The sequence below is a fragment of the Diplotaxodon limnothrissa genome, linkage group LG16, assembly GCF_057381915.1.
Source record: "Diplotaxodon limnothrissa isolate DT_005_m linkage group LG16, D_limnothrissa_male_GT1.1, whole genome shotgun sequence".
Classification (NCBI taxonomy): domain Eukaryota; kingdom Metazoa; phylum Chordata; class Actinopteri; order Cichliformes; family Cichlidae; genus Diplotaxodon; species Diplotaxodon limnothrissa.
In genome coordinates, this window is record NC_140611.1 from 6,584,783 (window position 1) to 7,069,669 (window position 484,887).

Below are 484,887 nucleotides of genomic sequence, written 5' to 3' on the forward strand. Positions count from 1 at the left end.
TGCTTCTAAGAAAAATGAGAGCCACATATGACGATAGTCGTTTAAAATGTTTCTAGAATAGTAGCAGTATAATGTCCTCGTAAGTGGATATCAGGCCCTAAATAACCCAAAATGTGATGTCCACAACCTAGGAGGTTAAAGTATTCTTAGAGCAAAATACTGAATCCCAAATGGCCCTTGATGCATGAATCTGAGTGTAAGTGTGTGTTAATGTTACACAAAGCGACAAAAGTGCTTGGATGAGGCTTGTAGTAAAAAGTGGCTTTTTTGTACACTTCATTAATCCCCCAGGGAATTTGTCCTCTGCATTTAACCCAACGCAGCACGGCGGTTAGCACTGTTGCCGCACATGTTTGCATGTTCTCCCCGTGTTTGTGTGGGTTCCCTCCGGGTACTCCGGATTCCTCCCACCGTCCAAAGACATGCAGCTTGTGGGGATAGGTTAATTGGATAATCCAAATTGCCACTAGGTGTGAATGTGAGTGCGAATGGTTGTCTGTCCCTGTGTGTTGGCCCTGCGACAGACTGGTGACCAGGGTGTACCCCGCCTCTTGCCCTATGACAGGCTCCAGCGCCCCCCGCGACCCTGAAAAGGATAAGTGGAAGCAAATGGATGGATGGATGCATTTAACCCATTCACCCTGTGAAGCAGTGGGGAGCCACCAATACAGCGCCCGGGGAGCAGTGCGTAGAGACGGTATCTTGCTCAGGGGTACCTCAGGGTAGCTGTTTGGTGGATTTGAACCCCTGAGCTTCCAATCATGGGGTGAGTGCTCTACCTACTGTGCTGTCTCTGCCCAAGATTTATTGCCGTGTTATAATTAAATAACCTTCACTTACTTTTAAATGCTGCAGCAAGAAAATGTTGACTTTTTTCTGTATTATCAGAAATATCATTACTTAAAATTTTCTTGCGCTATATCATGAGGTTTGAGGTAAAACAACAGTAAACAAACACTACTTAGAAAAGGAGTCTGCTTTTCAGCAGTGATGTCCTGGGGAATCAGCTTCATCACCTCGGTCCTTTCAAATCGTTTCACTCACAACACACAACAAGAAAAACATCAGCTCTAATCCACAGAGGTTTTCAGTGGAGTGTTTTCCAGTTTCTTCTTCCAGCTTCAACGTATTCTTTCAAGGGAATCTCAACCAGTTTTCCACATCAAATACGACTGGATGTGTCATAATTCTTTGAAAATAAAATATCTCTTTTGAGGCTCCAGGTAAGATGTGCAATTGAGTCAGCTCCCACTGGGGGTGACAACTACATGATTAAGAGGAAAAAAGCATCTAGAAATGTGAGGAGGAGGTAGCCAAGCTTCTGTAAACTGATCCTTACCCTGCTTGAAGCTAGAAGCTTAAAGCTGTGCCAGCTGATACTAGCATGACCCACCCACACCTCAGACTACACTGTTGGTAGTTAAGCTGCAAAAAGACTCTACGTTTGCTTCCATCTCATCAGCAAAGAGAAATGATGACCTGTGACGAATGGGAAAATGGCACCTGTAGGCTTGCAGATACAGATTGCAACACGATACAACATTTAACCTCTTCAAAGACTTTCAAACGGTGGATTTGTTTATTTAACTAAATGTTTTGGGGCTTAATAGTAGCCAAGCAGCATCCTGTGGGCTTTTTCCACTTAGGGATTTAGAATGAATAAGCAGAAATCATGCCTTTCCAATCTTTAAGCTCCAGCTTCCAGCCGTAAATGAATACATCATTACAATAGACTAGTTTGACAATAACATGGGGAACTGGGTGATGTAAAATAAATATAAATGGTTTTTCAAAGAAAAAAAAAACATCCTGGTATGCACAAGCTGAAGAGTATCTTCAAAAGCATCGTTCAGCATTTCCATTTTACATCTCAGACGCATTCCCACAAACAGACTAAACACCCCCCCCGGCTCTCTGTTTACCATCAGCCACTGAAATGTGGGTTAATGAGGCACCACCCGGGGGCACTGTCAGCAACACCTATACTACTAGTCTCATCAGAGGGAGGGGAGGCCAGGGAGTGGGCGGGGGAGCCCGCGAGGCTCCGAGCACAGGCAACATCAAAAGGTGGAAGTGTGGAAGAGTACCCCTAATTAGGCAGAATGACTGTGGTATGTGTGTGGACTACAGGTCTCTGTGGAGATATGAAGAGCTGTACAGTAGAGAAGTTTTACTACAGCTGCTGAGTGCTCGTCTCCGCAGACACACTGTTTGACCACCAAATTGACTGGCTTGGCGGTTTTGTCCAAAAAAATCTTTATCCATTTGAATGAGTTTAGAACATTACTAAACATCAAATATAAGTTGCAGAGTGGCATTAAAGCGCCCCTCCAAGTCAAACTGCCCTGCTGGGCACTGCGTCTTCAGTGGTTCCAGGTCATCTCGGTCTCATTCATATTTCATGTGTTGGGAGGTGGAAATGTTGCAGATGAATAATACAGGCGGCAGATGACCTGAGAGCAAACACTTTGCTTCTTTTGCATGAGGTTTTCCATGAGCCGCACAGCAGATGTGCACGTATTCAAAGAGGACAAAAGAGGAAGTCTTTTCCGCTGAAGAGAGACAGTTCAAAGGAGCAATAATGCAAATGATGACCGCAGCTATCGTGTGATATGAGGGCTTGTAATAAAGATAAAATGATCTGGAAAGACTGGCGCTTTGAAGTGATACGAGACGGGTTTCCACTGAGAAAAAAGCACTGGCTGTTATCTTTAAAGGGGCGCTGTTTAGCTTTACTGTGTTATTTTATTGGATTTTTTTGCCTGTTGATTGGTCTTTACCTTGTAGTTTCATCTGCTGCATATGTGTGTTTCTGTGTTATATCCAGGGCTCTGCGTTAAATCAAATCGAAGGGCTGATTAATTACATTTTATACACTATTCATTTAAACAGTGTTCTTTTCTAGAGAGCCTGCTGCCTCTGAGAATCCAGGCGCAATAAAAAGACAATAACTAACAGCTAAAATAACAATCTCAATTAGAAAATAGTCAGCACTTTACTCGTGTTGTCATATCAAAAAATGGTGTGATCAATATTGTGCTACACTGTAAGTCTGCGTGTCAGACGCACATGTTTAATTGATGAAGCAACAAGCCATGTAATTACCTGGTGATTGCAGAGGAAAATAAGCTGTGATAAAAAAATAGGCAGACTCAAGAGTGAAGCTTAAAGAAGGTAAGATCTATTTTCATATATATATGTTTGTGTGTGTTAGCCAATCAGCAGAGTGGCTTTCTATCATGCCACAGCCAGCCTCTCCTATTGACTCACGGAGCGTCACAGATCTCTCAAATTGATGGTATCCATAACCACGGGTATACAAAGCTAACCTTTAGAGCCACAGGTATGTGAAGGCTCAGCATACACACACAAACACACACACCCTACAGATACGAGATCAAACTCCAGTACATCCCTTTTAACTGGGAAGCTGCACTACGGTGATTATGAACCCGTGTGGCAATTTAAAGTTCTGATCTACAAAGAGGATTTTGGATGAACATGAGATCTTTCCCTCTGAGGAGGAGAAATGAAGCGCGCCCATCATCACTGCTGATCTGTGTTACATGATGAAATGAGAGCCAAGAAACAGAGACAGAACATGATGTCATAAGTAAGCTTTGTGTAAACCAGGGAGGAAATGCTGACATTTAAGTGATGCAGAGAATTAATGAGTTAGTGTTTGCGCATGAGACAGCTTGCCCAAGGCTGCAACTCTGATGCACCATTTGGAATCAAAAGAACAAAACAACTTTGCGTTCTTTGTTTCTGTGAGGAGTACACAGTACTCTCAGATCTATAACAGACTACAAACAGTGCATTGAACCCACGTTGCACTGCCAGCTATCGCTGTTGATTCTTCCAGTTTTTCATCATCTTCCTTAGTTGTTTGTTTTTGAGAGGCACACCCAAGCTGCAGACTACTCCAGCATGAAACGGGTAAAAGCCTAGGATACTGTCTTCTTCATCGAGACACATTTTATTCCATTTTTTCATTCAAAGCTCAGAAATGCAGGTAAAACGTGACCACCAATCAACAGCTGAACAACCAACTAGACACCAACCTACAAAAACTTTATACAAAAGATCGGCGTAGCCAAAGTATTTGATGTTGTTGTTAAGCTACAACCGTAATTCATTCAAGGGAGTTGTCACCTGCAGGATTTTGTTTGAAAGCAGGTTTACGCCACTGTCACGATGGCTTTACTTTTGAGACGTGAAGGCTAAATCAATATTTTACATCCCGTCAATGAAATAGCTACATGACCATGTTTTTAATGAACTAATGTTTTCATTCATGTCGGTCACACATACAGCACATACATTAAAACAATATTTATCATAATTTCCAATTCACTTGATTTTAGCCAATATGTTCCAGTATATATATATATATATATATATATATATATATATATATATATATATATATATATATGTATAATCCAGTGTATGTTCAATGTTCAGTGTTTAGTGCAATTTGGATCTTCAATTATTGACCAATGAAATCAATGCACGTACTATCTCCCTTAAATGTCTCTTTTTAAAATTACAGGTTAAACATGTATGTTTTTGACCATGTCAACATCAAACAAACAGTGTGCAGGTTAAACTTTGTTTCTAAAACTAAACAGGATTATATGTAGCTTGCAAAGAAGACAAATAAGTCTACAGTACTGTGCAAAAGGTTTAGGCAGGTGTAAACAAAGAATGCTTTCAGAAATATAAATGAATGTTTATTTGACCCAAATGTATTCTGAGACATGAGAACGACCCCAAACATACAGCCAAAGTTATTAAGAACTCATTTCAGCATAAACATGAACAAGAAGTACTGGAAGAGATGGGATGGCCCCCAGAGAGCCCTGATCTCAACATCATCAAGGGTGTCTGGGATTTCATGAAGAGACAGAAGGATGTGAGGAAGCCTACATCCACAGAAGATCTGTAGTTAGTTCTCCAAGTTAGTTCTCCAGCCGAGTTCCTTCAAAAACTGTTTGTAAGTGTACCTAAAAGAATTGATGCTGTTTTGAAATCAAAGGGTGGTCACACCAAATCTTGATTTGATTTAAATTTCTCTTTGGTTAATTTACTGCATTTTGTTGCTTGATGAAAATGAATGAGTCGCACTTCCATTTTTGAAAACATTCTTTGTTTACAGCATTTTTTTAATCACCTGCCTAAAACTTTTGCACAGTACTGTATATATGCAGTTATACTCTTTAGCTCCTCAGTCATGAGTCACTGGACATTGTGGACATCGACGGTCACAACTCATGCATAATGCACCTTTTATATGTATGGACGTGTGCAGGTATATGTGTATGTATATGTATACATATGTACATTTAGTGTGTACATGTGTGTGTGCGTGTGTACATGTCTATACTTATAGATATCTATTACTTATATAGTAATAGTAATGGTAGAATAGTTACATTTATGTCTTGCACATTTTTACAACTCTCTATCCATAATAACATACTGTTGTATATAGTGCATTATCTTACTTATTTGTATTTGTTGTATTTTTTTTGTATTTTTTTTGTATTTTTCTTCTGCTATCTGATCCCACAGCGGGGAAATTTGTGCGTTACCTCAGCTCAGGTGAGGTAACGCACAAATTTCCCCGCTGTGGGATTAATAAAGTCTTATCTTATCTTATCTTATCTTATCTTATCTTATATGTATACATATATCATTGTTACATGTATACATCATCCTGTTGTTAAGTGCTTATAAACACTGTTTATAAGTGTTTTTGTCATCCAACTAAATACTGTGACATAAGAAAGAAAGTTGAATTAACCATAAATGTCTGTGTCATACATGAGCGAAGCGAAAAAGCACAGCAGGATAGCTGCTTTTACTCCCTCGCTGAGAAACAAAGTAGCGGCGTAAGCCTCGGCTGCAGTTGCAGCCAGAAGCTCATAAAAACTGTAGCATTAGAGTGGTACCAAAGTTCACCCCAAACTGCATGGCCAAAGTATTTTAAATTAATGAATGTTTTATCAGCCTATCCACACAGTGAATGTTAAGCTTCAACTCATCAGTGCACACCCATTCAACTTTAATTGGACGCTGACAGTTGCACATGTTAAATTCCCAGTTTTATCAAAGAAGCAGACATTTTCCATCAGACTTCCTTTTTCAAAATCTCTTGTGGGATAATAATGTGTTGTTTGTGAGACCCTTGATACCCACAACCACCCCACCCACTTTTTGTGTCTTCTCAATATCAAAATCTAATTTTATTGAAATAAATTTTAGTTCCACTTGAAGAGATTTTCTCCTGTATTGGTAATAAAATACTTCGCACTACTCACAAATTATTTGCATTTTTAAAGTTACAGTTACAGTTTTGTGTATGTGTGTTTCGGGATTTTTAAAGGTTACTAAACAGTATCAAGTAGCTGACCAAATAATAAAATATACCTAAATTCTTGTTTTTCACATCTGAGTTAAATAACAAAAAACAGCTAAATATCTAAGCTCCAGGAAAACAAAGCAGTCCCCAAAGATCTAGGAGTTGCTAGAGTAAACCTTTAATCTCTAATTACTTCCCGAGGCAAGAAAATATGATAAAAGAATATGCAGTAAAGTAAACTATCTAGTGATGTAGTGTGGGCAAACATAGATTCCATAGAAATACAATATGACAGTAGCCAGGTTCAATGAAAGGTCCACACACACACGCATGCACACACACACCTATCCCCAGGGTATGTTCCTGTGTCCGTTGTCTTTTCTGCAGGGGATCATAATGACATCAGCAAGAGCAACACCTACATAAACAAAACCTCAACAGTCGCCTCACATTCATATCCACATCCATATGCTCACTTGCACACAGACACACGAACACACAGTCTCTGACCTCATTCCTACAATCTGTCTTCTGGGAGAAAAAGGCAGACGTAGACAAACAGAAGAAAAAATGAATGCTACCAGGTAAAATAAAGGGAGCAAACAGTTGCAGAGCTGAAGAGCCTAAACTGAGTGGAAGAGGAACATCTGATAAAAGCTCACAGAGGAGAAAAGAGGCGGAGAGCTTAGGTGACTATAGAGAGGAAGATGAGCAGAGATTGATGGGATAAGAGAGATAGAGGTATCGCTGCTGTCCCAGGAGTGGCGTTAATAAACAAATTAAGGCTGATAAGGCAGGAGAGGATTTGCTGGGCAGCAGATGGCTGCATGCCTCACCCCCTCCCAATCACCAGGAATCATGAGAGAGAGGGGGATAAGAGAGGACGAAGGTGGATGTTGAAAAAGAGGAATGGACATTGATGATGAAGGCAGTTAGAGTTTTTTTTAAAGAGAGCACTGTTTTTCTAAATCATCCTGTCAGTCAGAGGAAGATAAACAGATTGTGCCATGTTTTATTCACCCACTCTGTTACAGGCAGCTGCTTGGAAAAGAAAAAATAAAATCCTCTTTGACATCAAAATAGGGAAAAATGTTTCAATAATGCCCTGCTGGTCTTAGAAACTTAAGGTTATTCTTAAGATTTGGAGTTGAGAAGCTGAGAAGCATTAAAAGTTTTAAGATTTAAACAAGAAGCACTCAGAGAGCACAAACCTCCGTCCTTGTAGTGCAGTAAAAATCAGATAAAAAGAGGTAAGTAAATAACAGCAATTGATTTGTAATTACATGCACATGAATAACTTGAGCTTATTACATTTTTAGCTCAAGTTACCTTGTTATATTTTAAATCTTTATAGTCATTCAATTCAATTCAATTGTATTTATATAGCGTCAAATCACAACAACAGTCACCTCAAGGTGCTTTATATTGTAAGGTAGACCCTACAATAATACATACAGAGAAAACCCCAACAATCATTTGACCCCCTATGAGCAAGCACTTTGACGACAGTGGGAAGGAAAAACTCCCTTTTAACAGGAAGAAACCTCCGGCAGAACCAGGCTCAGGGAGGGGCGGGGCCATCTGCCGTGATTGGTTGGGGAGAGAGAAGGAAGACAGGATAATACAGTACTTTCTATATATTGACAACACACCACACCACACTTCTAAGAATCATAGTCTCTAAGGTAAACGACCTTTTGTCAATTTTTGACCAATAAATCATTACGTTGACCTTGAAGACCCTTGTACGCATACGCAAAATTTAAATTTTTAATTTCTTTAAACGGAAATCATTTAAAACTTTGAGCTATTGTGTTTACAGGCAGGCTGGCAGACCAAAAAAACATAACTTGCTTGACAAAGGTAATTATATGCTATTAATATGAATACTAGGCTCCTAATACTTGGAGACATATAGGTTGCAGACCGTTCCCCCTATTTAATTTCATTTGTCTTTATTTTTATTTCAAATGAACTGCAACCAGAGCTTACTGAAGCGTAACTAGTCAGCAGCAGTTGGACTACAAACTGATTTCATATCAAAACTACAAAGTTCTGGTGTTGAAAATCTGGTTCTTTGCAAAAGAGCCCCTGTTACAATACTGGCCAGACTCAGTGAATCAGAAATGACTTGGAAGATGCGACTTTCCAAGCAGTCGGAGAAAACATGGCAGAAACGAAACTCTGTGACTCTGTAACGTTAGACAAACTGCTTTTAAATTCAGCCATGTATTCTTGCAGTCGCCTCTTTTTCACCGGATCAATGCTGAACCCTGACCTTGCTGTGGGGGGTGTCAGTGTTTTCCATAAGCCTTTCTTGTCAGCTCATTGTCAGCTCCATCAGAGATACATCGAGCCCTGATTATCGACTGACTGGCTCCTACAGGCGCCTATGAGGATCTGTATGTGCTGAAGCTTTTCTGGATGTCATCACATGACTAACACCTTTTTTAAAGATAGGGAGAGTGAGAGGAGGAGTAAATGAACAGGGGAGGGGGAAGGAAGTAAAGCCCCTTTTCTTGCTCCCCAGGAAGCCAAGGACACACTTATGACTGGCTTAAACTGGAGAGGAGAGGAGAGGAGAGGAGAGGAGAGGAGAGGAGAGGAGAGGAGAGGAGAGGAGAGGAGAGGAGAGGAGAGAAGAGGAGAGGAGTCTTTCAGTTGACATAAAAGACAAAACAGCATCAAGGAAACAGGAGAAAAGAAGAGCAGGGGTTTGGAGGAAGAAGGGATGAGAGCGATGAAAAGATGGAGCTGGAGGGATGTATCTTAGTAGCACAGACAAAGACGTGGGGCTGAACGGGTGGGTGTTGGGACTGGAAATGAAAAGGATGAAGAGCCATTGATCAGCTGTCACCTCAGTTTACAGAGACCTGACTAACAAACATCAACGCTCAAATGCTCAGTAAACTCACTATTGTATGAGAGTGCATTTACATTTATGCAGTTTAATGCACGGCCTGCTGCTGTGTTCTCATCATTTTTTAGATAGAAACAATTTCTAAAATGTGGGTCCAAATGCTGCATGTATCTTATGCAGCCAGTGGAAGTGCAGCACTTCCCCCATCCACCCAAAGTTGGTGCACATTTAGAGTCCTTGCACCTCGCCAAGGTCTTCTGAGGGCTAAAATAATTTCCCCAGAACATAATTTAGACCCCAGTCCTCATGGTGGAAAAGCAATGACTCCCAGAAGATCCTTGTCTTCGGGCAAAGTTCCTGCAATGGATATATATAGTTGAACACATAGCATACTTTGACTAGTACTTCCATCACACATTCATACAAGCATGCATGACACCTTACTCTTACTCTAGCTGTCTGCTCCAAGCCATCGAAATGTGAACATCACTAAAAATCAAACTTGACATCCCACAGTGGGTCCCACTTTACTGGCACCAAGCAGAAGATTCACCCACAAGATGCTCCAATAACAGCTAAGTTTATTTCTCTGATTTTTGTTAGAATAATTACTCTTCCTCATTTTCCTAAGTACACCTAACTATATACCAAAGCACCATTTAATTAGCGCTGAAGAGCCAACCACATTGGACTGTATCTTTCTATAAATGGCAGATGGAAATAGCTAATTACTATCCCCAAGAAACCTTTTGGTCATCCTAACCGGTGGGTACAGACATGATTAGCCTCGCGTGAACCTTTTAAGCCCCGAGTCAAAAACTCTCTTCTCCCACTCCCCAGCATCAATATCTCTATGCAAACCTGCCTATGTCAACTCAATTTATTTTCCAATTTCCCGCAGGGTGAAAGACTGCCTCCCTCTCTCTCCCACTGTCTACCATCCATCACTCTACAACTTTCCATTCTCTGATGCTTTTCTCTTTTCTCCCTAGGCAGCCATGTGTCCCATCCTCTCCTCTTTTATTTGTCAATTGTCCTCTCAGTTGAAAATTTTAGGTACTGCTGTGTGTGCCTTGTGTGTCTTTGTCAGACAGGCAACTGAGAAGAGAAAGACAGGGGAAACTTAAGCCTTGATTATACTCTGTTGCAAACACGGACAGCTGGAGACATTGCTGTTAGACTTTTTTAATGTGCACTTGAAGTCCGCCGCCTGGTGCCCGTGCACGGTTGGTGCATTGTGATATGAAATCTCTGCAGATGAGTCCTCACGGCCACAAAAAACAGTCAAACGAACGGATGTCGACCCGTGCACTCACAGTCTCATCATCAAATTTATATCACTTGGACCAAAAGGGAAAGTATAATCCAGGCACTGGAGTGGTTATGTAAGTAATGGAACAGGAAGAGGAACATTACGCAGACAATAATTGAACAAATTACTAATATGAAAAGGCTCTAATCCAAGTGGCTGTAGTACCTCAAATAGCCACTAGAGGTTTTTGACCCAAAAGTGAGTCGTTTGTTGTAGACTCACATTACCAGGAAGAAGTGCCACTTTGAATGCCAGGTGGCCATGGCTACTAGGTGGCTTTAAGTAGTGTGTTTTATATAGAGTGTGTGATCTGAAGCCACAAGAAATTTCTAACAGTCTATCTCAAGCAATTTTTTTTGCCTCTTTTAGCTTTTTGTTTTGATTTTATAGCACATTTACTACTTAAGTCCCAACTTTCACTGTCACCATTTCCAGCAACAGCAGCCAGCCGATAAACCTCTTGCACATTACCTGATGTCGAAAAATACAAAATATAAAAAACAGCAAAGACATCCGGCTGTACTTATATTTATCCAGAACCAACAAACAACAACTCCAAAAGACCTCACTTCCTGTGCCAATAGACAATGATTGCCGACTAAGATGAGTATTGATGAGAATTTACTGATACCAATGCCTTTAATGATTCTGCCTATGTGTCCAATTCTTTATCAATTGTTGTATTGATTCTTGATCAATTTTTTTCGTTTAGTGCAAAAGACACCCAACAAAGGCTTTCGGGATAAATTAAACTGCGCTAATATCTTTTGAGCCTTTACACAATATAGAACAAGAGTAGAGAATAGGTTAGCATGTGCAAATCTTCAATGCCTTATGACTGTATCTGTATCTGCAATTAGATGTTTGTGTTTTCTGTTTGCAACTATTACTGCAAATGTAATTATTTAGAGCTTTAGACTGTTGGTCTAAATCAAATTTTCTAAATCAATTTCAGGACATCAACATGGAACCATGTAAGCTACAGCTGGCTGAAATAAACTACTTGAAAAAAGAAATTAAGGAGCTCTAGTCAAAAGTTTGAACAAGTTGGTAAAACAGGTCATTCGTAACGGTATAAGGAGTTTTATGGTGTCATTAGATGACTGCAAAACATACTTTATTGCAAGGAACTATCCCAACACAAGACTAATGTTCATAAGCACTGAAAAAAATTGTTATGAATTTGATCACCCATTCCTTCACCTCTGCTTTACATGAAGCCACAGCCAAGGCCAGTTGATATTCATGCTGCTCTCTAAATAACCATCAGCATACACCAACACAAACACAAGGCTCTGGCCAGCTGCAGAGGAATACACTATCGACCAGACAGGAATTTATCAGCCACCATAATTAATCTTGTGGGAGGCGGGCAGTGAATGTCTGCCTGTGAGTGAATCTCTAAGTATGCCTCAGAGAGACACGGGGCGGGAATGATGGCTCATATTGACGATATCTCTTGTGTAGAACAGCCCCGGTACAAACTCGCACACAGACAGACAGGCAGACAGTCCGCAACACACATACAGGCCCAAAATCTTTAGAGGGTCATCCAGACCTGAAAAGAAACTACTCACATCATGCAACGTTTTCAAAGATGTCTGAGCATCTACATCAGACTGCATCTGTTTATCCTGCTTTTCCTCCAGGAAAGACTTTGCCCTTTTGAGTTACACATTTAGTGATCACACAAGCTCCCAGCTTTAGTCCGATACGAACACACGAATAAGCAAAAGTAGGTTGTAAAAATGGGCTGTACTATCAAAAGAAGCCTAGAACATCTATCTTTGTCCATGCAAAGCATCACATTACACCTGCTGTCATCCCTCGACTTCCCTCCATACAAGGCTCTATGAATTATTGAGCGATCCCTGCATCGTCAACTACTACACCTCCGATTGAGCAGAATAAATATTCAATCTGCTTTCACCATTCATAAAATGACAAGACCCCCTGTTTGCAAGAGACCACCTGCAAGCTGAAACATAGGGAATTGAATGTATGATAATAGCCTCATTTCAAAGGCATTTTAAGAAAGAGGCTCATGCAGCTCTTTCACCAACCAGACCACATGCTTCTTTCCTTTTTGCTCTAGTTTTTCCACCGGTAACAACTATCTCCACTCTGCAGGTCTTTCCAGCACAGGGAAGGATGCATATGCCACAAACTCTTTCGCATAAGATAATAAAGGCCATAAAAGTGAAAAGAATTTTTGTATGTTTGTGTACTCACCTTTGTTACAAAGCAGCGTGTGTCTGTTGCTCGTTGTGTGTGTTATGAGCTCCGGAGCGCAGCGGGCAGCCTATCCTCTCTGTCTCGCTCCCACTGCGAGCTGGAGTAAAGTGCGTGTGAGAGAGAGTGTGTGTGAGTGTGAGCCCTCTCACTGGCTATTGTTACAGAGAAGGTAGCCAAACTGAGCATGCTCCAACATGAACAGCCCTTGCGGTTGGCATGGAAACCGGGAAGCGGCTGTCTTGCTCAAGTTGTGAGGTGCTTTTCAGACACACTCAGACAAATGCAGAGCGAAGTGCTGGCAGGTGCTGGCGCCGTGTCATCATCCTGGCCACGTTACTATGCTTGATTAATCCTTCATTCTCAGCGTTTCAATTCTCGTCAGTCAGAGTAACGTGACAGCTGCTCTGACAGCCAATGACCTGGATCACACACAGAAATTCACACGGCGTCCTGGATAGAGTAATCCACCACAGTATGGAGCTCCGCACCACACATGATTGTTAACCTAAATGTTACCAGAATCTGTTTGGGTTTATTAGGGATTATCATCCCACCAAAAATGTATCTTATCCAACTTTCCATGCTCTGTCCATAAACCCCAAGGCCACAAGAGTGAACTCATTGTAAAATATTTGTTGCATTTAATTTGCAACAATATTGCATTAGGGTATAAAACAAAGCATGTCTGTGTGGACCATTCATAGTGGCCTGCTGTCAAATTTGTAATTTATTGGTGCAAAAACCTGTCAATAGCTTGGATAAATTATTCACGTTGTTTCTAACATATTTGTATAACCAGCTGTTGAACCATCCTAGGTATAGAAAAGAAATCTTTTGACAAGCATCAGTTAAGACACGCACATACCCACATTTTTAAAATCACAAGCATTGTGATAATATACGTTTTTTGCTCCCAAAGTTACAAAGCCCTCTAGTGGATAAAAGGCTGCTAAGTAGGAAACATCATGATCATTTTGTAGCAGGGCTGGGTATCGTCACTGATTTCTAGAATCGATTTGATTCTGATTCACAAGCTCCTGAATCGATTTGATCCACAATTTGATTCAATTCGATTCGAATCGATTTGAATCTGGGAAATTTTGCCTCAGACAGTCAGAAATATTATAATTCAGATCAGTACATTTACATATTTTTGTATCTATAAAAAGGAAGCTGACACTTTCCAGACTTTATCAAAGGTGTAAGCATCACAGCAGAGGCCTTTGTGTCAAAGTAGCTGAAGATAAAACACAGAAAAACATGAAGGTGATTTTCCTGGCCTGGAATTTTATCAAAATATTCTGCAGTAGATCAAAAACAAAAGGAAACCATTAATCAACTTATGAACATCACCTCTGAAGTTACAGCGGTTTCATTAGAGACACAGCGTTTTGCATTTTGCATAATTTTAAAAAGTTTAAATTTGTTCAGTATAGAACGGCAGAAATTAGGTTTTCTTTTCGGAAGTATGTAAAAGGAAAAAAAAACAGCGGCCGACAGCGCTGTAAATAACGGTAGACTTGTGCGTAACAAGCAAGCGAATAATGCAGAAAACAGATTTTTAGATGGGAAACTGTTCTTGAAGTACAGAGAGAGAGAGAGAGAGAGAGAGAGAGCTGTGCATGAAGTGTGATTTTATTGTGGTGGAAGCAAAACAGCAAAAGTAAGAGGGAATCCATGACGATGTTTATGTGAAGCCTAGTTTGGATCTTCTTTTGCTGCTGGTTCGGTCAATATTGTTTGGAGAGAGATCAAACTAACAGCTTTAGAATCAGCGCAAAAATGGCGTAAACACAAAGCGTGGACCCGCCGAAACATCAGAATCAGCGAGCTGTCGGCTTTCAGCCCCGAGTGTGTGAGAAAGGCGACATCTCACTGATTCTGATCCGCGGGTCCGCGCTGTGTGTTTACGCCTTTGTGCAGAAGCCGTGTACCTGCTCTCATTTACTGTTTTAAATGTTTGGTGGTTGTCGAAATTTGGTGACGTTTCACCTGAGATTCTGGCATTTTGGGCAAAATACATTTATATTAAAAAAAAATCGATTCAGGATTTTAATGAATCGATATCACGTTATCCAAGCCAGAATCGATTTTAATCAATGAATTGATTATTAAAACCCACCCCTATTTTGTAGCTATAAAGCTACAAAAGGAGGAGGTTGGGGTGGATAAATGGATCAACAAAACAAGGGACTTGAGACTGCTGTTTGCTTCCACTTTTCGTCTGACTGCTAGTGCTTTTTTTTTTTTAACTGCTGATACAATCATTGATTAAGTCTGATCAAATGGTTAAAGAAACCATGGTGATTTGTGTGGTTTAAAAGGAATACATAGTGTTTTTCTTTTTAAGTAACATTTTTTGGCATGTTTGGCAAGGAACAGACAATTTATGTGTCATAATTTAATATCTGAAAACATTGTTTAATGTAAAGCACAAATGTATTTCGCTGTTTGGACAATTTGTTGTTAACATGCCAAAATGCATTTTTCCAATATGTATGTTAAGTGAAAGAGTTTCTGGCATACTCGCTGTGAAAGCCTCACAATGTAGACTTTCATTAGATGAAGAAGAACAAAAACAGATACCGATCACTGAGTCTTTCACCTATCCAGAATTACAAAAATCAGTGAATTTCTAGATATTTCTACATTTGCATAAAAGACTTGCCTTCTCATGAAACAGGAAAGGTTTTAGTATGGAGTCTTTGTCTTGATAAAATCAATTTCTTTCATTAACATGCAAATTTATTTACCCAGCAGGGATGCTCAAAATCCAATCTGATGTTCGGTTCTCTCAGAGGAACATGTGTCGTAGGAATAAACTATATTAATAGGCCAAGAATCAAACATTATCCATAAATATAGTGTTCCACACAATAAAGCAGAGCCTCTGCTGTCCTGTGTGTGTGTGTGTGTGTGTGTGTGTGTGTGTGTGTGTGTGTGTGTGTGTGTGTGTGTGTGTGTGTGTGTGTGTGTGCGTGTTTCTTCTTCTGGGCATATGGAGAGAGACTGCAGGGGCATTCCACAACCTTCACTTCCTGTGGGAATAACAGTCACGAAAGGCACCATGCAGGCAACAGCCCGCCAGCTAAGCAAATTGCCAAGAGAACTGCTTTTGCTTTTGTTTCGTTTCTTGTACAATTACACCAAAAACCTACACGTTCTATTATTTTTTTTATATTCATACATGCCAAACCTTTAAAAAAATCCCAGTGTCTTTATTTTGCTTTCTTGGTCCAAATTCATCAACCACAAAAGTAAAAACGAGCTACAAAGCAACAGGAGAAAAAGTGAAACCATTGGTGAAACGATTATAAGCGGACAATGCTGCCCACTCGCCGTAGGGGGTGTGTTCACTCAGCACCTGCTGCTCTGCATCTCAGGGCTGCTTGCCATCAGCAGAACCACACTAAAACGTTCAAAGCTGTTGAAGCGTTTCTCCAATATTCAGCAGCTCTCACACACGTCAAACAATCAATATTGTGACTGCAACGAGAATTAATCACAGGAAGCAGGGAGGTCTGGGTGTTTATGGTTAAGTATATAAATGTACAGCATTTAGTCACTAGCAAACTGGCTCATCTAGAAGTCAGTTTTACATTAAATAATGAGCAATTAGAATCTGAAATGACCCTCCGATGTCACAGAGTGCACGTACTGCACATGATACAAAGAGCCAGGTGCTCAGAGATGTCAAGGACTGTGGGCAACATCTCAATAACATCAAGTCTTTTACTTCAGAAACCTAAGCACAATTACAGTATATTATTATATTACCATTACTAACAAACAGGTGAATTAAAAAAGAATTGAAAAAATTAAAAAAATCTTTAATTAGACACTTAAAATTTTTTTTACCTTTAACCTTTTGTTTGGTTGTGGATAGACAGAAGAAGAAAGAATTATGAACTTATGATTATATTTTTAAATTTTTTACTGAAATAACCATAAAATAACCAATGCTATTAGGCATAAAAGCAAGAAAATGTGTCACATTAATTACAATTTTTTCCTTTTATCCATCCTCTGAAACTTATTTAACGCTGGGTTGCAGGGACAGCAGCCTCATGAGGCTTCTCTCCTGCAGGAGAGAAGCCCTGACCTCCCTTTCCCCAGCCACCGCCTCCAGTTTGTCCAAGGGAATACCAAGGTATTCCCAGGGAATATTAAAGATGCAAGCATATTCTCGTTCCACCCTGGGGCCTCCTCCCCAGGACATGCCCAGAACACCTTGCCCAAGAGAAGCCCAGAAGGCATCCTAGTCATTTGCCCACACCACCTCTAGACCTGGCTCTATACCTAATTCACCGCCATTACCTACAGCATGCTGGCAGTCCAGAGACTGGATTGTACTGTTGCCAAATCTTACTGTACGACACCAATGCAGATTAATCTACTGCTGGGTTCTTTAATTAATGAGCAGTTTGACATTTTTATTTCCTTTCTTGTTCAAGAGTTACATGCGAACAGTGACACCTAACAAGTAAGTAACACATAAACACATACAACACACAAAATCATTTACCAATTCAATCCAAAAATCCAAACTCAAATAAAAAAAAGTTGCGGTCTTGGTTACACAATTAGTCCTAATACATAATTAGCACTCAAGGACATCATTATGACTGCATTGAGTGATGGTTTTAGCTAGTTTAGCCGAATCACCACAAACTCCCACGTAGAGTGTTATTATCGGCCCATAGCTTTAGTCCTCCAGATTAAAATTCAGCTGCTTTTAAGCTCTGTTTGTGACTCACCGACTCAAATTTAAAGCCGTTTTCACACATAGACTGCCGCCCAGAACTCATCAGCTGTGGAGCTCTATGACTCAAAGCAAAGTCCAACTGATCTCAGGTAAATATCCAAACTATTCACAGTGAATGGGTGGGTATCACGGGTCCCACATTTCCTTTTCTGAGCCACAAGTCAGAAAAGGAAACTGACCTGATTCTCGACACTGTTGGTTATTTATGTGGAACAATGGCTATGGCTTTAGTGGAATTTAACCTCTACAACATCAGGTTAATACAATACAATACAATACAACTTTATTTGTATAGCACATTTAAAAGACCAGTGGTACACCAAAGTGCTGTACAATAAAAACAGGAAAATTAAGACAATAAATAAAAGACTATTAACAAAGTACCACATGTGTCATCAGGTTAAGAGCACTAATTATACAACAATAAAAGGGAATATAAGAACAAAGTTACTAAGAACAGATATAGCTAAAAGATAAAGTACATAAATAAGAAATTGAACCAAATATAAAACAGGGGCGCTAACTAGATGGAAAAGCTATGTTGAATAAATGAGCTTTTAAACGGGGTTTAAAAGATAAAACGGAGTCTGACGCACGGATAGCAATAGGAAGGTTGTTCCACAGATTCGGTGCAACCAGGGCAAAAGCACGGTCACCCCTAGATTTAAGTCTAGATCTAGGCTGAGCCAGGAGTAATTGGGCTGAAGACCTGAGGGCTCGCCCAGGGACATATAGACTAAGAAGATCGACAAGATAACGAGGGGCTAAATTATTTATAATTCTAAAAGTGAGCAACAATATTTTAAATTCAATGCGATATTTTATGGGTAGCCAATGCAACTCAATAAGAACTGGGGTGATAGAGGCATGCTTTCTAGTGCCAGTCAGAAGGCGAGCCGCAGCATTCTGGACAAGCTGAAGTCTGTGAAGGAGAGCGGAGTGAAGACCAAAGTAGAAGGAGTTACAGTAATCCAATCTAGAAGTCACAAAAGCATGAATGAACTTTTCAAGATCTTTATGAGGGACATAGTGCTTAGTCTTAGCAATAAGGCGCAGTTGGTAGAAGCTAGATTTGATTACTGAAGACACTTGTTTGTTAAATTTGAAAGAGCTGTCCAGCAGAACCCCGAGGTCACTAACTGAGTCAGAGAAAGAAGTGGCAAAGGAACCAAAGGTATCGGCTGATAGGCCCCTAGGGATATGGTTGCCAAACACCACAATCTCCGCTTCCTTTTCGTTCAGGATAAGGGAATTGTCTGAAAGCCATTCTCTGACTTCTCTCATGCACTTGAGGAAGCAGTGCAATGAAGAAGCAATGTCGTACAAAGTGTCGCAGAACTTCAGAAATAGTGGGTTAGCCAACTGTTAGCTGGCTTATTACCAAGGTGTTACAGAGTGATTGGGCTGGTGGGTGAACCCTGATATCTGGTGTAGCTGTCCTCAAACTAACTTCCAAATTGATTTGAACTGTGCGCTGTGAGCTCCAGTAGATATGTTTTCTTTGCAGACAGGCTCGGTATCTGTACTGCTTGCTGGCTTTGCTCTTTGTGAATTTAACCAACTGCAGTCATCAACATATTGTTGTTGGCTGAGTTATCATGGCTGCTCTCCAACTCCTAACCAGGATAAGCCTGCTTTGCACCAGTCCACCAGAGGCCATTACTGTAAACTCTGAGACTTATTTAAACTGTCCAGTTGTTTTGAACATTTGAGTTATGAATTATCATTCATTTTGTTGTCACATTTCACAGTATCAAGTGGCAGTAATTTCAGTAAAATATGTAAAAAGGTCAGATAGGGAAAAATAATAAATCTAATTAATTACAACATTACACGTGAGCTTTATTTGTTTGTTCACAGCATATCTGAGAACAAATTTATCACACATCAATTTTTTATTTCGCTTTGCTTTATTTTTTCCAAATACAGCCAGTGTACCTTTAACTAGGAAGACAGATTGCATGCCAACGTGCACAGTCTGTGTGTTTGCTGATATTTGTTGTGCAGCTCGCTCTCATTTGGTAGTGCTAACTAGATGCTGATATACATGGCTGCAACATTTTTGACATCTGCATGCATGAATGCATGACGGAGGAAAAAAATGCGTCGAGTGCGTAGGTGGGACCATGGGATGACAGTACTCTCTGATTTAATGACACACATGGTATAGCTCTCTCATAGCTCACTTGACTGGTTTATTAACTTGCAAATTAGACTGAATGACTAATTAACTGTAGGCGAATGCTATTGCAGATAATCTTGCCCACTTTATCCCCTCCTCATTACTACAACTGTATAACATATTATTCAGAAGAAAGCACAGGGACATGGTCTGACATTTAAATAGCACAATTCTACTCTTACTGACAACTGAAAGCACTTTAAAGATTGCACATATTCATAAAGCACTTTATTCTATATGCTTAAGCACTTTATCTGCCTATCTAAATCTACCAATTTAGAATCAATTAATGAAACGTGCATGTTTCTGGACAATAAGGAGAGGACTCAGAGGACTCAGAGGATACCCACTCAGGCAGAAGAACAACATGCAATCTTACATAGAAACTGGCAAACTAACCAGGAGATCCAAACCAAGAATCTTCTTACCACTGTGCAGTATATCTACTACACAGCAAAATCTCCAGTGTTAAATTAACACTAGAGAGTGTCTATATGGGTCCACACCTCTGAGTGTTAAATACAACACTGGTGAGTGTTAAATTAACACTTTTGACAGTGTTATATGTTTAAAAGTAACCTAGTCAGTTTAGAAGATCAACAATGGCTAACACCGAGCAGTGCTGATTTTCTAACACTGGAAAATAACTCAAAATGTTAGAAATATTCCAGTGTTAGAAAATCAGCACTGCTCAGTGTTAGCCATTGTTAATCTTCTAAATTGACTAGGTTACTTTTAAACATATAACACTGTCAAAAGTGTTAATTTAACACTCAACAGTGTTGTATTTAACACTCAGAGGAGTGGACCCATATAGACACTCTCTAGTGTTAATTTAACACTGGAGATTTTGCTGTGTACTGACTCTTTACAAGCGGCCTCCACAATATAGTCTGCATTGGCTTGTGTTGTACTGGCAACTGTCATTTCTGTTTGAGAGCCCAGACAGACTGCTTTCAATAGAAGCCAATGAAAACGCTCCATATATCTGTATATTGTCGAGTTTGCATCTATGTGCAGCAGTTTATGTCCATGTTGGCCTTTAGCTGTTACTGGACCCAGGTCTAGGTGGTACTGACAGTGAGACTCAAGATGAGATGTATCCAATGAACTGACATGCTCACCCAGCGATATACAGTTAGATTATTTATGAGAGCTCCACCATTGGTTCAATAATTCATAGGGCCCCACTCTGCCGTGGGTGAGTCACGGACAAGCCTTTTACTGAGAAAATAAGCATAGAGAGCAAAACACAACTAGGTAGAGTGAGAGAGATATTTGTGGGCAGAAAACTCAATAAGAACTTGCCACACCATTACTTTTTGAGGTCTGCTAAATTTAGCATAGCTTCCATGACTCAGGGGAGGTTCTACACATGGAGATGAAGGAGGTGAGCCAGCTTTTAGTGTTGAATAAGTATCCCTGGGAGTTTGGAAGAATGTAGCATCCTAAAACTGGAAAAAAAAAAAAGGGTTTCCCTGAACCAGCAAGCAGAACGAGAGTGAAGTCATGTCAGTTAGTAAAATTTATTTTACACGTACCATGCCCAGTACAGTACATATGCAAGCGAGTTCCTCATTTAATGTAGATTTAACTGCTTCACAATGGCTGCAACTGTTAGCTCTTCAGGGCAGGAATAATATACTGTTGTCGACTAGATGGAAATGTTTACATGGAAAGGGGGTTACTGAGTTAATACAGGATGTCGTAAAAATGTCCTTTGTCAATTTATCCGGAGCTTGATTGCTTGGCAACCACAATGCCATTGTGAGCCACAGTGTGTACCTTTGATGCCTAACAATCAGCAGAGTGATGAGTGAATGGGTGGAGGTTGATGAAGGTCACAATGCACAATGGAACACAGTGACACACATACAGAAACATAACCACAGGCTCGGCACACTGAACTATATTTACCCCATGAACTAGGTCTTTGTCCACTGACAAATGTTAACCTCAGGAGGTTCTGGTAATTAGAATGAGAAATGTGCTATTCAGTTATTTTTATATATTACCTGTAAATAAACATTTCATTTTTCATTCTTCCAGTGAGCTTTTGAAACATACAAAGGGTAATGAAGTTACAAATGCCCAATGATAATAATTACAGTTTTTTAGCACTTTCTATTATAAGGTAAAGACCCTGCAATAACACAGAGAAAACAAACAACGCCCAATGAGCAAGCGCTGGACAACAGTGGGAAGGAAAAACTCCCTTTTAACAAGAAGAAACCTCGGGCAGAAGCAGGCTCAGTAAGAGGATAGCCATCTGCCGCGGCCGTTAGGGAAATATGTGAATGAAGACAGGTAAACACACTGGTGTGTTTCTAAAGTGATTTGAATATTTAAAATAGCACAATTACATTAAATATAAGAAGCAATTCAAAAGATGTAAAAAGTATACTGCATATTACTGTAATTGACTGTATACTATAAATCTCAAGAAGAAATTGGATGCCTACCTCGTACTGCTAATCAAGTCTGGTAACTTTACAGTGTGAAAAATGCAATATATTATGGCTTAGGCTTTGATGCATGTCACTCATTTGTGCACTTGGTGTTTGACTTGCTGATTTCATATTTTGTGGTTGACTGAACACTTGACTGTCTGTGACTGTTGAACCAGAAGACCAACATGAAATATGAAGATCAGTTCTATCACTGTTTAGAGGTGACTGGAAATCTATTAGATCCTGTATTTCACTGCCATTGACTGTAACTTGGATGAGTCATTTACAAGGGGATAGCTCTAAATGAGAATGCAAAACAAACCCCGTAAAAGGGTGTTGTTGGTCACATATATCTTTTTTCAACAGCGGTTAGCCAAATGTGTCCTGGGCAATTATCAACTTCAGCCATGACTCTGCTTTGGTGAAAACTGAATCTCTCAAAGCACAGCGAGCATTTCCACTGCATTTTGTACAGACATTCGTGGCCCCCTGATGAATTCTGATTTCCATCCAGCACTACCAACATTTCAAATCTGATTTGTAAGGAAAGCAGCACAAAGCTTTAAGTCTGTAGCCACGTCTAGTGGAAGTGGAAGTACACACTTTTTTTTAATAAGTTCTGCTGGATGCTGAACACAAACTATTCTTATGTGAACATATTTTGACCTACAGTGTTGAGACAGGAGGCAGCAGGGGAAGTGGCCCACATACGTCAGCTAAAATTGCAGCTTCATTCACTCAAAGTGTGTGTTTCTGCATGCGTGTGGGTGCACAATATCCACAACTCTGCACATAGAGAAAGTTTGACTATCATCTGCGGTTGGAACTAATCCATATTTTTGTCATCAGATACTCTACTGAATGATTTAATTTATGAAATGCAAATACAATAAAATCCAAGAGCCACTGGCCCTTTCCCAAATGCAACCTTTTCTTTCAAGTCACAACAAAAACAAAAGATATTCAACTGAAATTGTTATCAGCAGGTGACTGAAGTTTTGCCACAGCTGCTGCTAGTCCCAAGAAAGCAGCTCTAAGCTCTTAAAACATGAGTTTGTTAGTTAGATGATCAGATCTGCTCAGCAGCAACAAACTAGGCTGTGTGTGTGCTGTTATTGACTGGACCAGACAGTGCACTAGAACAGGTGACCTTCCTGGAAAACGAGAAATAAATGGAAAACAGGGTCATATGTAACCATCGTGACCCATTAACCTCATTCATTATTTAATTTTCCAGCGGCTCTTAGTAGGCCTGAACGGAAAGAGAAGCAACTGCAGGACTCCATTAAACTCCCGTGTCAACTGTTACATAAAAAAACCTTTATGACCTATATTGTGAGATGTGTTGGCGAATGAATATGTGAGTGTGCAGTATGCGCGTATGCACATACCCCGTTTAGCCAAGTATTGGCAGACTTAAAGTCCTGTGTGCACAGAAGAGCTATGCTATCATAATCAGCATGCCTGCAGACACACAGCACGCTGAATGAACCCAGCCCTCCTGATGGTACGCCATGAAATCCAATTTTCTGTCAATCTATTCTTCTCTACAGTTTACCAGAAAGTTCCTCTCTCTGGATCTCTTGCACACCATCTCCAGGCTTCTCTCATCGCTCTCTCCTACAGATGTTGCCAAGGTAATGGATAATTGACTGAAATGTCACTTCATGGAAATGAAAGTAGTGCACTCTTTCCCGACGTTAAGTCACTCTTCTTTATCTGATTGGGACATATCAGTTTGGCTGGTAGTGGCTTCAGGTTTGACAAAGAAGCATGAGGCTGAAATAAATATGTTGCTTTTATTATTAGAACAGGCGTTCAAACACATTTACACAAACCCGCCCGGTCTCTGAAAGCACCTAGCTTCCTTTTATACTCTAACTGCCTCAGGCATGTTTCTGGAATGGTCTACCAAGCAGACAAAGGACGTGTGTTGTATTCTACCCCAAAAGCCAAAAATAATATCAAAAACATCATAATTCACAGGCTGTTTTAAGTAATAAGTAGGCCCATAAAAGAGACCAACTAAGCAGAACTCTACTCAAAGATAAGCCTTAAATTAATAAATAATCTACCCTAATCAAAAGAAAGCTCAACATGTGGCGTAATGGAGTAAACCATTTTAGATGCAATGGGGGAAATAAATACATTTCATTTAAATTTCATGTTGAAAACATTCTCCCCCATGCAATGACAGCAGATGGTTCAGTCCATATGATTGCCCTCTATATTTAAACCCTGCTGCTTCTTTTACTTAAACCAGCAACTGACAGGTAACTTGAGAAAATAGAAAAAAATGGTGAATGCAGCTTATATAAACCAATAACAAAGCAGTAGTGTGTGAATGTATATGAACACAAAATTAATGAAATTAATGAAATATGACTGCCATGTGACTTTAATGACACATTTAGTATTAAGTGAGAATGAGGTAAAAGTGTAAAACCTCATATATATGTATGTGTATATATATATATATATATACACATACATATATATGAGGTTTTACACTTTTATATATATATATATATATAAAATTCAATAACACGTATGCTTTAATCATAAATACATAAATTAGAAAGACCCAGACTAGCCTCCCCTGAGCTGTCATTTCAGTCTCCCCTCAGCGGTTCCTAAGCAGGGAACCTGAGCTGTTTTCACTCTTCAGCTCTCCTAACATAAACCGACACTTAAACAGTCCTCCCAGAATATTGACTAAAGTCAATAAAGAATCCCTAAACAATAAAAATAATGTGTGTGTCTTTTCATTTAGCTTCCAATATCAATCATTCATAAACAAGTAAAAACACAAGTTAAGGTAACAGATCCCCTGATCTCCATTACAGGCTACACAGCATGCCAGCATGCGTCTGAATAATTGCTAGTCAATTAGAAAAATACCTAACAGAAGCAGAAACAAGACTGAGCTTTAATCATCTAGTAAACTGATGCCCCGCTTAATATTCAGCTTAAATTAATCACTTCAGTAGATACAGTAAGCACGCAGTTGTTGACATACTGATGCTTCAGTGCAACAACATATCTGCAGATGGTGCAGTGGACCCAATCCATTTCCAAAACTGAAAACAAACCACAAGTTATGTTGGCTGGTTCGTACTTCTATCGCTGTGCCATTGAGAGCATCCTCACTGGATGCATCACCACCTGGTATGGCAACAGCACCGCCTACAACTGCAAAGCTCTCCAGCGAGTAGTGCGGTGCTCTGAACGGATAATTGGAGGTGAGCTTCCCTCCCTCCAAGACATCTACAGGAAGCGGTGCCTGAGGAAAGCGGGGAGGATCATCAAGGACTCCAGTCACCCCAGCCATAAACTGTTCAGACTGCTTCCATCAGGAAGGAGGTTCTGCAGCATCCGGTCCCGTACCAGCAGACTGAGAGACAGCTTCTTCCACCAGGCCATCAGACTGCTGAACACGTCATAGACACCTCAGCTTCACTACTGGAACTTCAACATTATGCACTCCACACTGTATATAAATGCCACTTGTTTTGCACATATTCAACTCTGTATATTTTATATATTTTATTATTATTATTATTATTTTATTTTATTTTTTTACTATTTAATTTGTAAAAATGTGTATACACACACACACACACACACACACACACACACACACACGTAGGAAAATATTTAGTATACACATCCAGAAATGCATACACCATTATATATTGTACATATATTTATTAGTTTCAGGTTGGCCATTCTTGTATTTTGCTCGTTTGTGTTGTTGTGTTTGCACATCTCTGTTGCTTGTGGGGCTCGCACACAAGAATTTCACTCGCATGTGCTGTGCCAGTGTGCCTGCACATGTGATGTGACAATAAAAAGTGATTTGATTTGATTTGATTTGACTTATCAAGGGAAGCTTAGCCTGAATGAATCTGAAACACAGATCAATGCTGTTCCTCTTCTCATGTGAAACAATTGCTCGTCGAGACTGTGCTGCGTGGGAGGCAAAAATAAAACAGATAAGCCATAAAAATTCAACTGCAGCAATCTTCACAGTAATAGTAGGAAACTCGGGCGTACTTCAGAAACATCAGCATTTACACATCAATGAGAGGGGGCGCGTTGAGACGTATTATGATGCAAAAAAATTCAGTGGAAAGGTCTTTTTTTTAATCTCAATGGTACTGAAATAGGCAGGAAAAAAGATAACAAGCAGTGGCTGTGAACTGTTGGAGGCAGTTAATCAGTATCAGGATGGGGTCTATGTCTGTAGTCAGACGTGACTATGACTGGTTACTGTAACATTAATTCATGACAGTGATGTATGCAAAGGCCTAAAGAGAGAGCATGAAATCGGGGCCAAAATCTCATATCCCGATATTATGCATTTCATATAACACTATATATCATGATACAGTGCATTTTCTGTAAATTGGGAGAATAGCTTATATAATGACCACACAGAAGGGATTATTTCTGTTTTAATTTTTAAATCAGCTGCTTGAGGCACATGTTGTTGTGAATAGTTTATATAAATAAAATTACATTTAATTAGATACTTGAAAATGAATGGTACTAATTTGTATGTATTTTTTTTCTTTTTAGTGAGAAAATCAGAGCAAATGTTGAATTGAAAAAGTTCAGATAAAACATTAATGTATAAAATAGAAGACACTTTTCAAAAACTAAATGATTAAAGGTCCAACATATTGTAATATTCTGCTTGCCTATAGCATTAATACAAAGTCTACAGTATATATTAAATATTAAAATATATAATGCTACCTTCATCAGCATTATGTGAGACCAACTAAACTATAAAAGGCAGAAAAAAACTGCTTAAAAAACACAACGATACAATGCATTTTGTAAGAGACAAAATGTAACCATGGACCTTTTCAAGCTTAAACTATAGCAGCAAACTAAGCCTCACCATAAATATGTACGTTATAACAAGTAAACAACTCACTTCAAGTTAGAATTATAGCATATGTAATATGTAATCTTGCATATTCAGCCTGAGAGCCAGCAAAACAAATGTTCGCTAAACTAGCACCTTGAAAATTTTAAAATCCCATATGACCTACCACGGGTTATTATTACAGAAAAATATGCTTATATTTAGATACTCATTGATGGCTACATGGAGACTGTGAACAAAAACAGTATTTTGGTCACAGGATTATACATAGTGACACACACTAGATGATCCTCATGTGGAGCTTCCCTGAGCCTATCATTTCTCCTGCATGGTCATCAAGAAAAAAGCCTGCCTGCAAAACACGACTGCAAAGTCTCAATGCAATCTCAGATAAAGTGCACCATCAAACTCAAACAGGGCTGTGTAGTTGGGCTCGTCCACATACCAGTAGTAATGCCACAGTGTATTCTGAAATACCACAAAATGCGAAATGACAGACGTTTCATTTTATCATATGATATATATCATCGCATGGCGCAGTCGTAACAGGAAACAAGCAAGGTTGCTGTATGACACACGGTAAAGCCCTTAGAATAGCATTACAGCTTAATGCTAGAATAACTAGATGCCACTGCCGGGGTGTACACATACCTCAGGTTTCCCATAAATGGCTCTCTTTAAACATAAAAATTTCAAAGGTTTTCTATCAGCCTCCACCAGCACCACTGTCAACAAATGACTGTGTGCACCTTGGAAATGTGGACGTTTTCCCCTTCTGCAGGAATCACCCCGGACACTGACACCATCACTCCTCCTGTGTCAGTGAGGCTTTTTCAAAAGCAGACATCTGGACTACCACCAGAAGGCGTACAGTTAAGTCTATACATGTTTGCACAATGACACAATCCAGCAGTCTATCCATTTTCTTCCATCCATGGTCCAATTCAGGGTCACTGTGTGCCTTTCCCAGTTATCCCGGGTTGAGGGTTGAGACACGCCTATGAGCAATTTAGAATCACCAATTACTCTAACTCACACATGTTTTTTTGGACTCTAGGAGGAAGCTGGTGTACCAGGACAGAACCCATAGAAAGGCCTCAGTTTTGATCCCAGGACCGTCTGCAGCAACATGCCTCGATTTTTATATGTATTTCTTATTTCTACAGCACCAAAACAGATGTGAGGTCATTTGAGAAGAAAAAGCCATTTCTGCTTTTTGAACTCAGTGCTTGCCAATAAGCACATACAATAAAAATGAGCTTTTCATGGAGAAGATTAGGATAAAAAAGAAAAAATCCCCCCAAATATCTCTTACTGGGATGATCTTGTGATTTATATGAAGGCCACATTCCAGGCAGGATTCTAGACAAACAGCAGAAAATAAAAGACAGCGTTCCCAACTGAAACACTCTCACATCCCAATCACTGCACTTACTATAATAATGATTGTAGCATATCTATGTTTGTATGGTCCCCATCTCCTCCTATAAGTGGCTTAATCTTGATGAAACCTTTCATAAAGAATGCCTAGGGCACTGTGAGTGTCTAAAAATATTTCATACAAATCCCACAAAATATGTTATTACATTTAACAGTTTAACTAAGCACTGGATGAAATGTCATAGTATATTGTGATACTCCATTCTGATGTATGATAATGTTCCCTAGTATCAGTAATTGTATAGGTGTTACATAAATGGGCCCCTTTAGCCTTCTAAATACATCTGATGAAAAAAAGTATAGACTTGAAACATAAAAATTCACTTGTGGTGTGTTGGTGAGCACGCAGGAGAACACACAGCTTGCTGTACAGACATGACACAGTCCACTGGAGGTGTATCCAAAACATGATTTGACTGCCTGACGATGCTACACAAATTTTCAAAGCTTCAAATTCAAAATTGTAACAATAATAAAATAATGATATTTATAAAGAAGCTCCTTTAGCCAGATTTTAAACTACCACACAAGTAAAGACAATAAAGGAGTAGAATTAAATAAATTAGAATAAAATAGAGTACAGAAAAACGTGTGTATTCGATTATTTCATTTGTAACAATTCTTCTTGGCAGTTAATCTGGTGCTGTTGGAAAGCCTGTTTATTTTCCTTTAAATGGTGCCAAGGACCTGTCTGCAGTCTGACCTCAACCCCACTGAACAATTGATTGGTTTTGTTCTGCGTTCGTACCAGAGTGACGAATGCGACCACACTAGCTGACTTGTGACATGTGCTGGTAGAATACTGGGATGCTATCCCATGGCAGTGTATTACCAAGCTGGCGACGGTGCCAGGCCCGTTTGTTAAATGAATAAATTGCTAAATTGACAAGTTGTGTTTTTCTTCAGATTTCAATCACCCAATCCAATCAACGGCACCAAACTAGAGTTATTAACATATAAGCTGTTTGTCATTGGCAAAAGATTTGGAAAGTTTTTCTACATACTTAACTCTGCTGCTTAACCGATTTTCCTTTACAAATGTGGTGCAATTTAAGGAGAAATAAATAGGCTTTGCAGCAGTATAAGATTTGTTGCCAAGAAACACTGTTACAACAAAGAAATCACCCAAACACAATTTTACTTTTTGTGGTTAGTTAATTTTTTATTTGATGTCAGTGCTATATGGGAACTGGTGCAACAACATAACCCGGGGATTGCAGGTTTCTCAGCACTCTGGTGGCTATTTATTTCAAATCAAGGTTAGTTTAAAAAAAAAAAGCTGTGCTTGTACAAGGTTAAAAATATTAAGAACAAGAGGGAGCGGTCAAGTCCATATTTATTGTCTTTGTTTAGTATTTTTACCGCTATCTTGATACTTTATTTTCTGCAGGTCAGGTTCTTGTAACGTTCAACAGGATAACATTTTTTTTTAAATGGCATTGTCCCTTATAGCAATTTACAGAAGACAGAGACAAATGGGGAGAAAGAGGAGGGTGGAAGGTGGAGAGCAGCAGTTTAATCCATATTTCACCAACCAAATTGCTAAAGGCGAAGTTGAAAATCAGCACAGAGTCTTTAGCCTCTTCAACCAGACACATTCCTCTGAGACCCGCTGATCAACTAACCAACGTCTCTGCACACACTGGCAGCCTGTTCAGCTGTTTTTAGGATAATCCGTCTTCTGGTAAAAATGCTGTCTGAATCCTAATAGTCCGGCATAAACATGTGCACTGCAAACACACACAAAATACAAACACAAAAGCAGAATCTGTCTTCGAGCTGTCAGGTGGCAAAGAGGCAGCAGCGGCTTCGAGTCTCATTAGGATTCTGCATCTGGCTTCACATCACACACACACACACACACGCACGCACGCACGCACACACACACACACACACACACACCCAGTGAAGTCTCCTCTGAGAAAATGTGTATATGTTTATATAGCTGCTAAAATGCTACTGTCTTGGATGGCAAATCTAACATGAGTAATACCTCACTAATAAAAATGGTCCTGGGCACAGATCTACTAAGTCACAATGCTATTTTTGTCTTTGCTATTTTTGTTTTTTGTGGAACAGACACTCATGGTTGATTTCTAGCGGGTTTCCCGCTGGGAAGGTTATTCCTGTCGACAGAATTCTTTAGAAATTTCTGGTTTCAAAGATCCGATCAGGTGAGAATATTCTGCATCGTAAGGCATTGGGGCTGTGGAAAACATCCATCAAAACTTGTACAGTATATAACCTTTAAATGAATTTTGATGCTATGAAACACTTCCAGGTGATTTTAATGTTTTTAGTAAATATGAAAAAAATAAACAATTGCTATGGAAGACTGAACCTCATGCCATATTTTTTCAGTAAGAGTGGGAATAAGTGGTGTGCTTTCTAACCTCTGACTTAGAGACCTGTTTGCGTGCACTGACAACCTTATGTTGCTAGGTAAAAATGTGTATTCCCCAATCAGTGGCAAGTGGTTGCTAGAGGTTGCTGCAAGTTGCTGCGAAATCGATTGCCTGAGTCATGCAGACCTTGACCATGTCAACCACAAGTCGCTAGAGAAAAATATATATGACCTAACCAGCTGGCAAGCATTTGCTGCCAAATGGAATCAGTCGCAAAGAGGCTGCTGCACCAGAAACATCCTTGTGATTGCTTTAGTTACTTGGAAACTGCCACCGTTGCATGGAAGATGAAAATTTGTCTGCAAACACTTGCCAACTACTCCCTATGCGGTAGTCAAAAAAGTGCAAAGAAAATCTGAAACGGAGAATCTTCCACTTTAAAGTAACATTATGGCTTACTGCTGCAACCAACACATTTAAACACAGGTGGCAAGTGGTCATTGTCTTCTGTGCGAACGATGAGGGACTGCTACAATATGTTAGCAAACAATTTTTGGTGCAGCACTATATACCTCTTTGTGACCGATTTTTACCTGGCAACTGGCAGCAACCACTCGCCAACTGGTTGAGGAGTACAGATTTTTCATTAGTGAGCTGTGGTTGCCTGAAGGGGTCACTGGTCTGTAAGTCTCTGTAACCAGACTTTATCGATCTATTTCACAGTGAATGGCATCAACATCCAGTAAGTATTTGAAACCGGAATATAGATAATTATTTTGGTTGCCAATGGTTTATATAATATATATAATTCCTTTAGTGACTAACATTATCCAAGGGGTTGCCGATTGGTCTCTAGGCCAGTGTGACTGGGGCCTAACTAACGAACCACAGGGTGGCAGATATTAATTTAAAAAATACTTAATATTGCAATTTACCTTGATTGATATTTTTTTTACGTAAAAATGTCCCAGAAAGTAACATTTTTACAGCAGTCTGCTGTAAAGTGGTTGACTTCAAGCAACCACATCTCCTCTTCTATGGGCACCAGGCTAGTACTTTGTCTCAATGAACCTTTGCCCTACTTCTAGTGAAAAAGACAGTAATTTAACACTGATGTAATGCACGGTGCTCGTTTTATCTTCAGTTGTGCTTAGTGTTTTTTCTTATCAGTGGGAGAAAAAGAGAGAACAAACTGCTTGCAATAGAGAAAAAAAATGAAAATTTGGAGAGAGGCAGAACAGATAGGATCACTGGAGCATGCAGTGAAGAGAAGGAAGAGCAAAAAAGAGGCACAGAAAATGAGAGCGGTGTTACAAATGGCTGCTGGTGAGGGGAAGGGAAAAAGGTTGGATGTGGAGAGTGAGCACAGCTGGAGCTCTGTGTGAAGCCTTACTCATGGTTACACCAGATGATGGGTGGAGAGGGCACGGACTGAGGGAGCATTTACGCTGCCACAGGCTGTCAGCAAGGTTATGCTTTTTAAAAAATGACTGCACTGAAAGGAACCTGCTGCTGCTGCTTGCTGAGGTAACTTGCAAGTAACCACCCTCATTCTTTGTTTGACTCCCTCGAAACCTGCCTTATCATCACTTAACATGCAGAGCTGTGCAGCCAGGTTTCCAGCTAATATGAGAGACATGAGGGATGTATGAAATAACATTTTTACACACATTTTTATGGTGTATTTAAAGGCAGTATGAAGCGCTCAAAGTATAATATGGTCTTTTGCTAAAATGATTAAACACACCTTAAAATATGCTTCTTAAATACCTCTGTTGACTGGTTGTGTCACAGGATTGCAGCTTTTGTCCTTCAGTACGTTAATACTACCTGAATAATAAACCTGAATGGATTATAGAGGCTAATCCACATAATATTATTATTGGATTGATGCTATATTAGAGAGGATTACACCTTGCAGAGAGCACATAGACATTACAAATGAAAGGTGTAAGCAAAGAAATACACGCCTGAAGCAAGTTTGGGGCTTATTTCCTGTTTTCATTCTCCTGTGTGGAGTAATGCAAATGTACAGTAGTGTGCAAAACTCTTCAGTAAGCCCCTTATTTCTTTGTTTTACTTCCAAGAAGACAGACCTCTTTGTAATTTCTTTAAAATTGACATGCTATACAGCATTTGTCACAAATCTGTATTCAAATCGTTATGTATTTAAACGGTTATAACCTGTTATTGCAATGTAGTTATAGTAAAGTAACATATTTCCCCATCTAACATTCCATGTCTGCCTACATGATATCAGCACAAACACTGGCAGTAAGAAAAACAGATGTGAATCGCTTTATATAGCATTATTGTCACTTTCCCTATCAGATCAATCTACTGACCTTGAAATCTTGAAATGCTACTTCCTATATGTTAACATTAAATACCACAATTGTAAGCATCATATTTTCTAAACTTTAAGTCTTTTTGTCAATTTAACCAATAACTTTGAAGACCTTGGTGGATGTAAGCCAGATGTTAATGGATTGTTAACATGACATCACACCCCTATACCCATACAGAGGAGATTCATGCCTATATATCTAAATATAGCCACTTTGTTACTAACAGTCTGTTGCAAAAACACATCATTTGTTATCATTTCTTTAGTTAACTGTACAAAAAAATGCTAAAAGTAATATTGTTTGACAGGCATGAAAAAGTATTTTTGCACCAAGATGATTCCTTGTGATAGGCCAGAAACTATCTGTGTATGATGTGCAGCAGTGGTGTGCAGTGGCTTTTACAGAAAGACAAGCAGGGATGATGTTACCATTTTTTGCTGCCAGTCTTTTATTCTCTTATACATGCCGACTGCCTCCTACAGCTTGCTGCACTGATCCTGCATGTTTTTACCTTTCTGCACTCCTTCCTGCCAGAAGGATTGTAAAATATTATTTGATATATTATATCATCTAATGATTTTCTACTAACTCGCAATGACGAGTGCTGGAGGAGCTTTTTCAGAACCATTACTTTAGCAAAAGTAGCAATAAAATATCATCAAAACGCCTCGCTACACATAAAACTGTATTATGTGCAGTGAGATTGTTTCTGCTCCAGATGTTTAAAGCTGAGCTCATGTTAAATACTTATATAAAATGTTTAATCAACACTATAACATTCTATATAATCATATACTTACAATGGCTATCATGTGAGTACCACTATCTCAAAGAAAAAAACTAACATGCTAATCAGCTCAGCCCTAAATTTCTTTTTTTTTAAGAAAAAAAATTGTTTGATTGGTAGTGGCTCCATTTTCCAACATAACAATGATCCCAAACACACTGCCAGTGCAGTACAAACATACTTGGATAAAACATAAGACATAGTAGAACACTGTCAGTCATGGATGGGCCTCTCCAGAGCCCGGGCCTCGACATTATTGAAGCAGTGTGGGATCAACTTGACAGAAAATGGAACAAAAGGCAGCCAACATCCAAAGGAGATATTAAAATTCAAGAAGGATTGTCTCAGAGAGTTCAAGCTGTGTTGAAGAATAAAGGGGGTCACACCAAATATTGACTTCAAGCTAGAAATGTACAAAATTGCCTTATATACTGTTTTTACATGTATGTTTGCACATTTTAATAAATTGCTGGACCTATTTCCCATTTGCCAAGCAGAAAATACTAAAATGAGGGCGACCTCAAGACTTTTGCATAGTACTGTAGATCAACATGAATGACTTCAGTCTTTAACAGCTTGGCCAGATTTAGAGTCTCTTTATAAAGGCTCATTTTAAAACTTACATTATTATACATCCTAAAGGGTTGATCTGGATTTAGTGTTTTCAGGGGGAGAAACATTTCGTCACTCATTCAAGTGACTTCTTCGGTCTTCTTCCGTGGCTTTTACACCCCAAAACACACTGCAACCAAAAATTGGACCACCCCAAGGATCGGGTCCCCCGACACAAATAGAGTAATATAGTGTACGCTGTGCCAGGAGGATTGCCAGGATTTACACATCGGGGAAACCAAACAACCTCTGGCGAAGCGTATGGCACAACTAGAAGAGCTACCTCGTCTGGCCAGGACTCTGCAGTCTATTTACACCTTCAGGCCAGTGGACACTCTTTCAATGTGGAGGATGTACACATCCTAGACAGGGAGGAACGCTGGTTTGAGCGGAGAGTCAAGGAGGCCATTTACGTGAAAAGGGAAAAACCATCTCTGAATCGAAGAGGAGGCCAGGGTACATCTGTCACCATCTTACAATGCTGTGATTGCAGCCATTCCCCAACTCTCTGTGAATGGTACTCATGGCCATTGATCAGTGGTCTTTGATCAATGGTTCTTGATCAATGGTCATGACAGTTTGCATATTAATGATCAAGGAACTGACCTCACAGCCCATTGTTCATTCAGTGGGTTAGTTTCAGTTATTGTGCAAATGTACTGTTTATAAGATTGGGGAAACCTGCAGTCAGCTGAGACTGAAGAAGTCACTTGGATGAGTGACGGAACGTTTCTCCCACTGAAATCGCTACGTCCACATAAACGGGATCAACCTTTTGGGATTTACTTACAGTACCTGGATTATTGAGCATTATTGTGCAGGATGACTACTACTGATGCACTTAATGTGATTTTGACTATTAAACATACATTTTGATAATTTAGTCTAAAAATCTATCTAAGTCTAAGTTTTTAGGTTTTGTCTGTAAAAGCATAAGTACCGGTAAGTAACAATTACCGACCACTAGTTTAAAGTACAGTACTGAAATTGAAGCTGAAGATGAACCTCAGAAAATAGGAATCAACTCAAAACACCAAACAAAAATACACTACATGTAAACTATGCTGGAGTAAAAACATTTGAAGCCCAAGGCTGGGATTCTCATGGTCAGAATAAGTAAATGTTTGTGGAGAAGGAGACTGATAAACTATCAATGTCATTAGTTGCACTCTTTTTTTCTTTTTTAACAAACTGCTGAATGTGTGTCTGTCCGTGCAAGAGCTTGTAAGAGTTGTGCTTTCTGTGGGCTTATTTGGAGAGATCTTGAAGCCAACAAGCCCACCCTTCTTCGTCAGACTTGACAGCACATAGACCCAAAGCACTTGTATTAGCATTTTATCGAGTGACCTTCCTGCTCTTCAGTCTGCCTCTTATGTTTTCGTTTTCACTCCAGCCTTCCTGTTCCCTCAGAAAACGCAACTAATACCTCTGTATGACCCAACGTGAACTGCATCACTCAAAACTGCTCAACTGGAATAGTTCACTCTGACTTTGAACATTGAAAACTGCAAGAGTGTGCTGCAATATTTTGAGGGTGCGTGCATCCAGCTTTAAGAGGCTTGTTAACTGTTTTACTTTGGGCATTTCTCGATGGTTTCCTAGAAGCACATGACTGTTGCCACAGCTGCCACATTTTTAATTACTCCACTGGTAATTAGGGGTTGCCCATCGTTGGTATAGGAGATCCCGGACTGTCATCCATGCACAACGCCTTTGTTGGTGGTGTTCATGGCTAAAAGGGGGGAGCACTGGGAAAAAATGAATGCTCATTCACACTGTCAGTCAAGCTGCCTTCATGTGGCTGAGCATGCAGCTGTGACTGATGTTCTAACAGGACACAGGGGGATGCATTATAGTTTATCCTGAAGGCAGGACACAAAAACAAAGGAGGTTCTCGGGGGAGAAGAAGAGTTCACTCTATGAGGTTTGAGGCTGCTTGGCTGCCTCCAACATGTTCTTCTTATCATTGTTGTTTTTGCCTTGAATTCCAAAAACCAACATAACAAAGACAAAGACCTGATAAATGCATTCCGATCAAACCTGATATGTGGGTGAGCTTTTGCGGCGCATCATTTGGGATGTATTTTTTAAATTTTCCTCAGTTTTCTTTACAGGTGCCCCCTCTTGAATCAAGGCTGAATGCCTTCTACATGGCGCCAATAATGAAGCAGAAATGTTTTGTGTACGTTCTTACAGACTCTTTTCTGTGTTGTGTTATGATAAAAATGGTAATTTCCTGAAAAAAAAATCCACCTCGGTGATAAGACATTTCTGTGGTGTAACGTAAATCATCTGTTCATTATCTATACTCGCGTACACTGTGAAGGTCATGGTGGCTGAAGCCTATCTAACCTTGGCCAGGATGCTGGGTATACTTTCGACAAATTACCGGGCTTTTACAGGACTGACACAGAGACCCATTTGCACACAGACTTTAACGATGCTCTACCAAAACATCAAAATCAACATCAAAATAAATAAGAACTCTCCAGCAATAAATTTGATTTAATAACTTGAAGCCACAGGACCAAAGATACCAATATATTACTTTAATTCTGTATGTAAATCACACATTAAATATATTTAAACTGATGTTTAGTGCAGTGATCCATGTTCTCAGTATTCATTTTGTTCACCACATGTTGCACAAAATAGCCAATTTGAACAAGCGACAGTTTGAGAGCAATCTTTGGAATAACGTGGTTTTAATTTGTATGGGTTTTCTTAGTATGTATTTCGCTGTACAGCTGCTCCTTTTTTATACATGTATAGTTTTACATAGCCTACCCAGCGACTAAAATTTTTCAAATATCTGACATGTTAACGTCTTTTTTTTTCCAAACTAAACTCTACTCACAAGCATCGTGCTTGTTAAAGAAATCAACTGGATGGCAAAAATCATTATTTCTACAGAGACTGTAAGCTAATCGTAAACAGTAATCATATGCAAGCTAACACTGCAGTGACACTGTTTTAATTTCCTGGTCATTATTTGTATATTGTACAAAAAACAGAAAAGGCTCATATCATAGAAACTAATCCTTTAATGACCACACTAATGATCATCACTAAGGAACAAAGTAATTGGAAGTGAATGGACTAAAAAAGTGCCTGATCTGAAGCAATGAGTAAATGGAAGGTAATTAAACTCTGTCCAGTCAGGCTGATCTTTCTCCAAAACAAAGCCAGTATTTTATAATGCCTGTCACAAGTATGCGCATTAGTATTAGAAGCCTAGGCCCTTTAGTATACCTTCCACGCATTTCTCCCAGCTTAGCCTGACAGACTCACCTAATATAATTGACTTTGTTTAGCTGGCTGTGCATATCTGTGTGTGTGTGCGTAGCTTGCATGAAGCTGTGAGAGTCTGTAGGTCCACCGCTTGGCCTTTCATCACATCACTGCACCGACTGAGTCCATGCAGAGATCAGATAGGGAGCAATAAAGCCAGACTCTGAGGAGGAAAATCTTTGAGACTCTTCAGTGTGAGACCTCTCGCAGAGCTGAGCATTAGCCTATCAAGCAATAAACACCCTCAGAGCAAGTTTATCTTAAATTTGCTTAACATCTGTTGCCAACATCAGATGGGCATAAAGTCTTTACGAATGAAAGATTAGGCGCTGCAGCCAGAATCTTCGAATTTTAGTTCACAAGTTCAAATTCCCTAATGCAAAGCCGGTACTGAAACATCTACAATTAAATGTAATCTCCCTACCCGATGATTTACAGAGTGAAACTGCTTGATAGGTTCGTTTAAGACGGCAGAGTCTCAATAAAAGGCTTCAGTTCAATTCTTTCACAGAAAATGAGAACGAAAATGGAAGAGACAGCAATAGTGAGGGTTTACTGGCAAAAGAAATCAATTTGCCAAGAATTTGATTTCTCTTAATGAGTAAATCCTTTCTGCCTAAAAACATACCCAAAGCTGTGCAAGCACTGCACTAAAAGGCTTCAGGGTGCAGTAACTCATGTCCAGTGGGAAATGCCTTTGATAGAGCACCAGTAACAATTCAGGTAGAGTCATGTGGCTCTTATTTTGGTGGGAAAAAAAACTAAAAACACCTCCTACTAAGTCCACAGGCATAAAATATGTATGCACAGCAAGCCTGAGGTCTTTCATACTGTATTTTTTATTTGTAGAAAACAAAGAAAACTGCTGCAAGAGTATAACAGTTTCATTAAAATTATCTGATTGCAGTCTGGATTTTAGCCAGTATTCCCATCAATCCTAGAGGTATTTCCAGTCATGGCTTGGATGACTGCTGAGGCCCAGTCATCCCGAAAAATGCTGTACTAAAGGAGCCCCGAGGGTAAAACTGCGAGACTCCGCAGATTCCACAAGGGAAATAAGATATTACTGCAATGTTTTCCTATTTCATTTACTAAATGGCATCACAGAGCGAAAGCAGATAATGAAGACAAATACAATCACTGTTGTGTAGCTGCGTTGTTCTACACTCTCCCATCTTGGCTATATAACATATTCATTGCTCTGACTCTCCTCACCTGAAAATGTCCCAATTTGCCGTTAAACCAACAAGCACCATGTGCGAGTCAGTTTTTCACTACAAACACAAAAACTGCTAATTTTTGCAAAAAGTGCAATTTGTAAAATGAAATAATTTTTCGTTTATTCATAAAGACTAAAATACAAAATATTTTCTAGTTATTGTGTTCTTGGAATGTAAGAACTTATATATGACTAAATTTCATATCTTGGCTTTGCTGAAATGTTCTAATTTCCATTTTTTATGTACACTTTACTTGAAGCAGAAATTTCATTCCCAAGCTTCAAAAGGCAATTAATTAAATAATAGATACAAGAATAGCCGCACTGGCTCTCTTCCACAGTGTCTTTGTCAGATGGCCCCGCCCCTCCCTGAGTCTGGTTCTACCGGAGAGTCCTTCCTGTTAAAAGGGAGTTTTTTCTTCCCACTGTCGCTGGGTCATCTGTAGGTCGTCTGATTGTTGGGGTTTTCTCTGTATTATTGTAGGGTTCTTACTTTAAAGTATAAAGCACCCTGAGGCAACTGTTGTTGTGATTTGATCCTATATAAGTAAGATGTTTTACTTGAGAATGAAAGAACTCTGAAGTTGTGATTTGCAGTTTTGTTAGTAATAATAATAAATTATTAATTAATCACTCAACGAGCAAAAGAAGTAAAAAATATAAAGTAGCACTATGGTAATATGAACAGTCACGAAATTAAAAATTTAACCCTGTGTGTGGAAAAAACATAAACATAACACAAAGTACCCTATCCTGAGTTGTTACAAAGAATACTACGTGTATAATTAATATAGTGATGGGGAAAGAAAGCTTCAAGCAGCTATGTGCAGGTCAGTCATACCAGCTGAGGACCAAAAGCACTCACAAATCACTGCAGGGATCGCTCCAGTGACTCTGAACCTGACTGCCTGGTGATGCAGCTGCCAGCATCAATCAGCTGTTACCGCTCTTCTAATTCAAACGACAAAATACATCCTAATCTTTTTACTTACTCAAAGTTACTCCCAGAACGCTTCCCCCTCCATCACATCAGAAGAAGACGTCTCGTTTTATACGTGGGCTCAGATTCACAGAGCAGGTTCAATCCTCGCAGCTCCTCACTATTAAGAATCTGATGCCGGTTGCACACAGACCGGCTCCCTCCAGGTGGATCGATAACGACACTAACGTAAAACCGCGTGCCACACGGCCGTTCGTTCACTCTGTCCTTCCCTCGTGCTCTTTTGATGGATTTCTATCGAAGGATCCCGGATATGCGACCTCTTGCTTTTGCGGCTTTCTCCTTGGGAACTGTGTTGCCTTCAGGTGCTGCTCGTAAAAACGCCTCCTTCACCTTACAACTTTATGATTACACAGTAGTAATCCAATGCACTTCATGTTTCTAAAATAATAATAATAATAACAACAATAATAATAATGATGATGTCACTGTTTTGCCATTAAAAGTTGATTATTTACAATCTGTTTTTTATTTCTAAACTTCAAAGAGCCAATACGTTTTTATATTTGCAAACCTGGTAAATGTTAAAAATCTATGGAGTTTGCAGCTGATAAGTCAAAAATAAAGATCATAAAATATCTAATGCATCTCAGTAATATGTGATGTGTTCAGTGTTGGGAAGGTTACTTTTAAAATGTATTCCATTACAGAATACAGAATACATGCCCCAAAATGTATTCTGTAACGTATTCCGTTACGTTACTCAATGACAGTAACGTATTCTGGATACTTTGGATTACTTAATAGATTAGCATGCTTTTTACAACAACGTGAATGTACTATTGCTGTGTGATTTATTACTATTACTGAAGGTCCGCGACTCCGAACTGTAGTAAAGGGACCTCTGACTAATACGGCGGGGTCCCTGTCGGCTCGTAGCCGAAAAATAGCTTTACTTTGTTGTGTGGGTCAACTTTTCTTGCGAGAGACAGAGAGAGGCGTTGAAAGGCTGCTCCAACGGAAATTATTGTTTCGGAGGAAAACACGAACACAGTGTACAGTCGAGTCTTAATAGCTTACTTACAACTGGGCTCGTCAGGCACTCTTCTTGGCTGAAGTGGTTATTATTACATTTACATGTTTCCAGCTCCCGTTTTTGCTCGATGACAACTCCTACCTTTCCACTCCCCTTTTTCTCCCTCCTCGCGCTCACAGACCCATAACGTGTATGGCAGTCCATTCTCCCTGCAACACGGACTACACTGCCCGTGATGCTACATTCTTTAGAGCTATGCTTGTAGCATTCTGCCTGTTAGCTTAGCACAACAACAACAACAACAACGAAAAGGCGCTCTCTCACCCAGGAAACACACAGTCGCAGAGAGAGAGCGTCGCCCTGTAACCATGGCAACCGTAACGCTGCCGCCTGGAACAACAGAACGTAGCTGTCAAACAGAACCCAAACAGTCCTGACCCGCGACAAAATGAAACAGGAAAGTACCGCAGTGTAATCCATTTATTTCAACAAAGTAACTGTATTCTGAATACCACCTTTTTAAACGGTAACTGTAACGGAATACAGTTACTCATATTTTGTATTTTAAATACGTAACGGCGGTACATGTATTCCGTTACTCCCCAACACTGGATGTGTTACAGTGACAGGTGAAATCGGGTTTAGAGCCAGCTGGTATTCATCAACAACACGTGTGAAATTGATATTTACGACTGCAAGTGAAAGTAGCACTAGCCATAGGACAAGCTCCCACTCTGTCTGTGATTGGCCACGATGAAAAAACTGCCACACTGACCCCCTTCCCCAGCCCCCCTCAAAACTCCAGGCAGAGAGTGAACACATAATGCTTGCTGCCATACCTGTCCATCTGCCTGGGGTTAGTAAAAGTGTTTAATACTAATTTTAAACAATTTTGTGCAGGTTCCTTGCCACCGGGGACTCCTTCAGGACCATCGTGTTTAGTTTTAGAGTTGGTGTGTCCACGGTGTGCCAGATCACCCCCCAGGTAGCGACGGCCATCTGGAACTGTCTAGTGGATGATTTCATGGCTGTGCCTTCACCTGGAGACTGGCGGTCCATCGCAGAGGGATTCCAGGAGCGCTGAAACTTCCCTCTCTGCTGTGGAGCTCTGGATGGGAAGCACGTCCAGACAAAGGCACCCCATATGTCATACAGGAGACACACACATTGATATACACTAAATATTTATTTCATTTCTTTTTTTGTGGTGCCCAAATGTATGCACCTGCTTGATTTTGTTTAAACAATTATTGCACACTTTTTGTAAATCCAGTAAACTTCTTTTCACTTCTCAAATATCACTGTGTGTGTCTCCTGTATGATATTTAACTGACATTTTTTATTGTAACAACCAACGATTTATACAGGAAAATAATGTCTATTAACAAGGTTGCCCAAACTTTTGCATCCCACTGTATTAGTACAGGGAGTGCAGAATTATTAGGCAAGTTGTATTTTTGAGGAATAATTTTATTATTGAACAACAACCATGTTCTCAATGAACCCAAAAAACTCATTAATATCAAAGCTGAATGTTTTTGGAAGTAGTTTTTAGTTTGTTTTTAGTTTTAGCTATTTTAGGGGGATATCTGTGTGTGCAGGTGACTATTACTGTGCATAATTATTAGGCAACTTAACAAAAAACAAATATATACCCATTTCAATTATTTATTTTTACCAGTGAAACCAATATAACATCTCCACATTCACAAATATACATTTCTGACATTCAAAAACAAAACAAAAACAAATCAGCGACCAATATAGCCACCTTTCTTTGCAAGGACACTCAAAAGCCTGCCATCCATGGTTTCTGTCAGTGTTTTGATCTGTTCACCATCAACATTGCGTGCAGCAGCAACCACAGCCTCCCAGACACTGTTCAGAGAGGTGTACTGTTTTCCCTCCTTGTAAATCTCACATTTGATGATGGACCACAGGTTCTCAATGGGGTTCAGATCAGGTGAACAAGGTGGCCATGTCATTAGTTTTTCTTCTTTTATTATACCCTTTCTTGCCAGCCACGCTCATATATATATATATATATATATATATATATATATATATATATATATATATATATATATATACAGTGGGGCAAAAAAGTATTTAGTCAGCCACCGATTGTGCAAGTTCCCCCACCTAAAATGATGACAGAGGTCAGTAATTTGCACCAGAGGTACACTTCAACTGTGAGAGACAGAATGTGAAAAAAAAATCCATGAATCCACATGGTAGGATTTGTAAAGAATTTATTGGTAAATCAGGGTGGAAAATAAGTATTTGGTCAATAACAAAAATACAACTCAATACTTTGTAACATAACCTTTGTTGGCAATAACAGAGGTCAAACGTTTACTATAGGTCTTTACCAGGTTTGCACACACAGTAGCTGGTATTTTGGCCCATTCCTCCATGCAGATCTTCTCGAGAGCAGTGATGTTTTGGGGCTGTCGCCGAGCAACACGGACTTTCAACTCCCGCCACAGATTTTCTATTGGGTTGAGGTCTGGAGACTGGCTAGGCCACTCCAGGACTTTCAAATGCTTCTTACGGAGCCACTCCTTTGTTGCCCGGGCGGTGTGTTTTGGATCATTGTCATGTTGGAAGACCCAGCCTCGTTTCATCTTCAAAGTTCTCACTGATGGAAGGAGGTTTTGGCTCAAAATCTCACGATACATGGCCCCATTCATTCTGTCCTTAACACGGATCAGTCGTCCTGTCCCCTTGGCAGAAAAACAGCCCCATAGCATGATGTTTCCACCCCCATGCTTCACAGTAGGTATGGTGTTCTTGGGATGCAACTCAGTATTCTTCGTCCTCCAAACACGACGAGTTGAGTTTATACCAAAAAGTTCTACTTTGGTTTCATATGACCACATGACATTCTCCCAATCCTCTGCTGTATCATCCATGTGCTCTCTGGCAAACTTCAGACGGGCCTGGACATGCACTGGCTTCAGCAGCGGAACACGTCTGGCACTGCGGGATTTGATTCCCTGCCGTTGTAGTGTGTTACTGATGGTGACCTTTGTTACTTTGGTCCCAGCTCTCTGCAGGTCATTCACCAGGTCCCCCCGTGTGGTTCTGGGATCTTTGCTCACCATTCTCATGATCATTTTGACCCCACGGGATGAGATCTTGCGTGGAGCCCTAGATCGAGGGAGATTATCAGTGGTCTTGTATGTCTTCCATTTTCTGATGATTGCTCCCACAGTTGATTTTTTCACACCAAGCTGCTTGCCTATTGTAGATTCACTCTTCCCAGTCTGGTGCAGGTCTACAATACTTTTCCTGGTGTCCTTCGAAAGCTCTTTGGTCTTGGCCATGGCGGAGTTTGGAGTCTGACTGTTTGAGGCTGTGGACAGGTGTCTTTTATACAGATGATGAGTTCAAACAGGTGCCATTCATACAGGTAACGAGTGGGGGACAGAAAAGCTTCTTACAGAAGACGTTACAGGTCTGTGAGAGCCAGAGATTTTCCTTGTTTGAGGTGACCAAATACTTATTTTCCACCCTGATTTACGAATAAATTCTTTACAAATCCTACCATGTGAATTCATGGATTTTTTTTTCACATTCTGTCTCTCACAGTTGAAGTGTACCTCTGGTGCAAATTACTGACCTCTGTCATCATTTTAAGTGGGGGAACTTGCACAATCGGTGGCTGACTAAATACTTTTTTGCCCCACTGTATATATATATATATGTGTGTGTGTGTGTGTGTGTGTGTGTGTGTGTGTGTGTGTGTGTGTGTGTGTGTGTGTGTGTGTGTGTGTGTGTGCGTGTGTGTGTGTGTGTGTGTGTATGTATAAACATGACAGCACAGCTTAGGTTAGCAAAGTTGCATCTGAATAAACCACAAGATTATTGGAACAAAGGACAGACAAGACTAAAGTGGAGATGTTTGTTATCAGCATGAACACATCATAGAAACTGCGTGCATGGTGGTGGAAATGTCATGGTTTGGGGCTTGTTTTGCAGGCACAGGACCTGGAGACCTTGCAGTCACAAAGTCAGTCATGAACTCCTCTGTATAGCAAAATGTGAGTCCATCTGTCCAACAGCTAAAGATTCGTCCAAACCGAGTCATACGGCAGGACATCGATCCCAAGAACAACAGCAAATCTACAACAGAATGACTGAAAAAGAAAAGAATCAAGATGTCCAGACCTTAACTCATCTAAAATGCTGTTGTAGGTCCTTAAGAGAGCTGTGTATGAACAAATGGCCTCAAATCTCAATAAACTGAAGCAATTATGTAAAGAGGAGTGAATCAAAATTCCTCTGCAACAATGTAAGACTCTCACTTCAGGAATCACTTCAAGTTATTACTGCTAAAGGTGGTTCTGCAAGCTGGTGATTAATGGGGTTTAATCTTTGTTTTTCATAGAATTCTGTGAAAACTTTCTTTTCCATGACTGTATATCTAATTTGCAATTCTTACAGCGCATACTGTTATTATTTCACCTTCTTCTTTTTTTTACCCAGTCAAACCTTTTATTGAGATCAAAATCATATTATCAAGAAAGATGCTGCAAAAAGCGCTTCCTCGTAATATGTATAACACAAACAAGAGAAAGCGAGAGCTAAAGAAAGCCGTCACACTGCAGTAATTCACAGATAATAAGACGTGTCTCAAACTATACATCAGCATAAAAACAAAAGGAGTATATGATAAGTCTGTAGCTGTGATCAAAGGTACATTTCACCCGAAGGATACAGAATGAAGGTTAACATCGCTGTATTTATGCTGAAGCTGTGATCATTTAGGTTGTATTGCTGCCTTTGCAGTTTCAAAAACGATTGTGCGAGCTGTGCACTATGAGAAAAGTGGAATGGGTGTCCCATTTCCTTTACTGCAGAATAATCACTTCTAGTCATTAAAAAACCTGAATGCTTAATTGTGCTTAGTTTTTCATGTGTTTCAGGAGTTTCCCAAAAGGTGGATTATATAATCAGATGTAATAATGTATTAAATGTGAACTTTATTGATGATGTGAAGGTCTGAAAATGTGATTGCTAAAGTTACTTAGATTTATCTGTGTCGTTTGCGGATGTATCCACAGCCTTCTGGATTTGGCTTACATCAAGTTGTGGTGTCTTGTAACCGAGTCAGGTTTGTTTAGCTGGCACAATAATAAAACCTTTGCTAATTTATTATTTTTGCACTGTTATGAGGTTGAACATTTAATTGTATGTACCCAACAAGCCTGTACCCATAGTACATAGCTTTGGTTGAGCTTGTATCCCACCCCCCCTCCCTTGCAGAGTGTTGCTGTCATCTCTTTCACCACTGCCACTGGCTTACAACCTGCAGCAACTCTCTATTGTGGCTCAGCCGCTGTATTGTGAACTTGCGGATTGTTGCTTGGAAACAGTAAACCTTACCTCGCAGAGTCCAGGGGCAACCCCCACAGTAACTGATATCACCAGAGGACAGCTGCTGTTTACCTCCATCCATGGAGACAGACTTATGCTGGTATCTTTTTCACATGGGATACAGATACAAAGTAACTGAACTGCTTTACTTCTGCAATCCGTTTGTGGTTAATTTTCAAGTATAGATAAGACTGAAAAAGATTGCCTAAAATAACATGATAATGTTTAACTATTTTACAATTTTTATACTCTAACTGTAATACCACGCTGAAGAGATAACTATTTAGTCCCACTGCTGTCTCAATTTCCTCTCTATTGTCATCTCTTATTCCACTCCCCACCACCCAAACACCAGCTTGCATATGTTGCATATGTTGTCCAACGTGGATAAGAAAAACCATGCTGTGACCAGTTGGTGAAAATGCATTGGTGTAATCATTCCAATTGACTTAGATGCTGATCCTTTAATGTTTGAAGGCAGCAGAGCATATGGCCTTGTAAAAACGCAGGCACGGCAGGAATTAGGAGGCTTAGGAGTCATTAACAGTTTAGAGAACAGAAAAGGAGATTTTCACTGACACAAGGTTCAGAGAGCTCAGGCCCCCTGAAGCCTGTGGAGCTTGAAACTGCAATCAGTAAGTGCCAGGGCTTTCTGACACATTGTTTCAGTTATTCAGCTAATAGCTCCCGTGATGCTGCTAATTTAGCATACAAGGTACTGGGTAAGTGCTGAAATGCAAATATTTACTTTGTTAAACAGAAAAACTGGTTAAAAACAACATCGAAACTTATAAAGTTAACATATTAAAAATAAGCAGTAGGAATTCGTGTTTTGTTTTACATGTGGACTGCATTTTAAGCAACCTCAGAGTAAACCCTGCAATATGTTTCACTATTAAAGCACCACAGCAATAAATTTGAAATAATTACCATCAATTATTTAGCATACTCGTCCACAGTCTGTCTAGCCTGGGACAAGATGAGTAGATATTTACAATATTTTTTTTCTTTTAAAAACTACTACAAGTTAGCGAATAATTTAATCGAATTATAGTTAAACAACATAGATTTGGAAACACTCAGATTTCTACAGTCATTGCTCGGAACTGAGTGGCCGTTCTTTCACTGATTCTGCCCTGTCGTCAAAATCTTGATTGGCCTGAACCAATCAGAAAATGAAACACTTCGCTTGACGAATCATGACGAACAGTACTTTTGAAGGGGCGGGACTTAAAGTGCCAATGAGCTGGCCGAAATGCTGTCGCTGTACATGGTTATCGGATAAAAAAGAGCAGCGGAAACTCAAAGTTTACAGCTCATGAAACTCACAGAATGAATGGAACGGCTTACTCCAACTTTGACAATCAAGAACATGTGCTGAAATTGGGAGAAACGTTTGAGAAACACCCTAAAAGTGCCTATCACACAGTGCGATGTAAGTGGTGGTTTCACTCGTTTGGTTTTGTGATCGCTAACCGTAGCATGCTAGTTAGCTCATTAGCTGAAGATCCGAAAACAGCTGTTTGGTGTGTAGCCAGTTTAGCAGCTTCGTCAGTTCGTAGCTGTCGACTTACTGGTGAGACATGCTTGTAAAAGTATGTAGTAAGTTAACTCTGAGATATACGTAGACTTTAAGCTCTGAGTTGTCAATATGCTAGATAATGTTAGCCCAGCTTAAGTCTGTACAACACTACCACCTGCTGGTGCCGTTACCCCACTGCAGCACTGTCAAATACATCCGTGGTTTACGTTTACAAATTCAGCAATGTCACTGTCATTATTAGAACATTGTACACGTTGTTATATGTGATGTACATATACATTGTTTACGTATGTGTTATTTTACAAAATCTTGATTTTCGTTTGCGTTTAAAAAAAAAAAAAAGTTGTTGTTTTTAATTGCCACAGATGACTTCAAGCCAGCATCCATTGATACCTCATGTGAGGGGGAGCTCGAAGTGGGCAAAGGAGAGCAAGTCACTATTACGTTGCCTAATTTAGAGGTTAGTGTCTGGTGCTCTAGAGCTTTACACTGCAAGACATAAATGTGGATTTCAGTGGTGGATTATGGTGCAATCTTGTTTTAAGACCTCTTCTGGAGCTCATGTTTTTAACTTGGATGAGTGTTTGCAATCCACAATAGATCTCAACTGTTGCTGATCTCAACTTTCTGTGCGTGTGTGTGTGTGTGTGAGAGAGAGAGAGAGAGGAGCAACAAAATTTTCAGCTTTGTGGTTTAAATTTTTGACAGATTTTTTGAGAAATTGTTAAAATATTCTCTGAAAAAGTAGCATAAAAGTACTGTGACATCTAGCTTAAATACATACATACTTACTTACATTTATTTTGCTTTTTAGGGTTCCAGTGCTCCTGTAACGGTCTTCAAGGGATCCAAGAGGCCTTACATGAAAGAGTGCATCCTCATTGTAAACCATGACACAGGAGAGTACAGACTCGAGAAGCTCAACAGCAACATAGCTGTGAAAAAGACGAGGTGGGGTTAAAAAGAAGTAGCACACTAATCTAAAGTGGTATTTCATTTAACCTTGCAAATTTGTGTGGCAAAAATTTTTTGAAAGAATGAAAGGTAGGGCTGCCGTGATTAGTCGACTAGTCACGATTACGTCGACTAATAAAATCGTCAATGACTAATTTAATAGTCCTTCATTTCCCCAGATTTGAAGGGTGGGTCAGGTGTATACTTCGTGGCCCAACCTATCCCAAAATTCATAGCGCGGCCCAGCTCAGTTTCCAACAGTGGCGGCAGCTAGTTAGTTTTAATATTACTCTTATTATTCTTTTTGGGTCACAAAATAAGCGTTTAACATATTTTCAGGCGAGAATGTAGCTGTGTAAACCTCAAATATCTGCTCAGTTTATGAAGACACCACATATTTTCAAAAGCGCTCCGACGTTTTCAGAGACGTCTTGTTACCCACCAGCTCCATAGCTAGCGGGGGGCAAGGCTCACTAGAGCCGGTGAGAACACCGGACTCCCGGTAAATTGTTTTCAAACCCACCGCCGTCTTTCGCTACTCAGGTTAAACATGATATATAAGTCACTTAGATAACTTAAGAATGTTATTGTTTGGCTTTTTTCAGTATTTTATTTGTTCCTGAGTAAATCGGTTTGGCTGAATAAACGTCAAGCTAGATAGCAAGGAGCAGACGGCTGAGTTTATTAAACTTCACCGAAACAATCTGCACATTTCATTAAAATTTAATAAACTATCATCTTGTCTTTATTTTTAGTTAGCACATACCTTAAAATCTTAAAGCTGTAAGCTAATGATAGTTATATAAGAGCAGATGCTGCTGGTGCAATAAGCTGTACGTTTTACGTCCAATAGATGCATGATCTGATTAGTCGACTAATCGCAAAAATAATCGTTTGTGGCAGCCCTAACGAAAGGTTAGTTATCAACATTTTTTTTAAAAAAGAAAAAAAAAAACCTTAAAAAAACATATTAAAAGCTCCCGCGTGTCCGTGTTTGCCTGTTCTTGTGGATTTTCAGGGCTGAGGGTAGCAGTAAGATTCATTCTCGACTGGAGCAGCAGACCAGTCGTCTGGGCCAGCAGATGAGGAGTAATAACAGCAGCAGTAACAAAACCCCAGCCAGCACTAAAAGTTCTCCACCAAAAGAGAAGACTTCCCCAGCATCCCCAATGGATGACATCGAGAGAGGTAACATGGAGTCACACTTGGTGTGTTTAACTGATGACATCCACATCTGTATCATTTTTATTGGGTTCGGCAGAAGAAGACTCATCTTTTCTCATAGACAAATTAGTCGTCATATCTTGAAGTCTTATGCAGAAATGTTTAAGGATGGGAATTGATAAGAATTTAACGATTCCGATTCCATTATTAATATCACTTATTGATTCAGTTTTCATTGGCTCATTGTCACCACCCTCTCTAAGCAGCATATCAAAGATATTACACATATTACACAGAACACTTTTTTTAAAAGTGTGGGTGAGCATTCACTCAGCTTTAACATCACTCTCAGTTCTTGGCTAGCTAAGTAATGTCCATATCCACACTGCAGACTGCGCCATTATTTTTCTCCTCCAGCACACGAACTGCGAGAGTGCAAGAGCCGATAAGCAGGATTGATACGCAGGCAGACTTAGGATTTCCAGGACTTGGTCTAGTGGGAACCCATTCTCTAGAAGAACCAGTTCTTGATTCCGATCCCTAGAAATATCAGACATATTCACAAACATTCTGTCACTTTGCTGCTCTTGTTTGCACATTTGCACGTGCACTTTGTTGTCTGCTGTCTGATAACAAAAAAAAAAAAAGTCTTCCTTAGATAGTTAGATAGTTAGTTTTTTTTTTTTTGTTAATTTATGTTGTAATTTATGTTAGGTCAGTCTGTCTTGTCTCTGCTAGCCAGCTAACTAGGCCTCTTAGTTAGCTAGTTTAGTGTTTTCTGTTAATTTATGTTGTAAATTTATGTTGCATGTAGCACCTTGGTTCCTGGAGGAACGTTGTTTCGCCTCACTGTGTATTGTTAAACTGTATATGGTTGAAGTGACAATAAAGCCAACTTGACTTGACTTGACTTGAAACACATTTTCTAGTTATGAAGTCACGTTGGATGTGATCCAAAATAAACCTGTAGCTTGTCAGAGTTTTATGGAGATACACTAAAGTAGCATGCTTTCCCTGGCAGAGGACATTAGAACATGAAATGATTTTCTGATATATTTGTTTTGGCTATTTCTGCATTTTTGGGGCTGGACAAAAGGTGGAATAAAATACTGCCTGTATTTATTTTACACTTGGGACATACAGGTGATGTTCCAGCCTTGAAATTGGAAAGGCAACCAAGATCATTTTAACACCCTTGTCTTTTTTTTCTTTCTTTCTCCCCCCCCCCCCCAGAACTGATGGCCGAGGCTCGAGTCATGGATCAGATGAGCAGCAGTGACAGCTCCTCAGACTCTAACAGCTCGTCGTCCTCCAGCAGCGACGACAGCTCCAGCAGCAGCGATTCAGAAGATGAACGTACTTCCGCGGCACCCTCAGTCAACCACAGCATGCCTATCATCACCAGCACCGACTCCAACAGCCACCACCACGAGAGTGGAGGAGGACTCATGAACACGCTCAGTGAGTAACCCCCTCAGCTTCATCTAAGTTAGACGGACGTCATCTTTACATGAAAGTCGATACCACCTGGTTGCTCCTAAGTTAAAGTTGTCACCATAAATATGAACACATGAATCATACGCACCACAGAGCTGAAAGATTAGTTTTCCATTATAACATGTAAGGGCAGGTTCTCTCTTTAGTGGCAGTTCTCATTATTGTCACCCAGTATGAAAGCAGTTGGAGCTCTTAAGCTCCATCCACATGTCAGTCAGTTCACCTAGCTTTGTAGTTGACGGTTATTAAAGCGTCTGGCTAAACGGATAACCCTGCAGCTAGAGCTGGGCGATAGAACGATATGTATTGTGAAATAACTTTTTCTCGATAGAAAGATTAAACTATTCTGATAGGCCTCATCTCTCTTGTCCTCTTTAAAAAAAAAAAAGAAGAAAAAAAAAGAGAACAGCGAATCCAAATTAAGTAGTGCAGAGCGGAAACAATCACAGCCGCAGCGTCACGTCACGTGACTTGTCACGTACAGCACAAGTGCCAAGCCGCACATGTGTATTTGTTTGGGAAGCAGCCAGCCGCCGTGCTGCCCGGGTAATGGAGGAAATGAGTGTGCTGACTACAGAAAAATCAACCGAGCGTGACCGAAGGTTACCGAAGAGAAAACAGATGATGGTTCCAATGCTGGACAGATTGTCGAACGGAAGAGCCATAGAAGTTCTGTAGTGTGACGGTATTTCGGCTATTTCAAGTCTGACAAAAAACAGAGTAGCGTGCACTGTAAATTGTGCCGGAAGCAAGTCTGGAAATACAATAAAGCGGTGCAGCTCAGTCTCTGACTGGAAGCGCTAATTCGTCATTCGGCTTTTGTCAGACTAAAGTAACTGTTAAAACTGTTTGAAAAGCTAAGCTATACAACAAGGAGAGATTGAGAATTTCCTTTTAGTTCTCAGTTTATTTGATATTGACAAAAGTTAGTCAGTTTTGTCTGTTCTTCTGTAAAACAAACTAAGATTTATTTTTAGAATTAATATTTTGTTTCTAAGTGGAATTGACAATTTAGTCTGTTTCGTTTGTTCTATTTTGAAACTTAAATGCTTTAGCGGCTGCCTTTTGTGTAGTTTGCAATATTTGCCTTTATTTATCTGAAAAAGTCTCATGTTCCTTAAGTACGTCTACCCTGTTGAACTTATTATGGGAAATAAATATTTAAATTAAAAACAAGCTGCTGATTATTTCACATTTTACTTGTGAGCAACGGCACATTTAAATCTTACAAATATAGTTATTTGGCTTATATCGTGATAGATATCGTTATCGCCTGAAATGAAAAAAACATATCGTGATATGAAAAAATTATATCGCCCAGCTCTACCTGCAGCGTATTTCCACCATCAACTGTATTCATTACTCACATTAGTAGCTGCTTCACGCACTCTATTCAGTGTTGTTTTGTCCTTTTTTTTTTTTCTTTACACCTGTCTTGTCTTTGGCTTTTGTGGTCAGAATTATGATCTGAATGGGATGTGTCAAATACATTTTGCTTTTCCAAGATAATCTCTGTAAATTCTCCATAGGTTTCTCTTGTTCGTGTGTTTCCTTTATCTGTTTATTCATTTCTATTAGTCTGATTATTCGTAATTTTTTTAAGTGTTTAATTGTATGATTTCTTTAAACTCCAAAGTTATAAACTACTGTTGTAGTAATTGAATAATAAAAGGGAGAGGTGAAACAAACCAAACTGTACCATACAAAAGTGATGCAGAGACCCTGTGCAAAGAGTAAACTGAGCTTTAGCGACACATGTATATAATCTTAACTTGCTGTCTGTCCGTCTGCTGCAGAAAATGACCTTCAGCTGAGTGAATCAGGCAGTGAAAGTGACGACTGAACAGCAGGAGGACACGTCTGCCCGTTTGCAGATCTCAGGAGCATTTACAGTGAGGAGTGAAGGAGCCAGTCACAGACCTGTCAGTGTCCTGCTTCCATGAATATGGAACAGTCTTCTCTACATATCAAATGTAATGTGCTGCTTCTCTGCCAGAAATCAGTTTTTATGTCACATGTGTTGCTTTATATTTGTGTGTGAAGAGATGCCTTAGTTGAGAGCGCTGTGATGTCATTAATGTGAGAGAAGCTGTAACATATGATGTGCACTCTGTGATGGATCTCACTGGATGCTTCTGTGTAGTTAAACCGACCGAGAAAATGTGATTGGCAGGATGACGGTGGTCTTCATGTAATCGTCTTAAACAATAACTTGGCTTCCTCAATTCAGCTTAGAAACATGAAAAAACTTTAGTTGTGCTTGGATAAGATATAAGTTGATGGCTTCAGGTCCGTCTCAGCTGCTTAGGTTTGTTTTATTAGAGACATATCTGTGTTAACAGAAATGAAAGCCACGCTGCTTCAGTTACATTGAGCCTTTTATTTTGGTTTACTTAAACTTTTTTTTTTTTTTTGTAATTTAAAGTTACATTAATTACTTTATTGTTCGGGCCATCACACAAAGAATGCAAGTCTAATGCATACAACTCCACGCTTTGCTTCTTATTTAACTCCTGAGAAATAGGCCAGACTATCAAAACATGGGCTGAAAGATGCTAAAATGCTCCATGGAGCAGAACTGAAAAGTTAGGTGATGATTATCTGTAGCTCAGACCACCTTGCATTGCACTAGTCATGTATTCATTGTTAAAATAAATAATGGTTATTGCAGCCTGAAGTAGTAGGACGTCTCCAAAACCTTGTGGATCATGATGATTTAGTATACAGCTGGGTATTATTTCAGGCAAAGTAGTCCACTATGTAGTTGGCTGACTCAGAGTCATGCTTTGTAGCTTTAAACCTGCAATACTTGAATCTTTATATCTCTAAATATACTCGACCAATGATTACTTGCTTATATTTTATATATATATTTACCAACCAAGCAACTGGAAGCACGAGTAAATAGTGAGTGTGAGTCTTAAAGAACTTCATGTGCCTTGTGTTGTTTCCTTCCGCCTTTTATAACATGGGGCTTCCTCATCACTGCTGAGCTGTCGCTACAAGCAACAAGCTGCTGTTTATGGTCCAGAATGTCTCTGGCATCCCTGCTGACTGATAGATGGAATGAGAGAGAAATATAGAGAAATTCAGTTGCATGTTTAGTCTAAAGGAGAGAGAGAATTGTTCGAGAACAATTATACAAAAATAAAGATTTTAATGCTTTCCTGTGCTTTGGCGTCAATTTTCATTCATGTGACTGCAACGTCTGTAGCTCTTTGTGCTTTGGCGTTTACTCCAAATTTTAACGCTGATATTTAAGTGTTGCTGATCAGACCAGGTGACCTTTTGCATTGACTTGCTGCCATATGATTGGGTGATTAAAGGTTTAAGTTGTCAACGACAAGTGTACCTAATAAAGTGATGTGAGTTATTATTTTACTGAGATACTTCCTTGTAGAAAGCTATCTGTTACACTGTTAGGTGTATTACTTGTATGATAGGTATTTACATTGCATAGTAAAGTATTACCACAGAGCCAACAGCAATGCTCCACCTCTCTAAAGGCATAGATGACTATTTTCTCCAATCAGCCATTACGAACACGGCGAGTGTTTTCTGTCGTAGGTTTTCCCTTCAGTGTGATGTAAGTAAACTCCAGCATGTGGAAAGAATTTCAAAGTGAATTCCTTTCTGTGGCTCGTAGAAAGAGTACGTGTTAAAACACGTACGTTTTCTTTTCACAACTCTGTTATGGCAGAGAGCAGACGTATGTTTTTTGGTTCAAGTGCGCACACAACTCTACATAAAAGATTAAGATCACGGGTAATTTCTCTGTTGACAGACTGGGTGATAGATTAAAGTTGAAAACCATGAATTATTGCAAACAAGTAGAAAATAGAAACGGCAGCATTGATTTAAGCAGATCTGATTTAAAATAAAAAAAATTTCACTACTAAAAATATTTATTCTTGATTGCTGACAGCTATTCCAAAATAGTTCATTGTAGTTAGTTCAATAGTTCTACACCATACGTTTTGTCCTTGCTGTAGAAGGAAGAAAAAAAACTTTATTTACCTGCACATGGGAGGAAAAACTCCTTTTTTCAGAGACCATCTGCCACGGAGTAAGGAAAGCGTGGGGAGAGTAGAGATTACAACAGAAAAATAAACACTCGTTCCGTCAGTTGGACCATTAATTGCAGATAAGAAACGTGCAGCTGCAGAGCCAGCGATACCTGCAGAGCTATACAGGGAAAGCCAGGACAGAGACAAAAAGCAGAAACTACAAGAGAGAATAGAGTTAAAGGTAATTACACGCCGTGATGGAATATAACTGGACGATGAGGGAAAGGGCAGAGCAAATTGCTGAAGGCCAAAATTCCAATTAATGTGCATGTGTCAGTGCACTTTTTGACCAGATTTGTAATTAAAACTTTGTATTTGGGCCTTCAGGAGCTGCAGATTTCAAAATAGAGTTATGTTCACCAACGTAGCTAATTTGATTAGAGTAGCTGCACAATTATTCAACTTCTGCACCAATGTTAACTTTCTTTAAAGCAAAATCTGGATAATTTAGGAAACACGTCTTTTTGAGCCTCTGGGACTAGATGCACAAATAAAACTTTGAAGCTGTTAACATACCACCTACATACAAGGATCCTCCCATACATTCTGTGAATAGGATGAACTTTGACTGTCAAAGGGTTCATGTGGCAATAGCACTGTGGAGCACACCTAGTTGCCTTTGGCATAAATGCCTCTTGGCATTGAAAGTCAGAAAGTTGACACTGAGTACTGATGAAAGGTAAAAGATTAGATAAATAAGACTATTGTGAAGATGGACATTTCATGTCCTTGAACAGCTGGAGAGGAAATACAATCTCTTCAATAATACAGTTTTATGTTATTTGCAGTTGCAATCTTTTCTCAGAGCAAATATAGGCCATGAAATAGAGAGACTCGTTCAGCAGGTGGATTTAAACATAGCATCAATGGAATATCTTTTATTCAATTCAATTTTATTTATATAGCGCCAAATCACAACAAAAATCGCCTCAAGGCGCTTTATATTGTACAGTAGATACAGAGAAAAGCCCAACAATCATATGACCCCCTATGAGCAAGCACTTTGGCAACAGTGGGAAGGAAAAACTCCCTTTTAACAGGAAGAAACCTCCGGCAGAACCAGGCTCAGGGAGGGGCGGGGCCATCTGCTGCAACCGGTTGGGGTGAGAGAAGGAAAAGATTAGATAAAAAAGCTTCACCAGAGCTTTTTATCAGATTTATTCCTTCAATAGTTATTCAATACCAATTTTAATTGCATATTGAGACTTGTTCATTAAAGCTTTCTTCTTTAATTGTACCTCACACCACAGAAATGACATCTACCCAATCTTGAAGTCTCTACCTTTTAAGAGTGATAGAGATATTTTACCTGGCTTTGTACAAAGGTGCCCCCGTTCTAGTATGACCTCTGAGATACAGTGGCTTGCAAAAGTATTCGGCCCCCTTAAACTTTTCCACATTTTGTCACATTACAGCCACAAACATGAATCAATTTTATTGGAATTCCACGTGAAAGACCAACACAAAGTGGTGCACACGTGAGAAGTGGAACGAAAATCATTCATGATTCCAAACATTTTTTACAAATAAATAACTGCAAAGTGGGGTGTGTGTAATTATTCAGCCCCCTGAGTCAATACTTTGTAGAACCACCTTTTGCTGCAATTCCAGCTGCCAGTCTTTTAGGGTATGTCTCTACCAGCTTTGCACATCTACAGACTGAAATCTTTGCCCATTCTTCTTTGCAAAACAGCTCCAGCTCAGTCAGATTAGATGGACAGTGTCTGTGAACAGCAGTTTTCAGATCTTGCCACAGATTCTGGATTGGATTTAGATCTGGACTTTGACTGGGCCATTCTAGCACATGTTTTGTTTTAAACCGTTCCATTGTTGCCCTGGCTTTATGTTTAGGGTCGTTGTCCTGCTGGAAGGTGAACCTCCGCCCCAGTCTCAAGTCTTTTGCAGACTCCAAGAGGTTTCCTTCCAAGATCGCCCTGTATTTGGCTCCATCCATCGTCCCATCAACTCTGACCAGCTTCCCTGTCCCTGCTGAAGAGAAGCACCCCCAGAGCATGATGCTGCCACCACCATATTTGACAGTGGGGATGGTGTGTTCAGAGTGATGTGCAGTGTTAGTTTTCCGCCACACACAGAGTTTTGCATTTTGGCCAAAAAGTTCCATGTTGGTCTCATCTGACCAGAGCACCTTCTTCCACGTTTGCTGTGTCCCCCACATGGCTTGTGGCAAACTGCAAACGGGACTTCTTATGGTTTTCTGTTAACAACGGCTTTCTTCTTGCCACTCTTCCTAAAAGGCCAACTTTGTGCAGTGCACGACTAATAGTTGTCCTATGGACAGATTCCCCCACCTGAGCTGTAGATCTCTGCAGCTCGTCCAGAGTCACCATGGGCCTCTGGGCTGCATTTCTGATCAGCGCTCTCCTTGTTCGGCCTGTGAGTTTAGGTGGACGGCCTTGTATTGGTAGGTTTATAGCTGTTCCATACTCCTTCCATTTCTGAATGATCACTTGAACAGTGCTCCGTGGGATGTTCAAGGCTTGGGAAATCTTTTTGTAGCCTAAGCCTGCTTTAAATTTCTCAACAACTTTATCCCTGGTGTGTTCTTTGGACTTCATGGTGTTGTTGCTCCCAATATTCTCTTAGACAACCTCTGAGGCCGTCACAGAGCAGCTGTATTTGTACTGACATTAGATCACACACAGGTGCACTCTATTTAGTCATTAGCACTCATCAGGCAATGTCTACGGCAGGTGGGCAACTCCAGGCCTTGAGGGCCGGTGTCCCTGCATGTTTTAGATGTGTCCTTGAACCAACACAGCTGATTTAAATGGCTAAATTAGGTCCTCAACATGTCCTGATGTTCTCCAGAGGCCTGGTAACGAACTAATCATGTGATTCAGGTGTGTTGACCCAAGGTGAGATCTAAAACCTGCAGGACAGCGGCCCTCGGGGCCTGGAATTGCCCACCCCTGGTCTATGGGCAACTGACTGCACTCAGACCAAAGGGGGCTGAATAATTACCACACCCCACTTTTCAGTTATTTATTTGTAAAAAATGTTTGGAATCATGTATGATTTTGTTTCCACTTCTCACGTGTGCACCAGTTTGTGTTGGTCTTTCATGTGGAATTCCAATAAAACTGATTCATGTTTGTGGCTGTAATGTGACAAAATGTGGAAAAGTTCAAGGGGGCCGAATACTTTTGCAAGCGACTGTATATTAACTCATATCATGGGAATCACTGTTCCTTCAGATCCTGAACTGAGTTTACTAGGAAATGTGACAAAGGTCAGTGGATCTGTAAGCAAACACCAAGCAAAGTTAATAGAAGTCTATTTATAGCAGATGGACCTCAGAAAAAAACAGATCTGATGTATTTTTGAACATCTTGCAGCTCTAGTACAGAGGTGCAATATTATCTGAGATTTCCAGCTATGTTACCTGACATGTGGCAATTGCTTTTTTGTTGTTTTATTGATGTGTCTGCATTGTTTTAATTTTGCTTAATCTTTTGTTTCATTTTCCTTTTGTGTGTGTGTGTGTGTGTGTGTGTGTGTGTGTGTGTGTGTGTGTGTGTGTGTGTGTGTGTGTGTACCCAGATAGCAAGGAGACATTGAAACAATGTTTAGTCAATATCAGGTCATTCTATTGAATCAATGTTGAAATCTGATGGTGACATCACTCTTGCACCCTTTTTTAATGTGGAAACAACGTCAGATTCTGATATTGAATCACTGTTGAATTCTGATGTTGATTTTCCATCGCTTTTGCACCCTTGGTTACTATTGAAACAACAATAAAGTCATGATTAAAAACCAGTACTTAACAGGTATTTGTAAAAAAAAAAAACGTTGCAAATTACCAGCAATGCTTAAGACAATTGTGTATGATTCACAAATATATACATATATGCATTTTGTTTAAATAGTGTTAAAATAAAATAGTGAAAAAGGGATAAATAAGCTTTGGTTTTTGTGTGTCTGTGTTTTTTTTTTTTGGGGGGGGGGGGGGTATTCATTAGTTTGAACAAAACAGGTGGTTCTTCTAACTTTAAAATGTAAAGTTTAAAAATGTTTTGTCACACTTTTTATAATAATTGCAAAGCATTTAAGTCAAAATAACTATAAGTTGAAAAACACAGACTAGGCTTCTCTATACTTCCACTGATCACTGATGATGGAGGCGCTGGGTTAAACATTATGACTTTGTTACCAAGTAGAACTCAAACATCCCTAAACATTAAAAGTAGTGAATAAACTTGAATGGCATTTTTGAGGTTTACATACACTCAGCACACTGTGGGTAACAACAACATTCTCTAAACGTTTGCAAACTTTTCAAAAGTTTGAAAAACAGAAATCAATAATCTTCGCCTTTGCTAGGCAGTCTTGCTTCAATAAGTTATTTTGTAACTTTTTTGTTGATTTTTTTTAAACACATTTTTTAGCGCCGTGCTCATGTTTGGTTTTATACAGAAGGCTATATGCGCCCAAATAATGCGACAATAAAAACATATAGGCATGAGCCTGACTAACCAGTTATTATTATTAATAACTCCGAACTAATTATTGTTACGGTTATTATAATAATATTTATTATTATTATTATTATTATTATTATTATTAGGTTTTCCTGTTGCAATATTTTCAATTTGTGCCAAGTCAAATACTTTTAATTTATAAAGGCCATTTGAAAACGTGTAGAGTTGACTCACAGTGGTTCCAGAAGAGGCAGGTGACTCGGAAGTACGAAGAAAACGTAGTAATAATTAAAAACAGGAGGAAGAGGGCAATGTTGGGGCAGTTATCTGTCTTTCTTAGGTTCCTTAGGTAACACTGTAGCTAACAGACAACAACAACAACAACAACAACAACAAAAGCTGGTACGTCTGGGTGGGCAAAACTCTGCCGTCTGATCCGACCCACCCTCACCGGATCCACCAATCCCCGCAAGGCTGTACCTCCAGCCGCTGTCCTCCGGTAGTTTCAGGCTATAATGAAATTTTATTCAAACTGCATTCACGCCTACGAAACGGGCGTTTACGCAACAGTGTTTGACGGTAATTTCCCACAAATAAATATAGGAGTGTGTTTTATATAGTCACGGGTAAGGAAGAGTAAGGAAGCAGACGTGTTTCCACCCCCAACATCCTTTAAAGGAAAACGGAAAACCGGGGCTTTGGCTCAACTCCACATTAACCTTGTTTGTATAGGTTGTGAATTATGAATGTGTTTGACTAATTTATCTTCACCAGAGCTTTATATGTATATGAATAATATTTGTTCCTCTGCGTTTGCGCAGGTTACAAACAGCGTCCTGTAGGTTCACTTGCTGACGTTTATGATAATGTCAAAGTCCACAGTTGTTGGTAGGAGGCTGGTACACGGGCATCGGGTTTGCTGTTTCACAAACAAAGAGGCATTATTTCACCGCTCTCTCTCTCTCTCTCACACACACACACACACACACACACACACACACACACAGACATATACAGGCACAGGCACCGGGGCTGATTCACTTGTTTAGCCTCCTGTCACGGCACAAAGAAGGGACCGATAAGACGCACTGCATGGTTAAAATGCTCGGGAGATCTCTGATGAACGTCGGACTGCGCGTGAAGTGTCAGCAGCTTAAAGGGATCCAGAGAGTGACAGCGGGACTAAACCCTGCCAACTATGGGGACACCCTCCGCCGCGAGGCAGCCTCCACCAGCACCGTCATGGGTGTCAACAAAATGAAAACTATGGATGATTTAGGCGGACCGAGTTTCATGACTACCTTGTATTGGCTTTTTATAAAGGGATATTTCCAAACGACGCAACAAATGCAAGTAAGTTGGAAAAGAAGGTGAAAACAGAGTTTTCCTTCTGGACTAAGGGTTCAGTCCGCGCCCTTGAACTACAGTGCACCATCCCCTGGAGCTGCTAGAGCGATCAGTGTATCCTGATGACCCCACTGTGGTATTTATTCACGCACAGTTTGGGGTTTAGAATTGAATCTTGGTTTAATAAGCGCTTAATAACAACGATTAAAATCATCTTTAACAAATCCTGTAATACAAATAAATGAATAAAAAGAAATCTATATTAGTTTTCCTTTGAGAGACAGTCACAGTCTTAGGAGAGTTTTCCACAGTAGAGGATAAGTAAGAGATATTTTTTTTATAATGAGGATACTCTAAGCAAAGATAAGTATGCACTGATATGTCATGATATTTTCTAATTCCAACAGGAAACTGTTGGTCTCCTTAAACATCATTTACCTCCTGATAACTCTGAACATGCAACTAACCTATTAACTCCCATTATTTGCTCAAAGATCGAGCACAGCAAGATATACGGCCCCCTGTGGAAGTCCAAATACGGCCCTTTGGTCGTGGTGAATGTGGCCAGTGCCGACCTGATAGAACAGGTGCTGAGGCAGGAGGGTAAACACCCAATCCGGACAGACATGCCCCACTGGAGGAACTACAGAGAGCTCAGGAACCAGGCCCATGGACCCCTGACTGAGTGAGTGAAACCATCACAGATCCACCACATCTGTGTCCTGAATCCACACTGCACTGTAACTCTGAGCAGGCTGACAGCATGTTGTTTGTTTTGTTTCCGCTGATGAAATCTGTCTGATTAAGCTGCAATAACATGTGATGTAGCAACTGCAGATCATTTCTTTTCTACAAACAAACAAACACGATACATTGATTTTTTTGTTGTGTCAGTTGCTATGCGAAAAAACTTTGTCCAGTGCCAAACTTTGCTAGGTGTTCAGGTTCTTTAAGATGGGAGCAAATACGTGGACTTTGAATGCAATGTTATGAACAAAAAAGAAAAAAAATCCATAATATAATCCAGTCAATATAAAATATGTAGGTATATATATATATATATATATATATATATATATATATATATAGATATATATATATAGATGTAGATAGATAGATATAGGTGTATATAGGAGTGCAATGCCTTTAAAAGTATGGATTGACAATTTTTGATATGTGACCTAAGACAGAGGTTACTGTTACTGTTCTTCCTCTTCATAGAGGTTGTGGTTGTTGATTATGCACCTCTCTCCTCTTGATTTTGCCTTGAAACAGTTCTAACAAATTGGAAACTATAATTTAACAGAATTTAATCTCACCTCATTTCAGTTCATACTTTCTGTATGAAATTACTTTGTGGTTAGTATTTGTGATGCATACTTGTTGCTGACAGGGAACATTGGCAGCGTGCAGGGATTCAGTCCAGGCCTGCAGCTCAGGTTTTTTTTTTTTTTTTTTTTTTTTTTAGTGTTAGAGACTGAGACCAATATAGACTTCATCAGTTTCATATAAAATCTAAAGTATTAAAAGGAAGGGCCTGTGGACCACAATGTTCTTGCAGAATAACAGACACTTTCTCAGCTCCTCATTTATTCTTGTCCGACTTGTTTTAGCAGCACTTATCAGTGTTGAAAGTTAAGACCCTGGAGCAGTACTAACAGGCTTTCAGACACTATTAGACAACCCGGAACTACTCAGGGTACACTCGTTCATGTGCATTTGGATATGTTTAAAGATCTCAAACACCCACTTGTGTTTCCAGACATTTGCCCATCTGCTATGGATATTTCATTTTGAACAGTTTGAAGCACTTTGGAAACAATAACACTTGTTATTAGTATTAATTCCTTGTTGACTTTGGTCTTTGGATGGGATTTGTTGATAAAGAAGGGAAATATGTAGACTCTTACTAGCCTTGCCTGTAAAGTGAGTCCATTTAAATGTAAGCAAGAATAAGCCAAATACAAATCTATACTTATAGATTGATATTATCATAAAATTATTTTTCAAAGAAGTAATTTTCAATGACTTGCTCTCTGGAGCCTGATTCCCTTGTTTTTATATTGGTTTTTAGGATGGGGGCCAAATGGCAGCGGATTCGCAGCATCTTGAATCCACGAATGCTGAAACCCAAGCACGTCTCCTCCTATGCCAACACCATCAATGAGGTGGTGACAGATTTTATCTGCAGAGTGAACTGGCTGAGGGAGACCAGTGGACAGGGAGTCGTGGTCAATGACCTGACTGCAGAGCTCTACAAATTTGCTTTTGAAGGTTAGCAGAAAACAAAACAAATAAATGAAATGTTGTTAATTAATCAGCTTTAGAAACTCATGCAGTCCATCTCATTTAGATGCTTGGAAACAAGAAGAAAACAGAGGAATATGCTGTGTAATTGTTCTTGTCCTTGATTTTTTCAAACCTGCAGACCTCATTTTCTGTGTGTCATTCAGTAAGCCGACAGCTGCTTTTTCTTTTGGCCTTGACCGCTGATTAGACACGATAATGTGGTCATATAATGCGACACGGTCACTTTGACTGCGATTGTTTTTAAGTGTTACAGTCCGGTCTCAATCATAAATCTAAAATCCGACAGCAGCACCGTCCAAATGAAATCCATCTTCCAAGATGACACGTTCCTGCTTAGAATGTTGGTGGTGATAAATTTATCTTATGCTAGCAGATCTTTACACTAAGGTACACTGGCTGCTGGCTGTAGCCTCATAAACAGAATGTGATTTCTTCCATTTCACAGCACATTACATTTAAAGGTGCGCTATGTGAAGCTTGCGTCACATGAACTGACCACATATAAAAGATCGCAGTAGCATCTCGGTGACAAAAGCGAAGGGTGGTTTCCCTCAGATGTCTCGTCTGTGACCTCAGTAAACAATGAGGTCACAGGTCGTTGGCTCCGTGTCAGGTCTAGTGAAGTGGAAAAATTCAACCGGAGTCCAAGAATAAACACAGGGAAATACTAGAGATGCATCACAAGCTCTAAACAAAATGACTTAAGGATAACATACATAAGGAACAAAGACAACCTGAGGGAATAAATACAACAGAGGTGAAAACACAATCAGCAAACTAAGAATCAAGTGGCAGGTCCAAGAAATGAGCGCTCACACTCAGTTTTACTGAATACAGCCGAGTTTAATTATGCTTGCCATCAGAGTCAGAAAGGAGGCTAAAGCAGGGTTTGCTTTGCTGAGTGACTGACGAGTGGCTAATGGTCAATGGGCCTCATTCACAAATATTAGCGTGGAAACATTTTTAATTGGTGCAAAAAATGAGTTTTGCATGCAAATTTACTGTAGCATTTATAAAATACGAGTATCAGTCTATTTTGTTCTCACCACCGTGCATATGCTAGTAAATCAGAATCATTCGGGACCAGCTCACAATATCCATACACGGAGATGATTTATCTGAATTTCAGCAGTGGGATAACATCTCCACACCCCTTCTGGTTGTCTGTCTATACATGACCACCCCCGGCACTACAAGTTGTTTGTACCTGTTTTCGTGCCCCACCCTCCCTCCCTTTTAAATCCATTCACCATTCATTAGTACGTGGGGATCTGCCCGGCCCAGGAGCCTCGGCCAGTCCCCTCTGAGACCTTCCCCACACTGCAGCCTCAATTCATACTCAAGCCATCTGCCATTATCTGCTAGAAATGCAGTCAAACCTAAAATGAGGATGTGGTCCAAGCTAGTGAATTGCATTTTATCAGTGCCTCCAGTAATCTATATAAAGAAACACATTTGCTGCCAGGTGAAGTAGAAAACGTGGTGACTGAGATGAGGTGGAAGCCAGATAAGGTGCAGCTTTCTAAAGTGTTTCCACAGGAGTGACCATCTTTCAGTCATTTCAGCTGAGACAAGAAAAATGTGGAATCAAAGTTGATATGAAAAGATTGGCAAACAACAAGAAAGGAAGGAAGAAAACAGGTGGAGGACAAGGATCATGTGACCTGTCAGCCCCAGATGAGAGAACAATAAAAGCCAGATTATCCAGCATTCATGGGATAGTGCCAAAAACCTATTCTATGAGTGACATTCAGCAATGACGGAAGTCATTTGTAATGAAAGATAAGAACATTTAAGATACAATAAGATGAGATAAGGGACAGTGGAATATGTTTAAATGGAAAAAGGTTAAATATATAAATGTTTTCTTTATATTTATTTATTTTTATTGCATTTCTGAGCGTTTACCATATTGTGAAAACTGTAAATAATGACCAAAATTTGATAGCAGAATAATATTAATAATTAGTAGCAGCAGCAGCAGCAGTAGTAGCAGTAGTAGTGTTAATTGTAAATACTTGTGTTTATATTCCTAAGTAAGCCAGGCTGTCGTTTGTTTGTATGCATGGTCAGAGGGACTGTACAGAAAAATTCAGGTATGAAATATGAACAAATCTGTGTGCGAAACATTTATACACACAATTAATGTGCAGACATGCGCGTATGCATCAGGAAATGAGGCTCAAATAAGTTCATCAGTCTATCAGGTTTATCAGGTTTTTTCTTTTAACTAAATAAAAAGCTGGTGAAAAGTATGTGTAAGAAAACAAATAGAAAAACCACAAACAAAACAAAAATTTTTCCAAGGAAAGCAAATAATGAATGACAAGATGTCGAGATCAGCAGCTCCAAAGGTCACAGAACAGGGATCAGCGAGAGCGACCCTGGACACATTTCAGTGGTCTGTGCTGTTTGCAGGAAGGTTTTTCTATTGTATGCATGTGCTGTCAAATTGATGTTGTTTTGTCAAGTTGCACTGAGCTCTTTTGACAAACTATCGTTTTGTTTTTAAACACAGGAATATGCTCAGTGCTTTTTGAAACCCGTATGGGCTGCATGAGTGAGGTGATCCCCGAGAAAACCCAAAAGTTCATTGTCTCCGTGGGGGAAATGTTCCATCTCTCCCAAGTCGTCATCCTCTTCCCACAGTTCCTCTGGCCCTACCTGCAGTCCTGGAAAAGGTTTGTCGCAGCCTGGGATCATCTCTTCAAAGTTGGTGAGCAACATTAATTTTTAACGAGTAAATAAAAGTGTGGTGTGTTGGTAAATTCACTGCTGAATATTTATCCGCTTTCTGCCATTATGTGATTTCTAAAACCACTTTGAAACATGTTTTCTGTTTTAGTGCAAAAAAACCAAACACCTTTCAGGCTTTTCGTTAAATATTCACGATTTAAAATTGAAAAGACTTTTCTAGTTGTCAGAAATCTGTAGGATTTAATTCATGGAAACATTACCTACTCCCGATTCCATACTGGTTGTGGATCACCAAGGTTAGTTCAGTTCAGGGTTCATGGACATTTTCAAGTAGCACTATCAGCTAATTTCAAGGTCAGCACACACAACACACACAAAGAGACAAAGTCCACCCTACATGTGGCTTTTCACACAATCAGTGTGCTAACAAGATCCCTAACTGTGTCTCTCTTTCCCCATCTAGTGGGCAAACATGTCTTCTCACAGTCTTTTTCTTTTAATTTCACATGAGATAAGATGATGTTGTCTCTCGTAGCTGAAGAACTGGTGAATAAGAAAATTGAGGAGATCCAGGAGAATGTCCACCTGGACAAAGACGTGGAGGGAGCGTATCTCACACACCTCCTGCTCAGTGAACAGATGAACAGCACAGAGATCCTGGGCAGCATCACTGAACTCCTCCTGGCAGGAGTAGACACAGTGAGTACTAACTACACCGCTCCGTCATTCCCAATTCCCAAAATAAATTTGTTTGCATTAAAGTGTCTCCCATTATTCGTTTAGGCTTCCAGGTTTCCATCTTCCCAGAGCCACTTAATAAGAAACAAAAAAAAAATGTTAGTTTTCCTTTATATAAAAACAACCCACTGCCACTCACCCTAGATAGAGACGCAGTTATTGGGAAACAGTTTTACTTCTTCTATTCTACTTCTAATTTCTGTTTCTACTATTGCTGACAGTGGAGCTGCTAACATGTTGGTTAATTTAAGTTTCTTTTTTTCTTTTTGCTTTTGTTTGTTCCTCTTTACTAAACACTTCTTTCACATTAACTCTGTTCTACAAGGTGCACGAGTGCACAGGGAAGGTAGGGGAGGGGCCAGCGATGTGACCAGAATTGATTGGGCATTGTATTGTCAGTAATGAAAATGAACAAATAGGCTGCTGTGCACAATGCACGGTGCACAGCAGCCCTTCAAGCCAGCCTGTATAGTTATATTGACAAAGAAAAAGAAAACTATACTGACCTAATTGTGGCGGCCCATCAGGCAGATTACCAGTCCAACTTTGGAGTATAGTTCTCAGCTACAAGTTAAGAGATAATTTTTGAACATATTAAAAGTCTTCTTAAAGTCAAAGAATGCATATAAAAACAAGAAGTTGAAGTTGACTTAGAAAACCAGTTGTGCTTTTCCACACGGAGGCTGATTTTCTCTAAATAGACTCTACTATATAGAATGATGCCTTAATTCAGCATACAGTTTATAGACTACTCACTGGGCTGATTCCTCTGTAACTACTGGTTTTGCCACACACTGTGCAATGCTGTCATGTCAATCTGTCTTGTCTACGGATTTACTCAAAGCAGCATTTCATCCACTTAAATATGAAATAGCTTTGTCCTGGATTGGAAATCTTCAGTAATATAAATGAGGTGTTCTTGTCTCAGATGCTGCAGATGAGTAATCGTCATGTAAAAACATGAAAGGTATGCCATTCCTTAATCAATGCAGTGAAGTTTTCTGGAAGATATTTCTCAACCCAAAGATCAACCTCCCTGAAAGTCAAACACAAATGGAACATGTCGAAACATTACATAAAACAGAACATTACACTCTGTGTTTCTCTGATTTGCAGACCTCCAACACTATCTCCTGGTCTCTGTACCATTTGGCGAGGGAGCCCGAGATCCAAGAACAGCTGTACCAGGAAGTGATAAGCGTTTGCCCTGGGGACAAGGTGCCAAACAGTGATGACATAGCTCAGATGCCGTACCTGAAGGCCATCATCAGAGAGACACTGCGGTAGGAGGGGAATCTTTTTATTAATAAGATAATAACCAAGGTGAAATGAAACACTTATCTGCTCCTAAACATGGAAGTTAAAGAAATAAAACCACTTAAAAGAATACTTCACCATTTATAGACTTACATGTTTGTAAGGGGTGAGATAGCAAAGAGTTGCATTTACTGAACAAATGGAAACTGTGTTGATGCCTTTCTGCGTTTTGTGGTCGCCAGCCTGTATCCAGTTGTGCCAGGAAACGCCCGCGTCACTGTTGAAAATGAGATTGTGGTGGGGAATCATCTCTTCCCAAAAAAGGTAAGATGCACGTTAAGCACACCTGGCCTCTTACTAGTAAATAAATGCAGTCTTGTCTATACAGCGCCATCTGAAATCAGTTGGGGTTGTTGGGGTTCAGTCATAGCACAATAGCAAACGTCATGGGTTTCCTCTCTTAGACGCTGTTCCACCTGTGCCACTACGCCGTGTCCTATGATGAGAATATTTTCCCCAACCCTCACACCTTCCTGCCGGAGCGCTGGCTCCGAGGAGGGGAGGATAAGTCCAAGCAGCACCCGTTCGGGTCAGTACCATTTGGTTTTGGGATCCGGGCATGTCTAGGTCGGCGGGTGGCTGAACTTGAGATGTATCTCCTCCTCTCCAGGGTAAGAACATCTGTTCCTAATGCTAATGATGCTCCGTGCTTGCTTATAAAGAAGCAACTTTTGCCAACACAGCAGTGTACTTTGGCTTTGAGTTGAGCATGCAAAGCTACTGTGTCAAGTCTTGCCCAGGCAGCAGAGTGGATAGTGATAAAAGCTACTAGATTATACATCTAATCCAAAAACAGTTTGCATGTTTTGACAAACTGTAACTTGCACTTTAAGTTCTTAAAATATAACTTTAAGTGCAAAATTGGAAAAGGTAATGGATAAGGTTTGGAAGGAGTGCTGTGAATTAATACTTTGCTTTATGTGAGTTGCTGAACAAGTTATTATAAAAACTGAACAGTAGCTTGATGCTTACAACTTTAAAGACTTAGAAGCTAAGGTCAGGTTATTATTCCACTGCATATTATGTTAAAGGATCCATACAACTTTATAACTCTAAGACTGCAAGACTGAAATATGCAAACAAACAGGGTCAAAACATTGTGCCGTTGCTTTTTTAAATTTCCTGGAAATCGGTTGTTCTTCAGCTTCATTCAGGGAGCAGTATTAACCTAAAGTAACTTCTCGGCCCATTCAAAGCTGTTTACTCTTTTGTCGGCCTGGGCATGCACATGAATACAAACCACTCATCAGGCTCTTTGACCTGAGTCATCCAAAATACACAGTAGTCAATTGGCAAGCAGCTGGTAATCAGTGAGTTTAAAATTTCTGCTCACATAAATAAATGTCAATTCCATGTTTTTCTTTTTAAAGAGTACTCTTTCTTTTTTGTGTGTTTGAAGTTGATAAAGCACTATGAGGTGAAGCCTGATCCTGCTGGAAAACCAGTGAAGCCAATCACCAGAACTCTGCTTTGCCCTGCTACACCAATCAACCTACAGTTTCTGGGCAGACAAGTTAAGCAGGCGGAGCCAAGAGCAAAGTTAGCGGGTTCTCCGTGAGCTGTTTTTCTATTCAAAGTCTTCATTTCACTAACCACTTGTTTATGTGGAGTTTTATTTCATGAAAACTGGATTTATGTTGTACAGTATATAATGGAGACACACATACATCTTCCTCCACTGCTTACCAATTTAACAAGATAAACTGGATCACATTCAAACATACCTGCCTGGCCACCCTCTACATTGACATCTTCACCCTTCTGCACTCCTTCATGACTGAAGAATTGTAAAATAGTACTATTAGTATTACTATAGTTAGATAAATATCTACTATATTATAAAAAAAAAACGATATACTATTGGCTGAAAATGACAAGCAGTGGAGGAATTTTTCAAACCATTTCATTGGGAAAAGGAAGCAATAAAACACTATGGAAACACCTTATTAAAGAAAAAACTGTATTAGTGGAAAATTGTGCATAAAGTATAAAAACTGTGATAATTATTCTGAAGAAAATTATTTCTCATCAACGTTAAATTGATTAAAATTACTGCTATATATGTTTAAGGGTGACCTAATTTTAAATGCTTTATATTGTGTTTAATGTCCAGCTCCATTCACAAAATATCTTAATTATGAGTTTGTAGTAGCTGTCCAGTGAGGAAGCTGTTCATGACCACAGAAACAAAAGTCTACGTCTTTATTTTGCACATTTAGCATTCAGCAAAAGCAGAATTAAAAGGATTGAGCAACGTGTGACATGGTTAACTGTCAATATCTATAGGGTGATTTCAAATATGAATGAAAAAAGAATGTGGAGTGTTGGCAAAACAGCTGGTTAAACATTTAGACATTCTCATAGATGCTAATCTGAAAGTGCTGGCTGACCCTGCACCTGGTCAACTTGCCTGTTTTTATTAGACTGGACATGTTCAGAGAAATCGTCACAGCTTTCCTTGTTAATGTACTAAAGAAGTTATTAAAAGCTTTTTCATGCTCTTCTTTACATCACATATGTTAACCAAGGGTGTTTAGCAAGAGGGAACTTCTCTGTTATGATGCTAAATCTCTGAAGCTGGTTTGCTTGGTAATGCAGACCATAACTGATCTCAGAGCAGTAAAAGCTGAGCTAGCGGCAGCTTGCCTGTCACGCTAGTCTGCCATCGGTTTACTGGCAGACCAGTGGTTTGTCCACAATGCACATGTGCAAACCACAAGAAAAAAGGTTTCTGGCCTCTCAGCTTGCCCAGCTTTAGTCATTGGTAACAGGAGATGGACACACCCTCAGGGACTGACAAAGCTGTGGTCTCCTAGGAGACTGAAATAAGCACATCTTTCAGTGACAATGTTACCAGTGGTCACAAGATGGCAGTAACGTAAAGCCACACATCAAGTGAAAGAGAAGGAGCTTTATAGCAGTGCTGTCTGAGGTGAAAGGAGACAAATCACTTTACTTTGGTGTGTTTTACTTTTTGTGTATGTTCAGACTTGACAACACACTCACAAATACACACACACACAAGCAGTATGTAATCTTGCTTTAATTAAGGAACATGTCTGTCAATGCAAGTGAAGGACTTTGAATGCACATGCAGTACTTGTGTGTGGATGTGGAGGTTTGGTGTGAGTTCATTTATGTAGAAATTGGGGACCTATATCAGCTCACACACCAGTTGATTTGGGACTACTGTCCCCAGTTAGATTTGAGGCACATAAAATATTTGTATTTAGGGTGGGGTTTTTCTGTGTTGCATTGTGTATGTGTGTGTGGTAGTTCTGAATGTTAATGTGCATGGTTATCTGTCTCTCTGTGTTAGCCAGAGTTGCATAAACGGAAGGAAATTAATAGGTGGATATCCCATCAATGATCATGTCTGAAAATAGATCTATACTGCACAGGTTTTTAAAGGCATTTTAACATAAAGTAAACTTTCTTCAGGAAATCTATCATTTTAAGTTTAAATTTTGGTTTTATTGCTGATTGTTGGAAAGTTTTAATGTTTACTATTAGTAGTATATACTGTCGTAGACCAATGCTGCCCTCTTGTGGTCTGTTTTGTCCTTGAAAACATTTTTCATTCACGCCTTACTCATTTTCTTTCTTTGCAGAGACAATAGATTTTTTTTAAGCTTCTTTAATGTGTCACTGTCCAGACATAGCTTTTATAGTCACAATAAAATGATCAGGTGGCCAGTGAGCAAGAAAATGTTTAGCTGTGTTCTGGTGACTTGTTTGAACAGCCATGTGATTGTTATTACCACTTCTATTAGCTGTTCGAAAAATGTTAATCCTACACTTACAAGTCATGACCCTCAAAGTGATTAATAAATCCCTACATGTCAAAAGGTTGTGATTGTTTGGATTCTTTTATAATCTGTTTAATGCTGTATGTTCAACTAGAAAAAAGTCTCTTTTCCCCAGAGAGCTTTGTGGGCCATAACACCTGTAAGGTGCTCAGATCCTGTGGGCTGCAAGCCCAAGAAGAAGAAAAAGAAGAAGACAAATCCTTTTATTGTTAATATGTGCGTAACGAAATTTTGTTCGGTAGCTATTGGCACAGAAGAGAACTCCCTTTTACATACATAAATATACTGTTCATACATATGCAGATACACTATAAGACAAGTGAAACCACACTATCCATGTGTGCAGGTGTGCAGAAATAATATGTGCAAAAAGTCACAGAATTGGATTGCACAGCTCTGGGGAATGAAGCTGTCTCTCAGGCTGGTGGTACGTTTTCATGTTCCTATACAACTTTCCTGAAGGAAGCACGTCTGGCCCTGTTTTTGGGATCTGTCTAGCGTACACCGAGTCCAGATGTGGAAGTGGATTTCCCACAATCCCTTGTGGTGTTTTCATCACCCAGGCCAAGGGTCATACTAAGACAGATGATACTTTCTTTTGTGGCTCTGTAGAAGTTCATGAGCAGCTGAGAAGAGAGTTTGTTCCGTTTTAGCTTCCTGAGGAAGAAGAGCCTTTGCTGGGCACATCACACCCAGAAACTTGATGTTGTCCACACGCTCTACTGCCTCTCCGTGTATGAGGAGAGGACCGTGTTTTGTCTTGCCGGACCGCCTGCAATCCACAATGACCTCCTTGGTGTTGCTGCTGTTAAGCACAAGGTTGTTGTCTAAGCACCACTGTGTCAGTTATTGGACACTCCTCCACTTTGGTCTGAATTGTGCAAAGGACATTGTTTGCACAAATCAGAAATCTTTTGGTTCGTTCAGATTCAGCTTTGGAAAAAGAAGCCATGTTGCCATGTCCTTTTTAAAGAGAAAAGGCTTTCTTCTGGCAACCCAACGAAACAACACCATTCTTTTTAAGACGATATTTCAGTTAGAAAAAACACTGTTTTACAACAGTTATTTTTTTGCCCGAATCTTGGCACCGGTAACTTGTTACCTTAGATACTTCTAAACTTCTGGCTACTACACTGGTTGTCATTAAGCCAGGCTGACAAAAAGTCAGAGCTCTTTTGAGCCAACAATCCCTTTAACGTTAACTAGTAATGACTTCATGAACTTCTTCACAAATAAAATTTTTATCATTAGAGAAAAAATTACCAAAAATCATCCCACAGATGTAATATTATCTACAGCTACTCTTAGTACCATTGATGTTAAGTTAGACTCTTTTTCTCCAATTGATCTTTCTGAGTTAACTTCAATAATTACTTCCTCCAAACCATCAACGTGTCTTTTAGACCCCATTCCTACAAAACTGCTCAAAGAAGTCCTGGCATTAATTAATTCTTCGATCTTAAATATGATCAACCTATCTCTAATGATCGGCTATGTACCACAGGCTTGAAGGCCTAGCTGTAGTTAAACCTTTACTCAAAAAGCATCTCTAGACCCAGCAGTCTTAGCTAATTATAGGCCAATCTCCAACCTTCCTTTCATATCAAAAATCCTTGAAAGAGTAGTTGTCAAACAGCTAACAGATCATCTGCAGAGGAATGGTTTATTTGAAGAGTTTCAGTCAGGTTTCAGAGCTCATCACAGCACAGAAACAGCTTTAGTGAAGGTTACAAATGATCTTCTTATGGCCTCTGACAGTGGACTCATCTCTGTGCTTGTCCTGCTAGACCTTAGTGCAGCATTCGATACTGTCGACCATAATATCCTATTAGAGCGATTAGAGCATGCTGTAGGTATTACAGGTACTGCACTGCAGTGGTTTGTATCATATCTATCTAATAGACTCCAATTTGTTCATGTAAATGGAGAGTCCTCTTCACACACTGAGGTTAATTATGGAGTTCCACAGGGTTCAGTGCTAGGACCAATTCTGTTTACATTATACATGCTTCCCTTAGGCAGTATCATTAGAAGACATAGCATACATTTTCACTGCTATGCAGATGACACCCAGCTCTATCTGTCCATGAAGCCAGATAACACACACCAATTAGTTAAACTGCAGGAATGTCTTAAAGACATAAAGACCTGGAAGGCCGCTAACTTTCTGCTTCTTAATTCAGATAAAACTGAGGTTATTGTACTCGGCCCTGAAAAGCTTAGAAATATGGTATCTAACCAGATTCTTACTCTGGATGGCATTACCTTGGCCTCCAGTAACGCTGTGAGGAACCTTGGAGTCATTTTTGACCAGGACATGTCCTTCAATGCACATATTAAACAAATATGTAAGACTGCGTTCTTCCATTTGCGCAACATCTCTAAAATTAGAAATATCCTGTCTCAGAGTGACGCTGAAAAACTAGTTCATGCATTTATTACTTCCAGGCTGGACGACTGTAATTCATTATTATCAGGATGTCCAAAAAACTCACTGAAAAGCCTTCAGCTAATCCAAAATGCTGCAGCAAGAGTGCTGACAGGGACTAGAAAGAGAGAGCAGATTTCTCCTGTTTTGGCTTCCCTTCATTGGCTTCCTGTTAAATCCAGAATTGAATTCAAAATCCTGCTCCTCACATACAAGGTCTTAAATAATCAGGCCCCATCTTATCTTAACCCTTGTATGGTGTTCGGGTCTGTGAGACCCGTTTTCAATTTCTTTCAAAAGAAAAATTAAACAATTAATTATTTTTTCAACCTGAAATTCATTGGCTTTGGCTTATTTTCTGTGAAGAACATAAATCTGAACTAATTTTCAATGACCTCATACTGTACCTCCCCCCACGCATTTACATTACATACAAGGTGTTCGGGTCCACTGGACCCAGGTCTAATAAAAGTGTTGAAAGTGTAGGTCCTGTGTTCCCACACTCTGTCCTCCTCCTTTCTGGTGCTGCTGATAGTGTTTTCTTCCCCTCCTGCTCCCACACAAAGTTGCAACATTGTTGAAAATTCAACTATCAACACCGTCTGCTCTGACATCTCACACATTTTACCCTCTTTCTTGAGGGATCCAAATTTTATTTTCTCATACCCTGTCCCACCTGCAAATTAGGGGCATAATACTACAAATAAGACTTTGCCAGTGTGGTTCTTTATCACAACTGATCAAGATGGCAAAATATTATCTGCTGCGAGGGCCATCCAATTGATTTTGGAAGAGAGAGGAGCTTCAGATGATGATGTTGACAAAGAGGTTTCAGAATATTTCACATTTCTGAAAATTCAGAGTCTGACAGTGACTTTAAAGAAGAGGATGAGGTTGAGCACCATTTAGTAACAAAACGAAGACGAGTACCCCATCTGCAGCCAGCTCCAGGACCAGAACAAGCCCACCAGACAGCAAGTGAAGAAATATGGATGTCAATAACTGGTGAAATCGAATGGTCTTCTTGCCCAAGAAATGAGCCACCCTGCAGAGCTGTTACTGTGATAAGCCAGGGCCAACACGGCTGACAGGTACTCATGTGCAGGACATCAAGTCTTCATTTGAGCTTTTCATCCCAGATTCCATCCAGAAAATTATTCTGGATTGCAGTAATCTAGAAGGAAGGTGTGTTTTTGGAGAGAGGTGGAAGGAGATGGACCAAATTTATCTAACAACCCCAAAGGCCTACTTTGGGGTTTTTATCCTTGCAGGAGTTTTCAGGTCCAAAGGGGAATCCACAGAATCCCTGTGGGATGCAGAAACCTTTCCGTGCATCAGTGTCTCTGGAAAACTTCAACAAAATTTCCAGGATTATCCGTTTTGATAACCGAGACGACAGACCAGCTCGACGGCAGAGAGACAAGCTAGCTGCCATCAGGACAGTGTGGGATAAGTGTGTGCACCGCCTCCCCCTGTTTTACAACCCTGGGCCTAATGTCACCATTGATGAGCAGCTGATCCCATTTAGTTGTGAAACATGTTGCTTCACGTGTAAATGTGTTGTGTCTTTACACTCACTCCACTTGATTATAACGTATTTATGTTTTTTATAACATTTTATAAAAAAAAATAAATAAATAAAAAAAAAAGAGAAGCACATTGATTCATAAATGTGAGCTAATAAAGGTAAAGGGAAAAAATTAACCATGTTTGCTGTTCATATGGCTTGTAATTGGGATGAAGTGAACATCTGTTGAGTAATTTAACATAAAATTGTTTGATAGTGTTAATTTGGAAAGCCAAAAGTCTAGCGGGTCCACCAGACCCATGAACACTGGCTGAGTAACAAAAATATGAACACCACACAAGGGTTAATGACCTTGTAGTACCATATCACCCTATTAGAGCACTTCGCTCTCGCTCTGCAGGCCTACTTGTTGTTCCTAGAGTATTTAAAAGTAGAATGGGAGGCAGAGCCTTCAGTTTTCAGGCCCCTCTTCTGTGGAACCAGCTTCCAGTTTGGATTCGGGAGACAGACACTATCTCTACTTTTAAGATTAGGCTTCAAACTTTCCTTTTTGCTAAAGCATATAGTTAGGGCTGGACCAGGTGACCCTGAATCCTCCCTTAGTTATGCTGCAATAGACATAGGCTGCCGGGGGATTCCCATGATGCATTGAGTTTTTCCTTTCCAGTCACCTTTCTCACTCACTATGTATTAACAGACCTCTCTGCATTGAATCATATCTGTTATTAACCTCTGTCTCTCTTCCACAGCATGTCTTTTATCCTGTCTTCCTTCTCTCTCCCCAACCGGTCGCAGCAGATGGCCCCGCCCCTCCCTGAGCCTGGTTCTGCCGGAGGTTTCTTCCTGTTAAAAGGGAGTTTTTCCTTCCCACTGTCGCCAAAGTGCTTGCTCATAGGGGGTCATATGATTGTTGGGTTTTTCTCTGTATCTATGAAGCGCCTTGAGGCGACTTATGTTGTGATTTGGCGCTATATAAATAAAATTGAATTGAATTGAATTGAATTAATGCCAGCACAGTGTTGGCCAGTGGTGGTTTTGGACTGATGTTCAAACAGCCGGAGATGACATCTACTGTTTCCTTAAGTCTCATCTCTCAAGGTTTGGCATGTTGCATGGGATGTTATACCAGTGGTTCTCAAACCTCTTCTGGTATGCTCCATTTCAGAAGAATATTAATAGAAAATATTAATAGAAAATCCAAATAAACATTTGTTTAAAGTAAGTATATAATACATATATGGCATCATAAAGCTCTTATTCATTTATTTCCTCCCTCTCCGAAAAATAATTCTGGTCAACTTTATGTTTTATGGTTTTTCTCCTGGTTATCTGTGCCCCACCCATGATTTCAGGCTAATTTGTCTGTTATGTTGTTTGCAGTTTTTGACCAGTGTTATAAATGGTGGATCCAGGCAAAGTAATGTAAAAATAATAATTTTTAAAAAAGAAGAAAAAAACTTTTGGAATGAGTAAAGCATATCCTACTTGAAAGTAATCGAAATTGGCTTTGTATGTAACACACTTTCAGTAATTTCGAACAATGGCACTGCAAAGATTTTAACAGTTATTTCTGTATCTGTGAGTTTTAAAATCATGTGTGTTTTCTAAAAGTCCAAGCACATTTTTTAAGTATTAATTTCTATGTAGATCTATGTACATTTCCAATGTAGAGGCCCTAAATGGGCATTCTTAAAGTCAGCAAAGAGGCACAGAAAAGAAGACCAGACACCAGCGAGAGAGGATAAGAAAGACAGACGCAACAACATTGTCATCCCCTATGTAGCCGGTGTATCAGAAAAACTCAGGAGTTTTCTCCAAGCATGACATCCCGGTGTATTTCAGACCCAGCAACACGCTCATACACAAACTGGTTCACCCGAAAGACAAAACGCCAAAACACAGACTTAACAATGTGGTGTATGCTGTACAGTGCAGCGAGGAATGCCCAGACCTCTACATTGGAGAGACCAAACAGCCACTTCACAAGCGCATGGCACAACACAGAAAAGCCACCTCCACAGGACAAGACTCAGCAGTCCATCTGCATCTTAAGGATAAAGGTCACACTTTCGAGGATGCCAGTGTTCACATTTTGGACAGAGAGGACAGATGGTTTGAAAGAGGAGTGAAAGAAGCATCTATGTCCACTGTGAGCGACCATCTTTGAACAGAGGCGATGGTTTACGACCCCAACTCTCTGCCATCTATAATCCAGTTTTGAGATCCCTTCCCAGACGCCTTAACGCCCACTCACATCCTGGGCCATCTGACCTCAGGAATTCGCATGATAAGGTGGGGCCAGGTTTCACAATGAACACACCCGAAACTCTGGCTGATTGGGACCCACGCCCAGTTTCCCACCTTGGCTCAGGCGATTAGAGGATCATCAGGGGGTCCTTTTGTCCCTCTGTGGGGGGAAACTCCCACTAGGTTTATATCTGGGACTCTCCACCATTTGACCTTAGAACTGAAGAAGCTTCTTGGATGAGAGATGAAACGTCTTCAAGTAACTTAAAGAAGTCCAGACGCTTTTCTTTGCAAGCTCCTTTGACTATATATGTGTAAACGACGCATGTCCCCACAATATGAGTTATTCAAGTACACACACACACACACACACACACACACACCTTTGTGGGGATATGATCGTGGATGAAACAACAACTGTAATTCCTTTGACATCATGCATTCTCTAGACTTATAGGTTTACCTTTACTATGATTGAATGTCTAAGCCTAACCCTAAAACCCATCCCTCAAACAGCAACCAACTAACACGTGTACTTGGGACACACGTCCACCACCACCGCTGATATTACTCAGGGTGAATAAAAAAGAAATAAATGATGCACTCGAAGTCATCCAACCAGAGATATGCGCTTTGACCCGCACATCCATCCCCACAGTCAGGTCTGCGGCTGAGTGCAACAACGACTCTATTGTACCAGTAGATCCCGCTTCACTGCAACTTGCGGACCTCCCCCCCCCCCAAAAAAAAAAAAAAAAAAAATCGAGTGAAAGGCGTTGTAAATATACGCATATATAAACACTCATCTGCTACCTCCTTTTTAATATTTCACAAAAGACCGAAGTACGGAGGCTCGCTGCTTTTCCTGAGGTGACAAGTCCAGTGTTCTGTGGTGGAATATTAACTTTGAGTGTGCTTTAAGAGTGTAAGTGTCCGAGGTTTTTGCATCTGTGCCTTCAGAGAGCAGAACGGAGTGGGACGGACTTGGATGACAGTGCTGCCGTAAAGATCCCAAACTCTCTCATCTAAAACGACAACATGGGAAAGGTAAACGTGCTGTTTTGTGATGTTTTGCGGATCATGCGCTGAGTTGCTCGGTTAGTTTTGTTGTGCATCTCTGATTTTTACCACGCAAAGATGCGTAGTAAAAGAAAAGAAAACAAAAAAAGAAAAACAAGAAAAGTTGTACGCGGGTTGGAACGCGTGCAAATTCCACGTCTGTGGAAATAAAACACGCAAAGATGTGTTGTTGACGTGTATGCGAAGCATGCAGAAGTGGGCTAAGGAGACAGAGGGAAGTCTGCTTTGAGACCAAGCTCTCACTGAAGCTCTATGCTAAATTATTATTGGTAAGATGATGCAACAGGCACCCCCTCCCCTCTAAAAGTAAACCCACACTAACTGCTGCTTGGAGAAAGCTGGTGCCACATGTGGCCTGAGCGATTATGTTTTTGGAGGTAGCAAATCCAATAAAGGATCATTTTTAATATGCTTACTGTACAGATTTGTTTAATCTCCAGGGGTATCATGCAGAAAATGGACAATATCTACCACGCTTTGATTTTCCTCAGTTGTAGAAAACTGTTGATACAGCGAGGTAAAATTATACATCAGAGGCAAATTGAATGGACATGTTTTCATGCTTTGATTAATTGAAATTAAATGACACCAAAACTGACATGGGGATGGGAGTAAATGTGTTCGCTGAACATTTGGTAAACAAACCCTTAAATTAAGTCTTAGCAATTAAAAAAAAAGAAACATTACCAAGTAGGGAGGCACAAGTCTAACTACTCCTAGTAAGTGTTTATCTGCTTGTATACACTGGAGTGACTGTGACTCACTGACTGCCTAAAGCTCACTGAATGAGGCCATGGACCTATGATGATGATGATGTTGATGATGATTAAAACACTGACCTCATATTAATTACATCCAGCTCCAGATCAGTGAGCACATCATTACCAGTAAAATTCTACAGAAGCCTCCATTTTTAGCAGCCGGTTGTGCAAAGTGTTTTACTGCTTGTAGACAGTTTGTATAGAGCTGTAAGTACATGAATCATATACCTTTACATACCAGGGCTACAGCTGATGTGAATGATACGACCTGACAGATGGCATAAATTGTCAAAATGCACTAAAGCAACAGCATAAAGTTGCAGATCATTGTTAATCAAAACATCCCACGCGGTGTTTAGTTGAATACTAAACATCCACTCCACAAAAATCCACTCAGAACTCAAGCGATGGATATTTTTCTTCATTTTAACTGAGCCTGGTCTCATTAAAGCTTTAAACCTATAAAACTTCTATTTCTGCGTAATGATTAACTTCAGTATCTTGTGAGATTGACTAACAGGAAGAATCTATCAGCTACATTCCTCTCTTTTCATGTCAGAGTATTCTCTGTCAGAGAATAAAACTATTCACTGAACCTGCCAGTTATTGTTTATATTTGACGAAGGTGGGGGAAAAAGATTAGATAGTGGATTCTGGATGTGCTTTACTTCAGTGTGATTGTTTGGAGAAAATGTGTACTCTTTAAAAAGTGCTGAACTTTGTTCTGTTAATACATTTTGCTTCTTTTAGAAATTTTTTGGGACCAATTACCCAGTCAGCATCTGCTTCATAGTGGTGAATGAATTCTGCGAACGCTTCTCCTACTATGGCATGAAAGGTATGCAAATAAATGCCTGGGCAATGTTACAGTGCAAATCTATATAAAGCCTAAATAAAAGCAAGGTTTTCTAGATTCACAGAGTACTTTTAGCTTGCTACATTACAGATTATGAGTATTATTGGGGCAATATAATAGAGAGGCAACAAATAAGATCTCTCTTGTTCCCTCACACGACCTCACTTATCTCCACAAGTGACAGATTTACTCCAGCCGGATCACACACAAACACACATGTAAATACACCACGCAATTTCCTGCAGTTTTAAGCTGATGCACTGTGTCCACAGTTTCAGCTACTGAAATTTCTCCTCAATCCGAGTGAACTTAAGACTCGGGGGTTTTATTTAATTATACTGTCTCGAAAATGTGAGAGAATATTAAAAAAATAGACCCCAAATATCGTATTTATTTCAGTCATTAGTAAAAATACCAACGGTATTAATTTTACTAATGAATAAAAGAAGAGAGATCGCATCAGAGAGGTAAGTGGTTTGAAAATAATGGATTACTGATATTCTGTAACCATCAGAATAACCAAGTTGTTTTGGATTTATTCTGGTGGCCTCTACAGTAATTTAAGAGCTACAAGCTAGCACAACTGCAGTCTGCCAGGAAATGCCATCTGCTGACGGAGATCAAGAGATGTAGTTGAGTGCTCGGGAAAAGCTAGGACGTCTGTTTTGAATGAAGATGTTGCTTAGTTAACAGTGTGAGTTTTGCAGCACACAAGGTTCATCTTGAACTTTCCCAAGCGACTCTCGTGTCTGTTATGGCTTATTTATTAGGAAAATGTCCCACAGCTTTTTGGTTTTAGGTTAAAATGCCTTAGCTTACCTGAATGACAAACTCAAACCCAGAATGTTTACTTGTGGATCGTCTAAGCTTAAATGTAAGCACAGTGGGTGTCACCGATTACATTATTTAATGTGATGGTTTAACCAGCTTAAAAAAAAATCTTATAACGGAATATAATCGTGTGGTATTGTTGAATTCATGAACTGCGGAGGATTCGCTGAAAGGATTCTGAGTGCAATAATACTTTTAGAATATGACAGTTCATGTTGAAGGCTTACGATGTATTGTGGTGTTTAGGTGTGGGCTTGGGCTTCTCCATCCTGTGAGCTGATTCACAGCTTATGCTTGCTCGTGTGTGTGTGTGATCACAGCATTGCTGACACTCTATTTCCTCACCTACCTGAAATGGGACAAGGACCTCTCCACTGCTGTCTACCATGCTTTCAGCGGCCTCTGCTACTTCACACCCATACTGGGAGCTTTCATTGCTGACTCCTGGCTCGGAAAATACAAGTGAGTCTCTCAGCTGTAAATGCACTAAAGTGTGGATTCAAGCAAATAACAAAAATACATTGTGCAAACTGTGTTCATGTTATGTGGATACTTTCTAAGCTTCTGCCACTGGAAAAAACAAACATTTGTTGCCATCGATAAGTCAAAGATTTGGGTTTTTATCTCAAAACGTCTCACTTCATAGCTCGAAATCTTGACTTATAGCTAGCAAAAAATGTATTTTTCAGTGGTGGAAACAGGCACATTTTATGCGTGTGCAGTATTTCATCATCTCCTTTTGAGCTGCTAGCTTTGCCTGACGTTGCCTGCTACTGGAGATGAATCATTCTGAGCACACATAGAGATTTTGAAGAAGGCCTGAATGCCCTGTACATAATCACAGCTTGCTCCCCACAGGACCATCATCTACCTGTCCATTGTATATGTGATCGGCCATGTGGTCAAGTCGGTTGGAGCCATTCCCACCGTGGGAAGCACCGAATTGCACATGTGAGTTGTCATGAGCTAATTCTATCACTCTGCACAATCACAGCCCAGCACTGTTAGAAGAGGATGAGGTAAGGAGGTGTAATAATTAATAATCCTTATTGCACTGAAGGAATTTGAGCATTGATTTCAAAAGTTTTGAATCAGGATAAAATTATTTTTTTGGTCCATGAACGTCATGTCATTGATAAACTGATGCCCATCACAGTTCCCAATGCCATACAGTTTCCCATAATTTTCACTCAGCGATTCTTTGAGTGCCATTCATCCAATCTCTTCTTTCTTTTCAGCACTGTACTGTCATTAATATACACTGTGTTGTAGTTTGAATCAGCAGTTTGTTTGTGTTTTGTGTCCGTGTGTCCTACAGTGCTCTGTCCATGTCAGGTCTGATACTCATAGCTTTGGGCACCGGAGGGATCAAACCCTGCGTGGCGGCGTTCGGAGGTGACCAGTTTGACGAGGAACATGTAAGCCTTCTTTAGTTTGTGGAAGTATTTGTATTATTTTTATTGGTACACCAAGGAAACAAGGTTATCAGAAACCAATCCCAGCTATCTGATAACTTTTATATAATGCCTTTTTTTGAGGCGCGGCTTAGTGATAACTACCTGCCCATCATCAAACATTAGGTACTGAGCCACACATACTTCTCAGAAGTTATCTGTGGCATGTAGGAATTGGCAGTTGCTCGCTAACTGCTTTGTTACTGTGTAAAAATAATACTTTAAACTGCAGTGCTAGATTTACTCGGTGTTATTGGTGTCCAAACAGTGTTTAGGACATATCCGAAAACTCCTCTGAGGGCTTATATACTCTTTAACACAACAATGGTCATGTGGAGTTGTTGTAGCAATGTTAAACTCAGTAAATGATTATGTTTTTGATCCCTTCTAGACCACAGAGAGGCAGAAGTTCTTCTCTATTTTCTACATGTCAATCAATGCTGGCAGCTTCCTGTCGACTATTATTACACCCATATTGAGAGGTGAGCACATAGTCGTAGTTTTACATGTTACATTATATCCAGTGAGGTCCACTGTGTTAATAACACACACCACTCCTGCAGGTGACGTGAAGTGTTTTGGTGGAGACTGTTATGCTTTGGCCTTTGGGGTTCCTGCAGCCCTGATGGTTGTGGCTTTAGGTGAGTTTCCACCTCAACATTTACAGAGTTTTCTCCAAGTGCTTTTCAAATAGAGCAAGGGATTTTTCAACATAGCATTTCTAACTTGACAGTTTTCTTTGGGAAGCATACATTATTTCTGTTGGTGCACAATAACAGAATTATTTCAGGGAAAAAAAATACAAAACACGGTCAGCTCCCTGAAAAACGGACCTTTTTATTTGAGCCATAGCACAAACCTCTGCTGTGGCAAGAAAATCTTGTAAAATCAAGTCCCTACATTGTCCACAGTTTTTTTTTTTAGCCCTTTCTGCTGTTTTTGAAATGCTTTAATCAACTTTTTCAACTCAGTATTTAGGCATGAAAATAGTGCCACTAATAGGGACTGAACTCACATGTTGTCCTTCTTCGATTAGAATCTTCAGTTCCATGTTTTTAGCAACATGTTGCTAAATGCAGTAAGTGTGCTTATGATATCCGATGCTGCAAACGTTGACCTATTTTCAAACCTGCCAGTCGCATTTCGAAATCTGAGCTTTATTCCAGGCTGTGATCAGCATGCTGAGCTTGCGTTTTCACGAGCCGGCCTTACACTTGATCAAGACCCATCCACATTTGTCCTGACAGTCAGTTGTCTCTGCCTCTCGGTCCCCGTCACCCCTGATCCTTATGGGATTCATGCTTAACTGAACCCTCGCTTTGAAAACAAACTGTGATTTAATTCTTGAGAGGTCACAGACAGATCGCAGTGAGGGTGAAGCAGAGGAGGAGCTTTAGTGCTAAAAGCCTGAAGCACGTTTACAACATGGTAGGTTTTATTACCCCAAAGCCTTCATTAGCAGCTGTGAGAGGACAAACCATCCTTAAATAGGTACTCAGTATTATTTTGGTTGTTCTGACATCAAGGCAATCACTCGCTGTGATCTTCACTCAAACAAGTCCAGTCTGACTCTTCATTTATCGCACACAGTTGTCTTCATTGCTGGCAGCAGTCTGTACAAGAGAACTCCTCCCCAGGGAAACGTCCTTTGGGAAGTCTGCAATTGCATCGGGGTGAGTAATCCCATACTTCTCCCTCGACTTATCTGAGAGCTGAAGTGCAAGCACATTGATTTACTGCTTTTTACTGCCAAGAATCATTAAGAAAGATATGAATTTCACACTTCGAGGTTTCTGTCTCTGTTGTGCACACTCCATTTTCATTCCAATTATTTACCTTTGGCCTACAGTTTGCACTTAAAAATCGTTGGAACAAATCAAAACATGACCCACCGAAAAAGCACTGGTTGGACTGGGCTGAGGAGAAGTACTCGGTAACGTCAGCGAACTCCTTCTATTAATTCAGTGATGCGTAGAAGTTTTTTAAAAGTCATCTAACTAGTGTGTGTTTGTTTGCGTGCGCGTGTGTTTTATTTTACAGATGCGTCTGATTCAGGAGATAAAGATGGTTTTGCGAGTTCTGGTGCTCTACATCCCCCTCCCAATGTTCTGGGCTCTCTTTGATCAGCAGGTAAGACAAAATAATAAATAATAATAAACTTAACTTGTAAAACAGAGTTACTTTTACATAATGCAATAACAAGTCATAATCCAAAATCAAAAAGACAACTACACACAAATAAAATAACCGAAAACAGAAGACATTAAACCTTAACAGTGTGAATATTATGACAGGTAAGATAAATAAATACATTTATAAGAATGAATGAATTTATTTACCGATTTAAAAGTAGTTGCTGGAGAAATCCACAGCTCTAACACAAACTGTCCTTCTGTAATGAGCGTGCAGGAATAGATAAAATGTGTCTGAGGTGCGAGTAAATCTGTGATGTAGGTGTTGTGAACCACTTTTGTGGCCCCGAATGCAAGACTCAGGACACAGGAAATAAAGTCAAAAATCATCTTTTAATGCTGCAAGTTCAATGAAATAAACAGAATCCAAAATATTACAGAATAGGACAATAAAATCGAAATGCCAGATATGTGAACAATGCAATTAAGGACAAGAGGAGTCTGAGACAACATATAAACAAGACAGTAAGGGGTGGGGAAATAGCCAAAACTTTCAAAGTGAAGTAAAACTAAATACATGTTTCTGTGCCTGTGAAGGCAACTGTTGGTACCTACAATAATATAGATGAAACCCCAACAACCAGACGAACAAAGCACTTGGCAACAGTGGGAAGGAAAAACTCCCTTTTAACAGGAAGAGACCTCCGGCTGAATCAGTTTCAGAGAGGCGCAGGCGTGTGGAGCTGAGGGGAGTGAGACACAAGGCTAGACACAGAGTATTGAAATAAAAAAAGGAAGTCACTAAACAAGTAACCACTATCAAGACAGGCTTATCAAGACACAAAAGGATACGTCGAAGGCTAGATTACGCAAGAGATCAGAATATAAAACAGTACTACATACCAACACACCTTCAATGACATTACTAAAAGCTTAAAAACTACAGTCCAAAAATGCAAAACCTTGGGTTTAAAACCCAGAACCATGACAGTAGGTAGCAGCAAGACCATGGAAGACTTTAAAACAGGGGTGGAGAACTCCACGTCTCAAGTGCCGGTGTCCTGCAGGTTTTAGATCTCACCCTGGGTCAACACACCAGAATCACATGATTAGTTCATTACCAGGCCTCTGGAGAACATCAAGACATGTTGATGTCATTTAGGCATTTAAATCAGCTGTGATGAATCAGGTAGCCAGTGAATCGTAGTGAGGCTGGCAGTGATGCAGTGTTTTGTTTTTGATTTTGTTAGTCTGAACTCATGTGTTTTGAATGAGATTGAGAGGGAAGAGTGACTTTTGGTTGGGAAAAAGACATATGAACCTTCACAATGAGCTGCTCTCCATTATGTATCCAAACCCCATACTTTATACACCATGCACTAAAGTTAAATGCCCAATGAAAATAAGCTCTAGGAATGTGATTAGCACATCAGTTCAATTCGGTTTTATTTATATATCGACGAATCACAACAACAGTCGCCTGCATTGTAAGGTAAAGACCCTACAATAATAAAAAGAAACCTCCCACCAATAAGACGACTCCCTGTGAAGGAGCACTTGGTGACAGTGGGAAGGAAAAACTCCCTGTTAACAGGAAGAACCCTCTGGCTCAGGGAGACTATCTACCGTGACCGGTTGGGGATGAGGGGAAGAAGACAGGACAAAAAAACACACTGTGGAAGAGAGCCAATCATTAATAATAACTTATGATTAAATATTCTTAAGTATTATTTAAATTGTGTTCCACTGTTGTACTCAGGCCTTTATTTCCAGTTTAAGCAACATTTACAGTCACAGCTTTTACTTACTTTTTAATCAAAAAGAAAAACTTGCCTCAGTTCCCTTCCTACTTGGACAGACTGCATTCTGTGTCAGCACAAGATCAAGGTCTTGTGGCGAAACTTTCTTGCAAAATCCCATAAGTGTCTGTTATGTTCTCCTCTGACCAACAGTCAACACAACCATCTGATTATAGAAAAACCTCAAAGCCACATTCAACATTCCTGTTTCTCCTTCCTCCTGTATCCGTTTCTTCCTGTAATTCGACTGATTTAAAACTGATTTCTTAGAGGACATGTCAGAAATACACTATCCCTTTATTATTATTATTATTGTCCCTTCCAGGGAAAATGAGGAAATCCCATCTGCTGTGCCTTAAACAAATTTGACAGTAACAGATGTCTTTTCTTTATTGCAGGGTTCCCGCTGGACACTTCAAGCCACGAGGATGAACCTGGCTTTTGTAAGACCTTACTTACGTGAAGTAATGGTGTCAAGATGTTAAAAAGCTGATGCTGTATTTTCACATTGTTATCAGTGGGCTGGTTTAGATTAGCATCTGATATCACAAACAGTCTTTAGAAGAGAGCTTTTCTTTGTTAGGGTGTTGCTGCAATTTATCATTTTATTCTAGTAAATAACATTGTTTATGGCTCGTTATCAAGTCAAAAAATCATCAACTCATCAAGTTTAGATTTATAAAGATAAAGTTTAAGTGTCTCTCCTGTCTTTGTCTTCTTTTATTATAGGGAAACTCCTTCGCTATTAAGCCTGACCAAATGCAGGTATGTGCAGCTTATTTGGCTCTTGCTGGGATGCAAATTGTGCGCAGTCTCTGCTAATCTAAAAAAGCAATAATGAACGGCAGAAAGTCCAGAGAAAAGCAGAAAATGATTGTGATGGATGCAGATTTCTTAGCATATACTTGTAACAGTACTGATATATGTGTATGTATATGACCCAAAGTAGTTTTCCAGTGGTTTAGCAAGTGAACACACTGTGTTTCAATGCTAATTTTTACCTTTGGAAATGGGTTAAGTTAAATTTACTGTATATTGCAAGGATTCAGTATTTTATTTATCACTGGGTAAATTGTAAACTGCTGACAACTGAAAAACATGCTTTTCTGGCTGATCAGCATATTTGAATTTCAGTAAGAATGATAGATATTTTAATGTATTGTGGCTTTTTAAAAACATTTCATGGTGCTCTATGCAGTCCCCTGAAAAACTAAGTACACCCTTACAGTTTCTATAGATATTAAGAGGGTAAACAGCAGCCAGGTGCTGCTAATCAAATGCACTTAATTCATCATGAACAAGTGTGAACACTTCTATGGAAGCAGAGGTGTTGGCAGTTTGCTGCTCTGGAGCTCTGTTAACACAATACCACAGCCTTCCCAGGAGTGGAAAATTCAAGAGCTACATTTCCGACTCTGTTTGCATGGAGTCTGTTAGCATGCTAGTTAGCATGCTAGATGCTAAAGTTCATCACAGTGCTGGCTTGTTTGTAAGGGTGGCCAGGAAAATGGCAACATGACTTAGGTTTGCAAAGTTGCATCTGGAGAAAACTCAAGAACAATGGAGCAATGTCCTTTGGATAGTGGAAGTAATGCATAGCTCCATGTTTGGTGAAGATTTAAAAAAGGGACAAACACTTCATTCGAACTATGTTGATGGTGGGGTGATGATTTTGGCTTGTTTTCCAGCCACAGGACTTGGACACCTTGCAGTCACTGAGTCAGCCATGAACTCCTGTGTATACCAAAGTATTCCAGAGTGAAATATGAGGCCATCACCCTAACAGCTAAAGCTTTGCCCAAAATGGCCCATGTAACAGCACAATGACCCCAAGCACAGCAGAATGACTGAAAAAGAAAAGAATCAATGTGTTGAAATGGTCCCGTCAACCCGATTGAAATGACTGTGGTGGAACCTTAAATGAGAGTTGTGCAAAAAATAATGCCCACACAAACCTCAATAAATGGAAACAACACTGTAAAGAAGAGTCCTCCAAAATTCACCCACAATGTTGTGTTAATGATGAGAGGCTGATAAAGTACAGAAAACCATTACTAAAGGTGGTTCTGCATACTACTGAATCATGGGGTGGACTTAGCTTTTCTCAGGACTTCATAGAGAGCTGTAAAAACTTTATTTTCACATGAATGTATGTGATTAGTGTCTCCTCCTCTTTTTTGTTTGTGGCAGTTTATCATGTCATAGTTACAGTCACAGTTTTTTCCTGCTAAGAAAAGCAGTAAAAGATGGTGACATGTTAATCTGCACTTGACCATTGGTCATGGCCTTCATTGCAGCCTTTATGGTCACTGGATAAATGCCAGACTCAATTTTTTTCTATTTATTTATTTAAAAGGGACAACACCGTTTGACATATTTCCAATACAGAGCACGAAATTGATGTGCTGCATTTAGAGTTTATAGCTCGTCCCTTATCCACTGAACTGGATTTCTATCCATTAGTTTCAGAATTTGGTTGTATAAAGGTGTCAGATGCTTAAATATAGTCGGTGGTGCTTAGGCAATATGAAAAATTAGAAAATATCATCGAATGGATAAATAAACGAGCTGCTGAAATGAGCGTGTGGTGTTGAAGTTCATAGTCAAAATTTATGGTTGAAAGTGATTGTAGTTTTCATTGCTAAAACATTAGTAGTTTAAACTACAAACTAGTTGCAGCCACACTGTCATTACAGTCAAAAATAAACCAAAGCCATCAGGAAAAATTAAAATGTTTCTTTTTATCTCCAGTGTCAGCAGGCACTGTGGATGTCATGAGTGAGGCTTACCATGTGAGCCTTGCATTGCAGCTTCACTTATGCCAGTAAAGAGCATTACACAACTTGACTATAAAGTGTTAATGGTTACCGTGTTTTTAAGCTTTACGATTTAAAGACTAAGCATAAAAAAGAGCTTCATGATGTTCTGATATAAACAACCCGAGACTCTCTCCCTCGTAGTCTCTGTTAGGTTTCAAAGCCAGTGTGCTTGAATACAGCACCATAATTGATGGAGTGTCCTGCACAGCTGTTATATATTTCTAATGCAGAACCTACCAGCTAATCTAAGGCACAGATTTTAAACATCCAGTGAAAAGAAGCATCTCTCAAGTCCCCTCACTAATGAAGACCAATGTTTGACTAGGCTGTGATGAGGCTATTTTCATGAAAACACTTTTATGGTTCTTCTTCACTGCCATCTCTTTACAAGCAACACCGAATCAGAATCTCTCTTTATTGACGCAACATTTATGATTTTATGGACTCTACAGAGCTTTTATAGAGTCGTTAAAAGACTAATTTTCCTCCCCCTTGTTGTCTAGATGTTGAATGCTCTGCTGATTCTTGTCTTTGTGCCTATCTTTGACCTCATCATATATCCGCTCGTTAGACTCTGCGGACTCAAGATCACGTGAGTAGTGGATTTATTTGGCTTTGTTTTGTACTGCCACCTTTATTTCATTCAGGATCATCTTGTAATCTCGTAAAATGGAAAAAATGAAGCATGTGATTCCACATATATTTCCCAGGATTATGCCTTAGAAAAGAAAGTTAACGATTGAGGGAAGTGTCTGTAAACACAAAGCTGGTATTCATTTACAAATGAATGTTTAATGAATGTTAAACATTTACTTTTAAACCCGACTCCAAAGTACTTCTCACAGTGTAAATATGAATTTCCATACTTGTTTCTCAGGTAGGGAAATTCACAGGGTCCAGAGAGTGTTAGTCAAAGCCATCTTTATTCATTCGACACGCATCACACCACAACTTCTCGACCCTCTCCAAACCCTGATTCCTCGTGTTTTAACATGGGGAATTGAGGATGCCACGCAGGTGCATCCGCCCTCCCTGCACGGCACCGCACACCACGCCCCACCACATTACGTTTTTGGTCGCATTAGCATGCAAGTGTATAATCATTCTACTTGTGTGCACGATAGCTCATAAAGTTTTGAATGATTTCTGATAAATCTTTGTAAGCGTATAGAGTGAGGTCATATTAAAAATTCATTAAAATTTGACTTATATCGACCAACGTCTTCAAGGTCAACTATTAGTTAAAAACTGACATAAAACCTTATAACCTGTAAGTATAAAGAGACGGTGGTTCTAGTGAAATGTGTAATGTCGACATATAGAAAGTACTGCAAAAGGATTTAAAATATCAAGTAACATTTGACCTCTGGCCTCTCCTTCAAGATTATTAGGTTGATTTGAAAAAAACATAATAACGCTGTATAGAGCAATTTAAAACTGTGTTTCTTACTGCCATCCAGCCTATCCAAGCTGCCATAGGCCATCGTTTGTACTAACAACATATAGGCATATATATAACTGTTCCCACAAAGTTGGCAGCATTAAACTGTCCAAAATGTCTCAGTATGCTGAGGCATTAAGAGTTCCCTTTACTGGAACTAAGGGGTGAAGCCCAGCTGCTGAAAAACAACCCCACACCATAGTCCTCCCTCCTTGGAGTCAGACAAGTACTGTTCTGTAAGAGCCAAACTCAGAGTCGTCCATCGGCTTGCCAGACGGAGAAGTGTGATTCGTGATTTGAGAACACGTCTCCACTGCTCCAAAGTCCAGTGGCAGCATGCTTTACACCAATGCATCCATATTTTTTTGTCGTGCAAAGCTGAGAAAGAAATTCAAGCTCACACATCAGTAAAAGCATTTTGCATGATCCATATACAGACACAAGAAAATAGAAATGCTTGGCAAAAACAGGATAATGTGAACATTTTAGACTTCCCAAAGTTTCCCAAATCATATTCTTAGTGGACCAATTTTCTTTTTAGGAGATCCTGACTTTCTGGAGTTTGCACCCAAGTGACGTAACGCTTCTGAGAGTATCCCAACAATCAGATGATCCCCAATGAGCAAGGAGTTGGTGACAATAGGAAACAAGAACTCCCTTTTAACATTAGGACCAGACTTAGGGATGCACAGCCATAACAAGGAAATAATGCGACAGAAAGTTTGTCAGGGAGGACACTGGTGTGGAAATAACCCTTCTGATAAAATGATAAAGCCACGCTTTCAGAATATTTTAAAAAGCAGTGAAAAACAGGTAAAGGTATTAACTGTTGGGCACCAACTCTCTCTGTTTTCAGACCTCTGAGGAAAATGGCCATGGGAATGGTGTTTGCAGCCCTGGCCTTCGGAGCAGCCACTCTGGTGGAGGTGAACGTTGTGGTACGTATGAGCAGCAATCATAGTGATTGCATCTTGCTACAGAAAAGCACTCACACTCGGCAAAACCCTTACTGCTCATGTTTCCAGGAAAACCTGAATGTGTACAGTTCAGATGTATAATCATAATGGTAGCTTGCAGTTTTAAAGTTTGGATGCCAAAACTTAACAGTATCTTTTTGCTGATATTAAGTACATTTGCTTTTTCTAGCATGCCCACCTGAATCTTATACTTTAACTGTTTTGTTGTTGATTTTATCTCATAGTGATTGTCTGACTGGTCAAAAAGTGTTTTTGCTGATATTTTTCCATCACTGTGCTCTGATTTGCTTTTCTCTCTAATAGAAAACTGTGGTGAATCCTGCACCTGCAGGGAAGTGTCTCTTGCAGGTTGTCAACCTTGCTAAAGATGATGTCAGTCTGAAGGCTCCTGGCACCGATCTGTTTCTACAGTCAATCAAGTACCTTGAGGTAAGAAGAGTGCAGGTGGCTAAACTTTTCATAATTTTCACTGTGGCTCAAGGCGAATAGAATTAAAAACCACATTTCCCTGTCGTTCACATGTACATGTACGAAACAATAAATAAACAGAATTCAACTAGTAATACATGTAAGAAGAGAGAGATAAGACAAAACTAAAACTCAGTGTGCCGTTAACAGTGAAAATGCTATTTTAACTTTGATTGAGCTGTTCTACAGAAACAAGAGATTTCATAACTTCCATCCATCCATCCATCTTCATCCGCTTTATCCGGGGCCGGGTCGCGGGGGCAGCAGCCTAAGCAAAGAGGCCCAGACCTCCCTCTCCCCAGCCACCTCCTCCAGCTTATCCGGGGGAATACCAAGGCGTTCCCAGGCCAGCCGAGAGATATAATCTCTCCAGCGTGTCCTGGGTCTGCCCCGGGGCCTCCTCCCGGTGGGACATGCCTGGAACACCTCACCCAGGAGGCGCCCAGGGGGCATCCTTGTCAGATGCCCGAACCACCTCAGCTGGCTCCTTTCGATGTGGAGCAGCAGCTGCTCTACTCTGAGCCCCTCCCGGATGGCCGAACTTCTCACCCTATCTCTAAGGGAGAGGCCAGCCACCCTTCGGAGGAAGCTCATTTCTGCCGCTTGTATCCGCGATCTCGTTCTTTCGGTCACTACCCACAGCTCGTGGCCATAGGTGAGGGTAGGGACGTAGATCGACCGGTAAATTGAGAGCTTCGCTTTTACACTCAGCTCCCTCTTCACCACGACGGACCGGTGCAGCGTCCGCATTACTGCAGCTGCAGCCCCAATCCGTCTGTCGATCTCCGGCTCCCTTCTCCCATCACTCGCGAACAAGACCCCGAGATACCCCCAGATTTCATAACTTCATTCTGGCAAATGAGTAAGTTTATAATTCAATTTTCTAAAAACATTAACTCTCTGGCTTCTCTCAGGACCCTCCTGGTTATGAGACTGTTCCACTGTCCAACGGGGAGCTGAATCTTGAAGTCACTGTAGTCAATGGAGGAAACTTTTCGGCTACCCAGAAGGTTGAAGAGAAAAAGGCCTACAGTGTCATCATTTACCCCGACGCTACTGGAATCACCTACACATTAGTGAGTGTTCCTACGAGCTGTTACCACATCTTCACTTTTTTTCCCAACACTGTTGACTATTGAGAATTAAATAAGCAATGAGTACAGTTTGGTTTTAAAAGTATTTTTAAAAATCGACATGAGGTCAGCGCTCTGATCCAGAAAGCAGGTTCAACAAACTCTGAGTCTGATCATAAACTCTGTGTTGGGAAACCGAGTTTCCTGTTCCAGTTAAATCAACTCAACTGTGAGTCAAGCATGTGCGTGTGTAGCGAGAGAAAGGCGTCATCAACAGAACTCCATGGCAACGGGTATATACAGAGCAGAGCCTACAATTTAACATAGTTGGCCGAGAAATATGAATGAGCGCCACTGTGGACGAGAGAGGAGAAAAGATCCTGTCATCATTTCCCAACTTGAATTTTCTTAACATTTAAATTTTAAATTGAATTATTCGTGTCAACGGCTGGAAGGGCGGTTTGTTTGAGGAGCGGACAGAAAAGCAGACGACCGAGAGACAGGATGACAGGATTTAACAAAAAGCAAGCATTTGTTCAGGCTGATAACTAAACACAAAAGCAAAAGGCAGAGGCAAAAACTAAACGTTACGTTGAACTGGAAAAACTAAAACTACGCATGAAAACCATAACATGAACATAAGGATGAGGATGAAGAAAAACCAACACTTGAGAAACATGAAATCCATAGACATGACGGAAAGAAAGCAAACGACCTGACAATGAACAAAGGCAGACAGAGGACTTAAATACACAGCAGGGTAATGAGGGAAGCGGAAACACAACTGACACAAATGAACATGACACCACAGGGGAAGCAAAACTAGACACACTGAACATGGAACACAAGACCTTCAAAATAAAACAGGAAACATGACTTAAACACCTGGACCAGACAACATGGAAACAAACGTAAGTAAACATACAGTCAATGCTATAAATGAATTAATACTAAATAATAGAAAACTAAAACATACCAACACAAAGAATTCACAGAAAATCCATAATCTCAAAAATGCTGGGTCATAGACCGAGCCCCCTGACGATTTAGCTATAACGTAAGTGGGACAAGCTGTCATCTGCAGCAGGCAGTTTAATTAAAAATGAATCATGGACCTTTGATAATAGGACAACCTATTTTCATCATTTGCAGTGGAAAAGATGTCGAGGTTCAAATTCAAATTTTTAGACGTTTTAAAAAGTTCATTATCGTTTAATGACTGTATTTCAGCGTGTGCGCACATTTAACATGTTGTCAGAACATGTTCAAGTTCTCTGAAACTCTGTAAACTACTCTTAGTCCCACTGCACAACCTGAAAGCCATTTACGGCTCATCTTTACAATCTTGACATCATCTCCAACACGATGCCAATGTTGTCATACATTTTTCCATCAGTGTGACAGATTACAACACAACAGCAAATGATTCTTCAGTGACGAGTGTTTTTTGTGACTAAACCATCATAGTTTTATTTAAACAGTTATTACCACAGGAATGGACGTGAAATATTTAACTGGACATTTCAGGGAACTGGCGAACACATAGACATTTATGCATTTCCATACGTGCTTCAATTAAGGTGGAGGTAGGGCATCTTTGACAGCCTGTGGGTAGAAACTTTTATTGAGTCTGGGGGGGGGGGGGGGGTGAATCTGCATGCCAATAATAATCACATTAACGTCAGAATTAGGAATTATATTATTAATAGCCTAAGTGTAAGGAATCACAGATGTCCGCAAATTCCTGGAGATTGCAAAAACTTGAAATTCTCAAGCGAAAATTTACAAAGAAGTGGAATATGTTTGAATAAAAACAAAAGCAAAAAGAGCGACCCAGGATTTGTTTCCATCATGGCTGCCACAACCACAAGCCAATGAACACATAATGCACCAGCACTCAGTGGGTTAGGTCGTTGGCTCTACAAAGATTCACCACAGAAGTCTAAATCAGCTGTAAGAAGCTGAAGGATTACACAGACTCTCTATGAACGCTAATCTCCATTAATATTTATACAAGTTTCTAAAGAATTTCCTTGAGTCTAAATTGAAAATATGGCATAAATTACAAATAGCAGGTGTTGATGTTTTTTAATCTTTCAGGTAGAAGATCACATAACAAAAAACGAAGAAGGGAATCCATTATTGAGGTAAAACCTTTTTTACCTCGAGGCTGTTGCTAAGCTTTTGTGCTTAAGCTGTAAAGCATCTGAATCTGCTTTAAAATATAGGTCAACCTGGAATAATGAGGTTTGCTCACGAGTTCTCCTGGTTCATATTTAACAGGTTCCTCAACACACAGCCGGAGGCCTTAAACGTAACGGTGGGAGATAATAATTTCTACATGTCCTCCGGGTACAATGTGACTCATAACAAGACCGTGCAGCGGGGCGAGTAAGTTGGATTTTTGGGAAGTGGTGGTCAAAACTGGAAGGAAAAGCCCTAATGCCAAATATCTGCTAAGCTTTTCCCAACCTCACAAAAAAGCAAAACAAGAGACATCACTTTTTTCATAATTCCATGTCCAAAGAGATCATAATGTTGAAACTGTGATTTTTTTTGTTTTGTTTAAAGCAACAAACAGTGTTAATATCAACGTATATCTTGTTAGTTAAATCATGCTGTTTGATTTTTTTCCTCTAAATCACGTACCTCTTCTGCCCTCTGGACAGATACACTGATGTCACCTGCATTTCAAACTCAGGAAAGACCTCTAAACTTAACCTGGGCCTGCTGGACTTTGGCGCGTGTTACACTGTCATTCTCACAGAGGTCAGGATGCTTTCTAACAACTTCATTTAGTCATCACAGATCATAGCAGTTTTACAGCCCTTCTGTGTCCCTTCTCAGGAGGCGGGTAAAATTGTGCCTCACAAGATCGAGGATGTGAAAGCCAACAATGTGCACATTGCCTATCAGATCCCACAGTACATCCTCATCACTGCTGGAGAGGTCATGTTCTCCATCACTGGCCTGGAGTTCTCCTACTCACAGGTGAAGTGATACACGCTACCTATCAGGATTACCTGTACTCGTTCCACTGAAAATCTTTGTTTGGAATATTAAACACTGAAAGCTTTTTGGCTTCAAAGAAAAAGGTTTTCAAGGACAGTAGCTTCCAACCAGGAAAATTCTCCAAACTGGAATACATCTGGTTGGAAAAAAGGGAAAATTGTCTTACAACACTTTTGTCCATATTAGCAAACACAGGAAGCTTTATACTTATACTTAGCTTTAAACTGTAGCACTTAGATGTATTAGCCCAGTACTGGTCCGTGAGTCGTTTGGTACCGGGCCGTGAGAGTTGAGGTTCGGGTGTGAAATGTATGGTTTTCAGGGTTTTTATCGGTTTTTAGCGTTATTTTGTTATCGTTTTTGTCGTTTGCTTGGTTTTTCTGTTTTTCTGTTTTATTTTTTATTTTTAAAAAATAATTTTTTATGTTTCTGTAAGGGTTAATCCACCAGTATACACAGACTTCAAATTTACTGCTGACTTCTCTGTGTGCCAGCTCAGTTTTAGGGTATAAAAATGTGAATTCAGTTGAAAAAGGTTTTTTAAACCAATGTTTTTGACCGATTATGGAAATATTTGTGGTTTCATGACAGGTGGGCTGATAAAATTTGTTAAGCAATTTGAATAGAAATTCTTACTGAAGCAGAGTATGATGGTGTAAAGCATTTAGCTACCTTTTTATTCCAATGTAATGGCCATAAAGCTGACATCCACTAGCTCGCTGTGTCAGAGGAATGCTGCGTTTCAGAGCAACCTGTGACATTAAAGACTGATAAACAAGACACAGGTTTTTAGAAGAGCTGTTTATTAAAGATCCTATGAAATTGGAATTTTCTGTAGAAATACTTAGAAAACGGTGCGTTTACTATTAAAATTTTAATCCACTGAACGTTGCCCAAGGAAGTGATTTCCCCTCCAGATCTGTTTCTGTCATATTATTAAGATGTCAAATTCCTACTTCACGAATCAATGAAATATGTGTACAGTCCCAGGGCTGCCAGCTGTCTTTATTTCTTTAACCCTGCATCTGTCTTACCCCCAGGCTCCAGCCAACATGAAGTCAGTGCTGCAGGCTGGCTGGCTGCTCACGGTGGCATTTGGCAATGTGATAGTGCTGATTGTGGCAGAAGGGGCAGGACTGGAACAGGTATGACTCTTGAAGGGCATTGTGGGAAACATTTAAACTCTTACACAAAAAAGAAAGAAAGGCTTTTAATCACCGGCCACTTCATTTGGTTCAACTACTCAGCAATCGAGCATCTAATCAGCTAATTGTAGCAACTCAGCTGCAACTGGCAACATGCACCTAATAAAGTGGCCGGAGAGTGTATAAACCCTAACTACTGAAAATTACATCTTAACGTGTTAATAACTGGTAAGGATCGTTATTGTAATTCAGTGAGTCACATAGAACAAAATTTGTTGTGTCTGTTGAATGAAAGAAAGCTGCATCGCACACCGGCCTAATAGATGATGTCATAAGATAAGATAAGATAAGATAGAACTTTATTAATCCCTCGGGTGGGTTCCTCTGGGAAATTCGTAAAGCAATATACTTAAGCGATAAAAACACTGAAACGCTTTAAAGTAACAGAAATATAATAAAAGCCATAAAAACAGACTCTAATGGACAAAAAGAAAGATTAGAAGTGCTTTGTACAAAAGTTTCATTATTGCAATGTATCATAAAGTAGAAATAAACCAAAGCTACCTGTGCACTGTAACAAGGTTTAATGGAGAGATAAGGATGAACTTGGGGTATCTTATAATCCACTGGAGCGTGTTTCTCACCTCTTTTATCCCACAATGTGTGTACCAAAAATCGCCAGCTTAAATAAAACGTACTTCAGCAACTAAACGGTTCTGTGTCTTGGTGAGCAACAAATGAACTGAATCGGTCGCGAGCGCGTGCAGCAAACACTAAACTGTCTCTGTTATCTCAGTGGATAGAGTTCTTGCTGTTTGCCTGCCTGCTGTTGGGCGTCTGCATCATCTTCTCCGTCATGGCCCACTTCTACACCTACGTTGACCCCGAAGAAATGGAGAAGCTTTACCTGGAAAACTCAGTGAGGGAGGAAGACGACAGTGACTTCAAGAAGAAAAACAACGAGATAGAACTGAACAAAACGGGGAAGAGCACCAAAATGTAATACCGCGACATTAGTCACACCTCATTATACGTTTGGCTGCTTTGTGCTTTATAAAGGTATTATTTTAGTGAAAATGAAACTCTAAGATGTGATTGTTGGAGATTTCTTGTGGTTTTAAAGTGTAGGACTCGTGACATCATTTAACATATGTTGTGAAAAACTCCCGTTTCAAACTTTATAACCTTACAAGGAAAGGACTTCCTGAATCAAACTTAAAATATGAAATAATGTTCGAGGAAGACAAAATAGTCATTTCTGCAAAATGATCAATAGTGTTATTAAAGCATGTTAATACTACACTGTATATATTTGTTGCATATTAACCCCATGTCAGAATGCTGTTCATGATAATCACAAGCTGTGCAAATATTGGACAGAAAGCATTCAGTTCGCTTTGTGTGCCTTTATCACAATGTTTGATTTCCAGAAAACAAAGCTCATCATTACTAAACGTCTGATGTGATATGATCTCTAATTACAAGGGTTTTTCTGCCTGTTTGTACCTGAACAACTAAACAAAACGGAGTTTCTCAAACAGGTTTCAAGGGTCTGCATGTAGTGCAGCCAGTGTCTGAAACAATCTTTCAGTAGTCGTGGATACAAGTACACAAATTTACAAGTTTGTCCCTCTAGAGCTGTGTTTTGTTTTGTTTTTGAACGGCACGGTGGTTAGCACTGTTGCCGCACAGCAAGAAGGTCCTGAGTTCAATTCCAACATCAGGCCGGGGTCTTTCTGTGTGGAGTTTGCATGTTCTCCCCGTGTTTGCGTGGGTTCCCTCCGAGTACTCCGGCTTCCTCCCACCGTCCAAAGACATGCAGCTTGTGGGGATAGGTTAATTGGATAATCCAAATTGTCACTAGGTTTGAATGTGCGAATGAATGTGAGTGCGAATGGCTGTCTGTCCCTGTGTGTTGGCCCTGCGACAGACTGGCGACCTGTCCAGGGTGTACCCTGCCTCTCGCCCCATGACAGCTGGGATAGGCTCCAGCGCCCCCCGCAACCCTGAAAAGGATAAGTGGAAGCGAATGGATGGATGGATGGACAAAAAAGTCACATTAGCCACTTGAATTTTAAAAAAGTTCCAGTCTGGTTGTTTGGATCTTAGAAAGCAGCTGTTTCATTACAGAACCTCGACCACTGGATAGATTTCAGTCCTGATTTATCAGCTTTTGACTGTAACTCATAACTGCTTCAGAAGTCTATACAACGGAAAATAGAAGGATTGTATTGACACGTGTCACATGTAGCGCTAATGGTTTTCCCCTTTTACTCACACATAGTTAGGTTTAGACTTTTAACATTGATTAAATGACTTTCACATATTCGATGCTTGAATCCTCTTTTGTTCTTGGATTGGCTCCTTTGCAACCACAGACAGTTTTAACGTACACATGTAAGCCTAGACGGATTCATCAGGGGTACCTGGGGTTCAGCATCTCGCCCACAGGCACGTCAACAGCTGCAGGAGCTGGGGAGCGAACAAGTAACCTTCTAAATAGGAGACAATCTAAGCAGCTGTGAAAGGAAAGCTTTCTGAGGGCCTGGGTCAGAAAGCAGTGAGGAGCGTAAGGGATCCATACAGGAGCTGAACAAGTAATCTATTGAAAAAGTCCACTTTTATTCATTCAAAAAGTCTTATTTATGTCACCTGAAAAAAAAGAAGCAGCCTTTTTTGCATTCATTTGTACCAATTGTAGTCCTTGTATCCACCTGTGAATGATTTCCCTGTAAAGGTTTCTGCTTTGCTGACGTTGAAGTTTAAAATTGTGGAGAAACATCCAGCTTTGTTTTTGCAGACATAATGATTTCTTTTACTGTTTATAGGCAGAAAAATCACAGATATGAAAAAAAGTAAAAATTATGAAAGAATTTCTTGCTACTGTTCATGCTGCTCATTGGGACATGTCATCATCACAGAGCCATCTTTGCAAATCAACAAGTGTGCTGTTAAAAAACAAAAAGAAGTATGATGCAAAGTGCTGTGTGTGTGATTTTTTCAAACCTGCAGAAACTGATGTTTTTTGCCTGTGGTTTGTTTTTTGACAATATGTGATGTTTTTTATTCAGGGAAAAGTATAACTTTGATTTTTCCTCCAAAGTTCTGTAAATAAACTTGTTTTGTGATGTTTGAAGTTTTAATGCAGATTAAAACTTGTATTCTTGTCAATCGTTTACTCCCGTTTATCATAACTGCAACAATTTTGCACCAAAATCTGACAAAAACTCTTTGACCAAGTTTAGATGTGTAAAATGTCCCCACCAAGGACAAACCAACTACAGGGAATTCAATTAGGCAAAGTGGGTATATTACATTTATTATCCGCACACATACAGCAGACTATTCAAACAGTTCATTTATCACTTCTTACACAGCTTTAGCATCAATCACAAAACTATTACAAGGAGTCCTTTGTGGCTGCTCAATGATGATTCCCCCCTTACTAACTGACATTGTGATACATTGTTTTCTGCACAATGTTTGTATCCCTGGAATATTATCTTGAATTATTTGGTTGTTTAACATACTAAATTGATTCCAGTGGCCATTTTTCCTAGTTTGGAAGAACCAAAAAGGATGAGCATGTGCAGGAAAACAAAACAAGGATATGTTAGACTGTCACTTGCAGCACTAGAATGACTTTTGGCTGCGATTTCCTGCATCTGTGGTTCACGCCAAGAAGGTCAAGAGTGACAAATGAGAGAAGAAATAAAAGTCGGGCCTCTTACTTAATGATGCCAAAACATGACTCGTAGTTTGGAGGGCCAATTTCTGGGTAAAAAATAATAATAATAATAATCGTGGCTCACAACAAACCCCATGTTCATGTTGCATCTGATAAGTGAATATCAAAACTAGGATGATCAGGTGGTCGTATCACTTCCTGTATGCTTTTCTAGAAGCAGCTCAGTGACACGGGTGATGATGTCTGGATGCACCAGGCAGTCTAACAAGTCGTTAGTGGTTATTGTTGTATGCGTTGATGCCTTATAATCCTCTGACAGGTTCTTTGATGTCCCATCTGCACAGTCACATTCTCTACACCGAGTTGAACCAGCGTTACATCCATGTGTTCTCTGATCGAGTCTGACAGCAGCTGCAAACTTGGTTGTCTGTGCTGGATCGGAGCTGACAGCGCAGTCCTCTTGAGATCTGACTGCACTGTTGCTGGAAGAGTTGACCTCTACATCTTCGGGGGTCGTCCTCCTCAGTTCTTGCTGACAGCGTACAGAGATGAGATGTGGTCCGTAGGGAATACTGAAGGGTGCACAATTCCTAACCCGATCACTATTTTTCTTGATTTGCCCACCCGAGTCCCGCTTGACTCGACAGGTGTCTCGCAACTCTGGGCTCAGTTTGCTGTGGCAGGAACTCCTTTGTTTCTGAGCCCAAGCTCTCGCCGCCAGGTTCAGATACTGCATATTTTCATTATGGGATGTTACTTCTTCCTATAAAAACAAAACAAAAACGGAGAGAAAGCTGGAGACAGCTGCCAAGAGATAAACAGTGTGTACAGCCTTTAAGATTACAAAATGAACTGCCTGAATTTTAATTGAGCGCAATCTGCTAAACAGATTCAGGCAAAGCAATAAAGAAAAAAAAATTTAATCAATGCATGCCTGGAATGACACTTAGATGGTCTAATAAAAGTGCATTATAAATCCCTTTAATGCTTACAAGGTTCTCCAAACAAGAACTGCCATTAGAATCATTTACAAGAAGCTGTACTTGAATTAATATTCAACTCACAGAGGCTTTAGAGTTTGTTTAATATGTTTAATACGTTGTATATTTCCAGAAAAAGCCCATCTTGCAGAGGCGGTTAATTTGCTTATACATTTTGGGGAAACCTTTGTACATAGATTTTTATTAATGTGCTGGGAAGTAATTGTGTTGTTTTTCGGTGCCGTTTGTTTGCAACTCAGCAAGATTATACAAAATCTACCAGGCAGAACCTAGAGAGCAGTCTTCCCACTACATTTCTCAGAGTGCACTTCTACTTCTTTACTTCTGTAGGAACAAACCAGCCACACTGGACATGCAACCAACACAAACAAAGAGGAGACAACTGACTCCAGGATGCCTTTGATCAATCAGGCAGAGTGCCACACATCAGCTCTCCTTCAAGACAAAGGGTCAGGGAAGTGTGAGGCCAAGGAGGCCTGCAGCTCACACCAAAGCCATTTCTGCAAGATTAGACCAACTAAATGGCAGCAACTGACTGGAACCCCATGGCCCACTACATCCACTGTAATCTCCATATCTACAAAGGAATTAGCATTTATCATTTAAAGCCTTATGAAGAAGAATCTGTATAATTTTCACTAAACCTGCCTCCAGGAATTCTACCTGGCCTAAAGCATTAAAAGAACATTAACAGGCAATTAACCCCCTTTCCTGGAAATCAGATGCAACACAAATGTGGTGGGAGCTCCTCAAAGAACCATGACTTTTCCCACACAAGAGGCATTTCTTCACCTAGGTCTTCCTTTTTTTAGTCTAAATTTGTGCACATTAATATATAATACACCACAGTTTCTGGAAAATGGAAATATAGGTTTAAACTGGCGCAGTGAAGGCATCTGTGACTCTCCTTGTAGGTGGGAGACTATATCCTTTCTTGGCTAATCAATATGCAAAAAACGCTTTTTAAAAAAGGTTACCTGAAGCTCTACTTTTGTTGCCACAAGAAAGACTTCAGCTGAACTGCTCTACCTGACTTCAAGCACAAGTACTCAGAATCAATCCATCAAAGCATCGTAATTATCCCCCGTACAGATCACTGCTACCCCGCTGTTTGTTTTTAATCCTTCAAAGTCAGTTTCAAAGTCCATGAAAGGTCATCAGGGAGAATGTTATCATAGTCTATTTTGATAACGATATGAAACTAACTGGGTGTGCAAACAGTTGAACTAGACTAAAAATACTGCGTAATTGGTCCTGAAGTTATGTAAGCATAACTACCTTATGTGTTTAAAGTAGAGACGTCCTTCACAACTATTATTACAACTTTTATAGCCGTCTCTAAAAGGACAGCTGTGAAAAAAAGACTTTTAGAATATCACAATAAATCATTTCATAGCAGCTCTGAGAAGCTACTTTAACAGGGGTTTAAGTTCAATGCCTATGAACTTATGCAACTGAGGCTTTCAGCTCTCCTTACATTATGACACTGCAGCTCATACTGTGTCTGCATAGAAAATGACACACAGTAAGTGACATAAATATAGTCTGTAAGTGGGACAAGCTGCCTGGCTGAACCTACTGATAAGCAGAGAAATAAGAAGGTGTGGGGGGGACAAGTGGTTAGTAATCTAACAAAGTCAAACCAGTGTCTCAGCAAGTTCGTGGAGGCCTGGATACACTCATGCAGAAGTCACTTACACTTCAAATCACTAATGCAATACAAAGAAGGACTTCTCGTACTTCACCAAAGATAAACACACGGTCTCCAGGGTGCTTTACTTAATCAAGGACTAGAAGAACTTCATCTGTAATCATTTGCTATTCAATAAATGTTCTGAGACAAAGTGTAAATGTCCTTTGTTTGAGAAGTCTGGCATCCCTCTCACGTCTGTACCACATAAAGCTATAAGTCAGCAAAAGCTTAGCTTAGCAGAGGATTGAACCCTGGGAAACAGCTAACTTGCCTCCGTCTGAATTCAAAAATGAAAATCTTTGATTTTCCAGGTTTTTTGCGCAGCTATAGCTTCACTATATGCTTGACTCTCTACAGGTTCTGACAACGTCATCATCACAACACTGGCCAGGATACAGTCATGGTAAAAACAAAGTACACCTAATTCTATGGTCTTACATATCAGGGCATAATAAAACATTAACTAGTTATTATCAGATCAGAAAATTAGGTAAATACAACCTCAGATGAACAGCAATACACAACAGTGTGTCATTATACAAATTTATGCAAAAACTATGCAAAAGCAGTGCATAAAATACTGAGAACACTCCAGGATGCAGTAGCTTCTACACCCACTTTTAGCAGCAATAGTTTGAAGTAATCATTTTCTGTATGACTTTTTGGGTCTCTCTCTCACCAAAAGTCAAAACAGAAAAATGGAGGAATTTGAGGAATCTTGGCCCACTCCTCTTTACAATGTTGCTCCAGTTCATTGAGGACTGTGGGCATTTTTTTCTATGCATAGCTCTCTAAAGGTCCCAATTGGGTTGAGGTCTGGACTTTGACTCGATCGTGATTCTTTTCTTTTGCAGATGGAGAGAAGAGTCTTCCTTCTGGCAACACTCTCAAAAAAGCCGTACCGTCAGGAACTTTAACATTTAACTTGCTAACTGAGGCCCGTGTAGTCTGAGATGGAGCTCCTGGGCTTATTGCTGTTTCTGAGAATTGCACAATATGACCTTCGGGTGAATTTGCTGGGACGTCCACTCCTGGACAGACTGGCAGCTGTCTTAAATGTTTTCTACTTGTAGATAATCTGTCAGTGCAGAGTGGACTTCACAGTGTGTGGAAATTACCTTATAATCCTTCCCGGACTGATGGAAAGTCAGTCAACAGTTACGTCTCATCTCACTCTCAGATCCTGTCATTCATCCTCAGCATTGTGTTAATACACACCTAACACCCCAGACCAGCAAACTTCCAAAATGATGATCAGTTAATCCAGTGCATTTGATTAGCAGTACCTGGCTGCTACTTCCAATAGAAGCAGTAATGGTGTCCTTAGTTTTTTGGCTTAGTTTTGGTTAAAAACAGTGTAATATGTCATTTTATTTATCTAAGCCTTGTTAAGAAGCAGATGATTTTTATTATTTTCTCATACATAAAACCTTAAAATTGACAGAGGCTGTACTTTCGATTTGCCACAGCTGATTATCATCAGACCATCTGTGTGAAGCCGTGGGAATGAGAATCAGCACCTCCAAATCTGAGGCCATGGTTCTCAGCCAGAAAAGGGTGGAGTGCCCACTCCGGGTCAGGGACGAGTTCTTGCCCCAAGTGGGGGAGTTAAAGTACTTGTTCACAAGTGACGGGACAAGGGAGTGGGAGATCGACAGACGCATTGGTGCTGCGGCTGCAGTGATGCGGATGCTGTATCAGTCTGTTGGGGTGAAGAGAGGGCTGAGTATAAAAGCTAAACTCTCAATTTATCGGTTTTCCTACGCCCCTACCCTCACCTATGGTCACGAGCTGTGGGTAGTGACCGAAAGAACGAGATCGCGAATACAAGCAGCAGAGGTGAGCTTCGAAGAGTGGCTGGCCTCTCCCTTAGAGATAGGGTGAGAAGTTCAGCCATCCGGGAGGGGCTCAGAGTAGAGCAGCTGCTGCTCCACATCGAAAGGAGTCAGCTGAGGTGGTTCAGGTATCTGACAAGGATGCCTCCTGGGTGAGGTGTTCCGGTCATGTCCCACTGGGAGGAGGCCCCGGGGCAGACCCAGGACACACTGGAGAAATTATATCTCTTGGGTGGTCTGGGAACGCCTTGGTGCTCCCCCGGACAAGCTGGAGGAGGTGGTTGTGGAGAGCGAGGTCTGGGCTTCTCTACTTAGGCTGCTGCCCCCGCGACCCGGCCCCAGATAAGCGGAAGAAGATGGACACATATATGGATGAGTGGAAAATTAAATAAAGCCATGAAATGCCTTAATAAGAACTTCAAGGCAAGTATGTGAGACTCTACTCGAAGGCTGTAAGGTAGATATTCTGTCATCTGGTTATTTGATGGAGGGTGCTATTCCAAAAAATCTCATTGGCTTTCAACTAGGTTGAGATGTGTTGAATCAGCCTGGTTATCATTTAATTCTGATCAAATTTCATATTCAAACTATTAATCTGGCTTTTGTTCCCTTTAACTGCATACAGTGTCATCCTGGAAGAAACTAGTGCCCTCAGAATGATAGCATTTTATCACAGGATGAAGATCATTACTGAGAGTGATTCTATATTGATTTGCAGTGACCCTTCCTTCTAAGGGGGCAATTGGAAACAAAGCAGGTCGGGGAACCCCCACCCCCAAAGCTAAAGAGAGATAAGAGAACATCTCACTGTGGAAGACAAAGGCTCAGGTTTTATCATCATCTGCCTGTAGTTCAATTGAAGGTCAACAGCTATAAAATCATCGCGGATAAAAGGGACCCACTGACCCACTAGATCAGAATATGATCCTGACAGACACAAGCAAGAAGTAGGTGTAAGAAGACGGCTTTTAAACTGACACAGTAATTGATATCAAAGAGTAATTACTCGTTACCTCAGTGGGGTTGAGCCAGCTGTCAGTGTTGTCATCGCTTCGAGCACTTTTAATGGCGCAGACAACCGTCTTAGTCACAGCCTCACCAACTCTGGCGACGTCATCCACTTCCTGTGTAGAAGCAGAGAGCCGAGAAAGAACACACATGATCAAGATGGTTACCATCAATGATAAGAAGAAATAGTTTGTGGTGTCTGTGACCTTGGCAGAAAACAACTAGAGTGGGGCAAACCTCCGAATAAACATTTGTCTTGCACCAGGGAGCCTTTTTTCATGCCCCTTTATATACATACACTCATCATAATGACAGGAAACACTTTACTGCTGGTCCTGTTCATTACTCAAGAAGGAGAGGAGCCTTAATCTCAGAGGACTTAATACAACATGAATCAACATGTTCGGGATAATAACTTGCCATCTACTCTGAAATGTTTGGAATATATATGATATTGTGTCATTTTGGGGCGTTTTTGGTGAGCTCAGGATGAAAGAGACATGATGCTGCTTACCAGCTCAATCCAGGAGTTGACACTGACGGTGATAGGATCCACTGACTCTACATAATGCCACCAGTGCCTGGGGACATAGAGCACCTGTGCAAAGAAGATAAAGTCTTCACAAACTTATCAGTAATGGCAAGGTCAATGACAGCTCCCACTCTTTTTCTTTCATCTTCCTAAATACTAGGAAATACGCGACTGCACATATCCGCTAGATGGCAGCATAAACCTTCCCCCCTCTGCTGTTAATCGTTCATCCATTCATACAACGGGTGTGTTAAAGAAAAAGAAAGAATGCTTATTGATTCCCCGGCCTCCACAGCAGTCTTGATTCGTCTGTGGCCTGCTGCCTGACAGGAGAAGAGAAATGAGCCGTCTTTTAATCTGATTTGCAGAGGTGGGGCCATCTTTGAGGAGACTGTGGTAGATACTCAAAGTATTCATTCTGTCTCAACAGTTGAAGCATTTCTAGGTTTTCTTTGAAGCATAAACTCAGAGCTGTCAGCTGTATATAAAAGGTCAGGCCAAAGCTTGCTGCAACACTGACTGGAAGAGGTCAAGGTTATTAAAGTATCCCAGCTGTCATAGGGCGAGAGGCGGGGTACACCCTGGACAGGTCGTCCGTCCATCGCAGGGCTAACACAGTGGGCAATTTAGAATCGATTAAAACTGTCTTTGGACTGTGGGAGGAAGCCGGAGTACCAAGACCACGCAAACATGGGGAGAACATGCAAACTGCACACAGAAACGTGGTGGAGTTGACCTCAGGACTTTCTTGCCACGAAGCAACAGTGTTATCCACCACGCCACCGTGCCGCACTGTTGCAATTTATTTCACTATTAAACAATAAAACACAAGGGTGAGCTCTGACCCTGACCTATAAATCAAATCACAACTAACGGACTGTTGGTTAGCCGACAGCTTGTTTTTTTGTAGGAGGGTATTTAATAAGCTGTGTGAGCTCCAGAACAAACAGATAGTGAAAGCAGACAACTGGATAATTGCTCTGTGTCCATAGTGACCGTTTCTTTTTCTGAAACAAGGTGAAAAAGGATGACCTTCATGCAGGAGCACCTTCACAATTATTTATGATCAAAGGAGGACAAGTGTTAAAATTACCATCATGAAAACCAAATCTGGACTCCACAAAACCTCGGTCGTATCTTTGGCTGAGCACATGACATAAACCTGACCGATTTATCAGGCCTGGACTTGACCCAGTTAGATCAAGAGCGATAGCGCTGCTTAACCTTCGCTTTCATCACTATAGGAACAACAGTGTGTTGAAGGTGATCCAGTGTAACTGTAGATGCCTGACTTTAATTGGGACGCAAGTCACGACTGTCGCCTTGCTTCAAGTTTTTATGAAGGACACCAAGACAAATAAATCTCACTGTTCAGTCTACTTTCACATGTTCACTGCTTAAGGACCAATAAAGTTATATTTTATGGTTACTGCTTCTGCGTCACGAGCACTTCATCATATAAATGTAAAGCCACAGCATTGCATAACTTCAGGCTTTACTAAATCACTGTGGTTTTTCTATAGTCTGAAGAAAATGCAACTGATTTAATCCAAACAAAGAGGTGTCAGCTCACCGTTAGGTATAAATTATAGAGACTAGGGCTAAACAGTACTTTTGTATTCTTCTTATTAATTTCTTATGAATTTTGTTTATAAGCATCTGGAAAGCTCTCTCAGGGCTAACACTGATGATTATTGCTCATTTACTTTATTGATTACTTTACAAAAAAAGAAAATATAGAAAAATATTGGTCTGAGATCTCTGTAGACATGATGTCATCAGAATTCCTGACCTGTCCTGGCTGTAGAGTGACGATGTGTTCACTGGCACCGTGGAAGGCAGGGAATCTCCTCAGGTCAGGATGAAGAACAGCCACCTGGCTGAAGACACTTGACTCTTCGTAGGGGATTCTAGTTGGGTAAAGCTTAGCTGTATCCTCCGGGGGAAAGAGGTGCCAGCGCTTCCTGCATATAGGACACATCAACAGAAAAGCTAAATATGACTTTAGATTAAAAGATTAATGCTAGAAATTAACTCTTTTGTCTGGTGACTCATGCGGTGTTAATCAATGACCTTTTAAGCTGTAAATCGAGCTTGCAAATAAAACACTGATAAAAAATTACCAATATTAAAAAGTGCTAACAGATATTAACATTGATATACTGTAAATTTAGCACAAAAAATGCTAATCATTAAAAGAGGAAGAAATACTTCATATCGTTTACTTTGCGCTACAGTGAACAATAATAAAAAAAACGATATTGCTGTAAAGATCCAGACATCCAATATCTGTTAATTAAAGAAAGCTTTAAAACCCGTCTTATTCTGGGAGACAACAAAAGCTGACACGACCAGCTACAAATCCATCGCTGTGAAACAACTCTATTTTCTCTAACATGAACATTAAACTACATTCGTTTTTTTAAAGTACTCCACTCCCATGATTGTTTTCCGGTACTATGACCCACCATTCACACAAATGTCATGAAATCAATCAACACTATTTTATTTTTGAAAGATCAGCGGTGTCAAAGGACCGCTCGAGCTGGATTTCATTCCATTAGAGATCAATACCAAATAAAAGAACTCAAGACCCAATTACAAGTGGTGAGATATAGCCGTTGCTCTCTGGAAGAACAGTGCAGCGAGATAAGGAAGACCTGCTCCCTTATATTTCGTGACTCACAGAACCCCATAAAGCGTCTCACCCTCTGTCTTCATTCCCACCCTCTCTAGCAAGCTGTGTGACAAATCAACTCTTTTTCAGAGGGCAGAGGACAACTCGCACTCCGTGTCAGCATTTATAGTACTCTGCACCTCCAGTGTTGCAGAAGACCTAAGTGCTTAACAGGCAGAAAACTTCCACAACCACCAGAGGGGTGAAACACAGACGTGGTTTTATGAAATCCTGAAACTTCTCACCGCTCAGCTGCAGCTTCTCCCCATTAAGTGCACAGGTATGACAGGACAGTGTCACTTTTTATTTCACACCTGACAGTGAGTGCTTCTCACTGCAAACTTTTTCTGTCACCCAATTAGAAAATGAACGTGCTCGTCTCTTTGTAACGAGAAATGTGTCGATAAAATAAATGTTTGACTGGTGTTAAACTCGACTATAGACCCAGACAGTGTGTCTATCTCGCATTGCAACACTTTTTGGGCTAGCATCACAGTACAGAATACCAAACTATTTGCATGACTCACAGTTACTCATACTTACACCCTAGTTTTACCCAACCTGTTCTGTTTTGCAACATAATCAAACCCTTGGATGCAAGTTGAAGCAACGCTGTCAAACGTAAGAGACAATGAAACAATGACAAACAGGAGTTTCATTTCACACGGGCCCATTAGAAAATAGATCCACATTTTTAAATGTAGGATTTTTAAACACAAAAAAAGGGGACTTTCATCAATTAGACTAAAAAACTGCACTCTTTGCGGAGAACTCGATCAAGTTTCACTGCATACGTGTAATTTGTGTTATTAAAATTGAAGAATTATTATTAGAATATATAAATCTTGAGAGTTGTAAGCACTGGAACACAAATATGTATGTATATAACCACAGTTATGTAAATATGTAACCTAGCAGCTGAAAAACCAAAACGCTTGTTTTTTTTGTCTGTATGGGACGTTGGAGGCACGGCCACTCTGACTGAAAGATTTGTTCACCTCTGCCAATTCCTGTCAATAAACAATTCCTGGGACCACTCAGCCATTTAGTGCTGTTGATGCCTGCTTTACTTAGCAGTAATGAGCAGGTCTCTGTGCACATAACGATCATGGGGTTTATGAACGCAGCTTGAGCCTGTTAGCTGATAACAAGGCACTTCAGGCTATCACGGCATCAAAAGAAAAGCATTCAGGTACCATTTAAACCACTTCATATAACCCAATTTTGTTTTTCCAGTCTCATGTCGTACGTATGTTTGCATTTATCTTATCGTCTGGTTACTGAGGAGCACATGAAGCATCAACACAGGTAGCGATTCATCTTACCGTCCTTGCACCTGCAGTACAAGGTTACAGCCGTAAGAGTCCAGGTGGCATGGCGTGTTGGCTCCCTCTGTGCCGATCCATAAGGTGCTCTCTCTCCCATTACGCCCCTCAAAGCCAAACTCGGACCATTTTACATGCTGCAACACACACACACACACATTCGAATGCCATGTATCAATCCAAAATGCCGTGTGCATAAACGACTGTTTACGATTTTCAGATTATGGTTTTGGTGCCTTCTTTAATAACGTGACATGGAAACGAGAACTGTCACCACTCTTCTATAGGCTCACAGATGTAACCCAGCCTCATCAGCTACAATGACAGGGCCTATTACAAGTGACCAATGGAGGTCCCCGAGTAGAGAAACCAAGCAACAGCATTTGTCATCTTTCAAGGAAAACTAGTCTGTCAATCATGTGCCGTCAGGACACAAAGGTGTAGCAATCACACCGGCATCCTGAATAATGAAGTCATTATCACACATGCAGGCAGCTGTAAGCTTTGACAGTCTGGTCAATCGAGCCTTCAGGCAGCCTTTTTGCCAGCACCATTTATCCTGCAAAAAGCCCATGTCTGTCTGTCTCAAAGGCATGAATGTCAGGAGGTAATAATTGGAGGTGGATGCCCAATAAAAATTTATCACAGAGATAAAAATGAAATAAATTTGCGGCAGTGGCTCAAGAAAGGATGGCACTTTTATGTCTTTACCGGCCAGATGATGAGAACAGCTAGTATAAAGCTGCCATCACAAAAGCTTGACATTTTAATTGAAAATGTCAAAACAATATAAGAATAGAATGAAAAAGTTATTTTGACTCGCTTATTTGAATCGCTTGTTAATTTCAGTTTCTTACAAAAGGCATAAGAAGCTTATAGTATGAAACATTTTAAATTAAACCTTTATTATTATTGTAAATAAAACGCATAATGCTTAGACTGTATATGATGTCAAACATTTGGTCATGCAATCTTCGACATGTGCTTCTCTTGTTCAATACATAACATTTGGTCAGTGTGTCTGTACTGTTTGAGAAGGAATGGAAGGAATGGACCGAAGGTGTGTCCTAAGGAAGAAAACTTTTTGTGAATGTGTGTAGTGTGTCCCTACATGCCCACTTCACACTAAGTGGCTTGTCTGAACACACAGCCCATCCACCACCATTGGGATAAATTAGAACGCAAGCTCTGAGTCAGACTAATAAAAAAATTATGCTGTGACTTCCTGGGAGCAACTCCTGGTTCTCTTAATGTTCTGGTAGCCAGATACATGGGGTCAAATGTTGTGTTTTCAATATTTGAGCAGCCTACATGCTTAGAAAAAATTATTTAACTAAAAAACTCCAACACTTAAAATAAGGAATTTTTTGAAGTGCAATCAATATAGTGAAAAATGGATCCCTGCGATATGTTTTCAAGCACTAAATCCTCAAATTTTAGGTAAGTTTAATTAGCTTTTATCTCGCTTTCTTGGATATTTAACCTGATAAAATAACCTGACCAAAAGTCTTTGTCACTGCCCTTTAGTTTCAATGGCAATTAAATATCTCAGATATCATTAAGATTAGCAGTAAACTTGTAAACTTGTGCAAACACTGATGCCAGATTTCAGCTGGACTGTTTAACTTATGTTACATGTCAACATGCATGCAGCAGGATGGTTACCTCAAACATGAAAGGCTGATCTTGAAACATCATGGCAATATATTTGTAGTCAGCATAAGCCCAATACTCTGAGCAGGAGTACTCAGAAAAAGGCCCCACGTCTGTTCCAGACTGACCCTGAGTCCAGCTGAGAAACTGAGCTACACTGGCCTCCACGTAGGAACACTGGGTCTCAAAAAGAGGAGCCGGAGCTGAGAAAATAACAATAAACACAGACAAGACAATAATTAGTTAAAGGTTTTATACAGTTTTAGTGAAACAGTTCAGCTGATCTAAACTACCAGTGACCAACTTTGGTTTAAGTAGATATGTAGCCACAGAACAGCAGCTTAACTGATGATTATCGAGTGTAATCTTGATCGTGGCTCAAGAGTTGGGAGTTCGCCTTGTAATCGGAAGGTTGCTGGTTCGAGCCCCGGCTCGGACAGTCTCGGTCGTTGTGTCCTTGGGCAAGACACTTCACCGGTTGCCTACTGGTGGTGGTCAGAGGGCCCGGTGGCGCCAGTGTTCGGCGGCCTCGCCTCTGTCAGTGCGCCCCAGGGTGGCTGTGGCTACAATGTAGCTTGCCATCACCAGTGTGTGAATGTGTGTGTGAATGGGTGGATGACTGGATATGTAAAGCGCTTTGGGGTCCTTAGGGACTAGTAAAGTGCTATATAAATACAGGCCATTTTTACCATTTAATCACCTCCATAAAGTAGGATTTTTGACAGGCTGCTGGTCTGGAACATTCAGGTGTGTGTTAACGCAATGCCGCAATCTTCCCAGGAGTGAATGTCCTGACAAATTTCCCACAAGGTAAGACTGCAAAAACTGCCCACATACTGACAGCTGTCAGCGGTATCCCCAAGCTCTCAGTAATCCTCCTGCACCTATTATATCAATTTTTAAATCCTAGGTGACGTTTCCTCGGGTTATCGCAAACAAAAGATTAAAAAAAATACAGAAAAGAAAAAAAAAAAGAAACTTGACCACCAAGATTCAAAGTTGTCAGAGATTTTTAGTGGGTGGATTTATGGTATCAATTTGAAAATCCTACGTCCCCTCAGTCTCGAGTTATTGTGTTTACAAAGTTGCATGTCACCACCACCCACTCAATACCCAATCAGCCTTTTACGCCTGATGGGTAAAAAAACCCAAAAAAACCCAAGAGTCACATCCCAGACAGGCCTCAGTCAGCATGCTAAATGTTAAAGTTCAGTACAATTAGAAACACGTGGAACAAATATGGATTGTTGGGAAGATTTTCTAGAAGAAAGCCTCTTCTCTGCTGATATATCCAGCAGGACAATGATCACAGGCTGAAAAACAAAACAAGATACTGTAATAGTCCAAAGTCCAGACCTCAACTCAACTGAAATGCTGTGGTGGGACCTTAAGAGAGCTGTGCATAAACAAATGTCAAATGTAAAGAAGAGTGGGATAAAACTGCTCCACAATAACAATCATACAGAAAACAATTACTTTAGGTCGTTGATGCTGAATGTGGTTATACAAGCTACTAAATTTGGAGTGGACTTAGTTTTTCACAGGACTGCATGAGTCTTAATTAAACTTGTTTTCACAAGACTGTGTGTTAAGAGAACTGTTTCATTTACCAGAACCACAGCACTTTTCAGACATGATTTTTTTTAACCCACTTCAAAGGAAAAATTAATCAGTTGTAATGATTTATTATTTCTTTTTTTTTTTTTCATAAACGAGGTGTGTCTGTGGTTGAGTGATGACATTTAGAATGCATGATGAGAAATGCCCAACCTGTAAGCTGTTGCAGCTATTAAAAAAGATGATTTAGAAATCTAATTAGCCAGCTTTTATCAGAGGGCATACTCTCTGTCATTTATCAGAGAAAGAATCATTACGGGAGCCGTTTCAGAGCCACACTGAGGGCAAAATACAGCAGATGCTCAAAAACAAAGACCCTCAGTGTGTTTTTCATCTGTGAGACATTATAAATCACATCGTTAAACAGCCGGCTAACCTTCATTAGATTATGTCAATATATAAATTTTCATTCATTGGAAATTGTTTGAAATGCTATACAAGTTTCCATAAGCTCACACAATACTAGGAACTAAAACAAACCTCAGTTTATTGTGATCAGTTATTGCTCAATAGAAATAGATCATCACTATCTTGTATTTTAACAGGTCTTGTATTTTTATTTTGTCTTCTTTCATTTTGTGTTCAAAAACTGAATTTTAGTTACAGCATCTGAAATCATTAGAAAGGAAAAAAATGACACAGCCCCAGATTTGTAACAGCTAAATGCAGCAACAGCTGAGTTTTCCTTTAAAAAAAATGTTTTTATTATAGCTTAATAAATATGCAATATCTAATAAAACAGCTTAAGCCCGATAGGAGTGCTTGTGGGAACTGAATTTATCTTTTTGGTCACATAAATTTCATTGTGAATGTTTAATCCAGGTGAGTAATTACAGATAAATTCATTCAATACATTGAATTACTTACCTTGTGTCTTCTCTTTTCTCCCAAGTCGGAATCGGATGAGTCTGTCACCAAGACAGCTTGACAGATGCACTGCTGTCCAGTGGAGAACAGGCCAGTCGCAGGTCATGTTCAGGAAAACTGCGGGCTGCTGCAAATGATGCACAATCCTCCGGGTCTCCTCTGGGCTGAAGGGTTTATTAATCTCGGTGGTGTCAGCCATAGCCTTTGGTACACACTGACAGTAGGATGAAACACACGAGGAACATAAAGCTGATTAAAAACGATGATGTTTTATTATTAGTCAGTGCCTACAAGCCATGTTCCTCATCTTCTATGTTAAATTAGTGAATAAAACTACAAAGCTTTTAATGTGTGCTGAAAGAAAACTCAATAAAAGAAAAGAAAACTCAATAGTGTGAATGCATCACAGCATTCACATAATAATAGAACAGAATAGTCCTTTATTGTCATTGTACACGTACAACGAAATTGTGGATGCTTCAACTGTGCCGGAATAAAACATGATATAATATAATATAATAATAAGCCATTACCATATCAGCAAGTCAGTTTATGTAGAGACAATCAAAACAACCTGCTGATGTTCAAACCGAGAAGCAGAACTATAATGAGGCTATGATGTGCTTGGGCTCACCAAAATTGGACAACAAAACACTGGAAATATGTTGCCTGGTCTAATGTGTTTTGATTTCTGCTGAGACATTCAGATGGTGGGGTCAAGATTTGCCATAAACAGCATGGATCCATTCTGCCTTGTACCAACTGTTCAGACTGATGGTGGTATAAAGGTGTAGGAGCTATTTTTACGGCACACTTTGGACCTCTTAATACTAGCAGAGAACTGCTTAAATGCAACAGCCTAACCGATTATTGTTGCTGATCATGTCCATTTCTTTGTGATCACAGTGTGTGAATGTTCTGATGGCTGTTTCCAGGATAACACACTATACCACAAAGTTCAAAGTGGTTTATTTAACATGGCAGTGATTTGAAATAGCTTCCACAGTCACCAGGTTTAAATCCAGCTGCGCGCCTTTGGGATCTGATGGAACAGGGAATTCAAATAATGGACGCGCGGCTGATATATCTGCAGCAAACGTGTGATTTTATGTCAACATGGACCAAAATCTCCAAGAAAGGTTCCCAGGCTATGGTTGAATATATACCTTTAGGAATTAAGGCAATTCTGAGGGGAAAGGGGGGTTCAAACCCAGTACTGGCAACGTGTAAATGATGACGTGACCTTGGAGTGCATGTACATTTTATGGCGGAAAAACAGCAATAAAATATTATTTGTTAGCAAATCAAGAAGTTTTATTACCTTTCAGATCAGATGGCATTTATCTACCACAGGACAGTGGGGATTTCCTATTTAGAATTTAACTGGTAATCGGATATCAGTGAAACTTTGATTCTCGCTCTTTGTAACTTCTTAAACAACTTGGATCCAGATTGGTACCGTTTTCTACTTCCGGATACTCTTAGGTATATTCTTCCACTTATAATTGGTCAAATAATTATAATAAGACTTGGTATCACTGATATTTCCCACTTGACAAAATGTCGCTAACTAGCGTTACACGACAGAAATGAGCAACTTCCTGAAGAACTATCAAACAACTCCGAGGAAAGAATTAACGCCTAGGCTCAAAAGGCGCTTTATAAAGGGACAGACAGCGCTCAGGTGGCGTTTGATTCAACAAGTACAAGCGTGAAATGTATAATTAATTACAGGAGAGCTGGAAAAGACCAAGGCCATTATTAATGTTATTAGGAACACCTGGGATTTCCCCAGACAACTTAAAACGTCTGGTGTGAAGTAATGAGATAGCTAGGCTAGCTATGTTTCGTCTTTGTGAACATATTTTCTCTATTTACACTGTAGAAAGATGCTAAGAAACTAGCTTAGAAGAAATACCAGGATCCTTGGAAAAAAAACACCAGGACTCACCTTTCACTACACGTGTAGACAAGGTTCGGGCGGAAGTAAACAAAGATCACATGACAGCGTACGCGTTCCAATTACGTCTATAACACATCGCTGTGAATCTGCACCATTTGGACTCTTGTGATACTACAAAAAACCCGCTTACGCTAATTCACCAGACGAGCCGAAATGGCAGCTACATAGGAACAGTTTCCGAAACCCGCAACTATTTCCGGTTTGACATGCGCAGTTAAAGCAAACATTAGACGCTATCGGCTGTTTTTGTTTGTGTGGCCGAGGTAGTTTGTTGCTGTACCGTCGTTAAAACCGGAATTTTTAACTAGCCTGACAAACGGGAGGTTAATATGGGTGCCGGTTCGAGCACCGAGGCCGAGAGGGAGCCGCTTCTTGTTCCTTCTTATGTGGAGACGAACACTAATCCGGTAAACAGCAGAGTGTATGGGAGAAGATGGCTGGTTCTGACCCTGTTTTCCCTGCTGGCACTGATGCAGGGAATGGTGCGGAACTTCTGGGGTCCCATACAGAACTCAGCCGCTCACGCTTACGGCTTTACCAAGTCTGACATCGCGATTTTGGTGCTGTGGGGCCCGGCTGGCTTCCTCCCTTGGTTGCTGTTTATGTGGTTAATGGATAAAAAAGGTGAGTTCTTTTAATTTAGCACACTGTGTCATACCTCAACGATGATTGTGCCTGACCTGGTGATTTTTCACCCCACCAAGATCTACAGCGATGTAACTTAACGACGTATTTTGTTTTAGGTTTCGAAAATTTCTCTTATCATTAGTTTGACCTTATGCAATCGCAGAATATATTTACTCTGATAAAATGCAGTATTTAAGAGACCTTATAGTCTTCATTCAGTTTTTAAATGGGTTGTTTGTGCCCAGTAAGACACATAGATGAGTTGGAAACATGGGAGGTGGGGGGGAAAGTGCTTATATGGGACAAGCAAGTCTTAATTTACTTTTTAAAAAATCTTTATTTTCAGGTTCAAAAGCAGTATTTCTTGGAAAGAATGAAAGTAGCCCTCTTGCGTGTGCTTTACCAAACCAGTTCCTCTGCATCACCTGACTGTAGAAGTTTGTAATGACCACGCTGGTTGTCAGATGACAAAAACAGTAACAAGGCACTAACAACACCAGACTGCTGGTCCATGCACAATCTTGCCAAGAAGTTGCATAACTCACCTTGTGATCACAATCACATTCACAATTAGGTGTTTTTGTTGCCTAATTTATTTGTAGGCAACTTGATAATGGTATCTGCTTCTTTCAGTAACTTGTTGTAAATTCTTCCTGGTGTAGATTCCACTCAGACCTTACAAAAAACCTTGTGGTCATGTCTGCATCTGAGTTAAGAAGTGTCAACCATGGTGTGCCCTTGCAAAAAGACTTCTATGACTTGCAAAGGTTGTGATATGCTTAGATCTAATTCAGCTCGACTGTGGGGAAAGTACTTGGTTTCCCTTTGGGAAAACTGGGCACCAGTGGCAGACCTGCCTGTTTTCCTCTCATTTAAAGTGAGCATGGTTTTGTTCTGTGAGCACAGAAAGCAACCTGGACCCTCATGATACTCATATGGAGTCTGATTTTGAGGGTTTGGTTAGAAACACGCACATGAGTAATCCCATCGGTGGTCATGTTGTAGAGCTCTGGGAATGCTCTTCCAGTTCCTTTTTGCACAAACTTGCACATACACTATTGCTGTTGTGTCAAAGCCTTAAATGGGCCTGTCCAACTGCCACTATGTACCAGCCCTCCCCTGGTATCTCCTCACTCATGAGACAGTGCCGAGAGACAGGTAGCTGGACTACCTGTGTAAATTGAATGGGCTGCATATACCATCTCATGGTGCCAGTTGTGACAAGGACATAAAATGAATATCTAAATATATGGAAGTAACTATAGCTTTTCGGCTGCAGTTGTAGTGATCATTAACTTGCCCTTCATGTCAACAAACTGTCTCTTGAGCACGTAGATGCATACTGTGCATTGAAGTATGCAGCTGTAAACTTGCAGGTCTCATTTACGGTAGATGGCCTCCAGCATTTCTCTAAAATATGTTGCTGGCTTTTTCTTTCATTTACTGGAAATGTGGTCACAGTTGTGCATGCATTCATTTAGAGAGCTGCTCAGTACAGCTAAAGCCTTCTCAAGACAAACATTATGAATGTTTTGTTTTTCACTCATAAGTACTGATGAACAATTGAGGAGCATGAATAATAAATGACAAAAACATAAAAATTGCATATTGGGAAAAGCTGGAAGTGGCAAATATTTGCCTTTTTTGTTTGCGCTTTGGTAGAAACAATTTAGCAAATATTAAGATAATAATTTTTGGATTACCTGCTGCACCTAGTTCTAGTTGGCAAACCTTTCAAAGGTGGCTATTTCTATGTAACCTTAATGCAGAACTACAACTGCTTCTCGGCCTCTGTGTCTATGAAGGTGCCATTATAGTAGGAAGTCAATATAGCATCAGCTTATATGATATGAAGTGGGGAAGCTTTCCAGTTTATTGGAATACGTTCAAGCTTCTCTTTTTCTTCCGTTGATACTGCTCAGAATGGTTTTATGAGGTTGTATATTATAAACTTGTTCAACTCATGGCAGTGAAGCTCTTGTACGTGAGTTGCATACAGTCTTGCTGTTATTTCGCTTTCATGCTCAAAACTTGCACAGTCCTCATTTTTCTAAAAAGAAAGTGGATCAAGGGTCAATAACGGAATTGATAAATAATCTAACTGAGGAGCAGAATTCATAACTGCACTGGTATCAATAAAGTCTGCATTCTGCTCATCAGTTAGACCCAGCCCTACAGGATGTTGTTAATATGTTGATCCTCTTTCCACAGCGGTCATTTAGTTGAACCTGTCAATCAAACATTCAGAAATGGTAGTTCACATGCAGAAAAGAATGGGGAAGTGCACATAATTCTCTAAATGGCTGTCATGTGGATGAAACTGAGAAATGAGACTTGAGTTAATGGTGAAAGAAACAGTTCTCATACTTTTGCTGTTACACAAGTGATATTTAAGAAGGAATTTTCTGTTTTAAGATTTTTGTTGTTGCTTGGTTAGTGATGCTGGCCAATCCCTTTCAGTTATTGGTTAAAACTGTATTTATGTAGACTGTAATCATTAATTTAGATCACTTGTGAATAATTGGCCATGTTTAACTAGAGCTTATTGTATAATAATTGCACTACAGTATATTTCTAACTAACCAGGCAGCTCAGTCTTTCTCTTGGCAATACTTTCGTTAAAGCTGTAACAGATTTTTGGGTCAAGTTGTCAACTCAAAAGGCAGATGAGAAATGTAACGTTGTAATGTTGGCTGCAAATTATAATAATGTGTATTTTTAGAATCCCCATTAGGGCAGGGCAATATGGCCAAAAATATTTATCACGATATATATTTGGAAAATTTGCGACAACGATATAACTGATGATATAAGTGGCGCGAGACAAAATACTTTACAACTCCACAACTTTATTAGTGCAAAAAAACCCCATCAATGTATTTTCACTTAAACAAGCAGCTGTTTTTTATGTGCATGCGCTTGCATGCTCTACCAAAAAATGTGCTTTGGTGTGTATCTGAGGGAAGAAAGTCAAACCAGTCCCACACCACTGAAGTTGCAGCATTTTTACAAACCAATTCTGGTTCATCTGTTTCATTCGACGATCCGCTTTCGCCCTTCTCCATCGCCGCCATGCTTTTTCTGCCATGTGTAAACTAAGGCACTGCGCATTTTACCCATTTTCTATCGCGATATTTCATTTTCTTATCATTGCCTAACATTATACCGGTATTAACGTGAACGGTATGATATGACCCAGCCCTAATCCCCATAATTCTTAAATGCTCCTCATACAAACAAAGGCAGTAAGAAACATGGTTTTAAGTAGCATTATTATCACTTTGATCTTGAAGGAGAGGTCAGAGGTCAGCAGTGACAGGATGTTTTAATCTTCATGCAGTACTTCCTGACCCCCCTCTACACCCCTTCAGAGTTTTATCAGCATTCATTCATAACTTTTCGTGCTCTCAGACTGACATCAACACTACCAAAAACATAATCTCCTTGGTCAAGGTAATTATGTAAAATATTTGTTCCAGATTTTAAAATGTGTTAATTTGCTGCTTTCCTCTGTTATCATTCTTTGCTTATTATCTATTTATTTATTTTATAGTCTCTTATAGCTCCAGGAAACTGGATTTTGTTTTTACTTTTCTCTTTTTATTGTTAGATAACTAATTCAATAAGAACAGAAATAATCCTTTGTCGTAGCAAAAATTGAGAAATCCCTACCATGTTCACTGCTGTCTCTTTACTTTTTCTTACACGTCGGTGTTGATGCAGTGTGTTGTGTATTCCAGGTTTGCGAGCATCCCTCCTCCTCTCTACCCTCTTCATGGTGCTAGGAGCAGCTCTAAGAAGTATCCCACTGACAGGCCAGCCTTTGAGACGATGGTAAGAAGCCCGTGTAAATATTAAGGTAGCAGATGGCGGCACGATGCAAGTGTGATGATGATCATTTGAAAGATTTTGGAAAGGCGGTGCAAAGTGACTCATGAGCTGCACTGCAGTTATACAGGTTCTATAGTCTCCATAACTCAGTTTAGGCAAATTTTCTGAGTGAGTGCCGTAATCATTTTAGGACCAGCTTTGCACCGCGTTTCATTGAAAATGAAATGAGCTACTGGCCAAAGTTACTTAGGACCATGGAAAAGTTACCCTTGTGTGATGTTTGCCAATGCGTGCAATGCGTTTGACAAGATTACACAAATTGGGATTTGGCAGTACGTGAAAAACTAAACTTTTTTTCATATAATTGTTTCCATTCAGTTTTTTTAAAAGAAGAAATATGAATCATTTAATCAGTAACAGTTAATCAAGATGGCATGCACAGATGTCAGAGGTCCATAATTTTCTGTTGTCATGTCAATTTTGTGCTTTCTAAATGTTCCAAGATGGTCACCAGCAAAAGTATTGGACAGAATAATAAAGTAATTACATTTCAAATTGCACTGAAGGGACAAAAGGTCACATATCGCAACACAACAAACAGTAATTATCAACCTCTTGATATCACTACAGGAAAAATCAGAGAGTTACTAAAGTCAATAAATCATGAATGTCTGCACAAAAGTGGCCTCTTAGGGTCTTGTACTGTATGCATTTGTACTGAAGCTGAGGTCGTGCTTCTTTTTCATTCTTGATATGCAGATTTGTAACTGCATAGAGACAATGAGACTATTTATGTGGCAGAGGATGTGATTGTGAAGGACAGATCAACACTGTGTGGACGCTTTGCTTCTTTTGGTGTCTTTGCTGGCAGTTTTCTCACTTATCAGACAGCATTTTGACAGGCTGTTGCTGGAAACCAGTTTCCCACTTTCATTCTCATTTTCACTTGAGTTCAGTGTTCTCATTTTTAGAAAGGGTAAGAGCTCAGAGAAGGTCATTTCAATTATACAGTGCCTTAAAAAATCTAATTTCCTTGAATATTTTTGGTGGTAATCTGTGTAATGATTCCTGTTGGGCTTCACAATGAGGCAGTATGTTATAATGAATAAAGAGAATCATATTTCCATGGAATAAGTCACATATCACTTTCACTTTATGCAGTTGGAGCTTTTTAAAATAGGTTTTGGCTTTCAAAGAGCAGATAAATTAATTTGTTTCTCTTTTTCTGTCTCGTGAGGCTGCACTAAGAAAACCTAGCTGCTAATATAGTGATACGGCCTAAAGAAAGAAATAAGGCAGGAAAAGCTCCTGGCAGTGTACAAGGAGAATAACTGATATAACCACGATCTCCAGGCGATAGTCTGTCCCAAAAAAGTATTTACAGTTTGGAGTGAAATATCAAGCTTTGCAACTTTAATTTATGATTATAAAATTGAGTTTTTGTATTTTTGTCAGCCTGTTTGTAATAACCCTAAAGCTTTAAATCAGGAGTAGCCTAAGTCCTCTTAAAAGAAAGATGCAATACATTTGGGCCATGTGCAGATGTGGGCAGATGTCTTATCTGGGAAACTGACCTTTGATAGATTACAGTGTGACCTAAAAGCTTAATATTATTAATGTGTTTTCATTGGCAAATTACTCTCGCTGAGACAGGGATGTTCCCATTTGGAACTACCTGTTATGTAAAAGGGACAAATACCAAAGCAAAGGAGTTTCTTGTCAGGAAATCTGTCTTCATGCAGTAAAAGCTGAGCTTCATCAAAGCTACCATATGGCCTTAAAAAAAGTCTCCAATAAAGAGCGACAGTGACCTAAATCTGGCCTGCAAACAGAGCTATGGAATCTTTTTTTCTTGTTGTTGTTGTTCGAGAGACTGTAGAGAGCTGAAGTTTTTATTTTAGCACTAAATTTAAAGACATAACTTCAGAATAATGAAGAGCACTCCAGTGTCTTTACACTACTAAAGTGTTGGTGGATTTAAATTATTTAGAAACAGATTCAGAAGAGACTGCATCCTATATCCTGACTTTCAGTTCTTAGAGGGCAGCAATACTGGATTCTACACTTCCAAATTTCTTATTTATCATTTTTATTAGTCTCTGCCTGGTAATGGTCGGTGTCTCTCCTCTTTTTCAGTTTGAAAATGCAGTTGCAAATTCATATACCGCCAGCAGTGACATGTAAACTCAGCTTCAATTGTTAAACTTTAACAACAGCATGCGCATCGTTGAGTGTTGGTCTGTGAAGCTGAAGTGGTTTTTAGCCTAATCACATCTTGTAAGCTGAAGGTAAAAATATCATCTCCACAAAGCATAACTTTGACTTGACATAAATTATTTAAAAAAATAAATCCCAATGCACGTGCATGCACACATATTTCGACCACGCTAATGTTGCAAAAGGCTTTTACTGTAAAGAGGAAATGGAATAAAATACCAAGCTCTTCCTCTTCTTTTTGGACGCGCTCGAGGGCAGTATTGTTAGAAGTTTTCAACTTGCCTCTCGCTGTTGCTCGAGTGTCACTTCAGTCCAAAAGCCAGTCACACGAGCAAGCTTTCAATTTCACCTCTGCTGAATCCAGCCATGACATATCAAGTTTTTATGTCCGCTCAGGTCGAGCTAAGAGTTTTTAACGCTGCCCGCTGTGCACCCGTACCACGATGAGAGTTATGCTGCTCTGCTGCGACCTTCAGCTCTTTAGATACGGCATTCAAAGTGGAAAACAAGATAGGATGGCGAAAGCAAAGAGGACATGAATCACACGGCAAATGTTAGTGTGTCACAGTTCAGTTTAATTTGCATATTAAATGTTATAGGTCATAGATCTTAAGGCGATGAACGGCATACTGGATTATTATAGAACTGTAGAGACTCAAAGCTTAATGTAGCTGGATCACCAGTAGAGGTCACTCTTTGCTTTGCAGTAGTGATCAAAATGCAAGGGCTTTGTTTACTGACGGGTGTCGCTGATGAATGTGCTGCCTGTCATGCAGAGGATACTTATCAGATGGATGATGATGTAGATTACCTTAGAGAGGGAATCGCGACATAATGGAGCAGTTAAGTTTTTCAGATTCCTGAAGTTTGGATATGGTGTTCAAGGACATTGCAGGCGGGATCAAACAATAGTTTGAGGAGACGTCTATCCAGGTTTAGAAACCGTGACATTCCTTCAGTAACCCCCTGCAGATCTGTTTGCTCCAGATTCCTTTTCATGTTTAAAAAGGCGATTACCTCTTTGTTTTTATGATAACCTCTTGAGGAAGTAAGGCGTCTCTTTGTTTTGAGGTTTTAAGATCCATTTTTGAAAATCAAAGGGAGCTGTGAATGTTTGAACACTGAAAAGTGGAACTTTCTCTCTTTTTTTTTTTTCTTTCTTTCTTTTTTTTTAAAATGAGATCTTCTGTGAAGCCACATTTAAAAAATGTTTGTTTTGTGAGGTTCAGTCAAGGAGATAAAAGGTGCTGTTAAATTGGCAGTCACTGATTAGACCTTGCTGTGATTAGTTCTGCTCTCAAATCAAAGGTTATTTTTCTTTTTTCAAACCCTTCTCATTTCCCTGGCTTTTCATGCGTCTACTAGTTTCTGTTGCTATTTCAATCTCCGTCTGTGTTATGAATTCGAATACAGACCAGCTGTGTGATTAGCGTCTATCAGTTACATCTCAGACTCACTCCGACAATGTCTGATTGGCCATCAGAAAAAAAAAAATTGTGGATCCCATCGTATTACTCCAACAATTGCGATGGTGCCATTTTCAAGGCGGAATTGGTTTGGCCTTTTTGTGATGGCTGAATTTTGGTCTGTCAGCTCAGGCAGAGCAGAAGCAGTCAAATGACTTCGCTGTAGTGCAGGTTTCTTTGTCTCATTCTCAATCAGATTCAGTCTGACAGGGTTCATAAATAGTGATTAATCATCTCTTCTTGAAAAAGCTGCTCTATTCCCTCTCTTTGCTTCGCCAGCCACAGTGCAGTCTCATGTGACCGCTCATCCTCGTGTTAGTCACCATCCGTCCTCATCACCTGTCATATTAAAGGCACTTTTTTTAGTCTCATCTGTTCTCTAATCTAATACAGCGAGGCTGGTTACTGACCAAACTTTGTCAAACTTTTTAAAAGGTGTGAAGTGCTGAAAGCCACCATCGACTGTTCAGGTTATTAGTTGATTCCATAAGTTTTAATTTGGTTTGTATTGTGCATGAAATGCAATTAAAAACAAAACAGTTGAGCTGCTTCGATTGTTGGTGAGATTCAAAATGAGATCACTGTAGGTCACAGTTACTGTTGTAAATTATGCTGCGTATCTTTGTCTCTTTAAATGTCGGTTTTGTTTTTGTTTTTTTGGAGAAAGTTGATTAGAGTGCCGGGTTTGGAATAATCATCATCTAATGAAAATGTCTAGTACAGCAGGTGGACAGGACCACTCTGTCTGCACCCTTTTGAGTCCTGAATAAGACCGTAATCAGTACGTGCGCCCAAAAACCTGATTGGGACTGTTGTGCTAGTTGGCTCCGGGTAGCTCTCGATTTCAATTCAACAGACACAATGACAGACAGCCAGCTTGACTCAAAGGCTCGGTGTGGTAGGTAAAAAAATGTCATATGTATCAAGAACATATTATAAATCATGTCGTTGTTACCATAAAATACAAATTAAATGTTAGCTTTTGCTCACATCGTGCTGCCTAATTCATAGACCTGCTTGCTTCGTGCTACCTGCATTGCCATCTTTGCACACTGACCCATCCAAATGGAGGACGGCCACAATAAGATGCCAACTATTGCAGCTGTAGCTTTTGTTTTTGCCAGTACACACAAGTCTTAATCATACAGAGATTATACCAGTGGCTCCATAGTGTAGTGGTTTACACATTTACACAAGCAGAGGATCCCTGCTTAGATCCCGGGGAGATTGAAAATCAAAAAATCTGCCAAATCAAAGATGCAGAGCTAGCAAAGTAGTCTCTGTTGCTGCAAATCATTTTCTGAATGTTTCAAGAGGTTTTTATGCAGTAGGGTAGATAGAAAAGCACATTTGGTGCTTGAGAGCATGAAGACCACTTATTTTTGGTTCTGGCTGCTCTGTCAACACCTCGTTTGCTGAATCTGGTGTTTATGTTTAGTTAAGAAGTAATGATGGGGAGACTCTTTGATAGAAATCATGTAGAAATCATGAAAACATAATGACAAGTGATGTAATGATAACCTACATGCTTAAGTGAAAATGACAGTGTGACGCCAATAATGAGGATAAATTTTTACTGCTTGTTGCTCACACTTCCCCTCTCACATAATTAGATGAAGAAAATGACAGCTGTAAATACAGCAGTGTCCTGGCACTGGGTTCATCTGCATCCTGTCGAGTTAACTCACTCGGTACAGAAATGACACACGTTGGATGCGGAGGAGTCAAAGACATGTCTGCACCAACGCAAATGACCAGATCAGAGAAGCTCGATGATGTCAGAATCGTGTAAACGGGGACTCGGATAACCAGGTTATTCAGTGTCAGTGTTGAAAACATACCCAGTTAGCGATAAAGACTGAGAAACAAGGAAAGAAGAGGTGGGATGAATAAAAAGTATGAGGCACAGAGTATTTTAGGAGGTGTTGGTGTGTAGGAGGGGATGTTAGCAGGTCTGAGATGTGGGAAGAAGATAGAGGGTGAACAAGTTATTCTCCAATCAGCCTGTCACTGACCACAGCACTTTGTATTCTGCTGTGACACATTTATCTGTGAACCCCAGAGGCAGTGGACTCCAAAGTTAGAACGAGTTAGAGGGCAGAGACATGTCAGCACAGTGGAGACTGAACAAACTAGTTTATGCCTGCTTTAGACATAAAGCAGGCATAAACTAGTTTGTTTCGACAGGGCTCAGTATTAGAATTAAAGGTTTTGTCAAACAAAATGCCATTCAAGGAATTTTTTTATATTAAGTGTTAGTGTAAAATCTAATAATTTTGATACTGATAATATTTTTTCAGTCAATATTATAGAAGATTTTTAAATGGCATAAGCTCAGAATTAACCCAACATCTTCACGTGTCCCCCTCTCCTCTCTCGTTCTCTTCCCTCCCTGCTGAGCCAGGGAGTCTTTACTGAGCGTACAGACAATCAATCAGCCGTGAGCCGTCTCCAGCGGCTGGCTGTCTCGGTCAGACAGTTCTGGAGGGGGCCGTGGGGTGGTGGGGGTGCTGGTGGAATCCGGGGACATCTCAGAATACATCTGTCTCACACAATTCAGTCTGAAGGTGCAGAAGTTAGAAAGAAACTTCAGGGGCAGGTGGTTACTTGACTCCTCTGGGATAATTATGCCTTTATTTTTATTCCCTCGCCTGTTATTCGTCCTTTAGATGCTCAAAAGAAATGCCTCATTACTTTATGTCCTTATTTAGTTTATTTTGAACTTAATAGGGATACTGAGGGTGATGCTCTGCTGCTGCCGTTTTGTTTGTTTCAATGGGATATCAGAGAAGTGTTTTCCTGGCACATCTTGATATGAGGCATGTATGTCTTCTAAATAAGAACGTTTTTTTTTTTTTTCTTTTACAGGTTGATACACGGAGGTCAGTTGCTTAATGGTTTAGCCGGCCCCACCATGATGAGCGCCGGCCCCTATCTGTCCACCACATGGTTTGCCCCTGATCAGAGAGCCACAGCAACAGCCGTGGCCTCACTCTTCTCCTACCTTGGAGGCGCCGCTTCATTCATAGTGGGACCTCTGATAGTTCCAGCTCCCAATGACACTCAGGCACTAACCACGATCTCGGCAGCGGTTTCCGACATCTTCATCCGGGACAGGATCCAGCTAGTAATGTATGCAGGTACTAAGAAAAAGCAAGAGCCTCTGAGGGCAAGTTGGATCGATATCGCATCATTTCGACATCATGTCAGCCCCGTCAAGGGACAGAAATGCCAATTATAATCTTCATAACTGCGTCTCTGAATAATGGCTTTTTAGGGCTGATATGCTTAACTGATTCAGAAAATTAAAAGCATGCTGAAAAGAGAAACAGGCATGCTGTAATAGATTGAGGCAGCGGCTTTTGTTTAACCTAAGGTAGTATTGTTATTAATTTCTTAAGGGCAAAGCGGATACATTTTTGTGAATCAAAAGTTTTGCAGGTTTTCAGAAGTAAAAAGGAGTCACATAAGAAGTAAGCTGATATTGTATCACTTATCATATGATGGAATGAAAGCGACCCACTAATGTGGCTACAATGGAGCTTTTTAGTAAATGCATTGCTTTTTTTAAGAGACGAGTTGTGATATCAGCTGATGCTATGTCAGATTGCATCGTTTTGTTAGATGCATTTATTCTACAGTCTTGTCTAGTGGGCTGTTATGTTCATCACGGGGATGGCTTCAGAGGACTTCTAGATGTCACGGTGACCTTTTTTTAAAATGTCAAACTGGACTGACTGTCTCATCTTTGAAAATAACATGTATGTCTCTTTTCCTCTACGTTGCTGTGCTCTGGCAGAGTTGGCTGCTATTGCTGTGCTTTTTGGAGCAGTCCTGCTCTATTTCCCTGCACGCCCACCAATGCCTCCCAGCGTGGCTGCTGCAAGCCAGAGACTCAGTTACAGGAGCAGCATCTGCAGACTTCTTAGGTAAAGTCCAATGCACACATAGATGATGTCTTCTGGTAGTCCAAAATCATGTGAAAGATGATGTTGAGACCATTCTTTCAAAACCTCATTCAAGAGGCCTAATTTAATATGTCCTTGATTTTAAATAGATTACAAAAGATGTGTATTTGGACTTGGCTTCGTGCGGTGCTATTTTGTATGAAAGCGGTCTCTAAGAGAGCAGTTGTTAGCCTGTTTGAAGCATTTATTCTGCTCTGCGGATACATTCAGTCTATTTTGGTGATGCAAAGTATGCTTCTTGTCTCAGAAAGTGACAGAATCTTATGTTACAGTTGGCACTCACCATCTGCCTGGCCTGTTATCAAAGAAACTCCAGCCTTCGCTCTAGATTTGTCACTAAGCTCTGGCCACTGTTGAAAAAAGACATCACCCTGCATCTACACTGTGAGGGTTAGTTACTTACAATAACTCTCAAGAGACACAGCTGATGCATGTAGCTGGAGAAGAAGAGAGATGTTCTGTTATGTTGAGGATCTGACTCTCTGTGGGCTTTTTCTTCCCCCACCCTGGGAAAGGGTACAGGCGAGGTCTACACGGCAATCTAGAAACGATGATTAAATAACACTATATGTCTTCAAACTTTCCACCATGGGGATAGTAATCCTCTGGGCCACGAGGAAACAGCATTGCCCCAGAATCAGTGCCCTGGCTTGTAAAGAAATGAGGCCTGTGGCAGTGGCCATAGTTCGGATTAAGGCTGGGGAAGGGTGAAGAGAAGGGAAAAAGCTGGATGATGGCAGCCAGGAAGTTGGCCCAGCTTGGTTGGCTACTCTCGGTCCCCTGAAGTAAGAAATGGCTTCACTACAGGGCCAGACTTTCCACAGGCCTCTGACCAGCACAGACAGGTTTAACTCATTAAAGAGTTCAGAAACCTATGCGATCAGGCTGGTATCTATCTAATACATGTTTTTTGACACATTTTATTCATGCGCACATGCTCATCCGTGCAGAGGTTTCTGGCCAACTTAACTAGGCCATCTAGCTGTGAGGGTTTCTGTTCCACTTGTGATAGGCAGGCTTCCAGTGACCTGTTTGGGCAACATGTTGTATCTCAGTCCAGCAACATCAAGCCGTACAGTTGTCCTGCAGGGACTGGGCATGTAGCAGGAAAAGTGACTTGAGTCTTTGTGGCCTTGTGCACTCATAGAGCAGTTAGACAAAACGATTGCCTTAGTTTGAGAACTTTAAAGCTTTACTTAGTGAAATTTTAACTTCTTATATGACTCTAATTGTAATTTATTAACCACACTGCAGCTTTCCATGAAACGTATCCAGATGTTTTAGGTTTCACTGTTTACTATTGTGTTCAGTAGTGTTTCTCACCCTGATTACAGGCGGATCAAAGAATTTGGCTGTTTGAACTTATTTTACCTCACTGTGTAACATCATTTTGCATCACTTTTAGGTATCTTCAAGCTGGGGTTTACTGTGAGTAGCTGATAATCCACCATGTGGAATAATTGGTAGTTCGACTGATAGAGACAGGGAATTGGTCCTGTATGGACAGGAACTGTTTGGTATTGGGCCCGATACCAAGATGGCAGACTTGAATAGTGCACCTCGCGCAGCATTTTGTAGCCTTCACAGTGATGGCAGGTACCCGCTAACTTGCCATTAAGCTTGATGCTTATCTATTGATGTATCTGTTCATCCATTTATCTGTCAGGGTCCGAGCACTGGTTAACGATCTTCAGCTTGATGAGTGCTTCCAGCTGTTCACATCTGCTGCCACAGCAGCAGTCTAATTAGAAACCTGGATGTCTCCACACATGGTGCAAAGTTATCATTGTATTCTCATCACCCGGTGTGGTGATACTAAACAGGCCGAAGCTTGACTATTAATGACCCCTTCCTCCCACCCCCAGTCATACTCACTTTGAAAGTTGTCATTTTGATGCATTGCGCTCCAGCCGGTTCTGCCAAGGACACTTAGCTGATGACACCGGCAGCTTTGAGACTCCTTTGGAAATATTTCATCCCCAGCAGGAAGTGGAGAGGAGAAAAAACTTACCAATAGATGGTGTCTGCCTGCTTGCATTTGGTTATCTAAGTAAGCTCATCTTTAGAGGGGAAAAAATGCATGGATATGGATTTCCTGTTGTTGTGGCAAGGTTAATGAAAAGGGTGCTAATAGGAAAAGCAGGGGGAGTACTTTGTCACAGGGCTTTTATGACTGTCCCTACGTACTCTGTCCAAGGCCAAACCGCTTCATACTGCTTAAGATGAGACAAGCCGTCTGCAGCTGAGAGACTGGCGGCGTTTGTTTTTTCATGTATAATCAAAGCATTCTTCCAATAAAGCGATTCATTGTGTGAGGTTCACCGGTGTCAGGAAAGGGAAGGGCTGTGGATTTGTTTACAGCAACACTACTTTGGCCGTACAGGTAGTTTGTCCTGGGAAGTTCTCTCTCTGTAGTTTGTGTGTATTCGTGAACTTTGTCTGCATTTGAAGCATATGGGCGATGCCGGCCTCAAAGTGTTATCCAGATGTCCCTGCTTGATACCGTTCAGGATGCTGGCTGCATTATAATAAAGCAGGGGCAGAATAAATGTAAGAGTTACCGGTGTCCATAAACCAACAGCAGGAGAAGAAAACAATCTGTGAATCTGCTTCCAGCCCTGCCTCATTTGTCAGACACTGAGTGATTCTAATCACATTGTTTGGGTTGAGGATGTGGCTCTGATTTTTAAATCACCATGTCACCTCACTGGGCGAAGGTGATTAGTGTGGGTGTTTGTGCTCCAAGTGATTGTATTTGACTTTCATGTGATTGGAGAGGTGTTATATATTCTAAATGGATCAACTTTGAATGTATATTGGGCACACATACATAAATGCACATACACTTTATTAATTTTCTCCCTTTTTGCAAACAGTTCACTGTGAGCTAAACTGCTTGTGTCAGCCTCATGTCTGCTGTAGCATTTAGATTCCTGCTGCTGCAGTTTGATTCCAGTGAACTGATGAACGGTTATTATCTACAAATGGATTTACCTCAAATCAAAGATGCATTTATAGCTTTTAATTTTGAGCAATTGTTACAGTTTTTTTTTTTTTTTTTTTTTAAACAATTAAACATGGTTTTGCAGCTAATGAAACAATAAATGCACACACTAGTGGCTCACGTGCACTTAACTATAACCTCAAACCCCGTCACATTTGTGATTAATTGCAAACGAGTGGCTGTCTTTGAGGAGTTTACAATTAAAAGCAATCCATTTTTCTTTTTCTTTTAAACCACATTGTTATGCAGTGACAGACATAACAGTATCAAAGATCTGACTTTCATTAGAGAGTGGAGTAATAACAATAGATGGTTTAACAGCAACTGTGTAAAAATGTGTTTACACTGTTTTCTCATGAGAGTACCTGAAATGTAAGATGGCAAACGCAGGAAGGCTCTTATAGGTTTGCTATTGAAACAGGTTCATGTGATAGAAAGTGTTCCAGCTATAACAGCAGTCACTGGTTGCAGTCATTATTTTTATTGCCTTATGGACAATTTATAATTGAGTCATTGAACGAGTACATTGAACGAGTACTGTTAAGCTTTACAGTGCAGTGCCAAGAATTCAGAGTATTCTGAGTGATCATTCAAATTCCTAATTCTGAGTTTTTGGTCCTTATTTTAGATCCTTTAGCTTAATGTTGGCAGCTTCCCACCAGTGTTCATGTTGCTTCTTATCTCTCTGTCTCTGTGCTCTGAACAGGGATGGGTTTTCTGTTGTGACAGGCACAGGGAGATGAGCCAAAGTGGTGTGCCTGTGTGTGCTGTGTATTATCCATGTTGTGAGGACAAAATCTGTTTGCGTAATCACATTGTGGGGGGTGCGGGGCGCGCTCACAACTGTTTAGTGGAATAGGAGCAAGTTGCAGTAATGTTGGTCAGTAAATCTGTGAGTGAAGATTGAGTAAGGTTGGCAAGTAGCAGGAGTAGTTTGTGCTAGTTGTCACTGTCTGGCACAATTTCAATGAACCGCTGGGCGTTTACAGTTGGGGCTAGCATTAAGTTTAGTCTGGGACAAGTGTTGGAGGCAAGTATATAATGTTAGACACAGGATTTACAGAATGCATTAATGTCAGTGAGTACCCTGACAAAGATAGAAGCACTTGAGTGCGTGTGGCTGTCATCCCACCTGACGTGGGATGACAGCTGATGGCAGACCTCCAGACATCAATGAACAGGACAGGAAAGACACACCACGTTATGCTGCTTTCATTGTTTCATCTCGGGCCGCTGCTGCTGGGATGTAGGCTGTAATTGGAGGCGGCATTATGCATTCATGCAATTAGTAACATTTAGTGCTTGGATTATAATTATGAACCCCTCAGTGATTCTGCAGAGGATATCCTTTCAATTAAATCAAGTGACCAAGCTCTCACATTTATATGCAGAAGTCTTTAGAGGTACACGAATAAATATCAGATAATCATCTGTTTTTGCTAAAGTAAGAGCGGAGGTAGGAGTAATACACCAATACGCAATTAATATACTATTTATTTTAGGACTGAAATAAACCCAGATGCTTTCAAGGTATGAAAGATCTGGATAACTGCATGTTAAATTGTAGCATTCAGTGAGATACTATCTCTCATTAATTAGTACATACTGTAAACACTTTTGGTCTCAAATCTTTTTCTTTTTCCCAAGATTACATTGATAGATTCTACAAATGTGCTGAAATTTCTGTCTGGAGGCTGGATGATGTATAGTATAATATAGTTTGTTTTCTTGTGATTGACATGTTTAATGTCTCTTTCAGCAATCTGCGGTTCCTGATGATAGCACTGGCCTATGCAGTCCCCACAGGAGTGATTGCTGGCTGGTCGGGCGTCCTCGACATGGTTCTTACACCAGCCAAAGTCAGCCAGGTATGGCACAAATGCGCACACACAGGATAACATACTGCCTTTGCACCAGCTTCAGTAAAGTGAAGTACCTCAAAGCATTCAGTAAGAGGCTGTTTCTTCAGATTTCATTTTTTTTCCAGTGCCCTTTTGAAAGAACAGGTCAGTACTGGTGTTTTGACTGCCTTTTGAGGAAAGTGTGGAGACGAGGTCGGCATTTTTCCTGCATAACAGACTAGTTTTCATCTGGGTTACCCTTTAGGTGGGTGAACTGCAAAAAAATATGTATGAATATTTGTATTTCTCTTATTTGACTAGGTAAGTAGTCAGTTTTCATCCACCTGTGTCTATAATTTGAAAAGCTTTTCACACATGCAGCTCACTGAGTGGAACAATGGGGCGAACAGCTGGGGTCCTTTCTCTTGTTCTCATTGTTGCATCTTGAAATATATCTCAGATGTTCTTCCTGCCAGTAAACTGTAAAGTCTGTTATTATCAAGATGATGCACTGAAATGACATTACACACATAGAACACATGATGATATTCAAGACTGATAAGTATATTTTGATGTGGAAGGAATTCTGACGTTTGAATTCTAAAGAACCCGTTTGCAAGCCTGTATTAATCCACTCTTGTGCAGGAATAAATACACACTGTCACTCCCCATGTGAAACCTAAAAATAACCAAATATGATCACATATTTTGATTTGGTGCTGTCTTTTTCTGTTTTGCACTTATTGAGCCTACACATAGCTGCGTCTTTTGTGAAGGGCACAATCGATTGAAAATCGCTATCCGCATGCCTGCCAGCCATCTTCCATTTGAGACAGAAAAACAGAGTAATTTTGAGTGGTGCAGCTTGGAGGAAGGAAAAAAGCTCTGGATGGTTTGCATCTTCCAGGTCTCAACACAGCAGCATGTCAAAAGGCAAAGGAAGCATCTTTTCAAGGTTATCGCCAGACAGGTGCTGCTGGAGAGGAGATCACACGCAGCAGAGCGGGGGATGAAACACTTCTTGTCACACCCTCTACATTATACCTCTGTCAAGAGGAAGCAGGGCGCATACCAAATTGTTCTTAGATTTCATTTGTTCTAAAAAGATTTTTTTTTCTCTCAAATTCTTTTTATCCATGACATTTGAAAACACAAAAAGTATGTTGCAGTGAGATGAGCTATCCCTTGGGTATAAAAGTTGAGCTTAAAAATAAATGAAACGATGTGCGTGGTGCAGTACGAATGCAACTGAAGCTTTGTTCTTTGGGTGTGGAGACATTGAAGTCAAGTTGAACTAAGGAAAAGCAAATACTGCATTTTATTTTGTTTTAGCTTAAGATGCACCCACAGATCCCAATCGCAGCTCTAGCTTATCTTGTTTTTCTGTCTGTTTTAAACTTTGTTGACTGTCACATCCAGAGACGGTGCAGACAGACGCTGTGCTGGGAGTAAAATAGGCATTATATAAATGCAAGCTCTCTTCTAATTAGATCTTTTTCTTCTTTCCCCAAGCACCAATGCATTTGCACTGGAATTTTTGTTTAAGTGCAAACTTTTCCCTTTGCATTTGCCTTCAGCTCTTACTGACATTTTAAAATGAACAAAGCATTAATAGCAAAAGAGAAATTTCCTGTTAATTTCTTCTTGCTTTGCAATGATTTGCTCATGTTGGTGCAGGTTTACTCACGAACACATGTTTACACCTTTGCTTTACTGTGGAATCATTTTCTGAATCCACGTCTGGTTGAAATTGGATGTAATGGCTCATCAAACAAATGTTAATATTAGACAAAGATGACCAGATGAGATGCAAAATGCATCATTCAGTTGATGATTTAATTTGAGTGAAAAAAGGTTATCACAAACCGATGTGGAAGTAATTGCCACCTAAACCTAGTAACTGGGTGTGCCAGCCTTGGCTGCAGAACAGCATTCAGTCATTTGCATTGCTGTGGAGGAAATTTTGCTCAGTCTTCTTTGCAGAATTCTTTTTATTCATCCACGCTGGAGGGGTTTCCAGCATAATATTTGTTTTTTTAGCGGTTTCTCTAGATCAGGGGTGCCCAATCCCGGTCCTCGAGAGCTACTATCCTGCAGCTTTTAGATGCATCCCTACTCCAACACAGCTGAATCAAATGGTTTGATCTCTTCAGCATGCCATCATGTTTGGCAAAGGCCTGATAACAAGCCATTCATTTGATTCAGGTGTGTGGGAACAAGGATGCATCTAAAAGCTGCAGGACGGTAGCTCTCGAGGACCGGGATTGGGCACCCCTGCTCTAGATCATGGCTTGATGTGTTGCTTTTTAAATTTTTAATCGTTTGGCCTACTTCACTTTGTCAGTTTGACAGATTCTATTTGATGGATGTCTTGATTCAGCAGGTGTGATATTAATCATGCCTGGGTGTGGCTGGTGAAATTTATTCAGTTAAGTCAGATGATTTATCGTAGGTTTGGATAGCCCCCCCCCCCCCATTAATACATGAAATCCTCGTTCAAAACTACATTAAAAAAATTATTTTTGTCTAAAATAAAATGTATTTGATCTTTAATGTGTGACAAATGTGCGTAAATGAAATCAGGAAGGGGCAAATCCTTTTTTCACTGCACCGTTTTTCAAATTCTATTTTCACTTCTTTTTCTTTTCTAGTGCACACATTTGGTAACTCAGTTCTGCTGCTGATTCATGCAGTCATTTATCCTTGGTGTGTTTCAAGACCTAACCTCATCTCTCCTCCTCCTCCCTCTCTCTGTCAGCATTTTTCTTACACATGCTTCTTCGGGGTCCTTTTCTGGAATAAAGATGCTTCTGTCATCTGTTTCCGCAGCTAGCCACCCAGCCTGAGTGAGAGGTGACCATGAGTGCCGTGAGGCAGTAAGAGCAATCAGTTGTCACTGGATTAGACAAATGTTGATGTCTCTTTTCTTTTTTTTCCCCTCTCCCCCAGAGTCTATTGGAAATACAAACATGTTCTTGTCCCACAGCAGAGTGTCTGAAAAACTAATAAAGAAATAAAACATGAAGGCGAACGAAACATGCTCTGCAAGTGACAAAGACTGTTACAGCACCTAGCCAGCTCTCTGGTCTCAGTCGTCATGCTGTTTTTTTTATGACTTCATGAAATACGACCTAGAAGTGATGTTTAACGACTTACAAGGATTGATTGAGTAAATGACTGGAAGAGGGGCAGAGGCACACGGGGATCTGTTGGCAGGGAAATGACACAGCATGTGGTGATTTGACTGGAGCCCGACTAGGAAACTCACGTTTTCATGTTTGTTTGGTTTATATGCGAGTCTTAAAAATATGCGTGAAATTACTGACGCTCTTAGAACATAGTGTGCACATACAATCACCCCAGGAGGGAAGAAAATGACAAACTCCACCGAGGCCTTGTATCTTCCAGCGAGCAAATACAAGTCAGCAAGTCATGCCTCAATATATTTCCATACTGACACGGTGTGTGCTGTGTGGCCACCCAGAAAAGAGATTGAGACAACAAAATTTGTGTTGTTTTTTATCTTTTGTAAAAAACTCATGTCAGTGGTTGAATTGCCATTCTTTTCAATTTTGTACCTGCAAATGGGCGCTCTCTTCAAATGCAATCACGCCGCAGTTTCTGTGCCTCTCCACTGTGATTGTTTGTGGTAGGAAATGGGAGTTGGGGTGATACTAGGACAAGAGCCATCGAAACGCAAAAGGATGAGAAAAGTAAAAATGGTCACCTATTCTATTATAACAAGGGTGTGTATTTCTGGAATTTGGATACTAGATGCACAGGGGAAGCGCCAAACGTCCGATGCTAAGATAAGATAAGATAAGATAAGATAACCTTTATTAGTCCCACACGTGGGAAATTTGTTTTGTCACAGCAGGAAGTGGACAGTGCAAAAGTTATGACGCAAAAATTAGAATACAATAAGAATAAATACAGTACACAGCTGTACAGAATAGAATAAAATAATATACTATATACAGTAGAATAAAATAGAATAAAAATATACAATAAGATAAAAATAGAATACGAATGCTATATACAACTGAGTAAAAATACAACGATGACAGAAAGGATTATTGCACTTAGTGTTATTGCATATGTATGGATGTGTGTGCTTGATCAGTTAAAGTCTTTATTATGGAGTCTGACAGCAGTGGGGAGGAAAGACCTGCGAAATCTCTCCGTCCCACACCGTGGGTGCCGCAGTCTCCCACTGAAGGAGCTGCTCAGGATGCCATTTGAGCTCTAGAGGGGAAATGTGCTAAACCTGCAGATACAAGTATCATCACAATCCGTAGGTCTCGGGAAATGGGTGCTTTAGTGCTTCAGCTCATCAGTTTTTAATGGAGACCCATTTAGAATGCATAGAATTTGAATGCAGATTGCGTCCTGCTTCTTTTAGTAAGATTAGTTTTTCTTTTTCTTTTTTTTTTTTTTTTAATACCAATACACAACCACTGGGAGTTTTGAAGCACTTTTTAACATGTTCTGCCTTCACATAAAACACTTCTCAGCATTAAACACTGCTTTGTGGATTTTTAGGATTATACGAAGAGATTCAGCATTAGCACAACATGCCACTTCTTCTCAGAGGATCAGGTTTATGACAAGCGATCAAGAGAGAAAACAGAAACAAACACATTAACATGATATGGCTTTCTCCATCCTAACTGCAGTCGTCGCCAGCTTATTGACACAGTCACAAAATAGCAGACATGATTAAGCTTCAGGCTTGGCCTTTTTAAAGGATCCAAGCACTGAGAATGCTGCAGTTAATTAACTCTCCACCCACACATGAAACATAGTAATTTGTATCTTTTGAATTGAAATGGCTTGGCATGCAATTTGTGTTTAGCTCCCTGAATTGGCGCACAAACTGATGTGACATACACCATAGAAAATCCTAGCATCAGTGCTGCACGGCCTACATGGAAGATAAACAGCAATTATAGGTGCTACAGGGTTGTGGGTGTTTTGATTTATAATATATATTTTTAGATCTTTTTTTATTTACTTGGGGAGTACAGTTCACCTCTCTGTGCTGCTTCAGGCTATGCAAACATGAGATGAGTGCCTTTCCATTGATCTTCACTGCTTCACAGAAGGCTGGCCCACACAAAACTCTGATCAAATATAATGGCATTTTGGCATGCATCACTTGTAAGCTAGAATCGGTCTACATTTAATAACTTTGATAGTCCACTTTTCTTCATCGTGAACTTTCTTGACAGATTGGTGCAGAGTGTGATTAAGCAGAAAGCATCAGGTCCTGCTTTAGATTCAGCTTCCTCGCTGAATGATCTACCATCTGAATTTGACTTAATGAAAGTTATTGTCAATAGAAGACTTATGAGAACCAAATGCATTTATTGGCACTTTGACTTTTCCTGTGAGTGTGTGAGAGAGAGAGAAAGGGAGGCGTGTATTTTACCTGTTATTGATTCTGTGGCAGTCCCTTGGTCAAAGTGTCCTTTCTTCTGACTGTGTGTGTGTGTGTTTTGACTTTCATCCTGGAAAATAAAAAAAGGACAGCAAGCTTTGCGCACGCACACACTCTCATGCAACATTGCCAACCCTGGCAATTTACCGGACACGGTGATTGGCAGGCCTTCACAGTCTTCAGGCACTTAGAGCCTGCTCTCTGTCTAGCTCTGTCCTCAGTCATGGACTGCATGTTGAACAGGGTGTATGCTTTTCTGTTTCTGTTCTTTTCTCTTGGCTTCTCTCCCAAACCACCACCTCATTTTCCTTTGTTTTCTTTCTTTCTCTCTCTCTTTTTAAACACAGGTGGATGCAGGCTGGATTGGTTTCTGGTCGACCGTTGGTGGATGTGTGTTCGGAGTGGCAATGGCCCGGTGAGTTATGCCATCCTTTTTGTGTGTGTCTGTGCCACTCTGACTACTGAATGTGGATTAAAAGTGAAGCTGTACTTTAACACTGCATTGACATTATGAGTGAAAATATTACAAGTCTGCTACACTGTCAAAAAGACCTGCCATGAAGTGTTGGTGTAAATGTGCTGTGCATGTGTGTATGCATGCAAGGATGAAAGAATGATGGTGGATGCTTCACTCCATCACTTAAGTGCTGAAAAACTGTTGAGAGCAGTGCAACTTTGACTATTTATTTTTTTTATTGTCAAGCCCATCATGAGAGCGACAGTTGGTAGCTTCATATTACTGGCTTTCATTGGAAATGACTCGTAACCATTGACTGATCACTGCGTAAGATTTCACACGTTCAGACTGTAATGACCTGTCCATGTTTAGACCAATTCCATTTTATTTATATAGCGCCAAATCACAACAAAAGGCGCCTCAAGGCGCTTCATAGATACAGAGAAAAACCCAACAATCATATGACCCCCTATGAGCAAGCACTTTGGCGACAGTGGGAAGGAAAAACTCCCTTTTAACAGGAAGAAACCTCCGGCAGAACCAGGCTCAGGGAGGGGCGGGGCCATCTGCTGTGATTGGTTGGGGTGAGAGAAGGAAGACAGGATAAAGACATGCTGTGGAAGAGAGACAGAGATTAATAACAGATATGATTCAATGCAGAGAGGTCTGTTAATACATAGTGAGCGAGAAAGGTGACTGGAAAGGAAAAACTCAATGCATCATGGGAATCCCCCGGCAGCCTACGTCTATTGCAGCATAACTAAGGGAGGATTCAGGGTCACCTGGTCCAGCCCTAACTATATGCTTTAGCAAAAAGGAAAGTTTGAAGCCTAATCTTAAAAGTAGAGATAGTGTCTGTCTCCTGAATCCAAACTGGAAGCTGGTTCCACAGAAGAGGGGCCTGAAAACTGAAGGCTCTGCCTCCCATTCTACTTTTAAATACTCTAGGAACAACAAGTAGGCCTGCAGAGCGAGAGCGAAGTGCTCTAATAGGGTGATATGGTACTACAAGGTCATTAAGATAAGATGGGGCCTGATTATTTAAGACCTTGTATGTGAGGAGCAGGATTTTGAATTAAATTCTGGATTTAACAGGAAGCCAAAACGGGAGAAATATGCTCTCTCTTTCTAGTCCCTGTCAGGACTCTTGCTGCAGCATTTTGGATTAGCTGAAGGCTTTTCAGGGAGTTTTTTGGACATCCTGACCACTGATGTGTAACACATGTCCCTGCTGCACCTTCTAATAAACCTCTCAAATAACCAAACTACATGGACCAAGCAACAATCTCACCCATGTTATGTCACTTTTGCATTGTGTAATAACTTAATTAACTTAAAGTGTGAGTCTGCTGATTCCAGAGCTGAACTAGTTTTAGCGTTTCTGATTTTAAATGGCATTCAGTCTGTTTATCAAATTAAAACTCAATAGAATCAGTGAGGCGTCAAATTAGAAAATAAACATTTACTGTGACCCCTCATTTTACATTTGCACGCCTTCTTCACAGCTGAATCTGACACATTCATACATCTGAATACAGAGTTGCAGATAGATGGATAGAGACACTCAGTCATTCCTAATCTGGGCGTCAGGTCCACCAAAGCAGAATAAGTTGTGGCATCAGGAGATGATCGGTGAATTTAAAAAAACCCACACACATTTCTGTCTTGCAAATTTCCTTCCTTAAACATAAAATTGAATATAAAGCTATACACACCTCACAGATTCATGGAGTTTATGATGATTTGATCTCAAGAGAAAAGACAATGCTGTGTTTGCCAAAAGCCAAAGAGTAGGGAACGATTTATATGGTGATGAAGGTTAAGCAGATACACTGAACCCCACTTGAACATTATTTGCATATTTAAAAGAAATGGTAAAATGGAGCCTGGATAAAGTGCACGTGTATTTTTACTTATTTGTTTAATGTAGTTCAATACTAGCTGGAGAGTTGGCAAATGGAATAACATAATGCAAAAAGATTTTGTGAACAAAGTGTTTCTTTATTCAGGAAGCAATGAAATAATCAAGTGTTCTTCGTGAGAACTTTAGTTGCACCTATTCTATATAAAAGGCATATTTAAAAAGTGTTGCCTGTGAATGTTTTTCATTGTGTTAATCACTCTGTTCACTTGGTCTTTGCGTACATATTATATGTTGATGTGTACACCTGCCACTTGCAAGGCTGTATTGTTTCTAACAATGTTAATAATTAATAAATATCATAAAGAACAGTGAAGGTTGATTTGAGGTAAAAATAGGAGCCACTCTTGCTCCTCTCTCATCTGCTCCCTTTTAATATATGATCTGAGTGCAGCGATGCTGCAATAGAGCGAGGGAAATTGATGCTAATGCTGCTACCACTTCACCTCCAGTGTTGGATCGGGAGCCACGCTATGAAGACAAAGTGTGGACTCTGCAAAAGGAAGGGACTCATTCGTGTCTGATAGATGTATATTTGTCGTAGGCTGAGGTGCAATCAGCACTACCAAGCAGATCCAGTGTTTTCTTTAAGTTGTAATCAGGGAAATGAGCCTATAACTCCCGCTGTTAATCAATGAAGCTGTTTGCTGCATTAGGTGAAAGTATATGTAAACAGAACTGTTGAGTTATTGGCATTGATTGCAATAGTCTTGGAGTCAGTGGATGCATAATTAGTCTTTCTTTGATGCAACAGTTGATGGGTAAATGAAATTCCTCCAACCGCTCCTGTGTCATTTGGGTTGGGTTGTCTTGGGGCTTGATCGTGTGAAAGTGACTGAATATAACTTAAGTTCATCCACTGAACGACGGTCTTGTGGTTGGTTGTGGTGAACACTGGATATCCGTTCATCCATCCAAAGTTTATTCATCTGTAGTTGGTAATGATTAATCTACCTGTTGAACTGCTGCTGTAAATCCAGAAAGATTCACATTGAAAACAGAAGAAACGCAGCAATTCTTTTGTAGCTTTGTTTTGTCTGTGCAAGTGCTGGAGTGAGGTAAGTGGAGAGATAATTTTGTAGTCGCTGACAGATTATTAGAAAAGGTCTCAATTTTTATTGGAAAGGTCTGAAACAATCAAGCCTGGAGAATGAGTGGAGACTTTTGGTGAGCTCGGTGAGCTACTGTACTTTTTATCTGAATGGAAAGATGATATGAATATTTGTCTGCAGCACATAAATGATCCTGGTTGGAGGACAGCTTTAGAACTGGGAAGATAATAGGACCTGTACAAATGTGCAGTTGCCCTTGTTTGAAGTATGAAGTAAAAGCAGGAGACGATTGTTTAACTTGAGTGTCCTAAAGTTTCATTTCTACAACAAAGAAACTTCATCTAACAAACAGCACAGCAGTGCCCTTCAGTGCTGCGGAAACCCAGAAAATATGTTAGATCTCGCTTTGTTTACCAGATATGAGAAGGAAAACCAAGTCCTTTTAAAAATGTTATGGCTTCCTGTGTTACCAGTAAAATAATGGCCCATTCTTTTGACTTAAAGTGAGTCAGACGAATGATATTGCACCTTCAAGCTTTGATGATGATGCCAAGAATGGTATGCATGCTGGTATGTTTTATTAAGAGGAATTATTGATGAATCATCCTCATGCGTGAATGATACATTATAGCCATAATTCTACATGTGCGCCATAATGATGAAGAAAAGTGTATTCTTTTTAGACTCCCCTGCAGTGTGCACCATGGTGTTGCATGACAGGAAGCTGGTATTCGCATGCAATACTTCCAGTCAACAGGCTCACAGGCCTTTGGGATTTTAGCTCCTAGATACCATCTAGGAGCTAAAATCCATTCTTTGATTGGAAAAATGTTTCTCCAGAAGAAGAAATTACTTTTAAATGTATTAAATTCTTTTTCCATTTCCCCAAAACTCTCTATTCCCCCTTTCTGTTTTTACTTTTTTTTCATCAACTTGCTGCATCACAGCATCATTAGATAAATTCCCAGGAAAGATTGTGCTAATGAACAGAACAATCTCTGTCCCTTGTCTCACCCGCTAGCAGCCCTTAAGTTGTTAACGTCAAGTTGTAGCTTATTATACGCCACCAGCCGTCCCTCTCCCTTTAGTCAGCACTCTGCGTGCCAGTCGCGAGCACAGTTTGCCGCAGGGAGCAGGTGTTGCAGTTTCACATTTAAAGTGCTACTGCTGCTTAGCTAAATTTCTTTGGGTGTCAGCACAAGCCCTTTGCCAAAAAATAAATGAATAAATAAAAATCATACACAGGCTCGTGCAAACATTGCGCTCCCTGTGTCTTGGCTCAGTGGATGTTTGAATGGCAGGGACCTCGATCCAGCAGGTTCAATTAGCGGCGGTAGCTGCTCCGAGGTGTGGCCCCCGTCATGAAAACATTTGACAAACAATCTGGCATCTGTGTAATTGTCTGGCCCAGACAGATGCTGATTGGACGACAGCGCACACTATTTTTATTTATTTATTTTCCTCCAGATTGAGGAGAGTGGAAAGAATAACTAACAAGCTTCACTCATTATTTCCCCATTACAAGCTCTGGGGAAAAAGGGGGGGCGAGGGGTGAATACGAAGGAGGTGGCAGAAAACAGAACCAGGTTATTCTCCTTCACATCACGGAGGTCTGAGCTGGAAAATACTCCAATAGAGCAAACGCAAATGAGTATCAGCTGCGGCCTAATTTGTTTTCCCTTCAAACGAGAACAATCTGTGATTGCGTGTTGGTCATCATATCATATCGTTCTTTTCTTTTTTCTTTTGCAGGATGTCTGCTCCTCACTAAAAACGTAGACGGGCCTAAATTATACTAATGATGATATTTCATCATTCCCTGCAGGCACCGGGGAGCAGAAAATGGAATCTGATTCTACATGACTTAAATGATGCTATCTTTATGGCCAATAAATCCTGTTAGGGGAGTGTAAAAGATAGGCTTTTAATTCTGACTTTACCTCATGAGATGACATGACCCTCTTTACTCTGTGAGTAGTGCAACAGTTATATCTTAATCTTATTTAACAAATCCAATGGAAGTGGCTCTTTCATGCGTCATATGTGACAACCTCGTTCCCATGAATGTGACGTATAGTTCCACTTATACAAGAAGTTGTAGTGATTTATTTATTTATTTTTGTTAATTTTAATTGAATTAAATTTTTAAATGCAGTTGTATATTTTTGGTTTTTAACAGCACGCTAAAATATTAGCAAAATGTGTGTGCGGGTTCAACTCAAAATATCTTTCAAGTTCTTTTGAAACCACTTCAAGAACGCAGTGTAATGTTTACTATTTGTATTTGATTTTTGCATGATAATGGAGTTCTGTGACGAAGATCAATAAATTACTGTATATAGGTTTTAAACACAATTTTATCTGCTTGTAATTTTTGAAGAGTAAAGGAAGGAACAGCTCAGTGTTACTGGTCTTACTTCTAAACGAGGACCTCCTTATCTGTCAATACCCCAAAAAATAACAGAAAGAGAGCAGCAAACTAACAACAACAAAAAAAACCCACAAATATAAAAATGAAATGTATAAGGGACTCAGTGTACAGTTAACTATGATAGTGATATAGAGATCTGGTATCAGGTCTTGTTAAGCTGGTCATTTTAAATGTTTCCATGTACATTAGAAATGGCTGCCATGCCTTAAGAAATTTGGTGGTTGAACCTGATAGTATATATTTCATCATTTCATCAAGCCACTGTTCATGTGTGGGAGGAGCTTCCTGCTTCTTAAGTATAAGGCGCCTTGCAGTGAGTGAAGCAAAGGACATAGAATTCGAATTTTTTATTTTTGAGAGATTGACGTTTCGAGGTGTCTCTCCAAAGATAGCTGTTAGAGCAGAAGGATCAAATTTAACGTTATATATCTCTGAAAAGGTATTAAATCTAATTTTGAATGAATGAATGAATCCCTGTGTGCTAAAACGTCAGACTGCTCTAAATAATAAATCGTGCAATGCTACTGTAGTGGAGTCCAAAAAATGCAAATTTGATCGACTTGGTTTATGATGGGATATTTTTTTATTACTGGTGGCTAACTGTGCACCTCAGTTAGCGACATTTAAACTGACATTCGTGAGTTCAAATTTAAAACGTGTCACTCGCACCATATTGTGCCAATGAGTAACCAAGCTCTTTATCTAGTGGAGTGGGGATCCAGAGGTGTAGTATAGGAAATAAGCTACTTATGGCATTTTAGTCTGAAGGATCAGATTGGATGTAGTACAGGGGAACAGTCTGTGATCCCCTCTGCAAAGAGATGAGCTCTTGGCTGGTTGCAGACTAAGGATTTCGTCCCTCTCTGGTAGCAGGAGTGGTTGAAGGGTTGTGGATGTGAGCCAGTCAGTGGCAGATGGGTGATGGAGATTTCAGGGGTGTAGCTATGGGTAGAGAATTGTGATCCCCGTGTAGCACCAAGCGCTTGGCCCTCTCGTCTAGCCTGCCGTTGCTATCAGCTCATTCTTGTAAGCAGAAATATGAACCATTTAGTTGGATTTTTTTTTTTTTCTGAAAAGGCCAACAGAAGGAACCAGGTGTGCATCTTAGCCTCACACAGTGATTTAAAAGACCAAAGGTAAAAATCCAGAGTACAGCTGATTTTCTGTGAATATGGAGATGATATGTAGAGACGATGAGTGACGGCTCATAAAATCCAAAGAGACCATAATTTCATCTAAAAATGCCACCCCGGAACATTCTGAGTAGAGAGCTTCTCATTATCCTTCCAAAGGATGTTTTCCCGCGTCCCCTGGCCCTCGGCAGACTGACAGAACTTCAAAACCTAGTTGAACTAATCAACCATTTTCCAACATGGGTTTTTTATTCTTGCGTTAAGTTCATTGTCAATTTCCGCCCTCCTTCTCTTTCAGCATCTTGTCTGTGAGCAACAAAACAAAAGTAATTAGTGTCTGTCATCGCTAAAGGCTTCTGTAGCTTCATCTAATCTTTCCCATGCATACATATGCATACCCAGAGGAGAAGAGAGGAACCTAATGAACTATGTGGGTTTAGAAAGGGCTACAAAGAGAAACCGCAGAGCTCGAGAGTTTGGGAATGGCCCGATGGCTTGTCTTCCACAATGTAATACAATGTGCATCTCAAGTCTGCCTGCTTAGCTGGTGAGACAAATTGAATCTACTCTTGCAGTAGTGTCTCCTTGTGTAGTGACAAGTGCAACTGATGCACTCAGAAACAAGTGGGAGAAGGAAATGATCTAGCTCTTCTGTGAAACAATGCATGCCTCCAGTAATAGATTATGACACAAGTCGCCGAAGAAACAGACATTGAAAAATTGCATAGATGCTCGTTGTGTTTATGAAGGATGCTTCTTGTTTCTCAAGCAGCTGTCTGTACTCACTTCAGTAGTCTTGAGTGTTTTTTGTCCTTGACATGTTTTACTCTGCTTTTATGTATTTATAGTCCGCCTTTCCCTCCTTTTCCCAATGCATGCGCTCAGATTTGCAGACTCTATCCGCGGGATGCTGAAGCTGATCCTGGTGCTGATGCTGGCAGGAGCCTCACTGGCCTCTACGTGGTTCACACTCACCTGTCTGAGCAGCTATACCCACCTCCCTTCCACTTCAGGTGAGTCCACAGCTGCATAAAATCTATGTATACCTGTGTCACTCGATCTTTATCCAGTGTGGATGGAAACGTCTTCAGTAAATGCAGGTCACAATAACAGGTCTCACAGGCTGTACTGTATATCTGCTACATATTCATCAAAACCAATCCATTCATTGATATCAGTGTTTGGGCTGCCTTTTCCAAAGCCAAATCAAAAGGCAGAGCAGCATGTCACCCGAAGCCACTAATTTTAGTCATCATCATCCATCATCATTCTCCAAGCCCTGGAACTGCCACTTAGCCCAGACACTGGCAGTCTGCAGCTGCCAGGCTCCATCCACCTGGCATCTCAAAGAGGGTGGTATGACACTACAACAAAATCTGCCAAAACCAGTTATTATCCTAGTGTGGGACGGTCACTAGCATTTAAACACCCATAAGCGTAATCTTTGGTTTCTGAGAACAAGCGAAGAAGTTTTAGAGGGAAATGAAATCCTCTATCTGATTTATTACCCATGCAACACAAGTCTGTGGGCCAGAAACCCCAAATTCTAGTATAGTCTGTGTCTATATTCTGTGTTCTTGGGTAGTTGTGATCAATCATGTCTCTTTCCTTCAAGGGATCTTCTTAAACCTGTTAGGAGCTGGTGGCATATAGGCTAATCTTATAACGCGAGGCGCGTGTGCAGCGGCTGCAGCATTTGATTTGAGCTCTTTGGTAGCACTGAAGGAAAAGAATCAGGGGGGACAGCTGCCTTTGATGGCTGCGGCGTGGCGGTTAGATTCCCAGTCACAGGCAGGCAAGTAGGTACGCTGGGCCCTCAGAGGCACTGTGATTAAAGGGACGTGCAGGCTAATGGGGAGCTCGTTTGGACCAGTCTGCTGTGATAAGGGAGATTGAGGGTGCCGTGATGCTCCAGGGGTAACTGCTTAATCTCGCCGCACATCCGCTCTAATACACGTGTTTTACTTTAGGGCCAGCTGAGGTCTGCAGCTGGGACGAGAGTACGCAAGTGCCTAACTTACTGAAACATTTCTGATTGGTCTGCAAAGAAGAACACACAAAAACAAACCTGAATTATATTTTCTTTTTCCCCACTTCAGCACATAAATCAGCAGGTGTGTCCAGTGCACACGATTCTCATCATGCACAAAGAGCAAACAAGACGAGCTGTTTATTATATGGACATCTGTGCATTTTGGAAGTAGAAAAAGGAATTTTATTTTTAATGTACTGTTGAATCTGTGAAATGAGTTGCATTTTGATTCAGAATGGGAATGAAGTTTTTTGTTACATACATTTATGGAAATGCAAACCAAGCGCATTAAAAACACCACCCAGGCCTTAGTTTCAAGTACATGTACTATTATATTTGCACCCTCCACTGAGCACCTGCAGCCTTTAAAGCGGTCCTTTCTAAAACTGAGCACATAAAGTGGGAATAGAATAAAAACACATTTCAAATTGCAAAACTGCCACATTAAGCTAATCAGGGTGACACTTCAGACCAGGTATAAGTGATGGTGGGCTTGGGGTAGATGTGACTTGTTGTTTGGGTTACAAACTGGCCATTTTCTGTCAATACACCTCCAGTATATTGCTTTTGTTTGTGTTAAATTGCCACCTGAAGGGCTGGCAAATGAAATGTTGTTTTTAGGATGAGGGTTCGTCATAAATCTCAGTGCTGCTGAAAGCAAATGGTAGAGTACGAAGCTGTGGAAGGTGGAATAAATCACTACCGCTGTTCCATAAAGTTGACCAGTATGGCATCCTTTTTTTTTTTTTTTTTTTTTTTTTTAAATTGAATTGCTCATTTGAGATTTGAAACCTTCTTTCATCAAAGCTTCCAATTAAACTGTAGCTTATTCTGCCCCACTCTCTGTTTTCACAGCAATCCTGTACACTTCCTGCATCCTGGTTGGCATTTTTATTAACAGCAGTGTTCCGATATTCTTCGAGCTGTTCATTGAGACGGTGTACCCGGTCCCTGAAGGCATCACCTGTGGAGTCGTCACTTTCCTGGGTAACCTCGTCACGGGCCTGCTCCTCTTCTTCCTCACCTTTTACTGTAAAGGTATGCTCAAAACATAAATGCTCATTCGTTCATTTAATGCGCTCATTTTCACCCCTATTCTGCCCTCGTTTAGTGTCATGGGGTAAGAACAACACCAGTTAAAGCACTAATTCGTGTACTTTACGAGGCTCTACGAGCAAAAGTGTAATATAGTAGTCATAACAAACAGTTCTCATCTCTGAGAAAACAATACTGTGTTACTGCTCAACAATCCCCTTATGCTTACTTTGAAAGTCCAGTCGTTGCTACACAGCTAGCCCTGCCTCCGTCTTGTTGACTGGGTGAGCTTGTTGTTGTTGTTGTTGTTGTTGTGGCAGTCCTTGACATCAGCTGCCTCTTTAGTATGTTGTTCTGACAGAATGACTTCAACTCCACCATCTTGGACTGCATGTGGCAACACTAGCCTTTGTTCTGTTCTGGAGCTCCACTGTGATCTCAAGGGTCGGCCTTAGGAGGTGGTAAACACTGGTTTCTGAGGAGAACAAGTACTTCTGTCATCAGCTGCAGGCCAATGCCGAGGAGTTGGAATTCATTCAGCAGCCCGGATGCTCACTGGAGAGGCATCGGATTACACTGATTGCCTATTTGCTTATAATATATATATGTTACAAAATGATTAAGATATTTGCTCGAGACAACTTTATGAACTCCTTAAACTTATTAGGAAATCACAAAGTGTGTGTGTGCGTGTGCCCCAGTGTGCATGCACATGCTCTTGCCCAGCATGAATAGCATGAAAATCTGATAATTATATCTTCATTAGTGTAGTGGCTTTCAAATGGTGGGGCATGAAGCCTCTGCAGGTGGGGTGCAGACAACCAGGTAAGAAAATGTGAAGCGAAATTAGTTTGCATTTTATTTTTAATATGTGGGGGGTATAAAAACAGAGAAGCGCTGCTGCTGCTGCACCGACCTTTATTCTATTTTGATTCAATTAAGATGAAGTTGAATTCTTTTTTTAATCATTATTATTATTGATATTTGATGGAAAAACTCTGTAGAGAACCTTTTCAGCTTTTGAACAGGGGCACGCCAGAAAGTGTGAAAACTACTGCATTGGTGTACCATCACTAAGAGCAGTTGTAATTTCTCATAATTAGATGACAAGTTGGGTTCTTCTTTCTGTTTTGTTTTTGCTTGCTTTGCCCAGTTTCTACAGTAGCCGAACATTAGCTCCCGAGACGGCGTCATTTTTGACAGCGCGGGGCGAAGGACTGTTTTCTGTTCCTGTAAAGGTTTCTCGCACTTCCCAAAATCTGGAGTTTTCATTGTTTACTAAAATCCATTATAGCCCTATAGACGCAGCAGATAAAAGAGGGAGGGGGGGCAGCAGGAAAATTAGGTTTCTGTGGTGCGATTGACATGTTTAGAACAAAGAGAGAAACTTCCTGCTGAAATTTAGCCAAAGCCTCATCTTTTCGTTGCAGCGTGACAGAGTTTGATATAATAACCTGCGTCTCTTCAACCTTTGTGGTTTTCACAGGAGGAAGTGAAAGTAAAACAAACCCAAAAGTGTGTCTGTGTGTGCTTGTGTGTGTGTGCGCACATGCATGTATAGGTGCGTGTATTTACAACCACGTGAATGTGTGTGTTGGTGTGTACACGGGACCATGTTTTTCCCTGTGGTCTTTGCCCACCTGCCTTCAGTTTCTCTGTAAGTTTTGTTGTTCAAAGCTCCAATTATCTGCTGTTACACATCCATCACAGACAGGCACTTCTTTCACCCTGTTTGTTTGAATGAATACGATATTTTCAGAAGCCTATAAATATTTATGAGCTTCATTTTCAAAGTCCTTGTGATTGCTCCAAGGCTACTGACAGCAGCTGCCTGAAAACTGCATCTCAATCCTGCCTTCTGGGTTGTTTTGCCAGTGCAGAGGGAATACCAATGTTTGACCAGAGGCCCTCGGGATCCACTAACAAGTACAACAACCAGATCATGAAACCTGCTTGCCTTGCTGGGAGGGGAGGGAAAAAAGGCTGTAGCGTGATACAGATGGCATTATGGGACAATTTCAAGACTTCAGCTAACAGTTTTCATCCCGGGTTAATCTGTAGGTCATATTTGAAAATGGTGAAATGTTGCTGAGGTGAAGTTCACAGCATTTTTTTTGTTTTACTTCTCTTTTCACATTTCCCAAGTGTCAGTAATTTGTTGTGGATTCTTGCTGTGCGGCTGTCATTTTAGGATATTCTTGTTACTTTATGAGCTGAGATGGCCTCCAGCAATTTAAAATGTGTAACTGAAGCACTGCAGTACACTTTCACTGACGTGCAAGTTCCTAGTCCATGTTTGAGCACCTCCTGTCTTCTGAGAAATGATTTTGTCAGTTTTAGTTTACAGAACTAAACGTACCTGCTGCTGTCACAACTTTCTTACCCAGATAGATTAAAAAAAACTCTGAGCTCAGATTGTTTTACTTCCAAGATTACAGCAGCAAAGTAGACATTTGGGACTTCAGTCATCTGATAGAGATGGTTGGATTTTAAATAAAATTTTACAATTCCAATTTATTTGCTATTAGAAGCAGGTTTTCAGTTGCACCAGTAAGTCAGATGAAGTCTTTTCATAGAAGAAAATATGAATCTGTTAGGTTTTTTTTTTTTGTTGTTGTTTTTTAAATTAGGATAACTGGTGGAGTGCCTCCCTATATAATCCAGTGATGAAGCGATGACCTGTCCAGTGTGTACTTTATCCACCCTGTGTCAGCTGTTATAGTCTTCAACCACTCTGCAACACTGAGTTGGATAACCAGTTAAAAAAAAAAAGATGGATGGAACCGGAAACGTGTCAGTACAGTAGTAAATCATAGATCACACAGAATTGCTTTGGGTAGAGCAGCCGCACACATGGACACACACACTAATCACAAGAGTAGGACTTATAAAGAATACATGCTGTACCCTCTGCTCCACACCCGTCTGCAGCACCTGCTGATGGACTGCTTTGTCTGTGTGTGTGGTCCATTCTTTGCATGTTATTGTGCACTTAATACATTGCTGCATGTCTATGTGTATGCACACATGTGTCTTTGAGGGAAGGTGTGTGTGTGTAGGTGGGTGGGTGAGCTAAAGGGTTTCTGTTGTGCTGAGATGAGTCCTGACAGCTTCCTGTGACAGCTGGGGAGAAGATCAAGCTGAGATGATGGAGGCCTTTGCTGCTCTTTTTCTTCACTTCTCACCCCGAAGTTGGGAAGGATGTATCGGAGTTCTCTTGTCAGTTCTCACTGCTGCAGGCATTTTAATTTAATTTGCAGAATCTGTGCCGATTGCCACCTACAGTCTGTTTTACCTGCCAAATTCGCATGACATCAACCATTGTCTGAGGTCAGATATCATTAGGAAGATAAATTAGCGTATTGTGCATATAATGATATAAATGGTGTAATTTGGAAAGTTGTCTGTATAGACGAAGTGAAATATGAGCCTGTGGCCCAGCAATGAGGGGATCTGATGACTGTTAAGTCTGAGATACTTAGCTGGCATTGTTTGGGGTTGTCTCCTTTGGGTGACATGTTCACTTGAAATCAATGCATAGTTGTTCTTGGCGATTAGGGTTTATCTACAGAAACATTTCCTGATTGCAGTGGGGTCTTCCATGTGAAAATTATGTTCTTAAACTAAAAGAACACCTATATGAATTTTAAACCAATGTGAAGCACTATACACCATCCTCACCATGTCAAATGATGGAGTACCCTTTCCTATCCATTTGCTTCCGTACTTCCAGCAGTTTCAGAGACTTATCGGCTCAACTTCAAGGCACAGTGACATCAGTTTCAGCTTACCACAGATAGATGGGTATCTGTCTGTCTCATCTGACCTAATTACCACATCAGTGCAGAACTGTTCTTTAAAAAAGAAAAGTAATCCTCGCATACAGTACTGTGTCAAAGTCTTGAGGTACTCCTAATTTCTTTATATTTTATTAGGTATATTTGTGCAGTGAGTTATTGGTAAAACACAACATGCATGAAGTTACAGCACAGCCTGAACTCTTTGGCAGCTTTCTTGTCATTTCTTTAAGCAGTCTTCAGGAATAGTTCTCCAGGCTTCTTGAAGGACATTCAAAGCTCTTCTTTGGAATTTGGCTGCTTTTTGTTGCATTTTGTGTCATATGGATCCCACATTGCTTCAGTAATGAGATCCAGGATCCTGGGAGCCCAGTTCAATGCTGATAATGTCCCTTCGAATGTTTTAAAATTCATATGAGTTTGCTGGCAGCACGCTGAGATATGTTTTTGGCTAATACTACTTTGGGAATCACCTTGTTGGTGCAAAAAAGCATTTTCATCTTTCCTATTTCACACAACGCGCTCTGTTTAGACCCAGAGCAAACAATATTGTTTGACTGATGGCCCTTAATATAAAGACTTTGGACTTTACGTTTCCCAATTTTTGCTTTAGGTTATTTTGTTATTTACATAATAATGTAGATAACCTAATAATTATCCTTGTTGCTGTTTTAGAGGAGCGGTGCTTCAAAGGATAGCTGCAGATTTCTGTCAGAATCTGCAGATACAAATAAAATGTTCACGTTTCTCCAACGTTGTCTTCCCAACAGTTTCACTGACATCTACGCTGGATGTCCAGGAAGCGTTCGCGATGTCTTCTCGGGAGATGATAATTGGCGTCTGTCTTGTGTCAGTGACGTAAAAGACAGATTTAATGCGACTTGACCATCAAACAGCAGTCGCCTTCTAAAACATCAGATATGTATCGGATTCAGTACCACATACGAAAGTGACCCAGATCGGATTTGAAAATATTGGATTTGTGCCGTTCACACTGTCACACCATGATCGGATACGGGTCGCATAGGGTCAAAAAAATCGGATTTGATGCGCTTTCGCCTGCAGTGTGAACGTAGCCTAAGTTCACTATTTGAGTGAAAATGATCAGGTATAAAGCAGCCAAGAAAAGTCCAAAAGAAAACTTTGAAAGTCTTTCATCGGTGTAACTCTACTGTGGGAGAAGTGTCCGATTTGAGTGTGGATATTAAACTGTGACTGTAACCATTGATCTTTAAAAAAAACAAAAGGCAGGTGGGCGTGTCCTTCCTGGTCTATAAATTGGCAGCACTCTGTTCTGTTGAGCAGATCACTCCTGCAAGAATAAATTTAGATTACTGTGTAAATTCCCTTTGGAGTGTTTTAGTGGGCTGGCTAATTGCTCTAATGTCCTTTCTTTACTCTCATATTGTATTTAGCAAGTAATGTGCAAACTTCAACCCCCCTTCACCTTCTGATATTCATGAATATGGCAACTTTCGCCTTTAAAGATGTCCACCTATTCCCAGTTTATTGTTCATTTTAGGGTTTTCCTTTTGGCTGCCCACTGCCTCGTTATGCATTCTGAATTATAGCTCCTTCTCCCTGAGAGCGAGGGGGCGTTTATGAATTTACCCTCTTGTCCGTTTTAATATCTGTGAGGAGCTGGTCTTGGATCAGTGAGCTCTAACTGGCGCTAGGAGGTGGAGGATGAGTGGAACTTCAGTTGCATAGGAGAAAAACACAAATTATTCACTATTGAGAAATAATTGGCACAGTTCTAAGGTCCCAGGGTTTCTTTTCTTTTTCTTTTGGCTAAACTTTATAGTCTCTGAAGTGAAAACGCCTTCGCTGCCTTTTTCAAGCCCCTATAAAGATGGCGGAGAAGTTAAAAAGAAAGAAAGAAAAGGCAAACAACCTTTCTTTGTGTAGGACTCCTGAGAGAATAAAAGTTTCATTTGCTGCTTTTCATTTTTGCAACAGTGCCACACACACCTTTGCACTCATTCTCAGTGATCTCCTGAAGTAAGTGTTCTCACCAACCTGTACGCAGACAGTTGTCATTTTGTGATGGATGGTCTTTACACCAAGCTGAGGTCGCTATCTTCATGCGTGACCCCAATCCTCTCAAACAAAGGCGACGGCCATAAAGGAGAAGCGAGTTTCATTAATTATACCGCTGCATTGACCTCAATTAAGACTGATTAAGGCCATAAGATGCTTGTCGGCACACGTCTCAGTCTTCATCTGTAGCACCTTTCTGCTGACCTGGCAGCCATAGTAATAGGCTGTTATTATGATTAACTGTCCAGTGTTCACAGCGGTGTCCTCTGACTGTGATCATACAGTCACAGTGAACCCAGTGTAGTTCATGACATCAGCGATCAGTCGGATTGCCATTTGTGGCTGATGTCCTGTTAGAATCAGGAGACTGATGATGGTCAAGAATGCCATCTTACATCTGTGCTCGAATCAAAACAATCTGAATAGGTAAGTATTCAAACTTTAGCAGAGTTGAATAACAAGAACGTGAGTGTGACCTGGTTTTTTATTTTGATCCCTCCACAATTCACAAGAATCTCCTCTCATGCTTCAGTGCTTAATCAACTTCCAATGAAATCAAAGCCATGTGTATCATTTTCCATTCCAACAAGAACTGTTATTCACACGAGCGCTGAGCTCGACTGTAATATTCATAGTGTCTGCGTGTGCCCCTCTGCTGCCCGTGCAGAGATGCTGTCGTTAGGATCATTTATGGAATAGTAATATCTTAATCTGGGTTAGGTCTGGTCAAGAACAAGGTCTTTGGCAGTATTAACACAACTTAGCAAAATAGCAGATGAGCCAGTGGCTTGAAATACAACTTTGCCACCTGTTGCATGCTGCTTGTATCCTTGTATACAGTGATCGTGATCTTATTGGCATGATTTTATGTAGACATGTTGAGACGTGCACTTTTTTTCTATATTATTTCTAATATAATTCAGACTTCAGATCAAAGTGGGCTGTACGTGGCCCACGATGCAAAATTAGCTTGTAGTTAAAGTCTTGGGGATGATTGATTCACAGAGCAGACGGGAACATTAGGCAGGAGTAGATTTTGATGTTAGATTGATAGTGTTTGATAGCACAGTACAATGAAAGTCAGCCAGTCAGTCTTTCACTTTTATTTCCCCCCTTTGCGCCGGAAAACACAAGTCTGTTATAGATAAATGACTCATCTATTTTTTTATTTTTTTTATTTATTTTTTTTAAAGACTTTCAGGGCAGAACATCTAAAGATCAATCTTGGCCACTGACATGGTAAATGGTAAATGGCCTGTATTTATATAGCGCTTTACTAGTCCCTAAGGACCCCAAAGCGCTTTACATATCCAGTCATCCACCCATTCACACTCACATTCACACACTGGTGATGGCAGCTACATTGTAGCCACAGCCACCCTGGGGCGCACTGACAGAGGCGAGGCTGCCGGACACTGGCGCCACCGGGCCCTCTGACCATGGATAAATGTCACGTTTTTTGGCGACGGCCAGCACGGCCATGATAATAAACACCCTCTGGATGTGATCTGAGTTTTTCCTGTTCACAGATCTCTGCAAGCCGACACAGTGATGCAGTCGTATGACAGAAAATGTATTTATTTATTTTCAACTGATCACCACAATGATGCAACATGATTATTACTGCAGGTGCTGTGATGCTTCTCATCTATTCATTGGTTCTGAGACTACAAAGATCCGACCAAAGGTTTACTCTGCGATGTCATGTAAACTGTCAGACGATGACACGGTATGTCAGTGTGTCCTAATGAGCAGGCTGCATGCTCTGTGAACAGAGGGGCAGACGATGTCATGCTGCACATTTAGTTTTGCTCTGTCGTTGCAGTTACATTCTACCATAGCAGCTGGAATAAACCAGACAGGGTTTGGAAATTAAAAATAAACCCACTGCATTAAGTTTTACGCGTGTGTTTTTAAACTTGGAGCAGTTCATTCATCCTCATAATGCCATAGCAGCACTGACAGGGACAATTAGTAGGGACTGGTAGAGATACGAGGACAAAGGATGAGAGAGAAAAACTTCTTTACAGAAATGGGTTTTACCAGCTCCTCAGCTTCTATTTCATAAAACATTCCCCGTCATCACCACCTTCCTCTTAGACAACCTGTTTATCAGTAACTTAAAAGCCCCACAAAATGCTTCAGTGCTGAGTATAAAAGCCTAATAATCAAATATGTAACAGCATGAGGAAAAGCATAAGAGGGAATTTATAAAAAAAAAAAAAATCCAAAATACTGTAGAAAAATGATGAAAATGGGTTTGAAACACTTTTTTTTTTTTTCTCTCTCTCTCTCCAAGCTTTTTAAGTGTTTCAAAACCAATAGTCCAGCAAGTGCTCAGCCTTGAGTTTACGACAGAAATCAGCTGCTCGCTACGTTGAAGGAAAGTGCAGGAATGCAACGCATCTCGAACCAGAGGAAGCGTTAAGATATTATAATGGTCATTAAAGCAAACAGGTGATCGGATGAGCTTCAAAGACTTGGAGCTACTTTCACTTCTTTCTTTGCTGCTTCCTTTTATTCAATTTTAATCTTCTCCCTTCCTCCTCTGCTCCTGAGTTCCCGTTTGCTCACTCAGACTTGAACTCCCTTTCCTCCATACTTGGCTTCACGTTCGTCTTTAGAAATCAGAGAGGAGTAATTGGCCGTTTTCACCACATCACTTGGTTGAATTACTCTGATTGCTAAACTCCACATTAGCATTCATTTAGGGCCGTGGGCTCAGACCCACACGCTCGCACACTTTGTCTCTAACTTTAAATGGACACGTCTTTGTTGTGGGAACGTGTAAGATAGAGAGACAGTTAGACAGAGACTGCAGGTCAGATAAACACAACTCCATTAACCTGCCTCCTTGCCAGGTCTCCTGCTGTCCGGCTCGCACGGTTCTGATTAATGAGGCTGATTCAGGAGTCTTGACTTCTCTCTGCAAACACCCTTATCCAATCCCTCACCTCCCTCTCCCCTCAAGCCCCTTCACCACCTTCTTTTTGCCCCAGTTTATCCTTTACTTTCATCTTCGCACTTCTGGCCGCACATTATTCCTCCTCACGAAAGCGGTGACGCATCAATCATGTGGATTTGTGTCGTACGGCCAGGACTCATAATTTACCACAAAGAGGCTGTGCTGTGCAGTCCGAGCAGCAAGCTCTTCAAGCATCGATCTGGTCAGCTGATTAATGACTTTATGAAAAGGATGCCGACTGGACACGGAGTTGAGCCGGTGTGAGTTGTGACACATTGTCCTGGCATGTATTCATGGATTCTGCTGCCTGTTATAACCTGATTTTCTCTATATTTACTCTGTCAGCTTCCTGCTTCCACTGCAGCCTGTATCCTGGCTGAGATATTGGCCTTCACCAAGCAGGAAAGATTCAGCCTAACATCTTTGTCAGGACAGAGTCTCAAACACCTGCAACTCGCAGCCCTCGCTGCGAGACGAGCAGCTTCCCAGCGAGGGCTGCTTAATGCACGCGAAAGGAAGAGTTTATCGATTTGCGTTTTGTCCAGGCTTTAGACCCGCGTTTACACGTGCACGCACGTGCAAGCGTGCATGATGACAATCTGTGGCACGCATCACGGAGGCTGAACAAGCAGAGGTTATGTGTGCTGGTGAGTTAAGATGCCGGCGGTTCAGCGCTGGTGTGAGGCTCCCATCTGCCCTCCAGATTCAGCATTATTGCAGACAGCCAGAGCACCTCTCCTGTGGTTAATGGAGCTTGAACAGAGCAGAGAAAATAGAACACCTCATTCTGCTCCATGTTTAGGTTCAAGTGTAGGTCAATGATAATAGGGAACACTGCCAATATCATTGAATTATTGAGAGTGATTATGAAAGACGGCACAGGCTGCTTCTGTTTTGTGTGGCATGTCAGAAATTCCTGTTGATTAGCCATTAGGGCTGTTAATGCTAATTAATCATTCAGTGTCATTTCATGTGAACATCTCCTTTAGGTTTCTGTATATATGTGGAGTCATATTATTATAAAGGAGCACAGTGTCATATGTAGGGGTTTGCTGCTGTGTACCAGGAACTCTGGTCATGTCCTTTTCAGATCCTTTTTATTTTTTGACGTGACCACCAATACCACAGTCATTTAACCATGATGATGGAGTGTTAATTGGCCATGATGAGAGCCTAACCAAGATTTTGCTACAGTTCAGATCAGCTGATATCAAAGCTGACCCTCAGTTTGATGCTCCTTTTGCACATTTAAAAAATACAAGTACAGCGATGCTTTTTAGGTTGCTTCTTACTCTGGCCAGCTTATGCTTTCCAGATATGTGCACAGAGGTGAATTGTGGGATCTCTTTTAAATATAGTGGTACTGACTGAAAGTTATCAGGAAGCCAAGAAGGAAAAGGTTGAAGAGGCAAATGAGAAATGCACAGTTGTCCATCACAATCAGAGTGTGGCTGTCTCCCAAACCATTTCGATAGGGGTCTGGTTTAATTAGGCCAAAATGACTGTTTGGTACCAAGATGGCTGCTAAGTAGGAAAACTTGCTTAAAGCTCTTTGGTGATTGAACAGAAATCTAACTCGTGCTTGTTCCCTTTCTTGTCTTCATCTAGATGTGTCGTGGCTGAACTGGTGTCTAACTGGCTCCTGTCTCTTCAGCCTCGTCCTCATCCTCTTCTTCAGGGAGTCCTACGATCGCCTCTACCTGGACGTCTTTGTCTCTGTGTGACACTATGAGGATGCAAATGTGCAACCGAATAATAAAGGACTAAATGATAACTCTTGCACAACGAAGATGAGAAAAGGGAGATGAAGGGCAAGTGAACCACCTGCGCTCTTTTAACATGTAATGTTTTAGGAATATGCGTGATCTCAATGTTTACTCTTTATAGGTGATCGACTCAACGCCATATGACTGTTTAACTCGTTATTACCTCCTTTTGTCTCAGTGTTTGTATGTAAACGAGCTTTTGTGACGGCTTGAGTTTTCTTTACCGGGTACAGCATGACGGACGGTTGTTTATTAACTGATGATGTAACATTTAAAGCTGTAATCAGTGTGCCCCCCCCCCCCCCCTCTTCCCGCCTTCCTGCCATGCGGCTGTTTGCATCCCTCCTCCTGATCATCATCCCTGCAGAAACTGGACACGCTCAAAATTACTGCACATCACGTTTACTACAGATCGGCATCAGAGGTGTGCCCCTAACGAGGGTGGAAAGGAAATGTTTCCTCAGCCAATCAGCAGGCCTGGCTGTACTGGATCTCCTGGTGTTGTTGGCTGTTGCAGATGTGCTCGTGGTGAGTTTGCCTGTAATATTGCCTGTCAGTGAGAGGCAGGGACTCGCTCCCTGTTTTATCAGCCTCTCGAGACGAATCTCATGGAAAAAAATCTCCCAGATTTCGAGACATGGGCCGGGATCAGACACACCTGGAGTCTTCTACCAATCTGCTGCACATGTGGAAGAAATAAAATGCTCTCTGTGTTCTGCCTGTTTATAGATAACTGTATCAATTTCTGGGAGGTTTGCTTTTTAATTTGACATTTGTTTGGGGGTTTTTTTTGTTTTGTTTTTGTTTTTTCTTGATCGTTTTTATTCATTTGTTTCCTCAGAAATCTGCCAGTATTTACTGGAAACATCTCAACACTAACAAAGCTAAAGAGTTAAAAAAGAAAAATCATAACAGGATGAAAATTTCAACCCCTGCTAAGATCCACAAAGATGAGACAGGTTGTTTTATTATACAGACTGGATTACGCAACATTTGAATTGCCAAGCTGCTGGTCTCCAAAGCACCAGCGGGTGTTTTGCACCAAACATCTGTCACTTACATTTGTAACTTGTTCATGTTTGTGTCTTTGCCTTGCACATCACTTATGACAGAAGTGTTTGTGTTTTCCTTTAGGTCCTCTAAACGGTTTCCTGGTGCTTTTTTGTCTTTTTCTTTCTTTCATACTTTTTTTTTTTTTTTTCTTGTACGGGGGGAAAAAGAAGGGACGTGTTGCCTTAATATCCCAGTGCAGTGCGTTCAGCCTCCCTCTCCTCTACACTGTGACTATTTTATGTGTAAATTTTGTAAAAGGTCATGTTCTGTTTTGTGGCACATGCTCTGGTCACACTGTGGTGTCCCAGGTTTTGGTGATAAATGTTCTGTGGAAAAGAACAAACATGACTGTCAGATATTTCCAGCACCTTATTAAAGAGCATTTTACAAATAATACTGCTGCTGTTCTCCTATTGTTATGCTAATAAAGGTTATTGAAAACGTACCTCTGGATAACTTGTAGCCACCTGACATCAATTTGTGCTTCCCAGAGTTAATCTTTGATTTTAGTTTCTTTGGCCACTGACCTGTTCATTTGTTGCTTTTTTCTTCTTTCACATCACAGTCGTTCTCTGACCTTTCCCCAGAGGACACTTGCCTTTGTTCAGAAGCAGACGTTTCCTGTGCTGTGCGCTCACACAGCTTTTTCAAACACTGTGTCCCTCTCACTTTAACGCACCCTGTTTAGGCTTTACATACATTGCACTGTGATCCTTAGTCAAAATGCAGTCTTCAACATTTTGGATCATCACTTGTGCTCCATGCACATGCTAGTATGTATACAAAACACGGACCATCGCTCATTGAAGTCTGTTTTGAAATCTCGATTTTTTTATTTTTTTTTATTTTATTTTTTTTTAGCATGTTCTTGGGTTGTTTACAATCGTTCTATCAGTTCACAAGAACTGATAGTAGTAGTTATCAACCCACTTTAGCAAGTATATTTGGCAAGGTGCAATTATCAATTGTATAAGCTGAGTCACAAAGATGCAGACCAGCTAGTTATTGTAAGAAACATGCAGGTAAAATGCAAAACTAAAGCTCACACTATGAAGTTGTTTATAGAAAGTAAGTCATGTTATTTTAAAATAACTGTATTAAACAGCTCTCCTCTGAATGCAGAATTTATTATAGCTTGAAGCAGATTTCAGTTAAATTCGATTGAATTTTATTTATACACCACTAATTCACAACAGCAGTCACCTCAATCGCTTCGGTTGCTTAAAATTTAAAAATAAAGGCCTTACAGTAACAAAAATCTCCAACAATCTAACAGTTCCCTATGACCAAGCATTTGGCAGCAGCAGGAAGGAAAATCTCCCCTTTAACAGGGCATATTACTGCGACATTTGGATGGTAAACAACATGAAAGCATGGATCCTGCTCTGCATCAACAGCCAGTAGTGCTGGTTGTGTGAGGGTATCGGGCAACTTTTCTTGCAACACTTTGGGCCTCTTAGCACTAACCGAGCATCATAAAGAGCCACAGCCTGCCTGAATATTGTTGCTGCCCATGCTCATTACTTGTGAGTACAGTGTTCCCATCTTCTGGTGTCTGCTTCTGATAGGATAGCGCACAACGTCAATTAATGCTTTTTATAACATCAATCACAAATACTTGACTTACACAGCTTGTCACACTGGAAAACATAAGATTGTGTTACAAATAAATATTTACTAACATAATAAAACATAAGTTTTCACGTCTTGAGTTGCAGAACTTTATGTGTTCACACTTGTGGCGATTGGGCCTTTAAGAAGCAGGTTGCATCACACTCTGGTGGGACCTGGACTTGTTTTCTGTTATTCTGGCAGCACAGCAACCTCCATGCACATCATCCTGAGGCAGGAGGAGAGGAAGCTCCCAGGAGGACACCTGCATTCTAGGAAATCTTTCAGTTTTCCTGCTTTTGTCTCTCTTTGGATAAAAATCAGGAAGAAGATGCTTCACCCATTACCTCACTCTTTTTAGAGCCTTGCATTACATCCATCCTGCCTGCACGGTCCCCTCCCTCTGGTGGACCAGCTGGGGATGAGCTCATGCTCTGTTGCTGGCGAGAAAAGGTCTCTGGGGCGAGTGTGTATGCTACAGTCATCAGTCTGGTTCCAATTACTATGAGTGGCTCTTCGTGCGAACTAAAAGATGCTGCGATTTATCGAACCCTCTGTACAATATTATTCTGTTGCGAACTTAAAGCTTTGAGCTATTGCCATTGAGACTGGCAGGAGTTGTGACCTGCATGGGCCAAGACCTTTATCAGGGGTCAGATTCACAAAGAGACATAAAAAATAAGTAAAATCAGATTTGATGGTTTTAGGTTGGGTGTGCCGTAAAAAATTATTGCACGGCATTTGAAGCAAGCCTCCAGGGACATAAAATGAGTCCACTTTACGTCCCTGCTGATCCATGATGATCTGTTTGGTTTTGAAGACACTACCACAGTTAAAATAAATGTGCCTTCTTATGCCTTTTTTTTTTTTTTTTTTTTGCTTTATTGGAAGTTTATTAACAAAGGTTCAGTTTTTTCCTCCTATCTTCCATCCTTTTTGTCCCCTGTGATTGGGCAAAAATTGGACATGACATAACACCGAGATTTTTTTTTTCAAATTAATCAACAATGCAGATTAAGAAAACTCTGAGGTTATTAATTGATACATTTTTTTGCCGTGGGTGTGTTTGTTTGTTTATTTGCAGTATCAAAGTCCAAGAAATGGTTCCAAGGGAAGGTCGATTACTCGTTACAAGTGGTTGTCAAGCCAAACTCCCGGAGCTGTTTATATAAAAGCAGCTGTTGTTCAGTAAAACTTTATCATGAAACTGGAATGGTGTCCAAGCAGCCATTGTTGATGGTGGAGCTGGAGGATTTTAACTTCATAAACACAAGAACACAGAATCGATGTGCACATTGGGGACTTAATGATTCAGTCCCATGCAGAACTTGTGAGTTTGCTCACTTACAAAGATATCAACAGTCTCTGATTTTGTTAGTTTCATTTTCATGGAGACGGAATATCAACCAAAAATCTCAGAAGCTTGGTGGGAAGATGAAAACTGTTTGGAAAATAACCTTCTAGGACCTGGCGTCCACATATGAGGACATCACATTTTGGGTTATTTAGACCAAAATACAGAATTTTGCTCTATTAGGGCCTGATATCCACTTACCAGGACATTATACTGCCACTGAAATTTAAAACTAATGTCCTCATATGCGGATTTTTGTTTTCTCAGAAACAAAAATCAGATAAAAAAAAAATCAGGTAATTCTTTGTTTTTACATTCATCAGGTCCCAATCAGTCCAAATATAGCAAAGAGAAATTAAAAATGCATGGCATGAAAGAGTTTGGATCTTAGGAGGTTAACGACATATAATGACCATAAGTCGCCATCAGTCTGCAGCTCCATGCCTAACATCACCTCATAGGGTGAGGACGATCATGAGAAAGGTGCTGGATCAGCCCAAAACTACACATGAGCAGCTGACTAAGGCAGTTGGGACCAGAGCCACCAAGAACTCCATGCTGTGCTCGACTGAAATCTAGCAGTTTCATAAAACCTGAGGTGGAAAAATATCTTGTGTGAAAACAAAAAAGAATCAGATCTCCAATGAGTTCAAGCAAATCTTAACTTAGTGAAGTTTAAAATTCAAGTCAGATTCAAAGAGAAGCTCCTGCAGGCAGAACACCGCTGTTGAATACTTTTATTAAATCGGGTTTTAGCTAATGCAGAAATGACTAGCAAAGGGAGCAGATGTTTTATTCACACAGAGGGATGTTATTAAGGAGAAACCACTTTTGTCTTTTACAGTAAGGCCCGGGTTTTAGCTAACTCCTCTAACAAACACCGGGGGGAAAAAGCAGTGGCTGTGTTTTCTTGTCAGGGAGAGATTAGGTAATGATGCTTACATTTCACACTGTTCGCAAATGCAACACTAACTGTTTATTAACAGCCTTTCAGCAGCCGTTCAATTCCAATTTCTCCCCCTGGCTCGCTGTCAGTGTGGGACGTGGTGTCATGGCTCCGGGTCCTCTGGGAGCAGATGGGGGCCACACAAAGTGTAACAATAGTCGTCTTTTACCCACAAGCAATTTGGATATTTTGGCTTTTGTTGCTCAGCCTGTCAAAGGCTATGAAAGCAGCTGGCTGGCTGACAAAAACTGGTGTCACTGTTGCTGCGTCTGACATTTTTATACCCTGTCCTTTGTTTTCTCCTCTCAGACACTGCTGCTGGTTACATTTCCCTGTTGTCTCTCCACTGAGACTCTGCTTGTTTTTCTCTCTCTTGTGACTCAAAATCACTGGTGTCTTTTCCTATCGTCGCACCTCAATGTCTCCTTGGGCCTCCCCGAGCTTCAAAAGTCCCTTAATTGACTTCTCCAGTATTATGAAAAATGAGCCACACTTTCAAATGGCTCATTTAGCACAATTGCTATCACAGTGCTACTTTATCTTCAACATATTTAAAAAGGAGCTAGGTGCTCTTGATTAGGAGCGATGGGCTGCAAAAGCCAGCGCTACCAGCGTTTGACAGCTGGCCACTAATTTCCCAATTCATCACAGGTGAATTTGAGGTATTTGGTTGCTCCTGTGGGGAAAACACAGCATACATTAAGTTATAAATATGACACAGGTATTTGTGAAAACCCTGAGACAGACTTGTAGGAGTTATAAAAGGCGCACGTGCCTCCAAGTGCACATGTAGCAGGTTGATTTTTAGAGCTTGCAGGGCGTTTTGTTCGCAGGTTAGGAGCTCCAACAGCTGCTGTGTGACAGCCATGTGTCCTGTGCAACATGTCAGACTCACACAGGCTTATTTCATTTCAGCGTACTGAACGAAAGCATCAGTTAAGTGCAAGCACTCAATACAGCCTCCCATACACGACAACAGGTGTGAACTCATTTCAGTCCAAAGGATAAAATCTGTCAACGCAGACTTCATTTAATACGAAGCTTTAACAGAGGATATTTTCCTTTTTTGGACAAAATACTCTCTTTTGTGTACTTTTGCATAAAAGAGAGCCACTTTCAAACCTGATGTTTTTTTTTAAAATGAAAACATCCATACAAATTGAATCGAATAATTCACTAAAGATAAAATATATAAAAAAAATAACTGAATTAAAGGAGCATTTTAATCAGAGTATAGCATTAGTCAGTTAAACTTGTGGGATATTGTGGTCAGTTAAGTACCAGAGGGGGTTGTTAATCAGTTTCAGCTGCTTTGGTAGGCGCACTAGAGGGACAACAGTAACACAACCTCCAAAACAGGAATGATTTTACAGGCCTCTCACATTTGATCCCTCCTTAACTTTTCTGACTGTTTCTTTACTATTTTTGCATTTGGCTTGGGCCAGTGTCACTGCTTACAGCATGAGGTGATACCCTGTCCCTACAGAAGTTGCACTGATAGTCCAACTCCTCCAAGATGGCACATAAATTTGTGCTATTGGCAAGAGGTTTGCTGTGTCTCCCAGCACACTCTTAGCATGGAGGAGATTCCAGGAGACAGGCAGTTACTGCAGGAGAGTTGGACAGGACCGTAGAAGGTCCTTAATCCATCAGCAGGACTGCTATCTGCTCTGGTCTTGCTGATGGGCAAGGACGAATAGGATGGACACTGTCAGAGCTTCAAAATGACCTCCAGCAGGCGACTGGTGTGAATGTCTCTGACCAAACAGTCAGAAATGGTTTTATGAAGGTGGCCTTTGGACCCCACATCCTTAGTGGGCTCTGTGTTCACTACCTGACACTGTGGAACCCGACTGGGGGGTACCAGAATCGGCTGGTCCACTGCCTGTGCCCTATGCCTTCCACAGATGAGAGCAGGTTCACTTTGAGCACATGTAACAGACGTGAAAGGTTCTGGAGAAGCTGTGCTGCAACATCGTTCAGCATAACTGGTTTGGGTCTGTGATGGTGTGGTGAGGCATATCGATGGAGGGATACACAGACCTCTACAGGTTCGCCAACATTACCCTGACTGCCATTAGGCATCATGATGAAATCCTTTGGACCCATTATCAGATCCTATGTTGGTGCAGTGGGTCTTGAGTTCCTCCTGGTGCACAGCAACACCCGGCCTCATCTGGCGAGAGTATGCAGGCAGTTCTAGGAGGATGAATGAGCTGACACCATTGCAGCTCCTGAACACGATGTTTCGACCCATCCTGCACCAGCAGGATGCACCTCAGACTGTCCAGATCTGGGAGGAGACCTCCCAGGATCATAAGTCATCTCATTATGCATACCCTAATGTTGTCAGGCACGCACGTACATTGGGGTCATGCAAACTACCAAGTACCATTTTGAGTTGCTCCAATGAAATTCATCCTGACACATAGTTTTTTTCTCTTTGGTTTTCAGGGTGTCTTTGAACTCAGCCCTCTGTAGGTTGATCGTTTTCATTTCCATTAAAACAGCGTGGCATCGTTTCCTAACACATCAGCCAGTACATTTCAGCATAGATACATTTTATAGGCACATTTTGCTTTGTATTGTAGCTTCCTAACTACCACGAGTCAAGCTGGCCAGAGCCAGGTGTTCTTCTTTTCACAAGTTTTGAACTTTTAAGTCTGCGGAGAGCAACTTGTATATTCAACAGAGTTTCGGAGGTGTTCTGAGAAAAAGGAGAAAAAGTATCTACCTGCACAGCCAGGTTCTGCTTGGCTGAGGCTCCTCAGCTCTAATGCAGGAGGACGTGGCCCTGACGGAAGCAGCATGTCCTCTGAGCAAGAGCAATTATGATAACCATGCAAGCGGAAAGGCTGTAGCCGGAAGAACAGGTAGGCAGGCTTTGATCCGGCAGGCTGTCTATTTAAATCACAGCTCACCTTTGCTACAGATGCAGTCCTCAGCTAATGTAGATGGGGTTGGTGAAAAAAAGAAGCTGTCTGCAGGATCCGTGAGCTCCTGTGTCATGATCCACAGCTGTTTCACCCCACGAAACATCACATGTTTCACTTGCCCTCGCTCCTTGTTAAAGATGAGTGAAGGTGGGAGCGACAGACTTGGAACAGGCTGCTCCTCTGGTAGTGCAGGCAAAGGCTTTGAGGGAAGAAAACACTGTACTGTTACACTGATTGTTGATAAGTTGGTCATTAAAGCTGCTTTAAAGTTACATCCCACATGCAGCTCATGAAATCTGCAATGTTAGACTTTAATTATGTACCAGCAGTTAGTGTAAAAGCGTTTAAATACCAAAAATATTGTGTGCTTTAAAAATCTTTTTTGGACTCAGCTATTCTTAATGCAGCTGTTCACACCAACTGCATAATTCTGCTGGACGACTTTGCGGCATTTATTTATTTTTAACCAAGCTCAAGTTTTCAGATTTTTTGGACGTGAATAAACGGATCTGACCAATCAGACTGCTGCATTGGCAAGCAAGGCTATTGTAATATGAATACTATTGTACTCAGACACACAGTTAGACACTGCTATGGCTCAGTCAGCTGTCTGAAATCATCCCTTCTCTGCCTCAGATGTGGTCCCAACTCTGGCAACAAGAGCTCATCCTGCCCCACTGACATCCTGAAATATGTACGAAAGCGGTCGTGATTCAGCTTCAACTCCTGGATCAAACCATGAAATTCTCCCTGCTGCTGCCTTCTTGTGAGAATTGGACCCAGAATCTCTGCTTCTTGTTTAGAAATCAGGACAAGCTCATCATTACTTGATGATGATGTCATTTTTTTTCACAGTGCATCTTTTTCAGGAGGAATTTTACACAATGTCTCAATTAGTGGAAATTCTTTAAAGACAAATAAGAACTGGTCCTTATGGAAAGAACTTATGGAGCAGCTACGAAGCTTTTAATGCACAATAGCACAAAAACATGTGTTAATGTAGGGATGGGCACAGTGGTACAGTGATTAGAGACGTCACCTCAAAGCAATGCGGTTATATGCTCAAACCACAGCTGGGGGCCCTCCATATGGAGCCTCCATGTTGATTATAAGTTGGTTGTAGCTCAGAATGAGAGCAGTGAATGGTCATGTGTCTCTCTGTGTTGTCCATGTGATAGACTGGTGACCTGTCCAGAGTGTACCCCACCTCCTGCCCCATGACTGCAGGGATGGGCTCATCCCTCCCTTTTATACTTTACAGAAACTGAACACACATACATCTACATGCAAACTGTGTTAAAGAGGCGTATATCACAGCTTTCAAACACTTTCTTAGGAGGGACTTTCTTAATCTGACCTTTTTCTGTGAGCAGAAAATCTAGAAAGACGGTGTTTTAAACGTGCGCGCTGTTAAAAAAGCAGCATACACTATGATGTATCTGTCATTTAGGGTTCGCAAGCAGAAATAAACATTTTATGTCACTATTGAACATATTGATTTTTACACAATTACTTTGGTGGTTAAAAGAGGAAAGTGCTGCATGAGCAGTTCCAGTGTAATAGTGGCTGTTAATGAAGTTGTTGTTGTTGGCGAGCGGGTAAACAGCTATCAATATAAACAGCTCTCTACTCTCAGTTTAAATGCACAGTATGCTTAAAATGCACATCTGCAAAATGTGCTTTATTAATTTAAAAAAAGCTATTTTCTTGTACCCATGAAGTTAAGAATGCAGCCACAAACAATAAAAATACATAAATAAAGCTGAACAGGACCAAAGCTCATTATGCCAGCTGATAAAATAATCGGGACGTCACTGCAACTGTTTTTTGCAAGAAAATATTGGCTTAGTGAGGCACTGTTTACTCTCCGAGGTAATCTGCTGCTGCTGCTGCTGCTGCCAGGAAATGTGCAATGTTTAGTTTTTGTTTAGAAGAAAAGAAGACTGCAGATGAAATACGTTCTGAAGGCTGTTGGAAGCACGCTTAATTTTGAGGTTTGTTTTTTTTTAAAGCAAGTTGGCGTGTTGACCTTTTCGCCCTGCACTGAAAGCACCCCTGTGGACAGTGTTTTGAAGTGAGCTGATTGGTTAAGTGTTCAGCCGAGTTGTTTTGTCGATCCCCCACTGTGTTCGTTTGCATACAGTCACTCACAGTTATATTTAAAAGTGGAGCTCAGACTTTTGTTTGAGATCTTTTTCCTTTGACCTTATATTTGCTTTTCCCTTCACAACGTTTTAAAAATTAAATTACATGTTAAAATATTATTTGCACTTTGCTGGACATCTGGGTATTTCTACATATTGAATCAAAACAGTGCCAGAAAATAGTGAATGAAGAAAGAATTTTGGAGAAGCTGGTGTTAAATTTTAAACTTAACAGCATTTTATATGTTAACCAAGTAAAGCTTGAACCAGATAATAATTAAATATAATTTTGCATACATGAGTCTGAATTTGTATTATGTTTGCTATATGTTGCATTTTTGAGCAATGAATCGCTTTAATGTTTATTGTGCAATTTATTCAGATTTATTAAGCAAAAAAGAAAAATCACACTGATTATGCAGAGGTCTCAAAAACTCATGTATCAAATATAATACACTTGGTGTTACATCATTACTTCCTGTAAGAAATGGTTTGAAAATCCTGCACCTATATCAGTACAAGTATTGCTTCTAAGCCCTGACAAAATGTAATTTTCACTCTGTGTACACTACATGGTTGTCATCATGCTCTCATTCTTGTGAGGATCAATACTTGGCCCATGTGTGAGCTCACCGAGAGAATTAATATTCCCTGTCTGTGCCCAAAGGAAAATCACATCACACACAAAAGTCACAACAGTGCACCGTAGGACTCTTTGTGGTTCTCTTAAAAACTTGTGGGTTTTGCCTTTGGGATCCTATTGGGCAGAAAATTAGAGGTGCAACATGTCAGTAAGTGTCTGGGCTGGGTCAGCGGTTTCATTAACCCGTCGCTGTTCCTGCAGTGAGGAGAAAGAGCAGCAGATTTCACAGTTTGACTTAATTTTGAGGTCAAAGAGCTGCAGGAGGGTGCCATGCAGTCACCTGAGACAGAGCCACTGGATGTGTCGGGCGTTGGTGAGAAAAAACGTGTGAATGCAGGAAATTAAGTTTCAATTCAGAGCCAAAGTGATTCACAGAGAAACACTGTGCAGTTGTTCCTTTGGTGTCAACACTGAAAGACGGATTCCACTGCACACCGTATGCTCCGTCAAAATAAAGACGAGTGATCAAAACACTCAGAAAATACCTAAAGCATCATTAGATGTTAGATAACTGGCTTCCCTGTGCCTCTCTGTGGGGTCGTAGAACCACACGGATTTCTCCCATCGAGTCAGCAAACATCAATCTACATGACAGTGACATAGGTGCATCTGACCAATCAGCAGTTGCCTCGAGTATTTCAAACTTCAGCATTCTTCCAGAATTTGGGAAATATGTATTGTTGCTCCTACTTCTCTTATTGGATGATGTGAGCATGTATAAGTATATATGTATATATACATATATACATATGATTGTATGATAAAGTTGGCTTGACTTGACTACTATGGTCATAATACTGAAAATAAAAGTGGTAAGTTGATGAAATTCACACATTATGTGCTTGAAAAGTTGCTCTAAATGTTGAGATACGTGTTGATTGCATAGGATTTCTAAATATTATTGAAATTGGACTCAGACTGACACAAGTGATGCAGTTTCATTTTTAGACATAGACCAGATGCATCTAGTAGGCCATAGTCAGGGTATTATATTATTATTTTCATTATTATTTATAATGTAGAACATTGACAGACAGTAATAATCTGGATCTTGTGACAGGTTTGAGTAACATTGTTGGTTTCAAGCTGTAAATAGTCAAATATGTCTGATTTTGCTCCTTTTATGAATTTCTAAAAAGACATTTTTATTCTACTTACATTGTATATATTGGTGTTTACGTTTCCTGTGAGTCTACTGTCCTATAAGGGGTTAATGATCCGCTTTAACTTGACGTTGATGTCTCTAATCATGCACGTTGTTTCTTATTATAATTCCTCATGTATATGTTCACTTTAAAAAAGAAGGGTTTAATTAAAACAACATCACAACCAGAGTGGTAGACTTGATACTTGACCTGCACTTGACTTAAGCTTCCAGTGAGCACCGACTGACTATTTGCCCGAGGACATTCAAAGAAACAATATTTTTCATAGTCTTTCCTTTTGAATCTTTGCCGCTCTGTCTTACATAACACTGAGATGTGTGCAAAGTTCCCATAATCTATGTAGTCCTCCATGTTTCCCCTTTTACAACCCTGATTTTCTGTGTTTATTTAATCTATTTAGAGGTCATTTTCACTGTGTTGCTGATTGACCACGAGAGAAGAAGAAGAGAAAAACCCTCAATAAAACATCGAATACTTGACTTTGTCTAAAAGACTTTACGCTGGTCTGGCTAAAGTGTTTCGGCTGCTAAAATTACATTGCATCGTCCTCTAAGACTAAGAACATTATTATGTGGACAAATTCACTGTTTCCATGCAGTGTCTGCATTATTTAGCACTTCCCTGTAGCAAGCGCCGATTCAATATAATGATCTCATACTCTGTTTACCTTTTCAATGAAGGCATTTAGAGTTAACAACAATTCAATATGTTGAGCTACAGGATCAATTTCACGTTGATGTAAAACACAACCCGCCGTGCACAGACAACTGTACCGAGTCCTCACTTCTATAAAATATTATATAAATTAACCGGACACAAAACAAATATGGAAATATTTCAATGAGTCATTATTCGCAAAAAAAAAAGAATGATGCAATATGTTTTGATACATGATCACAACTGTACATCTAGGGAGCAGACAAACTGAAAACTGTCTGGAAGTGTTTTAACGACACTTTATCACTTTGTCAGCTTAGTAATATAAACTTGATTAAAAGCATAATCCTCAAATTGAGCCTTAAGCCTCAAAAAGCTTTGCTGAACTAGTTGCAACTGGAAGGAATGTCCTCCTGTTTCAAAACCGCAGCGTAGAAAATATAAGAGGCCATGTTAAAGTGCCAAAATCTGCAGGTGACCACACGGTAACACTGCCGTACGTCTACCTGTGGATTTTTACACTTTTCTGCATCTTTTAATTGGTTCAAACTGAGAAAAGGAGCTGGTCTTTCCACTTATGTTCACATTACAGTGCCATCAAAGTGTGTGAACCATAATTTGGTGCTATGTGTTATTTTGTCTTCATGCTAGAAGTGGAAATTAAACTCTCCTGATGTCTCTTTTTTCTCATCAGCAGCATGAAAGTAGTGAGTACTGCACCTGTGCTGTTACACCGATCTGTCTCCGCCTCACAGGATGCAGTATAGCAGGTGGATAGTGCTACACCCACCCACTGCTCAGGCACGTCCCAGACCTTCCAGTCCTGTCCCTCTTTATTTTCATCCCCGGTGCAGTGATTTCGCCACAGTGCTCAGCCTGTTCCTGTGAAGTTGCTGATCTTACTTACTGATCTCCTCTCCAACAGGCAATAACAGAGGAACAGAAACACGGCAAGAGACCTTGAACCTGTTTGTCGTGTTTGGGGTAAATACACTAGAGCCCCAGTTTGTCTCTACTGCGAGCACCACAGGCTCAGGGAGGGCTTTACCTGGGATGGAAACTGGGGGTAGGGGAGCAGAGATGAAAGTTGTAGCCAAATCTTCCTGTTCATGCTCAAAGCCCAAAAGCTTGCAGCTATTTTCTGGATTGACTGATTTCACTACTGGGTTGCAGAGCAAAACTGTGCACAGCCAGACTGTAATTCTACACATTCCTGGCTTCGGCGCCCACACACGGCTCTGATCTCACAGGAGCGCTCATGAGCAAAAGGAAAAAGGATTTTTTTTTCTTTTTACACCTAAAACAGGCCCAATTTGCACTGCTGGAGGTACAGAGATGCGCCATGAATCATTTCTGCTGATTACTCTACAAAACATTTGAGCGATTGGTTTGGAGACGCAGTGGAAGAGTGAAGCTAAATTAGTAAAGCAAGTAATAATGGCCGCAGGGTTGAAAGAATTAATTCCTTTATGCCCTTTCAGACCAACGTATCTGTTATTGTGCAGTCTGAGTTTTGAGGGCAAGAGAGGGGAGAAAACTTTCCTAACCTTCATGTGGCAGCTTTCATTTGAGATAAATTGTCACTTAATGGAACACAGCGCTTTTGATGCACACGCATGTGGGCTTGTGTTTTAAATGACATTGGAGGAAATGGCATCAAACAAGCACAAGGACAGGGAAATTGCTTAAAAGCCTGTCGCAGCACGTGGTGAATGCCGAGCCCTAAAACCGATTTGCAATTATTTTGTCAACTTTTTTGTTTTTTACCCCCCCTAAACTATAATACCTATGTTCCTTTTTTTGTTGTTTAAGCACTTTTAAATTGTCAAGCTTCAGGTGAAAGCTCGTCTGCTGGCATAAACACAAACTACTGAAAAAAACCCATCAAATTCTGGGCTGTACAAATGATTCATGCTAAACAACCTGTTACTGCCTAAGAGCTGCGAAGCAAAGGAGTGTGTGTGTGTGTGTGTGTGTGTGTGTGTGTGTGTGTGTGTGTGTGTGTGTGTGTGTGTGTGTGTGTGTGTGAGTGAATGGCTGTGATTCTTTCATGCATTAACGCAGTCAAGGAAAGTGGGGGCTGATGTCCCTGCTGCTAACGCTAATCTGCCATTGTAGTGGGCCCAGTATAAATCATAGAACAGCTACCATACCATAGTTTGTCATGTCAAATGATGTAAAGTGAGCTCTAAGCCTTGTCAGCATATATGACAAGGCTGCAGGCCTACTTGTTGTTCCTAGAGTATTTAAAAGTAGAATGGGAGGCAGAGCCTCCAGTTTTCAGGCCCCTCTTCTGTGGAACCAGCTTCCACTTTGGATTTGGGAGACAGACACTATCTCTGCTTTTAAGATTGGGTTTAAAACTTTACTTTTTGCTAAAGCGTATAGTTAGGGCTGGACCAGGTGACCCTGAATCCTCCCTTAGTTATGCTGCAGTAGGTGGAGGCTGCTGGGGGATTCCCATGATGCACTGGGTATTTCTTCTTCAGTCACCTTTCTCACTCATTATGTGTTAATAGACCTCTCTGAACCGAATCATACTTGTTATTAATCTCTGGCTCTTTTCCACAGCTGGTCTTTTATCCCATCTTCCTTCTCTCACCCCAACAGATGGCCCCGCCCCTCCCTGAGCCTGGTTCTGCCTGAGGTTTCTTCCTGTTTTTCCCTATGCTTGCTCATAGGGGGTCGTGTGCTTGTTGGGTTTTTCTCTGTATGTATTATTTTAGGGTCTATCTACAACAGGGGTGTCAAACTCAAATACACAGTGGGCCAAAATTCAAGACTGGAACAAAGTCGCGGGCTACCATTAATATTTATTGAAAAAAAAAACTTCCTCCAGATATAAGAATGAATCTTTTCTTATGGACTCAAATAGGTTTTGCTGGAAAACTGAATATGGAACAAGCAAAGCTTAATACTAAACAATATATATATTAGTTGTATAATACCAGTAGGCCAGCTCTAATAATAATTTGGTATGGCTTCGCGGGCCAAATGTAATTAGGCTGCGGGCCAAATTTGGCCCGCGGGCCAGAGTTTGACACCTATGATCTACAATATAAAGGGCTTTGAGTTATTGTGATTTGGCACTGTATAAATAAAACTGAAATGAACTGAATATGAGCAAGCACAGTGTAAATTTAATGAACTGGTCTAAAGATAAAGGGAAGGCAGTCTACTTCTTTAGAACAGAATAACTTTGTTGTCCACATTAGTGGAAAATTATCATTAGTTGAACAATTCACAAAGCAATTCAGAAGTTCAGTTCTCAGTTATTCTGTTTTATTCATATAGAACCAAACCATAATAACTGTTGCCTAAATGCACTTGATATTGGCAGGTAAAGACCCTACAATAGTACAGAGAAAACCCCAACAATCAGATGGTCCCCCTAAGAACAAGCATGAAATCAACGTTATCAATAAAATTAATCTTGTCATCAATAAATGTTCCCATATACCATTAACAACTTCCACAGACCGACTGGAAAGTAGCAGATCTTTTAAAATGAAAGACAAGCGCTTTCATTTTGTCAGCATTAAATAACAAATAACGAGATTTGCACCAACCCCTCAAACCTGCGTAGCCCAGCATATCATCTGCATATTTTAACATTTGCACATTCCTGTCCTGTAGCTGTGTGCCATTTAAATAAACAAAAAAAAAAAAAACAATGGTGATAAAACACCATACTAATCATGATTTAATCATATAAAACATGATTAATGCATACTTTCAGTGGATGATCAGTTAGAACATCCAGCGAATCAGTCCTGGAGTTACTGCCATATTATTAGCTGTTGCAATAAAACGAGTGTCCTGAAGTCAGATCGACAATCCTTGCCTGAGCATGTGTTTGTGCAATTGTCGTGCAACTGTATTAGCTAGAATCAGTGTTGCAGCTTCTGTGCCCCTTTGTGGCTTGTATGCATACTGCGTAGGGTCCAGCTGATACACTACAGCTGAGGTGGCATGTTTCATAACCACTCGGTCCATGCATTTAACCAGTACAGAGGTCAAAGCCACTGGACGTAAACCCACTAATGGCTTTGCAGCCTAGCCTTTTGGGAAGTGGTTTCATTACAGAAGTGTTTCATGCATGTGCAACCGTACATGTATTTAATAAAAAGCGAAACAGTCTAGTCAGGACACCCTTCAACTGTGCTCAACACCCTTTCAGAATGCATCCATGCGGAGAGTCCCACCCAGGTGCTTTAGGTGGTTTAATCCTCCACAAACAGTTTCCAAACACTTAGGGTTTATACGATGCCTTCGGTAAGAGTGAAGGAGGAGCAGTGTGAGGTTGCGTTGCCTTGCTTCACGTTCAGAGGTGCCCGTGTCCCCATAAATATTTCGTGTCATCAGCAGTTTTATTTACAACACTGTCATCAATATTGCTTCCACTCAATGTGGCTGCCAGCCTTTACAACCTCCATCAGCTGGTTAAGTAGATTGAGTAAAATGCAAATGGCTCACTCAAGCTCTGCGCAGTGCAACTACCATAAACCCCAATGTTTGTTAAATGAGCTTCTTGGAAACAGGCCCCCTGCTCCGCTGTGGCCACTTTAACGACCGCATGCGAAGGCTTGGCTCTGAGTGAGAGGCAGGCGTTGGAGGTGATTTAACATCGTTTGGTCTTCCCTCTCTGCTTTATTAGGAGGAGGAGACTGCCCTCCATCACTGCCGGCTTCGTCTCTCCCACTCATCTCTCTCTGTCAGCCAGAGTTAACTGCTGCTATCCTTAAACCGTTCTGTCCTTTTACAAGTAAATGCAAGGAGGCTTCTAACTTTTCTTACAACTACATGACCCTATAACCTGTGAGTGCTGATTTCACAGAGAGCCAGCAAGCTGGTTTTACTCTTAGTTGAATCTAAGAGTGTGTCCTTGCTTTATGAAGGCAGATTTGATGTCTTTGGCAGCAAACAGCATCATGAATCCTGGATCACAATGAATGCATTTATTATAATCAAATTAGGTACAACACATTTAAGCATCATACAGTCATCTAAGGAGTTTGGAAAGAAAAGCGTCTGGACTTCTTTAAGTTGCTTGAAGATGTTTCACCTCTCATCCGAGAAGCTTCTTCAGTTCGAAGCGCAAATGGTGGAGAGTCCCAATTTTAAGCCCTATGGGCGTGTCCCCAAGAGGGTCATGGCTCAGGATGTGAGTGGGCGGTAAGGCGTCTGGGAAGGGATCTCAAAACTGGATTACAGATGGCACACAGTTGGTGTCGTAAGCCACCACCAATGTTCAAAGATGGTTGTTCACATTGGACATAGATGCTTCTTTCACTCCTCTGTCTCCTCTGTCCAAAATGTGAACATTGGCACCCTCGAAAGAGTGACCTTTGTCCTTTAGATGCAAATGGACAGCTGAGTCTTGTCCTGTCGAGGTGGCTCTTCTATGTTGTGCCATGTGTTTATGAAGTGGCTGTTTGGTCTCTCCAATGTAGAGGTCTGAGCATTCCTTGCTACACTGTACAGCATACGCTACGTTTTTAAGTTTGTGTTTAGGAGTTCTGTCAGGCCATTTGAACTCAATAGATCACATGATAGGTTCGTGCTAAGTTTCACTATGGGTTCACCCAAAACCTTGGCTTGTAACCCACACCCGTTTTCACACCTTGGCCCGTGTGATTAGGTAGAGCAGCGGTCCCCAACCCCCGGGCCTCGGACCGGTACCGGTCCGTGAGTCGTTTGGTACCAGGCCGCGAGAGTTGAGGCTCAGGTGTGAAATGTCTGGTTTTCAGGGTTTTTATCGGTTTTCAGCGTTATTTTGTTATCGTTTTTATCGTTAACTTGGTTTTCCTTTTCACGTGTGTTATGAATAAACCTTCTTTTTTTCGGTACCGGTACTAGTTTTATTTTGTCGTATTTATCCGCGACACATTAAAGGCCGGTCCGTGAAAATATTGTCGGGCATAAACCGGTCCGTGGCGCAAAAAAGGTTGGAGACCGCTGAGGTAGAGGATCAATACGGGGTCCATGACCCTCTTGGGGACACTCCCATAGGCCTTAAAATCTGTGACTCTCCACTCAGTTAAATAAACTGAGTGTTTCAGCTGATCTGAGGCTTTCTGGGAGTTTGTTCCAGATATAAGGAGCATAAAAGCTGAATGCAGCTTCTCCGTGTCTGGTTCTGACTCTGGGAACTGATAAAAGACTGGATCCAGATGACCTGAGGGATCTGGAAGGTTCATACTGGGTCAGGGGGTCACTGATGTATTTTGGTCCTAAACCATTCAGAGCTTTATAGACCAGCATCAGAACTTTAAAGTCTATCCTCTGACGGACAGGCAGCCAGTGTAAAGACCTCAGAGCTGGACTGATGTGGTCCACTTTTTTGGTCTTAGTGAGGACTCGAGCAGCAGAGTTCTGAATGAGCTGTAGTTGTCTGACTGATTTTTTAGGTAGACCTGTAAAGATGCTGTTACAGTAATCACTAAAGATGAATGCATGGACTAGTTTTTCCAGGTCCTGTTGAGACATCAGATCTTTTATCCTTAAAATATTCTTGAAGCGATAGTAAGCTGACTTTGTTATTGTCTTAATGTGTTTTTCTAAGTTTAGGCCTGCGTCCAGAAACAAACAAAAGAAAAACAACGAACAATCGGGAGTGACCAGTTACCAAAGTAATGATTTTAAAATTTGAGAATTAAATTCAGCTTATGTATATTAGTGTATTGGACCCACTTTTCCCAGCATGACAAAAACAACTTTCAGAATTGTACATTTTAATACTGCGGTTTAAATATACTGACAAGGACAGACTATTTGACCGTTACAGTTTTCTGTGGTTAACAGTGAGCAGCTTTATTTGTCCTATCCTGCAGCTAAATATCACTGTGTACAATTAAAGGTTTAAATAAAAGAACTAATTTCTAACATCTTTTTCTGTTGTGTAATTCCATGACTGCTGCTGTCTATGATTTCATATTGTGTCATCAACACGATCCTCATTGTGAATCACAAAATGCATTTGAAAGGAAACTTGCTGATACTCACCCAGTGCCGAGACCCACCTCACCTTGCTCAAGGACACAGCTGAGCCTTGCCAAGGCTTGACCACTCGCCAGAGAGTCACAGATGGCAGAAATTCGATAATGAGTCGATGACTTGGAGGCCTTCGGAAAAAGAAGCTTCCTACAATCCTAGGGTTTCCCTGAATACGCACAGGGTAGAAATGCTGCAGTGTTTCTGGAGATCTTGAGAGCTTATTTTCAGGGAGGAATTACTGGAAGTGCACAATGCGTTCTTTCTACAGATGTTTCAGCATTAAGCAAGGACAAAAGTGTTTTTTGATTATAGCCGTGTGGCTGAGATAACAGGGGAATGCCACTAAACTCACTCTTTGTTTGTCTGGCCATTCTCAGGATTTTTACTCACTCTTTGTCTTTCTTAAGGTTTACGATTCATTGCGTTTGGATTATTGAAAGCTTGAACATCCAGGTTATTTTTATATATTTTTTTGTTTCGGTGGACTGGTTTTTTTCACAGCCACAGAGTGTTTTTGAACTCAGTATAATGATGTTTTTGATGTTTGATTCAAAAACATCTGGTCTCTGTTTTCTGATTGATTTTAAAATGAGCATTTTTCTGTTTTTGGCTCTGGTGTGGTCAGATAATGACTGGTTATGTACCCATGGTATATTGGCATGTTGTCCTGTTGAAGATTTACAGAGTGAACAGTTTGCATAAAGACCACCTTGAAAATTAGGCGGCGTGTCTTGTTGGGAATTGAAGCAACCCCCTTACTTTTGCATCTGATGGTGGGCAATGGTGTGATTTCATAAAGATTGATTCTCTCTCTCTTTTAGTTAAAAGAAAAGAAAAAAGTAAAATTCCTTTTGCAAACAACTGGTCACAAAGCTTTGTGCCAAGCGAGTCTCATAGCACTCCATGACATGGTCACGATCTGTGACCGAAAGAACGAGATTGCGGATACAGGCGGCAGAAATGAGCTTCCTCCGAAGGGTGGCTGGCCTCTCCCTTAGAGATAGGGTGAGAAGTTCGGCCATCTGGGAGGGGCTCAGAGTAGAGCAGCTGCTGCTCCACATCGAAAGGAGCCAGCTGAGGTGGTTCGGGCATCTGACAAGGATGCCTCCTGGGTGAGGTGTTCCAGGCATGTCCCACCGGGAGGAGGCCCCGGGGCAGACCCAGGACACGCTGGAGAGATTATACCTCTCGGCTGGCCTGGGAACGCCTTGGTGTTCCCCCGGACAAGCTGGAGGTGGTGGATGGAGAGAGGGAGGTCTGGGCTTCTCTGCTTGGGCTGCTGCCTCTGCGACCCAGCCCTGGATAAGCAGAAGAAAATGGATGGATGGATGATTTGCCATAAAAAAACACAAAAACAAAAAGGAGTTAAAATTGGTAAAAGTACCAAAAAGCACCAAAAAGGCTGGTTAAACAATTTTAAAAAAAAATCCAATAATTATTGAATAAATAGAAACTTAATATGAACAAGTTTTATTAGTATTACCGGTGCTGATGGGTGATGACAGAACCATCTTATCTCTGTGGTCGAGTAACATCCCTTTCAAAAAATTCACTGCTCTGCTTGTGTGCATGCTGCTTCTCATTCTAGCTTTCCACTGTTTTCTCATCTACTTTTAGCTCTTTTTATGTGTACATGACTCAAAATGTTAACTCACTCTGTGACAGAGTGACATATGTACATCTGTCCATCTCATTCCAGTGATTGCCAGTGAACAACTAAATTGCAGCTTGTGGCAGTGAAATAATGCTGCAAGGTGGTAATTCAGTTAAACACAGCTGTTGCATTTCTGACGTGAGGTGAGAAGTAACTGAAGTGTTGTGTTTTGTGTCAGTAAGTCAGTGGCTAAAACACCAACACTGTCAGACTAGATTGGACTCACTCGAAGATTTGATTGGGTTCTTCAACGGATCGCGCTTCGGTGCGGTCTCCTTCCCTGCCTCCTTTATACTCCTAGTACAGTCCATTCCCCCTCAGTTCCTCCCAGGCAGGCTTTGCTCATACCACACTTCAACACAGAAGAACTGGCCAGTGGATTAATGCTAAGCTGGTAATTCCTATCAAACAATTACCTTGTTTTCCCCATGGAGAGTGGATGCAGAGCCGCCGGCGGTAGCGACAAAACTCTCGGTCCCGGCAGACGATAACAGTGTTTTCTGGCTGAAACTTCAGACGTTGTGGGATCTGCCCATCCTAGGCCGTCTGCCGGATGTCTCCTGGGATACTGCAAAACACACATCAAACACAACCGGCTGTTCGCTTGGTAAATACAAAACAGAATAAATATTAGATGGTCACATGACGCAGCTGTAGTGATTTGTTGAAAGTGCTTGTAGTGTTTGAGGTGGCCACTACAGTGGCCTGCAAAAATTTATCACAACCACTGTGGCAGTATACCTTATGGTGTCATTAATAATAATAATTGAATACATAATATATTAATGCTTAGAAATCCACCAGAACTCCCACCCCTCCCCCTTTTTAAGGAGTTACTGCATTTAAATTGGGAATCAACGTTTAAGGGTCTTTCCGTCTTTACTTCCTTCCAGAATGGAAGTGGTTGAATGAGACCCTAGAACTGAAATGACTGCCACAAACTGCCCTCCAAAAATTGCTAATAGTATTGAATGTTGGCATACTGGTTGGGAAGACTCCCCCAGCTCTTTTGCACCTCAAGCACTCAAGAGCCACCGATGGGTCAAAGTTAAGAGTCGGTTACTCAAATAACCACAAGTTTAAAAATGAAGTCTAATTCCTTGATTCTTGCTGATGATGTCATTTTTCTGTCCACTAGTGGATTTTATATTAAAGTTTTTTAAACTTTTGGGGACATTTAAAAAAAAATATTGACACAAATTGCCACAGATGATCTTCAAACTGGTAGCAAGATCCAGAGCAGAGGAATCTGACAGGCTCTACCTCACATTTTACTGTAAAGACTCGGTGAACTGCCACTAAGCCTGCACTCTATGAGCTATGAGGGCGCTGGTGCTATGATGTATCTGAGCTTGGTCAAGTGGAGCAATTTTCATTTTGTATTTTTCAGGAAACCACTGAAAGAAGGTAATATTTTAGGAGTACGACGCATCTTTCTTCTTCTTGCTTGTACTTATGATGCAGCATTTTGGATCAACTAACAGCTTTTCAGGGACTTTCTAGGACAGTCTCTTATCAAGGAATTGTAGTAGCCCAGCCTGTAGGTAGCAGCACTTACAGGTGTGTTGGCAATATTGTGTTGGTTAATAAAAGGAGTCCTGGAGTGTTGTTCTGTGTGTGAGACAATATATCATGGTCAAAGCTAACTCCACACTGCCTCACAGTAGCTCTGCAGGACCAAGGTAATGACATCCAGAGCAGCATCTTCAGGGTACGATGGACTGACTCACAAATATAAGCTTGTATTTATGTTGTGTTATGTCTGCTCGGTGTAACATGGGAAATTGGTTGGCATTGCTGGCATGTTTGCAATGTTCAGGTGCCACAGTTGTCTATACAGAAAAATTGATCAAATCCACAAACACACACACACACACACACACACACACACACACACACACACACACACACATTGAACATTATATAACAACCTATTAACTATGTGAAAGCTGTGCATTTGAGCATTGCTACAACAGCTGCAGCTGTCTCAGTTTGCAAGTCATAACAGCAATATTTCAGGATATGAACACCGTGATGGAATATTAATACGAAGGTAAGAAATAAAACTCTGTCACCTTGAGTTATGTCTACGCATCAGACTGTCTGTCTTCGATGTGCTGTAAACACGATTGTCTGACTCAAGCGCAAAATAATTTCAGAACTTATTTTTCCTTCGCCCAGAAGTCCCAGTGAAACTTTCTAACAACATAACAAATGAATACATTCGTTGTTTTTTTAAAATACCCACATGAATGACTAACACTTGTATATTCACTCACTTTGAGCTATTTCCTCGTCTTATATTAACACATTTGTAAACAACAGCCTTCAGGTACCAAATCATTCCGATAATAAATGTCTCTCTAAGCGCTCCTTTGTTGAAGATGACGACTCATTTTTCACGTGCTGCTTTCTCCTCATTAATATCGGCGATCATCACAGAGGCGAAGCTGCTGTTTTCCTTCTCTTGAGCGTTATTGTCATTTCTCAGTGTCGTAGCATCTCCCCTCGCTGACTCCTTTACCATCTTATCTAAGCGGCCTCCTCCAGCCCACGGCCTCCTCCTGGCCGCCTTCCATGATGCCGATCACTGGATCTGTCTGTCAGCAGAATACAGACTGATTAATGCTTTCACTGCGACCATTAATAAAACTGCAGAGAGGTTGCTCAAATTGAGAGGTACAGCTCGGGCTGCACTGAACCAAATGAGGACATGCAGAGGGAAATGTGGAATTATTTGTGTGTGTTTAGAGTTTGAAAAGTGGTCTCTCTCTCTCTCTCTCAGTTGACAATCAATGATGTAGCTTGCTTCAGTGGAAAATGCAAACAGTACTCCCAGTTATTTATGTTAGAGGTGGAGACTGGCGTGCAGCCACAATAATTCAGATTATATTTAATGCCCTTACCTGACTTGTGTGACAGTTGCTGTTCTTGTGCTTTGATCTTGATTTTCTGCACAGCAACAGAATCATTGTGGTGTGGTGATAAAGTGCCGGTGTCTAGGCCAGTGGCACCCGCAGTGATCCACAGGCACTCTGCTGGACACACCCTGACTACTCCACTGGTTTGTCTCATCCATCTCTCCTCCTCTCATAAAGCAACAGATTCCAACACTGCAATTGTTTCTTCTGGGAGTCAAGAGAAGAGGATGCACTTCTGTGAAGCATTTCTGACTCATAGTGTGGCTCTACTGCTCTGGTGTGTAGTAGGCTACACACAGTTTCGGGTGGGTTTGCATCTTGGTGAAAAGTAGGCTACTAAGTGATAAAACTGGTGTTAATTCTACTTGCAGATTTTTTGTCTCCTGTGAAATGTCACAGTGTGGCTGTGTACTGCATTACTTGCATTTAACTCTCTTTGAGTCCTGGGCTGACTGCACTCAGACACTTAACCAAATTATAAAAAATAGTCACTGCATTTTTACTAAATTGTGTCCAGACTACTGTTTTGAAGCCTTGAATTTGTCATTGCTTTCTGAAGAGTAGACTTTGAGAGTTTTTAACTCTTTAACAGTTGTGCTAACTAGCTCAGTTAGCAAGGAATGTACTTTATTGTGTTATGAGACGGGATGCAAATTTGGTTAGCAAAACACAGATTTAAAAAAGAAGAACTTACTGGAGGAATCTGGCTTATTACAGCAAACAAATACTGAATCAGACAAAAAGAAGTGTGCGGTATTAGCTTTACAGTGAACTTAGGCTTCCCTAATGTATGCCATAGGTAAGCTGTTATTGCTGTTATCTGAAACCCTGTGTCTTAACCTGACACACATGCACCTAGAAATCTAACTACATGTAACTTTACACAGCTAGCACAAGCTGGCAGCGGTGTCTTCGACATAGGTTATGTCATCCACTTACATTCACAAATGTGTCTTTCATCAAAGAGGGGTTTCACCTGTCTAGCGTGGAATTTATGGTTTAGCAGAGGTAGCAGATTCACAGTCCACTGGCATAGTGGACTATAAATAGACATAATAATAAAAGATTATGGGAAATCCTGAACAGTGTTATAAAACGTGGGACTGGACAAAAGAACTGTCCCAAGTATTTCATTTGTAATGACCATGAAGAATACAATATGGATGTTGTGGCAAATAGTCTCAATGAATTCTTTGTAACTGCTGGACCAAATTTAGCAAGAACAATCACTCATCCTGGGAAAGCACAGGAAAACCGGATACACTGATAGACAGAAATCCATATTCTATGTTCCTCACAGGTGTTGATGAAAATGAAGTTTTTGAAATTGTCAAAAAATCTAAAAATCAGAAATCTTTGGATTGTAATGATATTGATATGATAGTGGTTAAAAGAGTCATTGAGGCTATTATAAAACCATTTACATACATCTGTAATTTATCATTTCAAACTGGTCGATTTCCAGACAGAATGAAAATAGCAAAAGTTATACCTCTATACAAACCTGGAAACAAACACCATTTCACAAACTACAGGCCTGTCTCTTCACTACCTCAATTCTCAAAAGTTCTTGAAAAACTGTTTAAAAACCGACTGGAACAATTTATAGATAAACATAAACTACTCACTGAGAGTCAGTACGGATTCAGATCAAGCAGATCAACATCACCGGCACTATTAGATTCAATAGAATACATCACAAATTCCATAGACAAAAAGCAATATGTGGCTGGGTTATTCATAGACTTGACAAAGGCATTTGACACTACAGATCATGATATATTAATAGGAAAACTGGAACGTTATGGTGTCAGAGGGGTAGTTTTAGATTGGGTCCAGAGTTATTTAGGTGACAGGAAGCAGTTTGTGAAATTAAATGGTGGTTGCTCCTTATGTGTGGACATTGCTTGTTGACATTGCAAGTGTCCAAAGTATTAAAAATGGTTCTCTTTGCTGACGATACAAACATTTTCTGCTCTGGTGATGATCTGCAGAATTTACTGGAGGATATGAAATAAGTAAAGTGAAGTTCTGGCTTGATAAAAACAAATTATCATTAAATTTGAATAAATCTAAACTTATGTTATTTGGAAATAGTAGTTTAAATACAAATGCAAAGATTCAAATAAATGGCGTTGATATTGAAAGAGTCAGTGAAAATACATTTCTGGGGGTAATAACAGATGAAACACTTAACTGGAGAGCTCACGTAAGATATATTCATTCCAAAGTATCACGTAGCATTGCAATACTCAACAAGGCAAAGCAGGTATTTGGCAGAACATCACTTCATATTCTCTACTGTTCACTGGTTTCACCATACTTAAGCTATTGTGCAGAGGTCTGGGGCAACAACTATAAAACCATATTACATTCACTTTTTACTCTTCAAAAAAAAGCAATTCGAATCATCCACATTGCAGGTTACAGGAACATACAAACTCACTATTTTTGCAGTCTGAAATATTGAAAATTGATGATCTAGTGAAATTCCAAACAGCACAAATTCTATTCAAAGCAAAAAATAAAGAACTGCCAGGTAATATTCTGAGTATGTTTTTTCTGAAAGAAGGAAGTTATAATTTAAGGGGTTTTTGTAACTTCAAAACAGGGAAGGTCCGTACTACAAGAAAAGGCTTTTGTGTTTCTGTTCATGGAGTGAAACTATGGAACAGTCTGAATATGGAGTTAAAGCAATGTCCAAACATAAAACAGTTCAAAAAGAGTTATAAAAATATGATCTTCTCAAACTATAAAGAAAAGGAAAATATTTAAATTAAGTGAATGTCTCTATTTAAAAAAAAAAAAAAAATCATGATGTGATGTGATATTATAGTATATAGTATATCAGAAATCTGTTCACTATTTTTATTACAAATTATATCAAGGAAGCTGACTAAATATTAACTGATAATTTATGGCAAAGGGGTGGGATTAAATAAGTGTTTACTTCTTCCCACTCCCTTTCAACATGTAAATTAATCTGAACATTTTTTTGTGTGTAGTATTTTTTCTCTCTCTTATTTTCTTTTCTAAATGTACCTGTATATTGTTCACATGTTGAAATTAATTACCAATCAATCAATCAATCAATCATTATGTGACCGTCCTGGCTACCTGCAAAGAGCTCTGTTGTCAGATGGAGGCAGTGTACAAAGTATATGGTATAACCAGTGTGTGATACACTTTTACATGTTCTGTTGGTCCATCAGCTAGCCATGGAGAGGAGTGAAATCATACCCATTCCCCTGTTAGATCCAAAATGTGTGTAGCATACTGACACATTTGTGAGACAATAATTTAAGCCATGCTCCTGTTTAGTTCTCCAAAAATCCGAACTGCGCACTGCTACATGCGATTATGTATGCGTCTGCACATCTTGGTTGGTTAACTAGTAGGCTGGAATAGGGAAGGGAGCGACAGCGGAGTACACAGCGATTTTAAGTTAAACAAATACACCATGAAAAGCTCGTTGTTGTTTAACATTCGGTTTCACTTCAGTTCTTTGTATGGTATAACTTAACTCAATAGCATAAAAGAGAGTAAGAGTGGCCCAGAGATTTGTTGTACCTTATACTTTGTCCATTGCCTCTATCTGACAACAGAGCGGCTGCAACAGGACTGCCAACCGACCACAAACGCGCCTACCCTGCTGAACCATAAATGCTGGTTCGTGGGGAAATGATCTGCCAGTGGCAGCTTGGGACCACGTACCTGCAGAAAGCATCTGTTATCAAATGGGGGAAAATATATACTGGCTACTCTTGTTTGTGCTTTTGTTGATCCATTAGCAAGTTGTGGAGAAAAATGAAGTTCTGACATACAAAGTCTGTGGTTTCTATACTGTTTAAAAAAAAAAAAAATCTTTCATGTTTTAATTTTTTTTTCATTCTTTTCTCATTCCTGGTGAATTTAACTGTTGGATTCAGATGATGCACAGTGTCATGCACATCATGCAATGTGCAGCTTTTGGTGACTTCTGGAGGTTGGAGAGCAGTGTACTTTATTCCTTAGACATTGATTATTTGGCATTCTGAACTAATCCTGTTTACATTAACTTCACTTTTCAAACTTGGAGTTTAGTGGGTGGTTTTAATTGAAGGTTGCTGACAAGTTTGTAAGCCTATAGCAAGAAGGACAAGATCACAAACTGTCTGCTTACTCATTCATGTGTATTTTATAAAAGACACAATCAGGTTGGATTGCTGTATGGGAGTAAAAATTGTTATGCCTGTGCACCATTATTACTATTGTCCCCGAAGAGGCTAGATAATCCTCTAAATCCTTGAAAATTACTGTCACTACATAGACTGTGCACTATAAATCCACAGTCTGATATGTCATTCAGTATATTTATGTGTTTTATTGTTGGACCAAAATTGGTATTACGGGACACAGAAAAATGAGCATTATGCCAGCCCTTCAGTCTTTGGCAACACTGATACATTTTAGCCAAATAAATTGTAGTGTTAGTTTCATTTTCTTCGCTTGTGTTGATACACAGCCTTACCCATTGATGCTCAAATAGTTTTGGTCCATATTGCTGCCATCCAGCTGTCATCCAGGAGATAGTGTTGCAATGTAGGTCCCCACATTTATGAGTTCAATTCAATTTTCAGTTCAGTTTTATTTATATAATGGCAAATCACAACAACAGCTGCCTCGAGGCACTGTATATTATAAGGTTAAGGCCCAACAAAAATACAAAGAAAACAGAGAAAACCCATATCACATATCTTATATTTGATGGGCAGCACAGTGGCGAGGTGATAAGCACTGTTGCCTCACAGCAAGAAGGTCCTGAGTTTGATTCTACCACCTGGCCGTGGCCTTTCTTCTCCCTGTGCTTGTGTGGGTTCTCTCCACGAACTCCAGCTTCCTCCCACAGTCCAAAGACATGCAGTTAGTGGGGTTAGGTTAACTGGAAAATCTAAATTGCCCATAGATGTGAACATGAGTGTGAATGGTTGTCTATCTCTCCATGTTAGCACTTCAACAGGCTGGAGTACCCATCCAGCGTGTACCCTGCCGCTCACCATATGGTAGCTGGGACAGGCTCCAGCCCCCCTATGACCTTGACAAGGACAAGCAACAAAGAATAGATATATTTATATGATATGACCTGGCGACAGTGGGAAGGAAAAACTCCCTTTTAACAGGAAGAAACCTCCGGCAGAACCAGGCTCAGGGGCAGCCATCTGGCATGACCGGTTGGGGGTGAGGGGAGGAAGGCAGGTCAAAGACACGCTGTGGAAAAGAGCCAGAGATTAAAAATGAATATTGATTAAATGCAGAGTGGTGTATAAACACATAGTGAGTGAAAAAAAAACAGTGCATCATGGGCAGCCCCCGCAACCTAGACCTATTGCAGCATAACTAAGCGAGGTCACCTGATCCAGCAATAACAATGTGCTTTATCAAAAAGGAAAGTTTTAAGCCTAATCTTAAAAGTAGAAAGGGTTTCTGTCTCCTGAATCCAAACTGGGAGCTGGTTAACAGAAGAGGGGCCTGAAAGCTGAAGGCTCTGCATTTCAAACTGTGAACCTTAGGCAGCTCAAGAGCAAAGCACACATGTAGGCAGCTGGGTCGGGTGTGTGGAATAAAGAAAACAGCAACAGGGTGAATGACAACAGAAATCTTCTATTTTCAGCTTTCAACTAAACTCATTTCTTTCTTTCTAACAGTAGGATAGACTTCATTCCTGCTCTCATTTTCTTTAAGGTTTTGGTTTATAGGCTACTGTCAAAACAGGACAAATCACTGCTGAAGGGACTGAAAGCCTCACAACACACCCGTTACATGGAAAGGAGCCTTTTTTTTTTTACAGTAGTCCTTTTACATGGAGTGATAGGTTTACAGAGGTGTTACTTAGCACAATAATTATGACGTCCTAATTGACCTTTACTCATGTCAATTACTTCATCAAAACAGTTGCTCCAAAAAAGGTCTTTTAATTCTTATTTCCACTCAGTTTTTATGAGGTAAACAATGTGTTCTATCCTCACTTTCAACAAATGGCCAACCAACAGTTAAACCTTTGCAGATCACTACTCTCCTTTAAAACCATTTGAACGTTTTGTAATCTATTGTCAATGGAGATGTATGAGCTTAAGTTTGTTAGAGTTGCCCGAAAGCTTACATACCGAATAACTATGCCTTATGGACACATCATAATGTAAATATATTGTAATGCATATAGCTTTTATGTGTCATTTAGAATTATATACAGACAGCGGTGGAAATAATTATTTCACCCCTGGTGAATTTCTAAGTTTTCTCGCTTACAAGAAATGTCTTTATTTTTATGCTAGTTTCATTTTAATGGAGAGAGTGACAGAATGTCAACCATATATCCAGAACCCCCCCACACATTATATAAAAGTTAGGATCTGCATGCCATTGAGTGAGATAAGTACTTGGTGGAGAAGTCCTTGCTGCCAAACACTAAAGCAGGGGTCTCCAACTCCAGGCCTCGAGGGCCGATGTCCTGCAGGTTTTAGAGGTGTCCTTGATCCAATACAGCTGATTTCAATGGCTAAATTACTTCCTCAACCTTTCTTGAAGTTCTCCAGAGGCCTGGTGATGAACTAATCGTTTGATTCAGGTGTGTAGACCCAGGGTGAGATCTAAAACCTGCAGGACACCGGCCCTCGAGGCCTGGAGTTCGACACCCCTGTTTTAATCTCTGTTCTTAACTGTGAGGATTGAATTCTTTGGGTCACAGCCAGGATTACTCTTCCTCCAAACATGGCAGGTCGAGTTAATGTCAAAGAGGTTGATTCTGGTGTCATTTGACCACATCACTTTCTCCCAAGCCTTCTCTGAATCTTTTAGATGATCGATGGCAAACTTAAGACGGGCTGATTCACAACTTTTCTCATGATCCTCCTGAACCCATGAGGCAAGGTTTTGCATGGAGCTCTAGACCAACGACAACCGTTGGTTATTTTATATTTCTTCCATTTTCAAATAGTCATCGCATTCTCACCAAGCTTCTCCCATTCCAGCCTTGTACAGGTCAGAATGAGTTGATTCTGTGGACAGGTACGCTTTACACATAATGGGCTGAGATTGGGAATATCTCTGAGTGACTGGTTTATTCTGTGTGCAACATGGGTACACAGCCAGTCTTTGGGAGCCAAAATTCTGGCTGTGTTGTAGGGGAACAAATACATACAAATTCATTTCGTAAGTTTTATGTAATTATATTAGCTTTTTCTTTCTGGCTTTACCATAAAAATTCAGACTGTCACTTTTGTTGTCGATGAGCAAACATATTGCATGGCAGTGTGAATGTTAGATTGAAAGCACTTTGCTAGAAAAAGCAGAGAGAAAAATGTTTGTGTGAATGAGGTCTATCGTATAAAGCGATTTGAGTGCTCAAGTAGAAAAGTGCTGTATTGGAACCATTTTTTTTTTTTACCATTCGAGTACATGTTCATAAAACCAGTGTGAGAGGATTTAAACCTTGTGACATGGTGTGTTATCCTGCTGGAAGCCGCCATCAGAAGATGGTACACTGTGGTCCTAAAAGGATGGACATGGTCAGTAACAAAACATCAGTATTTTCATGTTGGTTCCACCAAATTCTGATCAAGACTTATCAGACCCGGGACCAGTTTTCTGATTTTCTCTTGCCCAGTTTTGGTGACCCGCTTGGGAATTGTAGCCTCAGTCTCCAGTTCTTAGGTGACAGGAACAGCACCAAGTGCGGTCTTCTGCTTGGGTAGCTCATCTGCTTCATGTTTGGTATTTAGAGATGCTCTTCTGCATACCTTAGATGTAACAAATAGTTGCCTTCCTATCAGCTCAAAGCAGTTTGACCGTTCTCCTCTCACATCAACAGGCAGTTTGCTCAGTGACCTGCCAATCAATCACTTGATATTCTATTTTTCAGACCATATTCTGTAAACCCAAGAGAAAATCCAAGCACATCAACAGTTTCTGAAAGACTGTCTGCTGCGAACAATGCCCCTTTCAAAGCTGGTTAAATAACCTTCTTCCCTATTTTGATGCTCACTTTGAACTTCAGCAGGTCATAAATGCATTGAGTTGCTGTCCAATGGTTCTTTTCCTGTTTGGTATAATTATTATAGTCTAACTAAAGCATCATTAGGACTTTGCATCAGGTTTTCCTACTTACAGAGCAGAATCTGGAAGTTCTTGTTTCATCTTTGACTTTTTGCTTACATTTCCTATTTGATAATATGAATTTCAGCTACTGGCAAGTAAAAACCCCCCCCCAAAAAACAAAAACCTATTAACTTTTTATGTTGGCATCAAGGTTTATTGTCCTTTGATAATGTACAATATACAAAAATATAGGGTACCAAAAATTCACAGTGTCTAAAAGGCAGTGATTACTATACATTTGTCTACATGACAGGTCTAACAGTACACCTGGTAAGTTGCATAGAAGGACACAGAGCCTCACATCGCAGGGGACAGAGCTCGAGATCGACCAGTCAGTTGAACGCCCGTCTGACCACAAGCTGAGTTTACATCAAAATGACATCTTTTTAAATTTCATATCGCCGTTATAAATGATCATTTCCAGCGTATGATACGCGGTACTCTCATTGGTGGGTTATTTTCATTCCGGGTTCATGTGACTCTGGAGATTTTGTGTTTGAGCAGCTGGGAAAGGTCACAAGTCACAAGCGGTCGGTCACGTTGTGGAGCTCTGTCCCCAAACAAACCTCATGGTTGGTGTGTACTTAGCTGCTGTACTTTTTTTCTCTTTAAACAACTATAAGGCTTTTTTTTAAACAAACAGTGTTAGCTATACAATATACAGATACATATACACAACTGTCTTCAAGGACATTAAATGGGTAGAAGGCTGTCGCTCCTATATACAGATAGAGCTCTCATCTCGTGCATGTACATTAGCTGAACTGAAAAGCATTGCTGGGTTAGCATTCATCGATCAGGCAATAATAATAAAATATAGCTGTGAGAATGCCCTTTATAAACCAAGCTTTGACTATAAATAACGTCCATTCCACCTCCGCACGGACCAGAGGTGTGATGCTTTAACTTACAATGATTAACATCTCAGACATGAAACAGGAAAAGGAAACAGTAGAATGCCTGCAACACAATGTGGAGAAGTGCACACACACGCACACACACGCACACTCATACACACGCTTTGCAGACGTCATAGTCATATGTATGAAAGCATTTACATTGTACAAAATACAGTAGGCTCTCTTTGCTCATTCAAGCACACTTACATTCAGACACGCATGCATCCCTTTTGATGTTCACTGGTAAACTTAGGCAAGCGTAATTCAGCAATTTTCTTTTCTCTTCAAGAGGGCCCAGATCGATATTTTTTGACATTCTTTGCAAAAACAATATAATTGAAATCCTTTTATTTTTTTTGTGTGTTAACATTTCATGTATCGAAGATGCAATGGTCACAAAGCCGAGCAATCAAAAACAAAAGGAATGTGTTCATTCAGTGAAATGGAAATTAGAGAAACAAGAAATAATTAGTTATCTTATTTAACAAAATATTTCTTCCTATGCTACAGCTCATCTGAGCATAAAACAATTATCATCTTAGAAAAACAAACATTAAAAAAAAAAAAAATGAACAAGTGACAATCTACTAGCTTATTCTACCATCATAGAAAACCCAATCCACTTGTTCAGCACACTGGCCATATTTGATATGACCACCGGGCTATTTAGCACTCAGCAGAATCGATGCATCCATTGGAGAATCAATTGGAGAATCAATCAATTCCTTTCCAGAAGTCTGTATTGTTCTTGAAAAGCAAAACAAAAAATAGAGGAAAAAAAAGTAGAAATAAAACAAATCTCGCCCCTGCCTTCTATTGCATACAGGCACCCACGGAATTCCCAAAGCTTTTACAGTTCAGAACGCTTCCAACGCTCCGTGCTTTGACTGTAGGAGTCGATATCCCTGCCCACTAAAGACAAGGGACTCGACTCATAAGCGGTATATTTCTCCTTCGACTGAGGATGATGTGAAGCGTAGTCAAACCCTAATCAACCCCAAACTTCTTATCTTTTCTGTCGTGTGAAATAGCAACAATGAAGGGCGTGGATCCCCCTCCCCCAAACAACCGAGCTGATATTGATCTCTAATTTACTCCAGCATTGACTTCATTGAGCTTTCTCTTTTTTACTGTTGTTCTCTTGCTTTGTGCTGTGTTGCAAGGACGTAGCTATACGTGCTTTTTGTTCTCTGTAACTGCTTTTGCTGTCGAGGGACTCGAAGTTCATTACAAGCTGAAAATGTGGTTTGTGATGGAGAGGCATAAAACGGTGACCCAGCTCCACAGAAATGTTTCTTCTTTTTAAATTTATTGTGTTCGTGTTAGCCTCTAGAAGTGCGGATGCTCGACCGACCCGGCATCGGCACTGAAGTGCGCGGTAATAACAATCTGTCTAAAGCCGTTACTCGTCCTCGTAGAGTTTTCCACTAGTTCTCTGCATGAAGCTGAGAGTTGACACTGCGTTATCCAGTCAGGCCTTTACAACAACACAGCCCCAGCTGCTTGCACAAGTTCCTGACTATAATAGGACAGGGGCATTCCTCTCCAATCCAGATCTCCTGATGGAAAGTTCCAAAAAGACCCTTAAAAACAAACGTGAAGAGGCTAGAAAGCAAAGACAGGGGGCGATGGTGATCAGAGGAACTTGGCCAAGCTCTGAAAAACACTTCAGTTCATGTCGGTTCAGTTATGTCACCATGGCATTGGGGGGTGGCGTCCGTTTGGGGCAGCGGGGTGGAGAGCCGGATTTGGGGCGGGTCTCAGCTATTGTTAGTGTGGTTGTAGGTCCTGCACGGTGATGGGGATGAGTTGGGCTGGTAGTCAAATTTGCCGAGCGCTGTGGGATAGTAGGTGGTGGTGTAGACGTTCGTCTGCTGGAGCGGTGTTGGGTAGAAATTGGATCTTTCATCTGGCAGCAGGTTGTTTTTATTCAGTGTCTGAAATAACACAGAAGGGAAGAAAGTCGCATTAAAATCATATGCACACTATGAAACACTATGCCAGCAGACAATATTTTATAAACATTAAACAGCCAAGTAAGCCATCCCCTTTATTTACCATCTTCATGCTAAGCTAAGCCAACTGTCTTTGTCTTTAGCCTCATAATTATTATACCCACATGAGTAATCTTATCTTCTAACTTGGTGAGGAAGTGAATGTGAATATATCCTCGAGTTGTTTGGCTGCCAAAGCAATAAAAATACTTCAGCATGTTTCCAATGCAAATGAGCTTGTCAAGTATTTTTTCCAAAATAAATGTTATTTTACTGAAGTACACTCGACTCTTATGCAGCTCAATCTGCTTCGTTACAGATACAGGCATCCACTTCTGGAAAATCCCTCATACATGTAGATCTGGAAAATAACGCAACACTGGAATATATTTTCAGTCACTTTCAGACCAAGTTTTGAGGATTCAATTATAGATGGAATTCTTGAGACAGAAATAGGGTTTTTGGCGTGGACAGTTTTGTTTTGCATTCCTCAGAGGTGCAGATAATATAGAAGTTAATCTTCCCTGCAGGTAAATAAAATACCTCCAGTAGCTTTGAGGTTATTGTGTGAGCGAAAGTGTATTCATAACCAAAGCAAACCAATTTAACAAATTTAATTTGGATCTTATCAAGCATACTCAATGCTCTTAATATAGGAGATGGCGGGAATTCATTGGAGCTCTCAAATAAAAACAAGTCTAAAACCCACATTTTATTCTAATGCATTTGCTGAGTCTCTGGTAAAAGCCGACCATAAGGTGAAACACTTTCCAGGGGAAGCATTAGACTAATGTAATCCATCTGAACAGCTCTGGGGAGCAGGGCAGGAAGATAATCAGGTTAGAGTCAGTGAAATGCACAACAGTGGGCAACATAAACTGGCCTGGAGGAGAGGGAAGCCACTGCATAAACAGTGCCGTAGTGCTACATGGTGACATCGGATGCACATCCAGCAGAGTCTGGCTATCCCCTCTGGTCATTAAAGCTAATGAGTTCGGGCTCTCAACACCACGATGGCTGTCAGCAACACATCCACACAACCGCCAACAATAACAGTGAAGACAACAAGTATCGAGAGGCTGACACAATCAAAAAACACTGGGATGAGAAATAGTTATTTGGCACCACGTTTGTTGATGATGAATGATGAATCTGCGCTTGGAAACACTGGCTGGCAAAAAAATAAGTTTTGTACAGACTTAAAATAGCTTTATAATACTATGATACTTCTATTTTAATATTACAGGCTTTTACTAAGAAGATAGTGAGCAAAGTGACCATCTTTACATATGCCATGATGCTTGTGAGGTGGACAGCCTAACCAAATTGTGGTCTGATGTGCACAGTAACCTCTAGAAACAGACAACATACTGTGCGAATATATAAAATCAGTGGCAAAAGGAATTATGTGTGTTATTTGCAGTCAGTTTGCAGTCTGGCAGGTAAACGGTCTGTGTGGAAAGGAGAAAAAAGGGCCTCTATTTGTCCAAATGTAACCCTGAAACACGAATTTAGCTTCTTCTTTTTTTAAAATTAGTTTTTAACATGCATCTTTAAGCAAAGACCAGCACATTCACAGCTAAAACGAAGATTATCTTAGCGCTGTTGCCAAGTGCTTTGTCAGAGGGGTCGTCTGATTGTTGGGGTCTTAACCTTACAATGTCAAGCGCTGGGGCAACTGTCATTAAACTGACGCTATATAATTAAAGTTGAGTTGAAATGAAATGTTATTAAAAAAGATATTTAGTGACAAACACCAACAGACTGCAAACACGAGGTTAATGTTAAAAAAGCATGGCCCAGTTTGAACCTCATCCCACAGGCCTTAAACTCAAAACTCTCACAGACTTATTTGACATCATCTGGTGAGTGCCTGGCTGCAATAGTAAAATGTGGATGGCCCAGTCCTTTGTGAGAGATATCATGACGTAACATAGATTTTCTTCTATGTGGGGGATTTTTTTTATGGCTGAAGCACTCGGGACCAAATCCCATCCAGCCTCTTTCCTTAAGGTGTCTACACTGCAAGATTTTGACAACCTTATAAGTTCATTACAGTCCACACTGTGTGACTTGGATCTAATAAACCTGGCTAGGACATCAAGTTTGATGCATGGAGACAGTATGATGAAAATACCTACTGAGGCGGTGCCAAGATGCATGGCTGTTACTCCTCCGTTATTTGTCTCCATGCTACGTCCCCCTTGGCGCAGTCATGATAACAGCTGAAGGACACATCACACAAACAAGCTTCTGCTGCCACAAGTCAACTGGATTTTATTCTTTGTTTGAATTACAAACATTTCATTTGGAACATTTTACTTCCATTACTCCATTTGCATTTTTTTCCACTAAAGGGCCAGCGTCAAAATGATTAGCGCGACATCGCCATGCTGCATTCCTGTTTGTAGAGTAGTAGTTGTAAGTTTGTCCGTGACAGCCCAAAACTGCATATTATACAGCCGCCTTCACAAGAAGGAGGAGGTGCAGATGCAATTGTTAAATGATCATTGTAGTATTTTTTTTTTAAATATAAATGAATCCTCTACGGTCATTCAGAGAGGCAGGAGGGAAGGACACCTAACCAGAATGTTTACGACAGATACAATTTCTGATTTTGGAGTGAAAAATCAAACCTCCTAGTTTTGCTCAAGAAGAGTTTAAGATAATTTTTTCAGCTGTTTCTCAAAAGCATCTTGCAGAAACAGGAACAAGAAATGCAATAACAATATCCCAACTCAATCAGAGAGTAAAACAATTGAAGGATGCAAAATGTCACTAAAAGTCTACAGGCTTCTAAGGAAAACAGCTTCTTGACTTGCTGTAAATGTGAATGCACAGTAGACCGATAGTAGTGGGAGGTCGCAGGCTGACTAATGCTTTAGAAAGCTAATGAGCCCCATTCATAAGGGCTTGGTGCAGGTAGTAAAGCCATACAGACTCCGTATAGGAGCGAGAAGGAAGAGAAATTAACAGTAATTCATCTTCTGCGCGTACTGCACCATTGAGATAAATGAATGAATAAAAGCTCTAAATAAAACATGAATCACACCCACTGCCCTTGAATCCTTAATATTTACATTGTGTGCGTGTTTGTGTATTTGAATAACACCAAGTAAACAGCACTTTCATTTGTATTTCTGCATAATATTGTGTGCTTCACTTACCTTAAACTCCATTGGTGTGTACTTCTCATTCTTTGGCGTGGTATTGCCCTTGTAGTTGAGGTGGTTTGGGGTGGTGGGATGAATGATGGCAGACTCTTGAGAAGGCTTGTGGAAACGTTGACAGTACACATAGATCAGGAAAGATAGCAGCCCCGCCCCAAGGAAACAGGAAACACCAGTGGCAATTAGGTGGATGGAGGTAAATGCTGCAAAATAAAGATGACACACGGTGTTAGCAAAGCTTGAGTACATATTATTAGCTTGAAAAAGGACATTTTTCAACACCCATATTTACCATGTGTAATGCATTAAATTAACCCGTAAACTCTGAAATACCATGAAATAATTGCTCAGAAATTCACATTTTTTCAAACTAGAGTGTTCATTTACCTTGTTAAAAACTTCCCAAACTCATAAAGCCAAACCTGCTGCTTGGCTGCCATGGAAGGATCATCAGCTAATCCAGATAACCTGTGTCTTGCAGGCCATAAAAGCTGGCCCAGGTAAACTGCTCAGGTGCTCTCTTCCACTCCACCTGACTTTAACCTATTGGTGATCTGTTTCTTGGTTAGGTTATGTTTAATATATATATTTTAAATATTTAAGTAAACCTCTTGTGTGAAGGTGTGTGTCACCTACTTTGAACCAGTTTGTGGCAAATGGGGGCTCGTCCGGGATCTTTAGACCCATTGGTAAGATTGAACTTTGAGTCAGTGCTGACTTACTAACTTAGCTTTAGGTTTGCTAAATGCTTATGCAAGTTGAACTAAGTTCTGAGTACAGCTTAAAGTAGTAATGGTATTTAGCATTGTGAGGAGTATCTTAGGGAGTTCCACACAAGATAGAATTCTTTGGATCGGTTACAATAATTTAGGTATTCTGTGGTTGATGTTGGAAGAGAGTAGCAATAGCATAGTGCTTGGGTGTTAAACCCATGAATTTACAGTTTCATTGTGCTTTTGGTGAGTATAGCCACACAAGTCTCTGAGCCATGCATCTCTTTTGTAATGGTTCATCTCAATAGGAGACCAACCACGCTTTCTCTTTAGTGTGACAGCTTGTTGAAGACAATGTCTTGGGAGCATTTATCTGGTTTCCAGAAACTTGCTAGTTTGCTCTTTGGCACCGTTGTTTTTGGTGCATATGCATCTGTCTGAAGACTAGGGTTAAGATCAACTTGTATTAAAAAACTAGGACTAGGGAGCATAAACTCTGTGTCTAGTGCTTCACCAACATATTTGTCGTGTTGATTTGTGGCCTTACTGGACACATGGCTGGACCAGCCTTCTGGTGTAACTATCTGACAAAGTGTAACTGGTAAAATGTGTGAAGGGTAAGAGTTCCAAAGTTGAACTAGAATAGTGCTGTGAAATATTTAAACTTGGTAGTTTGGTCTGGTAGCTTTGTTGTAGACCCATTATCTGCTTTGCTTTGAGCTTTGTTGTAGCTTTGTTCCCCCTTTGTTGCCGTCTTGGCCATTTTGGTTAGTATTGACGTTTTTGCTTGGAGGAACCTTTTGGTGTGCTACTGTGGTTGACGCTCATACTTTAAATCCAGTGTTGTGTGGGGGGTGTATAGCTGCAGACTATATGGCAGCACTTGTGATGAGATCTGGTGCTCATTTAGGTACCAATGAGTAGACTTTCACTTGCTGTTAGGTTAACTGTTTCTTTTTCGTGTTGAACCTATTTGCAAAGATTTGCTTTCTGGGGCAGATACTACTTTCCCTTTCTGTATACCAGTTACACTATTAGAAATCTCCTGTAATTAGAACCCATTTTGCCTCGTATTCCTATAACCGCCAACATTCACTTTTACCTCCCACCACTTAATTTGTTCCTGTGGTAGGAAAATTGGATTTAGTAAGGGGGTGGATGTCAGCTCATTTGTGGGCCAGGTTGTGTGGAAGCCATTTTAATGTTGCCTTCTATTGTTGCTTTTTTGTTTTCTCGTTTCAGAATAATTTGCAGTGTCAACGCGGAATCGTGATTTTTAAGGAGGGTGATGTTAAGCCCCTCCCCCACTTATTAAAGCCCCGGTCTGCTGTTTTGCTGGCATGGGAGGATCGTCAGGTAACATAGGCCACCTGGGTCTTGCAGGATATAAAGGTTGGCCCAGGTGAACTAGTTAGTTGTGCAGGGAAATACTCGGACCATCCATCAGCAACCAAATCACTTAAATCACTGTTTTCCCCAATCAAATACTTCACAAGGTCATCTTTACTATGTCTTCATTCCTAAATGCACTGAGCTCCTGCCATGTGGTTGGTTGATTAGATATTTAAGTTAATGACCAGTTGAGGTGTACCCACTAAAGTTGCTCATAAGAATATAAAGCAAGACTGAAATACGACCGTCTAGGGTTCTTTTCCTGATGTATTTTGTTATCAGTGCAGTTAAAACATCTGTAGGACTTTTCTATCAGTAGGTATGAGGCCATTAAAAACATGAAACGAAAGAGTTGTCCTTCCTCCTCCTGACTGGCTGTTAGGAATTCTAACAGACTATAATAACACATATGGACATATAAATATATACAAATATAATGTATGAAAACACACATCATGGACAGACATCTGTGGAAACATACAGGGGGAAAGAAAAACCCTGAACATGCACAGGGAGATGAAGCGGAGGCAGCTGTTAATCCACTTACCTCCACAGTGTTGGTCCTTATCAAAACCAGATGCAGGGAGAATGACTGCAGAGAGGAGAGGAACACACAGTCAGACACACACATGCATGCACACACACACACACGCGCGCGCATTCCCTGGTGTAACAGCCTTCAGAACACAACAACAACTGGTTGCAACATCAGGGGAGTTGACACATGCTGAAAAAAGATGGTAAATGAAAAATTTTAATGTCTCCTCAATGATGCACAAACGGTCCATGGAGATTTTTTTGCTTTTAAAAATCAGGGTATTTCAAGAATTTCTAGAGGAAAATTGACTTGAGCGAGAAGCAACAGCCCCATTGAACTGAACCTGTCTAGATGCTGTGATAGAAACTAAGGGGCAGGACAAACATTTACAGGTACAGCACGACCTTTCTACCAGCTCCACTCTCATTGAGCTTCTTCAAAGGAAGAGGAGGAGCAGGAAGGCCTGTGGCTTTCAGTTGTTAAATATTGCAGTTCCTCATTGGACTGAATTTCTTTTAAATTTTCAACTTCTTCACAGCTGCCTCCCTTGTGCAAGTGACCTTAACAAATCCATCCTTCGCCTCATTGAAATCTGCAATAAAATTAGATGTGATTTGCTGTTGTGACAACCCATTAATATTAATCGCCTTCGTCTGGACTCATTAGGGATTCTTAGCCTGGAGAGGCCTATGCTGGCAGGCCATGAAAGATCATTTCAGGAGAAACTTTCTGAAATCGGCATCAGCAAAACAAGGTGTGCCGAGGCCAGTTGGGTCAGCTGCTAACTTATTGCATTCACATGGACTTAATTATGGTTAGTCAACATGAGCAAATGAGTTTTGTGCACAAAGAGGATGTCGACTACAAAGACACAAACAATATGTGCTTTTATTTATGGATATCTGTTTTAGGATGAAGACCGTGATGATGCTGATTCTGCGTACGTACAACCTGGACAAACAAACAAGTTATGGCTTTTGGAGCGAGCTGCCAGTGAAGATTTGGCAAATCAAAAATCTTGGCAAAATAAAATCCTGAAGTTGTGCCTCATATTAAGCTTGAGTAAACCCACAAATTGATGTCGAAGCACTAACATGATGGTGATACTGAAGATTGTTAGCCCTGGTTTTGGTTTGTGTAGTTGAGAATTGTTAGATAATAAACTGATCAGTTGCAGGGCAGAGTGCCAATATTATCATTTATCTAAAAGGGGACGTGGTATGCTTTTCTTATTTTATCTCATAAATGTGTATACTGTTGCTGTAGTAGATCACCAAAGCACAGAGGCCAAGTATACATAGGAAAAATCAGCATGACTGTAAACCATGCAAAGGTATTCTAATAACAGTCCAAGAATAAAAGTATGTAGTCGGAAATGAGCATAACAATTCTGAGACTTTCAGTCATGTCTAAGCAAAAGCTTTTGGCTGTAACACAGTTAGCATGCATACACTACACATCTTGGAGAGGTAACTCATTTTATCAACAGAAGAAAGCATGTCAGATGAATAACAGCAGCGCACTTAACAAAACCCCGAAAATAACATCAAAGCAGTGGAGAAACTTTAGAGATAAAGTCAAACGCAAAACAGGATGGAGAGCGATATATGTGAGAGGAGCCTTCCTTCTGCTCGAGAGACACTATTTGCAACCACACACACAACTGATCAACTAACTAATTACACGACTTCCATTCCATCTGCTCAGTTTGTAAATTATGACTTTTGTCTTCTCTAAAAAACATTAATAACTGCATAGACATGAGTAAGAGTAGCCCATATTACCAGTTGTTTCACACACCTGTTGGTACCAGTAGATCAAGCTGCAGTAGAAGACCTTTCAGGTTTGAGTGTGGGGTGGGCATTGTATTGATACAAGGACACCAAATATTGATATTCTGTTAAATGATTACCTTATTTAACAGAAGGGTTTGTCACAATGGGTCCAGTCATGTTTCACAAATCCCAGCACAGCTTAAAAATGACTTCCTACAACAGGTTCGTTTTTAAGTACAAGCATGAGCCACTTAGATATTTTGTCATTGAATACAAATAAGCCCTCTGACTATGACTTACATTTTTTCCCCACACTGACAACGCTTTCAGAGCACGTCAAAATGCTCCAAGTGTCTGAAAATATTGTCAGCCTCCTGGGGGTAACTATTAGTTGTGTTGTCAGTCAGTTTTGTTGCCATTAAAATGACACAAAATGTACAAAATCTGGAAAAACAAGAAACAGACAAGGCTGAGCCACTAGAACAGCTAGCTGTTTGTGTACCCTCGCTTTGCACATCAAAAATGTGTGCTTACAACTTCCCATAAAACAGCATCATGGAGTTTTTGTGACAAAGGCAAGCTAAAGCCATGATGGAATAAGTGAAAAGCAGCGTGTTTGGTGACATTCGAGGACACAAAATAAAATACAGGCTGCTCCCTCAAAATCAGAGAAAAAGGAATGACGCTCACAAGGAGCTCTTGAGAGGCCAACACTGAGCTCTGATGAGAATGTTGAAGGACGCTTCACGGTTACAGTATGCATCTGAGAGCTCACCGGGTATTTCATTGCAGTCTCTACGCTGAGTGCTGTTCCCCACACAGGGGGTGTTGCCCTGAGCACCACACACACGACTCCTCATCTGCAGGCCTGAGTCATCACAGGCCGACCACAGCGACCAGGCCATCCAGCCACCTAAACACAGGAAAAAAGAGCAATAAATAAAAACCCCAGCAACCACAAGGCCACATCAAGCTCACCCTCAGGCCTGGAAAGCAATGGGCCCACCCAAGCTGTAACCACCTGCGGGAACCTTTCACATTTCTGCACAGCCAAAAAAAGAAAAAGAAGAAAAAGAAAAAGACCCCAAACACACCAAAAGTGTTTGTGATGTAAACGGGATTGGAAGAGCAAACCAGAAGAGTTTGTTTAGTGCATAGCCGAGATGTTTGTCTCCCGAGCCAAGCTTTCGTGCTGTATCCCCGCAGCAGGCGACCGAGCAGTAAACAAAAGACTCCCACCAAAGAGGAAAGAGAAAATGCCCAACTTTCAACGCCTCCCTTTGAACCGTGCACTTGCTGCACTCTTTCGCTCCCTGTATTTAAAAGCACCAGAGTGGAGGGAGCACAGGCTACCACAAATGAAAACCTGATGAAAAGCTGGTTTGTTATTCAGCGTGCTCTCAAGTGTGCAGTTTTGGCAGAGAGAGCCTCAGTGGAGGCAGAAGGACAGGCCTTCTTTTACCTTTCCTATCAGGCGGACGCTCACCAACAAGCTGCTCTGCTCTCTGCTCCATTCGTTCTGCACAACCACCTAGACACATGAAACAAACTGACCAGCTCAAATGTGTGCAATAACCGTGCATCACTACAACCGGCTTTAATTGCTTCATTTATTCCCATTTATTTTTGTCACCCAGACGACCTGCGTGATCACACTGTAGAGTCGGAAAGAACAGCATCAGGCCTGCGGGCTGCTCGTTAGTATTCTGTCCTGACAGTCCTACCTGCTGTCCTCCATTACTGGTGGAGACTTTAATCAAATGACCTGCGACAGAGGCATCAAATATCCTCGAGACTGACAGCCAGCTTGCCTCTAATTACACATGCGGCGAGGTCAGCAGCACCAGGAAGACCCCAATAGATGACTGATGTTCGCCTGTCAATAAGCGAACAGATGAGGAGACAGATAGGGATCGAGAGAGACTGCCGGCAGCCTACTGGTGCGGGGTTAACAGAGATTGTTGGTCCGCATCAAACAGGAAAACAAGGAGGCTGATTAGCATCTTGGCAAAGAGGGGAAAAGACAGAAAGTCATTTACCTTTCTTTGTCTGTAATTACCGAGGAGGCTGACTGTAAGCGTTACCCTCCGTGTGAATGACAGTCGGACTGATTTAAAAGGAAAAGCATCTGGTTTTTTTTTTACATTTATGTTCATTAACATGCACTGTCCTAAATAAAAAAATAAAAAAATAAAATAAAGAAAGAACAGATGACAAATCACACGTTAGCGACAAAACAAGGCTGTTTGAAATGAAACCTTAGAATCAGAATCGGGATGAAACCTTATGAGTTCGGCAGGTGGACTTTTCCCCCCATCCTCCTGGATTAGCAGGCAGATCTCTCATGAATATTTCAATGTCCTTGTGGGAGCAGAGTAGAAGTAGACAGGGGGGGGGGGGGCTTGTTTTTATACATCTCACATATCATCACATGTGGGGAAAGCAAGGCTAACCTTCAAAGTAAAAGGGAAAAGAAGAATACTCAAACTTTTTTTTGTTCTTATTTAAGTCTTCTTCCCTTGTGTTTCTGTTATTTTAACTTTTAAGGTATGGATATGTTCTTAAACTAAATACATAAAACTTACCTGTAGTCATAGCTAGATTGTTTTATTTGTCCAGGTATTTAGGATGCCCGCCTCTTAGATGTTTTAACCTTAGCAATGAAACTGGACATAAGTCTGCGTAATCCACAAAGTTTGGCAGAACATCTGAATTTTACACGAGGCCACAGATCTGAAACAAAGGTGCAGCATGAACTGTTTTATATTCCACTTTCTTTTTGCTCTGTAAGGTCAGTTTAAAGTTAAGAGACTTAACGTAGTGCACCAATTGTTGTCTGGAAGCTATACCATACTCACCATCTTATCCTGGACAGACACTGTGTGATTTTTGGCCCATTTTGAGCCGATTTTTGAGTCGTGCGACCGTTTTGGCGATCGGCCCGATTTTGGCCTTCATCGTGCGTTGTGCATCGTGTAGTATACGTGGGGTAACGAGACGCGATTAACACCTCACGACCAGCTCCCGATCATCAATCGCTTGGTCGTGAGGGTGTCACCGCAGTTTCTCACACTGCGCACGCACAAACACAAATGTCAGCGAAAAAGACGGCGCAGCACGGCTGTGCAGCGTGTGATCTGGACACAAGCGATGGAGGCACAACTTGTAGAACTTTGGAAAGCTCATCCGAGCCTTTTCGATGTGGCCTCACAAAATTATCACGACCACAACAACCGTGAAAATAGTTGGATCTACATTACTGCTCAATCACAGCTGCCTGACCAATGTTTTTCATTAGCAATTTAGCAAAGTTGATGGTGGTGGTGTGTCTGTGTGAGTGAAAGCCAGAGGGAGAGCAAGCAACATTATTTCTGTTATAACCTTCATTTTATGGACGCACAGTGTGAGCACTCAGGTCGCATCAGAGCATCTGGTCGTATAGTGTGAGACCCTGCATCGTGACCTGCGAACTTCTAACCCCTGCGAGTCAATCGTGCAGTTTGAGCAGGAGCTGAATCGCGCGACTGGGAAAAAAAAAAAAAAAAAAAAAAATCGCACAGTGTCTGCCCAGCATTAGTCATAAATGCTAGATAAACACTGTATCACTTTTATTAAATACATTGAGAGAAGTAATTATTTGATCTCCTGTTGACTTTGTTCATTTTTTGAGCAAACTTACAATCATTTTAAAAAGAGAAATAACATAAACCAAACATCCAGAAAAAGCACATTACATAAAAGTTAGAAATTGAATGCAATAGTGTGTCATTAAGTGGCTTAGTACTTGCAGGAAAGCACAGCAGTAAGTCATTTCTTGTAGCTTGTCATCAGGTTTGCACACATCTCCTTTATATTTCTTGGTTACTGCTTGGCAACTCGAAACTTCAGCTCTTAATTGTTATCAATCAGTTATAACCTGTAGAAGCCAGAATGGGTGGGTTGCACTTATTTCACTGTGACACGCAAATCAATTTTCAATTGTTTGATTTTTTAATGTAATGTAGGTTTTCTTCATTTTGGTTGATATTCTATCTCTCCATTAAAATGAATGTGTTATCTAATACTATGTGCTTTAAGAGGCCTTTCTGCAGCTACCGTATTAATTCTCTGCTCACACTCTGCAGGTTCATTGATATGTTTGTTTTGTATGTTTTGTCCACCTAATATTTTTTTTGTCTTCAGTCTTGATAAAGAAAGAGAAAGTACTTGCTACAGTATTTAAAGATGGAGTGCTCCAGTCTAGAGAAAGTTAATTGATATTTGAACTCAGCAGCCAAAAACAAAGGTTTCATTGCACCTGCAGAAAAAACAAACAACCTCTATGAAGCTGAAATAAAGTGCCAGGTCCTCCAATGGCCACTAAGACTTTGTTAAAGGTTAAGTAAGGGGCATGACTGCAACTTACTCAACCTTTATTAGCAGGTGAGACAAAGCAAGCAGCTGTAGCTGGCAACTCTCCGCTACAGCTCGCACCACCACTAATTAAATTCACTGAACTGCAAATATTTAACATGTCTTTTGCAAAAAAAAAGAAAGAGGAAAAAAGAAGTAATAAATAAATCTGTGAATTACAGACTGTTCAAGATATATTACTTAGCACAAGGCAGCAGATGCCTGTATCTGTGCATTGTAAGGATACAGTTTATGGATGCAGTTTGCTAAGGAAACTTGCCAGCCTCAGATGATCACTTAGGAATCCACCTGCTGGTCTAAATAAGGCAACTAACTTTGGCCTTTGAAAACAACATGGCCAAAATGCTAATGTTTCAACATGCAACGTCCGCTAACCAATGGATGATGCTGTGATGGCTATATCTATCTACACCCCACATTGACAAATTCACGATAGAGTGTTATCTATTCACAACTGGCCTATCTTATCAAAAGGTAACAAAACACACATTAAAACATAAGACCTTATCAGACAAATAACATTAAAGAAGATGAATTCAGCAACCCTCCAAAATAAATGACCCTCCTCCTGCAGCTCTCCCTTTCCTGCTCTAACCCCGTTCTATCAGATTCATATTTAGTATTTTGCTCTCTGGAGAAGGACCAATGTGTAATCTTTCAGCTGGAAGCAGCACAAACATAATTCCATTCATCTCCACAGTGAGCAGAAGCAATGTTCTTTTCTAATGCACTGCTTGTATTCAGGTGTGTAGCAAAGTGAAGCTGTGTGAAAGAAAAGCCAGGAGAGGTGCATGGGCCTTTGTCAGGCATGCTTGAGGATGGTTTATGATCGAAACGAGACCAGTGGCAGCAGAACTATCAATAATGAGCCTCCTGAAATCTGGCCAAATAATACAACATGGCTAAAATCCACAGAGAATAGCGAAGAAAATATGTTGGTTCTGTAAAATCCATCTCATAAAGCTTTTTAAGTAATATTACACACATACTGTCTACACCTGGGCATTCAAAACCTCAGATTGATTAAATAAGATATCCATATGTACCACAACATCAGTGGATCTCTTTTCAAAGCTTTCTGGAGGGGTTGCCATGGTACTGCGAGTTCCAGCAGCACAGCAGGAAATGGCACGGTGGGAGGATGGGTTGTTTTCTGTTTATCTTCTCACATATCTAAGACCTGGTTTATTCATTAGGAAAAGATGAAAGAAGCAATTTAGCAAAGGGGACGACACAGAAATTACACGGTGTGGGAGATGATTGCCTGCCCGAAGGTGTGATAAAAGCACCTGAGCAGTGGTGACACGGCAGAACAAGACTTTGAATTTCTATGTGACCTTACCATCGCAAGGGTGTGTGTTGCATAGGGCTTCCTCGGTGTGTAGTCCTATGCAAATGTCTCCACCATTGGAAGGCGCGGGGCTGTTACAGGAGCGTGTCCGCTGGTAGTGCCCGCCACCGCAACCCACTGAGCACTGAGACCAGGACGACCAGCAGGACCAGGCACCGTTCACTGTAAGGCACATAAAGGAACGTGTCACATAATCACATACCGCTCTGACTGATATGATAATGTGCTGGCTGTAGATGCACACTGCACCAGTAATGACATTTTCTGAAGGCATACTGGGATTAATTTAGCTCAGTCTGAACACCACGGACATCTAATTAACGACGCCAAGAAGGGATCAGATATCACATCCTCCTACAGCGATAGTTAGGACTGCGATGCGTGACCAGCTGACATTGAATCCTTTACAAGAGACAAAGAGGTTGATATGCAACTTTGCAAATGAATATTAAATTTAGCATTTTCCCATTGTATATTACTCTGGTTAGCATTGATTGATGTTTTTAAAGTGACATTAGTGTGTGTGCTTTCAACAGCTATGGACTTGAGACTTAAAAACAGAATTCAGTTACAAGTTATCTGATTTTAAAAGCTGGTGTTTAAAGTGTTGCAGTGCGGTTTTGATGACTCAGAAAGATCTGGGCTTTTTGTCAGAGGCTATGTTCAGCTGCTCCCTTATTCACAAGGGGCTGTCACAGCAGGTAGGTCCACATATTTGATTTGGCAGCTTTTTTTCCCTCTACCAGATGCCCTTCCTGACGCAACTCCAAAGGGATTTGTGTCTTCTCCTAGGATTATACTAGGGATGTATCACTTGCACCTTTCAATTGCACCTGCCTGATGTAACCCCAGGCTATATGAAAAAACAAAATGTTTTAACCCCGATGTAAAGTTGCTTGTTGCACCAACTGCATATTCTTTTTGGGCATTTAAACCTTGTGCAAATGTTATTGCTAAATATAGCTAAGCCAAACAGAGCATTTACCCTACCTATTAGAGCCCAGCTGGTGGAGATGGGCTCAGGAAGACTAACAAATAGAGAAAAAAGAAAAAGAAATGGTGCTCCAACAAACACAATTTGTCCATGATGGCTTATGTTTGTGTTTCTTTTTCATATTACAGGCATCTATCATTCATTTCTGTCTTACTTTGAACTACTCTTGCACACACAGTCTGTGCCTGTGCTCTGCTGTCTTCCTGATCACATCATAGCCTACTTTGTCATTACTGTGTCCTGCATTATATTGATTTATTCTCCCCATAGGTGCCGTTAATGTTTCATTTGATCTAATCAGAAGAGGGTGACTGACTAACTGAATGGCTGGTTGACTGGCTGATGTCTGTCTGGCTGACTGATGGGGAAGAGCAGTGTTGCCAGGTAACATCACAGTGCTGCAGAAAATTCCATTAGCTGAGTGGATTAGTGTGACACCGAGTAAGGCAGGCTGTGAGCACTTAACTCTGACTAACTCTCACAGCCAGTCCCTGCTCTGCCTGACTAACTGGCTCTTTACCCGGCTGACTGGTTGAGCGTCTGACTCAGTGAGTTAGTGAACAACTCACTGACTTCCTGACTGGCAGTTTACAGTTTTTCTGACTCGTCCCACCTGTCTGCCTGTGCCCCTGCGTGGTTGACTTGCTGTGTTCATTTACATTCAGACATATGAAGTCAACCATGTGTTTGCCCGGCTCCCAAGACAAGACACTGACGTGAGTCAGAGTGAAAACTTTGAAACAAACAAACAAAAATAATTATGCCACGTCTGGTCACTCTGTTAATCAAAGACTTGATTACGAAAGTTGAGATCAAGCTGATATGTCAATTTTAAACACTTAAGACTTGCTTTGATAACTGACTTTTTCCATTTGATCTAATCAGTGTGTTGATTTAAAACTTTGATGGGATGAGTACGGAATGCCAATTAACCCGGAAACGTCAGGTGAAAGACCAAACAGGGCGTCAGTCGCCTTTAAGATGCACATTTCAAAATTATAGGTGACTTTCTTCTTGAGTGTGAGTTATTACATTCAAAATATTTTCAGAAAACTTGACCTCTAACCTCTGACATTGAGTTCAAGGTCACAGACATTCAAACTCATTCGATATTTTTATTAGCTCATCGATAGATGCATGGAGGTACGTCAGCCCATTCTTGAGTTATCACAGCAGCAGTGTCTACTAATGACCAAACATCAGCTACAAAACAAATCACTTTAAATGCGATGAGGGCTTAAGACTTGTTCTGGATTTTTAAATGGTTTGGACATGATCTTCCTTTTTTTTAAATTTGGTAAGGAATGGATGAGAGATGGATGAAAAGGCAAGCTGTCCAGGGTGGACTCCACCTCTCGCCCTATGACAGCTAGCTCCAATCCCCCACCCCCTTTCGTTGTATAAAAACAGCCATCACCTAGATGAGCAAATTTTAGTTTTTGATATCCAACATGACGCTGTATAAATTCTTAATTATCATTTGCTGCATCATGATGCTGCTGTATTATGCCTGTGTGTTATCTATCTATATCTTTGTTTTAACCTGAATCTAATATGATCACCTTAGAAGCCTTAACTACCTGCTGTTAAATCTTGTTTGGGAGAGAGCCAGTCAGAAGGAAGCTGACTTAAAGTGAATGAAACGGGAGGGAGTGAACTGAATGACTGCACCGAAGCCCAAGTAAGATAAATAAGGACTATTCTGAACAGTTGCTCATGCAGAACTACTTTAGTAGACCAGCTGGAGAGGAGCACAATAGGCCTCCTGTAAAAGCTTCCAACACTGAAAATATATTTGATGATTATTTTAATCCTAGAAACGCAAAATGTTTATTGTTTTATGCAAAATGAACTTATAACAATCATATAAAACTCATATCTGAATTAAAAATCTACTCACTGGATGGAAACACACACACTTGTGTTTCCAGTGCACACACTAACACCCTATTCATTTTAATCACCTCAGAGATCTATATTGCCTCCATCCCTCTCTCTAATTTAATCATCAATTACTATTTCGCACTCATTCTCTCTTTTGTCACTGGCCTTGTCCTTCTCACCTGTGTGTCTGCCAGGGACACGTGTGGTGAGACCGGCTGTAAACGTGACAGTAATGGCAAAAAGGCTCGCTCACCGGCTGCTTCCCAGTGCGAAGTAACCAAGGCTGCCTGTCCCAGGCTTCCTTAGGTTACATGTGTCAGATGCAAAGTTAACCGAGAAGGATTGTATTTGGATTCAACAACTGACATTCAAATACACAACAGGAATTTGATCAGCACTGCACCAACATATAATAAATCATTAATTCACAAGGTACCACTCATGAATATTTAAGTCGACACCCTTAAAGCTGAGTTCAGAACTTTATTCAAGAGTGCTTATTGTGTGTGTGTGTGTGTGTGTGTGTGTGTGTGTGTGTGTGTGTGTGTGTGTGTGTGTGTGTGTGTGTGTGTGTCCTCATTCTGTTTAATAAGTGTAGCCTGTCAATGCAGCAGAAGAGTTCTAGGTCAGCTGATTATGGTTTGATGAGGACTTTGAAATAGATAACTTCATTTGTCCAATAGTGCTTCCTGCACTGCTGAAGCTGCTGGTAACCATTAGCAAATGAAGCTAATGATCCACTCAGCAGTATTTTAGTACCCCCACTGACCTCCCTCCCTCCCTCGTTCTTTTTCCATCTTTTTCTCCGAGTGTGAAAGTGTGGATGTGTCGATTATCGACCCACGATATACTGAAGAGGTTAGCAACAGGACACCAACCGCCTTTATCCATCCTCGGTTTATCTTCAGTTTGTGATTACCTGCAATCAGGTTGTACTGGAACACCTGCTGGGATGCTACACGACATATTTGAGGATGTGTCATGTGTAATATATGAAGCAGCTAAAGTCCAAAACCTTTGAAAGGCCTTCAGTAAGCCTGCAGAACTATTGCTCAGGACCACAAATTACAAGACAGTCTTGCTGCTTGTGAGCAAAACGTAACAGGGTTTGTAGTGTATCTTCACTGACCTGGACATGCCTGGACATTACAGTCCTGATACTCCACAGGCGAGCCACGGCAGGCCACAGGGGCACTCTTCCCCTCTGGGCCAGAGCAGGTTCGCCGACGGGTGCGATAACCTTTTGCGCAGCTGTGTGAGCAGCTTGACCAGGTCTCCCATGATGACCAGCCTGTGCCCGATACTCTCACCACTGGAGTCTTGAGGAGTTCCTCGACAAGGGCTAAAGAGAGAAGAAAAATAGGGGTAAGAAAATGGAAATGAAGTTCCAGTTTAAAGAAATTTCTGCTGCGCTGTTAGATTGAGATCTTAAAGAATTTCACCAGACACACGAAGCATGAAAAGTCTTTGACTGAAAGTCAAACATTGTGTACATGACTTTGCCAGGAGGCATATTTCTTTCTCTTTTCCTTTCAGACTCGGTCTGTGTCTCTCATGCATCCTGCGATTTCCTGCTGTCAGTGTTTCATCAGTTTGTCAGAGTCGATGCGGCCCCCCCAGGAGGCTGACACGGAGAGACAGGTAATCGATTTAGGGAAGGGGGCATTAAAAAGCCACCAGTGGGGAGCAGTGGACTGTGGCCCTGTGCAACTCTCTGTGTGACGGTGTGTATGTGGGAGCACAGGACTGTGACTCCGTCACTAACAGCATGTAGGGGAGCTAACAGGAGGGCTGTTTCAGCATGTCACAACTCTCCTGGGAGAAATCTTTGCATGCTGCTGCCTTCTCACTTGTTCACAGAGAAGTAGGCCAATTTGTCTGAACTACAGTACTATGTGTGTACACATAAACAAAGATCCAAATATAGACAGAAATTGCTATCCTACTGGAATTTGAAAAACTATTAAATATATAAACAACACTGAAATTTGGCTTTTGATTATCTGCACATTTTCTTTTCTGTTGTCTCTTTTTAAATATCAGAGAGAGCTGAAAAAAGCAACATGCTTTCAGTGTTATAGGTTGAAAAACTATATAAAAACCTGTCAGGATACTGTTAATCATGTGATTTGAGAGGGGACTAGTGTCCTGCACCTCCTTTGGACTCGTATTTTCATGCTTTAGAGGCTCTAACAAGAGTAACAGGCCAATCACATTTAGTTTGAGATCAGATCTCGTAAAATATTTAAAGTAGCATAAAAATGAACAGAAGTCAGCATAGAAAGCTGGATGTCACGGTGCAATGGGTTAAGTAGAGCATTTTTACCTGGGAGAGCAGGTTTTAAATCCAAAAGTCAGCATTGACTTGCTTTAGTGTGTATGCCTGAGCTTGTGTGAGGGCCTTAGCACAGATAAGAGAGAAGGCAGGAGCAGGGATGTCTATTTTCATTGACGTTTTTACTGGTTAATCTATAGAGAACATTGATTTGTTCAGGCAGCTGAACCTAAAGGTGGAGATCGGAGCATTTGTTTTTATAGTGCTGCACCACTACAGAGCTTACAGTGCACAATATATGATTACAACTCATGGACATCATTACACAGAAACAGATGACACACAAATAAATAACAGAGTAATAGATAACCGTGTTATGTTCAGTTAAGTTATATAAGCGTGGATCGCTAGTTGTCACGTAACAGCCCTTTGAAGGCATCCCAGCGGCAGCAAAGGAGGAGAGATTGTGGTATATAGAAAAGAGATGGATTTTGAGCCTACACTTGATAATGTGAGAGCCCACCTCCCAAACCTGCAAAGGCAGCCTATTTCAAAGGAGGAGAGCTCGGTGAGCAAAGGCTCTATCCTGTAGCAAGCAACATCAGCGAGCGTAATCGACAGATTGGAGTACACACTGGAACAAAGCACTAAAGGTAGATTTGTGTGCCATTCGTGGACAGATTACTGAGTAGTGGTACTCAATAGAAGCCCAGGTTGTGAAGGGGTCAAATCCTCAGTGGGAATATATTGTTAAGTTTTGTGCAGAGAGCACAAAAAAAATCATTTACTTGACTGTTGTTACACGATTGGAGCTACTAGAAGAAAATCTGCTGCAAAATGCATACAGTAAAACTGCATGTTGAATGCCCTGCAATTGGTCCGTGATGGTAAACCCATTATCTGATAAGAGCTCATAGATGTTATATTTACATGGTCACTGTTTCACATTATTTTGGAAGACATAGCTGTTTCCATGTTTAATCTTTAAGAAAGTAAGAAATAGTTAAGTCCATTTCCCAGTCAAACATTATCATGAAAATAAGATAGATGGCAAAGTACTATGGACATGTCAACAAACCACAGAATGGCAGCAAAGGCTTACATGGCAATGATCCAGTATAAAAACGAATGCTATCAATTCAACAATTAATCAGTTTAAGATCTGATGGTGTTTTAACTTGTTGCAGAACAGCTACAAATAGTAAAAGCAAAAGCAGTTAATTTAAGCTATAAAAGTTATGTGACAAACCACAAGCCCCGAGCTGGGAAAAGGGTTGCTCCTCAGTGCCAGCGCTGAAGGAAAACAGCAATAGTCACTCTTAAAAATGTCTGCATTTAAAACTGAGTTGTGGAGCTACTTAGATATCATTGCCAGTATGTGAATTTTATTTGATGCTAGGTTTTCCTCTGAACCCAAGGTACTGTAAAATGTGACAATAAAACTCTAGAGACAACAATGGTTAACTTACTATCTGTCTCACAGGCCACTGTGCCATCGTTAGGACAGAAGCGCGTCTCCACCTTCTTCCGTCCAATCTGCAGCTCGTGAGGATCAGACAGGTGGGCCCTGCACATGTAGCGCATCCTCTGCTCTTGACGAGCTCCTCCCTGAGTGACATTGACGGGCATCCAGGGTGTCCAAGGTGTGTTCCTCTTCACCTCTGGACAAGCCTCCAGGTTACAGGCCTTGTACTCCTGAGAAAGAAGGCGGCAGAAGCTATGAGTTTGGTGGGGTTTGTTTCTTCCATTGTTTCTGCCTGTACAGACTGAAGCTAAAAAAGGTTATAAAAACAAAACACACATTACACTGTGTGCATGGGTGCACTGAAAAACTGACACGGAAATGAAAATTGTTCCTCTTCTTTCTGTGAAAACTAAACTGCAGGTGCTTCCCAAAAAACTGTGGAGATGGAACAATTACCTTTTATTTTTCACACAAAATAAGGAAAATCAGGAATGTTACTGATTTCTTTTGTGAATAAAAAGGGAAGACAAACTGGTTTTCTTCCCAGTTAGGAGGACTTGCCTTGCCCTACCTCTATAATAATGTTATTCCACAGAAAGTTTTCATTAATGTATAACATTTAATAACTCATAAACCACTGTAAAAACAAAAAAAAAATCATACATTTATATAGCAGATACATAGTGAAAAAACAGGAATGTGAACGGGTTCTTTTTCAATAGTAAAAGCTGTAAAACCTTTGAAAATACGTTAAAAGTTTGAAATCTGTGCACATTCCTAAAGCCGTCCAGCGGGCTTGACTGGAGTCTTTGCTGGATCGATTGTAGGCCCTGGGCCTTATGTTTGACACCCCTGATTTATTCCACTGCTCTCTTAAAAATATCAGATTGTGCAGCTGTATAAAATGTAGTTTTTAAATTATTGGTTCCATTATTGTTTTGTGTTATGTGAGCAGATATTTATGTGAGTGCGTGCGTTTCCTACCAATGCACATCCTGGGCAGCTGTTGCCATTCTCGCAAGTGCGGACCCTGGAGTGGACACCTCCACCGCACTCGGTGCTGCACTTTGTCCAGGAGCCCCACGGGGTCCAGAAGATAGGCTGGGGACAGGACACCCCTTCATTGCAGAACCTGTGAAGATGGCAGCGACAGCAGGATGAGGTGTGGAAGTGACTAAAATTCAAGTCAGAACTACAGACTTAGAGACTACACTTTTGCACTCAAAAGACAGAAAACTGAAATTCAGCATTTTTTTTCACGACATTAATATCTATACTTTTAACCTATGAAGGAGCTTCTGTTGTGGAGTGCAGTATGTCGTGGTTTATATGATGAAAACAATTTGAAAACTCTAAACATCATTTAATGGCTGTTAAATCACTGTGAATTTTACCACAGAAATTAGTTAACACAACAGAAAACATCTCTCAGCTTCATGTATTTTGGAACTGGGTTTTCTCCAGACCTGGAATGTGAATGTTCCAGTCTCTAAAGCACTTTGAGTCAACTTCTGTTGTTTAAATGTGCTATAGGCTATAATAACACATTGTGACAGTCGGCACAATACATTTTTCATGGTACATGTTTGAGGTATATTTTTTCATTTTGAAAAAATAAAAATTTAACACAATTCATTGGACCTTCGAGGATAGAAACAAAGTATCGATCCTATTGTGCTAGAATCAATCCGATGCCAGCGATTGAGTTGATACTATCAATTTTTGGATCAATCTGCCCACCTCTATTCATTGGCATACGTATAAAAGTCTGATAAGGCAAGTCAATGAATACAACCAAATTCTAACTTCAACGCTGTTCCAAAGCTGGGCCATGAGGAGAGCAAACGCCTGATCACAGCGAGGACTTAAGAGTCCACTGATGTACCCTGGCACCTGGCTGCGTAAAGCCTTGTAAATCACGAGTAATGAGGAGCATGAACTGTTGTCGCTGAGAAACAAAGAGAGAGGTACCTTTCATCCCTGCTAGGCCCGACACACACACGGCCACCGTGGCGAGGTGAGGGGTTGTTACAAGAACGCTGGCGCAGCTCGAAGCCTGTACCGCAGGTTGTGCTACACTGTCCCCATGACGACCAGGGTGTCCAGCCTCCATTTCTATGAAAGAAAAATATTAGCAACAACAACTTCTCTATAATTATTCCCTGCTGCTTTTAGCATTATTCTTGTATATAACATTCTTTAATGCTATAGTTTAAAAAAAAAGCCTTTTAGCTATAACTGCCTAATCAGTGCTCTTATTCTGACTTCCTGCAAATAAAAATACAAACACACAAAGACAGCTCATTCTGACTGGGGAACATTCATTCAATTTGCTTAAGTGCTTTGTTCCTGGGTCTCACTCGTCATGATTTAATTGGCACTTTTTGCAAAAGCACAATTCAATTGCGACACCAAGGATTAAATCTGGCGTGACTATCCAGCGGGATGAAAGTTCCTGAGCTCTTTGTCTTGACTCAGTTCTCTGTAACACTGATTAGCCAATTCCCCCGAAGACAGCGGTAGTAAGAGATGTCACAAGGAGAATGTGGATGTCACCTACACTTTCTAAAAAGATTCATCACTTTCATGATCTTTCTTATGTTCTGTCAGAGTAGGAATTGCACCCCGAGGTGGCTGCTTCAAAAGTCACTCAGGACATTCCTGCTACAATAGCAGAGTTTAAGTAAAGGCATTAGAGTTCGTCTGATCGTTGGCCCAGCTCATTAGCAAAAGGAATAATTTCAACCTGGCAGTGTCCGTTGGACTCATCCAGCATACATTAACTCCCAGAGAGGAGCTCTATCTGACAGAGTGACACAAGAAATGCAAAAATGAAATAAATTTTAGTAAAATACTGAAATAAAAGGAAAAAGGAGTCCAGCTGAAGTAACGCTATAGTTTAGCTATCAGCAAAATGTAATGAAGGAAACTTGCAGCAGAGAAATCCATCTGGAGCATCCTTAGATGCTACACAGAGCTTTGCAGAGCACCTTTTTCATGTTCCAGCTGTGTACTGTCTCCTTGGGGCAGTGTCAAAAATATGTGGCAGCAGTAATGTGGCTACTTATGATTGTTTTGTTGCTGGTCCTTTAGGGTAGCCCCTACTGTGGAGAAGACAGTGGTCTTAATAGACAAACACTTCTCTGAAGTGAAGTGACACACAAACCGTGTGGAACTGTTACAGTGTGGTTAGCTTTCATGCTTCTTCCTCTTCATGCTGAGCTCCTGAGATCTTTCCTTTCCTCCTAAAGCCAGCTTATCAACCAATCAGCATTTCTATAACTATTTATAGTCTAATCAACATTAGGTTGTGTTGTTAGGCCTCAGTCACGCAGTCTTAATAGCATGTTGAGACCTGTTGGCAACCACCGGTCAACACCACCTTGTGATTAGTTTGGTCACTAGCTGGTTGCCGTAGTCACCAGCAGTTAACTTTGAAGACACGCGTGGCAGTAAAACTAACATTTGTGCCTCTTCTAGCGTGTAGCTAACAGTGGTAAGGAACAACTTTTACTTTGTTTTCTGTTTCCGGTTCATGTTGCACTTTTTACCAAAGCTTGAAGAGTAAATTTGAGCATTTGCAGAAAAAGTGGTCTCATCCACATGCAGACTACAGCGAACACGGCAATCAAAACAACTCCATGAAGGTTTTTGTGCAGCACCTGCTTTCTGATTGATTGGATCTAGTTATAACCACCAGCTTGCAGAAGACACTTACCAATGGGTAGAAATAAACATTTATTGAATCCAGGTTGCCAGGGGGTCACCAACTGGTCTCAAGGCCTGTGTGCTTTATGTTTTTGGAAAACAGCACACAAGTGTACCTTAGTAGCCTTTGTATTGGTTGAATTTGCCTCTCTTTACACTTACAGCCAATTGAGAATCACAGTTCAGCAAATAGACTAGCCTTTCATCCACCTGGAGAAATCCGCGCAGTGGGACAGGAAGAACCCACACTGCATTACTGTGCACTCAAAAACTAGTGTGAAAAATAGAAAATCACTCTTTTCAGATATTTTCTTTTCTACCTTGAACAGTTTGACACCTCGATGGTGGGGCCCTCGCAGTTTTTGCCTCCACACCGAGGGGCAGGACTGTCACAAGATCTGGAGCGACACAAACAGGAGCTCACACCATCAACAACATCATCATTGTTGCAGGGTTGCCACGGTGCCCAGGGCCCGAAGCCGCCGTCGATGGTCTGGTTCCGCAGCTGGAAAACACACATCGGTCATAAGTCACAGGAAGCAGACAGGCCCTGCTTACCAAAATAAAGACGAGACTGTTTTTAGAGGAGTAAATGGAAATAAAAGCACTACTATTCACTTCCTTCTGCCAACTTAAACTTAAATCCCTTTGATTTCTGTTGTTTAAGCTTAGTCAAATTCACCTTCTTTTCTTCCTCTGCTTTATCCTATAACCTGCACTTGAGCCAGCTCTTTTACCGGACACATGAATGGTATCATCCACTATTGAATGTGAAAAAAAAGATGACATTAACAAAGCGCCTGCAGTACGTCTTACACCCCCGCTGTAAGAAGAAGTCAGGCGCCCTTGGCCTTTTCTTACAGGAAAACGAGGCCGTGATGTCACTCTTACCGGACAAACGGTGATGTTCTGCTTCCACTGGCTCATGTTAGAACTGTCCTCCAACGTGGTGCATCTGCGCTGCCTAAAGTCCCAGCCGCAGTAAGGGTCCCTCGCCTCCAAGCACAGTCTGCGCGGAGAGGAGAGGAAGAAGGAGTTTTCAGCACAGTGAATAACTGTATGGATAAATGGCCTGTATTTGTATAGCGCTTTACTTAGTCCCTATGGACCCCAAAGTGCTTTACACATCCAGTCATCCACCCATTCACACGCTGGTGATGGCAGCTACATTGTAGCCACAGCCACGCGCACTGACAGAGGCGAGGCTGCCGGACACTGGCGCCACCGGGCCCTCTGACCACCACCAGTAGGCAACGGGTGACAAGTGAAGTGTCTTGCCCAAGGACACAACGAGCGAGACTGTCCAAGCCGGGGCTCGAACCGGCAACCTTCCGATTACAAGGAATTAAAATCCATTTTACATATGTAATCTGATTAAATAGAATATTGCATTTTTTATACACTGAGTGCAGAAGTTTTCATTTGTTTCTTTTCTTTAATAAAATGTATGGAGAGGTCAAATAAACAAACCACTAAAAACCACCAGAAACAAAAAAAGTTCATTAATGAAAGTCCTCTGTTAAACTGCAGCAAGTAGCACACGTGCATTTTAAGGAAAGACTGCGTCGATCAGAGTTTTTGATGCAGTGTCTCTCCCTCTGCTCAAATACTAACATGAAACATCACCCAAACAGTGATTAAATATTTGCAAGCTCCCCCAGTAAAACAGAGGCTTAATGACAGCTAATTAAATCTAAAGCTGTTAATGACGAGGCTTAGCTGCCAGAGCTGATCTGGATGCCTCAGGAAGACAGAATAAAGGCATCAACTGAGTAACTCCTCTCTCTCAAAAGGCGCCCCTTCACTTTCAGCATCCCTCGCTATCCCCCTTCTGCTTCTCTTTTTCAGCTACGGTCCTTCCCTCTAATCGTACTCCTTCTCTTTTGCGATTTTCCTTAATTGCAGCGCTGGAGATTCTCTCGCTCCTGTCTTTCAATTCTGCTGAAAGGAAAGATTCTTGTTGCTTTCCCCCCCTGTTTTCCTGGCACAGGCACGCATGGTTTATTTGAAGAGCCCTGTAGTGTTTTAGCTGAGAGGTTGAGGAATGTCCAAGTGTTGATACAGCTCTCTGTGAACGGGCCCTGAGCTCAGCGATGAACTCGAGGTCGGTTTGGTTCCATAAAGATATTACTGCTTCGTCAGCAAATCAGAGGTGACCCCGGCAGACAAACAAAACGAGCGAGGGGGAGTGGCAGCAGCGTTCCTCTGGTGATCTGTGGCACAGCTAGCCGGGGAAAGGACGACCTTTACTTTGCGACCACTGACTGGTAACCTTTGTGTGTGTCGTTTTAATTAAGCGGCTCTATTACACTGGATGCAATCTCCGATACCGACGAAACGATAATCGTAATGAGGTCGGCAACAAAGTCACAGTTCACTGAACTTAATAGATCATTTGAAAGGGGGGGAGGGAGGAGCTGGATGCCATTTTGGCTCAAGGGTGACCACACCGTGTCTGGAGTGACTTTGACGGGTGGCTTTGCGTCGTCACCACGGCTGAAGAATTCTCATTTGGTTTTCTGATTAGCCAACTTCCCTCCAGCACACACACCACTGCAGAGATCAGCTGAGCGGAACAATTAATAAGTGTGCATTTCATGGAGAATAAATGTCGTACGAAAAGGAAGCGGCGGTAGCGATTTAAAGCCTAATTACCTGTGGGTAATATGTGCCGGGAGGCAGGCTGGGAGGATTCTGACCTCAGGGAAAGACATTCGGTGGTGGATTCACCCGGTTTGCATTGATTTAGGGACATGAATGAATGCAACTCATAGTATGAGCTATTTTGAAGACTGGAACAACTGGAAAGCTGATCCTGACAAATTGGCTGACAAACTGAAGTGCAGATGTGAGAGGGTTAATACATCTTTTGAATTTATCACTCCATCACAAACGTGAATTACACCGTTCTGGGTAAGAAGGTGCAGCTTTCCCCTGTTTTGAGTTTCGTCAATGTAGATGCAAGATAGGCAAACTTTTATAAACCTAAATTAATATTTTAGACAACAGCATAATTCCAATTTTGAGGCAACAGGTTGGCGAATGTTCCAACCAACAGCACCGTGTCTACAAAGACACGACCTTATAATGTATTTGTAGTACAATAAAAAAAAGACAAAATCAGTGGTTGACCTCATGGGGCAGATTTACTAAAGAGGGCTGCAATAAGAGCTGTATGGGTGACCAGTGCAGATGGGTGTCTATCAATAACAGGATTGCAAACAAACAGATGTGAGGGTTCAATGAGACTTCCAGCAGCGTAGGTGCAATTTGCTTTTTGTGACAAACATAAAATAAGAGAACTTTCTATGATGTGTTTATTCAGTTCAATATAATTTTATTTATATAGCACAAATTCACAACAGCTGCTTCAAGGCAGAACCAGAGGTTATGTCAGGAAGGTAAATGTGTGTAAAACACTTTACTGCTCACAGAAGAGATCACAGCACTGTAGGCATTATACTGTCGGGGGCCCTGGGTCTTGGTCCTTGGTGTTTCTCTGTGCATGCTTTTTGCAATTCTTTTTGGTTTTGAGGATCACTCGTATTTAAGTTTAGGGTTTTTTGTAATATTAGCGAGGCTGCTATTTTCCTTTATGTCATTTATTACATCCTCTCAAGCTGTTTCTTTTTAGCACCTTTGACATTTACAGCGTTTTGTTTCCCAACGTTTTTGTCAGATGTTGCTGCCATCAAATTCTAAATGAGGTAATCTTTTTCATGAAACGGTATGTCTCAGATGTTCTACTGAGAATAAAATATGAATTTATGAGATTTGCAAATCATTGCATCCAATTTTTATTTGCAGTTTGTACAGCATCTCTGCTGTTTTTGGTTTTAGCCTTGTACCTGTGAAAATCCATCCAAACAAGTGGAGGATGAACATTAGAAATCGCAGTAAGGAGGGATGTGAATAACTGCTGTTCAGTGGTAAATAGGTATGACAGCTAAAGTGGTATGTTGCTCAACATAGTCTGAATCTTTAACAAAATGGGTTTAAAAGATGTTTTTATTAAAAAATCTGACTGCTTTTTATTTTTCGTATATTAATAGGATGGCTAAAACTCTTGTGTCCCATCCTTTCTTTCCACCACATCCCAGTTTTAATACTAGTCAAGGGAGAAAAAGACAGTGTGCCAGACCATTTAGCTCCCTCTCTGACCTTTTCTACAGCTGCATAACACACCAGCCAAAAACTCGCAGTGCTATTCTGCCTTGACGGCTGACTATTTTTTAAAAACAGCACCACTGTAAAAGTTAATTAGAGGCAGTGTGGATGGAGCGAGGGCTGTGTGATGGGAGCAGAAAAGCTAATTCCTCAAGCAAGTGCAAAGGAATGTCAGCCAGAACAGGAGGCTGATCCTGCAGATACGGAGAAGTGTGAGGCCTCTGAAAATGGCACAAAGTGTGTGCGTATCTTAATTTGTGTAAGTGTGCACATAAGCAAGCGTGCTTACTCATGAGCACTTCATCTTCGTACACCACGAGGGCGTGTCTTTGTGCTGTATGTGTGAGTGAATCGTTTGAGAAGTCTGCAGGGTACTGGCTGATATTTAATTCAGCAGCATGCATGCCCAGTGGCACACTATATCAAAACAGAGAAGCTATGGAACACGGCCTGTTAAATTTTAAACATACTGAGCAGCAAAACTCAGCAGCGCATATAACAATAAGTCCGGACAACTGGCATCAGAAGATAAATCTCCTGCATTCTGTCGGGGTGTAATTGGCATTTTAAATCGTTTGTGAATGCAGTAAAAACCAGTGTCTCCTTTTATTATTGGACCTTTAACAACCAGACGTAAAAACAATAGTGCACCTCGCCTTTAATAGCAGGCTGTCAGTGTATAATTGCAAATATGATCACCAGAACTGATAAATTATGGATTGCATTCAGCCATTATTAGAGGTCACGCTGACACTCGGAGAAAACGTTAGCAAAGGCTGTCTGGAGGGCCTGACTCATTTAACATATGTTGGCATACGGCAGCCTCTCCATCTCTCCATATGAGCTATGCCATTTCTTTTCAAACATCCACTCTTAGGAGACCACTGCTGTCAAGGCACTCTTCATCCTCTCTCCAGGGGGAGCGAGCCTGTCCCCAGGGATTCTTACCCCCGCCTGCTGTGCTGGGCTGAGCTGGCTATTTAAGAAGTCTGCTCATGATGAATCGGAAACAGAGAGAACTCCTGCTAGCACTCAGCGCTAATACATCCAATTAGGCCCAGTTGGAGCCAGGCTGAAGACTGATGGTGCCGTGTCCAAAAAAACTCAAGAAAACAAAAGTGAGATGGCTGTCTGCCAAAAAAAGAAAAACCTTGCTGTCCTCTATGTACATTTTTTGGCCCCGGTGGATAAAAAGTAGCTGCATCATCACAGAGACACAATGGGGCGGCAGAGACAGGCTACACGACAAGGAGAGATCCAGGATAAGAAATTATATTAAAACGGCTGAAAGAGTGGAGAGGAGAAGATATGAGACACAAAGACGACACAGAAATGGGCAATATGAATATGGACAAAAATAACCAAGAGGTGAAAGCTCTTGTTTGTTTGACAACATTTTATCAACCCAGTCAGCCTTTTTGATGGAGTTGTAAATCTATAATCCATCCCATCTATACTGGCCCATCCAATCCAATTTTATACTTGGCAGGTCAAACATCCATCACAATGCAGACAAGCAACCTCTACCTAGGACTCTTGGAGCTATTCTTAAAATTTTCTTTGGACACAGAGAAGAAAACCTTGATAGAGGATGCGCGTACAAAATCCAGGAACCAAAGCTCCCATTACAGAATGTTCTAACCCAGCACTCCCCAACCTTTTATGTGCTACGGACTGGTTTAATGTCAGATGATATTTTCACGGACCGGCCTTTAAGGTGTTGCAGATAAATACAATAAAATAAAATGACACGGCCGAGACAAAAACTGGTATTTTATAAATATAATAATAAAGGCAAATTCACTGTGTAATTGTGTAACTTTATCAGCACCGTCCTCCTGAAATGCGCCAACAACATTGAGAGTAACATCCTCCTCTCTGCCCCTTAATACTCTCTGGTCGCTATGGTAATGTGTAAATATTTCTTTCAAAATAAGACACACAACTACAACACAGGAAAAGACCCGGGGAAACCAAGTTAACGATGAAAACCCTGAAAACCTGAGCCTCAACTCTCGCGGCCCGGCACCAAACAACTCATGGACCAGTACCAGTCCCTGGCCCTGGTCTAACCAGTGCAGTTCCCACTGTCACACTCATGTGTGCAGCAAAGGTAGATGTCCCAGTCGGTGCTGGTTTATTCCTTTACTTTGCTGACTGTTACTCACTGGTGATGTAACATGACACGTGAGGTCACAAGTCAAGCAAGAACAAACAACCAAAATAAAGAAACAGAGGAAGAAGCTACTGAGTGACCAGAGAAATTAAGTGGCTTGTAGCAATGACAGGAAAAAAAACAAACACTGCCAGCAAACTAAAGTAGGCAAATAACAACTAATCTCAAATTTGAGGCAAGTTAATAAAGGTACTAGGAAATACACAAGAACGTTATCTATGAGCAGAGCTTTGAGTAAAAGCGCTAACATTCACAGGGACCAACACTCAGCAAGAATGTGATGGGAGATGAGCAAATACCACTTTAACTGACATCATACATACAGTACACGTGTCTTTGATGATGATGATGATGCCTGGCAACAAGAGTGACAGTCTGTAACGTGTAGGAGACTCCATAATGAAACCATCACTCATTAACATGGCAGCAAACACGGAACTGCACATGCTCGGGTTCCCAGCAATACAGTCAGCGCATCTGATGTAGATCAAATGAACGAGACAAGCGAACAACATACACCGACACATGGTTTACTGCATTTATTAGAGAGAAATTTAGGGACTTTGCATTTGCGGCAGAAATTAGAAAGACCCTTTTCTGAATTAAGAATAAGAATTGATTAGCACCACTTTGATATAGCCTAAATTGTTTATAAAGTGGATTATATTCTCAAAATAAGACTGAAGCTAACCCCTCTGTTGATTTCAATGAATGCAAAAAAGCAGGAATGCATTTCCATTAATTAATCCCCATAATTAATGTCCTTTGATTTATAGTAACTACAAGTCATCGGTGGGGCTGGGGTGGGGGGCTTAAAGACATGCTGGAGGTTAAGACATTGTGTCAGCCTAAATCAAGGCTGGAAGAAAGTGGATGTTGAGAAAGCAATCTAGACAGAAACTGACAGAGCGAGAATGAAGCAGAGAGAGAGAGAAAAAAAAGATTACACTGAAGTGTAAGTGAAGCCAGAACAAAACCTGTAATAAAGGAACAGCATTCTGGAGCAGTAATAAATATATCCACTGTGTGAACACCTTCTCCCTCCATCTGCCTGAGTCCTTGGCTGGTGAAGTGTTCCTCTGACAGGTCATACAGGCTTAGCAGCAGTGAGCTCTAGAGGCCTGCTGACAGACTGGCAGTCGCAGCCGACGGCAAATTGAGTTTGCTCGGTGACCGGGCTGTAAGCTCCCCCAACACTGACACAGACAGGAAGTCTACAGCTCCAGTAGAACGACAGTGGCTTGGTTTTAACAAGCAGCCACACACAGAGGCGCAATCGGAGATGCTAATGGTCAGTGGTTTTCCTCAATTGCCACTTAGTGGTTTCCTGTCCTTGTTTTACACTCCTGCTGCAGGCAGGCTTAGCGTCCTTCCCCCCACGAACGCTGCTGGGTCACTATTAATAACACAAACATAACCACAAATTCTTAAACAGCAAATTGAGCCTGAGCCCTTCAGGCAGATACAACTGTACCTCTTGTAATAAAACGTAATGTAAGCACACGTGTGAGCGGCGCGGTTTTTCTGCAAGAATGCAGCTGCTACAGAACAGCCTGATTTGTTCCGTTTCATCCTCCTCGACATTATCCTAATAATTTATTTAGCATTTCCTCCTTCTCATAGTTATTTTTGTTTCAGAAGTCTTACGTTCTCCTTTTCTCGTGCTCTGCCCTCGTTCTCCTCAACACCAGCTGTGAAAGCAGTCAAAGAAAAAAATAATAAAATCATCTAACTTGAAACCCCCGTGTACAACCACTTCTCCCTGTCTGACACCTCCAGTTTTGACAAATGAGTTAACCAGTCCAGTAAAGGAAAAGTGCAACTTTTAAGTTGGCTTTTTGTAGGGGATGTAAGCACCATGCTGCTGTGAAACTTGTAGTTTCATCTATTTGGCAGTGTGGACTAACTTGCTTTATTCAGTGTAAGCAGTGAGAGGCAGGGGGGGAAAAAAAGACCTGATGGATACAACGCTGTAGCTAAGCCTGCACGCTGCTGCGGCCAAAATAAATCACTCCACTAACAGAGTGAGATAGAGAGATAGAGGGCTGTGTGGAGGACAGAGTGGTACTGTTAGCCAGAGGTACCAATTGGCCAGGTCAAATATAATTACCACAAATAGAAGGACAAACACACACGGGCATGCAGACACACACACAAAAAACGGCAAGACAAGCTGTAACGTTTGTCTGCAAGCCATCACTAAAAGGATACAAATCAACAGCGCTTGAAAAGGTTTAGCAGCGTAACATAAAAAAAAACACTCGACTTAAAGACAATGCAAATGTTGTTCTGCTCTCAGGGTTTTCAGCCCCGACGTCGTCGCTAATGTGAATCAATGGCAATGAAAAACTGAACAGTAAAGGCACTTTATGTAATTGAGATTTTAACTGGTAACAGTTCAAATCAACTCAGTGTTAGCTTGTTGTTGCTGTGAGGTTTATTGTCTTTGAATATATGTTATTATGCATGCTTTGATCTTTAAAAGTAAGTATGTAGAACCTCCTGAACCATCTTCAGTTTAACTTGTGTCTCTTTAAGGACCTTTCTGGATAAAGCATGGCCTTGCTTGACTGACCCAAAGAAAATGAGGCATTGGTTATGGACTATAGGTGCAGCTCGCTAACGGCTAAAGGCTAATAAGCCATGGCGACCGTGGCTCAGGGGGTTGGGAAGCACATTTCTAACCGGAAGGTTGCCGGTTCGATCCCCGGGCTCTCTGTCCTGGTTGTTGTGTCCTTGGGCAAGACACTTTACCCTACTACCTACTGGTGTTGGCCAGAGGGGCCGATGGTGCGATTATGGCAACCTCGCTTTTGTCAGTCTGCCCCAGGGCAGCTGTGGCTACAACTGTAGCTTGCTTCCACCAATGTGAGAGTGAATGAATAGTGGCATTGTAAAGCGCTTTGGGTGCCTTGAAAAGCGTTATATAAATCCAATCCATTATTATTAATAAAACCTCTGTTTTCACCCAGTGTACCCAGGACAAGCGGAGACACCTGCAGTCAGCTGGTGCTGATGGAACATATTGCTTTAATGCAAAATAATTACCTTCTCTAAAAAATCCTCAAATTTAATTGCATATTCTATGATATATTCAGCACCGTTTGTCTTTCTTTCAGAAAGATTGCTCTAAAAACTCCCACCTGAATTTCATGAAGCTTGTGGAGTCATCTGGTATAAGCTGAGGAGATGCCATTAAAATGGGCTTAGAGCCAAAGCTAATAAACATTAGCCTCACTAGCGGTGTAATGTACTAACACAGAGGATTCCTGTTTTGATGATTTGCATTAATAAATAAATAAAACTAATCCACTACATGTTTACTTCTCCAGATGCCAGGAGTACATGAGAACTACTGTACTCGCTCTTGTAGCCAACAATGACAACATTGCTTGTGGCGCATAAATATAGAGGGGCACCTCCGCCTTCCTGTATCAAACTAGCTGCTAGGTCGGCATTAAGTGTTAGAGTGTGATGTAGATAAATCAGTGAGTACTTTAAGCGAGGCATTTTATTCAGTTTAGCAGCAGAATGACTTCCCCCTTGGTATGAAATTACATATGTTTTACATTCCCAAAATACTAGGGTGAAAACTCTATCCATCCAGTTTCTTCTCGTTATCCAACAAATGGTCACAGGGGGTTGGAGCCTATCCCAATTGATATGGGGCGAGAGGTCACAGTGCCAACACGATCACCAACTAAGCTAACCCCACTAACCGCATGTCCTTGGACTGCGAGATCAAGATTATGTGGAGAGGACTCCTACAAACACAGAAAAAGAAGATGCAAACTCTACACAGGAAGCCCAGGACCTTCTTGCCATGAGGCAACAGGGCTAACCGCTGTACCACTGTACTCAAAAACCACTTTAAGGTGAATTTTACATGTGGGTAGTGATGGAGAGTTTCTCTGTGTCCAGAATTCTGCGTCACTCTATAGAGGCACTCCAAACAAACTGGAGGACACACAGACATCCCTACAGACCTTCGCATTCCCCCTCTGATAGCAAAATTTGCATCACTTAGAGCCCGCGGGACCCACGTGGCTACAGAAATGATAAAACTAACCTTAAATGAAGGATCTCGGCATCACAGCTATTCAGTCTGTCCATTAAACAGTTACCTGGTTTCTAACAAAGCTGATAATAATAATTATCATGTCTCACCTGCTTCAGTGTTTGTTTATGTGTCATAATAGTGTGCCTGCTAATGGGCCGCTGTTCGCTGATATAACCATATCAGATTATTCAGTTGTTACCGGGGTGTGAATGAATATATGGCTGCATGGGAATAGGATGGCTGCACACAGCACGGGAGGGAAATTCACTCCACTCATTCAGACAACAGTACAATGATTGGGAGCTAACTCAGAGGAGGAAAGAGCAAAAGGGCAGGTGGACTTTTTTCATGCAGTGCTAACAGTGTGTACCCAGAGAGATACTCAGGAAGACACAGTGAAAGAACAAACAGGCCTGACCTCTGATCCAGTCCGTTTTGTACACAACCGTGGACAATTAAAGAGGTAGTACACACTGAAATATGTGTTTTTTAAAATGCATGTCATTTCTTGTAAGTTCTATATCAGATACATATTCTCAATTGATGATAACAGATGAGAACTTTATACACAAAGTGTGACTGTCAGCTATGTGTCAGCAACTAGATTTCAGCTTTGCATTTTCCGTACGTTAGAGCAGCTTTCCAGCTCTGTAACCTGTCCAGTTAAGCTCTCCAGAGTATATTTGAGCGATATGATGTGCTGTGAATTTTATCTGGTTCAGCTTTAAATACTCGGCAACAAGCACTAGTCTTGCTGATTAAGCAGTGCCACTGGCAGTTTCACAGGCCATTCCTTTTTTCCCACAGTGTATTTACTCTGAACAATACATTTGAGAATAGCTTGACAATACGCTTGTGTAACACAACCGAAAACCTGTTTAAGCCACAGTATGTGCAGTATGTGTAAAAGAAAACAGCGTTTCTTTGGTGAACAACTTCTGATTTGAGCATGAGACTAAAAAAAAAAAAGAAAAAAAAAGAAAAAACAAGATGTGAAAACCCAACTTTGGCTCTGGAAAGTTTAATTGGCATATCTGAGTAATTGGATCAGATCAGCACTTAATGAAAATATAAGCTGCAGGCCTTTTCACATGCATGAATTCTCACTACCTGGCCATTTCTCTTTCCCCCCACAATCTCCTAACTCAATATCACACATCTGTGTTTTTTTCTGGTCACTTAAGTCCAACTAAATGAGCTCAGGTGTCACCCCAACCGACAGGTTCAAAACTGTTGTATTCTCCAGCTCGTTTTGCCTTTGGCTGCAGAGCAATGTGAAAGATCTTTCTTCTTGTTCCTCTTTTGTGCCTGATTCTCATCTTGCAAATCTCACCCACCCACATCTTATTAAACACAATGGTCACCTTTTCCTGGTGTGTGTGAGTGTCTGCTCCGGTGTGTCTAGGAGTTTGGATTTTTAGTAGAAACAATGAGCTGACTCATCATGCAGCATGCATATTAGAAAGTGTCCACCACCAACCCACGCATATATCACACCATGGAGAGACACACACACACACACACACACACACACACACACACACACACACACACACCAGGAAAAAAAGCATTAAGCTATTTGTATTCTAAAATGAAATTGACTTTGAAGGACGGAGGTGGCGATGATCAGATGCAGAAGCCTCGACAAACAGCTCCCCTCACCCACCACGGAGACTTTCACATGAATAACACTGGAGCTGGAGATGGGAGAGGAAAGCCCCCCTCCCTCCCTCTCTGAGTCTTTGTACCTCTGTCACGCAAAGGCATGCCTGTAGAAAAACTTCTCTGGCAGCGTATGAGGTCGCTTCACACATAACTTTTTATTTATCCTCTGATTCAGACACAAACAAAAGGCAGAACAGTGCTGTCTCTGTATTATGCACAACTTCCTTACTGCAAAAAAAAGAAGAAGAAGAAAAACCACAACAAATTAATTTCCTCCAGCTAGCAGATACCACCCCATTCATTCGTCTGGTTCCATAAGGACTTTAATGATTATAGGCAAGGCCTTCCAGACATTAATCCTAGCTGAGGACAGATAATTGTCTTCAATAGGGGACCAAGCAAGTTAAAATGAATCCAACGCCAAAAAGCTTAAAATTAGCAATTAAATATATACCCGATGTATAGGGCATAACAGCTTTAAGAAAAATAAGGTGTGCTATCTTTTAGCTTGTTATTTGCATTATTTTTATAGTTGGACTTTTAGAAAACAGAGCAAAAAAAAATGCAAATGTAAAACAATGAGAAGAGGAGCGCTTTTAACAAAGATTCCTGCAAGGACTGAATCGGAGATGTTCCGATGCCAGAATGTTGTAATGAATTTAACAGCAACCCTTGTTGGCAGCCCCAAATGAGAGTATCTTCAAAGTATCTACTTATCAAAGGTGTAAATTGATACTATGATAATAATTAAGAAAGCTTAGAATGTAATATGACCTTCAGCCACGGGTGGCAGCACTGAGCAGAGTAATCCTGAGCAGCAGTCCAGTGGTTGAACGAGGAAAAACATCTTTGAAGATCTGACACCAGGGGTGTCCAACTCCAGTCCTTGAGAGCTACTGTCCTGCAGCTTTTAGATGCATCCCTACTCCAATACAGCTGAACCAAATGGTTGGATTACCTCTTCAGCATGCCATCAAGTTTGGCCATTCATTTGATTCAGGTAGGTTGGAACAAGGATTTGTCTAAAATCTGCAGGACGGTAGCTCTCGAGGAGGGGAGTTGGACACCCCTGATATACACACAGTTGTCACATCTAGGCTTGTGAGATCAAAACATCAAAAAGGAGCACACAGTGTGGTATTTTATCTAAAAATGGGCTGAGTCTCTCTCTGCAGCCCATTCATAGATTAAAAAAAAGAACTTTGTGTTTATTTTTGATGTTCTAATGAAGGAAATGCCAAACTATGTGACAAAGCAACACAGTTTTTTTACTGCTACAATGTTACAGTTACAAAAGCATGCAGAGCTGTAACGTTTTAATTCAGATGGACTTGTTTTGTGCTGCAGAGAACAGACTCAGCCAAATGCCTCTGAAGTCATCTGCAAATCGACATCCAAAATCCCCTCACCCCACTGACGTCAGCGGCGCAAGATTCTTTACACATGCTGTCATTTAAAACAAAGCCATCCTGGATGAGTGAGCTTTTACAAGCTTGCTGTACTTACGTCTCCGTTTTGTAGGTGGAGCATCTCTCCAGCGGGATCTTCAGGACTCTGTTGTTGAGCCCAACAAAGAGTGACCTGTCACTATGCAGGATCTGCAGGCTCAGGATCGGTTCTCGAACACCTGATGGGAAGAGCTCCATCTCCTCCAGGTAACAGCCTTGCAGGTTCTTGTTGGGGGTAGCCAGTGCCTTCAGGATGGTGCCGTACTCTAAAAGAGACAGACAAAATAAAGCAAGGAACCTACCTCCTCAATCTTAAAGTTTTGGTTTTCCTCTTTCACTACTAACCTGTGCTGATGTACATAACATGGAAGAGAGTGTCCATGCCCTGAACAATGTCCACGACTAGGTTTGAGAAGCGAACGTCATCCTGCATGACCAGCGGATCAATAGACTCCGGCTGGACAACATCGTTCATGAGGTAAAGCCGCTGGGCGTCCTGCAGACTGCGCTCTGTCAAGCCCTGATTCAGACCCTTGTCATCTATAGTACCGCACTGCAAAAGAAAGGCAATGTTGGAATTTGGACAAAGGGATATAAAGTAAGAAGAAGATGTGAAAATGTAAAATGCATATAAGAAAATCTAAAAGGCAGCGAGAGAGGCATGGACAAAAGCACGAAAAAAACAAACAAAGAGCATGCCACACACTCTTCTTTACACCTACCGAATCAATACGCCTCGTCTGGCGAGATTGTTTCAATTCCTAAATCTATGAAGTCTGAGTAATTGCAACTTTTGAATGGAATGTTATGTGAACACACTAACAGCGCAGCAGCTTAATGAGGCACTTGAGAAGAAAAAGTATGAAATGACAGTGTTCTGAAAAGCTTTGTTTGTGCAGCAGAGATTAGCTGTGGATTGCAACTTCTGCTCATTCTCTGGGATTTGAAATGAGAGGCTGATTTGTTTGCTGATTCTATTTTTTTTGGTGAACGACAATGACGGACTGACGGGTGATTATCAATATGTGGTTTTGTGGTAATCACAGTATCTAATTGGTTGAAATCTACTTCTTGCCTTCAGCTGCTAACTTGGAGAATTGGAGACTGCAGCCATGCTGTGCAGCACCAGCAGCAAGCTCTACACACCAAATGGTGTGAAATCCTAGATTACGGATCCATTTTTCCGACTAAAAATGTCACAGTGTTACAGCCTGAAGCCAATAACTGAAGGAAAGGATATATATTTCTTACAACTGAAGATGACTTTCATTTTGATTTAAGATGAATTGAGTCATCTTTATGCAGGAGAGTGCAGCAACTGAGAAAATTGGCAAATGTTCTTTTAGGGTTTCGAAGCTTTTGTCGAAATGTTGCATGAATGAAAGAAAAAGCAAGATACTGAACTTTTTTGTTTTCACAGTATTTTGCAATCAGAAGATTACAAATTGGAAAAGATGGAAGGACAGCAGGGTAACTCTTTATCTTAATCAGTGTGCTAAGAATAGGAACTGGAAGTGCCAAAAACTGCACTTCGTCAAATGGCCACTTGAGGCTTGCCCCAGCTTTAGAAATCCTTCTCAGTTCAGTTCAGTTCAGTTCAGTTCATTTTTATTTCAAACATTTCAAACATGTGCCTTCACAATCATTACAAAATATCATTCCATTATTTGTTTGAAAAGGAGTAGGCTGAAGTATTTACTTATTTGTCCCTACCCCCTCAAGTTTTACCTCTCATTCATTTAATTTTTTTTTGTCTTAAATTAAACAAACAACATATGAAACATATGAAGTAAAACAAAACATAACATACATAAATCAAAAACAAGAAATTAGCAAGCCCCACCACAGTATAGTTTCTTTCATATGAAAAATACAGAATGTGTATATTTGCAGATACACAAGTTATGGAAAAACAACAAAACAAAAAAACAAAAAAACAAAAAAGAACCGCAACACCTCTCATACAAGGTCTTTAATAATCAGGCATAATCTTATCTTAAAGACCTCATAGTACCATATCACCCCAACAGAGCACTTCACTCTCAGATTGCAGGTTTACTTGTGGTTCCTTATGTATTTAAAAGTAAAATGGAAGACAGCGGCTTCTGCTTTCAGACCTCCCTCTTGTAAAATTAACTGCCAATTTGGATTCAGGAGACAAACACTCTCTCTACTATCAAGATTAGGTTTAAAACTTTGCTTTTGATAAAGCATATAGTTACCCTCCCTTAGATGTGCCGCAATTAGCCTATGCTGCTGAGAGATTCCCATGATGCGCATTTCTGAGTGTTTCTTCTACACTCACCTCATTTTATTTTCATTAGTTATTATTTATCTCAGGCTCTTGTCCACAGCGTGTCTTTGTCCTGTCTCCCCCACTCCATCCCTAACCAGTCGCGGCAGATGGCCGCCCCTCCCTGAGCCTGGTTCTGTCAGAGGTTTCTTCCTGTTAAAAGGGAGTTTTTTCTTCCCACTGTTGCCAGGTGCTTGTTCATAGGGAGGCATCTGATTGTTGGGGGTGTCTCTATATTATTGTATGGTTTTACCTTACAGTATAAGCAGTTGTTGTGATTTGGCGCTATATAAATAAAACTGAATTGAATTAAATCAATGATAACCATGCTGGTTGAATGGTAGCTGTCTGGTGTCTGATTGAAATGGCTTAACTTCTGCAAACTGGTATCCGTGAGCTGGAGCTCTAATTACAGTTTCCTCTTTCACAGTTTAAAAAAGGTAACTGACTGATTTAACTTTTAAACAGTGGTCTCAGTGAGGAGGTGTGTGGTTAAACTAACCTGGAAATTGTGGATGGGGTTGGGCGTGGGAAGCCAAGTGGAACGAGGATTCTCCTGGGTGCGGAAAGGCCCATTGAAGGCCTGGGTGATGGCGCTCAAGTTGAAGGCACACACTGCAGATGCTGCAATACTGTTGCTTTATAGAGAGAGAAACAGGGAGGAGAAGACAGGAGGAAGAGGGTGGGGGAGGGAAAAAGAGGTAAAAATACAAATATTATTTCAACAATAATATTCATAACCGCTTAAAATGTTGGCAGCAAATGAAGGCATATCAGAAATCGACAATGTCCAGCTGTGCAATAAAGCTATTCTGCTAAGAGTTCCATCCTCTTAATGGAAGTCCTATCATTTATACCCACAATAAACAGGCGCTCCATGTCTAGCTTGCTTTGGCTGCAGGCTAAGCTATGCTATCAGTGCTGAGCAGTGAATGGCGACAGTATTAAGCTGAGGATATGGGAGGCAGCTCCACAGATTATGTGCACACACACACACACACACACACACACACACACACACAGTCGCCTCACAGGTGTAACATATGAGAGTAAACCCTGGCCGAACAAGCAATGCGAGCAAAGGTATTATCGTGATGCTCTTTACTAATATTGTGCTGCAGGGTAATGAGTTTCTTAACAACTTGCTACTGCTGACTGCTTCCTCCTCCTTCTTATACAGTACATCCAGTAACACACAAACTTTCTACAGCACAGTGAACAGCCTGCTGCCTTGACATAGCTTTTGCTGATAAACTACCAGTTAGAAGATAGTGAGTGATACCATTAAAGGGGAAAGAGATTGGGAGAGAGTGAGAGAAAAGGCAATAGCCACAGAGTGAAAGAGACTTGCACCGAATCCACACACAAGACTTTGCATTAGCAACACAAACATTAGCAGAGAGCCTTTAAAATTTTCAGCTGAGGTTTAGCGAACGCAATGTAAATAAGATGCAAGCCATTAGCGGGCCCATTGTGGACTTTTGTGAGTTGAGGAGTGAAAAATGTGGCTGTAATGACGTCTGCGTGGACACTCCATCAGCCTACAGAGAAAGGAATACTTTTAAAATGGCAGGGTTCCTGAGTTTGTTTTGGCTCCTTGTGTGAAGTATGAGTCATTGAAGAATGCTGGTTGCGGGAAAAGCTGTATCACTGGGGTTTGGTAAATGGTTATTTGTTCATTTTTCTTTCTTGTTCTTTTCCTGACACATGACATATTTATCCATCTCTTAGCTAGACAAGCCATATTGGAGAATTTATTTGCAATTACTGAAGTTACAGCTACAGTAATGAGATGTGCTGCTGGGTGAAAAATGTGCTAGGACACTTTTTATAAGGTTAAATGTCTGGTCTCTTTCGACCAGGTTCAGGTTTATATGGGGCAATTATCTGTTAGGTAAGATTTGGGTGTTTTAGATACATGAGGGCTAGAATGACATTATTTGTGGATCTTGTCAATCCTATTGTTTGTCTATTTTCACTACATCCTATTATGCTTTGGGTAATACAATTTCAAAATGCTCCCCCCCCATAATGGCAGTGATTTAGCTGTACGTAACACCCGAGCCCAATAAATAATTTTAATTCCATTTTGGCAAAGCTACCCTATGAACAGTCATGCTGAATTAGTTTTCATCAGTTTCCTTTTCCACAGTATTCTGACCACCTGCCAAATACTGTTTTGGTCCCCCTTTTACTGCCTAGACATCCCTGACCCATCGAGACATGGACTCCACTAAACCCCTGAAGCTGTGCTGAGGTGCCTGGCACCGTGTTAGCAACGGATCCCTTAAGTCAGCGGTCCCCAACTCCCGGGCCACGGACCGGTACCGGTGGCATCCTACCACAAAGCATTTTTTGCTTTGTGGTAGGATGCATTATCCTGCTAAAAGGGGCCGCAGCCATCAGGGAATACTATTTCTTGGTCTGTTACAATGCTTAGGCAGGTGGTACGTATCAAAATAACATCCAGATAGATTTCCAGACCAAAGGCTTCCCTGTAGAATATTGCCCAAAGTATCACCTAGCCACCACTGGCTCGCCGTAGTGCATCCTGCTGTCAGGTGTTCCCAGGTCATCAAAGAAAACATGATTCATCGGACAAGGCCACCTTCTCCCAGTGCTCCGTAGTCCAGTTCTGACACTCACGTGACCATTATTGGTACTTTCGGTAGTGGACAGGGATCAGGATGGGGCACTCTGACTGGTCTGTTCCTATGCAGCCCCAATGCTTATAATGGTATGCCTGATTAGTGTAATTAAGATTCATCTTTAAAGCTCCACTTTACCACTTTTTGCAGCAATCGCCATTGCCTACTGGTGGTGGTCAGAGGGCCCGGTGGCGCCAGTGTCCGGCAGCCTCGCCTCTGTCAGTGCGCCCCAGGGCAGCTGTGGCTACAATGTAGCTGCCATCACCAGTGTGTGAAGGTGTGTGTGAATGGGTGGATAACTGAATGTAGTGTAAAGCACTTTGGGGTCCATAGGGACTAAGTAAAGCGCTATACAAGTACAGGCCATTCTTATTCTTAGTTAAATAACTTTGAGTCTCTAGTTTGATGTTCAAAGTAATCAGTTTTTGTATATGACTAGAAAGCCAAAATGTCACAATCTGTTGCAACCATTGTTTTTTATTAAGTTACCATTCTTTTTTTCTTTTCTTTTTTGTCCCGTTTGGATCTTTAGCCATCAGAATTGTTGTCTTAAGGCCAAGAAAGATGCCAAGCGGATTTATTTTACCAAGTGGATCATCATGGCCTTGCCATATTGGTCCATTTAATTGACCTTTATTATAATTATGTATTTATTTTATTTTCGGTTGCTATAAAACGGGACAGACATGACTGGGGGATAGGACAGGGAGAAAGAATGAAAGAAAGAGGGAGAGAAAGAAATACAGAGGGGAGAAGAGAGGGGGGGGGGAGAAAGAAAGAAAAACAAACAAAACACCTGGATCACCTGTATGGAGAAAAAAAAACAGAAGAGAAAGCAAACAAAGAAAGAGCAACATAATAAATACAGCACCATCACAATAAACTAGCTAGCAGTAGATAACAGTAGATACTAAATATTAAACGATATTGTGCAGCACGCAAGATAAACAGCGCACAATGTGCTTTGAGGCAGCAGCCAAGAAAGGTGTAGTCCGCGTCTGTGTACACCTTTGTGCATACCTGTGTGGATCAGCATGCTTGTATTCCAAAGGTTTCTCCATGTAACGATCTGCTAGGGAGTGTGGGGAGCCACAGCCCCGTCCACCAGGGTATGAAGCAGGTATGGAGGAGATCCAGGCCCCAGACATCCAGAGGCCCCAGAGTACGAGGACCCGAGGAGGACCACCAAAAAGGGGGGGAACCGTGCCACCCTCCTGGGAAGAGCTGAGTGGAGCCCCAAAGGAGAGGTCACCCAGCAGCTACGGAGCAGAGGCCAGAGGGGGTTGCAGTGGCGTGCCCGCGGGCTCTGCCGGCAGCCAGCTGTGCCAGAGAGGACCGAGCTTCAGGCCCAGAGGCCTGAGGGCACCCCACCCCCTGGAAGGGGCCCAGGCGGGCCACAGGCGCCTGGCCCCGCCAATCGGCCACCAGGAGTGAGCCGGTACATACATGAGCGCCCAGCCCCAGTCGACAAGAACTACCAACACACCAACGTCTGAGGGCATCAGCCACCGGCAGGGAGTGTGGTGAGGGGAGATAGGCCTCCGTACTTTAGAGGGCCTGAGATGTACCCAGAGAGGTTGAGTCTAAGACCCAACCTGACATATAGACACAGACGAACAGGCACACGCGGACACAGACGTGCATTCCCACCCCATATACACAACCAAATACTCGGCACTCACCCAACGTGTAGACAGACACAAATAGACACTGCACAGACAGTCGCACTCCCCAAACATTCTCTATATCCCAGGTCCAGGTACCCCCGCCCCCAGAGGGGCAAGCCACACCTAGACCCAGGAGATGTAACCTTTCTCTCTGGGGTGGAGGCAAGCGGACCGCCTCCTTATCTGCAGTAGCAGGGAGGCCCCGCATCCCGGACCCCAATCTGACGGCCAGCACCTCCTCCCAGCCCCCCAGCCCTGACGGCTAACAGAACCGGGGTGAGTGAAGACCCCAAACCTCCCTACGCCCGCTCATATGTAGTGTTGCTGTGTGCTGTTCTAAAGTGCATTTAAGTTACCATTCTTACCTCAGAGTTGTTTCTAAGGTCTGCTGGGAGAGTGCTGGTTTCTTCTGTTGATTTTTGCGTTGAATACTACTTTCTCAGTGGTCCAGTTCAGGGCAGTGAAATAACTAATAAGTTCTGTCATTACCGCAGGGAAGCAAAGTGCTGTGCAGCTCCAAATGAGTTCTGACTAAACATTGGGAGAAGCCAAACAGGTGGCTCATTGACTGACTCAAAGGCCATTGAGGAAAACAGCCTGCACACTTCAGTAAAGGACTTTTTCTGGGGTTTTTTTTCCTTTTTTCTTTTCCAATGGCTCTGGTAGAGAAAAGAGTGGCAGGGAGGCAGAGAGAAAATGTGTAAAGCAGAGTGAGCCGCTGTGGTGAGCCAGCAGTAACCAAACCCCAACTGGAGGAAACCACAGGCAAATGCGCTGCAGTCACTGAGGGATATAGCCACAACAGTTTGCACATTCACACAGGCACAACTACACAGTTTGACATAATAGAAAGTTAAACTGTGGCTCCGTGGTCGTACCGTAGCTACAGCTTGCATTAAAGCTGCATTCGGTCACAGAAAGCCTGACATCGTCCAGGTTATTTGAGAGGTAATGCCAAGAGAGCAGAGCAAAAGGGTGCAGTGAAAGGACTGCAGCCTATTGCACTAATGGATGCAACCCATATGTTTTGAGCCTGCTTAAAAGCCCGGGAAAGTGATTGAAAAGCTGTTTGACATCTGCTATGCTGTTTGCCGCCGCTGCTTTGCCACTCTCCGAGGCCCGGCACCACAATGATTACTGTCAATATGAGTGAAGTTACTTCTTCAAGTGATTCATCTCATTCCAGCAGCCTCATCCTCTCACTGGTTGTCCCTTTAATTCCCTGTCTTATTTTACAGAATGTATCCATGTCCATCACTCTCTGTCCGATTTCTTTACTCCAGTTTGAACCAATTTAATTTAATGCTACACACGATATGTGTTTCTCTGGATTTTTCATTGTATGGTTTTTACTGTGCTCCCCTGCAGGTGTGTGGCTTTTTGCAGAGCATCAGAAATGGAAGGAGTTCGAAAGAGAAGGCAGAATAAGAAAGATCAGGTTGACGAGGCTCTGCCTGTGACTCTTACTCTCTCTTTCTCTGTTAGATATGCATTACCTCCATATCCACTGATTATTGAACACTCTCCAAACCAATATATAACATGTTTTGTAGCTACTTGGCGTTGATTTTGCAGTGCTGTATTTTTACAGTCGTACTATATATATTTCTATTTTTATTAACCCTCTCAAGGCAGGCGTTGCAGATTTGCAACAGTTAAAAGCTAACAACCTGATTACCCCACATACATATTTTATGAGGTTTTTTTTTTACTCAGAAGTACCACTGCAGGTATTCTTTTGTGCATTAGCAACAAAAACTTAATTTGAGCCTGAGAGGGTTAAACTGCCTGTTTTTATCTGCAGCTAAAATGAGTCATCTCTTGGTGCAGCATCAAAGTACTGCTTATTCATAAGTGCATCAGTAATGATAATGACACAACGTATTTGTATAAAATGTTTAAAAGGTCAAGTTCTTTAATTTTTTAATACTGAGTTATTTTACATAATGACTCAATTTGCTGATATTTTACTATCACAGAGCATTTTATTAGGTACATGTGTTAACATAAATATCTAATCAACCAGTCACATGGTATTAACATGTTTAAGGAATGTAGACATGATCAACACAACCTATAAAGTTCAAATCATGCATCAGAATGCGGAAGAGAGGTGATTTAGGAGACTTTGAACATGGTATGGTTGTTTCAGAAACTGCTGATCTCAAGGGGTTTTCTTAGACAACCATCTTCAAGGTTTACAGAGAATTAGATGGGAAAGAGAAAATATCCAGTGCGCTGGATGTCTCAGATCCCTTTTTGATTACAGAGGTCAGAGGAGAATGGCCAGACTGCCTCAAACAGTCAGTCAAATAACAACTCATTACAACAAACACAGAAAATACACTGAAAACAGTGTATTCATCTCCTGATGGCTGCTATCAACAGGATAACACGCCATGTCACAAAGCTTAAATCATGTCAAACCGGTTTGTTAACATCACAATGACTTGGCATGGACTGTATGTGGATCCAAAGCTTGGTAAAACCACAAGATTCAGATCACAAAAAGATGTCTTTAGTGCAATAAACACACTGCAGTTAAGTTTAACTCCAGGCCCCTAAACATGGTCGTGCTGCCAGAGATACTCATTATATCACCCAATGTGAATTAATGCACTGCTGAAAATAGTCCAACAACTCCTCTGTTTACTGCTAAAAAAAAAAAAACTGCAGGGCCAGCTGTTTAAGGAAATTAAAAAGGAAACTATATTAACACATTGCCAGTTGTCATGCCTTCTCAAGACTTGCTGCCAATAAGAAAGACATAGCAAAAACGAAGGCTTTATCCTTCAAGTAAAACTGAAGGAACTGAAAACTTAATTCTGCAGATGCCGTGGCACTTTTCCAAGATCAGTTCAAATAAAAAAAAAATAATAAAAAAAAAAGGTGTAAGGAAAGTAATGAACTCCTCGCTCAGCCTGGTTTCATGGCTCCCTGCAAACCACAATCAGCAAAGATCAGAACACCAGAGAGTGTCTGGTAAACACAAGAGGCTTATATGCATCTCACCTGATAATCTTATCTTTTTAGTTTGGAGGTGGCACAGCTGCTGCTGCACGTTCGTTTTGTTTGTGAGCTTCTTTTTTCTTACTAAACATTTTTTTCCTGGTAGCATCACCTGACTGGTCGAACTGTGTCCCTAGTGAGTCTGTTTTTAACTTGCTGCATTAAAAAAAAAAAAAGATTTGACAAGCAAAATGCACGTGCAGCGCTAACACACATCAGAATCCCCAGCTTTTTAGCTAATGCACCTAACCTCGTTTTGTGTGAGGAAGGGTACAGCTCAAACCACATTAAGGCCAATGTTTCAACCTCGTCGAATACCTGCATCGCAGCAAAAAAGGAAAAGGGCCCACTCAGCACAGCTACATGGCTGCAGGGACCAGAAATTGAACAGAGGCTGCCAGGATTATCCATACATATTTTTATACTGCACAACAATACGCCAGCAAAAGCAACAGCTTTGCCCCGAAACAGTCACATTCAGAGGCAGACTGAGTCAGCAACACCTACACTAAACAATAAAACAATGCCACGAGTTCAATAGGTTGCACAAAAATCCAGGTGTTAGATTGGAGACATCACAAAAAAAATCCCAGCGACGACAATAACAATCTGACACACAATTGAACCTCGGTGGGGGGTTTCATCTCTTAAAAATGTGACCTATATTTGCTGCGTGGTGAATCAAACGGGTCAAAAAATTAGAGAAAGTAAAGAAAATGTTAATAAAAATGTGTGTTTGTGTGAAAGCTGTAACATAAATAGTGGAAATACAGAAGCAGAAGAGTCCGTGAAGCTGTATTCAGATCAGGCCCAGTCTTCAAGATGGGCTCCCAGTTCATTTCAAGGTAGATTGGATGTCAGTGATGTGACGGGAAGAGAACATTGTGTAAAATCAGAAATATGGTAGTTATGTGGCTTGTCTCACTCGGCTGCCCAGAATATCATTTATCGTACACGTCAAATCTGATCTGGCTTGAAGTCAGTCACATATTTTCCAAGGATAGGAGGGCTCTCAGGGTCCCTAGGTGTTCTGTGAGTAAGTCAGGGGTATGTCTCAGTGAGTGTGACTTGCACTAAAAGTATGACGCGCCAAGTAACTATTGTGGCTGAAGCTAGAGATCATTTATCCTCTAATGAAATTAGTATTTGTGGAAGTTACAAGTCGGAGTTAAAGATCTATTTGCACCGCTTTCCACTGTCAAATTCGAAGGATACGTGTCCAACAATTTATATAACTTTCCCAAAATAAACTCATCGCTCTGCTAAATCTGCCTTTGAACGAGGCAGTCTGGACACTGTAGCGTGAACCTGCTTGTCTGTAGTACAATCTAGACCTAAAGAAATCTCTACATCAATTCCATTCACATTAGTTGCATGCAAAGATAACACTTAATCCGGCCTAAAAGCTCAGATTAGTCCATTTTTCAAAAGACTGAAAAAATATCCATCGTGTGAACAGTGGAAGTCGGGCATCAGTGCATCAGTGCAATGATTAATTTTGTTCTTTCCACTGATCTAAAACCCAAATGCACAGAGTTTAGAGAGATATACAGCAGATCATTTCATTTAGAAAGCTGAAGACATCAAATGTTCTGCACTTTTGCCTCATAAGTTACTTAATAGATAAATCACTTACACAAATTACACACTAATCAATTAATGGACCATTTGTTGCAGTACTCCATATCCCCCTGCTAACCTCTCCAATATGAGACCCCTCCAAGAACGGGAGAAGTGGAGGGGGTCAGTGAAGTCACCTAGAAATAGATAAGGAGGCTCATAATTAGTTAGTAATGGCAGGTTAGACACCTCAGCGGGAGAATCACTGCGCAGAAGGACCTTGCCAATAAGGAACCTGAGTTAATTAAAAGACCTGGCTGTGCTCTTAGGACTTAAGTGTCCTTATTCTGATGGAATGCTAAAACCTTCCTCACAGCTTGACGCGCTCTGTTGGACGGTGGTGGCTTTTTTTTTCTTCATCAATCATCAACGGTTTTACAAACCAACCAAAATCAGAAAAAAACAATAAACTGGTAATATCATCATGCTAACATAAAGTTTACTTTGGCTTCCAGTTGGAAACTGCAATGAGGCTTAAACGTGTGTCAGCACAGGAGTTGTAGTGCCACGGAGGGCAACTGTCTCACTAACTGTGGCTGCTGAAGGCATTTTGGAAGCATTGCTAAAAAGCTGTGCTGTGTCTGCTTCTGAAGGGAGCTCATCAAGCTGCAAAGAGCAGATGAGGAAGGAAGCGTCCAAACTAAAAGGCTCTGTGCAGACTGAATGCTCTACCAGAACGCTCTCCCTGTGGTATGAACATGCACCGCAGCAAAAAACACACATTTCTGTTTAAAGCATACAACTGTCCATGTAAGCTACTTAACAAATCCTATTTTTCTCACTCTGTATCCATAAAATCATGAGGGGAAATGTACTTTACTGCCCAAAACGTAGGATACCCACACTCAGCACTGCACAGACAAAAGGGGGGAGGATCAAAGAGGTTGCTGATGCTCTGTTAGGGAGCTGCTTTTGCTTAGTGGGCTGTGTAGAGATTGAGTAACAGGGATGAAAACCATTATGTTTTAAATCCGTTTATACACAGCAGCATTCTTTGCAGTGTAATACAAAAATCAGCGCCTCCCTTTTTTAATCGTTTGATCTAGAAAAATTGAGAGAAGTCTTCAAAATGCTCATTTCACAAAGCAGCGCCTTTGAATTTTGCGAGAACAAAACTTTGTGACTGTTATTTCTTGATGAACAACTTCACCGACGACCGAAATTGTAGGTTTTGTCTGCCAAACATCAACCTAAAGTGACCAAGGGATAAACCAAGACGGTCACAAAGAGAGGGAGGAGGTGGATTTATAGTACCGAGAGCCGGCCCAGGCAGACGGAGGGTATAAGTGCTCCGTTCCAGCTCTTCCTGTTTTGTTTTACAGCCCCAAACTCCTGGGAGCAGCTGTGAGTCTGCTCAATTTAGGCCAGACAGATGGAGGCAGTGTTGGTGGTGATTGCATTAACATATCCAGCCCCAAAGAGCGAAGCAGTTTTGGAGGGTGGACCGGCAAGTCGCTTCAGAATTGAAGGAGGAGACAATGGGAGAAAGACAAAAGCTTGGAGCTTAATGATTTTTCTCATTACCTCTTCTCATTTCTCTATCTCCTCCTCTCTTTCTTTATCCCCCTGGCTTTTCATTTCTTTTGTCTCTCGGCCATTTCCTGCTCTCTCACGCTCTTCCCATCTATCACCAAAAATGGCTGCAGGCTGATGGGAAGCAGCAATGCAGTGTCAACTGCCGGCGGCTTAACAGGTGAGAGAGCAGAAGGTGAGAGGCAGGATTCAACTTCTCCCCTGACAGTACTCAGAATACATCTGAATAGCATCAGCCATGGCTCCTCACACACACAAAGGCACACCTTACACGCACGCAGGCACAAAGTGCATGTACAGTTCAAGAGATTGTTTTGCCACGCTTGCAAGGTTTATCGCCAAGTCTTAATAGTTTCACATGACTTTGACTCAAGTGGTGGACTGGGTGGCTTCAGATTCGACTTTCCAAATTTAAAAAGAAAGGTTATGTACGCAGCATCCTTGGCATCTGCTACATACTTCCTTGTCACTGTGGAAAAGAGCATTTCATGACTCAACGGTAGATGTATATGTAGTGTTTTCTCACAAGTGAGAAAGAAAGTGTTGTCTTGGTTTTTAGTTTTGATTCATCCTTTATTCTTCGGTGTGTTTAGTTACTCAATCTCATGCAAGGTTCAAAATTTGTCCCGAGGGAAGTCTTAAAAGGAAAAGTCAAAATTCATTGAAGGGTATGAATGTGCTGAGATAATTTGCAGAACCTAGGTGCAGAGAGAGATACATGCTGTTTAAATATACTTCAAAATAAATGCAGTCACAGATAAATGGAATGGTACTTATTTGGCACCCTTCAACTCAATTTGAGCACTTAAAGCACTTACTTTAAGTCTCTGAATCTCACACACAAACACACAGAGCACTTTTAATCTAACATCCATACAGACACTCATATTCCGATGGATGCATTGGGGGCAATTTGGGGTTCAGTATCGTGCCCAGGGATATTTCGACAGCTGGACTGGAGGAGCCTGAGACGGAGCCACTGACCTTTCGATTGGTAGATGCCCCACTCTACCACTTGAGCCACATCTGCAACACACATTAAAGGATTGCAGACATAAAAAAGGCCCAAGCTATAATTTATATTGATGTACATGTCTCCTTGACATCTTTTCTTGGACTACTGTGTTAAACAGAGTGACCAAGCTGCTGTGCGCTTGCTGCTACCCTCTAATTAGAGCAGAGTGTGACACAATTACACTTTTACTAAACATAAAAGCCGCAAAATAATCTCCAATGTACACACTTTTGTTCTCGGTGTTTCCTCTCTGTAATGAAGTGTGTTACACCCCCACCTGGAGCAATCAAACGCACCAGAGAGAGTATGAGTCAATCTGTGTATCCAGCTCGGCAGAGAGCTGTGTGCATCCGCACTGATCATTAGCAGCAGCGGGGTGGCTCAAACTTTGGAAAATTGTCTCTCTATACAGGCAGGAAAATGTTGCAGTAACAAACCTTATGAAGTGACGAAATCTGAGGCCTAAATGAGGAGAAGTTCAAGTGCTACGGTGTGTGCGCCAGTGTTCCCTTATTAATATTCTTGTTGCTGTTGAAAGGGCTCTTCAGCACAGCTGCAGCTTGTTTTGGTGGGGTTGTTCATCCTTTCTATTCAACAGCGAGGGCAACATTGAGGAGGAATGCATGGGTAAGTGTTGCATTACAGTAATTTTATGCTTTATGATACAAAGAGGAATATTGATGCTGTCACACTAGATACATAAGAGACAAATGCTGATGAAATGAGCCCTGGGACGCAGACATACGATCCCTTTCAATGAATCTGTGGTCATTCTGTGTGTCTTTTGGGTTATTTTGTGTCTTTTTTAGATTTTACGCTCCTTTAGTAATCCACCTGCAAACACCGGCTGAGCAGCAGGCTCATACCCACATTTGCACAGGCTGAATTGATTTAGATAGTAAATGCCAGAAAAGTATTTTCTCTGCCATTAATGTGCATTTTTTTGAAAGAACAGACTCTTTGGTGGGCTGTTAACTTGGGGTGTTTAAAAAAAAAATGTGAACACTGATAATAAAGCTAATAATATATTGCTTGGGGAGGAAAATCGAGATTGCACATGAGCTCTTTGAAACGACTAATCTCTTTTGCCTGCTTTTAAAGATAAACTGTTATGTAATGTGGTTAAATACTAGATCTAAAAACATGGAAACCTCGTCTAAAGTAAAACCTGTTTTCCCCCCCAGGATGACATTTTTTCCACATGTGTTCACAGACTGTAGACATCATATACTGAAAACAAAGCAAAGACACCCAATCGAAATGTCTGTACATCAAAATAAGTTTGAAAATTTCGTCCTCGACTTATTTCAGCCTATTTTCCTCAATTATGCTGCAACGAAAAAAAGCACTTCATAGTTCGGTCGTGAATAAATTGGAATAAAAGTGGAGTGCAAAGTGTGTAAACAAAAGGCAGGTGGTTGAACTTTATTAGAGAGCGGCGCCGCATTCAGCAGGTGCAGCACTCAGCGCCCTAAACGTCTGCAAGCATCACTGCTTTACCTCAAACACAGAGCCGTGATGAAATGGCCGCGTGCCACGGGTTTTCTCTCGGCGTCTAGAAATGCCTACGACTGCATCAAAAAAGCCAAACAAATCGTGTGTGTCAAACAGGGCGGGCAGTGTGCGCGCTCGAGCTCACTCACACATTGGTTGTGAAGATGCCGTAGATAAGGTCTTGCTCGGGCAGGTAGAAGGTGCTCTGCAGCTCGTTGTAGTAGAAGGGGATCTCCCCGGAGCGAGAGCAGTTGAGCCTCGCCTTCATGAACGTGGTCCAAGTGTCCTCCAAGAGAAATCGCCCGCCGATGTCGTTCTTGCAGACCCTCGCCACGCGGGAATACACCGTCTTGCCGCAGTCGTGCTCCACTGCATTCTCCCTCAGGAAGAAGAAGGTGAAGAGGCCGACGTCGTAGGCCGAGATAAAGTGGGGTTCTATGGGGGGGAAGAAGGGGAGAGGGGATCATTACATCTACTCCTGCAGCACAGAAATATTTGCAGCATTTATCTTGTAGATGCTGTTTGCTTTGACCCTTTTGCTCCTTATTACTGAATGCAAGCACAAGTTTGAATTCCTGCCACCCCAGTTTGAGATGGTCTGGAAAAGGAGCCTAAATGTCAAATGTGTAAATGAGGAGAAGCCGCAGAGAGGGATAGGAAGCAGATAAAAAACTGTTACTAATAAATCTGTCTGATATTTTGATGGTAAATCCATGGAGCGATTTCTGTTTAACTACATGTCCGCGCTGCTTTTATTGCCTGGGAAAAGGGGGGGTGCGGGTGGGGACACATAGAAAATGATTAATGGGCCTCTCTGCTCAGTGGGTTATCAGGTAAACGGCACAGAACAAGAGGGACGTTACTGTCACTCTTTAGACACGAATGACTCATCACCAAACACTAATTTACTGCTGTCTGCTGTCAGGGGGAAAAGGGCGCTTCGACTTGTACATTTGTGTTTGGCAGAAATCTAACAGGACAGGCTCGTTTGAAAACTCACTTTCTTTTTGTTGCAGCATCTTCTCGTGGTGACAGTCTTGGCTTTATGTACGCCGGAGACATGTGCAGACACATCAAGTGTAGTTTCTTGTGTGATACTTTTAATGAAACGCTAAACTTTACAATCCTAGTTTGTAGCATAAAAATAAACCTAAAAAAGTTGTTTTTAGTATTGCATATAATTGAAATGACCTGTTTTTACAGGTGATGAGTGTATTTTGAGGGTTTTGCAGAAAAACATTCATAAGTGTTAATAAAAAGCTGAGGTTGTTAACGATCACTAAGTAGAAGACGTCTTGTTTTTCATGAGAGGATTAAATTGTTGCGACACTTCCGGCTTAACACCCACACGGCTGTTTTGACACGGAGCATCACGCTGAAGATTTGTTTTCTACCGCTGTGTTTTCTTCTTCTTTCAGATGAGCACTGCTCATGTGCAGAAATGATCAAACACACTGCTGCTGCTGCTGTTTTCCCTTGGGACCCATTTATTGTAACTTATAGCACATCCGGGCACATGCACACTCACACGGGCAAAACATGAATGGAAGAATACCTTAATTTGCACAGACACATGCACACACATAATGAAAATGTAAAAGGCAGATACTGCGATTACAAACACACACACAAGCTTCCACATGCACAAACAGGATGGACATGACCTGTTAACAGCCGTGTTGGAATGTGCATCAGAGCCTACCGAGTCTTTTTAGAGATTGTAATTTTTACACAAAGCAGGGAGAAAACTAATCCGCTTCTCCACACACAGCGACAGCATCTGTGATGAAAATAACTGGCAGTTTGGGCCGAGCACAAACCAAAGCTCCCGTGGTATCAAAAGAAGAAAGACACAATCAGCAGGAGGAGGGATCCCAACTTTTCAACGCTGTAATCAAGTTTTATTAAAGGGGTGGCGAGTGCCAAAGACCTCGCTCCCCGACCGCCATAATTACTCTGCGAGAATGTGAGGAAAGCAGCGGTGGCTAATTTAGCAGGTGATCTAATCGACTTATCGAGTTAAATTAAATTTACTTGTGATTCTTATCAGTTCATCCTCAGCTGGTATTTCAAATCGAAGGCGAGTACGAATGCTATTAAAGAAACAGAGCTTGTTATTAGCATTTTTATTATACATGAAACCCAAAGGTAATCACAGTGTTTACAGCGGTGGCAAAAAGATTTGTCAAACCTTTGTCAAGATCTCTGTAATGAACTCCGATCCCCCATTTAGACTGTTAATCGGTGCAAACAGGCGTGCTGATGAACAAGTGAGAGTTGCCATGCCTGCAGGGTGACTGACACTGCAAAACCATCATAATGTGTTAGTGCTACTTTCCCTTTAAAGCTAAGGAACTGTTATATGAAAGCTGGTGAGCTAATGTAAGGGATAAGTGTGTGTATTCGGTGTGCTTGAGTCGTTCTGTGTTTACATACTGTACCTGTGTTTATGCACACTGTACGTGTGTCAGGCAAAGGGCAGGTGGAGCTGACAGATTCTGCATAATATTACTGAAGCTGCGTGGGTGCAAACTGTGATGAACAGAGTTTTGTTTTTTCCCTCTGTACCCTGCTAAGTGATAAACAGATTGTTCAATCTGGCAGGCTGGTTGGGTGCTGGAGTAAAGCTGCCTCCAGTAACGTCACATGATGCCTTAGATCAAACACAATCACTGCTGAAAGTGCACGGCTATTTATTATTCAAGCAAAGGGATGCTGCAGGAATGCAAAGATGCTCTGCTAAACACAGGTGGGATGGGTGATGTCGGGTAGTTTAATTACATCAACGGGACAGACGAGCTCTTTTGTAAGCAGGTTAGAAGCCTCTGATGATCTCTGTTTTCATTTTTACACAGAACTGTTCGTTTTGTGTCTTTTTGACATGTCTCACTTCTCAGCTGGCTTAGCTGCTAAAAGAGTGGGCAAAAGATGTCTGAATATATCTCCTGCAAAAACCTGTTTTGTACTAAACTAATTTGTTTTGCCAGATAAGATTTGGAGGAAACATATGTCCTTGAGGATTATACTTCCAACCTTTTTTTCCTTTGCAGACAAAGTAAGAGCGCACACACTGCACACAGACCGAGGGTGAGTATGTGTGTATGCAGCTTTAGGTTACTGGAATATTTGGTTTGGATGAAGGAAATATAGAGTTTGTGGTTCATCCGGAGCTCAAACCTAAAGTAGAGTTATACTCATCCTTACTTTGGATTCTGAAAACAACCTGCTCTGGATGTGAGCACAGAAGCTCCACCCACCTGCCATTCAATCCTTCTGTTTGTGAAGAGCAGCCAATAAGAAAAAAGCTGGGTTAAAGGATGTGAGAAGGGTGCTAAAACAGCTTGTTTCAAACAGAGGTTGAAATGAGGGGCTGCAGTAAGGTCCAGTATAAGATACATAATAATTATTGTGAACAGAGTTATGAAAATGTTATCTAGTACAGTCTCATGATAAAAATATGGAGCTGGAAATGACTATAATGGATCCACTTTAACTTTTAATTTTATTATAGTCTGACAAAGTTGTGCAAAAAAATTCATGATTTATAAAGAAATGATTGCATAACAGCAATAAAATGCTTTAAGGGGGCTCTAACTGTAGCAAGAAGAATCCTGCTGTGCAAAGAATAAAGCTCTGCAAGGCCCACAGCATTGTCCAAGAGCAGCGGCTGGAGCATTGGAGAGGTATCAGCAGAGTAATATAAGTCTGGCTATGAAGTTCTTTGTGTGCGTCTATGAATATGATTAGATGTTACAAGTCAGTTGGCAGATGAGCAGCTGAGGATTGAGCCACTCAAAGGGAAGCATGAAAGAAGCAGTTCATGCCAACTGGCTAATACACTGCTCTACCTGAACTAATGCTATACTCTTCTTGCCAGGAGCAGATTTAAAAAGAAAGTTGGAGACATGCTCAGTATTTGCTTTGCATTTGTAGTGTCATTAAGATTTTTACTATCACTTAATAAATAAAATGATCTCTGCAGTATTTAATGTTCTGCAAAAGAAACAGTATTTTGCCAGCGCAAATTAGATCAATGAAAGAGCTTCACATTAGGTTGAAGCATCACTTGTAGCTGAATGCATAAGCATGAGAGATTACAACTTTTTATGTTTTGGTTTCTTTTAATATCTGCCGAGAAACATTTTTCCGAGAGCTGAGAGGAGGTCGAAGGCTAATAGCAAAAACATAAATAAACATGTGGCTACCAATGAGACCTGTGAGGAAACCGAGAGAAGCATGCAGGCATTTTCTTAGGACTTTTTCCTCAGGAGACTGTGCATGTAGCTCCTTGTGACATTCAGATGCATGATGGGAAACAGTTGGTCAGCACCTGGCAGGCAACCAATCCAATAAGAGAAGAGACTGATTAGATCCAGGACCCCCTCCCCGCCTTTGGTTCTGCTGAACTAGAGAGGCTCAGAGCTGGAAATGAGATTTTCATTCACACCCCAAATTCACCGGGGAACACAACTCCATAACACTCATAGCATCAGCCATGAAGCAAAGCAGGCTTCGACCGGCGGAGTGGAGGGCGACATGTGTGCTTCACTGTGCGTGCAGCCAGCTGTGATTATGCTGATGTGCACTCGATCTTTTTTTTTTTTTATGCTCACTTCCCGTCAACAGGCTTTCTTCCTGTGCCAATAAAGCACACGTGGAAGCATGTGGAGCTTGCACACAGTCTAAATACATACATGCATGTTCAAGCCCACACTTGCATGCACACACAGGCGGAGTCCCCGGGATGGGGCGAAGCATGCTGTGTGTTGTAATTTCACCCTCTCCCTGCTGTGAGGAATAATTACACCGCTCACTGACTCCTCAGTCCTCAATCTTTCCCGCTTCCCTCTCATCCTCATCCCGGACCTGCAACTCTCTCATCTGTCTGCTATCACTACCACACACTCACACCATCAGACTCACCCACCTTTTAGTTGCACAGCATTTTCCTATTCTTACAGCAAGAAATACAGTTTACACTATTAATTTTTTTAACAGTGAAAGACAATCAGTCGCCATCAGCTCTAAATGATGGATTGGCTGCGTTTCTCTCTTTCACGTCTCTTTCACGAAAGCCAGCAGACAAAACAAGCTATTCCGACTGCACGAAACAGATTCACCGTTTGGGACTTTGGTGATCTATCTGACATTTAATAGGCCAAATGTTCAGTGGAAAAACTGAGAAAATAAGAGGGCAGAATCAAGCAGTAATGAAAATAGTCATTAGTCACTGCCCTCATTACATAAAGAAAGACGTTTTCTGACACGGCTGCTCGTATTTTATACAGATAATTAAACCAGGAGAGAGTTTAATATACATCCAGGCTTTGAAAGAACTGTTAGTCATCTGACATTGTCTGTGAGACTGAAAATGAATCTGACCTTTACTTCCAGAATCGCACATGTTCTTTATATAACACATCCAGTTATCTCAGTGCTGCTGCATATCAAAGAAACTCGATGACAGCGCTTTTCAGTGGACGGTCCTGCTACATTTCTGCTTGAGTCAGATTGTGTTTTAATGTTTACAGTAGAGGGAAAAAAGGCACAGTGTCAGCAGCTGGGAGATTACTGACACCAGCACCAGACGGACCGACAGTATTTCATGTTCCCCGCCATTCTGTAAATCCCACCAATTCCTATGCCTAACCTGTAACTCTGTGTTCTACACAGTACTTCAATCACAGTCGTCTTTGTAGACCTTTGAAAAAAAAGCATGCCGGATTGATCTATCTTGGCTCTAACATAGGAGGGAATTGTGTTGGAAGCAAAAGTGCCGACTTAGCCCATCTGCCGCTCAAGACAGGACCTGAGAAATGTTTAAAGAAACAGCAGCAGGTATTTTCTATTTGACACAGTATAACCCTGTGGATTATCTCAGGTTCAACAGGTCAGATTACTGATCAGATTACTAGTTTTATTTGATTAGATTTCTGGACTCTGACAGAAAAATATAATGGAACATTTACTCAGTCGAACACAAGCAAACCTGTAACTCACACCCCTGAAATTGGATGATTTAAAAGCTCTAAAATGAACCCAAGAGCGCCAGTAACACAAGCTCGCAGCTCTGCAGCATAAGCATTTTCTGCACGTCTCTGCTTTTTCATTCAACATTTATGTCACAGAATTGAATAACGCCTCCTCCTTTTGGGAATTTCTGGTGGCCATATTTCACAAAATACTGAGTAGCAAAGTAATTAACTAGAATTTTAATTGGTGATGAAAATACTCATTATCTGAAGCACAGTTAAAAAAAGACACACTTAAATAAATGACACTCAAATAGGACGTCAGTGTGATCGTGCAGTGATTCTGTACCATTCAGCCATTTGGAGTTGTACTGGGCAGTCCGGAGTGGTGGCATGCCGCCCAAGCTCCGGTATATGACGGGGTCACGGCCGGAGAAATCGATAACAGTGGCGGCATACAGCTCTCCGCTCTCTGTCACCACCGCCGTGGAGTTGTGACGAGGGTCGTACGGGCAGCGGGCCACGCCGTTCACGCTCTCCAGCACGCTGCTCAAGTTGCCCACCTGAATGCAGGGCACAGAGACGGAGCGAGACGGGCGGTGCGTTAAATCTGCAGCCTTTTCATTGCGTTTCGACAAAACCCGCACAGCCGGACACACACATAACTACCTCTCTGGCGATACAACGCGGCTGGAAAGCATTGGTTCCGCACGTTATGACCTCCGTCTTGTTCACCAGCAGGACTCTGACGTAGTTCTGACATTCGGTCTGCAGAGAAGAAGGAAGGGGGAGAACACTTTGGAAAAGTTGAAGTAGAGCAAAAGCTGAGGTGGTTAGCTAAATACTCTTGGACGTGTTGCTGAAAAGAACAATGGACCAAGTCTTTGGGTACCGGCCTGGCATGCAATCAAAGCAAAGCAATTCAGTGTGCAGCTTTTGCTCTTGTGAGTCTATTGTTCAGAAATATGAATACTCGTTTGTAACTGAATGGAAGCCTGTCTGCGACACTGACATAGGCTCTACAATAAGGCAAGAATGTGTTTTAATAAAAAGAATCAAATCTGCTTTAACAAAGGCTGAGAATGGATTTATTGGTCTTTGCGGCTAAGGACTGAGGTAATTGCGGTGATGCAGGTTTCGAAGAAAAATGATAGCCTGTTGTATATTTGGTATCAGTCTTCACTGTATAGACACTGTGAGAGGAAAAAAAACCCCAAAACAAAACTGTGGTGCAATTAGTTCTTACAAAAATCATTGAAGCAGGAATACTGATCGAACCAATTGTTATCAGATATGTTTGAGAGGAAGTCCTTTTGAGAGTCTCACCCAAGACTCTCTTGTGCACATTTTCTTTCCCTTCCCTTTTGCCCTCTCTCTTCACTGCAAGAAAAACAACACTTGATTGAAGGGTCTGAAATAGCTGCTCTGCACAGAGCCCTCCCATGAGGCCCACAAGGACCTCGCCACGACAGCCAGAAGATATCAAAATGGCCTCTCTGTAAGCCAGGCAGTGCTGACATGAAGTGTTGTAATTGGGGGCGTGATGGAGGTTACCTCTGTTTTGCCTTTGCTCTGGCAGGACCCCCTGGTCTCCTCGTCCGGTGCCCATTCTGTCGCCTAGGAAACAAAAACAAGAAGAAAAAAAAAGTCCGGTGATGACAAAAGAGGCCGAAAATCAGTCAGCTGAGTCCTTCAGACGCTTACAACAGTTACACAACAGCACACTGTTGCTAATACTGTAGGCACGCTCAAAAAGATGCATGAAAAGACTTTAACCTCATTGCTGTTTGTTTATTGTGTAAACATGGCGACTGGCTTGGCAGCCCGGAGCTTATTCGAGGGTAGCGGGCAAAGCACGCAACGAGGCATTTGAAGGGCTGAGGACAGCATTAGCATGTAAATGGCTTTCTCTCTCTCTCTCGCTCCCTCCTTCTTATCCTTTCTTCTCTCTCTGAAAGTTTGCAGCACTCACCTCCACTCCACCACCTCCACCCTCCCACTGCCCAATTATATTCCTGTTGATGGGTATGTCTTGGGCTTAATTATGGATGCAGTACAGCAGCGCTGCGCGACTGCACTGCAAACACACTAATGCATGAGCATACACACAGTCTGCCTTGGCCACCGGAGCTGCTCTGGCTCTTGTTTAGAGGGGTTGAGAGATGTCCCTTTCTTGGCATTAACTGTACGGTTTATGAGCAGGTGCCAGAGGACCCCCCGTTATGTGTCACTGGCCTCATTTTACTCATCCTCCTCCCCATCTCCTCCTCTTCTCTGATCTCCCTGCCCAAGGAGGAGGTTAACTAAATGTAAAAAAGTCTGCCATTATATAACAACAATTCATCTCTTTCTTATTCTCTTTATTTCCTTCCCTCCCTAAAGGATTAATGTCACGCAGAATTGATAATTATCTACATGTTGGGGGATTGCCAGGAAAACTGGCCAGTGGGACGAAGCTGTGACCCAACATTCAGCGAAGCCTGCCAACTGAGGCCAAACAAGAGTCAACATTAAACTGGGTCACAATTTCATTCGCCAGATGGAGAACTCGAACAAACTCCAAGAGTTAAAAAGGTAAAAACTTTGATTCATTGTGAAGCTCCTCTTAACTAAAACTTCTTTATGTGTAAATTTGTCCTCAGGTGACGCCATTTCTTTTCTTTTCTGGATCTTCATTTTGCTTAAATTAAAACTCAGTGGCAGAGACCTAAAACTGTATAGCCCTAAGACTCTGTAAAACGCTCTGCTGGGAGAATAAAGTTTTGACTTAATGATCTTTATTTTATTTTTTTCCAGATCCTCACTGCAAAGCGTGTAGCTCAGAAATAATTTAAGAGGAAATAAAACATTCTAAGGACATTTAATCAGAACTTAAGAGAACTGCCAAAACCATTCTGCGGACAAAATGTAGAGTATATAAATAGATCTCTTATCTCACAGATCATGGAGTTTATCAACTATGCTTTAAGGGATGGAAGTTCATGATTTTGGATGATTAGCCTCTGCATAAATTCTTGCTAATGAGTGAAAACGCCACACTGAACAGCGCAATCCGCGGCCTAACGAGCTGCTCAAACATCTGCACGTTATCTTGGGATTTCTTTTCTTGCTTTTATTCTCAGCTTATATTCATAGACAATTCACAACTGTGTGATTGTTTTTTTATTACTGTGGCAGAACAGTTTCTGCTGCCAAGACACTGCAGGCAAACAGTTCTTAATTATTTTAAATGTCATTCTTGATTCTTTTGGATGCAGCTTAAACCCCTGCTAGTCAATACTGTCTTTGTTAGCGACATACATCAAAGTAAAGATGTTTCTTGTTGTACAGATTCACACCCATCAATGAGTATTTGTTTACTGTGCCGGACGTGAATGTTGCTCATTAGCCTCGGCAGCACACGGCTAATATGCTCTACGCTACCTGCGCAGCGCTGCAACCGCAGACAAAGTTAGCTACAGGATCCCAAGCATTGTTAGAGATCATACCAGACTTAAATGCGACGAACACATTCACCACAGCAGCTTTATAAACAACTGTGTCGAGTTGATGTTACACACTGTGCTTTAAATGTCATGCTAAGTTTGCACAATTTAATTCCACTGTAGACATCTGGAGGCATAAAGAGTCGGGAAATGGGGACTGCTTTTGTGTGCGAGGCTGACTTTTACTGTCGTTCTTCTAATACAGCTTAAGGTAATAGTGCTTTAACCCCTGGGCCATTGTGAGGATGGTGGTAGATCGTTTCAGTTTGACGGTCGGGGTGAGGAGCTGAATCAAATGGGAAACACGCCTCGAGGGATGGATGCAGAAAGACAACACGCACACGTTAAGAGGAAACTGTGGTGTTCCTGCTCTCGCTACTCTGTTGCCAGCTGAAGAGAAAAAATGTTTGACATGTTGATGCCATACTTGGAACATCAAACTCAGATCTGTTACTACAAGTAATAAATCTGATGCTTTGATAAACATTATGCTAGCAGTGGAACCCCAACCTGACCAACATCAACTATTAAAAAAGAGGACTAACAACTAGACAGCCACACCAGGTCTCCATATGATCATCAAAAGATCTCCCAACAAATATATATGTATAAAAGCCACTATAGGTTGTAGAATGAATAATGGAGAATACAGATGCTCCACAAAGATGTTGCTGCAACTAGAAACAGAGATGATGAAGGAGGATTAAATGCAAACAATACAGTTTGGAATTGATAAACTAAACGAAGTGTAAAAAACAGTTTTCCGTCAGAGTGGATCACCCTATCCCTGGCATCTTCCTCTTTCACACCCACCCTCTGCATCTCCACCTTCACTACATCCATGAATCTTTTCTGAGGTCTTCATATTTTCCTCCTGTGGCAGCTCCATCCTCAACATCCTTTGTCCAATATAGTCTCTATCCCTCCTCTGCATATGTTCAAACCATCTCAACCATAACTCTAACTTTGTCTCCAAACTTCTCAGCCTGAGCTGTCCCTCTGATATAGTCATAAATTCATCCATCCTGGTCACTCCCAATGAAAATCTTAGCATCTTAGCATCATGAAGTTATATTAAGCTCCTGCAGACAGTAAAATACCAGTAAGTGTGCTCTGGCCCGTATTGATAGTTACAGCTCATCTCCCTGTCTCCCACAGCAGCTCCCTTCAATTAACCTGCCTCAGACTGCCGTGCAGTCTGAGGCCGGCAGCAGGGGACGGCTATATAAAGTAAACTGTGATTAAAATGAAACTTGAGCTCCAGATACCGAACACGAAGCAGACGAAAAAGTGAAAATATTGAAAGTAGCCAATGTGCTCCGCGGGAGCTCAACTTTCGAGTCATGTCACTAGTGCTGCTGCCAAACAAGTATGCACGCAGTCAACAACCTGAAATCCACTTCCCCTGAGTACAGCGAACAGTGCGGCACCTGCCATTCAGAGAGCAGCTCCGCCCCCTCCACACTCCATCATTCTGCCCGTTGAAATGAAAACACTGCTCCTTCACAGCCCCGTGCCTGTCAGCCCATGACAGCCTGGGGACTGATGGGATGACGTCATTTGCAAACACACACACACACACACACACACACACACACACACAAGCACAGGCAGATGGATGCCTTTGCGATGAATCATGGCTTGGAGCATTACCATCTTTTCTGCAGGGCCCCGTCTCCAAGGATCCCCATCGACTTAACCCTGTGACCTTCACCAGAAAGTGCCACCCTCCTTACCGTCCCCCCCTCCCCACTCCTTTCTCTGTCCATCTCCTCTTCTTCACACCACTTTGGAACAAAGCAACGCTCACACAGAGGCTGTGAGAATACCAGCTCTACCTCAACATCCTCTCCCTCAAATTCCTACACTCCATACCAAGTCCTGAATGGCCTGACTGCCATTTACCAAATGAATAAAAGCTACGCAATGTGCAAGCAGGAGAGGTCCCTTCTGCAAACAGGAAAATTATGACTACTTTAAAAAAATAAATGACTTTGGAACCTAGAGTTTCAATTAAGCACAAACGCTGCTTTGTTAAAAATGTTCTTGCAGTTAGAAACAGTGTTGCCAACTTAGCGACTTTGTCGCAATATTTAGCGAGTTTTCAGACCCCCTTAGCAACTTTATTTCTAAAAAGCAACTAGTCAAATATGGCAACTTTTACTGGTGTTATTAGGACGACTTATGACCACTTTTTGACATGAAAGGACGCATGGCTCTTACTCTCAACAAGCAGCGGTGCTACCGTGGGTACCTCGCCCGTGCCAAAGTGCTCACAGGCGGCAGATCATCCTCACACAGCAGTCGCCCCCAGCTGCTGTCAGAGCAGGAGATGTTCACCCCTACGCGTCCACACTGCAAATGAATGAGCGAAGCCGCTGCTCCCGCCCTGACTGTAATGACGTCAGTTCTTCTTTTACTCTTACTTTTTGTGGATCACAAGGTTTAAAACTACTTAAAATCACACACACTTTTTTGTGTGTCTATGTGTGTGTAACTCTGCTAGAGTGCCTGTTTTGGGTCACTTTTGCCGGTACCAAGCCCGGATAAAGGAGGAGGGTATTTAATTACTTTTTTTTTATTTTGTTATTTTTATTTTTTTATTATGATATTAAAAAAAATTGCTAAAAGAATTTAATTTGTAGTTCTAAATATATTCTAAATGCATTTAGGGTGTTTTTTACTCACTTTATTTCTCTCTCCTACATGTAGGTTACAATTACATAAGCATGACCAATTATGCAAATTAGGCGATGATTTAGCCAGTTCTAGCATTTTTAGGATGACCAATAGCGATTTTCCTTACTGAGGTGTTGACAACACTGGTTAGAAATGACTGTGGTGCGTCTGTAGTAGGGGTGCAACGATATTCGTATCGATATTGAACCGTTCGATACAGTGCTTTCGGTTCGGTACGCATATGTATCGAACAATACAACATTTGTAATTTATTTTATCAATTTTCCTTCTGACGATGCTGTCTGTGTTGAGCGCTCAGTGAATCTGCATTCGACTACTCCGCCTAGGCTCGACAGTGCAGCCTAGGCGGAGTAGTCGAATGCAGATTCACTGAGCGCTCAACACAGACAGCATAGTCAGAAGGAAGAGCGCAGGGCAAGCTAGCGAGACAGAAGTTAAGCTCTCCTTGTAACAGGCAAATTGAACCTCATTCAGATCTGGCGTTTGGAATTATTTTGGTTTTCATGTGACGTATGACCCTGAAGGTAAGCGAGTCATGGACTAAAGTAAAACAGTATGTTGGATGTGCCATGCAATGCTCAATTACATTGGTGTGAACTAGTGTGTTAGCGCAGTTAGCTCGTTAACGTGTTGGCCGTCTAGCCCCATGCACGGAGCGATCGGCGGTAGCTCGTTAACGGAGATTTGCCGTGTTGTGGCGTTAAGGTCATTTCAACGAGATTAACCTGAAAGCACTAGTGGGAACACAACGAATATGACTGCACATTTACGCCGACATCATCCTAGTGCAAAGACAAAAACAACAAGCATGCTACTAACTTTAGCCGAGTCATTTAGACAGCTGTTAGCACATGATTCTCCTTATGCTGCTGAGAATATAGCCCAGAAGAAGCGGATAGTATAGCTTTTATTTTGGAAAGAGCCATTTCTCTGTAATAAACTCTCTTTTCCAAAGATGAGTGATTCCTCAATCAGATACAGGGCTCGCAATATCGCTAGCCCGACGTCCCGGAGCTAGCGATTTTTTCCAGTCGGGCTACCAAAATCTATCTCTTCCCTGCCCGTCGGGCTATTGTAGGAAAAATATATGTCAATGCTTTTGCATTCTTTCAGAAATGTAGCTGGGTAATTATGTCATTGGCATCGGTGAGCCACTGTCAATATGTGACATATTGAAATCGCGTTTGAATTTGCGCTTGTTTTTTTGCTTTCACTTTGCAATCGTGCGAACTGTGTATAGAGAGTGACAGCACTGATCTGTGAGTGATGATAATTTGTGCACCAATTCCTCTGACATCGTCTTATTAATCGTTAGCTTACTATGCAAACATGACAAGTGAAATCTCCTGCAGCTTAAACATGTGAGAGGTTGATCGCGCAGAGAATCGCTGAGCTTATGTGAGTGCCTGTGTAAAAGCATTTCAGTTCTGCTGAGCCAAATAACACAGGTCAGGGTGAAGAAGTGACAGCCAAAGAAAAGCTTACCACAAAACGGAGAAGTTATGACAAATCAGACTATAAGGCAAAAAGAAAGTGCAGCTTTATGGTTTCATGGACAAAAGAATTTCTGTGGCTGCAATATGATGAGCTAAATAACCAGGGCTGCACATAAGTGGTCCGCAGGTGCGCATTCGCTGTCAAAATAAAAAACACGCACAAGGGTTAGGGTTAAATTTAAAAACTGTACTTTTGAGTTAAAATATATATTTATAATTTTAATAAATGACAAATAAAAAATGCATGAACATTTTTTTTGTATCGAAAAAATATCGAACCGTGACACCAAAGTATCGAACCGAACCGAACCGTGAATTTTGTGTATCGTTGCACCCCTAGTCTGTAGGTGTATACACAATACATATTCAATGTACAATGCTACTTTGAGTGGCCAGTTACCTTAGCTTACCGTAATTTAGCATAAACAACTTACATATGAGAAAACAACTATCCTGCCTGAGTACATCATTATAACTTGTTTTTTTCAAGCCAAACCAAAATAAATAAATAAAAAATAAACACTGTAAACCAGTTTACAGTGTTTAACTTTAGCAGTTAGCCTATATGCTTAATACTAAGCTAACTATGCTACACAGGTTAAATAGGCTAAACATTAGTAAGTTATTAATTTTTTCAAATAAAGTTCGCTCAAATGTCTTTATGATAAGATGTCCTGACTGTAATTTGAACTGATGACTTTGTGACAGTGAAGCAGCGCCAATAAAATATTATATTTCATGCTGTTAGTGATACTCAAGCAACAATCACCAGCTAATAGCCTAAAGCAAAATTTCATTAGCATGTCTAAAAAAAAATTATGCTACTCTAGCTCCCTTTTTTGTATGCCCCTGTTCCATAGTCACACTACAGGTACCCAAGGCTGATAGCCAGAAAAACGGGGATACAAACTACTTTCCATATAAAAGTCACCCAGCATCCCAACCCCAAACTCCTCACCTAAAAAATTCCATATGTGGTTATATCACATTCTGACTCAGACCTCCTGCCAATTTAGGCGCTGTGCAAATGTCTGCTGGGTGTGCGAGTGGAGGCATCTGACACAACTCAATCACACTTCTTTTCTCACACTATCTTTAAATGCCAGATGTATGTTTTGCATCTCTGAAGTGTGACATCCACGTTTAGTGGTTTTTATAATGAGTTTTCCTTCATTTTACATTTCCTTCAAAATCCAAGAAGCAGGAGAGGAAATAGCTTTCCATTACTAAGACATTCATATATAAACACATTAAAAAATAAACAAACACAAAATTGCAATCACTGTCCTTGTTGCAGAAAATATCGCAAAGTTAAAGACCCATGTGTCTACTAACTTCCTGCCATTTTTCATGCTCACACACCCCAGGGCCACAGAGGCTTTATTATTTGCGCCTGTAGTCTCAGTTGCATGTTAGAGTTCATTTCCATCTATTAGTGGGGCCAGCAACCATGTACAAATCCCCACCATCAATTCCACCTCCAAACCTGAGCATGACACTCCATTTCTCCCAATTTTGTCTCGCCGTAGACACAATAGGAATATCTTGCCAGCGGCGCCGTTCTTAAAGGAGCAAAGACAGAGGAAAAACATGAATTTTTTATGGGCAAATAAAATTGCAGAAAATACAATTAGCAGCAAGATAGAGGATTCATCACTTTTACTGCATAAAAGTGGCAGCTGGGCTCGAAAATGAATTCTATTTTTACGAGAAATTGAGAGAAAAGGGGGGTGGGGGGGGGGGGAGATGGTGAGTGGGAAACGCTAATGAAGTAAAGAGAATCTGCAAGCGGTGGCGGCTGCAAATATGGTCTTTCCTGAAATGTGGTGCTATGTTGATAAGGCTGCCTCTCACTGACACACTGCTAACATCATGTGTGACAACTAATTATAACTCATGAATATTGTAAATAAGTGTGTCAGGGGAGTAATGGTTGTTTGAATAGGAGCTGTCTGACACTTGTTACAGTCGAGACAGATTTGTATAACAATGCAAAAGGATTGTTCCTCACTGTTGTTAGTTCAGTCTAGAAAAGCATTAAAATATGAAAAAAGAGCATCCCTGGAGTATTTAATATAGAGCCTAATAAATAAATACCTTTAACCAGCTACAGCTAAACCATTATTCAATATGTACATAATGGTTTGAAATGCAGAACGGCTCATTCAGAATAAAATGTTGTGTGTTGATGAGTATTATCCGTGTAAGCAGGTTACTTTACAGTCACAAAAATGTATTCTGTATTCACCACAGGCTCTTCCTCTAAATACTCCTCCATTGTTGAGCTTGAGGAGAGAGAAAAAAAATGGCATTATCGTACACTGATCGACTGTTGATCACGTCCCCTTGTTTCCACCTCTTCCTGCCATTTCAGGCACCAATAAATCACACCCAGCCCATACACTCCCAGACTTAATGCTTGACAGTATGGCCAGATTTGGCACAAATTGGTGCCCAGGTGGTGCAGAAGAAAAACAGTCAGCAGCTAAAATAGTAACACGGGAGCGAACACCTGTGAGCCGTGTTCGCAGGTGGGAAACCAGTGACGCATCATGCGCTTGCCTTTAACACTTGTCAGTCAGGCTTTTGATGTTACGTGACATGTTATGTTCAGCACTAGTAATGTATTTGCAACATTACTCTAACTGTTCCAGTTTCTGCATCAGTACTGGCTAAAGATGAGATCTTAAATAAATACACTGACATCACAAGCAGACAATGACTGCCTCACTCAAAAAGCCACCTCTTCCACACTTTCCCTCTCTGATGTCCAAAGGTGACACGTCCTGATGCTTTGGGAGATAAATATTGCACTGGATGTTGAAAGGAAGCGGAAACTCAAACTCATAACGAGTACATTAGGTGTTCAGAAGTGGCATTGTGTATTTTGTCTTGCCACCAGCTTTTAAAAATCACAGCTTTAAAAGCTTAAATGCTTGTTTTTTCCGTCTCTCTCTCTGCTGGTTTTGGAAATCATACAAACTGCGACACTAAATTGTGAAATTGTTAGCTGAAAGCTATAAAGTGGGCAAATTTAACTTCTCAGAATTTTGACACAAAGTAAAAGATTCTAGTCAGCATATGGTTTCTTGTACAGTAAACGCGGGGTGTGTGGTTTTTATACACTTTTGGTTTCCATTGTACTCTGGATATTATTATTCTCTGAATGTACTTACAGGAAGTGCGAGACTGCTGTAAGCATAAAAATATGACCTGCGTGTGAAGCTGCCTGCTGGATGACAGGTGACACAAAAACGGATGCACGTCCATCTGTGTCATTCCTGAAAATGAAACGTCTTAGTAACTTGAGGAATGACCTGATTAATTTTCGTTGGCCAAAGGTCAAGATTACTCTTGTAAATGAACACCAGAGGAAATGGACTCTGGGATGAACTCAGAAAGTGGTGGTCAAAGATCAACGTCAAAGTTGGGTCAAAAAGTAATTACAATTTGATCCCAAAGGTCGCTGGGACTTTATTCCCAAGTTTTGGACTGTGTAACTGCTCACATGCCGATGCTTTTTTACAGATTCACACATTGCTCAGTAATGGGTCATTTACATCAGAGGTAGAGTACAAGAAAGAAAAAAATACATATAGGTCAAAGGGCAACGAGTGTGAAGATTAATTCAGAGCCTTAAAAAAGAGACAAATGATTGGACACTAATGTGTCTTCATCACAGTCAAATAGTTGAAGATATGAGAAAAGCACTTTTAGCTGACCTTGACCAGGTGTCTAACTGTCATTGGGTATTTACCTGAATGTGGTTACAGTCTAGTGGATTTTAAATAAGAGTGGGAGTTACCACAGTCACTGTGAAAATGCCACATCCCTCACAATATGTCAGAAGTCTCTATTTAACTGCATATATTAGAAGGTGCACAGTGTCTTCATCCCGGTTTTGTCAGTCCTTGTGCCAATTTGTGTAGCAATATTTTGTTTCACGCTGCTGTTATGTTGAACCATTAAATATTAAAAGTGCCTTCATATGAAAAATAGTTCAGATTCGCTATTGAGCCACTTTCATTCCATTTGCACCCTGAATGGGGGAAATCATCCTTCAACAGCAAAATGCAAACAAAGGAATACACAAGTAAATACATGCATATTTACATAAAACACCCACAGGCTTGCATTCCTGTATACAAACACAGACATATAGGATTTCCCCAGCTACAAAACCACTGATGAATGAAACACTATTTTCAGCAATCCTTTGTCTCGCGGCTCGATGTATCGCAACACTGATACACGGACACACCCACATCCTCTCCTTTGTGTTTCCTCCCCACACGCACAACAACGATGTCCATTCACAATCCCCCACACACGGACACACAGACACGCACACTTGTTAACCGAGAGCTCATCTGCTCATACCTCCCCTTGTCAAACTCCCCATTCTGACAGAGTGAAGCGGTGCAGCAGGAAGCCATTAACCTACACCTTCATCTACATACTGCTCGGACATGGAGAGCACAGTGCTGCCATATTCGGCACACATTTCAGGAATTAAATACACTTGTTGTCAAAGACATCTATACAAACACCAGCAAACACACAGCAGGAGCCAATGGTAATTCATCTGCAAATGCAAACCTACAAGGACTTCATGATATCTCGCTCTGTTTTGGCGTGAAAAGCAACATTTAGAAAGATTTACCAGTGTAATGTTTTCTTAATGCTTTTAACAGTGAAAACAATCTTTTGATACACAGCTACACACACTAAAAATGTGTGCAAATCATTAATATTGACAACACTGCTTGAGTTGATTTCTTGTTTGCTTTCATGCCCTTTAACAAGATATCAAATCAAGGATTCTTCTATAAGGGCTTATGTCAAAAAAAGATAACACTGATGCTCTATGATTTCTGGAGCATATGATTTCACTCAAATACAGGGTAGACAGAAACATTTCATTGTCCTTTTACAAGAAACTATTGTTCTGGTATCAGTATGAGGAGATTTCAAGAGACGCCTATTTCAAATAGTGCTGCACAGGGTCAGGTGTGTGTGTCAGGGATGAAGACCTACATGCAGACACTGATCAAAGGGATTTGGTGTTATTGAACAAGCTTATAGACACTTCAAAAAAAAGAGAACTGTTTTTTTTTTTTTTTACTAAATATACCCACCAACGAAAAAAATAAGACTGCAGCTGGTTAACATCACAGCTCAGATGGGGGTCCCAAACATGTTTGCATCCTGTCAACATGTCACTAGCATGATCCTGTATATGGATGTTTTTTCCTGTAGAGTGATGCTGTTGGCAGGTGCAGTCTGACAGACAGAAAACAAGGTTTGTGGATTTTTTAGTAATAAAAACCTGTTTTCTGAAATGAGACATTTCAGTTTTTTAGATGTTTTTAGGCACTATGAGCAACACAAGTCAAATACCATCTAGTTTCATTACATTCAAGAGATGGTAGATATTCCCCAGCAAACACATCCAAACCCACACTAACAGATCTACATGGAAAACCACAGACCAGAGGAAAGCCACATATATTTCATTTTCTGGTGAACTGTCTCTTTAACGTTATTTAAATGTAAACTAGATGTTTTGTAGTCATGCTCGTGGATATTTTATGACAGAAATTATTCAAGTAATGATACTGGGAAGAGGAAGCTTTTTTTCTCTTCTCCTTTGATGTTAATGCCGTGATGAATACATTGCTTGGTTCAGCATTTGTAACAGCCTGTATGTGGTTGCCCACTCGCCACGCTGCTGCCTCCTACTCACTGCAATTCCACACGCAGGTGAAGGCAGACAGTCTCTCCATGACCAGCCCACTAGCACGCTGGATTATCCCTCGTCTTCCTCAAACACTTAGTGTACTGTGCTTACCCGCACAAGTATGGTGATTCACGCAGGAACTGCATGCACTAACACAGTGTGCTGTTTAGCATGTGCATTGTATTATTTTTATCTTTGAAGTGGTCAAAAGTTGATTGTTAAAGAAAAGAAGCGACATTTAATCCATCCATCTGTTTTCCTAACTTCTTAACTATGAAAATAAGTAAACAACTTTGCAAAAACCAGTGACAAAAAACGATTCATTTGATACCACTGCAATACAAATTTTGTTACTGTTTCCTAGCCGGCTGGCAAAGCTGCAGCACATTACAGGGTGACAAGTAGCCCCCGTTTGCTCTCAGCTCTGTAGCTCACAGATTATGCCTGCACTCCGACAAAGGCCGCATCAATAATTAAATCTCCGTCCAAACTGAAGCCCAGAAATTAATGAAGAGTGTGAATGAAATCAGCTATGACTCATCAAATGCAGGGCAAGAGCGGAGCTTGATACTGTGAGCGAAACAGGGGCACGAATATCTCGGCTCGGTAGCTTAACGGCCATCCAGTGGCCTTCCATTCATTTTGAATGTCCCCGTTTTCTCTGTGAATCCAACTGTTTTTGCACTGAAAGCACTCGGACGATATTCAATTAAGATTTATTTATACAATATAACTGTAAAACAACAGGTGTTTTTAACGATGATACAATATTAAGGACAGTGCACAGCAGTGATTGGTGGGAGGAACTCTTTTTATCCAGGAAGAAACCTCCAGCAGAGCCAGGCTCAGGCATAGAGACACCACAGGATAAAAGACAAACTATGGGAGAGAAATTTATAACGCAGATGAATAATCATTGATGTGTACAAGGGAAGGTCAGTGTGTCTTCAGTCTAGCCAAAGGTCAGTTTCTCTTGTCCCAAAGGAATTTAGGCATTCAACAAAAACACCTACAACAACAAATCCAGACAGATGGGACGCTCCCAGCCATCTCTGTGGAGGAGGGATTTTTCATCAGACATGTCCTGAACAAAAGAGCAAGCAGCGACATTGACCTGTTGAATCAACTTTGCTCTCTTGACCTTGATTAGCTGCAGGGAAACTGCACACGCTGGGGCCAAACAACAGCGAACAGTCAAACCAGCTGCTCTCCCCTGCAGTAAACGGCCTTTGGACAAACTGGTAGGTTTAATCATCCAACCACTCGATTTTCCATGCAGAAAAAAAAAAAGCTACATGTATGCTACAATTACTATCAATACTGTCAACTATCACAATATCAATAAAATAAAGCACATTTTCCTCATGAGAGATATATATATATCAACAGCAATGTGCTTTCCATAATTATCAACACATGATGTAAAATTTGTTGCACATACACATTCATATCCAACATGTCAATAAGACATCAGAAATTTGTGTAAAATAGACTAAAACACTGAAAATATATTCAGTGAGAAACAAGGAAAAGCTTAAAAAAACATATAGATGATCAATATAGTTGCTGATTCAACTTGAGTCAGTTCATGAATTGATAAACTAAAGAAAAAATAACATGCTAAGGTCACATCGTCACGATTCAACAAAAAGGTAATGTGGCAGATTTGCATCGTCATTCGATTGCAGCATTAGCGAGCTACAAAAATCTATGCATTAACATCAAAGAAGTACAAACATTGGCCAAAACGAGAATAAATAAGAAGAAAACTGAGTAGAACATATATTATAAAGTCAAACTACACAGAGAAGACTGAGTGAGAGCAAACGCATCTTAGTTTAAATACAGATTACAGTGTTGAATGCCACTGTCAGCCTGAAGAAACCATCATGTCACGCAGCGGGACGGCCACCTGGGGGTTTGCTCATCATCAGCTGGCTGTGGGAGCCCGAGCACATGGCTCAGCTCAAACAACCGCAAACACAAACAACATATCAAGGACAAGCAATCCCAGGCCCTGAACACATGGGGGTGAGGGCACTCCCGCTTTAGAACTTCTGACATTTCCCAGCAAGCAAACCCGAGAAAAAAAACTAAAAGTCTCCGACTTGGAAGATAAGGACACAGCAAATAGAGGTAACCTTAAAGGAAAGTAAGTCTCAGGCAATGTGGTGAAAAGCCACAACGACCCCAGATTCATATTAGGGCTGATAGTCAGTGGAACTCTAGAGGGAAATAACTAAGAAGTATACTTTTAGGGAAGCGTGATATCACAAAAATGACACCATTGTCCTTTTCCATAACCCCTTCCTCCCTCCTTCCCCAGCCGCCCCATGCATTTACAGAAAGGCCAAACCAATCAGAGGGAAATTTGACTGTGCTCTGCCACATGGAACACTGCAGTTCAACGGCGGCACACCTACAGGAACACGCACAAAGCTCAGGAGTCAAGCTAAGCTGTTTTCCTGTGTCTCACTCCACTACATTTCCAGCCTTCTCCTATAATGTCTTGGTTTCACAATGGCGTGAGACTCCACTTCGGCATGACATTTACGCTCATTATAGTATTTTTAAGTGACGTCAGCACGCATAATCTTTGGAGTAAAGGGGCTGCATATTGATGTACACCCAGATTGTTCTATACAAAAGAAAACCAGCAGAGCAACACAATGAATGGGCACACGAGAAAGATTCAATGAAAGCATTAACCTGATAGAAAATGCAGCGACAGTTCCGCATCAGGAGCAAATACAATGTTCTTCTGAGGAGAAATGTCACAGAGACGCCCTGAGATTTATTTATTTTTTCCACTGTATGTGGGGTTGAGAAAAAGAAAAAAAAAACAAAAAAACAAAAACAAGTGTGCAAAGGCAGAGGGAGCTATAGAGAAAGTAACCACGTAGAGATTGTGGAGTGGAAGGTTAAGGCAGGTGGAGACAGATACGCGGAGATCCAGACAGTAATATGGTGTTTACACATTCCACCTCCATGTTGCTTCTGTCTTATCTATGCAGGGATTATCTGATGGACTGACAAAGACCTCTCTCCTCCCCCTCAAATCACCTTCTTTCACTTCGCTGCACTAGCAGACATTGCAATTGGAAGAATTAAAGAATGGGGGGGTTGACTTACTCCTGTTGCTGTTATGAAACGCCTTTTTGTGCAAGTACTTTTAACTATTAACTTAAACAGCTCACACTGTCTTAATGTGAAGATATTTATTCTGAATGAGCTCATTCAGAAAAAAGGATATAAATGTCATGTTTTGGAAAGCTTATATTAGACTGATAGTCATAAAATGCATCATTCAGTATGGCCAAATAAATCGATTGATTGACAGGTAAGGTGAAGGGAAATAAAATCGAATAAGAGTAAACTGTTAATCTCACTTGCAAGAAACAAAAGCACATTCACCACTGTGTGAAAATACAGGTTTTACTCAAAAAGCCCATGAAAAGAGGATAATGCTGCAGACTGGGTTTGAGAAGCTTTTGTGGAAATGTTCATGTATCAGAGTGAAGCTTTGACATGGCTGGAAGCCATCTAGCCAGCTGCTGTGAATCCATGCTGTTGGAGGAATCTCTTCCCTGTCAGCAGATTTTTCAGATCCTTCTTTAAAGCTTACAGGGGTTAAGTGTGTATAAATAAAAAATATTGGTAATAGTCAGAGTAATCTTCAGACCATTTTTTTTGTACTTCTGTCTATTATTTTCATTTTTCAGAAAACTAAAAATGCTGGTTTTAGTCACCTGAGCAGGGTTAGAAATGCACTCAGTTCCTAAAATAACCCAAAAGTGAAACAAACAAACAAACAAACAGAAAAGTCTTTTCAATCCTTCATATTTCTAACCGCAGTCCACCTCCTTCCAGTTTCCCTCCCTTATCCATTTTGTTTCCATATCATATAAACACTATCTCTGCTAGTGCTGTTACTCATCATACAGACAGGTCACATTGCAAAGAAGAAAAAAACAACAGTAAATGTAACAAATAAATACCAGGCTCTAGAAATAAGTGGTAAAAGGTTTATTATACTGCTGGAATAAGTCAAATAGAAAACGTGTTTCAACTTCTTCTTTCACAGTTTTCTCGCACTTTTAACACGTTTGCAGAGCACTTTGCAGTGTTTCTCATTTAAACACAAAAATCAACAGCAGACACAATCCTCTGCCAGAGCAGAGCTACCGCTGCTCCATGAAGAGCATTATCTCAGAGTCCAATCACAGCGTTCCTGAAAAGCAGACAACTTTACATGTCTTTTTCGCCCTGTTTTTCTACATAAGAAGGAAATGTGCTCTGTCAGAGCACATAACAGTAAGGTAAGAAATTTTAAGGGCAGACACAATAACCCTGTCTCTGAACTTCACAGTCGGGAGCTGAGGAATCAAAACTGGCACACAGGTACATTTTAGGACCTGAAGGTTTTTATCTATATCAGTTGTCACGACATATTCGTGTTGCCTAGTAACCACTTACCACTAGTAATCCAGAGTATTCAGAATACGTTACTCTCATTGAGTAACGTAACGGAATATGTTACAGAATACATTTTGGGGCATGTATTCTGTAATCTGTAGTGGAATACATTTTTAAAGTAACCTTCCCAACACTGATTACATTCAATCACTTCACACACTAAGTTATGAAGTCAGGTTTACTGTATTTGTAGACTTTACCATAAGTTTCATGTCAAATAAATGACTGTATGAATGTACTTAAGGCCATGGGATTCAAAGCCATGTAAATGAGTCCAGCCTGCAAAATCCTCCTTTATCCAGCATGTAATTTTATGTGTTTCTCAAGTGCATGGTTTTGACATGTATAGGCAAACTATAAGGCAAATAGGGTAAATATGTTGGGTGTATATTTGACAAAATCTTGCATAACGATTTTTCATTACATACTTTATGGGGGTCGCCAATGTTTGACCGATGAGTGGAGTGGTACACAAATTTTTTAGACAGTTGATGGTTGACATGGTATTTCAATTATACATAGAAGTAAATACAAATATACTTATAAACAGCACAAACATATCAAATAACAAAGTGGTGTGGGCATGCATTAATAATTAATATATAACTGTAATAAATTAGCAGTTTAGCAGTATATTTACTAGTTTATCATATCAAAAAAAGTCCTTGAAGGCACTTTAAACACTTTAAATCTTTTTTTAAAATCTGCCTAAAATATATGACTTTATGATTTATCATTTAAATTAAAGAAAAAAGATGACCAGTTAGACACACACATAAGATTGGAATTGGAAGCCTTGTGACCTCGTACCTACTTACTGACTGTTACTAGTTACATTCTTCACCATCTTATCACAAAAGGCTAATGCCGGAGCCTTTGAAGCTTTGACCTTGCTAGATAAGGCATATCTCTAAGTGCATGTAAAAAAAAGGTTAAAAAAATGAAAGCAGGAGAAAAGAGATAAGTCAAGTGCAAAAATAGGTAGAGGTAATTATGTGAGTATGTATATTTGTGAGGAGCGAGCTTCAAGCAGTAGTATGTGAAAAAAAAAAAAAAAATCAGAAGAAAGGGGCGATCCATCCAAATATTTGGTATTATTCTTTGGCTTTGTGGTCTTGTACAAATATGTTAGCGGGAGACAAATCAATATTCTATCTCCTGTTAGTACCTTGCAGTAGGGCTGCCACGATTTGTCGACTAGTCACGATTACGTCGACTATCAAAATCGTCGACGACTGATTTAATAGCAGCTTTGTCCCAGAATTCATAGCGCGGCCCAGCTTAGTTTCCAACAATGGCGGTAGCTAGTTAGTTTTAATATTACTCTTATTATTCTTTCTGGGTCACAAAATAAACGTTTAACATATTTTCAGGCGAGAATGTAGCTGTGTAAACCTCAAATATCGGCTCAGTTTATCAGGACACCACATATTTTCAAAAGCGCTCCGACGTTTTCGGAGACATCTGTTACCCACTAGCTCGATAGCTAGCCGGGGGCTAGGTCACTAGCGCTGTGAGAACACCGGACTCCCGGCAAATTGTTTTCAAACCCACCGCCGTCTTTCGCTACTCAGGTTAAATATATATGAGTCACTTAGATAAATTAAAAATGTTGTTGTTTGGCTTTTTTTTTTCAGTATTTTAGTTGTTCCTGAGTAAATCGGTTTGTCTGAGATTAAAGTTATAGTTTTTACACAGCTGATCATCAGAAGTGTGAGATGCTGGAGAATTTACTCCGGTGTCCTGTTATATTTTCTGTTATATTTTAGATAGCAAGGAGTTTATTAAACTCCACCGAGACAATACTGATGGTCAAACGGCAGATGGTCAAATAATTCACATTTAAAAAAAACGCCCAAGCAAACATATTGCACATATAATTTCATTAAAATTGAATTGAATAAACTATCATCTTGTCTTTATTTTTAGTTAGCACCTTAAAAGCTTAAAGCTGTAAGCTAATGATAGTTATATAAGAGTAGATGCTGCTGGTGCAATAAGCTGTAGTTTTACGTCCAGTGGATGATGATCTGATTAGTCGACTAATCGCATAAATAATCGGTGACTAGTCGACTATCAAAATAATCGTTTGTGGCAGCCCTACCTTGCAGCATGTGGAAGAAAGAAAGATCTATCTAAACAGGGGTCTGCTTGTGTTATTTTCTATTACTCTGAAACTACAAAAGAAGGTAAAAGAAAGGGAAGAAGGATAAAGAAAGATGGGGACTGGTGAGGATTTATTCTCATTTTGGGCATCAAAAGTTTGCCCATCAAAAGTTGCTGTTTTTTCTTACCACACGTGGCAGAACTGCATCCCAACAGGAAATATATGCAAGAGAGAGAGAACCGGTTGACAGAAACAGAGTTGTTGCTTCAGCTCTCCATTCCCTCTCCCACCCATCAAACACTTGAGCCTTTTCTATAACTCTGCTGCTTTCACCACTCTCCCACTCCTCTTTTTTATCCCCCACTATGCAAGCACACACACACACACACACACCTCCTACCACCTTGATTGCGTCGGAGATCAGGTCGACCAGCGTATCAGAAAGCTCTGTTAGTGGGGGTTGCTTGGACAGAACATGTGGGAGGTTTGCAATCACACCCACCACCAGCACTAATGCGAGTGCTACATTCCAGAAAAAAAAGACGAAGAGAAAGGTTGAAAAGGAAGAGCGAAGCAGGGGAAAATAGAGACACCGCACTCCAAGAATATGCAGCAGCATCTGATGTTCAGAGTCTGAGTGCTACCAGAGTAGGATGCCTGAGCAGTCCCACTGTGAGGCACCTGGGTGGGTGATAGTGTGCGCTTGTGTGAAGCATACAGTTGTATGCAGGTAAGAGCAGGGTACTTTGTGTTTGCATATGTATTATAACTTCACTGACAAAGACATAATTTATTCATGCATGCCCACTGTTTTTTGTTTGTTTATGAGCATTAATGGTTTGACTGACTTAAATATTTGAGTAGTTTGTTGGTAATGATGAATAGTACTACCACTATGGGACAACTAGGAAGTTGTGCCAAAATACTCACTTGAAAGCACCTCCAAAAGTGATTCAATTCACCAAGCATTTTAATTCCCATGTTAAAAATTCCAACTTTACAGCAGAAGCTGTGTAGTTGTACTGATAGCCCATCCAAGAAATCTGTGCTTGAGTTTTGATGAGCTAACTTACTACATATATATGGTATGTATGTAGTAGCACTAATTAGCAGTTACTGTGTGTCTATGCTGTGCACCCATAGATTATATGGCTGCACCGTCCTGCCAGGATGAATATTAGCAAGCATTAGCTTGCTAGCTAATGCTAGCATCGTTAGCATAATTTGAATTAGCACCTAAAACGCTCCAAAAATCAAGTTTCGAAGAATGAAGATGACAAATCATGAAGACACATTTAAAGCATCAAAACCTTGAAAGTATCATAACTAGACTTCACAATACAATGGACAACTTACCGCTGGCTAAGTCCATCTTTAATATGCGGTCTGTATTTGCAACACAATTACCTGAAAGCTCTTTCCCCCCCTTATTTTACAAAGGTTGCCACATTCCTAAATCTCAGCATTATTGTCATTACTGATCCTCACCAGTTACAGCAAATTGATCCTGTTACAGGTGGAATTGACAGAATTCCACCTGTAACAGGTGGAGTACATGATGAGAATTCCTCATCATGTACTCATATATTTGAACACTATATCTTCTTTAAGCAATTTGCCACTAAAAGCACCAAAGCACACACGAGGGATGATATAAATGTAGCTATAATGGAGCCATTAGTGAGAATAATCACTTTGAAAAGCTCACCTGCGCTCACCTGTATAATTATGCTTGGATATACTGTAAAAATGCAGCTGGTAGGCAAATGATGACTGATACTGAAACATGAATGCAGCTGTCAGTGCCACACAGTTAATGCATGGATGACAACATAAACATAGGGAAAAACCCAATTCTATGCACACAATAAATTGTTAAAAACAAAATAACTAATGGCTGTGCCAACATAACACTGACACCACTCGAGTCGTATTCTCATTTTAGATAAAACTCGTGGGATTAGCTGGTTCAGTGCAGTTGTCAGATTATCTGTCTTATAGGGCAATGGGGAATTATTCCAATTGCTTATTCATCCATTGAACAACAACAGAGGGTGTGGTGTGGAAGAGAAATCATCTCTGAACACTTTGAAAGCTCTCCGTGGGTATTACCTGTGTGGTTATTCTACACTGGCAAAACTATTTCATACGACTCCTTAGAGGCACAGAATCTCACTAGAGAAACATCCAGAGAGCTGGAGCACAATGAAAGCTTGTCACCTCCCTCACACCCTCTCTCATGTTCACTCCTCGTCTCTTCCTCATTTGTCTTCATCTCGGCTCTGTATGTGTGATTTTTCAGAGTTGTTCTCTTGGTCTCTGCTTCTGTTTCCTCATTCGTTTTCTTCCTGTTATCTTTGCGGTCTTTCATTCTCTGGCTCCTGCCCACCTCTTTATCCCTGGCTCTCCTCATCTTTCTTCTCTCCCTCCTTCTCACTCTTTTTCTCCACTGATTGCCTACGCATTCATTCTTCTACGCTTCCCTGCTCGCTAATGCCCGTAGCAGGTGTTCTCCCAGGTGCCTGAACAGAACAGGCTGGGCTGAGCCTTTAAAAGACCTGGCATCAGCACCTCGGCAGTCCTCCCCCATCCCTCTAGTGTGGTCTATCTTCAAAACCCTCTGTGACTAAAGACTGCAAAGGTGGAATTTACACACTTGTCCGCCTCTCTCCACACACGCAAACGCAGATGCACAGTCATGTAAACTGAGAAACTATTGCCAGTCCTTCATCTCTCCTGTTTGGGCTCACTGGCCATCTTGGCTTCAGGTGTGATGCAGGTCGTCTCGACTGGGCGGGCTCTCTAATTTGATACTGCCCATTTAATGACATGCAAACAAGCTGCAGTCTCTTATAGGGGCACACTAAAGAGTGAAGCTGATGCCAAACCAGGGGAGTGATATTGACACCGGTGTGTGGTTTCAGACCACCCGCTTAAAAAGCCCAGGCCAACCCGTCCATACCGATGAATGGGAAAGTGGAGAATGCAGCTTTGTAACTCGACTGTGATCGGCCACCCTCTTTGGTTTGCTTTTCAATCAATCAGCAAGTTATTTTGGAATAAAGCGTCAGTATGACTTTCATTTGCACTCCGTGGATGTTTTTCTTCTTTTTTTTTTTAAAGGAAAAGTCACTCGTGCTTTGTGTCCCGAAAGGCTCGCTCAATTTCTGCAGGTCAGCCTGGCTTCTGAGCATAGCTGCTGCCGTTTATTTTGACTACGGTTGATAACACCATCAAAATAAGGTCAAATCTGTAGCTTTAGAGTCCAAGGTCTGGCGTTAAACAACCTTGGAAAACTTTTTCAGAAGAGATTAATGCTTTTGTCTTCAAAGTCTGAATAACATGCTAGGTATAAGAGAAGGCTAGAACACAGTAGCTTTTGTTAAAACGCCCTTTTTCACGTCTCTCACTAGAGGTTTTAGACAATTTCCACATATAAAATTGTAAAAATAATGCATAACCATGACTTATTTCAAGTGGCCTCATAAAGACACAGAGCTCACACGGGATAGAGACTTTGGTCTGACATTTTCACTCCCTGCAGCATGCATTAAACACTGCACAGAGGTGGCAGGCATCCTGAGCTCTATAGTCAAATAAAGTGGATGCTGTGGCTTTAAAGGTGTTAATTAAGCAGCAACACTGGTTGAGATCCTTGCAGGGAAAAAAGCAGAGATTGTACTGGCATCGCAGAGAGAGAGCCTTATTGAGAGCTTAAATCAGTTGCTAAATTGTAAGAGTGCACTGAACAGGTGCTGCAGAGAGTGGAATACATCACACATGAGCCACCGTGCAGTGGTGCAGCTCTATTTCTTTGTCTATTACTACCTTGTTAAGAAATGGGTCAGATAAAACACCTCACCGATGTGCTGTGCAAGACGATGTGTTATGATGAATTTTGTTTTGGCCTCGGAGTGCAGTGCAGGTATTAGGCTTTTAGTGCATGAAGAAATTCTCAAGCTGAACTGAGCACCTGGTTGGAATGTTATCAGCCCATTAAAACGCCATTATCAATTCTCATCACTGCCATATAGGCATTGCCTGTAGGCGGTATTTTCCAACTAGTAGGCTCAGTAGGCCATTATCAAGTCATTTCATGGTGGCAGCACAGATTTGGCAAAAAACGACAGACTTGTTTCTGCTTTGAAAGAGCAAAAATGTCTGTATGAGGAGGTTGGATAGATAGCTGGGACATAACTTTCATCCAATCACCCAACAAAACCACCAACTGGAGCTTAAACTAAGCTTTGGGCTCAGTTAAAGTTTCATTTTTTTGTTAGAGTTAGGCAGAAGAACATCATTCAGGTTTATAGTCACCCTTTCACAAGCTGTGAAAATGTTTAAATTGCCAAATCACAATATAATCTGGGTTACTCTTCACTTACTAATGATCAGAAATGGCAGAAAGCTTCTGTCCTACCAATAGTTGCAGGTCAGTGTCTGTGGAGTGGTAACAACACAGATACAAGTGGATGTTGGGATTTTCAAGAGGTTAATTATATTAAAAATGAAGCAGACTGATGAGGATGTATCACGATGGCGAGCAGACAACTGAGCTTATGTCTGGACTGAATTAAATTAATCCAATGTTCTCTGGCAGGTGGTTTGGATATTTACAGCAGGCCTTGTATCACTGGTTCCGGAAATCTGCACGTAAAGCCTTTCTTACTGAACCTCAGGCTCGGACTGGGAAATGGGAGATTTTTTGTATTTTTGTATTTTTTTTATTTACTTATACACCAAATGAAAAGAAATATTTTGGGATGCCGCCCTCCTCTGCCTTTTTGGATGGCTTGCATTTTACTGGCAAATTAGCATGGGGGGTAGAGACCCTCCTCTCTGCTTCACTGGGCAGTTTGTGTAATGCTCACGTTGATTTCAGCCTTGGCATCACAAATGACACCTCCGCATTGGCCAGAGTGAAGAAGGATCTACCTCATTTAGCCCTATAGCTCACAATAAGCTGGTGATATGTGTGTGGGTGTGTGTATGTTTCAGGAGAAAAGCAGACTTTGAGAATTTAGGCAGTATGCGCCACTGTGGTTATTTCTGTGCACGCTCACAGCAGATGCATGTGTGTACGCTTCCTTACATGTGATAAGGATGGCAGGTGCCTTTTTTCAGGACAAAGAGAACAGCTTCATGGAACTGCAGAGAACAACACAACCCGGGTACAAACAAATGAAAGCACTCATAAGTCAACTTCTCTCTTCCACAAGTAGACAGCTAGGACACGCAGACAAAGGGCGCATTGATATCGGCAGTGACACACGGGTGGCAGCTGTACACATCATGTCATTCAGTTGTGGTTGCTGTGAAAGGAGACTCTGTCAGACAAAGTGGAGTGTGGTGATGTGCTTAATCCTGTGTGGAAATGTAGTGTAAAAATAATTCAAGTTTTTGTTATAGAAATAATAACAAAACTGATGCTGCAGAGTCAACCGTTAAGCTAGTCTTGCTTAACTTTTTTTGGATACACATTATAAGAGAGTCGTGGTACTGAACGAATCCAAACACTCAATACATGTTAATAAAAATGTTTACAATGCTTTGGATGTAGTAAACACATATCGCTCCACTTTCACCGGGCTAACACAGGGACGACTATTCACACTCATGTTCATACCTGCAGAATTGTAGGATCACAGATTAACCTGACATGCATGTCTTTGGAAGAACCCCGAATATCCGGAGAGAGCCTACGCAAGCAATGGGAGAAAAAGCATAAACCACACAAAAAAAACCCAACAAGGACTCTCCATCAACCACTGCAGCACTGTGCCAACTACAAAAACAGGTGGATTACTTTTTTCTTGGCTTCCCGCATCTATGATGTGAATTAGAATGGCATTTGTGAAATGCTGAAAAGGGATGAGCAAGACGTGTGGTTCAAAACAGGTTTTTGGAGCAAAGTTACCAAACTTTTTAGGCTTTAAAAAAAATAAAATTATATATTGTAAAGTTATTATATGTTTGCATTGACCGTAGAAACAAATCTCATAACAGGTGCACTTTGGATCACAAAGAATATTTGCACTCAGCAGATGCATTTCTTGTTGTTTTTCTTGGTTGGTGGGCATAAAAACTGCATTGTGATGTCACTACCATCATTTACATAATTAAGGCTTAAAGTGCATTAACCTTAACAGCAGCAAAATATGCATTGCTATTTATTTTGAGGTAGGGCTGCCACGATTTGTCGACTAGTCACGATTACGTCGACTATCAAAATCGTCGACGACTGATTTAATAGTCGACGCGTCGTTTGAAACTTTGTACGATCACAAAAGACGCAGGAATAAGTGGCTGGATTTAAGAGTGTAATAACGGACTGAAACAGAAGATGGCAGCATTGCATGTACAAGGATGTCAGCTACCGTTAAACCCCGAAGAAGAAGAAGAAGCAGCTGTGTCCCAGAATTCATAGCGCGGCCCAGCGCAGTTTCCAACAATGGCGGCAGCTAGTTAGTTTTAATGTTACTCTTATTATTCTTTCTGGGTCACAAAATAAACGTTTAACATATTTTCAGGCGAGAATGTAGCTGTGTAAACCTCAAATATCTGCTCAGTTTATCAGGACACCACATATTTTCAAAAGCGCTCCGACGTTTTCGGAGACATCTGTTACCCACTAGCTCGTTATCGAGCCGGGGGCTAGGCTCACTAGCGCCGTGAGAACACCGGACTCCCCGCAAATCGTTTTCAAACCCACTGCCGTCTTTCGCTACTCAGGTTAAATATATATGAGTCACTTAGATAACTTAAAATGTTATTGTTTGGCTTTTTTTTTTTAGTATTTTATTTGTTCCTGAGTAAATCAGTTTGTCTGAGATTAAAGTTATAGTTTTTACACAGCTGAATAAACGTCAAGCAGACAGCTGATTATCAGAAGTGTGAGATGCTCCAGAATATACTCCAGTGTCCTGTTATATTTTAGATAGCAAGGAGTTTATTAAACTTCACCGAAACAATCTGCAAATTTCATTAAAATTTAATAAACTATCATCTTGTCTTTATTTTTAGTTAGCACAGACCTTAAACACTTAAAGCTGTAAGCTAATGATAGTTATATAAGAGCAGATGCTGCTGGTGCAATAAGCTGTAGTTTTACGTCCAATGGATGATGATCTGATTAGTCGACTAATCACAAAAATAATCGGTGACTAGTCGACTATCAAAATAATCGTTTGTGGCAGCCCTATTTTGAAGGCGTGGAAAACTTTGGCAATCTCCAAAGAAGATGTCCCGCAGTGGTTTAAAGCATGGAAACTGTGCACTGCCTGGTTTTTGTACAATGCCTATTTTTCTCTGCTCAGTGACAGTGATATACCGGTTTAGATTACACCGTCCCATCGAGAATTCAGGGCTTGTCATTTGTGATGTGTGATGCAACTGTATGGCAACCCTGTGCCCCAGAGCTAACATTCCCACTGATACCAAAGCTACTTTCCGGCACAGCACTCTTACCACCACAGGCCTTTCAGAAAACAAACCCATTACACCCACAGGCTGAGGACACACAAAAATGCACGTGTACACACACACAACACAACCTTAGGATTTGATTATATCCTCTGCAGCGTGGACATATATATATATATATATATATATATATATGGCAGGGACTGCCATCCTGCTGCTTTGTTGCTCCCAAAGTTTGTCTCATTAGCACAAAATCTTTGAAGTATCAGTAAACATGCTCTGTTTAAAAGTTAATCGAATCAGCAATACACAACTGCTTTTGGAGGCTTAAAATTGAGGCTCTTTCTGTTAAGCTGTTTAAGAAAATAGATGGATTGATAAAAAAAAACTGAGGCATGTATACAGAAAAGAACATGTGGCTTGTTCAGGCAGAAGACAGAGTAGAAGATACTTCAATAGATGATGTTGAGCGTAGAAGACGATTTTCATATCCAATGAAGCGTCACAGCAAAGCTTCTGTACCTCCACATAGAAGATCATTACAAAAACTTGGCCTTATGGTGCGTTCCAGATCCCAGTTCCCAGCCAGAATTTCCATCTGGAATGCCACCTCAATTTGGATTTCCCACTCACAACGTCAGAGCAGCCCCACTAACCCCGAGTTGAGGATCCAAGATGGGAGTGGTGAATGTAAACAGTAGTAAAACCTTTATTCTGTCCTGCCACTGTTGTGTATTTGTAACTCACTAAATAAGCCATACACAGAGAACTGACCAGGCTCTACCCGTGAAAGTGCTGGAGCGATGTAAACAAGTATTATGCTGTACAGCCAGAGATGCATGAATGGCTCTACCTTGCCAAGAGGCAAAACAAATCCTGCTTTTCTTTTGGTTTTCCAACCTTCCTACTGGAAAGCATTAACTAAAAAAATAAGTCAGTGTGTGTTGAAGTCCCCTGGTTCAAAGTCCTATCCCCCTTTGGAAATTTGTCAGTCTTTACCTTTCTACTGGAAACACTACAATATGCTGTTTTCGGTTTCCATATGAGTCATGTAAAAAGACTGGGAGAAGCGGCCAGCAGTCATTTAGGCTCGACTTGTTGCTTTAGTCTATTATTTAAAGGACTATTACCACATAATCTGCTTACAATACACAAAATCTCTGTCTGTGTGAGTTTGTTTCTTTGTCTGCCAACTCCTCCCACACAATCACGAGTTGAGCAACCAAAGCTGCCACACAGATACGTCTTGGGCCCCTGAAGGTTCTCAACTATATCAGATACTATGATATCATCAAGTTGCCTAGCAACGCTCTAGCAATGGGTTAAAAAGGCCTGTCTGCTTTTCACATTTTTACCTATAACACTTTATAAAAGCATCTACATCACACCATAACATATAATTTATATCCAAATTATGCATTATATGTTATGACGCCTGCTGGTTGCTTGGCAACCCTCTATCAACAGGCTAAAAGGTTGTGTTTTTTTGTCTTTTTTTGTACTGCATCATTTTTAATTCAAAACAGCCACATGTACCTGATATCCAACAAGCTAAATTATACATGACAATTTCATCATGCTGCCTAGCAACTACTAGGCTAAAGTGACCCATGACCTACAACAATAAAAGCATATTAGCGTTTTCATTTCCTGGCCAACAGCATACACAGCCTAAACAATGCTGTAGCAATAACATGTTGCCTGACTAATTCATAAACAAGAGAAAAAAATGTGAAAATAAACTTGGCGAACATATATAAAAAGAGTGAGATAGCGCCCAAAAAATAAGAATTTAAAACCACAGGAGAAAAAGCAGTACACTTACCTGTATCAGTGACAGGTTACTGAGGTCCAGTCTGAAAAGGTAGTTTCTGAATTAAGAAGAAAGGGAAATGATGTAAGTGACTGGCTCAAATCCAGCAAAATCTATTAAACAATGCAGATGAAGTATTAGAGACCAGCTGTCTGTCAGGGTTCCTGGGTCGGTGACCCAGTGTTTTCAGTTCACACTCACTGTTTATCTACTGCCTGTTCCACTTCCTGTTTTATTGTGTTAGCCTTGGTCTGTGTGTATTATGTTCAATCCTCTTCCCATTATCATTAGTTCATTATGTTCAGCTGTGTACTCACCGGTCCCTCATTATCATCATTATCACCAGTCTGTGTATTTAAGCCCTCTGTTCTACCCATTCAGTGTCGGGTCATTGATGATGTTGTTTCTGTCGTGTGTTCCGTCCAGTCAGTCAGTTAGCCAGCCAGTCTACCAGTCCGCTAAGTCCAGCCAGCCATCCATCCTATCATCTGTTGTCTACATATTCAATAAACCTCGTTCTGCACCACGAGTCCTGCATGTGGGTCATCCCTTCCTCGCCTCCGCACACAAGCCCTGACAGAATGACCCGACCCGTGCCAAGAAGACACGCTTTTGACCCAGCGGACTCGGACCTCTACGAGCGGCAGGAGGTAGCGCTCTCCTTGTGGGCTGAAAAACTCAAGGAGAGACAGCGGCTCTTCGCGGAGCGAGAGCACGTCTTCGAGGGCACTCGCTTGGCTCTGGGCGGGCCTCGGAGACGCCGCGTTCCCCCACCTGCTGCCTCACCTGCACCGGAGCATCTGCCGCGGAGAGTGGACGTTTCACGCCGCGCTTCGGCCGCTCCCTCTCTCGCCACTCCGCTCCACGCTCACACATCACCTGCCTCATTCACCGGACCTTCAACCTCGCCACGGCACAGCGGCTCCGTCTTCCACCTCGGCTCAACAGAGGCTCCCGTGCCAGAGGCTCGGACGTGTACCCCGCCCGCTTCCTCCTCCCGGAGAAATCGGCGCACACGCCGCCATAAAACGGACCACTTTCAGCCACTCCCGATGGTGAGCTCCAGTGACTGTTTTTCGCACTCACCATCTGATTATTCACTCAAAACGCACAATAACCCCATCTCTGATTCGTGGGATGTTTCCCTCCTGGAAGATTCTGTGGACTGGGAAGATTTGTTCTGCTCTGCTCTCCCAAAGACTGTAAATAGTGGTGGCAGGAAAACCAGAACAATCCCCAATAAACCTGCTAACATCACACACCCAGTCATTATCTCCACTCCTGTCAGTCAGTCTACCCCCACACCAGTGCCAGCTCCCAGGAGGAGGGCAGCTGCGACCCAGTCTACCGCCACACCCGCTTCGGTTTCTCGAGTGGGGGTGACTGGTGTCCAGCCACCTCCCGTGCCTGTCCCAGCACCTAGGCTGAGGACGGCCAGGATCCAGCCTGACCCCCCTAGAGACTCAGCTGAGGCTCTCCAGCCAGTGCCCTCACGCTCTGGAGGCACGGAAGAGCTAATCAGTCCACCACTTCATCCACCTCCTGACCCAGCCTTTCACGCACTAGCTTTATCCCTGGTTAGGCTGGCTGAAGTGTCCCCTGCTCAGGCACCGGCCTTACTAGCTCAGGCTGTAGCTTTATCTCCCTCATTAGCTCAGTCTGTAGCCCAGCCATTAGCCACACCAACCTCAGCTCCGTCGTCAGCCTCACCTGCTGTTCAGCTTCCAGCCCCGTCAGTTCACTCACCTGCTCTCCAGTCCGCTCCTGTCCAGTCACCCGTAGCTCAGTCTCCTGTCCAGTCACCCGTAGCCCAGTCGCCTCCTGTCCAGTCACCAGTAGTCCAGTCGCCCGTCCACCAACCTGTTCAGTACCCAGAGCCTGCTGTGAGCTACCCTGCTGCCCAGCCAGGGGTTTCCGCACCCGCTGGCCCGGCCGCTCCTCAGTCAGGGGTTTCCGCACCCGCTGGCCCGGCCGCTCCTCAGCCAGGGGTTTCCGCACCCGCTGGCCCTGTCCTGTGTGTGCCAGGGGCTCCAGTGCCCACTGGTTCTGAGACCGTTTTCGCTGGAGGGCCCGAGGAGCCCGTCCGGCAACCTTCCTCGTCAGCTGGGGGTTCAGGAGAACCGCACCAGCCTCATGCCTCGTCAGCTGGAGGGCCCGAGGAGCCCGTCCGGCAACCTTCCTCGTCAGCTGGGGGTTCAGGAGAACCGCACCAGCCTCATGCCTCGTCGGCTGGAGGGCCCGAGGAGCCCGTCCGGCAACCTTCCTCGTCAGCTGGGGGTTCAGGAGAACCGCACCAGCCTCATGCCTCGTCGGCTGGAGGGCCCGAGGAGCCCGTCCGGCAACCTTCTTCGTCAACTGGGGGTTCAGGGGAACCGCACCAGCCTCATGCCTCGCTGTCACCTAGCCCTGCCTCTGCCTCGCCTGGTCCGGCCTCAGACCCTGCCTCTGCCTCGCCTGGCCCGGCCTCAGACCCTGCCTCTGCCTCGCCTGGCCCGGCCTCGGAGCCTTCGTCCTCGTCTGGCCCGGCCTCGGAGCCTTCGTCCTCGTCTGGCCCGGCCTCGACTTTGGCTTTTATTTCGCCTGCTGCAGCTCCGGCCTGTGCTTCGCCTGATCCTGCCTCGTCTGGTCCTGTGCCCACCGGGCCATGGCCAGCACGCCTAAAACTGGAGAGCCGCCGCTGCCTTCCGCGCGGCCGGCCCCCTGAACTGCTCCGTCTCCTTCGCCGCCGCCGCTGCCTTCCGCGCGGCCGGCCCCCGGACCGCCTTCGCCTGAGTGGCCGCCGTTGCCTTCCGCACGGCCGGCCCCCGGACCGCCTTCGCCTGAGTGGCCGCCGTTGCCTTCCGCACGGCCGGCCCCCGGACCGCCTTCGCCTGAGTGGCCGCCGTTGCCTTCCGCACGGCCGGCCTCCGGACCGCCTTCGCCTGAGTGGCCGCCGTTGCCTTCCGCACTGCCGGCCTCCCGAACTGCGTCCACGTCACCGCCGTTGCCTTCCGCACGGCCGGCCTCCGGACCGCCTTCGCCTGACTGGCCGCCGTTGCCTTCCGCACTGCCGGCCTCCCGAACTGTGTCCACGTCACCGCCGTTGCCTTCCGCACGGTCGGTCCACCGGAACAGTCTCGCCTCGGGCCACGTGGCCGCCCACCCGAACTGTCTCTGTGTGGCCTCCGTCCCTCCGTCCTGGGCCCCCTCCGCCCGCCCTGTTCTGGTTCTTTTTCGTTTGGCCGTCGGGTGCCGGCCTTTGAAGGGGGGGGTCCTGTCAGGGTTCCTGGGTCGGTGACCCAGTGTTTTCAGTTCACACTCACTGTTTATCTACTGCCTGTTCCACTTCCTGTTTTATTGTGTTAGCCTTGGTCTGTGTGTATTATGTTCAATCCTCTTCCCATTATCATTAGTTCATTATGTTCAGCTGTGTACTCACCGGTCCCTCATTATCATCATTATCACCAGTCTGTGTATTTAAGCCCTCTGTTCTACCCATTCAGTGTCGGGTCATTGATGATGTTGTTTCTGTCGTGTGTTCCGTCCAGTCAGTCAGTTAGCCAGCCAGTCTACCAGTCCGCTAAGTCCAGCCAGCCAGCCAGCCAGCCATCCATCCTATCATCTGTTGTCTACATATTCAATAAACCTCGTTCTGCACCACGAGTCCTGCATGTGGGTCATCCCTTCCTCGCCTCCGCACACGAGCCCTGACACTGTCAGGTTAACACAAAGTGGATTAAACACAAACTGTACTGCCCGTCACTCTTGGGCCATTGTTTTCTGTTAGTATTTCAGTCTTTGGTTTTACACTTTTTTGTGATCATGTATGTCTACGCTTTTAACAGGGTCAATCCAGACAAAACTTTAACTCATATCATGCCAAGAGAATACACACACACACACACACACACACACACACACTCTACTGCGGCGTGACATATTTCTTCCAAATCCTTTGCTCCTGCCAAATCCAAAGCTTAACTTGGTCCAGCGAGGCCTCAGCAAAGCACTTTAAAAGCGTCATTATCCGAAAACCGCACTGTATGAGTGAGTCAGAAAGGGTATCACATTCTCAGTAATGTGCTCTGTGGGGTGAAAAGCTGAGTGGATTTACAGTTTCTTACCTGGCACCCACAATAAGCTCATTCCTAGTCAGGTCAAGGGTGAGCTGGGAGTAGTCTCTCACACCAGGGTGGGAGAAGGATGAAATCCACGGACTGAGCGCTGAGAGAGAGAAAAGGGGGGAAGGTTAGCAGAAGATAAATCATGTCGTGAGATAAAAGCAGTGACATTTACAAACAAAACTCATAAAAGGGTATAGTTTACTAATGCACGCAAAAACCTTTCCTATTTGGCATTTTATGCACAAGTGTAGGTGTTTACAGCGATGGTTAATTGACCCGATGAAAATCAAATTTATTAAGCAAAATGCCAAATGTTTGCCAGCAACAGCCTCTGTAAGTGAGGTTATTTTATGATGGCTTTCATTATATTTTAACTGTTGCTCAGACTAAACTCTGGCAACACTGCACAACTATAGATTAGAAAAATGTTAGAGTGACCAATGCACCAATTATGAATAAGACACATTCATAGTTGCAGCTGAAGTGGTAAAAAAGGGCACCAAACAGTGAAGGAAAAGCTTCCTGCTACGTGACGCTGTCTCCTACAGAGCGGGACAAAGTGTCCAGGCCCCATCAGGCAACACAACCCCGATCCAACCTGACATTCAGACAAACGCGGCTCTGTGTGGGGCACGAGGCTGAAATCTCAACGCTGTATGAAACTGGCATTTACAAATCAAAATTTTCAGAGGGGCCGCCTGGTGGAGCTTTTAATGCCACACTCAAAACTCCAGGAAGAAAAAAAAGAGCATTTTCTCTACGAACTTTGTGTGGGCCTTTAAACGATTTCACCACATGGAAGTTTGCGGGGCTTAAGGGGGATTTGCTATGTTTCCGATGCTGTAAACGACATCACAGTTGTTAGTGGCAAATGAGATTTCTTGGAGCAAGTTAAAAAGGCGTGTTAGACACATTTGAGCCATTTCCACAAAACTAGTCCAAAAACGGACAAGGAAAGAATCAGTAATGATGTTAAGCAACTTTATGGTTGTCCACTAATTTTCTGTATCAGAGAAAAAAACGTTCATGACCATTGCATGACCCCCCACTGAAAAAAATAAAATAAAATCTTGATTTTCTCCTTCATCAGGGAAGTGATCATCAAACATTTAAAACCTTAAAACGTTCATTTTCTTCTAAAATTAAAAGTAGCTCATAAAAGCTCCAGGCTACGAGTGAGAAACTACATCAAAGTGCTGGAAGAAGTTGCCAAGAACAGCGAAACAAGTCTCCATCACGTAAAGGAGATACATTTTTAGGATTGATGGGAGCCCATATGGCTCTGTCATCTGCAAACATATCCAGAGATGCGAAAAACAGAAGACAGAAGGCGGCAGCTACAGTACGGTATGGTGCTCTTAATTTAAGATACAGAAAAACACACGCATACAATATTTAATTAAAGGTTCCAGTATTGACAGGAGACTTCACTGAAGTGATAGTGTTTGCAGTCAGATGTGGATTTGGGCACTCGTCACCAAGCTGCTGTGAGACCGAACTTCATTCTAGTGTTTCTGTTTTTTGTCCCACTCTTGTGAGAAGTGAGCAGGGCTGAATCCATTTTCATAAATACAGTGAATATTTAAAAGTCCGCAATTTTCAGTTTGCAGCACAACTGCAATATATTCACAAGATAAGGCCTCTGTTATTCTGTATTTGAAAACTGCTGAAAAGAACAAAACCAGCGCATTTGTCCATCTCTTAATAGTTTTGGACTTCTCTGCATCTAAAAAACAACAAATCAAAATGGACTAAATTAAGTTTTATAGCAGACATTAAGGAACCAGGTAGAAATTGTTGCATGTTTTTTCCATTAACAAGAATAAAAAACAAAGTAGAAAAAAAGCATAATAATAATAATAGTACTTAGACTTATTTTAGACATATTATAAACCACAAATACAAGCATAGGTTTTAACTTACAGTACATGTTTTATACAAAATGCTATATATTTTTAACAATGGCTTCTGGTTTCCATGACAATGGCAATCTACAGTGTAGTGCCTAGCATCTCAGAAAACAGCCACACCACCTTGTGTGCTGCAAATAACAACATAATACATTGTTAATTATGATAACAACAGCTCTTGTTCTATTAGGAATATAATAAGAAAATGAGCAGTGTGCTGCAGGGACACACAAATTTATCAACCAGCTAGATCAGAGTAGCAGTGCAGCTTTTAAAAATTAATAATACACCGGAAAGCACTTTTACAGACAGGATTAAATCTCTGATAATCACAATAAATCATCGGGTGTCCCAAGGCTATTCTAATACGATGCAAATTCTGCAAGAGGCCATCTCTTATTCTCTCCATAAATATTTATACTACACTTATCCACATACAGTGGATTGTTTCAATTTCACAGTCGGCCATGCATCCATATGGTTTGACCATCTTTGACATGTAGGGTGGGTGTAAAAAACAACAACACAACCATAGAAGGCCAGTGCAAGGAAGCGAGCGGAACCATCTGTGCATCACTCTGATTAATGGCTGCAGAGGCTGAAGGTTGGGGGGAGCGTGGGGGACGCGGCGGGGAACGCAGGCCGCCTTTAGCTGCACAGTCTTATGTAAACAGACCTGAAGTTGATTTAAAGAATCCAACATGATCCCGGGATTACGCAAAGCCACGGCATGTGTGAACAAAGCTTGTATGTGTGTGAACGGTGTCCCCATAACTGGGAGGAATGAACATGATTTGAACGCCAACTCAGATCATTAAAAGTCTCTAAATCAATCCCTTAAACACACACAGGCTCATGGAATTATTGGCAAAGAACAAAAAAAGTTTGTTTTAAAGGCTCAATTACTGCGAGGTTTGTGTTTGTGTGAAAATCAAACTCTGATGTGAACTACAAGACAGTCATTACCAGCTAAAGATGGGTTAGCCGAGGGTGAAATGAGCTCCGTTTCTCTTGTTCTTGGTTTTTTTTTTGCTTTGTTTGTTGTTTTTCACGAAAATGAGTTTCAAGAAACTAATCCTTCATTTTCCAACAGCTCATAATGGGTCAGTGAAGGTGTCATCAAAGTGTGAGGAGTTGGGTACCTCCTAATATGAATAGTTAAATCAATAAAATATAAACTGACCTCCAAAGGCTTTAAGGAGATCTTTCTTTTTTGACATTGTAAGCACTGTGAAGATACTGATTTGCATAACTGATGAAAAAAAAAGAAAAGGCAAGGCAAGGCAAGTTTATTTGTATAGCACAATTCAACAACAAGGTGATTCAAAGTGCTTTACAGAGACATTAGAAACAAGAACAAATAAAAAGCATGATTTAAAATTTATTAAAACAAGCAAACAAACAAACTAATTAACAAACAAACAAAACAGTATATAAAATCAAAACAGATAAAATCAGTAGTTAAATGTAAGTTTTGAAATTTAAGCTTAAAAGTGTGGATTTGGTGCTTTATTCAAATGCAGCTGAGAACAGGTGAGTCTTCAACCTGGATTTAAATAAACTGAGTGTTTCAGCTGATCTGAGGCTTTCTGGGAGTTTGTTTCAGATATAAGGAGCATAAAAGCTGAATGCAGCTTCTCCGTGTCTGGTTCTGACTCTGGGAACTGATAAAAGACTGGATCCAGATGACCTGAGGGATCTGGAAGGTTCATACTGGGTCAGGAGGTCATTGATGTATTTTGGTCCTAAACCATTCAGAGCTTTATAGGCCAGCATCAGAACTTTAAAGTCTATCCTCTGACGGACAGGCAGCCAGTGTAAGGACCTCAGAGCTGGACTGATGTGGTCCACTTTTTTGGTCTTAGTGAGGACTCGAGCAGCAGAGTTCTGAATGAGCTGTAGTTGTCTGACTGATTTTTTAGGTAGACCTGTAAAGATGCTGTTACAGTAATCAAGCCTACTAAAGATGAATGCATGGACTAGTTTTTCCAGGTCCTGTTGAGACATCAGATCTCTTATCCTTGAAATATTCTTGAGGTGATAGTAAGCTGACTTTGTTATTGTCTTAATGTGTTTTTCTAAGTTTAGGTCTGCATCCATCACTACACCCAAATTTCTCGCCTGGTTTGTGGTTTTTAGATGTATAGATTGAAGTTCTCTGGTGACCTGTAATCGTTTTTCTTTGGCGCCAAAGACTATTACCTCAGTTTTGTTTTTGTTTAGCTGGAGAAAATTGTGGCACAACCAGTCATTAATTTCCTCAATGCATTTACCAAGAGCCTGTACAGGGCCTCGGTCTCCTGGTGACATTGTGATATATATTTGTGTGTCATCTGCATAGCTGTGATAGTTTATTTTGTTGTTCTTTATAATCTGTGCCAGTGGGAGCATGTAAATGTTAAACAGAAGGGGTCCCAAGATGGAACCTTGGGGAACTCCACATGTGATACTTGTCTGCTCAGATGTGAAGTTACCTATTGATACAAAGTATTTCCTGTTTTCTAAGTATGTTTTGAACCAGTTTAGTACAGTTCCTGAAAGACCTGCCCAGTTCTCCAGTCGTTTGAGTAACATGTTGTGGTCAACTGTATCAAATGCTGCACTGAGATCCAGTAAAACTAAGACTGACATTTTTCCACTGTCTGTATTCAGACATATGTCATTGAACACTTTTGTCAGAGCGGTTTCAGTGCTGTGGTTCTGTCTAAAACCTGACTGGAAGGCATCGTAGCAATTATTCTGTTTTAAGAAGTAACTGAGCTGTTGAGAAACTGCTTTTTCAATGATCTTACTTAAAAATGGGAGATTTGAGATCGGCCTGTAGTTGTTCATTTGTGTCTTGTCAAGATTGTCCTTTTTCAGTATAGGTTTGATTACAGCAGTTTTTAGTGATTCTGGAAACACACCTGATAATAAAGAAAAGTTGACGATCTGTAACAGGTCTGACTCCAAAGTCTTTGAGACCTTTTTGAAAAAAACTTGTTGGCAGGACATCTAAACAGCAAGAGGAGGAGTTCAGTTGACCTAAGATGTCCTCCAGGTCTTTGCTGTTAATAGGGTCAAACTGTTTGATGGTGTTTAAACAGTTTTTCGGTGGACACAGTACATATTCTGGATCTGCTGTTGATGTACCAATTGCTTGTCTAATTTTTCGGATTTTTTCTGTGAAGAATTTGGCAAAGTCATTGCAGGCCATGGTCGAATGAAGTTCAGCTGCCACTGACACAGGAGGGTTTGTTAGCCTGTCAACTGTAGAAAATAAGACCCGAGCATTATGGCTGTTTTTAGTGATGATGTCAGAGAAGTAGGACCTCCTTGCACTCCTCAGTTGTAAATTATAATTGTGAAGTTTCTCTTTATAGATGTCATAATGAACCTGGAGGTTTGTTTTTCTCCATCTGCGCTCAGCTTTCCTACAATCTCTTTTTTCATTTTTCACTAGTGTGGAGTTTCTCCATGGAGACTTTTTCCTTCCAGAGATAACCTTCACCTTAATGGGAGCAATTGTATCCATTACATTTAACATGTTAGCATTGAAGCTATTGATGAGCTCATTGACTGACCCTCCAGACAGGTCAGGTGTTAATGGGAAGACCTGGTTAAAAATTGCACTACTGTGTTCAGTTATACATCTTTTTGTGATCACTGTTGTTGATATATTTATGTGGGCTGAGATTTTACTTTCAAAGAAAACACAGTAATGATCAGACACGCCCACATCAGACACAGTAACCTTTGAAATGCTCAGGCCCTTGGAGATCAGTAGGTCAAGAGTGTGTCCTCTATTATGTGTGGCCTCTGGGCAACTTTGGGCTGACTCAGCATGTAACAGAGTGTTACTCAGGTCTTTAGTCCCTTTGTCCTGAGTGTTGTCCACATGGATGTTAAAATCCCCAACAATAATTACACAGTCAAAATCAACACAGATCACAGACAGCAGTTCACTGAGGTCATTAAAAAAGTCTGTGCAAAAAGGAAAAACATTTGGATTTGAGATCTAAGATAACTTTACAGAGTCTCAGAGGTTATTAAGCTATTTAGGGCTATGACTTGTTTGGCGTTATTTCTGGGGACAGGTGATGGAAATGTCAAAGGTTTATAAATGCGCTGACTCTTCAAATCTTGTTTAAAGAGTCAGCAGCAACGAGCTCCTCTACAAATCTGCCAAGCACTCTCAACAGCTCTTACCTACAAAGCTGCAAAGCAGGAGAAGGCTTTCAGAAGACAGTAATGTAATTAAGAAATTGCAGTTGGAGGAGTTGTGGAGGTGAGGTTGTTGGCACAAGGAGCTGCTATAATGGCACAGCCAGGCTGTTGTTGGACTGTAGCGGGCCTTTAGAAAAACTCTGAATTCTTAACTTTGTAACCTTCACCAACCTGTGTAGGGTTGAGTTTGAGAAACTTGATGAAATGAAGACTTATACGCTAATTTTGGCAATTCGAACATTCCAAACAGGCAAAAAAAGCTATTTAAGTGCTGTCAAAGCATCGGATATTATCTGAACCACAATTCATCTCAGTTCAATTTTATTTATATAGCGGCAAATCAGAGCAGCAGCTGTCTCAAGATGCTTTATAGTGTTAAGAACCTACAATAATAGAGAGAAAATGTAAACGATCCACCAAACCCCTCTGAGCAAGTACTTGGCAACAGTGGGAAGAAAAAACTCCCTTTTAACAAGAAAAAACATCCGGTGGAACCAGGCTCAGGGGAGAGCAGCTATGGGTTAAGGAAGAGAGACAGAGATTAATTCTACTTAATTCACTTAACGTTACCTCTACTTTTAAATACTCCAGCAGCCACACGTAAGCCTGCAGTCTGAAAGTGATGTCACGGTCTGGCTAGGGCAGACCGTATGTTGCAGGGAAGGACTCAAGCGCAGACCGAAATGAGGTATGAATAACAAAACAAGCCGTTTATTAAGGCAAGAAACGAGGGTACAAAATAATAGGGAATCGATGAAAACTAAACAATGACCTAAACTGGGTGAACTAAAACGAAACATACAAAACTCTAAACATAATGAACTGACAGGGATACCTGGAGCCGAGACATGGATGAGCAGTACAACAGACGACTACAACGGACCAGTACAACGGACGACCTGACAAAGAATGACTGAGAACACACAGACTAAATGGACACAGGAGGATAATGAGGGAAGTGGCAACACATGGGGACCCAGCTGACACATGAACATAATTACGTCACAGGGGGAGAGTAACTGAACATGATGAACACAGACACGCCAGACCTCTTCACAATAAAACAGGAAACACAGTGAGATATAGACATGACAACCTGAACTTGACAACATAAACCACAGACATGAAATACATGAAAAGCAGGGGAGACAACATAGTGGAAACACGAGGGGAAAATAACTAGAAACACCTAGGCATGATAGACTTAACATAGTGGGAACACGAGGGGTAAAATTAACTGGAAACAACTAGGCATGATAACGATGAACTTAGGAAACCTGAAGGCTACATAAACTAAACACAAAACGCTGGGTCAGCAGACCCAGGATCATGACAAGTGAAGCATTCTGTTGGGATGATATTGCCCCAATAGAGATGTTAAGATAAGGTTGGGCCCGATTCAAGGCTTTGTATGCGAGGAGACAGGATGTTTCTAATTTTAGAGATAAAATGGGAGTTCTATTCTATTATTGGTTAAGAATTTCATAAAGAGAAACACTGCTTCAACTGTGAGCTCAATCGTAGTTTGTCACAGATAACACTTCATTATAGAAGGAATTATTCATTTAAATATGATCAAACATCAAACACTGTAAAAAAAAATCTGATATTGAACAAACATGGTGAAATGCACAATGGCCAACTGAGAAAGTAATGATCTAAGCTAACATTTGCATGTTTGACCTCAATTCAAGTCTCATCTCACAGAAACATTTACAGTGAGAATGACGGATAACAAGAACTCAAGTCCAGTGTCTGTGTTACAAAATATCTTCTTTAAGCTTTACTTCAAGATTTTTTTCTTTTCTTCTTTCTGCTATTTTGAAAAGTCCTTCGTCTTCTTTGGCTATAACAAAACTGCATTGTTCCTAATTTGACCCTTTAGAAAGCATTTCATCTTTTCCTCACTTTTCTTCACAGTTAAAGAAATTCTGACCAGATCAAACAAACCAGACCAAACCGCTGCATGCCAATGTGCGCTTCATACAAAAAAAAAAAAAAAAAAAAACTCGTTAGAGTCCAAAACCCTCCAAACCTTTTTTTTTTTTTTTGCTGGACAATTTTCCCACTTCGGGCCATGATTGACTACACCGAAGTGCCGAATGGTACGAAAGTAGGCAAAATGTGTCTTTCGCTTCGTATCTTCACACACTTTGAACATTTTTTTGTGTCTTTCCGTACAAGTGCAACAACACGAGCACCTTGGAGGAGAGACTGTTTCAAAGTAATTCTCCCATCTAAACAATTATTGTCTCGCCCCTCTCTGTCAGATGACAGGCTTTCGGCCTTTCAGTGCAACCATTTAAGCCACAGCAGTAGCAGAGAAGCAGCTGGTCATCAGCACGCTCAGTTCAAAAGAGCAGTGGCATTAAACTACATTTAGCCTGTAGCCACATTTGATTCTGAAGAAAGTAAAGCTATATTTTAATAGCATAAATGCAACCCAGACTTTAATGTGTATGAAAAACCAATCAAAGTCAAAGAAATTAGAAACAGCGAAGCGACTGCAGAGGATGGGCAGCCTATAAGGGCTACGACGCATCCCCAACGTTACACAGTAAATATCTTCTGGAAAACATCCAGACAATAGAACCTAATGTCATTTGAAAAACGTCAGACAGTTAAAACGGTGACTTACTCTGCACATAAAATTAGACTATTAAAACAGAGCAGATGACACGAACCATAAAACAAGAACGTGCGGTGCAGGAATAGATAACAAGAGAATTCTTTCCACAGAAGCATTATGCGCCTAACGCTAAAAACAGGAGCTGTTAGTGTTCAGTTCAGAGAGTTTAATGTAGAGCGTAAATCACTTGAAATTCTTGCTGAGAAGCATTACATGAATATAAACCTTTCCCCACATCACAAATGTCTCTTCAAAAGCTTGTTAGAAAAACAAAAAACAACAAAAAAGCACAGCAAGGCTGAATTTGATGCAGCAGCATGGAGGAGAGCTTGTGAACCGTGAGCTTGCTTACTCTCTTAGAAGGGCTTCGCTATAGTGAGGTCTTCATTGACTGACATTTATCCTCCTGTGCACAAGTGGTTTTATATTCTCTGCTTACTTCTTTCCCCTCATAACTGTCTGGCCGGGCGGCGGGGCAAATAAGGGACAATAATGCAGGATGAATATGAAAGCCTCCTCCCTCGGGTTGACTCGTGGGCCCCAAGCTGGACTTGATGAACGATGATTGCGATCTTTTTTTTTTCCTCCCCTTTTGCAATCGGCAAGCAGATGGATTAATGCCCATGACTGCCAGAGGGACGAGGACAGTGGCTGAGACATTTGTCTCACCCAGACATAAATTATAACCTTTCTATCTTCTCCCATCTCACAGTTTTTTAACCGTTCAGCCTCTTCCCACACAACCAGCATGCATGAAGAGCGAAGCGGCACCCCAACTGATTTGAGTTGCTATTAGGCCAGTACAGAGGCCAATCAAATCTGGAAAAGACCAACATATTATAGACCGTGAGAAAACCAGTGCACGGGAAATTGGGGATCGTGCACAAACGAACACACAAATACAGACACACACAACACAATCTGATCCGTTTATCACTTAAAGCCAGGTGGAATGTGAGATTCCCCCAAGCCGGAGCTCAGAGATAGGGCTATTTGATAAATAGCCAATCTTACCCCCATCTAATCCCTAAAAAATTTGAGCCTCTGGGTTTTTCCTTCAGCTAGCCCATCAAACCTTGCCATTCCCACAGCTGGAAGGATGGTGTCATCTATTAAAATGAAAGTACAAACTGAAATACAGAGGGGATTTTTTTTAACATAAAAGGCATGTAATAGGTTTTCTTGAAATCAAATGTTCTACAAAAGGTGCAAAGCAGACTCTGACAGCTGATCTGACAGTTATTAAATCCAGTTCTTTGCATTCTTCAACGGCCAAGAAAGACACGGCTCAAAGTGGTCTAACTTAAAAAATGATCTTTAATTTTACATTTTCTGGAAAATGGAGACTTAGCACAGAAACGCCAGCTCAAGTCTCAAGCAGAAACAGGAAGCCTGATTACTTATATACTTCCTCTAGACGTCACACAAACTTTAAGTTTTGAACAAACACTCTACTTAGTTTCACTTTTTGCCTGCAGCTCCTATTTTTGCAAAAGCATGCAGTTCCTGTCAGCCTGCGACCTAGTTTTACACTGAAGTCTGGGCCTCTCATAAGAACAATCTAATCAGCAAATAAGCATTAAGAATATATATATTCCATACTGACATATGGAATTGAAATGAGAAGTCCTGTGTATTTCAGTGAACTTGCAGTTCTTCACTTTGGCTTTTTCACCGTCGGTGCGCCTGCAACGGCTCACCTGATAAAATCGCTCACTGTGTCACATTTTTTATCATCACTGTTATAATCAGGCATGTTGTTGATTTCCCTCCCTCAAGCGCTGCACTGTTTAATGAGCTATGAATGACAAATATTATACTAAAGGTAGCTGTCTATCATCTTCCTTCGGGCAGCGGGGGTAAGGGGGGTGGGTAGACGCGGGGTTGGCGGTGGTGAGGGAGAATCTCGGAAACACAATGTGTTGCTAATGGGAATAAGACCGAGCGAAAGGAGGCAATATTAAAAAATGGTTATCTTCAGGGCAGTGGGGTTGAGCCAATATTGTTAACGAAGCAGGCCACATGACGACTTGCAGCCATCTGGCAGGTGATTCTGTGAATGAAGCATTACCTCCAGTCTCAATTACACACAGTATAGTATTCGGGATATATTTTGCAATGCTGACAATTGTGAAAACCTACTGTGAATAAATCAGTCCTGCTCTATGTAAATTTACATGCAGAATCCATTTACACAAAGCACATTGTAAGAGCGGCATTGGAAATGTCACATTTCCACACATTATCTGCTCTTGCTCGGCACTGAAGGAGTTAATGTCTCCCTGCAGCTCCAGATCGCTTCACAAGTCAGCCTTATCAGGCCGAAATCCCTTGAAATACGTTTTGTTGGGTCTTCTTCATATCACTTTTCAGCTTCCCTTGCATGCCAGTCTCCACCCCATCCTGCTTGTCCTGTTCTTCACTATCTCTCCTATTAGAACTTTTGATTTTCACTGTGGCTGACTTGCAGGGGGTGATAGTTTGAGAGAGGCTGTTGTGCCTCAGTGGAGCACAACTCTCCCTCTGTCCCTTCATGCGCCTTCCCTCCTCCTACTTGACTGAACTCAGAAGGGTCTGCAGGTTATGGGCAGAACAGAGAAAGAGCCTGGAGAGAGCGGGGACTGAGCAGCCACAGGAGGAATGGTGCTGGGGCCAGGAGGCTAATAGCCTCTCAGTCAGTGACCGGTAAAGATGTCTGTCTGCCTTTCACAAAACCAGTGGTGAGGCAACATCCACAGCTACACAGCAAAAACTGTAGTGTTGAATCAACTCCCACAGAGTTGATTTTAACATTTTTTCAGGGTTTATATAGCTCCACACTCTACAGAGTTGAATTAACATTTTCAAAATAGTTAATTATTTAACACTTTGTCAGAGTTCCTTCTTTAACTCACCAAACTGGGTTAAATTAACACTACACAGATTGAAAAATAACACTACTTTAACTCTTTAATCTTTTATTAAGGTAGTTTTAATCCCTAAAAGAACTATTTATGTAATAGATTAACATAACTTTTTAACGACAACAAGTACAATCATGAGAATAATTTCAAGAAAACTGTACATTGTCCAAAAACATTTATTATCATGCTTTTTCCCAGAAAGTGAATCAAAACATAATAAATGAAGATATAATGTACAAACTTTCATCTGCAGCACTGTATGAGTTTTGAATATCAAATGGTCTGTGACATTTGAGTTCAGTTATTTTTATGACACACCGTTCTTCAGTTTGTACTACTTTGAATGCATGGTGATGTTCATCAAAGTTTTCAGTAAAGAGTTTGTGTGTCAACAAAAAAATGTCATTTTCAACCATAAGTGTATCAATTATTTGACAAAAGACTGGCATGTCTTCCTCCATTGTACTGCAAACAACGAGTCCAGCTTTGTACTCTACACCATCAATTTTAACCCAACTTGTTGAGAAAACATCTTTTGATAATAGCATTTCACTATTGACCACACTTTCACCTCTTAAAGAAAATGATTTAATTGGCCCAAACTCCTTCTGTTTAAGAGAAAAGGTTTCCCAGTGATAAGCAATGGCCATCTGATGCCGTTTAGCAAGCGATTTGGTGAGGTTTTTGAAATTTTTGAAATAATCTTTGAACAACTTGTGCTTAGCTTCAAACCTCATACTCCACATATACAGTAAAGGGCCAATTTTTCGAATACAGGATGGGTAATGAATCATAAAATGATGCTTAGGAATCAAGTTTCTGTGTGGATACGTGTGCTTAAATAGTTTGTGGTGGTCAATAATCAAATTCTTCAAATATATAGTCATTCCCAGAGTGAGACAAGGTGAAAAAACAATGTTCATTATTTGAAGTAACAACAATAACAAATTCCAGTGTCTGTTCCCTGCAGGAATAATGTCACCAAACAAAAGTGGGATGTTTTTCACAAGACAGAATGTCTGGATAGAGTTCAAACCAATGCTATTGCCAGCACTGTCCAATATGATTTTAGTGGGCCAGTTTTTTCTTTCTAAAAATCCATAGTCAAAACCATAAATCCTAGAAAGCAAGTTCTGTTCTGATATGAAGTGTTGCGTAAGATACTCAAAAAGCAATTTGACCTCATACTGAGCCACACCTTCAAGAAGGTCATGCATTATATCAAATGAGTAGTTATTGCAAATATGGTAATACTGCAATGAATTGAGTGCAGAATTTCTTTTCAACCCATACAGTGACTTCAATTTAGGATCTTCCCGAAGAGACTGGCAATGTATGTCAAACAAATCTTTCCCACGAAGAATAATTTTAGGATCATCCTCACTGTACACCATTTGACAATCATTCTTCTCAATCAAACAAAGGCGACAGAAATGACGGCTACTGAACGACTCATTAAAACCAAGAATTGAGTGCATCCCTAGGTTATCTCCAGTGATCTGTGATATTGTGCCATATACCTGCTCATCAGAAAATGGAAGACTTAGCCCTTGGCTTTCCAGTTTTTTGACATCATTTATCAGTGGTTCCAGTATAACATCAAAACCATACTTTTGCAGATCTGGTGTGTGGAAAAGTGACACTAAATGAATGTTCATCAAAATGGAATTAAATTTTGGGGGCAAGTTTCTTATAACAAAATAAATACAGCCAATTTTGTGAATTCCGCGTTTAGAGCCAAGAGGATTGGCTGTTTCAAAGTCATCATAGTATAGCTGAATTTGTAATGCATGCCTTTTGGCTGAAAACAAAGGGTGAGTTTTAAAGTAACTTCCATCACAAAAGTCATGATAAGCATCAGGCTCTGAGCTACACTCTCTCTGCAGGAAAACACAAATCTCTGGATTTCTAAACATGAACTTCAAAGACTCCAAAATAGGTACATATATAAAAGTATCCTTCACAGGTACTTGATCATAAGTACCAAACTTCTGATTTCGCCTGATGTCATACCTCACTCCAAGTGTTATTTCTCTAGGTTCTACAACTCCCCATTTTAGATTGAAGTATTTATTTCGTTTCCATTCTGTGTTCAGATTGGTGAAAGGGTTTTCAAAATTTTCAAAACATTCATTTATTAAAGATATGCTGGAGTCCTTTGTGGGTAACGCAGAAAGAATGGCCTGCTTTGCTTCTGAGCGAAGCTCACTTGTTAATTCCTCCAAATCGCCTACAAGTGAGGATACTAAACTGTTAGAAAGGCCACTACCCTGCAGTTTGGCCACAATGGATGCACAGATTTCTTTGGATGAATCCCTTGTAAGTACTGAATCAATGCTCACTGGAACACTGGAAGAACTAGACTCTGGAAGAACACTGGGAGAACTGTGAGGAAGATAAGAGGAATTAAACTGGTCCTCCAAAGCAGGTGAAACTGTGTCATTAGAAAAAGAAGCAATGGCTGAAGTTCGATCATTGTGGTCAACATTGCTGTGAAAACTGAGGTGCTTCCTAAAGCCTGCATAAGTTTGGAACTGAAGCCTGCAGCCTGGCTGCCAACAACATAACTTAAACTTAGGTCCAGGATAATAACCATGTTCACCTCTTAAATGTGAAATCAGCTGCTGACTGCTGAGATAAGCTCTCTTACACAAAAAACATGTCAGCATTTTAATGATTTTTACTTAGGTTGTGAGAAGAATTTCCTGGTTAAGGATTTTGGCTCTCAAGTCACGCACTCTTGGGGACTCCTTCATTTTCCCCATATCAATATTGTATACTGTTGTCTGCAGAAATGTGTAGAAATTCACAAGTGCAGCATCATAAGACACATTGAACACAAAATGAGCTTTAAAAAGCTCATCAAATGCCCCAAGGGAGCGGCTGGCCTGGCAGGGGATGAGACGCTTGTCTATGGCAACATAGAAGCTGTCGACCTTCCTCTTCTGGCGCCCAACAGCCAGGAGGTATGGCTGCTGACTCTGCTGATTCTGGAGATGCTCTTCCAAACTGCAGCAAGACTGGAGTTGAGACAAAGATACTGAGCATTAGACACAGGAGCAAGTCAGAGATAATAGCATCACAGAAATGAGTATGTAAACCTCCTTTGTAAGCTCAACTGTAATTTGTTTCATTCACCTCTTAACCAGTGACATGACAACTTATGACAAAAACTATAAATATTAAATTACCTTATGAAAGACTACAAGTCTCTCAACAGCATCAGAGGCGCTGATTTTTTGATACTTTGGTCCTCCTGGGGGTGGCGGAAGTAGATGTAACAGTAACAACAGGGAGGCCATGTCTTGGTCAAAGGCTGCGGCCAAAGAGTCACAAGAATCAATTGACAGCAAATCTTTCAAATGCAATTTTTAAGGAGAACTAGAAACACTTCCTAAGAAAGTTGAAATGTGCTGTCATAAACATTAAACTAACAGCTAAAGAAAACTGATGAAGCAAAGCTAACAGGTGAATGAATTGGTATTTATTAATAGAATCCTGATGCTATTGAACTTTAACTGCTTATAGCAAATCATATTTAACAAACTCACTTGCTGCCTCATCAAGATCACTTCCTGGTGGACTCTCTGCTGACTGCACCAATTGACGCAACTCTACTGTTGAGGTGAGCTGCTTGGCCTCTTTGATGATTTGATACCTAAAGATTGGATCCCATTTCTGAAGCAGCCTGGTAGATATCTCATCATCAAACAGGAGAGTGAAGTCTTGATTCACCTTTAAGAAAGAAAATCTACTACTGCCACATTCATCTTGAAATTTAAAGTGATATTAAAAATTCCACTGAATATTCTCACCAATCCTCTTGTATCCAAGAATCTTGGGAAGATAGACAGGATATCAAGACTTTTGTCAGGATCATTGATGACCTTCTGACGATGCTGAAAGGTCTCTCTCATCTTCTGGAAAATCAAGGAAGTGTCGGATGTATGTTTCAGCAAAGAGATGGCCTCCTGGCAAGCATCTCCATCAAGCTGCATGTCGACATTAATGGGCCTTTGGTAATTTGGGCCCCCTGAAGAAAAACACACAAACATAAAAGCATAGGTGCTGATCAGATAGGTAAATGAAAACAAAATAGTATCTAATGTAAATGAGCACATTATCTAGTTTGTGGACACTTAATTTCTTACCTCCTTGAGTAAAGCCAGTGGAGCTACTTGGTGGTGCAGATCCTCTTCTAGTCTTTCTCTGTATCGTTTTCAAACGCCAAGAAATGTATCCAGTGCTGCTTGCAGCATCATAGAAGTGTTCCTAAAATGTAAATACATTCAAAAATAATGTGTTGTCAATCTGAAAATTTTTAGAACTTAAATGTCAACACACACAAATCCCAATGATGCACAGCATGAAAATTATGTAAACAAAGTGCAATAGTAGTGACTATACATAGCCTTTCTTGGAGTATGGGTCTTTCAGGGATGGGAACAATGTCACTACCCCTAGCGCGTACTGTTCTCTAACAGCTTTGGTGGGGAGGTGCCTGAAAAACGATTTTAAATTAACATGCTTAAGTAATGGCAAAATAGTAACTTGTATTTAAAAAAAAATAAAATGCACAAATAGAACACACATACCCATGGCAATCAATCATGTGAGCCACTATTATATTGACCATTTTTCTTCTGGTAGCATCTGTTAGAGTTTGTGTTGTGTGATATTCCTGGAGAACCTCTTCACCACCTGAATTGGTTCCAAGTACACCTTCAATTAACTTGAGAAAAAAAAAGATGCAAAAAGTGAGGAATAGCTTTTCTACATATTAAGAATAATGAAGTAGAAAAAATACTATGAGAACTGAGTTTTGTCACAACCTTTTTAGCAGATGCTGCATCAACAGTACCCTCAACTCTTGTTTTCTTCCTGGGACCCTCATCTAGAAGTATAGTTGATGTACTTGCATTTGAGCTGAAGCTTGAGTCAGAACAATCAGATGCAGAAGACAAGGAGTAATCAGAAAATTCTAAAAGGAAAAAACAACATTATTCTGTAAGGTGTAGAAAAACAAATCTGGCTGCAGATTTTTAACTAACAAGGCAACATCACACTGCAGACCTGACTCATTTAAATTAACTGATCTCAATGTTCAAACAGCTGATTGGTCAAATTGTGTGCTCCTGATTATTTGGAACAACCAGCAGCCACACAGCCCTTCCCCATGTCTGGTGTTGAGCTTGCCCCTTTAAATTTCTCACCATCACTTGAGAAAACTGTTAGGACCACAGTGCCTTGGCTGATAAGATCACTGAAAATCACTTCATCAACTTCTGTCCCTGTTGCATCTTTGTACACTACTTTTGCATCAGGTGGCAGGCAAAATCTCTCGATGACTGGAAAAGATAAGATATATCTGAGTGCACCTTTTAAGTAAACTGTTCTTGCCTCACATTCACTAAAGTGATACACCACTGTATGATTCAAGAGACTTGGCGAAACGCCCTACAAAAAATTCTGTCCCCCCAACTAAAATTAGGTAAGATATAAACAAACCTTTTTCATGAAACTGCATAAACTCAAAACGCCCATCAACCTCTTCCAACTTCACATACTTCTGCTGTTGGCAGTATCGAACCTGGACCAGCATTTTACTGGGATAAAATAATAACAAAGATGGCATAGTATTTGACATTTAGAGCAATTCAAGCACAAATGATTAAAACACTGACATATACCGTACATGGTGGTTAATACTGACCATGCGTTTGAATTTCACTGCAATAACATTTAATGTTATCAAATAAACCTGTGTCTGTCCATGCAGGAGTCCAATTGATACATAACACAATACAAAATACACGTTAATCTATGGTGTAGTTTACACCAGACACGGAGTGCTACGAAGCGATTGTTTCGGTATCTGGTCTATTTTTTGCGTGGGCCACGCATGTTCCGCAGGAAGTTACACCAGACACACAAGACAATCCAGGCAATTTTGAAGATAAAAGCTATTCTCCAAAATAAAATACTGCGATTGACAAATGCGATCAGATTCGTGTATGAAAAGAGACAATAGAGATGAAAATGAACACATAGCAAAGGAGGGGACAGCCTAACTGACTATGTTTGGGGCGGGTGTCTCAAAGGGAGAAGAGAGTGAGACAGAGAGAGAGAGACAGATTAGAGACAAGTCAGCGATGAACGATGTCAAAGTAAAAGCAGGAGTGACTAAAACAAGCTCTCTTCAATTATTTTGGGATGTTATTTACTTATCAATTGTGAAAAAATTACTCTGAATAAACAGAGAAGCAAAAACGCTCATGAACTGGCGTGGAGAAAGACGTGTCTGTGTGAACAGGGGAAAAGCTGAACGTGGCGCGGCGCTTCCACGTGCAGTGTCTACCGTCACTTACGAGTAAAAAGACTGCAACATTAACATTAGCATTGGAGGCTAAATAGAATTTTCGACACATCTCCTCCTCTATTAAAGCTCGTTTTCAGCAACCGAACACCAAGAAACATCAAGAAAACCTCACTGCGCCGATAGAATACCGTGAATTTTATATAAGTTTGAATAACTTACCGTTTGTGTAAAATACTCCAAGCAGCACGGCAGGCATCCACCACGGTGTAACCAGCAGAAGCACATGGAAAATCGGCCCGGCAGAGCAAACTATTAATTGATCCACGGGTTTACCTGGGCAGAAGCCCAGGGGCCTACCAAGTTAAATAACTCTCTTCAGAGTTCATTTGCTTGGACTTGAATAACACTGTTTAATAACTCCAACACTGAACACTATTTGAATCAGAATGTGTTAAAATGACACTTTGAGAGTGGAAATCAACTCTAACATCTTTAACCCTGAAATTTTAACACTCCAGTTTTTGCTGTGTACTGACAAGTCCGCTGTGCTCCAAATGTGTTATAAAACTGACAGAAATGTGAGCAATGTTTCTCAAAAACAGAGTGTGAAAGAGGCAGACGTAGGCGCGATAACCAGCAAAAGAGAGTCTGTACACTTTCTGTGCTATATTTGAGACTGGCACAGGATAAGAGAGTCAACAGAGGTAACAAAAAAAAGAAGAAAGAAAAAAAGAAAAAGGGGTCTGCAAAATGAATAACAGCATGCAGAAATTCACTGGACCTCAAAGAGGCAAGGTTTCAAACCTACTTCAATCTGATTTGATCATTTGCCCTTTTTTTGTAGCTGTACTGTAATTGAGTGTGCAAACACTATTTTCTTTTCTCCTTAAAAATCAGGAGCGACACAAGAGCATTCACACAGGATGTCGCTTAAACTGTTGGCTTTATCCATTTGTTAAAGTAATAGCTTTTGGGTATTAACTGCAGCTATCTGCCATGTAAATGTTCTGCAACTGCTTCATTCGAACATGACAGAACTGTTCGGGATAGCGCTCACATGTTCATGCAATATTTTAGCACAAAGGTCAGAGTAGTGCTGCTGCAGCACTGAGTTGAGGGAATAATACTGTCAATGATGAAGACTGTTCCTGGGTTTCTGTGGGCATGCATCAGCTGCATCGGTAATGGAACTTGAAACCTATTTTTCAGATGGATAGATGTTTATGTCAGTACCTTTATAAATGACCATTGTGAGGGCAGGGGTTCTCCAACAATTTTTTCAAATTCTTTCCAAGTACCAAAACTCTAAAGAGGCCACTTGGCAAAATGTCAGCCCACAGAATAAAGTCTGTACTATATATACGTCCTTTTTAAGTGCTCCTTTTTTATGCTGTAGATCCGTGCAGAATGTGTCAGCCTGCTGGATCTTTTAATTGTTTTCACCATTACATGCAAGATAAATTAAAGAACCCGGCTTCCCACTAATGCAGACCGAGAGGGCCAAAACATCGCCGTATAACTTTTCATGTGGTTTATACAGAGTGTAATTGATGCTGACTGGAGAGTTGAAGTTGTTCAGCTTCCTGTAGCATCTAAAGGTGGGAGGGCAGGTTGAAATTGCTGTCGCACTACTGTAGCTTTTACAACACTGTACTGCAACGCAAGAGGCTGAAAATTATCAGTGCTCTTACAGATTAAAGCACAAGTCTGAAAGGGGTTATAGCATGAGGAGACAGGAGGCATGGATACAGACAGGCAAAGGAAGCAGTTTTCCTGCTGCTTTCCGCTTTTTCGGTGAAAGTGGTGGTAAAGCCTTTAAATGTTTTCTATTCTCTGTTTTCTATTGCAATCTTTTGGGCATCAGATATCCTGACATGCCATTAGTGAGGGAGGCGCCGCTCGCCTCAGCAGCACGCTAATCCAAGCTTCATTCAGCTGCTTGACTGACAGCTGCAAACACACCTATGCACTGAAATCACAGTGAATGAGTTTGGGGGAACAGAGACTGGTGCGAGTGAAATATGAATGCCACATGAAATATACATACATATACATATACATACATATATACATACATACATATACACATGCATATACATATATATATATATATATATACATATATATATATATATATACACACATATATATATACACATATATATATATATACACATATATATATATATACACACATATATACATATATATATACATATACACATATATACATATATATATATATACACATATATATATACACATATACACATATATACATATATATATACACATATATACATATACACATATATATATACACGAGTGCGAGAGGAACTGACCTGAAAAATAGGATCATGGCCAAGCTTGAAACCTGGATCCCCCGTAGCCGGTTACCAAGATTACGTGAAGTACCCTCAGAAGGTCTGCTAGATGATGTTAATGCAGCACTACAGGCAATACCTACAACCACGATTACCGACACTAACAAGCTGATCTACAATACGGCAGCAGTGATCAGTGAGATGCTTGGCTACAAGTTGAACAGCGACAAAGGGCAGTACCCTCCATGGAGAAGGAGGCTAGAGGGCAAGATCAAAGTAGCACGGAGGGAGGTTAGCCAACTAACGGAGTTGCAGCAAGGTGCGACAAATAAGGTGCCTAAGAAATACAGCAAGCTGTCCATACCTGAGGCCTTGGAAACTGCCAAGCAAAGACTCACAGCCTTGGCCAGCCGCTTGAGGAGGTACACCAGAGAGATAGAAGGCAGGAGAATAAACCAGCTGTTCTCCACAGAACCAGCAAAGGTGTACTCTCAGTGGCAAGGGAACAATAAGAGAACAGCACCACCAAGGCTGGAGACGGAGCAATACTGGAAGAGCATATGGGAGAAGGATGCAACCCATAACGGCAATGCTCAGTGGCTAGAGGATCTGAGGGCAGACCACAGCGACCTCCCTGAACAGGGTCCAGTAACCATCACAGCGGCAGATATCCAAGAAAGGGTCTCCAGTATGAAGAGTTGGACAGCACCAGGGCCCGACATGGTTCACGCCTACTGGCTGAAGAAGCTGACTGCACTCCACGAGCGTCTGGCAGCACAAATGAACCAGCTGCTAGTTAACGAGAGACACCCGGAATGGCTAACCGAAGGCCGGACGGTCCTGATCCCCAAGGACCCCAAGAAGGGACCGGTCCCCTCCAACTACCGACCAATAACCTGCCTCAGTACTACATGGAAGCTCCTGTCAGGCATCATATCGGCTAAGATGAACAGGCACATGGGTCAATACATGAGCGGGACACAGAAAGGAATTGGCAAGAATACCAGAGGCGCAAAACACCAGCTACTGGTAGACAGAACAATCAGCCGAGACTGCAAGACCAGACTGACCAACCTGTGCACTGCCTGGATTGATTACAAGAAGGCCTATGACTCAATGCCCCACAGCTGGATACTGGAATGCCTAGAATTGTACAAGATCAATGGGACCCTAAGAGCCTTCATCAGGAACTCAATGGGGATGTGGCGTACAACACTAGAGGCCAACTCCAAGCCCATAACACAAGTCACCATCAAGTGCGGGATCTACCAAGGAGATGCTCTGTCCCCACTGCTGTTCTGCATAGGCCTGAACCCCCTCAGTGAGATCATTAACAAGACTGGCTACGGATACCGACTACGGAACGGAGCAGTTGTCAGCCACCTCCTGTACATGGATGACATCAAGCTGTATGCCAAGAGTGAACGAGACATCGATTCACTGATCCACACTACCAGGCTATACAGCAATGACATTGGAATGTCGTTCGGACTGGAGAAGTGTAGTCGGATGGTAACAAAGAGAGGGAAGGTAGTCAGAACTGAGGGGATTGAACTACCAGAAGGCAACATTGCAGACATAGAGGACAGTTACAAGTACCTGGGGATCCCGCAGGCAAATGGGAACCATGAAGAGGCCGCTAGAAAGGCTGCAACCACCAAGTACCTGCAGAGGGTCAGGCAAGTACTGAGGAGTCAGCTGAATGGTAAGAACAAGATCCGGGCCATCAACACGTACGCCCTGCCCGTGATCAGGTACCCTGCTGGGGTAATAGGCTGGCCAAAGGAGGAGATAGAAGCCACTGACATAAAGACAAGAAAGCTCCTTACCATGCATGGAGGGTTTCACCCCAAGTCCAGCACCCTGAGGCTGTACGCTAAGCGGAAGGAAGGGGGCCGGGGACTGGTGAGTGTCAGCACCACAGTCCAGGATGAGACAACAAACATCCAAGAATACATTGGGAAGATGGCCCCAACTGACCGAGTGCTCAGTGAATACCTCAGGCAGCAGAAACCCAAGAAGGAGGAGGGAGACGAGGAACCATCATGGAAGGACAGGCCCCTGCACGGTATGTACCACCGGCAGATAGAGGAGGTGGCTGATATCCAGAAATCCTACCAGTGGCTGGACAAAGCTGGACTGAAAGACAGCACAGAGGCACTAATCATGGCAGCACAAGAACAAGCTCTGAGTACAAGATCCATAGAGGCTGGGGTCTATCACACCAGGCAAGACCCCAGGTGCAGGCTGTGTAAAGATGCCCCAGAGACAATCCAGCACATAACAGCAGGGTGCAAGATGCTAGCAGGCAAGGCATACATGGAACGCCATAACCAAGTGGCCGGCATAGTGTACAGGAACATCTGTGCCGAGTATAACCTGGAAGTCCCGAGGTCAAAATGGGAGATGCCCCCAAGGGTGGTGGAGAATGACCGAGCTAAGATCCTGTGGGACTTCCAGATACAGACGGACAAAATGGTGGTGGCTAACCAACCGGACATAGTGGTGGTAGACAAACAGAAGAAGACGGCCGTAGTGATCGATGTAGCGGTTCCGAATGACAGAAATATCAGGAAGAAGGAACACGAGAAGCTGGAGAAATACCAAGGGCTCAGAGAAGAGCTCGAGAGGATGTGGAGGGTGAAGGTAACGGTGGTCCCCGTGGTAATCGGAGCACTAGGTGCGGTGACTCCCAAGCTAGGCGAGTGGCTCCAGCAGATCCCGGGAATAACATCGGAGATCTCTGTCCAGAAGAGCGCAGTCCTGGGAACAGCTAAGATACTGCGCAGGACCCTCAAGCTCCCAGGCCTCTGGTAGAGGACCCGAGCTTGAAGGATAAAACCGCCCGCAGGGGCGTGCTGGGTGTTTTTTTATATATATATATATATATATATATATATATATATATATATATATATACACATATACACATATATATATATATATATATATATATATATATATATATATATATATATACACATATATATATATATATACACATACATATATACATATATATATATATATATATATATATATATATATATATATATATACACATATACACATATATATATATATATATATATATATATATATATATATATATATATATATATATATATATATATATATATATATATATATATATATATATATATATGTGTATATGTGTATATATATATATATATATATATATATATATATATATATATATATATATATATATATATATATATATATATATATATACACACATATATATATATATACACATATACACATATATATATATATATATATATATATATATATATATATATACACATATATATATATATATACACATACATATATACATATATATATATATATATATATATATATATATATATATATATATATACACACATATATATATATATACACATATACACATATATATATATATATATATATATATATATATATATATATATATATATATATATATATATATATATGTGTATATGTGTATATATATATATATATATATATATATATATATATATATATATATATATATATAAATTCAGGGTGAGCACTTTTTTTTTTAAGTGAACCATTGTGGCTCAAAGTAGCATCATTCGTGCTCCTCAAGAGCCCTTCGGATGGCGAGACGACAGCTCATCGACAGCACCATTACCCAGACAATGAAAGAGATACAAGATGCGCAATGCATTTTCTGCCTATTATAGAGAGAGAGAAAAAAGAGTAAAAAGTGATGGGAACAGAAAGTTGGAGAAAAAAAGAGAGTCTAAGAGGAGGAGCTCGGAGAGAGGGAAAAGGAGAAGAATAAATGAGGGAGGTGGGGAGTGCGATGGTGGATAGAACAGTGCAGGCAATCTGGGGATAAGAGATATAAAAAGCAAATTCAGGAGGCGAGATTTGCAAGGTATCAAATAGAAAATTAGCAGCAACGTCGGCTGTTTTCTGTTTTTCTTTCTATTGTTAGAGGAACATTACGGTGATTTGAGTCGAGCAGAGGTCCCACTCTGTCAAGAAATCGAATCTATCAGACAAACAACCTCCTACTCTCTGCGATGGACGTAGTGGGACCGGAGACAAAGGTCTTATTATAAAGCATTAGTTTTCTGCACATAGTCCCTGGCGAAACATTGTGTTGCTTTGATGGATACTGGTGCTGCACTTGGTGTGATGAAGGAACAGCCCAGGTATCCGTCTCACAAACCAGGTTGACCCTTTTCATAAGCTCCTAGAACAGTTCTTTGAGCCTAATAACATAAACTATAACATCTCTATAAATTCTTTAAGCAGATTCCATATAGAGATTCGGAGCGTTCCAGTTGCTGCCCCCTATCCCGTGCTCTTATCAGACCTGCAGTCTCATGCTCTCAGGGAGTATCATCCATCTAAATCACGAGCTGGCGGCTCATACAGTGTGTGCCTGTGGGTGGAGGTTACGTGATTCCGATGCTGTATTTCTGCACTGATCTGTGGTGTGGCTAAAAAAAAACAACTCTTCTGGCACATCTTCTGGAACACCAGGGATACAAACATGCAGCAGTGTGTTTGTGGTGGGTCCAAGCGGATGGTAGAAATACCATGCTGTTGAGACCAAACTAAAGTGGGTCACGAGGTTTGATACTAAACCTCGGTGGAAGTTTGTCTACTGTCTCCTGCATCTTCTGTGTTTATAGTACATTCCCCCGACATCGCAACCGCCGCATGTGTGCTCAACTTCTTTTTAAAAATTGATTTCTTCTTTGTGATCACAGCTGTCACAACCAAACTAAGCTAAAATAAAGCAGCTGTAAAAATGATTTAGTGGCTATAAACAAGGATAATTCTCTTCATATCTACCAGATACTAAGATTTCTTTGCAAGTACATCTATTTATTAAGAGATGTTTCTTATCAGTATGAGTGTCCCGCTACTCCTCCAAGTATACAGAATACAGCTGGTCTTAAATCCACATAACACGCTCGAGTTGATGGACTTATTTATATAAATTGTCTTTTTGTTTTTGTTTTTTAACTCAGTCTCACTAAAATCTCCTGTAATCCCTTGTAATCTCATTTACAAGAGAGAGCAAGAACAAGACATATCCACAAGAAGACAATCAGCAGCAGACAGAACGACAACAACAAAACACAAAGAATCATTAAGAACAATTACAAGAATCGTGAAAACATCATTTAATAGTTTTGAGCTGATGCTGTTTGAACAGGTAACCAAGGTAAGTGCATACAGTGAAAGTCAACATTAGTCCTTTATAAATGAATATGATGAGATGACCTTTTATCCTTGACTTTAAGTAACTCCATCTAACCTTTTCATATGGAGAAAAATGATGAGTGCAGTGTGATACACAGAGACTGCTGTTTTGTTTGTTTGGGCAGAGAGACAATACAGAATATTTTATAGCCAATGACAAACATGAATATTGGATACCACGGAGGTTTATGGTCGGAGGAACCAGAGCTGGAGGACCGGAGGACATGCGATGCCTTCTACCGGCGCTGCCAGGATAAAATGTCACTGGACTGCACATAGAAAATCTAAAACTCATTTAGATAGGAAGTCAAAACACAAGAAAAACACACCTATATCTATAAATACTTGTCAGTATACAGGGAGTGCAGAATTATTAGGCAAATGAGTATTTTGTCCACATCATCCTCTTCATGCATGTTGTCTTACTCCAAGCTGTATAGGCTCGAAAGCCTACTACCAATTAAGCATATTAGGTGATGTGTATCTCTGTAATGAGAAGGGGTGTGGTCTAATGACATCAACACCCTATATCAGGTGTGCATAATTATTAGGCAACGTCCTTTCCTTTGGCAAAATGGGTCAAAAGAAGGACTTGACAGGCACAGAAAAGTCAAAAATAGTGAGATATCTTGCAGAGGGATGCAGCAGTCTCAAAATTGCAAATCTTCTGAAGCGTGATCATCGAACAATCAAGCGTTTCATTCAAAATAGTCAACAGGGTCGCAAGAAGCGTGTGGAAAAACCAAGGCGCAAAATAACTGCCCATGAACTGAGAAAAGTCAAGCGTGCAGCTGCCAAGATGCCACTTGCCACCAGTTTGGCCATATTTCAGAGCTGCAACATCACTGGAGTGCCCAAAAGCACAAGGTGTGCAATACTCAGAGACATGGCCAAGGTAAGAAAGGCTGAAAGACGACCACCACTGAACAAGACACACAAGCTGAAACGTCAAGACTGGGCCAAGAAATATCTCAAGACTGGTTTTTCTAAGGTTTTATGGACTGATGAAATGAGAGTGAGTCTTGATGGGCCAGATGGATGGGCCCGTGGCTGGATTGGTAAAGGGCAGAGAGCTCCAGTCCGACTCAGACGCAGCAAGGTGGAGGTGGAGTACTGGTTTGGGCTGGTATCATCAAAGATGAGCTTGTGGGGCCTTTTCGGGTTGAGGATGGAGTCGAGCTCAACTCCCAGTCCTACTGCCAGTTTCTGGAAGACACCTTCTTCAAGCAGTGGTACAGGAAGAAGTCTGCATCCTTCAAGAAAAACATGATTTTCATGCAGGACAATGCTCCATCACACGCGTCCAAGTACTCCACAGCGTGGCTGGCAAGAAAGGGTATAAAAGAAGAAAAACTAATGACATGGCCACCTTGTTCACCTGATCTGAACCCCATTGAGAACCTGTGGTCCATCATCAAATGTGAGATTTACAAGGAGGGAAAACAGTACACCTCTCTGAACAGTGTCTGGGAGGCTGTGGTTGCTGCTGCACGCAATGTTGATGGTGAACAGATCAAAACACTGACAGAAACCATGGATGGCAGGCTTTTGAGTGTCCTTGCAAAGAAAGGTGGCTATATTGGTCGCTGATTTGTTTTTGTTTTGTTTTTGAATGTCAGAAATGTATATTTGTGAATGTGGAGATGTTATATTGGTTTCACTGGTAAAAATAAATCATTGAAATGGGTATATATTTGTTTTTTGTTAAGTTGCCTAATAATTATGCACAGTAATAGTCACATACACACACAGATATCCCCCTAAAATAGCTAAAACTAAAAACAAACTAAAAACTACTTCCAAAAACATTCAGCTTTGATATTAATGAGTTTTTTGGGTTCATTGAGAACATGGTTGTTGTTCAATAATAAAATTATTCCTCAAAAATACAACTTGCCTAATAATTCTGCACTCCCTGTAGATGCATACACTTGTACAGCACGAGCACACACTTGTGCATGCCCATAGCAAAGACTGGCTGGTCTCCTTCAGGTGACTGATGCAGCGCTTCAGCAAGCTACAATAAAACGCTCATCAATCACAGAGGCTAATCTCAGGTTCTTGCTGGCACTTTCATTGTGCAGGCCTTTCTGTAAGGCTGCCTTCACATAATGCCCCGCTCTGCTTGCTTTGACAGGCCAACAGCCCTGCAGCTCCCTGCCATGAGAGCCATTCTCAAGTGGCACGCCTTTGAAGTGAAGCACTGGCGGGGCCCAGGCTAATCTGGACATCTGGAGGCCGGGTGGGTGAAGCAGGACAGGGAAAAAGCCCTTGCATATAGATAGTGTGAGTCTGGTTTTGTGGGGGAATGAAAAAAGCCATTTCTTGATTTCTATAGATTGGAAATCCAATAGAATGGAGGCTCTAATTTTCAAACTTAAAACTGCCCTGACACAGAAAGTTCAGCATAAAGGACCAAATGGCACACAGGTCTTTACGTCAATCTTCAGAACCATAGAGTTCAGGTCTGCAGCATTGATAAGCTGGACACAAGCACATAAACAGTCTTGTTAGAAAACGGCACACTCCAAAAAAGAAAAACCAAAAAGACGGATGCATGCTTTGGAGGGGGCTGAGAGCATTTCATAACTCCTTCAGGCCACCTCTCCAATCTTTCTGTCCTCGATCCCCACCAGCAATTTTTTTTGGGCTTTCCAATCCTACTCACCACTCTTGGCAGATGAAACACAAACAGCCCTATTCAAAAATAAACACAGCAATTTTGTGTGTGTTTACCTTTGATTCTGCACTCCAAACTGTTCTGTTCCATTTCACGCAGTGAGGAACACCTCGTTTCTTGGCCCACTGTACAGATGAACGGGCAAGATAGCGGGCGCCATTATTCCACACTATCATTTTAATCTTGGCCCGTTTTGCTTTCTGCTCCTTTATAGATGCCTTTTGACCTCGCCAAACTGTGAGGTTCTATTTACAGATGGCACAAAGATACATTTATGAAAATTGAAAAGTGGCAAATAGGGTTCCAGATATGAAAAATAGCTGACATAAAATTCCCTGGGGCCACACTGTCCCCCTTAACTTGACAGCAACAGTTTGCCACACTGAACTTTAAGCTTGTGGAATCAATGTTATTGGAGATTTCAAACCATAAGCATAAAAGATAAAGACTCATTTGTTCCCACACTTGCATACATCAGACTGTAACGCTGGATGCATGCTGTGTCTGACTCTACTTCAGATGCTAATTCCCTATAACTGCAAAGGAACCTCATGGCAACACTGAGAAAAGTGTTCAGGATTAACATGCAAGCAGAAGCTGTGACCAAGGAAAAATGGTACGCAGTCGCTTGTGTTTGTCAGTCTAGCATCCGCAGTTTTCAACATATCGTTTTCAAATTTTGTGTGATGGTAGACATCAATACCAGCTCGAGCTGATTTAATTTGAGTGAAAATCAGATCAAAGTCAAGGTCACACCAAAAGTTAAAATCTATAAAAACGTTTTATTTAAAATTTTTATGGATCCTCTACTTGACCTTGACTGTTATTGTTAGCGCCCAAGGTCAAAGTTCAAGGAACCATAGAGTAACATATTAGATGAAAGGGCACGAAGAGAGCTGCACAACACACCTTTTATTTTTTCAATACAATGCCATGATTTTTGCACACTGTATAAATCTAACTTAAAATGTTAAGTTTTTACAGCTTGAAGGAACCAATTCAGCTCCAATCATATGAGTAAAGATAATAAAATTCACCATGTTAGTATGTAAAGCTTCATAGCTCAAAGGTTAGGAATTAGGAAAAAGCTTTAGTTTCTCTGAATGCTCGTGTACCTTAACCTTGACACCAAATACGGCAAGTTTTATTATTTTCCATTACATCTTTACATCAACTGCTTTTCCTCAGGGATTATATGCACCCCTCACCTCACCTTTAGGGGATGTGCATGATGAATAGCTCAATAGATTTCAACTGGATCGGCCTTTTTTTTCTCCCATGTGTACATTTAAGATGAGTCAATATAGATTATCGACAAGTTGACAGCAGTACAGTAAGATGGACTTCAGCATGCTTGCTCAGAGCAGAGTGTCCCTCATCTAAAAAAAAATGTACCCACTATGTCTGAATAAAGCTGGAGCTGACACTAAAGTGAAGCATGGTGTTTTTTTCTCTTTTTTTGACTCCAAATAAGTCAGCAGCAGCAGCTCGACACTTGACTGCTTTCACAGCCTATCCTTTCATGTTTCCCTTATTTCAAATTCTTTTGTTAAAAAAGGAAACGGTAATAAATCTGAAATTTGAAAATAAGCTGTCACAGAAGAAAAAGCAAGATATCAAATTACCGGGAAGCTGAATGAAAATGCTAATTTTACAAAAGCTACAAACTGCATTGTCCCAGCAAAATGTGTCCATGTAGAAGCAGCACTGCAAGTACAGCACTGACTGATACAAAATGTGCGGTTGGAGGTGATCACTGACCTCTGATGGAAACCTTTGGGTGTTCTTTCTTTGTGCACTCCGGATGGGTCAGGGGGTCCAACGAGGATGGGGTCGGGGTCGTTGGGACAGCGGAGTTCTGCGTGAAAACAGCCGGGAGGAGAAGGAGTAGGAAGAGGCCAGCCATAGACGAGGGGGCGGAGTCCTGTGAGGACGCAGTCATGGTGATGACCTCTCCTCTAGCTGTCAAGCTGGGCCTCTGGGATACAGCTGGAGAAGAGAAGAAATGACTTCAGCACTTCAATGCAACATTTCTACACCTGGCTTCAAAGAAACGAAGCTCTCTCTGAGTCACTTCAAAATCTTTTTTTTCCTCGCAGACTTTCTATTCCTGAGGGCGTTCCTGAATGAAGCACAGGAAAACCGAAAGAGACTGAAAAAAACGGTGCAAAGGAAAAACATTTTGATAGAAAGGACATCATTGTGGGCTGAAAAAAAAAAGAACCAGACAAATAGAGGGTGGCTGGAAAGATGAGCTAGAAAGCTGAGTGAAATGCAGGAAATAAATGAATAGAGTTAGAGGTTAGAAAGACTCAGAGCGGGGAAAATCTAGCTTCTTAAAGAGGTACCCCTGACCCTTGAGATAATTATTTAAAATGTGCAATTAAACCTCTAAAGTTCATTTGATGGCTGATTAAAACAGGAAAATTGAACCCAATTGTGGACTGTTCAATGAGGCACAAGGTTCCAGCAGTTAGCGAAGCAGTAACGAGTTCATTTAAAATCTGCGACTTTCAGATGCTTCAGTGCTGGATTTTTTTAAAAAAGAAAGAAAATGTTTGCACAACTTTGATCCTTGAATACACCTGACATCCTGGCATGTTTACTGCACATGTGATGCATTTCAGCGCATTACTCTCGCTTCTTCTGAATTACGTCTTATGCAAACAGACTTTGGCAGACTTACACGCGGATGTTTCCAAATGCACACACACAGAGACACTCCTGCTTCCCCAGTAAATGTAATCTCTTCCAGTTATAACATATGAGTCTACAGTGCGGCGCTGAAACCAGCAGTTCATCATCTCCCAACCCCGCACTCCTTACGATGTTAGCTTAGCGGAGTGTAATGTTATTAAAGTAGATTAAAAACTGAGAGCATCAACTTTCTGCAGCACTTTGGCTTGGTTACATATCTCTGTAGTGTTTTCCTCACTAATGCTTCAATCAATAACAAATTATTAGCTTGGTTGAGTTGCAAATCAACCATATTGCCCTGCAATCAATTATCCCTCTCACTACAGCCGGTAACTAATTAGGCAAATGCAAATAGAGCCCATGTTTGTCATTACAATACAGTGGAGTCAACTGCCAACTAAAATAATGCTGATGAAACAGGTGGAAACATTCAGTGCAGTCTGCAGCAGACTAGATTCAGTGAAGCTGGATATGTTTCAAGCTTTAGGGCTGCTTGTTTCGACTACACCACGAAGCAAAAGGGGAAAAAAAGAACCTTTTGATCATTTGTCTATATTTTATTTTATGATTTTATAGTGTTTGTCCTCCAGTCTGAAACATAAAAACAATCATGACTCAAAAAAATGACCGAATCCTCTTTAAGGGGTGCATGCGGGCCACTCGAGCTGGCAGCTGTCGGGGTTTTTGTTTCGTTGAGAGGAAGCATGAATATTTGAGTGCGTCATCAAGTTGAGACTCTTGAAAATGCATCAAGCCATTGTCACGTCTGCACGCTCTACCTCTTGTACTTTGTTCTTTCCTCTTATCAGACTTTACCTGTCATTGTTCTCTACTCTGAGACCTTCAGCATTTTGTTTCACTTGGTTTTGCATCTTCTTTTTCTTCCTTAACTTTCAGCTATTATTGTTGTGCATTTAAGGAATATAACATCTTCCATTTGCAGGCTATGATGCTTCCTAAACCTCCATTTCACCTCAGAAATATAGCAAAAGCAAACCTTTACTGTTATTCAGTCATCTGAAACTTTTAGTACACACTTCAATTTTCCCCCACCTTGGTTATTGTAACTCACTTTTCATGTGCATCTCTCTGTCCTCCAGTTAGTGCAGGACACAGCACAAAGCCGCTAACAAAAACTAGCCAGCGTTCACATATCACACCTATTCTTGCATCCCTTCACTGGATTCCAGTGATATAGTATTAACAGACCTATAAAGCTCTACATGGAAAACACATTTTTATAGATTAGCTTACCCTTAATCTTTCCCCCTTTATTTTGAGACATCGTTTGCGTGCGTGGAGGTGTGTATGTTGGAAAGAATGTGTCATAAGGCTGATTATGTGTCTGTTTATGTTTAAATGTTTAAAATTATCCTTAACATGTTGCAAAATCACACTAGTCCTCTGCAATCAAGCAAAAAATCACTGTTCCTGGCATCAGTATCAGTTTCTGATTAGACAAAAAACCACTTCTATGTTAGCAAATAGCGATTTTGCCACTTCATTTTGATTTAAATAAGGATAATGAGGTCTGTGCATCTGGTAGTGTCATGCAAATATAGTCTATGAAAAATATGACATTTCAGTTTTTATGTTTTTTTAATAGCATTTCCTTCCTTTTCACCTTGTGCAATAAACCCAAAACCCTAATGCTTTTTTTTGCCTTATATAAAGTAAATAGCGCTGACGCCCTGATTTAATCAAACTTATGTAGTGCAACTTCAGGAGGTTAAAGCTGAAAAATGTGGCCATATTTTTAGCCTCTTCCTATAGGACGTCTGTTAGTTGCATAACTTGCATGAGTACTTTGGATCAGCGAGTGCCAAGTTGTCTTTCTAAATTCTCTGCATAACTCGTTTGATTCCTCCTTTCAAAAGTTGCATTTATCACTGAGACAAAGCCCAATGTTGTGCATGCAAGCAGAGATATGACAAAGACAACCGTATAAATGGTCAAGAGAAGTATTTCTTCCGACAGATTCGCCTTTCACGTCTCTCTCTTTTGGCATTTTCACTTTAACTAGATACCTCACAGCAGAGTGAGACATGACACACACAGAGAGCAGGACAGAGACAGTGCAGGATGACACCCACTTAAGGTTCCAAGGTAAAATCAAACCAATAATATTTTATTCAAGGGTATGAGTTTTATTCTTTAGAACATGTCATTTTTTTAATTTCTATTATCTGCAGGAGCAGCTTTGGCAGGTGCTTAATTCATACTAAATCACTGAGTCCTGAAAGTCAAAGAATGACTCTACAAATCCTCTCATTAGTTAAAAAGCCGGGCTGAGAGCAGGCAGGCCAGGAGATCATGACAGATGACCGGGACTCTGCTGTAAGCTTGAAATTGTGGTGGCCGAGCTATCTTGGCACGGAGGCGCACGGGGGAGGAACTGTCAGCAGCAGAACGAGGCTGGTGTGTGGCTGTCAAATATTTCTGAGGAAAGGCATGTCATACACTCAAGCAAACCCAGATGCACTCAAATCTCAGCACCGAAAACAGGCAGAATCCAGACACGGACAGCTGGTCACACTCCATATTGGGTCACAGCGTGCGGGCAGAGCTGATGCATGCTGTGTGCCAACATCAACTCCTCAGTGTGTCCGTGCACACTTGTAAACCAATGTGCGCGTGTGTGTTTATGTGAAGCGAGAATCTTTAAGTCGGCTCCAAAGTGGCCCGATAGTGCCCATCCAATTTCCCATCCTGCTGTGTTTGGGATTAGCAACAGTTTGTCGGCAAGGAACCAGGACAATCAATACCACAGAGGAAGCTGTCCATAGGAGGACACATGCGTGCACACACACACACACACACACACACACACACACACAGACATGCTTTTAAAAAGACTCTGTGAGCCACCGTTCGCCTGTCAGTTGATCATTCAGTCTGATACAATGAGTTAATCAGAGGTACACTATTTGGACCTAGAGGATACTGTGCGGATTGGACTAATAAATGTCCAAGCACGTCTCTTTGTCACTAATTTAAGGTGAAGAGAGACTCTTACTGCATCGATGCTGGGAAAATGGTGTCTGGAGAGTACGTTTTTGGTTCTTTTTAAAAAGTAAAACTACTACAACAAGCAGACAGCTTTTTTAAAAAGAAAAAGCGGATGGAAGGAAAATCCACTGGTGGAGGTTTTGTTGTCTCCAGAACTGAGAGAAATAAAAGACCATGAACTTTCAGACACTGTGATCTTAGATTTCTGTACTTTCACTGCTCTTATGAAATATTCCTCACTTGTTTTAAAGGCCAGCTGACATTAAATTACATTCTTAATAACATGTTCTCCTTTTTACTTTGAGCGGGTATGCAAGTACCTTAACTTGGAATACTTACAATGTCCTGATTTGGCTTGACAACGTGTTTCATTGGTATGCTATGAACATCCTTTGTCTAAGTATGCTGAACATGGATCCTTTGCACTTGTCCAAAACATTTCAGCCTTGGCTCTCTAACTTTGTCTCCAAACCACTCAGCCTGAGCTGTCCCTCTGATATGCTCATTTCTATTCTTGTGCATCCTCGCAACAAAAACCTGCAATTCTACCACCTTTGAACAATGATACACAACCAACCCCTGGGGGTCAGGACCCCGAATGTCAAATAAAATATGTAGATGATCAAGAGTGAAATTTTCTTACCAGAATGATAAGAGCCTAGGTTAACAACCACCGCCATCGGAGGTCCCGATGGAAACTGTGCTACTGCTGGGCAAAGACAAAGGAAGAGGAGATGGGTCCAGCATGGTCGGGAGCAGCAAGAGAAAAGCAAAGGTAGGAGTGTGGAGGCGTGAGTAAGGGACTGCAGAAGGAAATGACGAAGACCGCAGAGAGGAGGGCATGCAGAGAGTTGGCGTAACAGAAGGGGATGCAAGGGTGAAGGTGAAATGGAGACGGATGATCTGCTGTGGCGACCTAAGATGCTGAACAATGATATACATTAGCTTTTAATCTCACAGTCTCCTTTTTATTCAATAAGGACAATCAAACACACAGCTGGGAAAAGTGAGCTGCTGTTTCCACTTTGAATACTACAGAAGTAAGAGCACTTAAATGTACCTTCAAACAAATTCTAACAAGTTCCTGTCCCCATGGCTTGCATGCTATACTGACCTTGGCTTTTACTGCAACATGCCAGCTGCTGTCAATCAAACACAGCTCCAGCTGATCAAGACATTTTGTAACCTTCGCTTAAAGCATGGACTTACAAACAATACTTTCTTTTTCCATTTTCACATTTCATCTGAAAATGGCAATGTGCGAGACAAAAATGGGGCAATGACTTGCAAACAAACCTCTTGGCTGTCACGCTTTAGCTTCTTTATCCCCATTTTCTGTTTTATGTTGTAACCAGTTAGTATTTCTCATTTCTGAAAGCCCACTTCCAGTCATACGCTCTAAGGTTTTGTAAATGACATTTTGCATCATTAAATTCTAATCAACCCCTCAGCACATATTTTTTTGTTCAACTTGAAATGCCTGAAAAAATGTCAATGTTTTCTTTATGGGGACAAACTTCATCTAATGGCTGAAACCTTTTTGGTCCCATAGCCAAGATGATGACCACTGAAGCAGAAAAATCTGCACTCACATTTTACAAGCATAAGTATAGAAGTATGCAATATTCTTCTTCTTTATCTGGTACTTTTGTTATCGCCTTTCTGCCATACCTGTGGTAGATAACATCATCACTGAGCGTGTATCTGTTCCCCTGCTTTCATTTGTTCTTTGCTAGTTTCTCTTGTTACCCTTCACACTCAAACTTTCCACAGCCAAGTCCTCGTTTCTTTCATGGCACTCTCTTTTTTCTAGTTCCTAAAGCTCTCCCTCTGTTTGATACTTTGCCTGTTTTTGGATTTCACCTCTATTCTGCTTCCCTTGAACTTCACTATCACTTGGAATTAATATTTTGGATTTTAGTCTATACTTTGCATGTTGTGCCTCAAACTCAACATTAAAAAAAATTGATAGCATTACTTCATTTTACGATCTTTTTAAAAAAGGAATGAATTTGAATATTTAAGTGAATGAACTGTCTTACCCTTAGCTGTGTACTTATGTAGGCTAAAAACTAATTTTGACTTAAATGTTTCAAAGCTAAAGGCAGTGTGTTTCCTGCCCAGGTGTACTGCATTAATATCTCGCTGGGATGCTTCTATGTGGTTGCAGCATGTTGTAAACAACCCCGAGCAGTGCATCAACTCAGTTTTATTCCCATCGGCTTGCAATTAAAAGGGCTACACTGGTTTTGTGTTAGGCAATTTTGGAAAGCTGAACTTAGACAAACAAGGTAAGCTGTTTATTTATTTATTTATTTTAATAAAAGTTTTTAACTCTTTATCCAGGTGGCAGCCTGTAAATCTAAAAATTTCCCTCTGCAAGCTTCCACAAGTCCTCGCCAGTGCCAGCACGTATCTATGGCAACAGAGCGGCAAGTTGGTAGTTAAGCAGCAGGAACCAGGTTGAGTGTATTTAGGCACAGACCTCAACAGGCTCCTGAGGGGGGGGGGTTGGCAGATTGCCCAATGATGAATAGGAAGTGAAGACAATGAAAAGCTTGGAGTCGGGAAATATGAGCAATATATATTATATTAGGCAAAAAATAAAAATGCATTCAGTAGGTAGGCCTAAAAAAAGGAGGAAATCAAATGCAATCCAGCAACTTTGCCATCAATAGTACTTCTGCAAAGCTTCCACACTTTCAGTTCTTGATGAGATCATAGGGGTGGTGGCACATGGCATTACCTTATATTTAAAGGTGCAGCTGATATTTTTTTCTCCTGTATATGAATATCTATCTATCTATCTGGATGGATGGATGGATGGATGGATGGATGGATGGATGGATGGATGGATGGATATAGCATTTTCCAAGTATATCTAACTTCTTAACACTCAAAGCAAGCACATTTACAGAAACGTGTAGGTTGTACAAGTGTCATTCCTCTACTTTGGCCTCACAGTTTGACACAAGCCTTTCCATTTAGGTGTCACAAATAGTTAAAAATCCCAGGTACAACTACAGTGGGTCAACCAACTCGCTAGTCAAATCCAGTTGTATGACGTGTGATTTGAGGGTGCTTTATATGCAAAATGACCAGTGTGAAAGAATTGTGGTGATATATTTGGTCCTTGCTCCACTCTGGTGGTTCATCTGTGGTTTATTGTTCACAGTTGCAACAATCTTGCAACCAAAGACAGCCTGAGCCAGAATGCTGAAGTTGTCTGCCAGGAATATGGGATGACCATCTCACAATGTTAATGCAGCTATGACTTCTATCTGCAGAGCAACCAAGTGGAGTGCAGCAATAACATCAATAGATGGTAGTAACACATTTAAAAAACAAAATGTTAGAGATTCCAACAATAAAGGAAATCTAGCTGAGCTGCAATAGTCCTCCAGCTGTTATTGTGACAGCAACAAGGAGCTTACAGCATGGAAACAAACAGGATGAATTGAAACCGTGTGATATTGCCCTAGTTCAATTGCTATTATCACTCAGTCTATACAGTATGTGTCAGACTTGACATCCTAACTTATGAGATTGATGGAAACGTGCCTTAAGGTAGCAAAGAAAACTGCTGCACTGCCATAAAACATCGTGAACTGGAGCCAAAAATCTTAAGAGCTGTATGGATGCTCCAGGCTGACAAAGAAAAGCCTTAAAACGGCTCTTCCATTGAATAACCTCTGTTCTCACTTCTCTCCTTCATTTACTTGAAACTGTGGTGTCAAATAATGGTTCAGCCTGAGAGCCTTGGCTCCAAAAGTTACTGTTCACCTTCAGCCTGAGAACAGAAAAAAATAAAATAAGGGCCGGGCAGGGGGCCATAACTGCTATTTTTCAAATGTGTTTGTCAGATTGCAACACATTCTTCCAGGCAGCCGGGCCACTCGTCAGGTGACCGTGAGCGATGCAGCCCCCAAACCCCCACATCTCTTACTTTCATCGCTCCTTATTTGCTCAGCACAACAGAGACAGTTATAGAGCAGGACTTTCCGGAGTCCACTCCACCTTTGCTGCTTGTTTGCCTCTTAATTTCCACCTAGCTTGCAAGGAGGGTACCTTTAATTACAAGTCAATGCCAGCTCCCGGAGCACTATCTCATCAGAGTCTGCTATGACACTGATTAAATTGCTTCCGGCCCACTGGGAAGCAGTTCCTGCCTGGATAAAGAAACTGCCTGTTTTATGCCATTTTGGAGCAGGAAGGAAGTCTGCAAGACCAGTGGGGTGCGTGTGTGGAAGAAGAAGAAAGACGGAAAAAGAAATCAGTGTTTGTTGCTTTTAAAAAGTGTCATCATAGACAGCAGATAAGTGTAATCGGTCATTTCTACAGCAAAGCTCTTTTTTTCCTTGATTCGTTTGAAGTGATTAGACATCATTGTTAAGTATCTTTTACCACTTTTTCAAGTTAAGCCCCTCCAGAGCTTTAGGTGCATGAAAAATGTGTTGTTCCTACAGAGCCTGCTGCGATCCCAGTGCTCATCATTAGCTTTCATGGCACAGGAATACAAATGCCTCCTCATCTGAAAGCTCACAGGAATCCTCTCTCACACAGAAATGAATTACAGCAGAAGGAAATAACACCTGTTTCCTCAAGCAACTCCATGAAGATCCGTGCCTCCAACTCTGCGCGTAAATCAACGTTTGGTTTTTTTTTTAAAAAAGAACAAAAATGAAGCAGGGCTCATTTCACACCTGTCGCTTTATCTCACCGTCATCTCCGCTCACTTGTATCTTTACACGTGCATTTGTTAAATTAATCCAAACGCGCTTTGTGATAAAGGAAGAGAGCCGCACTACAGTTGCACAATCCTGTCCTATTCAGCCTCTCTAACTTGTGTCCTCGGAGCAGTTTGGTCCAGCCAAAGCTACATTGACCATGTCTAATTCGACTCAATAGCTCAACCCCACCAATCTCTTTAATGCTGGCATTGTGATAGGGGGGTGGGTCGGGGGATTGGGGAAGGGGAGGGGGGGCTCCCGGGAGTGTCGAGGGAGCTGCGCACAATATGTAGACAACACACTTTGGGGAAGGACACACAAAAATGAAGATGATGGTGAAGATGGTTGCAGGGTCAGACAGAAGCCTTTTTTTACTCCATTCTTTTTTCTTTTTTTTATAAAGAAGGGGTTACGGTGGGGTCACGGCAAGCATCTCTTGTTATTGAGTATCTTCAATCATGCTTGAGAAACCAGACACAGGCAGAGAAAAGGTTTTCCATAGGAGGGAGGGCTGACCTCAGACCGGGGGGAAATGTGCATGCGTGTCTCTGTGTTTATGAGAAACATTGAGTGACAGGGCTGATGAGGTGGTGAGGTTGGCGGGTGGGCCGTCTGGATTATGTCCGATATCAAATCAGAGGCTGCTGCGGAATCGAGGCGTTACGGTGCCTCAGGGAAGCTGCCATCTGATATACTTGTAGCTGCAGACTGTCAGCCGAGATGCTCTGAGAGGAGGCAGAATAAAGAAAACGGCGACAGAGAGGAGAAGAAACACCGGATATGTCTGCACACATTTTACTCATAAGCTTGTGACCATGAAAGTACTGTGAGGACTGTGGGATATGCTCTGCATATAGTATCTGACTCCTCTTAGTGCTCAGTTTTCTTTTATTTCGTCATAAAGGGAATATGTCAGCGTCTTCTTTCTTCCCCGGTTCATGAATCTGTTTTCTAATAAATCATTTGCTGATATCTGCAACTGAAGGACATAATTGAAGTGAAAATGTCAACTGCTGTTGTCTTTCATCCAAAAGCGGCGCGTCGTGTCATCCTAATTTCTGTCATAGGAGATAAAGTCAGTTCGTTTCTTATATTCTTATTAACTAGGCCCCTATATAATATCCACTCAATAGTTACTCTGCTTTTTCAGAAATGCATCAGTTAAATTACAATATTTTGTCATTCAGCTGGAGATGTGCAGCAATGCTCCTCCTGCAGACATGACAGCATATTTATAGAAGGGACTGCAATATTTCACACCTGATGCACACGACACAGCAGGGAGGAAAGACGGGTTTATTAAATAGAAGTTATGCAACAAAGAAAAGGATTCATATTGCCTGCTTTTCTAAAAAAAAACAAACAAACACATTTTTATCATAGTTTTTAAGGACAAAACTTTTTTATTGCTCATGAAAACAAGACTGACTGTTCAGTGTCTTAAAACTGGCGTTTTTCATAATATTCGCCAGTTTATTAAATGGTAAATGGCCTGTATTTATATAGCGCTTTACTAGTCCCTAAGGACCCCAAAGCGCTTTACATATCCAGTCATCCACCCATTCACACACTGGTGATGGCAAGTTACATTGTAGCCACAGCCACCCTGGGGCGCACTGACAGAGAATACTGCTGGACACTGGCGCCACCAGGCCCTCTGACCACCACCAGTAGGCAACGGGTGAAGTGTCTTGCCCAAGGACACAACGACCGAGACTGTCCGAGCCGGGGCTTGAACCGGCAACCTTCCGATTACAAGGCGAACTCCCAACTCTTGAGCCACGATCGCCCCCATTAAGCTAACTTTTTAAGAGATTTTGAGAAAGCAGTCTCTCTTTCTCTCTCTGCATGTTTACCCATGTAGAGCTGTAGTCTTCACCTCACTCCGACAATGCTGAAACTGTTTTGGGACTGCGACCACATCTGCTCTGAGACTGCTGTTGTGATTTTAAGGGGGAAAAGGGAAACCAGCGCGCCTCCTCTGGTGCTGATTTGTGAGAATATTTGTGATTTAACACATTTTAACACATTTTAACACTGAATTTGGACGCATGGATGAAATGATGCAGATATAGTGGACTTTAAACATTTTTAAACAAACCCTTACATCAGCTTTCTGCTAATGAAAACTATAAGCTGCACATAAATTGCCACCTAAAAGCGAGTACGTGGACATCGTTTTGTGTGGAAGGGCTCGAGGTAGAGTTTTCTTGATCTGATTTGTGAGCACATATTAGTCATGTCTAGCCTCAAATTAATAATCTGTGTGCACTAATTAGCAATTTGTTCCATTAAATTAATAACTAGTGCCCTTGATGTGCAAAATCATGTCCTCATATTACATAATTTCATCTCAAATTAGGTTAATAGCATTAAGTTACTCCAGCAGTCAGAGCTGTTTGAGTGTGGCTGCTCAGTTAAAGAGTTTAGGCAGCAAAGAAATCTCGGTGTTTCATTGTAGAGGTGCCCACAGAATTTCCCAGAATATAACGTAAGTGAGATCAGTCAGAAATCTAAAGTAGTAAGATAAGAGATAAGATAAGATAGAACTTTATTAATCCCTCGGGTGGGTTCCTCTGGGAAATTCGACTTCCAAAAAAAGCACAGCAACGACCGAAGTTACAGTTACAGAACTGTTATATATATATATATATATACACACACACACACACACACACACACACACACACATATATAAATACAGAGACAAATATAAATAAAATATACAAAGGGGATAAATAGAATAAATAGGAATAAAAAATAAAAATACAAGTGAATTGCACATTTCAAGTATTGAGTCTATTGCACTGTTGACTATTTACAAAAAGTATTGCACAAGGTATTGTACAGTGAGGTGCAGAGGCACTACAGCTTAGTTGTTCCCTCCTCCTTTGTCCTCCTGTTTCCCCTCCCTCTCCCCTCCAGAGAGGAGTTAAACAGTCTGATGGCGTGTGGGACAAAGGAGTTTTTAAGTCTGTTAGTTCTTGTCTTGGGGAGAAGCAACCTGTCACTGAACAGACTCTTCTGGTTGTTTATGGCCGTGTGCAGAGGATGCCCAGCATCGTCCATAATGTCCAGCAGTTTCTTTAATGTCCTTTTCTCTGCCACTGTCACCAGAGTGTCCAGCTTCATGCCGACCACAGAGCTAGCCCTCCTGATCAGTTTCTCCAGCCTGGATGAGTCCCTCTTTGCTGTGCTGCTCCCCCAGCACACCACAGCATAGAAAAGTACTCCAGCAACCACTGACTGGTAAAACATCCTCAGGAGCTTCCTGCAGATGTTAAAAGACCTCAGCCTCCTGAGGAAGTACAGTCGGCTTTGGGCTTTTTTATACAGGTGCTCTGTGTTGCATGACCAGTCCAGTTTATTGTCCACCCACAGCCCGTAGTAATGGTGCAATCAGCTGGAAAAATTAGTGATATTTCACAGTCTGTGTAATATTTCTTTTCTTATATAGTGCAAAGGAGGATGTGTTGGTGGGGCGTTGAAACTGTAATTAGAATCAATTTGTTTCTTAGAACAAATCAGTATAGAGCACTCGCTTCAATAAACAGATCCTTTTACACTTTTGGCTTTGCAAACGCCCTCAGGTAGCCTCAGGCAAACGGCCCTAAATAGGTGATCAAACTCACGCTGGCCTCTTGGAAATGTGGAACTCAATTATACGGTGGATGTACTCGCAGCAAAAATCAGGTGAAGAGTATGATTTGACCAGGAGTGATTGTGCAAGAGTTTGATTGAAGGATAATGGGCTGAGGCCAGACAGACAGCTATTAATGGTCAATAGACGGCCAATCAGGCTATCATTACACGATTTGATTGACGCGCTGTGCCGAGGGGAGGCTTGGTCGAGGGTCTGTGTAACATAAGATACGCTGGGAAACGTCGAACCCCACACAGACTACGCAGACGGACAGGAATACAAATTCAAACCTCGTCTGCGTCTCACATCAAACACACACCTGTGAGTGCCAGCCATTTTATACCTTTCTACAACCCTGGTAGGTAATAATACACTGTGTCTGGCCCTCAGAAACTCTATTATGATTTCACTTGGCACTGTCAACCGCAGTCTCACACCTTCATTCACACACACAGAAACTATAATGTGATATTATCGACTGCATTTCTCTCTGTGTCTACCTGATACTGTTTCATTGTGTGAACTGGGAACCCCCCCCCCCAGGCCCGTATTGATTTGAACTCACCCAACTAGTTCAGAGAGCTGAGGGAATAAGAGACTGTTCAATTTTGGCCAACAGTTTCACATTAGAGCGCTACTATACAGGCTGAGCTCAGGTGCATTATAGGAAAACAGGGTGCAGCTGGCCTCACGAGTGAAGCAATCTCACAGCAGTTTCAGAAAACCATGTAAATGCCAAGGGTTAAGCACGAAACAACTGTTGCATAGGATTCCTGGGAGTCAGGAATGTAGAAAAAAAGAAATGTTCTAGTTAAAAAGCGTGTTTAATTACCATAAATAATGTCTCACCATATTCAGTGGAAACGGTCAATGGTCTGCAGGCCCTCGAGCATGAACGCTGCAATGATTTTGAACATAAACTGCGTGGATTTCACTGTCTAATTGCAAAAGTTCAGATATTACATCAGCCCTCTTAAAAAGGAAAGAAGGGACAGATGTTTCTCCTTTAAATGGTCTGTGCAAGCAAATGCCTAAACCTCCAGAAAAACACCAAGCTAAAGTGATAGATTCTCAAATATGATAAGCTGAAAGCACTAAATGTTGGCCAATTTTACTTTGAAAACAATCTTTGTAAAATGTGTTTTGTTTCTCCAGTCTGGGCCTTTCTTCTTGTAGGAAAAGAATATTTAGTAAAGTAAAGAAGGGAAAATTACGCAAAAAAATTCACAGTTTCACAAGCTGACACGTTTTAGGAGGTCAGAAGAAAATGGGTAAGGAACTTATTAACTAAAACCAAGTCTTTATATCTGGATACAATGCATTTAGTATTCAGTCAGAACATGCGCATGTAATTTATTGTTCCTGAGTGCTGCCCTTTTTCTTGTTTAGCAGAGTGATGTGTCAGAGGGTCAGAGGTACGGTGTCTAGATGATGGGCTATTAGGGAACAAAAAGGCAAGGGACATGGGTAACCACTCAAACAAAAGGTCTGTTCCACACATTTCTGTCTTGACGCAGCTACAGAAGAGGGGGCTTCAGAGCCGCCGAGCAGAGGTTGTTAATTGGAGAGCCAAAGGTCACTAAGAAAAAGGTACGGTTTGGCGGCAGGCTTTGGTATGTGTGTGCGTGTGTTTTCATTCTGCTTTCTGTGCTCATGCTCTTTTTGCTCAAAATGAGAACTGATTAGATGTGAATAGTAAGGGCTGGAAAGGCGAGGTATATTTAAGTGTTCTAGCAAAGGAAGTGTGCGCCAGTACTTTTTGAAATAAGGCTGAACGCTTGAACTTTTTGAATAAAACCAAAGTGAATAAGCCTTAAGAAACGTCTGCTGAAAAACATGAGCTGACGATATCATTCCTGTTGACGATCGACTGATTTATTTTCCAAACGATTCTCATGGTGACTTTTGAAGATGTTTTTTCACCGTAGTTCTTCAGATTCATTAAGTTATTAAAAACATGATACCTTGTGGTATGTTGCAATGGGCTCTTATTATTATTATACAGAACACTTGACAGAGTAAACAGTGAAATAAAAAAAGTCCACTTGATGTTTTCCACTTCAGATTTTTGTTGCTTGAATTGATTTCGTCTTAGGTGACAAAACACGTCGCAGTCGAATCAAACCTTAAAGGTTAACTGGTGAAAACGAGTAGCAGAGCATCTTTTGCCGGGTACTAATGTAATTACATTCAATAATGTAATAATAACTGAATGAACCTTGCAGGTATAATTACGTCACAGGCAGATAAAATAATTTATAATAACGATGCTTACGAGAGGCAAATAATCTTTTAAAAAGGCACGTCAAAAGCATTAACATTACTTTATCGACTGATCGTGTTAAAACACACTAAGTGTTATAAACACACCTTTAATTTCCTGCCTCACATTGGTGACACTGCAAGCTCTGTAATCTGTTAATTTGTTGGTATCAGCCACAACAACAACAACACAGCCACCAGTTGTGTTACTGCCCCCACAAATTCCAAACTGATGTCCAAATAAACCAAAGCTCATTTCGGTTCAGGCATTGCTTAATCTCATTCAAGGACACAGGCGATCTCGGAGACCTGGCGTGCTTTCAGATCTTTTGGTGTGTATTGTCTGGGCTGTTTAATGCCCTGTACGATGAGATACAGACACAGCAGGGCGATGGAGGCTGTGTCGATAACAGCTGATAACACGAGATAGCGGCGTAAGACTACTCCTTGCTTTCAGACATCAAGGAGCTGCAATGCCACAAACCATCCGAGGAATCTTAACTAGCTCACCCATCAACACAACAATGTGTTCGTGTGAGGTGTAAAGACCTCAAAAAAAACTGGAACCTATTCATTGCTACCGCTGAGAACCTCTCGCTGCTGCTGCACTCCTGATGCAGAGATGACCTCCAGAGTGCAGGAGCCTGCTCTGTGCGTTATTCGCACCACACGCTATCTTGCGTGCAAGCCCTTCCTGCCCTATAGAGCAAAGCAGGCATTATGAAGCAGGGATTCAGACAGCTCACACTTATTAGCTGCTATCTCAAGGACGACGAGACGCGCTCTGTTCTAATTAACTGGAGCAGACACCAAACAAAACGCACACAGAAGGCAGAGCCAGACACTGTAATTGATGAGCAAATTTATTACATCCGACTTCAAAGAGAACCCAGATCAAAACATATCACGCGATGAGTAAAGCTAGAGATACACGATGTGATGGGTGCAACATGCCCAGCGCACAAATACAGACTTATGAAGGTGCGGCTGCTAATGCGTGTTTGGATTATTACAGCTTGCATCATGGCATTAATAATTACTGCGGCCTCGTCTTTGTGTGCGCGTGTCAATTTTTAATATTTGAGTATTGAAAGGGAGTACAATGTGAGTGCAGTGCTTACATAACTAAAATAAAGAAACGCCTTACTGTGGGTAAAGGAATAAAGTTTTAATAGAGTGTAGCACAGTTTAATATTTCACATAATCATTATTCTCTAAAATGAGGCTGAGCCATTACATTTGAAACTTTGGGAATATGCAGCTCTTACACAAACTTTCCTTGTTTGTGTTTTTGGTGAGAGGTGTGTTCAAGTTGTGGATGAGTTCTCTCTTCTGAAACTTTCATCTGGTGAAAGTTTTTCAATCAACTTCCTGGCTGTTTTCAGAGGACTCATTTGTTAAACCACCTACCATTTGCCTACTCATGATTCAAGCATAAAAAAGGCACTTTCATCTGGTGAAAGTTTCAGCTGAATATGTTTCCAAACCAACTTCATTCTAAGCCAAAGACTAGAAAATATGGTGAAGCATATTTTCCCTTTTGCTTCACCTGCACAAGTGCCAAGGTTGGTCTAACCTGCTGAATTGGTTTTCCCTGTGTCGGGAGCAGCGCTGGGCTGTTTAAATCACAGACAAACAGTATCCCACATTCTTGATTTTTAGTTCACAAACACTTCTTGTAATGACTAACTACTCCTGACATTTTGGAGATGTTAGCTCTTTGTGCAGTAAAGCTACGGTGGGATACAAATGATATCAGGCTGATCCTGCCACAATTTGTTCCCCCGGTTCAAATCACAGACAAACAGTATCCCACAGTTGTTTATGTTTTTTAAACCCATTTTGCACAGAGAGGCACTTTTTGAAAAATGGGCAAACATTTTTCTTCTAAAACAAAGGGGGGCCTAGCAAAAAAAGTTTGGGAACCACTGCCCCAAAACAAGCATGTGTTTAGTTCTAATGAGCTTCATCTTTTGTATTTGGTACCACACACTATCACTAATTTCCAGTCCATTTGAGGTCTGAAATAGCTTCTTGACAGTAGGGCTGCCACAAACGATTATTTTGATAGTCGACTAGTCACCGATTATTTTTGCAATTAGTCGACTAATCAGATCATCATCCATTGGACGTAAAACATATAGCTTATTGCACCAGCAGGCATCTGCTCTTATATAACTATCATTAGCTTACAGCTTTAAGTGTTTAAGGTATGTGCTAACTAAAAATAAAGACAAGATGATAGTTTATTAAATTTGAATGAAATTTGCAGATTGTTTCTGTGAAATTTAATAAACTCCTTGCTATCTAAAATATAACAGGACACCGGAGTATATTCTCGAACATCTCACACTTCTGATAATCAGCTGTCTGCTTGACGTTTATTCAGCTGTGTAAAAACTATAACTTTAATCTCAGCCAAACCGATTTACTCAGGAACAAATAAAATACTGAAAAAAGCCAAACAATAACATTTTTAAGTTATTTAAGTGACTTATATATGTTTAACCTGAGTAGCGAAAGACGGCGGTGGGTTTGAAAACGATTTGCCGGGAGTCCGGTGTTCTCACGGGTTCTGGTGAGCCTTGCCCCCGGCTAGCTATCGAGCTAGTGGGTAACAGACGTCTCTGAAAACGTCGGAGCGCTTTTGAAAATATGTGATGTCTTGATAAACTGAGCAGATATTTGAGGTTTATACAGCTACATTCTCGCCTGAAAATATGTTAAATGTTTATTTTGTGACCCAAAAAGAATAATAAGAGTAATATTAAAACTAACTAGCTGCCGCCATTGTTGAAAACTGAGCTGGGCTGCTCTATGAATTCTGGGACACAGCTTCTTCTTCTTCGGGGTTTAACGGCAGCTGGCATCCTTGTACATGCAGTGCTGCCATCTTCTGTTTCAGTCCGTTATTACACTCTTAAATCCTACTACCGGTACTTATTCCTGCGTCTTTTGTGATCTTACAAAGCTTCAAATGTCACGTCGACTATTAAATCAGTCGTCGACGATTTTGATAGTCGACTAATCGTGGCAGCCCTACTTGACAGCCACCTTTCTATTGAGACAATTACCAATTAGATTTTGATGAACATTATAAGTCAACTGAAGATCTAGGACTAGGACCCGCCCCATTTCTCAAGACCATGACTGTTACTGTTAGTCTACTGTGGCCACTTCTACTTTTGTCCTCCACTTGACCAGTTTCCTCAAATAATTTGAGGACACAGCACACCATGCTAAGGTAAGGTTTTGACTAATAGCTCCTATACGATTTTATATTTGTCAAATGTTTCACAGATTCTCTGCAGAAATGGGAACAGATTATGTGTTCTTGCCATAGGCTGCTAGTAACAAAGTGCCTAAAGGTGCAATTTAAAACAGTTTCTTCACTAAGTTAGGAGTTGTGTGCTGATATAGCACTGGCTCATAGCTTGAGTTAGGTGCCTTTTTTATGCTTGAATCGTGGGTAGGAAAATGGTAGGTGGTTTAACAAATGAGTCCTCTGAAAACAGTCAGGGAGTTGACTGAAAATTAGTGAGAAAACAGCCATCGTCCAAAAAAAAAAAAAAAAAAGACCTTGAGAAAGCCTGGAGAAGAAAACTTTTTCTTTTTTTTTGCCTCTGATGATCATTTTAACTGTCAGTAGATTTCCTGGTTGTTTGCTTTGTCCAGTCAAGAGGCCTGAGTCAAACTGAACAAAAGGCACAAAACCTCAAATCTGAGAGTTTTTTTCCTTTTTTTAAAAGAAATGAAGCAGCCCTGTCAAGCTTATTCGCTCGCAGGCACATACAGCAAAATTTGATCTTGATCGTCAACAATCTTTTTCATGTTTTGTGGCAGAAGCTTTGGTGAATCTGGCCTTCAGGCTATACATTTGAGGCAGCCATAATTCATTTCAGTGACTAATCGAATCACATCTATGACAATATTTCAGTCTTAATTAAAGATGAAAAACAGCTTCAACAAACAAAACTTTCTTGTCTGTCTTCCCAGTTGATTATAGTGTCTGCCTTTGCTAATTAACTGCTGTGTTTGCGAGCGTGATGCAGGAAATACCCCCTGCCAATTAAAGAGAGGAGGGTTTGCTGAGTGTTATTAGCAGAAGTGATCCACAGCCATGATCCCATCAACAGCAGCCATGCTCAGGGACACGCAAGGGGCAATGAAAAGAGCCATGAGCCTGGCGTTTCACTGGATTCAATCCCGCAGACTGCCCTGATCACTCACCCTGGACTGTGGGCAGGAACACATTAAAGGAGCACCCATATCACAAACACCCACAATAGCACACATTCACAATGGCGACCTAGAGACACACACGCAAACACACACACACACACACATTCCAGAGGCAGTAATCACGAGTTTTACCAGGGCTTTTTGAAGAAACACATCAAATTTCACAGCCTGCACACAGCTCATGACATCTATACTGGCAAAAAAGTGTCTGAAACCCTCATACTGGGCATGAAAATGGAGAAATATCTTTAAAACGCTGACTCTGAATAAAAGTAGGATATATGCACACCAGCAGTAATGGTGAAATATATTATTTAAGTGAATATATATTAAAATATATTTACATTAACTGCAAAATGGGCTGGATGTGCCAGTCTTCTCAGAGTACAGTTGTTATCATTCTAGGACAAAGAGATATCTTCTGTCTAACAAACAGGAAAATATCTACAAAATGTAATATATACAGTATATACTGATAAAAAAAAACTATTAGATTTTTGTTGTTGTTGTTTTACATTAAATTGTAGTCAAATTAAATAATAAAATACAGAAAAACATAAATTAAAAGTTGTTTTTTAATAGTTTTTTAACTATAGGAGAATCCAAAATCCCATTCACGCGTATTATGCCTATCTGTGAAGTGTGTGGTAGTAATCTCTGTGTAATTCCACTCACATTGAGAATATTTTAACTGAAAGAGTATTTACATACCACATTTTAATCTTCATTCATATCAAACTTAATTTCATGTCATGCATGTTTGCCTTCTGTCTTTTGTGTTGATAGCTTTTGACATTTTACAGGTAACGCCCTTTTCTTTGTCCATTCAGCCACGGCAGTAACTGCTGTTTATGACTGTGACCCAGTTCCTCCATTTATCGCAACCATTCGCTGGTGCTGTGAAAAATAAACATATCACTGAATAAACTGGTACCTGAAATAGAGAGTTCTGAAGCTTTCATTCATTATTCTTTTTTTTAAATTCAGGTTTTGCCTATTTATAGAATGTCACACATTTAAGGTCATATTTTTGCATTTCTTTGAGTAGCATTGCTCCTTTTCTCTCTGTTCTATTTCTGTGACACTGAGCTGGAAGAAGAGCACTAATGAACCCTTCTGCTCCTTGCAAGTTCCTTTCCTTTCTCTGCTGGTAGATCTGAATTGCAACTTCACAAAGCCACACTTGCCGTTACTGAACACACCCAAGAAGCTTTAACCGCCAGGAAAGCAGGGCATAATCGGAACTCACAGAAATGTAATGTGACATGAACGCTTAAGTTTTATGGCCAGGGCTGGAGTTTTGTCCAGCTTTGTACATAATGTTTTATTTCCGAAAGCGAGCGAGCTTGACGAACCCGCTGCAGATGAGATGGTGATGATAACACAGCCCTTTTTGCTAGTGTGTCTCATTATTAATTCTATTATGCTTCCTAGCATGGAGCCCCATTAGACAGAGTTAGCCCACTAGAGCACAGCAGAACTCAGGTTTAATTGACACCACGGCACACACGGGAACGTTGAAGAAGGCATGATCTGAGTGCATGACTGATCAACGCAAATGCCAACCTTCTCTCACGAGAGTGTGAATTTCGAGGAGGAAAACAGCAAATGTTTGAATTAGTATTCCAACAGGAAAGAATGCAAAATGAAAAGTATGAAAGCAGAAGCCCTTTGTAGCTTTAAATACCACTATGAGGCACAACTGCAGTCGTGTGAATTCTGTGTCCTCTTCTAAACATCAATATCAAGCTTAGTCCACATAAGAGCCGACAGTTCATCTATAACAGACACATTTTCCCTCTCGCATGGTAATGGCACACTGCTGAAGTGTGTCAAAGTGATCAATCACAGGCAGGCTGATGACAAGCTTGTGCCAAATGTTTAAAGAGCTCTTTGTGCCTATGCTGTGCTGTGTGAGCACATACTGGCTCGGATGGCAGCACCGAGCTCAGGGCTTTGGTCATCCAGACACAACACAGGCCATTTGTTTAGCTCGTTACTGTGCTTTTTTATGTGTCTTCTGTTATAGCACTCTGAGAAAACACTACAGTAACGTGACAAATAGAAAATAAAAAAGAATAAATAACATATAGCATTTTCAAATAGCTTTATTGAATTTTAGCTGAGAAAAAGCTTTCTATATGGACATTATGGACCCAGATCGGACATTTTACTTGTTCACTCTGAGCCGTAGATGAAAATAAAAACTTAATAACAGTCAAAGAAAGCCGCAGACACTTAAGTCTCAGACACAAGTTTTCAAAATTCGAAATGAGGCCAAAAGAAAATTACTCATCGTCATTATCGAGATAAGTGGACATTCCAGGGCTAAAGCACACAGTGATTGATTTTTATTGTACTTCTTACCCGGTATCAAACTTTGTAATTACAATATGAAACTTTGCTGGTAATCATGTTCAACTTCTTACAAATGGCAGACAATCTTACATTACCTATGGGAAAGAGGAGCAGCTGGCGCAGCAAATGCTATGACAACCTTGGAGACTCTTGCCGGATATCCCCGCAGAAAGGTAAGGGGCAGCAGACAGGCAGCCAGGAAGCATGAAACCACAGGAGGAATCCAGCAATGCAGAGGAAAAAGCTCTGATTCATAACTGAGATCTTTACACCACGCAACTGAGGAATCCCACCTCTTCCAAATATTGCTACAAACCGCATGATAGTATCAACACAACTATGCGCCAATACAGAAACAGAGCAATAAATCACTCATTTTTAACTGGACAAACTCAAATGTTAAATGTAACAGTTATTATTCAATATCCAATATTTAAGATAAAGTACTTTCATTATTGGCGCCCTCATAGTGAAAAAGGAAAGGAAAGTATAATTAATTTCCAAAATAATGTCCCCTGAATATTCGAAATGATATAACCACTGACTAAGGACAAAGCTATACACTGAGATTCATTATTAATAAGGTGAATTTAAATGCTTCATGTCTCCTGCTTTTTAAGACATTAACCGCTATCGTAATACTACACTGAAAGTTACAAAACTGAGGAACGAAAGAGAAAATAACTGTTTAGGTAATTCGTTAAGATGGTTCTGCATTAATCAGATTCCACTTTTAGAGCAGCTCCCAAGTCCCTTCTTATTCCTAAGGGCTAATCATTAAGTGATAGTTGGGTAGTTTACATTAAGATGATCAGGAGTTAGTATTAAGTTATTAACCCGCAGTTTCATTCATTTCCCATTTGACAGTGAGTAAGGCAGGGGTAGAGCAGGGATTTAGATTTTACCCACAAGCAAATCTGAGAAGTAGCAGGTATTTCATCTGCCCCTCCTCTATATGTTGAGTTATCAGGGTGAACCACACAATTAAGTTTCTCTCTTTCTCACAAATATGATCTAAAAATAAATTTGGGGGAGGGGATTTTGAAAATTAATACAGCAACACTGACTGACTGACTACACTCACAAGCACAAAGACCTTAACTCATCAACCTGCAGTAAAGGCCTGAGGCAGGTAGACCTTTTTAGAATTATTAATTTCAGTGGATTTTTTTTATCCATCAGCCTAGTCTGCAGTTTGCAAACTTACAATGACAATAAGCTCCTTGCTTGAAAGTGCACACAAACGCAAAAGCTGTCTCCACTATGACCAGCAGCAAATCCAAGCTGTGATCCAGTTGCCTGCTTGCAGTCTGTTCTTTTTAGATTAGCAACGAGAATCATGAAAAAAAGAAGCCAAGAGAAATCTGGCAGCAAATTAAAATGTTATTGTGATATATGAAGATGGAAGATGAAAGTGTGAAGCTGATGTGGAAGTGTCTTAAAACTGCATATACTTTAATGGCCAATAGGGGGCGACATACTTCTGATTGCCTAGAATAGTGCTTCCCAACCTTTTGGAGCCACAGCACATATTTCACATTAGAAAAATCACACGGCACACTAACAAACAAAATGTCACAAAAAGCATACTGATAATTTTTCCTCGCGCACCAGGTATAGCAGAATCAGTTTGTGACCAGTATACATTTTTGCTTTCTTCTCACGATTACTCATGCTAGGGCCCTCATGGAATTAATTTCTTCTTCATCTTCTTCAGTTTTACTGGCAGTTGGAAACCCATTTAATTAGATCAGGTAATTATACTCCCCTCTATTGGAAGAGAATGTAATTGCTCTGTAATTGCTCTTCCCGTTACTCACACTTAGACCAGCGGTCTCCAACCTTTTTTGTGCCACGGTCCACGGACTGGTTTATGTCTGAACAATATTTTCACGGTGTCGTGGATAAATACAACAAAATAAAACCAGTACCGGTACCAAAAAAAAGAAGATTTATTCATAACACACAGGAAAAGATCCAGGGAAACAGAGTTAACAATAAGAACGATTAAAAGAAATAACTATAAAAAACGATAAAAACGCTGACAATCATAAATTTCACACCTGAGCCTCAACTGTCGCGTACCAAACGACTCGGGGGTTGGGGACCGCTGGCCTGGAAGACCTTTGACTCCCTTGCTCTGTGACCTCAATAAACAATTTCATCATCACTTTATGGAAAAGATGGCATTGTATTGAATGTAAAATATGTTTTGGAAATTTTAGTCATTACTAGGGATGGGTATCGCTTAGGTTTTATCCGATACCGGTGCCAAATCGGTACTTTTGAAACGGTGCCGGTGCTCAAACCGGTGCTTAAAGAATGGAGAACACAAAATTGGTCCAAAAACCTCTCATGTTCAGCTGTTTTTTGTAAAAAGATAACAATGTTAGCCTTTTCTGCAGCTATGGGGCATATATGGTATCACTCTTGGCTGGAAGCAGTGCTTAAACAATGGAAAAAACACAAACTTTGTCCTAAACCTCTCATGTTCAGCTGTTTTCCACTTTTTCTTTGGTCTTTTTAGCCTTTTTGGCCAAGGTGAAGGGAGTATCTGCCATCAAACAAGAAGACAGCCGCATGTAACTACGACGGTGTTTGCTAGTTCACCTTACATGCATTAATGTAATAACGTGGTTAGCCTACTCAACGTAAATTACACACGAACAACATTAAGCTACTCACGCAGAGAAGAACGGCTGCTGCTGCATCATCATCCTCATCATTTCTGCTACACTGGCAGGGCTAGGGGCCAGGACTCTCCTCTTCGTGTTTTTGGGGGATGTTGCATAACAGGCACCACACCCGCAGTAGATGCGCTCGGTGTGAGGTCTCGCAGCAAGCTATCAAATACGGCGCATTTCTCGGCTTTTTAAAAAAACGCTATGCGTCGCCAGGTGTTTGAGGTGTTACCTCCTTTGACAGTATCACAGTATCAGCTTAAAGCACTTGTTGCAGGCTGCTGAGTTTGCATATTTTGCTGTGAAGTACAGCCAGACTTTTGACCGCTTTGCCTTGGACATTTTTAATCTGTAGCTCTGCTCTAAAAGAACGTACGTACCTGGCCCCGCCTACTATCCTCGGAAACGTAAAATGATTGGCTAGAAGTGTATCACAGCTCAGGAAAAAAAAGCACCGAAAAAAGCACCGAAATGTGCGCTGCTTTTCGGTCTGGTTACTACCGTTTATGTCAGAACCGGGGCCATCATGGCACCGGACACCGGTACCCATCCCTAGTCATTACTAACCTTCCAGTTGCGTTGAAGGCAAATCTGTCTAATTTAAACTTAAAACACTCATAAATATTGTGTTTTACATCCGATTGCCTCAAGCCCTAATGACATCCTCCACACTATGCACTTGAACATATAAAAGTGAGGATCACAACTTTTCATTGGAGTTTGAGTGTTTTAATCAACCTTGTTACAGCTGTGGTGTTCCCGGTCATAGGAAATGAATGGGCGAGTGGGGTGAAACCAACTGGAGGGTTAAGAGTACCAAGATTATGTCAGTTGTTAGCCAATGACCATGTGGTGTCCAAGTTTTAACAGCTTGATCCAACTATCACTTGTCATATATTCGATTTAAACAGCACTAAGATGGTGAAAACATTTAGCTCAATGCTTCATGACTTGATAAAATGACTTTACTAACGAGTGGGTTGTCCCCACTGCACCCAGCTTCCAAACAAACACAGTGGCTTGTCAGGAAATCATTTAAATGTTAGCAGCATTTGAACTGATCTGAGTTGCCGGCCTGGATCACAGCGACGGTGTTTACGAATGTGCTCATAAGATCAAAGCAAACCCAGACCTTTTGTCCGGCCTTGCTGTTCACACCCTTTATCCCCTGCAGCATCCACCTGTGTAACCAAATCTCACTTTAAATGTCATCGAAAAGTTTTACATCAGAAATGTGTCCATCTTTTATTAAGTGTCTGTGTTGCTCTTTTAAATGTGCTTTATGTAGAGCCCCTGCTGATGTAATTACGTTTTTATATGCATGCTGGAAAGGCCCTTTGTTCAAGACAAATTTCCTTAGGGGCAGCCGAGGTTTCATTCATTGGCCCGTGCTTTCATAATTCTTCCAGTTAAACTTTAAACACAATAAAGGCACATGTTCAAGTGTACAGTCACTACCAGGCAGCAACACAGGAATCCAATACAAATCTTGTGTGAAAGAAATTAAGTGAAGGCTTATTGGATTCATGCTGGTGTTTCTCAAAGCCTATAAAGTGGCCGGTACAGCAGGCTGAGCTCTTTCGGCGCTCAGCGGTCGTGCACAGTGGAGACAACAACAGACATTTGATGTGTCCATCGCCGCTGATCACCGACCGCTCTGGTGAATCCTCTTCAGACTTGGACCGTGGACAGGAAACACAGGTGGCATTGCATTAATGATCGGCGACTTGCCTCCCACTTTGATTACAGAGCACTGATCTGCTGTGAACAAACGACTGATGTGGAGCCACGCTGTTGGGTGAGCGGCTGAGCGCGCGCTAGATGGAATAACAGACAGAAAGCAAGAGAGAGTGGCCGAGCGAGCGAATGCTGCTGTTCCCACCAAATCCATCTTATTGGATTTTTGGCTGCGGGCATTCATCACTCTCTACCATTGTGCTTCTTGGGGATTGGCTGCAAAAACTTTAATAAAAGCGCACACACTAACAACACACAAAGACACAATGTGTTCAAAGAGCCCTTGTGTAAATTCAAAATGAGGAATTTTAGCAGAAGCATTAATTTTGCTGTGTGCTGGCATCAAACAATCACTTTCAAAGCCCAACCAACACACACAGATTTTGCTCATAAATCACAAAAAAAAAAAAAAAAAAAATCAGGTAATGTGTGACACTGAGAAGGCCATCAGCAGCAGCATGTGTGTGTGCACGTAAGAGTGTGTGTGTGAGGGCTCTCCTGAGAAAAATGAATCGCAGATGATGCAGCAGGCGGAAAGAGCAGCTCTTTGCTTCCTAACAAGTCTCCTCAGACAACAACCTGCCTCTGCTCTGCAGGCAAAACGGATGCAACAGGTCAGTGGCAGCACTGCTTTGGGAAAATCCAAACAGTGTCAACTTCTCGTTAATTGGTCTGATCTGCGATATAATAAGCTACGGTCCAGTTTCAGCAGGTCTCATTCAGCTCCAGCTTCACCGCAGTGCTGACCCAGACACGGCTCATTATTTTAGACTTTTTAAGAAAATTTTAAGATTTTTTGACTTTTCACAAGATGAACTGATATACTGCAGCCCACACAGTCAATAAGTGTTTTCCCAGTTGAGCATATGTAAAAACTGAATGTATGAGGGCTATAAATCCCCATCAGGAGCGTACAGCAACCATAACAAAATAAATCCACTGAAAAGTGTTTTGTTCCAAATATTCCTATAACTGTCTTTTGTTGAGTATAGTTGTGATCCCTCATAAAAGGAAACACTCTCTAGTTTCCATGTTGTGTAGTTTTCATTAGCAAGTGTGACCTCGCAGTCAGGGACATAGCAAAAGGGTTTCTCTTCAGTCACCCCACAGAAAAACAGTAAACATCATTAAAAGGTTTAGCCCATCCTCACAGAACCGGAGTTACATCCAATAACTACAATTTTTAACTCCACCAAAGAGGTTATGGTTGGTAGGGTTTGCATGTGTGTCATTATTTCTGTAAACACACATTAGCTGGAAAACTTTGGATGGGTTCAGAGTGGGGCCGTGTTTTAAATTAGCTTTTAAAGTTTACTTACATCCACTAAGTTCAATTCAATTTCAATTCAATTTTATTTATATAGCGCCAAATCACAACATAAGTCGCCTCAAGGCGCTTCATAGATACAGAGAAAAACCCAACAATCATATGACCCCCTATGAGCAAGCACTTTGGCGACAGTGGGAAGGAAAAACTCCCTTTTAACAGGAAGAAACCTCCGGCAGAACCAGGCTCAGGGAGGGGCGGGGCCATCTGCTGTGATTGGTTGGGGTGAGAGAAGGAAGACAGGATAAAGACATGCTGTGGAAGAGAGACAGAGGTTAATAACAGATATGATTCAATGCAGAGAGGTCTATTAATACATAGTGAGTGAGAAAGGTGACTGGAAAGGAAAAACTCAATGCATCATGGGAATCCCCCGGCAGCCTATGTCTATTGCAGCATAACTAAGGGAGGATTCAGGGTCACCTGGTCCAGCCCTAACTATATGCTTTAGCAAAAAGGAAAGTTTGAAGCCTAATCTTAAAAGTAGAGATAGTGTCTGTCTCCCGAATCCAAACTGGAAGCTGGTTCCACAGAAGAGGGGCCTGAAAATTGAAGGCTCTGCCTCCCATTCTACTTTTAAATACTCTAGGAACAACAAGTAGGCCTGCAGAGCGAGAGCAAAGTGCTCTAATAGGGTGATATGGTACTACAAGGTCATTAAGATAAGATGGGGCCTGATTATTTAAGACCTTGTATGTGAGGAGCAGGATTTTGAATTCAATTCTGGATTTAACAGGAAGCCAATGAAGGGAAGCCAAAACAGGAGAAATATGCTCTCTCTTTCTAGTCCCTGTCAGGACTCTTGCTGCAGCATTTTGGATTAGCTGAAGGCTTTTCAGCGAGTTTTTTGGACAAGTTCAACCTAATGATTTATTGGTTGAAATGTTTCAATGGTCCTGAGCTTCCATAATGAAATAGGGGTTAAAAAGCTTATTATACACGAGTCCTCACAGTGTATGTCTGCATGACATTGCAAATAAAGTATTTCAGGGCTTTAGATATTTTCTTCAGTGATTTTCCATTCAGAGGTAAAATAAAGGGCCAAAGGTAAGGAGTTTTCTAAAGCTGGTCATCCCTTTAAAGATTGCTTTGCTCTGCCACTGCACACGGTGTCAGCTCAAGATTTGTGATTTGTCAGTTGTCATAATAGCACCCGAGTAACAGTCACTGCAGTCAAATAGATTTACAGCATCGCTTCGAATCTTGTAGTTTGACACATTTTGAATCTGACACATTTTAAATTTGACAAGGCCCGTGACACAGACACATTTTGTTCCCGTACACGTGGCATGAAAATTCATGCGATCAGATGACAAGTAGACAGCTAAAAATATAACTGCGAGTGCAGTAAACACAAGCTCAGAATCAGCCAAGTTGTACAAGGTCTGGGTTTCATGTCATCGCACACTTTGGTTAGTCAATATGTACAGTGTTTCTTACCACCCTGAAGCACCTTAGTCCTCTTGCATAATGTATGACATCTGGTTGGCTATAGTCTGTCACCGGTTGTTGACAAGTTATATTGCAAGCCCGTATTGTTATATTGTGACATATAGTGACAATTTTCCGAACACAGAAGTATAATCGACTTCTCTTATGTCTCGCCTTGTGCTCAGAAGCTTGCAAAAGCCACGATGCATGACTTTTGGCTACACTTCAAAGACCAAGGGAGGGAAACTGTGTCACAGAGAAGCAGTGTATTCAGTGAAATGTAGACTGGAACACACTGAAGCATTGTGTTAGATAGTGCAGAAATGGCTTATATTTCAGGAGTCATTTGATAATGTTTGATGTTTTAGTGCTTTTCTCTTTCATGCTAACAAGAGCTGGAAGAAGACTGCAAGGTTAGGTTTTCACTATTATAAAACAAAATGTTGAATTTCAGCCTGCAACAAAGGCTGAGGGAACACGAGAGGCACATTCTGCATAGTTAACGAATTTTAAGAGCTTGACAATCAGCTATAGGTCTAAAATCAGGGTATTCTTCATTTCCTTTTTTTATTTTCCAACATAAACACTATAATAATAGTTTTTAAAAAACAACATATAACTGTATAGTTTAGCAATGGCTCGAAAGAATTTGCCACCAGTGCAGACACATTGCAGCATCTGATCCTATTTATTTGCGCACTGGGGAAGAAAAATCTGATCACCAGCTGGCAGCAGAGAATGATTCAGAAGTCCATTTCACATTCTGGACTCATGAAACTACAGCTAAAGAAATGTGCACAACGCACACACACATACAGAAAGAGAAAAATATACACATGTACACCAACAGACACACACACATAAGATAAAGTGGTCAGGCGTTTAGGAGACACCACAAAGCCATTTCCATTTCACAAACTTCACACTGTTCGGCTCAGGGCTGTCAGATCCTGCTGTTCTCAAAAGGACAGAAAGCAAAGGAGGAGGAAGAGGAAGGGTTAGGGAGAGGGATTTAAGATTGCAGCTACACCATAAGAAGTCAAACAAGTGCAAAGTGTTTTGAAGTGAAGTAAAAGCTTTGTGCCGCATCCAACCGTCTAAACTTCACGGATGAATTCGAGAGTTTCGAAAGTGCCGTCAACCTGGGCAAGATCTTTAAAAAAAAAAAAACAACTCATCTGTGTTTTAAAAGATCGCTACATGTAAATGGTTCTTATTCTTCTGAGACAGTTACATGTTGGAATCACAGATGAACAGAAAAAGCTGCAGCGGATCATTTGTTCCATTTCATCTCCTAAACAGTGCCAGCGCTTGGTTCCCAGATCGTAGTGTCTTTTCAAACACTGATTACAGTCCAGAGAGTGAAGAATCCTCTCCCAAACAAAAGACAGGCGATAGAGCCTGATGCAAAAAAGACACGCAGCTATAATTAAATCTATTGTGATGTAATTGGAATAAAAAAACATCTCATATTCTGTATAATTGCTATGTGGTCTTGCGGCGCAATTTGTATGCTATGGTCTTCTTGAAGCATAACCCAGGCAATATGCCAGGAAATTTTTGCGATGAAAATAAAAACAAGACTGATCGCTGGCGGAATTATTCCCCGCCCTGACACACATCACGCCTCCGACGCCGCATTTAGAACTCCAAAAGGAAGCTCAACACCCTCAGACAAGCGCCCGAAGGGGCTGTGTTGTGTTGTAATTGTGATATAATTGCTCACAGCAGAAAAAGAAATGTGGCTTCTTGTCTTCATGTAATACAACAGCTAAATGATTTCTTAATTTGTGTTCATTTTCTCATTAGTTTTGTAAATGAGCAGTTTGATCAAGCTGAGCTGTAAATTGGAGGCTGCGGTGTGGATATCTTCATCAAAGCATGCGTGTGGATGGGTTTTAGAATCTGAGCATCCACAAAAACTTCAAATGAACAGCGTGAACAAGTGCCACTATCAATCAGCTCCACAAAGAGTACGATTCCCAAAGACCTAATTACCAGTCTAATCATTAACTAATTGGTGCAGGATGTTTAGCCAGATACATTCGCACTTTTCACTTAAGCCTTCACACGTTCATCTAGGCTTGATTCTATGTTTTCACATTAACAGAGAGCAGAACTAATAACACCTTCTCAGTCAGTCCTGTTCTCTCATGTTGGTGTGAGGGAACACAAAAGACCCAGATACTGAAAATACGAAGAAATCTCCTCAGCCCCAAAGCTCAAAGTAATTAATTCTGTAAAGGCACCTAATTCAACCAAAAAGGAGGAGGTCATCCTGTACAAGAATAAGAATTACAAGTAATCCCACTTTGATATCTTGAAGTGAACGTACCTTTTATAAAGTGGGCATAGAAAAGAAGAGGGACTGAAATAAAATCCAGATGACCTCAAGGCACTTTGTACTTATATTATCACACAAAGTCAACTGAAAGACACTCACGGGTGAGAAAGAAAAACAGGTTTACTTTGTGTGCTTAGAAGAGAGGTGAAAATGTGCCCACAAAAGTTAAAAATGTAAGTTAATGGAAACTACAAAGCCTTACTGGCCAGCTGGAGTATTTCAGAGGTTTTGTTAGTTCATAATAGGGCTGGGCGATATGACCCAAAATTCATATCTCGATATTTTTTAGCTGGATGGCGATATAAGATATATATCTCGATTTTTTTTTTTAAGCCATAAGTTAAGAACAAAAAGAGAGTTCTTAGTCACACTGTGTCCCAGATGTCACACGGGCACTTTTATTTACATACAGCGTAGATGTACATGAAGAAATTACTCAAAAAAAATTATCAGCATTTATTAAATAATCATGGTCCATAAATAAAAGAAAACAATGTTGTTTTTGTGCATAACAAAAAGCTCACAATTGTGCAGTCAAAATGTAAACTAATAGACGCTGAGCATAATAACAAAGAGACAGATTTCACAGCTGCACCACGTCTCTGAACAGGTGCCATTTATGGTCCTTATACACACACACAGTACGTATCACTCCGCGAGGCTCCTCCCCGGTAGCCGTAATCCTCCGACATCAAGCCGTGCAGCTCCGTAGCTTAGCAAAGTCATATTAAAACATTTTTTGACAGATTGCTGAGCGCTATGTACCACATAAAATCGGTTCGCGGTCAGTAAGCACAACCAGAATTCATACATAAGGCGCACTGTCGAGTTTTGAGAAAATGAAAGGATTTTAGGCCGTGCAGCCCCTCCGGGCTGCATGTCGTTAGCGCGGTTAGCTCGCTAACACGTTGACGCCGTCCAGCCCCACGCACGGGGCCATCCGCGGTAACTCGCTAACGGAGATTTTCCGCTTTCATCTTGTCATTGCCTGCAGGTGAAGCTATGGGGGAGGCGGAGTTGTGTTCAGTGAAGGAGAGGCGAGGCCGAGTAACGTTGCGTAGAGACAAAAGTGGACGAAAGAGAGGCAAACCTGCGGCTCCACAAGTATAATTATAACGTAACATAGGCTATATCGATATAAACGATATTGCCACATCTTATATCTCGTATGAAAATATATCGATATTTTTAAAAAAAACTCGATATATCGCCCAGCCCTAGTTCATAATATGTCTGTGTGATTTAGAGCAGGGTGTTTTGGTCTACTCCCATATGTCCAGAGAAATGTAATAAGGGCTAAAGGGCCATTTTAAGTTTTTAAATAAGCTGTTGTTGTGAGAATCCCTGCAGTTGACCATCCCTTTACCCAATCTACTGTAAGCTAGTACAGGGAGATGGTAAGAAAAGGATAGACTGATCAACACAAAAACTGTCTGTGCTTCAATTATTTCAATAAACACACAAATTACTATTGGATTTACGTGAGGGTGTGTCATATGATGTGTGGTTCTACCACAGATCATGAATATAAAAATAGCTATAGCCACATATGGTATCACATATGTTTATGTTAACCACCTGCTGCTGGAACATTGTTATTTTTGGGTACCAGGAGTAACGGTACTTGTTATCCAGTTTTGATGAGCACTCATCAAAACTGTATAAACTGTAAAAAGTATAGAGGATATTAGTTCTTAGATAACTTCACTGAAATTGTTTCAAATGATAACAACACTTAGATCCCTTCTAGTTTAGTGATTTGACTTAGCTGAGGTGATTCCTAGCACAGAACTAGCAGCATAGTAGGCACCCTCCTGTCACTCAAAGTAGCTGTGCCTCTAATAACAAACAACTTTATGCCTGTTCCTTTATTTCCCAAGAGGTGACCAGAGCGGATGGATCCGCATGACTTATTTGGAACCCTTCCATTTATCCAGGTTTGGGAACATCACTTAGAGTGCGCTGGCTTGTGTAGCTTACTGCCATCATGTTTATTTTTATTCCCGTGGGTATCACTGGGCTGCAATTTGACTTTTAGTCTTGTAGCTAGGCTACGCTAAGCTAAGTTAAGCTAAACCTGTCTCGATCTCTGTATTGGACACACTGACACAAAGCAACTCTGTCAACACCATAGCTGCAGGGATTTGCTTGCCACACATTTTGTCGTCTGCTCATGTGCTCACTATGCAGGGACTGTGGGATCAAAAAGTTTGAACATGGCTAAAACTGTGATCGTATGTAGGATAAACAGAGATGTGTGTGCATTATATCACTCAAAGCATATCCAGAATTCGAGCCCATCATAACATATTTACAACATAAATAAATCATTTTAAGTTAAATTCAAAAGGCAAGCCGTTATCTTTGCAATTGCTGTATGGTTGCGCATTTCATTTCATCAAATAACTGATGCGAAAACAGGACACAAACCCAAAGTCCAGCATAATAAGGTGCTTTGATTAAAAATGGATTGAACTATTTCCTGGGTGTCCCTCGAAGAAGAGAAATTGATTTGGCTCAACAATGGTATTCCCGCACGTCCTTAACAGACTCTGATAATCAAAATAAACTCATACATATAATATAATTCAAGTCCCACTGTCACAACTCAATTCATCTAATTAAAGTGGCAGAGAAAAAGATGAGATTTTAAAGCAAGTTGGCAAACTCACACAAAGCAGTCACGATGATCAAAACATCTTACTGACATCAAGAATGCAGGAGCAACATCTGGCTAGTTGTTAAACCAGATGCATGAGCTCAGACTGGCAGCCATCATTTTTTTATCATTGGCTTTTCTTTTTTTAAGCTCGATATATTCCTTTTATCTATGTTTTTTTGCTGAGGCGTTTCAAATCCAAGTGCCTTACAAACACCTTTGTGATGGAAATGGATAATGAGCTTTCCCAGAGGGGTTAATCAAACCCATTGTTCGGCAAGAATGAAAAGATGTGAAAAGATGTGAAGGGGAACTGATTGATTGTGTGGTTAAAAAAAGGGAATTGCTATCCCTTTCTCCCGGGCATTTACTTGTTTCCTCCTTGATATAGGAAGTGATTTATTTTGACAGTTACCTCATTGAGTTTATTTTATCCAAATGAAAAGTCATTCTTGTGAACTCAGCAAGCAGGAGAGGGAGAAACAGAGAAATGGACAGGCGCAAAAAAAAAAAGAGAGAGAGAACAGAGCATGCAGTGATTTTTTTTTTTTAAAGACGAAGAAAAAGATAGCAATTTTAAAAAGATATCAAATTAAGAAACACAGGCATAAATGTGTGAAAGTAGCGGTTAAGAGTTGTGACTAAGCTCCTGGCTGAGAGCCTGGTGGGCTTGATGTGACCCCTCAGTGGAGGAGAGAGCACAGTCCAGCTCTATAATTAGAAAACACACAGTGCCACTAATCCTTACTGAATGACTAAAAAGCAGACAGCAAGTTTGCTCCACAGGTTGTGGAGAGTGAAAGTGGTGGTTTAAAAAAATCTAACAGAGGAGAGAGTTAAGTTCTACTTGTGGTCTGATTTAGGTGAGGCTGATTTAGCCCAAAATAAATCAAGGGTTTCTAATAGGATTTCAGATGTGTTAACACACTAAAGCTGGATTTATAGCTGTGCGTTACGTGGTTACGGGTTCATATACAAGTTAAGGTTAACATCACAACTTATATAGAAGAAATGTACTGTGTTTGATTGCCTTAAACAGCCTGTGTTTTCTCGGGGTAAAAGTAAGAGCGAGTTAAAGACAGGCAAGGTAATTTTCCTCACAGGAGCAACAGAGAAGGCACATTTTAGAATCAGCCAAACCAGACCACTAGGAATTCTGTTTGTTGCCAACATTTAGTGCCAATGCAGGAAGCAGTGTGCCCCCCAGAGATAAAGGTGTGTGGCCAAAGTACTGGATGAGCATCCTGGATGTCAGACTGCCAAAGACTGGAATTTTAATCCCATCACAGACTAACTGAGTCCGGTCCAAATCACATATTTGTTTTAAAGGGATATGTGACACCCTTTAGTTTTAGACCCTTGTGTTAAAAATCGAGTCAACGCCCTCTGTAAAAGTGAAGTCACAGGGAAAAGCAAACATTTGGGACTCTTTCTTACAGAATGCAGCAGATATGTACACATAATCCTTCCCTGATCCTCAGATGTGCTGAGCTTCCTCTCAGTTTGACTTTGTATGTTACATTAACTATAAGAAATGCTGTGGTTTCCACAGTTTGCTAGTCTTGGATGATGCACACAAGTCTAGATGTGTGTGTGCAGGCAGCCTTATGGCCTTGTGGCCACGTGGCTCCACAAAGACAATGCACCACATATGCTCATGCTCCTCAGGTGGACTCGTACTTCAAAGATGTACAAAAGGAAAAACTACCTTTTTTTCCTGCAGCTGTCCACATCCTTGTCCTCAACAAGTCCTGAGCATAATCCCCATCTTAGCCAGCAGCTTATCATCAGAGGCTGATGACCCTCAAGTACATAAGCAGAAGACCTAACCAGCCTCTCTTATTCTCTGCCTCCTTGTCTCCACATGTTTGGCATCTAATTCGATGGAACACATTCTCATTCCTCATGCGACCCACGATATAGCGATTTACATCTATGTTTGTGGAAAACAAAACTCATTCAGGATCCCTCTTTTTCTCGCAAGCTTGAGCTTTTTGTAACAAAATAGGGTCCTGTCCGTGATTTAAACGAGAGAAACCTACACAGATAAAGGATGAATAAAAAATTTAAATAACAAGTTTTATTAACACACTTGAATTCTTGAAGGAAAACCATTGTGTATTACCCTTTTTCCCCCAATTATGGAGCACGAAACAATGTAAACACCACGAGTCTGTCAATTAGTGACGCAGTAGCGCCGTCTTCCAGATCGCTCTTCCAAACTAGTTAATTCGCAGGCAACATTTTAAATAAAGAAGATTTCATCTCAGCTGTTTCTTATGTTTGCTTCAAAGGGTGAGAAGTTTCATATTCATATGCCTGTGTGGTTCCTGAATAATCAAGTAATCAAGGATTTTTGATAGGAGGAAGACAAAGTGATTGTTATCCAAAACACTGCCTCTCAGACTCCATCCCCTTCCTTTCAGCTCCATGGAGCTTGTTTAGAGACAAGGCGATTACTTCAGAGGCAGTACGGGGAGAAGGTAATGCTGTTTGTCAAATTAACAAGCATGTACACAAGCCATTCCAACACCTATTGTAAAGTAGTTACACGAGCAAGCGGCTTAAAATATGCAAATCAACAATAGCTTAAGTCAACATGGCTTTTCATACAAAATGAAGATGGAGAAAAAAAACACTCATCATTCCACAATAAGCTTTGTAAAGAACTGAATAGTTCCAGATCCTGAGAGAGAAGGTTTGAGAGGGGAAAAAAGAGAAACACATTTAAGGATTTATATGTTTTTAAAACCTCCTCTCATTCAGATTGGCAGCAGCAGCAGTCAGCTTTCAAGTAGCTGCAGTAGACAGCTAATCATTAGCCAGTTAGCCTCTATTATGGCCTGGGATCCAGGCCTGGTGATAAAGAACCAAAGGACTGAGGGCTCACAGCTTAATGATCCAAAGATCAGCACAGGATTTACAGGCTCAGGGTTTTCTGCCACAGCCCCTGGACAAAAGCCCTCCTCCCTTTCTTCATCTACTTCAGCGGAGGGATTGAGTTCATAAAACCCGGAAACAATGTTGGAAAGTAATGAAATCTCCCACCTATCGTGGTAAGAAAAATAAAATGAGGGAGACATCAATCGCTGAGGTAAAGCTTCCAGTTGATTGGATGATAAATAAAGGCAAAGTGCCAAGAACAAATATTTCACACACTAGAACTTTTGCGGCGCCTTCAGCAGCGCTCTTATTTAGTTTTCTTTGAAGAGTTTGACATAATAGCTCATGGAGCACCCTGGCTTTACTTGGCATCGGATGAAAACTTAATTTAACTGTTTCAGACCCAGAGGATCAACGTTCGCTGAGTGTGAGCTACCTGCAAATGTTTAAAACAAAGCTTGCCGGGGTGCCGATTTAGCTCACTGGGCTGAGCAGGTGACCCAATATGCAGTAAGGCTAATGCAGAAGCCCGGGTTTAAATCCACCAAATCTGTGGCTATCTACTCTGTGACTCCCAGCTTTCCTGTCTTCTCTTCACTGTCCTGTTGCAGTAAAGACTAAAAAATCTGCAAAAAGTGTATGTAGAAAAAAACAGCTTCCTTCACAGCTTGTAGTGGATGCCATACAGAACTCAGAGACATTTATTTGTTGCAGACACTCTGCAACTACTGAAATCCTTCGCACAGGCTCAAAGGATCTGACATTTCTTCTGAAATCAGCCCCTCCTGCTCACTTTCAGCGTTGGATACAAGACACTGGAATTTTTCAGTTATCTTAACTGCCTCTTGAAACATGAAAGCACTGACCAAGTAAAACATCCACAGCCATTTCTTCTTCTTTGTACTTGTTGATAACTGTACACCTTAAAGCAAAACCACAACTCTTATATTTTTAAGCTAACTACTGAAATTTGGCGGAAAAAAGGTCAAAGGCTGATTAATATTTAATCAAATCCTGACAAAAAAATATTTTATTATAAAGAAATAATAATAATAAAGCAGGAATATGAAAGTTTATCTTAATCTAACAGCAAAAAAACGTATTATCATTATAATTATTATTATTCCACTAAAAGACTGGATCTAATTTAATTCCTGCTACTGCCGTGGAAATCTTCAGGAATGTCTCAGTCAGGGCCCGGATTTGCTCAGCGGCTCAAACCCTCGATGAAGCCAAATGATTACATCATCAGCTGGCACGTGATTGAAGATCACACATCAGCCTTGGCCCGAGAGATTCTTTACTCATCTCAAGAGAACCTCTCCATCACCATCATTGCTGTCACCATCCCCCCGATAGGGCGTGAATGCCTCCTCTGTGAGTCAGGCCAAGGATCTGCCAGTGGCCCCACTTTCGCAAACTGAATAGGCACAGCTCAGCCACGTTTTAAGGCACCCTAATGTACCATGGCTGGACCACAAAGGCAGCGTGGTAATTTGCCAGGGATAATGACGCTCCCTTAATTTGGCCCTGGGGGCCACAAACAGAATACTTTAAAGAGCATCCCCGTCCAGGGATGAGACCCATGTCTTCCCACCCCCATTTTTTTTCTAGGCCTCTCTCTCCCTCTCAGTCCAGCCCTTCCATCTCTTATTGGCCTGAAAGGAGCTTGTTTTCTTCCGGCTTATTGTTATCCTGAACTAAATATCAGCAAACAACAGCGGGGCTGGAGGAGACATCATGCCAACCACGATTGGAGCCCCTGATCTCCTCCCAGAGGGGCAGAGAGAACCAAGACAAACGCAGTGGAGCTTCTTCAAAGCAGCCAGAGAGGGAGCACTGCTACTCTACTCCATTGACACATATTAGGGGGAGATATTTAGGCCACAAATTGAATTGAATAGAGAAAGTGAGCTGAATGCATGTGCTGAGCAAGGGGAGTGGAGCAATAGAAAATAAGCAAATTCCAGGGATGGCCTTCAGGGATATTAAATACAGAGAAAGAAGTGGTTGAGATTGGAGCAAGAGCAGTCTCTACTAATTTTAGGAGAAATTGGGCAGAAGATAAAAAGGGCTTGAAATCAAAACCAAGATGATAGATACACTTGAGACTGAATAAAGCCACAGAAAGCAAAAATTGAGTGGCATCACTTGCTTACGTTTTAATAAAAAGTATCCAAACAGCCTTCATATTTCACTAATTCTGATTAAGTTAGAGCTATTTAAATACTTTGTGCAGTGTGAACAAATACGCAAGGTTAGATTTGCAATGCAATGAAAAGTGCTTTAATATATATATATATATAGGTCCAGTTGAGTCAAGGTTAAGTCAATAAAGTTGCTACATTACAAATAACCCTATTATATATTTTATGAAAATAAAATAAAAAAATCAATGATGCATAAATTCTGATTTTAGGAGTACAACATTTTTGCTCAGTCGCTCAGTAAACAAGGTCATTTTCTCCGAGGGGATGCCAAACGTTTGACTTTCAGCTCCTCAGTTTGACTTTCTGTTATCCAAGGCGTTTTTTTGAACTGTTTACGTAACAATAGGATCTAGTTTACATAGCTGAATGAGCACTGGGACAGCAAAGAATATGATATCCAGGCAACAAAAAAAAAACAATCTCACAAATAGGGATAGATTTTTATTAGATGTTGTTTCCTTCACTTTGCTCTCCTCCACATTTTCACAGATTTGATAAATGACTAAAAGACCTTCTAAAAACTTTTTTATGTCACTCTGGCTCATGTTCAGCTTCAGTGAATATGTGTGTTTGTGTGTGTGTGTGAAGGTATTTGAGACAAGTTAAATGAAAGTTTGAGCTCACTCTGCATGCCATTGTGTTTAAAACATGTAGGCCAACAGTTTTCTCACCACCTCTGTTCATTAGCACATGCTCAAGGCACGATCTGATATCGTCGTGTTGGTGTTGTTCCCAGATCATCATACTAAATGTTGTTCGAGGATCAACATTGCAAGTGACCAATCAGAATGTTGTGACATCATACTTTTGCGACATTGGGAAAAACCGCCGTAAAACCAAAAACTGTACTTAAGCTGCGAGAAACCGCCTCTGTCCGCCGATCAACGGACCCTGACCCTAACCCTAACGCTTTAATAAACGGTAAGCAGAACTGATATTGTCCTTGCAACATTGGAATTTCATAAATGCCCAAATGGCTTGGCGCACAAAAGAATAACGTCACAACAATGTGATTGGTCACTTGCGATGTTGAACCTGGAACAACATTTTCATGATGATCTGGGAACAACACCAACACGACGATATCAGATCATCCAAACTCCAGGAGAGCTTGCATATATTAAAAACTTAGCTTCAAACATGCCTACTATTCAGTTTTTTTGTAATCTGGATACCTTCCCTCAGGGGACAATCACATTCCAACTGTACTCACCAACATAGCTATGAGATTTAAAAATGCCACGTTAATAACACATTTAGAAAAAAACTGTTGTACTTTGTGTACATTTTTGTGCAATTATGGACAGACTACTTTCTATAACTGCACAAAAAGCTGCACTACACTTCCCTTCACTCTTTTTTTTTTAACAGTATAATTAATTTTTTCTAGTAGAAAACCAACATTTTACTTAATTTTCGCCACAGTTCATCCAGTCATAGGGTTTAATGTCTAAACCTAATATGGTGACGGGCCTTACTGACACGGTTTGGCCGGATGATTAAATCTGGCCCTGACAGTTTAAATGCACAGCAAGTTAAGAAAACACCAGGAAACATTTTTAAAAAGAGAAACCACTTCACACAAAACACAAGGGAAGTGTTTTGGGGGGAGACGAGAACATGAAGGAACAGCTCCAGAAGTGACAAGCTAACAGTGAGCAGCTAATAGCAAATATATAAGTTTAGTATTACATGACTCATGTGATTAAAATACACTCTGACTGCATATTTCTCTCCCTCACAACACTGATGAATCTCCACTTCGTTTTCTCTCAGTGCATTTATTCGTGTGTTTCAGTTTCTATATGCAAAAACAACCCCCACCCAAAAAAACCACTATAACACTTCCGTTGTATTTTCTGAGTTTTTTCCTACTTCCGTTGCCTTTTGTGTGCTTTTGCAGGGTTTGTCTATTTGCTGGTTACGTTGCAACTCTCCGGCCCACCATAGAAATATCTTAAAACGTTACATAAGATAAACTTTCAAGCGTCAGGTGTTGATGGACGGAATAATGACCCAACTTTCTTGCTCTTGCTACAGCTGAATTAAAAAAGGCATGTAAAAGCTCTGAGAATGGCCCCAGCCTGCTCTGGTGAAGGTGATTTCAAAAGATGATTATGCACTCATGTCACCTGTATAATAATTTCACTGTGCTGTGTCAATTAGGCACAAGGCTGTCGACGACCGGAGTGCTTCGCTTTCACATGGAAAAAAGTACTTTTGACTATCCAGCATCAATTTGACACTCACTTATTTTATCCTTGTCTTTATTTTTTGTTGGCATTGTGCTGTTTTTAACTCATTTTTAAGTACAACAATTCGAGTTGTAGATAACTGATGCGTGGCTTGTGCATCATAGTTTGATTGATTGAACGAGATGGATAGAAATAGAGGGACAAAGAGAGGTGGAAAGGTAAACCTTGACCGTTAGCAGCCTGCATGAAACCCCTCCACCCCTACCTGCCCCCACCACTTCTGCTTATCCTCCTCTCTTCCGCCTCTACTGCAAAACTCTCCCCACTGCCTTTCAAATCACTTCAGTCAGTCAGAATAAAGGACTTTCACCAAAAAAGACTGCCTTACTTTTACCACAAAGGCCAGTGAGACTTCTTTTTGGTCTTGGGGGGAGTGGAAGACATTTAAATAAAGTTAGAATGAGAGGAAAAGAGTAATTGCTATCCTTCATCCACAAGACCAGAGAGAAATGTTGTTGTTTCCCAGGAAAAAAATTGAGGATAAAAGTAAAAAGAGTCAACTAACTTGCTGCACCACTGCATAGCAGCAATTCAGAGAAGGATATAGAAACCAGTCAAAGTAGTGCATGAAAATGACACGGAGGCTCCAAATGAAAAAGATTAAAGTGTACTCACCAGCTAAGCATCACTGGGGTGTAGGCACAGGGGGCTGTGAGGGCCGTCTGTCCTTTTCAAATTGATTCTGTTAGAAGGGGAAAGGAGACAGAGAAGGAAGGGGGAGGGGTGAGTGTTTCACTAGCTACTCGCCTCCATCTCATAAGCAGAGCGCAGAACCACAAAGAAGTGCTGGCGGTCTCATAAACAAACCGCCAACTTTTCAATGAAGGAGAGAAGGCGGAGCGGGAACGGCTTTTTAAACCCCAACCTTAATGGGGTTTGGGGGGCGGGGGGCTGAAGGGAAAGAGGGACCTGCGAGAGGCCTTTGTAACAACTGATGGCCTAACTGGACAATAACAAACCACCAAGTTCAGTATAGTTCAAGCACATTAAGCCCTAAACCTGACTCGACTCGCACAAACAACACAACCAATATGTGGCTCAACTGTAAACGAACACACAGATGTAAATGCGGCACACAGACGCCTAAACTGTGTCGAACCAAACACAGATGCTAATATACAGAGAGCACATTTGGTTCCAAGCTTTTTGATCTCAGTGCCACAGAGCAAATTGGAACAAATAGCCCTGGTTTGGTTTCTAAGGCAACCTGAAGGAGCAGCTCAGACTCGCGATCCCTCTTGTGTCGTCAGCTGCCGTGATATGGCTGCTGTTTCTTTCACTTCAACACAGAGGAGCAAAAATGAATCAAAGAGGAATGATAAAGTTCACTGATGAGGATTTATTAACTGTACATCTTATAGGATGTTATCACATAAATGCAGAAATTAACTAAAAGGGCATTTAGGTTGGAACCAAAGAATAAAAGGCTTTGTTTTATGGTAATAATAAATATGAAGTGCATATCAAACTCTTAGTCAGCTAATTAAGCACCCAGTTCTTCGACCACATTCTCCAGCTTGATGCTGAGACACTTAAGAGTGAGAAAGACAGGTAGAAAAATACAGTAAAGAGGATTTTCCATGGAGCTAAGCCGAGAATTTAGGGCTGAGCAGCAGGAAGTGTCCGCTCACACACACAGAAACTCCCCATAATCTCCACTGTCAGTGTGGGATCAGGCTTTATTCACTGCAACAAGTGAGGAGGAAGAATTCTCATAAACTGCTTAGTCTGTGACCTAAAGTCTTATTCACTTTCTCTCACACACACACACACACACACACACACACACACACACACACACACACACACACACACACACACACACACACTTCAATGTCCCGCATCTACACAAGAAAGTCGTGCAGACAGGATCTGGGATTGCATGACCCTGCTCAGATTCAGTATGGCTTTATTGACCACAAGTGGCATGAATGTGATACTGGGCTCGGTGCAAATCAAGCAGCAAAGCCGAGATTTAAGTAAGACAGATAACAATAGGTAACATCAGGGCCAACGTTTGGCTCCAGACCTCTGTGTGAGCACCTTCATCTTAGCGTGGGACATTTCAGATTCACCAATCGTGGTGCTCGTGAGGCGTTTCTGCAGATCAGGTGAAAAAAACAGAGAACCAGCAAGAGTTTTGTTGATAGCAGCAATAAAGACGTCACTCTCAGTCAGAAAACATCGAGACTGAAAAATTGCAACGGGTTTGGATGAAAATGGCACCGTTTTTTTTCTTTTGTTCTGAAATGTTTTGACAGAACACACGGAGAGACGCAGAGAAACTCGTCACCAACTGAAATATCGCAAACATCACATTTTCTTATTATCACTATTGGATTGAATGTACACTGAAATGCATGATATATCTACCAGCAGCAATTCGTGAAATTTATTATAATAAAAAATGAGTGCAGAAGCAGGACAGCGTGGTTAGCGCTGCTGTCCAAGGTCCAAAGACATACAGTTAGTGGGGTAGGATTAACTGGTGGTTCTAAACTACCCATAGATGTGAATGTGAGTGTGAATGATTGTCTGTCGGTGTTAGCCCAACATCAGATTGGCGACCTTTCCAGGTTGTACCCCGGAAAGCTCTCAGCCTATGGCAGCTTGGACCCTGAATTGGCTAAGCAGAGGAAAATGGATGGATGGAGTCCTGAAAGTATTTTTAGTAATACTGCGCAATACTGCAAATTTTGGTATATATTCAATGCCAAGTGAATACAGGGCCAGTACTGCTGATATTAATGCCGATACTTTTAACCTATAAAGCTTATGCAGTGCAGAGCACAGTGCGATGATTTATGAGCTGAATCATCATCAATTTGCACATTTTAATGACCACTAAATCACTGCGATTTTTTACTTTCCACAATAATGAGTTAACACAACAAAACACACCGTTCAGTTTTTCATGCAGTTTGAAACTGTGTTTGTTGGAGACCTGGTAGGTAAATGTGCCTTCCGCTAAAACACTGTGGGTCAGATTGGTTGTTTAGATGTGCTATAGGCTAGAAATCAAAATAAACATGATAGTCAACACAAAAAGGTTCAGAATTTTTTCATAGTGCATGTTTGAGCAATAGTTTTTCATTTGCAAAAAGTTGTTTAACACAGTTCAGTGCTGCTAGTGCTGAACTTAGGGGATAGACACAAAGTATCAATCCCATCACACTAGTATCGGCCTGATACCAATATCAATGTTGGTATCGACACTATGGATATTTAGATTGACCTGCTCACCTCTAATGTTTAGATGTTTCAGACCCACACATACAGCACAAACACACAGAGACATATATACAGAGCAATTACAACAGATGCTGTCCATCTTAATTTGAATCTTATCTTGAATCCTTGAAAGTCCTCTTTCTTCTTGGTGGTCATCCTGTGAACTTATGTGAAGAACTAGTAAAGCTTTCAAAAACAGCATGAATCAAAGCAGACTGGAGGCACAGTCTCCAACCTGGAATTTTTTTTTTTTTTTTGCAAGCTGAAACTTTTGCAGCCCACCGCAGAGCATCTCACTCATTTTCTGTCCCTAAGAAGTGATTATCAACATTCTCCACGAGACCCAGCAGCGAAAATCAAATTCTCCTAATTAAGCTCCAGTTACTGGTAACTGAATCAGGCAGTTTAATGAAGACTTAGCGGGAAGCGGGTGAAGAGGCAAGTTACAGAGCGGCAGGAGTTCACGGCTCAACAACTCTCGATGTTTATCTCACACAGAAATGCACAGGAGCACAAACACTTATACACACATTGTACTTGTGCAGTTCAACATTCACCCTTTAGGCACTAAAGGAAACGTGTCTAATTAGGAGCAAATTACTGCCTGCAGCTTTCCAGTTGAGATCACTAGGTTGCTGTTGCTAAACAAACTTTTTTTTTATGAAGTTCAAATCGAACACAGCAGATCCCAGCAGTTACTGCAACGAGGACACACTACGTGATATGAGCTGGGAAAAGTGGCACTTCAAAGGCTCTCATTACTCTGTTATACAATCATGGAAACCTTTAAAGCCACTGTCATATCTTTAGACGTTACCACCAATTAATGTGCTTTTTACCAAACTTGCAACTTTTTTCCCCTAAAAATCGTTTGAAAACTGACACCAGCCCTTTAATTTTTTTTTAAATTCAAACTGACTTAAAGTTTGTTGTAATGTTTGTGAGCAACGGAGCAGGTAGCGAAGTATTTGATCTATACGTGTCGACTAATCTAATCGATCTCCAGGCAGCGCTGTGTCTCAGTTTTTAACAGCTGATCGTGCACACTCAAGTGCAGCCTTCAGTTAGAGTCCTGTCACATTAGTTCTGCTTCTGTGAAATGTTGAAAATTTCCAGAAAAATATGCAAATTGGCGTGTTGTTCAGTCGCTGGCTGTGCACTCAAAAGATCATGAATCTCGCATAATTAACTGAGCGTCGGTGACTTTTGTGAGTCATGTCATTTCGCTGCTGCTCTCTACCGAAGTGCGTGCTATTCTTGACAGCGCAAAACAAGCAGAGGTGGCGTGCAACTGGCATTCCCAGGGTGACTCAGGCTGCAGCAGTGCTCATGGGCAAGGCAGGAGCCATAAACCATGCCAGTTTATGAAAATATTTTTAAAAAATCTGATTTTAAAGGCATAATGTTCATTTCGAATGGTAACAAAAGTGTAGACAGATTGTTTTAACCTGACCTCACACAGAGACAAACCATAGATTGCAATTTAGTTGGAGTGTTGTATGGTGTTTGGGTTTGCTTGCCTTGTTTTGTTTACATCAGCAAACAATAATGTGTCAACACAGCAGGATGACGCGCCTCAATTATGATTAGCTGTGTGGGAAAAAATGCACATTTCTCAAAAGCATCACTTCAGCTGTGTGTCATTAAACTTCACACTAATGTGGTTATCAACTAACAGACTGGTTGAAATACACTGTTCTTGTCTGCCTATTCGCATAACAGAGCAAAAAGGAAGCAACCTTTAACTTTAACTGAAATATATAATCAGCCAATCACATGGCGGTATGGTAGGCATTTACATAGATGTGGTGAGCATCAGAATGGGGGAGAAAGGTGATTTAAATGACTGTGTGCTTGCTGGTGCCAGAGAGGCTGCTCTAAGTATTTCAGAAACTGCTGATCTACTGTGATTTGTCCCACACAACCATCTCTATCTCTGTTTCTCTGGGTGAAAATGCCTTGTTGATGCCAGAGGTCATAAGACAATGGCCAGACTGCTTTGAGCTGATAGGAAGGAAGCAGTAAGTCAAAGAACTACAAAGCTCAGATCATCATAAACAGGGTTCTTTACAGTGAGGTTACAAACCCAGTAGTAGCAAAGTGTACCTAATAAAGTGTCCAGTGAGTGTATGTCTTCTCTTCTTTGTATTAAAATTAATGGCATTTCCAAAAACAAGGCTTAATTACTTAATTGTGAGAAGTAAATGACTGATTTGTCTCAGAGGTTTTTACTATCAGAACAACATGTAGGAATCTTTCCCACTAATAACTAAACTAAAAGTGATAAATAAACACAAAATGAATTCATTTTCATTTTATGTATTTTATGTAAATAAAATAATAAACCTAATCAACAGGACACGGAGGGAAGAGAACGAGAGAAGGAAGGGAGACAGGGGCAGTAAGGCTAATAATCTACCACATCCAAGAGACTGGGAACCAGAACACACACACACACACACACACACACACACGCACACACACACACACACACACACGCGCACACACAGAGCTGCTATCCGAAAGGTCGAGCCTTACATACAAGACGGTTTAATTTGCACAACCTGAAACCATGGCATCACACTGACGGGCAAAGTCATCTATTACCCTCGTTATTATGCACCGTCCTCCTGTGTCCTCGCAGCCCACTGGCTGAGTTTCCAGCACAGTTTCACATATCCTCGGCTTTTCATCATCACATCTGACACCTGTTTATATACGTCTTAACCTCTGACCTCACCCTCCCTGCTCTCAGAGACAACAGCGCTAGGTGAGCAGAGAGGTCGCCTCCGTTACCGCGAGAGTGGCGACAAAAGGTTTATTTTTTTAGGTATTAGTTCCTCCTACGCCGAGCGGCGCATCGGGCAGCTAGTGATCTCCATCGATGTCGGTCAGCAGCGACTGCTTCAGCTTCGTCCCAGGCAATGTCGACAGTTCTCAGGTCGTCCATAAATGTTCGACGCCATGTGGTCTTTGGTCGGCCTTGCTTTCGCTTGCCAGTTCGTGGACGCCATGTCATGGCAATCTTAGCTGGGCGATGAGGGGGTAGGCGTAAAATATGTCCCGCAAAGCGAAAGCGTCTTTCTGCAACAACATCGGCTAATGGGCGGGTGCCTGCTCTTCGTAGGACCTCCTCATTTGTTATTCGGTCCCGGTAGGAAATTCTCAGGATTCGCCGCAAGCCACGTTGTTGAAGCACGTTCAGGTGTTGAATAGTTGCACTTGTTGAGCGCCAGGTTTCACTAGCGTAAAGTGCAGTAGGGAAGACGATAGAGTTCAGTAGTCTGATCTTGACCCTCACATTCAGGGAAGTCGAGTTCCAAATAGGTTGGAGACGTCGCAGGACACCAAATGCCTTCCCTACTCTGGCGTCGACATCCCGATCAGAGACCCCGTCATTCGAGATGATGCTGCCAAGATATGTAAAATTCTCCACCTCTTCAGCACGTTGTTGGTTGATCATGACAGGAATGCGGGCACGTGCATAGCCAACTCGGAGTACCTTGGTTCTTTTGGCGCTGATTCTTAATCCAACTTTCGTTGCCTCCCTCTGCAGGGCCACGGTCAACTTTTGGAGGTCTTCCTGAGTCGAGCCCAGCAGGGCGATGTCATCTGCGAAGTCCAAGTCAGTGAGATTACGCGCTTCGTGCCAGGGCACACCGATGCCAGCTTGGTCAACTGATCGTCGCATGATGAAGTCAATTACCAACAGGAAGAGGAAAGGGGATAGCACGCATCCTTGTCGGACGCCAGTATTGATCTTGAAGAAGGCTGTGCAGCCGTCATCCGTCCGGACGCAGCAACGGGAGTTGGAGTAGAGACAACGAAAGGCATCTACAAACTGCTGAGGGACTCCATAGTGGCGTAGGATAGCCCATAGAGTCGGCCGGTGGACGCTGTCAAAAGCCTTCTCGAAGTCAATGAAATTAATAGAAATCTTCTTTTGGTATTCCAATGTTTGTTCAATGATCATGCGGAGGGTGAAGATTTGCTCGACGCATGACCGGCCACTCCGAAACCCAGCCTGCTCTTCTCGCAATCGTTCGTTCACAGCGTATCGTAGCCGATTCAAAAGAGCGAGGCAAAACACTTTCCCGGGTACCGACAGCAACGTGATGCCCCGCCAGTTGTTACAGTCACCCAAATCACCTTTTTTTGGAAGTTTGATAATGGTGCCTTTTGTCCAATCATCGGGTACATGTGATGTTGACCAGCAGGCGTTTAGGAGTCTTGTAAGGGCGGCTTCAAGATGGGGTCCACCATGCTTCAGCATTTCGGCGAGGATTTCGTCCAGGCCTGCGGCCTTTCCACTCTTGAGGAGTCGGATCGCTGTCTTGACTTCAGTGATGCTGATTTGTCCGATATCGACAGGAAGAAGATCCATGGAAGGTGCCAGGTCTTCGGCCTCGAACCGTTGGGGTGGCTCAGGTTGGTTCAGAGTATCGCGGAAGTGTTCGACCCATCGTTGTTCTTGTTCAGCTGCAGTAAGGAGGACACGTCCATTTTTGTCTCGGATTGGAACACCGCGGCCACCACGAGCCCCAGTTAGATCTTGTACAATGCGATATAAGGTTCGGGTATCGTTCCGATCGGCTGCTTCTTGGGCTTCGATGCCTTTAGCTTCGATCCATTCACGCTTGTCACGCCGGCAGCTGCGTTTGACCTGTCGGGCGAGGTCTTGGTAGGTGGCCATGGCCCTCTCACGCTGGTCTGCAGAAGCATGTGGGTCAAAGGCCACCTGGTCCCGAACTGACTTTGCCAAGCGACGTTGATCTATAAGGTTACAGCGGCAAATGAATTGAGGACTAAATGTAAAGACCAGAGGGGGGAATAAAACTAAGGGTGGCCGTCCTGATCCAGGCCTCCGTGCCGTGTATGTTCTTGCATGTAAAAATGTGTTCCTGCACTCGACGTCTTGGTGAAAAAGCAATTTCAGATTTTGAGCAATGCGTATGTGTTTCTGATTGCTCAGTAAGCTCAAGTGGGTCTCTGTAGTAATTAAGTGGCACCTCCATTAAAGACGCCTTGGGCTGCTAATACATCAGTGTTAGTTTTAAAGCTGCACAGCTGACCAAACGGCTTAGAGAAATGATGGGGAGCTAACTATGCTATTTAAATTCAACAATCCTCAGAGATGTGACATCACCACGTGCAGAGTGCTCTTCCGCCGCTGAGTCCAAACACTGAATGTTAATGATGTCTCTGCAACAAGCTTTCATCATTTAAAAAAAAGAGAGAGAAGGTGACATTATTACTGCTACGATTTTATTATTTATTTTTTAAATCCCTTTAAAAATTTACCCCAAAATCTTCCCCTTTCCATCACTTTGACATGCTCGCTGCTGCAGTTAACATCTACAGCTGTATTTACGATTTATCGATGCCAGCTCCTGCCATTGTGTATGGCTCACCAGCTCAACTAAATGCAGCTAATGATAGTATTTCCACAGGTTTCGAAAGGTGATTAATCTGCTTTAATAATGGCCATTCAACTTAGGTTGAAGGTTACATAAAGGGGAGACCCTGGGCTAACAAGCTTATAGTCTCAAGTTAAAGCCAATTAAATAGTAGCTGCTAACAGGGCAACATTTACACTTACATGCATTTGCTTTGTTGACAGGACTTCCACTAATCCTGTAAATTGATGCCATCATTTTAGACTGCTGTAATAATTCTAAAGGTCACTCGTATGGGATCAGTTTAACCGTAGAAGCATTTTTTAAAACAGCATTTTTTAAAAACAGCATTTTTTTAAAAAGCATTTTTTAAAAACAGCGTTTTTTAAAACAGCATTTTTTAAAAACAGCATTTTTTAAAAACAGCATTTTTTTAAAACAGCATTTTTTTAAAAAGCATTTTTTAAAAACCGTATTTCTGTCTTTTTCTTTATTTTTTTCTTAAATCTACTTGTTTCTATTTGAATATAATTTGCACTTGTTTTCCCGTCCATACAACCGAGTCCTCGTGAAGCTTACTCGTGAAGATCTCTCCATTTTGCGCTCGCATGATGTCAGCCTTACAATTTGAGGAGGAGGGGGGAGGCATAAATATCTTATCGTTTTTACGTAACCCCTTTAATGACGGTAAGCTCTCAAGCTGGCCCTTCTCAGTCTTCAAGTTCCTCCATAAATATTCAATCGGGCTGAGGTCAGGTGACAATCAGCACTCCTCGGTTTTCTTTGGTCTTTAAGTAGTTTTTTGGTGAGGTGAGTTTGGGCTCATTATCCTGCTGCTGCACGATTCCTTCTGCACAAAGATGCAAAGACGAGAATGTCGTGCATCGCTGATGGAGTGCTGCTTCTCCTTGACCTCCTTGGGCCATGATAATCAGATATTAGACGTAATATATTGTGACAGCCCTACAACCACATTTGCATATTCCCGCCATCATGTTTCTCTTTTGGTTTGATCAACTGCGATGACATCCTCTGTCGAATTTCTCTTGCTGCATATCATCATCCGCTGTGAAATACTGTTAAAATTTCACCCGCACCAAGTATTTTGCCTCATTTTCCTCTCTTTACAAGTGCTTTACAGAAGCCGCTCATCTTCTTAGACCACTACTAGAGTCTCTGTCTGATAGTGCTTTAGCTGATTGGAGTCTTGTATTGGTTATTTAGCCAATTCTGTGTTGTGATGAAGCTCCTTTTGCAGCTTTTATTAAGCCTAGGATGTATTGATCTTCCAGTGCTGTGGATACAGCTGAGCCAATTTGCGCAAAATATTTTAGCGTAGCGCCACTGCCCCCTCAGAAGACTCCAGTCCAGCTGTGTCAGAGTTAACATGGTCAGTGCAACTAATAGAAATACTTTTTAAAATGCTCTTTTGTTGTCGCTGCTTGTGTTTTTAAATATTTCTTTCTCTCGTTACCCCCTTGCAAGCCTACTAGGTGTAACTCTTGGAGCTCTGTTCTGAACTGAGTGGTTTCTCTCATATTTCAGGTCTGCTTATAGAATAGAAATGAATGAGCTGTGCAGCTACCCATGGAAAAACACAAAGGCTATTCTAATGGTCAAACTATGTCTTTATTTGCATATAAAGTGGCATCTGAGCTCATCATTAAAGGTACAGGGGAGGTCCGAAACTGTAGTCTTTATGAGGGAAAGAGTTAAATGACTTTTCCACAATTTTAAAAACGATTTTAACAGCAGTGAAGAGTGTAGACAGGAAGTTAGGGGTAGGAGCAAAGGGGAATGACATATAGGAAAACAACCTGGGTCAGACGTGAACACAGACCCCCTCGGCCTTTGAGACACTGGTCCCATGCCCAGCCAGGTGAGCCACGGGGATTCTCAAACTTTCTGATTGCATCCACGACCAAAAAACCCCTAAATTACGCTTCTTTTTTAAAATCAGAAGCATAATTTTCTTTAAATATTTCCTCCACATTCATTGGCCTTATACAGTTGTAGTCCTAACAAGACTAAATAATTGTTATAATTTTACAATGCTGGGTTTAATTAAACACATGAAAAACATTTAAGCCACAGAGGCACATTTGGAATTGAGTGATGGCTCAGGATGCAACAAAGAAATGCTGTGTGGTGTCTGAGTGAACAACTTCAGTGAGTGCGTGTGCTCCTCTGGACCAGGTGTTTGCTTTGGGATAAATGCTGGTCTTAACCGTGATCCCAGTACTGCTGATTAGTCTCCCACTCGAGTAAATATGTTCACTCTCCAAGCTGTTTGTGCGTGATGGCACAGTTTCTAAATGTGTGCACTTACATGTGCTCTCCTCCCCACCTTCTTTTTCTGCTTCTGTTTGCCACGGCGCTCGTTTTGTGGGAGAGGCCGCTCAAATTTCTGTTTCTCTAAGCGAACTCGAGTCATTCCAAATAAATTTTGTTGTGATGGCACAGAGCGGAGTTCGCAGCAGGGGGGAAAAGAACTGTCAGCAGGCAGGCGAAAGCAGCGACCTCAGCTTCACTCCGAAATGATACTTATCGAGCTGATTATTGATCCGCACGTCCGAACTGTGCAGCAGCCAAATGGCCTCAGCGGTCTCACTGAGCCGGCAGAACGAGATCTGGATCCATGTGACCGCACAAGCATGCAAAGCATGTGATGCACATGAGAGGTGAGAGTGACGCGAAGAAGAAAAAAATTAACCCTTGTCTGTTGCAGCAGTGGGTCTAGCTCACCCTGCCTCTGAGTACACAAAGAGCAAACACGATGTGACTCTTTATTGTGGTTCTAAATGAATGGCTGACGTTGGTGCCAACATTCAAAGTGCATTTTCTTCAGCACAATGGTACAGACAGGTGTGTCCACAAGGTGGAGGAGAATGGGAGACAAAACTGAGCTGAACATCAATGAAGTGATGTTGTTAAAAATACTCTAATCCTCACGTTTCCTGGAGAAAACTCTTTGGTTATTAAAACATCCGAGGTAAAACACAACAATTGCGCGGGACGGGGAGTGCATTCACACAGTCAGTTACACTCCAAGTTGGTGTGTGGTATAACAAATCTTATATTTTGTCTTTTATCCTCTCGTTCATTCTTTATTTCCCCTTTAGGTAAAATAAAAGAAACATGTTTTTCCACCTAACAGAGCATCTGTCTTGTTTTCGAGCATATTTATGAGCTTTTTTTTTTAAATTAGCTTCTAACAACGAGTGACAGGCCCTCACTGAGAATAACAATTCTGGTGATTTCATCTGAGAGAATTGTGTTTTTGCCTGTTTCTTCGCCTTCTTCTTCCTAGTTTGAATTGGGCTCAGCTCAATAAAAGGAATGTCAAAATATGTGAATCAAGCTGTGACGGTTATATTGCTTGTTTTGGCATCATGCCGTCATTCAAATCAGAAGACTGTTGCAAAAATGATGATGAGACCAGGTTTGCCCTCGTGCAGGAGACGCAGATGAACAGAATCAAATATACTGCGGATACATTTATTATGAAGCAGAAACTTGATTTCAAAGAGAGCCGGTGAACACGTATTACAGCGGGCTTTGTAAACCAATTACAAACACCTAATCTTACACAGTTTCATATACAGCACCACTCCAGACGAGGAGACACAGAGGCATGTGTGCTCTGACAGCAGGCAGCTCGGCTGTGTTTGTGCCTCACATGTCATCATGTTCCATAAAGCCCCGCCCCATTTATAACGTTGACCTGTATGCTCAATGGCTTAGTTTATTTTATTTTGTTTAAAAGGCCAAAGCTGTTTTCATTTCTGACTGTTATTTTTTTCTTGTTCAGTCATTAATCTAGCAAAGTTTCATTTGCCATTTCCTTTTTTCCTCAGGTTTCGCATTTGCTAATCGAGCCTCAGTCTCTTGATATCTTTTTACTCTTTCCACAGAAAGGTAGAAAAAAGGTAAGACTCATGATATATATAGCTTTTAGCTGGTTGCTGCTGCTGCTGTTGGCCCTTTACTCCTTTGTTTGTTGTACAAGCTGCTCTATTTCATAATTTATATTGTTTATATCTTGTGCTAACACTACTGTACATCTTCCTGTTTTCTACATTTAGCGTTTTTGACATTAAAACAAAATCTTTGAATCGTTCTCTCATTGACATGACAAACATCGTCAGTGGCACATTATACCATCGTGATGAAACGATTCTCCCAAAGGCCAAAAATCAAACTTGGCTTTTGTCTGTTGAGTGTGCTTACTGGGAAGCACCGTCTGTGCTACAGAAAGAAACAGAGAATATTTTCTGTCATCTCTCCCTAACAACACAGCAGTGATGTGTTAGAAAAGCATGGCCTACTCTCACAGGGCTTGTTAAAATCATTTTTAAATACCGAAAGATTCCACGAGTTAGAAGTGACTTCAGGCTGGGCCAAGCAATTCAAGACTTGGTTATTTATTTATTTGAAGATTTCAATATTCAGTATTTAGTATGATCACCTTCATCCTTCAACACAGCCTGAACTCACAGCACAACATTCTTGTCATTTCTTTAAGTAGTATTCAGGAAAAGTTCTCCAGGCTTCTTAAAGGACATTCAAAGCTGGATGTTGGCTACCTCTGGTTTTCCCGTTTTTGCGTGGGTACTTGGCTACCTCCCACAGTCCAAAGAGATGCAGTTAGTGGTGTTGGTTAATTGGTGCTTCTAAAATTCCCCAGGTGTGAATCTGAGTGTGAATGGTTGCTTGTTTCAATGTGTTAGCCCTGTGACAGACTGGCGGCCTGGTTAGGGTGTACCCTGCCTCTCGCCCTAAGACAGCTGGACTCCAGCCCACACCCCTGACCCTGAAAAGGATAAGTGGACAAGAATGGATGGATGGGTGACAAAATTTCACCACCTGCTGAAATTCAGCCTCAAACTATGACAGATCCTCCACCGTGTTTCAAAGACCGCTGCAGACACTCCGTGTCACACTTCACTCCTGACCTCCTTCATACATACTGATGATGATTTGAATCAGAAATACTTAAAGATACAAAATGCTTCCTTGCTAAACTGTCTTTTATGTACAGTCAAACGGGAGTCAGCGTTGACCGCCTCACATTGTACAGCATGTTCTCCCCCTCTCTAATCCTGAAACTTGAATTTTCTAATGAACCTTGGTGAGAATATCCCCAAAAGCATGAACCGAAACCCTTTGTCCCTCATTATCCAAAACACTTGATATCTGTTTTCTAACTTTTTCTCCACCTTACAGCTCAAGAGAGGAAAAACTCTGACAAGAGCTGCATCATTAAAATATGCAGCAAAAAAAAATCTAGCTATGCCCCCCACCCCACTCCACCCCCCAACTTTGTGGGTGGAGAGCAGCTGTACTCAAAAACACGGGAAGACAGAACTTATTATATCATACAGACCTGAAGTGGTTACTTCTCTCTTAGGAGGCTCTATATGTGGCACTGAAAGGAGAGGAAAGCCATTTGCACCTGCCATTCACAGGCATATTTACTAAACTTTTGCAGCATAGAGCCTTGAGGATAAAGAACCGAAGAAGTGGGGTGAGGAATTATTTATTAAGCCAAAGGAGTCCAATTTTTAGAAGAAATAGAAAGAATAACTCTCTGGCTTTTCCCTGTTGGTCAGATGCCATCAAGGGAAAAAGTGAGTAGAGCTGAGCAGAGCAGCAGTGAGTATCACCCCGACTGAGGAAGAAAGAAGGAAAGAAAGAAAGAGTGTGGGCGATGAGGAGGAGGAAACAAAAGGAGAAGGGAGAGGGGAATTGCAGCATTGCAGCACCACACAAATCCAGAGAAAAGCGCACCTTTGGGGAGGACATGCTGCTAGAAGTCTTACACAGAACTAAAACTAGATTCTCTGCAGTATTCAGCCGCATCACAGCAAATTAAAACATAGATGGCATAAGCCGTACCATGGCAATCAGTTGGCTTTTTCTACTGCTGAAGCTGGTGCAGCTCATACGCTTTTATCCCCTCCACTATGTAAATTATGAACAGAAAACTGAGCGAAATGTCCCCATCAGCCTAATGTATTATGTGCATTAAGCTAACGCGGTTTTCAGCCTGCAGCACTAAAACACAGTCCCAACTCATAATGTGAGAGCAAAAACTCTTGTGGTAATGTATGGAGAATTAGAATTAACCCTGGCATGGCTGACCGGACCTCAGGTGACCCTATTATTCAACCCGTGAGTCTTGTGACTCAGAAGGGTTGCTTTCTACACTCAAAGGTTTGTAGACGTGCAAAAATTAGGGCCAAATGGAGAGAGAAAAAATACATTAACCTCCTGATTTCACAGTCTTATCACATGATCTTAGGACCTGGATGGTTGCTGGGATTTTCTTCCGTTCAGCCGTGATGGGCTGTCAGGTGACAAGGCCTACAGGAGCTTGTAGTCCACTTAATCCTAATGATGTGATGTTGAATGCTTTGAAGTCAAATCTTACGTGTGACTATGTGAGACGGGGCTGAGCTGGGTGTTCATCAGCCAGTATGCTCTTGGATGACTGAAACTTTTCCACATCTATATACATGAATAGGCAGAGGTTGGCCTTATTTCTGATCGAGGTGTTTTAATCAATATGAGTGAGACACCGAGTGGGGGTAACATTTAATTGTTCTGTGTGCATTCAAATAGAAAAGGTTCCCCAAACTGTTCTTCATAGCTGGAAGCATGCTGCTGTTTGTAAAATCAACGTGTTTATAGCATTAACATCTCCCTCAGTGTCACTGAGGGATGCTTTCCAAACAACTAAAAACTACAACAGGCGAAAAGTGGTACATTTTTGTATTTTTGATGAGAGGGTAGGCTTTTTCTAACAGTAGCATTGTGTAGGTTTCAAAGGTGCCTCGTGTTTGTTGCTTGCTCCTTTGTGTTAGATTTCAACTCAAGGTCTAGGCAACCCAGAGTCACCCTCCACTATGGTCACATGGTCTATGTTGTCGATCCGTATGTTAGCAAAGCTATCGCAGTCTCATTCTAGCCAACTGAAAGTAGCATAGCTCTGGAAAGAAAGTTTGGTTTATACAGGTGAGCGTGCTGGATGACATATTTACACTACAGTGTGCTTGAATTAATTGCCCTCATAGAGACAAAAAGTGAGAAAGCATCTTTGCCAATCTGACATCACATATATTACATCGTGGGACAAATTCTGCAATGTAAGAAAAACACAACTGCTGCAGGATGAGCATCAGATCTGTGCAACAACCATCTAAACAACGCGTTCAGAAGGTTTAACAGAGTAGTTACTTTTACGGTTACTTTTCAGTGACCTATATATCATCTCTGTTGCAGTCTGTGCTATTAACAGCGTTTCAGTATTTGGAGTCTCCCTTACTTTGTAGCTTTTTTCTGAATGCTGCTCAAAATTTTCAAGACTTTTTTTGTAGTTTCCTTTTATTTTATCTATTTGCCTGGGTATTCTTCTCAAGTTTCAGTCCATCAAGCACTCAGGGCCACTATAGACTACGGCTGCCATACTCGAAGGACCAAACCTTTCAAACTTACAGCGTCTCAATATTTCATACAGAGAAGACTGATTTTACGCATTTTGGGGGGAGATTTAAGCAAAAAACACTGATCCAAGCTGAGAGGCCCTCAAGCACCAATGGTTTTATTGACTAAACCCTTATATACCCACACAAACACACTAAAACGGCTTATTGTTTCCTTAACCTAAACGCAATCAGTCTGGGGCTCGTTTCATTTTAGAGCCGGCAGCCACGAGAGTCAGGGATGGATGTGGAAGGAGTGCAGACTGATAGAAAAGGACTGCAGGTGATTCGTCTTAGTGAGCTGGGCTTGGTCAGTTGGACACAAAAGTGCAGGGTACGTCTGGTTTTAATCAATGGAAATCCCACCTGGAGCAGAGAGTGAAAGGGCCAAAAAAAATAAAAAATGAAAGTGGCTTAGTGAAAAGGAGAAAATTGGTAAAAGAGAGACATCAAGCAAGGAATGAAAAGCAACGGCATAGCGGACAGGCAGGAAAATAGGACATGGTCAGGAATTAAAAAGCAAGTTTGTGATTAAAAAGGATGATACACAGTAAACAGGGGAGAACAAACGACAGAGATAAATGTGGAAAGTGTGAAAAGGAGGGGTGGAAGAGAGCACGAATTAAACCGTTTAACATGCAAAGGGCTGAGAAATCAAGCTCCCGATCCATCTTTTAAAGTGCAGAAATGAAACCCCCATTCATCATCGAGCTGTGAGGATATAACTAAAGAAAAAGGAAAGTGGCAGGTAACCAATGCCCCTGTCTGTTATCGAATTCTTCTCCTGGGACGACAGCAAAGAGTTTCTGACTTTTTGAAAGGCACCAGGAAGACAGAAAGAGTGTTTGATGAAGTAATTTGGTGTTTACTGCCACAGACTCATCCGTCATACACGCAGTTTGCTTAACAACTCTTGAAATGGAGGTACTTAGCAATTAAGATTGAGTTGCAGAACGGAGAGACAGGTTCAAATTATATGTGATACAGTAAAGAAGGCTATTAATTTGGGTTCAAAGAGAGCTCTGCCCGAGGGGGGGGAATAAAAGGAAGCACTAAAGCGTGTTACACCGTCTGAGTGTGCATAGGCGTGGGTGTCGTGTGCGTTTTGAAAGCCTGCTTCCAACTGATTCCCAGTCCACTCTAACAAAATGTTTGAGCTAACACAACATAACTTACTCCTGACAACACTTTAAACAAACTTAAGGTGCCCTCTGCACAACCTGCACGAGTCAACACAAGGTAGTTTGCAAGTGATACATTATTAATTCAGGTTTCATCAGGCGGGCAAAGAAAGAACATTTCCAAGCAGAACTCTGTGAAGCAATCAAAGTTGTGATCTAAGCATCCCTCTTCTGTCAAGCCTCTCAAAGCAGCGGATCAAAGTTTGCTGGGATACAATCTGGCGTGAATGAGGCCAGTGTTGCCTCCAACAACTTTAAAACCACCCTTATTCAATTTCTGCTTCATTTCACTTTATGGCATCTAGGAGGCTGCTGCAAAACAATTCTTGGTTCTTGGGGACACGCGGGGTATAAAGTCATTCAAAAGTGCCTGAAAACATTGAAATCTAAAAACAAACACAACTTGTTATTAAAGTGGCAATAGAAGGGTTTTGATCATAAACTGAATGTTGCTAGCTCAATGTAATTGCTATGAAATGTGCCCATCATAGTTTAGATTCAATCCCGATCAGACCGGTTTTCACAATGCCACCAGTTACAGAATCTCACAGTAGAAAGTCTACAGCACCAAAGAGGGGAAAGAACAATGCTCTCAGAAAAGGCAAAAAAAGGCTCAGAAGGAGACAAGAAGAACCTTGAATAGATGCACTGGATAAAGTGCTGGGCCACTTATAAAACTAGGGCAGGGCAATATGGCCAAAAATATTTATCACGATATACATTTGAAAATTTGCAATAACAATATAACTGACGATATAATTGACACTAGACAAAATACTTTACAACTCCACAACTTTATTAGTGCAAAAAAATCCCCATCAATGTATTTTCACTTAAACAAGCAGCTGTTTTTTTATGTGCATTAAAGTTATATAAAAATTTAACAGTGCAAATGCAAATTCCTTGCTGACAGTTTAACCAAAAGGCATTTCCAGTGGAAATTGGCCGACATATCCTCAGCATAACCATGTATAATATCCACAAAACTTAAAAAGAGGTTATACACACACAAGATGTTGAAGCACAGTACGTATCACTCCGCGAGGCTCCTGCCTACGGTAGCCTTAATGCTCCGACAATCCATCAAGCGGTGCAGGTTTGTAGCTTAGCAAAGTCGTACTGAAACATTTTTGACAGATTTTTGAACGCCGTGTGCCACATAAAATCGGTTCGGTAATAACGGTAATAACGGCCCGCTTGCATGCTCTACCAAAAAAATGTGCTTTGGTGTGTATCTGAGGGACGAAAGCCAAACCAGTTCCACACCACTGAAGTTGCAGCATTTTTACAAACCAATTCTGGTTCATCTGTTTCATTCAACGATCCGCTTTCGCCCTTCTCATTCTCCATCGCCGGCACGCTTTTTCCACGTGCGTATGAAAACAAAGGCACTGCGCATGCGCGTTTTACCCATCTCGATATTTCATTTTCTTACCATTGCCTAACCTTATACCTGTATTACCGTGAATGCTATGATATGGCCCAGCCCTAGTGGAAACCCATGCCACGAAGCTCCTGGCGCACAGTTCTTGTGCTGATGTTAATGCCAGAGGAGGTTTGGATCTTTGCAATTATTAAGTCTGCATAAGAAATTTCAAAAAGAAGAAATTTCACAAATTCACTTGTTGCAATAGTTGCATCCTATTACAATACCACAGTCGAATGTTCTTTCACAAACGTGTGTAAAGGCTGACCGTACGGCTAGGTGCTCGATTTTACACACCTGATTCAACAGGACTGAAAACACCTGAACTCAGAGGTTAACAGTTGTGGGCTGAGACTTTTGCCCATATAGAGTATTTACTCTGAAACAGCAACATTCATATGGCATCATTTCTTTCTTCCCGGTTAGTAAGTAACGAAACCTGCTTACTTAACAGCCAACGACTGGATGCTTTTACAGAGAGCAATTAGAAACAGAGCCCCAAAATGTTAATATACAGCAATCTGTCATAGGAAAAACCCAGTGTGGCTATTACTTAGATAATATAGCAGTGTTAATTAAGTCATTTTCTCCCCTGGAGGGCCGTGTGCCAGGACCGAGGCCTATCTGTTACAGCATAAAAATGCAGCTGCTGCTGTTTTTTGAAGGATGCCGGGCATGGCACAGCCACTGAAAAAATGCTTCTCTGTGTTAGTGTGGCTAAAATTTATGTAGCATGTGTTTCCTCTCTGTTGCATCAAATCTGTCGCAGCTGCAAATTTTAAGAGGAGGTTCAATAACATTAGTGTTTCCTGACTCATGAGATTATCATTTACACTCTAATCGACGGTTGAGCTTGCAGTCGTTGCTGGAATATCTAAATATCACTCTGGCCTTGTAAAAAGGGCAGCAGCCTCTACTGTATTTCAAGTGTCTCTTATGCAAAAAAAAAAACCAACCAATCAGTGTTTTGCAACCTTTACTTAATAAATTTGTTATTTGTTTGTTTTATAGGTGAAAAATTTCATTAATATTTCTATAAACCTAAGGATCTAATAGTGAGATCATTGACATTTTTAGGCCAATATCTTACCTTATTTTTATTAATGGCTGACATTTATTTAATTCTTAATTCTTGTGATATAATTTTGTCTAAATTAAAGGTTTTAAAGTCACTAAATCCAACCTGATTGGACATTTAAGTGCTCAGAGCTAAATTAAAGGTTGGGATATGTTGTTGAGCTTAAGAAAGCCTTCTTTGAAGCTCAAATGTGTGATTACGGGTAGTTTCAATACAACTGTCTCAAGGTGTCTTAATATTAATTCATAGAAATCTGAAGGAAAGCCTTTAAGTGAAGGGATTATAAAGAAGCCACTGAACAAAGTGCCACTGCGGTTTGTGTAACTAAACCACAAACAGCTATGGAGGCTGAGTGATGTGCTGTGATAGATGTACTGCAATCACAATAAGCATGAAATAGGTTTGACTCAGTCAGCAACAGAGCCAAAGAAAAGCAGCAATTTAGGAAGAATATGGTCATTCAGACATAAAAACCACAAACAAGATAAACTATGCTTTACAACCAAAGCTTCTCAATAGCTCCAGAGCGCATATTTTGCATCACTCCACTCAGGCTGAATGGATAGTAGTGCCTTTATCATCAGCCAGTAAAGAGAAAGAAAGAAAAAAATGCTTTTTGTCAGTTGTGCGCATCTTAGATTCCTCACTCATAGCCTTGGGTTTTACAGTACACTTTGAAATCATGCACCTGTGGTGTATTTAGAGTCTGGCACCAAAACAAAAGACAAAAACGAGAAGTGGCATTGGAGGGAGACGATGGCTTGAGGTGGCATAAGTCTTTTAGCCTCTGTCACATTCCTGTGCCAGCTAGCTGTCTGGGTGTCCCTGGAGGCTAAAGTCACCACACTAGATCACAGGGAGTATGTGGGAACACATAAACATGCACGTATACAGTAGCAAAGAGCAGTGTCCTGTCCTCTGTCCTCAGTATCAAATGGCTGTTGTCAGCAGATGCAGGGCCATGATGCTGGATTCAGGCCAGGGTCTTTTTACTTCAGAATATTTTATAGCACCCCAGGTCATTCTGCTGCATCACAGATCTGAGCTGCCTCAGTCATCACAATGTCACCATAATGGCTTTTAATACTGATCTAAAACTATAGTACTTAGAAATTATGGAACCATATCAGCTCAATGGGTTACAGAAGAGGTTTCCATCATAATTCCAAGTTAGCCACTAAAAAACGACTTTCTCCTTTTAACAGTGATTTTTTTCTTCAGTTTTTATGCAAACCTGGAAAATGATCACAGGTCTTGTGTCCACATTTCAACTTAATGGGTATCCACTGCTGGACTGTCGAATATTAAAACAATTATTCGAAAAGATTAAATACTCTGTCAGCATTCAGCAAGTATTTTTCATCAGGGTTTGACAGCACTGATCTCGCTGTTGAAAGCTAATAGAATTATCGTTGTTCTATATACTGTTAATATTCAGCATTCCAAAGTTGTAGAAGGATTTCATTGTTGAGAACAGGAACAGAAAGCCAGAGAGAAGACAGTTTTAACATATACACTGCCTACAGAGCCGATCGCAGCTCCCACAGGGCAAAAGTCAGTTGACATAACCCATGCATGTCTTTGGACTGTTGGAGCAAGCTGGAGACGCAGGGAGAAACTTCACACACAAAGTCTCCAGCCAGCTGGCAAACAAGATTTCTTGCAATTTTTTCCTGTATTTTCGTGGCAGCATGGCTGAGAACATCCATTAATAAGACGGCAAACATTCAAAAAAGTTTACTGAACACAGTTTCTTCCACCTATTTAATTCAGGATCAAGAAGGGGCTGGTTCCAGCTGCCAAAGAGTACATCCAGGATATTTTACCAACCTGTTGCAGGACTGACACATAGAGACAGACATTCACACCTATGGGCAATTTAGAATCACCGGTTGTCCTGACCCAATGCACGTTCTAGGACTGTGGGAGGAAGGGAGAGCGCATGCTTTGTTGGGTTGATTTGAACAACAGATGCACTGATGCTCTGCTTCATAAACTTGCAAATTCTTGTAGGATATGAGTTTACAAGTGAGTTTCTGAATACTCAAAACTATTAGCTTTCAGACTCTGTTTGCAACACCTGCTGCTTGTGGAAATTACAAGAGAAAACAAAAAGTTAAAATTCCAGTCCATTCAAATCTTCTCCAGATCCAGGGTGCCGCATTTATTACCAGTGAACGATTGTAAAAAAAAAAAATCAGATTTTGATTGAATCTAAAATGAAACTAATCCAAGACACAAATCACAGAAGGGCAATGAATTGAAGACGCACCAGGAGGATCCTGCTAATAAATATCCATCACAGAAAAATGCGGCCACTGGAAAACGCTCATTTAGATTACCTGCGTTTACTTTCTTCATGCAAAAACAAATGACGACATGGAAGAGAGGCACAACGCAGCAGAAACAAAACAGGAGGGACAGAGAAATGACACCTAAAGTTAAATGAAGTCCAGCCAACACAAACTGGCCGTCCTTGACCAACGGGCTCGTGTTTTATGCCTTGGTTATCCCTCGCGCCCCAGAGCACAAACGGCCCTCTGTCGTTTGTGCTGCCTTAATGAATAGGAGCACATCTTCGGCAAAGTCAAAGACGCGTGGGCATGGCCGCCACCACTGCTGATTTGTAAATCGCTAAGGATGTCTGGGCATCCTGCCAGCAGGGGCATGCTGTCAAAGCAGCAGGGGGCATCGAGGGTGACTGGAGCAGGCTACTCCGCTGCGAATAAAGCTAAGAGAAACAAGTTTCCAGTCCAACTGTGAGTGTTAACTGGAATCTTGCACCATGCCACATGTTTAATACATATGCACTTCATACACATGGGACAGCGAACCACAGAAAATAGCCCAGTGGTTAAAAATCCTTTCATCCCAATCAAATAAAGTCCATAAATATAATGTTTAAGTAATGCCTTTCCAGACGTGTTCCTGTTTGAACACCACATTACCTCTGTACATAAGCCAAACCAGGCCCGCAGGGAAATGCTTGTCCCAGTTTTGTTGCAGAGGAACTCGACTGGCCTGCACAGAGCTCAGAGATCCCCATTCAACACCTGGAATGCTCTCAGCGAGCCACGATTTATCAGCCAACATTAGCGCTGGATTACAGTAATGATCGAACGGCTGAATGGGATTAATTTCCCCGCAGAAAGGTTGCAGAATTAAAGTGTTCCAAGAAGAGTGGAGGTTATTACAATCACATCTTCATGCTTGTCTTCCAGCATTAATGTAGAAGCCTTATCCAAACAGATTAATCCCAACAATAAAATACTTTTTTTAAAGAGTAGAGGAGAAGTAGTAGAAGTTTTCATTCCAGCCAAACCATATGAGTTTCAACCACTGCTGAACTTTAGATATTTTAGTTTTAGGAAATTCATATCTAAAGATACACTCAGCCTTGGTGCCATGAACCCATTTCCACTTGCTGCAAGCCACAGGTTATGAGTATTGCGAACACTGATAGCTAAACAATCTGTCCTTTCAGGGTGAGCTCTGCATACAGAAGACCCTTCCACGTGTAAACTGAGACATGGGCATGTAATAACAGCTTCTGAGCTGCGCCAGCCTGCTGTCTGAGTCAAAGAACCCTATCTTCATGACCAGTGCAGGCAGCTTGAGAGTATGCAAAAGACACCTGGCTTCTGCTAGTAACTAAAACCACCTGAGACCCGCCGCTTATAACTTGGTTTTCTGTTGTTTCCTATGTTGGACAATTAGGATTACAGCGCCTCATCAATCCTGAGTGTCATGGCTTCCTTTCCAACTTTCCTAACAGTTTCTCATCTTCTACTATTGAAATGTATCACATTGTCACATTTTATTTCATTATTAATTTCTCCTGTCACTGTAAGGCTTAACTAAAAGCCCAACATCTGTCTTTGGCACAGAATCTGTGGTGATGTGTGCTTACATTGTCCCACTCTGCAGCAACCAGACATCAGGCAAAGCTGCAAACGTTCAGACTTTTGGACAAACAGTATAAAGTCTCATTGCATGAGGAGGTTGTAAGTCACCACACCCTCCTCTTTCTATTCAACTTTTGCCAGGCCTTTTTGCATTTTGCACTGCTGCCCATGAAAACGCAATCTCAGGAGCTCTTGGAGATTCAGTTTGTGTGCCCAAGCCCTACTTCTTTGCGTCTGTTGATTGTGCTTGCCGCATCACAACATGTCTCACAGTCTCTCAAAGCCTCTAAAACTTTTAGAAGCCACGTCTGCAGCATAAAAGTTGTTTGAGAGAGCTGTGTGAAGAGTATTTCTTTCCCATGTCCCCACGGGCGACATAATTCACAGGAGCTGGAATGAGAGGCGAAACCAGAGCACCACAGAAAATGAGAGAGCAGCATGTGTCTAAACAACACACACAGGCTTGTCTGACCCTGTGGTAATTGCCAGTGCTGTTGCAGTGACGTGATGTAAGTATTCATCTGCCTGCCTCCATCACCATCCCGCCATTCACCCAGCCAGGTTGGTGTTAACAGACCAAACCACTGTAGTGTAATCAAGTAAATAAAGCCTTGTGGGTTAGATGTAAATTAGATTCAGTGCAGCTGAGAGGAGGCACAGAAATAACAAGGTCACATCTCTGGACATTGATATAGTTTAAGATACTACAAGGACACATTAGAATGAGGAGGGACAAGCAGGGCATTATGACAGAGAAAAATGTGACGGGAATACCTCACAGCATAATTTGTTTATGCAGTTTATTCCTTCGCTTGTTTTTTGGGGGGGTTTTTTGCCTGTCCCATTTGGTTCTTTAGCCGTCAGAATTGTTGTCTGAAGACCAACAAGGAGACCCAATAGATTTACTTTGCCAAATGGATCATCACAGCCTCGCCGTATTGGTCCATTTGATCGACCTTTGTTGTTATTATTTATTTTATTTTATTTTCAGTTGTTACAGACGGGACAGACATGACTGAGGGATAGGAAAGGGAGAGAGAACGATGAAGGAAAAGAAAAGAAAAACAGAAGGGAAGAGGGACAGTGAGAAAGGGCATTTAAAAAGAGAAAGGAGAGGGGAAAAAAGAAGAGAAAACAAGCAAAAAAAACAGCAACATACTAAACACAACACCATCACGTTAATCTAGCTAAGTGTAAACAGCAGTAAATACTAAATATTGAATGTTGTTGTGTAGCAAACAGAACCGACAGCGCACAATGTGCTTGGAAATAGCAGCCTATGAGGTGTAGTTTATGTCTATGAACAGTGAACACCCGTGTGCACACCTGTGTGGATCAGCGCGCTTGTAATCGAAAGGTTTCCCCATGTAACGGTCTGCTAGAGGATGTAGAGAGCCATAGCCCCGCCCCCAGGGCATGAAGCAGGCATGGAGGAGATCCAGGCTCCAGACATCCAGAGGCCCCAGAGTGCGAGAGCCCAAGGAGGACCACCTTCAGTTGTTTAGGATATGCATGTTGGCCTAAATCTAAAATTATTCCCTCATGTTACTGCTTTGTTTTTTTGGGGTTTTTTTAAGTTGCACTCCAGTCTTTTTCACTGGTGCTGCTGATATTCATTCTAGGTATTAACATGTTTTTATCTCAGCAAACAATCCTTCAATATGTTTTTGTTTTGTTTTTTTCAGATATAAGCCACATTTTATCTCCTTACTGACACTATACATCTTTGCCACATGATGACACCTGAGCTTGAGCCTCTATTTAATGAAAAATGTGGCATGTGGCTGACAACTAATGGCAAATTCCAGCTTGTATGCAAACACTCGCCTCCAGAAATAGAGAAGATTTGACCTTAAAGTAAACTTTAATGCTTTAATGCTGCAGTCAACACATTTCGAAAAACATACATGTTTTACTTCCATGCAAACTGGCGACCACAGCAACCTGTGTGCAACTAAAGCAATGGCGAGGACGTTTTTTGGTGTATCGCCAGTTTTATGCTAGCGACTGCCAAAAGCCTGCGCTTAAACCAGTCTAGGCAAGACTAGTCATGCACGCCTAGGCCAGGGTCTAGCCGCTAAGTGGCAGCTAAGTGGCAAGTATCTGTGTCTGTGTTTGTGCTTTGCATACAGTTAATGTGCAGTGTTGCCAACTTAGCGACTTTGTCGCTATATTCAGCGAGTTTTCAGACCCCTTAGCGACTTTTTTTCTAAAAATCATCGCTAAAAAAAGACGTGAAAGCGCTACTCTCAACAAGCAGCGGGTGCTGTAACGCAGTCAGTTCTTCTTTTACTCTTTTACTCTTATGCTGTTTTGTGGATCACAAGGTTTAAAACTACTTATAAACACACACACACACACAAAGTAACTTCACCAGAGTGCCTATTTCGGGTCACTTTTGCCAGTCCAAGCCCAGGTAAAGGAGCAGGGTTGGAATTGTGACATTAAAAAAAACAATAATTGGTAAAAGAAATTTAATTTGTAGTTCTAAATAAACTCTAAATGCATTTAGGACGTTTTTTACTCACTTTATGTCTCTTCCACGATGTTATTTCTCTCTCCAACAACATAGGTTACAATTAGATTAGCATGACCAATTATGCAAATTAGGCGATGACGTCATTTAGCGACTTTTAGGACAACCAATAGCGATTTTCCTTACTGAGGAGTTGGCAGTGTTGGGAAGGTTACTTTTAAAATGTATTCCACTACAGATTACAGAATACATGCCCCAAAATGTATTTTGTAACATATTCCGTTACGTTACTCAATGAGAGTAACGTATTCTGAATACTTCGGATTACTTAATATATTATCATGCTTTTACAACTACATGAATGTGATTTATTACTATTACTGAAGGTCCGCGGGTCTGAACCGTAGTAAAGGACCTCTGACTAATATCTCAGGTTCGTGTTGGGCTCGTAGCCGAAAACTAGCCTTACTTTGTTGTCTGGGTCAACTTTGCTTGCGAGAGACAGAGAGAGGCGTTGAAAGGCTGCTCCAACGGAACTTATTGTTTCGGATGAAAACACGAACACAGCGTACAGTCGAGTCGTAATAGCTTACTTACAACTGGGCTCGTCAGGCACTCTTCTTGGCTGCAGTGGTTATTATTATATTTACATGCTTCCAGCTCCCGTTTCTGCTTGACGATAAACTCCTGCTTTTCGACTCTCCTTTTTCTCCCTCCTCGCGCTCACAGACACATAACGTGTATGGCAGTCCATTCTCCCTGCAGCACGGACTACACTGCCCATGAGGCTACATTCTTTAGGGCTATGTCTGTAACACTCTACCTTTTAGCTTAGCACAACAACAACAACAAAAAAAGGCGCTCTCTCACCCAGGAAACACAGTCACAAAGAGAGCGTCACCCTGTAACCATGGCAACCGTAACGCTGCCGCCTGGAACAACAGAACGTAGCTGTCAAACAAAACCGAAACAGTCCTGACCCGCGACAAAATGAAACAGGGAAGTACCGCCGTGTAATCCATTTATTTCAACAAAGTAACTGTATTCTAAATACCACCTTTTTAAACGGTAACTTTAACGGAATACAGTTACTCATATTTTGTATTTTAAATACGTAACGGCGGTACATGTATTCCGTTACTCCCCAACACTGGGAGTTGCCAACACTGTTAATGTGTGCAGCTTGCTAACCAAGCAAGCTAGCTAGCAATAGCTTATTACGTCATCCTCGTCCAAATATTTCTTAAAACACACAAATCCAGTCCAGAAAACATCGTGATGGTTATGTGATTATTTTCTATAGAGTCAGTGGCTGAAAAGTCTAAATGCTAGTAAGTGAAGGTCTTAAATTAATTTAACTCTTTACCCCTTGAAAATCTACTAGGAGTAACCCTTGAAGCTCTTGTCTAAATTGAGTGGTTTCTGTCATATTTTAGGCCTGCTTACAGAGTTACTGAGAGTAATCTAACAGTCGTCAAACCACATCTTTATTAATATACACTGAGGTTTTAGTACTTGTTATTGTGAGTACAGGGGAGGTCGTCAAATGTTGTCTTTATGGGCGAAAGAGTTAAAAAGAAATCTGAGAGCTGAGACATAAATGAGAGCACACATAGATAAATAAATGAGGTGTTCTCAGTCCTTGCTCCAAATGTCTGTTTAACAATACATTTAGCATTCAGGGGGACGCCACACATTCAAAACCTCCACTGGGACCTGAGCCATACCTAAAAGAAAACCGCTCATGGCGGGTGATGAATGGGGCTGCTGGCCAACACTAGCAAGAGCAATCTGCTGTGAGTGGGGGCAGACATTTACTCTGCCATCAAACTTCCACCATCTGATTTACACATAGCTAGAAAGTGCTCTACTGCTTTCCTGCTGTGTTTCTTAAGCCTTTTGTAAACAGAAATTAAAAACCTAAAACCTCCCATTTATTGCACTGGAGTCCATTGAAGAAGCTATACTGTGCTTAAACAAATTTATTAGAGCACCTGTCAGAAACACAAGCGAACGCAAATAAAACTGTCTGACACACGTGTTTAGAAACGCACATAAATTACAGTAATTTGGCAGACAATGCTGTGCTTGACTATTTTTTCTGCTTTTTTCTAAGACTGTACATGTGAAAATTCATAAATAACAGCAATAATTATCATTAGAGTTAAAAACATTATTTGAATTAAAGAGGTTGCACATGCTGGTGGATTAACCATTGCAGAAATACTGTTAATTTAAACATAAACCTTAGATCGGGTGGTGGTCTAATAAGTTTATTAAGCATTGTAGGTTTGGGGAAGATGGCAAGGTTATGTTATCTCTTGAAATACTGCCTATATATGTGGAGCCACTTCTTTGTGCCTTTTAAAAAGGTCTCACACAAGCACTGTACTGTCACTGCACTGTAACCAACATGAGATGGAAACCCAGAGGGTCAGGTAACAGAGAGCAAAAAATGTCTGTAGGTGGTGGACATGGATTCCAGGTGCAAAGGTTACTGGAGGAGATTAACAGCAGTGCGTGACGCTCACACACTGGGCAGTACAGTGGCCCAACAGAGGATTTCAGCCACAGTGTTGCAGCGGGTTGGTGGAGTAAAAAGAAGCAGAGGAAGGAAAAGTGCAGTGATGTGCAAAATCCCGAGAAGAGAACAAGATCCTGAAAAGGAGCTCTAATTGGCCTAAGCATCCAGGTGGGCCACATGAAAGAGGGACAGTCACCGTGACAAAGCTTTAAGAGTTTTTTCCCATACAAAAGTGTGTCCAATACAAGGAGGGTTCGTGCACGTGAGTGGGGTTTTTTTGTGCAAATATAGCCACATACTAAAGTTTTTCCATCATTGAACCCTGCTGGTTAAATATCCAGGCATAGTATTTCCTGAGTGTTCTTGTTGGGGGTGGAGGGGTTGGATGCGGTGGTGGATAGAGGATGCCCAGTTGGCCGCTTATCTCTATCATGCAGACACTTGGCCCACAGTCTTCCATCACTTCGCTTCCTTGTTAACAGGCTGCACGGTAATCGGAGAGCCATGTGACTCAACAGTAGCCCCTTCTCCCCTCGCCACCTGGAGGTTGGAGAAAAAGGCCACTTCGACTTGTTTGATGTTTTTGGAATAAGATGCATTTACCTCGGTGCAAGATGCTGAGACAAATGTTCTGCCATTAATCAGCAGGATGGAGAGGATTGATTTTAGGAGACACGCAGGTGAATCTCATTTCCTTCTTGGCTTAATCCAACATTTCAATTTACTCTCGCTTTCATCCACCAAGTCAAAAAGTAATAGATTTTTATGTAATAAATAATTCACATGACTGTGATTAAACCTCCAGCCATTCTGGTGCTTTTGAGACGAGGTGCTGGGCGCGGCGTGCTTTTTAATACTCTGATGGTGACAACGGGGCTCTGAGAGTTGACCGTCTCTGTTTCTGCCAGGACATTAATCACTGTCACACTCCTCTCTTTCTGCTTCAGTCTCAAGCAGACCCTCCTGCCCCCACCGAGAGCCACTTCTATCGCCATAGTAACCAAAGCTAACCTGACTCAGCAGTGCTGTAGAGGTAGTGTGGCACAAAAATGTGTTTATGATTGAACACTTAAAGCCAGGGAGGCAGAGCGTAGACGCGTCGTGCTTTCTGTTCCACTTTGTTGACTTGCCCGTCAGACTTGTCATTGGCCAAAGACAGCAACCTTTGTTCAATGTTCAGCTTCAAATAAGGATCGTGGTCACAATCTGAAGTGCCTGCACTCGCAGTACTTACTGTTTCGCTCATTTCAGGCCTGTGCTTGTATATGTTCTCAGTGTTCAGCACCTGTTAGCTAATGAGTCCTTAATTAAGGCTACAGTCTTGCAGCACTATTCCCCTGTCAGCCTCATATCCAGAATTGAGCGTATAGAATAGAATAGAATAGAATAGAATTCAACTTTATTGTCATTGCACATGCACAGGTACAGGGCAACGAAATGCAGTTTGCATCCATCCAGAAGTACTTAGTGATATAGATATATTACAATATATATTAGCAATAATATAGATATGTAAGTATATTACAGAAATGGGTCTATTATGTTATAATGTACACGGTATGAAGTATGTTGTGAATATTCTATAACTATAAGTATGTACAGGCTGTAGTGAGTACAAGCTATGTACAGGATATGGACAGGATATAAATATGAAAAACTATACAGAATATGAAATAAATAACTTTACAGAATCTGAGATATACAGCTATACAGAAATGGGAACTATGCAAGTTGTAAACAGTTGTAGGGTTAAAAATTATCGTATGTACAGAATGATTGTTTACACAGGGCTATACAGTAGTGCAGTTAAGGTAAGTGAGGGTGTGGATAATTTCTACAGAGGCTATATAAAGTGCTAGTGGTTGTGAGTGGTGGTTCACTCCATGTTATTATTGTGTGTTTGAGGGTACAGTTGTCCATTGTGTGTGTGGGTGTGTGTATGTTCAGTCCATGAGTTTAACGTGGGTCAGATGTCAGGAGGCAGAGTTCAGGAGTCTGACAGCTGTGGGGAAGAAGCTGTTCCGGTACCTGGTGGTCTTAGTCCGGAGGCTCCTGTAGCGCCTCCCAGAGGGCAGGAGGGTGAAGAGTCCATGTGATGGGTGACTGGGGTCTCTGATGATTTTCCCAGCCCTTTTCAGACACCGCTTCCTGTAGATGTCTTTTATGGCAGGAAGTGGTGCTCCGGCGATGCGCTGGGCAGTTTTCACGACCCTCTGCAACGCCTTCCGGTCCGAGGCAGAGCAGTTCCCGTACCAGACTGTTATACAGTTGGTCAGGATGCTCTCGATGGTGCAGCGATAGAAGTTCACCAGGATGTCTGAGGACAGGTGGTTCTTCCTCAGAGTCCTCAAGAAGAAGAGGCGCTGGTGAGCCTTCTTGACCAGCTTGGAGCAGTTGGTCGTCCAGGTGAGATCCTCGGAGATGTGGACTCCCAGGAACTTGAAGCTGCTCACACGCTCCACAGCCGTCCCCTTAATGTGGATGGGTGGATGTGGGTCAGCATTCCTCCTGTAGTCCACGATGAGCTCCTTGGTCTTCTCGGTGTTAAGCAGCAGGTTGTTTGTGTCGCACCACTCAGCCAGACGATCCACCTCCTCCCTGTAGGCGGCCTCATCGTTGTCACTGATGAGGCCAATCACCGTGGTGTCATCTGCAAACTTAATGATGGTGTTGGAACCATCAGCAGGTCTGCAGTCGTGGGTGAAGAGGGAGTAGAGGAAAGGGCTCATCACACAGCCTTGTGGTACACCGGTGTTCATCGTGATTGTAGATGAGCAGTGGTTATCCAGCCGGACGTGTTGGGGGCGGTTGGTCAGGAAGTCCAGTAACCATTTGCAGATGAGGGAACTGATGCCCAGGTCTGTCAGTTTCCTGATGAGTTGTGAGGGGTGGATTGTATTGAATGCTGAACTGAAGTCTATAAACAGCATTCTGGCGTAGGTGTTGTTGTTGTCCAGGTGTGAGAGGACAGAGTGCAGTGCGATGGAGACTGCATCCTCTGTGCTCCTGTTCTGGCGGTATGCGAATTGGTGGGGGTCCAGGGTGGGGGGGAGACAGGATTTGAAGTGTGCTAGGACCAGCTGCTCTAAGCACTTAGTGATGATGGGGGTGAGTGCTACTGGGCGGTAGTCATTGAGGCAAGATGGGTTGGAGTTTTTGGGTATCGGGACGATGGAGGTGGATTTGAAGCAGGCCGGTACCACAGCGTGGGCCAAGGACAGATTGAATATGTCTGTGAGCACTCCTGCAAGCTCCTCAGAACACGCTCTGAGAACACGCCCGGGGATGCCATCGGGACCTGCAGCCTTGTGGACATTGATCCTGCTCAGCACCGCTCCTACATCGGTGGGGGAGAGAGTCAGAGGTTGGTGGTCTGGCGTCACGTCTGCTTTGGTTGTGGTTGTGGGGTTCCCTCGCTCAAAACGAGCATAAAAGTTGTTGAGCTCGTTGAGGAAGGAGACATCAGAGGATGCGGGGGAGGGTTTGGTGGTCCTGTAGTCTGTAATGGTCTGGAGTCCTTGCCACATGCGTCGGGGGTTGGAGTTGGAGAAGTGTTCTTCTACCTTCTTTTTGTAATGGTGTTTGGCTTTTTTGATGCCCTTCTTTAGATTAGCCCTGGCTGTACTGTAGGCGTGTGCATCTCCAGACCTAAAGGCGGTGTTGCGGGCCTTCAGGAGGAGACGAACATCCCGGTTCATCCAAGGCTTCTGGTTGGGGTACATGGTGATCCGTTTCTGGGTGGTGACACTGTCTGTGGTTTCGGAGATGTAATCCAGTACAGATGAGGCGTACTGGTCCAGGTCTGTGTGGGTGAACATATTCCAGTCTGTGTTTTTAAATCTGTCCTGGAGCACTGCGTCTGTCCCCTCTGGCCACACTTTAATTGTCCTCACAGCAGGTTTCACACGTTGGATGAGTGGTGAATACCTAGGTGTAAGGAACAGGGAGAGATGGTCCGATTGTCCAATGTGGGGGAGGGGTGTGGCTTTGTAGGCTCCAGCCAGGTTGGAATACACATGGTCTAAAGTCTTGTCTCCTCTGGTGTGGCAGGAGACATGTTGGTGGAATCTGGGAAGGACTGTCTTTAAGTTGGTGTGGTTGAAGTCGCCAGCAACAATAAAAGCAGCCTCGGGGTGTTTATTCTGGTGTTTGTTAATGGCTGCAGAAAGTTCTTTCATGGCCAACCTAGCATTAGCATCGGGGGGTATATACACGGCAGTGAGTATGATCGAAGTGAGTTCTCTGGGGAGATAATAAGGTCTGCATTTGACCATTAAAAACTCCGCAGCTCGCACGCAGCATGAATCACAAATCAGCCACTTTGGCGGAGAAAAAGAACAAATTCCGGTCTGCCTGTTGGCTTAAAACCAAGAGATTTCTGGCAAGAGCCACACAAAAAGGTCAAAAGACACGGCAGAATAATTTCTCCTGAAAGTCTGTCAGGTTAAGCTGGAGTATTGCTGAGTGCTCATTGCTACGCAGGTCAAATAGACAGGAAAAAAAACCAAAAGAAAACAGACGCAGACAATGAATAATAGCATGATCGGATTCTCCCTGAAAAAGCTGAAATGTTTTGACACCTCAGATGTGAAATAGGTCTATAGCTGCCACACAAAATAAGTGTATATGCTCTCTGTTGTTGCTTCCCTTTGTCAGAACCGTGCTGCGTCTTGCAAAAGTACACGTCTATATATGCTGATTTTCTGGAGAAGGCTGACAGCAGGCGTGGATTGTTTTGGATTGAGAAGAAGAATAACGCAGCTGTGAAGATTAGGTAACAAAAGGGTTTTTTTGGTGGATTTCACTGTGGTACCTGAGGAGATAAGTAATTATTCAACACGCATGCCTCTTGTTATCTGGTCAGGGCAGCGATAATACAAACTGCATAAAACATTTAGATGGGGAAATGTGAACTTGTCACACTAAAGGGAAATCAGAAAAAAACAAAGGGCGAACAGCGTGACAAAGTAGACATCAAAAAGCAACAAAAAACACCATGTGGGATCTCTGTGCCAGTGCACTTCAGCGCATTTGATCTTACTGGAGCTATACTTGGCTTTGGAGTTGTCGACGTGGCATTATCCACTAGTTCAAAGCAGCAAAGCAGAGCCCAGCTGATATAGGATTATTAAGACTGATACCGATATTTGGCAGTTTAAAAATCTGATATTCAAATATATTGGCTGATATGTTTTCTTCTTTTAGACACACAAGACATAAACTTTCACGTGTAGTTATTTATGTACCTGTTTGCGCTCTTCCTGGCTCGATCAGCTGGTTGTTGTGTTTGTTGGTTATTCATAATGTTCCCACCTTTCTGTAAAATGTTATTTCCTTTTATGAAAAGAAAAACACATTCAAAATTCCCAGGGAGGAGTTTCCTCTACGTCCTCTCTTTTGTCCTTCTAAAGCTGTTGCTACACGTGAAAAGTTGTGCTTTTGTTTCCACTGTCCTCTATTCTTTGTTCTGGAAATTATTTGAAATGTTTCAGGTATTTGTGGGAGGAAAGAGTGGGCGCTTACACGGCACGTAACATCATGGCAGCCTAATATTAACCATATTTTCACTGTTCCTGTACAATAATAAGGACTTTTTCAACCTTCATACATCATAGACTCATAAAAATGATGACAACTATCCCACGGTGCTCTCAGGATCCCAGGACAACTCTGTCATTCTCTACTCTCCACTTGCATTAGATTTCAAGCCATTATCTGGAAGAAGGACAACGCCACTGAATCGTATTTAGTGCTGCAAAATCATTAGGCTCATGCTGCACATCGCATCCTGACATGTGGTTGTCCAATTATACATGCTACGTGAATGTGGGGATGTGGGTAACAGTATAATCGGAGAGCAGCTGCCCGCTTTCACTAATTGCTGCTGATTTTCTAGCCATTACTGCAAATGTACACAACAGAAGCCGACACGCATATGTTCGGACACAAACACATGGATACTCAAACAAACAAACAGGCGCGCTCACAAACGCCAGATTGCTGACCGGCAGAGATGCATGTGCTGCGCTTTCTAATGAGCCAGTTCTACAACCTATCAGAGGCTGCTGATAAAAATCTAAAATACTGCAAACGAATGTCAAGTAAACACATCAGGAATTCTCAGCAGCTTTATCTGATAGTCTCCAAAGCGCCTGGTACTATTGAAGTCACATACTGAATAATGGCAGCTTCTTAGCATGCCAAATAGTCTCTAACAAAAACAAATAATGTATATCGTCATTCCATTTCCTGTCAGCGTGTAAATAAAAAGCTAGATGAGTAGTGCATGAGTTGCCTCTGCATATCAGTTTAAGCCTTGTTTGCACTGCCTTCTTCAAACCTATTATTTCACAGAGCACAAACTGAAGAAAGGAGTTTAGATCTCACCGTATGACTCCATTTGGAGAGATATAATCATTTTACAGGGTAAAAATGAGCCTTAGTCTATTAGGAGAGGTTTCTAAAAGCTGCACACAATGGGTCTTTTTGAAGCAAAATACCTGAAGCCCTGAGATCCCTGAGAGGAATGTTGACGACTCGAAAGCAAAAGTATGAGTTTGATGAAGCCACTTAACAATATTTGAACACTTTATACAGCCAAGTGTAGTTTTTATAGACTCCTAGTCGTATAATCTAATGTTTAAAGTGTATGAATGAAAAATACCAGCACTTCTGTCGACCTCAACGTGATTTATTTATGCTTTGTGCATTCAGGCTTAGGTCAGGTTACAGAGAACCAATTTCCATTGTATTTATATTTTGCTCCACATACCTGAATTTCTATACGGCAAAACGTAGCAATCCAGATGCTTCCATAGAGGAATGAAAATACATATTATCATGCTCAGGCTTTGCTTTTTTACCAGATCTCGGTTCAAAGAAACACCTACAGGAAAGCGCGCAGCAACTTTTCAGACAGTGCTCTTCAACGCCTACATGGAAACAAACAAGTGAAGGGGCTGTTGAGAAAGAATGGCGTTCATTCACTGCAGTAAAGTCACCTTGTAAGGCAGCTGAATTCTCGCACGATTCGATAGATCACGATCATGAGAGCTGCGGTTCAATCAACAACATAAAGGGAAGTGCTCGCCTTCTTCTCCTGGGTGTTTAAATAGATAGATGGTTCATCCAGTCACTTGACAAATGTCTTTTGGAAATGAAGATGATGTCAGTTATACACAGTTTTGTTTTTGTTGCATAGACCTGGAATCACAAACGTCTTTCTGAAGCCCCTCAGACTGCGACAGGTTTTACTTCTTTACACCTTTTGTGTAATTTGCCGATCTTATTTGATGACGTTTTGGTATGTGGTGTTAATCAAATGTCTCGTGCAATAATGTGCTAATTATTTAATGAAAAATGCTGCTCGTTTTCCAAACAGCTTACATGTTACCTATTTGGAAAACTGGTAACAACTTCCTAGCTGGTTCAGTGGCACGTCAGGTTACCAGTGAAGTAGAGACCTGCCATCTGTTGATTTAACAATATGCTTTCTGCATTGTATTAAAAAAGTCCAAATCCACTCTGAGTAATGCCAGATAAACTCAGACATTCAAAACAAGTGCTCTTACATACTCAATACCATCCGGAAGGTTTAAGCAATGGTAAATGTTAAATGTTCTTATTTAGCTTTTTTTTTACGATGAGCACTCAAAGTGTTTTATACAACTTGTTCATTCACCCAATCACACCCGTTCTCACAAGCACTTTTCTAGGTTTTCAGTGCTACCGAACTAACATTCACACTGCGATGAATGCACTGGAAAGCAACCTGGGGTTAGTATCTTGCCCAAGGATTTTTGCCATGCAGACTGGTGCAGACTTCCAGTTAGCAGGTGACCTGCTCTACTACCTGAGCTACAGCCACCCCATCAAATCAAACTACTTGCTTCAGCCAAAGGAATTCAGAAAGGAAATCATTGCCGTCTGATGCCCTGTTCTAAGTTTGTTTGTTTGTTTCAGTTTTTGAAGGTCAGCTTTTGTCCTTAAATCAAAGGTTATAACAGAGGCGGAAATGTGTACAGGTTTCAAAGCAAAAGCAAAATTGTGATTTATGATTTCTTGACCTATTTCATGCGGACTGACTTGACTTGAAGGAGGAGGCTTGGGGCTTGGGGTTTTTGCAGAGGTACAGCATCCTGTTCTTTCTTCTTTGCAGCTATGACAAAATCAAAGGTAAATATATGTGATTTTACCTTTGAACAATGGCCAGATGTGTTAATGATTTGTCGCTCAACTATGATTTCTCTGAGAGCAAAGAGAGGAGATCCTTAAATTACTTTTCCAAATTACAACATTTTTTTTTTTTTTTTACATAAAAAACCCCCAAAACAAACACAAAAATCTAATATATTCTATCTAGAAACTGCAGAAACAATCTCTTTGACTTGGAAGATTCAAGAAACTTCCACTATAAAAGACCTCTCCGGTGTCTTTAGAGTGAAAACAGACAACCTGAGAGCCCATCCATCTCACAGAGCCAGTGGTTCACAGTAGTATTAAAGCGGTGGAATGGGAACAATGTTCCCACCCTCCCCACAAAGGGCTCAACACCCATCTTCCAAATCAGTCCTCTGGGTCACACCAAGCCTTGAATGAGCTCCCTTCCTAAAGCTTCTGGGGGTTTGAGCCGTGCATCCAGAGCATCAATGGAAATAGTGTTCCTCCCCCTCACAATAGTCAAATCAACTGTGGGAGTACTTTCTCCTCCTCTCGCTCCCCTTTTATTCCGGCTTTGCTCAGACCTTGCCGAGGCTGAACGGAGGAGGGATGGGAGAGAAAAGGCACATGCCTTCACGTCCGCTTCGCATGCACACAAAGAGAAAAATCAAATTGCTCAGACATGCACACATGCGCGTATGAGCGCACGCTCGCTCACGACGCGCGTTCTCGCACACCTCGTCTAATGGCCAAGAGGGGTAACAATGAGAACGTGTGGAAAAAGACAGAAATCCCAGAATATTCTCATGTTGGGAAGAATGCACATCCAGTTTAAAAGCTGCCCTCCAAATGAGGAACAGAGTCGCCTTTATTCAAACCACACCTGTTATTAATTGTTTTTTATTATTAATTAATTATTAATTTTATTAACCAATTAATCCTTTTCATCTGGAAATTCTTAGAAAATGTGGAGGCTGTTCATCACTAGCTCCCCAAGACCAAAGTTTAAATGTTTCAGCCAACAAGCTAAGCAGCAAATTCTCACATATGGAAAATAAGAAAAGAATAATCTGTTGCATGCTAATTTTAAACTCCAATAATCATTTAAAGCTTCAAAAAAATCAAGTTTCCCCTCCTGCTTGACAGGCTTTCCATTTTTATCTCTATTCTCCTTGTTTGTAAATAGCAGAGGAGGAAACAATGATGATAACGTTCCGCAGACAAATTGAGACTGTTGGGTCGCATCAAGCTTTAATTAGCAGGGTTGCAGACAGGGGGCAGAGACGTTGCTGCCGTACTGGATTTCACAGACAACGAGGTTGTCTGTCAATGCAGAGAAAGGCCAGGTTACAAACAGCCAGACAGCGTGAGTGAAGGCCACGCCAAGTACACTCTGCATTCAGAAACAATGAGATCTGGGGAGGCTGAGGGGACCCAGACAGACACTGTGGAATTATTCATTTCCACCCACCAGCTCAGACCGCTCGGCCTCCCTCTGCTGACGGCTCAAACTGTCTGCTTATTGCAAGTACACGTTCCTCCTCAAACCGAGTCTGTCATTAACAAAAGACTGAGCTAAAAAAAATCTGATGCAGATTCTCATCAGGGTGCTGCTGCGGCGGTGAGGCAAAGTGCATCTGTCAAGCTGCAGTTTGTTTCTGACAGTAAAATTGGCCACAAAACACTCACATCAACCTCAAAAAAAGGACCAAAAAAAGCAAGAAACAAGCCTGAGCCAAAATTTGAATGTTTCTCTAAGTTGTCACATAGCTGAGGAATGATTTCATTTTGAATAAAATGAGGCTCGGGACCTCAATCGAGCCTCGGTGTGTGTCTGTGTGTGTGTGAATGGAAAATGGCAACATTTATGTCAGTACTGTGGGACAACATAATCACATTCAGGTGACTAGGCAGCAGAGCTCTGTATTCTCAGTATAAAGACCACGGCGAGTATTGAGGCGAGGGCTGCCACCTCAAATCATAGTGTCTGACGCTGTTATTTCAAATCTAGCGTTATATTAACATAACAGAGAGCAACAGACACGCCAATGTGGCTGCAGTGTTCTGAATATACAGAGCCACTTTAAGGCAGCATCTCTCCATGTGTCTCTTCACACTCCTTGAAATATCTTAACAAAAAAATGAAGAAAGAAAGAAAGAAAGAAAACAACACGTCTTTTGGACCCTCTCTCTGCTTTTGGACAGCTTTGTTTTTCCTCAGTGCACCCTGACCTGATTACCATGTGAATCCTGCTCCAGAAGGCCACTTTAAAACTGTAAAAAATCTCTTTTCTTTACTTCCACATAGCAAGGACACGCACATACACACACAAAGGGGTGCAAAATAAGGACCAACAGGCATAATTGTGCACCCCTGCAAACCACTCATTACTTTGTAACCATAAAGGCATCCTTCCTGAAAGTGCAGAGATAGGTTTTTGGTTTTGGGGGTGTTTTTATTTTTGTTGGAACTCTCAAGTCAGGGTTCAAAAAAGACATAAGATGATAGAGTGCATAAATGAAGTGAGGTGTGGTTCACACGGGTGGCAGCAGATGTCCTGGACAGCTTGTTTGGCGTGCATGAAAAGTCAAACAGCTGAATGACAGACTAACAGCAGAGATATCGCTCTGTGAAAGCTGTCAGTTTCCACTCTCTACCTTGGTTTCTTGGATGGTGAAAACCTACACCTTGAAATGACAAAACAGTCTGTCAACAGCAAGAGTTATTGTTATTTTTATCCCTCAAGCTCCTTTTCCATCTTTATACAACTGGAGCTATATGAAGGGTAACTGCGCGAGAAAAGTGGCATCAAACCTGACACAATAACACTTCTTATCTGTATCCGTCTGTTATCGCTTTAGACGAGACGTGCTCACGGCAACACTCGCGCACCTGCGATGGTCAGACCATATTGAGCGTTTCATCCTCGTCAGGCGGAGGAGAGGAGAGATCAAGTTCTCCGGACATTAAACTTTCATATCTGTTCACCGCATCTCAAATGATGCCCGACAACAGAAATATCACACTTGGCCCCGTCTAAATATGCATCATTAAAAATCTGATGAAAAGGCCGCCAGCTCGTCTATTCCACACCTATCATATTTGGTAATGGAAATGAATTATTTATGTCGCCATTAGATGCCATGGAGATACATGACCCCTGGATAACATTGGGAAAACAAAACACTTCCACACGCTGTAGTTACATGGAAAATGAGAAAGAAGGGGAAAGTGAACGTAGAGTAGTTCTAAGAGGATAGCTGGAGGGGGATAGGTTGCAGGGAGGTTATCCAGTTTGGGATTGTTTTTTTTGGATCTCTTTCTGCTTGGCAGGTCTGATTCTGCCCCACCAGGACCTGTCAAGAGCCCTCATAAATTCATCAAAGATGAACCTACTTTCCATTTGAATGGAGTGACCCAGGATACTAAAAACAGCTCTCCAAATAACAAAAGCGTTAATGATCCATATGACAAGCATCTGGGCCTAACAAAACCTGTCAAATGGATGAATATCAATCAAAAGATGAGGGAGATATGGTAGTTTCACACATATTGATGAATGAACAAAATAAAAGCAATAGTTATGCCAATGTAGGGTACGGGGGGTTGGTGATCAGATGAGATGAAATAAGATGATGTGGCAAATTTATTCATCCCATATTTGGGAAATTCTTTTGTTACGGCAGTTTAAGTGATCAATTATAACTGGATTGTGATGGGGTTGCTCCTTGTTATTCCACAGAAAGGGAAGTGGGAAATTACCACTATGAAGCTGTCTTTAGTGGATTACTAATTGTAGCTAATTGAGGATATTAAATATGTTTTTTTCTTGTCTGTTGTATGGAAAAAAAACAAGCTGCATTAAAAAAGGATTATATCATCACCTTTGCCAAAACTCACACCAGCCATGGTGCATATTTGAGTGTTAATGAATAATACATGAATTTACAATACTGAAGAAACTGAACAACTGGGGCTCAATAAAAACATTTTTTTTAAAAAGCTACAGATGAATAGAGTGCAGCACCACAAAAACTACCAAGAGCCCAGTGATGATAGTCGCTGTTGCAGGAAAATAGCTTTCAGTTGAATAAGCTGTTTGATTAATTTGGTCGGGGGGGGGGGGGGGGGGGGGGGGGGTAATAAGATTTAATATTTTAAGCCTTAAAAATTCCAGCCACAAAATTTCTCTGAAAACTGTTCTCAGTGAACTGTCTCCAGATAAAAGTTTGTGCGTAAGCTTTTGGCATTTGATCGACTGATTAAAACAAAAAGAAAAAACAATCAAGCAATACTTCATGAAAGTCTCTTTGCGTGCTCATTTGACCAAACTTGTGTGCGTGCAGATTGTCTGTAACTCTACAGCAGACGTTACCTGGCAAGGTGTCGCCACAGCTGTACAGTGCCGCTCAACACTGCCCTCTGTTGCTCTGCTACAACACGGTCCGCTTTGGAGCTCTTGACAAATCATTTCAGGATAATCAACTCAAATTTACGCAAAATGAAATCGACCTATTTCTTTTATAATAGGGTATCTCTTTGTTCGAAATCCACAGCCTCAGGCGCTTTTACCTGGACAGCTTTACAATTTAAACTATTACAAATCTGAAGTGTCTTTATCGGGGAGAAATGGAGAAGCTATTCATCCAAGTGACAAGCTCATGAATATTTTCTGAGTGTTCTCGTGCAGAATTAGCCTCACTAACGTTTCCTGGGATTGGGAAAGAACAAAACACCCGAATCGTTGTGCGCAAGGCTGCTCAACCCGTGCGTAAAAGCTGTTAATCTGTTATCGGAAGTGATGAGCAATGAGGTCATTATTGGCCGTCTTTAAGTCAGACAATAAAATTCACTTGCACAGTCGGGAAGAAAAGACAGGGTGGTCGATTTTACACCAAACTTCTGAACCGCCAAATTGGGTTACCGCGCACACAAATATTTAAAAAGAGAAATGCCGACCAGGCGCACAATCTCCCAAAAAATGCACTTTCCTTCCCAAGCATATCTCCTAACAACGGGAACAAGTTTCCCAACAAGGTTGCTTTTTAAGTCCACGTCTTGCCTCTTACCGGGACTACAGGACAGCGTGCAGCACAAAGTAAGTTTGAGGCAGTGCTAATGTGGCAGGCACAGCCAGCTCCTGCAGCCCACAAATGCGCCTCTGATCCTGGGATGAAACGTGAGTGGAAAGTAAAACTGGCGAGACATAAAGGAGCAGCTCTGAATAACACGCTATATCAACGGACAAATCACTTTGCCTCAAGCAGTTAAAGTGGGAAAAAGAGGATATCCGCAAAGTGTCTGACATTTAGGATAAAAACACAGCCCCACCGCTCAAACCCCGCTCTGATAGAAAAATGGTCCAGAGAGAAACGGACCCCACAGCATGGCTGAATAAAGCTTTCGAGTAGCCAATCCATTAGTGATGGAGGGTCCCTTATTTATTTTATCTGTGCAGGTCAGCTAAGCTGCAGCAGGCTATTGTGCTGATTTGCCTTTAATATGAAAAAAAAATCAAACACCTCAGTCAAAGTCGAACTGCAATCCATTTCGTAAATCTGAAGCGGGATACAAGCTGGAAACTGGTGCACAACACACCCAAAAAGTGCTTTGTATTAGTCCTCCCAGGTATTTTGCAGTGGAAAAGAAGGGAAAAGTGATTTTTCTTTTACCTTGCAAGATGTTTGTATTCCCTAAGTTGATGAGAATGCCAGGTAGAGATAAGGAGAGAATCACAGTCGCAGTTTTTAAGCTGTGGAGCCAGAATAGAGATGGGTTCTAGTCTTGTTTCCTCAGCCGCTGCGCGTTCCTCTCCGAGAGACTTGCAGCCGACAACTGCGCTCTCTCTTCCTTACCGTCGGACTATACCACCGGGTTGGGGGAGAGCGGGGAGGAGTGGAGGATTGGGGGTGGTGAGGAGGGTGGGGGGGGGGGAGTAAGAGGCCGATTTGCAAGCGCAATCGGGAGGAACATACGCACGGACACCCCGGAGAGCAAGAAGAGTGTCACAACACTGCCTATGTCCAGTGCAGAAACAGCCGCACCGAGTTAAGAAAAGACCAAAGGGATTTTCTGGGAAAGGTTTGCCCTGCGTGCTGTTGTCTGGGATGCAACAGCAGCCTACCTGCCGTCGGGGTAACCGGGCAATAAAGGTCCACTGGGAATGTGAGTGTTCCCCTGCTTTGCAAGTAAACAGCAAAGCTTAAACAGGGAACACAAGTTATGGTTATACACTTTTCTGTTTTGTTACTACTCTAGTCTATTTACATTCCACAAGCCTAAAATTTACAGGAAATTCTTAACTATGTCTTAGGCCAATTACAATGGCAACAACCAATACATGCAAGTAAAACCAAACAAACAAAACTTTTCAATTTGTTTACTACTGAATTTCAAGATGGCAATAAGGTTAACATCAGAGCAAGTCAAAGTCCATTCTGAAAACACTGTCATTCTATGCTGTAGATGTGTTTTCTTTAGTGTCAAAAAAGACTTGATGGGCACATCCGAAAGAAACATTTGTTTATAGAGCATCACTGCTCTATTCTATTCTATTCTATTCTATTCTATTCTATTCTATTCTATTCTTCACTGACGTATATGGATTAAACTGGGTGTTTGATTGGCCCCTTTTTTATCGTTATACAGTGTTATCACTGTACGCAATTTTCTACAATTCTCCACATCTATTCTGTTCTATTATATTTTATTCTATTCACCTTGCGCCAAACGTTGCTTAAATCAGATGTTGTTGAGCACATTTCATCAAGCCAATTTTTCTTCAGGAGTGGAAGTCCAATTGATAAAGAGCTAATTAAGATCCTTTCAATCACAAGCCAATTTACTAATTAGCCCCTCGTGTAATTAATTGTCCTTCAGTATGTCTGCATTAGTCCGATAAAAACAAAACCACGTAGACTACAGTTCTTACACTCGGTGCTAACCTGTGTGTGTGTGTGTGTGTGTGTGTGTGTGTGTGTGTGTGTGTGTGTGTGTGTGTGTGTGTGTGTGTTGGGGGTAGCAGCTGCAATAGCTCCCCCGTGACTTTTGCTGCCTCCCCCGCTCAGGACTACATTTCCCAATAACCCTTGCGCCATGCTCAAGAATCCGTGGAAAAGCGAATGCGCCTGCGTATCCAGACGTGGCAACGGCATCATGGCCTCTTGGAATCGCTACGGGAGTCGGATGAGAGAGGCGAAAATGTTAACGTTGGTGTTGCTGGTGAGTCACACGAACCTCTTGTGTGTTTCATTTAAAGTGCGTCGCTGTGCCATCCCTCAATACAGAAGAGAAATTATTTTTTAAAAATAAATCTAAATCGCTCCTCCTCTCCGCGTCTTCTAGCCTGTCCGTGCAGGAGGTGCAGGAGGGAAGTTGACAGCCCTTGACTGAACTTGGTGCCCAGATTTAAGCAGCTAGTAATAATAATAAGGGGGCACTGCGGTGTGTGTGGCGCAGGTATTATCACTGGATTTATTTATGTAGCTGCCCGCACTCAGCGGCGTCTGGCCGGCGGTCGCATGTGCACACACGGGGTCCCTCCCTTGTTTCTAAACCGTAAACCGTCCGGTAAAGTCCGGACAACCGGGGCTCCTCAGAGAGCTTACCTTTCTGTCACAGCTTATGCTGCACATGCCGCTTTTGTTGCATTCACCGGGCGTGTTAGACTTACACTCCACGGTCGCAGCTCAGCAGCCCATTCATTTTCACTCTTAAGTGGAACTGAAAGTTGCAAACTGAAGTGACTTGCACAGTGCGGGTCTGGCTGTTGACCACTGACTGGCAGTTGGGGAGCATGCAGCTCAAGTGCGCTTTGGAAGCAGGACAGTAGGCTGTGCAGTCTCCCTCCGTGTGGCGTGACGTGTCACAACTTGTTCACGTGCCCTAATTTAATTGTATCAAACAGCAAATATGTTGACTCTTGTGCACTATAATTTAGGATAAGAAAACCCGTGATTCTAACTTGGTCCTGCTCGGTAAAATGAGATAGGGGCGATCGTGGCTCAAGAGTTGGGAGTTCGCCTTGTAATCGGAAGGTTGGCGGTTCGAGCCCCAGCTTGGACAGTCTCGGTCGTTGTGTCCTTGGGCAAGACACTTCACCCGTTGCCTACTGGTGGTGGTCAGAGGGCCTGGTGGCGCCAGTGTCCGGCAGCCTCGCCTCTGTCAGTGCGCCCCAGGGTGGCTGTGGCTACAATGTAGCTTACCATCACCAGTGCGTGAATGTGTGGATGACTGGATATGTAAAGCGCTTTGGGGTCCTTAGGGACTAGAAAAGCGCTATATAAATACAGGCCAATGAGAGATCATGGGGAAAATCGCCTGTGAATTTGTCACAGAACTCAATACCTTCACAGAGCAGAGATGCCAAACTCATTTTACATTTTGGGCCACGTACAGCCCACTTTGATCTTAAGTGGGCCAGACCTGTGAAACTCCTCTGTCTGTCAGTGTGAAGAAGTTTAGCTACACATTTAATCCCCGAGATATTTTAACATAAGGAAAGGAAGAACTTTCAGCAGTATATCTCAGTTTTTCCTACATGATTAAAAAAAAATGCTGTAGTAAGAACCAAGTCTGTAAAATTACAGAATAAGTGATCTTAGCTTAATGTGCAGACTGTCCTTCTATTATAAAACAGAGAATTTGTGTTGTGTTCATTGACAGATTGTCCTCTTCCTCCCACTGTCAGCCCATTGTAAAAGTCATAGGTTTCTATTGTTGACAGTGGAAGAACAGGACATTGCTGTCATTTAATTGTTTGTCTATTAATTATTCACTTTGGTGTAGCATGAATGGAGGAGCTCAGTAGAAAAAGCTGTAAAACATAGGAAGCTACAGTTAAAAGTCTAAAAATGTACCCCCTCCTTCACATTTTCCAAAGCTGTCCAGTGGGCCAGATTGGAATCTTTAGCGGACTGATTCTGGCCCCAGGACTTTATGTTTGACACCCCTAGCATAGCGTAAGTGAATCTTTGGTGTTTCCATGCGATTAATGATCTTAAATAAGCATTAACAGTAAGGACAGCCCTCCTATGTAGGTGTTCCTGGAGTCACACAGAGCTTTATGTCCGTGAAGTTTGCTGGGACACTCACGTGTGGAGCCCAAGGACTAATGAAGATTCTTCGCTCTGTAGACATAATTACATCCAAAACACACAACAGGGACACAGCTTCTAAAGTGTTAGACTAAACAAAAGTGTGCTAAGATGTCAGATGTGCTGCTGTAACTGCTTAAACATTTATAACTTCAGGAAAAATCTACACTGATCTGCTCCAGTTGATTTTCATCTTGCAGAGCGATGATAAATGGAGGACAATAGCTCCCCGGAACTCTGGGAAGATATCTTAAATTAAATATAAGCCTGCAAAGTGTACCATAATAAAGAAGGTAAGGTGTGCGAGCACCCTTTAAACAGGTAATCAGTTCATTGTCTCAGCTCTAAAAAGCGAGCTAGCTCTGTAATGTAGAGCGACATTCGTGCCACTTTAGACCACGGTTACTGATGCAGACCTTTTCCTGCTCTGCTTCCTGTTGTGAAGCAGCCTTTCGCACACAAGGGTGGTGATTGGGTGTGTGTGTGTGCGTGCGTGCAGTACGCTCTGTATATATGCATTTGACAGTGATACTTTGTGACACGTTGGCACCGTGCCACAGCTCTTGGGAGTAAATAGTGACTGTGCTGTTCAAGCGCTTACTCTCGGCTGTAATTTTACAGCATTTACATCCACAGCAGAAACATGGAGTCAATTTATTCAGCTGGTGTTAATTATTAAAACAGGACAAAAATCAAATTTCTTCAATTTCGACCTCTTCCAGCCCAATTTAAACTCCTTGAGTCTACTGGACCTCATCAGAACCGGCAGATTTCAGTATATTGGGCCTGATAAGTGCTTTATGACGGCAGGTGAATCCAGCAGCAGCTTTGAAGGCTCCATCATCTGCCAGTAGAAGCAGACCAAGCTAGATGCCGGGCATCAAAACTGATATGTGATATCATGAAAGGAAATGTGCAATTTATTGCTCAGGATGTTGGAGTTATTCCACAGTAGTTCCTGTGCTATGAGCCACTGGGATTTTCTCTTGGCTCTTGATAAAGCCTCTTTGGGTGTTAGGTAGCACTGTCGGGTGTTTGTAGGTGATTCTGTATGGGAGGTGATAAACCACTGCAGCAGTTAGAGGCCAGCTGTCTGGGTGGTAAAGGCCTGCCTGTCAAAACAATTTAATCCAAACACCCTTCTCTCTCACACACACACTCAGACACACACACCCCACCCACACCCACCCCATATACACAATTAACTATCTGGATTGCTTGCCCATGGCTGGTAACTTTAAAATTATGTCTCCTTGTCAATGACACACTACTTTTTTTGAGGCCAGAAAAATCAATGTGTGGCCCTACCTTCTTTCACTGACATTTCGTTTACACATTTACAGAAATAGCAGCGTTAGCAGTAGCCATGGGGATGGAGGGGACTTTATTGATGTGTTCCCCGAAACATATCTTTGTGGTATTTGCAGTGTTGAACATGTATTTTAGACATTAATTATATCCACACACTGTCATAACCACACTCTGCCATTAGCGATTGCTTGGTAAATTAATATATGTCGTAATACTTTACATGTTATTTCTGATTGCTGTTTATCTGAAGGAGATGGCCTCCTGGCAGTTTTTACTTGCAATAAAAAAATGTGTACTCTTAAACTTAATAAAACACTAAAAATTGTGTCTTTCGTGTGTTTTGAGCATGATAAATAATCGCTTGGTCCTGGGTGGAAAAAAGAAAAGACTAAATCTATCATGTGTAGAATCTTTAAGACATTTCTCATAGGTCCTAAAAAGAGTTGGACAATGATGAAGAGGAGTTTGGGAAGCTCCTTCCAGCTATAGCCTTTTTAGGTCGTCAGTATTTGTGGGAGGTTTTAATTGAACAGCCTTCCTGAGGACATGACGCAATATCTGGGTTAGTTTGAAGTCAGCACTGTGGATTGACCATTTGAAAACCTTTTATTTTTTTCCCACCATTCTGTTGTTGATTGGATTTGGTTCATTCTCTTGTTGCGTCACCAAACCTCTCCTAAGCTTCAGGGCATGGAAAGGGGCTCTGACATACTTCTGTAACTTTATTGAAACGGTTTAGCTTACATTGTTCTCTAAATAACTGCATCTCACCCTCAGGTAGAAAAGCCTAATGCCTTCCTAATATGAGGATTATGCATTTTGCTGTAGGTTCAACATTTGCGTCATTGTCCCAGAAGTGTTGTAGAGCGTCCACTTGGCCTTTGCTACACTTGTGACATGGCATGTGTTTCTTATGTTTGGAAGTTGTCGACGTATCTGTTGGTGTTTTGCTGTTAGTCTGGTTCTTTTTTAACCTCTTTCTGTATTTCATGGTGTCCTCTTGGTGTGATCTTTGCTGGTGCCCCCTCAGAAAGAGACGGAGAGTAGCAAGAAATCTGGTTTCCCCTATTTGCTGTCAGTTTGTGTTAATGTGTAAATTGTTTCTTATTTCTTTGGTAAAATGTGTTTGCCTATAATTTTAAATCACATGAAGATTGGCTTAAATTTTAGGAGTAATCAGTATAGAAATCCTGGTCATTCTAAAGGTTCACATCTACATGACTGCATTTAGTCATCAGTTATTATTAATATCTATGTGTCCTCCACTTCTCACCTTCAGCTTGTTCTAGCAGATGGCTGCCCTCCTGAGCCTGGTTCTGCCGGAGGTTTCTTCCTGTTAAAAGGGAGTTTTTTCTTTCCACTGTCACCCAGTGCCTGCTCACAGGAGGTCATCTGATTGTTGGCGTTCGCTATGCATTATCGTGGGGGCTTTACCTTACAATATAAGACAGCTGTTGTTGTGATTTGATGCTATACAAAATAAAATGAATTCATATTTGACTCTTTGTAAAAGATTTCTGCTAAAATGTTTGGTTAGTACCAGAAAAGCATCCATGCTTTATTTCACAGCACTGGCTCAGCAGTGTGTTAGTAGGCCAAACTTCTCTCGTGACGTCTGTCAGTGATAGCTGAAATGTGATAGTTGCAAAAGCAGTTAATTGATTGCTCCTCTGCTCATTTGAAAGCTAAGAGGCCTCTAAATCAGCACTCTGTGTGTGTATGTGTGTTATCAGATGCTAAATAGCTTCCTTTACAATCAGCCAGTCCGCACACACCAACTACACCTGAATGGCTCATTAGTCATAGGAAACTCAAGGCAAGTGCTTGACAAACACTGGTGTGATTTGTGCTGATTCAGTAATGCCCCTAGAACTGGATGCCATTTATTAAGCAGATTTGTCAGAGCAGATGGAGGGTGTGGGCTCGCAGGCAGGGGCTAGGGCTCCTGCTGCTTGGTGTGCACCACATTTTTCTGCGGTGACGTGATGGGATATACCTTTTATGGCAGAGGAGGAAGGTAGTTGTATAACCTACTAATGGATTTCCTCTGCCTTCTGAGGCATATTCAGGGTTGTAATTAGTGATGATGAACGCATTTCAGGTAGATTACCTTCATGAGAATGAATGTTTCACATTTGTACGTGTTTAAGTGATTGCGCCCTTTTTGGTTTTGAGCTTGGATTTGATATGTTTTTTCTTTTTGTTTCACTTTTCTTCAGCTTGTCTTTTTTTGCTACAGTCCCAGCAGGAGAAACGCAGGTTGGAGATCATAGCACATTATTGCAACGGTTACTTTAAAGATGGGAAGCAGGTCTGCGATAACTGACAAATCTGTTGCCATGTAAATGCACAGAATTCCTGTTAACTACTTGCATCCAGAGTCCTCGTTTATTTGAAACGGGAATTAAAATAGTGACATAGTTGCAGCAGGAATGTGATTTAACTGCAAAATGACAATGGCGCTGGCCAGTCCCCTATTGAAAAGACTTTGTCATCAATATGAGTCAGTGTGCAATGTATTGTCTGTGTTGATAAATTAGTTGGCAATTGGGTGCAAACCATTGCCAATTAGGGCTGTGCGATATGACCAAAATCTTATATCGGGATATAAGAATTCTATCGTCCCGATAACGATATAAATCACAAAAATGTAACATTTTCTGTAAATTCTGTGAATCTCGGGCAGCTCGACTTGCGGGAAGTGTTTCCAGCTGCGCGTCATGTAGCTGGAGTCGAGTGTTTTAACCGATGCATGAAACGATACATTTTTAGACATAAGTTGTAACGGCCGCCGTTTTCTTTGTGAGTATTTATTACACGGCGTGCTGCGGGGAAAAGTCTGTTCTAACGTTTGAGTCTAAGGTCTATTTTTTAGCACCTGGTGGCTTTTTTACTTCTCATCTGTAAATAATCTGCTCTTTCACGTGATTCAGTTTATTTTGAAAAGTCTCAACAGGATCTTGAGCTTTATTATGAAAGGTTTATGTGGAACATAAACAAGCGGACATGCGATGGTGTTACCGTTGTTGTTGCTAACGACAACGCATAAAAACAGGCGCTTGTCCGTCCGTAGTGTGGTTATATTAAATGTAAGAGAAAGAGAGAACTTTAAGAAATGAATATAGCCACTACAATGACCATCAGAACGATGAAAAAATATTGCCGTAAACAGTTTATTTTGCGACACCACGAAACAAACGATAGCGTAAAATGAAACGATCGACGTTTTTATATCGTCATCCGATATATATCGTTATATCGAACAGCCCTATTGCCAGTCTTTCTGAGATTGCAGTCAGTCTGAGTTGGACTGTGATTAGAGATTTAGAGACCAATTTCCTCCCGCCAGGTGACCTGTGAAGTCACCTTGCAACTTGGTCACTGCAACAACTTTCAAGTGTATCAATGCAATTGCTGAGCAACTGTCAGATTTTCATAGGACAGCAACTGCCTTGTAGCTATTTAAACTCAAGTGCAACTGAGCCACTAGTGTTATAAGTCTGACGAAATTGTTGGCGGGTTGTTATCAGCTTCCAAAAGGTTGATTCTGTTCATCTTGACGCGGCGTTTTCAATGTGAGAAACGTTTTGTCACTAATCCAAGTGACTTCTTTAGTCTCAGCTCACTGCAGGTTTCCCCAACCGTATAAACAGTACATTTGCACAGTAAACTGAAACCAGCCCATTGAATAAACAATGGGCTGTCAGGTCAGTTCCTTGATCATTAATATGCAAATTGTCAAACGTTTCTCCCATTGAAAACGCTGCGTCCAGATGCATGATTGAACAAGCATCAAGACGTTATTATTAGGTGATATCAGCTTATCCCAAACATATTATTTTAGGTTCTGTGCACGTTCCGTATCAGATAAACAAAACGAAAACAGTTTGGCAGTAAATCCTTTGTGATATTTAGAGAGTTGTTTTTTAAAAGCTGCGGCTTTTAGTGCTGTCAGATTATATTGTGTCTCCAGATTGTGTTTGCCAAAATCAAATTGATAATAAAGGTAATTATTTCTCTTGAGTTGACTCACCAAGTGGAATTGGGGGCAATTTACCTCTGTAGAGTACAGAGGTAAAACAAAAGAAGCTTGTTTTTCTTTTCCTGCTCTGTGTTCCTCGTTCTCATTTAGCATTCCCAGTGGAGTCTGATACCTGTGAAAAATGAGTGCTGCTCCCCTTGTATCTAATCTCTATTCATCTGCTTTGTACCAATGAGGTTGTCCACCTGTAGAGGGTGGCGATAATGGGGAAATGCAATGTTGGGAAGGTGCGAACACAACACAATTATAATGGCTCTCACAGCGATGGTAGGTGAGCAGAGCTTTCGGAGCTGTTGTTGTGGTACACAGCTTGGTGGTTGCTAGCCACTAGTGGGATTTCTGTTTATTGGTTATACTGCTGATGGGTCACTCGAACAAAGATGTCCTTAGGTTGAGGTCTTTGAAAAACCGGCACTCTAATCTGTAACCGGATTTTAAGAACACTGGTGTATTTCAGCTTAATACACAACATTAAGATGGTATTTACTAATTCATTAATCAAGCAGTAAACTGGGGATATGACTGAGCGGTTAACTAGAATTGAAATGATACGACTTGGATTATATATTCATAAACTAATTCTTGGTTTGCCTTTTTTTTTTTTTTCTTGAAGAAAAATGTGGAATGAGCCTTATCCTTTCATCAGTGACAGTCTTGATGGTCTGTGAAGTATTAACTCCTACTTAATCAGACTCCATGATAACATTTTCTTTCTTGTTTGAACGTGATGAAACTGTAATGTCAGAGCTTTCTCATATTAATATTTTGAAGTAGGAAAAATATATTAAATCAGCTATTTTTATCTTATCAGGTAACACCTACCACTGGACACATCCCTAAATTTCAGCATGTTCAGATAATGTATTAATGTAATGTTCATCAGATAGTCAGAAATGACAGGAAAATGCAACATAGTTATATGTACAACACAGTGCTGGTTGGTATGACTGTAAAAAGGTTCTATTGAATTTTGGTGCTCTCACAGTTTTGTCATTATTATTATTATTATTATTATTATTATTATTATAGATAATCAGGCTTTTCAACTGATTTAAAACAGACCATACTTCGATCAGGATTATATTTTTTCTCCTTATCTTTAAAGCCAGTATTAAAACACATCTTTTAAAGGTTGCCTGATCTGTTGATGCATTGACTTTTAATTCTATGGTGTTTTCCAATTTTATGCATACTGTGATTTTGCTATTTAATTGTGTCCTTGAGTGTCTTGAAAGATGCCTATAAATAAAAGTTATTATTTTTATTATTATTATATTGAACATAAGTGTTTGTATTATGATAAAAAACGAATTAAATAAAACCACACAATGAAAACAATTACAAAAATATGCTCTTAACCCTGTAAGGTCAAGTGGATCAAATTTGATACATACATTTAAAAAAAAAAAGATCTCTATGTAATCAGCCGCCACAGCAAATGCTAATATAAGAAAAAAAGCACAATTTTGACAGTAAATCTCAGTTTTCTACATGATAAAGAAATATTGCTGTAGTAAATTAAAGAAATTGGTTTATCTATTAGTTTGGTGTAGTGTGATTGAGAATGGGGGAGGCAGAAAAAACAGAGTGATTCTGAACCCTGGGCATTATATTTGACACCCCTGATATAAAGTTACAGAGCTCAGGTTTTTGGTAATTAGTAGTCCATCAATGCATTGTATTACAGAGCTTCCTGCTGTAGTTAATTTGCTGTATTGTGGGGTTTTTGTTTTTTTTGAGACTATATGCTAATCAGCAGCAGTCATAACTTAATATGAAGTGTTATATTTTGGATTGAACAGAATAAATATTATTATTATTATGTATTATTTTCAACTTTCTTTGTTGTGGTTTCAGTACTTCCTGTGATAACTCAGACTGAATGTAATCTTAATGACAAATTAATTTTAAGACTTTCACATCAGACTGAAGGTGATTGACCCTTTGCCTATCAGTAATGTCAACTGACAGCATAATTCAGTGTGCTAGCATAAGGATACATGTGTTTGCTTAGTAAATACGTTGCTCGCTTAACGATTTCAATATGAAATTCTATCCATATGTCTTCTTCCGCTTATCCGGGGCTGGGTTGTGGGGGCGGCAGCCCAAGCAGAGAAGCCCAAACCTCCCTCTGTGTCCTGGGTCTGCCCCGGGCCTCCTCCCTGTGGGACATGCCGGGAACACCTTACCCAGGAGCCATCTTTGTTAGATGCCCAAACCAACTCAACTGGCTCCTTTTGATGTGACGGAGTAGCTTTCCACTCTGAGCTCCTCCCAGATGCCCGAACTTCTCAGACTATCTCTAAAGGAGAGGCCAGCCACCCTTCAGAGGAAGCCCATTTCCACCGCTTGTATCCGCGATCACGTTCCTTTGGTCACTACCCACAGCTCGTGACCATAGAAATTTATAGCTTCGCTTTAACACTCAGCTCTCTTCACTACAACAGACTGGCACAGCGTCCGCATCACTGCAGCCGCAGCATCGATCCGTCTGTCGATCTCCCGCTCCCATCTCCCGTCACTAGTGAACAAGAACTTGTCCCTGTCCTGGGCACTCCACCCTTTTTCCATGGCCTCAGATTTGGAGGTGCTGATTCTCATTCCCACCGCTTCACACTCGGCTGCGAACCGTTCCAAAGTGAGCTGGAGGCCATCACCTGATGGATCCAACAGAACCACATCATCCGCAAAAAGCAGAAATGGGATTCTGAGACCACCCAAGGGAAAGCCCTCTGCCACTTGGCTGCACCTAGAAATTCTGTCCATAAAAATTATGAACAGAATAAGTGACAAAGGGCAGCATTGGCAGAGCCCATCACCCACCAGGAATGAGTCCAACTTATAGCCAACTATGCAGACCAAGCACTTGCAACGGTTGTACTGTATAAGGATGAATGGCCCATAGCAATGGGCCAGACACCACATACTCCCAGAGCACCTGAATTCAAATAAAAAAAATAAATAAATAAAAACTCAGCTTTTTGTGACACATGCAGGAGTTTCTCTGTCCTGCATCTATTATGAAATTAGAACACATCAGGTTTAAGTTTGCATTAAAGCTTTCATGATACGGTGTATCGTAAAATGAATGTCAGGCCATACAGGACAGGTACAGTATTCAGTGTAGGGTGTCATTCTGCTGATTACCTAAGATTAAATGCCAGGTGTCCGTGTCTCTTTACTCTGGACTAGGCTGTAAAACTTGTGAATAGAGTCGGTACGAGTTAATGAGTCAGTGAAACCTATTTCTGTCTGATGATAGCGATACTTCTGTTTTTGAGCATTGGTGAGTCTTTCTGTGAAGTGGGTCAAACAGATTTAGGCGCTTGAACAGACTCATCAATGACAGTGGGGACATGAGCACTTTTAAGAAGCATACATCTTCTTAGTTTTCATCATAAGCAATTATCAATAGGAGATAAACATTAGGTGCAATTGTAAAATATTAGTTTCAGATCAGTTTCTGCTGGGCGGTAGTGGCTTGCTGCTTGTGATCCATTTAAGTCAAGCTTTAATCATTAACCATTCGATTTTTATGGACCACAGTAGCCTGATTGCACAAGTGATTGAGTGTTCAGAAACCATAGACATATTCATGAAATTTACATTCCACTTAGCAATCGTCATGTGGGTCAGTTACTAGAAATTCAGGGGAAAAATAGATCATTATGCCCTCATGGTAATATATATACATTTGCATATGCAATTCACCAATCTTCTCAGACTGTAGCACAGTGCACCATGTAATTCCCCCCCCCCCCATAAATACATCATCTTGATTCAAAGACTGCTTTGAAACCATAGATGACTATTTATGAATATGCTAATTTCTTTCCTGGTACTGATACTGAATGCATCATGCTCCATTTTAACCTGTTCAAGATCTTTTTTGAATTAGAAGAGTTTAAGGATGAACATAATAAAGACTAATGTCTCCAAAAATGGAACATTTTCACATATTTTCAATAAATAACCAAATAAATTAATTACATTCTTTAAATCTGATGCAAATAATGAAAAATGTTCATTTTTAGAATGATTTACTGTACAAAGTATGTTGTGGGCTCGTTTAACTTCTGTCTCCATAAGACTAAAAGAACAAGAATTTGCTATGAATACATGGGGAGTTGAACTGAATGATTGCGATACCAAGGCAACTGTTTCAAGACTGCTATTATCTGATAGGAAATGGTGTCCTGTACTTATTATACTTATGTACTCTTACATTTATCATCAATAATTGCTATTTATTGCACAAGGCTACCAACTACAGAAAGAAAAGCACTGCCAGCATTCAGCGAATAAGCCAAAGGCTGTGAAAAGGAACCACATTCTCATTCCAACTATTCTTTTTCAGTTACTTTTAACCCACATCTCATCTGATTGCACTTGAAGTTTAACCTCTGCGTTCTTCTAGTTTAGCCTTCTATACATGTGCCCGACTGTAATAAAACTAGCATAAATCATTGGTGGTGTGGTAAATGGCCTGTATTTGTATAGCGCTTTTACTAGTCCCTAAGGACCCCAAAGCGCTTTACACATCCAGTCATCCACCCATTCACACACTGGTGATGGCAAGCTACATTGTACCCACACCCGCACTGACAGAGGCGAGGCTGCCGGACACTGGCGCCACCGGGCCCTCTGACCACCACCAGTAGGCAACGGCGAACTCCCAACTCTTGAGCCACGATCGCCCGTATGGTAATGCTGCTTCTCAATAGGCCTGTCACTTTTGAAGGCTGTCTTGTTATTTCTATTATTGCACATCTACCACTTGAAGATGACACACACTTTGGATGGTGTAAGGCGCTTATAAAGAACAATAACAGACTTTGACAGTAGAAAAATCTGTTTCTCTCCTTGAGTTTTGCAAAAACACCAGTTACCAGCAGACCTTTACTGGAATCCAACCTTTCAGTTTAAAGTTCATCTCTTGACGAACTGTTTTACTTCATTAAACCAAGCTTTGTTGGCCTAATCACTTTGTTCCTTACAACAGCCAAATTAGGAAATTTTGTTCCAATTGCTGGAAACTCTCTGAAATATCAAACATAGCTGGAAGGTCTGAAAGTTGGCTCTGGAAAGTTTCTAACTTTTGCCAAAGATGGCAGCTTGCTTCATATTAGACAGAACTGTCGATTCATTAAATCCTATTTCCATCTTCAGTCAGATATTCCTAGTCAGTCACTAAAGATGACCATCTAACGTTGTTTTAACTCAACACCAGTGCATGTATATACATGGCTATGCAAATACTAGACTGATTAATGATTTACTGGCGTTTTAAGAGCCGAGAAGGACTAAACATAATAATATGAGGCTAGACAAGCAGAGGCCTATAGCAGATGGACTCCTATTTGACTCTAGACTACTTTAATATGCAGAGGTTTTTATGGTCATCTTAATGACATCCCCACTTGGGTTGTGTTTGTCCAAAGGATATTGCTCCAGAAGTCTTGTGGTTTCTTCAGATCCAAACTTAATGCAAATCTAACCTGTGCTGCCATGTTCCTTTTACAGCGAAGAGTGTTTCTCCTTTACAACTCTTGCAAAAAAGCCATACTTGCTCAGTCGTTTTCTAATTGTGCTGAACTTTAACATTTAGTATACTAACTGAGGCCTGTAACTTCTCTGAGTGTTTTGCAGTCTGAACTTGGGGTGAACTGGCTGGCATGTTCAGCTCCTGGGAAGACTGACTGGTCTTGAATGTTTTTCACGTGTGAATAATCTCAATCTGGACTTCAAATTGTTTGGAAAGGCCTTTTAACCCCCTCACAGCTTACTGAGCAGCAGCAATTGCTTCTGTAAGATCACTGCTGATGTCTTTACCTTAGTATTGTGCTAACACACATCTTACCAGACCACCCAACTCCCAAAACTTCTGCTTTTACAGTTGCGGTCGCTCTTGCTAATGATCAGTTAATTAAATGTATTTAATTAGCAGCATCTGTTTACTCCTTACCCAGTAAAGGAAACAGCCTGTGTGTGAAAGCCTTACTGCTAAGACTTTATATAAATGCAAAATAAATGGATTATAGTGCCAAAGTGGTTTGAAGTACTGTTTTGCTCTAACACAGGGTCACTTTGAGTCCTTTTTCAACTCAAATGTGAATTAGCAGGACGCTCTTTTCAGAGCCACTTTTCAAGCCGACAGCAATTTAAAAAGAAAAACAAAAGAACAAAAGAATGAGTGTGGTAATAATTTGATTATTACAAAGAATGTTGGTTTGAGAAACTCGCAGTGCTCCTCTTGCGCAGAGCAAAGACTCATGGTGTCAATGTATTTATTGTCATTTTTTCTATTTGTTTCCCCATCATTTAGTTTTCATTAAGATCTATGTCTGAGTTCCGTGGTGCACTATGTGTTATGTTGCACCACTTTACTTTGTTCCTTTCCCAATCAAGTAACCAACAGCTCCATTGGTGGCTTGATAAAAGCTACCTTCAGCTCCTCCCCTGTCACAAGGGGTCACCACAGCAGGTACCACATCTTTCTTTTTTACGCCAGGTAGTCTTCCTGATGCAACCTTAAAAGGGTTTTGCATCTCTAGCTGGAACTGCACCAGCAACCTTTCACTTGCCAAGCAATTGTGGAAACCAGGGGTGGGGAACTTCAGGCCTCAGGGGCTGGTGTCCTGCAGGTTTTAGATGTGTCCTTGATCCAACACAGCTGATTTAAATGGATTAAAAAAAAAACCTCCTCAACATGCCATGAAGTTCTCCAGAGGCCTGGTAATGAACTAATCATTTGGCTCAGATGTGTGTTGACCCAGGGTGAGATCTAAATCCTGCAGGACACCGGCCCTTGAGGCCTGGAGTTCCCCACCCCTGGTTAGACCGTTAGACTATGGATCCACCATTTATGGCTTTATGTTCGTCATTATGTGTCTCAGAAGAACAGTTTCAGAACATCATTGAATATTTAGGAACTGATTAAGCAAGAATCAAATTTGGTTAACTTGACTCTAATCCTTCTTGGGGACCATGAAGCACCATATTTCCTGTCTTAGATAAAAAAAAGGCAGCCTGCCTCCTCATCCTTATCTCGCCTCCATCCTGCTGTCATAACCACTGAATGCCAACCTATTTAGACAAGTGTCACCCAGGTAGCCTCTAATTATCCCGCCCTTTGCCATCTGCTTCCCATGGGTCCAAAACAAATGCTTACACAGCTCGTGTTTATCTTGTCACATCAGTGTAATAAGACCACTGCACAAGTTACAAAACATAAACAGACCCCAGCCCTATATTTAATATTCCTCACGTTATATATGATACTGTGTGCAATATGGGGTATTTAAGTTGCCTCCTCTAAGCCTTTTAAGCTCTGTGTTCATTTTGAAGTTTACAGATGGTTTACAGAAAACAGTTTCTTTTTGTTCCTTGTAGTCTCACAACAGGAGAAAATCAAGTGGAGAATTAAAATTAGAAAGTAAGCCTGACAGGTGCTTGTTTCCAGGTTATAACAGCCGTCACTGAGGGAGCAGGCCATGTTTGATGTCTAATTTAGTTCTCCGTAGGCAGAAATGAAGGGCTTTTTAATGAATGGGGATGGCAGAGAGATGATTACAATGCACGGAAATAACTTTATATGGCAGAGTATAACCAGTCTACTCTCTCTCTCGCTCTTTTTAATTCCATAATTTGTCTTTGATTAAAGTGCACGCCTCTCAGTGTGGGATTTGTTTTCCATATTAGGCCTTTCACAGTATTAGCTCACCTACCAGTGTCTGAAAAGCTAAAGGAGCCATTCAGACTAATGATACAAATCCCCTCCTGTTGCCGTCTGCTGAACCCACTCTCTGTATAGGAGGATTTTTATAAGCAAAATTCTGTCTCGTTTGTACTAGGGCTGCCACAAACGATTATTTTGATAGTCGACTAGTCACCGATTATTTTGGCGATTAGTCGACTAATCAGATCATCATCCATTGGACGTAAAACGTACAGCTTATTGCACCAGCAGCATCTGCTCTTATATAACTATCATTAGCTTACAGCTTTAAGTGTTTAAGGTCTGTGCTAACTAAAAATAAAGACAGGATGATAGTTTATTAAATTTTAATGAAATTTGCAGATTGTTTCGGTGAAGTTTAATAAACTCCTTGCTATCTAAACTATAACAGCATCTCACACTTCTGATAATCAGCTGTCTGCTTGATGTTTATTCAGCTGTGTAAAAACTATAACTTTAATCTCAGACAAACTGATTTACTCAGGAACAAATAAAATACTAAAAAAAAAAAAAAAAAAAAAAGGCAAAACAATAACATTTTTAAGTTATCTAAGTGACTTATATATCACGTTTAACCTGAGGAGCGAAAGACGGCGGTGGGTTTGAAAACTATTTGCCGGGAGTCCGGTGTTCTCACGGTGCTAGTGAGCCTAGCCCCCGGCTAGCTATCGAGCTAGTGGGTAACAGACGTCTCTGAAAACGTCGGAGCGCTTTTGAAAATATGTGGTGTCCTGATAAACTGAGCCGATATTTGAGGTTTACACAGCTACATTCTCGCCTGAAAATATGTTAAACGTTTATTTTGTGACCCAGAAAGAATAATAAGAGTAATATTAAAACTAACTAGCTGCCGCCATTGTTGGAAACTGAGCTGGGCTATGAATTCTGGGACACAGCTTCTTCTTCTTCGGGGTTTAACGGCAGCTGGCATCCTTGTACATGCAATGCTGCCATCTTCTGTTTCAGTCCGTTATTACACTCTTAAATCCTGCTACTTATTTCTGCGTCTTTTGGATCTTACAAAGCTTCAAACGACGCGTCGACTATTAAATCAGTCGTCGACGATTTTGATAGTCGACTAATCGTGACTAGTCGACTAATCGTGGCAGCCCTAGTTTGTACCATTGTAAAGGAAAGATAATCAGTAACTGTATAAATGTATATAAGAGCATCAACACTGCATGTCTGGTTCAAGGAATACTCGGTAAATATTGTGTGTTTTTATGAGTGGGTCTTGTGGTTTCATAAGGACTAGGTCATCAAAAATGATCCTGCTGGACCACTTAATGTATAAAGTGAATACTTATCTAACCTGAAAACGCTGACTTATTGATTTGTTCTGAAATGGGCTAATTTACTAAATAATAATTTGTCTTTTTTCTACATTTAATGCTATGGAGAGATCTTATTGTGGTAATATTCGTGAATGTGTGTGTGTTTCACCAGGTGTGGCTCCTGTCAGTGCTGGAGGCAGTGAAGGTGTCTCCTCTCATAGAGAAAGTCAGTGACCACAAAGACTTCAAGAAGCTGCTCAGGACGAGAACAAATGTTCTGGTGCTCTACACGGAAACAGGTCAGAGAAGGCAGCCATCTCGTCGTGATCGGTATACCATATATGGATGCAGATTTTTCCACAAACACGCACGCGACAAATTCACTCATTTAGTTTTTGCTGCTGTGTCTGTCAAAGGAGGGGTTGGGGATAAACAATCGTGTTAATGGCTGGTGGATAATGCCGGTATTATCTCAGTAACTCTCAAACACTGTCGCTGTAGAGGTTGTTGTGGAGTGCCGGAAAACAACATGCATTTCATACACATGCATTGTGTTAACAAAAGTGATAACTATGGCTGCACAGCTATGGCCAACATGATTATCGCAATTATTTTTGAGCAGTGTTGAGATCAGCATTATTTGTCATGATTATCCATTGCTTTTTAGTGTGATACAAATGTCACGCAAACACAGCAGCACTTTCACATCCATGTTGTGCGGCATTCCCGCTAAATAAAACCGGTCCCGTTTAGTGGACACGCGTCTTTTGGGGAAATGCAACGTGGGTGACGTCAGTGCATCTTTGCGAGCTGACGCGCTGCACAGACTGGCTTTTATGGATTTGATGTGCAACCGCTGCATTGTTTTCCTTTGCCTTCATTCATTCACCAAGTTCACATGGATGAGTGAGTTAGTTGTATTGCTTTGCACTGCAGGCACAACTCTCCACCACTGTTTGCATACGATTTGTTCCTGATTAACACCACTTGCATTTCCAAACAACACATGGTGATCGCTTCTAGGGACAAGGTCTTCAGCTTTTGCTACGACAGACATTTGATTGATTGATCGATTTTGTATGACTAGCTCTGTGTTATATCACTGCAGTTAAGGGTGCCTAGCAAACTTTGCACTAAACAATGCAGGGAACAGCTGTGACTTGAGTTTTCAGTATCACCAGATTGTGTTCATTTAATTGTGGGAAGCCAAATATATCATTAAGAATACAATTTTATTAATTGTGCAACCCTAGTGATAACCATCATGAAATTGCACGTTTTAGCATATTTTATGATCTGAGATTGAGGGCGTGCAATGTCATGTTATTGTCAGAGAAGGTAAGAATGAAATTTGCAATTTCAGGAAGCCTTAGTTACTAGTTACTTAGTTACTACATCTAAGTGTATTATTTTTAAGAGCATCCTAAATTGTGTACAGTCAGATGCCTCTTAAGAGCTGTTTCCTTCAATTGTGGGTGTGTAAGTGCAGCTGATGCGCAACATCCCGACAATTCACCTTCAGGGGTTCAAAAAGGCCAGATTCACAGAGTTGGATTAAGAGAACTTGAGGGGTGCGTGCCTGTTAACTGTATGTGCCGCTGATTGTCTTTTGTTATGATTTTTGCTCTTGTACGTGGAAACTGTGATTTTTGTAGAGGGAAAACACCAAATTAATTAAAATTCCATTAATCGCCCGCTCTAATTAGGAAGTGGTTTTGTGGAGTGGTACTTTGCCCAAATTCGATAGCATTCATTAAAAAACATTCTAGCACAGTATCTTCAAATGGATTCAGAAACAATGTTTTGCCCAGCTTTAGCCTCTAGCTCGCTTTCAAAGAATGATCGCAGCGGTCTGTTTCAATAAGGAAATTGGAAATGCTTATGGAATTAAAGAGTAGCTGTTAAATAGAAGCTAAAATGGTCAAATATAATTATACAGCTCTAAAGTACATTTTGTTTCCTGCTATCCATTAGCGAACGCTTACGCACCCCAGCAGCTTCTAATTCCATTTTGCAGATTTCCAAGAAGGAGTTCTTCCTGTTCATAATAAAAAAGAAGCAAACTTATATTGCTCAATAATCCACAGAGGACTCTGACGCCTCTTTATAGCCACAGATATATTTCTTGATTAATGAGCCATATCGGCCTATATTAGCCCATTGGCTTCTATGTATCCAGCTGCGCGTCGGATTGATCACCGGCTGTAACTTCACCCAGACATTCCTGCTTTAAAGTCACTGAAGATTGCCCTCATGTAGGCCTCGATTATACCTCAAGGCACTTCACATTCATTCCCCCCTGATTAAACACAACCGTGCCCTGTTCTGTGTTCACCACCAGCCTCTGCAGTCAGTCACATCCCTGCTGAGTTTTGATCTGGTTGGTATTCATCATCCTTAACGCTGTCAACCAGTCGGTACCTGCTCACCTCCTATTCCGTACAATACCCTGATCCTGAGTTGCCAGATGTTTTTGTTGCCAACTCCAAGGCAGAACCCTGGGAAGTTGTGGCAGTGCCCTTACATCTAAATATAGTCTTTGCCTGGAGCATTGTGAGGAGCTGTTTTCTTTATGCAGTGAAAAACGCACATTTGGCTTCAGGGGAGTATAAAAATGATGTACTGCGTTGCACAAGAGCTGGAATATTACACTTTGTTTACTTTACTCAAAGGGATGTACCTAACTTGACGTAGCTGATGAAAATCAGTAACATTACACAGTGTTATCCAACTGGTGCAGTTTATATCCCACTAGTTTCTCTTTCTTAACACAGAAGGCAAGCTGCACAGCTCAGCCATATTGTGAGATATTGTGCACGTTTCCGGTGGTTGCGAACGCTCTAAACTCGGCGATCCCACACAAACCTTGCTGTTGGGATCATGCAGTTGGTGCAAACATGTTTGCTATGCTTTCCCATTTGTCGCACCGTTAGAGAGTGCTTCATTAGATCCAGAGTCTTTGTGTCGCCTTATAATCCTTCCATCTCCTGTTTAGTCACACTATTGTAAGATTTTGAAAGCTGATGTAACTTAAACCCCCTCGCTGAGCCCATCCGTTGAAAGGTAGTAGAAAATGCTCCCCCGTCACCCTTCTAACCCAAACTCAGCGATGTCTTTCTTCGTCACTCGGTGCTTTAGAAAGATGGTGAGCTCCACTGTAACTCGATTCTTTTTCTCTGTGCTTGTCATGACAGTGTCTCCTGTGTCTCATGGCTCTGGGTTGTCCTGGGCTATCGAGTGGCTTTGGTAAAAAGGCTTGACTGCGCTTTATTCTGTGTCTGTAGCTACATCAGGGGACTCCCACCTGAAACTGCTTTCTGATGTCGCCCAGACGGTGAAGGGCCAAGGGACTATTGCCTGGGTCAACTGTGGGTAAGTAAGGGGGTGATTTGAAAAACACATTCTAAGACTTCTTTCTCTATAAGTCTAAGACTCCCTGACATTACAGACTGTTTTGTCCTAGAAATTTTCTGACAGCAACTATAAGGCCAGAGCAATTTACTCCTCCCAAGAGTGTCTCTGCCACCATCCATCTGCAGAATAATTTATGGCTTTTCCACTGGGGTGTAAATGGCCTCGTCTCACTGGTTCTACTGGCACAATCTGACAGGAGGCCACTCACTTATTAAAGCTATTGAAGTTTTTAGTCTAATGTATTACATCTCTTTACACCATTTTAGTTCTTCCTTTTCACTGGGTCTCTTTCTTTCTGTTTTTTTTTTTGTTTTGTTTTGTTTTTTGAAAAGGTAAATAAATGCTAATCACGTCTCTTGCTTAAAGCTATATGCTAATTCTCAGGTGAGGGCGCCACGTAATTATGGTTCATACAGTTTTTTTTTCTCTGCATTTAATTTTTTACCTTAAGTTTTTTTGCATGTTTGAAAAAAAACTGGTTGCATTAGTCATGTGTGTAATTTCAATTTATTAGTCAATTCAGTTCAATTTATTAGTTGATTTCATTGCTTAAAAATCAATCGATACTTGTGCCAATAACACAATTTTGGTGTTTTAAAAAAATGCTAAATGCTGCCATAGTTTACCTCAAGAAATATTTTTCAAAGCCTTTTTTCATTTAACATTAAAAACAGAGCTTCTCTCAGACATAATTACAATATTTGAAGAGCTTAGAGGGAAGTCTAAACTTAATAATAAACACAAACAAGTCATCTTATAAAAAATCATCATCTAAGGCACAGGTCTCAAACTCTAGGCCTCGAGGCCCAGTGTCCTGCAAGTTTTTATTTCAATGGCTAAATTACCTCCTCAACATGTCTTAAGGTTCTCCAGAATCCTGGTAATGAACTAATCATTTGATTCAGGTGTGTTGAAACAGGGTGATAGCTAAAACCTGCAGGACACCCGCCCTTGAGGCCTGGAGCTCGACACCCCTGATCTAAGGAGATGAATCGAATCAGACTATTATAACTTCTTAATATCTCAATTGGTGGAGAATTTACACCAGAAATGGGCTCCATAGAGGCAAAATTTAAAATCTGAAATCAGATAACGATACAACAAACACATAACAATGATTATAATATAGAAGATTAATGCAAATATATATAAAAACAAAGAAGTTACATGGATTCAACAAAAATATTCTAGATGTGTGTTAAATGCAATGATTCGAAAGGGACCTTTGTTTTTCCATCGTGTGTGGGATGTGCAGATTGTGATGGGAAAAAGTATTTCTAAACCGGTCCCGCTACAGCCTTAATTTTTAAATTCTTGGTTTAATCAATTATCAGTAAAGAATGAATGGATGCTGATGGGCCTTAGTCTGCTAAGAAGAAAACAAATGGGCTTATGGGCACAACAAATGTTGTCAAGCCTGCCATTAAAAAATTTTAAAAAAAAAGTTTTTTAAGGGAAACTTTTGAATCTTTATGGGGAGCATTTATGGATTTTTGTCAACAATGGCCTGGTCTGAAGAGGATGTGGACAACTGACAGTTTTTCATACTTCCTCAATAAAGACGACGTTAAAAAAAAAAAAAGCTCCTGCTCTTTTTGAGAATAGTCAAATTGATATCGAATTTTTAAGATCAGTACTGATATTTGGTGGCTTCCAGTGTTCCGAGATATTGGCCAATATTCTTTCGGAAGCACGAAACATAAACAGATTTCCCTGAAATGTTTTATGTGTAGTTATTTCCCTTTCTAGCAGAGGCACTGTATGTCCAGGTTTTCTGTTTGTTTGTTCTACAGAAATTGTTTTTGGTTTTTTTTTTAGTTTTGCTTTTGTTTTGCTTTTTTGCCAAAACTCAAAAGAAATTATGAGCCAATCACAAAACAAATCTGTGACCTGTCAACACCCCCAGATGTCATATAGGGTTTTAGTCTGTTTTGGCTGAGCCACAGTGAGAAATTTGTCTCTAAGCCACTCCAGTGTAGTCTCTAACTGCTTTAAGGTGAATCATTGCTCTGATCCCAGGTCACATGCAGGTTTTAAAGGACATCTGTGTCACTTAAATGTGACGGATGAATCCACATGATATGTGGTGAAACTGTTGCAAAACCACATTTTAGGGGGTTTTGGTCCTTTCGCTTAACAGTTAATTTAGTCATAAAGAAAAATAATTATGCACTTATCCCACACTTTTCCTTTAAAGGGAGAACAATCATGACTTTCTGGAAAACAACAATCCCAGGCTCGCTCTGTGGAACTGCTAAATGCTAGATACTTCGAAGACACAGACAAGAATTGTTTTCTCCAAGCATAACTTGGTTTTCTCCCCAGTGATCTGACTTGATCTTGTTGTTTTCCGTGCCCTTCTGATGTTCAGTTCCACTATTTCTTTTTACCTGTCAACCCATCACCTGTCTTCTTTGCCAGATGGGAAAGAACAGATCATAAAACAGGAAACTATGAGGAAGGGAGTAACTCCCCTTTGACACCTAGTGCACATGCCAACATTCACAATCTCTCTCAACCTTATCCGGGATTGAAGACCGGGCGGTTAGAAAGGAAAAGAAACTAAATACAAACCGGTGCGAAGGAATTGTCAGAGGCTTTGGTTTCCATGTTTCCCTACAAAGACACTCCACGATGCGTGTCTTTCTTGAGTGTTTACTTTTTGACTCACCTGCTGTTTTTTGTCAGGGAGACTATGGAATTATCTCTCTTCCTTCTCCAAGAACTCCAGCATTTAGGAGAGTGTGCGAATGCTAAGTAGAGATTCACACCGAGCCAGATTCCCGCCAGGGGAGCTAGAGCAAGCTGGGTTCATCACTACAGGACACATGGACCCAGTGCCAGGCTCTGTAGCAAAGCATTGTGCTTTTTGGCATATTTCTCGACAGTCTCAAATGGAGCGGTTCCAAGCTGAAGCTCCAGCTGAGAGCTCATGGTGGACAGAGGGAGAGAGAGTAGAGTGCATATCGCTGTGTGAGAATGGTCATCTCTGCCAACGAAGAGAGCCACAGAGGCCAGAATGACACACTTTGAACAGATGACAGGGACCTGAGTGTTGGCCAACTGGGATCCACCCGTGGGATGAATGATCTCATACAGGAAGAAAGGACAGGACTGGGCTGTCCCTCCTAAACTCCACTTCAAATGTAGCATAAACAGAGCATTGAAACATATATGATCCTGTAAGGCACAGTGTGAAAACCAGAACACAAACAAATGAAGGGATTAGGATTTGCGTTTTAGAAGAGTAATAATTGAATGGCGTGCAGAGCTTCATCCTCTTTGCGTGGTGAATCCATTATTAATCCTTTACAAAGTGGCTCTGTTGACTTTGGCCTAGTGTGAAGGTTTGGCTCCAACTTGTTACTTGAATCATTCGCTAGTCTTCAAAGTCTTCCTTTCACAATCACCTTCTTCCAGGTATTTTGTGGTAAACTATGGTTGTTCCAGTTGACCCAGTGATCTCCAGTTACTTGTGAATAAAGGAAATATTGAACTTTTTTTTTTCCTGTTAATTTACAGTTATGGAAAAATACATTTTTGCACAAGACTCCTTTGTAAAACCAAGTATGCCCCATGATTTATGAGTGTGTAGAGTTACCTTTAGCAGCATTGATGTGAAGTAACTGTTCTGTGTATAGTTTGATCAGTCACTCAGTCATTGTGGAGGAATGTTGGCCCACTCACACAATACCTTGTAATGACAGTAAATAAGTTAAAAAAAAAAAAAGGTTTTCTTGAAATTCTTGCAAATTTGTTGAAAATAAAAACAAAAATCTAACACAGTATTTAAAGCCATTGCCATCACTGTGTAAATTGAGCTCAGGCACATTCTGCTTCCACCAAGCATCTGTCAGATATTTCTACAACTTGATTGGACTCCACCTGTGATTAGGGATGGGTACCGGTATCCGGTGCCATTATGGCACCGGTTCTGACATAAACGGTAGTAACCAGACCGAAAAGCAGCGCACATTTCGGTGCTTTTTTTTTTTTTTACTGAAATGTCATACACTTTGGATTCTAGGTAATCATTTTACCTTTGCAAGGATAGTAGGCGGGGCCAGGTACGTATGTTCTTTTAGAGCAGAGCTACAGGTTAAAAATGTCCAAGGCGAAGCGGTCAAAAGTCTGGCTGTACTTCACAGCAAAAGATGCAAACTCAGCAGCCTGCAACAAGTGCTTTAAGGTGATACTGTGATACTGTGCAAAGGAGGTAACACCTTGAATCTGACGACGAACCTGGCGACGCATAGCATTTTTTAAAAGCCAAGAAATGCACCGAGTTAGCAACATCCCCCAAGAACCCGAAGAATAGAGTCCTGGCCCCTAGCCCTGCCAGTGTAGCAGAAATGATGAGGATGATGATGGCAGCAGCAGCCGTTCTTCTCTGCGTGAGTAGCTTAATGTTGTTCGTGTGTAATTTACGTTGAGTAGGCTAACCACGTTATTACATTAATGCATGTAAGGTGAACTAGCAAACACCGTGGTAGTTACATGCTTCTTGTTTGATGGCAGATACTCCCTTCACCCTGGCCAAAAAAGCTAAAATGACCAAAGAAAAAGTGGAAAACAGCTGAACATGAGAGGTTTTTGGACAAAGTTTGTGGTTTGTTTTTTTTCTTTTTTTTTTCCCATTCTTTAAGCACCGTTTAAGCACAGGCACCGTTTCAAAAGTACCGGTTTGTCACCGGTATCGGATAAAACCTAAACGATACCCATCCCTACCTGTGATAAATTCAGTTGGTTGGACAGGATTTAGAAAGGGACACACCTCTTTATTTAAAATCCCATTGTTGACAGTGCATGTCAGAGCACAAAACCAAGCCATGACGTCTAAGTCATTGTCTGTAGACCTTTGAGACAGGATTATATTGAGGCACAGATATGGGGAAGGGTACAGGGGAAAAAATGGCCTCCATCATCCATAAATGGAAGAAGTTTTGAACCACCAGGACTCTTCCTAGAGCTGGCCGCCCAGATAACCTGAGTAAGGTAGAAGGGCCTTGGTCAAGGAGGTGACTGAACAACCTGATGGTCACTTTAGCTCCAGCATTCCTCTGTGGATTGAGGAGAGCCTTGCAGAAGGATAACTATTCCTACAGCACTCTACCAATCAGGCTTGTGTCACCTGGCTACTACCATTCCTAAAGTGAGACATGGCCCTGTCGGCATCATGCTGTGGGGATGTTTTTCAGCAGCAGGAACTATGAAACGAGTCAGTATTGAGGAATAGCAGCAATGTACTGAAGCACCCTTGATTATAACCTGCTCCATGGAAATATGGACTAGGCTGAAAGTTCATCTTCAAACATGGCAATGACCTTAAGCACACAGCCAAGACAGCACCCGAGTGGCTTAGGGAACACTGTGTGAATGTCCTTGAGCGCCCCAGCTGGAACCCAGAATTGAACCCAATTCAACATCTCTGGAGAAATCTGAAAATGGGTGTGCTCTGATGCTCTCAATCCAACCTGATGGAGCTTGAGAGGTTCAGCAAAGAAGAATGGAAGAACAACAACAGGTGTGCCAAGCTTGAGGCATTATACTCAAAAAGACTTGAGGCCGTAATTGCTGTCGAAGGTGCTTTAACCAAGTACAAAGTAAAGGCTGTGAGTGCTTTTATAAATGTTATATTTATGTTTTTATTTGTAATAAATTTGCAAGAATTCTGTAACATGACACAACATGTGGTACAGGTGAAGCACTGTGGATACTTTCCAGACTCACTGTGTATTGTGCTAACATTGACATTTTTGATTTAAAAAATAATAATAATTTAATACTAATAGTGAAACATTAGTTTCGGAAATGAAAAACAACAAATTGCTCCTTTGATTTAACACATCCCAATAATTCCCTCAAAATATAATGGATTCAACCTGAGGCAAGTTAAATTGTATTTAATTGTATAAGATAATCCACATCGAAAACAGCACATCAGCTGAATTGCAAAATTACTATACGTTACTGTATAGTAATGTATAGTAGTAAACTTAGTAAACTTACTATACGTTTTGTATAAATCCAAAACGTATAGTATAAACTAAGTGTGACCAATCCTGTTGCATTTCACATCATACCAACCACTGAAATATTAGTTGATGTTAATCCAAAGTTTAATGCAAGGCAGTTGTTCTAATGTAGTGGTCAAACCATTGTTGGGCTGCCATTCACTGCATTGTTTCCCTCAGTGGTGAACATCAGCTAGTGAGTCATTCTGAGTTCTTTGTGCTTCCGTTTTTGTTTTTTTTTTTCCTTCCTGTGATTGAAAAAGTAGTGCCATCTCAGGGGTTGGTTGAAGCATGTGGTTGGTTGAGTCACTTTTACTTTGTATCTATGACTGAGTGAGTAAGAGGATGAAGCCAAAGTCCATTGTTGCGTTGGCACATACCCATGCTGTTTAGCTTATTCACATCCTAAAAAGACTGATTTGACAGTCCTGGTGTTTTATTCCACTAGAATATAGATCAGTTCAGTTTTCAACTCTCTTTTTAAAAAAATCTTTTTTTGTATGTTGTAGAAGTATAATTAGGACTGTGCTATATGACCCAAATCTCATATCCCAATCTATGACATTTCTCATCCCAATAACAATATACATCACAAAATAGTGCTTTTTCTGTCAATTCTGTGAATCTCAGGCAGAGGCAACTGAAGAATGAGCATTTCTTCCTGTTAAAAGGGAGTTTTTCCTTCCCACTGTCACCAAAGTGCTTGCTCATAGGGGGTCATATGATTGTTGGGTTTTTCTCTGTATGTATTATTGTAGAGTCTACCTTACAATATAACGCACTTTGAGGCAACTGTTGTTGTGATTTGGCGTTGTATAAAAAAAAATTGAATTGAATTGAAAAAGAATGACGCGACATGAGTTTGAAATTGATACCATAGGGTGTATCTACTAAAAATTTCGGGAGAATCTCAATCACCTTTGTCCTCGAGGTCAGAGGTGTGTACTCTGTTTGGTGGTTTGGTGACAGCTGACATTAGCCATGTTTCTTACCAAGATGGATTTTGGGATCCGTGTGTGTGTGTGTGTGTGTGTGTGGACAAGAAGCTGGAAGCAGCAGACTGGTCTTGAACCTGGTGACTGCACATCATCTCGAAATATGTGTCAAGGTCACATCTGCTCATGGGTGTACCCTGACTGGTGCCATCTGTCATTATGAGCCGGTCGAGTCTGGCATTACGCACACGTTCATCACCTGAAATACTGTCTGTCAGCACATGCAAACATACATGGATTTAGTCTTCATCTAAAGAAGGGGAAAAAAACTACACTGAACTTTTACTGGCTTGCTGTGTGTCTGGGAGCCATAATTGAATATCTAACAAATGTTTTTCCACCTCTCTAAATGAATACATATTTTCATTGCTCTTTATTACAGATGAGAAGGTGTACTTATTTTTGCTGATAGTGCTTCATTGTAGCAAGTATGAAGTATGTGTAGGTGGCAGGATGCATATCTATTCCCTTTCCAGCTACAGTGGGTTTTTTTTTTTCTTCTTCTTTCAATTACAGCAGAAAGCCTCATAAAATGAAACGTCTGTATGCCAACACATTACATCTGTGCTTTGTGTTTCCACCGAAGCAGCAAATAAACAGAGCAAGCAGCATTGTTTATATTATATCATACATGTGATTCGATTAATTTGATGAAAAGTCCGTATCTTCTTGCTTCGATTTCTTTATTCAGTTCAGTGAAGTTGGAATTTATATGGTCTGGCACAGAAATGAATGCATAAATCTACTAATCATTAGGAAAATTTGTACGTGTGTGTGAAGGAGAATTTGAAAAATGCAAAGGGAATAGGATTCTGAGTTTGATTTACGCTTTGTGTGTCGATCCTTCAGAGATTCAGAGGGCCGGAAGCTGTGTAAGAAAGTGAAGGTGGACCCGAGCTCCAAACGTGGAAGAGCAGAGCTGCTGCATTACAAGTGAGTAACCAGCAACTCAGCTGGCTGTCAGATGCTTATCCACACCTCAGTGCTTTTTGGAAAGTGATACCGTGCTTGCAGCTTAAGAAGTGCATTACTTACAGTTTACTCCTGGTGTTGAGAGCATTGTGTCCCGCGTGTCTTTCAGAGATGGGACATTCCACACGGAGTACAGCAGGCCTGCTACTTTCAAGGTCAGAATCTGAGAATCTGCATTTTTTACATGTCGAGCACTGTTGTCTGCTGTGTAGTATTTCCTAATTGCTCCTCACATTCAGAGGACTAATTATTTTACCTCTGGCTCTACAGAGCCCTGCCTTCTGCTTTCATTTCTTTCTTCTTCCTTCTTTTTCATTTTGTTATTAAGTTTATGAATGGAAAAAATGTGTGGTATTTTCCACACAAGAATATTAGACACAATGTTAAGAATTTGCCTGATTTTTATTCATTTATTTGTTTGTTTTTTTCTTTGAGAACCAGAAGCATCTGTGGTTACATGTAGTTGGCTATTTATGAAATCATTTATAACCTGCATTTTAATATCAACAGTGCATCAAATAACAGCTTGAAAACAGTGTCACTGTGTGAAAATGTGACCTTTATAGCAATGACCCTGCAAATTCTTTATTTCTATGTGCAGCCCCCCTCAGCTTTATAGTGCCTTACAGTTAGTTTCAGCTCATTGTTTATCTGCCTGCTGTGCAACCTTGCTCTCATGGCACAATCATACTCTCACTTTCATAGCGATGTTTTTTGTCACGGCAGGTGGTAGTTTTCAGAGGAAACGCTGCACAGATTGACTCTGCACTGTGTTCTCAGCACCAAAGAGAAGACGGAGCATATTGACCATATTGAAGCACTCAGCAGCAAAAGAGCGAACTAAAAAGCTAAAAAAGAGAAAAGTCATCAGATAAACATAATTTTAGATGACTGAGAATTTTAATGATATAATGGTAACAAGCTGGTGGTACGGGGCTAACGCTGTAGCTAACGCTGTTGCCTCGCAGCAAGAAGGTCCTGGCTTCTCACAGCATTATGTTGGCTTATGTTTATGATTGTTTCTGTGTATTAGTCTGGTGATAACTGGAAGCTATCAGTGTGTGTTTGAGATAATACAGTTACAACACAAAAAACTTGCAGCTGTGAGAAAAAATGCACATCTGTCTACATACCCAGAAATTCACAAATTAACTTATTAATTTCAGTTTAGCCAAAAACTCGTGGATCTGAAACAGAAATTCAAATATGCTTTTATATCTTCGTTTGTATAACCGAGATACAACCAGTTGGCAGACAGTTGAGTTGCAGACAAGCTGTGCTCATTGACACAGACTGACTGTGATTGATGCCAGTGTATTGGCAGTCTGTCTGCTTTTAGAAATTATCTTGCAATTATTTCCAAACCTTCACTAATCTGTCTGAGAGTCGTTGCAGTCAGCCTGAATTAAATTGCAGTTTGTCACCTTCCACAAGGGGACCTTGCAGTCGCCTCACAATCACCATACTTAACAATGTTTTATTGGTTTTATTGACTGCATCATGCAGACAGCAGCATTTATTAATGCAAACAAAATTAAGGGTATTTTCAGTGCTTTTATAATGAGCTGTAATTGGTGGTATACTACCTAATTTGAAGTGTGAATGTACTGAAATATAATGCAGACAGCAGCCACATTATAGTTTAATAAGTCAAATGTAAGCAGAAAGGTAGCCTGAGTAGTGTTTTCCCTGGAGTAAGTAAAGCTATAGCATGACTGCTTAATCCTTACTAAAGTAACCTTGTTAACTTCAGCACAGTGTTGTCACATATTAAAACTGAAAAATACTTCTTTCTACCTGGTATGATTTATCTTGGGTTGAACTTTTTAACCGTCTGTTTAAAGTCCATTTTCCACCACGAAACCACACTGGTCATTTCAAACGTTTACCTTTCGTCTAAGTGCACCCTTTACTCCTTCCTGGGGTGCAACTAGTGAGAGCAGCTACTCAACTAAGTGCATGTTTTTGCTTCAAGTGGTGAAAAGTGTTGGTTGTTTTTTCACCCTTAGCGGGAACAGTTTTCTTGCATATTTTCAAAGTACTGCGCTTTGTTAGAGGTTTTCGAAGTCGCTCCATCTTCAGGTATTAAATGATCATTGGAGGCTGACACTTGGCTCTCGCTCTCAGACATGCCCGGCCATGTCTCATTGTTGATTGCACTGGGAACATAAGCTGTTGCTATAGCAATGATATCATTACATGACACTTTTATGTCACATAAACATTTATAGTGGTGTTATGGCAGGTTATATGGTTATGACACAGCCCTAGCGTCAAGTGATTGATCTTCATGTTAGCTACAAGGTGTGTTTGTAATAATATAAGACTGCAGCAAGCCACACCCGACAGGTTTAATAATTTTGAACATGTGATGCAGAGCTTCTAATGATGCTCTTTACAGGTCTGCACTTTGGCTGCCTCAACTAATGCTGGCACACTAGACTGATTTAGCTTATAGCCTCCAGACCTGTTAATGAGGTCATAGCACCATCTGTTACTCTGATTCTGTAGCAAACACATCCTGAGGAAAAAAATCAAGACCTTAATTTTGTTACCAGTTATCCAGCTGCAGGTTACATATTTAAGGATCACTCACAGGTACCTCTAGCGTGAAATGTTTGGAATACAGAGTGCAATATAAAATATGCATCAGCCACAACAACCATAGAGATGTTGCTGGTCAGCTTAAAGTTTAATGCCTTTCACTGCAAGACAGCTGCTGCATATAGATATTTCCTAAAAGGCAAATTATGACTTTAGATAAAAGTGAAATTAACCGTTTACTTCTCTCCTCTATAATATGGAAATCCTTCTCTTTTTATTTTTTCAATGAGTTTCTACCAGAGAAACTCGTTATAAGGTGGAAGCTGTCACTCTTTTGAATGGTGCATGGTTTTATTACTTTGCTTGCTAGGGTTTGCGCTGTTTCTCTGACAGATTAAAAGGCATCTGAAACAATAAACCTCCACAAGTCTCTGTTTCAACCATTACAAAGTAGTTCTGATAATCAAGTCAAGGTCGTTAAATGTTCCGCCCGTGCACACGCGCCGTCGTTAGAGCACTGCTAAAAGAAATATTTCCTGCTGTTGCCTCCACAGACATATGGTTCATTATATTTACAGAAAGCTTTACCAAGCCCATTAGTAGACACTTAGAGGTACTGAAATAGCGCTGACACCTCTTGGATGCATGAACATGTTCATCTATATGAGCTTCCATCTGGCACAACCTACAGCGTTGCCTCAACTAAATTTAGGAGCGACTTCGGCAACGTAAATAATCACCACTCCGTCTTTTTATGTTGGTTTTTCACCCCCATAGGATTATTTTGTGGCAGTGAAAAGTTGTTGCATGATTTGAACTGTTGGCTTTGTTTAGACAGGCTGTCGCAGATCTGTCGTTTTGACTTTGCTTTTTTTTTCTCATTCAGTCAATGGTAGCGTTTTTGAAAGACCCATCGGGGCCCCCACTGTGGGAGGAGAACCCTGAGGCTAAAGATGTCGTCCACATAGAGACAGAAAAAGTAAGTACCAATTTAAATAAACTTTTGGGCTTTGGATTAATTTAATATCCATTTAGCTCCATTTAAGAAATCCAGAACATCACTGGGGACGTACATTTACTGTGATTCACAAGCACAGGCTGCATCTTTCCTCCATTTGTCTGTGTTAAAGTTTTGATTAGCCCCCCGACTCTGATACTGCAGCATCTCACCAACACAAAGCCCCGCACACAAAAAGCAACAGGCTTTATCGTCAAAGAGCTGCTCGGCGTAGTTCATGAGGTCACTCACACAGTCCCGCCTTTACAGCCTAAAAGCCTCCAAACGGCTCTCATCCAGACAAGTCAGATTGCAAAATCATCAAAAACTGCCAGCATATTCACAAACAGCTACCTCATCCTTAGATAAGTATATATGGAATTTAGAAAGACCTTTGTTTTTGGACTATAGCCACTTTGCATGATCCTTATTTATTTTATAGTCTTGAGAGCTTGAGCAAAAGAAGACAACTGGACTTGATTTGTCAAGGCAAGCTTGAGATCCCTTCCCAGGTGCTTCAATGGCTGCTCACGCTTTGCATCAGGTGATCTGAATAGTTCACACGATGAGGTGGGGCAAGGTCTCACAGTGGTTTCATCCCTGACCTATACCTATTTTCACACCGTGGTTTATGTGTTGATGTGGATCGGTAGTAATGGTAGATGGACTGGCTCTTTTACAGCGCTTTTCTAACATTAACTCAGGGTTCAGTGTTTTGCCCAAGGATACTTGGTCACTTTGCAGACTTTAGCAGCCAGGGATTGAACTACCAACCTTCTGATTAGCAGATGATCCGTTTAGTCTCCTGAACTACAGACATAGAGAAACTGGTAATAAATATTTGTCTCATTCTGCACCTTGTTGTAGCCCAGTCTTAAAGAAGCTGATTAGCTCCTTTCCAATTAGCCCCACATTCTTTTTAAGCCAGCTGTCTTCTGATTGGCTGCCCCTCGCAAACAGAAGGTTTAAATAGCAGCTGGAAAATTCTGTTCTCACAGCCAGAGCTTTGTGCCTGAGATGTCCATGTTACTGATGATTAAAAAATGATTAAAGCAGCTTGAAATCTGAGCATCCACCACTGTAAAAGTACATGTGTAACAGAAAACAAAGGCGAGCATAACACAGTAACCCTCCTTTCATTTGAAGAACGAGGGACCTGGTTATCACCTGCTCTCACCCTGAGGCTTGTTGAATGTGTTAACAAAAGATTGTGCTGAATGTGTGATTTTTATGTTTTTTGGAAGTAGCTGAGCTCATGAAAGTGATGATGAAAACGGGGAAACTGGTATGGGGGGCTGATGTGCCTGCTGTCCAAAGAAGAAAGTCCTCCCTTTCCTTTTTCTGTGATTAATGTGATGAATAACTCTCACACACGGTCGAATACAAAGCTGAAATAACAGATGATGTCATGATTTGCTATTTTAAACCAAAGAGTGTGAGAGAGAATTTCAGAAATCCAACATGGAGCATACTATTAGAGGAATCAAGCTATCGTGTGTGATGTGTATACATGTGTTTTGCTGAAAAGCATCCTGACTCATCTCTTGTTCCCTCCTCGCTCTCGAAGGACTTCAGGAAGCTGCTGAAGAAAGAAGAGAGGCCGGTCCTCATGATGTTCTATGCTCCCTGTGAGTCTGCATTATTACGTTGTTCCTGCAGTGTTAGCAGCTCACAATAACTGGGACAAGCAGTGCTCATTTTGCTATCCTGCTTGCACATATTGTGGGAAACAGTATGTCTGGAAAAACAAGAGTAGCTATTATTGTCCTCAAATATTACATTAACTCACTTTATAAGGTGTCTAAACCGGGGGAGAGAGTACAGTTTAGGGAATAGCTCAATAAACTAGAGTTTGCTTGGTAATACTAAACCGTTGTAATCAATACTGCAATCTGATTATATATATATATTTATGGCACCTGGCAAACATGACACACTGTCTTAGGGCTGTTCGATATAACGATACAGTGGGGCAAAAAAGTATTTAGTCAGCCACCGATTGTGCAAGTTCCCCCACCTAAAATGATGACAGAGGTCAGTAATTTGCACCAGAGGTACACTTCAACTGTGAGAGACAGAATGTGAAAAAAAAATCCATGAATCCACATGGTAGGATTTGTAAAGAATTTATTTGTAAATCAGGGTGGAAAATAAGTATTTGGTCAATAACAAAAATACAACTCAATACTTTGTAACATAACCTTTGTTGGCAATAACAGAGGTCAAACGTTTACTATAGGTCTTTACCAGGTTTGCACACACAGTAGCTGGTATTTTGGCCCATTCCTCCATGCAGATCTTCTCGAGAGCAGTGATGTTTTGGGGCTGTCGCCGAGCAACACGGACTTTCAACTCCCGCCACAGATTTTCTATGGGGTTGAGGTCTGGAGACTGGCTAGGCCACTCCAGGACTTTCAAATGCTTCTTACGGAGCCACTCCTTTGTTGCCCGGGCGGTGTGTTTTGGATCATTGTCATGTTGGAAGACCCAGCCTCGTTTCATCTTCAAAGTTCTCACTGATGGAAGGAGGTTTTGGCTCAAAATCTCACGATACATGGCCCCATTCATTCTGTCCTTAACACGGATCAGTCGTCCTGTCCCCTTGGCAGAAAAACAGCCCCATAGCATGATGTTTCCACCCCCATGCTTCACAGTAGGTATGGTGTTCTTGGGATGCAACTCAGTATTCTTCTTCCTCCAAACACGACGAGTTGAGTTTATACCAAAAAGTTCTACTTTGGTTTCATATGACCACATGACATTCTCCCAATCCTCTGCTGTATCATCCATGTGCTCTCTGGCAAACTTCAGACGGGCCTGGACATGCACTGGCTTCAGCAGCGGAACACGTCTGGCACTGCGGGATTTGATTCCCTGCCGTTGTAGTGTGTTACTGATGGTGACCTTTGTTACTTTGGTCCCAGCTCTCTGCAGGTCATTCACCAGGTCCCCCCGTGTGGTTCTGGGATCTTTGCTCACCGTTCTCATGATCATTTTGACCCCACGGGATGAGATCTTGCGTGGAGCCCTAGATCGAGGGAGATTATCAGTGGTCTTGTATGTCTTCCATTTTCTGATGATTGCTCCCACAGTTGATTTTTTCACACCAAGCTGCTTGCCTATTGTAGATTCACTCTTCCCAGTCTGGTGCAGGTCTACAATACTTTTCCTGGTGTCCTTCGAAAGCTCTTTGGTCTTGGCCATGGCGGAGTTTGGAGTCTGACTGTTTGAGGCTGTGGACAGGTGTCTTTTATACAGATGATGAGTTCAAACAGGTGCCATTCATACAGGTAACGAGTGGGGGACAGAAAAGCTTCTTACAGAAGACGTTACAGGTCTGTGAGAGCCAGAGGTTTTCCTTGTTTGAGGTGACTAAATACTTATTTTCCACCGTGATTTACGAATAAATTCTTTACAAATCCTACCATGTGGATTCATGGATTTTTTTTCACATTCTGTCTCTCACAGTTGAAGTGTACCTCTGGTGCAAATTACTGACCTCTGTCATCATTTTAAGTGGGGGAACTTGCACAATCGGTGGCTGACTAAATACTTTTTTGCCCCACTGTATATATCGGATGACGATATAAAAACGTCGATCGTTTGTTTCGTGGTGTCGCAAAATAAACTGTTTACGGCAATATTTTTTCATCGTTTTGATTGTCACTGTAGTGGCTATATTAATTTCTTAAAGTTCTCTCTTTCTCTTATATTTAATATAACCACACTACGGACGGACAAGCGCCTGTTTTTATGCGTTGTCGTTAGCAACAACGACGGTAACACCATCGCGTGCCCGCTTGTTTATGTTCCACATAAACCTTTCACAATAAAGCTCAAGATCCTGTTGAGACTTTTCAAAATAAACTGAATCACGTGAAAGAGCAGATTATTTACGGATGAGAAGTAAAAAAGAGCCGCCAGGTGCTAAAAAATAGACCTTAGACTCAAACGTTAGAACAGGCTTTTCCCCGCAGCACGCCGTGTAATAAATACTCACAAAGAAAACGGCGGCCGTTACAACTTATGTCTAAAAATGTATAGTTTCATGCATCTGCTAAAACACTCGACTCCAGCTACATGACCCGCAGCTGGAAACACTTCCCGCAAGTCGAGCTGCCCGAGATTCACAGAATTTACAGAAAATGTTACATTTTTGTGATTTATATCGTTATCGGACGATAAAATTCTTATATCGGGATATGAGATTTTGGTTATATCGCACAGCCCTAACTGTCTCATCTTTCTATGTACTACACGTTTTTTATAATGTGGAGAAAAAAGGACTCCAACTGAGGAGATCCTTCTTTGCTGGTTAACTCCACTATTACAAACACAAATCGGATGCAAAGTTCTAAAATAACAGAGCGCTTTTAAAACAACCCGCGTGTTGCCAGGTCTTTTATCGACTGCTTAAAATTACTTGCTTTGTTCATTGATCAGTCCATGCAAAACAAAAAAAACTAGTTTCACTTTCTAAGAATATAAACTAGAAATAAAGCAACAGATTATCGCTGTCGCTCTTTGTTTGGCAAAATTGTTAAACAATTAAGCTGCAGCGTCTGTCTGAACGTCAGACCTGCTGATCACTTTGCCAGGATAAGAACAGTCGTTTTTGTTCAGCACGCAGTTAATTGTTGCCTCTTATTGTTGTTCAATAGAAAAGACTTCACATGGATTTTTGTTTTTTTGTTTCCAAGCGCTGTGCTCGATTATCCTCAGTGCATCATATCTTTCACAGCAGATAGCATACTGAGAGCTGCTGTTTACCAGGGGGAAAAATCTCCTAGCAGATGATGGAAAATCTTTTGACAGTCGTATAGATTATCATATAGCTGTCAGAGCAGTGTTCCCATTGAGTTCTCTGTAATAACCTCTGCTTCTCTCCTTTGTATTTTGGTTGCAGGGTGCGGCGTTTGTAAGAGAATGCAGCCCATTTTTCAGCAAGCGGCCACGGAGACAAAAGGGAAATATGTAAGTGTGCTAAATCTGCCCCTCAGTCAGTGGGCCCACTGTTGTGTTGCATCACCTGTCTCTGATCTGCAGCCCAGTCATCTTTGATGCTCGCGCATTAAATGAGATGTGTCAGCAGCGAATGTCAGGGATGTGAAATCTGCAAAAGGTACAGACAGACCAAATAAGGCATTTCCTGCAGGTTGTGTTTCCTGCAAAGACGATCTCTCGGGCACAGTACCTGATCAACTTTTGCACCATGTGTTGATTTAGTAGCATAATAACTCAGATGACCTTTAAAAGGCAATTCGAAGGTCCCTATCCTCTCTCTGCTGATTAATTAAGATTTTACCTGTGTTTTGATTGCACAGCAATATGTTTCGAATGATTTTAGCATTTTTAAGCAATGTACAGGAATATGCTGTAGCGGCAGACCGTGTTATGTTTTTTATATGTACATAATTTACATGTTTAGAGTAGTGCTGTTAAAATTACATTCGTTAAAATGACGTTGACGCCATAACCGCATTAACGCGGCAAATCTCCGTTAGAGAGTTAACGCAGATCGCCCTGTGTGCTAACGTGTTGACGCCGTGCAGCGTTAACGAGCTAACAGAGATTTGCCACTTTAACGAGATTAACGCTGACAGCACTAATTTAGGTCCTGACTACTTTTTCCTGTAGTTTTCATCACTGGTGGGAAAGTTTCTTTAGTCTTTTTTTTTTTTAATTATTATTTTTAACAGTACTCGTGTCGTTTGCATGAGAAAAATATTATCTCATAAACACTTGTCCTTCAAGGATCACATGAAAAGATAATTAACTGCATGTTTGTTTCATCATTGTAAGGAAGAGGACTCCCTTACTGCATTTATTTATATTGTATTGTCTGTATAGCACTTTAGAGCACACCTTTCACTTTATTAAAAGCACCTTATCAAGCACTTTATGTAGCATTGCACTTTAAGCATGGATTTGCACACAAGAAGTTTAAATATTTATTGACTATTTATTGGGAATTTTAAAATCAGTTGGTGGCCTTGTTTCAGATCCTGCACAGCTGCTCCTCATCAAGGAATGTGGTGGTTGTCTGTCAGGAGAGAAGAATGGTGATTGAGATTGTGATTAAGGTTTACCAATAAGGAAAACTAATGCAAGTGTGTGTGTGAAATCTAGGGATAAAAGTGGTGCAAATAAGTGTTTGTAAGTTAATGATTACTCACCTTTCTTGCCTGTGTCCTCTTCAAGGTGTTTGGGCAAATGTTTCCCCAGGGGTCCAGACACCATTTAAAGGTTCCGGGAGAGACCATTGGTAAAGAGAGTGTGGTGAATCTTTTTGTGCTTGGGTTTCTGGGTTTTTATAATATTGGGTTTGGTGTAACATTAAAGTGTGAAGTATTTATTAATATGTAAATGTGAAAATGTATTTATGTATTTATTTATTCTTATTGATATATTGTATACTGTGGTGGAAGGTTGGGATTTAAGAATTTACCTGAGAGTGGAATAATGGTTAAGTCTGTGACAGCTGAACATATTTAAGGCTGCCAGTTGTCATTAGAGGATGGATTTTTTGTGCTGTGAAGAAGCTCGACAAGTTAATTGTTGTAAGGAGAGCCATAGAGCAAATAAATACTTTGTTCCACTACACTTGCCTTGGTCTGTCTCACTGTGTTTCCAGCCGCTAAGGGCTGCCCTGTTACAATCATCAAGCATGCATTCGAGTAGCGAACATTTAAGCCTCTTAGCTGGGAACTGGTACACTGTTTGGGTGTGTGCACGTGTGTGCGAGGCTGAGATAGGGTGAGGGAGTGCGCCTGTACTTCTGTTTATAAGTGAATGCTGAATTGGTGGTCAGCCAAGTCGTATCGCACATTTCTCGCCTCCGTGTCGTGGCACAGGAAGGCACAAAGGTGACGTCTGAAGTTCTGCATCTTGTCAGGGTGAAATAGCTGAAAAAACACAGATTCGTGTGGGGATGTGTTTTGATTGTATTGTTTCAGCTTTTTAGGTTTCTTCTGTGTTCTCTCTCAGTACTGGTTGTGACATATAACATGATTTTGTCAGAGCACCGTCCTTTAAAAGGGAATAAGGCATAGAGTTTGTCATGACTCATACACATTCCTCTCGCTATTTTTTTTTTGCCATGAGCTGTGTTTGGTACAATATTTATTACAGAGGGAACCTGGGATGCTCCAGCTGTTTGATTTATATCAAATAACCTTCTGTACTGGAGAAATATTTTCAGAACTTTTTACTCATAAGCAGTGGAGTTAGGGACTCTCAACCGTGTCAGTGTTGCCAACTGTATCTGGAGCTAATTTTTACTCAGCATATAATTAGAGGTCGTTTTGAAAAACAAAATATTCTCTCGTGTTACATAATGATGTTTTCTATTTTATCCCCAAACAATATTACATGATAAGATGGAATGCTGTGCAGAAGTCTTGAGCCAGCTCTCATTTCTGTGCATTTTGTTAGGATGTGTGTTCTCTGTCAAAATGATCCCGCACTGCTTCACTAATGTTGAGGTCCAGCCTCTGGGGAGGCCAGTCCGTGATTGACAGTGACCCACTGTGTGTGCTTTTTTCTATCCAGGTATGCTTTTACTTCATTGGCAGTGTGTTTGGGATAATTGCCAGTGTTACATGGCTCAAGGGAAAACTAACCATGCTGCCATTCAACTAGCTTTTAGTAATGTGAAATATAACAAAGGAGAAAGAGGAACAAAAAGAGCTCGGATCCTTGGCTAAAGCAAACAGAAGAGAGGGACGACCATGAACCAGCCAGTTAGTTGGCTAGAAATGAGAGCTGGCTAGTTCTGGTAAACTAGACGAATAGACACAAAACCACAAACGGCTCAACCCGTGTCTAATAATAAACAAAGCTGTAAGAGCATCGGTGCTGATGGAGGTCAAGACGGCAGTTACAAACCACCATCCGCCACCTTCTTTGGGTTTTTTTTTTTTTCCATCTGGCAGCCAATCAGCACTAAGAATAAATTAGATATGTGAGAGAGGAAGTTAATGAGAATGATAATAAAGACAGTAAATAACAAATAATGTTTTTTAAAATATCAACATGATGATCACGGCACTGAGGTCGTGCTGAAAAATGACACTGTTGCCAATCAGGTGCTTTCTAGATCTGGCGGTACTTCATCAAGTTCATGATTTTTTTTTTTTCTGGAGCTTTAAGCCACAAAGAGCCTCCACTGTGTTCTACAGATGGCTGTAGACACTCACTGTTGAGCCTGTCTACTGACTGACAATGATTTGAAACCAAAACTACTACTTTGGATTCATCACTCCATCAGCCCTGTTGCCACTGATTTTCAGCCTTATCTCCCCGTTGCCTGTTTAATGCTGAAGTGATTCGTAGGTCTGTGCAAAGGCGCTTAACAAAGGAAAAACAACATTCCTCTAAAAGTAGTCTGGTATAAGAATTGGACTGAAAATGAGTGAAAAAGCATCCAATGTCTTAAGAAAACCTTTAGATGATCTGTAGAAACCCTGGAGAAAGCCTGGCTGCTTGGAAGAAAAATAGAAATAAACGAATAGTGGCTCAAGACTAGGGATGGGTATCGTTTAGGTTTTATCCGATACCAGTACCAAACCGGTACTTTTGAAACGGTGCTGGTGCTTAAACGGTGCTGAACCGGTGCTTAAAGAATGGAGAACACAAACTTTGTCCAAAAACCTCATGTTTAGCTGTTTTTTTTGTAAAAAGATAACAATGTTAGCCTTTTCTGCAGCTATGGGGCATATATGGCATCACTCTTGGCTGGAAGCAGTGCTTAAACAATGGAAAAAACACAAACTTTGTCAAAAAACCTCTCATGTTTAGTTGTTTTCCACTTTTTCTTTGGTCCAGCCAGTACAGCCAGACTTTTGACCGCTTCGCCTTGGGCGTTTTTAATCTGTAGCTCTGCTCTAAAAGAACGTACGTACCTGGCCCGCCTACTATCCTCGGAAAGGTAAAATGATTGGCTGGAATCCAAAGTGTATGACATCTCAGGGAAAAAAAGCACTGAAATAAAGCACCGAAATGTGCGCTGCCTTTCGGTCTGGTTACTACCGTTTATGTCAGAACGGCACCGGATACTGGTACCCATCCCTACTCAAGACTTTCACACAGTATTGTACTTCTGACAGTTAAAGTAATTTTCTGCTATGCTAGACATACCATGCTTAACAGTTCACATTTATCAAGTACACCGAGCGGGATCCTGCACATATTTTCTTTATGTGGGTGTCTAAAATAAATTGTGATTCCTTTTTTAATATAGCTCAGACAAATCACATTCTGTCTTTTCAATTAAAAAGTCAACAGGAAGTTTATAGCGGTGGTGTTTGATTACGGCCTGCTAATTAACAGTCATTGCACCTGTGTTGTTTCGCAGTTCACACTTGGAGTAATCCGTCTTTGTTCAGTTTGGAGCCCGCCGATGACGACTGACCTGTCTCGATGTTTGATGTTCTTGCTATTTCTTTTCTCTCTCTGCCGTCATTTTGCTTCACATCTTTGATGGCCCATGTCTCATTTTCCCTTTCATATCATTTTTCTTAAGGTCCTAGCAGGAATGAATGTGCACCCAGCTGAGTTCGACGGCCTCAAGCAGGAGTACGGCGTCAAAGGCTACCCAACCTTCTGCTACTTTGAGTGAGTCGAGTCCTCTCATCCGTTTCTTTTTAGGCTTAGTCCCTGACTTCCAAAGCTCAAAACATCAGAGTAGGGCCACTTCAAATAGAAAGTGCAGTCTCTGCCCATTTAAACAGCAAGCAGGCGTGATGGCAGCAGACTTGCAGCTTGCAAAGGTGACCCCTTAAGGTTTGCAGTTCTTTCGTGCAGGTGCAAAGGAGAAAGTTTCTGATGAACTTTGGGATCCTCTGGCCTCATCCTTGAAAATGTACACTCACAGGAGGTGGTTGCTACTGTCAGGGAATAAGGAGAACACATGGGTGTTGGTGTATGGTTAGCAGTGAAGTAAAACTGAAGGGATAATTAGTTGCTTGACCAAAAAAAAAAACAATTCTTGGCATTTAAAGTGTTTAAAGTCCTGCTTGAACATATATTTATTGCCACAGTCACTGAACCACTCTGCAAATAGGCACTAAATCATTCATCTGACGTCACTCTAGGGTACAGAGATATTGGCCACCAGGGATGCAAAGAAGTTTGGGCTTCGGTCTCACTAGATAAATGGCTCTAACTGTGAACTCATGGAGGCCCAGCTTCCACTCTCACAGCCTTCACTTCAGAGGTTTGGGCAAGCTCATGGAGCCCATTGATCTTGAGTTGCAGTTCTTCATCATGTTGACAATGCATAACAAAAGTAACTGTCTTCCAAAAATGTTACTCTGTGTTGCACTGTGGTGTTTGAACAATCTCCATCAGTCAGTCGCTCATTCCAGGATCTGCACTGTTACCTTCCTCAGGGCAATTTCTTATATCCGTAGCCCCTTTAGGTCCAACACCCTTCACATCCCAGTGGCCATGCCATAGGGTGGGCAGTACTGTGACAATGTATACTGATACAAAGGTGGTTGATCATGTTAAACACCAAGAATATGTTTAATATGATCATCTCAGACACAGAGAGAAGCTCCACCTATTTGTTTTATTTTGTTTTGTTTTTTTGCGAGGAGCTACGGAAGAGAATTAGGGCCACTGGGGAAAAAAGTGGGCATGTCTTATTTTTTCTTCTTTTACAGAATTCTCAGATTAAAGTCAGAATTCTGACTTTAATCTGAGAATTTTGACTTTTTCCTCCAAATTATTTTTTTCTCAGAATTCTGAGAAACTTCTGACTTTTTTTCTCAGAAATTTTTTCTTTAATCTCAGGATTCTGGAAAAGAAGAAGAAAAAAAAGACGTGGCCACTTTTTTTTTTTTTAGTGGCCGTAATCCTCTTCCGTAAGGGGCATCCAACCAGGAGAAAATCATCTTAAATGGAGATGAATCACAATGTGTTGTTCAGAGTGCAGGCTCATGATAAGATGGTTTTGGTTTGTGAATCATGGAAAAACTTCTTTTGTAGAGTCCGAGAATAAAAATGTGGAGCCAGAAAATTAGCATAACGGGTCCACTTAAAGCTAATATTCAAGCATAACAGAGAAATGTTGCGTTGCCTACTTTGTCTTAATAAAAAAGTGAACTGAGTAACTTAAGGTTTCTTTGGACAATTTCGACAGGGCTTATTTAGTTAATGTGAGATTGTAGTTACCTGTCATTGGAAGGCTTATGATCCCGAAAGTCATTTGCGTATGTAGTAGAGAAGATCTATGACTTTCAAGGGTCATTTGGACTTTAAGCGCTGCTCAAGGGCCAAGTAAAATATTATTAGGCAGAATTTTTAAGCACAAACTCTGATTGCCTAATTCACCGGCTTGCCCTGTAACAATGCACTGCACTGTAACAGTAAGTGAGTAAAGTTTAGCTCTTAAACTGGACAGCCCTTCATTATTTCAGCCTCCCTGTCTTCACAAACACGGCCCTCTGATGTGAAGCGAGCCGTTGCATTGTTTCACACAGCGCCGTCGTCTATGCAAAGACTGCCTCTGGTCCTAATAAAGGCAGCGTTTTAAATTATTAAAATGGTCGACTAAGTAAATGCTTTTAATATGCTGTAGCAGAGTTTTTTTTGTTATCTTTAACAACACCTTAAGGCCACATGTGACATTGATTTAGCACTCTCTTTTAGGTGTTGGAGAAATGTATGCTGCTGGCAATCTGATAACTTCAGATTACTGCTCAGCGCTAGTGTCCAAATATGAATAGACACACAAAATCACAGCTTGCGGCCACATACGCAGCAGGAATAGAGAGTGTGACTGATAGTGTTTGTTAATGCAGACACCCCCACCCCACCCAGCTGGAGCCTCTCTGCACTGTCCACATATTTACAGTGTTGTTAACTAAGTGCTCCCACGCTGTTCTCTGCTTGTTTTGGGGTTTTTTTAAAAATATGTTTGCATTTTTTTTTTTCTTGCAATGCAATAGACACCTGGAAGGAAAAGCAGCGAAATTATGTCATGCAGCTGGGGATCAAGCCCGTAGGCATCGCTGTTTTGTGGGGCACGCCCTAAATATGAGGCTACTGGGGTGCCACCGTGCTCTGCTTCTTTATGTCTCCTGCACTGGCTTTATCATCCTTATTTCCACATTAAACACTCTCTCATTCCAGTCTGGCCTTTTAATTAGACCGGGACTGATTGTGTGTGTGTGTGTGTGTGTGTGTGTGTGTGTGTGTGTGTGTGTGTGTGTGTGTGTGTGTGTGTGTGTGTGTGTGTGTGCTCTTGCCTTCTTCCTGTTTGTGTGCACTTCTTTCTATCTCGCGTGTGTACTGTGTGTATGCAGGTACACGGGCATGACCAGCACACTTGTGTGTAGCTGAGCCGGAGCCAGTCCGTTAGCTGCGAGTGCATTAGTGTCAGCACACGGCTAGCTAACGACCATCCGAGCCCATTGGCTTCAGTAATGAGCCCCTCACTGATAAACAGCAGCTAATCACTGCAGGGTAAATCAGCATCAGCACCGTCGGAGTTATCTCTCCATTGCACCCGTTTGCAAGACCAAGTTTTCAAGGTCTTTTAGGTTTTCAGTTACACAGATTAAGAAAGCTTACTCCCCCAGAGTTACAACACACCTCAAGTTCCTGTCGAATATTCAAACAAAAACCTGGAAGTCTTTCGGCTCCTTTGTCCTTGCCGCGTCCTTTTATGGAAATGCTAGAGACTGTTGGCTAAATGACATTTATTTAAAATTTCCTCTCTTTCTACAAGGTTTCGGTGTACTTTACAGCAGCAGAGATAAAGCAAGTGAATATAGAGTCGGTCATAAATCTCGCTGATTGAATTCCAAGCAGCCACTCTGTGCCGCAGAAGTCGGGTTACTTAAGATGCGAGTTTTAAGCTCCAAATCCACAGAGCGTAATCATGTATCACCTTTTAATAGTGTCCGCTCTGTATTTGGGGAGCTGTAACTGCAGTCGTCACCACCTTCTGTGTTTTCAAAATCACCCTGCCCAGAGCCAGTAACTACCCACATTGATCCTTCGACATTGGGCTGAGCCGCCATGTCCGCTTCCCAGCCTTGGTTTAGTCACGGTGAATGCAGTAGATAAACTCATTGCTATGAAGAAAATCTGCTTAGGTTTTGAATCTGTCTTTCAGACTGTGAGGCTGAAGAGAGGCCTCGAGCTCATTTCAAATGCATTACGTCGGGTCACTTGCATTCCTTATGTGCACTTTTTAAGCTGAACTTCAAGACAGAGAAAAGAAATTTCAATCTTGTTAAAATTTTTGTCAGAGGCGCAGCTCTCTAAAACATCCGGCTTTGAACTGGTTGCGAAAGGCCCGACTCAGCTCTTTGTCAGAGACACTCGGTGCCATCATAACTGCTTTTTTAAAGATCCTGTCGCACATGACCTGGATTACTGCGACACGACTTTTTCAGTCCTGACTGAGATGTTGTTTCAGCCTCATCTAACAAGAACTGCTGATCAAAAGATGCATCCCAGAAAATAAGTCTTTGTTTTCATTTTGACTCAGTTTTAGCTTGAAAAACATCCAAAAACATCCAAAAGTTCAGTATTTGTTCGTTTTTTTAAAAGAAAAACCTTTGCAAGTTTTATATGTCAGTTTCTTTCCAAATAACTGAAAACAGCACTTATTGAGGCATTATTATCAAAGTAATACCGCATGCATAGAATCAATAAATCTGATATAAACCGCTTAAAAGATTTGCAGACTTTGCCTTAAAATAAGGTTTTTTCCTCCATCTCATAAGTCCAAAAGCAAAGCATACTGAACACACTGACCATTAGTATTGAGCTGAGCTTTAAGAACTGCTGGTGATGATTTTTAGAAGGCATGTTTTTAGAAGGCATGTTTTGGGTGGGGTGTGTTTTTAAAATTAAATGCAGTAATGTTGCTGTAATGCAAGTTGTTATGTTTACAAAAAGCATCAAATCACAGACGTCTTTGGCAGTGGTTTTCAAACTCACATTGCCAAGTCGTCATTCTGCCCGTTGCTGAAGTCTGCTTTCAGAGACGATCTGGTTTTCATGCTCCTTTTGTCTCTTAGGAAGGGGAAGTTCCTTCACCACTACGAGAACTACGGCGCCACAGCCAAGGACATCGCAGACTGGTTGAAGAAGTAAGTATGGTCCCTGTCACTTCATCTACTGACGATTTTAAGTAGGACCAAGCAGAGGCTTGAAGACGCCCGGAGGAGTTTTAACTAATAAAAACGACACGATGAAGCTTCTGAACTCAAGTCTACCTTCTGCCTCTAACAAGTACCCCCCCACCACAAGCACACAAACACATCTTAAATGTCAGGCATCACCTTTTCCTTTTGCTGTGCTCTTTCTCACAAACGCTCTCCTCTCTGCTCACCCTGACTCACCTTGCCACAGTGTCATCAATCTACACCTGCTCCGTTCCTGTCTCATTTTTCTTTCTCACCTTGGCTCACACTCTGCCCGTAACCCCTCCGTCTCTTACTGGCAGGAAAGTCGCAACTGTCCACAGGCCTGCAGCCAGAGGGCACAGAGCAAGGCTTTCACAGCTATCGCAGGAAACGGAGCGAGACAGGCAGGGGATGTACTCCGTGTGCCTCTGGGCTCTTATTAGCCCAGAGGCAGAACTCACCATCTCCACTCCTAGACTTTGACTAACTTGTTTATTTAGGACTCAGAGACTGATTTAAAAGCAGTGAGCCAGCTGGCTAAAAAGTCTAATTGCAGCTTATATTTGAGTAAAAAGTTTCTGTTACCTGAATATGCACGAAATGACTGAATTAATATATTAAATCTAATTAATTTTAAACTAATCATGTCCTTAAATGTGCTGCACACAACCACCACAGCACGTAGAAGCTAGTCTCCAGGCGCTTCACATAATAAAAGTAAGAGTTTACAGTATTTTAGGGAAGCAGAGTGTGTAAGCACTTGGTGACAGTGGGGAGGAAATCTTTTTAACTCGAGCAGAAGCAGGCTCCAGGAGAGAGTCTGTCTGCCTTCACCAGCGTAGCTGATTTTCACAGGAATATGTTCCATATGGTTTAAAAAAAAAAAAGAAAGAAAGTGGAAAAAGCCTCTCCTGCAAGCACCATTACATTTGCAGTTTTTCGTGTCATACTTTTTTTTTCTTTTTCTTCATCTGAGATGCTGCACGAAAACGGGAAAAAAGGGGTTTTTGAAGTAAACAGTGCTCAGAGATTTTTCCAGAAGAGTCTATTGTCCTCTTCCTGTAGCACTTTTAGCCGCTGATTTATTTTTCTTTTCTCATTTATCAGTCAAACTTCACATCCTAAATGTTAATGTTGTCATTTTGTTCAGATTCAGCTGTCTCCGATTTTTTTTTAATACCCACCTCAGTAGCTTTCTGCGCTCTTTTCTCACTGGACTGAGAAATGCCCTTTGCTGTTTGCACTGACGGGATTCCTACACCTGCCGTAATGAATACAAGTATTCTGGGGGTTGCAGTCAGAAGCTGTACTGAAGCTACTCTGTTGAATTAGTGAAGCCCCTTCCTTTTGTACGCTCCGCTTTAGTCTCTTGACCTCAGCTTGGTGCGCAGTCTGAATTTGTTCATTGAAAGTGTAGTGTCAAGAATAAAAAAGTGGACACAGAAGGAGAGGTAAGAGTTGGTATCCTTGGCGATTATATCTGAGCAGCAAAAGATGTCGTCTGATAAATCTTAAGTGTTATCACTCCCTGATAAACCTTGATCCAGAGCTTTTTATATATCACAGCTGTGTATTAGATAGTTGACGTTGCTGGAGGGTTGTTTTTAGCACTCGGTTTTCACTGTTCTGGTGTTGTTAAATATATCAGCCTCGCTGGCTTCAGTGCACTGGCTCAGGCCAGAGCGTGTAACGATGAGGAAATGCGGCAGAGGAGGGCCGTGTATAACAGTGAGTGTTTATGCTGTAGCCACTCGTTCTTGGAACTGGAGCAGTGTGCTCCACCACACCCACAAAGGTGGAGCTGCTTTTGTCCAGATGTGTGTGCGCGTGTGCGCTTTTGTGACATACTGGGTGGAGTGTGGGCTGCAGCTGTGTCTGATTATATTTAATTTTTCTTTACACAGATTACACATAAGCTGGACTGTCTCTGCTTTTCAGTCTCACCTCTGTTGCCCTTGTTGTCCCCCCCCCCCCCTTCCTGTTTTAGTCCTCAGCCCCCCCAGCCGAAGACCCCTGAAGTCCCCTGGTCAGAGACAGACTCTGCGGTCTTCCACCTGTCCGATGAGTCCTTTGACAGCTTCCTGGAGGAACATCCTGCTGCCCTGGTCATGTTTTACGCCCCTTGTGAGTAAAAGAGCAAAAGAGCACGGTCTATATTTATCAACTGCTACACGTAAAATATTGTTATGTAAATGATGCACTTTTCCCCCCACTAAGAGCCGTTTTAAATTTAAGCGAGGTCCAGAGTTCTTTTAAACTGGTTGAGGGGGATGTAATCGCTCGTGTTACAACTGGGGGGTTCGTAAAAGTTACTTCAGCACTCGCACTCAGTGAAGCACTTTTTCTTTCTTTCTGGTGCTTTCTTTCACTCAGTGTTTGATCAGTATTGGACCAACAGTTGATTATAGCGTTTATACGATGGCAAAACGTTTTTGTTTGTTTGTTGCTGTTTTTTTTGGCCCAAAGCCAGAACCCAAAGAAGTTAAATATTTCACACTTTTAGCCGTCGGGAAGATAGATCCGCCTCGCTTCGAGCTGGTGTGTTAGGGCAGCTGTCTCTCACTTGCTGCAGAGATGCACCCTGGGTATAGACAGAGTGGCAGAGGGAATTAACCGTTAAGCACTGCGGTTACACTCGACTACCTTCAATTCTGACGATACGCTTTGCCAGAAAAGTTTTTCGCTTGTAAAGGGCAAACATGAGCAGTCTGTCAAAACATCTAGCAAAAAGTCCAACGGACACAAAGGCACAGTTGTCAGAGGGCTAGCTTGCGTTTCCTTTCTCGTTGCTATAGTTACTGTAGGATGTGTATGCTAAACAGCCCAGAGCAGCCCACACCTTGTTTACTGATTTTACAAACGTAGGTTAACGATTAAAAATAACCACAATAAGTAATCTAAGTTGAAGTAATCTAACGAAAGTAATCTTCCTGCGCAGTAAGGTCAGACGCGCAGATTTAATCTGCCCTGACAAACAGCTAACTCCCATTCTCACTGTTTCTCATGAAAATGTAACAAAATATCAACACTTGGGAGAAAGAGCATACATATGGACACATTCCACATTTGACATTAAGGAAAATAAGAAGCTTTGTAAAGCGTGTGGATTTTAACATTTTATAGTTTAGTCTACTATAATCATTTCATAGTTATGCGGTGGCTCTGAGAGGCTAAACGGACTGCAAATTAAGAAAACACCAGCAATAAGAAAATGCTGCGAAAGCACACAAAACACAACGGAAATGAGAAAAACGGAAACAGGAGAAAAAAAACCCAAAAACAGAAATAGGAAAAAACATATTTCCAAAAGCACAAGGGAATTGTTTCTGGGGAGACAATAACCTGACGGACCAGTTGCAGGAACCAAAATATGCTAAGAATTGCGCTGGGAGACAGTGAAGTGGAGGATCTATCATTTTTGTGAGGAAAGAACAGATGAGAGGTCAGTGTGTTAGCCTGACTATTAGCCTAAAAATCCAGTAGTATATGAATCATGAGATTAAAACACACTTACCTAGCATGTTTTGGTTCCTGGAACTGGTCCGTCAGGTTATTGTCTCCCCCTTTTGCAGTGTTTTTCTTATTGCTGGTGTTTTCTTAAGTTGCAATCCGTTTGGCCTCTCAGGGCCACCGTATACTTAGTTGATTAAAACTGAAGTAATTCAAACTGAAACTAAATGACATTTTACACTAAAGCCTCAGTCCAAGCTAACTCTGCACTCATAGTCGCTTAAAGTCACTGAATGTCATTGACTTTCTCTAGTCTTGGGTCGCCCCGTTCCTGCTAGCTGTTAGCTGCTTTCTTTATGGTTTCCCTTTATGGGGGTTTGTTAAAGTACTGAATTGATAAAAATGATACGAGTCAGAGTAGAAGAACCAGTAAAATCTTCACAAAATCCCAATCTCAGTGGAAACTAGTAACATTTGTAGGAAGGGTCGTTGTTGAGGCTGTTATTGAATGTGGTCCCATGAAAAGATGGAGTTTAGGTTCAAAATCACTTACAAAGCCCATGATGGTCGTAGTGAAGGAATCGTTAATGTAATCAAGTCAGATAATGCAGCACATGTGGTACTTGTATATATTAATACATGGAGCGAATGATTTCAGCAGCCTGTCAGAGGAGCTCCTCATTCCTTCCTGCACTGGATAACATTGTGCTCTCGCACGTCCTCTTGGGTCGAACTGTTGTTTAGTCACATAAGTAACATCACTGTTTGACTATCATGCTCAGTATTAACAATCAGCTGGATAAAGTAACCGAAGGCCGATTGAAAAATGGAAAACAAACTCAAAGACAAAGCGGCTGCAGTAAGTTTCGCTCTTTTGCCCAGGTCGCTCGCACACAAGCTCATCTTCGCAAACCAACACTTCATTGTTTCCATGTGGCTGACATAAGCCTGCTTGTCATCTTTATTCACGCAACATACTTCTGTTGTTACACAGAACTTTGTAAACATGCCAGTTTTCTGTTCAGTAGCTTAGATCCCAGATTGCTTTGCTTTTGTGAAGCCCTCCTGCGTGTGAGGGGGAGGCCAAAAATAGCTTTTGTAATCAGTAAATGTATCACACACACTTTTTTTTTTTTTTTTTAAATAATGGAAATTTATTCAATTTGATTTGACTGTTTTTGACCTTTGTTTTTTTTTTTTTTAGCTACCTGTATGCTTTGGATCACATCACCACCTCCTGCTGTTTACCCCTGTACTCTCTTTCTTCTCTGTAGCTGCTGCCCTCCCTCTGTGCTCATTTTAGACTCGCCTCTGTTAAAATAAACTAATCAGTATAAATAGGATCCTTTAAAGTTAGCTTTAACTATAACAAGGATTCATTGCTTTCACATTTGATCTGATACTTGCTGCAGAGCTTCATACCGCCTGGTTGCTGGGAGCACTGCACTCAGTCCAAAGGGCAAACAGGAGCCCCAGCTGTGATTAAAAACATATCCGTGATACTAACACTGCGGGTGGACCCATTCCCTGCTAAAACTCAGTAATATTTTGCAATACTAAACCCTGTATGTAAATTAACTCTAGCAGTTTCACTAAAGAACTATTGATGCACATGAGTATAGACAAAAAGCATTTGCATTGCACTGCAGCTGCAAACCTTGAATATGGACACTTACTGTGCAAGTCTGGGTTCGAGATGGCGTTTACAACTAAACTGCTTGATTGCTTTGATCCTGGCTTTGATCTCTTTAATGCTTTTAAATGTGTACATTCCCACAGACACACTCCATACTTTTGTAGTAGTTTTTAGTTTTCCCAGAAGAGTGTAAACTGTCAAAACTATAGAAAACAGGGATCAGTTCAAAATGAGTTGCCATTAAAGATGTTAATATAGTTTTCTCAATTGTGTAATTTAGATAAGGGTTAATGCAAAGCACAAGTGTCAACACAAGCTGTGTATGAGGTATGATCATACAGGTCATATGTAATTATTCCAGGACTCCAAACATTAAAATGGAAGCAGTCCTACAGTCCTGAGACTTCCTGTGTGGCTGTTTGGATCATTCCTTTCTGTCTACCTACACATGCGCCAATACTGGATAACTCCAGTGTTTCAAAACAATGGAAGCTAGATTTGGAGAGCAAAACGGGTGATAAGTGAAAAAGTGTTTTGTGTGTGCTGTATTTTGGCATGCACCACAGTTCACGTTCCCTTTCCCTAAACCCTTGAGGTTACAGGAAAATATGGTGTTGACAGCGTCATCCTGGGGGATGAATTCACAGAGCATAATTAACAAAATTAGGAAAAAACAAGGTGCATATGGACCCTGCAGGCTCTATTGTTGTGTCTTTGGCTTGTAGCCAGAGACAAAGCCCTCATATAAATATATATATTTAAATATATATAAATAAAAGTTGATTTCTCCTTTATCCATCGATTTTCTCCCATTTGTCTGGGACAAGGAGGTAGTAGCCTAAGCAGAGAGGCCCAAATCTCCCTCTGCCAGCAGAGAGATTTCATCTTTCCAGTGTTTCTTGGGTCATCCCAGGTCTTTGCTGGCTTGGAACATCTCGCCCAGGAGATGCCCAAAAGCCATCCTAGTTTCAGCTGGCTCCTTTCGATGTGGAGGAGTAGCGGGTCCATTCTTTGTCCCTCGAGATGACTGAACTATTCATCCCATCTCCAAGAAGAAAGCCAGGTGCTCTTCAGAAAAAACAGTTTCCACTACTTGTATCCACGATTTTAGTCTTTTGGTCACTACCCAAAGCTCGTGATCATAGCCTCAGAATTGGAGGCGCTAATGCACCAGAGTGAACTCGACTCCACCACCTGTTGAAGCCAACAGAACTGAATCATCTGCAGACATGCAAGTGGTCAAAACTTAGAACCTGGTCAGACTTCATGGACCGGTCTCAGAATAGTAGCTGGGCTTGAAATGGTCCAGAGAAACAAGAGACAATGGCATTTTTTATTTGTTTTATTGTTGTTGTTATTGTTATTTTAATGGGCAGAGTCCTGGGACTTCATTGATTATACATGTTTGACTTGAATTAATGACTTTTCAAGCAGGTTTTATTTGATTGTCAGAGAAGAACAGTTAAAATTTCCGGTTTCTGTCTTTTGCTGAGGAAGAAAGCTGAAGAGTGCAGTCTTACCTGGGTTTTTGCATTTATATTGAATTGCCTATTCAGGCTTAAAGCTGCAATAAACTCTCATAGTTTTGCTTTTATTGATATTTACTAAGGCGTCAGGCACCATGGATTACGCAACATAGATTCAGGAATTATTTTATTGTCTTTAGTTTGTGGAGTTGTTTAAGTAAGAAAATGCTTTTTCTTTTTTTTCCTTTTTTTTTTTTTTTTTTACCCTGAGTGTGCATAACAGCGCTGAAAGCAGACTAATCCTCCCTCTCCAGATGTGGTGTCACAGCTTCACAGATGCTTGTGCTGCACTTGACTCACCCTGTGGACAGCAGCCAGTCACCCACACACACTCCAATCAAGGGCAGTCAGCTGAAACAAGTGGCATCAAACATTTTCAGCGCGCACACGCGCACATACCTGTGACACACCAAATGCATATTTCACACCGTGACAAAACATTTATTACACACAATTACACAATCGCTCTCTCACACACACACACACACACACACACACACACACACACACACACACACACACACACACACACACACACAGCATTGGAGCTTCGGTGCAGTTTCTTAATGGCCCTGCTGTCAGAGTGAGATTAATGGCCTCCCAAACACCACCATCAGCTTTCATTCTTGTCCACCTTTCTCACCGTCCTCTGTACGGTGCACAGCAGGGGAGCGAAACCTCCAAACGAACCCTCTGTTTCCCAGAGCTGGCCTCATTACGTCCCCGGACCAAAAACAAACATTGCTCATTGTTGTTTGTTCAGATTGTTGTTCCAGCTGATATAGCTGTAAATGACGTGATAATGTTTGGTCCCAGACGATTGGGCTTTGGCTGGCTTAACGGGTGGTTCAGAAGCAGCCGCAGGTCAAGCTTACCCCTGCAGTGGGCACAGACGAGTTGACCTTACAACACGAGTTGTCCTAACACATGTAACGTTTCCTGTGACACAAACACCTTTTCACCTTTCTCTCTTTTTCGGTGCATTTCAGTTTGTTTTGGGGGTTTTTTTTATAATAGCTGCAGTGATGTGGAGCCAGGGTGTTCATTTTTTTGACTCTGATCTCTTCACCCCCACATACACTCTGAATCAGCAATATTTCTGTGTTTTCCTGTAAGCTCCCGCCCTCCCCTACACACACACACACTTGCACACGCCCTCCCCTACACACACACCGACCGTGGCCCTTATGCACCACTTTTTCCCGAATGCCGAGCAGGGATGACGCAGAGCACAGGACGGACGTTTGCTTTTGTCTCTTACTCATCGCTTTGAAGGGTCAGACAAAGTCCTTGTAGTCACTCTGGTTCTCTGGTAAGCCTCAAAACAATCTGCATGATCACACACTACAGTCAGTCAGTTGAAAGAGAAGCAGCTTTTCTATCCCACAAGGCATATCACACTTGATTTATAGCTTGCGCCAGTGCTGCATTGTATATTGAAGAAAGAAATTCCTGAACTGTTATGACAAGGGCAATTTAACAGGTTTGGAAAAGCACCAAGTTTGTTTCATGCATCTGTGCACAACAGCACTGAGCACATTCACACAAGCGCTCATCCCTGATCAAACGGCATATTCATAAGATCTTAAGACAAAGCGTCTTGTACACTGGGCGATAAATTACTGTGTTATATATATTTAAAAGTTGGTTGTTTTTTTGTTTTTGTTTTTTTATTGTTTTTAAATCTACAAATAAAATGTTTGCTAGTCACTCACTGCTCATGCAACATTAAATGTACCGCTTACATCAAACACGGTTTATTTACAGCAAGCTATACGCTGCAAATTGTGTCTTCTGCTTCTCGATGAAAAAAGGGTTTTTGGTAAAACTGAGATTTGTTGTGATTTATAACGAGGGGTTGATGATCTACTGAAAGTTTCCAGAAGCCTGATCACAGATTGGCTCTAATGACGTTTTTGTTTTAAAACTTGTAACTTTTATTGCATTTAACATATCAGCCATGCTACAGTGTTTTAGTCCAGGACGTTTTTGGAAGGTATTCCCTCCCACTCGTTGCCAGATTTGGTCTCATCAGCCACAACATATTGCCAAAACATTATAACTAAGCTCACATAGCTTTGTGGTTCTGTTTTTCTCATGTGGGTAATCTTTTTTCCCCCCCCCCATTGCCACGGCTTCCTTTTGTAATAGATTTTGCCATATTTTCTCCCATCTAATCGTCAGTCCAGGGAAAGATGTACCTTTATAGCCCTTATGCAACACTTGTTCCAAATCCCGAGCAGGAACAACGCACTTGTGTTCTTCCTCTCTGTATACAGCCATTTCATTTGGTGCACCTGCTCAACTGCCTGTCAGCCAATTACATGGCAGCATCTGTGTGTTTAGACATGCTGAAATGAAGTGGCTGAAGTTCAAACTGAGCATCAGAAAAGAAGAAAAGGGTGATTCAACCTCTTAAGCCCAAACGCCTAACCGATCTCCTGCCTTTTGCCCCTGTATCTGGGAGCGTTGGGGCTCAAGAGGTTAAGTGATTGTAAATGAGGCTGTTGGTGCCAGCTTGAAGCAGATGGGCTACAGCAGCAGAAGACCAGACCGAGGGCCACTCCTGTCAACAGGAAACTGTAGTTGCGGTTCACACAGGCTCACCAAAACAGAAACAAACAATTACCTGGTTTGATGAGTCCTGGTTTCTGCTGCAACATGACCAAACGACATGAGTGCATGGATCCATTCTGCCTTGTAACAATAGTTTAGGCTGCTTGTCCAGTGTCAGGGTGTGAGGTTTATTTTCTTGGCAAAATTTATTCTCGTAGTACCAACTGAGCGTTCTTGTCACACCACAGTCTGAGTGCCTTTGCTGACCATGTCCATCCCTTTCCCGCTTCCACCATGACAACGCACCATGTGACAAACCCCATTTCAAACGTGTTGCTTGAACATAACGGTGAGCCTCCACAGTCACCAGATCTCTATCTAAACGAGCGCCTTTGGCATGTGTTGCAACTGGAGATTTGCATCATGGATGTGCAGCTGACAAATCTGCAGCAGCTGTGTGATGCTGTCATGTCAACATGGAGCAAAATCTCTGAGGAAAGTTTCAGTAGAGAAAGTTGTTTTAGTAGAGACAGATTATTTATGACTCTGTTAAAATATTTGTCTTGACTTAATTTGTTTTCATTTTTAAAAGACCCAATAAAAACCCATCAGTGTGGATGTAACCACAATTTTCTTACTTGGAGACAAACACACTCAAACTATACCTTGTGCACAGATCCCTGAGAGTGGAACATGTAGTAAGCAATCAAATATGACTTAACTCTCCTTGCAAACACGATATACTCTTGCTGCCTCGCTTACAGTTTCACCCTCAGCATGCTAGCCGTGCACCCTCTGGCAAACCAGGGTGAAGCAGCAAGACACCAGAGAATTACACGGGTTGGTTGCTTGATTCGCCCAGACAGCTCTGAGCGCGTAATGCTCTGCAATCTCTGCAGAGCATTACGCGCTCAGAGCCAATCTTCTAGGGTTGAAGGTGTTTCTTGAGAAATGTAAGCGTATGCTTTGATTAGATTTAAGAGATGATTTCTTGTTCTTGTCTCATTCATGTGACTGTTTTAGTTGACTGGTTGAAGGAGCTGGGTTTTGTTAGCTGGCCATAGATTCATCAATAATGATTGGAATAAAGGTAAAGGGGTATGTTTACCACTGTGTTGCATCACCTGCTGTTTTAGCAACACTATAGGAATGAGAAAGCTTGGTCTGTGTGGAGACCAGCTGTTTTAGTTTTGAAAACAAAATGTTAAGCCATCGTCCCTACAGGATATCTTTTGTTTTCTTTTTTTATTTTATTGCGCGGCACTTTTTCTGTACTGCATCTCGGATACAGTGCTATTATGGATGGTGAGCTACTCTGACGGTTTGTGTCTTTAAATGGAGTGACACAGATGCTGATATGTAGTACTCTTTGCTTCCAGAAATGGTCCTGAGCCCATATCAGTTTAATGCACTGCCTGAGGGCCCAAAGGTCTCAGTCAATACTTATTAAGCTTTCCAAATTCCTTCAATCTTTTATTTATTTATTTTGGTGATGTAGGCAATAAAATCTGCACACTTTGTGAAACATTGCTTTTGAATTGCTCCCATCTTTACCTCTGAAGTACTCAGCCTCTCAAGGTTGCCATTTTTTTCAGTAGCCAGTCAAGTAAAAACAATGTTAACTAATTAATATTTTTAAAATTATTTTCAAATCCTTTCGTTCTGATTTGAGTTATGTTTAAATGGCACACTTTGTCCTTTAACCTCCTAAGACCCGAACTCTTCCACGGCATGCATTTTTAATTTCTCTTTGATATTTGGGCTGATTGGGACCTGATGAATGTAAAAACAAAGAATCATCGGATTTTTTTTTTTTTTTTTTTTTTTTTTTTTACCCGATGTTTGTTTCTAAGAAAAATGAGAGCCACATATGAGGATATTCGTTTTAAATTTGTATAAAACAGAGGCAGTATAATGTCCTCGTAGGTGGATATCAGGCACTTGGAGAGCAAAATTGAGTATTTTGGTCTAGACAACCCAAAATGTGATGTCCACATATGTGGACGCCGGGTCCTAGGAGGTTAATGTTGTTCTCTGTGCCTTATCTTGATTATAATGAGCACATGTTCCTGTAAAATACAGATATTCTTATATCTAAATAGCCGCTTCTGAGGGATTATTTAAAACGTATTCAGGGCTAGGTTGAACTGAAACACTAGCAGATGTTGTTATTTTGTTGATTTTTCTTTTTCTCCATTTGCTGTCTAATCCTGCCATCAGTCAGCCTCTAATGTGCATTTTTTAACTCTTTAGGGTGTGGCCACTGCAAGAAAATGAAGCCAGAGTACGATGAAGCTGCTGAAATACTCAACAAGGGTGCAGATGTAAGTCTCTCGACCTTTCTTTGTTTGTTTACAGCATGCATATCTACAGGCCTGTGTGCTTCATATCTCAGACTCTACTGAGCACACACCGTCATGTGTCATTAGCAGATCATAATAATCCCTCTTTTTTGGCTTTAAGGCTTTTGGCCGTTGCAGCTTGACACGCTGGTCAGCCTGTCCAACAGCCCAGCTTTTGATGTGTTTCTGATTAGTGGGCCGTGTTACTCACCTCTCCTCTCCCCCCATTCTGTCCTCAGTGGTAATCTAACACTCCCCAGCCAGGGGCAGGGCCTATAAAACTGTAGCCTGGTGACTGTAGCAATTATCTCACCCGTGAACGTCCCCCCGGCCCGGCGCTTGGACCTTGTCCTTGTGGCTTTCTGCCCAGCACTGGAGGTCAATGGGAAAAGCCTGCACATTATCTAATTCGAATGGACGGGAGCCACTGTCACCCTGAGCTCTTTAGACCCAGCGTATCATTATTTTTCCCCCCTTGTTTTTCTGCTAATGTTACTGATGTTTCTAATGCAGTGCTTTTTTTTATACACAGATGGCGTAATCTTTTTCCCAATGTAGCTGGTGTCATCAGATAGGCTAGACTGAGTGACCATTTATGCTCTAATTGAAGAGATTAGTCTATAGATCTTATTTTACCAGTGCCCTGTCTGCTTTTGTAACGTCTGCAGAGTCCGGGTGTTTTGGCAGCAGTGGATGCCACGGTGCATAAGGCTGTGTCGGATCGCTTCAAGATCTCTGGTTTCCCAACGGTTAAGTACTTCGAGAAAGGTGAAGAGAAGTACACGCTGCCACAGCTGCGAAACAAAGACAAGATCATCGAGTTCATGCACAAGTGAGTCTGACGCTTAACCGACAGCTTGATCGCTTCAAAAGTTGAGCAGTTAAGTGAAGCACTGATTGGCCGTAGCACCGGCTTTTCAAGACTTCCTCCCACTGTGAGAGAATAATCTTTGGAAAGGGTCAAAAAGTAATGGACTTGCAATGACATCAGTCCAGCTGTGGCATCTGCAGGCTCCATAAAGTCATAGTCTGCAATCACAGGTCAGCAGACATAATTTTATATCAGGCTGACATAAAGTGTGACTCAGTGTGAGTTCCATTATATCACCGGTAGTTACATAGTAAGCTTTTATTCATTTATTCCTTGGCCCACAAAATAAAGACAAAATCTTGGTAGAAACTGTATTTATGTTACCTTTTCTACAGTAAATCTGAGGCAATTTCCCCTTCCCTGGAGTGCACGTAATATTTTCACTTTATTTCATCCCCCGCAGTCCACAGGCGCCTCCTCCACCGGAGCAGTCTTGGGAGGAGAAACCCTCCAGCGTCAGCCATCTTGGGTCGGAGGATTTCCGAGAGGCTCTGAAGAAGAAAAAGCACGCTCTGGTCATGTTCTACGCTCCCTGTAAGTGTCTTTAATACTAAAATCAACTCCTTTCAGCATCTGCGAACAAAATCAGAAGGAAGCTCTTACACAAACATCTGGAATGGCTGAAAGCCTCATCTGTAACTGGCAGCTTTCGCAAGCTCTTGTATTTCATCTGCTCGGGCTGTTGTGATGAAAATATCAAACGTCTGTGAAGCTGTCGCAGCCGCGTGCGATCGCAGCTTCGTCCTCTTGAACTCTGTGCGATCGTAGCCTGGACTTCAACCAGCGTGCATACGTAACTCTGAGCTTCTTGCCAAACCTCGTCATTGGGCAGTATATAAAAAAGCCACACCTAAGCCACAGGGAGACTGAGTCATATTACTAAAAGAAATATGAACAAATCACTTTTCCACCTTTTTATATTTTCAGCCCTGAGAAACAGACAAACAACAGATTAGTGACTGGACTTCCATGAAAGAAAAGGCAGAAATCTCTGTTTTCGACACGCTTCATATGTGTCCTCATGCAAAACACAGGAGGAATACAGATTAGGAAGGCTAATTATCAATACACACAGACTCACACATGCACCTCTGTCCCTGTTAGGGAGGTTTTTTTGGCCCTTTTTCTGCCCTTTGTTTCTGATGAGGGCTTCAAAGCATGCGACAGGGCACAGCAGTCAGGCTGCTTCCTCTTCTGGGCCCTTTGGTGCTTCCCTCTACAAAGAGATGCTCCAGATGTACATCAGGCCGCGTCAACCTGCCGCCCTCCCAACTCGTCCGCCCCATTTGCACCTTGCTCGCTAGTGTCTTATTAGTGAAGGAGCTTGTGCTAATGGAGCATTTGATGAGATACAGCTGCTTTCTAAAACATCAAGGCTGGAAACGCTTCAGACAGAACAATCGATATAATTTTAGCAGAGGCTTGGGCTATTATCCTTTAGCCTCAAATCTGCATAATTGAACCCTAAACTAAAATTAAATGCTGGAACATCATCTTTGTCTCCTTTCGCATGCGTTCTGTGTTAAATTAAAGCATTTTCTGATTCACTCAATACCCATTTGTTGGCCCGCTGTATACTGTTGATCGGTCAGTTTGAGACATAACACTTTGGCGCGTTTAATGTTCTTTTTTTTTTTTTTTTCCTTCCGTACTTTCCACGATTCATCGAACTAAGGGGAGATATTCAAATCCAGGCTGTTACAGCGCATCCACAGGGCGGTTACTTTGCATTCATCAACCCTCGATTTCACTCAGATTCACTCTGTCTGCGATGGTAATTATGAGAAAGAGGAGTTTAAATGTGCAGGTACAGTCAAGAAATGAGAACTGCAGGAATCATTATCAACTCAAAGTCATTTTTTACCTGTTTTTTGATGACCGAAGGTACAGTAAAATATAAAGGCTGAAAAATTCCTGTACTTGCCATGCAGAGCAAAACCCCGTTCCTTTCTTCAGTTTAACTGCTAATTTAAGGCAGTCTCTAAGCTGCACCAGGGAGCTGCCTGATCAGCCTCCTGTTTCCTTCTGTGAGGGAAAGACGCGGACAACGATTGTATTTTTGATACACCAGTTTCAAAATTGCGACAGGACATTTACAGGTTTAAAGGCCATTTAATGTTGCAGCTAAAAGGGTAATTCAGCAGGAAATGGGTTGTGAGCGGTGCTGAATGCTCTCTTAGGGAGACTGCTCTGAAAGGGTTGGCAAATGTGTACTTGCACAGTTGACATATAATCGAATTGAGAGAGAGTTATGTGTGCGTGCGCGTGTGTGTGTGTTTGTGTCTATGATGCCTGTGGACATACGTAGTCAGATATGTCCACTTGCAGCCTGTGAAAGAAATCTTAATAGTGCAGCTTATAGTGATATTTTATTTTCTTCTTCCCACTTGTGATGTCAGTTTGCCAGATAGATTTCCTTCTGCATTATGACAATAATCAAACTGTATATAAAGGATGGACTTGGCTTCTAGCTCTGAAAAGTGAAGCCATTGTGAAAGTGGAAATTGACTGGACTGAAAAAAGCGGCCGGCGAGTCTGGTTCATTGAAAGCAAAAGACAAAAACAAAATGATAGCTCAAGACTTTTGCACATTATTGTACTGTATATTTTTTCTAATCGTAAGTATGGGTACAAAAGAAGTCTGAGTTATAGAGAAGTCTGTAGAAAAATGAGCCTCGGGTTCATTTGATGAGTTCAAATAGTTTTGGGTGAGTTTAAAGTTCAAATTTAAGTCATTACTTTGAAATTGTATTTATTAAGAAAAATGTTTATTTTGTAAATTACACGCCTTAATAGAAGGGCTTTCCTAATGGCGCCTACGTCCATCTTTGAAATACAGTCTGTGACCTGAACACAAGTGACATCCATGGGGGAAAAAGGCCTTTGCTGCTTTTGTCTAAAAGAGCATCTTATCCCTGTCCGGCACCTTTGAAAAGAAATGGAACACCATCGGGCCTTGTTACCTAAAATCCTTCTCTGGCCTCTAGTTTTGTGGCCAAATTGGAGAAACATCCCCTGCAGCCCCTTGCAAATATTTGTAATGAAAAGCCTGAAACCAGAAAACTGTTGCAGCAAAAGATTCATGGCCTTGGGGGAAAGCATGTTCAAGCAGGTTCTCCCATCATTTTTCAGTGACTGAAAATCCATTTATTGAGTTAGATGACTCAGATGTTTAGCTAACCGTAATATCTCCTGATCATTCAGCCGGGTGTAGGGACTGTATCCGCAGTTGGCCGACAACTCATGTCCCAAACGTACCATCAGAATTTGCTCTGGAGAGTCGATTGGACAACTGCCACAGCCTTATGTAGACCTTCAAAAAGTAACAAATTCTTTTAAGCATATTGTTCATTATGCTTCAGGGTTTAATTAGCTTTTAACCCTAACTCGGCACATGAAAGTGTCTTGCTAGTCACCCACTGCCAAGCTGCTTTCTTCTTCATGGGCAATTTATTTGTCACCACAAGGGGTATCCTTGCCTTTTCTTATTTCCAAAAGGGGCAAAGGGTTGTTTTTAATTAACAGAAGAAGGACTGCATACTTGACATTATCAACAAAAGATTAAAGCAAATGAGCAGGTCTAAGAAAACGTCACATTTCAGCAGAAACTGAGAAGAAAAGTTGTCAGAACAGCAAACAGTCTCCCAGTACAAAAAGTCATCACTCTTTTATTAATGCACTGCAGCTAGAGTTGGAAAGGCTTCCTCCTCCTGGTCAGCTCTGTGGACAGTTAATCATCCTGCTTCCACCTACAGAAAACAAAAGAGCTGTCTATAAATGTGCTCTGTAGGTATTGGCATACTGTATATGGAGTGCTGTTGGAGTACAGAGTCGGGGAGGTAGCGTTTATGATGCCAATAAATAGATCTACAGTCTCTCATAATATAAAAGTGACCTTGTTAGTAACCGGCAGTATATACTTGCATGTGTTCTGTGTCGTCTTTCGGTATAATTCTCCGTTTAGGGCATGAAGCTCGGTTTTGCGGTGCAAATGTATGATGATAATAGATATAGTTGTGATAACAGCCCATCTGCTTGTTCTTTTCCAGGGTGTCCACACTGTAAAAACGCTGTCCCCCACTTCACCACCGCAGCAGAGCTCTTCAAAGAGGATCGCAAGGTTCGTGTTGCTTTTTCACATACTCACTTAGATATGTGATTACTGGCTCTGATGGCGGCGCAAAGATGCCTCTAACTGGAGCTGTGCTTACAGTAAACATCACGGTTTTAGGTAATCGGCTCACAGTTAGAAGATCGGTATTGATTTGAATAAATATTGATTTGAAACCTTTCCGCGCAGTGTTCAGGCTAAAGTTAAAAAAGACAAATAAAACAAATTCTAGCTGCTTTTTTATCTTGTTTTGCTGTATCGTGTCTTTCACAACAAATAAAATAGTTATTTTAAAAGTAATGGAACAAAAGACGCAGATTTAGACCAACAAGGGACCTGATGTTGCAGAAACAAAATATTACAAATGACATAACGTATTTCCACCGTGGTCTTGACAGGCCGTAATCCTGTGTGTCTGCTTTATTACAGTCTTTCGTGACAGGCTGTAGTCATTACTAGATCTAATTTCTTCCAGGTTCTATTCAGTTACACTCAGGCTCAAAGCTTATCACTGTGAAATTATTAAGATCTTGTTTGTTTGCTTGTATTTTCCATCTTTAGGTTAGAAATGATTTCTTTCTTTCTTTCATTTATTGTGTTTGTGTTAAGCGTTCCCTGGACATACACAATATATCCACTCACCAGCCACTTCATTAGGTACACCTGCTCAGCTGCTCATTAATGCAAATATTTAATCACCAAATGTAAAACAAGCGTCAGAGAGGAGAAAGAGGGTTATTTAGGTGACTCTGAATGTGGCATGGTTGTTGGTGTCAGATAAGCTGGTTGAACCTTGAAGCAGATGGGATATTTTCCTTGCAAACCTTTGGCCACATAGTACCAGCTGAGCTTTGTTCAAATGCCACAGCCTGCCTGAGTGTTGTTGCTGATCATATCTATCTGTCTATGTGCGCAGTGCATGCATTTTCTGAAATCTCAAATCATCTGAAATCAGTTACTTGAACATGATAATAAAACCTGATCCCACCTGGCTCTAGAATGGTGTGCCTACTAAAGTGTCTGTTAAGTATTATCGGGAGGGGAGGGGGGAATATGTCACATTTTGGGAATTCTTTTCCAAAGTGGACCACATAAGTTGCACTTTAAAGATCTGAATATGTTTGAAATGTTCAGACATCATCATGATTCACATTAATTTATCCTCTGTAGTCTTCACAGATGCTTTTTTTGTATTTTCTTACAGCTTGAAAGGTGTTAGTTATAAAAACAAAAGAACGAGCATTTGCAGAGTAAATGCATTTGCATATTTGATGCAAAGTTATCAGAAAGTCTTTCGATTGTCGTTAACTTGAGAATTCACATCTTTAAAATGGTAAATGGCCTGTATTTGAATAGCGCTTTTACTAGTCCCTAAGGACCCCAAAGCACTGAAAGTCCTCTCGCCCCATTCCTAATAATTGTTTTCATGTCTCACACAGGAATAACTGGTAATTGGCTTCCACCTATAGAAGGCTTTTGACCTTAGTTGGTTTTTACATAGTGTTTGACAAGCGCACTCAGAACAGTAGCAGAGGAGCTGTAACTTAGGGTTCAGTGTCTCCACTCCACTCCAGTCCACTCAAGTTTGACCTTTTAGATGAAGCACCACACTGTTGCATCAAATTTTCTGCAGGCTTGGGGTTTGGAGGTTAATGGAGGTTCATGTAGTGGCAACAGGACACACTCACGCTCATCCTCCATCATCCCCACTCCCTCTCGTTACTTACCCTCAGGGACTCATGTCCTGACACCCTCCCACTCTTGCTCATTTCTGTTAATACCCTCTGACTGCAGGGCTTATTTCCAAACCTCTTAAACCACAACTGTGTGACTCACTCTCTTGCTCTCTCTCCCTTTCAAACATGCAGGAATTTTGGACACGTGTCAGGCAGCGCTCAAAGCTAAAGTATCAGATTGAAGTGACAAAAAAACCCCATCTAATTGCTGCCTTATCATTTGTGAAGTCTCATCAAAATGCTTAATGCTGAATAGCTGTTGTTCCAGTATTTCTCGGACCGTGTTGCTGTCTCAGTTGTTTGGAATTTTTCTAAATCAATGTCAGATGGTGTCCTCAGCAACTTAGCCATCTATTTTTCTGAGGCAATTCTTTGTAACATTTCTCAATAACATTAATCTTCAACAGATGAAAATGAAAATGCTTTAAACCTTTTTTTTTTTTTTTTCCTTGGGAAATTTGGATATCAGCTGCAACTGTAACACATCATTTCATTTATTCATTTCTGCAGAAACTCACACTCGCTTCCTTCATTTCTAAATACTGAAGTAGATCTGTGCATTTATAAATAACCATAATTTCAGTCAGATCGAATGGTCAATGCCCGACAAGCCAAAATAATAGAGCTGAATATTTAAAAAGAGGTTTGTGTGGTTTTAAAAGTTGATGGATTTAACCCTTAAAAATGTATATTTAAATTTAGCCATAAATCTGTTTAAATTAATCTTTTCTTGCACTTCCGCTGCTTTTAGTGATTGAGTTTATTTTTTTTGAAAAAAGGATCATGTATAATAACATAAATGTTACCATTTGATGCATTGTATCAGAGTTAGCTAGAAGCTCATTTACATCTGCAGTTGCTTGGCAGATTACATGCAGAAGGTTTTCTGCTTCTTTAGCCCAACTGCTTCGAGGTCTGCTGCTGTTTTCAGATCCCTCACTTTAAGACTCTTGCATTTACTTTTCAATTCCAGTAACTTTTTGTTTGCACCTTGTAAGATTTTATCTTGTAAGGTAACAACGATTCTTACATTTTCCATCAAGAAACACACAACATTGATAACCTGACCACATACTACAATATTTACTTTATATTTTAAGCAAGACTTTCGCAACAGCCAGAAATGTACTATGAGACTCAGTATTTGGGACCACAACCTTAAAGCAGATCCTTCACGCTTTTTCTTATTTTCTGTCATATACACTCACCAGCCACCTCACTAGACTGACCTGTTAAACTGCTTGTTAATGTAAATCTCTAAAGACATGGAGACACAACAACCTGCTGAAGTTCAAATCAGAATCTCCACAGAAAGGTGATTTAAATAACTCTGAACATGACCCACCATGTGTGGCACCAACACAGTAACTTAAAAAACGTCTTGTTGAGACCAAGGCCAAAGTTTTTTGTAGGCTAGAGCAGCAGAAGACCACACAAAGTACCACTGTCCGCTAAAAACAGGAAACAAAGGCTACAATTCGGCAGTAGAAGACTGGATAAAAGTTGTTTGGTGTGATGAGTCTGTTTCTGCTGCACCATTCAGATGGTTTGAATTTGAAAGCATCAGTCCTCTCTGCCTTGCATCAACAGTTCAGGCTGCTGCTGGTGGTGCAACGATGTAACAGTGTGGTGGATAGCTTCTTGTCCATTTGGGGACCCTGAATATGAATTTACCACTGTCTCTGACCATGTCCATCCCCTATGACCACAGTGAAACCATCTCCTGATTGCTGCTTCCAGCAGGACAATGCTCCATGTTATAAAGCTCAAGTCATCTCAAACTGGTTTTGCGAACTGACATTGAGTTCGTTGTCGTCAAATGGCCTCCACAGTCACCAGATCCAATCTTCCAATAGAGCACCTTTGGAATGTGCTGGAATGTTGTTGATTCCAGAGGGCGGAGAAGAATAGCCAGACTTCATCAAGCTGAGGTGAAGGCAATAGAAATTCGAATAACTACTCATTACAATCAAGTTATGCACAAGATAGGCTGGTTCTAACCTTGTTAAAGTTCAAAGAAGAGAGACTGAAGTGTCATTATTGAGACAGTTGGAGCTGCACTCAGGTCCATTGGAAGACTGATTTAGCAAAGCAGGATATGAACATAACAAATCCACTTTAAGTTGCTTTAAACCATACCTTGAGTTTCGAGGTTATGATGAAAGTAGCACAAGCTGCATAATCAGGGGACCTGCATTCGTGTGGAAGTCACACAGATGCACAGTTTTAAGATGTATTTCCCTCTTGTCGTTCCCCCAGTAGCCAGAGGAGATTTGAAGTTTTGTTTGAACAGGACTAAATCTGCATAGTGGGTACTTGTGTTTACTTGGCAGTTCTCTCTGTTTATCAAGACAAGCCCCAGTGTATTATGCCAGACCGGTGTTGATCACAGTCTGTTAACTGCCCTTGCCTCATTTACCAAAGACTAACACGGGCTTAGCTGCAAGCTTTGAAGACACAAACAATTAAAACTCCACATTCTGCTGTATATCAGCATGGGAGCCGTGTACAGGGTTCGTTCCATGCTGTTCTGTCTTTTCTCCAAATTCCAATCAATACCAGCGTTAAAGGTGCACATGGGCTGGAACAGCACTGCGATGAGAACACAGTTTCATTAGGGAATTTAAGGATTTGCTTAATATAACCTACCCTGTGGCTGCTACTGTACTGGTAAAATCATAGAGAAGCACACTGGTTCGTCTTGACCACAGCGCTGCAGAAATCAAGATTTCCCCGTGGAGCTTTTGACCTCTGCTGGCGCTTTGCAGTTGTTTTTGTATGCATGGCTCCCTGTTAGGGGTTCTGCGCACATCAATGAGGAGCTGTATATGCTCCAATCTACACAAACTACCAATGATGTCAACCTCTTTCAGTCACCAACAGGTGGTGGTAATGTGTGGAGATGTGATGCAATGCTCGAGCAACAACGGGGAATGAGTTTGGCTTTTGTGTTTTTCTGTATTTATCTGCAGGAAATTTGTTTCATCTTTTGAACACTTTGTTAAGTTCAATGCCTTGTTCTCTTGCTATGTTAATTCACTAGTTTCCTGCTTATTATTAGTCTATAACCCAGTCAGAAGTAAATACAGGAGAATTGCTGATACTGATACCTATGAAAGCCTGTTTCCATCACTAAAAAAAAGTATCAATAACTCGAAATTTCTTATTATCCGGAAGGATATGGCGCAGGAGAATGCACACTCAAAACCAGATCGCAAGAAATTGGCGCTTTCGAGAGTACATTTGCTGATATGTGATTGATTTAGCTAATAACACAAGGATTTCATCATTTGTGAAGTCATGCTGAAAATAATCAGCAATTTGTGCATTCATGACTGGATGTAATACTGGTAGCTTAGCTGTAGCATTTGTAGCTGAGGGCTTCAGCTTCCGGGTAACAAGGAAATGACGTCATTCCCGTAGATTACAGATTGGCAGCGCTAACTTGAAATTTCGAGTTAATAAGTCGAAATTGGCTTCCATAGAGATACCTTTAACCAATTGTGTGTGAATGTGTGTGTGAATGGGTGGATGACTGAATGTAGTGTAAAGCGCTTTGGGGTCCTATGGACTAGAAAAGCGCTATACAAATGCAGGCCATTTACCATTTACCATTTAAGTCAGCTTATGTAGGGGAGAGCAATGTGTCAGGATTTATGTGATGGTTTGCAAATTCCAAGCACATTTTAATGACCACTGAATCACTGTGATTTGTACTTTACACAATATTTAGTTAACCCAACACACCTTTCAGCTTTTCATGTATTTTGAACGTTCATATGTCAATGAACAATATTCTTCACTCTCATTGGTAGTCCCTTCAGTCACTCCTCATTGAAGTCATACAGTCTGTGGTCTGTAGCTGCCACGTCACTGCAAATCACCTCCAGTGTGTGCACAGCTGTAGTAACTTGTATATTAGTTCTTTGTAAAATTTGTTTTTTATTACCATAAGGCAGAGAAGACCTTTTATAGGTGTTTATGTTTTTATATTTTATATTAATCATACTGAGTTTACGTGTAATAAAATGTACAATGTAAATAAAAGTGCTATTGCCAGTCCCCATTACTCAGTTGATGCTTGTGTTGCAGCTACAATAAATCAAAGACGTGGTGTGTTACAGTAACCCCTTCAGTGCTGTGTCACTCTTTAATATGAGCTAATGTATTCCTTGAGGTGGTTTCAGTCCAGCGTATGCAGATCCATGTTAGATATTACAAGCACAGGTACTTTGTTGTTAGAACAGAGGTAGCTCTGAGTGTAGCTGTACCTCTTTGTTCCTCGGTTTGACGCTGGTAGAGATACTAGGCCAAATGGTAATATGCTGCCCCCTAAAATTTCACTATCCAGCCAATAATATGATGTGGGGTCCTCTGTCACTTGAAGATGAATCAATAACGGAATTGGCTGAGGACCTTTTGAAGAACAACAGCTCTACGACTTCATTTTCTCCTGTCAATTCACGGCAACTCTGATTGATTGCACAGGGATGAGCATTTGGAGGGAGCCTGTAGTTACATTATACCCCTCATTGCAGCTACAGTGCCATCTCTAATGCTGCTGCTGCTTAAAGCACACTCTATGTATCTCAAATTGCCCTAACTTAAAGGTGGTTAAAGATTTCACAATTAAAAAAAGAAAAACACGTAGTGCTCAAGATCTTGTGGTAAATTGCCCAGGTATACAAAGAAGAGGGTAATTTTTGGTGGTTTCACCTTAATTTCTGTTGACTATTGTGCCTTTCCAAAGGTGATGCACCTCACTCTTGCTGAATATGCACAGCTTGCAAGTCCATGAAATACTCTTGTTGTGGGAGCACAGTGAAGAACAGCTTAATACACTTGATTAACAGACCAGAGAAGAATATCCCTTTATAGGCTCTCTCTTGTCTCATATGCGCTCCATTTGCTCCCTATCTTCGCTTTTTTGTTTGCCCGTGTCTATTCTGGTGATGCAGATGAAGTCGACATTCTGCTGCATTGTACCCATTTTAGCGATTTGTTGGCAATTGTGCAGATTTTCTGTCACTTGAGTATTTATATTTGCATACAAAACAAGGTGCATGTGTCTTGTAATTAGGACAAGAAAGTTTTCGAGTCGTTTGCGGTGCGGCATAAGTGTCAAATATTTCTCCTTCCGCAGCATGTCTGTCATTTCCACGTTTGGCTCGGGCAGACAGATAGACAGCGAGCGATTATTTGATGGTGACAAGTTCAATGTGGAGCACTCAGCACCCTGAGAGAGGGTGACATTTCTGCTGTCCAAAAGGACATGCTAAGTGAGCCATGTATCAGTGAGGCAGCATTTACGCCTCATTGGGACAGCTTGTCACACAGCCACGCAACATAAATCTCGCTTGTTGTTTTTATGCTCGCTGATTGTTGTTGGGGGGCTTTTTTTTTTTTTTTTTTTTGCACCACCCACATAAACAGACCAATGCGTAAGTCACTTTTATGCCTCCATCCCGGTGACAGCTGTAGCCTAAGGCATTATGTTTTCTCAATGCCCCCCCCCCCCCCCAATCCAGCCAGCCAGCCAGCCATCACCATGAATGTGATACATTATTGTGCTTAAAGGTCAGGACCCTCATGGCCCTTCCCTTCTTGTGAATATGATGATCTTGTCAATGTCAACTCAAGGATGAGCTGAAAAAAAAAGAAAGATCACAAAATGTGTTTTTGGCAGGTACTGAACTATTGCCATGCTAATTAGCTTAGCATGCTAATGCTAAGCATTTTCACAGATAATGGCACGACTCTTACATTACATTACATTTTACATTATGCCATGCCTTTGCCAAACTTATCTGTAGTTATAGCTTGAAACCATCATTTAGTGGTCATAATTTAAGAAATGGGGACCGTGTTGAGTCTTGTGCATGTCCCAAGCACCTCAAAATATAATGTTGTGTAAAAGTCTTAATCCGTCCCTCATTTCTTTGTATTTTGCTTCCAAGCAGCCAGACCGTCTTGATATTTTTAAAGTAGTCTTGAGCAGTAGGTCTTTCAAAGTTTTTATTTAGACATTGGCTGCTTTTTCACTTATTTTCAGACGAGTTCTTGAACTTGACCATTTTCAGAGGATTGTTTTTCTTAAATCTGACCTATGAATCAATGAAACACAAAAATGAACCTAACCAGTGTTTGTCTACATTACATCTGTACATTACACCTTATACAATGTTTTACATACATTGTATCTTTTGGCACTCTGTTACTATCAGCCTGTGGTAATTTTGTTTCTATTTCATTAGCTGAAACTAAGAAGAATGCCAAAGATAACACAGTTTGATAGACATAAAATAGTATTTTCAACAAGGGGAATCTCAAAAGGCTATCAGGTAAAAATCTGGTGTATTTCAGCATGTTGTGCAGTGTGTCCTTAAGAAAACTGACAAAGCCGTCATGAAGTGAAGTGGTTGGCTGGGGCCTTTCTGTGTGAAGTTTACATGTTCTCCCCATGCTGGTATGGGTTTTCTCCAGGTAAACTTTCCTCCCAGTCCAAAGACATATTGGTATTTCTTTCTGTTAGCCCTACGATAGATGGGTGATCTGTCGCCCTTTGACAGCTGGGGTAGGTTCCAGCTCACCCACACCCCTGAGTAAGATGTGTGGATAGCTGGATGGCTGGCAGGGGGGGAAATCCAGCAAAGACCTGACACGGGACTTGAGAGATGCATCCACTGCTCACTTGAACCCTTGTCAGAAATGGTCTCAGTGGAAGTTTAGCTCTCAAGAAGCCATTTATAAGAAAGGGAAATGGGGAGAAAAGGTTGAGGCGTGGCAAATTACACGAGAACTGGACTGAAAATCAGAAGTAACACATCTTATGGAGTGATAAATCAAATTTGAAATTATTGGTTCAAATTATTATCAATATGCAGGTCAACAGGCTGTGTTGAAGAATAAAGGGGAGCATATCAAATACTGACCGTCAAGCTCATTAGAACTGTACAGAATCAGTTTTTCTTCAATCTGTTTATGTTTACACACGTCTCAATAAATTGCTTCACCTGTTTCCTTATTTTCCTAGCAAATACAAAGAAATGAGAGTTGGCACAGTAGTGCTGTAGCTGTGTCCTCATTTGCATTCCTATAATATTCTTCACCTTTTTAATAGTAGCAATGTACAGACTTGTGATAAAGTTTGTTTCATCTGAAAATATACCGAGTTCTTAAGATCCACTGAAACAAAAGCTAACTGGCCATAAAATGGAAATGCATCGTGCGAATTCAAATAATTGTCATAGTGATAATAAAATAACAATAAATGGGAAGAATGCACCAGGAATAATAGAAGTAACACATAAACTACCTTGACTGTTTAATGAATGTCTGCGTTAAACCTATTAACTATTAAAGATAATGACTGCAGTTTTTGAAATTCATACTACAGTAAAGTTTCCTCGAATGTAGCTCAAAAGGAGATTTTCTGAGAAGTTTATGTATTCTTATGTACTAATTATGTCTCGGTAGGAAGTTTATTTAACAAGCTTATTACACAGCAGCCGTTTGACAGAAAATAGAAAGAAGAATCAGGTGTTACAAATCAAATTAATGAAGCCTCCGTTGTATATAAGCACGGAGCCTCAGTTAATGTGATTGGTCACGTCTGTGTTTCCTTGCTATTTTATGTCAGAATGGGTGCTGTGAAATGGGTCTGTTAGTTGGAGAAAACTTTTTACGACAAAAAAATAATATTTTCAGATTATTTACACACATCTAATTAAGGCACAGTCCCAAGCGCCTCATCTGAATACGGCAGGGTGCCAAGCGCCTTTAAAATCTTGTGAATTTAAAGCATGTTTTATTATGCGCACTGAAAGTGAATGCGCAATTGCCTGTTTCAGATCGTGTACGCAGCTGTGGACTGCACTAAAGGACAGAACCACGAGCTTTGCAAGCAGGAAGGGGTGGAGGGCTACCCAACATTCAACTACTACAACTATGGCAAGTTTGTGGAGAAGTACAATGGAGATCGAGGGGTAAGTGATTGGAGGCGGTTTATGATGTTGCAGTGAATGAACGTTCAGTGATGATCTGCATAGGGGGGGAAAAAGTACCCAATTATCAGAGAAACCAATAACCGCCAACAATTGTGTGGATTACAGTTGGATGGGGAAGGTTGTGAACTTTGTTTTTTAATATGTGCTAAAATATCATATTCCACAGATGTCCTGAGAGATAGATGAGAAGCATTTGTTACAACAGCAGATGATTACCGTCCATCTGTCCTGCACACCATCTTGAAGGAATTTATTCTTTCATGCAGAATGCATTAAACTGTTAGATGAGCTACGTGCCTCGGATCCCTCAGCATTTCTGTTGGCCTGAGTCAGGACTTTGTCTTCGTCATCCCAAGATGCTATCAGTGTGCGTGTCGCACGTCCTGACGTTTCTCCTTAGAATCTGCTGATAATTTTCAGAATCGATTGCTCCATCAATGATGATGAGCTGTCCTGGCCCAGATGCGGCTAAACAGGCCCAATCCATAATGTTCCCATCCCCACAGTGTTTGCAGTTGGGATCGAGTTCTCATGCTGAATCCCTCCATAGTGGATTCAGGAGGATTAACATTAGCAAATGTTAGAAAAGCTGTTCCCTGTCTCACACCTTACTTTTACTCTTATTTATTGCCCTACTGTTCTTAAAAGAAGGGCAACAATTTTGTTGTGTGCCGTAACTCTTTAGAGATGGTTCTGTAATCTTTTCCACCATCACGCGTATTAACAACTGCTTTCTGAGGTCTTCAGAAATCTCCTTTATTCTTGATTTGTGTCCTCAAACGTGTCATAACGAGCGCTCTTTAAATAAAAACACACCCGACTCAAATCTCAGTCATGGTTGATTTGTAATCCTCGTCATCCCATCGATAGAAAACACCCGAATATCCCATTCAGATTAATCCTAGAGGTCACATACATTTAATATTAGATGATTATTCTCAATATGTAAATGACCAAATCTAACATTTTAACTTAAGTGACCAACTTAGATTCTGTTTATCTCCTTCTCAAAGTGATGTGTTTACTGAGGTTATGTATTAGGTTCACATGTGTGCAGAAATATAGAAAATCTCAGATCACAAACTATTTCTGAGACTGCGTTTAGATCAGGGATGTCGAATTTTACATTGTGGACCACATGCAGCCCACGTTAATGTTAAGCAAGCTGGAACAGTGACACTAGATAATAACATATTTACATGATAAATGCATAAAACTGGAGATAAGGTCAAAGTACAATTTATAGAAAATATCCATTTTTTTTTCTTTTGGACTCGCTGTCTAAAAACTGACATTTCTATAGCAGATGGTCATTGAATTGTTTATCCACTACTTAATTACTTTGGTGTAGTATGTAAAGAAGGGATGGGGGTATCAATAAGAAAAGCTGTTAATCTTGAAATAAAAATCTGTTCACTCGCTCACTTTGCATTTCTCACAGACGTCTGGTCGGCTGGATTGGAGTCTGCCGAGTCGATTCTGACCCTCAGGCCTTGTGTTTGAGATGCATGATTTAGATAGTTCAGCTGGTTCAGAAATTAGAACAGGATTGAAAGTAGAGGAGAAAAAGATGCATCATTAATGCTGTTATTTCTTCACTCCAGCTGTTGCAGTTCTTCTCCCTGTGTCAGAAACTCAGAAACGACCTCCGAGATGTTGTTCAGTGACGGGGGGGGTGGGTTGGCTTTACTTTTTCCACACCTTGCCTCCCTCCCCCTGCCTGTGGACAGACTGCCATTCTTGGCCTGAAATCATGTGTCAACTGAATTATTTATAGCATCAAATGGTTCAGAGCTCAGTCCAGCTCAACTCAACCGTACGTGGAGAATTATCTGCGGGCAGCAGCAGAAAACACTGTGCAGCCTGACCTCAAGCACAGTGGCGGTATTTACATTTTGTCCTCCCCCTCAGCACCATCAGGTGAAGATGAGGTTTATCCACAGGACTGCCTGAGAACTTGCTTCAAGTTGAGAAATATGCTGTGGTGATTGTTACTTTCCTTGTCTTCACAGGAGGCAGGCTTCACGGGTTTCATGCGCAGCTTAAGAGGACGCGACCAGGAGAAGGTTGTCAAGCGGAAGGAGGAGCTCTGAGAGAAGCATGCGGGGAGTGGGGGGGCGGCGTGGGGTGGGGGGGCAATGCACTGTGACCCTTGAGCCTGGCAAAGGGCCCTTTCAGCACTGACGGGGGAGACTCGACAACCTCAGCGAAAGGCTATTTTTTTATACCGTGGTGACTCCGTTTGTAATAATACCAGAGTACTTGCTGTCAGACCAACCACTTGAGACTCGTGTTTTTCACGGATGTTCTGATGGGAAGAAAATACACAGACGAGGAAAAAAAGAAAAGGTTTTCTTGTTTTTTCCCAACCACTGTGACTGAATATGTGAAAAGCTACACCCTATACTGTATCTATGCAATACTGCCCCATGCTTAGCTCTGCAGGGGTTTGTGTGACTGTCAGACCACCATGGTGGTGGACCGGTGGTGGGCATCAGTATCTAACGGTGGAGGTTGCACTGTCCCAATGGGTCCTAATCCAGCCCCATCAACCCTGTTCTGTCTCTAAAAGAGACAAATGCTGATTATTGACATACACCTTTTGGTTTCAGTGATTTGGGGGGTTTTTTAGCTTTTTTTTTTTTTTTTTGTTCTTCTTGTTCTTGTTGTTGTACAGAACCTTCACGTCTGCAGAACAATTTGAAATATTGATTATTTTTTCACATCATTTGGAAAGTAACGGCATTTTAACACCACCACTAAAAAAGAAAGAAAGAAAAGAACCTAAAGCTTGTACAGTGAAATGTGAGGTGCTCCAGTGAGTAGTGTAGGTTTGTTAAATTGGTGAAATCACAGCTAAAGGATCAGTATTCTGTGTGGGTGTGCACTATCATGATTGATTTTTGCTTTTAGAAAGGAGTTTTTGTTTGCCCCCAAACTGTGGCCTTACAGATGTAAAAATATAAAATGTCTGGAATTGCAGAAATATAATAAGTGGAAGAGATTCAGAGGCCTGGTGCCCTTGTAACTCTCTCATGAAATGACCAAGTAAAGGAGAATGGGGTGGGGGGGAGGGAACACAACAGAACATGAAATGCCAAATATTACTGCAAGCTGCCCTTCAGAGTTTCACAGTTCATACTTTTCCAAATCTTATTATTAATCTTATCATTCACAGCTGGAGTGACTTTACCTCTTGCTCCTTCATTAATTGTTAATAATGGGAGAGTTCATTGACAGAAGCATGGGAGATGCTCACATCTGGTGTCTGAATAGTCTATGTGATCAACAAACATCCAAAACATGAGTCTTACCTCCGTCCACTGAAGTAATCACAGATTCCGCTCAATATCCCACAAATCCCCTCTGTATTCACACTCTACTGGAATATCTCAGACCTCTGATTTACACTTTGGGCATTCAGTTTTTTTGTGTGCGTTTGTCTGTAACCAATCTGTTTCATCACTGGTGTTTCTGCTACTTCCTGTTTAACTGAAACTCGCAGAGGAGTCGAGCGCAAAAGACGGCTTTCCGAAATCTTTCCCGTTTCCCTTCTTCTGAGTGCGCGTCTACCTGAAGCGCCTCGGCCTGGAATGGTTCGGCTTCAGTCAGCTTGGATAGTGCTCTCCCATGCTTTCCTTCATATTTAAAACGGATGACTTCACGAGACGCCCAAGGAATAATTAACTGTTAAGTCTCCAGAGCCTCTTCCAGTTCTCGCAGCATAACACCATCAATTCGGGGGCCAGAGTCATTACCTTCTGTGATACGTTTTTTTTTTTTCTTTCTTCCATAATTTTGTATTTCTTTTTTTCTAGCTCCCTTGCTTCAGCCTCTATAAATATTTAAAGTCTTATCTGTAGCTGAACTTGTGTTTTATTATTCAAGACTTTGGTTTCTTTCATTATGAATAAGGTTCTCAGGGATAGCAAAACACAGTCAAAGGGAACTAGTTTGCTTTGTAATTTATCATTCCAGCTGAATAATTTTCGATCCTTAAGTCACCAAGGATAAAACACAACACACCTAAATTGTCCTTCTTCCTGTCTTCTGTCACAACAGCTTGTGCTGAATAAGATGTTTGTCAGTGAACCATTTTTTTCTTTTTTGGGGATTCTTTGCGTATGAAACCGTTTCAAGTGTTCAGACTGTCGCCCGGCACACGGTGTTCAATGTGATTACTATCATTTCACCATATGCAAGAGCATTTTGAAAAAAGTGCTTTAAACAGTTACGTGACATATCGTCGGAATTACGTGTTCATTCTTCTCTCGATGAGAAGTCATTACCTTTGATTACTCTGAACATTTGTTTGTGTTTGGCAGTTTCCACACTGACATAATGCGTTAGCTGAATAATAGAAAGACTTTATTCCTTATCCCAAAGGTATCCGTGTTATGTTGGACTTTTTTCACAGTTATGCCAAGAAGTCATTGTTGCCTTTGATTTTTTTTTTTTTCCACTTCTCTGTGTCCAGCCATATGTACAGGTTCAATCCTTGCAGTAAAGAAAAGAAAAATAAAGTCAAACATTTCCAAAAAGGCTTTCAACTGTGTTTATATAAAAATAATATTAATAAGAAGTAATAATTTATTCATCTCCTCGGGGAAATTTTGGTGTCAAACTGCAAAAATCTCCAGCTATGGTACTTATTTCTTTATATTTTGCTAGGAAATTGGTGAAATGGGTTCAGCAATTTGGTATGATCACCTTTATTCTTCAACTCATCTGAAATCTTAGTCGGCTTTTTTTGTCATTTCTTTAAGTAGTTTTCAGGAATACTTCTCCAGGTTTTTTTTGAAGGATATTCAAAGCTGTTCTTTGGATGTTGGCTGACTTTTGTTCTGTTCTCTGCCAACATAATCTTACACTGCTTCAGTAATACTGAGGCAAGTGATGATTATTCATAGGTCAGTGTGAAGTGACTTAACAAACAAAAGCATATCCCATTAAAAATGGTTGGGTTCAAGGACTGGGCTAAAAATAAGTGGAAAAGCAGCCAATTTCCAGTGAAAAACTGAAAGAGAATCTGGAGATCTGTTGCTAAAGACCACTTTAAAAAATTATGAGACACTCACTCATTGAAGCAAAAGGGTAAGAAATTAGGGGTGGTTTAAGACTTTTGCACAATATTCCAAATAAAACAAATAAATGCCTAAAAACAGCAGAAAAAAGCCAATGGTTGTAACAGTATTGGAAGCTAGAGTGATGAACCAGGTCATCAGTCTTTTGTGTTAACAAATTTCTAAAATCTCACTGCAGTGGGATCAAAGTGTCTTCTACAATGTTCTGTGCTGCAGCACAGTGCAAGAAGACTACACCGAGCCACCAAAATATTGTGGAGAGGATGACTGTTATTATCAAAGATGGTCTGTACTTTTGTTTCTGTACACCTTTCCACCGCAATTCCCAGTGCTGCCACAGTCCTGCCCATTATCCAGGCATCATGCGTCATCGCTAACACACAGCAGTAACAAAGAGGACACTGGTAGCAAAGATCTGATAGAATTAAAACAGCATGTCACTGTCTACATTTAGTAAGTCTGCACTGGCCCTTCCTGTACAGGACATCTGCAACCAATCTGTTATATTATCAAGGGGGATACCGGGATATTTATAACTGCACCACCTCAGTGTCCTCTCCACGGATGTTGATAGGCCAAAGACGGAGCTTAGACCTATGGAAATCTACAAGTACCCATGCATTTTTTTTTTTTTACAGCCAACTTTATTTGAGCATTTTTAAAAATCATATTAGAGGGAAAGGCTTTAGGCGGGTTGCATCAACTATTTGGTGAATTTGATGTTAGACTCCCAGGCAATATATCCTCGCAATTTTAGCTATCCCATGAATTTTCCTCAAGCGTCACCGTGACGTTGGCAGTATCGGTGTTTTGTTTTTTTATGTGGATGACTCAGCAGCGACTGAAAGGACTGGAAATGAATTAGTGGACATCAATGTCTATGTTGAGAATTAGAAAACGAGGATAAAACTCTGTTAGCGTGTTTATTGGCAAGCACTGTATTTAGTAATGGACAAAAATGGATGGACTGCACTGTTGGAGCCATGAAATAAACAGATGACGACCTTGTCAGGTCGCTGGGCTATTGGACAGCCCCTGTGGAAGCAGAGTTTTTTGGGGGGTTTTTTTTTTTTTTTTTTTTTTTTGCTTGTTTGGTTTGACTTTTTTTTTTTTTCCTCCTCTGCATCTCATAAGGGAAACAAATGGACCTCAAGCAGCACTCAGCAGATGTGACACTGGTGGCTTTATTATGAGAAATGGCTAGAAAGTGGCACAGGACCCAAATGTGACACAGTCACAGCTTTGCTGCCTGGACCTCTGCATTTGAAGGACAGCAAACATAAAAAAAAATTACAGATCATTTTTTCCAGGATCAAGGTAAAAGTAAATATGAGGAGCTCACCTCAGACCTCGGTCTAAGCTGTGGCATGACTTTGAAGGTTTTGTGTTTAGTGTTTGTAGTCCATGGGTCATGCAGGTCTGCTTGGATAAAGTGCTGTTTTTGGGATGCATGCAGTGTCGAACATTAACAGGCTGATTAATGCCTGTGAGCACAGGCAGTAATACTCTCTCAATCCCAATTTCACTTTAGAGGATTTTCAGAGGGGCAGAGAACTCTGGAGCATTGGTTCATTGCTCCTTTGTTGGTTTTCTTGGAGGGGAGGGCGAGGCGTTTTAAACCAGTGGAAAATGAGCATAAGAAATGGAGGGCAAAGGGTTATTGGTACAAAGTTAAGGTCTATTCAGATTCAAGTACCCTTAACAGAGGCAATTTTACCTTTCTGGATAATTGTGTTTGGGTTGTTCAGAATGCCATATCTGAGTTTGCACTCTGTCGTTATCTGCCTGCTCATCATCTAACTCAATCAATCAATCTTTATTTATAAAGCACTTTTCATACAAAAATGTAGCACAAAGTGCTTTACATGGTTAAAAGCAGCCACACACACACACACACACACACACACACACACACACACACACACACATACATACATACATACATACACACACACACACACACACACACACACACACACACACACACACACACACACACACGCACGCACGCACACTTGAAGAGTAAAATTGGGCTGGGCACACATGAGCCAGGTGAGGAAACTTCCATGTGTATTGTCATTATTTTCATTTCCCTATTTTTATTATTTTTTTATTTTTTAGAAAGTCAAACAGCTATTTCGTTTTTCAGATGCATCAGTGAAAAGTCAGCACATCTTTTCTTGGCATTCTGTAATTCCCTGCTTATTTAAATGTTGGGGTAAATTAGGGATGCCAGATGAATTTTTGCTTTTGCACATGTTTCTCACAATGGTTCTCACATTGAGTAATTTTGTGTTGTGCTGTTAAAAATGCTGCAGGAACTGGTGATTTGGATTTAAGAAAATGCATCAGAACAGTGCCATAAAAATGCTGTCTGCTCACATCATTGCTTAAAAGCTGGAACTCAGTTAAACACAGTATTGGGAAGGTTACTTTTAAAATGTATTCCACTACAGATTACATGCCCCAAAATGTATTTTGTAACGCGTTACGTTACTCAATGAGAGTAACGTATTCTGAATACTTTGGATTATTTAATATATTATCATGCTGTTTACAACTACATGAATGTGATTTATTACTATTACTGAAGTTCCGCGGGTCTGAACCGTAGTAAAGGACCTCTGACTAATACGTCGGTTCCGTGTTGGGCTCGTAGCCGAAAACTAGCTTTACTTTGTTGTCTGGGTCAACTTTGCTTGCGAGAGACAGAGAGAGGCGTTGAAAGGCTGCTCCAACGGAACTTATTGTTTCAGAGGAAAACACGAACACAGCGTACAGTCGAGTCTTAATAGCTTACTTACAACTGGGCTCGTCAGGCACTCTTCTTGGCTGCAGTGGTTATTTACATGCTTCCAGCTCCCGTTTTTGCTCGATGACAGCTCGTACTTTTCCACTCTCCTTTTTCTCCCTCCTCGCGCTCACAGACACATAACGTGTGGCAGTCCATTCTCCCTGCAGCACGGACTACACTGCCCATGATGCTACATTCTTTAGAGCTATGTCTGTATCATTCTGCCTATTAGCTTAGCACAACAAAAAGGCCTCTCTAACCCAGGAAACACGCAGAGAGAGCGTGTCACCATGTAACCATGGCAACCGTAGTGCTGCCGCCTGGAACAACAGAACGTAGCTGTCAAACAAAACCCAAACAGTCCTGACCCGCCACAATATGAAACAGGAAAGTACTGCTGTGTAATCCATTTATTTCAACAAAGTAACTGTATTCTAAATACCACCTTTTTAAACAGTAACTGTAACGGAATACAGTTACTCATATTTTGTACTTTAAATACGTAACGGGGGTACATGTATTCCGTTACTCCCCAATACTGGTTACACAGCAATAACTCTGTGCATTTAGGCATGTAGATATGGTCAGCACAACCTGCTGACCTTTTGCTGGTGCCACACAGGCTGGGCTGAGTATTTCAGAAACTGCTGATCTACTGAAAAGGGGAAAATATCCAGTGATCGTCAGTTTTCTGGTGAAAGAAAATGACTTGTTAATGCCAGAGGTCAGAGGAGAATGGCCAGATTGATTTGTGCTGATAGGAAGGCAACAATAACCACTCTTTACAACCAGGGTATACAAAAGTGCATATCTGAATGCAAAGTATGTTAAACCATGAAGCAGATGGACTGAAGCCTCAGACGACTACACCAAGTGCCACTCCCCATGTCTACAATTTGTACAGGCTTATCAAAATTGACAATAGAAGATTGGACAAGTGGTTAAACAATAAATAGGAAGCAACAAACAAACATGCATGGATCCATGCGTCAGTGGTTCAGACTACTGCTGGAGGTGTGATGGTGTGGTGAATATTTTCTTGGCACTCTTTGGTCTCCTTAGCACCACTTTAACATTATAAGCCTACCTAAGTACTGTTGCTGACCATGTCCATCATTTATGACCACAGCGTGCCCATCTTCTGATGACTGCTTCCAGCAGGACTTGAGCTTTGTGTCCTGTGCCCCAAAGCTCAAATTTGCTGAAACTGGTTTCTTTAGCATGACGATGAGTAACCAAAGGCCTCCACAGTCACCAGTTTTCAATCCAACAGAGCACCTTTGGAATCTCTGCGTAGAGTCCTGTTAAAGTTTTCTTTTACATATGAAAGTATACCGCCACTGGGACACACTATTTTAGAGAGATTTATTTCATTGCTTTTTTCACCAAACAGTATTATGCATTGGTTGAAACTCGTGGTGCTACAGTATAGTATGTCTGGTTGCTACTGCAGTCCAGACTGCAGTCTTATCCACAGAAGACCTGGGTCATTATGAAGCAAAGAAATATGATAAGAGGAAAACTGAACTGACCTGCTGATATCCTGATACAGCAAATGGCCTATAATTTAAAAAGAAGAGCTAATACAGTTATGCAGCAAAGTGAGCTTAATTAAAATATTTTTTAAAAATCTCAGTTTTGTCTTTTGTATTCTTATCATTAATTTATTATTGTAAATATAGCATTGCATTCTGTTTTTGTTTTACACTTTTTTGTATTTTTGGAAACAAAGCTTGGCCACAAGAGCATCAGCGAGTTTCAACACAGAAGAAGAAGAAGAAGGTGTACTTTATTGGTCCCCGTGGTCTCTGCATTTAACCCATTCACTCAGTGAAGCAGTGGGCAGCCATTGGGCGCCCGGGGAGCAGTGTGTAGGGATGGTACCTTGCTCAGGGGTACCTCAGGGTAGCTGTTCAGGGGAATTGAACCCCCGACCTTCCGATCATGGGGCCACCACTCTACCTACTGAGCTATCCCTGCCCCCCCATCTATAATGATGTCAACCCGAGAAAGAGCCACTCACCACTGACGCATTTAAATGCCGAGAATGTGTTTGCGCGTCTGTTTAGACCGTGTCATTACAAATGACGGCACCGCCTTCTCCGCACCTGACGCTTTCTCCACTAAACACTCACCGAGACTTGTGGCTATTCATCATCTTGTCAGCACCAGTAGATATCCATCATCCACTTTCACTGTGTGTCTGTAGCTCTCGCTTCCTTTCACGCGCACGCGCACAGGGCATGAGGGTAGTGAGGGCCCTTCAGGCTGACACATTAACAGGGCTCCTGGGAGATTGCATGGGTATGTGTGAAGGATGAGTCGGCTAACCATCTCTGTACTGGTGTTTTCATTTCCTCTAGCCAAAGTGCTGCCTGTTTTTTTTCTCTATATTCTAACAGGAAATAGTGGAAAGTGAATAAAATGCTGATGCCAGTGAACGGTCCACATTAGGCCTGAGTGCGCCACTA

The 484,887-nt window shown here is 41.2% G+C and overlaps 8 protein-coding genes across 11 annotated transcripts; 5 read left to right on the forward strand and 3 right to left on the reverse strand.

The window, feature by feature from the left end:
* Positions 1 to 47,715: 47,715 nt before the first annotated feature.
* Positions 47,716 to 54,739, forward strand: eaf2 (ELL associated factor 2). The gene is made up of 6 exons (XM_085374364.1): positions 47,716 to 47,903; positions 48,377 to 48,471; positions 48,826 to 48,962; positions 49,984 to 50,153; positions 51,363 to 51,590; positions 53,423 to 54,739. Exons 1-6 carry the CDS (start codon positions 47,801 to 47,803, stop codon positions 53,467 to 53,469), a joined length of 780 nt encoding a protein of 259 aa, XP_085230490.1. The 5' UTR covers positions 47,716 to 47,800; the 3' UTR covers positions 53,470 to 54,739.
* Positions 54,740 to 61,007: 6,268 nt separating this feature from the next.
* Positions 61,008 to 72,386, forward strand: cyp27a3 (cytochrome P450 family 27 subfamily A member 3). The gene is made up of 9 exons (XM_085373932.1): positions 61,008 to 61,488; positions 61,977 to 62,167; positions 63,557 to 63,756; positions 66,311 to 66,508; positions 67,025 to 67,188; positions 68,344 to 68,510; positions 68,727 to 68,808; positions 68,949 to 69,155; positions 69,944 to 72,386. The coding sequence occupies exons 1-9, from the start codon at positions 61,228 to 61,230 to the stop codon at positions 70,100 to 70,102; spliced, it is 1,629 nt and encodes a 542-aa protein (XP_085230058.1). The 5' UTR covers positions 61,008 to 61,227; the 3' UTR covers positions 70,103 to 72,386.
* A 6,976-nt stretch (positions 72,387 to 79,362) lies between these two features.
* slc15a2 (solute carrier family 15 member 2) lies at positions 79,363 to 101,471 on the forward strand. The gene is made up of 23 exons (XM_085375130.1): positions 79,363 to 79,426; positions 79,517 to 79,603; positions 81,148 to 81,235; positions 82,405 to 82,546; positions 82,943 to 83,035; positions 83,403 to 83,502; positions 83,930 to 84,020; positions 84,102 to 84,179; positions 85,129 to 85,211; positions 85,388 to 85,471; positions 85,579 to 85,668; positions 87,868 to 87,912; positions 88,199 to 88,234; positions 90,792 to 90,880; positions 92,586 to 92,667; positions 93,010 to 93,135; positions 94,089 to 94,250; positions 96,348 to 96,394; positions 96,531 to 96,638; positions 96,917 to 97,016; positions 97,095 to 97,238; positions 98,300 to 98,404; positions 99,201 to 101,471. Exons 2-23 carry the CDS (start codon positions 79,595 to 79,597, stop codon positions 99,405 to 99,407), a joined length of 2,109 nt encoding a protein of 702 aa, XP_085231256.1. The 5' UTR covers positions 79,363 to 79,426; positions 79,517 to 79,594; the 3' UTR covers positions 99,408 to 101,471.
* Positions 101,472 to 102,129: 658 nt separating this feature from the next.
* Positions 102,130 to 118,279, reverse strand: hspbap1 (hspb associated protein 1). Its single transcript, XM_085375132.1, has 8 exons — positions 118,252 to 118,279; positions 116,301 to 116,514; positions 113,829 to 114,019; positions 112,164 to 112,300; positions 109,954 to 110,125; positions 108,144 to 108,227; positions 107,635 to 107,745; positions 102,130 to 102,855 (listed from the first exon to the last, which is right to left on the reverse strand). Exons 2-8 carry the CDS (start codon positions 116,497 to 116,499, stop codon positions 102,271 to 102,273), a joined length of 1,479 nt encoding a protein of 492 aa, XP_085231258.1. The 5' UTR covers positions 116,500 to 116,514; positions 118,252 to 118,279; the 3' UTR covers positions 102,130 to 102,270.
* A 221-nt stretch (positions 118,280 to 118,500) lies between these two features.
* On the forward strand, positions 118,501 to 162,715 carry slc49a4 (solute carrier family 49 member 4). Its single transcript, XM_085374398.1, has 9 exons — positions 118,501 to 118,887; positions 122,631 to 122,724; positions 129,273 to 129,544; positions 130,204 to 130,333; positions 135,136 to 135,244; positions 141,005 to 141,072; positions 148,537 to 148,664; positions 150,539 to 150,721; positions 161,129 to 162,715. Exons 1-9 carry the CDS (start codon positions 118,593 to 118,595, stop codon positions 161,242 to 161,244), a joined length of 1,395 nt encoding a protein of 464 aa, XP_085230524.1. The 5' UTR covers positions 118,501 to 118,592; the 3' UTR covers positions 161,245 to 162,715.
* Positions 162,716 to 195,065: 32,350 nt separating this feature from the next.
* On the reverse strand, positions 195,066 to 401,585 carry sema5ba (sema domain, seven thrombospondin repeats (type 1 and type 1-like), transmembrane domain (TM) and short cytoplasmic domain, (semaphorin) 5Ba). The gene is made up of 23 exons (XM_085374937.1): positions 401,434 to 401,585; positions 359,515 to 359,581; positions 318,193 to 318,420; positions 288,181 to 288,280; positions 284,090 to 284,135; positions 256,393 to 256,455; positions 255,508 to 255,606; positions 255,188 to 255,401; positions 249,016 to 249,301; positions 236,383 to 236,518; positions 233,933 to 234,140; positions 233,646 to 233,853; positions 220,963 to 221,080; positions 220,392 to 220,576; positions 218,335 to 218,478; positions 217,348 to 217,495; positions 216,368 to 216,593; positions 213,753 to 213,965; positions 209,737 to 209,907; positions 204,757 to 204,894; positions 202,216 to 202,260; positions 199,561 to 199,766; positions 195,066 to 196,336 (listed from the first exon to the last, which is right to left on the reverse strand). Exons 3-23 carry the CDS (start codon positions 318,371 to 318,373, stop codon positions 196,160 to 196,162), a joined length of 3,312 nt encoding a protein of 1,103 aa, XP_085231063.1. The 5' UTR covers positions 318,374 to 318,420; positions 359,515 to 359,581; positions 401,434 to 401,585; the 3' UTR covers positions 195,066 to 196,159.
* On the reverse strand, positions 301,827 to 306,633 carry LOC146615645 (uncharacterized). Of its 4 annotated transcripts, none has more exons than XM_085374188.1 (10): positions 306,367 to 306,413; positions 305,337 to 305,434; positions 304,661 to 304,809; positions 304,424 to 304,560; positions 304,236 to 304,329; positions 303,980 to 304,100; positions 303,644 to 303,861; positions 303,380 to 303,563; positions 303,020 to 303,144; positions 301,827 to 302,848 (listed from the first exon to the last, which is right to left on the reverse strand). In XM_085374188.1, exons 2-10 carry the CDS (start codon positions 305,428 to 305,430, stop codon positions 302,513 to 302,515), a joined length of 1,458 nt encoding a protein of 485 aa, XP_085230314.1. In that variant the 5' UTR covers positions 305,431 to 305,434; positions 306,367 to 306,413; the 3' UTR covers positions 301,827 to 302,512. The 4 variants fall into 4 exon arrangements, with proteins under 4 accessions (XP_085230314.1, XP_085230316.1, XP_085230315.1 ...); XM_085374190.1 differs by lacking the exon at positions 306,367 to 306,413 and adding an exon at positions 305,042 to 305,176 and having other exon boundaries at positions 305,337 to 305,479; XM_085374189.1 differs by lacking the exon at positions 305,337 to 305,434 and having other exon boundaries at positions 306,367 to 306,633.
* Positions 401,586 to 402,914: 1,329 nt separating the features above from the next.
* pdia5 (protein disulfide isomerase family A, member 5) lies at positions 402,915 to 476,631 on the forward strand. The gene is made up of 17 exons (XM_085374403.1): positions 402,915 to 402,982; positions 419,394 to 419,520; positions 422,506 to 422,593; positions 430,494 to 430,577; positions 430,726 to 430,771; positions 434,047 to 434,139; positions 435,725 to 435,785; positions 439,064 to 439,131; positions 443,681 to 443,772; positions 448,197 to 448,268; positions 450,292 to 450,428; positions 459,726 to 459,796; positions 460,483 to 460,646; positions 461,089 to 461,219; positions 464,735 to 464,805; positions 474,383 to 474,517; positions 476,551 to 476,631. The coding sequence occupies exons 1-17, from the start codon at positions 402,917 to 402,919 to the stop codon at positions 476,629 to 476,631; spliced, it is 1,587 nt and encodes a 528-aa protein (XP_085230529.1). The 5' UTR covers positions 402,915 to 402,916.
* The last annotated feature ends 8,256 nt before the right edge of the window (positions 476,632 to 484,887 follow it).

Excerpts from the sequence above, each read along its gene's own strand:
- hspbap1 (XM_085375132.1), bottom strand. The coding sequence starts at position 116,499 with ATGGCTGACACCACCGAGATTAATAAACCCTTCAGCCCAGAGGAGACC. Across the intron at positions 107,746-108,143 it reads TCAACTCCTGGATTGAGCTG|GAAGTGGATGACGTCGCCAG; the intron begins GTAAGCAGCATC and ends GCTTCTACACAG. Across the intron at positions 102,856-107,634 it reads GCTGGCTCAACCCCACTGAG|GAAGAAGTAACATCCCATAA; the intron begins GTAACGAGTAAT and ends TTGTTTTTATAG.
- LOC146615645 (XM_085374190.1), bottom strand. The coding sequence starts at position 305,475 with ATGTCAAATACTATGCCATCTTTGTTATTATTTTATCCCAGTAAAATG. Across the intron at positions 303,862-303,979 it reads CACTGGCTTTACTCAAGGAG|GGGGCCCAAATTACCAAAGG; the intron begins GTAAGAAATTAA and ends GTTTTTCTTCAG. Across the intron at positions 303,564-303,643 it reads TCTTGGATACAAGAGGATTG|GTGAATCAAGACTTCACTCT; the intron begins GTGAGAATATTC and ends TCTTTCTTAAAG.
- cyp27a3 (XM_085373932.1), top strand. The coding sequence starts at position 61,228 with ATGGTTAAAATGCTCGGGAGATCTCTGATGAACGTCGGACTGCGCGTG. Across the intron at positions 62,168-63,556 it reads GCCCATGGACCCCTGACTGA|GATGGGGGCCAAATGGCAGC; the intron begins GTGAGTGAAACC and ends ATTGGTTTTTAG. Across the intron at positions 66,509-67,024 it reads GGATCATCTCTTCAAAGTTG|CTGAAGAACTGGTGAATAAG; the intron begins GTGAGCAACATT and ends TGTCTCTCGTAG.
- slc15a2 (XM_085375130.1), top strand. Across the intron at positions 83,503-83,929 it reads ACCAGTTTGACGAGGAACAT|ACCACAGAGAGGCAGAAGTT; the intron begins GTAAGCCTTCTT and ends GATCCCTTCTAG. Across the intron at positions 85,669-87,867 it reads GGGCTCTCTTTGATCAGCAG|GGTTCCCGCTGGACACTTCA; the intron begins GTAAGACAAAAT and ends TCTTTATTGCAG.
- slc49a4 (XM_085374398.1), top strand. The coding sequence starts at position 118,593 with ATGGGTGCCGGTTCGAGCACCGAGGCCGAGAGGGAGCCGCTTCTTGTT. Across the intron at positions 129,545-130,203 it reads CCAGCTAGTAATGTATGCAG|AGTTGGCTGCTATTGCTGTG; the intron begins GTACTAAGAAAA and ends GTGCTCTGGCAG. Across the intron at positions 150,722-161,128 it reads CCTCACCTTTTACTGTAAAG|ATGTGTCGTGGCTGAACTGG; the intron begins GTATGCTCAAAA and ends GTCTTCATCTAG.
- eaf2 (XM_085374364.1), top strand. The coding sequence starts at position 47,801 with ATGAATGGAACGGCTTACTCCAACTTTGACAATCAAGAACATGTGCTG. Across the intron at positions 48,472-48,825 it reads TTACGTTGCCTAATTTAGAG|GGTTCCAGTGCTCCTGTAAC; the intron begins GTTAGTGTCTGG and ends TTTGCTTTTTAG. Across the intron at positions 48,963-49,983 it reads ATAGCTGTGAAAAAGACGAG|GGCTGAGGGTAGCAGTAAGA; the intron begins GTGGGGTTAAAA and ends GTGGATTTTCAG.
- sema5ba (XM_085374937.1), bottom strand. The coding sequence starts at position 318,373 with ATGACTGCGTCCTCACAGGACTCCGCCCCCTCGTCTATGGCTGGCCTC. Across the intron at positions 221,081-233,645 it reads TCCACCTACAAAACGGAGAC|ACTGTGCTTGGAGGCGAGGG; the intron begins GTAAGTACAGCA and ends CTCTCCGCGCAG. Across the intron at positions 196,337-199,560 it reads ACACACCAATGGAGTTTAAG|ACACTGAATAAAAACAACCT; the intron begins GTAAGTGAAGCA and ends GTGTTATTTCAG.
- pdia5 (XM_085374403.1), top strand. The coding sequence starts at position 402,917 with ATGGCCTCTTGGAATCGCTACGGGAGTCGGATGAGAGAGGCGAAAATG. Across the intron at positions 422,594-430,493 it reads ATTGCCTGGGTCAACTGTGG|AGATTCAGAGGGCCGGAAGC; the intron begins GTAAGTAAGGGG and ends TCGATCCTTCAG. Across the intron at positions 461,220-464,734 it reads GGTCATGTTCTACGCTCCCT|GGTGTCCACACTGTAAAAAC; the intron begins GTAAGTGTCTTT and ends GTTCTTTTCCAG.